Raw genomic sequence first — 485,960 nt, forward strand, 5'->3', positions numbered from 1 at the left:
CTCTGCAGCCTCCCTTCTGCACAATGAAGATTACAACTCCTGAAATACTTAGGCACACGCTGATGGCAAAATCATCCACCAGGGCCTCAAACACTGCTGTGTAGAGTCCCAGAGAAGACCATACAAAAATAGCATATCTTTTGATCTTCAAACTCAGTTAAATGCAGTCTGCAGATGCAGTAAAATCCTCTAATTGTTCTGCAGACACTGAACTATTTCTAGTTAAACCTGTGTTTTTTGTCACTATGACACAAAGCAACAGGATTAGGACAAAACTGAGGTGTTTTTAGATGAAACACAAAAAAGCCAGAAAATTCCTTTGGGTTTGAGTGGTAGGTTTTTAAGGGGGTAACCAAGCTGCATTACCTGAGAACACTTATATTTGGGGTTTCCCTCTGCTCCCCAAGGGAAATCTATGACCTCATGAGTGTACTTGGCCTCCAGGCCCAGCTTCATAGTTTTAGGATCAACTCATCAGCAACATGGTACTGTTGCTGCTCTTTTGCCATTAAAGATTTCACTGCCACAAGCCCTACTCTGCGTCCTTCAGAACAGAGGGTCCAAATCCACTCTGCACCTCAACTTCAGCCCTAAACTGCTCTTAAAGAAGGAGGTGGTCTCTTTTTCCAGCAATGGAAAGGGTTGGATACTCCATGAGTATCTCTCATGGCACTTCCAGGCTGCTCTTACTGTCAGTTAATTGTGACAGCAGAGCTGCTGTACCAGTTCTGTATGGGGTCTATGTATCCCTGGGGACATGGGGTCCCTTAAACCATGCAGCAGGAGAGGTCCCATAAACATTGGAGAAGCTGAATCTCAGCCCTGTTCCTTCCCACAGAGTTGTTGAGAAGGGAATGGCACAGTTTCCTCAGTCACACAGTCATAGAACAGTCCGGGTTGGGAGGGACTTCTCCCCCCATTTTGAATTTCATCTTCATGTAAATGATGTACCCAAACATAGCTCCTGGGGGAAATACCGGGTGTCATTATAAGGGCAGGAAGACTGCACTATTTCTCTTTTTCTGCAAGCCTTAACTGATAGCTACCCTTACAAAAATAGGAAAAACCATCCTACACAGAGATCACCTCCCCTCAGCATTTATGGCTACACGACACAGAGCTTAACAGCACAAACCACTAGACTCCATGTGGGCAGGACATGACTAACAGTCCATCTGCGGAGCAAAGAGCTAAAGATAGGCCTGACAGCTTCCCTGGCTAGCTCAGTTTCCGAGAGCAGGTGGGACGATTTTGCCGCAGGGAATGATTTCGGAGAGCCTGTGGAGATCAGCATCTCCTTATGCAGAGCCGGCTCTTGCGCTCTGCCCCTCCGGCGGGTCCGGCAGGCCTCAGAGCCGAGCCGTGGGGACCCAGCCGGCCAAGAGGGGCTGTGCTGGAGATGCTCCCCAGCCCCAGCGGGTCCGACGGGCGCTCCCGGACCGGCGGCTGGGAGGAAACCGCGGGAGCTGCACGGTGCCGGGCTGCGCTCCCCTGGGAACCGCCGGGACCCGCAGCTTAACCTCGCACCGAAGAGGGGGAGAGGAGAAGAGAAAAGAGAAGAAGTAATAATAATAATAATAATAATGGTAGTAATGGCAATAATAACAACGGTGGTGGCAATAATGATAATAATAAAAGTATCAGTAACTGCATCCAGGCGCGGGTCGGTGCAGTCGATCCCCGTGTGTTGAAGCGGCCGGGGCGGGATGCGGGATGCTGTGAGCAGGGCAGAGAAGGGCAGGGCACTGTCCCGAGGCTGCGCTGCCGTGCCCGGAGCGGCTCCCGTGGCACCTCCCGCGGGGCGGAGCGGAGCGGGGCGGGCGGACAAAGCCGGGCTGTCAGCGGGGCGGGCGGGAGAAAGGAAAAGAGGCGGCTGCTGCCGGCGGGGAGCGGAGCAGGTGAGGCGAGAGCCGGGGCTGTGCCACGCTGGCAGCGGGGCCGGCCGGGGAGGGCCCGAGCCCGGGGCTCCGGCGGGGCGGGGGCGAGCGCTTGGTGCGCCCCGGGCGAGCGGGACGGGAGCGATCCCTGCGCCGGGGCAGCTCGGGGCGGAGGGCGGAGGTGGTGGCGCTCTGATTCACCCACTGCCCGTGGGGCCGAAAGTACTCTTTGGGAAAGCAGAGAAGAGCTTGCTGCTCTCTGCTCTTTAAAAAAAAAAAAAAAAAAAAAAAAAGGAAGTGAAATTTCAGCGCAGTGACGGTGTTAAAACAATCTCCTGACTCGAACCGAGTCCGCTATCCTGTGGCAGTGAAGCAGTGAAGCCGGAAAAATCCCGGGAGTATTATGGCTGAGTTGCATCACTTAGAGAGTAATTAGTATTTAGCGGGCTGAAGGAGCGAGAAGCGTGTTCGTGTGTTTGTTTTGTTGCTGTGAATAGTTGGGAAGCAGAAGAGTTGTTGGCTGGTTCTGTGGCGTGTTGTGCTCATGAATTTAAAACCCTTTGGTATACAGTTTGCGTGTCCCTGCTGAGCTGCAAGCATCCAAAACAGCTTCTGGTAAGGGAGCTTTCCTTCAGTGTGCTGCATGGTAGGAAAGCTTTGTGATAAATAAATCCCATTCCAGGGAAAGCACTTGAAAGCACTTGATTGAGCATGCTGCATCCACTGACCAAGGGTGACAGCTCCTGCGAGGAAGGATGCAGCACTATGGGCAGGTATCAACTGTAGCTGAAGCTACAAGCTTCCTGTGCAGTACTGGCACAAGTGAGTGAGGTTGTGCAAAAAAACAACCCCCTTTCCCTACCAATTACTACCAGTTTTTCTTTTTAAACGGCTTGTGATGATTCAAATGACCAGCCCTCTGACGCTTTCTGTAGCCAGTGAGTTATAGTCCTTTTTGTACTTGCTTCCCAAAGGGATAGTTGCTTTTTATCTGTGGTCCCAAACTGTGTAGCAAATGAATTGAGGCTAATAGCTCATAACTTAATGTAGCAAGAAATCTAAAGCTGTAAAGAAGGTGAAAACTTTTTACAGGAAATACTGTGACAATTTTGCTGTTTTAAGAGAAGATAAAAGCTGAGACTGAGATGACATTTGAGAAGTGGAATAGCAGAATAGTATTTCAAACAAAGCCTCGTGCAGCTCAAAGGTTATTTTGGTAAGTTGCACTTGCTCTTCAAAAGACAATCTCTTTTAAAAGTCAAATGAACCATGTAAAGACTTCTACAGGAACGCTATTGCCAGTGAATCTAGTCATGCTTCTGACTGCTTCAGTGAAGAGTATTTAGAAGTATCATCTCAAGGGCATGTTGAGGTATTTATTATTCACCAGTTGTATGAGCAGCTGTATACACTGTCATGTCAGGATGCCCAGGTCACAAGCTGAACGCTCTCCAAATCCTCAGCGTACACACACTCACTCTGTGTCTTTCCTATGAGGTACAGGGACCCCTGCTTTAATCCTTGTTTATGTCTTTACTCACACAACTGGATGTGCAGGGTGGGGCTTTACCCAAAGAGTGAGAAAATACAAAGGGCACAAACTGCCTTTGTCTCACACAGGGTTTGTCAACAACCACTGCTGAGATTGAATGGCTTCTTGTTAGTGAAGCTCTTGCAGTGAAAATCATCCCCAAAGTCGAGGACAGGAGGGTCATGACCCCTTAACTCACCTACTGCCTCATCCTGTGAGTGAAGGTTTGAGTTACAGGAAACACTCAAGATTTATGGTACTGCTGCAATAATGAAGTTTCATACTGTATCTAGTAGAGAAAGTTGACTGAGATGCTATAAAATCTATTCAGATTCAACCAAAGGCTTCAGAAATTATTAGCAATTGATTAATATGGCTTTTCCTGAAGGTAAGTATGGTTTCTTTCAGTCTGCCTCAAACCTAGTCTATAAAATCCAGGGGCTACTTCAGTTTCCTAAGGAGAAAAGATCAGCTTATGAAGAAAGGAAAAGGTCAGGGATAGCAGCAGGTGAGGCAGCGACTTGCAGGCTGGGTGTGTATGAGACACCTATGCCTTATGGACATATTCAAAGATGAGAAAATATGGATATTTTTCTATGACCTCACTCTGTGAGATGTGCCATGGGAGTGAGGATGGTGTAACTTGGCCAATTGTCCTGTCAGGTTGCATCAGAACACCTGGTGGTCAGGTTTGGTGATTTGGTGGTATCTTCTGCTTATTTAAAACTTCTGGCATTTGGCCACCTACCAGGACCTGTTTGAGTACCTGGAGCTCCTGGAGTTGGTCCAGCAGAGGGCTGTGAAGGTGATTAAGGGGCTGGAGGATCTCTCTTATGAGGACAGGCTGAGAGAGCTGGGCATGTTCAGCCTGGAGAAGAGATGACCGAGAGGGAACCTCATCAAAGTCTGTAAGTATCTGATGGAAGAGTGCTGAGACCATGTCTCTTCTGAGTGATGCCAAGCAATAGGACAAGAGGCAATGGGCAGAAACTGATGCTCAGGAGGCTCCACCTGAACATGAGAAAGAACTTCTTTACTGTGCAGTGACTGTGCACTGGGGCAGAGAGGATGTGGAGTCTCCCTTACTGGACTGACTGACTCAAGAACTGGATGCAGCCCTGTGCCGTGTGCTTTAGGATGACCCTGCTTGAGCAGGGAGGTTGGAACAGATGGCCACTGTGATGGCTTTCCAGCCTTGCCCCTCCTGTAATTTTGTGATTCTGTGGTTCTTGAAGGTTAAGTCCTCCTATAGCATACCCCTTCCTCTGAGAAGCAAAAGGGGGTCTTGCATCATCACTATTACTCCTCAGTCAGGAGAAGCTTCCTGTCCACAAGGGCAGCATCACTCACTTGGGAGGACATAAAGTCTGTCTAGAGTGTATTGGAAATAACCCATGCATTGATTCTGACTGGTAGCCTTGGGCTGGGATAGTTATTTCAGCCTTAGGGTTTTGTTTGTAATGGCCTCTATTAGTTTTAGTCTGATATTCTAAATCAAAGGTCCCTCTCTGACGATAGAACTCAAATCAGGTTTCTTTCAGCTCCTACAGGTCCAAGTATGTTCAACTATTTATCATTGTCTCTTCTGGCTTTCTGGCATTTTTCTGTATTCTTTTTGAACGTTCTTCCAAATGCCAGTGAAACATTTGGAGAAGTTTAAAAACAAATTATATCCCCTCCACCATACCACACCCAGCCTCCCAAATGGATAACCACAATAATTTATTGTTGTGGTTTAACCCCAGCAGGCAATTAAGTACCATGCAGCAGCTTGCTCCCCGCCCCCACAGTGGATTGGAAATAAAAAGTAAGCCTTATTGTTTAGGAACAATTTAAGATTTGAAACAAAATATAGTAATAATAATATACTACTAATATTAAATATGCTGTCCTCACTGTGCACCGTCCTGGATTCTTGTGTGGCTCCTCACTTGCGGAGTAAGAGACACTGAAAAGTCCTTGGCTTAGGGTAAGCACTACTTAGGAATAGCCAACACATCCGTGTGTTATCAACATTATTCTCATACTAAATCCAAAACACAGAGCACAGCACCAGCTACTGAGAAGAAAAAGAACTCTGTCCTACCCAAACAGGGACATTTAATAACTGAAAAACAAATTTGGGAACTTTCAAAATCACTAAAACTTTGGCTGAAACATAATTCAAATTTACCTTAGAATAGCTTTTATCCTGATCCTTTTTCCCTCAAGCCTCTTGCAATATTGAAACCTTAATACAGTCAAGTTTTATTTTTCAAATAGTTTAATTCCAAAAGAGGGAGAAACATTAGACTAATGCAATTAGGTAAGTGGAATGCATTTTTCCCTCAGGCAGCTCTGGAGAGTGATACTATATCATGTTAAAAACTGCAAGTGGTTGTGTCAGACCGCGCTGGGCTGGGCAGATGTTGGCATGAAGCATGGGAGAGGGAACTGCAGCTGATGCAGGGAGTCCCAGGGGGAGCATGTTGACAGCATTGCTCTGAGTCACTGGGGGCCCAAAAAACAACTCTGTCGTAAAAGCACACATGGTGGTGTTGGGTGAAGTTTAGGTGAGATCCTGAGCCTTTCAGCACCTTTATGTATATTATCTATTTTACTGCAGGTACAGGTACATGTGTGTATAAATAAAAGTCAGTGTTTTGGCTCAGCTCCTCTGAGCAAAGCTATGACTGCTAATGTGAAATCTTGCAGTTTCAGTGGGGCTTGATTTGTCACTGATGGAAAGATGAGGAGATGTGGGCAATTCCCTGTACAGCCTTTTGCCACTTGGATCCTGCAGATCCTCTCTGCTGACAGCCTCCACTGCGTCTGTCTCTAGGAGCAGTGAACCTGAAGACTGAACTCTCAGGTGCTCTCAGGGCACCAAGAGAAACTGGTGTTGAGTCTGCCTGCAGGAAAGGTGGGGGAAGAGCCACAGGCAAGGTGTTGTTTTCAAGGGGTTTGAAAAGACACTTCACTGACTGGAAGGAAGAAGCAGAGACTTGTCTTCTGCCTTTGGGCAAGTCAGATGGCAGGAAAGAGTACTGGCAGCAGAGTTCAGGAGTGGGGAGAGGAGAATGCAAAACCTGAACTGCAGGGAAAGGATCCTAAAACCAAGAATGTTGTAGGAAAGGTGTTCAGGCAGCATTTATCATATTATTTAATTGGATCTCAAAGAGTTGTGTTTGCCCCTGATGAGCTGGAGCACAGCCCCAGTGCACAGTCTCAGAACAGACAGGATTAGGGCACAGACATGTTCTGGGAGCAGTGCCCAGTGTCAGCAGCCAGCAGCAGGGCTGCCCTGTGCTATTTATATTCTGGTCACAACCAAAAAGTATTTTAAAGGGACCAAAGGAAAGCAATCCTCCTAACAGAGCCCCTCTAGCAAGAGAATAGCTTCAGGAGGGGCAACTATGCTCAAACATGATCAATAACTGCTGCCCTAAAGAGGGGACAGTTCTTCACAGTGGTCCAAAAAGATGCCCAGTGGTAGTGATGAGGAGGAGGACATGCAGTAGAGAAGATGAAAACATGACAAAATTTGTGGGGAGAGCCTCAGTGATCTTGGCTGAATGCCTCCTCAGTCCCAAAAACTCTGGTCTCTTGTGCTGAAGAGTTTTACAGTCAACCAATTTCATTCCCCTGAGCCTTTAAAAGTCCCAGATGTCAAACTTATTCCATTTGAAGTTCAGGAGTGGTTCTCTTAGTAGGAGCTTAATCTTCACTGCAAGTAAAGCATGTTACATTGTTTAGCTTTACTATATTCAGACCAAGTAGAAACTCATTTTTGAAGCTTCTTTGCAATATGGCACTTGAAACTAACCTTGGATCTCATGACTTGTCTCTGCTGGGAATGTGGCTTCTTTTACAGCTCTGAATCCAAGAATATTTGCGAGCCAGATGCAAAAATGCAGACTAAGAAGCAAAATGGAAGCAACAGATTAACAGGTGTCTCAATTTCCATCAGTGTACAGAGTTCTTCGTGTCTGATATTAGTTCAGAAGACACTGTCTTGCAAAGGACCTGCAAATGCAAATATTGTTCGGCAGTGTTGAAGTCTTGTGGATTTAATGGCCAAATGAACACATTTCCGAGCACCTGCAAGTATTGTCTGCTGTGCTTTGTAAGGTTGGAAATGACTCCTTGGCAGATGGCACGAGCACAGAGTTAGTATTAATAGACCCACACAAAAGGAGAACAGGGGACTTCTGTTTGTAATTAAGTTAATCACAGAGGCAGCAGAGGGCTCCTGCCTTATCACTTATCACTGCTTAAATTCCAGCTACCAGACTGCACCAACAGAGCAAATTGTTTCCTTGGCATTTAATTCTCCCCAGTGTTGTGTGCTTTGGGGTTTCCCTGGACTTGTAAGTAGTCATGGCAGGATATCCCACTCATCCAGCTCTCTTCTACTTCAGCAGGTTAGTTTGCAGGTCTGTTATAGAGCTAAATGATTGCCAAACAATTGGGTATTTAAATCCACCAACATAAATAAATTGTGCAATGTAAAACAGACTAACACTTAAAGCTGTTAATTTAGTTCTTTTCTACTAGCTTTTGCATCTTTTTCTTCTAGCTCAGGTTTTCAGACACTATTGATTGCAGTAACATTTTATACTCAGTGCTACTCCTTTCAACTCTATTAACCATTTAATTCCCTCATGAATTTTGGTGTCAGTCATAATAATAGCAAATATTATCAAAAGAAACCAGCAAAGTGAGAGGTAAAAGAGACTAGGTATTGGCAATCGGTTGTGAGCATCTTCATGTCTCATTAGCAAGCCCCAGAAATTTTCTAGGAATATTCATTTCTATATGTGTCTTCAATGTGTAGAAGAAGGGATTGTGAGGTGCAGCTGAAACCAGCCTGGGGAATGTCACAGGAAAACTGCATTTGGTGAAGTTTTGAACAGCAGCTCTAGGTAGGCTGTCTCTTGGAAGACCTTTGAAGTGTGGATTAAACAATTCCAGATGATGACAAAAAATTTTGTTAAGAAAACAAAAGATCTGGGCTTCCAGCCACTTCAGGGTAGTTGGTTTTGTGCCTGGAAAGAACCCTGCATCCATGCACTGCTGCTCTCAGGCTGCTCCTGTGGAGTGCCCCTTTCTTTCTCATCTTACAAGATGATCTTACGGGATTTTTCACATTCTTTATCAGTGATGTGTCTCTTCCCCTGCGCTGTATCCTGACTTCACCACAAAATTGGCAGAGTAATTCTATTCTGTCAGTTTGCTTTTAACTTCCTCTGGCCTTTGCCTGAAAGGATACCCTGTTTTTTGTAGTAATATAGATCATAGAATAGTTTGGGGTGGAAAGCACTATTAAAGGTTACCTAAGTTCCAAGCCCCCATCTGTGGGTGATCTTGGACCACCAATCTTGGACCAACATCAAACACACTGACTGTCTGTGCTACAGAAACCACCCACTCTGGCTGCACCTGAACCCCACCTTCTTCCAGACAGAGCCTTGGTTGCTGTTTGACAGCTCTTTTTTTTTCCCAGCCTGGCCCTGGAAAGGGGTACCACAGGTTAGCCTCAGCCCAGCTGTGCAGCACAGCCAGAAAATGCTGGGCTTGACCAAGAGAAATGAGAAGCAGCCTCTGCATCCAGAGGTTGAACATGCTGCTTTATTAAACCAAGAGCTCTTGATCCAGGGGAACCATGGAGAGGGGGAGGACTATTACACAAATCAGGACTAAAACTCAGTCATAAGATTTTCCCCTGAACACGACATGTCAGCATGCAGATTAATTCTGTACTTTAAAACATTGCTTCCTTGCTGAGTTCAGGCAGATTTAGAGGAGGTCTTGTAACTGCTCTTGCTCAGGAAAGCAAATGTGTTTTTAAGGCTGCCTTTGCATGCCTGGAAGCAGCTGACAACAGCAAGTGACATTATCAGTACAGGTACTGCTGAAGTGTCTCCCCAGTGAAGACCAACCTACCAGCCCCTTGCTTGCAGGCATGTGCTCACCTCTCCTGCTTTTGGCTGCTAAAATAGGATCTGGTCAAGATCAAGTTTTAGCAATTTCCTCTGGTTATAATGGCAAAAGGTGTGATTACTCTTACAGCTGCATAATGCTGTGTTTGCCATTAGGATGGTAATAAAGTTGTTCTGGCAGGCAGTGCAGGTGTGCCATCGCCTTTGTAAGAGCTGTTGGTCATACTCAGAAAATAAGACTTTAGACTTTATTTCCATGCATGGTGATTATTAGGAATGCATCCCAGGCACTGAGTATTTTATTTATTTGCTAGCTGCTACGGTTGAGACTGTACTCCATTTCACTCTTTCCTGTTTCAGAACTGGGATATAGGTACTACCAGCTGAAACAGCAAGTCCTCTGGAAATTAAAGCATCATCTCTGGTATCTTCCCAGTGCTGTGTTTACAAACAGAGCATGGTCCCAATGTGGAGGTGCATCTGTACACTGGGAACTACTCTGAGCACAACATGCTAGTACTCCTACCCTGATTTCTGGTCTTGCTCATCTCCTGTGATGTTCCTCCTCCTTTTCCCCACACCTGTGGATTTCCCCATTTTGTCTGGGAACATCAATTCAAGAGAAGTGATAACTCAGCCAAGAATGTCAGAACTGACTGTTTAGCCAGCCATTGCCGAAGCGGAAAGAGAGAAAGCTGGCCCAGAGTGACCATCTCTGCTAGAGGACCTCACAGATGGGAAGGAAAATGAGCTTGTCTCAATGTATCATGACTCTGCATTTCAACTGAACTGCTTTCTTTTCTCTTGCATGCTATGTTTAATTTGTGAACTCACTCAAAACATGATTTCCTCAGAATCATCAGACTTTCTCTAAGGAGTGAAACTGTTTTATTAGCCTTGGAGAATGCTGCAGAATGTTTTTATTCACATAGAGTAGAACATGAGATGACACACTTCCAGCCACAGCAAGAGATATAGGTAACTCTGTCCTTTAAATATGGATTTCAAAGTCAAAGATGCTTTATCCTGCCTACAGAAGTACAAAAGCAGTGAAAACTGAATGCTGTAGTGTATTATGCAACATTTCTTGTTGCAATAAAGGTGGCTTTCTTCCTTCATCTGACATCCATGTCTAATATTGAAGTAAAAGTTTCACATGGATATATATTTTTAAAGACCATTTTTGGACAGAAATGGCCTGGTACTGTGAAAAGGATGAACCTTCTTCTTGTATTACTCTTTAAAGTTAAGATTTGGCCCAAGTCACTGATTCTCAAGAAAACACCTCTGCTCTTTGTATCAAGATGGGACAATCGCTTCAGTTTAAATACAGGAAATGTTGGGTATAATAGTCGTTACTTGTGCAGATCTTGTTAACAAGAACATAATTTCCTAATCACTCCCTTGAAAGCAAACCCAGATGATAGAAGCATAGTTGATCTCCTGCCAAACACCTCAAGAACTCTAATTTCACACCCAGCCTCCTTCAGGAGTGCCAGGATAACCTCAGCTATTCAGTGAAAAATAAACCCCAAATTTAGGACCTGTGTTCATAGTTCATCATACTTGTACCCTTGAATACAAAAAACTGATGGTTGGGATAGTAGAAAAAATTGAGAGACAAGAGTGCAGCCACCTAGATGTGTGTGTGTGTGTTACACACCAAGGCAACATAAAACTCTGCAGACAATATTGCCTTAGTGGCAACATCCTAATCCATCACCCCATCCTCTTGAATTAGGCCTTGAGAGAAAAGAAAGTAGAGGAATTTTAAAATATATACTACATAGAGGACAAAAGAACAGATTCTAATTTTTATTGGTGGTCCCTCATAGTGGAGGCATGTGTGTGATTTAATGAGTCATGCAAAGGGCTTTGATGTTGCATCACCTCCATTCTGTATGTGATGAAAACAAGAGCCTTCACTGGTGGTGGAGGCTTGTCTTGAGGTGATGCAATAGGAAATTGCTGCATGTTCGTAGACATGCTGCTTTTTAATATAATGTAATACCAATAAACACTCAGAGCTGATAGACTTCCCTCAGGTTGTTACAATACTGCTTTTAAAAAGCAAACAACTGAGCGAGTTCACCCACCAGATGTTTGCAGACCGTGTTGCATGAACTGCAAATATGGGGGACAAATTTAATTCTGTCTGCATTTTCCCCATCATCTTGTGAAACTCTCAACTAAGTTAGTTTTACCTACTTTAAAAAATCAGAAACCAACCCCAAAACAGCATGAGTAGTTGATAAAATTTTTATATAGCTTCAGAGAAGTTTTTTCTTTTTTCTTTGTAGGGTTTCTAAACAGGATGAAAGGTGGAGCTAGTCATTTAGCCACACCCATAGTGAGGTTTATAAAGGGAGGTTATCTAAGGGAAGCTCTTTTCTACCAGTCTATGGCAACAGGCAGTTTCATTTAACTGGTTTCTATCTTAAAAAATAATACTAATCTTACCATGTCAAGGTTTCTTAAAGGTTCCCATACTAGAGATACTCCTCTAAATGAACCTTTGAGACAGCAAGGTAAGGTAAGTCATACAGTCTGCTTTACTACTTTAATTCCTTTTTTGTACCTAATATTTCTTTGCCAGAGAATGGAGTATTACTGCCATTTCAAAGTCTGTGTTTCCTCTGCCATTTGTGATTGAAGTTTTGTATCCTATAGGTTTGTAATCCTGTATCACTTAGTCAAATGGAGAAAATGCAGCCTTAAAAAAGCAACCCCAAACCTGGAGAGGTTGTTCCTTGTCATAGGGTAGTTATGCTTTCAAGACTGATGACTTTGAGGGCTAATTTGCACCACCTGGCCACAACACTGAGGTTAATGTGGCTATTGTAATTGTGCTGCTGTTTGTCAGTCATACCAATATTAACTTCTCAAGCACACAAATAAAAGATATGCTATGCTTTATTGCACAATTGCTATGGCTTAGTCACGACTATTTGATACACCCAAAAACCCTGCTATAATTTTTGGTTTCTACTGTATCACAGTTTCCTTATATATACATGGACAGGATTGCTTATGAGTTACTCTGTTCAGCAGAAGCCTTGTGAGTGACAGTGGATGTCCTTCCATGAGATCAGGTGCTATAAAAGTTTGTTTGCTCTTGAACAAAGGTGTTTGTGTTGGTACAATAATTCTGAGGACAGGTCTCTATCAGTTTACAAGGTGTCTGGGTGAAACCTTTCATAGTCTTATGCTGAAGCCAAAGGCAGTGTATTGAAAAGTGATCACAACAATGCAGGGTGGGCAGCATGGATGTGGCAAGAATATTGGTCAGCATAAAAAATACCTCTTTCATTACACTGTTTACCTAACTCTGGGTTTATTCCTGGTGTTGATGGTAAAGCAGAACTGTGATGGGTTGGGGAGAGGAGAACAAACCTTTAAAGTACTTTTCAGGAGCTCCTTACAGGCTCTGGGAAACTGGAAGGAAATGTGGACGGATTTCTTTGAAAACTTAATATGCAACCAGAAACAAGGGTCTTAACTTTCTTCTCCAATTACTTTATCTGTACATAACTAGGTCACAGAAGAGTAGTAAGTTTTCTTTTATAAACCTTCAATACAGAAGGAGTAGAAGTCACTAATATTTTTTGTTACTAATTGCGTCCAAAACATGGGAATACTTGAGGCTCAATAATTTACCAGTGTTCTGAGAATATTCTGGAATAACTACCATGGGCTACAGAAATAACCAAAGTAACATTTTCCACAACTGGTGCTCTTGATGGGTTCTCTCTTTCAAGCTGTAAGCAAAAGTGTGAATTAATGTTTTGGCAAAAGCTGATTGATGGCCTCTTAGGCAAAATGTCTTGATGCAAGTTGGAGAGACTGTCACACCATTTTGACTTTGTGTGATTAGCAGACATGAGAAAATAAACGCATCTTACATTTGAAGAGACATATTTTCCCCCTTGATAATGCTGTGGCATTTCTTTGGTGCTTCTGCTGTCAATGTTAAACTTGTAGGACGCTTAATTGGAGCAGTGTGGTCACTTCTGGTGCCTACCACATGTTTTCACTGATATGTAGTAAATTGTGGCTGTGCTGGATTGTGGTGAGAAGAGTCTTGTTTGACAGCATAGCATCTCCTGCAAGGGCAGGCCCTTGGCTTTATCCACTGCCATTCTTCCTGGAGGTTGACATGCTGCAGTTACATTGTTCATTGCTATTTTTAAATGACTTGCATTTTTTTAAAGTAACTTATGTTGATTAAACTGTTAAAAAATATTTGCTGGTATCTCTCGCTGTACTAGTAGTGTATACCGGGGAGATGAAGGAGGAGGAAAATACTGTGAATACTGGCAGACAGTCTTAGATGTCTCTACTTTTGGATGCTTTTGGATGGGTTTTCTGGATCAGGGAGAAAGTTGAAGCTCTTTCAAGTAGGTAATGCAGAGTTACTTCCTTTTTGACATCATTGCATAGCTTAATATCTTTGTAAATTTGGTCACTCCCCCAAGCAGGGACCAAAGTGACTTGGGAAGTAATAATTGTGGAATACTTATCAAGCATAATTCTGACACCTGCTATTCAACAGAAATTACTCAAGTGACACTGACTGTCCTGTGGCTGATTACTTATTTGTTAAATTTAGATGAATCTTCAAAAGGTTACTTTTGAGTAGCCAAACTACAAGCCTTTGGGTGCCATCTTCTGATTTGATTTTGGGAGCCATGTCTGTATTAGATGTAGGAAGACTTCTTGGTGGCGAGCTGAGTAATGAAGAGACAGATAGTCATTGATGGTCTCTTGTAACTTCCTTGTAACTTCTTTGAGGCAGTGTGTAAGACTGACACTGGCACTGGCATTACCTTGACATGGTATTCCATTAGTCCCTTCACATTTCAAAACTTCTGCTGTCAGAAGATTTAGGCAGAAAATTCAGCATGTATAGATGGATGCCAAAACTGAGTCTGGCTCTGGATTCTCCCTCCTTTATTCATTCATGGCAACACCAGGGTGTTCAGAGCCAGGCTGGAGGAGGGATGTGGGTCAGCTTGCAGGTTCTGCTGGGGTGAGTGCAGGGGTGGTTGTGGAGAAGGGTCTGGTGTGGGCAGCTTGAGAGGGTCTGAAGGGAGGGTGTTGGTTCCCAGCAGGATGGGGAGGGCGGAGTGGAAGGGGAGAGGCCCTCTCACAACAGCAGCTTCTGAGTCTGGGCCTGCACAATCGTCTCTTCCATTACCACCAAGAAATGGAGTTTTCTCATTCCTGGATGAGAAAAGAAATTAATTTTTCTCTATATTCCTGGGTCAGCTGAAGCCCATTTTACCTGCACTGCTGAGAAGATCCAAACTGCTCAGCTGGATGCCTTACTGCTTTATGGATTCAACTCTGTTCAACTGTCATTTATTTAAATTGTGGAATCCTTAAATCAGAATGCTCTATGGATCTTAAAATAACTGCAGTTTCTTTAGCATTATTTGGTGTCCTTAAGTAAAGTATTTTTTCTCAGGGCAGTGCTGTCAGAGGACAGAGACAGCTGGCTTTTTTGCCCTAGTTTAGTTGCAGTCAAACCAACTGTCTAAGTTTAAACAGTAAATCTTGTAGACTTGCAAATTTTCAGTTTTAGTGACAAAAAAACCCCTGAAAATATATAGGCAACAATATAGGCATATATTGCTAACATATAGGCAACAATTTCCAGCACATGGAAGAAAACTGAAATTCAACTCCTTTGTGTAAGCTGGAAGGGGAGGTGGAAAGGATGTGGGGTACAATGAAAACTCTCCTTATAGAACTGAGATCTAAATAATGAACTGAGATAGAAATATAACTGCCAGTCAGATGTCACTTGGCCTGAAACAATGTTTTTGAGGTGTTGTTTGTAAAATGCTTGAAGGCCACATCAGGTAAAGGACGTGCTTGGTATCCGTGTGTGACTTTAGGATGATGCATTGGCTCTGCTGCAGCAAAAATCTTTCACTGGGATGCAGGGGCTACAGGCAACATGTGATCATGGTGGAAAACCAGATAGAGAAATCCTGTGATGGGCTTGTCAGACGACAGGGAACTTATTCTGTAGCTGTGGAGCAGACCAACAAGAAACATTTGTCTGATGGATGACAGTGATATCTCTCATCTCCCTTTGAAAGGAGCGCACAGCTACTGGTACAGTTCTGTCCATTAAAACAATGTGGCACAGAGGGATTGATGGTGCTTTGTTTCAGCATTCACTGTGTGCTGCTGCAAGAAATTTGAAGTGCTGCCTTCTGATCTGTGACTGTGAAGGTCTTATTTCAGGTTTTATTGGTTTCAGTGATACATAATAAATCATAAATAAAATGTGTCTGTTCTGCAGTAGCCTGACTGTACCCATTTAAACCCACTAAATGGATTGGTGGTACAGGATATAGGGCCTCTGAGTTTCCTGTATATGTCCTGCTGTACAGTGCAGTGTTTGTATGTGTTTTTTCCTTGATGAAACTGTTTAAAACCTGTAATGGCAAGTAAATATTTATTCAGAATCATGTCTGAGGTAAAACTGAAAGGCATTTCTGCCTTTACTCATAGCCCTAAGCATATGGGCTGTTCCTGGAAGATGCTGGAGAACCCACTCAGGAGTAACCAGTGGGTATCAGCCTGTGTGCTTGCAGGGTGCTGCAGACGGGCCTGAGCTTCATGGGGGAGCCACACACTTTTATATGAGCTTAAGTGAGGTGTTAGGGCCTTCCAGCCCACAAAACCGATAAAAATAAATGTGAGAAGAAAAAGCACTTACCAACAGGAGGGAAATCTGGTGAGATTAAAGCTCCTTAATAACATGTACCTTCCATGTATGTATCCTGTGCAGGAGGGTCCTTCCCTCCGATCTTTTCCAGTTGTCTAATTTTGTGACTTCTGAAGTTGAAGAAATTTTTTGCTGTCTCCAGTGTATTTCCACTTGTTCCTGGGTTTGCCTTTTGGTTCAAGTCCCTGGCAGAAGCCCAGTACTTTGCTCAGGCATCTCCCATTGTCCTCTTGTGCATCACGTCGAACATGGAGGGGTTTCACTCCCAGCTCACCCCATGGAGTGCACTCACACACTTAAATAAACAGTTCTCTCTGTGTGTATAAACATAAAACCTCTTTGAGTTGGATTCTCTTGCTATGATACAGGATGCCTTTCTGTTGGTATCAAGGGCCATTTCTCTGGGATGGGGACTGACAAAACTGGCTTTATTCCAGTTAAAAAAAAAAAAAAAGACTACAAAAGAAGCAGTAACTTGTGTTCCTGGACTTACTGAGTTCTTAGTGTCAGAGAACTCTTATGTTGGCTTGAACATCCTGTTTTCCTGCGTGGAGTAGCTGGGGAAAGAACACAACACTTCAAACAAGAAAGGTTGTAAGCATCTCTACTGAATAAAGAAAGCAGGAGTGCTCCTGGGATTAAAAATACTGCACTTCCCAGGGTAGCATCATGTCACCCGGTTAAAGTTGGGACAAGTTCAACTGTATTTGTTTTTACATGCCTTGTATGACAAAATATATTGATAATTTTCATATTCTGGAAATTAAACTTCAGCATCAATTTGTCATCAAACAGGAGCAGGAAAGCTGAACCCTGACATCATGTCTTGGATTCAGCAGTTTATCACAACCAACACGTCATGCTGAGGGAAAACAGAGCAACGCTGAAGTAAAATGATGTGCTTGCGCTCTCGACAGGCAAAAGGCATTTAGTTTGATTAGGTGCCAAGCAGTGTCATTTGAGAGTGTTGTAAAGACTTCCAGCTGTCTTGTGTGTGCTAACTAACTATCTGGGTGATTTGGAATTTATCCCTGTGAGTATTTCACCAGAAGTGACCTTGCCTGATCCGGTGACTTCAAGATCAAGTGCAGCTTGTTGCATTCCCCCAGTAATATTTTTGACCAAGGCTGCATTTCTCTGAGCATCCTGCCCACTGCTGAAGGATGGACTGTGTTTCCACTGCCAGGCTCTCCTCTCAGCTCCCTCCCTGCTTGCTGCAGGAGATGCTGCCCCGCTCTGTTGACTCATGTTGAGGTGGGGCATGTTTTGACCAGGAATGGAAGGGCGTAAGAGAGTTGCAGCAGAGTGCAGCAGACTCTGAGATAGGCCCTGCAGGGAAATCAATCTTACGGGAAAACGTAGGTTGAATCTTGGATTTTTGCTACGTGAGTTAATAAGCAATGTGACTACCAAAAAGGGAGGAAAATTGGACTTATACCACCAGCATGTATAAAACTGCTCACTGGCTTGGGAGAGACTGACTTGCTTTCAGCTGATGCTGGATGCTTCAGCTGCAGACACTGTGCAGCTGCTCATTTGTTCCACGAGTTACTACCTTGATTCACCTTGGGCATGTTCAGTTCAGTAATATCTTGTTATGGGGACTTTCAATAGCTGACTAATCTTCATGAAAACAGAAAGGCTTTGTTAAATGAGCTCATGACTGGGAAATAAAGACTGTGTTTTCACAAGTTTTATTTAGAGCCCCCAAAATGCATGTTCACCTTTTGTACATACATTTTATATCCAGCACTCCTTACTAAAGCAGTCATGCCTGAAAATATCTGATAGTTGCCCTCTCAGGAGCCTTTGATGGAAAGAGTGTGAGTTTATGCAGGGCAGGAGATGTGCCAATTGCTCTTTCAGGCTCAGCTGAAGGACACTCTGGTCATTCCAAATAAAAACAGCTACTGGGAGGCTGCTGCTACATCAAGTCTGCCACAGTTTGAAGAGAGCTTATCTACAACATTACCACGGGCTGGGTTCTCAAGGGCAGATTGCATGTGCCTGAGAAGAAACAGTAAGACTTGTTATTCTGCACAGAATCTGCTGTACTGACAGGTTTATGAGAGAAGGATACAAACAAAACCAAACCCTCCCAAACACCAAAACTGCCAGCTTTGCTAATCTAAGCTAAAAGGCTTTGTCTTCTAAATGTGAAAAATTTGCCCTTGTATAAATCTATAAGGGAAATGGTGTGCATGTAAATGACAAATCAATCTGAAGTAGCTGTTTCTCCAGCTAAATAATGACTTTTCTTGATTGGTTTGGCCTGCAAACAAAAAGCATAAATGTCTGGGAAAGACAGCGAGAGAAGTATCTACACTTAAATTGTGTATACTATTTAAATTAGCTTAGTGCTCTTCCAAATCAGTGTGCTGAAGGAAAAGCTTTGCAGAGCAGAATGTTGTGGAAGTTTCAATTCAACCCGATACTGTCAAATAACTTGAAAACTTCCTATTTAGCTTTTTTCCTAATGAGTAAGTGATGCACATGTTCATGTTAGTGGTCCACTGTGTTCTGTGGCTCCTGTCTGCAGAACAGCATGAAGAAACAATAATTCATGTGAGCTTTGTACTGCAGCTTCCTGGAGGAAATATTGCAGCTCAATAATGCAGCCCAAAAATTTCTGATATGGTAGAATTCAGATGCAGGCTATCCTTTCAAAACAAATCAACAATAACTTGAGGGGTAGAGGTTCAGCAGACATCTTTTGAACCCCCTCCCATATGACTTGCTTTACTGTGTAGTATCATGGAGTATTTAAATAAGGTAATGAGCTGTCACTCTTATCTCACAGACTGGAATATTTTTACTTCAACTTGAAGGAAAAATCTGATCACAAGCTATCTGAAGGGTAGCTGAAGGAGTAAAGGGCATTTATGCAGTTTGCACATACAGGCCTGCCCTGAAGAACCCCTCTATGACTTTTTTGAGTTTCTCTTAATGGGGAAACTTCCAGCTCTACATACACTCTAGATCAAAAAAAGCCAAGTTGATTCTGTGCTCTCTTTTTCAAATACACTGGTTTGAAATTTTAATTCTAATTACTTGTGTGGGATCATTACAACAATGCAAGTGTCCTCAAGCTTTAATGCATTTTAGCTTTCCCATTTTGCAGGCAGGAGACTCCCACTTTCTGACAGGCCTTTTGCAAGTGCAGGTTTGTGATCCTTACTGAGAATATAGGTAGCTGTTGTATTTGTCAGTGAAGTTCTTCTCTTAGTGATAAGAGGTACTGCACCTGGGTAGGATAAGCAAATCAGCACTCACTGCCTTGAAACATGAACAAATACCAAGTTGTATTTCTTTTCCTATTCCCTCAAGAGATCCAATCCTATCAAATCCCCAGATTTTGTTACCTGTGCCGAGCACAGCAATTGCCTCCTGCTTTCAGTCAAAATATGTGTGGAAGAGTGTGAAGTGTTGATGGGCTGTTCCTCCACCTTGTAGATGTGAAGGGCTGAATGATTGACTCCAAACATGAGACACTAAAGGAGATCTGCCCCTCAGCAGCTTGGAGAAGGCTTAAAACACGCTCCACCAGAGATCCATGATCACTGGACTGTGACTATGTCTCTGGGACCCCCTGCCTGCCTTTCTCCATTAAGTAGTGTAAAAGGTTAACTTGGCCCTTTCAGCAGGGATGGGAACACAGGGATCATTGTCACACTGTGGATGTATGGAAGAATAACTCTTGCATTCCAATGAGGAAAACTGGGTGGTTGGAGTTGATTAGATGGAAAGGAGAGACTTCTTTGGCTTTTGGTTTATGGGAACACCTGAGATGTTCTCTGCAGGACAAATGAGATGCTGCTACACCCTTCAATGTCCCATCAGCTGTCACATGAGCACCTTATCTAATCAGAAGTTCACAGGGCATTTCCATAAACTATAGCCTTAAAGTCTTCATAGGGTTGTACTAACATAATTGACTGCAGGTAATTCATTCAGCTCACACAAGACAGGAGTCCCAGAACTCTCCCTTGCTTCACCAGTGCTGTAAAGAGCAGAAGTTTCAGGTTTAGATTGATGCATTAAACATTACTTATTATAAATATATTTATATAGTATATATTTAGATTTCTAAGGACTAAAATAAAAATCAAGTTACAAGACTCGAGCTTTAACTATTGCCACAGATACTGGCATCTATCTTTACATCTGTGAGTCAGTCCTCTTTTTCTGTTCAGCATTTTAAGGCAGAGAAAGATGCAAGAACTGTTAAAAGGGCTGAAATAGCAGTTCATACCCTAACTAGGGATCTCTTTCCTGGGTAAGGCAAGCAGGCAACAAGCAGCCTGCAGTGATGATAATTCTACATGGAATCACTGAATGATACTGGTTGAAAGAGATAATCTTGTCCACTCCTGTTCAAAGCTATCCCAAACAGATCAAGTTACTCAGGAACTTGTTGAGTTCTGAATACCTCGAACATTCAGATTTTCCAGCCTCACTGGACCCAATGTTCAACCACTGTCATGATGAGAACACTTTTCCTAACATGTAATCAGGATTTTCCCTGTTGAAACTTGCCTGTTGCCTCTTGCTGTGTCTGTGTGCCTTTGAGAAGATCCTGGCTCCATCTTCCCTACACCCTCCCCTTAAGCAGCTGAGGGCTGCGGTCATACATCCCCCACACATCTTAAACCTCGTGCTCAGGCTGGACAAACCCAACTCTCAGCCTCTCCTGTATCATACCCTCCATCTCCTCAACTATCTTGGTATGGTAGACTGGGCTCCAGGGTGTCTGTCACTGGTTTGTGGCTCCCCAGTGCACAGGTACCGCACTCTCGCAAGCCCCAGTGCAGTAATTACTGCCCTGGATCTGCAAGCCTAGCCCGGTGTAGAATTGCCCTCCTTTTCTGCAAGGACATTCTGCTGGGCATTTTTCAATTTGTTGTCCACTGAGACCGCTCAGGTTTTTGGTTTTTTTTCTCTGAAGTTTGTCTCCAGCTAGCTGGCACCAGCAAGGTCATTCCTTCCCCAGGGCAAGAATTTGCATACTTGCTTTCCAAACCTGTTGTCCTCACATCTTTCTGTCTGATATATGTACAGGTAGTGAATCTTGCACTGTTTTGGAGAACTTTTTTACTTATTAAAGGAAGTTACTGAATTCTGTAACTTAGCAAAGACCACCAGTTGGTAAGTTTAGACAATTTGTAGGCAAAGTTATTGTAGTAAAGCACTAGGTTAAAACACAGAGTTGGTAGGAGCATTTAATCTCCTCTGTCTAGCCACCTAAAGGATTTTTGCTGAATGCTCTCTGGTGTGCTCAATTTTCTTCATTCACTGTAAAGAGAGATCTGCAAAACTAATCCCACAATAGTGGGGGATCCAGTCCATTTAATCTCAGGCACCTGAACTGATCTACTTGCATTTTTCTCAGGCATAAGTGACTTTTTGAATTAAAACATCTGTCTTTTAAACCAACTCGCTCTTCTAAATGTTTTCCTAGTGCTGAACCTGGTACATTTTATAACCCTGAGGGAATTTTGAGAGTCCCCCCAGACGCTGCATAACACTCCTATGGAAGTTATCTCTGGGCACTTCCTACTGTGCTTGTTTGGCAGGCTTGTTTTCAAAGAATGTCAGCTTGGGTAATGCAGCATATTATTATGCCATCAGGACTCCTCATATTAACTTTGGGATTTGCTGTTTTAAAAGAACTTTAGAAAATGGCTCAGGTCAGAATACATAGACAGGCTTTTTTTTTTTTTTTTTTTTCCACTTCTGAATGTGTATTTTAATGCTTTTCCATTGAACCTTCTTTTCAATACTAAGTTGATGATTAATCTATAAGATCTGGCTACAAAATTAAGCCTACAATTGAGTATAGAAAATTATAAATCTGGAGGCTGGTGGTGAGTTGACCTGGATCAAAGCATCTGCTGATAGCTGCTGTCTTCCATGTGTCTCTTACTCCCTCCATATGGAGCAGGGGAAAGCTGGTGTGTGTTCTGCCTTAGCTCTGTGTATCCCCTAGTCTTTAGACCATATCTGAGAAGTCTGTGTCTGCTTTCAAAGCTAGATATTCCATCCCACTCCATGGAGTTATTCCCTATCCTCTTTCTGGCCAGCAATTCCAGCCAGTGAGACAGATCCTGTCCTCCCGCTGGTGACATCCCAAGTGTTGATGGGGTCTTGCTGTGTACTGCAAAAACCAGGAACTGTCCCAGATTTACTTTTCTAAATCTGAAAAAGAAAAAAAAAACGGGAGACTTTGAAGTTAGATCCCTTTTTGCTTCTGCTTCAGAGTGGATGAGATTCAGAGTTCTAGCAAAACTGCGGGGCAGCCCAGAGACATAAATAAGGAGCAAACAGCTAGGGCTGGAATGCCTTAAGGCAATATTATTGCCAAATTTCTCATGATGGGAAACCTTAGTCAGTGCTGGCTTTTCTTGCCTCACTATAAAACAAGCATCATCACAGCATAACTTTGTTTATAAGGAAATATTAAAAAGAAGTGTGTTAAATTATTCTAGTGCATGAAACTAAGCAGAAACCTGATCAAGTCTAGTTATTTGTAAACCAAGTGCTTTTAGTAAGATGATATGATGCCTACCAGAAAAAAAATAAAAAAACGTAATACATGAGTACATACAGAAGTGCATCAATAGCAAACTGCAGTCCAATGTGCAAACTGCAGACATGCACCACACAAAATTCGTGATTGTGTTGGATGTAGAAGTCAACAGACACTGGCACTGACACTACCAAGTGGGACAGACTTTCAGTTGTGTCACAGAAATTGAAATGCAGACATCAATGACTCTGAACTAAATCTTAAAAAAAGGATCTCTCAAATAATTGAAGGAAGATAGTTTTCTCCAAATGGAGGAAAGTTAGATTTTTTTAGGTAAGTGAGATGTGATTGCTTGTAAATACAAAGAATGACAAATACACAGTCTCATCTGATCATCCTATTAGGTCTGCCACCTACTGCTGGATATACTGGTTTGGCACAGCTTGTCATGCAAAAAAAAAGGGTTTGGCAAATCTGTCACACTAACTAAGTAAAATCACTCAAACTGAGCTCTGTTACACCCTTTCCAAGTTGAAAGATAATTACTGCATCTCAGTATTTCTGAGCAGGAAGCCAGTGAAGGTATATATTAATAGGAGGAGGACATGTAGGCTGCTGCAAAAATGTAGGTGTCACACTGCAGCTGGCTAGAGCTTTGAAAACCCAGCAGTGTCTGCAAGTCACTTGGATCCTGAAATTCCCCTTTACAAGAAGCTGAGGGTGGACAGGAGAGGACAGCAGAAATTACACTAACTGGCTTACTGCTCTATTGGAAGGAAAATCTAAAGGCTTCCCAAACACAGTAGAAGTCTTCCTGAGCAAGGATGCATGTTCTTTCCTACAAAGCTGCTAAATAGGACATGCTTGGATTTACTTTACATGTAAATGACCAAAAAAAGTTTGTTTGATTTGTAAATGAGAGGGAGGGAATAGAGTCTTATAAGAAATTTCTAGGACCTTTTTCGTGCCAGTAGATGACTTGAAATCAGATCACTGGAGAGAAGCAGAACCACTGGGACAAATCCGTGTTTGGGATGGGAAGAGCAAAAGAGGTGAGAAGTGCTCGATGTCGGTATTTTGCATCTTCTGGGACTGCCTTCCTTGTGAAGCACTCTGGATCAGACGAAGTTTCTTGTAGTTTTAAAGCTGGAGATAGTGTTAAACTCAGCTGTTTCGTGACTTATTTTCTTTGTGTCTTTGCCTTTTTGTCTTTTCCTGCAGTGCCACAGAGCTGAGCCCTGAGTAGATGCAGAGGAATTACTCAGGAACAGTGAGACAGCATAGGGCTGGGCTGTTAGTTACCAGCAAGTTGAGAAATCTGCCAAACTGTGAAGTAGATGGGGGTTTTTGTTTTGGTTTTTGTGATTCATGCACAGCTCATAAAAACAGTCGTTCTTTCCTTTGACACTGGAAGCCGTAAAATTAATGTTTCTGTTCGTCTTTTCAACAGAAAAGCATATGTAAATAGTGATATACATGGTTTTCTGATTTACACTCTGAGTTTGTCCATTCCTGTAATTTGTCAAGCTATTCTCCACTTAGTAAATGCCTGGATAGAAACCACATGGGGTTGCTTGAATTCCTTCAGTTGCTAAAAATAAGTTGGTTTTGAAGTTTTTTCTGTAACTGCTGAGGATATTTGAGGCAATAATCAGTGACTGTCAGCCTATATTACAAATTGTTTTCATGCAACATCGCATTTCCAGTCTTTGGCAGGGGGAAGAAAACAGATCTGTGCAGTATGGAAGAAAGCATCTAGTACACAGAGAGACAGTTGCAGAAGACAGGGCTCAGTGCCCACAGGGGAAATACAGTTTCTGGAGACAATGAACTAGAAGGCATTTGATTTAAATCACTTTAATTACATTCTGTCCTAACTTTTCTTCCTTGGTCCTTCAAACTAACAACTATGGGTACTACTTTTCATATTTTGATTTTAGGTTTTGCTTCTAGATGCTGTTGTTCCTTATTTACTATAGATTCTCTGATGTACTTTCTTCTTCCATTTGCTTTGCTTTCTGCTTGTGTTCTCATATCCCTCTTTCCCAATTCTTGTTTTGTTTGGGGTGTTGGTGTTTTTTTTGATTTGGCACTTTTTTGGGGTCAATATTAATTCAAATTAAATTCAAGGCTTCACGGCATTTCAATGAATATTATTATAGAAGCCCCTTCTGCATCAGTTTGTGTCAGTAGGCTCAGCTTTGTGGATGCAGGAATAGCTAGTGTGCACAGGGAGAAAAAGTATGTGCTGAGAGGTAACAAGTGAAATCCTCCAGAGACCAGGTAAGCCCTGGAGAGCAGCAGTCCTGCTGAATCCACTGGACACCCCAAGATCCCATAAATTCTGAACTGCAAAAGTTTGCCAAACCTGCCTGAGGCCTCCACTAGCACTCACTAGTATCAGTCAGTATATGTAATTCAGCAGCATCTGAAAAAGTGGCAAATGTAGGCTACAGAGCCAAGTACACAGCTGGTGGAGGAATGGGGGGACCCCTGAGGGACTCTCGGTGTTCCCTAGTCCAGCCCCCTCCTGGGTTTCACTTCCCAACTGTAGGTGTAGTGGGATGAAAAACGGGGTTGTGGGATGGGGAGAATTGAATGCACTATGTGAACAGTCATTGGCTACTAATAAAAACTACTCAATTCTATTAATAGCAGCTAAACTCAAAAGTGTTTTACAATAACCATTGGTCTGTTTCCCTCCAATGTAATTCTCTCATTAGAGAAATGGATAGTCTAATATAGGGAACTTGCAGTTATGGGTAACTTTACACATAGCTGCAAATATTTGCATTACAAAATCATTAATTTCTGCCCTGAAATTAAAAAAGCATAATTGTATTTATCTGTTTTACTGCACAGGACTTTCTAAAACTACTCTTCAAATTGCTCTTAATTTTTTTCTGTATCTTAAGGTCTTTTCCATTTTTCTGATCCTCTACATCTGCATCCTCTTGCATTTTACCCCTTTTTCCTATGTTTTCCGATGTGGAAGAAGGAATTTCTTTATGTGTATTGATAGGTGACTTTTTAGGAGATGGGAACCTACTTTAAAATCAGCTCAGCCTGTGTGTGTTGTGGAGTTCTGAGGAATTGAATCTTGCTCGCTGGCTTTTGTAGAGTGGTGATGTGATGCACAGCTGAGAGCCTGCCATGAAGTAAAAGGATGTGGCATCCTTTTCTCCTTGTTTTCATTGCACATTTTTATGCCTCCACCCTTTCAAAGGAGAATCCAGCTCTCCATCTTTACCTTCCTCACACCCACTGAGTAGGACCTCTACTGCATTCCTTTGTCCACCTAAACTAAATTCCACCCTAATGATCCGGTGTTTCCTACCACTCCCTCGCCTGGGTGCTGCCACGGCATCTCGAGCCAGAAGGACGGGTTGAGGTGCTGGCATGGCTCACGGAGCAGGTGGAGACTTGGCAGTGCTGCTGCACACAGCAGCAAGTGCCAATTATCTCACCTGGCCACAGCGACTGCACTGCTCCCTGCAGCTCGGGTAAGTGCCTGTTTGCAGGCAAAAAGGCAGGAGCTGTTGCTGGGATGTACCTTCACCTGTGTAAGCATCAGCAGAGTCAGCTTCCAAGTTTTAGGAACCTGTGCTATGAGGATTTTTTTTATTTGAGACAATATGTATGAAGTTCAGCGTGGTGGTGTTGCTCAAATATCTCTCAAACTGAGGTGTACACACTCAAGACAATTAAGTAGTTACCTCTGTCTCCAGTATGCCATAAATATCACACTCTTCAGAAAATACAGTATGGAAACCATTCCATGAGTAAATTAAGTGTCACATTTCTAACAGGATCACTATGTCTCTCCACTACTGCTGCCTGTTAGAAGTTCTGGTCAACACCTCCTGGTGAGAGATGTCTTCTAACCATTGTCTCAACTTGTAAGGATGGGACACTCTTGTTGGAGAAGTGTTGTCAGATCCCAGCTTAACTTCAGAGGGGCACTACTTGGGCAAAAGCCAATATACCATGATGGATTTGCTGTTCCTTTGCCAATAGGATGTCTGAGGTTTGTCAGCTGTGCTGGAATCACTTCCCACATTAAACAAATGGAGGAAAAAGAGTACATTGAAAAGCAAAGCTTAAGAGACTTGGAGAGATTCAAAGAAATGAAACAATAACATGTTTAATAGCTAATTCCCATCCTGGTTTGGCTTTAAGGTAGCTTCAGCCTTCCAGTTTGCTAGCAGCCTTCCTAAGTTCTCCGCCAGGATGAGTCACAGCTTCTGGAGCTGGGATCCAGTCCTTTGAACAAGCCATCTTTAAAGGTCTGTTTACCTTTTCTAGATGATAGTGAATTATAGTGAGAATTGCCCTAATGTTTTCCTCCTCTCAAAACAAGGGTTTTGATGAATATAAATTCACCCGTCGGAGCTTCTTACGTCCCTTGGTCCCAGTCCGAGTACTCCTGGGATCCTATTTGGTGTAGTTTTGTCCTGTTATGCAGAGATCGATGTCTTTGGCGTACTCCTCCCTGCTGGGCTGTCTCAACTAGTTGACTAGGAATGCAAAACAAGCAATAACCAGAACTCTGGTCTGACTGTAAACCATTATTTACCTGCTAGGAATGATATTTCCTGCTGACTGAGGAGTCAAATTAAGAATCTTAGCCACGTAACCGTAGTATGTAATGCGGAGCACAAACTGAAACCCATATATGGCTGCTCCATCTTATGTTTCTGTAGTCTGTAATGTACCACTTGAGACAATGGACGTGAGGACAAATTTAGCATTCATAGGCAATTCCCTCCAGGAACACAGAAGGGAATAGGCCTTAATGTGGCTGCTACAAGGGGGCAGCACCACGATTTTATTGTTAAGTGAGACACTTCAAAGGACTGCCAGCATTTTTGTGCTGTATTGGCAAAAACACAGGCTTTCCTGGATTACAGTTACTGTGCTTCTCAATGGCAGATTTTTTTTCCCCTCTGAAAAGCTGTTCAGGCAAGTGCAGCAAGGCTCCAGTTGCATGACACAACAGTCATAACTGATTGCCTCTGCTCAGAAGAAGCCTGGTTGGATGAAGAAAGACCAGTGTGCCAGGAAATCATGAATAAACTCTAAATGCAGCACTGCATAAGGGAGCTCATAGAACTGCTACTATATTGGGGAGCATCTGATTGTTGTGCAGATGTGTTAGACACTGAGCCATTGTGAACACAGCTGAATTAGGGCATTGTAATGAAGGATTTCTACTCATTTCAATTTTCAGCATACAACTATTGCGTCACTGGTCAACCAATGCAGACAAAGACCATCCAGTGAATCTTCCTTCCCCCCCACCACTTCTATTTGGTAGTTGAACTAAAGGTTTCATGTTTTCTTTTCAGTGCCAAATTGCTGCAAGGAACAATTCAAGCCGGCAACCGGGGAAAGTGTTTGGATGCTCAAAGTAAGTATGTTTGTGCATTTGTGTTTTTTTACCCAAGGACAGGTGTTTGACGTGTGTAAGGCAGTAGCTAGATAAGTTTGGTATCAATAACAAGTGATACTGTTTTCCATCATCTTTGACTATGTAATAGTCATGAAACAAACCTGATGAAAGCTAAACGAGAGGCAACAGACATCTTATAATGAATAATTTTGTAATAAATATAATTAGTAATTTGGTTGGATTTTTTTTCCAGATAAGAAGGAAATGGTGGCAGAAATTAATTAAAAATAATAATAACAATAATAAAATAGAGGTGGGCAATGAATCTGACTTCTGCCTTCCGCTTGGGAGATCTGAGAAATTGTTGTGCTAAATGTTAGCTCTTCTGAACTTTATCAGTGCTGCCATCATAATGTTAAGTGGAAAAAGAACAACTTACATGAAGCACAAGTACAGAGTTAGTAATAAATGCCACACAGAATTTATAAGGTGCTGTCCCTTTTTTTAATCCCCAACTGTGGGAGTTTAACTTCAACCATCCAGCCTCAAACTTGGCGTCTCTGAAATCTGCTTAGGAAGTCACCTGGGGAAAGAGGAAGGACCAGTGATATCAGACAGGAGGCCCACAAGGTGGCAATGTTTAGAAAGCCTTCAGAAGGGATGTGCCCTGAACAGATCCGTGCTTCCTGCCATCACTTGCTGCCCTTGTACCATTTCTACTGCATCAGTGGTGTTAAACAAAAAATTCCAGCGTTGCCAAAATGGAGCATAGGGTACCTGGTATTAAACCTCTTGTTTGAGCAGGTTCACCATTGGCAGTGCTCACCATATTCTGCTGGATACCATTCCTGCCTTTTCCCTTGGAAGGAATGTGCTGCAGCATTAGTGGTTTACAATAGCCTGGGGTTTCTTTATGCATAGCTAGTAATAAACATATGCATGGCACTGAAATGATGTTCAGACTGTGTAATGAAAAACTTCAGTTTTCAAAACATACTGCTGCATTTTTGCTAATGCTTGCAAGGCTGTTACCATGTGTAAATAAATGCTAGCTTTGAATGTAGGATGCAGCTTAGTTTGCAGGGATACTTTGTGCTTCACAGCTAAAAGTGGAAAGCTTGCTTTGCTGTGAAACTGGGGGAATGCTCCAGGTCATCTAATGCCCTGAAAAAACAAAAAAACCTCAAAAAACCAACCAACCAAACAAAAAAACCCCAACCAAACTAAAATATGTTTACAGAAAGATTTCTCTAGATACCTGATAGGTGTAAGAAATTATTCAGAATAAGTTCTAAATACAAGAATTGCCACCAGCAATTGCTCACCACCACAGACATAGGTGAGTAGGAGAGGGACAGTTAAACAAGGAGCCACATAGCTCAGATTCACCAGATTGCAAGACTAACTTCAACAGCAATTAGCAGCCATCTGGGGTTCAAAGTGTTCTTGGAGATTCTCAGGGCAATCAGCCCACAATTCAGTCAAAAGAGGCTCATATGCCTCAAGGATGAAACAATAAACCTAGACTACAGGAGGCATCTCAGATCAAGAACTAGGAAAATGTGATGCTCTCCTCCATGGATGCAAACCTTCCCAGAAAGGTGTTGCAGATGGAAGTGCAGCAGGACAATGCCCTGTGCTGAGCCACAGAGACTTTCATCTGTTGCTGTCTGCTCTGGCATGGAGCAGAGGCTGCTCCTTGAAGCCAAGCTTCATCACTGCAGTTACACTGGCATTGTTACAGGCACTTGGGAACAACAGGAAATCTAGAGACAACTGTGAGCATGGAGATAGTGCACAACCACCAAGTGGACATTTATAAGAGCAGACCACATCCTACCTGTCTAAGAGAAACTTATCTGACGTGTGCAGGTTTCCTGCAATGTCTAACCCTTTCTGCGCAGCAACAGGCAGTTTTCCAGTGTATCCCCAAAGGATTGCTGCTCACTGTTCAGCCTTTCCCTTTCAAATCCTTTAGTCCTTATGGCCTATTATATATCCAAATGAAGATCTAGTTATCAGCCTTCTAATACCAGAGATTTATTATAGTGCTGCAGAATTAGCTGAGCTGTTACAATTCCAAATCCAGGTAACATACTATTATATACTAGTCTTCGCTCAGGAAACCTTCTGGTCATGTTTCAGTGGCTTTGAGCCTGACAAATGCATGTATTTTTTCATGGAGTTAAGTTATATGGACAATAACATGAGGGATGGATATTGGGATATTCAGGAAATTTTACAGTTCTTGTATTAGGTGCTCTCATGTGTGACATGCAGATAAGGGGCCTTTTGGCAGTAGCAATTCCTTGATTGATGCGCTATCTCCAAAGCAATTACAGTACATCCTAACATTAGAAACCAAGGCTGTTTTCTACTGGAGCATTAGCTCAGGATTACTTGTTAGATTTCAGTTATTTTGAGATGGGGAAGCGTGCAGATATACATATCTATATATCTACACCTGTATATAAAGTATGTTTGTATGATGAGCTACTAATTCATGAAGTGTTCAGGGGAGATCTGAATAAAGGCCTGAATGAGCTTTTTATTTCCCTGCAGATATAAGTATTCTCTGGTTGTTCGTGATACAGGAGCATGTACTTACACAAACTAAGCAGACCAAATAATTGCTTCCTCTCGCTCCTTCCTCCTCACCTCCCAGCACCAGCACTGGTGCAGAATAAACACTGTTTCTAGATGAGGGCACTTTGTTTCCCACTCAGTTCCCTGCTACTTGTTACCCCCAACTAGTTTCCCTAATAAGACCTCACTTTCCTTAGGGACACCTTGCATCTTCAGTCAAAAGACAGAAGAAGTGTGAAATAGGTGAACTTCTGGGCTGAGGGCTTTTAAAGCATGTTCATTCTATGGAAACACCATAAAGTCCCCTAAAATGCAGCGGAGGACATCTGTTGAGGAGTCAGTCCTGCACAGAGCACAGATGCTTTATAGATCCAACATGAGAAAACCAGAGCCCTAAAGCCTGAACCTGAGGGAGCAAAGTTAACCAAATGGAATGTTTGTTTATGGCTGTGCACTCACCAGCCCATTTCCCTTCTTAACTTAGGAATTGGGTAGCTTGGATAGCCTTTTATGGTGCTGTCTGAAGATACTCTGAACTTTGGGGTGATATTTATTTTTCCAGTACCCAATACCAAAAATTATCCCACAGGAGCTCAGCAAAGCAGCCGATGATTCATCAGGAATGTAACTTTGCTTTTCAAAAAGATAACGTGTGGTTTTGTTCAGAGTTAATGAGATCCTTTCCAACACAGAAGCTGTCAACAGCACTGACATACATTTACAGTTACAAAAACACATAGCCTTGTGGTCGGGGTTTTTATTAAATAGAAACCTCATTTTCTACTGTAACAAGGAAAAGACACTGTTTTCTTGCAATTAGTACCTTTGGTACTCAAAGTGTTAGAAGCCTTTTATTGTTATTATTATTATTATTTTATACACAATGTGGCTGTTCAGAAGTTACAAAATGGTGCCACTTAATGCCAGGACCACTGAAGCCATGATAATATAATATATACATATGTAAAAGATACCCTTGTTTCTAGTCATCTTTTATTGCCTTCTGCATCTTGCCTATCAATGGTGCTTCATTCAGAAGCTGGAGAACGTTCATTAAAGGGTGATTCAAGTAATGATTTGAGTTTTGCTCCAACAGGAAAAAAAACTATAAAATTTAGGACCTTGAAAAATATTAACCCTTGTCAGATATATCAAGTATTTATGGTGCATGTAGATGCTATAAAAATAACTGTGTGACTTTTCAAAGCAATTTCTAGATTTTATAAACACAATCTTTCATGTGCCCCTGTGCTGTGGTGTGGTAGGCACTGTGAGCTTTCCTGGCCTCTCTTCCCATGCTGCTACTGAAGCCTGCATCTGCACAGCAGGCATTGGGATACTGAACTGTGGTGCTCAGAGCCTCCAGAAGCAGAGCAAAATCCAGATATGGACAGGTTCCAAGTATCAGCATTTTTTAATATCTCTCTGCAATCACTGGAGCTGGAAACTTTGGTTTTCATTAGCTGACTGCTTGGATTCTTGTACAGTTCAGTTGCTCCATGATCTGCAGCTTGCAGAAAAGCACCCTATGTACTGAGTCATGTGTACTGACTCATGTTTACACTCATGTGTACTCATGGGTACTCAGTACCAATATGTACTGAGCAAAGTGGAAGTCACTGGCAATGCACAGCACACTAATGAGGTCAGGTGGAAGCAACATGTAAGTTGTTCTTGCAGTAAAATTGTTCCTTATAATAATGGCTTCTTCAACCTTCTTAGGGACTTGTTTAGCGCTAGGTCAAGTATGAGAAGGCCACTGTTGTGGACAGTGCTGTGGTGTTACAATACAGGGTGGCAAAATTAGAGGTTTTCAGGTCTTGGGACCTAGTAATTTGTTGTACTCAAATCCAAATGTTATAATCATCTGTAGCATCTTGCATGTCTGCTCCTACCTGATCCTGGAGCAGGCACAGGAAGGTGGGAGGTGGAAAGGGGCACAAGGGCAAAGTCAATGGCAGCTGGCTTGAACCTTAAAAGCCTAAGCTGAAGATCTGCCACCAAAGTGTGCACAGCTGCCACGATAAAAATCCTCCATGATTGATCAGACAGGCCAGGTACACGTCATGGGTACCATTTACTGTGGAGAACACCAGTTTTAAGTCTCCCATTCCTCACAGAAGGAAACTGGCAGTGCCCCCATCTTCAGGTTTATGCAGTGGCTTCCATTAGAACTTCATCCTCTTACAAAAGGTCTGGATTTGGCACAGCACTAATGACCTGAGCGGGATGTGTGGGATAAACGCCTTCTGAACAGCACTACAGGAAACTACCCTTACATCATGTTGTAGGTTTTTAAACAAATAACTAATTCTTGTCTTGTGTCTGTATAAAAGAACAATATTGACTGTGCTCAAGTATTTTCAGGCTTGGTCTGATTTCATAGCTAGAATCGTTTTTGTGTAGTGTAAGAGGCTTCACATAATCACTCTTTTAAATCTACAGCTTATGTTTGACAAGTGGGTCATTGGTTAATGGAAGCAAGTAAATCCAGCTGTTTATCTTTTCTGTAAGACCATGCACTTTCTGTATGCTCTTGTCTGCTTAGAATGGAGATGTGTACATTTTTAATGACCCTCCCTCTATTTCGGGGTAGGGGTGTGAGCTTTATATTATATTTCATTTCTTCCCTACATTCAAATTAAAGAAAATCACAGTATTACTTCTGCTGTATCCCACCTGATCCACAAATTTGTAGCAGCAGTTGCGGTACTATTTAATAGTATCCCATTAAATTAATATTAATTCTATTTGAATGTGATTTTTTAAAAAAGTTGTTAATTTGACTTCATGAGGAAAATATACTTTTGTAAGTTGCTTTAAAGTTTTCTTGCTCCTTTATTTCTCCTACCCAAGCCCCCAGTATTTCCGTGTGTCGCTCTCAACAGACGCAGCTTCCACTAAAGCAGACCAGCAGTAAGTTTCTCCCACATAGTTTAACTTGTAACATTTTTTGGGTAACTTGGAAATTTGGAAATTTCAGGGTTTCAGAAATTGCTATGTAAGCCTTCTGTAGGGTCCTAGTATCTAAATAAAGCACTTGCAGCACTAGGTTAATAAAGTGCTCAAAGTATTAATGGAAACTTGGTGTAATAGGTCAAGTTCCAAAAGTCCTCTTAGGGAATGTCTGTCAGCAACATAATTTTCGTGACACAGTTTTCAAGTATTCTAATTTTTTTTCAATTCAGACTACTAATACAAGTGTAACATGATTAAAGCTGTCTATGAAAATTATTTTTCCTCTTCATGTGAAAGCTATTTTATTAATAAAGAGTTAGCATAAACACTAAGATGATAATGAGCATTAACTTGCCAGGGGAAAGAGTCTGTTTTCCATCAATAAGTGAGAAAATGAAAATTTTCAGATTAATAAGGGTATTGTGTTAAGTAGCAATTAAATTATACTCAAAGAACACTTTCTTGCTCCCAAATGCTCTAGAACTTGCAAATAGAAACTTTTACTTCAGAAGTGTGTTACAGGTCTAAATTCTTAACAGCAAGTTAAAAAGCATGTGGGTAGCAAATTCTCAGAAAGTAAAGAGCAGAATTCCTCAGATGCTTGCATTTGGCCGGGAAGGAGCCTGAAATAGCTGAAAGCAAGTCTATTTGTCTATGGGAAGACAAATTTCTGTTTAAAAATGTTGTGTGTAATACTTGTATTTGCTCTAGCCCAAAGAGGAGGCACTCCCTGATTTCTCTGTGAGCTGGAGATCACAAACAAATCCTTGGCAACCTAGTTTTTCAGAGGTGCTGAGGTGCCCCAGGGATTCCGGCTCTTTGGTGTGTTAATGGCAGCAATGTGTCACAGGAGGTGTGCGAATCCTGGCTGTGATGCAGCCTTTAAATACAGGTGTCACTTCTTGGGGTGGCTTCGTGTGAAGGTGCATGCAGCTCAGCAGGCAGCACTGCAGCCCATTCCTCTTGGCCAGGATGAAATGAGATGTAATTAGCTAATGACTGTGTGTTAGCTGGACAATAAGTGTTCTGGGGACTTGTCTGAGGGAAGGAAACCAATTTGACCCAGGTTTTCTGCAGGTGGCTGAGGAAGGGAAGTGGAAATTGCCCACGCCTACAAAGGATTATGCCTGACAAAGGAAGAGTGGGAAAGAATGGGAGAAAGAACAATGGAGAAACCTCAGGTGTGGAAGAAATCCCGAGATAAAAAGGAAGAGGCACTCATCTAGTTGTAGCAATGGAGAAGAGGTATTGGATTTGCTTAGCTGCAGAGCTGGAAGGACTGAAAAGAGTAGAAAGCCACCATGGAAGAAAGGATGGAGATGCACCATGGTGGTGCTGAGGATGATGCTTGCACAGATTTGTGACAGTAAGTGTTTTGAGGAACCTGGTCACAACAGCAGGGCCTCTTTCTGTGCTTATTAAATGAGGAAAGCTGGCAGAAATCAGTCCTTGTGAAATGCTATGAATGTCCCAGATAAAAAGCAGTTAGCAGGAGAAAGGGGAAGGTTGCATACAAACAGAAAAGCACGCACCACTTTCTGCGTAACTTCTTGGCATTTGCTAATTTAGTGGGCAAGGAGATACCTTGGCTCTGAAAGAGAGTGATTTGTAGTACACTCTAGGTTCCTGAGGAAACTGTAGAGTATTTTACAGCAAGGCACTGGGTTTTTGGGCTGGGGTTTGCAATCACAGAAACACTCACACACTACTGAATGGTTTGGCAGTGTGTGATTTTCATCCTGGCCAGGCATGAATGCGCAATGGTTGGGTTTTTTTAACATTAGCTAGAGCATGTAATACTGTTTATGTTGGCTTTTTGTTGGGTGCGGGAGGACTGACACTTAATTAACAGCTTCCTGGGACAAAGTAACCCCTTCAAATCCTAGTTTGTAAAGATCCAGTCTTTGTTGGCTGGTGAAATATTCTTGATGCAGTAAAATTTCATAGACCATCTGCTGGAATCATTACTTTCTTGTGCCAGCCTCTCCCTTCCACTTTAGCAATGGTGAGCATCTTGGGCAGGTCACACAGGTCTGTATGAATTGACTGAAAAGCCTTCAAAGTCTATCACTAACATTTTCAGTGCAGAACAGTAAGATGGTATATCAGAGATGGAGATTGTCCACTCCCACTCGATTTTATAATCTTTTTACCTTTTTCCAAACACCCCTCCTGAGCCTCAAGAAAGCCAAAGATTCCTCAAGAGCTGAAAACTCGTTAAATAAATGCTAGACTTAGTCTCTCCTATTTCCAAACCCTTCCAGGCTTTTACCGTTTATAACTTGTTTTACTGGTTTTGTTTAAGATACGAATGTCTGAAGCTCTGGCTTTTCCCAGCAGTAACAGTCATAAATTGTACTGTGTGGAAACATGAAAATCCAAAATCCTTCTCTTTTAGAACACTAATCTCACTTTCATTTAAGTCAAATTTTGTCATCCTCTGAAAAAATGTAGGCATCCAGATTACTGAACATTTTTGATGTTTTTATTTTGGCTTTCCATAGTCTTTACATACAAATTGTGACAAAACAAGCCTAGAAAACTAGTTAACGCCTTGGTGCTAATGGAAGTGGTAATGGTACATCTAGAACAGCTCCAGCCAAAGAATTACATATAAACGCATGTGAATGAGCTATAGGTCAGACTCCAGTCTCAATTCCTTTCAACCAGTATTAAAGACACAGGAATCCTTACTCAAAACATTAATTGATCTGTCTCCATTTCCAGGTTTTTAGATGAGAGCAGCTCCACAAGGTGTCTGAAACTCTGCTTTAGTCCAGTAGGTATAACTGAAAACAAAGCTAACAGACACTAAAGAATTCAAAATTTTGGGTTAGTCTGGAGTTAATGGAAGTAAAAATTCCTTCTCTTTGGAACCATTCCTCACTGAAGTATTTCCTGCTCTCACGGGAGCTTTTTGTTATGTAGAAAGTACTGGTTAAAAATGTTCCGGCTATTTGGTGTGAACTTGTTATGTTTTAAGTAAGGAATCCTTTGATGTATACTGAAGAATGCTGCTTTCTAAATAAGAATTTTGGGGAGTTTATTCTTTAAAGAAGCTGGATTTAGCTAATTGGATTTAATAAATGTCCACTAAACCAATTTATTAATTTTAATCTAAGAATTAATACTAAAAGTATACAATTAGTCTAAAAATATCTTATTCAAGGGTTTTTTTAATCCTGTTCCTGTGAACATGTCCTTGTTTTGTAGACACTACTTGAATCTTGAATTAATCCTCTGATTTCTATTTGATTTATACTGTAACTATAAAAGGTAACTCTGATGTTTCTAAGGAAAATACCCACAGTCCATGGCCCTACAAGATATTTCTCTTTAGTAATCAATTCATGCACTAATGGTCAGATTGGATTTGCAGCTCATAAGACTAAATTTTCAAGTATGCTTAGTAGACAAAGTCTCCAAGATTTATTTTATTCTTCCTCACAGGCACAGAACACTTTTAAAAATGTTAAATGTGAGCCCTGAAATATACTTAAAATAGACTTGAATTACCTCATAGGGATGTGGTCCATGCACATTGTGTAACTGGGACAGCCCTCTCTTTTTTTTCCCCCCTCTTTATCTGTGTCCCTCCAGGGAAGGCAAATAATCAAGACTTTGTTTAAAGTGGCAACACTAGAATCCCCAAGGGTGGGAAGCTCATTCTTTGTCTACGGGATGTCTGGAGTGATAAGTAGCTATTTTAATACAACTCATGCAGTGTTTCTTTGTCCTGACAAAATCATCATTTGCTGTTTGTCATAGTGAGTTTGAATGCCCAGAAATATAAGATACAGAATGAGGTGGTGGGATGGTGGTGGGACAATTAATTCGGTGCTGCATAAACAAAGAAAGTCCATAAAGTTACAGTTTTGAACTTTTACCTGAAGTGATTTTATGCCACTCTGTTTTCCTTTGGATCAGTTGACAGTATGTCAGCAAAATAGGAAACAAGAGTTCTGCATAGCCCAGGTGATCTTAACCATGCACCTCATCATGTCTGATATATATTTGCTGTGTTAGTAACACTGCTGTTGCTGAGCCCTTCACGGATGTTTCTGTGTGATATGTCATTGTCACAGGTTAGAACTGTGCTCTAGTTTAGGCTGGCACAAGCCAGTTCTCTCTAACAGACACTCAGTTGCAGATACCTCACTTGTAGTTCTCACAGATAACATGCAAATCTGGATCTTCTAAATCTTCTGTTCCTAATCTGCTAAATGCAACTTTGGAAATTAGGCTGATTCTGATGCAGCCTAATTAAGTATGCTCATGGTTATACCATCTCACTGAACCTCCTCTTGCTGGGAATAAAGTGTGTCAATGTACCTTAATGAATTGGGACTTTCTTGAACAATCACGGTGTGTCCAAGACTTAACAGTTAGCTCTTCCCACACTTTCTTCCTGATTTGCTTTATTCACTTATTTTCAAATTTAAACACTGTTGGCCAGCTCCTTCAGGAGAAAGAGACTGTATCTGCATGGATTTCTCATAAACACATACATTTGAGTTAACTAGGATTAACTGATTTTAATCTACAGTGCCTAAGTCTGTGGCTTTACAGAATTCTGTTAATCTTTGTTGAGATAAAGGAAGACTGTAAGAATAGTTAAATTAGAAAAGCAGACTACATTGCTCTGGACTGCTGCTTCCCAAAAGTTATTGCTGCCTTCCAATTGCTTTCTGAAATCTAGTCTCAGGGGTCTTTTTCCCCAGTGGAAAAAAACTGCACTTGTTACAGGAATGTTCATGAAACTCCTCAGAAAAGTGATGTACATGGCCCAAAATGCTTCTACTTGCATGATGTCTGCTGAACTTTGTAGCTGGGCTCTATTCTGAGAAGACTGCAAGCAATATCACACTGACTCCTTTACGAGCTTGATCCCAAGCAGAAATGTCAGAGATGAGGGATGCTTGCTGGCCACTCTAGGGTTAAATGTGTTTTTCTTAGTCTCACTCCCTATTCCTCCCACCACCCCAAAGTTATCCAAGCGGTGGGGAATTTCTGCTATCATTAATTGTATTTATAGTTTGGCTATGTCATGAAATACTCCCTAAAACCGTCTGTGTGGGTTTTTCTAATCCCCTCACAAATGTATCAGGAGAAGTCACTAGCCTAGCCATCACCTCTGCTGTCAGAGGCTGTACATTGATTGCTTATCAGCATTAAAATATTTATAATTTATTTCCACATTAGCTGCCTAATATAAAATTCTGGCTCGAGTATGCATGAGCTCTTTCTAATGCTGCATTTTGGCCTTTTAGAGGATTTTACACTCAGGCATTGTAAGTTAGGCTTCATGGCCTTCCTACTGCAGTAACTCAGGCTTAGAGCAAGTAAAGAGAGAGGAACTACAAACAAAAGCTCTGAAGAGGAAGGAGATTCTCCAGATTTTGGAGAATGGTATTTAGGCCTATTCCAGTACTTGCTAGTATTCTCTCTACCTGGTTCACCACAGCAGAAATCAAAGTACTGGAATGCATGTGATGTGGTAGAGTGGTGCTTTTTGCATCAGCAGTACACCTGGGACTTGCTGTGTGGCTAGCATAGCACGGGAGCAGGTGGGCTTGAGAGGACATCCACCCTTGGATATTTTCAAGGTTTGGATTGATTACGATCATGTCACCAAATGTGAACTGGTCTCATATTGGTGAGGATCCTGCTCCAAGTGGGAGATTGGACTGGGTGACCTCCATGGGTCCCTTTCTGCCATTGCCTCTGTGGTCTCAGTGCTGAAGATCTATTACATCAGGTTTTGTAATTCCATCCTTTGGCATTAATTGCTTTCCTGGCTCTTTGCTTTGCTTAGTCAGCACATCACTTGTGAGTACCAGATTTTGGTACTTTCAGTATACCACAGGCAGGGCTTTTTATTAACACCAAAGCTGACCTTTTATTCTTCAGATCAATTCTCTATTTGTATGCCTAGTGCATGTAAAAATCTATGAAGGCAGCACAGATATACAGACACCTAATAACAGCAACAGGTTTCCTCTTTCTTTGAGACCTTCTAACTCAGAATGATGGAAGTGGGAAGAAGAGGCTGGTGGCTTCCAGCACGTAAAGACAGGAGTTGTGCTTGTGGGCAACACAGTGTCCAAAACCAGAGATGTAGGTAGAGGGAATGCCATGCATATTGGACCCATGCAATCCATATTTTACCCAAAGCCCCCCAGGCTGTGCTAGATCTACAGAAGCAGAGTGAAACATGTGCTTTCTGAAAATCAGTACCAGGCTTCTGCCTGGCTCAGCTTCCATAAAAGTAAGGTACTGTGCTGAGGCACTGTGCATTCTTCTGACCTTGAATCCTAATGCAGAGGCTAGAAGAGGTCTGAAGCTGCCATGCTCTGCTCACCTGCACTTCTCCTCTGTAGCTTTGTTGGTACATGTTTCAAATAGCTTTAGAGACTTCAATAAAGAAGCTTCTGTTCTTTGCCACTGGTGAAGAAATAAAAATGCTTTTACAAGTTAGGGTTGCAGAGTGTTTTACTGCTTGCTCCCTAGCAGAGCAGGTAGGGTTATGTCTGGCAGAGAGAGAGCTGCTATAGATTATTTTTATATTCTGTCACCACATAGCATTTCTGGCTTCTCCATTTTCTTGAGTGTTACTAAGACACTCACTAGCCTTTTTAACATGATGTTTTTTGTTGCTTGTTTTGAAAAAGGCTCAAATGTAGCTTCCTTCAATTGCCAGATGAATGAAACATTTTTCATGAAGTGTGCCAATTGCAAATGTCCATAGATTGGTTACTGAAAGATAAATTTGAGTATATTTGAAAATCTGACAGAAGGTAAGATCCCCTGTCTTGATGTGCAGAGGACAGTGGCAAATTGGCAGACTAACTTGAGCATTGTTAGAGATTGCTCTAAAATGTGTATTAAACTATACATCTGATTTAAATCCAAGGAGATTCTCAGCAGTCCAAGAGTTGCGCAGTTGGTGTTATTGATTTTATTCACCTTATAAGGTCTCTGTGAATGGTCTGTATTATGAATATAATCATGTAAATTAAGCTTTCAGTAGTGTCACTTCAATCTGAAAGTTTAGGTAAAGATAGTTAAAATTTCATTAAGTCTATGCAGAAAAAAAAGCTGAGGTAGAAACCTGATCAAACTCATACTTCAGAACTTCTGAGTTAAAATATCAGCATATGTCTCTGAGAACATATTAGAAATACTCACATGGCTCTTGTTGGACCTACTATCTTAAAATTCTCTTTTAAAGAGAGTTGGATTTGGGGGTGTGTGTTTTTAAGATGTTAATAGATCAGCCCAAATATTTTGCATCTAACAGACTTGAGGTCATACAGATCTGTTTAGAGTCTGTGCCTATAGCCACCCTTGTTGGTTTCTGCTTAGAGAAAACAATTTGTAAACAGCTGGACAGTATTTTTGTACTGTGGTGGAAGTGTGGGTTTTGATGCTCTACTGGGACTTGAGGGTAGGTTTTGACCACAGTGAAATTCAGGTCTGCTCCTGAGGATGACCAGCACTGATCTGTGGTAACATCAAACTTTGAAGCACGTTTCTATTTAGGCAAGGGGAAATATGCAGAAATCATAGAACTCTGCAGAGGGAAATGGACTGGGGAGGATGCAAAAACTCTTCTAGAACAAGGGGAGGAAGAGATGAGGATTGTGTGGTTGGTGGTGCTAGAAGCACCAGAAGTTCACTGCTACTGCCTTGGCAGATCTCTTCCCTTCTTGTTTCTGATCCAAGGAAGATTTTAAAGGATGTGCCATGAAATGGTTTTTTTCCATGTAAGCCTGAGAGCAGGAAGATGCTGGAGATGTGCAATGCAGCTTGACAGGTGTTGTACTGTGCTCTCCAGTGAAGTTGTAAGCAGGGATACAGAGCTTGGTAACTTGAACATGCCGGTGCTTGGGGTGGAAATGCAGGCAGAGTAGCAGACACAAGAACCGGGAAAAAAGAGATCATGAAACACCTATCACAAAATACCTTCGTGTGCTGCTTTATTAGGAGTCCATGATTTTTTACATCTTGTAGTCCCACGTCACTTAATATTTATGCACTCTTTAAAAATAAAGCTTTTCCCATATGAAAGGCCAAGCCCACGCCGTGATTCCTGCGAGCCGCAGCCCGTGCGGGCGGGCTTTGTGCGGTGGGGATGGCCACAGCCCGCGGCACACCCGCGCCGACGGGAGATGCTGGGCAGAGCTGGGCGGCGTTCCCTGCTGCGGCTCGGCGCTCCGTAACCGAGCAGCCCGGCGCGGGGGCTCCTTCAAAGGAAGGCGCTGAGCCCGACAGCTCCTTGGCGTGGGGAAAAGGCGGACGATGCTGAGGTACCGGGGTGGAGGGTGATGATGGGGCATCGGGCGCCGAGCTCTCGGCCGGTCCCGCACAAGCCGGGCGCACACGCGGCGGTCCCAGGCGGCGGTGGGCAGGGGCACGGCGCGGTGCCCACGGGCGAGGCGGCGTTTCTGTGCCGCCCACGGGTGCGGGGACAGGCGGGGGGGCGGCGGGACCGCCGTGCACGGCCGGGCTGCCCCGGCGCTTTGTGTGTGCCTGCGCCCAGCGGGGCCCGCCGAGCGGCTCGGGCCGCTCCGCCGCGGGGCCCGACGGCTGCCCCGCGCTCCCGGGGCGAGCGGCTCTTTGTGTGGGGGCGCGGGGCGGGGCGGGCCCCTTTCTCTCCCTCTCTCCCTTCCCTGCCGTTGCTGCCTTCGCGGCCCGCTGCCGTCCCCGGGCGCAGCGCGGCGCCGGCCGGTTGCCATGGCGAGGGGCGGTCACGTGTGGCGGCGGCGGCGGCGGGGCTGACGCGCGGCGGGGCGGGGCGGGCGGCGGCGGAGTCGCGGCTGCCGCCACCTTCCGCACACCAGCAGCAGCAGCAGCGGCAGCAGCGCGGGGCTCTGCGGAGCGGCGGGAGCGCCAATGCCCGGACCGACCCAAGCCCTGTCCCCAAATGGCGAGAACAACAACGACATCATCCAGGATAACGGGACCACCATCATCCCCTTCAGGAAGCACACGGTGCGGGGGGAGCGCTCCTACAGGTACTGCGGGGGAGCTGCGGCGGCGCGGTTGCATAAGGCGGGCGGGCTGCAGCCCCCTCCTCTCCCCCCGGCCCCGCATTGTCCGGCTGCGGAGCGCTCGGGGGATAGGCGGGATGCGTGCGGGGGCTCGCCGCGCCCGGGCGGAAGAAAGGCGGGTAAAAATGATAATTAAAAAAAAAAAAGGAAGAAAGAGGAGGGGGGAGATGAAAAGGAAGGCGAAAACGCCCCCCGCGCAGGCAGCCAGCTCCCCTTGGAAAAGAGCCGCAGCACCTCGCTGCGGATCTCGCAGGGAGGCGGCGCCGCGCGGGAGGCGGTGGCCGCGGATGGCGGGGCGCGGGCAGCCCTGCCGGGCCGGGGGAGCCGCACCGAGCACCGGGCAGTGCCCGCACCCCACGGGGTGACAGCCGCCCCCCGCTCCTCGGGGCGGGGGTGACAGCTCTGCCCGTGCCTGCGCGGGGGAGGGCGGCTCCATCCCCGCCCCCCGCTCCCCGCCAGCCCCATTTTGTGTTTATTTATCGTCTCTCCTTTGGGGGGGACACCCGTCTTTTGTCGCAGTTGTAGGCATTTTTGATGAATCGTTTGGCATGCGTTGCTGGCAGCGCTTCTGCATTAACATCTCTGACAATATGTTCCGGCAGATAAGCTCATTAAAATTGTTTGCATTGTTTGATAAGGGTCGCGGCGCAGCCCGGAACGCAACTGGTTTGATGTGCTCCTTGCTCCCGACTCGAAGGGCGATAATACGGCCGGTGGCTCCTTGTGTCAATATACACTTATTTTAAATGCTGCCTGGATGACAGCAAGCAGTGCCTCTGCAGAGAACACGCCCCTTAAAGCTGATTTTCAAGCAGCAGGAAATGATGCTGCTCTCAAATATCTGACTAAAGTGGCGAGTTGTAAGCTCGAGTACATGAAAACAAGCGTGGATGGCTTGGCTTGTTTGTCTGAAGAAAATCACAGTATATTTTCTTTTGCTGAGGAATAACGGAGCTGCCACCGGCATTTGGCCATTAATAACCTTAACAGTGAATCTCATTGTTGATCACACACTGACGGGTGAGCGTGAAATGCGTCGGAGATCCCGGTGTGTGGTTAGTTTGAATTGCACAAAATTTAGTCTGTGTCTCTCTCTGGAACTGCTTTTACTTTGTGCCGTGGAGCCTCAGTGCACACATTTAGCACAAAGTAGCAAAATTGCTTTTGCAAGGACCTATTTCTACTTGCAGAAAGCCTGGAGCTCTCACTTCCTACATCGAAATTTCAGCTGAGTAGTACAAGATCCTGTTTTAGGGGAAAGCTGTATTTCCATCGTGCAGCTAAGCAGAAATATGAAATAGATTTGAAATATCGTGTATCTACATTTAGTTATACTGACACATCAGAGGTACCACCAATTGCTAACTTGTTTCCTTCAGAAGAGTTCTTTGGAACTGTTACATGGGGTTTTCCATTCTTCTTTTTCCGTAGGATTTTGTGTGTTCTTCTGCAGTCATCAACAAGTCAATTTTCTTGTCCTTTTGTCTGTCATATCATACACTGAAAGACATTTTTTTTCTAGACATATGTCTTGAAAAGATATTTTGTGAGGCTGCTGTGTTCAGCTCTTGATGACAGGAATAACTATATCACTTGCCCAGTTTTCAAGAAATTGTGAAGATACTCTGCATCTGAATAACCTTTGGTCCAGAGAAATACTCCGTAGTCTTCTAGGAATTTGTATCCATTTGTATCTCTCTCTAGAGCAATATAAAGGAATACAGCACTACTGATGCTAGCATGGCACATTATTTTGGGCAGTAAATAAGTGATCCAGTTCAGTATATTTCAGAAATAAACCCTTAGTGTACAAAAAAAAAATTTCACTAGGGAATTTTGGTTGTTTTTATGTTTTTCCTTTTGGAAACGTACCATGTTCTGCAGAGTCATAACTCCCATATCTGTTGATTTCTTCCTTTCTCCCAGAGAAAGGGAAAATGTTACTTAACTTTCTTCCATCTGTAGCTAAAGTCCTTTAGGAGGTAATTGTCAAGCATAACAGAAGGGAAACGTTACAGAAAATACATGATAACTGTGGTGAAACTTCTCCTTGATACTGGAAAAAAGAACTTTTAACTTCCATGACAACCTTTAGTAGCTAGGCAAGTTCGGTCCTTGTTCAGTGTGAGTGGCAGCAGGAGATCACTGGACACAACAGATGAATTCCATCACTTTAGTGCCTGCTGCCACACTGAACTGTCAGTGCCATTCCAGACTTCTGGAGCAGCTTGTAGGACCTCACCATATGACACACCAAGTTGCTATGCCTCTGATTGTTGGGCTGGCTTCTTCCATCTAGGAATATGGAATAAATATATCATTAAACACAACCTGGAGCTTGACAGCAGATGAGCAGTTGTATAAAGCTAAAACACTTCTGTGTCCTGCAGCTTTGCTCCTAAGTTAACCTGCGTCTACCATGTGTATAGAGGTTCAGTATTTGCTTTTTGATCATTCTCTCCTGTTGTAACAAAAATGCTTTCTCATTTTACAACAGCTAACATATTCTGTTTCATAAATATTTTAAAACAGAAGTAGTTTTTACTGATCAGAAAATTTGTGTTCATCAGGTTAGATATTCTCAGACCTAAAAAACCCCCTTTGCTATTTCTAATACCAGGTTTTACCAAAGATTTGCTACCCAACTCCTGAAGCAGATTTTAAAACAGCTGCAGGTTGCACCGTTTTGCAGACTAGGAAGCTGACATGGAAGGAGCTGCTGTAAGTTATCCACGGAGTTGAGGATGCAGCAGGGAATTGAGTCCCAGCCATGTGCTCTGTATGCAAAGCCACAAATAGTTTTCCCAAGTCTTCCAAAGGACATATTATATTTTGCAGACTGGGACATACAGGCCCAAGGTGTTAAGTTTCTCATCTAGCTTTACTTAGCTGGTAAATGGAAACCAGGCACTTTGGCATAAAATTTAGTCACCGGGTGATGTTACCTTTCAGAGTTAATAACTGTAATCAATCTGTATTGCTCAAGTGAAATGCTGTTTCATGTGCTTCAGATCAGGACTGTTTAAAATTTGGTACGGAGGTGTCTCTTTGTTAGCCTGAAGTAGACTTGGGGTAATTTCTGAGAATGGCATTACATTTAATGATAGTTTTACTTCTGTGTTCAAAGATGGCTGAAATAATTCAATGAGAACCCAAATCAATAGCTGTGTGGAGAATATTTTTTTCAAATTAGACATGTTTGCAGTGGGGTTTATTTTTGCCATACTCCAGGTATCTTTTGTGGTTGATCAGCTCTTCATATTTTTAAAAGTTAAAGTATTAAGAGTGAATACTTCTAGGTTCAAATGGCATACCTAGTCTAAACCACCCTGGTCCTAAAAAGACAAGCTGTTGTACCTTCCTTTGCAGGATACTGTGCTTAACTTCGGCTTTGTCTCTCTTGTATTGCTAGAAAAATGGTTTTCTGGTCCTTCATTCCCTGGCTATATTTAGTTTTATACCCAGAACTTGCATGAAGCAGAGGGGAAGGGGCCAACTTCCTGATTATTTTTCTTCAAATCACTAGGCTAAAAGAAAAGAGTAATTCTGTTTTCGTTTTTATCTATGAGTGTGTACCTTTCCAATGTTATCTGTTTTAAATATTTGTTTTTCCTAAGTGTTGTCTTCATTCTAGAAATTATTGTGTAAGCAGATGAGTGATGGTGCTGTGCATAATAATGAAAGCTAGGCAGCAGTGGGGATTTCCTCACCCACTTCTGGAATAAGCTGTGGGGTGTTACAGAGCATATCTGGCTGCCTTTTACAGCAGTATGAGCTGATAACTTCCATGCTAAAAGTCAGGATTTACGTTGTAGCAAAATCTGTTTTGGTCTTTGCCGGTGAATTGCCGGATGCAGGCTGGCCCTGGGCATCAGAGAGCATCCTTCCCTCGGCAGGAGCTGCGCCTGTCTCTGGTGACTCTGTGCCTTGCACACATGTGGCTTTAACTCAGGATTTAAAGGGAGACCCATGGCTTTGCTTACTCTGGGCAGAAGGAATTTCTTGCTCTAAAATTAGCTTACACTGAATATGGTAAGCAGGTAGTTACAGTGAAGTAAAAAAGACCATTTGTGTGGATACAATTAATATATAAAGGCCCAAGCTTGAGAAGTGGGAAGATGATGCAGAGTAAAAGCAGTGAATTGTCTTCTCACTTCACAGTACAGATAGGCATGACTTCTGAAACTGTAAATGCCAGACAAAGCAAATGTCATTAAATATATTAGTTAGTGAATCTTTATTTTCAGAGGCATTTGCTCTTGACCTAGCAGTTTTATTGCAGATTATGAGAATTTTGCCCTAGATTTCATTGAAAGCAGGAAAACAGCAATAACAAATGTTTAAAAAAGCCATCAACAAACCAACATAAATTACACCCCATAAATTTGGCCTGTGCTTTCCTAAAAGTTGTAGCTGTGATAATTCCCTTGTCTGCCAAGCATCTGGATTGCAACAAGATAATTACTATCAGGGAGAAGACCATCCTGATGACTTAGAGCCAGCAGCTTACATACCAGCATTAAAGAGGGACCATGGCAGAAATCTTTCCTTGATTCCTGTCAGCTTAAGTATCCTCTGTTTTCTTTTCTTTCACTTTCATAAAGCTGTCTTCCTATTGCTGCCACTGCTGTTCTTCTTTAATCTTGTTTCCTGCTTAGGGAGTACTCTGCCTAGAGAGAGCTGTTTTGGTGAGAATCTTCTGCAGGGCAGATCCAGCTCTCAAAAAGGTGGAACTGTTTGAAGATAACTGGGAATCAGTTATCTTCAGACAGTTTTGCATGCACTTGTGAGTGCCTGTAAGTGTCTCTGAGGGTTAAGAGGATGACGTTGCTCAATACTGCATCAGTAGTTTGAAACTTAGATATTTCCTGCTTGCATTATTGGGATTCTCTGTTGACCTGGATTTAGATCTTTCTTGAAGGAAATACCTTCATAGTGCTTTGGGGGGCTGGAGGTATTTGTTTAAATCAGGGGCTAAGAGGGAGGTAGCTTTTTGGGGACTGGGGAGAGAGGGGAGAAAACACTCCACGGACAGCCCAGTTTGTGTAAGGCAATTGAGGTAGTTTTCAGAGAGCACAAACTCCTCAGCTTACACCAAAGTGCTCTCACCATACCGAGAACGTCTAATTTGCACCCAGCCTTCTTGGGCTTCAGAAACATCCTGTAGGTGGGAGGCTGCCTTCTGGTTTTTGTTGTATGATGTGTGTTTTTTTTTTAAACTACCTTGTTAAGCTGCATAGCAACAGCAATGTTTTTTTGGCATATTAACAGAAAAAGGAGCAAGTTTGGGATACACAAGAACTGAACCTGATGCTAGCACTTTCAGAAACACATTTTGGCTTCTGCCTAGTGTCTTCAATGTAGTCTTCCTAGAAAACAGGCACTGAAAAATATGCTGCATTGTGAAAGAAAGGTGATTTGGAGGTGGGGCTGTGGAGCAAGAGACCTTAATTAAAGCTGTTTCTTTGGCTTGTTAGAGGGAGATGCAGTTAACTCATCTGGACCACAGGAATGCTCTTCCTGGGGACATACCTGGACTAACCTTTTGTGATATAAAACTGGTTTTGGGAACCACTAAGCAAGGAAAAGCCTTGGCATTTGAATGTGTGACTCTTTATAAATATCTTCAGAGGTTTTGGAGTTTAGTGGGGAGGTTAGTTTAATTTGACAGTCTCTTCTTCCTCATGCCCAAAGCTAATTATAGCAAAGGCTTGGTAAAGAAGCAGATAAACAGTGTGCCAGCTTTTCATTTTGGAAGCGCAACTTTCAGCCTTTGTTTGATAATTGGAAACGAGTGGTCTCGCCACATCTGTTCTCAATCACGCCAACCACCGAGCGGGCTGGCACGAAGGCTGCAGTGGCGCGGTGGCAGCAGCAGCAGCGAGGCTCGAGCTGCTCCGGGACAGCCTTTGGCTGCCTGCATCCTCCTCGCTCCCTGAATCCTGGCCTCCAGCTAGCAGCACTGATCGCTCGCTTCCAGGATCAGTGCTAGGGAATGTAAATGGAAAACATCCGTGTTTCTTCTGTGGATGGTGTTAGTTGTGCACTGCGTAACTGCTTGGATCTTGCTCAGATCTCCGCTGCCTGACTCACTGATAAAACATCTTCTTCGTGCTGTTTCGTTACAATTAGGTGGGAGGGGAAAGGGAATATCAGCTGTAAAAGTTTACTAAACATGCATTTAACTGTTGGGGTTTACAAAGTGTGGGTTTTTAAAAATTATTTTTAGCACACTTCTACCATTTTGTGCTATGAAGTATTTAATTCAAGATTAAAATCTTGCCTGTGATATTTTGACAGAAGTTTGTCTAGTTTTCTAGTAGCGAACTAGGTTATCAAATTTTTTGTAGAGAAGGCTTGGTACACTGAAAGCCGTTAAATGTCTCAGTTTAGCCACTCTAAAATAATTTCTTGTTTCCCATAGAGCCCCACGATTAGTGAAGGGTGCCTTTGTGTTAAATCTGTTTTTTTGCTATGCTATCCAAACAGGAAGTGTAAACATTCATCAGTGAATCGAAACTTAAGGATGTAGCTTCCGTAGGAAATCCTACAACTGTGCCAAATCATTCTGCCTGGAGAGAAATATGCCATGCAGGTTGTACTGTTGATCTTCTGGCCTTGTGTATGACCACCTTGCATTGTATTGTTTCAGAGGCTTCATTTTCAATATTGTGTTTCTTGGCAATCTGGAACCCTAAGAGAGATCTCAGTGGAGATCTGCGCACTTCGGTTTTATCTTTTAGCAGCGATTCAAGTGAATTTTCCCCCCTGCAGCAGGGTTCCTTAGTACCATACAGATTTCCTACCCAAGCAGCTGTAATTATTCAGAGATGCACATGAATGCAAATTCTTTCATGTCACTCTGGAATGCAGTGTTGATGTTCAGAAGGGCTTGCTGGCAGTATGTATTAAACAATTTTGGGGGAATGAAAATTCATTTTAGGCAAATCTTACACAGTTGTTATGCTTCGCTTCTTAAGGTTAATCTCTGTGGAGCTGGTCCAGTAATATCATGAATAGGAAGCACTGAAATATTTGAAGTAGAATACTCATTTGTTTTACTTACGGATTCAGTGTTACACAAATCATAGCTTGTTAAAATAACTATAGAATCTATGAGTAATTGTTTGTATGGAAGTGGAACACATAACCCAGTGATATGAAAGTCCCACGGGAGCTTGTGTATACAGAAAGACCATGGTGTGTAGGAGTGCTGAGAACAGGGAAGCAGTGGTAATTGGTTGGATGGAAGAGATACATTTTCCCAAAAGGACAGAATTCAGTTGTAATTAGTCATTCTGTTGGAAACCTTGTTATGCAGCATGGTGTTTGTTATATTTTATTGAATTGAATTGTTTGGGGTCCATGATGTTTCAAAGTTATACATGATGCAAATTCTGAATCAGGGTCTAAATACACTGTTTTCAGTCAACACATTCATGTTGTGCTAGTTGTCAGATTCAAGGAGGCGTAAGAAACATTATTTTAAATTTTTTTTACTTCCTTTAATTTATCTGCAATGAAGACAGGCTAAGACATCTGGGGTTACTCAGCCTGGAGAAGAGAAGACTCCAGGGAGACCTTAGAACAACCTTCCAGTGCCTAAATGGGGCTTTCAAGAAAGCTGGAGAGGGGCTTTTTATAAGGGCATGTAGTCATAAGACAAGGGGCAATTGCTTCAAACTGAGAGTATGTTTAGATTAGGTATTAAGAATAAATTCTTTACTGTGGGGTGATGAGACACTGAAACATGTTGCTCAGAGAAGTTGTGGATGCCCCCTTTCTGGAAATGTTCAGGGCCAGGTTTAATGGGGCTTTGAGCAGCCTGGTGTAATGGAAGGTGTTGCTGCCTGTGGCAGAGGGACTAGAACTATGTGATCTTTAAGGTTCCTTCCAACGCAAACCATTTGGTTTTTCTGCATATTTCTGCCTGCAGAGGTTTGGCTCTCTAGTGCCCATTTTTAATCTGTGGTTCCCAAGTGTGGAATGAGTTCCACAGCAGCAGGGATGCTGTAGAACTGCCTTGTCTCTCAAGCACCTCTATTTTTAATATGGTGAGGTGTTTTTTTCCACTAGCACATTATGCACACCCCCCAGTTGTTCCTGGAGGGTTACACAGTGTGGACCTGGTGGTGCTGGTGAACAAGATGAACATGAGTCAGCAGTGTGCTCTTGGAGGGAAGAAGGCCAAGCCCATGCTGGGCTGCATTGGCAGGCATTTAGCCAGCAGCTCCGGGGAAGTGATTCTTCCCCTCTGGTGCTTCTGAGACCACATCTCACATACCGTGTCTGGATTTGGCCTCTCCACTTTGAGAGACACAATGACATACTGAAGTGAGCGTGGCAGAGGGAAACCAGGATGGTCAGGGGACTGGAGCTTGTGATCTGTGTTTGGTCAGGCTGGATAGGAGCCAGCTCAGGAGAGGGAAAGATCTCATTGCAGTCTTATCTGTCTAGTAGGAGACTGTGTGTAAAGAAGATAGAACCAGGCTCTTCTCTCAAGAAAGAGAAAGGATGAGAGGCAGTGGCTGTCAGCAGCTGCAGTGGTAAAAAGTACTTTGGATATTGGGAGAAATGTTTACACAGCCAGGACAGTCAAACACCATAAGTTACCCAAAGGAACTGTGTAATATCTGTCCTTGGAGGGACTTGAGACTCAGACAAATGGGATCATCAACAGCCCTCTCTATGTTTCTGCAGTGACTGGGATGCTGGAGCAGATCTCTCTTGAGTTCAGAGTCTGCTTATGATCTCATTCTGTAACTCTAATAAACATAAACAGCTCGTGATTTAAAAAACAAAATAACAAAGTCATGTGCTTTAAAAATGAAAGGAATATCATCTGGAAACAACTTTTGTATACTTCCAGGGAGGTGAAATCAGCCTTGTCATCAAAAGTTTCAGATGGAAAAGAAAAATATGTGTATGCAGTCTCAGTATGACTTCATCAATATCAAATATTATACTGCTGCTGCTGCAGTATATTAATTCATATTCATATAATTTCAGATTGCCTTCTCTAAATCACTGGGAGCAACTTCTGCAGTTTATTACTCAGGGATGATCAAAAGTTTGTAGAGACACAGCAGACCAAAGGCATAGTTTTGCTGTATCATAAAATTAATTATGTACATTGCAACCCAAGATTAGGTCTTGAAGTTAACAGCTGATAAAAAAAACTTAAAAGCTCGCTCTGCTTTTGAGGGATTGTAACTTTTTTTCATACAGAAAATATTATTGAAAAGTTTGATCTGCAGAAAATGTTTTAGCTATGAACACAGTTCTTAAACACTGTCAGATGTGTGCTTAGTTTGAGGTGCTTTTACAGGGAGTGGTGCAGAACTGTCTTGTTGCATGGCCTGCAGCAACACTGAGAAGAGTCGAAGGGGCTAAATACTCACATTGCAACCCAGATTACCTTCTTAACTGCACTTACATGTAGTTGAAGGCAATTCAAGCAATAAACTTTTTTCTCCCTTGTTTATTGAGAGAGTTGAGCTTGGTAATGTCACTGTTTGCCAGCTGGAAGCAATACACATTAGGAATTGACCTCAAGATATTCCATGAAAGGAGGCCAAATCCTATTGAACAGTACATCTATGATTCTCTTAGCTTAAGGTGCAAGGCTTTACCAGGGCTAGTAGATGAAGAGTGCTGTAACTAATTCAGTTTCTGCAACCAGAGATACATCAAAGCAGTAAGCACCTTCTAAAGAACATTATTTAGAAAACAAAGCTTTGGGGATTTCCCCCTCTAGATAGGCAGAAGACGTTAAAAGTTAACATCTGTCTGAAAGCGGCAGCTTCACAGACCTTCAAAGACCAACATGGTTGAAAAAAAAGGGTTTTGGGGAAGCTTTACTTGATGCTGGTAGACACCAATTATGTTGGTACTGGAACAATGGTAAAATCAGTCTGTGGTTACTGGCACACAGCAAGAGTAATATGTTACATAAATCACAGATGGCTGAGCCAGAATGCTCCTACAGGGCAGTTTACTTCATGAAGGATTAGGGAATTCTAGTGAATTTAGTTGCTCAAAAATTATTTTAGCAGTTAAGCAATTGCACTTAGAAGTTTTGCCCTCTCCTAGATAGTACTTGGTAGGATTAATTCTTAAGATATGTCATTTACCAGCAGTATGTTGAGTACCAGACTAATTTAAGAGTGCCTCTTCATCTGTTATAGTGTTAACTCATGAAAATAAGGGAAGAGGTCAAGTTACCTTGGTATCCAAAGCCAAAATTAAGTGTTGTGGTTGGTAGTCTTAACACTTGCAGTCTGTATAATATCCAAAATAGTTTGTAGGGAGTTTGCAATAAGCCAATGACAAGGGTACTTATTTGGGCCTATATCAACAGCACTGGAGACGTCAGAGCTCCAAGATTTATTATTATCATCACTATTATTTTTAGTCTAGCTTTGACCAGTGGTTGAAGGAGAAGAGGGAGAGAGGTTGGCCTCAGAGCCTGGTAAAAAGCTCTGCAGTGTGTTGGTGCAGTGGTGTGCAGAGGCAGTGCTGGCAGGGACTTTCAGCTGGTTTGTGTCACTGGTGCTGTCTGGAGTTTGGTTCTGCATTCCCAGCAGAAATCCTGGTGTTTCTCCTTTCCCCCCAAATGGCAGCAGAGCTGTGATAGCAGTGGGAAGTCTGGGCAACCATATTAAAACTTAATATTTTTGTTACAAAAATCGCTTAGCTGTGTTTTAGAGAGTGATGCACCAATCAAAGCAGCTAGCATGGTAGCCTGTTGCTTCATCTGCTGTCACATGCTTGTTTACAACTTCAGGGCTTAAAATAAATGTTGCCTTATACCCCTGATGAGTGTTGTCACCTTCCTGCCAGGATGACCTCTTCAGGGATGGAGTGGAGCTGGCTGCCTGGCTGATACCCCAGCAGCTCTGTCCTGCACACTGTGCCCTGGCACCTTTTCCCATGGGTCCTGGGGTGGTTGCATGGGTGGTTGCTGTGCTGTTTCTTGTCCCTTACTTGGTATCACTCCGGGGACTTTTGAAGTGAAGGTGGCCTTAGAAGGCTGCTTAAAAAGGGCCTCATTTTCTGCAAGAATAGCAGGTTGGACTCAATGATCCTTGGTGGGTGCCTTCCAACTCATGATATCCTCTGATTCTAACATATACGTATATTAAGTTTAGAATTAATGTTGCAATACATAAACCAGTGTGTATCTATGCTTGTTTTTAATGTAGGAGGGAAAAGAGTTGGTGGATGACAAAGTTCTTGTGCTCTGTATCAGAGTGCATCATTTGTGAGTGGGAAAGCTGTACTGCAATCCCTCCTTAGCTAGTGCAAGAGGTTTCCCATGGGAGTGCTCTCCTCTTGGACAGCCAAGGTTTTTTAAGTGCTCTGCAGTCTCTTGTTAGGAAACAGCAGCTATGTGTAAGGAGAAAGGCACTGCACTTCCCCTTGTGGAATTCTCCTGTTTTCCCTTCTTCCCAGACTTGTCCTCTTCTGGACCCTGTGGATGTTCAGTGCCTGTCTCCTGCTGAGTCACTGCCTTTCTTGCCTGGCTCTGCAGGGCTGTGAGACACTTGGAGGCTGCTCAGGCCCCCCGTCAGGAGGGCTGTATAGTATTACAGAATCTCATTTGCCATTAGGTTATGCTTGGAGTAAATCAGCGTGTTACTTTAGCCTTTCACCTCGGACTATATACATGCCAGAGAGGAGGAGGGGGGCAGCGAAACCCCGGATAGGTCAAAACTAAATTCATTTGGTGACTTCATCTGTCTCCAGTTGGATCTCATCCCTGCTGAAACTCCCAAGCCTGCCCGCAGCGTTTTCTGGACTTAAAAGGCGGAAATGGCAGGAGCTGGGAGCAGCCTGGGCTGCAGCGTGGCTGCTGTCCTGCTGTACTCTGCCTGACACAGTGCCTCAGTGCCCTGTAATCCCAGTGCCCAGCACTGCTGGCTGCCCTTTATCAGGGGTTCTGATTGTGCTCAGCCCTTCCTAATCATGGGGAACTATTCCTTGGCGTAGATGCAGGTGGCTGTGTCCATGGTGTTTTGCCTGGAAGTTCACAGGCTGCGCTCACGTGGGGCCAATGGATTTGGGGGCAAGCTCTCCTCCACTGCTGTCTTAGTTTTCCCCTAAATCTGACTGTATTCCTGTATCGGGAATAGTGTGGCCAGCAGGAGCAGGGAGGTCATTCTTCCCCTGTACTGAGCTCTGGTAAGGCCACATCTTGAGTGCTGTGTCCAGTTCTGTCCCCTCAGTTTAGGAAGGACCTTGAGACGCTTGAGCATGTTCAAAGAAGGGCAACAAGGCTGGTGAGGGGCTTGGAACACAAACCCTGTGAGGAATGGCTGAAGGAGCTGGGGTTGTTCAGCCTGGAGAAAAGGAGACTCAGGGGTAACCTTATCTCTCTCTACAGCTCCCTGAAAGGTGGCTGTGGTCAGGTGGGGTTGGTCTCTTTCACCAGGCAGCAACTGACAGAATGAAAGGACACAGTCTAAAGCTGTGCCAAAGGAAATATAGGCTGGATATTAAGAAAAAGATTTTCATTGAAAGAGTGATCAAGTATTGGAATGGTCTGCCCGGGGAGGTGGTGGAGTCACTATCCCTGAATGTGTTTAAAAAAAGATTGGATGTGGCACTCAGTGCCATGGTTTAGTTGAGATGTTAAGGCATGAGTTGCAACTGATGATCTTGAAGATTTCTTCCAACCTAGTCATTCTGTGAATTCTGTGACTCTGCATTTGCTAAAGTAGAAATCTCCTCTCTGAAAGTGAAACTACTCATCCATCAACTCGTGGGAGCAAAATAAGAGGTTCCCCTGTTATTTTCAGTACTTAGGCTAGGAATTGAGGTTTGCTTGCATGGGCTGCTTCTCAAGGCATCCTTTCTCCAGCAGTCAGCACTGATGTTACCTTGCTTTATGGCACTTTTTTAATCTCTTAGAAATCCTTTAGCAATGTCTGCATGTTTGCTTGGTAATCTGTTATTATCCATAACAGAAAAGAAATGAAAAAAAGAAGAATTGAAGTTCCTGCTTGTCTGGGTGAATTAAGACTTTGTTTAACAGAAGATTAAATGTTGTTTCATTCATCAGCTTTCTAGAGGTTTTCTAGTTACAAAATGGTCATAGACATCTTTGGTTTTCTAAAATGTAGGTGCTTCTAATTGACTTCAGTTTATTGTACAAGTCTGAGAATTATTTTTCTTTGAATCAACTTTTTTTTTACTCCTTCACAATCCCATTGTCTACTGTGAAAGGTAGACTGGTTGCCAGAGTCTATTGTGAAAATTTGACAGGTTGAATGTCTTCCTTCAGGGCATCAGAGCAGCAATTCAAGCTTAAGATCTTGGAGTTGAAAGCCTTGGCAGGGGGAGGGTAATAACTGTAAGTAAATGCAGTGAAGTTTTTTAGCATTGCAGCCTTGCCATGGTTAGATTCCTCTCATTCAGACTACTTCAAAGGATTTTAGTTGTCCGTCATTAATAAAATGCCTCCTTAATTTGTAGTAACATTGTTTTTATACTGAAATTTGTGTGTCCTTACACCATGTTAACTGGTTCCTGTCTGTTCAGCAGAAAACATTATTATTGCTTTGTTCAACTGCTCTAAGGTGTGGTTTGAGGGTGCTGTGCACTGCTGTGGTTCATTTCTAACTAGAGTGAATATACCTGTGTGGAAATAGTGGTGGCCAGAGGCTCTGAATTGCTTCCATTTTGTATAAGCTATTGATGTCTGCCTTTCTTGAACCTCTATCCTTTGTCAAGAATGCTTTTTTAAAAATTAACATTTGTTTTCTCATAGAAATTGGTAAGGAACTTTCTGGAGTATGCAATTACTTTCAGCCACAATTGAGACATTATGTAGTTAGGTGTAACTTTGCATTGTACTTGTGATGGCAAAGGTGAACCCTGAAGAAAAAAAAAGGAGTTTTGCTACTGTTTCATTGCCACAGTTTCAGAGGTATCAGGAATGGGAATGTAGTTGTAGAAATAAAACCTTACTTATGGTATGGAAGTATGGCTGGCAGATTCCAGTGAATGCAAATATGACTGGCATATGCAAGTCAGTGAATGTGGCTTGTCCTTCTCAGGTGGACCTTTAGGTGCCCTGAAATCTTCAAAGCGCTAAATAATTGTCCTGGAATTTGAAACTGGTCTTTTGTGGACTACCCCAGTTTAATAACTGGTTAGTGAATAAATTTCTAACTATTTCTAAAAGTTATGCAGTAAACAGTGTAATGAATGCATTGCTAGTTATTAGGCCATATCAGAGGGTTTGGCTCAAGTTGTGCATATTATTGGAATACTTCTGGTTGTGTTTTTCACATTTGAGGAAACTGAATCTGAAACTAAATCTCTGCCTCTCATATAAATTTTTTTGGGGGTGGTAAGTTTTCTAAAGCCTTATGTAGCACCAACCAGAATTATCAGGAGCCTTTATAAAAGGTACTCAGATTTGGGTCTAAATCAGTCCTTTAGACCCAACACAAACATTTATTTAGGTCAGAACATCCCAGCATTGGCAGGAAGCCACTAATTTAAAAGAAAAAAATCCCTAATCCAATCAGAGTACATCTCTATTACTCTAATTTCACTTGCATTTAAGCAGGGAAGCATTTTCATTTAAGCAATGAAAACAAAAAAAAATATTATGTTGGCTGTGTTCAATGATAACCCGGCAATATTCAAGCCATGAAATGTACATGGATTGCCTCAGTTTCGTCTAGACTCTGCAGAGTACTTCACAAATCATTTTAGGTCAAGTCAGATCCATGTGGTAAATGTAAAATGGCATTCAGGAGTGAGATGTACAGATAATAAAAATACTTTTAACATTTGAGGGCTATTTAATAACATGGGAACAGTGCAAAAGAGATTTGACATTCAGCATTTAAAACCATGATTTTCTCACAGTATTACAATCACAGGATTCTTTTATGCTTTTTTTTTTTTTTTTTTTTCCCATGGCTGTGCCTCATTGTGATTAATCTTGTCTCTGATTCAGTTTCTGGCTAGATAAAGCCTTTGTGTTGCTTGCTACAAATTTCACTGCAGTTGCAGCATTCTGATGCCATGGTATTTGCTGCAGAAGTACAGGATAGGTCAAAAGGGAGAGTAAGAACAGTATTGTCAGCACTGCATAGGAGCTTTTTGTGTTGATTTTCTGTCTGCGGGACTCCTTTCTGTAAAGACAACCTCGAGCATAACTGGCCTCTAATGACTGTGGCTACAGCTGTATGCAGTGAGTGTTAAAGAAACAGGCAAGGTCCAGCTGCAAATCAATTGTCATTTCAGGATGGTATAAAAGGATGAATTTTCCTTGTTCGGGGATTTATCCACTGAATCTGGCAGGTTTCTTCCTTCAGGGATTTCTTTGTTTTTTGCAGTAGCTTTAATCTAGAAAGCCTTTTTATCAGCAGCTGCAGCAGTCTCACTCAGCTTCATCTCTTAGCCTTTCTGCTCTCACCTCCTGCTTTAGTAATTTTTGATGTGATCTTTTGTGTTATTGGCAGCATCTTATCAGGTTCCAGCTTCCAGAAGGTTCCTCTGTACTATTGCACAGACTTTCCACTGCATTTAAAAACTTAGTATCTATTTGTCTCTTTGTACTACTATTTAATACAAATATGTCTGTTTGTACTAAATGAGAGACAATGGGCAGAAACTGTAACACAGGAGGTTCCACCTGAACATAAGGAAGAAATTCTTTACTGTAAGGGTGACTGAGCACTGGAACAGGTTCCCTAGAGAAGCTGCAGTCTCCTTCTCTGGAGATAATCAAAAGCCATCTGACACAATGCTGAGTAATGTGCTCTAGGTGGCCCTGCTTGAGCAGGGAGGTTGGACTACGGGAGCTGCAGTGGTCCCTTCCAATCTTGCCTATTCTGTCAAAGTGTGAAGGCTTTGCAGGTTCTGAGGTGATGACAAGTGTAGTGACTTTTTACACTACAAAGATAGATTCACTGCTGTAATCCTTCTATTCCTGTCATTATTACTGGTTTGTTGTGGTACAGCTTCTGCTGTCAACAACTGTTAGTTTATCCCTGGAAAAATAAAGTACAGCAATTTCACAATTACAAGCGCACTGACTATAAGCTGCATCGCCAGGTGTTGGCAAACATTTTGTTCTTTGTCCATACACAAGCCGCACCCAATTATAAGCCGCTCTGTCGTTCGCAGGGAGGACCCGTGTGCAACAAAGTTGCCAAATAGTAACAGAATCGCGGGATCGGGGTGAGGAGGGGTTTACTGGCTCAGCTCAGGCCGTGCGGGCTCAGGGCTGCCGACGGGGCCAGGTGGCCCAGCTCAGCGCTGCTGCTCAGTGGGGCCGCTTGGGGCCGGCCACCGCTGCTGGACTCGCTCGCCCCGGCCCGGCGCTGCGCCGCGGTAGCAGGGGGGCACGGAGCCCACCGGCACCTGCGGCGGTGGTGGGAGGCGGGGATGGAGCCCCCTGCCTCTCCCCCGGGCCATGGGGCCAGCAGGAGGGAGCCCCCCGCCTCCCCCGGGCTGTGCCGCCTGAAGGAGGGAGCTTCCCCGCCTCCCCCGCCCCGCGCTGCCTGCACAGAGCCGGCTCTACCCGTGGTGCAACAGAGTAACCAGTTTGTAACAATCACGAAGTCCCGGGTTTTACTGTCAGGTGCTCGACTCGGCACCTCGGTTTGCACTTCCGGGGTTGGAAATGTCAGAAAATTATTCACATATTAGCCGCCCCTGAGTGCTTCCGTGGTGGGAGCAAAATTTTAGTCAAAACGGTGCAGCTTGTAATCGTGAAATTACTGTAAATGTTCTTCTTGCAAAGCTGTCCTTAAGAACAGCTGCATAGTACTTTGTAACAGCTGCAGTTATCTGTAGCAAGAGTAGAGGAAAATACTAGTATCTCAATGTTCAATGCTGCATATAATGCCTTAAAAAATTAGCAGATTTTTGGGTGTAATGCTTACCATCCAGCATGCCAAGCCAGTATATTTCTAACTGGGGAAACTGCTTGAGCATGTACATGATTTTCAGCACCTGTCAGATCCTCCGAACTCATGTCTGTGGTGTGTAGTTGTGCATGTGTACAGTGTTTTTCTGAAATGGCCTAGACTAATACATGAAGATTCTCCTCGGGTTTGAAGTAAAACAAGGGAGAGTCCTTTGTGGTTAGGCAGTACTGTAACAGCCACAGGTTTTTAATGTTCCCCTATGCCCTCTGAAGTGGGAGGTATGATGTGCTATCTTCAGTCTGCTTTCAGTTTCTGTAGAATCACCAGGCACCTCCATGGAATTCTGAAGATACGAGGTAGATACTGGTTTTAAGGCTTGTGTAAGCCTCATTGCAACCTTATGATTCAGAGCCTTCAGTGTAAACAAGTGAAAGCCTAAAGAGTTGAAAATGTAAATAGTGTTATTGGAAAGAAGTAATGTATTACAACACAAAATCAAGTTGTTAGCTATTTGGCTGTTCAGAGTATGGCCTGTGTGTCTCTGCCTGTCCAGCTGTTCTCTTGCATCACCTTATATATATTAATTAATGTGTTTTGAAGATGGATCACATTTTTCAAAGTACTTCAGCACTTCAAGAACTCGGTCCTGCAGAAAACTCTGGCCCAGCTGTAGATATTGAGCACAGAGGTTCTCAACTGTTGCTGAGCACGGTAGCTGCACTACCTACACCTGCTTGTTCTTTTTTTTTTTTCCCTTCTTTTTTGTTTAGTTTAAGGTCTCTCTGTGTGGCAAACAGGATATGTGTGTATCTGAGCACCAAATTAGAACATGCTTACTGTAAAGGAAACCTTTCCCAGCTGAGTTTATTTAGAACGTAAGCAGTAAGAGGGTGGGGAACAAGAGATGCAAAGACAGGGTGAACTCTTTCAAGAGAAGCAGCTGTGGAACATTCACATATATGTCAACAAAATACTCAAGAATGAATGGCAGTGGCATGTTATTGAGTTTTTTAACAGAAATTCTGATTCACTTTGCCTTTGCTTGCAATTGTAATTATACACTCTTGTGCACACTTGTGTACAAATCTGAAGCTATTGTCTCTAAAAGCTTGAACTTGTCTCTAATAAATAGTCTGAACTTTTGCTTGACCCTTAGACCATAATAATTAATTCGCAGATGCAGCATAAGTTGTATTACAGGTATCCTTCAGGGTAGCATTGTAAAACTCAAGGTTATTCATTTACTCACAATTTCCTGCAGGAGAATTCCCCAGCCCATGCAATGCAGCAGAGGAAGTTGTTTACTCCCCTGTGGGTTGCAGAAAGACGGGTATTTCTCTTTGCAGTTCTTTGTGGAAAAAGATGATGAAGGAAGTTCTGCTTCCTTTCTGAGTGTATGTGTATTTTCGTGATCTTTTTAACAAAGTCAACTTTCCCTTTTCACTAGTGGTAGCTGATGGTTTTTCTGAGCTCTGCCTGGCCTCAGAGGCCAATTAAAATCTTCTTGAAGTAGTGGCAATTATGGATCAGAGTAGCTTTATTTCAAATGTCCTCATCTAAATATCTTTACTTGCTGTAGAATTCAGTGGACTCCTCTGTACTGAACCATCAGTTGATTATTAAGCTCACTATTCCTAATTCCTAAGTCAATATTAAATTTGTTATTAAGCTGTTATTTTAACTGATCTTACATACCATATTCAACATGTTAGTTTGATAGTGACAGTGGTAGTATCTGTTAGGTTTTTTATCTACATAAAAGCCAGAAATAATAAAATATAACCCAAGTGTTTCAAACTTCAGATGCCATTGGTGTCAAAGGGATTGTTTGCCTGCTCAGTGCCTTTCATCCTGATGCTGAAGCTGAACTTGTATGGTTAGCCATTATGGTGTAGTTTTAAGAGTAAAAGGACACTCCCTGTTTCTAAAGCTTTGTTCCTAGTACTTGATTCAATCCAAGCACTTAGTGCATGCCAAGAGAGCGACCTTTGCTAACTCTTAGAGTGAATGCAGGGCTGTGTTCACCCAACTGGTGTGCTGCATGTGAGCCTGCGGGAAGAACGGAGCACACTGAGCACAGGCTGATTTCTTCTGCGCTCCAGAGCTGCCTGTACAGAAGTGGGTAGGGAGACAGCCTGGTTCCGAATGAATTTCTGGCAGTGATTGCCTGACTATTGGAGCATGCATTTTTTGACCCTATTTTCTCTCTCTCTCTTTAATTACTCATAAAGCAATTTTGAGGATTTTATGTCTTGCATCTTACTGTCAGTAGATGGGAACAACTTCAACAATTTTCTGTTTGTGAGATTTGTTTCCTAGAAAGTGGCTTGTATTATGAACTTCATGATCTTGTATTTAAATTTATTTTCTCTGTTATGTATTTATACACTTTCTGATCCTACCAAGGAGATTCTGTTCTCTTGCATTGACTGAGAAAGTTGAGGTCCAAAGCTGAGATGGCAGAACTGGCACCAAGGCTAGACAGATAAGTGTTAGCTCCAGGGTGCCACTAGACATGAAGGTGTGCAGTCCTCAGCAAACCAAGAATAATCATTCAATGTTGACTCTTTGATATTTCTGAGACACCTCATGCTTGGATTGCTTCTAGTGGACTTTCTGAAGTCCATTACTCTTGGGAGCATTAGTTATTCTCTCCGTGAACTTGAGCCTGCTCTTTGAAACTACTGATGAGATAAACTTGAGTGTGCTCATCTTTTCCCTTAGCAATGTCTTGCAATAGAAAGATGTGACTAGGGTAGGATAACAGGGAGCAAAGTTCAGTAGTATGTGTTTCTGGTCTGTGTACCTGGGAACATGACAGAAGCTACTGTGAATTGCCAGCTTCCAGGAAGGGACTTTTGCTAGCTAGAAGAATCCATCTAAGGTGATGTAGCTGTGAAAACTTCAAGCACAGAGTGCCATTTACCAAGACCCAGTGAGAAGTTATCTGAACACTGTTTGAAACTGTTCAAGGACTGCTGGCATGACCAGTCAGTGAATGTCTGACTTGATATAAGAGACTCACATTGATTTGTTTAATCTAGACTACCTGGGCATTGGGACAGACACTGAGTGCTGTCTCTAAAGCATTAGGAAATCCGCTCTGGGGAAGAAAAAGCCATTAGGGCTGGAGGATAATGTTGGCAGAAGAACAAATGGGTTTAAGCTGAGAGGAAATGTTCTTAATGTTTGAGAAGAATTGGGCTTCACGGCTGCTTTCCAACCAGACAGTTGTGGGTGCAAATCTCAGCTGCTTTCAGGAAAGGTGTTGCTATGTTGATAACAGAGATTATCTGGTATTCACTCTGTGACTGTATTAATGATCCAAAAGGGCCCTGTCCCAGTAAGAAATCAGTATTTCAGTAAGTAGAACAGCTACTTCATAATTTAGAAGTTATCTAAAATTAAACGTTGATTTAGGGAGCCTGATCATCCTGCAGTGGCAAAAAACTGACGGATCACTGTATTGATGCAGCACAATGTGACAAAATCTCAGGTCTCTGATCCTGTCTATATATCTGATTCTGGTTTATTGGCATGAAGCAGAGTACCATAGGTTTGTATATTCTTTAAGTTCACAGTGACAGCGAGAGAAATATGTTCATAGATTCCAAGAGGACATTGAGGAGGTTACGAATCATCAAAGGATAAAAAATGCACCTCCTTTGTCAATAAATAAGGGGGGGTTTTGAGTTTTCTTCTCCTATTTTGATCATTGTATTCAGAAAACAATTACAAAAATGTCAAAATTTTTTTTGTCTCTCTTTTTTTTCCTAGTTGGGGAATGGCGGTCAACGTGTACTCTACCTCTATAACCCAGGAGACTATGAGCAGACATGACATCATTGCATGGGTTAATGATATATTAGCTTTAAACTACACAAAAGTTGAACAACTCTGTTCAGGTAAGAAAGAACAGTATGCTCTACAAATGTTTATTTTAAAACCACTTTAAAAGTCTGATTTGTTGAAAATAGGTAACTTTTAACTTTGACATAAACCAGTTACTCTGAAAAAAGAGACTTAATGTATGTGCACAGGAAGCATTTTTGCGTTTGTGTTAATCATGGGAAGATAAGGTACCTCGGGAAAGCATAACAAAGGCAGAGGTGAATGGGACAAATGTAGCAGGAGATAGATAGGAGTAATAAAAAGGTTGGCTAAGCAAGCAAAGAATACAGTGATAAGTTTTAATGTTTTAAAGCTGCTGGGGTGGTATCTTTTCAAATGGAGAGTGGGCATAAGAAAGAGACAAATAGAGAACCAACACCCCAGACGTACAAAATTCTCCAACTTCTTTTCCTTCCTGATGAGGTCTCTCAAATCCCTGCTGTTGTTTGCGGGAAAAATGCACAAGTGTGACTGAAGGAAAAACATGGATTTGAGGAAATGAACCTTTAGCTGCTGTGAGGGCTTTAGAACTTTGTCAAAATCTGCCTGTTTCTCTTTAAATCTGAGTTACTGTTGTAAGTATATTTGGTAATGAGCCCTGAAAAAAAGGGCAATAGTTTGAAAACCTCAAACATTTTGGTTAATCAGAGTTGCAACTAGAAGATAGGTGTTAAACAACAGGGTCTGTAACTAGCTGATGGCTAGAAGTGACACAGAAAAAGGCTGACGTTTCACTGTGAATATACATGCCTCTGGGGAATGATTTCTTTCTGATTTCCTACTGTGATTTTTAAATTTGAAGATGCTTGGTGGAGGAGGAGTTTGTTTGTGGTGGAGGAGGTCTAACTTAGATTGCTACTTCCAGACAACTAACATGATGGGAATATATTATTAAAATAAGATAATATCTTATGAAGACACTGCTCAAAGCACATGGAAGAGCTATTTCATGACCGTATTTCAGCTATTTCTTGGTCCAGACAAAATGAATAAATGGGATCTTATATTCATGTATTTGATTTTACCTGCCATTCTGGGTAAATTCTATGTCTCAGAGATGTTCCCTGAAAGATACAAGTAATCCTTTGAAGCTGATAGTCTCATAGCCTATTCTTCAAATTTTAAAAATAAAATTTTCGGCTGCAGAAGTGGAGTTCCATACTTGCAGCCTTGCACAACGACCATAAAAATGAAGTTGAAAAAGTGCAGGATAAAGTCAATGTAAGCAACTGGTATAAACTGAACAACTAAAGACATAGACCACGGGAAATACTTTTTTAAAGTGTTATTAAACTTGAAATTGAAGTGTTATCTCTAGCTGTTGTTATATTTACATGTCAGGAAGTTAGCCTAAGTATTTTATTTCGGTGTATATAAAGACAGAATTCACACAGGGAGTAGCTATAGATAGATACAGATAGATACATGCATGCACACTCTGAAGGATATGGAAACATAGAAGAAAATGGACATTTGCATCCCAAAATACCCAAAGTTTGCTATTGTTTGAAACAGGAAGCATAGTAGACAAGTTATTGACTTGTTCCTGTGTAGCTGTTTAAATGCTCATAAATAGCTGAAAGGAAGCTTTTGAAGTGAGTTCTCAATCAAGTTAAATGTGTGTGGGCTTACACAAAAAAATCCACCCAACAAAAAAACCAACTAAGACTTAAAAAACTTCACCAAAACCCTTTCTGAAAATAGGGGAGAAGTGATCTAAGAAAATGTTGACTAAGCAGAATAAAATGAGTTAAAGTTATGTAAGAAGATCAGATAGAGAGACTTCAGCTGGGTGGGGCAAGGAGGGGAAAAGCATGGGAACTGTCACAAATCCACTGTGCCATTTCATTACACAGCTTCTTATACAACATTTTCTGTGACCTACAGTGGGGATTTTGGGACATGCCTCAAGGGAAGAACTGAAAAAGGGTCGTCTCATTACAGCTCTTACTCCATTCTGTATAAATTTAAATCTTTTCTTCCCTTAGAATTTCCTAGATTGTATTGATTGTTATTGTTACCTGATGCTTCTACATTCTTGTCTTTATGGGTGAAAGCTGTTCATTGGAATTTCCCCATTTGGTTTGGTAGTTGAACTTGATGCTTACACATTCCTGTTTTTACATTCATGTGCTTTACAATCCAGAAGTGTCTTTAGTAGTTCCTTTTTTAAAGACGCATTCTAGCACAGTACTTCCTGTGTTTGGGAGGACTTTACTCTCTGAACTGATGAATCTAAACACTGATAGATTATTGCAGACACTAGAGCAACAGTAATCTTGGTCTTAAATAGGTCCTTCCCGTTTGAGACTGCATAGTCCATTTCTCATGTGCAAGGCATCCATGTGTAGAGATTGAAGACAGATGGACAAGCAGGTTTTGGAATCTTTCTACATTTAATACTCAAAGCAATCTATTTAATGTACATATATTTTATCTAGCCTATTTCTGGTGTAGCTTTCAAGAGAGAAACTAAGGGCACAGTAATACAAATGATGAGCCAACTAGCAGGCAGAGCACCAGCAAGCAGCCATGGTATGGACTGCAGTTTGAGAATGGCCAGTCTAACTTATATATTCTGGCATGCTTTGGCTGACATCCCTTGAACCATTGGAAGCTTTTGTGCAGATTAATGCTCGTTTCCATAAAATATGAGCATTTCTCCAGGACTTCAAAGGGAAGGAATATGTGGGAAACTTTACCGCTATGAAGCATTTCACAGCATTAACGAGGATCTGCAGAGCTGCTGTAACTGAATTTTTATAATCTACTGTAAAATTGTATGGACATTTTCTTCTTTTTTAGAAAAAAGCATTAAGATTAGTCATGCTGTTCTGTGACTATTCGGTTCTTGTTCATTTTTGTTAATAAGGAGCAATCAAAATGCCAGAAAAAGCTAAATGTGGGGCCAAAAAGAGTGGGAGAGGGAAAATGGGAAGGATGTTACATCTGAATTAAAAGCCCAAAGGAGGTACTTTTAGGAGGTAGGAGCAACCTAGATATGGCATATGCTTGTGTTCAGCACCTGACTGTGAGACCTCATGGGTGTCCACATTTTTCAGCCAACCTAGCAATAATTTTTGACATTCAGAGCTTAAGCAAGAAGGAATAATGTGACATTCTGCCTTTACTAAAGGCTTTATTCAGAACATATCTGAAGCTTAATGTGACAGTAGTTACAACGACATAAAAAGCAATGAGACCTCCTTTTCCTCATTGCTGTGGAGAAGTAGCTTTGATAATACACATACTGTAGCTATACCAGCCTGTTTTTCAATTTCCACTTAGAGGAACAGAGCTGCCAGGATGAGGAGCAGCAAAGGAAGAGGCTGGCTTAGTCATAAAGTGTTTGTATTCTTTGGGAGTCTTAGATGTGTTTTTTTGTCTCTGCTAAGTAGGCCAAGCAAAGTGCAGTGTCCCCTGAGCTTTCTGAAGGTCTGCTGTGGTAGTGATGTGCCACAAAAGCCAGGTTATGGATGGGTGCAACCCTGGAGAGTCTTAATTCAGTCTGCAGCTCCTCTGGTAATTTAGTCTTGACAACTGAACAGGGAAAATCTCTCCAAAAATCTCAATACAATTCTTTTTTGCTTTAGACGTGTTGTATTGTCAGTTTTTGGACTCTGGGTTTGATTTCCTGCAAAGTTGTTTTACCTGAAGTATATAAGCCATGGTTTTAATAGAAAGCATAGTACATTCCCTTTAGATTGGCATTAGAGAGAGCATTTAGTTTGATACATCAATGAAATATGATAGAGAACAATTGAGAGGATTTAATGTCATAGGATCCCATGTGCAAAAGCCATAGGTTTGGGGAACAGGAGTTTCATAAGACATATGACATCAGTTGTTTCTTAGGAGTCATGCTGGTTTTTTAAGGAATACACAGTGGCTTCTTAGAAAGAATTCTGACTAAGCAGCTTGTAACTGAATTTTCTTTACCAAGGCTGTTTCTCATCTCTAAGGAATACCAAATGTATATGTTGCAGGGCTTTTCATGTTAGTGTTACATGAGAGTATATTCAAAATAAGAGCCAGGCAGGAGACTATAGAAGGCTTGCATATGAATTAAAACAAAACAACACAATGTCTACAAGCTATATAATATCAAGGAAATGGTAAATGGACAGAAAGGAAAATGTGTCCTGGAGCCAGGTACAATTTTTGACTTAGCTATACTTCTGTGATCCTATGAGATTAGGAAGATACAGACACTCCCCAGTTTGTGCATTTGAAAATTCTCAGTAGAATTATAAACTTGCAAATGCAATTGCACTCCCAGTGCATACAGCCCTTCTGTCTTTGAGGATTTGTATGCAAGGATCAAGGATTGAATGCGGGGTTGTTTTTTCCTTTGCTTTTAATAAATGGCCATATTATAAAGAAAGCATGTGGTTTGGCATTTTCAAATTTTAGACAGTGATGCTTTCTCTACAGATGCCCTGGGTGTTGCCAGAGGGAATTTCTCATGTGGTGACTTCTGTACCATATCTCAGTTGGTGTTCCTGGCTGTGGAAATACCTAGTCCCTTTATATGTACATTTTGTTGGCACTGTGCCGCCCTGGTGTTGGAGGTGAGCGGGCTGTGTGACAGTAGGGCAGATGTCATTCTTTGACTTTGTGTCACCTCTCTGGCTCAGGATTTGGGGGAAAACTTCACCACACTCTCCATGGGTGTAGGATTTGTGTTTTTGTGTCTCAGAAAGTGCATTTTGCTCCATGCCTGTATTAACCTATAACTTCCTACATGCTTATTACTAAAGCCTGCATTATAGGAGCCTGTTGGAGCATTTGGTGCCAGCATTCCTCTGCAGCCCAGTGTGGCTGAGAAGCCAAAGCATGTTTCCACATTGGTGGTTTTGGTTTTTTCTCCAGTTGGCAACCTTGTAGAGGTTGGGTCTCTAGCACAACTTGGGAATATGATTAAAACATGGCTTGATCCCATTTGCACTGTGTAACCGAGGCATGTTTCAAGGCACTGGCATATTGTCCTGAGGTCATGCAACACAGACCATACTCAGTGTCAATGACTCTCTAATGTCTTCCATATGATATTTAGGATTAGAGGGATACAATGAATGTTAACGATTGGATTTAAATCATTTCCAAAACTTTCTGAGGAAGCTAGCAAAGCAGTATAATAAGATTCCCAGCCAATAACTTAGTTTTTAAAATGTCACTCATTAAGTATTCAGGAGGAATAGAACAGAACAAGGTTTTTACTTCTTAAAAATAATTATTTAATTACTCATAGCACTCACTTGCAGTCAGTTGCTTGATTTCCCTCTGGTTTAAAGAGCTTGTTAGATTGTGTGTGGTACTTTTTTTAGGCATGATGAGTTATGCAGCTATTTTAAGTTAAATGGGAAGTGTGTTTTCTGAAATTGTTCTGATCTTCCCATTTAAAAATTAATGAATTCCAAAATAAATTATTGCCAAAAATTTAAGTATTAAAAACTCTGCTGTGTATAATTTATGAGCAGCTTAATGATTTAGATATTTAAAAAAAAGAGAATACAAATTAACATGGGGGATACCTCCCTCCAATATCCATTATTTAAAATGGTCAGTGAATATTCTGGATTATGTCACACACATGCCTTACCTGTGTGGAGCAGGACTTTTGGAAGCAGATGTTATTTAGGTGCACATTATTTCAGGGGCTTTTGGTAAGGCTGGTAGGAGGTACATAGTTCTTTTAGGCTGTTTCCCGTGGTGGCAGCACTGCTTTTGGGAGCTCCCAGTTGTATGCAGGCACTCACCCTGCCCTCTTTGAGGCAGCTGTGCCTATGCAACTGTGAGCAGGAGGGCAGGGCTCCACTCTAATCTGCATCACTTTTAGGGCTTTTTAAGTGCCCTCCCAGGACTGGTGAAGCTAGGCCAGAGTGGCTTCTCTGATGCACAGCCCTGTAAAAGCTTGCTTCTCTACAACTAAGTAGGTGGTAAATGGATGTGCTCTTGAACATTCACTGGGAAATGGCCTGGAACTTCTTAAATCATGTTGAAGGCAGGGGAGAGGGTGTGTTGACTGGAGAAATAAAGTTATGTTGACCTACATACTGTCATATAAGTGCTGCTGGAAATGCAAATAGGAATTTGAAGATTGTGGTCTCCCCAGTGGAGCACTCAACATAAAGTGTTCTGTTTCTGACCCCCAGCTGGCTACAATCTCCTTTCAGGTAGCTGTAGACAGTAAGAGGGGTCCCCCACAAGCCTCATTTTGTCCAGGCTAAATAATCCCAGCTCCAGCAGCTGCTCATCATAAGAGTTGTGCTCCAGACCCTTCACCAGCTTCATTGCCCAGTTTTTAGAAAGATCTTTGAATGGCATAACAGAACCCATATTTGAAATCTAAATTAAAATCTATACTCTGATATCTGAGTTGAAAACCTAAACATCACTGCGGAAGAAGCAGTTCTAGAAAGCCTAAGGTAAAAGACCAGCCCTAAGTGCTGCTGTACTGTAAACAATGATTGCTAGCATTTGTGGGTTTTCCTCTGCCTTTCTTATCAAAACTATTAAGTCACACGTGCTCCTTGCAAGTCACTGCTTTTTTTCATTGTGGCTGTTGTCCTAGCAACAGAAATATGGGGTGTGTGCAGCTTTCCATCAGTGTAAGCAACCAGAGTGAACTGAAGTACTGATGACTAATTCATACACAAATCATCCTGTATTTTCCAAATGCATGATCAGGTGGTTGCAGCTTTGGAGAGAATGAACAATTTGAAAGAGTTTGTATCTAACATGCTTTTGTGTTTTCTAAATATTTCATTAAAGCAAACAAACAAATTTTGTCAGTCGTTTTCCCAAATGGAATTTTTCTAAAGCTAAGTGAATAAAAATCAAACTGAGGCCTAGTTAAAAGGTTTAAACTAGATTTCTATGCAGTTTTAGAATAAAGCTAATACTGAACATGTATACCAAATTTCTAGTGTAGAACTTAGCTCTGTTTGCTGTGACTTGGATATCAGAGTTAAAACAAAGCAACCTCACCCCTGCCCCAGCAAGGACCTGTCTTTTCATGGACCCTTTGTCTTCCATGTTGGCTGATGTGGTTTTATATGATTTTCTGGGATCTTGCTCCCACACACTGCAGGGATTCAGGGAGGAGCAGTGAGGGACAGTCTTTTGACATTAGATGTGAAGGATTGACCTAATTTGTGTAGGGCACACACATATTGGCAGCTTATATTTATAGTGTTTCTACTAAATATTTTATTAGCATAATAAGTTCTAACTATAGTATATTAAAAGCAGTTAGTTTGAAAATGAAGTTTTCCTTTTAATTTACAAATATATTAACATCAATGCTAAAGAAAACCAAGCATCTAATCTTGGTTTCAGATCTCTGATCTGAAATCCAGGAAGTTTACTGAGCAGTAAAAACTGGTTGCAAACAGGATTCTCTTGTCTTCGTTGTTACCTCTTTTAATTTCCTTTTGATTTAAATAGTCAGGAGCAGAATTATTTTTGATAATCAGGAAAATACTACTTTGCATTTGTGGATTCATCAGCCTCCAGATGGTGAAGGAGAGGAGAAAAACTGAAAATCTGTAATGATGCAGAGTGCATATGCTTCAGAGCAAGAGAAGTCAGTATGGACAGTCTGAAAAAGAAACACAGAAGCAGAGAAGACATACAGGACAAAAGCTAAAATTAGTTCAGCATTGCTTACTGCAAGGGTCTAGTGAAAGATTGTCTACAACTCTGAAAATGCTGTAAGATACTCAGGTTTTATAAATTTAGTAGTAATACTCAGCTTTACCACTGCACATGGCACAATTATTGAATTTTAATAGTTTTAAATAACCTCCTTTTCAATTCTGAGTTCTCTTGTGTGTAATTCTGCCCCAGCATCCCATCCCCTCCTCTGGCAGCTGCTTGCTCATCCTGGTGGATGCAATGCCCTCCCTCCCCTTGCCGCCTGTCCTGCCCCAAGCCTGGGATGCCCAGGAAACACCTGCAAAGCCCTGATGCTGCTGGGCTCTTTCTGCTCACTAATGGGGCTAAAAATAGCATCTCCTTGGGGCGATTTCAGCACAGCCACATTTGCAGGCTCCTTTCAGAGTCTGTCCCGTGAATATCTCCTGTAACTAATGGCTGCATCAATATTCTAGATCAAAACACAAAAGGGTTTTTAGCCAGTGATTCTAAATTGCTTGTTAGCTAATAAAGGATTAGAGGTTTTTAACATTGATCCCTCTTCTCCAGTGCCACCAGCTGTACTTTTCATCTTTCATTTGAGTAGATGTCAATTTATTTCTTTTTGTGTCTGTGTATGTGCACATTTATGCATATCAAAGTTTTTCAGTCAGAGAAATAGATTTATTGTGAGAGCTATTCTGGCAGTGTGTTTTCAGTTTCCCTGTACACATTTGATAAGATTTAGGTTTGGGGGGTGGGGGGGTTTGGTTGGGTTTTTTTTGGGGGGGGGATTGTTGGGGGTTTTTTTTGTTTGTTTGGGGTTTTTTTCCAGAAAATGTAGGGAAATTTTTTAATACTTTTCTTTTGTTTGTGTAAATTATGCAAGAGGTATGTCACAAGCCATAATGTCATTATCTCTACTGTTGTTTTCTTTGTATTCCATTAGAAAGATTCCTTTCTCATGCACCTGCATTGAAACATCAATTATGTAGTACATTGGATAGGCTAAAGTGCTGTCCCATATGCAGAGGACCACACAGAAATGGTGTGGCTGTAAGGTAAAGGCATTGCAGTGTCACATCACTTAAGCAGGACTCCCTTTTCTGCTGCCTCCAGGAATCTCAGGCATGGACAGTATAGGCAGTAGTGTCCCCATTCTGCTGTGCTGGTGTTTCCCATTTAAATGTAATCTGGCAACTACAAGCTTTAGGGAGTAAAATTTTAAATTATAAATAAACACCCATATAATATTAAATACATACATAACCTCAATGTTGTCCCAGTTGACTAATGATATTCTTACTTTCTCTTGTTGGTGTGGTAGGCAGGTCTCTGGCTTTTTGGAGTCGGGAGGAATTGCCTCTCTTTGTAGTTCAAGGTTTAGTTCAATCCACGTTTGTTTGTTGACTCTGTACTTCAGGAAGGAGTATTTTAATGAACTGTATTTGCCAGTGCAATAAAATCCTGCTGGGGATACAGCCCAGCAGCCTCTCCAGTGTTGTGTCAGAGAACAGGTCTGTGCTGCCATGTGGATGCAGTCCAGTGTTTTCTGCCCTCGAGTGCTGTGCAGACCCAGGACCACCTCCTGGCTGGCAAAGGCACAGAAACAACTGCCAGCAGAGAAAACACAAGGAAATACCCTAACCAGAGGGAGACTGTCTAAAGGCATGCAGAAGGAATTTGCATTACCAGCAGAAGGAGAAAAATCTCGTGTGAACACTTTGGGCTTCTAGTTTTCTAAAAGGATCTAGATGAAAGGTTGTGCAGTGCATTTTTAGGGCCTCCAGGCAATTACTTAGATATCAGAGTAAAGCTTATAATTGGGGTATGGGGAGGATGAAAGGACAGAGTTAGGAACAAATTCAATTTATAATATTAAATGATTGCATAATAATCCTTTTGCATTAAATTAAACAATAATAAGTGTACTCAAGCTATGCTTTGTCTGTATACTTGTGCTTTTAACTGTAATGTATTTTTTCCATTGCCATGTATTTACAAGTTCTCTTGCTAAGGATGAGTTTTGAATAAATAATTGTGTTTATAAAGTTTTCTGTAAGAAGATGCAAATTTGTCGTCTGATGCTTGAAACTTGCCAGAAGGCGCCTTTCCCTTTAGGGAATATTTTACTTTTGATTCCTAATCATATCAAGACCATTGCAAACAGCTAAGCACAAGGTGTCCTTGAAAATGAGGGTTTTATAATAACCATTTTCCCAACAAAGCTAGGCAATGGGAACAGATTCTTTTTTTTAAATGGCAGTGGTTTTCAGCACTAAAGCTGGATCTTGGTAAGCCCCTTAGCAAAATTTGTGTTGGTATTTCAGGGAACATTTTTGGACTCTTTTCTTAAATTCTTCTTCTGTTTGGGAAGTGATGATCTCAGTAACCTTCTTCTGATGGCTGACTAGATACAGAGAATGAAAACCATCTCATGCATAAAGTTGGTCCTGTCAAAACATATGCATACCATGGAGAAAAATGACTTAAAGTTCAAGTTATTGTTGACTCTCCTGTAAAACTGGGCAACCCAGGTGTCTGCTTTGTTAGTTTGGTTTCTCTGTGAACACTCAGAAATATTTGTGGGAAAAAATTGTTGTTGGTGGGTTGAACTGTTGGGTGAGATCCGGACACTTCTTTGTCAAAGAATGTGCACTAAAAGTACAACAGTCTTTTTTGTGGAAGTGAAATTGAGCTTCTCAGGGGTAATGGGGCAATCACTTCCCTGCCCTGATGTTCAAGCACGGGGGCTGCACCCTCTACAGTCCTCTGTGGACCTCACTGAATCTTTGTAGAGTATAAAGCATTTTGCAGAAAAATCTGAAAAAGGAAGAAAATTGCTTTTCCTCTGATTTCCTTAAACATTTTTATCTTGATTCCTAAACACTTGAATGTGTCAACAGTAAGGGCTTTGCAAATGACAGTGGCATAATGCTGTAGGAGGAAGCTCCCTGCATACAAGAAATGCTGTCTCTATTAGCTGTCCTCAGGCTACTGGTTAGAAACTTTTCCATATACTTCCTTCTTTGTTCTGGATTAGTTATACATGCACAGCCCTACTGTCTGTGTAACTTCAGAAGGTCTCAAAAGTTGAACTTAGGAGCCTGACTGTTTTGAGTGAGAACTAAAGCTGTTAGCCCAGCTTTGAAAACTATGGGTGGACTATGCTAAAGTCTACTTATTTAAATGCTGTTCTCAGTAAATGAAAATCAGTACGGATGTTCATTGCAGAGGGGTGGCGACTGACTAGTGTGTTTAACAAGCTGGAGGCTTGCAAAAATTTTTTTAATTATGGTTTGATACAATCTTAAATTGCATTGCACTTGCTTGGCATTTGGGTACAAAGGCCAGAAGAAAGATGATCCTGGATTGTTTGAATTCAGGGGACTGTGGGGATTGAGGAAGCTTATTAAGAGATTTTCATTTTCACTGTTATCTTCTCATTGTATGGACAGTCCTGCTGTGTATAGGGATTTCAAGAACACACATTTCACTTTGCATTAGTCGAGGTGATTCCTTGGATGCTGCACAACAGCACATCGTGGGTCCAGACTGAGTGGGAAAGAACCACTTGAACGTGTCACTGCTCAGTGTACATTAGATAAGCAGGTCTTGGGTGCGTAGTGTTAGGGCGAATTACAGCAGGGACTTATTCAGCACTGTTGCTTTCTGCTCATGCTTTCTGCTAATGACATTAAACACCATTTGGTCTTACCTGGGTGCATCTGGATTAATGTCAATGCATTCTCTTGTTGCAGGAGCAGCTTACTGCCAGTTCATGGACATGTTGTTCCCAGGGTGCATTAGCTTGAAGAAAGTAAAGTTTCAAGCAAAGCTGGAGCACGAGTACATTCACAACTTCAAACTTCTGCAGGCATCATTTAAAAGAATGAATGTGGATAAGGTAGGCATTCTGTATTTGTATTTCGATCACTACATGTTTCAAAAGTTACACAAATTGTGTAAAATTAATAAATAGGGGAAACAAACTTCAAAATACTTGGAAATGCACTTTTTCAGCTTTTGAATGGAGAGCTGGAATTGCAAATGGTGTATGTTGATGTTCTTGACCTTTCATCATCTGAAAAGGGTATTTGGGTGTAAAGGAAGAAGTTTGGCATTTGGCTCCATTTAGGTACAAATTAAAAATTGAGTCCACATGTCTGCTGAGGAGTTTTGCCATCTAACTCATTATATCTTCATATCAGAGACCCTTTGATAAAACACCATGTGTTGGAAATTCTTTGTCATCAGTGAAGCTTAAATTTTTGATAACTAAAATTATTGTTGACCTGAATTTCCAACAAAAAAACCTTAAAAATATGCTGTTCTTATAAGTATTCCGTATTTTTTGTCCAAAGCAAGGTTTGAGGAATTTTAATTATTCAAAAGCTGGAATAATTTACCCAGTGATTTAACAGATTGGGTAGGACATGTGATCTTGTAAAGTTAAGAATGGAAGTCTCTGAAAAAATGCTTGTTCAGTCTTAAGATATTTGGTTTATGCTTGAATGTGAGACTTTGACAGACTCACCAATATAAATTACTGCATTGATAAAAATGAATAATGGAAGTTATGTCATCATGCTTATAGTTTTACACTGATGCACTACCTGTTTACCCTTTTAAGATTCTGGCCTGGCTTTTAGCGTTGCTTTATTCTGAAATTTAACCAGTCATAACAGAGAGTCCTTAAGACTTCTATGAAGCACTGGAAAACCCTCATTGCTTCATTAAATGTTATGGATACTTCTATTTACAGTGTGATTTGCTAGTGAAACATTGGGAAGACTTATGTAGTGAATATTGTCAATTTTCCTGTAGAGAACAAATTTACCATGCCTTTTTAATGTAAAGCACGAATGGAACAACCTGAAAATACATGCAGAATGCAATGTCAATTCTTGCAGAAGCATCACAGATTTATAAAATGCTGTACAGTTGGCTTAATCCAACTGTAGAAGAAATAAATACCCTTTTCCAGCTGAAAATTCATAACATTCAAGAGTCATTAGGGTCCACTTAACTTGGCTGTTTATTCAGCAGCATGAATTAAGCAAAGCAGGACCCCTCTTCTGCAGTTGTAGGTGTCTGTAAGCCTTGAATACTGTAATACTGGATGAAGACACCTCTTGGAGGTTTCACGTCTGTGAAAAATTTCAAAGATATTGATATGGAGACATCCTCATAGCCTTTCCTTTGTTTTAGTAGAGATTTATAAGGCATTTAAGTCAACTGCCGCATGTCCACAAATGTTTTATGTATAGCTGTATGTGGAACAGAAAAAAATTACAAGGTTAAAACCTCAGGGTTGGTTCATATGATGACCATGTGCTACTAAAATATAGGTTGGTTTGAACTTTAGCATGTCTTGGAAAAGCTGCTGGGTTTTGTAGTTCAAACAGTAGGACAGAGAGCAAGAAACATCTGTCTGGAGTTTTTGAAGAATTGCTTGTTTATAGTACATCAAACTGTACCCTGTCCATTAAAACCAGAAATCCCTAGTTGGCTGAATATAGTGTTACTCCCAGAACAGTGTCATTCATCATGGGGTGTACCCGTGGGATGTAAGGGAGTACCTCTGTGGAACAAGAGCTATAAAGGCTTACATAAACCTATGGTATCGCTACTTCAAAGGTTGGCCCTCACTGGGTTTTGTTTTCATTTTTTAAGAGCACTTGAAAATTGACCCTTTCTTTTAGGAACAAAACAATGGCAGAAGTTTATTTGCTGATGCAATCAGTAGATTTTTTTTTTTCCAAATAAATGTGTATATGTAATTTTTATATGTAAAAATGGCAGTGATGTAATATTGGATATTAATATTTACCTTTTAGGTAATTCCTGTGGAAAAACTGGTCAAAGGGCGCTTCCAAGACAACTTAGATTTCATCCAATGGTTTAAGAAGTTCTTTGATGCTAACTATGATGGGAAGGAGTATGATCCTGTGGAAGCTCGACAAGGCCAAGATGCTCTTCCTCCACCAGACCCTGGTGAACAGATCTTTAACCTGCCCAAAAAGTCTCACCATGCAAACTCTCCAACTGCAGGTATTTTGCATCTTAAAGAATTCCATTTCTGTCTCTGAAGACAATTATAAACTGTGGTCCACTTTACTTAAATACTAGTTTAAAATTATTTCCGTGGGTGGTTGTGCCGTTCTTTTTACCTTATCATAGGCTTAGCATCTTGACACAGCAGAAAGTTAACATCTTGTGTGCTCCAGTTTGGCCCAGCCCTACTGAGCATAGGGTCTCCTCCACTGAACCTCCTCCATGTAAATGACATGGATTCTGGTAATGTCTGGTGGTGGAGACAAAGGCTTTTAACCATCTTGTTGCTGAATGTGGTATGTGCAAGTTTATTCAAGAATATTAAATGGAGTGTGTTCCTCTTTCACACCTCCACCTTTATAGGAAAATTCTTGCACAGGCTGATTTATTTTTTAATTTTTGTGGTGAGTAAAATATTTCCAAATCTTAAGGGCTGACCAGAAGAAGAAAAATTAAGTTATTTTGGGTTTTATGTGTGCTTATTTGTTTGGGTATGCTAGTCCTTCTAACTGAAAAACATATAGCTTTTGCTCTTTCACAAAGATACCTCAGTCTTCTGATTTTTTATTTTGTGCTTGTATTGGGTTTTGCTGGGATGGAGATAACGTTTCAGAGGAAATTGGTGCTAAATTTTGAATTTAAAATCAAAACAGTGTTGATAAGGCATGGATGTTTTAATTATTGCTAATCAGTGCTTACAGAGTCCAGGCTTTTTCAGTTTCTCACATTGCCTTGCCAACAAGCAGGCTGGGGATGCCCAAGAAATTTGGAGGGGGACACAGCCAGGACACAGCTGACCCCAACAGACTGAACAGATAATCCATACCACATGGCATCGTGCTTAGCCAGAAAAGCTGGAGGAATAAGGAGAAGGGTGGGGAGGGATGTTCAGAGTTGCAGCATTTGTCTTGCCAAATCACCATTATGGGTGATGGCTTTCCTGGAGATGGGTTAATTCCTGCCTGCCCATGGGATGTGGTAAATAGATTGTTTGCATGGCTTTTGTTTTGCCTATTAAACCGTCTGTATCTCAACCCATGAAATTACTAACTTTTCCCCCTCTGAGTTTCTCCCCCATCTCACTGCAGGGGACAGTGAGTGATCTGCTGTGGAGGCTCAGCAGCCTGCTGGGGTTAAACCACAGCAGTGTTTCTGGAACAGGCCAAAGGACTAAACCTGATCTTTGGTGTTTATGTCATGTGGGTATGACTAGTTACTAAGCAGATGCTGGTTTTTTTAACTGAGAATTAAGTGGACAGGAGAGCAGCTAACATTTAAGGAAAAAAAAATAGTCACTGGAAAAGTGTTACTGGACATAGGTTTGTGCATATGGAAATACACATGCACACCTAATTCCTTGATTGGTTTGTCCTGGGTTTATGTTAACCCATTCCCCAAATAAGAATTAATATTCAGTTGATTTTAAATGTGTGATCTGTCCTCTCATGGGCTTGGATATGCACCAGTACTCACAAAAGCAGGGGCAGGTGTGAAGCGTGAAGTACCCTCACTTTTAGGCCGCCTTGTGCTCTGGAATCCTACCCAGATTTCAGTGTTCTGCTCTGATCACTTCTGACGTCAGAGTGGGGCATACTTGGCCAGCTGCCTTCAGCTCATTAGTGCTTCCAGGAAACAGGGCACCTAATAGCAGGCCAGTGCTACTCTGGGCTTCTAAAGCCTGTTTACATCTTTATTTTGCACCGTCTTCTGAATTTCAGGGTCTGGCATGCTCCAATTTCCCATGTGATGTCTTGCTGGATACAAAAAACCCAAGCACTCATGTCAAGATGTTGTCCAATTCAGAAATTGGAAAAGACACTTTTATTAAGCACAGACTTTACTGTGCTTGTTAATTCCTCTTACAGATGGTCTGTTCTTCCCGAAGTCACAAATATGTCATCCAAATTAAAGCTGTGGAGGTGACAATCCTACAGAAATTGAATAGCTACTGGGGTAGAACCAGCCAGCTGATATGGAGGATAATGAAGTAATGTCTTGTGTTATTGCTTGTATGAAGAGCATGTCCTGTGCCTTCCCAGCCTTTGGATGGGATTGTACAACTGAGATAGTGTGATGAGTCTTGATAAGATCCTGTAGCTGTGAGAGTTAGTTTTTTCATGGAAAACTTCCTTTATTATTAATGTAAACATTGTCCAGAAGTATAGCAGGCAGGACACTAGTTTAATTTTTGCGCCGAGGAGGGTGGGGTACAGACATTGCGTGATGCTAGGTGAAATGAGAGTTCCTGCTTTTCTTGCTGCTTGCATTTCAGAACAGAACTAATTCAGATGGTGTCAGTCATTCCATGGTTTTACTAAATTCTAGTTGAGCACACTGTCGTGGCACTGATGTATGGTGCCTTTGTGCCTTGCCTCACCCCATCACAGACCCCTGTACCTCTGTCTTCCACACTTATCTGGAAGTGAAGGAGTATTCATTACAGCTGCTATAGGAACCATAATATAGAACCCAGGATACTGTTGGCCTTCTGGGCTGCAAGTGCACAGGGCTGGATCATGTTGAGCTTCTCATCAATCAACACCCCCAAGTCCTTCTCAGGGCTGCTCTCAATCCATTCTCTATCAAGCCTGTATTTGTGCTTGGGATTCCCTTGGCCCAGGTGCAGGACCTTGTACTTGGCCCTGTTGAACTTCATGAGCTTTGCACAAACCAACCTCTCAGGCTTGTCCATGTCCCTCTGGATGCCACCCCTTCCCTGCAGTGTGCAGACCACACACACAGCTTGGTGCCATTATTAATTTGTGTGATTTGCTCTACGTTAACAATGAAGTTTTGAAGTTTTAATACTGCCCTATCAGTTCTTTAACAAAACAAAAGGAAGCACTAGTGAAAAAAAAAAAAAAATGAACCTCCAAAAGATCTTTCAGCATAATCCAGAAGTTTTTAAACAGTGTGCAATGGACATATCTAAATGTACACACCTATTGTTTGGTGTCAGGAGCAAGCAGATATATTCATATTCATATTCATATTTGAGGGTTTGGCAGGCTTTAAAATATGCCTATTCTAAATTGATTAGATATATGTATTTCTAAAGGAATAACTGACTTTATTTACTAGCAGTTTCATATGCATTTCAGGTGATTCCTGTTGCTCCATGGAGCAACTCTTCCCTTCGAGAGAGTTTTGGGCTTGGATGATTTAGGAGATGATTGTTGACTATTCATAACTGCTTTGTAACACTGTTCTAAAAATGTATTTTCAGAGGTAGACTAAGATATATGTCCTTGAGTTAACAAGTGGTCAGATCCTTAAAGGCTGCTCTGAAAACTTATCCAGAAAGGTTCTGGCATGAATTAAAATTATTTTTGATATTTTAATCATACTCTAAAGCTTGACATGATGCCTAGTATCAGGTAGGTACTTCCTGTACCTGTAAATGGATATTAACCTGTATCTCTATAAATGCAGAGTGTGGTCTTTATTTAATTTGAAAAGTAAACACTTTTAAAACAACCCAAAACTCTAGAAATCTAAAAATGCATAGGTTTTTGTGTTAGTTGGTGGGCAGGCCAGCAACCATAGCCCTTCCCATTCCAAAGGTGATCCTGCTGGAGAGTCAACGCAGGTCACGGATAATGCAGCTCGGAAACAGAGGCATAAATAGGTCCCTACAACTAATCTGCTGTGCCACCCTCGTGCTACCTTGTCCCTTTCTTCAGACACAGAGCTGATTTGTGGCCGAGCTGATGGTGGTGGTGCCGTGGGTGGGTGGGTTTGGTAACATGCCTCACTCTGCTTCTAGAAACAGTAGGAGCAGCAAGGTTTCACCAGGTGAATGCAGCTCCTCAGTGGGGAGATGAGGGTCTTTTCCTCCTTCAGGGAGCAGCACAGACCACTGCTGCAGGTTCTCTGGCAGCAGCACCACAGCTGCTTTTAGATCTAATGCCATCTACCAGCCCTGAGCCGACTTTCGATCTCCTCCAGCCTCCGCGCTTCTCTAATGCAGTGGTAAACAGCCTACAGATGTAGAGTCAAAATTGTGGTACAGGATTAAAATCTTAGGGCACTGCTGTTTGTGCCAGTTCTAATGCTCCCTGCGGGAAATAGCGGAAAGGGCTTCATCTGATCAAAATTGAAAATAGTGATCAGGTTGTCAGGATTTTAGCTTAGTGTCTTACGTAAGTATTCCTGTATGTCAGAGCAAATCTCCATGGAGCCCTCTCTAGTGTATGGGTGTGGGGTGTCAAAAATACATGGGTATGAGACAGCTTGATAAAATTAATTATTTACATGTAAGCTGAAAATGTGAGAGGTTCTTAGATCTGAAGGCTGTTAGATTTTTTTAGTTTGAAATATTCAGTGAGAGCAGGATGACTAAAACAGAGCTGGAAAATACTGGAGGATCACATGAGGGCTAAAAATACTCACGCTATGACAGGGAAAATAACCAGGGCAGAATGAACTGTTTGTGCATGAATGCATTATATATAATGTGCCATCGAAAAACCAATTGCACAAGAGAAGTACTGATTTTTCTGTAGGGAAATGGTATATCCTGCTGTGACAGATGTGCTGTAAATTAATTTTGAGGGATAAAAATACTCAGTGAGACCGGTCTTTATTTTAGCAGCTAGTGATACAATTAGAACTCCTGGGAGACTAGAGAATTCCTAATGCTATTTTTTTTTTTTTTTTGGCTTTCCACCAACACTTGCTACCTTTTTCCCCAGTGGCAGGCAGTAGGTGTTGGCAATGGCAATCTCTGCTTGTGGTGGTGCAGTGCTCCAGGACAAGGTGGCAGGGCTAGAGATGGAAAGAGCTGCAGGGTGACAGAGTGTTTTCATCCTTAGTTCATACAAGGCCAAGGAATTGTGCTAACCCAGGGGAACAGCATGTGCAGTGACAGCGCCGGCTGGGAGGTAAAGCGGCTCTGCTGTGATACAGACACATCGCCCCTGCCAGCAGGAGGAGAATTTAATTTTTAAACCCACTGAGGTCGAGAATTTAGACCAAGAGGCAATGTGCTTGCAGTGCAGGAGCCAAAACCTTTTTTCCAGAGGGATGATTGTGTTTGGAAAAGCAGTGGTGAAAATGACCGTTTTAATTTTCAGTGTACCGTGGGTGTGGTTTGAGTGCCTGTGTTGCACGAATATTTGCGCATTCTTTCATTTTCCAACATGCATTTCTTTGCAGATTTTTTTGCAGATTTTTCCTTTTGAGATTGCTTTCTCCTTATAGGTAAGAAGACAGTGAGACTTTAGAAAATTTAGGTTTTTAGGAGCACTTGAAATTTTAAATTGTGTTCTTCTGTTAAACCTATGGAATGGTTTTATCCATTGAAGATAAATGTTTGCATATTTAAATATGTTTCTAGAGCAAATAGAGGTTTCAGTTGAAAAGAAGTAGTTGTTGATTATTTTAAATAATAAATAAATATTGCTTATTTTCAATCTAGAGTAAAGCCTTCATTTATGATGGGGGAAAGGCTTTGGTCAATTCTCTTCTATCAAGTCTTGTATTAAAGACAAACTGAAACAGTCATGCCATCAGTAAAACTTCTTCATTTGACGAGTGGCCTCCACTGGACTTTCTTACTTGAAATTGTGAAAGTTTCAAGTACTCGTACACACTTCTCTGTGCCAGCTGTCTGGCAGAGAGGATGAGTGCAGAGCTCACCAGGCTGTACTGGACCAGCAGCAATGAAGGCTGGGGGAGCTGAGAGGACAGGAGGGTCCTGCTAGCCAGGAAAAGGTAGTACCTCAAAATAATTAGTACAGCTGCACCGCAGTGTGTTGGGATTCGGAAAGTCAAGTCAGATTTTGTCTGAGGTCACTTAATTCCCATTAAGTATCATTTGTCATCACTTATTTCATTAAGTGTCCCTAAATTGAGCTTTTTCTTGTGTCCTGGTGTAGCTACAGTTATAAGAGTGAGTGAGTATTAATTAAACTACTGTTGTCACTGTCTTGGTTGAAGTGGGTGGAGAGTTTTGCTTTAGCGTGTGAAGAAATTATTGTGGCCTCTTGTTGGGTTTGGTTTTTCTCCTGTGGCATGAGTCAGGAATATTCATTTTATGAAATCCCTTAATTTGACTAAAATAGACTGTGAGTGATTCCCAAATTCCACTGAAGCAGTGGTTGCGTGGGTTCAGCCAAGTCTTGTGCTTGCCCAGGGCTTCCATTGCTCTCCACACTCTCCTCATGCACGTCCACACTGTATTCATGCACGTGTTTTCTTGAATTTTTGCATAAATATTTAACAGCATACTAATTACTCATATAGCTTCAAGGAAGATTCCTCTCTAAATGTTAAGTAGGTCTCTTGTCTACAAGACTGTGCCTGTGGTGTAAAGAGAACTGGAATTTGCAGCCTAGCTTTTTTGTACCCAAATCTTCACAGTGCCAACATCCACTTTTTATGTTGCAGAAATTTGCATCTGTTTGTAGAACTTAGGTATTTAGCAAAAAGAATAGTGAAGCTGAAACTGCATGAGATACATTTAATTATGGTGGACTGACTAGTAATTGTTTCTGGAGTACCACAGGTGGAAACCTCTAACGCATTTCAAGGCTGGCTCATCGTAATTCAGTACAAGAACAGAATAATTTGTTGTTCAATTGTGAATTTCTTTTTCTCATCTTTGCTAGTGTTATGTGGGCAGGTACAAAAAGTTGTCCAGGTGCTAATAGAAACAGCTGCAATAGTGTTTACAGAAAAATTCCAATTGGAACCCTGCATTGACCTAAAACCAGAGCATGCTGTCAGAAGTTGTCACAGAACTGTGGAAGTGGGAAGACACCTCTGAGATCATCTAGTCAAACTGTTCCACTCAAAGCAGGGTCACCTTGAGCTGGTTGCCCATGACCATACCCAGTCACATTTTGAGTATCTCTGAGGCTGGAAACCCCTCAACCTCTCTGGACAGTTTGTTCCAGTGTTTGATAATCCTCAGAGTGAAGAAGATTTTTCTTATGTTTAAATGGAATTTCTTGCATTTCATTTTGAGCCCATTGCCTCCCATCCTTTGGGGACCACTGAAAGGAGCCTGTTTCCTACCTTCTTTGCACGTTCTGTTGAGGTGTAGGTAAGTTCCCCCCTGAAGCCTCTCTTTTCCAAGCTGAACAGACATAGCTTTCTGATGTGGCTTGGATGTGAGGAGCTCCATTCCCTTAGTCTTTGTGACCCTTTGCTGGACTCTCTCCATGTCTGTTCCATCCTGGGGAGCCCTGAACTGAGCCAGGCATTCCTCACGTGCCTCACCAGTGCTGACTAGAGGGGGAGAATCACCTTCCTCAGCCTGCTGAGGATGCTCTTCCCAGGGCAGCCCAGAAGGCTGCTGCCCTTCCTTGCTGGAAGGATGCTTTGCTGGCTCATGCTCAGCTCAGTGTCCACCAGGACCCCCAAATCCTTTTCTGCCACAGTGCTTTCCAGTCTTTTGGCTGCCAGCATGTTTTGGGGCATGGGGATGCTCCTTTCCAAGGAAGGGCCCTGCATTTCTCTTTGAACATCAGCAGTAAGCTTGAAGAGGAATTAAAAGTGGCAAACAGTTCTGTTGCTGATTACAATGCAGTTCTCTCACTGATCAGGGACAAGAGATGACTACTGGATACTTTTTACGTAAAGTACCTTTTTACATAAAACCCCTGTAAAAAATTTTGTGCTTTCTCAGAATGTGTAAATGAGTTATGTATAGATATTTTCATGGAAGATGTGATGTTGGAAAGAATTTAAACTGCTTGGATTATGTAGTCTCTCTGAGCAGTGCATTAGGAGTTATTCCATTATTGCACTAATTGACTGCAAAACCATTGCTCAACACCAAGTCATTAAGTCTATCAAGATCTTTTGTCTCTGTTTAGATATCTGGCTGTTTCGAGTACTTTGCATTACTCTACCGAACAGCATCCTTTAATTATTTTATGAAATTAGGTTTCTGCTAGAATGGAAGCTTACTTCTGAGCTGATTTTAAAACTGATGCCTTAGAATAAACGTGCAGTAAAGCTTTTGTTTTGTTCTCCGGGAAATTTTAAATTAGAAATCTCTAAGCATTCTCTGGTTGCAATTAAGTTCTGTCCAGCTGCTGCTGCTACATCCTAGTAACTAGATAGCTGTTCTTTATCTGTGTTACTGAAATTGGAATATTTTGGTCATTTAAGAGCTGATCGTGAGCAGTGGAGCAAAATTTGATTTCTTTTGATTTGTCTGGACTTTATAAAGCTTAGTGGCACTTTGCAGTAGAAATTCAAAAGGCTTTGTTGTATTCAAAGGAGGGCAGAACATAATACCATGTATCAGTGCTGCAGACACTGGGGACAAGGCTTGCTCAGCACACTCTGGGAGGGCACCTCAGCTGCAAATTAGAGAGAATACCTGGGGATCAAATGCTTGTGCCTGCTCTTTCCTTAGCTCTCTCTGTGGCAACTTTAAAGCATTTACTTTTAAATTGATACCTTGAACCTGCATCTTGTAGTTGTAGAATACAATAAGAAGTAAATGTTGATGCTTTGGTCATCAAATAACTTGAGACCCAACTAGAATGCTAGAGTCAGAGTGATTTTATTTCATGTGTGTGTTCTTATTGCATATTTCTGTTTATCTGCTACTCCAAATGAAAATTATTTTCCTGGCTTTGAGAACATTTTAGCAATCTTGCTCTAAAGCAGCTGATTTTTAGTTTGTCAAAATATGGGATGAACCTAAAAATCATTGAAGGCAGAAAGCTGAAGTTTAGGCAATTTCATGAAGAAAACCAGGAGCAAAACATCTTGGCATTTTTAATGTTTTTCAAAAAATTATTTATTCTTTGCTGATCTAAGTATGATGTGGGAAAAAGTTTTATTTCAGACATATACACAACACTGAATTTTCCTAACTTTAGCAAGCCTATCTTGCTATATCTGCTGTGTGCTGTATCTGAAACCTTCTAGAGAAGAATTTGTGTATGCAGTACACAAGACATGGAAGTTATTGGAATCACCAGTTTTAAAAGAAACAAAACCAAAACAAAAAATACCAAGAAAAAGTTTTAAAAAACCACAACAAAACCACAAAACCCCCCACCAGTATGCTTTTTTCTCCACTTATCTGTCTCATATTAAAGAGCATAGAAAAGGAGGATGGCTATCTTGCACAGAAACGTTTACACATGCTAACTGAATTATCAAGTTGTTTGTTTGTATTCTGTTGGCTTTAGGTGACCCAGTTAATGCAGAGTTATTCATAGGGATGGGAGGGGATGCTTGCTACAGAGGGAGGCCTGTGACTAAATCAGGAAAGCTTAAGCTTGATTAAATAACCCATTGCTGCTCTCCTTTCCCATCACCTTCCAGCTCCTCCAGTGAGCCACTGTCACAGTTCTAGGTCAGTGAGACTTTGTGAGCTCCACGGTCTGGACATACAGACAGCCCCCAGGCTGTCTCTTCTTCTCTCTGCCCACTTGCAGTTTCTTCCTAGTCATGGCTTTTTTTTAATACATCAGTTTTACAAAGAATTGCTTTATTAAAGCATTGTCTGACATTCGGGATACATTGTGGGAATGACAACTTAGAAGAATTGGTGGTGTGCCATAAATCTAGTAATCCTATGGAAGGAGCAGCTGGTGAGGTGTGGGTAGAAGGTGGCTACTGAGAAAGCCAGGGCAAAATCCCTCTGGAACTGGTGAACATCAAGCTCAGAGCTCAGCTGGGAGCTGGGTGCCTGCTGGATTAGGGCTATCTCCTGTGGGGCTCAGGCTTCAGAGCTGACGGCATTTGGTGGTGGAGGATGGCGTGGAGCCTGTCAGCACATTTGGACAACGGCGTTTTCCTCTTTGTAGGGAACAGTGATGGACATGGGTGCAGCTGAGCAGGACCTCTGATTCACATGCCTGTTTTAATAAATCAAATCAAATAGGCCAGAGAGAGGCTGGGTTTCTGTTTTGTCTTCTTAACCAAACCAGTTTCTATATCAGATATCTGTCCAGTGCATCTCAAATGTATCCCTTGTTGGAGGGAATAAGGAAAAGGCTGAGTTGGAGTGCAGTGCTTGTGGGAGCTGGGGCAGGGGTAGAGCTGTGAGCCAGGCACTCGTGTATGGGCTGAGTGACTGTACCAAACATCTTTCATCAAGAGATGAAAGATGGAGAGGCAGAGCAAGGTGTGGGGAGCTGGCTGGGAGGTTCCTGTGAAGGCACTGCAAACCCTTTCACACAACTGGTGCTCTGCTTGGGCGTTTATGTGCCAGATCACTGTGGAAAAAGAGGCATGAGTATGCACTCATTGTTTGCCATTTTTGCTGGTGAAGATGTTACTCCATGTCCTGGCAGATTTGCAGTGCAAGTAATTAAAAAGAAATAGGAAAACATAAGGAGATCAAAACACATCTTGTGGTCACTGTCTCTAACTGGGGAATCACCAAGGGGTTTAATTCTGCTCTCTCCGATTTTCAATGCCCTTGTCTTGGGTGGTTTACATTTGAAAATGAAACAATGACAGAGGCAGTTTAGCTGAGTTTATTTCAGCTCTATCTTTCTCCAGGGAAATTGAGGATAGCTATGTATGTTAATTAATAGGCTGGGGGAACACTCTCTTAATGGCATATTTTTTTTAAGCTGAAAGCTGCTCAGATCTAAGGGAACTTTTTATTCCTGGTTTGATGTTTATTTTGGTTTTAGAGTTACCTCACTCTCAGCAGCAAACTCAGATTGGTAGGAAATGTGGTTTTTCCTTTCCCAAGGCATAACAGCAGTGGAATTTCCTCTACTGTCACCTTGAAGTAAGAGAGGGGATGGATGGCTGTCAAATCAATACTTGTGTTTCAGTACCAGATTAATAGGAATGCATTTATTACAGAGATCAATCTTGTTTATTGTTTACTTATTTATTGTGTTTTTCAGGTGCTGCTAAATCCAGTCCAGCTTCTAAACCAGGATCAACACCTTCTCGCCCATCTTCAGCAAAAAAAGCTGCACCAAGCAGCTCAGCATCCAAATCAGATAAAGATTTGGAAACCCAAGTCATACAGCTCAGTGAACAGGTAAATTTGCTTTAGGCACAAAAGTAGATGCATTCATTGTCACAGGCAGGCATGAAATCTAATATTGTCTTCTCATGAATGATGCTTTCCAGAATTACAAAGGGACAAAAGTGGAAATAGTTCAGCTGGAAAGAGGAGGGAAAAAACCAGATTTATTGTAAAAAATAATGTCTGGCAGAGATGAGTGATTTTTGCCAGTATTTTTAAATTGTGATCTTAGGAGTGACAGGTAAGTCTTGCTGAAGCATGGTAATTTTATTAGATGTTGAAATATATCTTTTATTTCACCTGGATAGAAAAAATCCAAATAGTGTCTTTGCTCTTGTGTATATTACTAATTTGAAATAAATAATTTAATGTGCCACTGGGGAGAAATAAGCCTGTTTGTCAATACCAAGGTGTTAAGAGATTTGTAGTTAAAGTGAGGCTAGAGCATTGTGCTCTGCTTTCTGAAAGGAAGGTGTTACAGAAACTAACACACCATTTTCATTTAAAAATGCAACCTACCTTTCTGAGAATACTTAGTTATATTATAAATAATGTTCTGCAATATAATTAAAAAGGTTCCGAATTTCCACGATGTTAGGAATGTAAGGGCTTCATTTTTGTTTATGCTCTGGAACTTTACACCATTCTTTCCTTTCTGAACTGCAAGAGTGTCTGCCCTGGACAAAAAGAAATACCTGCATCTGGCTTAAGACTGTGCTGTCAGAATGGTGTAAATGCCACTACTATATATGAGGCATGATCCCTGTATTTGTCCTTGGTAAGGGAAAATGGAAAGGAAAAACCTCATGTCTTAGAGATCCTGGGAGCTCCATTTAGGAAACAATCATTATTCCAGATCAAATATAATTTTCCACAGTTAAGGGCATTTCAGTTGCAGACTTTCATTGACCTGAACAGCAAAGATTTCAGTTCGCAGGAGCACTGTTTGCAAGTTTTTGATGAGTTACTCTCTGAAAGATGGTGGATGGATAGCCACATCCCAGACATGGCATTCTGCAGATTCAGGGTATCAGTCTAAGCAGCAGCAGAGAGCACAGTGGGGTCCACCAGCTTTCCAAATGGGCTCTAGATTGTTGCTGTAACTGAAAGGTTTTTAAATGTTGCACAAGGAATGGATGTATATACTTTTCATGGAATCTTTTTTTTGATCAATGTTGAGCAGAGTTCAAACGTCAGTTCCATACAACTGAAACCATGACATTTGTACTCAGAAGTCAGACTGTGTTTACTTCAGGAGGAAGAGTTGGTTGGCATCTGAGTAACATTAAAATATTTGATCTTTACTGAAATAGACAGTCACTATCACATCCACTGCTAACATATTCATAGCACGTTCCATGTGTGAAAACCTTAAGCTTTATATACAAATAACCCTGAAGGAAAATGGATGATTTCCCCCATCACCAAAGAGGAGAAGAAGAAATTTTGAAGATTTGAAAAATTGATTCTTTAATAGCTAGTTTTTAAGAGACATCATCTAGCTAGAATGGTCTGGAAGGCTTTTTTTCTTAATGCTGACAGCATTTGGTGTCTCATTTCCCACTAATGGATACTTGTAAACCATGGCCATATTACACGAGCCAAAAAAACTATGCTGCAAGCAGCTCTGAGCCAGGTTTTCCTGACCCCCAGTGCGAACATGCTGCAAGAGCCAAATTGCCTGGTTTTTACTACTCTGCAGCAGTTGTGGAGATGAGGGCAGCAGCCACCGTTACCGTGTTTCTGTGTTGATTAAAAGTAAGAAGTGCTGAATTGTGTCTCGGATATCAGGGTCCTAAGTTGGTCTAATAGATTGTTCATCCCTTTCATGGATAGCAGCTGAGGGAGGTGGAAACCTGTGAACTTCCATGCAATTTTTAGCAGAGAAGTTTAATTAGTGGGGATGTCTGTACACTATGTTTTGCTACAGTATAGCTTCATGAGCTATTTGCAATAATTGCAAGCTATCCCTAACATTTGCCAGTTAATGGCTCCCTACAATCTTAAAGTTTCTCTTAAAATCATCTTTGAACTGTACCAGTAAATTAAACTCCAAAATTAAATTCCAAGGAGTGTCACTCTACTCTGGAAGTTGATTACCCATGACATTAAAATAACAAAGTGGTCCCTTTTGTGTCTTTGGTCTGTGCCAACTAACTCTCTCCCCAAGAGTGTCTGAGTGCAGCTGAGGTGACAACACAAACCAGGAGCTATTGCATACAGAGAAGGGACTTTTACATGTAGAGAATTATTAGCTGTGTGCTGATTTACATGTGGTTTCTGAAAACAGCATCATTGTGGCTTTTTACCTGCAGTTCTGCAGCCTGGCTCTGCAACTCTGTGAGTATTCATGCTCCCAGTAAGTGCCATCAGAGAAAAGACCAGTCAGTAAGAACTGCTGCCTTTGCACCCGTTAAGTGGGTTGCAGAAGGGTTCTTTTGGTCCAGAAGGAGAGCATGGGAGTTGACTTGAGCTGTTCCCCAAGTGTCAGCCTTTTGGCATGCTCGTGGAAGGAAAAAGTAGGATGCAGATGTGCAAAGTATCTGAAGAAATATGGATTCACATGGCACAGATAGGTAGTTGGAACTGAAGGAAAGCATTTCTGGTTTGGTTATAACAATGTTTACTCTATACAGAAGTTAATTAACTCCGTGCATATGTACATGGTTTAATGATTTTATTTCTCTAAACAGCATGAATGTGAGAGAATTAAAACAGGAGAATGTCTTCATAGTAAATAGGTCAGAAGGGGAGATATTCTCAGCTATTAGCTGCCAATTTTTCATCTGAAGTTCATTGTTTTCCCAAGCTCTAGCAAGCACAGAGCAAGAGATCTGGAAGCAGTTACATTCTTATTCTGGCTGCATTCCGGCATTGCTCTCGAGCAATATGCTGTGGCAGATCAAAAGTCTGAGGTCTTCATCTATAGACCAGAATATTGTAAACTCTTGTTTCATTTTGATATTCCCACTTTTATAAAAAATAGTTAATTTTAATGTCACTGGTCAATATATCCATAATGGATTCAAACTGTCAAGGGAAGACTTGAGTGTCACAGTCAGGCAGCTGCTCAGAAATGAATTAATGCATAAATGAGATGCCCTGAGATCCTGCTCTGGTAACAGGTCAGTTCTGCTGCTTGACACCTTTGAAACTGCAATCAAAGGTCAGAAAAAGGCATCCCTAGCTCAGCAGTCATGGAAAAACAAACTGAAAGGATTTAGTAGGCTATCAAAGCATTGTTTGAACTCTGCGGGTATTTTTTGCTAGTGAAGGAAATTAACTTGCAGTAGAACTGGCAGCACAGAAGTTTCTGTTCAATCATATCAGTTCACTGAAATGTAGTCTGATACGATTTAATTTATTTAGCATGTTTTATTTAGAAAATCATTTGTATAATTGCAGGCTTTAAAATGTGAATGCTAATTTGGCTGTAATAGGATGTGATTGGGGTCAGTGTGTTTACTGTAGACTGCTTTATCTGTGATTATTTCTGTTGGTTTTTGCACTGCTGTCCTCCAGATTTCTGAGCCACTTATCCTGATTGTGTATACCCCATTAGATAGAAGTTTATATGTTATGCTCCCACAAAACTATTCTTTTAAAATATATATGTATAAAAATATATTGCAACATCTGTCATGATTTATACAAAGCCTAATCATTAACAGCTACATTGCCCATGGATTATTTACAGCAGTCCTAGTGGTGAAATTGAGGCTGACAGCATAGCTTGAAGACTCTTGTGAACAAGGTTGCAAGGAGAAAGGTGCTTGGCATTTGAGAGAATCTGTTGCTAGAAACAGCTCATCAGTCAGAGCAGGTAGCCCGTGGTGCAGCAGTCATGCAGCAGAGTGCTGAAACACAGGTTTGTAAAATGTGGTAAGTGAGGAGGCAGAACAGGAGAAGTCGAAAACCAGCACACCAATACCACATTTGTGACTAGAGGACCTTTTAATTTCCTAACTAGACTATTTCCCTCCTCTGCTAGTTCAGTGTATTTTTAAGGCAAGGAGATCTTGTAGGTTTCCCAACAACTGCACATTTATCCAGACAAAATAATGCAAGTACTGAGCTGAAAGTTTTGTTAGTTACCACTACATGAGATTTCTGGCAACCCTGTCAGGAGACATGGCTTAGGTAGCCCTGATTTCTGAATTGCTGCTTTGAGCTTCAGTACAAAAGAGTGCTGAGAAAATTGACCTTTAGGGATCAAGGTTAGGATGTTTCCAGGGGGAGTAGTGGCAGAGCCTGATTTACTGTTCTCGGTGGTGTAAGTTTCAATTTAGCACTGCAGAAAGAAAACTGGACTTCATTTTAAGCTATAAAATCAAATCTAAGATTATTTAGTATACAAAATTTTAGACTGTGTTCCTTGTCTGTAGTGCACCTCAAAACTGATGCATCATGTCTTGGTTTATATGCAGGTACATTCATTAAAACTTGCACTTGAAGGCGTGGAGAAGGAAAGGGATTTCTACTTTGGCAAATTAAGGGAGATTGAACTTCTCTGCCAAGAACACGGGGGAGAGAATAATGACCTTGTCAATCGGCTAATGGAAGTCCTTTATGCTTCAGATGAACACGTAAGTTGAAGCTTAATGGTTTTTATTTCAACAAAAAAAAGCTTAATTGTGTAAAATTTTATTGGTATAGTATTGAGTCATATCCTGTACTTAGGCCAGCAGAACTGTAGCAGCTAGAATTCCTGTGACTCCTCCCCAAAAAAGAGGTTTGCATTTGCAATTGCAAACAACAGACTTTTTACCTGGGGGGGAGGATGCAGAAGGTTTGTTGCTTTTCACTGCTTCAGTGTAGGTTTTGTGTACTGGGTTTGCTGAGCTTTATCTAAAAGGGGAGGGTTTGTGTCACAATTTTAAATTGACTTCATATGGTTCTGAGCCTTAGTTTTGGTTGTTTTTTTTTATCTTCCCCCTATGTGCATGAAGTCTTTTACTCATGTTCTTTAGTGTGTTGAAAATCACAAAAATTCTGGCAGAGGTGCTGCTCGCTGTCTACAGCTGTGAACCTTCCCTGGCCCATGTGGCAGCGTTGGAATATGTATGGTGCAGGTTGCCAAATACGTAATTATATCTACAAAGATAATGCTCTTTAGCATTTTTTATCCTGTTGCTATAGGCAAAATTCTTCCTTGTGCAAACCAAATAATCCTCTATTAGCAAAATTTCAGAAGTGTATTGTCTGCAAGATTAAGCAAGAATCTCATTGCATCTTAGACTTAATGTTGTAGACACTGAACAAAGCAAGAAGCTGCAAAGGGTGCTGGTTAAATTCCTCAGAGACATTCAGGGATAATGATTCAGTGGAGATTTAGCTGAACTACTCCCATTCATGTTCACTAAATCCCTGTATGGATTGTACTGACAATTGGCCCTTCAGTCTTCAGCGGAGGAAGGCTTTGGCTCCAGAGTGTACAAGCATCAACTTAATCCCATGGCAGCACTGTGGTACCATAGGCTGTCTTACATCTCCCAGAAAGCTGTTGCAGCAGTAATCAGCTGACTTAGGTTTATATCACAACTAGTGCTGAAGGAACTACTAATTCAACATACTTTTTCTAAAAGAGCCTAATGTAGGACCTAAATGTTTGAAAGTTAGGTGCAAGAGAACCACAGGTTTGAAGGTAACAGGTGCCACTGCTCAGATGAGAAGTGACAAGTGAAAGAGGATTTGTTCAGCAGTGCAGAGCGAGTGCTAGAGAGGAAAAGGAGGAGGAAACCATTATTTTCACAGGAATAAACAATAAGACAAATTTGCCAGGCATGTGATAACAGGGTAAAAGTGTTACATATATACAGCGGTCAGAGAAAATGTCTTCTGGATTCAAGAGCAGTGATTTATTTATAAAGCAAAGCCAGAAAAATCCCTCTTATCCCCATACCCCTACCACATCTATCTGTCTGTTGGCTTAAATAGCAGAGTAGTTCTGCACCAAGGAATGTATTTGTTGCTTTTCCTTCTGCAGTTTTCCTCGCTGGCAGAACACATTGCAAAATGTTCTACGTCAGTCCATTTCCCAGTGTTTTATCTGCTTCTTCCCTCCAAGCCTTTCTCTGTTGAAATCATTATCCATGCCTGCATGAGAACTACATAAAACAGCAGTGCTTTCATCTAAAACGTGGTTGCTGTTGGAGACTGGGTGTGTCACTGCAGCAGGAGAGCACTGCTCCTCCAGAGAGGAATACAGAGGCCATTCCTCACACAATTTTTTTGTTCCTTTTGGTGATCTCCTCAGCTTAACAGATGGACTGTGACTTTCTGAGGAAATGCATTAGCACTAAACCAAAGACACTAGCTTAGTGCTGATTCAGATACTGCCTACCTTTTGGTTTTGGACTTTACTCTCTTATTGGGCTGCTTTGCCCTTCAGATCTGGGATATTTTTCTCTCTCTCTCTCCATAATGAATTTGTCCCAAGTTAAATTCTTTATCTTGCAGTATTTTGCAGGTTAATCCCTTGGTGACAGCAGTTTGACTTTCCTAGTTAGGCCCTGACACTGCTAGCTGAATTGTGTGTAGAATGATTCAAAATGCAAGTATAGAATTTAGTCCCTCAAAGAATCATTCCCCAGGTGTTTGATTATTGTAGTATTACATTGAAGAGGTTTTGATCAGGTTCACGTCTTGTGATGAGGAATGGGGTACAGTAATTTCATGACTATAAGGTGCACCCTTTTGACTAAAATTTTGGCCTGAACCCAGAAGTGCGCCTTATAGTCCGGTGCGCCTTATGTATGGACAAAGATCGGAAATTTGCCAACCCGGAAGTGTGAGCCACAAACCGCGGGAGGAGCCGGCAGGGCTGCGGCAGCTGAGTGGAGGCGTGGCCGCAGCCAGCAACTGTGCGGGGGGAGCTGGCAGCGGATCCTCGCTGCAAAAAAAAAGTGCACCTTATAGACCCGTGTACCTTATGTATCAGCAAAAGTTCGGAAATTTGCCGGCACCCAGAAGTGCGCCTTATAATCCGGTGCGCCTTATAGTCGTGAAATTACTGTAATTATTTTTCTCAGAATTTCAGTTTATAATGTTTCAGTTTATAATTCAGTCATGTCACCTCCTAAGCTTTTGTTTTGCTTAATTCAGTAAGAACTAATTCTTAAAGACTGAACAATTTTTTTTTTTTTTTTAATTTTTTTCTCTTTTTTTTTGCTTGATTTTGGTAAGTTTGAGCAGCAAAACCATCAATCCGGTTGGTTCTTTCTCTTTAGAGCCTTCCTTTTCTTTTCCCTGCTCTGGTTCTGCTTAAACCTCACCATTATGTCTCTGCTTAAGCAAGAGGGATATTATATTTTCTACTGTCATCTAACATTTGTCTGATCAGTCCGTAGACCTTTGTAATTTTTGATTATGAGTTGGTCATTTGTAACTCTACTTCTTCATCAAAAACATCCCAGTTGCCAGAGAAGAGTGCTCGAAAGTCTACATTTGAGTGGTGGAGAGATGTGGCTCCTAGCTCTCAGTGTGTAAAGCATTTGGTCATGTGGTACTACTAGAAGAGCTTCAGAGTGACAGACAAGAAGAGGCTCTGTCTGGTTATGAAGCCCAGAGCTGTTTAGGTCTTTGCAAAAAGTAGAAATGTAGGAAAGCTTTTGCTTTCCTACACAGACTGTTGTGGTTCAGTCTGTGTAGAAGTTGGGAGAATTGCTCGTGTTGGGTATCTCAGTTGCTCTGCTCACTTTCCCAGAGGAATTGCTCAAAATGCAGCTGGTTTGGTAAAATTCTGCTCTAGCAGCTTCTATATCTGCTGCTACTTTTGGAAAAGGCCCCCACCCTCCCAACACCAGGTTTTCATAGTCTAACTCTTCAGTCTACAGTCTAATAGTTTGAGGTAGACAGATCTAAGGATCAAAAGAGACCATCTCTCATTTTGGGAGGCAGAGATGACCATGGTCACATTGATCAACCCAGAAATAAATGCTCTAAATAGATCTTCCACTACTTTCCTTATTAGGGGATGCTTTTCAATGAGATTCCACCGTCCCAGAGTAATTGGACTCTAATGGTTCCCATTTCATGTATTTATACAAGCTGTACATACTGAAAAATACTGAAAAACATGTCCCAAGTCCCAGAACAACTTCTGAAGAGGTTGCATTATAAGATTCACTATTTCCATCCAAGACAAACCTGGCAAAACAGGGACCACCACTCCTCTTCAGAGCTGTGGAGTAGATTCCACTCCCTGTGCTTAGAGGGGAGAGGAATGAGAGAATGAGAGGAAAGCACGTGCATGACCCATAAAGTCTGTACAAATGGGCTTTCTAATAGTGCATCTCATAAAATTGTGATACACAGGGCCTGTGGAACATGTGCATTCCAGAGCAGGTCACCTCAGCACAGAAGGAGGCTCAGGACAGATGGGGTTAAGGCAGCATTGCTCACTGCAGCTAAAGAAGCTTCAGTTTTCTCACCCCACAGAGCAGGGTCACGTTCTCCCAGCTGTCAGCTCCTCCCTGTGAACCTCCTGTTCTCTGCACATCCTGCACCCTTGCAACCCCATCACAGGAGCTGCAGATTTTAGATACTGTTCACAGAGCTGTTCTGACATGATGTACCTGCTGTATGTAATAAGGGCATCATTTCTCCCAGGGGGCCAAAACGTGCTTAACTTCAGCTGCCCTGGCAGACGTGTGACTCCAGCCTGAAAATGGCACTGAGTGGTAGAAAGCTTGCTTTCAATTGAAATTGGGCTGTTTCTACATGTGGTAAATGCATGACTCCTTCCATTATATCAGCAAATGTTAGGAACCTTATTCTGCTTTTGTCCTTTAGATAAAAATTTAAAGGGAATTTGTTTCATAAGCTGCTCTGGACTATTGTGGGGAAACAAAATTTTAATTTAATTGATCTTTTAATTTTTGCCTCAAATTTGAAAACTTAGCAGTAGAATTTTTTCAAGTTTGTTGTTCAAGCCACTTGTTTCTAACAAAAGTTAGAGAGCCAGGCGAGTTCTGCAGAGGTAGCCCACTGGGGATGCTGGATTTTGAATGGCAGCTCACTGTCTTGGAAAAGTGTTTTCCTTTGGAGCTGCCTACGGCAGAGCAGTGCTAATGCAGGGCAGAGCGTACACGAGAGGGTCTCTTCGGTGAACTGTGCTGTGGAAAGATGGAAAGCACTTGAGAGGAAAGCTGTAAATGCAGCTGTGCTTAATGGCAGTCCAGAAGGGATGCTCTAAAAGTCAGACAGACTTTTTTGAGCTCAGATAACATTGAGGTCAACTCAGGATACTAGGCCTGTTGCCTCGAATTTGAAAGTTGTTCAGAACTGGTGTCATATGCAGTGAGCATACAGCTGTTTCCTTGTGCCAGGAATTCATCTTCCAGTGGGAATGTATATTCAGAGAGACAGCTTTGGATAATACTATGCATAAAAACAATGAGAAGTGATTACTTAGTAATTAGTGCTTTTTACAGTAGCTCTATAAGTCAGTGAATGGGAGGCTCTTCTCCCCAGCCTCCCCAAGGAAATGTGTTTGCAAGTCTGTGGGAGTTAGGGTGGGTGTATTATTTTGGTAAAGTAATATGCCTGACCTCAAAAAGGAGGCTGTGTTAAATTTTAAAAGCAGGTGGTAAAAGTGTCTTGTCCATTTAGTGGTCTAGACCTTGAGAGAAGATTATGTGAAAGTTACAACAGACAGGTTCAGAAAACCTTGGACAGGCTGAAAAAGGGAGAACATCAGGATGCTATGGTACAGCATCTAACTGCTGGCATACCACTGTCTAACTATTCAAAATGTTTGCTCACCAGCACAGATAGTGATGTTGAAAACTGACATTTTTTCTAGGAAATACCAGTACTGCATATGCCTCAATTAGAAGTAAAGTAAATACATTTTAATGTAATATTGAGGTGCTGCTTTCCTCAGGTAACAGCTCATTTTTTACTTCCTTGTATGAAAATTGTTAAGTTTTATGCTATGGTGAACATCATGGGGCAAGATTACATGAGGAATGCTTTCTGCTGAAGAGTGTTTTGGGATCTTTTTCTCCCTACAGGAGAGCCACACAGATGAGCATGAAGGTGAAGAGCAAGTCCATGAACAGCCCCAGCAGCAGGATGAGTACTGACTCATGCAGCATCTCTGACAATTTTCGTTTTGTGTGAGAACTTTCTTCTGGAGAATGGAACATGTGCGGCCTCAAACTTGAAATCAGTTCACTCCCAGTCTGCCATTAACATTTATGTACCATAGTGAGTGCCAGCCAACCACTGCATTCTGTACCAATACTTTGCCAAGACGCATTTGCAGACGTCTTCTTTCAGTGTATCTTCCCAAGAGGTTGTAGGGCTACATCACCTACTGTACATCACTGCAACGTCACCACTTGGCTGCTTGAGATTTGTTCTGCTCTTTAAAAATATATATATTTATTTTTTTTTCTTTTTCGTCTTAAGTATGATACACTTGTAACTTGTTCTAACATATTTATATTGGCATTTTGTGTGGCAAGGAGTTCTGTACCACTAGCTGTGTCTCTCACTTTGTGGTGCTTTTGCATTTTCTAGTACATCTGCCTTGGGGCATCAATTTGGCCAAACAGTTGAAATCAAGGGATACAGTGGATGTCATACTCAAGCCATAATGATGAAGTTGTATTGTGGAGGAAAACGCTTGTGTTGCTGACATTTATTCCTTTCCTGCCTTCACAAATGGAAGGCAGAGCATCTGTTTCACTGGGAGATTTAAAACTCTGTGTTAGGAAGCTTGTTAGAAAGCTGCATGGTATGTTTTTTGGCTGATTTCTGGAGGAACAGACATCCACTTAAGCTCTTTGAAAACCCTCCCAGTTTCCTAGCTAGTCAATAGACATTTCCCACCTTTTCTTCCTTTCTGAATAATCCAGTCCCAGCGTCCAGCTACAGCTCTACCTCTGCAGAGCGCAGTGTTGAGGGAGAAATCTCCTTGACACAAGAGTTGCTGCAGGACAGTCTCTACCATCATCCTTGGCTTCCCACCTCTCAGAAAAGAAGAAAATAGGCCAGCCATTTCTTTCCGCTTTCCTTCCCTCTTCCACTGCCCCAGCCATACAAGTATAGAAGACAGAAATTTTGTCACTAGTGCAAAGTATGGGGGGAAAACAGCAACAGCACTGGCCCCAAACCGTGCCCCAAACTCCCCTGTAAGTGGATGGTGGACACTTCACAGGTTTAAGGCTGCTTCCAAAGCAGGGAGAGACAGTGAGGAGTCCTCCTGGAGACAGGGCACACATCAGAAGGGGACCATCTGGCTGAGGGCACAGAGCTGGTTCTGCTCTTGGCTGACCTTCCTCCTTTGAGGCCAGTGTGGTGCAGAACCATGTGTGCACTGGAGATGTCTGCAGTGGGAGTGTTCCCTTCCATTCTGGTCCCATGGCCCTGTTCTAAATTATGGTATTTTATAACAGGTATCTTGAAGTAAAAAGCATTCCTTGTTCTTCTCCTACCACTGTGCATTGTTGTCTCTCTGGTTATTTAATGCCTGGTATTCTTGATCTCTCACTTCATTTTCTGAAATGCTGATTTAGCAGGTACGTGGAAGTCCCATCCCAACTGGCATTTACGGAAAAACTCCACAGCCTATTAAACAGCTAAATAATTTTAGGTGTTCATGGGCTCCTAAAGCGTTAGGTCCCCAGCTTATGCTTCCATAGAAAGGTTTCCAATGAATCAGCCCCCAGGCACACACACATGCACATGCAGTTTTCCATTCCTAATCAATCTTCTGCAGCTAAGTGGCTCTTAGTTAAATGTGAGAACCCTGCTGTTGTGCTGCACCACCAACAATATATAAAATGCAGTTGAGCACCAGAACAGGTATTTCCAGTTTCTTGATCCTTCCCCTGCACAGCAGAAGAGTTTCTGGACCTTGCAGGCTGAAGATTTCTAAGCCCTGCACCCAGTACTGACCTCACATCCTTCCCAGTGATGAAATCAAACTACTGCAACCTGCAGGCCAGCGCTTTCCTCTCCCGTTTCAATTGGTTACAAATAAGGTCTGGTTTATAAAATCGTGTTTTTTCCAAAATAATTATTTCCAAGAATCACCACAAATGGGGGAATTGTCATTTTTGTTGTATTTGTGTTTATTAGAACATATGTACTTATTACAATTGTCATTGTAATAAACAGTAGTTCTTCATAATACTGTTGAAGAGCAGTTACTAATTTTTTTCCAGACTCCAGAATGTCCTTTAACCTTTATGGGATCTCTAATGGGGCAAGGAGTTTGGGATCAGGCTATAAACTCAATTTCATCGGCATGTCTCTGCTTACTGGAGTTCACCCTTCTGCCAATACTTGAGCAGGTGCATGGAGAGCACTTCAAGGGAAAACATTATTCTGAAGGTGCAAATGGTTGGGGTTGCTGAGCTCCCCAGACAGTTTGTAGCCAGGCAGTTGTGCCTCTCTTCTTTTCTCTCTTTTGAAGCACATGTGAAAAAAAAAATTAAAAAGCTGAACTTTGTTTCCTGAAAATTCCTTGTATCCTGTTTCTGATCTGAGGACCATAGCCCTCTCACTGCTTGTATCAAGGGGGGAGTGACTGATGTAGGGAGCCAGGGCAGTGAAATTCTTTGGGGGCACCAGAAATGTGGCTGTGCTGAGGGGAGAGCAGTGTTCTGAAAGGGGAAAGAGTTGTCCTTCCCCCCCACCCCCTGTGAGTAACCCATTCTTCTGTTATGGTTTTAATATGCATTTGTAATTACCTTTACTAAATAGCACACCATAAAGCTTTGGTTATATATTAAATGTAAACTGAAAGGAATGTAAACATATGTATTGTTAATTATAAATAGATAAGTAATGGCATAATAGATACAAAAAAAGTCTTATTCAGATGTATCAGTCATTTTACATTATCCACAAACTGTCGCATGATAGAGTAGATTTTTGTCTGAATATGTGAATAACTTGACTTGCGTTTATCTTTTTACATATTTAATAAAAAAATATATGTTAAAATCTGTCCAGCTCTAGAGACTATTCAGAACATTCTAAAATAATAATTTTCTGGATTAAATACATATTTTTTGATTCATCAGGGGCTGCATATGGGAGCAGGAAGAAAAAGGCAGCTGCTTTAAAAACCCATAAGTTCACTTATCCTGTGTGTATGGATAGCATCTGTTTCCCCAAGAGCTCAGCAACTGTATTCCCTTTTATAAATCAAAAGAGAAAATGCATGTATATATGTGCACGTAAACAGCACATTTTTCTTTTGTAGTAAATGCTTTCGGATTTTGGAGTGACAACTCCCTTGGACATCAGTCTGTAGCAAAACTGGCAGCAGCCAAGGAGGCAAAGAGAGGTAAATGGAAAGGTACCAAAGCTCCCAGTGGGCTTCCTCACAGTGGCCAGGTATTCAGGGATGAATCTTCAATGCAGTACCTAAAAGCTGCCTAGATTTTAGATCAAAGTATGAGGTGTTGTTGGGAGAGAAGGGAGAAAATTCACTGTAGTTCTCACAGCTCAGGTCCTTTGTAGCTGCAGTAGTTGCTGCTCAAGCACGAGAGTTCTGAGCTTTGGGTCAGGACCCTTTTCTTCTGTGTTGAAGTGATCCTGTTGTGAGCCACCAGCCTGCTGCTCCAGGTATCCCTGGGCCTCTGACACAGGAAGGGAGGATGGAGGAGAGTCCAGGGGGGCCCATTTCCAACCCAGGCATTCAAACCTGGGAGAGCAGTTCTTGTTTAGCTGCTTTTCATAAGACCAGGAGGAAGGCATGCTCTTGGGTTAGTGCAAATGCTCTAAAGCATTAAAAAAAACTATATATTTTCCAGTTTAGATTGTTGAAAACTTTCTGCCATAATGTTGTGACCAAAAAAATTTATTGTTAGACTGTTAGGTCATCTACATACCTGACTTTGCAAAATAAATCTGTGACCGTACAGCCCTATGAACAAAAGCATTTTTCTTTCTATTCATTGAACCAGTTGCCATCTACCATAGTTAATAATGCAATATATACACTGTGCAATACATGATTTCTTTTTATACTTCTCTTTATATAGATTGTAGTGACAAATTGCTTTAAAGAGGAAAAAGAAAGTTATTTGCCATGTTTTCATATAGAAGGTGAAAAAACTGGCCAGAGATTAATGTCCTTTAAAAGTGACACCGGGTCTCTCTTTAGAAAGGTACAAGTGCAGGCAGGTTGTGGTAGTTCAAGTTTTATAATTTCATTTAATGAATATTTCAAAATACTCCATTCCAGTGCATCAAATTGCACTGCGTCTGTGACCCTTATTTCCAGCTGTTTCCTAAATAAGTGCAAGACAGATGGAAAAAGGAAGCCTGTCCACAGAGTTTCTCCAGTATAACCACATTCAATTTGGAATTATTTTTGTTTATTGTATCCTAATTCTTTTCTCACCAGAATTTCCATCAAAATACTTGTGATGGAAAGGTGAAATACAAAAACTGTCTTTATAAAGCAGATGAGGCTTCTGTTGGAGTGTATCAGGTATTGGATGTAGTCCTTAACTTCATCAAACATTGAGACTGCTGGGTGCGTGCAGCAACATCAAACTCATCACTCCTCTACAAACACATTCAGAACTGCCTATTTGGCAAACCTCATCAAATAAAAGAACCTTCAGACTTATTCAAGGGAGTCCTTGGGCAGTTAGGGAGCAGCTCTGGAGACCCCATGCTCCCTGGGCATCCCACAGGGAAAGGGCATGGCTGCCACACCATCAGGGAGGAAGGCTGGGAGGTGCCTCTTGCAGCTGGACCAGAGTGATGCTGAAGGGCATCCTCCCTTCCCTGCCTGGCTCTTGACAAAACCCCTGCCTCAGCATTACAGCATGAGCTGTCCCCTCTGCCTGACTCACACCTGGAGCTGCTTGGACTGTGACTCATCTGATGTTCGTTTTGGGGGTGGGACCCTCCATGTGCTTGTTTGGTAGGCAGAACATGGATTCTTTCAAATCTGAAGGAACGTTCTGATATTTCTGCTTCCTGAAGAGGGGAAGCTGATGTGCAGGTTTGTCCTCTGGTGCCTGTGGTAAGGGCTGCCTGGGGAAATCAGCCCTGCTGGTGTTGTGGTAGGGCAACTGCTGTAACAGGCAGAATCAGCTTAAGCTGAAGCTGCTCCTACAATTTGCCAGTGCTCAGGTGAAAATATTGATAGGAGCTGCTGATGTAAGGGTAAATTAATTAGGGGGAAAAAATGATCAGGCTACCAATAAACCCACAGAAATGGTCTAAGAACTGAAAAACATAAACTTCAGACTGAGCCCAGCAGCTCAAAAACTGTACTTCCACCTGGCTTCTGGCAAGTGAGATGGTTAAATAGTAAAAAAGATGTGCCAGGCTGTCAATCACATCCCTCTGTACTTACCTTGGGGAAGTGGACAGATTGTTTAATTAGTGCTTCAAGGCCACAAAGGCCCTCAGGCTAGGGCAGCGTATGAAAAGAGATGAAACTCAAATTCTTATTCCCTCCTCCAAAGCACACAGAAAACCCATGTGTATTATAGATGAAGGGAGCAGTTTACATCTGCATGCAAACATGTAATGTTTAAAAAAAAATTACTGTTTCTTTTTCCTATGACATTCTCTAAAGCCACAAGAATTTGCTTCAAGCACACAGGCAAATAATGACTTGTTTAGCATTTCGCACTGGTAGATGATGTTGGACTGAAACTAGTTTTGAAGAGAAATATGCGAATCTTTGAGGGTTTGCTGGCCAAATGTATTTTCAGCTGTTTATCTTTGTAGGCCATACTGTTTGTTGCTACTGAAATATAAACAAAGTGCTTGTTACTGCCTAGAAAATAAATAGAAGGGCCAGCTGCTGCTGTATTTAGCCTGCATTTCTGACAGGTCAGCTGAGACTCATCTTAATGCTGAGAATGGGGAAAAAACTGTACATTTCAAAAACACTTTACCCATAGCTTTATGAGCTCATTCTCTTGTTTTCACACATTCATATGAGGTGAGGAAAAGACTGAATGTGCATAAGCCTTTCAGGAGGTTGTGTGGAAGAAATGAGTCGCAAGAAAATAAATGTGGCAAATGAAGCAGGCACAGATGTCTGAGTGGGAAGGATGTACAGGTAGGGTTTGCATTTCTGGGGTCCCACTGGTGACTAGGCTGGGCAAAACCAGTGCTGATTATAAACCACCAAAGATCTTGTGTAACCCAGCATGGATTTATCCAGGACTTTGGACACAGTGGTAAGGAGAAAAAAGACACAGTGGTAAGGAGGAGAGGCAAGTAACACATCTCGGTAAAAAGAATAAATACCGACAGAAGAATTTGGTAAGTTCTCTGCTGGAAAGGCATCTTCCTCTGAGATGAAGCATCTGGCTGCATAGCTCATTGTCGCAGTGGTTCAGATATCTGTACTATTCTATTCTTTGGTTATTTTAATCAGATTCATTCCAACTATTTATCACATCAGAAGAGCTGCAAATCTCCATGTCAAGTGTTACAGTCTGATCATAGTGCAGGTGTTCACTCTTGGATGCGTTTCTTCAGGGAAAAGATGTAAATGTTCAAGTGCTCACTCAGCTGCCTACCCTAAAGAGAAATTGCAGAGATTAGCAACCTGTTTTGTGTGTGCTTCACAATTCACTGCCTCTCCCACTAAGAGAGGGGAGGACCCCCTCCACAGTCCTCACCTACTTGGGGATCTGTACACGGCACCTATAAGTGTTCAAACAAGAGTTGTTTTCCTTATGTTCCTCTTGCAACACACTGCTGGGAAGTTAAATGGCTACAGACCAGACTCATAAGCTGTGATGGAACTGGGCCCCTCAGTAAATTGTGAATTTTGACCAGGTATTTCCGTTCTGACCCTCACCAACAGGCCCATGTTGATGCTCTGGTAGACTATTATGCCACCAGTGTCTGCTGACAAGAGGCTGCTTTCAAAAAAAAAATCCTTACATCCCAATGGTGTGGCTCAAATAAAGGAATGCTGACCAGCTCCCTCTGAAATGAGACCTTTGCCATGTTTTATCTAAAGGCTAAAGCCATTAAAACAGTTGCTAAAAGATCATTTGACAATTTAGAAATGTGGGCATCAGAAAAGTAAAACTTAATTTAAGCAGTAGTTCAGATGACAATGACAAGACTGAAATCTAGCAGACAAAAATGTGCTGTTAAGATTGAATGAACTGGAAAATTTTTCATGTCACCAGCTTGAGAGATGCTAGCAGAGGGCCAAGAAAAAATTGGGACAGCTACTTTGCCTGCAGATTCAAAGCAAAGTTGACCTTATTTTATTATTTCTATTTATGTCACTTTGCATTTTACCTTCCTATTTTTTCAGTCAAGTGACCTTAGGAAGAAGAAAGGCAAAAAAAGAGGGATGGAAGCATTCATGCCACATGAGTCGACTGCTACATAAAACCAGTCCATAAATATTCTGATTCTAATGGGTTTAAAGCTGAAACCAGTTGGCTACACTGAAATGATTCAAGTCACTGAAGTCGCTGCACATGCAAAAAGGCATCGCCTACAATAAACTGAATTCTTTTTTTTTTAACTTTAGTCTAAATAAAACAACACGCGGGACTAAAAAAAACAAACCCAAAACATAAACATTCAGACTCCCAGCCAATGCCCCAACCAGAACCTGTTTCCAGACCCCCGTGCTCACCACGCAGACCCCGTAGTGCACATGGGCAGCCGTGAGCAGGGCGGTGAAGATGCCAAGAACAGCTTCTTCCATGGAGCCCAGCAGCCCAGAGATGGCCGCGTACACCACCAGCGCCAGCGGGAACAGGAACCAGTGGAACAGCTCCGGCCGCGTGCTGCTCATCTGGCAGATGATCACCTTGCACTGTTGGAGCAAAAGGGGCCAGGTGAGAAGTGCTGGGCCAGCCCCTAAGGAAAAGTACTTCCATTTTCCCCATGGGCTGCTTTGGGTGAGGGTGAAACAAGGCTACAGCTCAAAGTGGGGTGAGAAGGCTGCTGCAGGTACACATCTTTCTGCCTCACTGGGTCCTAAAGGACATGATTACAATTTAAAATGCACCCTGACACTTGGTAAGTGAAAGCACATCTTCACAAAAGGGGAATTTGTTTGCCACCCTATGTTTTCACAGAGGCTCCTAAAGCTGTGATCCCAAATCAAATGTGCCACCACTTAATAACTGGGAGAGTGTGCTGGTATTTTAATCATGGGGTCTGACAGAAATATGTTCTGGTTCATTGTGTAGAAGAGAGGGAAGACAATATATGACATTTTCACATCCTGTTTTTCTTTTCTAACACTCCTTTATGTACTAAAACACCAATTTCTTGGCTCGATCATGGCAGTGGGCTCCCTGGAGATGTAGCTGGGGGCCCAGAGAAAGGGATCCCACTCAGAATGGCAGAAAAAATGAATATATGGTGCATGGTTTAACTGAAGGCAATTAGCTTAATTCTACTGAGTTCTGGAAACATAATGAGATGAATTTCAGTATTTTAAAAGCAATTAAGCACACCAAAATATTTTGTCTGTTTTAGGCTCCTTAGGAACTGTGTCTCATATATACCATGCCTGTTACAAAAAAGAAAAGGAATTTAGGCACATCTGAAATATTTTATTGATTTAAGTTTCACTCAAAATTGAAATGTGGTTAAAAATAGATTTTATGTATCCTGAAAGCAGCAGAAGAATGAAAAACTCATTCCCTGTGCAGTGCCTGAAATCTTATGACAGCAGCAGTAGGAGTCTGACCATAGGAAAGAAATACTGGCTTTACTGCCTGTGCTGTGGAAGCTGAAGAATGCAAAAATAAACCATAAAAATTAATTAACTTTGAATAGTGGAAGAAGTAAGCCTTTTTACCTAATGTTAATGTTTTCACTTACAAATTCAGTATTGATTGTGAATTTATTTAACAATGCTGGTTTTATGAGTCCTTTGGGAATCATTCCAGAGGGTATCAGAAATTGCTAAAGCAATATATAAGCTATAATTTTTCTGGCTACATAACTGAACCTGACCATAGGTTGGATTTCACATTGTTTTAAACCATTATTATATATTTGGGCAACCATATACATGGTCAAAGGCATGAAGCTGCAGATACTGGAACTGGAATGGCAGGTAGAGAACCAGGGTTTGCAGCTGTGGTCTGCAGAACCCAATGTGTCAGGCTGTCATGGAGAAGATAAGTATTGTCATGACAAGCCTTCCTCTGATGCTGGAGGAAATGTCTAAGGGACCGGAAGAGGTGAAAGGAAATGCAGGCTTGATTTTCAACTTTAGAATGTTACAAATTCCAACTAACACCCATACATTTTTAATGCTTGCTTTTAGAATGTTAAAATTTTCAGCTAACATGCATACATTTTTAATTCACACAAGCCTCCAACACTGCAACGTATGTTTTGGGAAAAGGAAAAACAAAGCCTGAAGAGTATGTATTGCACTCAGTGTCTGATAAACTGCAAGGCTGTAAAGAAACTTCTGGTCTGCCTTAGTATTTTTCTTCTGCAAGCATCCTGCCACAATCACTCTTGGTTGGTTAAGATGTACGTGCAGAACATGCCATCTGCCAAACTCTGAAAGCATTTTCTCTAATGGCATAAAGCAATTGTATTTCTCATTTTGGAATCTCCAGTATTCTCTTAAGAAAAAGGGGTAGATTTGGTAATGAATAATGCACACAATAAAACTTACACATCTCAAACTCAACTCATTTTTGTGAGATTAAGTCCTTAGGATGGAACTGTTTGATTTGTGACCCTCAGAAATGTACATTTATAGGATATATCTAACAAACATCACAGTTATAACTTTCTTTTTCATTCCTGAATTCAGATTTCTAAAGGGGCTATGCTTTCTCCTTTAAAAACTCAGCACAAGGCACCTCTAGCCTTTTACTTTTTAAACTGCATGTAGCATTGCTCAATGGCAAGATTTTAGATGGTGCTGGAGACTATTTTCCTAAGATGACACTAGTCACCATCCTCTAGCTATTTTTGCTTAAATGCAAGAACACCTTTCTGCTTGGCTGCTCTCCTGGCTTCCCCAAGAGAATAAAGCCCTGGGACCTGCAGGGCTCAGCACCACTGTCTGGCTGTCTGTGCTAGAACTTGGAATTCCCTTGGGAATTAAAGGGGGGAAACTGGTCACCATGATGTGGTACAGGAGAAACTAATCTGTGAGCAGAGAGCCATCACGAGGCCCCTACAGCTCTTCACATCTTTCCCTAAAACACAGTCAGTGGTACGGCCTTTTTCAGAATGGTGAAGGGAAAATGTAGCATCAGCTGAACTGCAGGATACAGGAAAGCATGTTCCACAGTCATGGACACAAGAGCAAGGGAAAGCTACAAGCCCTCCACTCTTGCTAGTAAATCTGTGCTGTGTTGACCTTTTTTTGACAAGTCCCCAGTTGTGCCGTATCTTAGGGAGTATGTTATATTTCTGGAAGCAGGGCGTCCCTAGGGTTTTCATAAACCCTCAGAAAACAAACCAGAGCCCTCACAAAAGTGTTACACTGTGACAGAGGAGGTATTTCAGTCCTGTAAGCGTCCTGAGTCCGGACAGGTGTTGTGGTGTATTTCTATGAGACAGAGTGTAACACAGAGGTAGAAGAGCTGTGTGACTGCTGATTTTAGTTAAATTTTCTGCTCCCTTCTGCTTAGTCACAGAAAAATAGATAACTATGTCTAACTAATACCACCACTTCAAATATACTTACAATAACATTTGAGAAAGCAACCCCAACCATCCATAAAAACAGTCTGGGTTGCTTTGCTAATATGTTGCTTGGAGATAAAACCACCCAGACTGTCAGAAGAACGAACAGCAACAGAGGTGACACAAGAGGTAGCAGGCCTTCATACAGAGAATCATTCTTCAGTGTTTTCTTTAAATGTGCTCTGGAAATAAATACAATCATTTTGTAAAGAAAGTAAGTTCATCCATTCTATTTCGACACAGTAACTTCAAACTCTAGACCAAACTCAACCCAATACATCTTGCAACCAGTGCAAATGTCCTAGACACCAGACATTTCATAAGAAATTGTAGTATACCCAAGTAACATTTATTTCTGGGGTGAAATTATACTGATTTATTCACACAGTTCCTGATCAGCTTCACTTGCTCACCCTTGTCTGGCAATGAACCAGTAAACTCACCCAAAGTGAGCTGCAGTACTCTCAAGTATGCAGACATGCTGTGAATTCAAAATGCACGGCTTTAGAGGATGAAGCTTCTAAAATGACACATAAACTTGTTTCAGTCAATGCACCCCACGTTTTCAGTAGCAGCAGAGTCAAGCACATGGCTGGCAGGTATTGCTGCTCTTTAGGTCTAGAGGTGATGCTGCTTGATGATCCTGCACATTAGGATTTAGGTACTTTAGTCCAAGTACAGCCTAAAGGGGAGGCTTTTTGGCTAATTAGAGCACAGGAAAATTAATGATGCATTGTTTTAAGCTGTTTTTTAAAGGGAGTAAAGGATTGCATTTTCTGTCAGCTAGGGACATGGTAACTTTAAGTTCACTACCACTAAGCCATTCCTTCACACAGCTAGTTCAGAAGAGCAATTCTGTGTTTGAAATGTACTGGGAAATGTCCTGTTTAAAATCTTTGAACATATATATTTATAGAAACAGCTAGACAAAAATCCAAGAAATATCTTTCTCATGCCAAAAAGAAATAATCTACTCCTAAAATAACAACTGAGAACAGGCATCAGGATGAAGAAAGAGAAGAGATGATTGGAAAACTGAAATCCTTCACCACCAAAGAGCTTGTGCATGCATCATTCAAGCAAACCTGACTGGCAGTTTAAAATTCTTGTGCTTTTCTTTTCAGAGGAATGATAAACCCAGCAGAGGCTTGAGAGGAACTATGTCAAGTGATGACTTGAAAAGGAAAACACTGAACAAAAGTCCTGACTTCTGAAAGGAAGGAAACCAAACCCTCAGTGTTCATTGGGGTAAAGGCTGCTGCTGCCAGGGGCTGACAGGCACAAGGTGCTTCCCTCCTCCTCTCAGTCATCCCCAAACCAGATTTCCTTGCTCAGCTGGTTCCCAGCCCCCTGCCCCAGAGCCCAGCCTTTCTGCAGGTCCTCAGCCTTTCCTGCCCCACATCTCCCATCTCTCCACACTTCCTGCCCCAAACCTGGGGCTGTGCATGCTTTTGGTAACTACTCTGAGTACCACCACACAAAAAGGGCTGTGTAGGAGAGATGGAACATTGTCTTATGGTCTCTTCAAAATTTAAATGTTTTTACCAGTCTCCACTAATTCCTGAAGACAGGCAGTGACAGTCCCTTCTCTAGGACACTTAGGATCTGAGAGACCTGAAGTGACAGATGAGTGAAATGAGCTAGCAAATACTAGTGGAAGGCAGGCAGCATTAATAAAAATAGGCCATTAGAGTATAAACTAACCGTGTATAAAATTCCTGGGTGCAGCAAGCCGGTTCTTAGATGTAATCACAGCTTGCCACCTGCCTAGCTTACATCTGATAGCAATTATCTGTGGACTCCATACAGAGGAGAGTTTTACAGAAGGACCAGGAAGACAATTAAGTACTTCACAAAGTGCAGGATGGTCAGCTACAGAATTCCACCCAGCACAGGCAGAAGTTACAAATCACATTTGATTGCAAATAAAATGCAGTGTTTTTTACTACAGAGCCTTCATCAGTTTACTGCGCAGGACCACTATGAGATTGCCCGGAGAAAAGCAAATGAAAGGAAAAGGAGAGAGTTGTAAACATGAAAAAGTCAGATTCTGAAAACTCACCAGAAAAACCTTTTACATTATCAGGACAGCATCTGGATGAAAGAAGCTACACTACTTCAAGCATTACATTTATTTGTATATGAGGAAATAGTTAAATATACAGAATTAAATAGAAGGTGATAGAACTTATTTACTGTTAATTAACTTACTTGTGAATGTTGTATAGTGTTTGTGGAAATGATAGAAACAAACTGAAACCTGGAAGAGAAAAAAAAATTCATATGTAATTTGACACTGATGACCTCAGAGTTTTCTCATATGATAACAGACCTAGTGTGCTATTCTAAAACTGATTCCGTGTTCCTGTACTCATTACAGGATATGAACTCAATTTGGGCACTTCAGGCAATAATAAAACTGTCCTCTTTTTTCCCAAAAAAAGAGCTGCTAGAAATAGTTGCTGATACAGAATTTCCTACGTAACGAGTGGGAAAACCAGAATATTAAAAAAATTTCTGATGTAGCTAATAGATAGGATCAATTCTTTTTCATACAGGTTTCTGGACCCAGAACAGCCTTACTTTTCATGAGCTGCTGTTTTGTCTAGAAAAATCCAAGTCTAACACCAAAAGCCTTTGAGTGGAATATAGAAAGACAATGAACTTCAAGCTGGGCTGTACACATGAGTGGGGAAATAAGTTCATAGTTCAAAATATTAAGGGTCAATTAATTATCTGCTTTGATAAAGCAATAGCTGAAATTGATTAGTGTTTATGGCATGTCCATCATTTGAACAAGTGAGCATTTTTTTGCTTCTTTTTTAACACAGCTGTGGTGTTTGTGGAGCTCAGCTTTAACCCACAAAGCACCAGGGTTTCACCTTTGCTAACACTGTGTTTCCCTGCCCTGCTGCTGGTATTATCAACCCAGCTGCCAGCAGCCCCTGAGCTGCCTGAAGACACAGCTGTACCCCCTCTAACACCCACATCCAAAATATGCTGTCCACCCAAGAATCAAAGAAGACTTTCAGCAAAAAGTGGAAGTTTGACATTTAAAAAAAAAAAAAAAGCCACTGTATGAGTCCGCCCTAACTAGGTGAAATATATATGACTTTATTAATCTATGTCATTCCCTGTAGAGATCTTTGGTTTGTACTTCCCCCCCGCCACACACTTTCTGTGTATTGAGGGCTTTTCCCTGGTAAATTTGCTGCTTGGAGATAGCTCCGGGTAGCACATTTCTGCACAGTTTTTTTTATTATATGGCATGAGGCTTGGGTGTGGTGCACTAAATTAATACATAATTCCTATTTTATTATTGGGAAGAAAAACACACTGATGTGTTAAACTTTCTGGTTTTGACCTAAACCACCTCATTCAAGAAACACTGTGCTGGCAACACAGAAAAGCAGAAAACTTTAATCTCATTATTAGCAATATGGGGGGAAAAATGAAGAGAGGAAAGAGATGATTTCAGATTACTTTGTACTGGGGCTAATGTGACAGTAGTGTCTTTAGAAATGTCAGTATTACCCTTCAGTCCTCAACAAGGACATACCCAAGTGTTTAGCATGCCCTGGCCACTGTGACAAGTCAAGAGAAGGAAAATTAAACATGAAAGAATAATGGAGATCAGGATTGTTGGAAAAGAGAAGTAAAAAAGGATCCAATGGATAATCTATCTCTCCAGTCTTTCTGGTTATCTGCTAAAGAGAAGGAAACAAAGAACTGGGGGGAAAAAAAGAAAAGCCAGCCTATAAATAATTTCAGGTACTGCATTTTTTTTGGGTTTACCTTCTGGGTTTGCTTTTTAAAACCATTAAGAGCTCTGCTTCTTTATCATGGCAGAAACTCCCTATCAAACAGTTGAAGGATGTGCAAATGAAGTAATATCCCAAGTATTTTGTCAATATATTTCTAAAATTCACAGGCTTCAGAGTGATCTGTGTTTAATGTGCACTCCAGTTAGCTATGTTTTCTATTAGGCAGGGAGCGCTAGTTCAATAAAATCTTGAGTTACGTACAGCAGTTCCAACATCTGTATCACATTAGAGCAGACATGAGACAAAACATTGACTCTTGAGGTTAAATCTAAATTTCCTGCTGCAATCCTGAAGTTTGATTTGTTAGGAGAAAAGCAACCGAGAGGAACAGAAATAGAGACTAGAACTAGAAATAGAATTCAAAGAGCAATGGTTGCCAACAATTTGTTATTTTTATGAAGTGCCATTTTAGTTAGAAATAACACACTGACCACAAACAGTCCCCCAGCTAGCAAAAAGCCACTTTCCAAGTGGGGCAGTTCCACCAGTTACTCCCCTGTATTTTTACACAGTTTTGTTTTTAGCACAGTGAAAGAGCAGAGCTGAGGATGCAGCAGGGAAAGCAAAGGGTGTTTCTCCATTTCTTAAGGGATTTTCAGAATTCCATCATTTCCTACAACATGTTGCTTTCCCATCTTTTTTTAGCTAAAGAGGCCTGGCTTGGGGGCTGCTTTTGGTACTCATTAAGTCTGCTTTTTAATTGGCATTAAGGATCCCTTTGTGCCCAGAAGCTAAACTGCTGCATCCGCATTGCTGCCATTCCCTGCTGCTCTGAGGAACAAAAGGTGCAGCCTGGAAAGCAAACCCACTGCTGGCTCTCTGGCACTCAGCCACCCAGGCACCCATGCCCAAGTGATGATCATGGAGCTTTTGTTTGTTTGTTTGTTTTTGATGTCCTAAAAGTACATATTCTATTTTTAAATAATTTTTAAATTTCAATTTCAGCTCATTAAATGTTTTTAACACATATGGGAAAATAGAACTCCTCAAGCGTTCTTGGAAGTAGTATACTGCTCTTCCAGGATATTTTAGTTTCTTCTTTAGTATTTTCCTGTTCTTCAGCTGATTGAAAATCTGAGACTCAACTGTAAGAACACAGGCCTATATTAAAGGCAGAAATACCAAAGCACAGATGGGTGGCACAGACACACAGGGAATTCTTGTGTCACGCTAGGTTGAAAGCATCAAGCCCAAATCCTCGGATTTAGGTACAATCCTATCGTCAGCCCTCTGTGTTGCACAATGTAGACTCTCTTTTCAGAGAAATAAACATTGCTAAAGCTCTTTATCAGGAATTATTTTGTCCATATTATAAAATGCCAAACATAAGCATAAACAAACAAACAAACAAATCCCAATGCATTCAGAAATTCAGGATTAAAGACATATCAGAAGTGAAGAAATGAAGGCATTATCTTGTTTTCCAAATATGTATATGTAAAAAGCACACAGACAGGCATATAAATATGTGCACACACACACACACACACACATATATATATATATGCATGTGTATGAAAGAGATCAAAAGGTAATTCTCATCAATCTTAAGGACAACTTTAAATTTCATTTAGTGCTTGCAAATTCAATTCCAAACCAATAAGATGTGTGGGATACAGCTGAATAAATTAATAATAATTTTGAAACACTAGTACACAACGGATACCTTGGTACCTTGTTGCCCATGTTATTTGGACTAACAGTAATATATTTTAGTTATGTGAGGGCACTTTAAATGCTCATGTAACTAAATTTAAAGACTACTGAAGATCTACAGGCAGACAGACTTTCTATGACATGTTGCAGTTACTGTGGCTGTTGTACCTGATTTGATTCAGGTATTTCTGCAAAATACAGACTTGGTCATTGTAAAGAAAGAGAGATTATGGCCAGAAACAAACTGCTGACACTATTGTCAGTTCCAGAAAATGCTGTTTCAGTACCTAACAGCCCCATGCTGGCACTCAGACAAAGCAAACAGCCTGATGCAGGTAGTCACGTTTCTGGAAACACAAAACCTCACAGACTGTAAACACTGCTAAATAAAGAAGTGACTCCAAGACACCTAAACCACTAAACAAGTTATAGAGCTTCAAAGGAAGGACAGCCTTTGCTATTTATCTTCTCTACACCTTTGCTATCATAAATCCCCTTTGTTAATAAGCTCCTAACAAATGAATCCTCCTTAAACTGTCCTAAGAAAAGCACTGAAATTTTATTTGTTAAGAACTGGCTTTCCTGATAGTTAAAAGTTTAAAAATTCAAAAAAGAATGTGACAGGGATGCAAATTTAGGTGAACACTGCACTGGAAATTGTGTGAATTTGTTGAGTGAAGTACCATCCCTGCTGTGCTCCCCGCCCCCCCAAAAAATACTCCCCAGAGCATTCATCCCATTTGGGAGGCAGGGAAGAGGTTTGTGCAGACTTTCTGGGCATATGATAGAAGTTGACCAACTCTCTAACAGAAGGCAGTTGTACTTGCATTTCAGCTTACAAATCAAATACTATCACTCTCCTCTCTCCAATCGCCCACACCTCTGCATGGCCTTCTTCACTACACTGCTTGGCCTTTCCATCTCTGGATTAATAATTCATCAAAATCAATGCTTGATGTAAAGAAATGGGATGCTATCATTTACCTTTCTTAGCCACCACATAAGAAAAATTAGATTCAAAATATCCAGGCCTCAATATTAGCTTGGTAAAATATTTAAATACCTTTTCCCTGTTTTTTTTTTCCAAATTCCTTGCACATTTAGAGCAGCTAGACACATGAAAATATCTTAAAACACTGAATGTTTAGCACACTGATCAGTGCCTGGAAGCAAGCTTCATCAAAAGGTGAACATTTTAGAAGCACTTGTTACTGGAACAGAAGCTTTTTATGGAACAGTGTGACCTTCTCAGGCATGTCTTGAGCAGATAACTCTTTTAATTGGTTGTGCGAACACATAATTGCATTTTGAGCTGTCCACTAAAAAAAAGACATTATATTTCATTAGTATGTAAAATGGCAAACTTAAAACCACTTAGTAGCTGGGGGAGGGGGGAATGGGACCTTGGAAAACAAATATATAATTTGCAGATTTAATTGAGCCTGTAAAGTCTGAATACATTAGGGTGAAAAATATACCCAAAATCCACAGTATGAAATGATTTTGCGGGGATTAAGGGAAATAAAGTAAACATAAGCACTGTCTTCATGCACAGAGTTGATGTAAGTTTTGGATGTTTAGCATCTAAGATAGTTCTTGAGTATAAAGATTGTAGAGGGATGCATTTATCATGCTCGTTGAAAAGAGATGTGTTTATCACGATTGTTGATTTCATGCCTTATTTTCAGTGTCTAAGGAAGTACACATGGCATTTATCTGGAACTGACCTGTAAGATAACCATTAGTATTCAAAGGGATTTAGTACAGGCTGAAGAACTACTTTATGGATGTAGCTGCTTCTTTGATGCTCACACATCATTCTGTTTCTGGGCACAGCACAAATTGAGCACCAGAGAAACAGTGCCTTTATTTGAAAAGTCCAGGTTGGCTTCCTGAAGGACTCTGCCAGGGGAGCTCCCTTGTCTGACCTTCTCCTGGGGCTCCCAGAGCCCCTGAAATGACTCCTCACATCTTAACACCACCAAACTCATTCCCACCTGTAATCAGCATCCCGTGACACTGCTCTGCCTCTGGCCTTGAACACTCTGCTCTCCTGGGTTATTGTTCTGACTGGTTCACATGAGTTACTCCAAACATGAACTCAGTGGCTTCTTAAAAATATATCTCAAGTGACAGGTGAGTATTTCACACCCTTCACTTTAACAGGGCCTCGTACAATCTGTCACAACAATGCCTTAATAAATGTTAAATTGGTGACAGACACGTAGAAGCCAACTCATGTTAACCCACTTCTCAAACAGGACTGGTCAAAGCCTGTTGGAGCAATAACATTTTGAAAACACAGCGCTTGATGTTTAATCAGCAAGTCATCACTAGGGCAGAACCATCAGCCACTTTGCAATGGGAACTAAGGAAATCACTACAGAATGACTTATTTCACAGGGGGCAGAAACAATTCATAATATGACCGTGGTCTCCTAAAGAGTTTCTGACACTGAAAAGGAGTCAGGCTGCTGTATGAACACCCATGGCAAGGACTTGTGTGTTCTCCTTTACACAGGATGTAGCATAGTGTAAGTACAAGACACTGTTTTAGAGGGGAAACTGTGCTTTCCCACTATGATGGAATTCAAATAATTGGTATGTTTAAAATGTTACAGCTTGGCCTCATTGTTAGTTTTTTGCTGTTATTATCTGTTTATTTATGTTTTCACTCCTCATTTTACATACTTTAGTAGCTCAGGAAGGAGTGACCCTCAAGGAAAACACTCTGTAGAAGTCAGCATAGAAACCAAACCCATGCACATCACAGGAAAAAATTCTGAATCTTTTGGCCCCTTCTCTAAAACAACGTTCAAGTTTCAGATCTCTGACAGATGTTAATACTCAATTCGCATTTCATGTTCAAACCTGCACTTGAAAACTTGTTTCAGCTTTGCCACAGGCAAACCTGGGGAAAAGAAAGTAGCCAGATCTGGGCACTGTTGACCACACAGAGTGGACTCAAACATGACACCATGTCTGGATTACAGAACAGTCTCTGCCCCATATGCCACACACTGATGAAGTACAACATATCCACTCCATGCTTAAGTGATTCTTTTCCCATAAAGTCTGTTCTTGTGGTTGCAATTAATACTAAGAAGGAGCAGGATACTGTGCATCCAGGCATCATTTTTCCAACTTGCCTTCCTAAGAAATGAAGCTGATGTGCTAGCTCTGCTTGTTTGTGTACATCCCACCACAACTTCCAAGCGCTCAGTAAATTCTGAACAAAAGAATATACCAAAAGAAATTTCCAGTAAGATGCATGTCTCCAGTGAGGAAAGGATTGTAGCCTGAACTCAAATTTTATTAGACATTTTAAGATCTTCATACAGAGCATGTATGAAGGCCCCAAACATGGGAAATGCTTCATTGCAGAGCATGCTCATTAATAGCAATGTGAGACAGAAACCATCATCAATTAGTAATGCTGCTCCCTGAAATACAGATGCCTACCTGTCAGTGAAAATCTTCTTACAAAGTCTACAGCATCATTTGTGGTACTAGAATTTATGTGCGGAACTCACTGCTTTAAAATGCTTATTGTAAATAATTTATATTGCTCTCAACCTGATAGCACAGTGACAGGGAACCTTAGGCATTTGGGATGCCCTGGAGGAGTGAAAATAAATGATAGCTCTCACCCCAGTGCTGCCCTTTGAAGGGACCCTAGTTAGCCAGATACTGCTATGGGACAATTGTGTTTAAGTCCCAAGAGAGTTTTTGGAGTGTCATCCACAGGAGCCCTGATGAGTGCAGAAGTAATTAGTTCCAGATGAGCACACAGGCACGTAACTTTAAAAGGGTCTGTCTGCTCTCCTGCTGGGAGAGAAAAGGCATCTCTGCCTAGCAGCCAGGTCAACGTGCTCTGGAAACAGAAGGACGTTCCTCAACGATTCAGGGTCCAGCTAAGTGTGTGTTTTGGAGCTGAAGGATGGAATTGCATTCACTGCCGGTAAAAATTACGGGATCAGTTTGCTGGGTAGCTGACAAGTTCCCATAAAATACTATGCTGAAGTTTCTCTGTTTCACAGGGTAGTCCTCTGAGGTCACTGCTCAGCAGCTTAAGATTTGGCTTTCCTACAGGTGTTCACAGTGTGCCAGACAGTTCCCAGGAACATACATAAAGCTCTCTTTCCTAAAACATCTAATCTAAACACCAGTATTGGTGCACTTTTATGTATATCTTTGTGTGTTCTGGCACCTGATAAAAGCTCCATTATTTTCAATGAGTGAGTGTCACCTGGTGATACCACAGCTTCCTCTGAGGAGGTGCTTTCACAGAGTTCATCCTTAGGTTATACACGGGTTATTTTTTTTCCCAGAAAACTCCAGGAAAGACATCTGAAAAACACTCCTGTGCATCTCATTTGGATTCCTTCCCACCACAGAAGGTACGAGCTAAAGCCCAGCTGCTCTTGGAGAACGATGGCTCAGCAGCTGAATTCCTGTTGTGTACAGAACAGTAAAAACACCAAACAAATGCCATGTATTGATGGAGCAGCTACAGGTTCCTTGTTAGAAGGACCACTAGTGACTACTAAATGCCATCAGATGGTTAAGCACAGCCATTTATGTTTAATGGCTCCTCTCAGGATCCTGGGAAACTAGCTTGTAAAAAGCATCAGAGGCCCACTTTGTTTTTTACTAGCCACAAAGGCATTTAACTGAACAAGGCAGAGTGGGCTCTCTGATACGAATGGTTCTGGCTGAGCAAGACACAGTTGCTGCAGTCTCTCTAAGGGAGAGAATAATTGAATCTTCCTGGCTGCTTGGCCCTAGGTGTAGGTTAGGTGCTTTTTCCTGCAGCCACAGTGGGGTCCTGCAATTTACCACAAGCTTCTAAAAACTTGACATATCCCTAGTCACTGCACACAGGCTACCCAATGATAACCACCTTACTGCTGAGCTGAGATTCAGATGTGAAATGGCAGTGCTTTCTGGACCAGCATGATCCTTAGTGGAAGGATTCTACTTTTCTTATATTTAAACTTAGTTTCTAAAAGATTTACTAAGCACTGTGATGATTCTGTAATATAGAGTCAACCAAGACTATTATTTTGCATACTTTACACCCATATTTAACTTCAACTACTTTGCAAAACTTGTCATTGTGGATAGTGTGCTAGAAACAAGGTTTTTGGAGAAACCTTTTGGCTCTTAGTTAAACCTACTCTGCTTGGGACAATGATGTATTCACAAATCCATTCATACAAACATACTACAGAAAAGAGAAGCAATACAGTAATTTCACGATTACAAGCCGCACTGATTATAAGCTGCACTTCCGGGGTGTCAGCAACGTTTTGGTTTTCCTCCATATATAAGCCGCACCAGATAGTAAACCGCACTTTCGTTCACAGCAAGGATCCGTGTGCAATTTTCACAAAGTTGCCAAATAGTAACAGAATCACGTGATCACGGGGTTTACTGGCTTGGCCCTGCTCGGGACAGCCACTGGGAGCGGCCCCAGCCCCGCTCGCTGCTGCCGCCGGGAGGCAGGGGAGTGGTGTGCCCGGCCATTGCCGCCAGGAGGAGGGAGAGGGGCTTGCCCGGCCGGTGCTGCTGGGAAGAGGGAGAGGGGCATCCCTGGCTGGTGCCACCGGGAGGAGGGAGAGGGGCGTGCCTGGCCGGTGCTGCTGGGAAGAGGGAGAGGGGCGTGCCCGGCTGGTGCCGCTGCCGCGCCCCCTGGGACCGGGCAGCACTGCCGTTGCGCTGCCATTGCCCCGCTGCCCGGGGCCGGGCGGGCTCTGCCTTGGCTCGGGGCTGCTGCTGGCTCGGACTTCCTGGTTGGGAAATTTCCAAAATTTGTTCATATGTAAGCAGCTCTTGAATGTAAGCCGCACTTCTGGTTTGGGAGCAAAATTTTAGTCAAAATGGTGCGGCTTATAATCGTGAAATTATTGTACTTCTTTCTAGTGTTACTGGAACAGTCAAACACTGCTTTGCAGCTGTTTCTGGCAGAGTGTGAAAAAGGATGCTCACCCCTGCAGATGTGATAATGCTGAAATGCTTCCCTTCCACAAACATTCCTACTATGTTGAACAGTTTGAATTAAACCTTCATCCATGGCTTCCCAAGTGCAAGGGAAGCCATCAGAGTACTCCCTGAACGGGCTGTCATGTGTCTTAGTGACAGGAACCAAGCACTGATGTGTGTAGCACAGAACAAGCATGTTCAGTGGGCTGGCCCCTGCCTGCACCTAACACTGCCCTAACCTGCCCATTCTGGGTGAACCAGCACCCATCTCCCCTGGGCCTGCAGGGCTGCTTCAAGAGCACAAGTCACTCCCTGTTTACAGCTATACCTCTGCCAAAGTGAATAAACCACTGATTATTGAAAAGGCAACCACTGTCATTTCCCCCCCGCTCCTTTCTTTCTTTTCTTCAGAGTGCCTAAATCAGGTCCAACTAGAAAAATACTGTAGAGTCTTGGTCACCCACTGTTGGTTTTATACTCAGGGTAAAGCACAAAGCCATGTCCTTGCACACACTGCTCATTAGAAAGCACAGCCTGCACACAGGGACCTTTCTAAGCTGGGAATTTTGGGAAACAGCGCTGGGGCAGGAGGTGGTACCTGTTGACAGCCTTGCCATGGGAGGAGGGTGGTGAGAGCACATCACTGCAAAATGCTCAAATGGCTCCTAAAGAGTTGGCATGGAGCAAGCACCTATAACCAAGTCCTCCGTTTGGTTCAAGGGCAGAAGCCATTTCTTGGGATGCAAGCCTAGAGTGTTTGTGCCAAACAGTATTTTGGTGCCCTCTTCTCACCACTTGTATGCTCATATAAAAATCTCCAAAATGCATATGCTAATTTCTTCACCTTCCAAGCAACACATCAAAGCCATTTTGCTTACACAGATTTTCAGCTAAGGCTTCTATATTTTTAACTCATTAAAATGTAACTGCTCTTGTTCTCAGTCTTGATGCAGCAGTCAAAAAACATTCAATGCTCATTTTGAACTACACTGACAGTATCAAATAATGGCCAAGGAGGCTACTGCTGTGTATGAAAAATAAAACTCTTCTGTTTGCAGAGGAATTCTAAAGAAGAGCTTCAAAACCACCTGTCTTTTATTCATATTTATAGTTGTGCATCTAAGGTTATTTAAATAATGTCTCATTCCCTCTGTTCATAATGTTTTGGAACATAGTGTGCTTCAGGCCAAAACATTAAACTTAGAATATACATAAATGTAAGTGACATTTTACCTGAGTGACATGAGGAGTTCCTGAGATTTTGGGAGCCCAGCCAGCCAGCACATTGCACTGAACTGCACATGCAGATGAGGAATATTTTCTATATTATTTGTGTGTAGCATATAATAATTCAATGAGGAAAAAAATTTCCTACATTACCTACTTTTTAAAATTTTTCAAGTATTAACCTGTTAAATCATATCTATTAATGTATTTTAGGACTAGTCAACACTTACAAAAGTAAAACAAACAAAAAAAAAAGGAGGGAAATATAAAAAAAATATCAAATCAAAATAATTAAAAAGCAGTACACTTTTGCAGAGATCTGGACACTTACCTATAAGCAGGATAACTAATACATCTGTAATATAATAACCAAACAGCAAAGGCTTCTGCCAGACCTCCACACCAACAGTGCCGGTGAGCAGATATGCTGCTATTAACACCTACAGAAAAAAAGATAACATATTTTCAATCCTTTACATGTAAAGGTAGAGAATTTCACTTAACATCTTAATACAAATGCAAAAGTGGAAAAAAAAGAATCTGTCCATTACCTCCAGTCCCTACTTTACCTTTACCTTACTTCTAAGCAGTGAAGCAACTTGCAGGGTCACCAACAGAATTATTTAAAAGGTATGAAATATGGCAAGCAAGCAACTTCCCTGGTAATGTGTACATCTGTTTGTATGTGATATTACTGACTCACCTTTTCATAATACCTAAATCCACTTTTAATGCCAGGTTTCCCCACTGCACATGCACTTCCCTGTTTTTGGATACAGACTTCAGAATTAGCAATATGGTTATTTTTGCAGCTCTGCCCCTTGAACTGATCACATCAGAATAACTGAGGTGGCGGGGGAGAAGAACCCTAAGCTCACCTGAAAGAATAATAAAAAATAATAAAAACATTCAATGGAATGTGAAGACATAAAAAGAATGGGAAGGAGATGAAGTCTTCCCTGTTTTTTAATTTGTTTGATAGATAACATCATTACAGGACACAAAAAGAATCACATAGATGTCATTAGGAGTGAAAGGACACATACACAGGACTCAGGAGCACACAGCTGGAGGGACTGCTGCCCTTCTGTTGCTCTAGCCTGCTTTGTTCTCAGCTGTTTAGTTTTGCCATAGGACCTAAAAGGAAGGGGCTGTATGTTTCATGGTACACCAGCTCTAAATTAAATTCACAATGTTAATTACAATGCCATTTAGAAAACTGCATATTCATCTATTTATTCCCAAGCAACATTCAGTAACCTTTATATTTTCCACTCAATACATCCTCTTACTCTGGGATGAAAAACAGTTTCCAGCCTTACTTATCTTTCAGATTTTACTACTTATTTAGGTTTTTTAATACTTATTTTTTCTATGTTATATGTTTTCTCCATTTGAACTTTAACAAGCAGATTTCTAGTCTTCTATTAAATTCTAACTTCAAGATCCACTGAAAATCTCTTTATTAATTAACAGGTTTTTTAAGATCACAGATTAGGAGCAGAATGCTGATGTCACTTAAACTTCTATCACACGTAGATAATACTACATTTGGTTTTACCTACTTCTCTGTCTCTGAAACCAAGATTATTGCCCTGTCAGTCTGTAGATCTTTAAGAGGTTTTGCTTGGATTTTGAATTGTGGAACAGGATATTTGAATTGCCTCTCCAAGAACAAGCAGCACAACAGATCTGCAGCAAGGAAGAGCAGACACTAGTGAGTTCCATTATGTCTTGGGCCACTGAAGACAGTGAGTCAAATTTTGGACATGTGTAATGGGTTTTGCAATCCACTGCATCAGAGCTAACATTTGCCTTCCTGAAGAAATTGTATTATATTACCCATAAGACATGATGGATGGAATCCTGACCCCATCAAAGTTGATGGCAAAACTCCAACTGGCTTTGACAGAGCCTGAATTTACCCTCACACGTTGAATCCTGAACAGACTTTTTCTGGCGCGTGATAAAAGAGGAATTTCAGTATTAACCATTATTACAGTCAGTACTTTTGGCAGGACAGTCACGAACATCACTGTCAGATGTCAGTGCATGTCTAGGAACAGGAGTGTGGATGCAATGGGCTCTCACAGGGAATGCCCTGCCCTGGGATTTGATGATGCAAGACTCCCAGATCAGGACTGCCTCTTAACAGATGTAGCACATGAAAAAAAACCACTCCTTGGCTTCAAAATTTTGGTATATTGTTTTTTAAGGACTCATCACTTTGACTACACTGAAGCAGTCTCCTACTTTAGAAAGTAGACCTCCTTTAGAAAGCTGGAAGGATGAGAAAATGGCTGTATCCCTTGATCTAAGCTATACTAGTAAAAAATTGAAGATTGCCAAAATTATTAGCAAAGCCTAAGTCTGTTAATCAGTTGTATAAACTGTTTTTAAAGGCACTGCTGGTAAAGAAAAAAAGTAAAACAGTGTTCTTAAGTGCAACTGAATAATTCTACTTAAGATGGTCAAGTTTTCAACATATCTCTACCATCAACCAGCTTTAGTACTTTTCAGATATGTAGTCTTTAGCAAGTAAAAATAATTTCAGCCTTTTGTAAAATGAGAAGTCCAAATGACATAACTGTATTTTATTTCTGTGGGCAGTTTTTGGTAGCAGAGGGTCTACAAGGGTGGCTTCTAGAAGCTTTTCCCATGTACAGCAGAGCCAATGCCAGCCAGCTCCAGCATGGACCCACCACTGGCCAAGGCTGCCCCAACCAGAAATGGTGACAGTGCCTCTGGGATAGCATATTTTAAAAGGAAAAAAATAAAAAAGCAAACAAAAAACTTACTGTGCAGTTTTAATTGCTGCCAGAGAAGAAAAGAGTGAGAATATGGGAGAGGAACAACCCTGCACACAAGGTCAGTGGAGAAGCAGAGACAGGAGGTGCTCCAGGCACCAGAGCTGAGACTCCCCTACAGCCCATGGTGCAGCCCATGGTGATGCAGCTGTGCCCCTGCAGCCCAGGGAGGTCCAGGGGGATGCAGAGATCACCTGTAAGCCCCTACAACAGAGCAGGTGTGTGCCTGAGAGGAAGTTATGAATCTGTGGGAGGCCTGTGCTGGAGCAGGGTCCTGGCAGGGATCTGCAGACCTGTGGAGAGAGGAGCCCATGCTGGAGCAGGTTTCCTGGCAGGACTGATGGTCCTGTGGGGGACCCACACTGGAGCAGGCTGTGCCTGAATGACTGCAGCCCATGGAAAATGTGACCCATGGTGCAGCAGTTCATGGAAAACTGTAGCCCATGGGATGGACTGACATTGGAGAAGTTCACGGAAAACTTCCTCCCATGGGAGGAACCCAGAGGGAGGACTCCTCTTCCTGAGCAGCAGCAGAAACAATCTATAATGAACAGCCATAACCCCCATTCCCTGTCTCCCTGTGTCCCACTACCAGTGGGGGACTGGAGGTAGAACCCAGAAAGAAGGGAAGGTAGGGGAAAGGTGGTTCTAAGATTTGTCTTCTCATTATCCTGCTTTGATTTTGATTCATAAGAAATTCAGTTAATATCCCTGAGTCTCTTTTGCCCATGATAGTAATTTGTGAGTGATTTCTCCCTGTCCTTCAATCAACTCATGAGCTTTTCATTACATTTACTCTCCTCTGTTCTGTTTCAGAGGGATAGAACAGCTTTGGTGGGTGCCTAGCATCCACTCACCACAATAACACAAGTGAGAACTACAGCAAGGTAATGTAGGTGGGTTGAATCCTGGATTTCAACTCTTGGCAGCATCTGACCAGGAATATTTTTGGCTTTCCAAGATCTTCTCTATGAGGATGAGGAATACTTATGATGAGAAAAATGTGGAAATACAAGGGGTTAATTTGTAGGCTTTTTGATATAGCTGACAGCAGGACAGCTGGATTCTGAGCAGGGGTTCCCTATCTTGCCACAATTTTGCAAACAACAGCAACACAGTCACGTTTGTTCCTGTGTAAAATCAGAATAATTTTTTCATGTGGCTTTGGGAAAGTTCTATACAAACACAAGGCAGTACAACCCCTCAAAGTCTTCTACCTTCTAGCCTCTTACCTGTTCTCTAAAATACTTGATATTTTTAGACTATGAGTGTGCATACTTTTTTTTTCTTAGCATTGATTTACCATTTCTGTTTTACACACATTTCGTATGCTGTGTGATATTCTACATGATGAAAAAAAATCAAATATTTTGTCATCTTTTAAAAAAACATGGATATGCTTTTAAATTCTTTATGATTCCACAAAAACCTGACATTAATTTTACTGTAATATTCAAATCACTAGCATATTGCTATAGTACTAACTGCTCGTGTGTTGAAATATTTTCCATTAACACAATGCACAAAATAGACATCTAGAAAGCAAAGTAATTTAAAATACAAGGCTACTTCATTTTTCTGATAATAAATGTGACATTGCCTAAAAGAGTAAGAATTATTTTCTACAAGCTATTTAAACAGGAGTTAGCTTTAATGTAATGTGCAATTTTTCCACTTGTTTTTTTCCTCAGTTTTTTTTTCTTTCAATAAATAGTTGAAGGTTGCAAATCTTAGACTTTGAAAAATTTTACCTAAAAAGATCACTTTGCATTTAGACATTATAGACAAATAGTCAAAGGCACATGGAAGATTAGTTAATCAAGAAAGGTTTGTGGGGAATCATAATCAAGTGGTTAAGAATGAAGCAGTCTGCTGCAGAAAAAGCCTGTGCACAGCAGGTTCTTCTGTTCAGATTTCACATGGATACACCATGGGGCTTCCCTCAGATAACTGAGTATTGACATCAGTTTCCAGCCGTGTCCAGAGACAGCTTGAAGCAGACACCATGGTCTGGCCAGCACTGCTTCCCCTCTGCTATCACTTCTCTTACTTCAACAATTCCATTGTGCTCCAGCTTTGGAACTAAGGAATAATATTTTCTCTTCACAAGAAAGGCTATGCTTTCCACAGACACTTCAAATTAGAAAAGCTTGGGAAGTGAGTATCCTTTCAACTGAAATTACACTGCGAGTCCTGATAAGGTCACCAAAGAACAACATATTTGCATCTTTATTTTGCTTTTTAATTTGTCCCTCAGACAAGGTAGAAATTTTTCCAAGATGTAATGTGCACTTGCATTGTGTGGGATTTCTCTGCCAGCTCCTGAAATGCTGGCTACCACAGTACATCCCTGGAAAAGGTCACATGGAACATATTTCAGTGCGGGTTTTGTAAATAAGCTTGCCAAAAGAAAACCTCATATATGGCACCCATGGAAGAAACTTCCCCAGCTTTGACTGAAAGGAAGGAGAAAAGGAAGTTGCACAATTTTCAGTTGCTAGGGGCATCCTCTACTCCATTTATTCCGAGTTCCAAGGCAGGCAGAGGGTTCTCCCTCTGTACCACTCCCAGAGTGGTACTTGTCCAAAGCCATTAGGCAGGAGCAGCTGGGAAAACACTTTAGACTGAAATCCTGGGGCTCATGGTCCAAGCACCCATCCCTTGAGGCAAAACTGTTTCTGTGTGTGGGATTTTTGGTCATCCTCTCCCTGCAGGGCAAGGGCTGGGCCAGAGAGACCTGCTTGTTGCCTTTGGGATTTTGCTGCTTGTGCTTCTTCTGAGTTTGCCCCTCTTGGCTGGGGAGAGGGAGAGGAAGGAGAGTGGAATTGTCTGGGTCACTGCAGCTCTCACACAGCTCTTCACTTTTAAAGTTTTAATTAAGGACATAAAGGATATCTCCTGTTACACTTAAGGCAGCACCAATGGAGCAGAGGTATCATTACATCATATTAAGGAAAAATTAGTACTTTGTTCCCCTGCTATGAACTCAACTTCAGTGGCTTATGAAAAGCAACAGCAGGATTAGGCGAGTATTTCATTAGGGTAATATTAAATTCTTCAGAATGAAAACAGATTTTTCTTTTAAAACAAAAAAAGACAATGTCTGTGAAAATTAACATATGGCAAGAAGCCAGAAATTTTAATTTCTCAGGAAAGCTTTGTCTTTTTTTTTTCCCTCCAAGAAACTTAATTTGCAGCAATTAGCTTTCTTTGGTTGGTCTTGTGACAAAAATAAAAGTCTTTGTTTTCACAAGATGTATCCATGGCAATTTCTCACAAATCATAGCAGAGGTTTAGTTTTTAGCCTTTTCTTCAGACTTTTGGGGTTCCCAATAGGTGTGCTTACACAAAAACGTATTAAATTTGCCTAGATGCTATGGTACAGAGGCTCCTCTCCCTGCATCTTTTCCAGCTACTCAGGAATCAGGATAGATCCTTGTCCAGGAGGGAGGAGAGACAGGAATAGCTTTCCCTGCTGCATTTGCTGTCACCTTGATTCTGCATCCACAAACACAACAGCCTTCTGGCCAAGCATCTCTCAGACACATTACAGACATTTTTCAAGTTTACAAACCACAGCTTCCTGCAAATGATTGTCTGCTGTAATCAAAGCTAATTGGAGTGCCAATTACAGCCCAGCTAGCCTAATTGGGTTACCAGTTCTGATGAATCATCAAGTCACAGAAAAACGTGATGTGCATAAGTCCCACAGATTTCTCTGCCTATAACAAGGTATTTTTTCATGAGGGACAGCAGCTCTGTCCCCACCACAGCTAAGGTGGAGCCCATGAGCTGGCTGTGGTCATGGGCAGCAGAGCTGACTCAGCAGCAGTGTCCTGGGAGCCACATGCGGTTAAGTGCTCATTAAGGTCATCACTCCTCTATTTGCATGCTGACAGTAACTACTGTTCTTGTTGAGTTCTGTGGTGATAACAAAGCCCAAGGTTCCTGGCTACCAAGGAGCTTAAAAGCCGAAGCAGGGGACTAGACCACCTGAGTGTCTGACACCGTCAAGTTGTTGGTGAAATAAAAGACAGGACAGAGAGGCACACTCCTGCAGCAATCCAGCTAGGAATGCCATGGAGGAAATACTAAACTAAACATTGTGAATCAGTCTGCAAGCATCTAGTGAGTGCTTTCACACTCTCTGCCTCTAAATGTGGCTGTGGGAATACCTGGCAGAGAAGCAATGGGGAAAAAAAAATAGCAAGGGGAACATTATCTTTCTTACTCATCATCAGCCATTTGCTGTTGTCCCCAGTATCCTCCAAGTTACTGGAGATGAAGAGCTATCATTAATAGTGCACATATCATATAAATTTGCCAAATGGGTTAACAAAACAAGAACATATTTTTAGGGGAATTAAGATCTTTTACTAGACTAGTCAGTAGAACTGGAAAAAAAATATATTATGTACTTTCTGGTGTACATGTAATGTATTTTGGACTAATGGAAAAATACCATCTTGAGTGACAAATCCTGTCTTCTCTTTGTTCATAGGCAATCACAACTACAACAGCTATTTTTTTGCAGATGGAAAACTGACATACAGAGATTTCAATACTACAGTCTTTCACCATTGCTGATGACCATGCTAAATAGTATCAAAAAATCCTCACATTTACAAGCTTATCACTTTGATTGTAATCAAGTCATCACAAAAAAGCAAGTGAGCAGGACAGCAGTTCAGCATCAGAGAGGAACAGGAAACAGCACTTGTTAGCACCTTGCACTGCAGTTAATCAAAGCAGTTTACAAACTTTACTGATATTCAGCCTTGCCACAAATCTGTCAGGCAGGGAAATATTGCTACCATTATTTCCCAGATGAGAAAACACGGCCACAGGCACAGGTCACTAACAGGCACTGACAGAGTTAACAGTACTGCTCTGCTTGTTAATACCCATTCCCAGATTGAACCACGAATAGAGTTTGGATGCTGGAGCGATCCAGCAGAGCTTTCTAAACATTCACATGTACAGTGAGCATCTGAGCAACGAGTGAAATAGGCTTGAACACAGCTATTCCTTTCCTGCTGGAAGAACCTCACGGAGAAGCCTTACACAGACATGGCTGAAACTTGCAGACCAGCTGGCTGCCTAATGTCTTAGTCCTGAGCCAACTTCTTCTCCCAAAACCTATTTTCTAGGGGATGACACAGATGCACCACAGCTGGACCACCATCTCTGAGTTGTTCTCAAACCACTGGATTCTGATTATGTTTACAGCACTACATCTGCAGCCATTAATTTGAATACTGTATTTCCATTAAAACACATATTTGAGTATTTGTCAAACTTCTTTTCAATTATTTGGCCGTACCTTTCATCTTGTGCCTGTAACAGGAAGCTCAGAAGACTGACTGTACTCTTCAGGCTGCAAAACCTTGGCTATCTGAGACACAGATAAGCCAGCTCACAGAAATCCCAGTGCTGGGCCCTTGGAAGTGCACTGAGCTTGTTAATATTGTTACTCATCTGCACTGAGGACACTATTCACTGTGTTGCCCTGGGCATGTTTTCTGAAGAGGTCCACCTCAAGACAGGGCTGTAAACCAGACAAGAACTCAGCTGGTGCTGACTGTGGGCTGATAAGTAATTCATGTTACTGAAAGTCTATGACTTTTTGACATCCATGATGACTGACTTTTTTTTTCAAAGGTAGAACTCATTTGACAACAGTTACTTCTCTCTGCACAGTTACAGTGCTATTTCCATTACCACATTTCTTGTAAAAGAGAATAAAATTGAGAAGGTCTGCTAGTGTATAACTGTGTAATTACTGTTAATAGATACTACTTGGACTAATTCACATAGTGCCTCAAAACATGGTATTGGGGGAAAATTGCTTGTGGCTTCAGATAGCAAAGTAATTTTTGTTAATACCACAAACCAAGCACAGTTAAATTACATTCTCATGGGCACTGTCTGGCTGCTAGGCTTGCTGCAAGCCTTTTTTCTCCTGAATAGCAATGAATCTGATGCTGACAATCTGCTGAAGAACAGTCCTTTATTGCAAATGCAGAAAATATTTCTGAATTAGAGTTTTGCAATTTCACATATTTCAATATCTCAGCCAAATAGATTTGCCTTGAACTCTATTTTTCTATTGCTTTAATATTATGAAAACAACTACAGAGTTAAAAAACCAAAACAGGGATGATAAATACTTACCACTTGGCTTATATCATATCCCCAAGGAAGAAAAAGAACTCCTGTGTTATATTTCTCCCAGTGTGAACACATGAAGTTAAACAAGACAATGCTTAAATATATATACATTGTATATACAGAAACTCCGGTCTTCCCATTGTCACGGGAACAGACAGAAAAAAAAGAAAGCACAAAGATGGAGGTAGCCCAGCTATCCAGCCCATGGTCAAAAAGTTCTCCCAGAGGAGTACTGGACTGAGTCCTTCGAGCATGTTTCCCATCTATGGAGTCTAGAAGGATTGAGAAAGGACAAGAAACAAAGAATTTGAGCACAAAAAAAGGAGTAGTTTTCTTCACATACCATTCACTGCTGCCATATGTATCATACAGGAAAATTACAGTAATTTCACGATTATAAGCTGCAGTGAGTATAAGCCTCATCTCCGGGTGCCAGCAACTTTTCATTCTTTGTCCATACATAAGCCGCACCTGATTATAAGCCGCACGTTACAATACAGAGTGTGATAAAAGGTATCTATTCTATCACCATCTGGTGAGGGTGGGGGCAGTGATCCTTATCTCAACGGCAGATATTCTGCTAATGGGCCATCCATTGAAACCAGGCGGGGCATTGTTCTTTATCTTTTCACAAACCATCCTTCCTCCAGCGAGTCATTTTCTGCTAATGGCCATTGAGTCCCACTGTGTGACTGATAAAATGACTGTATCCCATTGGAAGTTGCTCCAGCCAGGGGAAGAGCCCAACATTTCTTACTAAGATAAAAACAGAGGTTTTGGGACACTAAGAGAGCCCCTTTCTCCACTGGACTCCAGAGGAAAACCGGATTTCTCCACATCACCACTGGACCTCCAGAGGGAAACCGCACCTTGTACAGGAGCACTGCTCCAACTGAATCACATCTGTCACTACAGGAGGACTGCAACCACCATTTAATGGGACTGCTATCAACACCCTGCCTGACAGGGTGTCAGGTTGTACTCTGACTTTGTCAGGGTTTGGAGTCTGTTTCTTTGTAGTACTGTATTTCTATTTTAATTTCCCTAGAAAAGAACTGTTATTCCTAATTTCCATATTTTTGCCTGAAAGCCCCTTGATTTCAAGATTATAATAATTTGGAGGGAGGGAGTTTACATTCTCCATTTCATAGAGAAGTTCCTGCCTTTCTCAGCAGATACCTGTCCTCAGCAACTTTTTGTTCTTTGTCCGTATATAAGCTGCACCTGATTATAAGCTGCACTTTGGGTTCAGACCAAAATTTTAGACAAAATGGTGCGGCTTATAATCGTGAAATTACCGTACATGGATGACAGCAAACTGAAGCACAACAGCCCCCTCAATACCAACAGGTTAGTACTGCTCATAAAGTAATTGCTCCAGTTATGTAATTTTTTTATCCTTACCTCAGCTCTGAAACTAAATGCCACCTTCCTCATGAGTTTTAGAAAGACACTCATAATTACTTGCGACCAGTGGTCTTGAAACATTTTTACATCAGTCCCTGTAACCAGTTTCAAGTGCTGAAAAGTGTCCATAGGGCTTCTTGCCCCATCCATTGGTGCTGTGGACCCTCTGAGCCTTCAGACCTCCACTGGGGTAGATTCACTAAGGCATTTATGTTGCTTGATGCTCAATACCTCAATGACTAACAGTTAACTAGCAGCTTCATGGAGCAAATTTCACAACATTTATTTGTATTTGTGCCTTTATATTTTTTCAAGTGTTTTTCAGTTTTCATACAAAGAGTGCGCCCAAATGGCCATGAAGGCCAAAGGCATCCTGGCCTGGACCAGGAATAGTGTGGCCAGCAGGATGAGGGCAGTGATTGTCCCCCGGTACTCAGCACTGGTGAGGTCACACCTTGAATCCTGTGTTCAGTTCTGGGCCCCTCACTGCAAGAAGGACACTGAGAGGCTGGAGAGAGTCCAGAAGAGGGCAATAAAGCTGGGGAAGGGTCTGGAGCAAAATCTTATGAGGAGTGTCTAAAAGAGCTGGGGTGGTTTAGCCCAGAGAAAAGGAGGTTCAGAAGTGACCTTATCACTCTCTACAACCACCTGAAAGGAGGTTTTTATAGGATGGGGGTCAGTCTCTTCTCCCAGGTACAAGAAGAAACAGTCCCAGGTTACACCAGGGGAGGTTACACTGGACATTAGGAAGAACTTCTACACCAAGACAGTTGTCAATCATTGGAACAGCTGCTCAGGTAAGTGGTGGAGTTGCCATCGCTGGAAGTATTTTAAAAATGTGCAGATGTGGCACTTGGGGACATGGTTTAGTGGTGGACTTGGCATTGCTGGGTTAATGGTTGGACCTTAAAGATCTTTTCTAACATGATTTCCATCCATGACTATATGATTCTAAGCATGCATTATAGTTAAGGTGCATTATGTGTTGATTGATTGTAGTACTTGAGTGTTTAAAAAATTATCCATCACTGCAGAGGACCTTACTCTGAGGATGTAGTTGGACAATAAGGTTTGAGTTGATCTGATAGCTCACTGCTGTCGAATTTCTTCTGGGTCACTGAATTGGTACTGTGAATGGTACAAAATGCAAGGGAGATGGCAAAAGGGATGGTGGATGCAGGGAGGAGAAAGGTGGTCTAGCAGCTGTAACACTTCTTAGTTGCAATGTCAAACCATTCCCTTAGTCTCTTTTCTGAGACTGTGCAGGTGAAAAATAGAACTATTTTCCTCTTAAAGTTAAGTATAAACATGCTGGATAAACCTCTTAGGAAAAAGTACACAGAACAAACTCTCAGATTACTTGGTTTTGTCCTGAATCTATAAATAAAATGGAGATGCTTTTCTTTTTGATATTACTTGGAAGGTGCTATAGCTAACAACAATTAGCTATAGATAGCATTAATAACCAAAATTGACTGGGAACACAACCCAGCAGAGTGAGACCAAAGAGTCCACAGCTGCTGTAGATCATATTCTACTTACTTCTCTGGATTATTTGGCAGTACTATGAGTTTTATTTAATGTAAATATACTTCAGGGACCTAAACCAGGAAAACACAGGATTTCATTTTGTAAAGATTTTAGACTATATTTCTATTGTAATACCTAAACAGCTGTGATATATCCTCTACTCAAACACAAATCTCTTGAGACAGTTCTCAGAACTCTAAAACTTAAATATCTCATAGAGAATTTCAAATATAGCTTGCCTCCTTCATTCTCTCTCTATAAACATTTCCAATTAATTTTCAGCATCTTCCTGAAATGTGCAGAAAGAAAACTGTATAGGCTTGAGATTACTTGAAAGGTGTTGCAATAAAATTAGAAATTCTTCCATCCATTAAACAATATCCCTGAAACCTAACAAAGCTAATAAAGATATAAGCAATCCTGAAGAGTTTATGATGTTTTATATTCTGAGAACACCTATCCCAAATCAGACAAGATTCAGTTACGCACGTGTTACTATTTAACAATAAGAATGTTAGAAGGTTTGTCTGTTCATAAATTTTAGGTTATCACACAAGTATATAGATACCAAAATATGTACCTCACAGGGAAATAGTGGTTTTTATTTTGCAAGAACTTTGGTTCTTCCAGAAATAAGCTTATAATGTTGTCCCAAAATACAGTACTTCTAATTATAATGGTCATGGGAAAAAATACAGGAACTATATGACACATACATCAACTGGATTTTCAGAAATTCTTAACCACATTTTCCATGTAGTTTCATTAGATTTTTAAAAGACTGAAAATATTTTCTGGTTTAGGTTTCAGTTTGAAATAATTCATGCCAAAAATGGTGTGTGTTCGATAGTTAGCATATACTGCCCCACACTTCCACTGCTTTAGAATTCTTATATTCTGATTTTGTCTCAGAAAGATTCATAAATATTCAGTTTTATAAAGTTTATATAACATTTAAAGAGTAAAATTCAAAGTAACAGCAAAAAGCACTCCATTTCATAGAAAGGAAATTATACCAAACCACCTTAAAAAAGCAGGGGGGATGGAAAACAGCATGTTAGGGAATTTGGAGAGAGTAACTGTGTCATTAAAATAAGCTGAGAAAGATTACAGTTGCATATTTAGTTAGTTATTATGGTTCTTTGCAGTCTTCCAGAGGGAAAACTTTGGCCATGCAAAATTAAATCTGTGACTAAATATTTCATGAAGTGGCTTGGACAGCAGACATAAAAGTCTACATTGATATTAGTTCATTACAGCTTTGACTGTCAGTATCACATTCCTTGTCTTCCAAGTATTAGGAACTACAGGCTTCACTAGCAAATACCATCTACATTAAAAATCTCAGAAGCTGAACTTCCCATAAGCCTCCTGGGGTGCCATACAGTAACAGTTCCAATATGTAATTCCAATTGACAATAGTCAATTCATTAAATTCCATACAATGACATAAAAAATGGTTTTCACAAAAGAAACCACTGCTTCTGAGTACAGAGAGCTGCTAGAGAAATCTGACTAGTAGTCAGCTTCAAGGGCTGCCCCATTGCTTTTTATGGTACAAAGAAATTCTGGACAAAAAGATCTTGGCACAATTTCACCAACGGAATAGAAATGCCAAGGTATGTACAGTGCAGAGGGAGATGTCTGCTCAAGGGGATACCCTAGGTCAGTCAAGATGGCTCTACATGGGTCTGATTCCAAAAGTGGTCAGCCCCCTCTACAGAGCACTGCAGCCTACACATCTGTATATAGCCTGAGGTTCTCAAATATGGCACACAAATGTATGGCTACACTGCAATGGCCTTACCAGAAGCAGCTCCAAGGAGAGGGTACATTTAGAATCAAAGAACAGACTCATTAAGGTTGGAAAGGACCTCCAAGATCATCAAGTTCAATCTCTGACTGAACGTCACCATGTCAACTAAATCATAATGCTAAGGCTCCATGTCCAGTAGTTTCTTGAACACTTTCCAGGGATGGTGATTCCACCACCTTTCTGGGTAGCCCATCCCAAGGCTTTAATGGAAAAATTTCTTCCCAATGTCACATAGGCACCTCCCCTGGCACAGCTTGAGGTTATTTCCTCTTGTCCTGTTGATTGTTGTCTGGGAGAAGAGACCAACCCTTACCTTGCTACAGCCTCCTTTCAGGTGGTTGTAGAGAGCAATAACGTCATCCCTGAGCCTCCTTTTCTCCTTTTCTCCACCTCCTTCAGCTGCTCCTCAGAATATCTGTGCTCCAAACTCTTCCCCAGCTCTACTGCCCTTCTCTGGACATGCTCCAGCCCCTCAATGTCCTTCTTGTGAGGGGTCCAGCACTGAACACAAGATTCAAGGTGTGACCTCACCAGTGCTGAGTACTGGGGAACAATCATTGCCCTCATCCTGTTGGCCACATTATTTCTGATCCAGGCCAGGCTGCCATTGGCCTTTTAGGCCACGTGGGCACAGTTGGCTCATGTTAGCCGCTATCAAACCAACACCCCCAGATACTTTCCCACTGGGTCACTTTCCAGCCACTCTTCCCCCAGCCTGTGTCACTACCTGGGGTTGTTGAGACCAAAGTGCAGACCCAGCACCTGGCCTTGTTGAACCTCACACCATTGGCTTCAGCCCACTGATCCAGCCTGTCCAGATCCCTCTGCAGAGCCACCCAACTCAGTGTCATCTGCAAACTCACTGAGGGAGCACTCAATCCCCCTGTCCAAATAAATTATAAAGATATTAAACTGCTCTGATCCCCTGGCTGTCCTACATGTGCTGCATAATGACAGAAGATGATCTGTTCCATAACCTTCCCAGACACTGAGGTCAGGCTGACAGGCCTGTAGTTCCCCAGATCCTCCTTCCAACCTTTCTTGCAGGTGGGCATCCCCCTGGCCAGCCTCCAGCTCTCTGGGTCCCCCCTGGTTTACCAGGACTGGTGACAAATGCTCTCCTGCCAGCTCCCTCAGTACCCTGGTGAGGATCCCATCTGCCCCACAGCCTGGTGGGTGTCAGTGGCACAGCAGGGACTGACTGCTCCCTCCTGGATCACAGGGGTCTGTTCTGCTCCCTCCTGGATCACAGGGGTCTGTTCTGCTCCCTCCTGGATCACAGGGGTCTGTTCTGCTCCCTGTCCCTGCCCACCAACCCAGCAGGCTGCCTTGAGGATGTCGAGTCTTTCTGCTGAAGACTGAGCAAAGAAGGCATCAGGTACCTCAGCCTTTCCTCATCCTTGGCTACAACATTCCCCTCTGTATCCAATAAAGAATGGAGATTTTCCTTGGCCCTCTCGTTGTTGTTGTATTTATAAAAACACTTTGCATTATCTTTCACAGCAGTGACCACCAGGAGCTCTAGCTGAGCTTTCACCCATCCAGTTTTCTCTCTACAAGACCTAATGACATCCTTGTACCCTTCTTGAGTTGTCTGCCCCTATTTCCCAAGGTCATAAACTCTCTCTTTTCTCCCCAAGTTCCAGCAAATGTTCCCTATTTAGCCAGGCCACCCTTCTTCCCTGATGGCTCATCTTTTGGCACCTGGGATAGCCTGCTCCTGTGCCTAGAAGATTTCCTTCTTTAAATATATCCAGCATTCCTGGAACCTTATTACACAGAACTGTGCAGTTCCTTTAAATACACTACTTAGAGTCTCTCCAAAAAATAACTCTGTTGCACCATGTTGTGAAAAGACTACTTTGGAATGAGAGAGCTTTGGAAGAGAAAGCAAAAAAGCCATGCTAATGTGGATCTTGCTCCCAGGTCAGCATCATTTCAGGTCTTCACACCACTGCACAGCGAGTGCAACATACCTAAAAATACACTCATGCCACAGTATATATAAAGTATCAAAAATGGAATATGAAACTAAGGTGTAGGTGCTATGGCAGAAAAACAGCAAGAGAGAAGGAAAAAAAGATACTTATTTCAGTAAGAAGCTGAGGCATATCATCACCTCTCCTGACACACTCCTTAAGCACTGAAGTGCCTAACAATTTCCTTTTTTCTGCTTTGTCCTTTATTTTTCCTATCTTTGAAAGCACCCTCTGCTAATTCTGGTGTCTGAGCTTCTCCAAATGTCATCATCAAGGGACAAAGATTTTTATGACACCAAACAGCAGTGACTCTCCTATGAAGAATGCTGAGAGAGTTGGGGTTGTTCAGCCTGGAGAAGAGAAAGCTCCAGGGAGTCCTTAGAGCAGCCTTCCAGTACCAAAAGGGCTACAGGAGAGATGGAGAGGGACTTTTGTCAAGGGCATGTAGGGATAAGACAGGGGGGAGTGGGTTCACAGAATGAAGGTAGGTTTAGATCAGGTATTAACAAGAAAATCTTTGAGGATAGTGAGGCACTAAATTTGGTTGCCTGGAGAAGCTGGGAATGTTCCATCCTTGGAAGTGTTCAAAGCTAGGCTGGATGGGGCTCTGAGCAACCTGCTCTAGAGGAAGGTGTCCCTGCCCATGGCAGGGGTTTGGAACCAGACTACTGCTCTATCATGATTTCCATTGTTCCTCTAAAATAATTTGAACTTTCAAGAGGGACAAGATTTATAGAACCTCTAATATATTACTTAATCTGCTCTTTGGGGTTTAAGTCTTATGAGCTTTTTTTTGTGTTGTGGTTTGTTTTTATTTTTTTAATCTAAGAGAACTATTTTGGAAAGAGATCAGTAGTTTATCCACAGTGCCTCTTAATCTCAGAATCATCATTAGTGAATCTGAAGATAAAATTACATTAAAATGTCAGACATGCAAATTATTTCACTGTACATTACCTAAAGCATAAGCACAAAAGGTAGTAAAAGCACTGAACAGCCACACCCAGGTGGGAACAAGTCCAGGACTGGTACCTGAAATAAAAAAAAGGGGGTAGTGAGTCAGTGTAACAGGGGTTAACATCAAAGAAATCCACCAAGATACACATATGCATACAAACTACCTGCCACTGATTAACCCACTGCATCAAACAGATTGAAATATTTGAGTCTGACCTTCAGGCATCGGTGAGCTCTATCAAAGAAGCACCAAGCAGCCTTGAATGTGCTTACAGCATAAAGGACAAAAGGTAACAGAGAGGTTTTTTGCTCCTGAAATGACTCTAGTATTGCGCAAAACAATGATAGCATCTAGGCAAAAATATTCACAGGTCATGGGAAGACTATCCATTGAAAAACTAGTTAATGTTCATGTAGTATACAGGAAAAAAAAGGGTTTTCAAGCATGATTATCAGTGCCAGTCTGGGGTTTGTGTAGCACTTTCACCACACAGATCTGAATAGGAAGATTTTGCCCTTAGGCTAGCAGAAATATTAGCACCCTTTCTTTTTACCTTGAGTTGAACTGGACAGAGCCCAGGGTTCTGTTCTTGCTCTGCTGGTAGCAATAATCCAAGGTTATTGTTGTTTTTCTAAAGAAATGGATCCTTTTTCCAAAGAGAGTTCTATTTAACTTAAACATCACCCAATACTACATCAACACTAAACAACTGTAAATGCAAGGTCCTCTCAGGTTTCTGCCATTTGGCAGCAAACACAGGGAATTCCTGCACACAGAGGTGTGCCCTTCCCTGAATGATGCCAGGAGATGCCAGCACCTAAAGCACTGCCCTGACTACCTTTCACTCAGTGCCTCATCTTGCCATTCTTAAAGAAAAGATGACAATTCCTGACTCCTAGCTGCAAATCTGCAAACTGTGCCATGAAAACCAACTGTGCAGGCAATTAGGTCTTTTATTTCTGATCCTAGGTATAGGACTGATTTATGATACTCCAGTCCTTTAGGTTGCATGAAAGTTTTCCATCAACTGAGAAATGATGGGTACTGTTCTCATGAGGACTCAGGAAGAGCCTGCAACTACACATACAGGCCTCAACTCTAACAGACCTAATCACCATTTCAAATGTCTTCAAGTTCCATGTATATCTACTGAGAATGTGTCAAGATAACATCACCCCATTAAAAAGATCTGTTCTGGATGTTCTTTTATGACAGGACTGAGTAAATATCACCTGCAGTGATAAAGAAGCACCAGGTGTTCAAGAAGGAGGTCAGACAACTATATTACAAGCTGGTCCTGAACGTGTAACTTTTGAACCAAAACTGCCAACACATATCCCTGCCTCTAGAATTGCTATGTTAAATGCACAACAGCCCACACCAAAGGGTATCTCCTGAAGCTAACCACAGGCACAAAAAAATAAAGGCAGCTAAATGTACTGGTTTCACAAAATAAAAGTGCTATCTTCACTAAATTGTCTAGTTAAGAAAAGAAAAAATCAAAGCCTTTTACTATATATATCTTACATATTAATCACCTGGAAGATTCTTACTACTTTCTGTGGGCTCCAACAGCTGGCCTGAAAAGTCCAAACCAAACATGCCTTACACCCAGGAGCCATCAGGTCTAAAAAATTTCTGACTTGGTCTACAACAAGGAGCAAATATGAACTTGGACTTTGAAATTCATAATTTGAAGATACATTTATTTAGAAACAACGTTTTTGTCTAGAAGCAGTTTTGAATAGGGGATGTGAATACGTGGAGAAATGAAAGGGAGGTTAACTCCTTTGGGTATCAGCTAAGGTATTAGGAAATGTGAAATCAATGAAAATATTATAAAGAATATTCAGGTGGATTTTGGCCGAGTATTAAACTTTAAATATAATTAGATCATCTCAGAGACTTCAAGCAGCATATGCTGAAATCCATTTTAGGGATAAAATTAAATAAGATTTTTCAATAAAATTATCTAAATTTATAATGCAATGTGTGAGATAGATTATCCTATCTGCACCTATAGGAGCCTCATAAGGGAACAAGTGGAAGATCCAAGTGTCTGATGCCTCCCTGTAACATTCAGAAGTACAAGCAGTTCAGAAATTAATATTTACCTGAGGCAGTGTAGTCCCAGTCATAAAAAGATATTAGAAAATAATTAAATAAAATCATGATGAATCCAGAGAATGTTAACAGGTTGGGAGCAATCCACAAAGGCACTATCTATTAAAAAATGAAAGGAAAAACAGGTCAGAAAAGTTGTATTTCAAATTGTACATCTTATTAAAATAAAATATTTTATATCAGGAAAGAAGCTTTTATATGGCAATGTTCAGCTTTGTGTGTATTTCCCCATTTTCAAATTAAATTACAGTTTTAATTTCTGAAATTCATTTTCAAATGCAATCCTTTTGCCTGATTTTTGTGACTGCAGTAAGAATGACATTTAAAAAACGTTTTACTCCCTTTAAAATGTTGTACATTATCCTTATGCACCCAGCTTCCAAGGAAAGCCTTTTGTGATCAGCTGTATCAGAACTGAAAGAAGGCTGCAGCACCCCAGTGTGGTAAGTCAGCATCCACGTGGCAGGATTTTTAAGCATTGTATTCCCACACTATAGCAAGGAAAGTTCTTCTTCCAAAGTATGTGAATAATTTCTTACTCAAAACATCAACAAAATCAGACCCTGAGCGCATCACACTTTTAGATGCAGAAGATCTCCCTATTACAAGTATCTCCCTACTCTCTAGACAGTAACTTTCTGACAGGGTCTCCCTCTCTACTCATCAGTTATAAACACTCCTTTAAATCATTTTGCTTTGGAGGGTGCTGAAAAGGACCCTGCCTTCACCTCTTTGTCCCAGTAACCATTCTCAGGCATTCGTTCCCTGTGGCTTCAAGGTGCTCCTTACACTGCACCAGTTTTTCCAGAATATTTTTTGAAATAGCCTACACAGCATTCTACATGATTTTTAGAAGAACATATTTGCAGAAGTAGTAAGTATCAACAATTATCATCACTCAAACACATTATCAATATATTTAAACTACAAAAATACTGGAGGCTTATAATTAAATTATTTGGAGTGTCTAAGGACTCAATATTTATATAAAGTACTTCAACATTATAAAATAGCACAAGAAAATATTAAAGAAAACCAAGTCAAATAATGCCTGATACTAACAGGAATAGTATATTACAACAGTATACTATAACTGTAGTAACTAATAGTTTTGAAATCAAATGTTTTGTAAATATCTCTGGACTAGCTAGCTGAACAGACAGATAAATACATATTAATTTCTTCTACTAATATCTTCTAATTTAATCCTACTACTACATTTACTTAAATTAACTATTAAAATCTGAATGTTTTGACTGATTAACTACCCTGACTAGATTATCTTTTTCAACTGTAGAGTAATTTGTAATATTCAGGAGAAATTGTGAAGCCAACGGTGTACAGACTAAGTGTACACTTCCAAAAATCAGATTAAATTCCTGAACACTTTTCCATTATGTTTCTTAGACGCTTTCTAGAATAACATTGGGAAAACTATTATATCTGATATTTGATTCCTTATCAGCAGGACTTTATAATTGATTTTAAACCCCTGTATGTCAGTTCTCATGGTATTTAAAACACACCATGGAATGTATTCAGCAACAATCTAAAAAATGTCACATATCTATCATTGTGAGTGCTCAAAAAATCAAATCTAAACCTCTAAGAAAAAGGACAGCAAATGTCCATTGAAGTTCCTTTTGGAGAGTATCTAAGGAGGAATCCTTCAGTGTATGGTCTCCTTTCCTTACACTGACTGCATGCTCAGCATGCAGCGACAGCTGCACATCTCCCAGCTCACCCACATCAGGATGCAGAAGATGAATCTCCTGCTGGGGATGTATCTGGTATCTATGACCTCCCATGAAATAAGAAGCACAGACACTGAAAAAAAATCTAGATACATCTCTTTTCATCTGAATCATAGATCAAAAGAGTGCTTTAAGACACTATGGATGAAATATTTACATGGATAAACTGATTGCTTTTTTCTGGATGATTCATAAGAATTGTTGACTATTAAATCCAGTGGGGCACCACAAATATCTGCTTTCTAATTAGGCTCATAATTCTGAACAATCACAATGTCATTTTAAAGTTATTACAGGAAATAATTTGTGTTTCCATGGTGCAAACATGAAGAAGTTATTTTAACCTACTTTCTTGCTAATAGTGTGTATTTTAAGAAGGACACCTTCAAAGGATGTAGCAATCCCTTTGGCTAATAGACACACCATGAAAAACAGTTACAGGAGCTCTGTCCTCAGGAAAACAGACTCTCCTGCAGTTAAATCCTTAAGCATGTTCTTTTGATCCTTACCAAACCTAATCTGTCTAGGTATTTGGAAAGTATTCCAGTTGCAAAATTCCTTTTGTTATATTTAACGCCTCTTATCCTTTTGGTTGGCGTTACACTACCATCACAATATTCCATAATTAGAAAATCACAGGGTGTGCAAGATTAACTTCTTACACACCTTGGAAAAAGAGAGCCTGAATTTATTAGTATTCCATAGAAGGATGAGCTGCAACCTTCATTATCTAATTAACAGACAGTAGAGGTCTAATACATCAATGTGCTACATGATTGATACAACTGGAGGTGCCATGGGGAGAAACACATCTGCTCTCTGGCAAAACCCTTGTGTGCCTGGACCTTTTAAAAAACTCTTAGTTCCACAAACTATTAACTGATTTCTGTTTCTCTACAGACATTCACTCTAAAAGCCTAGTACAAACAGCAAATGCTTTAATATCACAACTATTTAGATAATAAATGGTAAAGTACACATTCATATAAAGCTCTGTTCAAACTTCACTAGGTCACTTGAGACCGCTAAAATGCTACTCTTGCCCAATTCTGGTGATAAAATCAAAGTTCACAGAGGCAACAGAGGGGAGTTTAATCGATTTCAGTGATGTTGGAATAAACCTGTGTATTCCAGTGGGATTTCCTCCTTTTCCTCTCATTGTCCACCATCCCCACCAGAGATAAATGAGCTGGGATATGACAATATGTTTTCAGCTTACAAATTCACAGGTCTTTAATGTCAAGCTCTTCTTAATTTCTTGTAACATAGGAAGTACATTTTACAATAAATGGTAATGTCTTGTAACATAGGAAACACACCTTCCAATGAATTCTGTGTTGTGGAATACAGAGAAACTTGTGTTGCCATTAGGATTAAACAGACATATGAAAGGCAAGACCCGAATCCCAACCTATAGTTTTCATGGTTTGGTTTTGGGGGTTTTTTTGCTTGGGTTTTTTTGGCTCAGTGCATTTAAGGTTGCTATCTTTTAACTCCTATACAATCTAGTAAAAATTGTCCATGTGGAATTTTTATTGTCACCAGTTTAGAAACTAATAGATAATTAATTAGTATCTGAAAATTGATGTATCAGGATATCTAAACTGAGTAAAGAAACTCCCAGACATCAAGATGCACACTGGTACTGCCCAATTTTGAATGAACATAGTAGATGCAAAACATTCTTTAAAAAGTCCTTAAAAATCATCCTGTTTTCCCTATTGCAATGCACTGCTCAGGAACAAAACCATTTAGCAACTTGCATTCCTACTGATATTTTACAGTTATATTGTGGCCAATAATTTTGGTGCTCTCGCAGTTCTCATTTCTATCTCTAGGAGCAACATGGACTCTACTGCCATCTCAGTTACATACTGCTTTTCCCTCTGCAGCTGTGCACTGCCAGCTCTTCTGCAGGACTCTGATCCTACATGGCAGTATCCTTTAACCTTAGAATGACTACTTCTGCAAAAGCTGAGAGCAATATAATTTCCCTTTAAATCCTTGACACATCACTGAGATGTATTCTGTAAACCTCTTGCACCAGAAGGCAAAGTGGAACATTCATTGCTGTATCTTCAGGATTCTAAACAAAGCAAATGGCACAGTACACACAGCACCCACTCCAGTTTTTGATTCTGCACTCATACTGCTGAAATAGGTTTTAAGTCCTTTGCCCTGGTTTGGGTTCTCCTCTGGCAAGAAATGAACTAAATCATCCTCAACTAAAACTCCATGAGATTTTAAAAAATTTAAAGAGGTCACATTTTTTATATCACCCTAAGCTACATGGAGACATTTAATAATGTTGCTTTTCTTCTGGTAAAATGCTGCAGCCATTAGAACTTACCTCCAAAGGAAGTTTTACATTGACAACACTCCCCCTTCAATCTGATAGCAGATGAATATCCATCCATCTCCTAAACCAAAAGGCCAATGCACAATAAAGCCTCTTCTCATCTCCCATGCTAAAGTGCTGGAGGGGCATTTCTATCTCATTGTTTTCCTCAATATATAATGGGAATAAAAACAAAGTCTCTGAATTCAACTACTGAAGTCAGTGTCACATCTTTGAATTGCTTTTTTCTCATCCCATGTTCAGGTTGTTTTTAAATTCTTCAGTTGGATCATATTACAGAACACTTTTCATGGAATTATTTTGAGGTTATGAATTAGAGATTATGATTTTCCTGCCATATCAAGAATAAGCAACACCTGAATTACAGAATCCAAAGATGGCAGATTCAACAGCTGACCACATACATCCTTTTTTGCTTGTACAAACGTTTATTTTCAAGTCTGCTCCAATACAAACATATAAACATTTCCTGTAATGAGGCAAACGCAGAAGTCAGTGCTTCCTTGGAGATCAATAAAGTTCATATTTACTTCAGATACAGCATTTTCTTTCTTTGTTTTCTTTTTTTTTTGGCCAACAACAGCATAAGTAATTGTGAGTGGTTTATTTTTAAAAACTGCAGATTGCAATGCATTCAAGAGATGGCATCTTCTAATCGTTATGGTGATCATGGTAACCACTCTCATTTTCAGCTTCTGAGAGGAATGCCTGGCTGCCTCAAGCAAGTCCCCTTGGGAGAAAATGAGACAGTGCTTGCATAAAATCATATGCACAGCACAGAGAGAAAGCCATGCTGCTGTTGGGCAGCATATGCTGCACAAAAATAATCCGTACTAAGTAAAACCATCCATGTCTGCAAAGCTGTTTCATGAAAGATGTAATAATGAAAAATGTTGAAAATAAATGGATGCCTTTTATAACGCAATCAGAAAGAAACAAGCCCTTTCTTTCTACAAAAAATAATCTCAAAACAACATACCTTAAACACAGCTATATATCCTGCAACATTTGCTTTCTTTTGTCAGATGTCTTCGTTTCAACTTTATTGATCAGTATATATTTTTAAATGAAAATGCATGCTATATTTAGAACAAAATCTTATATTAACATGTTATGCTTTCATTAAATGAAATTCTTACCTTAATAATTTTATTCCAGATGGGCTGCATAATATACACAGATAAAGGATTTGTATCCACAGCACTGTACTGTGAGGAAAAAGCAAGCATGTTAAACAAAGCACTGAACAATGGCTATTTTTCCAGGACTACATATCCTTCAGCATCTAAGAGTAAGACTAGTGTAAATTTATTTTATTCTGATTTGTACAGGGTTTATTACCTTTAAAGCACTGGCCTGATTTACAATTACCTTTTTAGCAACTCTGTGTATTAACACAAAGGTTTAGGCTTGTGAAAGAGCTCTGCAGTCACATTTTACTTTAAAATTCTTATCAATTTTACAACCCTATAAGATTCTGCATTTCTACCATATTTTGGGTTTAACACCTCTATTTGCACTACCAGTAATGCACAGTCTGAGCATCAGTTCATTGCCAGTATGTAGGATAGATAGTGAATACGGAATGTGTTTGTAGGTGGAATATTATCTTGCAGCTTTTGTCATAGCAACACCGTTGCATTGGAACTATGCTAACTCATGTAAGGCAATGTTATCATAAAAATGAGCTCTAAAATAGCACAGTTCATTACCACAATAAAATTTCTCTGTTGGACAGACTTGTAAATACATGTGTTTTACAAATTCCATTAAGCGCATATCTACATCTTTTGTAAACAAAATATTTCAGAAATCCAAGGCCACTCTGAATTGCTGTTGTCTCCTTTTCCTCAGAGGTCAGTATCGTTTTATCCTGCCTTGAGACAGCAGAACACAGAAGAATCTTAGGAAGAATAATCTTAACTGATAATACCACTCAAAACCATGTTCTTGAGCCCTGGCAGGTAGGCATTGAAAGAAGTTATCCATCACTGGGGTGGTACACTTAATCATTTCAGAAATTCTTGGACTTTGAAAGTGCATATATGGCTTAACATTGCTAGGATGATATGACTCACATAGATTCAGATATAGTTATATACAGCACTATCCAAACATTGTGTGCAGAAAATGGGAGCAAGGTAGAGATGTGTTGGACCACAGTTCAACAAAGCTGCTCATTTGCAGAAAAGCTAATGACAAAGAGCCTCCTTTTACATAACTTCAGCTAACAATTAACTGTCTCTCCACATATATAGTTAATTTATTGACCTCTTTTAGCCTACTACTCTTTGGAGGAGACTGCACTCTGGAAGTACCTGTTCCAAGTCATTGTCAAAGCAACTTAGGCACTTGTCTTAAACTCAAGTAAGTACATGTGAAAAGATTAGGAACTCTTCCATACATTTCCTTTTTCTATCCGAATACAAAGCATATGTTTGAATTACCTTCTGGACAAAACAAAGCATCCACATAGCAATTTTGTGTGTCCAAGTTTAAATCACAGATCATAAACATAGCATCTAATAAAATTATTATAATACAGCTCTAAATACATATGAAAATATCAAAATAAATATTTTAAAAATCACATAAGAGTAACTGGTCAGACCAGACTGCCTAAATTTCTAAAGGGAATGAAATTTTTAGTTTAATGAAGTGTACATCACTGATTTAAATTTTTCTAAAAATGCTTTGTGTTCACTTTGATTTGTCATTTTTCTCTGCTGCTGCCACCCATAGTACTTTACACACAATGCAACTTTGTCATCAACAGATTTTCCACCAGAGTATATATTAGAAGTCAAAGTCATGAATAAAATCAGAAAATGCTAGTTAAACAACAACAGTAAAATGAGGCTTTCTATGCAAAACTTCAGAACTTTTGTTTTCTCTTAGAAAGAAAATAAAAGGAAAATCAGTCTCATTTATTTGAAATTATTTTCTTATAGAGAAAATATAAGAGACTGTATAGATATTATATGATTTTTGCATTTTCTTTAATGAACATATCCAACTTATCTCTACAAAACAGACACAAACAAAAGACACAGTCAGCTTTTTGTTTGCCTCCCCGTTTCCGAAGTCAAGCACCAAAAATAAAAACAGACCTTGTTAAGAAGAAGAAGAAGAAAAAAAAAAGTAGAATTACAGCCAGCTTTTGTCACCTAAAGACATCTCAAGACACACCACACTTCATCCTGTTAATTCCTATGTCTGTGGCTGAACTGTTGGTCCTCTGGGTGGGGAAGGAACATTCAGCAGATGTGCAGAAGAATGGAAATTTTCTCTTCCCTCCACAATAATTTGTTTTAGCCAGACCAAAGGAAACACCCATGGAAAAACAGTTTTCAGTCATGGCAAAAAATAAAACTTGACAAACAAAGTATGCTATACAGTTTTATACTCTGCTTTGTTCTGCTCCCAAGAAGCTACTAACCTCAAGGCCATGAAATCCTCAGGAGTTTAATGTTTATGGCTGCTCAGAAAAGCAAAGTACAGAGTAACATGCTCACATTATGACCAATGAACATGAATGCAAGAGTCCATTGAACCTGATGTAAAAAAAGCAATGCCATTTGCTATTGTGTAATTCTGTTATTTTCAGGGCACTTATACTAAAAGACAGAAGTGGGGAGGGTAAGCCTGTTGGAGGTTTTTAAATGCAAGGCTCACACAAGTACTAAGCACTTCCCTGCAAACCCTGGAAAAGGGATTGATTGTCCTTATCCAAAGATGAAAGGCTTGGAATAATCTGAAATCTTCTCCAAATTACTTTCAAAGGAAGTTGTAACAGTTGGGAGGGAATGGCAGTAGTGAGGGAATAGGAACAATGGCACTGACTTCATCTTACTCCCAAATTTAAAAACACTTCTTCTGGTTTTATTTAATAGCTGATATCTCCTTGAAAGCCATCTGCTTTCTCTCTCAGTGTTAATGGCTTCTAGCAAAGCTAGAAATGAGAACACAGACACCAGACACGCACACATACATGGTGACTCGGGCAGCACGCATGAAATGCGTTTTTACTTTGTGTTCCTGCATCTCAATTTTCATCCAAGGGATCCAGCACAGCATCAAGTTTGCGCTGGTTACCTGTGTTAAAGGGGAAAGGAGACAAGATTAAGGAGGAGGAAGGAAAAAAGGGATAAACAATTAAGAAAAGTAACAGAAAAACAGGAGAAAGAAAAATGAGCAAAGGCCAAGGTTTGGCTACACAGAAGAAAGACAACTGTTCTGCAGTGACAGAGCACAGCCAAACACCAAGCGGCAAAAGCACTCACAGGGATCAAGGTCTGCTCTGCTTAATACAAGACAAATGGTACCTTCTGGTTCACATCCACACAGCTTAGAAATATTTCCCATTATTGCAAACTGGTCACATTAGCACCACACAGCATCTGCTGGAGGGGTGCTGGGCCTCATCATCTGGCCCCACACACCCAACACATCATTAGCATTCAGCATGTTTAAGTTCAAAGTATCTGAAACAATCTGGAGACTACACTGTAACCCAGCAATATGGCACTTCCAGAGCATGAAAGTGAGCCCTGTCCGCTGTGCATGTTCAAAAACCCAAACGCCCATGTTGGAAGAGTGATGAAGGATGGTGAAACCAAAAATATGATGTGCCCTACCTCCAGAACAGACTATTTCCAACCCAAATGCCTAGTTATTTATTGCCTTGGAGAGACTTTAGAGAAAACAAACAAACAAAACCCAAACAGGGAGTTAGCTAACCATTAATGAGAGCAGACACTGGAACGTCACTGGACTCCGTAGCCCTCCCCAGCTTTGCACTGTGGAGGCATCACAAGAATAAAATTTCGGAATGACCGCGATTAAGAGAAAAATATAAAGCATGTCTCCATACACTTCAGAGTCAGGAGAGAAAGCAAGCTGCAAGGAATGTACTTGCATAACTATATTACATAATTATTTCAGCTTCAGCTGCCCTTTATACTAACAGACTATTCCTTTCCTGCGTTTAAATCATCTTGTCCCAGGTAGCACTGCATTGTGCCATTTACAGCCACATTTATAGTCATTTACATTCACAACACCTGTGTTTTGTAAATGACAAAGGGATGGGAGGCATGACAATGGACTCTCTTCTGCACAAGATAAGGGTTTTTTGTGGTTTTGAAAGCTGCAAAATGACCCTCCCAATCCAGGGCATGAACCAGTCACTATTTAAGAGAGTTCAATGGGAAATCACCCTTCTGGGAGACTCTTGTGCAACATGAACTTGGCTTCTGTGATGCCTTACACTTCAAAAACCACACAAAAATTAAAGAAAATATCTGGTAACACATCTGGTAACAATTTTCCATAAATCTTTCCAATTCCTAGAATACATTAAACATGTGGAGTTTAATTCTACTTTATATGTATTTTTACAGGTTTGTAGTTACAATGGGACATAGTCTTGGATTTTAACAAAAGCTTCACAAAGCGAAGAAAGAGAAGCATGCTATAAACAACTGAGCTCCACAACACTGTGGATGCCAAATATGTTCAGCAGTTTAAGTGCTGATGTATTCAAAAACAGAGTCCTGTTATTTCTTATAATAGAATTACTTTACATTATACCATCAGATAGTTAATTATTCATAAATAATGGCCTGGGTTTTCTATCTCCCACTGCTTAAATAATTTGGTGTATCCTCCCACCCCCATATATATATATGTATATTTTTATTAGGTCACCAATACCTAAGTCCAGGAGTTATAAGCCCATCCTAGGGCTGGATGCAGCTGCACTGTGAAAGTAGAGGCTGCCCAAGTTGGGCCCCTGAGCTCCTCTCTCCCCTCTCACTTAGCCTCCTTCAGTTCCATTAGCCTGTGCACACTACAGCTAGGAAATACAGTTAGATTTTCCTTCCACCTGATACTATTCCTAGTAAATACTAGAATGTCATGGTTTGTGCAATTCAACAATTCTGATTGGTATTACTAAGTAATCAGGAAGTTGTTACTACACAAACTGCTGTCCTGGGGATGCTTTGTTGCAAAGGAATATTTATCACTCACCTCCTCATTTTCAGGAATCCTGACACACACATTGAGTCACACGCCACATCCTTTGCCTTAATGAAGTATGTATGGACCCACGTCCATGAAGTCATGGGCACATTGAGCTGTGGGTCAGGACAGGCCACTCACAGGGACTCATGCCTGCCAGTGGCACATCCCCTTGCTTGCAGAGCAATGTCATGGCCTTTAGGTCACAGAACCATGGGTTTGGATCACAGGATCATTCAGGGCAGAAGGGACCTCAGCAGGTCTCCTCCTTCTCAAAATAGGCTCAGCCAGGAGCTCAAAACCAAGGGCTTAATCCAGACCAGGGAGAGGTAGACAGTCAGTGGGACTGGAATTCAGCAACCAGTTTTCAACTAGTAAGTTATATTAAGGATGCTGCCTAATTTCTCTCCAGGAAAAGGCTTTGTTTAGTGGGACACGTTCAAACACTTAACAAAGCCAAAATAATTTAAAGGAACATAAAATCATGGTTAAATATTGAGCAAGGGATAACAAAAGACAGCTGCATGTATGTTGCTGGAAAGGGACAAATGTAGAGGCTGGCCCAGATTGGTAAAAATATAAATCCTGCTAAAACCAAAACCTGCACACTCTCAAGGAACTGCATAACTGATCTTTAACTCACTATTCAAAGAAGCTCCAACATAGCAAGAAAGTTGATTTCTATGGGGTTTTTTTTGTGCAGACTGGTCTTCCATACTTGGTAAAAGGAAACAAAAGCAGGATTTTGTGCTACACCTATGTCTGTGCATGTACAAACATATATGTGCCAGCAGCCCTTTAAAGATCAAACAGTAGACCAAGCACCCATCCAGCTGGAGCTCTGCCAGAGCATGTACCTAAATACCTGGGGAACCCAGAGTGGGGAAACCACTCCAGGCCCAAAAGGAAAGACAGATTAAAAGCATGTTGCAGTTTCCATAAGAGATGCTAAACAGTGGTTCTGTAGAATACACACTGAGCCCGTGTGTTATCCGATATCCTGATGCACAAGAGGGAATATTTCACAGAAAGATTCCTCCCTTTATAAAACAACTCTTAGAATAAGGCTTTTGCTTACATTTATAACAAACAATCTGCATTAAAGCCACAGATACATCTTTGCAATTGGTCCTCCAGTGAAACACAGATAAATAAAGAAAAAATATGTATGTATACATGTGTATTCTACACACAAAAATCCAAAAAGCATTTCAGAATGCTAACATCTCCTGCTAAAGCAATAAAATGAAACTATGCAGGCAGCAATTGCACTTTTATGAGATTCAACAAGGCACACAAGTCTTTATATTGAGCATATTAGTCCCAAAAGTGATCTAATGAACCTTTGTAAATTCATGGGCGTAATATTGCACTCAAAACCATGTACAATTTCCCATCATTGGGAAAAAAGTCCTAGGGCAAGTAATATCAAATGCAGCATCTCTGTGATGAGATTTCATTAGTTGTTGGTTCGTTAGCATATGATACGTAGAAGGAAGATAATGATTACAGAACTCATGAAATGATACATTATGTCAGCTACGATTACAACAGGATGAGGAAAAAGAGGTAATGTGTGCATAAGGATTGTCTTTCAGAATGACATATTCAGTTGGCCCACAGCTCTTTGACATGAGATAAATGAATGCAGCAACAGATAATGTAAGAGTAATGAATTATTTGGTTTATTTCACATGCTACTCAACAACATTTAATTACAACCCCAGTCTTCTATCAAAGTGACATGAAGAAGACCGCAACATTTTATTTATAGAACAGTGGGCTGTTGACTCACAGTTTTATCGAAGCTGGACAATGTTAAATTTCACTGCCTCAGATATTCAAGGACTTTATTAAACTGTGGCTTGAAAAATCTAACTACAGCTGACACAACTGGTAAGCGCTTTCAGATAATATTTGGAATTAAATATTAGTGAAAAAACCTAAAACTACCATGAGGAAAAACACTATTTAATGAACATGCAAAGAAAATACTCAACATACATAAAATTGTCCACATGCAGTGAGCATTATTGCATGAGCATTATTAACTGTCTCCTAAGAAGTTCCAGATAAGCACCTAAATTTTCAAAATCATGTAAACTCCTTGTGTTACCAGAGTAGAAAGCAAAACTACTGTTAAATTAGGGTGACCAGAACCCACGATTTTTCTATATCTCATAGTTACACTTGTAGCCATGGAAAAGCATAGATTTCACAGAAATCCAGTCTTGTATCTGGGTGAGTCCTGAACTTCCAGACACTAATTCACTAGATTATATTCAACACACTGCTCCTCTGAGAAGAGAAAGAGTCAGACCCTGAAACGTGATCATCATACACCTGATCTTGTTTCTCTAACCCTCTAAAATGAGGGCTGGGATGAAATTTGAGAGATCTTCCAGTCCAGAGCCTTCACCTAATGCAGGATCACATTCAGTATACATTAAGGATGCAGATCAAGTTTCCATGAGGTAATGACCCCATTGCTTGCAAGAAGCAACCATGTCAGCACACTGAAAGAAAATACATTACTCAAAACTTTCTTAAAAAGGTGTCAGCAACTGTTTATTAATACTCAACACTAGATTGTTGATCTTGCCTCAGAGAAATCAAGCCATTTCTTAAGACTGATAAAATGATTGCCTAACCCCCTTTAGTACCTGTTCCAGCAGGCCTTATCAACATAAGACTGACATAGCAGATGCCTTAAATTTCTCTTTGTGCAGCCAAAACTCACATATTGTCTTTCTTTAAATGGGCACTCTTGAAGACCAAATGGTATTTGGCCTCTTGGTATTTGTAATGCCATTCTGAGACCATTCTGGGCCAAAGCAGGCAGGACACATTATTCCAGTTGATACTTGATCAGTACATCAGCTACAGGAGTAAACTTAACCCTCTGATATATTTATGACACTTCCAGCTTAAGAACTTTTTTCCCTTTACTATAACAGCCACAACACTGTTGACACTCTGATCCCCTGCTATCTTTCCTGCTAGTCTGTTGTCTCTTATTTTATGTTCTAAATGTTGATTTTCTTTCCCCTAAGCACTGTACCTTGTTTACTGAATTTCTTCATACTGGTTTACGGCCACTATATCCCCTTTCCAAGTATATTTTAAAACATAGAACTATTCCTCAAAATTCTTTAGTATAGTGAAAAATTTACAATATTCTTCCTTCTGTTACTTAATGAAAGCATTGAACAGCAATGAAGTTGGATCAGAGAGACAGTTGTGTAGGTAGAATCCCTCTTGATAGAACCTTCTACTTTAACAGAAAACTTTAAATGTTTCCATTCTCTTTAAAGATGCTTGAAGAAATATTTTACACTCTTTAAAATGTTTCTATTTTATAATGATTTCATCTTAGTTACCTCTACCTATTTTACTTATGAGAACATTGGACAGTAGCTGACCCCTCACTGAAATGAAACCACTCACACCTCATTTACTCTCCCTTCCTCACCATACCCCTTATCCACACAGTTACCTGCTAAAAAATTACTTAGAGGATACAAACAGTGTGGCCAAAACAAGATGAAAATGTGGAACCTTAGATGTTAATTTTTAATGATGTATCTGATTTTTTAAACCACCTTTTCCAAGGCCTGTTGTTTGACTCGAGCCTCTATAGTTTGTTCTTAGATCTCTTTTATTCTGAAACAGGATAAAGCATCGAAGTTTTCTAGCCTGAAAAACCTCTGTGCACAGGTACTGTAAAAGAAGGTGACTCAAGGTAAATATGCAAGGGGAATCCTAAGAATGAAGTGATGAGAAGAGGCAATGGTAACATGAGCTCACCACTGACATTAGTGCATTCTGGTGAGAAAGACAGAAATAAAGAACCAAAATCTGCTTTTATCTGTACTCATCACCTGGTTGTTGGAGAGCAGCTTGTTTCCAACAAGAAACAAGCAGGCAGAAAAAAAGGTAGCAGCGTAATCCCATGGGTGTTCTTCTACAAAATGCTGATAAAACATAAAAAAGTAGGAATGACATGATCCAAACCCAACAATCCCAGTTGGTTGTAGCTTTTTGTGTTGCTCCATGTCCTAGGGAACAGCACAGAAATCAAGGGTAAGAATCTTCTGTGATACAGTGGCAGCCAGCCACCTGAGCATGCACCTGTCCTGAAATCAGCACCTGCCCCCACAGGAAAGAAGATGGCAGAAATATTACAGCAGAAATGCTCAGGGTTATTCTGAACTGTCTCATCATTATATCTCCACCTGTTCTCAGTGTGCTTATAAGCAGAAAAAGGAAAATTGAATCTCTAAAACTCCATTAACAGGCAGAATGAATGGGAATAGCCAATGTCTGTGCATAAGGATTTCAGAAGGTATCACACTAAACTGGTTCCATTATAATACTACGGACTGAATGTACTGGGTGTTCTTGTGTGTTTGTTCTCAGTACAGCTGGTTTAGGTTCATCCTAAGGGAATGCATTTTTTTGCTCTGAGGTCACTCTGTGATGTAAGCCAAAGCCTGGTAATTGGGGAAAACTTGCTTCAAAAGCCTAATATACATGGACATAACATGCTAAAGGGTGCTGAAGTCTTTGCATTCATTAGAGGTCTGCCATTCCCTTTGCAAAGAACTGTGCTGGTTTTGTTGCCAAGGCCCTCCTCCAACTGCACACAGGAGACAGACAGTGCCCAAGACATACAATTAGAGCATTCATGGCAGAGAAATGAATGCAACTGTGCGAAAATTTTGAAAATTGAGCAGCATTTTCTTCAGGCCATTTTTACCTTTACAAAAGGAGTTGAATACACAAATTATTTTTTTAAGCTGTGTTACGAACAGCAGATAAATTGTGCAAAGTATGGAGTTAAGCCACTGATACTACTGTGAGTACAATGCTGCAGTGTAATGAACAACAGAGAGATGGATGCCACTAAACCAAAAGTTTTCTAGGCACGCTTTAAGTCCAGAAGCAATACTGTGTTGCAAGCAATACAATATTGATCTGTACGCTCACAGATCTTCTGTGATACTTTAGTTCTTCACGGGGCTAACACACATATCCATCCACACTATCCCAGAACTGAGCTCACCAGGAAATACAGCGCAGAAATAGCCAGGAGGTTGTAAGAAAAGGTAACCCATGTGTGCTGGGCACAGGGATCAGAGTTTAGCACCTGCTGAGTAGTCAGCACAGGAAGCAGCAATCTCCTCCGAGAGGCTGGGAAGCTGCAGGAGCAGGATGCAGTAAGGCCCTAGGCTGAAGGGGAGGAGACGGCAGCCAGAGGGCAACAGGAGGTTGAAGAGCATGTGTCAGGCCTGGGAGCTGGTGACAACAAAGCTGTGGTTGTGGCAGCAGCTCTAGGTATGGGAGGGTGAGGGACAAGAGATTGTGGTGATGATTCGTGTCTCCTTGCTTCATCCCTTTTGTATTTTTTGAGTACTTTAAACCACTGTGAGCAGCATTGAGGAATAGGGAGAGCTGCCATCACCTGCCAGGTAACCTGGAGCACCAAGAAAATGGTGCAGGTACCTGACCAGCTCAGCAGCACCAACATGTACATCACGTAGCTGTACTTCTCTGTGTGAAATCTGTGCCATTTGGATTCATTTACTTCCAAGATACCCCAATCCCAAGTCACCTCAGATAACAAAAAGCTATTTGATTTCATCTTTCTAAAGCCTGGACTTAATAGGATTTTTTCAGAACACGGCAGAACAGATACTTCTTAAGTACCTGCGTTGGCTGATTCTTACAGTTAAGAAAATGACATAGTTTCTTTGCAGTGCTCTTGAGAAACCAATATATTCAAAGATTTGATATGCGATTCTGTCTTTTGGTAATTATTTCCCTGTAAATCCTAAGTATGGCACAACAATTACAGGTTTTAAAGAATGTTGTTTTGATTCTTCCGCATCTGCACTTGTTTGAAGCTATTTTCATTCAAGTGATAAGAAAGAATGTAAAAGCATTCCCTGTATTTGTACTATGAGCTCAAATAATTTAGGAAAGGTACTTAAATAAGAACGTCCATTTCTGCTTAAAATAGCTTTTCATTTTTCCTCCTCCTGATCTCAGGCAAGACTGCGGCTTCACCATTCAAGCACAGACCTGTGCAACTCATGCCCTGTGGCCAGAAGCAGCTTGCAGGATGTTTTATCCCACTCACACTGGAGACACACAAACAGGTTGGTACATTTTAACGAGCTGCTGCATTTTAACAAGTTCCTGGGAAGCAACCGGGAGAACACTCTCAAAGCCACAGCTCCACCACCTTCATTCCTGCTGAGGTGAGCAGGCAGAGCTGCCGGCCCAGGGAAGGGAAGGGTTTGATAGGAACCAGGAAAAGCTGAACGCCCTAATTGGAGCCCAGCCTGGGAAGGCACACGGCAAGAGCAAGAAGGCAGTATCTTGGGGAGCATGGTGTAGGGGCTGCTTTGGGAAACTGAACATAAAACAAAAGGCTGGGTGTTGTGTTGGTAGAAGCTGGCATGACCCCCTGCTTTTCACAGGGAATAGGGTGAGGGTGTGTGCACAGGGCGGCAGGGCCCATTTCAGACACCTGCACCTCAACTGGAGCAAACCTGGATGATCCCTCCCCCACGCTGCTTCCCCTGTAACTCCTAAGTCTGTGACATAACACTGGTAAATTCAAATACGTAATGATTCACATTTATTGCACGCCAGTTACTTGCAAGCACGAGGTTTAGCTCAAATTATTTAAAGCAAGTTTTTCTTTCTCTCCCTGGCTTTCTTATTTATTTCTCAATACCGGAGCATTCCTGTGTCCAAAGGTTTTGCAGCCAGCCAGACAAGCGGCACCAATGCGTGCTTTCCTACAGAAACACCGGATGCCTCCAAAACCACGCTGGCCTAAAACGGGCGCTGATACTCAAAACTCAGTGAGTATCTTTACAGACACTGATACTCACTCAAAACCCAGTTCACTCCGTCTCCACCGAGACCTGCCGCCCGGGGAACCTCCTGCCCAGGGCACGCACTCGAACAGAGCCGGGTGGGGGCGGGCACAGGCGGAGGTGCGGGACGTCCATCCTCCTGCGGGGACAGGTGGGGGTGCGGGACATCCACCCCCTCGGGCACAGGTGGGGGTGCGGGACATCCATCCCCCTCCCTGCGGGCACAGGTGGGGGTGCGGGACATCCATCCCTCTCCCTGCGGGCACAGGTGGGGGTGCGGAACATCCATCCCCCTCGGGTACAGGTGGGGGTGCGGGACATTCATCCCCCCGCAGGCACAGGCGGGGGTGCGGGGCATCCCCCTGCGGGGACAGGCGAAGGTGTGGGATATCCATCCCCCTCCCTGCGGGCACAGGTGGGGGTGCGGGACATCCATCCCCTCGCGGGCACAGGTGGAGCCCTGCGGACCCTCCGGCGGCGGAGGGATGGCCCGGCCGGCCGGGGCCGCATTCCCAGCGGGGCTGGGATCCAGCCACCCAGAGACGCGACCCGGGGAGCACGGTCCGCCGCCCGCCCGCTCTCCCGGCGCCGGGGCTGCCCTTTACCTTGTAGTGTCGGAAGCCGTGCAGCTGCCGGCCGCTCACGTAGCGCCACCGCCACATCGCCGCGCCGGCACCGAGGCACGGAGCGATGGCAGCGATGGGAGGACGGGCGAGGGAGGCGGCGGGGCCGGGGGCGGGCGCAGGGCGGCTCCCCGGCCGCGCCCCGCGGGCTGGACCTGCCCCCGGCTCCGGGCACCCGCGCCGGGGCTGCCCGCGGCGCTGGATCCAGGCGCATCCCGGGCGGCTCCCGTGGGAGCGGGCGGATCCCCGCGGCCCCAGGACGCTCCGGTGCCCGCCTGCCCACAGCGTGTGTTACACGCCCGTAATGACCTCCCGGTCCCAAGGCACGTCGCAGGATCACCTCCAAACTGTTTTTCTGGCTATTAAAGGTGTCGTATTCACAGTGTGGTGGAAGACGCGCCCGTGAAGTCGCTGTACAAAACAATGCTGAGTGTGACAAACGCAAAACATGCCAAGTAACACTACACAAACAGTGTTAAGTAACGTGTTTCAGAAAAACAGGCGACACTGAGGATTAAGGTTTATATTTGCACTCCAGCAATAATCTGAGTCTTGCATCTTTTTATTGCACCTGCACTGGAGCATGCCACATCACATCAGTCAGCAGTGCACTCTGTGAGGCATGAGGCACAGGTAAAAGGCAGAACAAACAAACAAACAAACAAACAAACAAATAAATAAATAAATAAATGCTGGAAAACATCAGGAGTAATGTTTCAGCTGCAAACGTATTTAAGACTATGGCATGACACCTTGTGTCACCTTCGCTGTACGCTACTGGGAGAGAGAGTTGAAATCACGCACATCAGGGTCTGAAATTTTATGGACCAAATGGAATCTATCCAGAAAGCAAATCAATTAAAATCCATTACTTGCACCCCACGAGGCATCTTATGCATTGTGAGAGTCAGAGTTATTTTACAAACTGTGCAGGTTTGGTAGGAATTATATGCAAGTTATGATCGTTAAGTGCAAACTGTATTCAGTGGTTCTTGTTCTGTATTATTAATTACACATTAATCCATTGAGATGTGCTTACACCTGCATTCTGCTTCCAGCAGCAGCAGCTGAACTTCTGCTCTTGAAAACAACCCAGAACTTTAATATTTAGCTTCAGGTTACTGAGTTAAAAGCTTGATACCAGTAAGAAAGCTAAAGTGTTTGAGCTTATATTTTTCATGAACCAACTCTAATTTTAATTTAGTGTTCATACCCTGACTTTTGATTTGGGATCCCCTTCCTTGTTATTACCATTTTTAAAAAATTGTGTTATGCTATTGGATTAATTTCCAAGGGTGCATACAAAAAGATTCATGACCTGTACTGTACTTACTGCAGTTTTTTTAAGTCCAACTAAGTTATTAAAACAGGCCAAATAATTTAGGAACTTTCACTTTCACTCCTTAACACTAACCTTAGAAGACTCAAATATGAAAGCAGAAATTTGTCTGAACAACTATTAGGAGTATGATGGACAGTAATAGAAAAGGTGCTTGCTTTTCAGAAAGGTAGAAGGTATGCAAAAAAAGGTATTTTTTCTCTTTGCAGGCTTCTAGATTTATGTAAAAAATATATAGATACAGAAGATACATAGATATAGTGGACAGAGAATATAAGCTTTATTTCCTATTCTCTCAAAACTATTTTGGTGATAAATGAAACACAAAAAGCCTCTCAAACCCTCATAAATACTTCACTAAACAGGGAATGTCAAAGACTCCTTCTATGTAAAAATTAAATTGCTTGAACTTGCACTTCAGCATGTTCTGTGTCTGCTAATGAGCACATCAAAGGATGCAGCATAAGTTATACTAAAGAGTAGGAAACAGACTGGTGAATGAGTATGGAATATCATAAAGCAAGCTGTGACACAAGAAACACGGGGTTTGAGAATACTGTGGAAATTATACTGATGTGCTAGCTGTTGATTTAAGGAACTTCCTTGATTCAGGCATCATGGTTCACAGGAATAGTTGGCCCTCAAGACCGCACACGCAGACTAGCTAAGCCCAGGTGCAACCCAAGCTCAAGCTACGTGCTTTACTGCTACACCTGATGCTCTCACTGTCTCCATGCATACCCATGCATATGTCTAGAGCTTATTCTATGGTTATATTTTTCAATAAGAGGTGATTTAGAGTTCTTTTCTGAACAATTGTTTGAGCTGTGATCCAAGCTGTTTGTCCTACATGCAGGACTGTGGGAAGAGCAGTGAAAGGAGCCTTAATGCTGCACCATTGATTCTTTTCTGGAAGAGTAATAAGGAGGAGCTCTAACTGGCACATGAGTATTATTACCTGATTCCATTTCGTGAGCTTGAGTGTGGATGAGACAAGCATTCAGACAAAAGGCTAGATCAGAGCACAGTTAGCTTCCACTCTAGATAAAGCTCAAGTCTTTTCTCAGCTGTGGCTGGAGCATCTGCAACAGGTCACACTATTATGAAAAATAATTCAAGGCCAGATTTGAATTCAGTGAAATCAGCAAGAAATTCCCAGGTCTTCAGTGCTGTTTGTTGATTACATATAGTACTGAGAAAAAAAATTTATTATTTTGAAAGACTGGACCTATTGTACCACTGATACATGAAAGAAAAAGTTTAAAAAATTGTTGTTCTGCAGATTCAAATTGTATTTTTTTGAAAAACAGAAATCAAACATACAGACAAAATGTATTCTTTATCCAAAAGAATGGCAGGCAAATTGATGAGGGCTCAGGATGGCCCAGAATAAATAAATAAAAAATATATATATATATGTGCATGCATATATATATTAAAAATTTATATATTAAAAATAAATAAATAACCCAATAAATCCTTGGGTTTCATTCTTCTCTCTCTAAGTTATAATAATAAATTTATAATGATGGAGCTTCTTGGATAAGACTGCCTAGTATGGCAACTTTGACTTTTAATAATTTGTTGTGTCTTGTTTATTCCCCACCTTAAAGCTGTGTGCTATGCAACAGCCCTTATCTAGAAAGCATCCAATAGCACATCCCTGCCTACTCCAAGAAGTGAAAAAAAAAGCAGAAAGAAATCATGTAGAGACCAAACCCAAAATGATCAGCTGCCAAAAGCAGTAGAAGGGACTAATGTATCACCCTACCCACTTTTTTAACATATTATTCTCCTTTGGGCAAGGCATTTTTCAGGAAGAGTGTTTGTAAAGACTTCAACACAAGGGTACACCATAGTCATGATTAGGCTAAAGTGCTATTAATACCTAAGACCTAAAAGAGGAAATTTTATATCCAGAGTTACTAAAATTTATAAAGTTCAGCATTATTGGTGCCTCAGTAATTTTAAAATCTTGTTGAATTACATTAAGAAGAGTAACTTTCATGGGCATAAACTGGTCTAATGATTGAAGTTTAAAATATGTAACTTTTTTCCAGCTTTGAATATGTGCCGGCATTTTTTCTCACCAGCTAGAGCCAAAAGAGAGTACTTTATGATAGCTGTTTCGTTTCAGCTTGGAAAATTTTATTTTATTTGCACTTACCTCATTAAACTACAGAGGCATCTCATAAAAAGTAGGCAAATATGTTTCCCAAATGTTAGTGTCTGTCAGAAAGTTATGTACTCATATTCCTGTTATAGCACTGACCCAGAGAAATAGCAGGAGAAGACAAAAATGTCAGCCACTGCAAGATGCCATGGGGAGCACTTGGAGCTGGGATGCTGGGATGAGCAGGCTTAGGCTCAGCTGGCAGCCAGGACACTCCAGAGGGTGGAGCCCCTTGCATCTTTACAACCCAGGGGGCAAGGGCTGGTAAAGTGATGCTTCCTGAGCATGCTGATTCACTTAAAACCTTTTTCTGCTTGTGATTCTTAAATGATCAGCTATTAATTTTTAATTTGTGTGAGTGTTAGAACTCAGCTCTTTGATTCACTGCAATCTGGCATCCCCTGAGGGATTTTGTGGAGGTTCCTCCCCCCCCAATTTCTTCCACAGTTCACAGCTTGACTCAGCATAGTGATGCTCTGTACAGTGAAAAGTACAATTTAATTTAAAGTGGAACTGACATTGTAGCTCGAGGATTAAAAGGATTTAAATGTTTCATGTTGTTTCCTATAAAAACCCTAGAAAGCCTGGAATGATCTAATGGCAACACAGACTGCAGAAGAAAATGTTATTTGGGATCTAGACTATGTCTGGTATATAGCCTAGGCCTTTGGATAACCTCTTGCCTGACAAACTCATAAAGACCTATTTGACCCTGAAAGACAGACTCTAAAATATTTGATGAATTTTTCCTCACCTACTTCATCCCAGTTCAGTATCTGGGGATATTTGTGACTTTCAAAACATTCCTGAAGAAATGACTCAAACCAAAAACCTTTCTTTGTGTTTGAATTTGACATTGTCTGTACCAGACTTTGTACACTGGAAAGCTTTTAAAGCTCAAATTCAATGCTCTGTAAGAGGAAATGAATCTATAAACCCATATTAGAATGAAGGACGGGCACATTCAATCAATAGAAACAAGTGCTCCAAACTTCAGTAATTTAATCTTCCTTATTTTTAACTCATCTGTATGAAATTTTCTTTCTACACATGGGTTAAGGAACATTGGTGCAGTCAACAGCACCACCAGCAAACAAATGCCCTTTTTTCTAGATTTCATTAAAAAATCAATTTTTATTGCTAACATAAATTTTATAGTTGTTTTTTGTAGAATTTTCATGCAACAGAAATACAAAAAAAGTACACCATTTCTTAATGTTCCCTGAGCAGCAGTAGATTTGATCTTGAGTGCAAATACAGTCAACCAGTGTATCAGATAAAACAGTGGACTCAAACTATTATTTCAGCCTGTGAAAACACAGATATACTTGTATATGTAGTTGAAAAACCAGTTCTTCAAAAATAACTAATTGTGTTAATTATTACTTCCAAAATGCAATGCACAAAAAAATTTAACAGACTTGAAGAACAATGTAGTGGTATTATGAAATTTAAGCTTTTGTCAAGAAGTTTGGCTTTTATTATTCTTTCTTCACATTATTTGCAATAATGAAATGGAGACATTATTTTTTTTAAAGTTGCAGCTCTGTCTTAATAGTTCCTAATATATATATATTCATTAGTTCCTATATTGTATTTAATAGTTCCTATATATGTAATAGTTCCTAATATAGTTCCTAATATATATGGTGGTTTTCTCACACGCATCTTCTACTTTCATGTCATTTCAGTACTTGTGTGTGAAGAACATGGAAACAAACAAAAGGAATCTGTAGATTGGGTCACCTTCTTGGGATTCTATAGAAATAAGTTCTTCCCAGGTGTGAGCACCTTGGAATCCTTGGAAGGGGTTTATGTACAGAAAAAAATACACTCACTAAAGCAGACCAGACTTCCAGTGGTCCAATTCTCTGTGGTTTAGCTCTAACATAAGATCATTTAGCTAAGCACTGCAATAACATACTTTTTCAAAGAAAACCACCTTGAGGATATGTAATAGAATTAATTTGTCAGTCTGGTAATTTCAGAAGAAATACTGCACATTTTTGGAAGGATGCGAACCCAATGCTTTTAATTCTGTTTTGAACATAAAAATCAAAGGCAGTTTGGATGATGATGTTTCTGTCTCTTCTGTTTGCAAAATCCACTTTAATTAGTGGCAGTTTAATAAATGGAATGCCAGATGAGTGTTTGCCATAGGGTGCTTTGGAAAAAAAATACAAACTGAATTATAGATGGATATATGTAATTAGTGTTTAACAATAAAAATGCAGTCATGCAGGACCTTCTATCAAAATGTAAGTACTTTATAAATTCTGATTAAGCTGTGAAATACAACTACCTTATTTTACAAAGATTATTTGTTATCACTTGTGTTTAACAGCAGCAGACAGCCAAGGAGACCTTGTCAAGAATATACAATAAGCAACATAAAAATAACCTGTGCCAGTGTTTCCACTTGCACCAGTAAAACATTTGCAAAGGTGATCAGCCTTTTTTCCTTCTATAAGCTCCAACTTATCATTTTACGGAAGAGAGCGTCCACGCAAAGCAGCTTCAATTCCAAGTCTACATCTTGACACTGACATTACCCTTTTTGACAGTAAATTTATCAGCTTACTTTTTGTTTAGAACCTTTTTAAAAAATCTTATTTAAATGGCCTAACAGCAAAGGCAGTTTTCATCAGGAAATCCCCAGCGCGGATCAGATCCGGTCCCGCGTCCCCTGGGAAGCCGGCCCGCCCCCGGCGCGCGCGCACCGCGTGCCCCTCCCCGGGAACCCCGCCCTGCCCCGTTACGTCACCCGCGCCTCGCCCAATCAGCAGCCGCGGCTCCCGCGGCGCCAAAGCTGCAAAGGGCGGGCGCGGGCCGGGGGTTCCCTCGGCCCCGCCCCCGGTGCTCCCCCGCCACGTGACCGGGGACGCGGCGCCGCGCCGGGGGCGATGCCCGGCGGGAAGGGGAAGGTACCGGCGGCGGGACGGGAGGAGAAGGGGCCCGGCCGGCCGGGAATGCTGCCCGGCCGCTCTGCAGGGCCGAGCCGTGGCGCTCCCCGCGCTCTTCGCGGCGGCCTCGCCGTGCGCCCCGGCCAGCCGCGCCTCCCGGCCCCGCTGCAGGGCGCGGGGGTCGGTGGTGGCGGTGGCAGAGCGGCAGCCACGTTGTGCCCTCGCTGCCCTTTGACATCCGGCTCCCAGGCGATCCTTGTGTTGGGACCCGCCACGCTGGAGCGCGGGGCGGGAACACGGGCCCTTCCCCGCGTTCTGGCGCTGTGCGCGGTTGCGCAACACTGACAGTGAAATCCATCGTGGCACGGCCGCTCCGAGGGCAGCGGGGAGCTCGGCCTGCTTACATGGCACTCGGGGAAAAAGTGCAGGGAGAGGAAAGCTTGAGAGGAAAAGAGAATTGTGGGAGTTGGCCAGGATTGAGCAGCTTCGCTTCCCTGTCCGGGAGCGGAGGGAGAAGCGCCCCGTGCTGTTTTTCTGTCCCTTTCCTGCATGTGCCGTGCCTAGCCTAATATCGAGGTACTGCTGAGAGAGGGACTGCAAGTGTGGTTTGATATATAGCGCTGGCAAATTACAGATCTGGTTCCTAAAGAATTTTGTCTGTACTGGTGTGCATGTTCAACCACTTTTTAAATATTAAGCCCATTTAAAAGAAATTTTAATGGAAGAAAATGTCAAGAGCAAGCCTAGAAAAAACCCACTGTACTTCACATAAATTAACCTGTAATATTGACACTCTACATGTTTTCTTCTGAAAGGTTTTAAGTTCTTGCCTAGTGAAAAAAATGCACGCTTAACTGAAACAAGATTTAAACAACTCCTATTGCAATGTGATAACAGCTTGTGATAATAGTAACTCCTTTTGCTGACAGATAATGTTCCTTGATGAATGGAAACTTACACTGATCAAGGGAAAATAGAGCAGTCCTCCCCACTTGCTGACTATTAATTAAATTAATTCAAAACCCATGCCAACCTGAGACATAACAAAAATGTGGGATATTGTTCTTGTATCCTAAGCATTTTGGATAACTTAATTTTCTGTAAACTTTTTTCTGAACTATTTCTGCTTTAACTGCTTTCATAGATTACGGATTTCTCTCTAACAACTTGGCACTAGTTGTTAATGCAAAGTATACTTCAATAGTTTTCTTATTCTACAAGAGTTGGGATTTTCTTTCAATGTAAGCATATAATAATTTATACTCTTGCTCAAAAAAGGATGTGTGGATTAAAAATCCTGACATTCAAATGGTAATCTTATATACGTCAGTGTATTGAGAATAGTCTTTCATTTAGTGTGATAAAAATCATGAGCACAAAGAAAGGTTTTGAAAGAGTGATTTGAAAATTCTGGTGTCACATATCAATAGCAGTCAGAAAATTATTTTAAGATTTTAATTTGGTTTTGATATTTCTTTACCATGAGAGTAGAAGGAGGTATGGTATGGCAGGTTATCATTGCTATCATTGGCTGTTGTACAGTATAGGGTTGTTTTTTTTTAAATTAATGATTACAACTTGATGAGGACCTTTCTAGGGATGTTACTGTAAATCATCTTTGGAAAATATGCATACTGATTTTCTCATAGGAGTAAAAAATTAATCTTTGCTGGAAAAAAATACAAGCCATGACGTTAAATCTGCAACCTTTATTTGAATCCTCCCTTGAGAGTTTAAAATACAAGGATGTTTCCATATTAAATTAGGACTTTACTTTTTATCTAGGCACTAAAAACAGTAGTTACGGTTTTAGGAACTCAGTATCACGAATAGAGTGTTTTGCTGAAAATAAGGTACCTGTTGTCAAATTCAGTTTTGTACTATCTTGAAATTGGACTTTTGAAAACCAACACAAGCTGAATTGTTTTATTTGGAGTACTTTGATGTGAAACTGATGAGAACAAAGGTGAAAGATGAGGTTGGTTGTTGGTCAGTGTTTGGTATTTGCGTACTATTATGTGATTGCTCCCTTCAGGTTTTTTTGAGAAATGTGAAAAGTCTGGCAACTAGAGCTATGATTTTTCAATACTTCTTCATTCTACTCTGTTCAGGAAGAATGTCACAGTTGTATTGCAATACTTTTGAGTGATGTTTAAGTGATGTGACTAATTTTTGGATTTGAAAGCCAGTAGCAGGAAGAGTTCATATCTTATCACTTTTCTCCTTTGGCTTATGTTGCTTTTTGTGTTGGAGAAGGTGATGTGTCAAAGAAATGCCACTTGTACATGTACATGAGGCAGATAATAAATTGGTTCATGTGCTCCTTGGGATTCTTCCTGTGGTTTTTGGAGTAGCCCAAAAAAGAAGTGGGATTGTGTGAAGTGTAAAGAGTGTGTAGTGAGTAGCCTTTAAGCATATGGTCCCAGTGACTTTATGCGGGCTGTTTCTGGGTAACAAGTCCTGGGCATAGCTAACCACACAGATTGGCTGAATGGAGATATTCTAGATAGGAGCATCTGTTAAAAAGACAAATCCGACATCCCAGCCCTATACTTGCAGTAGTCTGTTGTGTAATCACTATGCATTTTCACAGTTTTTTTTCAGAGTGCCTCCCTTTTCCTCACACCTGCACCCATGTGGGCTGACTTACCTTTATCTCGTGGAAATAAGTAAAGGAGTAATGGGGTAAGGTTGTTTGCCATGCCCTTTATGAGGAGGGCTTGGTCCTAATTCCACTGATGACAACAGGAGTAACTCAGGTTTTGCACTCATTTAGATGGAGCTGCTCCAGAGAAAAAATGCAGTGCTTTTAGAACAGAGGCCAAGGCAATTTCTATATGACATAGCCATCCTAACCTTCCCCTTTTTAACTCAAAATTTAAGAGGTTGTATTTTTGCTTCTGACATCTTATGCAATTTACAAGGTTCTTTGTCTGACTCTGTTTTTGTAATAAATCTTAATTTTGTGATGTACAGCAGGTCTACATGCTCTAGCTCTTTTGAGCCTGATTCAGTGATTTTTTAAAATTTTTTTTTTTAATTCTTGTTTCTAGATACTTCATGCATTGCTTCAATAAATTACACAAGTTATTTTTTGTGTGCCCCATTTTTATTTCAGATTAAAAGAAAAAGATTATTAACCTTGTGGCTCATGATTAAAAGATCTCACAGTTGTTGCTGCATTTCTTTGGGAACTGCATAGCCTTCAGATTAGCTTAATTATAAATATTGTTTCCTAAGAAGTAAGTTTCTTAAAATGTTAGTTTCTCTGCTGCCTTGAAGCAGGCTGGAGCAGAAGCAAGGAGCCTGTAAAACTTGCTATCTCTACATGCTAGCAGATGTATTCCTGTGGCAGCAGTCCTTGGACATCACCCCTCTGTGCCAAGGTGTCTTTACAGGGGAAGAGCAACGGTGCTGTCCCCAACATTGGCACTGTTCCCACTGTATCTGGAGGCAGAGAGCCACAGAGAGGCCCTCCAGGCTGCTTTCAGCTCCCTTGCACCTGCTCCCAGGCCCTCTCAGTATTGAAGCTGTAGGTCCAGTTTCTTGAATTCACATCAGATATTTATATGGAGAGATTTAAGCTGACAAGGAGTTTGGGATGGGTTAATTGTCTTTAGGGTTTCTTTTTTTCTTTTTTTTCCCCCAGTTTTTTAAGGTGAATTAGAATGTGGGAAATGGTGGCAAGATACTTGTATTAAAAGCGTGGAACTCAAAGCCACTGCTGTCAATATCAACAATCATAACAATCATGAGTCCTTCTCTTTTGCTTCCTTCCTTCCCAGTGGAGTCTGCCAGAATTTACTGTAGTTGAGGAATATCTCATGTAAAGGGTGTATTTCTTTACTTTCTTGGTTCAGGACTTTGGGGACTCTTGTCAGGTTTTCTCAGTGATTGTAGTGGCTATAAATTTCTGTGTGTTGGTAGCAGAAGTTCTCAGATTTTCTTGAATCTTTGGAGCATGATGCATGGTGGAACAAAGAGCTAATTAACTGGATCTGTCAGCAGTACTGATGGTTCTTCAGGTTGTAATTAAGCTGGCATGGTGTCAGGCAGCTGCTGGAATGGTCCCACTGACCCTTGTATGTTTTCTTGTGCTGCTACACCAGCTTCTTCTTCCAAAGGAAGTTTCTTATAGTTTGGTTCATCATTGCTGTGTCCGTGCAGTCTGGCAAATGCCAAGTGCTTGGAAAGAGGAAGGGGAAGAGGGGACTCCAGTTGTTTCTGGTTTGTCATGGAACCACCTGCCCTGAGACAGCTCTGAAAACCTGAGCAGCCCTGCCTTTAGTCTGGCTAAGGAAGTGCAGGATTGAAGAAAACTCTTCTGCTGTTAAGTCATTAATTATGAAAAGTATTTTTGCCTGTCATACCCGTGACTGTCTCATACTCTGAATTTCAGTTGTTTAAAAGCCACTTCCAGTCCAGCTTTACATTGCACTCTAAATAGAAGTGTAACTAAGCATAAACCCAGCTATTTGTTCCACTCAGTCTGCTCTTTTAACCTTGTTGCCTGTAAGCAAATCCTTCCTATTTGCACCCTAGTCCTTCTTACTTAGGGAGAGGGAGTTAGCCTTTATCCTTTTGATTTTTGTATGGTATTCCTTTTCCAAATTGTGGCAGTTGTGCAGCAGTGACCATGTCTCAGCTGCCACGTTCTGCTATTCTTCCCCTGTCTCTTATATCCCGCTTTTTCCTCCCCTGGTATTGCACAGCACAGAGACATTGAGGTTTGCTGTCTGTCAGGAAATGTCATGATTTTAATAATAGCATGAATGAGAGACTTAACAGAGAGTAACTCCATTGTTCTGTGTTTATTACACTTGCTAACAATAGAAGTATATTACAAAGCCTGTTTCATGCAACACTTCGTGCATGCAATGATGTGCATTTCTTTTTTCAGTTATTTCATTTCTGCTTTTAACTGACCACCATCAGAAATGATGTCTGTAAGCCTACTTGCAAGCTATGGTACTGCTGTTGGCTCAGACGTGTGCTCCTCAAAACTGGAGTGCCCCATTCAAGAAATAAGCTTAGGTGAATTGTATTTCACACTGTAAGTCTTCGTCTGCAAAATGTACCTAACCAAGCATATAAGCAAGACTCTCAGCACAGACTAAGGTTAAAAACCATCAGAAACACTTGCCAAGAGGACAGCCCAATGTAGAGATTCCTGTCTAAGCACTCTGAAAATCGAGGCTTGAGCCAGCATCTTCACTGGGAGGGAAGCAGTGTTTAAATTCTTTGTGCCATTACGTTAACCTTTTTTTTAAACTGCTGTAGTCTCTTTACTTGACATCATGTCCTTACCAAAGCACTGTTGATTCCAGATTTAATACCATGCCAGATGCAAGATTGTACCTTTCATGTATCTGTGGGAGTAGTTATGGGGACAGTTTGACTTTGGTGATAATGAGTAGGTGCTTTGAGGTGTGAATAGCCCTGGCAGTTTTAGAGGAGGCTCTTAGCAGGGTCAGTTATCATCAGTGGAAACTGCAAAGTGTGGCATTTTTTTGCCCTGTTTGCACACAGCAGGACTGTGTGACTGGAGGGGTGAAGTACGATGCTGCTCACTGTACGCTTTTGGAAACTTGTTTCATTCTCAAGAGCACTGAAAAAATTCTGTGGAAAGCGCCCATGCCTTGCCATTTACGAAATGGACAAAAAATGCCAAATGATTGTGCTCTTAGGCACATGGTGTGATTCTTGGGTCTGTGCAGGGCCAGGAGTTGGGCTTCTGTGATGCTTGTGGGTCCCTTCCAACTCAGAATATTTATTCTCTGATTCTACTTTCCGTTTTTTTTTTTTTTTGTTGTGCGTATGCTTGACATGTATGTTACAGTCCTGATTGACCAGCCTGCAGGAAATGTGTGTGTTGAGTAGCTTAACTTTGGAGTTAAATTATTTATAGGTAGGAACTGTGGTTGCTTGAGAGAAGGCATATCAGAAGAAGACAGACGTACTCAGATAATACAGTCAGCATTTTGTAAGATAAGTTTCAGTAGCACCATAAGATAAGATGTTTATCGTGCTCAAGTTCAATTTTTATGTGTGAATTGGTGTTGAATCTGTGAGATAGCTTCAGATGTGATAACAGGCGGTTCTCTCATCTTCAGCTATTTTCAGATGTTACAATCTCTTGCATGAAATTAGCACCGGATGCTAAGCAGTGTCCTGTTTCATGATTTATCTAATAATCTGAATGAGTTCGGCACCCCATGTAAGGGGAAGGCAACATATTTGGTGGGGAAATGGTTGTGAAATCAAGTGTAATTCTTACAGCTGAAAGAGCCTGGGGTGGTTTTTTTTGGTTTATTGGTTATTTGTGATGGTGAACTGTGTAGCTGAACCTAGTGCCACCTCCTGCATAAACAAAATTAAAGCAGATTAAATATGACTTTGAAGGCATTATTTAAAGTGTATTTTACTGAGCTGTTCCTGTGTAACATAGTCTTTTCAGCTTTACTGAGCATCTGTTAGGTACTATGAGATGTAACTTAGACCAACAGAAAGTGTACTTATCAAAATTTTAATTTATCCCTGACATTAGTGGTGGTGTTATTATTTAGTGCTGCATAAAAGCTGCTTACAAATTTTTGAGACTTTTTTTCCTGAGCTCATTAAAAATTGGAATTTGTTTGTAAACATTCAGAAAATACTAAGAACAAGCTAAAGTAAATTTAACTTGAAATTGATTATATTTACACAGTGTTTTTAATGGGTTTGTTTTTCCTTTCTCTAGCGGAAGAGACTTTGGAATGCAGAATGCACACCATTCCCAGATGAGACACCCCTACGTGTGAAAAAATCAAATGTCAGGACATCAGTGTCTGCTACTTCGATTTCCAATTCGTGGCTTAGGTGTGGAGATGGTTTTCAGAGCACTTCAGTGCTGGAGGTAAAATGCTGCCTTAGTAGTGTATCAAAGAGATGCAAACTGACAGTGAATTTCCATGCTTGAGCGAATAGTAAGATGTTGCCTTTTCTTTTGGTATTGTTTCCAAACTAACTGCATAGTTGCAACTGTCAAAATAGACAGAAAATGGAAAGCACAGTTACATAAGGACAGTGTCTTAACTTGTTAGTGTAACTTGCTGAGCATATGTTAGTACCTTGTGTTCTAGATAGCATTTACTACTTAGAAAATTTCAGTAACACACTGAAAGATGCAAAAGTAATTTGACATTTGAGATGGAGTGCTACATTTCCCAAAATATATGGTACAAAATGCTATAGTTTGCATCTGAAGATTTTTTGCTAGACCTAAACAATCTGTTTGCAATAGTGAATTAAGGGAAGAATATCCTGCTTGATCAGCCAGCTCTGAATGAAGAGTATTTTGTGCTTACCCGAGATGCTTTTCTATTTCTTCTGGTACTGAGCAGTCACAGTGTTGCATATCTTGTGGGATATAGTAAAATCAGATACAGGGCAATCAAGTAATTGTTTCTGTAACTTTTCAATAGGACACATGCTTTATCAAGGATGTTGTTACTGCCCACTTTTGACATTTTAGTTCTGAATATACTAGCTCCTGTTCTTTTCAAGATCATATGTGATTTCTGTCATAGTCACAGAATGTTTGTGTTTTCCAAATCTATGAGATTTCAGGTTTTATATTACTGTTCTTATGCTTTAATACCTCATTATATTACAGTCTTGTAAAAGATTTTAAAATTAATTTAAAATTGTTCTGCTGAGCTTTGGTGGGTGAGTAACAACAGCTTTGAATATATTGGTACATGTTAAAATTATTTTTAATGTCTTAGTGATTAAATCTGTCTCTTTTAAATATAGTCCCAGAGGCCTTCTAATAAGAAATCCAGGATTAAGAAACGTCTTGGACCACTGTTAACGTCTGCTGAAAGTGCATCTAGTATGTTTTGATTATTTCATGTTAACATTGTCAGAATATTGTTACTTTATTTTGTCCTGTATTGGGGTAGAAGTTGGCTCAAAATACTGTTTGCTTTCTTCTTCTGTTACTGTAATTAGAAGCTAATTTTGATGAGACACACAGTCTCTCACTATTGTGGTGGGGCTCATCTATTCACCCATAGTGCCAGAAATTTATTCTGCAAAGTTGCAGGCACTCAGCTATTGCTTTCGAAAAGGTGAAAGAAGTATTGCTAATGCTGTAGATGGTGTGTATTATAACAAGGATGGGATACTTATATCCTTCACATTTTTATTAGGAGCGAATGAAAAATAGCCCTTAGCTGTATAGATTGAAACTGAAATTATTCTGTCTTCTTCTAGACAGATAAGCAGGCATGAGAGAACGCATATTTTGTTAATATGGAGCAATAGACAGAAAAACAGATTTGTCAATCTCCTGCTTTTACAGTCTTCTGTATGCCCCCACATTGCTTAATATTGTCATTAAAAAAAAGAATTATAGGCAGAATAAAGAGGAGGAGGACTTACTGACTCTTTCTAGTTTTTTCCTTTTTTTTTGAGTCTAGAGGAAAGGAAGGAAAGAGGGGGTGGTAATTTTCAGTCTTGCTTTTCTGCTTGCTCCAGTAGCTGTGCTGCTTTTGTTGGATGTAAGTAGGTGACCTACTGGGCACTTTTTTTTTTCATATATTTTGGGGTTCTAGCTTTTCTAGGTTTCTGAGAAGAACTTCTCTGTGTTGCAGAAGATGGGTCCTTCTGCCTAATTCCAAACCCCCATTAATTGTCTAGATTCCCATTTACTTTTAGTAGTGGTAGAAAGTGGAAAATTCTGCCTTCCATGTTCTGTATGTCCTGTGCTAAGCATTAATCCTTTTCTCCTTGCTTTTATGATTAAAAATTATGCAGAAATATATTTTGAATAAAAATGTCATGTCAAAACCTCACCAGCTTTTCTTTGCAACACCTGAGGAGTTTGTTTTGGTTTTTTTACCTCTCAAGAGAAAACTGAAGAGTAATCTCTACTGATGGAATACTTTTAATCCTTTGTTACTCATTGGATAACGTCAGAGCTCCCCAAACCCCAGAATTCTAAGGACAGTCTTTCTTTAAACCACTCAGCATTTCACAAGGGTACATGTGTGGGAGAGAAGGAGTGTTAGGACTGTGTGTAGGGGGACTAAATGTCAGACAGTCATGACTTGTCCTCACACTGCTGAAGGATACAGTGTTAGCACTTATTGTGGAGAACTAAACTAAAATAATGCATGTATGCATAAGAAATACGTGTGAGTTAATGCTTTGGGATTAATCTCTGATGCCTAGCAACACAATTTATAATTTTGGTAATTAAAAATTGTACAGTTTAATTTTTAATACTTTTGAATGTAACAAAACTACGTTTCTGTAACAATCTAATACTTTACAATGCTTTTTCATAGGAGCTGCTGCTGCTGAAAGCTCTAAGGAAGCTGAGGACATAATATGGACCTCTAGTGGCAGTGATCGTTCAGATGATGAAAATAAAACATTGATTCCAAGGTTGCACAGCAAAAAAAGTGATGCTTCCAAAACACAGGAGTCGCCTAGCAAACATGATTTATTGTTAGAGGACAGAAGTAGTGAAGGTAAGTTCAAATGCAAGATTTAACAAGAAACCTTCCATCAATTTCAGGTGCTGTAATGAAAGTATTCTGAGCTCATTCTGACAGAATGACATGATCCATTCCTATTTTGGTTCGATCAATTGGAGTTTTGTTTTTTGGTTTTTGTTTTGTTTGTTTTTTGGTGTTTTTTTTTTTTATTTCATCTGAGTATAGAGTAAGCTCTTAGTATAAGTTATATACAAAAACTTTAGACCATGGAGTACAGGAGCACAGTTGTCTGTATCTACTGACTAGATATGGAAGACTTTGCAGCTGCAGATAGCATCAGCTTCGGTGCCATGCATTTTCATTTTGGAGCATGGTCTTCCTTGCTTCCCCTGTTAGCTGCCCTATGTGAACAGCCATGAGTTTAGTTCTTAGAACTTCCTTTCTGATTCATGGACCACGAAATAGCAGAGGGGAGACAAATTGATCAAAAAGTGCAGCTGAAGACAGAAATCTATGCTTGTATGCTCTATTATAAAAGTGTTAATGGGGATAATGTATAAATTGCATTAGAACTTGTTAAGAAGTCTTTACAATGTAAAAATAAGTTAGGTTAACTTTGTAATACTTCAACTAGATCTGAAATATTACAGTTAGACTGGATCCTGGATGTCTGGCAAAGCTTTTGAACCCTGCTGTGAGCTGAGCAAATAGATTGACTGATTGATGACATTTTGTTTCATGTGTGACACTGGTTAAATATGCTCCTTAGGTTTAAAATAAAAATGCAAAATCTTCCTCCTTTCATCCATATTTTTACCATCTATATACACTGTCATTGACATATCTGATGGTTATCTCTTGTAATTCCTAGTAATTTTCTTCTTTTCAAAAAGGAAGGACTGTTCATTTTCTAAACTGCAATCTGCTGCTGAGCAGGAATTTTTCTAACCTCCTATTAATATCATTCACTTGTCCCCTGCAAGTATATCCTGCAGGGTATGATCTTCCTCTTTTTTTTTTTTTGCGGAGAGACAATACACAGACATATTTTTATGCTTGTAAGGTAGCAAAATTTGGTTTCTCGGTGTAATTGAAGAAACCTTGATGTGTTATGTATCTACTTGAAGGTTATTGAGAAAATCCAATAATTGTCATGTTTTTCCTCTAAACCCAAAAATACCTTGAAAGCAGTGGGGAGTAAAAGAACTGTAATTTCCGTGATTTTTGAAGTGACCATCATATACACTAATTTTAGCATTGTACCCAGTATGCCTGTGTGTGCACATATAGGTACAGTTATAGGTGTCAGTGGGGTAAAAGCATTTTTTTAAAGAGATGTTCTCTTTTATGTGAAGTTTACTTTGAGTGTCAGTACTTCAGTGTGACAGGACAAAATGGATTGCCTTGTATTTCGTCAAGGAATTTATACCGTTGTCACAAGTTGCATGCAACTTGTCACACAGCTTCAAGAGAAACCTCTTTGTGCTACCTGGTTACTGATGTCTGTGTTTAAAATTTCTGATGAAGCTTCCTCATAAATGAAACAGAAATGCATTCATGTGTGTAAAAGGAGGCAGCACTACAGCTGTGTGTTTGTCTGGGTGACTTCAGAGTTTGACAGGTCAATGTAGAAACTAGTAATTTAGATTACAGTAGCACTGCCAAGTACAGAAGGTACTGCCACAGTTCCGTGGATATGTACAGGTGCCTGGAGCGTTGTGCAGGTGCCTTCTTTCTCTGCTGCCTCTCCCCTATACATGACTATTCCAGTGTTAGAAATATGACATTTACAAAAGCAAAGAAAGCAATCCCCCCAGAAGCTTTCATCCCTTCTCCTTCAAGCATACTTATTTATGAAAAATGCATTGAAATTCTCTCAGTACCTTGTGGCATTTAGACCTAAAGGATTGTGAGGGTGCTGCTGCATCTCGGCTTTCCGTGCCCGTCAGTAGATCCTCAGAGGTACAAAAGGACTTTTGGAGTTTTATTAAATACCACATGATCCTGAGGATGGTGGAAAAACAGTTCTGCATTTCTGTCTACATCTCTTTGTTTATTGCCATTGCATTGTGGGTTTGTTTGGGACTTTATTTGTTGGTGTTTTACCTTCATATTTTCTTATTCCTGTTTCTATTAATTTGTCCTCGACAATTCTCTCCGATGTGTTTAGAGATTCACTTGCAGATCTGTGTATTTTGGCATGGTGTTCTAGGAGGTGGTCATTTCAACTAGCTTTTTTGCTCCTCTGTGAGGGTTACCACTAATAGCAGATGTTAGTTAACACAGTTTAAGGCGTTTGCTTAGAACAGTTAATTCTGAACAAGTGCATGTGGAAAATCCAATGCAGCTGGGCAAAAAGCCCCCTAACTAAACTATGGAAGAGTTAACAATAACTGAACTAAAAAGAACATCTTACCTACCCATGCAGTTAAATGTACTGCCTCTTTGCAGACAGTACTTTGAAATCTTTTTCATATGTATGTATTTTTATTCTTCCTCACAGAACATTTTTGGCTAGTAGTATTTAGCTTTTATGAGACACAAAATACTTAAACATAAAGATCAGTTGAAGATAGTTAAAAAATAATGTTGCAATTCTTCCCCCAAGTTCAGGATAGCTGTAGTATTACTCTTTGTGCTTGTAAGAGATGGTGATTAAGAAAACTCTTTTTACTAATGTTCTATTTTAGATGAATTGAAGCTCATTGAGTGGGAGAAGGATACTGATTCCACCGATCAGTGCGATGGGTCAGAAAAAGAGGATGGCTCACTAGAGATATCAGACTCGGACTCTTGCACAAATACTAATCCCCTGCCTGTCGAAGAGGAGAATGATGAGCTTTGTAAGGTAAGAAACTGTTCTGAGTTTAAGGAAAAAAAGGTGCTGCTATAATTGTGGAATGTATTCATATTTGTTTGCATTTGAATTGGGGCAATGTGTGGATTTTGCTTACCTTATCTTTTCAGAAGGAATTCTGTACACGGGATTTTCAAGGCATTTTCTTTGACTGCCAAATGTCAAAACCAAGCAGTACCCCTCAGACAGAGCTTGGTAGTGTGGTCACTGAATCTCAGAATGACTGAGGTGGGAAGGCACCTCTAGAAAGTATTTAGTCAAACCCCTCTACTCACATCTGGGCAGCTGAAGCTGGCTGATCAAGGCTGTGTTGGGTTGCATTTTGATTTATTTCCATGAGCAGAGACTCTGCAACTTCTCTGGACAACCTGTGCCAGTGCTTGGTCACCCTTGCAAGTAAAGCAACTTGTTCTTATATCAAAATTGAATTCCTTGTATTTCAATGTATGTGCAAAAAGTCATCAGGTGGGTGGGGTCCCCACCAGAGATGATCATCTGGATTCTATACAGTCCCTGGCTGCTTGTGACAAGTTGGTGCCCAAATTTCCTGTAGTGTGTTGGGCGAGAGACCATTTCCAGTTTCTTGTCAGTACTTTGAGACTATGTAAAAATCCAGGTATTGGGAATAGAGCATGATGAGGTAAAGGAGTACATGCAGGACTCCCTTTTCAGTGATGAGGATTGCAGAGCTCTGGAAAGAGAAAGCAGCAAGCAAGAGCTGAATCTTACCAGCTAAGATATGGCAGCTACTGGTTTTTTTTTATTGTAGAAAGCAAGTTGATTTCTAAAGAAGCATTCTGTGTCAGCTACAGATCTTTATTTAGTATCGTACCGTAAACTGACCTGTGTGAAAAGAGTTGAGATGTGATGGTACACAGGCCAAAGTGACATTTGGAATGGGCTGTACAGGGTCACTGGAGGTGTTCAGGCAGAGTGGATGCGGCACTTAGTGCCATGGTCTGGTTGTGGTGGTGGTGTTTGTTCAGAGTTTGGATTCGATGACCTGGGAGGCCTTTTGCAGCCTTACTGACTCTGTGATTCTCTGATTTACCCTCTCCGGCGCTGGGGGCTGGTGCCGCAGCAGGGAGCCCCGGCCGGCAGCGCTGCCCGCACTGTGGCGGGGAGGCCCCGGCCGGGCCGGGCAGAGCGGAGGGGCCGGGCTGTGACCCCCGAGGAGAGCCGGGGGCGAGGGGCAGCGCTGGCCTGGCAGCCGGGAAGCATCGGCCGGAGGAGGTGCGGGTGTGGGAGCGCCGGGAGCGGCCGGGGATCCGTGCTGGAGCAGCCCGGCAGAGGGCACCGCAGGCCCGGCAACCTCGGCCGGCGGGGGCCACCGGCGAGGCTGTAGCGAAGTGGATTAAAGCCTTACTGAAACTCGTTTGTGTATCGATTCTGTATTAAAATGCTCGCGAGTGAGTGTGACAGGGAGTCCTGCTCAGACAGGAGGGAGAGCAGGCTCCAGTTGGCCAGGAATCAGCCCCATGGCAGGTGCTGCTGCCTTGCTGGGGACAGTGCCTCTGTCCAAGGCCCCTCACCACAGGAAGGACATTGAGGGGCTGGAGCGAGCCCAGGGAAGGGCAGCAGAGCGGGGGAAGGGTCTGGAGCACAGGTGTGATGAGGAACAGCTGAGGGAGCAGTTTAGTCTGGTGTTTAGTCTGGAGAAAAGGAGGCTCCGGGGGGACCTCATCACTCTCCAGAACACCTGAAAGGAGGCTGTAGCCAGGTGGGGTCACTCTTCTCTGAAGGGAGAAAAGAAATTTGCCTCAAGCTGTGCCAGGGGAGACTCAGATTGGGCATCAGGAAGAATTTATTCACAGAAAGAGTGATCAGACATTGGAAGGGGCTGCCCAGAACGGTGGTCACCATCCCTGAGAGTGTTTAAGGGAAAACTGGATGTGGCACTTTGTGCCATGGTCTAGTTGAACATGGTATTTGGACTCAGTGATCTTGGAGTCTTTTCCAACCTAATTCATTCTGTGGTTCTGTGAAATAGTGGTTCTGACTGTGGCAATACATGTGACCTGGCACTTGTCAGGCTCCTGTGAGTGTCAGTCCCACTCTAGCATCTGTATCTCAGAGTTCAGTAAGGGTTAGTCAAATGTTTTCAAGTTTTGAAGAACTTATTTTATATAGCCCCAAGTCCCAGACTGCAGCATCAGAAGAGGCTGCATAAAGCTGTGAAAACAGAATTGAGATTTATGCAAGTGGTAAAAGTTGTACTGTTTTTATTACACCAGCATGACTTATCCCAGTGTACATGGAAAGTTGGATAAATGTTATGAGACATGTTCATATTAGTAAATGATGCTCATGAGAGGGTTTTTTGGGATGCAGCCATACTGTAATAAAAAGTTTTAAAATCTAACCAAAATAGTTATGCTAATACAAAAGATGCGGGTACACTGGGAAACTGAGGTTGTCCCTATGGATTTCTTCTTCCCCCATCCCAGCTGGAGTGCCACATTGTGGGAATTTAGCTGGGTGGTCACCCTCACCAGAAAATTTTCTTCTGGGAATTCAGTGTATGCAGGAGGGTAAATCCCCAGTGATTGCTCTGCCTGCTGTAGTCTTTGTTTTGCTTTACTTGGGATATGCTGTTTTCCAAGGAAAACTCTGCTAGAAAAAAAATGCAGGCAAGCTGAGAGGTTTCCAAGAGAGAATAGAAAAGCACTGTTCACTATAGGAGGTCATTTCTGTATGAGTATTCTTTAAAAAGAATAATTTTGTGGCCTAGTTCATGGTGAAGGAAGGGGAAAAAAAGCCAAATGTTGATATATCATCATTTTTGTGGTATTTACTAAATATCTAGAATCTAATGGAGTGTGCGGATAATCAAAAGACCATGAAATTTATTTTACGCCACTTCAAAATATGCCAGATACCAAGAGGTTCTGGAGGTTTAGGATTTCTGCCAAAATATCTTTATGGTAGTATTTACTCTCGGTAGGAGTGTATTAGGTTTCTACTGGGAAATCTCTTACCCTCCACTCCCTTATATACTAATATATCTAATTAAAAAATTTCTTCCATTTGGTGGTAATTAACTGCATAGAAAAACTTCACGTGTTGTTTTGGTTGGACGATAAGACTCTTGCTTATCCGTAGGCTGTAAAGCTGCAGTCACGACTCAGTTAATGTTCCAAGTCCCTGTGCTGTGTCTTTCCTATCAACTATCCACTTCTGATGTGTAAAGCTGCTTGATAAAGGATCATGAGGAAGGCAAGTTGAAACTGGCCTTGTGGTAGCAGCTAATTTTTGTCTTCAGAATTTTTGAAGGAAGCATGTGCAAGATATGACAGGACCATGCTTTACTTTCCTTTAGCTATTTTGGGGGGATGAGAGAGTTGTTTTATGTTAGATTTCATTTCACCTATAAGTGGTTGAATTTTTGCTTAAGATGATGCAGAACAAAGATCTGACAAGGTGATTCCAGATGGTTCTATTCTTACAGTTCCTTGACTTGCAGTTGCCAGTGGTAGATACCTAGGGGAATTTTTTTCTTGGAGAACTAAAATAAAGATTATCCAATTATGTTAGTTTAGTACATGTTTTCCAAAAGAGCACCATGTAATCACTTCAAAATTGAAAAACTCCATATTTTTATGCACTGGTAGGGACTACTTTTTGCCAAAGTAGTCTCTTTTATAGAGATGTTTTGTCTCATGAACTGAAGTCCCATATTTTGTAAGAACTGCTTATCTGTGAATTATTTTAAACTTATAAATATTTAAATGCTAGGAATTAAATGAAAACGTGTGCTCCTGTACGTAAATTCTTCTCTCCTTTCATACTGCCTCTGAAATGGGGAGCTTTCTCTGGTCCTGTGCACTGAGTGGCATCATCTTCCTTGCTTGAACCCTTCCTCAAAGCACTTAATCCCTTAAAGTAGGCCAGCATTTGTATGGAGTATATAATTTTGGTATCTTACGAGAGTATGGTCTTTTCTTTGTGCTCTCTCTGGTAAGTCTACTTTATAAGATTTTGGTGGTTAGCCAGATTTGCTTGCTTTACATGGGGAGCGAGTGAAGTTTATCCCAGAATAGTGTGAGGAATTATATATTTGCTATGTAGCATGAATAAAGCTTAACTGGTTACAGCAGATCCTCTTTATTGCACAGCACACTAATAACACAGTAGGCACTTGTCTGCTGATCTTCTGGTTTGGGTGAAAATTGTAGAAAGTCACATGGCTAAGAACTTGTTCCCTTTGCATCTTGGAACCATGGAATGGTTTGGCTTGGGAGGAAAATTGAAGATCATCCAGTTCCAAACCCCTGACATGGGCATCAGCTTGCGCTAGACCAGTTGCTCAAAGCTCCATCCAACCTGGCCTTGAACGCTTCTAGAAGTGGTAAATCCTCAACTTCTCTAGGCAACTTTCTCCAGTGTCTCACCACTCTCAGAGTAAAGATTTTCTCCCTAACATCTAATTTAAAGGTGCCTTGATTCAGTTTAAAGCCACCCCTCCTTGCCCTATTGCTACAAGACCTTGTAAGAAGTTCCTCTCCAGCTCTCTCATAGGCACCTCGTAGGGACTGGAATACATAGAGTGTTAATGTCACCAAACTATTATGGTGAATGAAGACAGACAACTGAAAAACAGATTTGCCATGTGTTGTGTTTCAAAACTATTTAATAAATCCCTGTCACATTCTCAGCTCTCTATTGTGCTGCAGTCTATATACCCTGCTAGTGGGTGATCTGCTGTGATACTGAATAATGTGCAAAAATTATTTTAATGTTGTGCAAAAGGTTTATTTTGGGGTTTTCCCTGAGTGAAGAACACATTATTTTGGAAGTCCTTCCTGCATGGATATATGTAGGTCTGTGTCTTTTACTGGAGGCCTTCTGATCTTTCAAACTAAGGTTCATTCAGTTGTATAGTTAGTGCATTTATTACTGTCTTAACCTGGCTGTTAGAATTTGTTTTGAGGGCTTTTTTTTTTTTGTCCTTTTGTGTCATTAGATGGAGGAGGATTCAACATACTTAATGAAATTCTGAAGAGGTCACTTAAAAGATGACCAGGCCAAGATTTGCTGTTAATTCTGGACTTGCTTTTGTGTCCTGGCTTTCTTGATCCATTATAATGGTAATTACAACTAACATTGGCTTGGTAATTAGAATTGAGTCTAGAACTATGGTTGTGTAACAGAATATAAAACAGGTTATCTCAAGGTAGGGAATCATTATTATGGCAAATGGAATTTGTGTCATCTGTCAGACTGATGACTTACATGGATAAAGGGTGATGATATGACCGTGTTATTGCAAGCACTTACTTTTGTCAGTTCATTACTGAAGGAAGTATATTAGAATATATATAAAATACCCACAGACTTACAATTTTTTCTAAATTTGTGATTTATGGAATAATTCAGATTAAAAACAATTTCCAGATTTCTCTAATTCAACCTGCACAAGATAATCTCAGATACAAGGTCAGACAAAGTTGCTTAGGGCTTTATCTAGTTGGATCCTGGAAAACTTAAAGGATGAAGACAGCATAACCTATCTGGACAGCATCCTTCTTCCCCTTCCCTGTCTCTCTCCTCCTTTTCTTTCCGAAATCAGGAACTTTACTTTTCTGGGTAGAACTGGGCTCTTCAGCTGGCCTTTTAGTTAAGAGTTGTAGGTCAGCAGATTGCAAGTCAGTAGTGGTGCAGTAACAGATACCTTTTGCATTCATGCCTGCAAGGTGAAAGGATTTTGTACCTGAATGACCAGAAAAACTGAACCTGTGCACCGGCTACTTTCTGTTGCATCCTGGCTGTAGGATGTCTCTGCATCTTCTGATACAGGAATCAAACCTTGAAGCTTTTTGCCACAGATAATATTTCCCCTCTCAACTTTCTATTTCCATGATTTGGTCAGATTATCAGAATAGGAAACGGGATGTTTCTGGGTGCACTGTAGCTCTTTGTGTTATAACTAACTTTTTTTTCAGTCTGTAGTTAAACAGTGACCCTATTACACTTAAAACAGGACTGATGACATTAGTTCAGCTAATACCTAAGTGGCTCTGATATTCCTTGCTTTGATGGTTTAAATTATCTTGGGACTATTTTGCTTTGTAATTCTGGAACACAGGGGTCCGAATGTCAGTGTGGCTGAACTGGTTCCTTACCTTCCTCAAGGACACAGTTGTATGTGTCTTGATACATATTATGTGTATTTTTGGTGATGTAAAAATGCCTTGATGTGATGCCCATTTTGAAGAAAGCATCTTTGATCAATTTTCATACATAGAGGTGCTTTTGTAGGTGATCCACAGTGTTACTCAGGTAGCTGTGCTTCTTTGTGCCTAGTTTGTGAAATTCCTGGATGACTTACTAGTGAAGTTCAGCAGAGACTTCTGTGTACCACATTCTGGATGTATGAAATCTGATGGATCACAGCACCTACGACAGTGACATAAACAGACTTTAGACCTTGCTGCCTTGAGCTGTCATTCCCAGAGTATATTTTTATGTTGTTTGAAGCACCAGGCTGTTTGTGAATGCTAATCCAACCCCTCTGCTTTGTTTAACTTAAGGCTTCAGCTGAGCCCCATATTCTTTCTTACACAGCTCTGGAGAGCAACAACTTTAAGTGCAACTGACAGCATTGCTGTCTTGGCATCCATGGATTGAATGCCCCTCTCTTTGTGGTCTTCCCACATCCTCCCCAAGTCTGCCTGGTGTTTTAAACAAGATTCAGGAGGCCTGTGTTAGCCTTCCTGCAGCTGCATGCCACGCAAGGCATCTGTATTTCCTCAGGTCTGGCACCTCTGGAGCATGGCTCTTGACAGCACTACAGAGGATCTTCAGGAGTAACAGTATATGTCTGTCAGGGCCCTGACCTCCATCTAAAGAGATGAAGCAAAGAAGAGTCTTCGCTGTCTGCTGTTGTAGCTTGCCTGGTGCTGCAGCAGTGGAGGCTACAGGGATGAGCAACATGCACTGCTGGGAGTGCAGTACTTTCCTTTGAAAGCAGAGAGGATAAAGCCAGAGGAATGAAAAACATTAATAAGAAGGTTTTTTTCTTGCTGTTTTACTCACCTCTGATGAGGCTTTCTTTTGTTTGCTATTATGGATAATTCGCTAATAGTTTTGTGCTCCACAAAGAGTCATGAGTGTAATGAGAACGTTGCTGAGTTTTGATTTATCTGACTTTATCTTCCAAACTGTCTCAGGAGTGTTCAAGATAAATTGGAGGGGAGATTTATTTGAATTTGTTGGAAATTCCTTTTGAAGAAATGGTGGAAGAGAACTTTAGTGGGATACATAGGACCAGTCTTAATAATTTCTCTTTCTTATAAATGTGCTTTCTAAATACTGTAGTTCTGGAAGGAGATCTGAACAGAATAGATTGGCTAATGGCTTAAAATCTCTAAAAACCTTTGGTTCAGTCTTTCTTGTTGGTTGTCATGGTCCTTTAAAAATAATTGTAACATCTTTTAGTGACTGGTTCTGCCACCCTTTTTGTTAGTTCATGGTGTTAGGAGAGGCACCTAATTTATTGGGGAAAGTAAAACTCTCTTTTACTACCAAGGATGTGTGTTGCAACCAGTTGTGGGGGGGAAAAAAGTATTATATGTCATTTCAAGGTTCCTAGTGCAGTTGCAGCTTCCATCTTTTCACAAGTGAATCTTACTGGTGTTGAGGTTTGTGGTAGCAGTATAAGAAAGGCATGCATGTCTGTCTCGAAAAAAATGCATGTGTAATACTGCCTATAAAATGGCTTTTAAATGATAATACACCTAAATGTACAAGGTCATACAATTCCTGGTAGAACAAGTAAAGCATGAAGTGTACCAAAATTATCCAACTATCCTTGTATTTAGGCTTCTTCTTCTAATGAGCTCCTTGTCAATTTTTACCAAAACAGAAAAGTGAGGGTGGTTAGTGTGTTGCAGTTCTTTGTAGAATCTACTGCATTGTGAAGATATAGAAGTAAATTTAGAGTATCTTGGAAAACACAGGAAGACTGAAGTTTAAAAAGAATTCTAAACAAACCCTGAGGTTTTCCCAGTGTGTTTCTCTTTAATGGATGAAACTCCTTCCGTATCTGTATATGGTAGAAGGCAGTTATGTGGGGCTTTGTTTTGTGGTTGATTTGGGTTTGTTTTTTTTTTTTTTTTTCCTAAGTCATGGCACTGTATCTTTAGCTTGTAAAGAATGCAGTTTGATGGTAAGGTATGGAGAACAGGACTTTTGTTCCTGGCTCCCATTGCAGTGTGGAAGTGTCATATAAGAAAGGAAAAAAGGGGGGCAGAACAAATGGAATAACACAGAGAATATGTATAATAGAATATTTATAATAGAACTTGAGAAATCTGTAGGTATGGAATGTTCTTGGGCAAGGGGTTGACTTTCTTGGGAACAATAAGAAGGGACTGGGATGGTGTGAAATTGTAATGCCTCTCATATCCAGTTTGTCAGGGTCTGTGTCATGTTCTGTGATAAGCAGTTTCTATACAATTGTCTGAATCACCTGTAGATGACAGTTCAGATGTGCAGTTCTTTTGTTATCAGGACACTCATGTTCTAGACTAACAACCCTGGTGACTGATTAACTCTTTCTGTGGAGATGGTCTCTAACTCCATAACTGTAATGTATTAAAGCATGTTAAAGGAATCTGTTAGCACATTCTTGTGTAGGCCAGCTACCCCATCCCTTTTTATCCCCTCTAGGATAACGTTATTTGCCTTCAGACAAGGCCAACAGCCTTGACTACCTGCTGATTTTATCTTTGTCCTCAATCTCTCTGGAAATATGCTATGAAATTGTTACTTCATATGATAGCTTTCCCACTACTCACAGCTTCAACCGAGCTTTGTTATTCCAACTTCCTGGACACATGGAGAAGCTGTTGCACATGGCTGTTGATTCACTGCTCAGTCCCAGCACAGTGGCATTCTTCTTGACTCAGTCCCAGTCGTTCTCCTCCCACTCTGTCTCCTCAGCACAGTCACTATTTCATTCTCTTGTCCCCATTCACCTTCACCTGGCCGTTGTTTGGTGTCAGTTCACTGGTTCTGTCTTGCCTAATCCATCATTTTAGTCCTGTGCCACCAAGCATTCTCATCTGGTTGCAACTCTTTAGAAACACTGATTGCGGCAAACTTGTTGCTGTTTTGCAGACACCTTGACGCCTTCCTGTGCATGGGAAAGAGAACTTTAAATCTAAGTGAGAAAACCAGACTAGAACTGTCTGCTTGTGAAGGAAGGTGCGATGGGCAGAGCAGCTTAATACTGACCTAACTAGTCCTGTATGAGAAGGGTTGAGGTTTGTTCTGGGTTTTAAACACTCAAAGACTGCTAAAAACACCACAACTTGAAGAATCCCTTAAGCTTGCACACAAACTGTACTTGTGGATAGTAGTTTTGGTCTTTCCATTCATAAGGAAAAAGGTGCAGTGGAACTTGAAAAGCTTCAGAGTGAGTTGGTAGGAGCAAAAAGTACTAGAGAATAGGAATCTTCAACCTCATAAAGAGATTGCTGTGGAGAGGGCATGAAAGAAACCCATGCCTCATAAGTAGATAAGAAGGAAACCAAATGACTAAGTACTGTCTCGTGCTAGACGGCATCAAGTGAAACTAGCAGGTTGATTCAACATTAAAACAGAGTTGATTCATCCCACCATATGAGCTGCTGAACTCCTTGTCACAGAATGACACATGCTGAAAGATTACATGGGTTCAAGACTAACTGGACAAACTCAAGAAGACAAGACAAATCTGTTAAGAATTAAATACAAAGATCTTGCCTCTTGTTGTAGCCACAAACTGGAATCAGGAAGATTCTTCTGTGGCAACACTGCTGTATGCTTGTCATGTTTTAAACTCTTCCCTAAACATCTGATATTAATAATAGTTGGAGACAAAAGTAAGGGGGTAGAATGATCCTTGGTGGACTCCCCTACAGCTATTCCCATGTTTGTGTGCTGTGGGCTTTTCAGCGTGTATGATTTTTGTCCTTTTTACCATCACCACCCTCGGTGCTTTCTTTGCAGAGCAATTGAGATGTCACATACCAAAAGACAATGTTGCAAATGAGTCTCCACTTGGTCAGTGCAGTGGATGCCCTTTGTAGCTGTAGTTCTCTACCACCTGCTGCTCTGTGTGGCTTCTGCAGGGTTTTCTTTCACGTAGCCTAGTTTATGCTTACCTCATGTTTTTAATAAAGCTTTCTCTACAGACATAGGGACAGAGAGGAGCTTTTGAGACAGCATAGATTTTGTAGAGGGTGATAGTACTAACCAGACTTGTATGGAGAAGAGTTTAGCTTCCCTGGAGTAAGCTTCACAGACTTAGGTTTTTGATTTGCTTGATTAGGTATGGGAGAAGTGCAAAGGTAAGTCTGGACATTTTTATGTTTTTTTTTTATTTTAAATTGAAATCTTTAATTTTTATTACTAATTGGAAAAGCACTGTGTTGAGGCTTTTTTAAACAAAAAAAACATTTGTTGAAGTTCGTTGAAGCATCATGAAAGTAACAAAAATAATTGGTTTTGCCAAGTGGTAAATCTGGTTATGTTCCAATAATAATGTGATTTGTCTGGAATATGAAGCACTTCAGTATCTTTTGGAATGGGAAAAGAGTATAACTACTTGTATAAAAAGAATAAATAAATAAATACTCCAATCTAATAATATATTATCTGTTTAAAGGAAGAATGTGAAAAAAGACCTTTTATTTGTGACAGATAAAGCATCATGTTGCCTTTTGGCAAGTTCTTTGCAGACTTGTACTGAGAAAATAATTAATATTATGGACAGTAATGTAACAGTTTTACACAACTGCTTGTAAAAACAGGTTATATAGCTGTATACCAGGACACTTTACAGAAGCTTTGACTTACTTGTTTCTCCTTTATGGAACTCAACAGATTAATCCTTACAATGTAATATGTTGGAAAGATGTAACAGTTTTTGTATGGTGTTTGCTTATTGGTTTAAAAAGGAAGGGCCAAAGCATCTCTTTGGACTAAGAAGCTGTCATCAACCTCAGTCTGTAGTTACTGGAGGAGAAGAAGAAGAGAAAGAGATATTTTCTGTTGAATAGTTTATGGGTGGAATGGTGGATTAAACGATATCAGGTTAAGTAGACTTTTTGAAGGGTACAAATTTAGGACGAGGAAATAAAATAGGACGTAAGTGCTGTTCTCATGGCTAAAAAGCAATGAGCCAGACAACAGATAAGACTGTCAGTTTGAACAACAACGGAACCAATGTTTTTACATGAAACAAGTCTGAAACAAATGCTAGGATGACTATTCCCCTCTACTTTGTAACCTTTATATGCACTTGAGTCTCATTTTCCTATGCAAAGAGTAGGTTTAGGTTTGTTCCTTACATTATTTTTGACTTGTGGCTTACATTATTTGCAATTTAGAGGTTCTCTGATGCTTTTGTCATCTGAAAAAGCATTTCATTGTTAAAAACTTTGCACTAACAGCAGTTGTGGAGGAAAAAAGCAGTTAAGTGGGCATCGTAACAGGGCAGAGAATTCCTTTCTTTCCTTTTTGAATGACTTTACAATTTTCGATAAATTATATCCATACATATTGATGGATTCTCAAATCTAATGAACTCGGAGGAAAAATCTATGGCAAAATCTCTGGTTTGGTTTCTTCATTGTTTAAAAAAAAAAAAGAAAACAGAAAACCTGAATGTATCACTATTCATAAGATGCTGAGTTGATTCATTACTCTAACAACTCTAACTTAAAAATATTTCACATATCTCCTTAGTGGATCATCCTTGTGGATGCTGAGTATAAATTTTTAAGTTATCATAGTTCATTTTGTTGGGAGGTAAGTGGAAGAAATCATAATTTGGGAAATAATGGAAAGTAAGTAATGGAACTATAATGGAAAGGAAAACTAGGATATGATTTTATATAGGATTGGAAGGCAACATAACTTCTATGCCACAATTCTGTGGTACAACTCACTTTTTGAAGGCAAGAATGACAGTAAGAGTTGAGGGGGAGGAGTTGAACTGTTGTTATAAAGTACCCAACATAATTTTTTGTTGTCTGTATAACTTTGCAATTACTTTGAGCATTTGTGTGCTTTTAATGCAGAAGTTGCTTGTGACTTCAAAAATTTGCTTGTGAAGAAGCAAAACTTTTTACATCCTCTGCATATGAGTTGCAGGGTTTTCAAATACTAGTCAGCTGTTAATTGCTATCAATTAATTTGTAAGTATTTTGGAAAGTGGTGGTGGAAGTTTTCTCTCTGCCTTGCATGCTCCAGACACTCTGAACAGTCAGGAATAATAATGTAGACAATAATCATTTGCCTTTGACACAGTCATGATCCTTGTCGTCATCACAGAGCCGAAAAAGTAAGACTGTTGGTGATATAATGTGTGGTGGTTTATTTTCACATTTTGAGCAGGGAGGGATGATTTAAGAGACCACTGAATGCTAATTTCTGTTGGTTTTTTACCATGCATTTTAAATGGAAGAACAGCAAATGGATTTAATTTTTGTAAGACTTGCAGCCAGTAATTGTAAGAGTTCTCCATCTGCTTATGAGCAGCACTAGCTCTGTTTTTGAAAAGAAGGAAGATGCTTGTGTTTTCCTGATCTGGAATGAACTGGAATGAATGAATGAAATGTTCTGAAGGAGATCCCTGAGTGTTGGTAGTATTGTAAGGTTGAACTGCAGGAAAAACATCTTTCAGTGTTGGGGTTTTTTTGATCAGCACTGTGACTCTTTAAAAATACACTTAATTGCTTAGGCTCTTTATCTACTACAAGTTCATTGAACAGAGATTGTGACTTCTTTTTGTACATTTTGGTACAGTTCTCAGCATAACGCTCATTATCTTTTCTGAGACTTCTTTATATATTGCAGCTATAATAAACCACAATGACTTAATCAGAAATCTATGGCTGGTGCCCCACCTGCGGTTCCTTCCAGTAACTTTCTTTGCTGACATTAAAACATTAATTAAAATATAAGAAATTCTACAATATTACCAGAATTCTGCAGAGTGCAGTTTAAAAGTGATTAGACTGTTTCTGAAGAATATTTTAATTACCTAGTAATTCAAATGATGCTCCCTTGGGATGTTCTGGTGTTGCACATCACCTCACTCCTCAGGAGTGTCAGGGAAGAAGAGTTCACTTGCTTTGTGCTTCTTTGCCTTTTGCACTTCACATGGGCCACTGTCCCAGATAGGATGCTGAGTTCAACAAGTCTCTGGCCTGACTTGTTCTTGCTGTTCTCACTTGGTTTCCTTCATCTCCACCATTTTTTTAATTGCTGCTTTATTGTGTGTTTAAGTCTCAGCTTCCAGAGCCTTGTTAACGTGTTATCTTATGTGGCATTATGCCAGTGTTGATGGGATTAAAGCAAAAGGAAGCCCTGGTTTGCTGCTTGCATCTAATATGAGCAGCAAATCTGGTTGGTTATTTCTGTTTAGTGAGAAAGCTTTGTACCTGGTGCCTCAGTCTCTCTGGCAGGCATTAGTCCCAGTCTCTGCAGTTTCTAGCACAAATAGTGTTTTAATTTCTGCTATGTGAAACTAGGCTAATTGCATGCGTAGAAATCTAAACAAACAATGCTGGAAAAAGTTACAAAGGGATTCTTTTGTTTGGTTTTATGAGCTTAACTATGTAGTGTTGGAAAGAGAGGAAACTGTATTGTGGAAAATCAATACTTGCTAAAACTCTGAAAGACCACACAGAGCACAAACTAAGGCAAACTAGTCCATAATGAAGCAGAAACATAAGATTAAAGTGAAGAAGGTGATAATTATGGACATAAAGAATTAACAATATGTAAGGATGAAATTAAGACTGAGAACACCAACTTTGCATTTAAGTAAGATGTGAGTACAAATCTGTTTTAATGTTGTGAAACTCTGTAGAATCCAGAAGCCTAATGGGTTCTATCACATTATTTCTGTGGTTAAAATGTGGTCACTACTACAGGTGTGTATGTTTTTAGAAAAATACCTCAACCTGCACTAGCTTTTGAAAAAGAAAACACACACATACACCCATCAACCCTAAGCTATAATTGGTAAAAATAAAAACAAGCATCTAGAAATATGTTGCCGTATTGTAGCTGGCAAGGAGCATCACCTACTTTCCTGGAAACAGTAATTACTTCTATTTAATAAATTGAAAGGTCTTGAGTTTTGTATGCATAGTCAGGTGCAATTTGTTTGTCTCCGTCTGTATTTATTGTAACCACAGATCACATAAATCCTGTTGTGTTGCCCTGTAGGTACTTGACATTTTTTTCCTTTCACTCATTTTCTGTGCATTTCATCTGGTAATAAGTCATTTACAGACCAAAGTGTTGTGAGGGCTGGCAGATTAGGTGTCATAAAAAAGCAATAGAAATAAAATGCTTCGAATTTAAACGTTGCAGAAGCTGAAATGCAACACCAACCTAATTGTGGCATTATCCTGGGTTTACTCACCTATGGATTTGATTGTATCTGTCATGTGCTACCGCACTTCCTGCTGCTCTGAAGTCATGTTTTTGTGTTGCTTCTGCACTTAACGACTCACTCTTGTTATGGATATGTCCTAGATTCTTTTCTCTGACCCTCCAAATGGGTATTTTAACAATGTTTAAAAAGGGGTGAGGAGAAAGTAGGCAAGCGTGTTAGATTGCCAGGTTCTGCAACATTACAGACAATAAGTACTCTTCACTTTACTAGCAAATGACCCAACTCTCAAATTAGTAACTTGGCATGTTAACGGAAGTACATGATATTTCTGTGCTTTTTCAGTATATGAGTCTTGCTTACACTTGGTTTTGAGGAGAATGACCCATCGGATACAGTTGTTCGTCATTTAAAAAGACAGTGTTGTATTTCAGAAAATGAAGGTATCTCTCTTACCTGCATTTTTTTGCTACCTGGGGGGTATGTAACTAGCTGTAGTTGTGTGCTGTTGTGGTTGCTTTCATATGTACATAGCTGAACGTGGTTAGAGATGGCTCAGGATTCAGCTGCACTTTGAAAATGGGATTTTTCCATTAAACTTGTGGATAGGTGGGGTTTTCTTTTGTATATTAAATAAGAACATAACATGCTTCAGTTGAAAGTTTAAACTCAAAGAGTATGTACTAAAGTCAGGGAAAGTGTTACTCTGATTTCGGTCCTGGTGCAGCTAATTGCATGCAATCACTTGAGAGTCCCTAAACTGCAAATGAAAATAGGACAGAACTTCGTGTTCCCGAGATGAGGTGGTTTAAGAGAGAGAGAGGGGCAATGGATGGCCTTACTGGCTTTTGTGGTCAGCTACAAAACACGAGGACTTGTTGCTTTATCTTTTAATTGTTAGAGATCCCAACTAATTTTTTTTTTCTTATGCCATTCACAGATTTGAAGGGTTAAGAACAAACGATTTTACTGAATACACACTTTAATAATACAATAAAAAATTAATCTCACCCCTTTTGAGTGAACAGTCCTGTTCATTTGCTTCGAGGCTGTAAACCACACTGGGTGTTAGACAAGTAGCCTGCGTGATTGCGGTAAGTGTGTCACATCCTGCCCTCAACTTTGCCCTCCTTGGAGGCTCTGGCAGTCTCTCTGTGGTTTGCCCACTAGCCAGATGGGAGTGGCTCAAGAAAACTTCTCTAACCTGTGGATCTGGTTCTCGAGCAAACTTTCAGACTTAACAGTATCTTGATGCTCCTTGCCAAACCCAATTAGGAGAGAGGCGAGGGTACTGGAGCAGGCTTTCAAAGTTTCACGGAAGACTCATCCGTAATTTTGTGACAAATGTAATTGTGTGTATTCAAAGCATGTAGCATGAGGATTGCTGCAGGGCTTTTTCCTCCTTGACAACCCAGTCAACTCCTTTGTAAACATGAGACTACCAAAGAGCTTCCCTCTTCTGTGAAAATCTTCCCCCATCTCTGCTGCAGGAGTAGTTTTTGTGGCTGTGTTTGCAGGGGAATGGGCAGGCAGCTGCTTGGATATTAGAAATGTACTGTGTGAATGCCAGCACATCTTTGTTAAATAAATATGAGCTGCTCCTGCCATAGGGATTCTTGAAGATAATTATCAAGTCAAGGCATGTCACTGGAAATTTGCGTGTCGTTTGAATTCCCCGTCATTTTTGTCATTAGCAATCTGTATTTCTTGCTTGAATGCCTGCTTCTTCCTCTAACTTGCCAAACTCTGAATTCACTTTCTCTGGTACTTGTGCCTTCTTGGATCTGGAGTCTGACCATAAAAAGACAATATTAGAAACAGAGTCCACTGTTTTTTCTTCTGTTCTGTGCAAATTTTCACTTACACATGGTTGTGTCAAACGATTGTTTGTAGGGAGCTTTTAAGTTACTCGTTCTTCAAGTAGTTCCATTCTCTGCTTTGTCCTGATAAACATTTGTGGTTTTTTTCACATGTGAATGTACTCTTGGTATATCCCACAGTAAGGCAAAAGAAAATGGTGTAAGAATTATGATTTTATCTTTCTAGACTTTTTTATATTTTAGGATGCAGTTACTCAGAAAATGCCATTTTGAGCATCAGGAAATTATATGCACAAAACATAAACGCTTGAGGTCTTTATGAATTTTTTTCACCCTCGGGGAATTAAAGCAGAATTCTTTTCCCTACTGTTACAGTGTTGAAGTTAATACTGTTTTAATTTAAAAGGCATAAGCAGAGTTCAGGATGGAAGAAAAGGCATTTTGTAAGTTTTCTGTGATACTGAACAGGGACTCCAGAAAGGACCTAATTGCTTCCTATGCAAGTTTTACTGTCTCTTTGGTTACCAAATGGTCTATTTCTACAGTTGTGTGTAATATTCATGGTGAAAAATAATTCACATACAGCACGGGCTCGGGATATTGGAAGGACTGGCTAGAGATGTGGATCTTCTGCTAGATGCATGTCTTCTTAGAGAATCTATAACTAGATAAAAATGTCATCTCTCAACTGATGGATAAAGGGTGGTGGAACACTGGATAAGATATTACCTGATGAAGCTTTTCAGGTTTGCACTGAAATGGTGGAAGCAGCAGGGGCTGTTCAGGGAGGGAGAAATTTTGTCTTGCCATCTCCTTATATGTTCCTCTAATGGTATGGACTGAATGCTAGGCTGAGGATGTGTGTGCGGAAGGTAATGAGGATGAAACTGGATTTGTGTTCCTGTTGTCATGAGTGATGGCCTGGCTGTAAAGCATTAGTGGAGGCTTGTGCCATCAGGATGCTGATGTGTTTGCTGGTGGCAGGTACAGACCCTGAAGAGGTGACTGTGGAGAGTCTGCTCAGCAGCTGTGTGAGCTGTTTTTGATGCTGCACTGTCGTGTGTCAAATGTCTTGATCAGTCATTGAAGAGGAGAATTGAGTGTTAGTGGGATAAGGGGTGACCAATGAGAAGAAGGAAAGGACTTGAGGCCTGGCCTTGGAGAGAAAGAGGGGTAGTCTGGGAGGGAGGAAATGCAGAAAAGAGAAGTAATAGCAATATGGTGTGTGGAGGAAGCACATAGAGTTCATGGTTCCTTCAGTTTATTTTGCCTGTCCTCCTTCTACTTGTGTGTTTGTCATCTCATGTCAAAGTGTTAGCACAATCCATTGGTGAGTGACATAACTGTGTCACCCATCATCCCCTATAGGCTTGGGGTGCCTGCTGTGCTGCCTCTGGGTGAGGGCTGGGCGAGGGGGTGAGTCAGGGGCAGCCCTGGCAAGGCAGCCACTGTCTGCCCTCGCTGCCTGGCAGAGTGCTGCACTGGAATTTTCCAGGTAGGGCACAAATAGAGGTGAGAGGGAGAGCGCGTGGGACGGGATTTGGACAAGGAAGGGCTCGTCCAGGGGAGAACTACCCATGTGCCGAGCCTCTGGTACATGAGGGAACACCAGTAATAAATAAACTAATAAATCGTGGGGAAATTCAGCAGATACATTTAAAAACATCTAATGCTGCCTTTGCGTTTTATTACCTTTTCATTACCATTTTCCTTTATTAATTTGAAACATGCACTGACTTTTTTTTTTTTTTTTTTTCCTCTCCCTCTCCAGCATGGATTTCAACACATACTTGTGTGGGTGCCAAGAACACTGTGTTCTGTTAAGTCACGGGGTGACGTCGGGCGCTGGCCGCCCGCCAACCTGGGTCAAGTTCATTCAAATAAGTTTCAGCGGCGGCCCTTGCTGCCCCAGCCCCGACAGTCCTGCCTTCGCATGGTAGATGGCTCTCTTGCGTTAGTTTTCTGGAGAGCTTGGGATTTCTGGGCTTTAAATTTTACAGGCTTTTGGGTTCTCTGTAATGTTTGCAGAAGGATTAACCGAAAAAAAAAAAAGGAAAAAGTAGCCTGACCTCGCATGAATCTGTGAGGGGAGAAAAGGAGATGGCCATGGGTGTACTGAGCAGAACAAGGTCTGCAAGTAGGAGCATGTATGTGTTCCCCTGCCCACTGATTTTTTTTTTTTTTTTTATTTTTTTTTTGCTCCTGTCCTTGGATGGCTTTTAACCATGATGTAAAGACTTTGTGTCTTTAAAGCAGGAGCTGCTCCTGAGTTTCCAGTGACAATCCTGTTCACGACAATTAGATGAAATGGCACAAAGTGTGTAAAAGCGGCAATGGCTGTGTTAGATTAATCACTTCCCTTTCCTACAGGATTTTGTATTTTGCTCTCTTACCTCTGGAACTTTGGACTGCTCTTAAAAATGCGTTAAGCAAAGAAATCTCTGGGTCAGGGTGAGCTTCCCATGTACAGGATTATCCCATGTTCTGGTGTTAAAAAAATCAGACCAGTTTTCTTGGTCTCTTTATTCCAGCTTCCCTTTCAGGGGACTGTGTTGTTGCTACTTTGCATAGCAGCATACTTTTCCTTCCTGTAACCCTACCAGAAATCACACTAGATCCCCTCCCCTTCACTTCCAGTAACTGCTCTGTGAGCAATAATTTTGGAACTACTGGCAAAATAAGAGTCTTTGACAAGCTTCTAACATCCTTACAACAGGACAGCATTTGTAACACCAGAGACATCACTAACTGGTCTCTAAGACAACTGTTGATATTTTAGTATTTAATGAGAAATCCATTCTTCCTGTTTGTTTCCGAGATATATATTTTTAATTAAAAATTAGGTCTCTGGGAAAACTTGGTGTTTCCAGAGAGAACTGATTGGTTTTAAAGAGGATAGAGAAGTGAATTTGCCGGTCATGATTTAGATCTGTTTTCACCATCTCTCGTTTGGACAGATTAGCCATTTTATTTTTATTCTTTTTAGCTGTGCACCAAGTTTCTACGTCTTGGCTCACTTGATATTTGGCTTTTAAGGGAGAGAAACATAGTAGTGTCAGGTTCCCATGATTCAACACCCACTCTTGAAACACCCACTCCTGAGTTACCTGTTGGTGCTTGCTGGCTTATCTTCTCTGTGTGGGAGAGTGGAGGATGATCAGATTTGTGTTCATCACTAGGTGTCACTCACTTGCAATTACTTAAAGTATGTTTCAGGGCAAAATTAAAAGAAACAAGAAACTCTCTTGCTTCCTCCCTCACCCAGTTTGGTGGGGGGGGGGCGGGGGGGAAGAAAAATGGTGTGAAATCCGGAAAAGAATATTTTCTCATCCTTCTTTCCCATAAAACTATTGTATGTGGTGTTTTATAATTTTATTGCTTTAAGTGTGTCTTAGTCTGTTGGCTTTTTTCTTGTACAGTTCTGTTGATGCAAGATAATGTTTTATTGTATATTTTCAATTATTTTCTGCTCCTTTATCAAGTGTGTAAAAACTTGAAGGATAGCAGATAGCATGTAAAAGATATGGAAATCTAGCTCAAGGGAGGTGCAGTGATGTAACTGTAGGATCGTTTGAGAGAATGCTTGGAAAAAAAATGAGATGACAGGACTCAAAATTGTTCCTGGAACTTGACTGCTGAGCTGTGTTGGGCAAAGGATGCTGATTAAAAACTGTGCACATAAAAAGATGATTTATCTTTGTGTTATTTAACAAATTATGTGGAATGTGATGCCTCAGCTGGGTCCTGGTCAGCCTTCTCTTTCATCAGATGATTAGTGTGGGGAATGTATGTTCAGTTGTTGAAATATTCTATATTTCAAAATTCTAACTCCAGTGCTGAATAAATAAAAGTGAGGGAGGGGAGGAAGGTTAAACAGTGAAACTCAATAGATTTGTTCAGTGCACACCAAATGCTCTAAATATTTTATTCCAGAGGAAGATTTTTCAGAGGGTGAACAAGTCTCCATGAAGATAACTGGAAACTTTATTGGCAAGGATGACAAATTTCTTTTCCTGTATCTCTCACCCTTCCCCCATATTTTTCCTTTTAAATGGGACGTGTGTTTTATCCAACCTGGTTCTGTCATTTGGTTTGAGGGCTGGGACTGCTGGGGGATAAGAATGTTTTGTAGACCATGCCTTCTCTCCTTTGTGTCCAAGTGAACTAGGTCTGGGTTGTGTCTGTCTCCTTGGGAAATTGAATCTCATGGAAGGTATCGAGGCAGTTGCTGGGCAAGTCACTCCACATGGCTTCAGTAGTGTTAAATATGGACTTGGGGAGTGTCAGTAAAACAAATGGTTACAAACCAAAGCTTGTCTGTTGTGTGTATCTTTTTCATCCTTTCTTTTGTGAAAGAAGCATTAGTTTAAAGGTATAACTATATACAGAAATTACCTTCCCCCACCCTGTCCTACACTAGAATAGTAGAGGCAATTTGAGATCACCTTCTCTGAGAAAGGTGACCTAAGCCAAGGAAACCCCTTCCAGACAAGTCATTATTCCTGTGAACCTGCAATGATGATTTGCTGAAAGTAACAACAGAGCAAATCTGCTATGTGGATATCCATAGAAGCTACATGCTAACTCTGTAAACACATAAAAATCTCTTAAGTTCTGTGTCAGACCCTGTGTTTATAATGTCTTTGCTCATATTTAGGCCCTAAAACCAGCATGAATTTCTTATGACAACGGAGAAGAAAACACGCAGCCTCCACTGATACCTGTACAGATATGACAGAACTCTTAATCATAAGATTTAGTTTCCCTTTGCAAAGATTATAGGTTGAGATTCATCTCCTTGTTCTATCTTGGATTACTAAGTGTTTGTGGCTGTGTGTCACTGTATTTATCTAGTCCACATGCTGTATTTGAATTTAACTGAGAGTGTGTTTGAATGAATAAAGTAGCATAATTTCCTTCCCTTCCCCTGAAGGAGAGGTGGGTTTCTTTTAAGGTATGGTAGCTATTATGACTAACTATATAATTACACCTTTAATCAGACTAAACTATTTTAGATACACAGTAGCCCCATTTGGCCCCTCAGTGTTAAACTGAAAACCCTCTAAAGATGCATAGTATGGTGCACAGTCATCATCGTCACCTTTAATCACTGAGCATATTAAAGCCACTGTGCAGGAGTGTACATGGATATGTGATTTAATTTGGGGGGTATTGGTGAGGACAGGGAAGAGACACATGTTGCTGAAAATTCCTTTTTCTGATTCTGAATCTGCAAGGACACTATTGTGTGTCTCTTCTTTCTGCCTCTGATCATTTTGCCAGCATCCAAAATGGATTTCTTCTACTGTTGTATTTCGTTTGAAGGTGAATGTGGCTCTGATGACAGGGGGAGAAATTTTTTGTCTCTCTGGGCTTCTGAAGCCACTGATGGGTGTAGAAAGCAAATGGTTCAATACACAGTTCAGAGGCATGGCCTCCAGAAATCCTCTCTTTGTCTGAGCAATGATCGAGGTGCCCTTGTCCTCACAGATCTTCAAAGATGTAGCAGGGCTGCTGAGTGTTCTACTTCATGCAAGCTAAATGCAGGTCTCTAATTTCTGGAATATTGGGATTCATCCTTAATGTAAGAAAATGTACTGCCACCACTAACATATCAGTTTTTTAGTTCATGCATTTCACCTCTGGTGTTTGACTTTTAATAAAGTCTAATACAGGCTATTTCTCGAAGACCTTAATTATACTTGCAGCCATTTTAAAAAAAAAAATCTTTTGGTCTAGTTGCAAGATAGTTGTTTCCAATATTTACTTCAGTTGTGTTTCATGTTTTGCCCGATGTGGTTTTGTTTGTTTGTTTTTTTATGTAAAGAAGAAGAATAGAGGAGGAAAGGGAAAGGCAGATGCCACATAATGAAGGGATACCACCAGAAAGCCAGTTCTGTCAAATGCAGCCAGACGCATGGATTGTACAAGGTGGCACACATGGTTTATTTTGTTGTCATTTCTGAAACTAACATAAACTAATTTCATGCTAAAATATTAAATATTGTTGGGAGAAGGTTTGAAAGTGGCTGAGAAGGATATTTAAGGTTAAAAAGAGCATAGGGTTGTGCTGTGATCTCACATGGAAAGGCTCAGAGTTCAGAAGTGAGCAGACCTGTGACTCCAAGACAGACACATGTACCTGGCAAAGTTCTCGGTCTTAATTATGCACAATCTGTTTTACTTCACTGTGAGTGAAAAATTCTGAGCATCGTGTTTGCAAAATGGATCATGACAAGGCTACAGTTGTTGCCTGCTACTGCATGTTTTCTCACAGCTCACTGGGTATACATGAATATTGCATAGGGATGTTGGTACAACACTAAGATAAGGGCAACAAATTAAAGCGAACATAAGAATTGGAAGAGCCTTTGTAAAAATGTGCAGACAGCTCGTTCAGCACAACTGTTGATGGCTTGGCCTTGAGCTCAGTTGGTGGAGCTGCTGCTGCCTGGCTGCCAAGATAATGTGTGTGATGTAATTGTACCAAGCCCATTCTATCACAGTATCACAGTAAAACTGTCTGTGAGTTGGGCACATTCCCAGTACATTCAGGTACAGTAACAAGGTAAATGGAATGGTTTTGCCAATACTGTATATATGTAGAGTTACAGCTTGAAGTGGGTGTTGTGGGGCAAAAAGGGCAGTGTTTTTGCTGAGTAGGTAGAGAACATAGTTTTTGCTCAGTGCCAATATTATCTCTTTTACTAAATGGCCCTACTAGGATGCCCCTCTCCCTAGCTGCAGAGGAAAGACGTAAGAATGGCTACATAGGACAGATTAAAAAAACATCCAGCCCATTGCCCTGTCTGTGCTTGTGGACAGATGCCCACAATGTGGACACTGGTTATAAGCATACGTTAAGCTGAAAGGATTAACTGGCCAAATAAGAATACCAGTTGCTTTGTTGCTGGCTGAATATGAAATAATCTCTGATCTTCAGTGAAAACTAGATATTTGAATGCTAGAAACTTCGGAGTGTTTTTTGTTCTGAGAATTTTTTGTTCTCTTCATGTTGTTTTTTTTGCTTGGAGACATATTCTTGGGATATTTATATAGGCCTAAACTGAGCTTGTTTATGTGGTTGCGTGCAATTTCTTTATGCAACCTTCACAAGCCCCTTCCTGCTTTCCGAAGTTTTTGGAACAGTTAGTTAATTCTAACTCTCCATCTTCCTCTTTGACTGAAATTTGCAATTTCCTTTCGAGAAACAACTTCCTATTGAGTACTAACTTATCTGACCACTTTGATGTATTTGAAGTATTTTTTTGAAGTCCTGAAGGCATTGCAAAATACAGTGTTGTCTTCACAGCTTGAATTTCTGCACTGTCTGAATTGAGGAGGTGCAGAAGTGGATAGGAGCTCATCTAACTAACAAATGAAAATACAATTAAATTGTGCTTGATCATGCAGTGTCATTGTAAAGTTCCAAACTGTGGTAATTGAAACCTGGTTGGGCAGCTCAAGAGGACTGAATTGTCACGTTTTTGCTGTGATCAGCATTGGCTTTGGGAGATTTGGAAGTTGTGTGGATTTCCAAAAAATGCTGCAGCATATTTGGAGGCAGATGCAGAAATGGGCTGATTTCTGCAGTGCAGCTCATCATCATGCCAGAAGCTACAGGAATCTAAGTCCTGGCCTGCAAAAGAGCCATTAAACTTAGATTTAGATGCCTGTGTTCTATACAATAAACAGATGAGCTTAAGTGCTAAATACCAGGATTCCCAGCTACTGTCTTTCTGACTAAGGAACACTTAAGCTCCCTGGTGTTCCTGCACTTTATCTAATGCCTTTTTGATGTGGAGCAGGGACTGAGGCTCTTCAAGACTCTTTGAGTCTTGTGGGAGTTTTTTCTGCAGTGACACAGTCTTCAAGGGAGAGGTAGAAATTATCTCCTCATTGCTTTGTTAGGTGGGTTAACAGCTTTACTGGGGGAGGGGATTTAAATTCTCTTAATATAGAGATTGTCAGAGTTTGGGCTTCTCTGTTGCTTAGGCTGAAATGCCTGGAGTGTTACAGAAGAGCTGTGTTTACTGTTGTGGATGTGCTTTCCAGTGCAGGCAGTGCATGTACAGCGTGCTGTGAGTGGAAATCCCTGCAGAGCATTAACTCACACCTACTGAATCAAGCCCCTAAACAGGCTTAGGTACAGAAGTACCAGCTTTGTTCTCACAGGTTTATATGTGACATAAACCATGAGTCTGCAGAGTTGTAATGCATCTCTCCAAAACTCTTGGACTTTGATGTCTAAATGCCATCAAAACTCCTCTTGGAGCCTGAGCCTTAGCTTTTATGGCTGAAGAGAATCTTATGTATTTGCGTGCACAGAACATTTTCAATGTTTTCTTTAATTGTCATCTCCCTGAAGTTATCCAAGTGATTACCAGTCTGCTGTTTTGAAGAATTAACCAATTACATGAGGACTTTCAAAGGTCCTTTAAATTTGAACGTCTGCTTACATTGATTTTAGATATAAATGCTTTGCAGTTCTGCTTCTCTCACCCCTGGATACTAACAGTGCTCAGTGTTTTTACATGACAGTTGGTGTCTAGCACCTGTGCAAAATATATTTCAGAGCAAAGTTGCCAGATGAAGTTGAGAATCACTTGTGAAAAATTTGTCTTAAAGAAAATGCCCCCAAACCACACGATTGAGTCTTAAAACGTCAGACTTTCTGACTCAGTCCTGCACTTACACCACACCACTAGATGATGACACTTTATTGTGAAGGTTCACCAGTTCAGGGAGTACTTCATAAACATCATGTGCTTTTTAAAGTAGATCCTTGGCTTTCTATTACAACTGTTGTTTCCTCTTCTGTATCTGAAACAGGGAATTCCCCAGATTTCTCCCAAGAGGTTTTTCTGTAATTCTCAGTTGTATTCCCTCCCTGGAAATCTTCTGGTTTAAGTTTATTTCATCAGTTACAAGTAGTCTTGTGTTGGTTGCCATCTACAGAAAATTATTTCCTCTGCTTCCACCAATGTGGTTTTATATGTTGTCTGTCAAACTACTTTAGAAGTGCTCTATGTTTCTTTGTGCCAGGGTTGTATCCATAGAGAGGTCGCATTTGTGCACCTGGTCTCCAGAGTCTTGGCCATAATATGTGGTAGTAGTGTAAGAGAGAGAAAACCCATGAGCATAAATCCAGTGGTGTTGCTATCATATCAGACCTGATTTATATGCTTTCTGAATTATCTCCCTCCACTGTGCTTTTTAAATGGTTGTCAAATGAAGTAGAGGAGCTTTTCTGATCTCTGCCTATTTTTCCTGGACTACTGGACTTGCTGTTCAGGTCATGAATAAGGTGTTGCTTTAATGCTGTCCAAATCCTAGTTTATCAGTATAGTATTACTTGAAGCCACAGAACCAATTGTGATACTGACCTTAAGTTTTGAGATTTTGAGTATAAGAAAGCATTGCTGCTTTTGCTTCCTGTGTTTGTGCAGTATGTGTCTGTAATCCTTCAGATGTAAAGATAGCTGTCATGGAAGTCCTTCAAATACTTTTTTATATATTTGGAACCAATTTCTAGAGGACATGTCTGTGTGTAGTGGCTTGTGAAGTGATGTGGGCAGTTTTAAGGCAAGGAGGAGTGGGTATGTAGGTGTATGCATCTGCTTTTGACATATGGTCATATTTCCTTTTCTGTGTAGTAAATTGATCTTGTATTATTACAGCCTTACATAGAAGAAGTTAGTGAAGATAACTGAAGTTTTTATTCTGCAAAAAGTAGAGTGAATTAAGGAACCCCTTTATAGCCAGACTATTTATTAGGCAGAATAAGCTAGCAAACTAACATTAGGTGCATAGAAGAGAAATCCTGAAGAGAATCCTAAAACTGAGGTTAAAAGTATGTGACATTTCCTAAATGGAAAATGACAGGCTTATTTAAATATAAACAAACAAGTTTAAATGCTTGTGTGTAGGATGTAGTGTGGTGTGTGCATATATGTGGGTTTTTTCCACCTTGGTGTTGGAGAGCGTGGGTGACTTGTTAAATTCAATTTTCAATTTCTTAAATGCTTTCTCCTTAAGAAATTGTTGTCTCAGTAAGTAGTCTAAATGTAATTGTACAATTTTGTTATTTTACATAGTCTAGGCTTTCTGTTCCTTCAATAAGTGCATTCCAGGGACAATACTACTTCTACTTGGCTGTAGTGATGCAATTTTGAAGGACTTTTGTTAATAGTAGAATGAAAAGAAAAAAATAAAATCTATTGTTTGATGCTACTCTTGGAAAATTACACAAATGGTTGACTTTTGATCTGGAAACTCATTTCTTCCTCTAAGTCATTAGTCCTTAACAGAATCAGTTGGCTTTTGGCAGTTTGGAGGGAAAATGCATTTAATGTGTCTTAGATTTCCAAGTGTAAATTTGGCTGTAGCAGATGTCAATAAACATGTCAAAAGGATTTTTATCCTGAAGTCTTGGTATGTGTTAAAGTTACATTAATGGTCTGAATTGCAATAGCTGTGGAAAACTGTAAGTCAGCACTTTGAATATTGAGAGTTTAATTGATGCACTTGTAATTGTATTTTCACATTATTTTGACAGAAGAGTGTAAGACTGAGAAGGAATCTTTTCTCCAAGAGTATTCAAATGTTTGTCTGAATCCTGAAATAGATTCCCCTTTATGCCTAGACTAAATAATCTTGCACCATTATATGACCCAGCTGTGTTTGTTCTTATTCTCAACTTTCTTAACTAAATTTTTGCTTTATTTTAATAATATAATTAATGTAATAATTTGCTTTTAATGAATTGATAACTGTAGAACACAATGTGATACCTACCTTTTTCTTGCTTTAACTTTGACTCTCTATATATTTGAGAAGAGTTATATTTGATATATATATAATACATATATATAATTAATATATGTATTATATATATATTGATTGATTTGTCTACTTACCATCCTAGCACTGAAAGGAAAATGCTGTATGAGTTGTAGTCTAAATCATTAAAACATCAGTATAGATAAACTGATCAGACTTTTGGCAAGTTGAAAGCAAGGTCTTGCTCCACTGCAGTTCTGCCATATTTTGTACTCTGAAGAATGACCCTTAGATGCATGTGAAATTTTTGAGAATTTAAAAGGCAGATTTTATTTTTATTATTATTATTATCATTATTATTGTTTTTATTCAAGCCACATCTGCTGCAATGTTTCACCCTTTTTTCTGACCAAAATGAAATTACTGTTGTTGTGATCTGGGGAATGCAGATCATCCGGGCAGCAATTTGGTTTAGTCTATGCATGAGTATCTCTTTGGTGACTGGGAGTGGGAGATAGAAAATGATGCAGTGTTTTACTTACCATAGACCCTGATGGCCGCTTGGTGCTACTGGAGTAATACGAGTGCACGCTGCGTTGTTTTCTAGACTAAGAAAAGAACTTCCGATGAAAATAGTTGCCAGTAAGACAAGCACAAAATTGATAGAGTGGGTGCCAAAATTTGCACTTCTGCATTTAGGAAATAAAACTGCCTGTCCCACAATTCCTAAAAATGGTGCAGCCGGATGCCCAGAACTGCCTGAGCTCTTCAAAGCTGCTGTCACTGTCCCTCTCCTTTCTCAATTTGGCTTTTTTCGCTTCTCCCGTCCCAAATTTTCAGTGCTGAGCACAACTCTCAGAGCTTGCTGGTGCTTGAGAGTTAACTGCTGTTTAATGAAAAATATTTTTCTTTTTTTCACTTTTACCATAAACTTCGGGCTTGATTTTGTGGCCCCAAACATCTAATGAAATTGCAACTTGCACGGTATCTTTGGTTGCTTCATGCTTCAAACATTGCAAGTTTTTGAATGCTAATAGGTCACTTCCAAGTTCTAGAGAAAAAAATTTGCAGCACTTTTAAAAAACCCTGCTAGCTTCAGAGTTCAGTCTGAAGAGCAAATACCACATAAACATTTTTACTTTGGGAAGAGGAAAATTAGGAGAATATGTTTAAGAGTATCTTGAAGGACAAATTTCTAAATGCTCTTCTGAGATGTTGAATTAGCTACTATGATTTTACATTATCTTGTCAGCTTTGAGCTTCCCTTATATTATTAAAAAAGGGGACACACACATTCCACATGCAAATTTTGTGTTTTCCACGTGTAAATACACATTGACACATGCTAACAGAACAGAAGAGAAAGTGACAGTTTTCCATTATGTTTCCCCTCCCCTTCTGAAGCACTGCTTTAAGACTGGTAGTAAAATTGAACCATCATAATCTCTCAATCCTGTTTGAGACACTGGAGGCATGAAGCCAAAAGCTGTTGGTGACTGCTGTGGAAACCAGTCAACTATTGCTTTTTCAAGTATATCAAAGTGTGCAGACATGCATTGAGACTCTCTTTTTCTCTTTACCTGTAATTGAGAAGAATTACCTTAATTCTTCTTAATAAAACTACTTTAGGCAAACTGTATAATCCTTATAAGGAAATGCTTAATATAAATTATGGATGCTTGCATTTCAGGGCTCCTTTTTTTACAAGTTCTCCTTGTCAGCTGCTAACCCTTTCTTAGAGAATTACAGTCCATTGAGTTTAGTCGTGTAAGGATTGTATTTATTACTGGGACATTTCAAGTGTATGTTCCTGATAAGTTTATCTGGGTGCTTATTTTCTACAAAAGTTTTAAATATCTGTGATTGTCTCCATGGGTTCTGCAATGTATGTTATACCCGTATTATGGCAGTCATGTCACTGAATGCAATGTAACACACCTATATTGCAGCATACACATTTTTATTCTAATCTAAATCTCAAAGGAGTTTTAAAGTCTATACTTTGGAATCGTTTTATGTACTGTGAACAATCAGCACAGCTGAATGTGTCAAACTTAAGACACTATTGTAGCAGTTAGCACTTTTGACTCTCTCGATAAAGTGTGTATTTCAGCAACATTACAATTTTCATTTACAATGCCTTACCCAATTGATGGTTACTTTATTTTCCTTCTGTTCCCCCAAAGTTTAGGCACATGATCTGAAAGGCAATCTGTAAACTTCGTGTTGGGCTTCTTTTTCTTTGTTCTTTATCCAAACAGAACTAACTTTAGCAGAGTACATTTAATGTATTTTTCAAAGTAGTTTCATTGTTTGGTGCTCTCTGTCTTACTCGGAGATGCAATTAAATGCGTCTTCTGTGCCTGCATATAGGTGCTCTCGTCAATGTTAGAAATCAGTTTAGATGAAGGCGGTGCTTTTGTGTGCATGCACATGTTCTCATCACTGACACAGTATTTCAGACGTGGTAAGACATTTCCTGCCCTGAAATGTTTGCTGTTTTGAATACTTTTAACAGTGCAAAACAATCTAGAAAAGCTAGGCTGTGGAAGGACTTCTGGAGAGGAGGGAAAGGATTGAAGAAGCTGGAAATGAAGAGGAGGAAAGAAATGAAGGGACTATTTTAGGCTTTGGGGGCAGTTCCTCAGGAGTTGTGAAGCAATAAATGGGGCAAAGGGAAGCACAGTCAAGTGAGAAGAATGTGGAGTGAGTGGGAGTAGAAGAAAATGAATGTAATGTGCTGCACTGCCCAGCAGCCTGGTGTCTCCTTAAGCTGCCAGTGCTGCAGCCGTGAATGCTGGCACTGCTGCAGCTGGAAGTGCAGATTCTCAATTTCAAGATGTTTCTTTGTGTCCCTATGGATATTGTTAACAAAGTTTTTTCCACTTAGTGCTGAGCATTATTGCAGAAATGATGCCTGTATTGCATTTGTGTTATACAACATTGTGCCACTTGTGTTTCCATTCCCTCTCATTTTCTTTTTTCTTTCCTTTTATGATAAGTGCTTTTGTAAGGGTTTTCACAGGAAACAGTAGATCAACCGAAGAGGAGAAATTGGTATGAATAATTTTTACTGAATATCTGTGTGCAATCCCTTATTTAGTTGATTATTCTGGAATTGCTTGCTTTAATCTCAAAAACAACATGCTTGCAGTTATAATCTACTTTTAGAAAGAGAATACATAATATGAAATATTTGAAAGTCTTTGACTGTTCCCTGATCTATCTATACAGTGACATTACTGTTGGAAGCGTTTTCTTTTTTAGAAACAACTTTTTGAAAAACTTACAAGATTATACAGTTCATAGCTGTATTGGCTACAGATGAGATAAGCAATTTCATAAGGAAAGATTTAATTTACTTAGACCAAATGATCTGTTTGGAGAAAAAAAACACCAAACTTTTGAGACCTATAGCAGGGCTTAGTGCTAAATGCTTGTCTGCTTTCCCACAGTTGTATCTGTTTGTCTAGTAAAAGATACTACCTCCCATTGCAAGTATTTGTTCTCACTGAAGGCTTGGATTTAAACTAAACAGTTGCTTGAAGATTGAAATGTATTTCCTCCTTTGACAGTACCTACTGAATCCTGCAGGTGTTTAGTCTAGGTCCTTTAGGATTTAGTTCATAAATAATAATTTGGCTTTTAATCATGCCTTTCAGTTGAGTCCTCTTGTTACATCCAAGCTTTAACTGGAATGATTACCTTAGCATCACCTAAACCAGAGACAATAAAACTGAGGTTTCATGGCACGGATCCACTAACTTTAATAAATGAAACTGAGTGAATAACTATAAACAAAGAATGTGAAAGTAGGTTATCAAACCATGTGATAACATCTGTTCCTTGGAAACATGAAAGTAACTATTTCTGTGTCAAGAATGAAACCCTGTTTAAGTGGTGTTATAAGCTGACTGCAATTTTCCTGTGTGCCCAGACTTCAGTGTATAATGTTGAGGCTTCTGTGCGAAATGATGTAATTATCTGCATGCCCTATCAGAGTCGGGTATTTATATTTGAAAGCCTAGGTCTCTGTCATCTGGAGGATCCTTATCAAGATGAGAGCTCAACTGCGTGGGATAATATGCAGTTGCATGAGAGGAGACCTGGTTCTGTCCCTGAATAGTTTGCAAGATGCAACACGTGAAGTGGCGTCTCCCCCTTCCCCCCTTTTTTTATAAGAAGGGAATGGAGAGCAAGGGTTACGGTAATTCACTTGAATGTAACGTTGGCTAACAGTATGCATAAATTGTCCAAATTGTCTTTAACAGCCAGTCATTTTCCCTGAGAGAAAATGAAGAGGTCCTAGTATGATGGAAAAAAAACATTAGCCAAAGCAGAAAAAGCACTTGTAGGCTGTTCATGTTAACATTTTTCAGCATTATTTACTCTGTTAGAAGTTGGTTATTACTCTGATTACAGACTGATGGTGAGATCCCTGGTAGTGAGATAATACTAGGAAGTGAGAGATTGAATTCTTAATGCTGAAGAAGTCAACTAAACTGCTAAAATGATGCTTTTAAGAGATGCAGTTGCAGTGCAAATGCTACAGATGCCAAGACTCCAGCGGGGTCTATACTCCATAGAGTACAAATCAGTGTCCCTTAACTGATGCTGAGTAATCTTGTTTTGTGCTCATTTTGCACTCTAGCAGCTCATTGTCCCTTACTATTATTTTCTGTCCTTGTGCACAGCAGACAACAGTTTTGTTCAGGGTTACCTTTGGGATCACTATTTAATTCTACATCTACAGAGTACCCTCAATAATAAATAGTGCTTCTTGCTTTCCAGATTGATTTTGTGTAAAAAGGCACTTGGGCTGAGACGAGAGCCTCACCTGTTTCGGTCGGCTGATCCATGCCTCAGAACAACCTGTTCTGGGAGAGGCAGGCTGGAACAGCTTGTGGATGTATTTCCAGAGGTATAGCCTGCTTAACCTGTTTGCCTTGTGAAAGCTGAGGTTTCTGCTCAGGATTAGAAGTTATGGCTTCAATTTCATCTTCCTTACCACTTGTGCATTCTTTACCTGGCTTTAAAAAAAAAAAAAAGTCAGTAAATATCATCTTTGCATTAGGTCTATAAAAAATCTGGTTTGTTGTTATTTTAATTACTCTCCTCCCTAAGTTCTTCTTTCAAAGATCAGATTCTCATGTTGCTTTTTTTGTGTCTGTGCAAAATCTTACTTTAATGTTATTTTTTCAGTTCTTGTCTTCTACAGTGCTGCATGCAGGATACTGCCTGCCAGTGGTGTATGTATACAGGATTGTGTGTGAGAGAGCTCAAACCAAACAAAAACACAAACCTCTCCCCTGACAAAAAAGAATGCACAGCCAAACATACTGCATGCAATCATAGTCGTCACCTCATTTTCCACTTCAAGGCAGGATGATCTAAACAAGATATGGGAACTGATAAATGATGATACAAGTTATTTATTTTGTTAATTATTATTTCATATGTGATATAAACCACCATTTTGTGGGCTTGTGTACTGTGCTTCAACTTCCTCACTCTGTGAAGTGTAAAGAGGGAGTTTTCCTGTCCCTCCACAACTTTTCTTGGTTTCAAAAATGGTGCAGGAAGCCCAGCATCAGATAATTGGCTCTTGGCTCTGACAGCAGCCATACCATTCCATTAATTTCTGCAGAGTTCCAGGAAAGCCCTTTCAACTCCTTCAGTGCAGGAAAGGATCTCTGAAACTGTCCTATTTGCTTTTCTTTTGATAACAGCTACTGGTATTTTCCTTTGGATTGAATCCTACTTTTGGGGTTACCTTTTAAGACAGTAGCTAATGCAGCTGCATTTTGACAAGACTTGCAGAATAAATGGTGTCAGACATGGGTAAGACTTCCCCAGGAGCTCTTCAAAGGGAAGCCCAGCAATGTAAGCAGTGGTGTGTAGGGTTTGGTAGCTGGCCTGCTTCCTCCAGAGATAATCATGAATCAATTTCCTTTGCGATAGGAAGCTCTGGGCTGCTGGATGCAGTGAATCCTTTTTGATTAGTCATAGAAGGCCTAACCACTTGTTTAAAGGTCTCAAAACACCATTAAAGAGGAGATGAGGGTGCAGTCTGTGACCAAATTCTGCTTTGAATAATTACAGTGTTGCTGCCTACACTTCTCCTCCATATTCAAGTAGATACCACATTCTTCTTTGCTACTTGGCATAAATGATTTTGTGTGCTAATAACTGCTGCATTCCAGCTCTGGGGTGGTGGCAGCTGGGAGACAGCAGAAATCCATTCCCATATCTGTGTAAAGGGAGATGTTGCTGAAGTTTAGTGGTAGCCAAGCAGGGAGAAAGAGAAGCTTAGTGGGACTTGATCTTGGAGAATCCCAGAGAAGTGCTCCAGGTGACCATCCTGGTGCTTGAGGAGCACATGGCTCTGTTTCCTGTAATGGCAACCACAAAGTGCTAATATGTGTGGAGCAGGGCATGTCATTTCCTAGTGCACTGAACCAACACCACTGATAAATATTTAGGACAGATCAGATGGTCTGAGTGCGTGTGCTGGGGAGGAATGCTGTACTTGGCTAAACAACCAGGCATTATCTGAGATCCATTTTAAATATGTGCTGTCTCTATAATAACACTAGGTGGTTGTTCCAGATAAAAAATTTCAGTTAATCTGCTGTGTCAGTTTGGGCTTGCAAGTCCAAAAATACCTTATTAGTGATTTATGTCTTTCATTGTTGTTCTTTTTTTCATACCATTATCTCTGCCCACGCACTGCTACCTAATCTCGTATTTTTGCGTGCTGCTCCTGTGGTTATTCCATGAGAAGAATGCTTGGTGTTACCCACAGAGCAGCACAATGCCTAACTCTGTACTTCAACACAAAGTTTCCTGTATGAAGGAATATTTGAATTGTATCTCTCTAGAGTAAAAGTAGCTAGCTTACCAAAAATCAAATTATTTCTCTAGCTACTAGGAAAGTAAATTTGGCATAGACTTCAGTGCTTCAGTTAAAGCTTCAGAAAACACAGAGCTTTGAAGAGAACTGCAAGCTTTAAATCCTTTGTATCTTTAATTATCTTTATAGGGCTGAATAATATCCTGTACTATCTGTGTGCACAATGCTTGAATTAATTTTGTGTTGATTAACTAAGGGAAAACTTCTTTTCATTTACCTTTCCCCTACTCCCTGTAATCCTGCAAGCCAGCTTCTGGTGGAGTTAGCTTCAAGCATTCATTAGCATAGCCTAGGCCTTTGACATACTGCACTGGTGATTTATGCTTGTGAATATTCATTGCGCTAAATCCAGTGGCTTTTCTACTCACTCTTGTTTTTTAGAGAGTTCTGTGCAAGATACAAAATCTCCTGCCAACCTGTAACCAGCTGCCTGGGGTAGAAGTTGGCTGTGTTTGAATCCCTTTGCATGCACGGACAGCCAAGTACCTGCAGCACAAATGCAGGGAATACTGGATAAAAGATGAGGCAGTGGGATAGTCACTTGAGTTCACTGTGTGTGTTTGTTAATACTGATCAGCTTCCACCCGTCCTGAGAGCTGTCACGAGAGGGCAGGTAGGGGAATTGCAGATCAATTCTGATAAACACAGGGGAATCACAAAAGGAAAAAAGATAGTCCATGAAAGAACAGGCAGGGGGTAATAGAAAATGCTCCCAGAACCAGAGGCAAAGATACGTGAATGAACAAGTAGGAAAGGAGATGCCACAAGATTAATTTTATTCTGTATGTGCAGTGATCAGAGTCTGAAACTCTGAAATACTGTTTCTAACATAACTTGGCTCTGTGACCTTGAGAAAGCCTGGTTCCCTAAGGGTGCTCTGAGAAACCCTGTTAGTTCTGCCATTTGAGCTAGGCTATGGTAGGAGGGAAGAAATTTCTTATTATTTAGTGAAGGAAATGACAGACTAAGTGACCTCCATCTGCAAAAAGTTGTATCAATGCCTATCTAGAATTTGATACCCATTTTTTGTCTCTAAGACATATTGCAGAATGCTGAAGTATCTTAATTTCAGCTGATGAACTTGTTCATAGTATCTGTGAACTTATATTGAGCATCTTACCTGCAAAGTATCATCATATCTACTGGGAAAGATTTGCAATATTATCTGAATGTATGACAACTGAATAAATGAAAGTATTTAATGAACACTGAGGTGTGGATACTGATGTTTTTCTGTGGAAATCTGAGTGATGTGTCTTGGGAGGAGAGCCAAGGGAGATGAGGAACGTGCACAATTTCTCATCACCTTGTCTCTTACTAGAAATCACAGTCTTCTCAGACTTTAAAAAAATACTGATTCGTTATTTAATGGGGTTGATCTGTTAGCTTTCTTTTTGTACAAAAAACTTTATAAGGTTCTCCTTTTCTTGCTGAAGCTGGAAACTTCAGATGGAATGTAACACTTCTTGCATTAACTTGCTGCTATTTTACTGATACGAAATACCAAGTGTTTATTAAACTCACCAGATACAGATATTGCTTGCTTCCATCACTATTGAAATGAAAAGGTAATTTTTTTCAGACCTTTTAGAAGCAAGGACCATCCCAATTGCCAAGCTACAGCCAGGGAACTCATGAGATGTTCAAGGTGAAGCAAGAGGTAGCTGAAGCAAATCTTGAGGATGAAGGAGGGAGTACTTGGTGATGGAAGTAACAGCATGGCATTTTCTGTGCTGCATGTGTGCAAAATCGATGTACTTGTGGAATGCCATCTTCATTCCACTCAAGTCAAGAGTTATGTCTTTGAACCATTTGGGCTAGTGTTTTACAATTTCTGTGATTGATCTTTTGGTATTTTTTTGTTCTTAGTGAATGCAAATTGACAGTGGTAAACATACATTCTTTAGCAATTGTAACTGCTTAGTTGGGAGGGGATTTACCATTTCTCGTTTTGGTTTCTATTTTTGCATGTGTATCCTCCTCTATATTAACTAGTGCCCATGAGTACTGTCAAAAATACATCATTAATAAATTAATCTCAAGAGCTCTTTCCTTTTTGATGCATTTTGATTAAAAATGCTTAACCTTAAAATATTGGATCGTGGATGCTCAAATACAGCACTCAATTACTTCTTTGCTTTCCTGCAGTCAAATCTTGACAGAAAAAATGGCAATAGTCTGTGCATTTATACTTTCCATTTTTCCTTAAAAGAAAGAGCCATAAAAGGGGAGCATTTATAGCTTTTCAGATTATGCCAGTCACAGAGAAATTAGATTTATTTTAAAATCAAACAAAATTACAGTAATTTCACGACTATAAGGTGCACCCCTTTGACTAAAATTTTCCCCTGAACCCAGAAGTGCGCCTTATAGTCTGGTGCACCTTATCTGATGTGCAAAGTTCGGAAATTTGCGAACCCGGAAGTGCGATCTGCGAGCTGAGCTGGAACCCGCGGGAGCTGCGGCCGTACAGGGGGAGTCGGGAACCGTGGGAGCCGCGACTGCTGGGCGGGGGAAACTGGGAACTGGCACGGCCTCCGGACGGGGGGAAGCGGGGGGAAGCGGGGGGAAGCGGCGCAGCCGCAGGGACGCTCCAAGAAGTACCGCAGGAAAGCGCCAAGAAGCAGCAAGAAAGTACCCTGGGAAAGCGCGGAAATGCAACGATAAAACGCCGCAGGAAAGCGCTGAAAAGCAGCGAAAAAGTGGCGAAAAAGTGCTGTGGAAAAGTGGCGAAAAAGCGCTGCGGGAAAGCACTGAGAAGTGGCGCCACCGCTGGCCGAGGGGAAACCAGGACGCTGCGCGGCTGTGCGGTGGGAGCCAGGAGCTGTGAGCTGCGCCAGCTGGCACCAGGGGCGGGCGGGAGTGCCGGGGCCTACTGCACAGGGAGGGCGCCTGGGGCTGCATTTAAAGGCTAGACTGATCTTTGAAAAATGCAAATTGACCATCTGCCAGTAATTCATTACTTTGTTGCGCACTGTGTGGCTCCTCGCTGCAAAAAAAAAGTGCGCCTTATAGTCAGGTGCGCCTTATATGATCTACAAAGTTGCAAAAGTTGCCAACTCCCGGGAGGTGCGCCTTGTAGTCCAGTGCGCCTTATGGTCGTGAAGTTACTATAATTATGTTTATTGTTTTAGTGATTGATTGAGGTCAACTCCTGATTTTTTTTGTCAGCAGCTGGATCTGGACAAGTGGCTAGCATGATATAAAAGAAGGTGTTGTGGAAAGGCCATATTAGAAATACAGGAATTTCTTAGTGAACAGTCTACTACAAAGTATTTGGAGGGATTGGGATATATGGGAGACAGTCATGAAAATCCTCAGGATTGGGGATGATTACATGGAGATCAGAGGAAGGAATTGAGGTGGGGAAACTGAGCCTGTGTGTAGTGGGAAGCATTGTATTTTCAGCCACTGTAACCAAAATGTCTATATTTCAAAATAATAAGTCATGTGGAGAAACCATTTTAATTTGACAATTCTTTGTGCTCTTCTGAAATTCTAATGATATTACTGGGGATATTATTAGAAAAAAACCCAACAAAATAACAACAAAACTCTTGGAAATTCTCCTTTGTGATGTTTAAGTTATTGATAAAAAATGGACAATTTCTTCACTATTAATCATTGGTTGTTTTAAAGTGAATCAAATAAATGTTTTTTGGTTTTTTTTGCTAGCTTTCCCCCACCATATTGTTGGTAGGCTTGCCAGCTTGTTTACTGGATATTTGAAAATTCACGTTTGTTGTGTGTTTTCAAATATTTTTTTCTCTTTAAACTATATGATGGCTACAGTTAAAAATATACAGAATTGGAAGGCTAAGTTTTTATTCTTTGTTTTTCTTCTCCATTTTTAGTTTCCTCTTTTAAGAAAAATTTCCAACTGACCAGTTAAGAAACCATCAACAACAAAAAATCACTAACAAGCAAACAAAGCAAAAACCCCAAAGTACGGTTTCCTTGGGGAAGTTCAGTCTAAACAAGTATACAGTAATAAATATTAGCAGGAATAATTTATTAGACAATCTTCAGTTAGGAAAGCTTCTTAACTCTTAAACAGTCAGTGGGATTAAAACGTGCTTAATTTGAAGCACTTCCCCAGGGCTTTTCTCACTTGCATTTCATTTGCTCAGAGAACTTCAGGTTCGCATCCTTTTTTCGGTGCAGTGGATAACATAGCAATTTGGGAAAAATTAATGCATTCCTAAAGCAAGAGGGTGCATTGGAATGGTGTTTTAAGAATGAAGTGCTTGCTTACTGCCTTCAGAGTCTTTGAAATCGTATTTCTGGCTCATTTCCAATATGGAAGGAGTTTGTTTTCAGAGAAATATTGTTGCCAAGGGACAGATGTTGACTGTGTTGTGTTTAAAGCAGACTGATATTAATTACATTCTTTTAGCTATTCTACTTCTCTGGATAACTTTAAAAGGTCCTTCCAATTTCCAGAATACTTAGGTAAGCTCTCGGAACATGAGCACAGTGTCTCGGCATTTACGTGAAAAATGTATTAGAGAACTGGCAAGAGCTGAACTTATTTTTGTGCACAGTTGAGAAATGCTGTTTTCAGATGATTACACTAATTAATAACATGGAACAGCTTTAGCAAATTTAGAGAATGCTGTGATTTCCCTCCCTTTCCTCTTTTGTCTTTCAAGTCTATATCTGAGCCAGTTGCCAAACAACCTGTGTGAAACACGACTTACTGCATTTGACCAGAGGAATGGGCTAATTTTTTTCAAGACCTATTTTGTGATTGAGGCAGCATGATGTGGAGCAATGTCAGCCTTTGGGGTTTTCCAGTTTCCCACTGATAATGCAAAGTTAATGTTTTGCATTTCGGGTTTTGGTTCTTTCAAGGATCAGTCTGAGTTACTTAACTTGCCTCTTGTACAGTTTTATGCCAGCTTACTTCAGCTGGCCTAATGCTGATTGTCCCAGTGATAGGATTGTCACTGCTCACCCCACCAGAACTTGAAGACACTGTTGGTTTGGTTGTTTTGGGTTTTTTTCAACTGGCTCCTGAAGACTGAGCCCAGCTCATTTTTTAGTCCTCTGCCCATTTCAGTGGTTTAGATCATTTTGTTCTGTACTTGGTAAAATGTCACTTTCCAAGTATTTTTGCTTAATACTCAGTACTTTAAGAAACACTGAATCAAGAGAACATAATGCATGTAACAGCTGTGCAAAGCTCACCTTAGGGACCCAACGCAGCAACCTTAACCTGCTTCTGCAGGAGCCCTAGAGGAGAGTAAAATAAGCTCAGCCAAAACAGGTGAATTTTCCTTCCCAGCCCTCTTCTCAGCTTTCCATGTTTCTGCAGAGTTTTTCTGCCTTCTCATCCTCTAGTCTCATCCCTCCCTCATCCAGTGGGATAAGTTCAGTGTGTCCTGAGAGTTTCTGGGAGAAGAGCTCCAGCAAGGTTCTGTGGGGCTGAACTCCAGCCTTGCTGGCTCCCAGCCCTGACTGCTGACTATTGATCCATCATCCTTGGAGCTACCTGGAGACAGACCAACAGCTTATGCTCAACTTTTGAAACCTTCCTGGGAAGCTGTAGGCATGCTGGACATGGATGAAGGCTTACTTTAGTGTTCGAAGTTGTGTTTTAACCGAAGGTTGTGCATTGCTGCCAGCTACAAGCTGTCAATAGAAGCATGTGTTTCTTCCTTCCATTCTGACTATGGAAACTGACCTTCCTGTTTGCTTGAATCCCAGTATAAAAACTCTCTTTCTTTCAGCTGCCAGTCATGATCCCTGTCACTCATTAGCCTCTCTCTGCTTTCCTCAAAACTTGCCTTTTAACTTAATTCTCCAGACCTAGTTATTTAAAAAACCTAAATGTTACTCATCTCAGTTGTCCCTCAAGAGATGATCCTTGTATTCAGGGGTTGATGTTGACTGACAAAAGATTAATATGCATTTACAGTGAAGTTACCCAAGTTAAGTTAATAAATTGGCATTCCATTTGTGGATTACTAGGTAACATAAAACTGCCTACATGAAGCTGCACTATCTCATTAGCATTCTGTTCAAATAGCTTTTTGTCTTTATTTGTGTAGGCAATTTCTACAGAAATATCTGAGTACTCATCCGACAGTGACAGCGTGGGAGGCGGAGAGACGACCCTGGCGACCATTACTCCAGGATCCAGTAAGGGATTGCAGGCAAAGTCAGGAGGGGACACGGGGGACGTCACAGCACGACCGGCCAGCGAGTGGCTGAGGTCAGCACAGGCCCTTCTCCGCACCCCCGGGAAGCAGCCGGGAAGGGCCCCCAGAGCCCCTGCCGAGTCTGCCAAGAAGAGGAAGCTACTGAGGTAAATGAACTGTCCCCCTTAAGGGATTCTTTGTGGTCATTTTTTTCTTAAAGCGTAAGTAAGACAATACTTGCCAAAGTGTTGGCGTGTGTTTCAAGGGTAATTATTTTAGGGATGCAAATAAAAAGCGTAAGAAATGTTATTAATCTGTGAACAAGCAAAAAGGCAAGAAAGAACTATATTTAAAATCTCTAGTGAAAGTCCTCAATCTTGAATTCTGGTTCAAATTGATTTTTTTTTCATTTCTAATACTGCCTTACAAATATGTGGCTGGACATACTTCTGTTCTAGCTTCTAACCATTTCATTGCTTTGTGCCTCTCAAGAAGGTCTGCAAAAATGCTCTATTTCAGGTTTTAGTATCTTTTTTTTTTTTTTGGTCCTCTCCAGATTTGTCAGGGCAAAATTATCCAAAATACTGTTGGAAAGGAGTGGATGAGCAGTAGTTCTGAAGAGTGTAGGACAGATCATTATGTAGGCAATGGGAGGACGTATTCTTAAAATGAAATTTAAATGTCTGTGACTAAGTTTAATACATTAGGAAAATATGTAACTGCTGAAAGAAAGTAGCCTGAGATGGAGCCTGATGTTCTAGCTAATTACAGTACAGAAATGGTCACTTCCTATATTAAATAAATGAAAGCTATGTTAACTTAAATGGTATATGTGAAGATATGCCTCAAGCTGTGAAGACCACAATTACAAATGGTGCTGCTATACATCCTTATTGTTGTTTTAACAATGTGCTTCTCTTACTTTTACAACTGAATCTATGTACAGTAACCAATCAAGTACTTAAAAAGTAAATCTTGTGTTAATAGGCATACCTTATTTTTCTCTGAAATATTCTTGGCTATTTCAAAATGCTGTCTGAGGAAACAGGTTTGGAAGTCCTAATTACTAAAGATCTTTATGCATTAAAGTGCTTTGCTTGTGCAATCAAGCTTGCTTTCTTTTTACTTTAGAAAACATGTACGAGATCAGACCAAAGCTGTAACCCCCAAAAATGCCTTTTAGTGGCCAAAAGCAAGTATGTATGAATGTAATAAAAGCAGGACAAATGTACAGTGGTATTTTGCCCAGGTACCCTTCCAGCTTTAAACAGTTCCCAATCTGTTTGTTACCATTAGTAGACTTGTCTTTTTCTAAATTCCAGCTTCATTAGATGACCTTTACTACCAACAGTCTAAATGCAAAAAATGTTTTACAGCAAAGACACTCTGACACAAGTGTATAAGAGAATAGATTATAAGTGTATAAGAGAATAGATTGCTTTAAAAACAAACAAAACAAGAAGACCAAACCCTACACAATTATATAGAATGTAATCTATCTGGAGTGGCTAGAGGAACAGAGATTACAGGGTTTTTTACCTTCCATCCTGTGGTTCCACTTTGGGTTCCTTTGGGAACAGGGAAGCAGGCAGGAAATTCCTTAGTTATGACTATTGTTTATCTCATTATTTTGCTCATCCAGGTAATTGTCATCTTTTCACTCTTCCTGTTCAGGGCATTAATTCTGTGTGTCTCTCCCATCCTTCCTTTTACTGCTGACAGAGAACATTTTCATTGGTGTGATTACAGTAGATATAAGTTTGCATCCTCAATAGGAAAGCACAAGTTTTCAGTGCTGTGGATTGAAGGCCAGTTTGGGGAAAGGTTTGTCAGCTTCTTGATGGATCAAGTGGTTAAATAGCTAAAAGCTACAAAGCAGTTGTGGGCTTGTCATTTGTCCTTCCTTCCTACCTCTGCTGCAGTTTGAGGCCACAGCAGAAAAAGCAGTGAGCGGAGGAATCATCCTGAAGCTGGATCTGGCCTCTGAGCTCCTGCTCAGATGGACCAGTTGGAACTGCTCAGTAGGTGGAAGAGAGCCACGGGTCTCTGCTTAGCTGGGCTCTCTTTCTCCAGGCCAGTGCCTAGGGAAGCATGGGCTGAGCAGAGATGGTGCAGGTGTAGAGCTGCCATCTTCCTATGTGAATTCTTGTGCAGTAGGTTCAACTTCAAATCCAGACTGTATTGTATGTGCTTATTTCATGGAGGAGTCCTGATGTGGGTACAGTAGGTCTCCTCCCATTTTATTTCCCCTTTAAAGAAAGTAGAAAATGTTTCTATATTTATGTCTCTTTGCTGTTTGACATGTGTAAATCTATCTTCAAAAGTAGAGATAATATTTTCAAGAAATTTTAACTTATATTTTGTGTAGATATCTTACAGTCATGCTGCAATCTGCATTTATATTTGCATTGCCTGATTGCAGCTATGCCTCTGTTATGTCAGTGGGTACGTTTTTCTGTGCAACTTCAAAGAAACCCCCCTAAACCCCCAAAACCCAAGCAAATTCAAACCAAGCAAACAACCATAACAATCTCTGGAGAAATTCAGATAAATTCTTTTCTACTGTCTTCTCTTCCTGGAAGCCTCCTGGTGCTAAAATGGAAATGGGCAGTTGCCTGGATGGGACGAAAGAATATTGTGTGAAATATTTGACGCTATTACAGATGCAATTGTCATACACTAAAAAAATTGAGATGCAAGCAAAGCAACAGAAATCTTCAGAAGTGAGGTAATTATGTTTAAAATAAATTTTTGTGATCCTAGTGTTGGAAATTTGACTATAAATTCAACATTTTTGAATGTAAAGAAAATGAGAAGCCCATCTATGTCCCCAAATCAATGTGCACGATATACAGTGCTGCTGCTGCTGAGCCAGATTTGAAGGGGCATATTGCAATTCTCCTCTGTTAGGGGTTAAGTGGGGTTTTGGAAAACAGTTGGTGTCTGAAGACAAGAATGATGTGGCAGAAGCAATTTCTCCCCCACCACATCTACTGCTGAATTCTCAAATGTTTTCTTGCATCCACTGTAATACTGTTTTTTGTTTTCAAAAGTGTCCTAAGTAAGGATTATTCTTCTTTCCACCGTGGTCCCTAGGGGTGCAGGTGTGTATGGTGGGGTTTGTCCTTCAGGGGTGTTGGTGGTTCTGAAGGGCTGTGCTGTAGGAGATGCCAGTTTGTCACGCTGGAAGCAAAGCAGATCGTCTCTCACTCGCAGCCATCAATGCCGCTGCTGGGGACATCCTCCCCTTAAACACTGGTATTCTGTGGTTGTGCAGTTGCCCTCCTCTATTTAAACAAGACTGTGGGTGCAGTGGGAATATATAGTTTTCCCATGTGTGCTGCCGGATCCATGGCTTGTACTGCAGCTGTGAGGTGCTAAGTGAGTTGAGAATTAGGTGCTACCAGTTGTACCTGGTACTGAGATGAATTGCTGTGATGATCAGGTCAAGAGGTGTTGGGTTTACATGCTCCTGCTCTTTTATTCCATCCCGAAGCTTCAGTTTCTCTGCTTGAGTCAGCACTACATGGGAAAATTATTCAAATGATTTGCAAACCTGAGGGGAGAGAGTATATATTGCAAAGTACAGTTTTTCAATACATCTCTTCTTGTTACATTTGAAATTCTTGTTAATGCTATGGGGTGAAATGTCTAAACTGTATCTGTTCAAATTCTTTCAAAGTTTCTGTGTGAAAGAATGGAGAAATGTAGAGTATTGCAAGTTTTAAGATTTATTGCCTAGATTAAACAAATAACTGGGTTAACTGAGTATTTGTAGAGAAAAAAACTCAAAATGCATGTACTCAGCTTTTCTTGTCTGCAAGTAAACCTTTAGTAAAGGTTTTTTTGAATTGTTTACTTTTTCATTAAGATTTTTTTTCCATCAGAAAATAAAAGTCTGAGGTTCATTGTAGGAAATAAATATCTTAAGTTGTAAAATGTTAGCTCTGTGTCTAAATCTGTCATGTTGCAAGAGCTTATAGTTGTTAAGGGTAAGCTTTAGTTCTTTTGTTTGTTTTTTTTAATACTTGAGTGGCTGTTTATAGTTCAAGAGAAACAGGATTTCCCAAGATTTTATTTTAAATTATCTTATATCTACTTGTATGCAGACCACATACAAATCTGATCAACTAAAATTAACTTGTGTTATCAAAAGAGGAGAAAATTACAGAATGTCCTAGTACTATGTGCAGTAAAATGAAATGCAGTTGTCACATGAGGCCGAGGTCCTGAAAATAAAGGAAATTGCCAAGGGAAGAGGGAGCTGGCACAAATGAAGCAGACTTTTGCTCTAAAATTGTGACTGTTCCTTCTTACATGCATCCACGAGTGGCATGAGGGTGTAACCACAGAATAGCCCTTTAGATGATCATGTTCTTATGCTAATTTTAACTATAACTATTTAACTTTTCTTTGCTAGTGAATTTCTTGTTGAATCAGGAAAACATAAATGAATATCATGACTGCAGTACAGATGTATCACTGGCAGCGAACACAGTAAAATTGCTTTGCACTTGGAGAACGTTGAAATGCATTTTCTCTATTAGAAAGTGTGAATGTTTTCACTGGGCCAAATGTTTGGCGCTAATGGGGAAAAAAAGCACCACGTTTGTCGTTGGTCAGAGCCAGCAGAGCTTCAGAAGTCCTGCTTGTAAACCCTTCTGTGACAGGGTAGCCCACCTGGTTGATCTAGGAAAACCAGTAGATGGGAGATCTTTTTGGACTTCAAAAGCAAAGCTTTTGGTACTGTCTCTCACAGTACCTTCCAGACCAAATGTCCAGCACACAGCTGGATAACCATGCTGAATGATGGGTGAGTAACTGGCTCACAGATCAGGCACAAAGGGTTACAGTGAATGGGGTGACATCAGGCTGGGGTCTGGGCACTAATGGGGCTCTCTGCAGGGCTCCATCCTCAGCCCAGTTCTCTCCAACATCTTCGTTAACCACTGGGATTCAGGACTCAAAGGGATGCAAAGTAAGTTTGCCAAAGACAGTAAATTGGGAGAAGCTGTTGACTCCCTCCAGAGCAGAGAGGCCCTGCAGAGAGACCTTGACAAATTAGAGGACTGGGAAATTACCAACTGCATGAAGTTTAACAAGGGCAAGTGCCAGATTCTGCACCTGGGACAGGACAATCCTGGTTGTGTGTACAGACTTGGGAATGAGATGCTGGAAGGCAGGGCTGCAGAAAAGGACCTGGGGTTGTGGTTACTGCAATTAGAAAATGAGTTAGCAGGGCCTTTTTTGTTTCTTTAGCAAGTGTTCCATGGAGTGGAAAGGAATGGACAGGGACAGCTCAGTGTTAGTTACTTGACCAGTTAACGTTAAAGTAGGAGAGATTTCTTCTTGCTTTGAAATGAGATAAGGTGGACATTACCCAGTCTTGAGTTGGGATATTTATTTGCTTTAAATTACAGTAATTTCATGATTATAAGCCACACGTCCAGGTGTCAGCAACTGCATTAGGTTACAATACAGGGTTACAATACAGAGTGTGATAAAAGGTATCTATTCTATCACCATCTGTTGAGGGTGGGGGCAGTGATCCTTATCTCAATGGCAGATATTCTGCTAATGGGCCATCCATTGAAACCAGGCAGGGCATTGTTCTTTATCTTTTCACAACCCATCCTTCCTCCAGCGAGTCATTTTCTGCTAATGGCCCATTGAGTCCCACTGATAAAATTACTGCATCCCATTGGAAGTTGCTCCAGCCAGGGGGAAGAGCCCAGCATTTCTTACCAAGATAAAAACAGAGGTTTTGGGACACTAAGGGAGCCCCTTTCTCCACTGGACTCCAGAGGAAAACTGGATTTCTCCACATCACCCCTGGACCTCCGGAGGGAAACTGCACCTTGTACAGGAGCACTGCTCCAACTGAATCACATCTGTCACTGCAGGAGGATGCAGCCACCATTTAATGGGACTGCTACCAACACCCTGCCTGACGGGATGTCAGGTTGTACTCTGACTTTGTCAGGGTTTGGAGTTTGTTTCTCTGTAGTACTGTATTTCTATTTTAATTTCCCTAGTAAAGAACTGTTATTCCTAATTCCCATATCTTTGCCTGAAAGTCCCTTGATTTCAGAATTATAACAATTTGGAGGGAGAGGATTTACATTCTCCATTTCAAAGAGAAGCTCCTGCCTTTCTCAGCAGACACCTGTCCTCCAAACTAAAACAGCAACTTTTCGTTCTTTGTCCATATATATAAGCCACGTCTGATTATAAGCCGCACTTCCGGGTTTGGACAAAATTTTAGTCAAAATGGTGTGGCTTATAATTGTGAAATTACTGTATATGAAGTCCTCTATACTGTGTACAAGGAGAAAACTCAGTAGAGTGTTGACTTCAAATTGAAGTCTGTAAAGGAGTAAACTTGGATGAATAGGGGGTTATTTTTGGTAAGTGCCCTGCCCTGCTGAATAAAAACGTTAATAAATAAACACAGAGAGATCTTCAACACTTCAGAAAGATTGAAAATTACTTTTCAAAACACAGCAGATTCGCTAATGCTCTTTTTTTGTTACTTTCTATTAGCCTCATTGGAGTTGGGAGATAGGAACCAGCCTGGAAGTCACAGATCAGGCTCAGTATTACTTTTTGGTGATGGCTATCACAAAACTCTTCAGTCTTGCTATTAAAATCTGTGGGAAGGGCAACTACCAGAACCTGAACTGTTGTACAGGATGCTGAGCTTTCTTATATGTCTTTCATGTGGCTATTGTTGGACATGGACAGTAAAGGCAATGTGTTGTTTTAAATGCAGTATTTCAACAAGCTCAGATTTAGTATGGCAATAGGACATGAATTGTTGCTTTTAAATCTGTCTGCCTTCAGGGAATTAAAGGAACAAAATAGTTGTACTGGAAGTTTTGTGATTATAAATAAAAAGGTTGTGGGCAGTGGAGATTGTATCTGAGCAGCTTGACTTCGCTGAGCAGCCTTTGCATTTGCCAGATGTCTTCAATTTGCTCATATTTAAGCATTTTGGGGGCAAGTTTGAAGTGCTGGTCAGGAAAGTATACCTCCCAAACGAGTTTTTACTGTTTCAATAAAATACTTTGTCAGTTCCCTTGATTACAGAATTGATACATTAGTAATCAAAATATATTTGCCAATTTTATACGCGTACCCCCCAGATGTTGGCTTACCTCTTACTGCACAGCCAGGAGTGACTCTGACTCTGTATTTCACAGTATCTCGCAGTACATGTACAAGTGTTTTACAGTGTGGGTACCTGTACTGTTTTGGAAGAAATCAGTGGTTTTGAAATGCTGTTGTCAGCAAATCTGTTAGTGTGTGTAACAGAAATCACCTTTTCCTTTGTTTTATGTGTTCGAGCTAAAAAGGGGTTGTGGTGGTGTTTAAACTCATTTGTTTCTACCTTTTTAAAAGAAACAAACCATAAAGTATCAACTGTTGCTCTGGCCGTACAAATTCTTTCTGTGCATAGCATGTCCGTGAACTGTGTTTTCTAATTTCAGAAGCTATATAAAAGAGTATAAAAACATTTCCAATGACCATCTGAGAACCTTTCATAAATGCATTCTTAGTTATATTTTATGTTCTGCAACCAAACAGATGCAAATTGCTTTATGATGTTTTCTGTTCAAACTATTTTTAAGCACATTTGGAATGTGAATGGAAGGATGATGATTAATAAATACTGGTGTGCGCTTAGCACAGAGGGCTACTAAGGAAAGTCAGAATTTTACTTTTCATGGACCTTTGTGATAACTGGCATCCTAACACAGATGTGGTCAGCAAATTAGTAATGAAATTGTGAGCATCAGTGGGACTCTCCTGGTAGTCATATCAGGCCTGAAACAGGAATCATGTTTTGCTATTGTGTGCAATAGCCACAGAATCAGAAACTTGCTTTCCTTCATGCTACAGGGTGTTCCTGCCATAAGGGCAATAGTAGTGAGCTTGCAGAAGAGTAGTAACACATTGACTGGTCACAGCCTGTTCAGGAAAAAAGGGGGAAATTAGGCTGTAAGCCACTAATAGCTGCTCTCTTCTGCAGGTGCTTTAAGGCTTTCTTGCATTGTTTGAACAAATAAAATACATTTCTCTGACTGGTGTCTGTGGAGGGAATGAAGAACACTCATGTTGAACAGGTTTTTTTCAGCAAAACAGGTTTTTGAGGTACTAACTGTATAGTGTATTGCTGCAGTCTGACCACAGAGTTCAGATGCAGACTCATGCATGCAAGGCTTTTAAACAAGCAATCTGAAAATAGATTTTACTGCTGTATTTTTAAGCCTAGCTGATCTGGCATCTACTGGTTCCGGCATGGCTCATGTAGGCCACCCAGCCAAGCTGAATTACAACTGCATCTGAGAATGGTTCCCTGGTAGGAAGAGAAACTGGATGGAGTTTGTTGAAGTCTGTAGAATTGTTTACCCACAAGTTTTGTGGTGTGGTAGTGCTTCAGTGCTCAAGTTTGGGGGACAATGTGGATAAACACAGTGTTATCAGCTGAGTAGATTATCCTATATGAAGTTTTGTGCTTGTCTGTGCTGCTCTTGGAACCAAAACTTCCATTGCACTTCTATATTAGTTGTCTCTCTGTCTTAAAGTCCTGGTTGAAACCAGGATAAAGCAAGGTTATTAAGCTTGCCTGGAACTTCACTAGAACCCAATATTTTCTAAATATTTTTGTTTGTTTTCCTCCTTAATATAGCAGGGTTCATAGGTTGTTAAGTATGGTTTCATAGCTTTTTTAAGTCTGGGCTCTTTCTTTTGAGGCTTTGGGGGTTTTCTTCTTCCTCTGAGTCTGAGTTTCTTTCCTCTCTGCCTGACACCAACCATAGAGATGTGGCAATATAAACTGCAAAACTTCTATAGGTTATTCTGGCTTAAATGGGGCTCTTGTATTTCAGAGTTCATTGTGTGATCTGCTGCTTAGATATTTAGCTATTCTATCTGATAATTCTTGTGATATTTATAATTTTGCGAACAAGATAGTTGTTCATTAAAAATTCAGCTGACACTGCTAACTACTTTTTATATAATGTGTTGACTTGTCTGTAGATGAAATTGCTTAATAACTGATAACTGAAGAGAGTTTTTTTGCAAGTCACCTGAAGTCCTGCTTAGCCTTTTTAGCTCCTTCTCAGTTTCCACAGGTGTGTGTCTCCCCAGTTTCACTTTTATGATGTGAACTTTACCAAGCTATTTGTCTTTTTTAAAGAAGTTTTTTCATGTGCACAAATAGTCATGAGGTGGTTGTATGCTATCTCTGTTGATTCCTAAACCAGTTTAACTCAAGGACACGTTTCACCTTAGTAGAAATCTTTATTAATATATTTGGTAGTACTTGTGGAGAAACTTTGCGCTGCAGCGAAAGAATGAGGGAGATCTTTATGCAAATAACTTCTTTGAAGCCAAAGAAAAATACTCAAACACTCCCACAGTAGTCCAAAGCTCTTTGTAGTAGCCCAAAGACAGCTTCCAACACATACATCTTCTTGTTCTTAAAAGTGAGAAATTATGTCTTCTGGCTTTGAATCCAAGAGTAGGAATTACTTTAGTGTTACCTTAAGTGTATTTGTGCTAGATGCCACTCCTCTGCTCTTCACCTTGGGAATGCTAAATTAATTTCATCTTGGAGAGTGTTCAGACCACTGAAACTGCACACTTGACCCAGCTTGTGAAATGAATCATAGGGTCAAGTATGGGTAAAAGAATATTTTTGTGATCACTCCTTGCCAACAGACAAACAAATCTGTGAGGGAAAAGAAAACCCAACCTGTTATAACTAGTGGTTACACTGGTTTGTTTTGAATTTTCAACTGTCTAATAGGATCTGTTCATAAGTGCAAGGGAAAGTTAGGAACCTTTTTTTATATTCCTCTTACTGGAGACAGGACTGAAAGCATGAAGATTTTGGGCACCCAGCTACTGAAAATGTTTTGCTGCATGTAATTCCATAAGTGTTGCACCCTAGGTGTATATTTTGTTGGGAGTAAGTCTGTTGGAAAACTCAAAGTTAGGAGAACTAATCTACAAAATGTAGTTTTACAATATGATTCTGTCTCTAAGGGTCAAAGCATACATCCATAGACATACATATTCATCTGTCCTGTGACTTGTCACTTGGCAAAACCAAATAGAGATTCCTGGCAAAACTGAGCATTGTTTTATTCTCTGCAGGGGCGGGCTAGCTGAGAGGTTATGTCGGCTCCAGAACAGAGAGAGATCTGCCATTAGCTTTTGGAGGCATCAGTGCATTTCAGATGATAAAATCCCTTCAGGTAAGAAGCATTGCACAATACCACTGTCAAAGTATTATACCTACATATATGTATCTATGGCCTGTATAGGGGTAAAAGTGAAGTTTATATTATTTGCTGGTCTTTCCTGACTTGGATTTAATGCTATCTTGATTGTCTTCTGAGCTAATAATTGCATTTCTAGTAAATATGCAGGTTTCTAACAACTCAGTCATCATTTGAATGTATGAGGTAAAGGATATATTTTGAGTAGCCTTCATCTAAGTTCTTCACAGCTCCTTGATTTCCAGCATCACGTGGAAAAGTAGTGTTTTCAACAGGTTGTAGGACAATTCAAGTTTTAATTTATGGTTGTTCAGATTGTTTTGGTGTGTTTTTTTTTTCTTTCTTTCTTTATAATCAACCTTTCCTCCTGTTCTTTTTGCTTTGTGATCACTTCTTGCCAACAAACAAGCATGGATAAAAAATCATGGATAAGTGCTGAAATTGTGAATGTCACGAAGTGTGAACAAATAGAGTACAACTATGAAATGAGTGTGAAGCATAACTACAGGTTGCACATCACTTAAAAAGAAACAGTGGGAGTCATGCAAATTAGTCACTGGTGACTGATAGCACTGCTTTTCTGTAGTGTTTCTTAAGAGGTAATGGATTAATGGAGTTTAAATAGAAAGAAATAGTTAAGTTTTTTAGTTAACTTCTGTGTGTGTGACTACAGTCTACAAAATGTCAAGCATTTATTCTATATTAAGCTGACTGCTTGTTTTTGAGGATATATTAACTTGCATTTATTTTTCAGAAAGTCCTCTAGTCTTAATTTTAAAACACAGATAAGTTAATTACCTTGAGAGTTTGTCCCCAGTTCTACTCCCAAATTTTGAAAGGTGGGATTTTTTTCCAAATCTGATTTTGTCTGGTTTCAGTTCCCCTCTTTCGTCTCTTATTTCTCCCTTAAAGAGCTCTTTAGTATGTGGCATTTTCCCTTTCTGGCACTTGTATAGCAAAACCTCTGCTGCCTCATAATTTTCATAAACTAAACAGACTGAACTCTTCAAGGATCTCTAAAGTATTTTTATCAGTGTTCAAATGACTTTCATGGCTTTTTATTGTACCCTCTTGAACTTTTTGGAAGGGTCTTTAGAACAAGGATATCAATTCTATGTGTTCTTCCAGTTTTAGTCTCATTAAAATCATTGACCAGGTCCAGTTCACTTCTCAGCCTTTTGGATATTTGAGGCCTGTGATAAGTGTTTGAGTCTGGTTTGGCTTTGGTCACAGCCAAAAAATGGTGCTGGGACTTCACTTTGAATTAATTGTCCAGTATGATTTTTTAACCACTACAGCTATTTTTTTCTGAGATGCTGTTTCCCACTCTCCAGCTACTCTTTCTGTTTCTTCTGCCTATTCACAGGGAAGAATTTTTGCTGTACCCTGATTTTACTAAAGTAGTCCAGCTAACCATGCAGTTCAGATCACTATGTAGCTCAAGCCTGTCTTCTTTTAGCCACAGATTTGCCTGAGTTTGTGGTATTCACACCATTTTTATGTCACTGATGAAACCATTTAATAGCATGAGTGTTTACTTGCAAGTCCTGCTGGAACTGCTGTTACTCCATTGTAATCCTACTGATAAAAAGCTCTCACTAAAATTCACAAAGTTAGCTGTTAGAATTTTAATTTTTTTCTTTGCATTCCACTCAGAGTGTATTACTCATAGTGAAAATGATTGATTTTTCATAAGAAGGTTGTATGATTTAAAGTTACACCCAAACTGTTGGCTAAAGCTCAGTCTCAGTTTCTCACTGGAGCTTTAGAGGGCTTACATCCCTTGGCCGTTTGCTTGCTGTGTGTTCAAAATGCCACCCATGTGGAATAGCACACTGTATTTCTGACCTTAATTCCTTACTTATTTTTCCAACCACTTTGCCTAGATCTGATGTCAGGCTAGTTGGTCTCCAGTTATTGTAAGCCACTTTGTCTACCTTTCCTGAATAGTAGCACAATATCATCATCCTTCAATCTTCTGAAATTTCACCAGTATCTGAATGCACTCTAGAAAGTGCCATCAGGGAACCAGAGATGTCTTTAGCCAGCTCTTTTCAAAAATACTATGTTGAAAATTGTACAGGCATGCTTACTTAAAACCTTGGGAGGTTACTTCATCATTCTTGTGTGGTGTGAGGACATCCTCTTGCTGCTTCTCAAGCATGGAACAGAAATAGATATTCAATAGGCGTGCCTTTTTAATAAAATGAAATTTTTAAATGCACTCTGTAGTAACAGACCTGCAACATTGCTAATATGCTAATATTCTTTTTGTCCTAGTTTCACATGTGTCATTACAAAACCTTGTGTTTGGCTGCTCACCATTTTGTTACACCAACTTCTAGGCTGAAATATTCCATGCTAAACATCTGCCCCTGGCTGAATTCCTTTCTTTGATTCTTTTTCTTTCTTTCAGAAAATGAGTCAGAATTCGTTAGCATTTTATGAGAAAAAGGCTATGGGAAAATACCTTGCTCTGTTCTTAAGTACATTTAAAAAATTCTGATGAGTGTCTGTAAGATGATTTAGTTTTGGCAGAAGATGAACTTTTCTGGGGTATGCCTTTTCCTTCATAAGAGAAAATGTACAAGAAGTCTTTAGGACAAACTGCTGTTTCATTTACCCTGTAAGCATTTGCTACAATTTCTGAAAAATGCTGAACATGCCATAAATTTAGGAATACATTTCAACTTCACAACTTCAATTTCACTTTCAATTCTCAATTCTTATTCCTAAGTTTAATGATTATAAAATAATCATTAAAATAGCTGTGATAATATTCTGGGGATACTTTTTCATTTAGAGCAAAATTTTTGATAATTATATTGTTAGAACAGCCATAATGTTTTGTGTCACCAAAATTAAATTGGTGTTTGGTTTGGAGAACATCAGTTGGAATGGTTGAAATTGTAGTAATGTAACTAGATAACCTTCTCTTTGCTTCCAGGAATGTGAAGTGTCAGCACAGCAAATGCATGCCACTTTCAACTTTCATCTCTTTAGGCTCAAGTTAAGACTGTTTCACTAGTCTTAAGAATGTTCTTGAATTTTGTTTCCTCTCTGTTTTGCCCAGTAATATTTCTAAGCCACACTGTTTCCAGGACTGTTTCTGGCTTCAGCACAGAATTAGAGGAAAGAACTTTTCAAATAACAAACTCATTTGAGTCACTAAAGAATCCTGAAGATTAATGTGGAGGATTGAAGTAACTTAGTTGCTGGGAGAGCTGTAACGTCATTTTGGATATCCCATAGACATGCAGACTAGAAGTTCATTGCTAAAGCAGCGGGGAGCAATTTCAAATGAGAGTGGTTTAAAGTCCTCCTTACGTATGAGATTTAAGGAAAAATGTTTCCAGAAGTTCCAGCTGTCATCCCCTTTAGACATTTCATATTGCAGATTTTATGCCTTTATTTTACCGTTGCTTACTTTTAGGTTGTATCCATGTCCATATTACTAAAACCCCCCTAGTTTTTGGCTTTATTTTTAAATAAAATTCCTGTCTGTTACCTCCCTGACCCCTTTCTGTAAGTAACCATTGTGGTTTGGCTGCCTCTTGGTCACTGTGGTGAATCACTGCCCAGAAGAGAGCACCTCCTTTCAGCACGCACGTTCTGGTGTTTATGCAGCGCGCAGGGTATTGCTTTGGCTGACTCATTCTGCAGGGTGGAAGAAAGCTTTGTGCTTTCTCAGATTTTGACAGTTTTGGGGCAAAGTCATATTCTGTAGCCAGTGCCCATGTTGGGATAGGCATTCACTAAGGATATGTGCTTCTGCAAGGTGACTCCCACTTCTGTAAATCAAGGTAACCATACCAGGCAGAGGCCAGAGTTTGCCTGTGCTACACAACATTGGTTGGATGTTTTCTGTGGTTCATTTCTAACAGAGGCAAATGTCAGGCTCTGCCACAAATCCAAAATTCTCTGTTCTTCACAAGATGTAAGAGGGGGGCTGAGGTGCAGGCCATGTAACAGCAAGTCTCTGATCAGCCAAGCTGGTTTGAGGGTACTCTGTGCAAGGGCTTGTAGACCATTTGCAGGCTTTTTTCTGTGTGCACTGCTGCAACTTCCCCATGAAGTTTCCTGTTTGGGCAAAGTGGAGATCTGGACAGCTGAAAGAGAGAGAGAAATAAAAAACCAAACCCACAACAAAAACCCAAACCTTTTTCCTGTCAACATCTGCTGGAAGAAAAAATAGTGCTTTTTTGAGTTATATTCAGACAACCTTCCTGTCTATAGGAGGGGACACTAATAACATTTAAAGCAAATTCATGTAGATTCCTACTGTTACTTTGGAAATTCCGCTTTCTATACATCTTACCTTAGTTTTGTTTGTCTTGCAGCTATCATTGAAACATTTCTTTACCTTAAATGCAAACATTTTATTCTCTAGCATTTGTAATCTCATGCAAGATTTGGTATTTGTTGATCGAAGGTTAAGATTCATGATTGTGTTACAACTGAATTTGAGTAATGAACTGACAATAAAGCAAAACCATTGATCTTTCCTTCCAAACTGCTCCTTCCTCTCAGGGAAAAGTGACCTTCAAGGGACAACAAATTTTCAGTTTGCTGAGGCAAGTGGAGCACATATATGAGGGGAAGAGGGTGAAGCCCTGGAGATAAGGACAGGATTTCACATGTTTTCAGGAAGGCTGAAAGGCTTACAGAAGAGGTTATAAACAAGCAACCTCCTCTTCCAGTTTCAGTGACTAGTTAAGATGATGGGAAGAAAGGATTTTAACAGCTTGAATGCCATGGAACTTGTACCTGATGAAGAAAACGTGGGTAGCCCTTAACAGGGTTTCCTACACTGTGTATAATTCTTCTAAAAAGACAGAAATCTGGAATTTGTTAGTTGTTGTTTATTTTCTTAGTTCTTGATAGTTTTTTATTACTAAAGAGTTAATACTATAAATTAGAAACATGGCAAGTGGCCAATATTTTTTTTCTTGAACTTGTTACAGCATTGGAAAGGAAAAAAATCAGATGTACAGTAATTTCACGATTATGAGCTGCTCTGAGTATAAGCCGCACTTCCAGGTGTCGGCAGCTTTTCATTCTTTGTCCATAGGTAAACCGCACCTGATTATAAGCCGCATGTTACAATACAGAGTGTGATAAAAGGTATCTATTGTATCACCATCTGGTGAGGATGGGGGCAGTGATCCTTATCTCAAGGGCAGATATTCTGCTAATGGGCCATCCATTGAAACCAGGCAGGGCATTGTTCTTTATCTTTTCACAACCCATCCTTCCTCCAGGGAGTCATTGTCTGCTAATGGCCCATTGAGTCCCACTGTGTGAATGATAAAATTACTGCATCCCATTGGAACTTGCTCCAGCCAGGGGGAACAGCCCAACATTTCTTACCAAGATAAAAACAGAGGTTTTGGATCACTAAGGCAGCCCCTTTCTCCACTGGACTCCAGTGGAAAACCAGATTTCTCCACATCACTACTGGACCTTTAGAGGGAAACTGCACCTTGTACAGGAGCACTGCTTCAACTGAATCACATCTGTGACTGCAGGAGGATGCAGCCACCATTTAATGGGACTGCTACCAACACCCTGCCTGATGGGGTGTCAGGTTGTACTCTGACTTTGTCAGGGTTTGGAGTTTGTTTCTTTGTAGTACTGTATTTCTATTTTAATTTCCCTGGAAAAGAATTGTTATTCCTAATTCCCATATCTTTGCCTGAAAGCCCCTTGATTTCAAAATTATAATAATTTGGAGGGAGAGGATTTACATTCTCCATTTCAAAGAGAAGCTCCTGCCTTTCTCAGCAGACACCTGTCCTCCAAACTAAAACAGTAAGTTTTTGTTCTTTGTCCATATATAAGCCACATCTGATTATAAGCCGTATTTCAAGTTCGGGCCAAAATTTTAGTCAAAATGGTGCGGCTTATAATTGTGAAATTACTGTAAACTTGTCTTCTTCAAACAAAAATTTTTTGTTGTTTTTGTTTTCCTGTGAGAAACAATAATAACATGCATAGTCTAAGTAGCTTACATATGTTCTTGTAAGGAATGTGTAGTGTTTAAAGCACAGCCAAATTCAGCAGACTTCTAAAAATTCATATAAATATGACAAGATGCCATCATGCCTGTGAGAGACTTGGTGTGTTTCTGAAAAAAATCTTCTTGAATGGCTTCAGAAGTTACCAGCCCAGGAAGAATAACAACATGTACAGATCAGAATAGCAACCAGATGGTTTTGTACAGGCTCTGAAAACCTTGTAATCCACACCTGGTTTTTCAGCATTGACTTTGAATTACAAAGAGCTGCTTGGTGTATGCTTTGTACCTGCTTGCTGAGTTTGAGGCTGTACCTGCAAGTTATACATGAGGGAGGAGGAAGAACAATATTGGGATACTAATCAAAAGAATATTTTTGTTTTGATTTATGCCTGTAATTTGACATTTTGTATTTTTTACGTTTAAGAATGAAAGTAAAACTTTGTGGCTTAAACCAGAAAGCAGTTGGCTATTCTTCCACTGCAGATAGTATGTGATGTCCCAGGAGGGTGTCTACTAACTGCAGTTTTGGAACCACATTTGACTATTAGAAGTTAAATGATGTTGGGATGAAATAATGCCTTTGAAAGAATAACCGAGACAAATTTGGAAGAGTGTTGCTAGCTTGCTTTATTAAACAAGGCATAAAGTGGAATTTTCTTTGTTTCCTTTATAATTCCATAATGTGTATTCGACCTATTCAGCTGAACCAGAGACAGAAAGTGACTTTCATTCATTGTGCAGTGAGTACTATTCCCAACCTTAATTGCCCACAGTTCTTTGTACTTTCAGTGGGAAAGTTTATTTTGTAAAAGCTTTTACCTAGGATTAGTAGAAATTTGATTTGAGTGTAACACCTGCATTTTACATACTGCGTATTTCTAAAGAATTTCCCAGTTAAGAGAAAGTATAACTTCTCAACCATGTTTTTTAGAAATGTCAACTAGATATGTCAAGTACAGTACAAATTTGCTTCTAAGCTGCAGTTCATGTATATTATTTGTTTAATAGTTCTTTGAGCAAAAGTAATGGTAATTTGTTTTCCATAGAAGTATCTGTCCTTTCCCCATATTCATCTATCACTGAAAGAAAGAATTATGAATGTTTAGCTGGTAAGAACAAGTTGTCCTCACTATTTTTGTATTTGTTAGCAGTTTTTCAAATATTAATGTGGCTTCAAGCAAGCTCATCTTTCTCCCTTGTGTCTTCTTATGAGTTTGTCATGGCTTTATTCAGAAAGCTGTACTTGCATAAGGGTAATTTTTAAATTGATTTAAAAGGAAGGTGGTGAAATAGTCTTCCTTTTGTCTCTTGTCATGCTTGCTTGGTCTCTCTTATCCATGTGACTTGTGAGCTAAGTCTTGTGGCTGGGGAGTTTTGTTTTGTCAGCCTTGCTTTTTGTGATAGTTCACATGTATACTTGTAGGTAGGTATATGGTCCTTATTGCTGTAGACTTTTCATTATCACAGTAGTAATAATTTCCACTCCATTCTCCTTCATGCTTGGATATGAGTTGGGATTTTTTTCTGGAATGCTCAGTGGAGCAGAGCCATTCACTGCTTGGCATTTTCTTAAGATCCAGTTTTCTTTTGTGTTTCTAAGATGTGGTCTGTGTTGTTGTAGTTTACTGTTTCCTGCGTAGGTACTGTGGCTTTTATGAACTTGTTTCTGCCTTATGTCATGTGATTGTTACATTTAGTTATATTCAGATGGGAATATCACGTCCTTCAGCCCTGGGGGTGAGATGCATTCTTGCAATGTGGCAAGATTTTTAAATTTTCAGGAAGAATGTCAAATCGAAAAATTCAGGAGTACATGCTGTCATAGACTAAGGTTGGCTCTGTTTTGCTCTTGTTGATGTGATGGTGTTACTGTTGCTTCTGCTCTGCATGGAGGTGCACTGGCTATCCCAGCTGACACATTCAAACCATGCAGAATTCAGTTTGCTGTCCTGAAACACTTTGTTTCACTCTGTAGGTGTTGTAGAGATTGCTCTGCTGCTGGAGTTGTGTTGGCTGGCTCTAAAGACAGTTTGTTCCCTTTGAGAACTTCCCATTTAAGGCTACAGGTGTTCTTTTGGAGCACTTGAACAGTAGCATTTTAGCAAAATTCACTGGAGTGAGGTGAAACTGCATGTGGTCTCACTGATACTGACATTTGATGCATTTCCATACATCAAGCACTATGGACTGTCTCTTTGCAGTGGGTTCAGCTTCCTGTCACTGTGTCGCTAGAGAAACATAAAATATGCGGTTCCCAAGAGATCACAATTTCTATATTTTCCTTCTCATTTGTCTTCCTTATTGGTAGTTACAGAGTTATTAAAACAAACTTTAGAGTTGTATTTCAGGCACTGAAGCCAGAATGTCTGAACATTTGGTTTTTTTTAAATTGTGCTCCTCAATGTTTTTTTTCCTTCTCTCGTCTCCAAACTTATGTTTAGTTGTTGAGTCAAAGCAGGCTGGCTTTCTTCCTAGCCTTATTTCTAGGCTGCCCTTGGCATGGCCAGGGCATCATCTGTGACCATGTACATTCAGTGTTGGTGTGGCTTAAATCTATGTGTCTGTCTGCTGTGAGGCCACTGTGTTAGGTCTGAAGATCATTCAGTCTGCCAGAGACTGTTGAGTCATCTGAAGTCTTCAAAGGGCTCAAGACTTCAGACTATGTGAGCTCCAAAGAATGGGGAGTATTTTTTCCCCCCTCTTTTTTTTATTCTTTTTGTTTCTTTTTGCCCCTCCTGGAATTCAGAATAAATGCAGAACATCTGCAAAGTACTGCATCAAAATATATTTTGGTGTCATGGTATATGACTGAAGGGCAGCATCACCCTGTGTACTGAAGGAATAAGCAAAAATGAAAATAAGTTCCCAAAGGAACTGATGCATTCAATGTGAAAATTGTTTGTTCATCTCCTGGGTACTGGAATTATCTTTGTTTGAGCTATGTCATGTCTGGGTTGCAAATTGGAGTGAGAAACCAACATCCCAGAGGACACCTGGAATTAAATAATTAACTGTGTATGTCAAAGCAGTTCTGTTAGGTGGTTAAACCAAAGTGCCTCTAGCTTAGGATCCTGTTTCTGGCAGTGACAAGAGCTACCAAAATGCCTAGAAAAAAACAATAATAAGGCTAACACTTGATACCAAAGTATTCTCCCAAGTATCTTCCACAGATCTCTGATCTGGAGACTTTCTAAACCAGAACTACTGTCTGTGTTCTTAGTAGTTCTAAGTGAGTTTTTCTCCTACCAAAAATTTACTGGTTGTTTTTCTGAACCCATGCATACAATATAGACCTGTTTTGATCACAGAATTATGGATCATCAGACAGCCTTTTTGGAAATTATGCCCAAGGTCATTGCCAGGTTTGTTCCATTACTACTGTTGCCAAAAAGACCTTTCCCTATGATTTCAAAGGTTCTGCTAATAGTAGCAGTGAGAGGTTGATGCTCCATTTGCCTAGGTTTGGATCAGGATTTCTTCATCTTTGTCTGAGATTCTTGTTTCTTCTCTGGGAGGTGAGGGAGGTTCTTGCTAATCACAGCAAGGTTTCACCAAAAAAGCTTTTCTGCTTAAATGGCTCGTTCTTCCCACCAGTCAGCCTCTCTCATGGATTTCATTCCTGGACCACTTGCAAAGCATTACAGGCCTTGGTGGCTGATTCCCTCCTTTCAGATGCTGTTCTTTAGAGGGCACATTTATACATCTCAGATACCTGTGCAAAATTCATATTCAGCGAGATTTATCACTGCCTTTCTGGCACTCTTTGTGGCACCTTAAGCAGCCTTGTGTATCAGTGATTGAATTACACTTCATGCCCCTGCGATGAATAAACCCTCTGTATATACTCATGGGGCCAGATACTTCAAATGATCCTTGATCCCATGTCAGGGGGTGTTTTCTCTGACTTTCCAGCTGACTCTGTGAAGGCTGTGGACAGATGCTGGAAGGGGCAGCTGTATGTGTTGGGCTATGTTTCAGGACCAGAGAGCTGCAGCAGCCCTCTGTCACCTGAGCTCAGAGCACCCAGGGCTTTGCTGAGAAATGCACCTGTGTCACACTGATCAGGCTGATCTGGCTTTCCATCTTTGTCTCCCTCAAGCATTTCACTTTGCAGAGGCATCTGGAACCAAATTGAATATTTGGAGAAGGTCTTCACTGAAACCATGGTCGATCACAGCACCAAGCCTGTGATTTCAAGGAACATTTGTTGTATAATTTAGTATTAGGTGATCCTGTGAGGATCGGGGAGTTGGACTTGAGGATCCTTATGGGTCCCTTTCAACTCGAGATCTTCTGTGATTCTGTAAGAGCTTTGTTAAGCAGTCCTCAAATTGTTGTTTGCTGCTTCATGGAAGATTTCTAAATGCATCCAGGCAGCTGTATGCTCACTCTCAGTGACTGTGCATGTGTCCTTGTCTTTCAGTGGGAGAATAAAGGTTACATTGAAGTAAGTAGACTGAAGTGGCTTTACAGTTAGCTGAATTAGCCCATAATTTTCCTAGAAATTAACCCTGAAAAATCTATGAGTATTCTGGACAGCAGAATGGGTAATTAAGAAATCTGTAGTGCAGGAATGGGCACAGTTGCAGCACAGTTATTGACTGCACCTTTTAAAATGCATACAATTGTAAATTGTTCTTCCTTATTTAAGATTACTAGGTATTGCCATGAAACATGCATATCTCTGTTCTTTAATTTCTTGGGAATTTTTGAATTCTTGGGCAAATGAAAGTAAGTGAATGATAACTTCAGCAAACAAGTGGGAATTTGAGTTATCTGAGGGTGAAGGAGAACACTGCAAAACCCTAAAGTGAGCTTTTCACATGGAAGAACAAACAAGTAAACTCTGGAAACCGTAGAATGTGCAGTGATCCAGCCTGTCTCCTCACCCACAAATTTGCCCTTCAGTGTGCAGCCACATATGTTTGATTTATTTTTGATTGACATAACAATACAAGAGCCAAATGTATTAAAACCGAAGCTACATTCTGAACTTTGGTGTTTCATCATGTGCCAGCAATCCAAAGTGCTTTTCCATGTTGTTCAAGAGAACACTTATCATCAGCAGTAATAATAATTTCAGAGTAATTAAACTAAACTATCTCTGTGCATCTAAATAAACAAATAGATTGTGGTTCTGTAGAATGTGCTTGTGTGCCAAGTGTGAGACTTGGCTACTTGTCGAAATTGAGATGCTTTTAGTGTAGAAGCACTCTGCTTCATTTAGTATCAGCTCCCAGTGTTTCCACCAACTCTAGGCTTGCAAGAGACTCTGGGGTCTTGGTAGGAACTTTTTTACTCCAATGTCTTTTAGAAACTTTCATACAGATATAATTCTTGATTTACCTAGTATTTTTAACTGATTTACAGTCAGAAGTGTTTAAAAGAAAAATGTTATTAGGCTGTCATTCATTGTCTTCAACCCGCTGTATCAAGTGAGTAACATAGAAGCTGCTGACCAGTAAGAATTGTCATAAAATTCTGCACATAAGAAATGAGTAGTTCAGAAGTGATGAGCAGGCTCTCTCACAAGCTGTCTTAATTCCTTTTTTTTTATTAAACTGTTGGTGCGTTTGAAAATTGAAGCTGATTTTTTTGTGACTTGGTTTTTAAAGTGGATGTAAATGCAAATTGTGCTGTATGTCTAGAGGGAAGAGGTAAATGCTTAGTTACTTTAAAGGATGAGAATTTTTGTGGTTAGCAGAATTTGTTTATGCGTGCCAAATGACTTGGGGTTGACAGAGGACCACAACTACAGCTAGTCAGGCAAGACAGAATTCAAGTGTGAATATTCTGAGCCCTTCCCTTCAGGCACAGAAAACTAGTCAGTGCTCAGCCTTGTCAGAATTTTCACATAAGCAAACATTAACACAATGTAGTGAGTATCTGCAGGGGCACTGTGATGTTGCAGCTTCCTCTGAGAAGGTGACAGTGAGGAGCAACAGCAGGGACCATCTCTCTTCATCAGTCCGTTTCAAAGGACTTGGCCGAAAGGACTGATTCTCCCACTTCTCAGAGCTGGGAAAGGAGGTCACGCTGTAATGACTTGGACAGAAGTGACTTATGTACATCTTGTGTCAGACTGTCTGGTGGGAGGCTTTATACAGCTGGAAAATACCAGTTCAGGGGAAGCAGAATGCTTTGCAGAAGCAAGTTGCATGTGATGAAAAATGGGTTTACATGAAAGTGGTTTTGAGAACAATTTAGTTTTATATTTCCAAATTGCTTTATTTCAGTTTCAGTATGAAATTTAATAAAGAGAGGGACGGAATTTTTTGTTTTATTTTTGTAGAATTCAACTTTATTGAATAAATTTGAAAGGTTTTAGGGCCTGGTTTCTTTGGTTTGGGTTTCTTGAGGGTTGGGTTAATTTTTTTTGAAGTTTCTCATAAACTCAAACTAAAATATTTTGATTTATTTTCCAGAGGAAAAACATTCACAGTTGTGAAATGAGCCTTAAAATAAACAAACAAATAACTAGTACAGCTCTGCTGTTAAGTTCCAGTATCACGTTCACTGTTCCTCCCCTGTTTCTCCTTTGCTGTGGGAAGACAATAATTTATATCAGCTGTTTTTCTTGGGATGTTGTGTTTTTCCCAATGCAACTTGTAAATAAAAAAGGGTAGAACTGGGCCTCTGCTGCCCTTCTCCTCTGGGACGCTTTTCTGCCCCTCTAAATGCTTGTAGCATTGGGCAGGGTAACAACTATTCTTCCCTCAGGGACTGGAGTGCAGATCTGAGTAAGGCTAGGTGAGAATGAGAATAGATCTTACATAATCTCACAGCTCAGACCGAGGTCTGTCTGAGCAGCTGTTGCCCTGTGCACAGTGCAAAGGAACTAGGAGGAATTTCATTTCAGGGCAAAGTTGTTTCTTGTTCAGCAGAGATGAAAGTGCTAAGAATTGATCTGTATAGAAGCTTTGTATCTGATCATGTTGCTTTAAAACAAGAGAGCCCTCTGACTACCTTGACTGCCTACTGATAAAGTGGGTGATGAGTAGTTTTGCAATAATTATTTTTATAATTATTTTTAGGTAGTGCATCTTACTCCTTATTTTTTCACATTTGTCCCTCAATGTGAATCATCAGCTTTTAGATGCCTTATGCTCTTTCTAACTTGGTTCCTGACAGCTGCTGCTTTGAAAAAGGTCAAGGAGGGCAAACACAACTTCACTTTTAGCACAATGTTTGAATATTCTGTTTTTAAATAAATGTATTTTTTTGCAGTATCTAATAAAAACGACTGAACAAAGTCAGTAAGTTGCAAGATTTAAAAGTTCAGGTCTGGTGGGAGAGTAGGGAGTTTGTGATTTCATAGGTATTTGGAAGGAGTGCAGATGCGATTTTTTCTTTACAATTAATAGTGTTTATAGAGAAAATGAAGCTTGCTACTAAAGCTTAACGTAGGCCTTTTGATAAGTCTGTGAATTCTACTCGTGCATGGATATATCATGGTCAGACAGATGTGCAGAGCACAGAGGGATACACATCTTTAGAGTGCCAGAACTTCTTTCTTTCTCCTCATCCCCACTTTGCATTTTTATTTTTCATTTTCACTTTCTTTCCAGATAAATCTGGTGTTTTAATTGTGAAGATCTTAGAAATATTTGAGGAGTGCACAATACAAGTTGCCATCTGCCAGCAGCTGGAACAGTCTCCTGCTACACTTTCACCTGAGGATGCTGTCGTCAATGCAGAGGAACCAATACTCAAAGTCCTCTTCACAAGGGAGACAGCAGCCCACCTGAAGAGCAGACCACAGGATGTCATCCACATCTATCCCCCATGGTGAGTAAGAAGGGGCCACACTTGCTGTAGCACTGCAGAACAAAGTGGAGTCAGTAGAGTGCTGGCTGCACTGTTGTAGGAAAAACCTTGGGGGGTAATGGGAGAGCAGGGCATTCTTGTGGTCATCTGTCTCTGGCAGCTTGAGAGGCTTTGACAGATACCTTCAAGACAGCTCAGATAACAACTAAATGTGTATCATGATGCCTCTAGTGTTGCTCAGGGCTTCAGTTGTGTTTTCACTTAATATTTTCATGTTTAGAGCACTAGAAAGGCCTGAGCAATGTCTTATCAATGATAAGGCCAATAAAGTGCATACTTTCTGGTAGCAAAGCAGTTCAGGAATGCTCATCTGTTGTTGTGAGCATGGGTATAATATTTCAGTGGAAAAGTCTCTATTAACTGTATAGCATTCAGTCTTCAGTTCCCTGAGCTCCTCTTCAGGCAACCCTTTCTGGAATTCTTCAAAATGTTTGGTCTAGGCTTGTGATTACTTTCTGGATTGGATTATTTACCTGAATTTTAAGGGGTAGTAAAGCATGGTGAGATGTGTAGTAAAGCTGGTCGGTAGCGGCTGTAATTTGGAAGGACTAATCTTCATAAAAATTTAGGGGCGCTCTGAAGTGGGAATATTATTTCTTTCTTTACTACCCTTCACCTAAATTATAAAAGAGGAAATATTTTTCTTATGTATTTCAGTATTCATTACCTGAGTTTTGGCCTCCAGCTGCCTCTCATGTTTGACCATATCCTTTTGCAAAATACTTTTTTCCTGTTTTGCAAAGTTCTGTATCTGGTTTTTATCTTTGTTGATAGCTGCAAATCTTTTCTGAGTTCCCCAATTTGTAATCTTTTGCTTCTGAAATGTTTTTAGTTCTTTTTGGAAGCAATTCAAAAACTAAGGGAAGATATTTTATTTGGGGTTTATTATGGCTACAGATACAGCTATTGATAGTTTAGATGTAAATAGATCGGTAGCAAGGGGAAAATGAAGTTCAGTATTAAATCCTAGTCTGATATGATTCTGATTCATTGCCTTTTTTGTTCTCATTTATCTTTTGCTTCACAAGCTTTTCTTCATGCTTTACATTTGGTTTGGTTTGCCCGTTTTCTTCTTGTTTCTCTCTCCTACAAATTTATTCCATTTTTCTCTTCAGGTTTCCTCTGTCGTTTTTAAGCCACGAGATTTTGCATTTATGCAACTGTATCCTTCTGTGTAGACCTTAACCTACACGAAGGTTTATGTGTTAGAAAAACTGTTTAAGTTAGGATGTGATTCAACTTTCCTCTTTTTTACCTCCTTCATTGTTTTCCTGAGCTGTTACTGTAGCATGCTTAGCATGTGTAAGTCTCAGAGTGCTGCAGCTTTTTTCACGTATGCCCTGGAAAGATGTAAATCTGCACTGATACGATCCTTTCCAGACTACAGAAATCTGTAACTGTACTAGTGTAGTCTTCTCATTTGTTTAAATTTTAAGATGTTCTGGACGTAAAACTCATTGCTGTGTGTATGTAAACTGAGATTTCTTTAGAAAGCTTCATAGCTAGCTGTCTATCTTCCCAAAAATTCTGCTTTTGATTTGCTTTTTCTAATATATATATATATATATATATATATAAATATAATTTTTTTTAGTAAGATGTGCTTTTCATGTAGACAAAAGGTTATTTCATGAAACCGTAAAGTTTGGACAGAGGATACATCTGCATTGTCACAGTTGCTTTCCTTACCTCTGTGTCTCTCAAGGCACTTTATAAATACATCTGTTCATTGTAGCAAAACTGCATGATACCTCATTTCTAGTCCTATTTTCTGTCTTTTGGAAATTATCTTAATGTCAGTTGTCTCTTTGTTTACTCAACGAACTTCAAAAGAAACTGGGCTGGATAGTGTTAAACTACTGGAGGCAGGGAGGGGATAAAATGACGGATATTTTTGTTTTAGATTATAATTTGGCACTTTCAGTTTACATTAATTGGAAATTGGACTTGTACACTTAGTGGAAGTTTCCTCTATCACAGTTCCAAGCTTCTATTCTCTTAAACTCTTACTTGAGAGCTCTGAATGCTGAAATGTAGTTCTTGTTACTCTGCATTGAATTTGTACTTTTGTTGTTGACAGAAACAGCATTTGTTTTTAAAACGCTTGTCTGTCAATTCAAATGTGTGACTAGTGAAAAAACAAATTAACTAAATCTAATCCTGACGTGGTGAAATAAGCATATTTATGTATCTTATTAATATCTTATGTATCTTATTAATATCAATCAGAAACAAAAGGAACCAAAAGAAAAGTAGATGGAAGGGGAAGCAATCCTTGAATTACCTATGTGGTTTTGGGATACATAACACACTGTACATTGTTGTCCTGTATTTTGAGACAGTTGTATGGCAAGACACAATGGGATGAGATGGGGTGTTTTGTAAGTGGCCTGCTTCTGGTGCTGTAGTGTCCTGAGAGCAAGATTTCCCATTTCCTTTAAAACAAAACCCCAGAATTACATTCTGACTTTGCTTTTTGCTCTCTGACCAGGCAACCAAGTAAAATGTAGACACTCAGGCTGCTGGCTCCTGGAGGTAATTATTTGTGTCAAAAATTGAACACATCATTTTGGAGCCTTTGTAAAATTAGACTTTGCTTTTGTAATGTACTTGCATGTGCTGTGAACTCAATGCATAACTTGGTATGTGAAACATCTCCAGCCATAGACTTGCATTAAGTACTTTAGGAAGCAGTGTTAGAGAAGTGCTGGTATGCTTGTTGGTATTTGTTTGCATATGGAATCCCACGAAACTTCAGCACTGCAGTATAAGCAATTTAATTTCAAAAATAAAATATTGACAGGGGGCTGGTTGTTAAGAATCTTACCACTGGACATTGGACATTGCTCATGAAAATGCTCCCACTGGATTTCAGAGGAGCTTTGTGTCAGGGCAAGAATTACCAGGACTGAACCCAGATTTCTTTGTAACTAGATACTAATTTATTTGGATCTAGTGTCTCAAGGTACATATCTGCAATCTTGAAAGCAAGGGATTTGATGTGAGAATTGTCACTTGCTGTAGGGAAAGCAACCCCCATAAACTGATTAAAGCTTTCAAACCAGCATGTGTGGTGGAGGACAGAGCTCAGCTGCCTGGCCACTGAGACATCTGACAGGAGCCTGCTCTGATCTTGTGGCTGTATGGAAGTATTATTGCAGTGTTGTATCTAAATAAGGCCTATTAGCTTGGACACATCACATGAAAACGATTGTGTGTTTTGGGCTGGAGCTGGTTTCTGTCTGGCCAGCCAGGAACAAAACAGGCAAAAGAACTCAGCCCTACCTGCCCCTGCCTGTGTAGGCTTGCCTTTGGTTTTCTCTGCAGTATCTGAGCAACTTCTTGGATTAAGATTTTAAATGAACACCTCATAATTTTTTACAAACTGAATCTGAATCATTAAGTGTTTTTAACACCTGGAAAAGAAAAAAGTTTATTACTGAGTTTAATTAAATTGATTACTAAGTCATTATTCACTTTGCAGAAACACATATCCAGCAAAAAGTAAATTGCCTGCAAAAACATGAGAGAGTGGAAACAAAGGCTTCCACTCTTCCACTGGTGGTGATTTTATGGTTTCAACTTACCTGTTTTTTTTCCTGATTGTTTCATTGTAAAAATAATAGAAGTAATTTAACCATACCTAACAGAAAGTAATGAAAGTATTTTTAGAGATTCCAGGATTCATTTGACTGCTGACACTGCAAGTCTTGGGAATAGAGTTTGCCTTAGATACTTCTGTCTTCTGCTCATAGATATTCCTACTAGTTAATATTCAAGATAAACTGACCTGAAGAAAATGGTGCTGATTAGAATTCTTTCCCTTGCCAGTAAGTTTAACAACTTTGAAATGTTTTTCATGTATTTCTCAAGTTAAACTACTAGAAGTATGTGATATTAATAGAGTTCTTGGCAATAGCAGTATAAACCACAGATCACGTTTGATTTGGACAGGCTCAGAGATCGATCCGTACCTATTGAATGTGAATGTCTGGTATGAAGCCTCTAGTTCAGGAGGTTCATGTGGTGCTAATCACTGGGGTCAGGGGCAGTATGAAGGGGACATGACTACAGTAATTTCACAACCATAAGGTGCACCAGATTATAAGGCGCACTTCCGGGTGTCAGCAAATTTCCGAACTTTTGCCGATATATAAGGCGCACCGAACTATAAGGCGCACTGGTTTTTTGCAGCGAGGATCCACCCCCAGCTCCCCCTGCACGGTTGCTGGCCAAGGCCCTGCCTGAACCCGGCAGCCATGGGGCTCCGGTCCCGCCTGTACCTGGCAGCCACGGCCCCACGGCCCCGCCTCCACCTGGGGCCCTGCCGGCTCCCCCCGCAGCTCATGGCTCACACTTCCGGGTTGGCAAATTTCCGTTTGTCCATATATAAGGCGCACCAGACTATAAGGTGCACTTCCAGGTTCAGGCCAAAATTTTAGTCAAAAGGGTGCGCCTTATAGTCGTGAAATTACTGTACTCTGTTCTGTTCTTAAACTGCCTGAAAACAGTGCAGAAAACAAGATCCTTGGCTGGATAGCCATTATTCCCCATGCAACTTCTCTGAGACAGTTTATTTTAGGAACTTGGTATGGCAAGTACATAAAACACTTAAATCTGTGACATCAACTAGCAACTTCAAAGTTGTTCTTTAGTTTCTCTTAACCTGTGAAACCACGGGGAGTCATAATTACTCAACTTTGAGTGTTCCAGTGCCTGGAGAAAGTGTTTAATGTGGACTTCTCATTTCTGTTTGCATAACGCTAAATTCAGTCTCTCCTCAGTGAAGGAGTTTTAAAAGACTTAGAATTACTTACTGCCAAGAAGAACAACTCATACAAAACATTGCTGCAGATCAGCTGATGTACAGGGATGAAATCTTGTGTCTTAAGTCCTTTAATATAGGCCAAATGGTGGAAGTTGCTGTAGAAATGTGCAGGCAAGCTCTGAAGAAATTTATGTACAAGAAGCAATCTGAGTTTGTTGATTTGGGTAGTGTTCTACTTCAGAATTATCCTGGGTATGCTGTAGGCTGTTTTGTTGACTCAACAACAGCATTTATGATAAATGGGTATGTTACTGTGATTTTTGCATTGTCTTACCTAACACAGTGTCTTACATAATCTGGGTGAGAAACAGGAGTAACACAGGGAGCTCACATGAAATGGGTGTTTTGAGCTAGCATGGCTCATGCTAAAGAGCATTTAGCTTCCATTTGATAGAGACTTTTATCACTGTTGCTCTCACCAGGCAAGGGAAACATTTAAGAACATCTACAGAGTACCTCCCTATCACAAGAAAGATCATGTGAAAGCAGGATCTAGGCTTCACATATTAATGAAATGCTGAAACAATTTCCTGCTGCTCTGTAAAGAAAGCATCTATATTCTAAATTTTCTCAAATTAAGGAAAGACACTTACAGAACATCTTTTACATACATTCAATTTTTTCTGGTTGCTCCACAGAGGGGCAGCTTCTTTGAATGCTTAAATATTGGTTTTGTCCAACTGATCAATGTTCACCATCTTCCTCTGATGAAATCTGGAGACTTACATATACACATATAAATATTCAAACGGATGGAAAAGGAGAGGGGGGAAGATTACCAGTCAGATCCCTCACATTTGAAAGATGTTGGGTCTGCCTTAACTTCTTCAAAGAAAGAATGTAACAATGGCAGAGTGGGAGAACCCTGATAAGAGGGACTAGGCTCACTCAGAAGATAAAATTCTACAAAACTTCAGAGCTGTAAAGCCAGTGTGGGCACTATTTCTAAAGTACATATGGGAATGGCCTTGGAGCCAAAGATCAGATCATATCATCTGCTTGGAATTGCTTCTCAGAGATCATGCAGTTGTGAAAATTGAAATTCCTTTCAGAACTCTTTTCTATCAGAAGCAGTTGAAGCAGCAGCAGGATTTTTGCAAGAATTTCTTTTTTGTTTTGTTAAGCTATACTTTTCCTAGTGCAATCACTTCGAAAGAGGTGATTTGTCTTTTGAGAACAGAAATACACACACTGAACTGAACTGAAAGTGGTCCCTAGCAAGATTTTAGTATTATTTCTTCAATACTTGTTTGCTTTGTCTTTTCTTGGCAGAGCAGTTCTTGGGATTTTTCTCCTTTTTTTCTTTTAAAGAATAAATTATTTTTCTTTTGTTCATCCTCTCATGGAAAGAGAGAAAATTTTATCTGTAGAGCTGCTCAGGTATTTGCTATTTTATATCTCTAGAAGTAAAGAGATTAAGCAATTAATATTATTTGAGCTTGTTTACTTTGCATGTAGAAAGCAGCACAATTTCTTAGTAATCTAATGAATGAGTAGCGGTGTTCCTTCATAGGTGGATGACATAATTGGAAAAGTGCAGAATTGCACAGCTTTGATTCCAAGAGGAGAATAAGTAATTTATGTCGTTTCTGTGATCTGCCGCAACCACCTGAAGCAGCAGATATCTGGTATTTCGGATGTGGGCTATGTCTAATAAACACAGTAACACGATCACGCTTTTACAGTGAGACAGACATGCTTATTTTTGTAAGTGTGGCACGGATAGACACGTTATACAAATGCCATACAGAAAATATGAGTACCCCGAAAAACAAAGATGAAAAGCCTGCTCTCTATAAAAAGAGTTTCCATGGAGGAAAGAATGGAGACACAGGAAGACAGGAGCCTCAAGATAGTAGATACAGAGTTCTGTGGAAGATTAAAACTGGATTTTTAAACACGACTGCCTGTCTCTGGACTAATAGCTGATGGTATCTTGGCATGCTGAAAAAGGGGAATTTCCACTGTATTGTACCAATGAGGTGCAGGGGTTTGTTGACACATTTGTTTGCTTTTGGCCAAATGAGAGGGGTCAGAAGCGAGCAGTGTGTTTGCAAAGCACCAGCTTGGTTTTCAGATCAAGGTTGAAATGCGTTGTTGGCGGCACAGAAGGCTCCATTGGGCAGAATACCTCTGGTCTCCCAGACCAGATGTGTGTCTGAACTGGGCACATCCAGTCAGGTGTTGTGCTCCTGCCTCACACCCCCTGCACAGAGCTCACCCATAAGGAGCACTCGTGTTGTTCTCAGGAGGTTGTTCTGTGCTCTGCAGGGAGTCTCCACCAGGATGGCTTTTTCCAGTATGGACTTGTAAGAATAAAGGAGCTGTAGAAAAGAGACAGGAGATGTGAACCGCCTGGTTTGTGCTTGGTGTGTGTTTTTCTACATTTTTCCTAAAGAAAAGATACTATCCAGCTTAGATCCTACTGAAATAATGGTGGTGTCCACTTAATGGGAAAAATCCGAATCACCTCACTGTGGTGCTTCCATGTTGAGGCATTAGCATACATTTGAGTCCACAGCTTTTAGCAACAGAATGGGAAAATTGCTTTTAAACATCCATTCCTTATAATCAGTGATGTTTTTTATATCTGAAAAATTACTGGAAAAAATATTCAGTCAGAATGAAAATGTCTTCTCCCAATATTCACAAAATAATCTTATCCTGAAAAATCTAATAATATTTTGTTTTGTTTTCTTTTTAATGAAAGTTCTGTACTTGAAACTTTCCAGCTTTTATAAGTGAGGAAATTCCAAGCATTTTGTAGTGACAGATACTGTTAGTGGGTAGTTGTCCACTGACGTCAAAAACAGAGGATGGTGAACAGCTTTGTTACAGTCAACGAAAAATGTACGGTCTTGGATAAACTCTGTGTTAGCAACAGAGCTATCAATGATATATGAGCAGCTTCACATGAGTTCCCATGTGTATTCAATCCAATGCTAAATTCCAGATCTTGTTTAATGAGCAACTGGTGGAGCCAAGACCTGGCACTGCAGTCTGCTTTATCCAGTCATGAAGGAAAAACAAGCTAAATAAGTTCAGATGAACAAGTTCAGAATTACTGCAGGGTTATTAAAAAGTTGTGATTTGTATTCCTCTGCTAATGTTTATGACTAACAGATTTGGGACGTGTAAAACAATACTTAATTTGTAAGAAGACTATGTGCCAAAATTCCTTCAGTAGTTTAACCACTGAAGAGCAAATTTTGAGTTTGTGAATGGATTTCTTTGAATGTTTAAGATTATCAGTAAGCAGCTTTTTTTTTTTTAAATTACATTTTGAAAAATTATGGTTTCTGCTTGTTAGATTGCTGTTCAGTACTTTCACTTTGTGAAATAAAATGTATTTCTATAGCTCACTGTGGAGACACAATTTTCAAGGCAAGTGCCATTCTCTTTATATATCAGGTGTGATTTGCTGCTGTAGTGGTAGGTGTGTATTTGGACTAAGATTTTTCCATGAAGTTCTGTATGCAGTTAGGTTGGGCTTTGAATACACTGGATATTTTCTGGATATACACTGGTTTTCGTGCTAAGTATGCTTGTGTCCTTGGGCAATTTTGTGTGGGCAAAGAGATGGATAAAGTGGGAGTTTGCCAAATTATCCTGTGTGGTCATTCCCTACAATATCAAGGTATGCTTTGTCAGATTCCTCCTCCTGCAAGTCATACTTAAGTGTAGGTAAGCAATAGTTAATTACTGTACTCCTAGCAGAAATAGTAACTAAAGCCCCAAGTATTTCAAAAGGGGAATGTTGCTTTCAAATATTTGAAAGATTTGGCATGTTGCTACCAAAAAGACAGTATTTAAAACATCTCAGCTATTCTGGGGGACAGGAGCACGGGAAGGCAAGGGGGAGAGCAAATTTTACTGTTACTTCCACAGGGCAGATTACTTCTCTTTCAGTAATAGCTCGTGGAAAAAATACCCGTGGTTTTATGTATTTTTGGCAGAAGAACGTACTTTGGTATATGAAACAGTTCAGCTGTGAGACATTCAGTGTTGCCTTTTGTGTGTTTGATGAAGCTTCTCTTCCTACCAGTCTTCCAAGTCAACATTCACTGTGCAGATTGCAATGTATTACTTCTCCCTGACTGGTAGGCTTCCTTGACAATGTCCTGAAATGTCTTGAAAAAGTATTCCTCTAGTTACTGCCCCAGTATAGCCTTCTGGAACACCAAGCTTCTCCAATCAGAAGTGTTGGAACAATATTTAGAGCATTAGAAGTCCTGTACAACCACTAATTTTACCTTTGGGGGATTTGTGTTTGGAAAGCCAAATCACTGATGTGGCTCCAAAAAAAAAAATCATTACTTGGCAGTATGTGGGAAGAGGGATTGTTGTGTGTATGGGGGATTTTTGTTTGTTTTGGTGAGCTTTTTCTATTTCTTTAACCTCTTCGGACTTCTGAAATGTTATCTTTTTTCTCTCTCCCTGGTAAAAGAGTTAAACAAAAAGTTAAAAATAAAGAAGCCAAGTGAACATTTGTGTGGATGATTTTTGTTTTGATGGTTATCTTCCCCTTTTCAGTCTGGTTGGTTTTTTTTTCAATAAGCAGCTTATATTTACTGTTGAGCAGATCATGATGGTGGACTTTTGCATGGTCTTCCTGAGAGTCATTGTTCATAGTCAGTCCAAGGTCCTTGGCTGTCATAGAAACCAGGACTGCATGTCCACCTTGACACTGCTGCTGTTCACAGCACATCTGTTAGTGCAAACCCAAGTCAGCTCCTCCAGCTAGTCCCTTGTAACATCAGCTGAAGCTGTGAAGAAATATCCTGAGGTACTCTGAAGTATTGTTGGGGCAGACATTGAGGATCATAACTACTCCCCAAAAAATCCTTGCAGAATATTTACAGTGCTGCATGCACACACTGAAAGCACCGAACATGAGAACACTTAAGATTCAGGATAAAATCATGACTTAATTACATTGATTGCATTTGTGTCTTCATTTATCTTCCCAGCATGTCTTGTCTTTTGGGTTTCCCAAAAACAAATTTCTCCACCAAGCTGAGGTTCATTTTTTGAGAAATGTGGGCAATGCAACTATGTGAGATTTGTACATTGCATTTGTGCCTTAGCAAATACTGCTTGTCTTCTGGTTCACTGAGTTTGTCATAAATATTAATTTAATAGGGCTGGTCCTGTTTTATGCATTGTGAATGTACAGATTGAGGAAGAGATAAATTTTGATTGATATGAGCTGTCACTGGAACTTACAGGGTTTGTAGGCTTAAAGGAGCTCAGATTTATGGTATATATGTATAATAATCATTCTTCAAATCATTTTTTAAGACATTTGAATTAAAAGACATTTTATACAATATAGGATTGTTCTTTATTATATTCCCAAAAATTTCTTACCTTCCATCTCTCAAATAAGAACCAAATAACTTGCCCAGTATTTTCTTTGTCTTTTTCCTGCCTCCTGTGGTTTACAGTTTGAGAAGTTCTGCATGAGGTGATTGTCAATTTTGCTGGAAGATATTTGGCCCTAGGAGTTTGCTTTTAAATCTTGCTGCATAGCAGGGACCTGTTTTCTAGCTATACTCAAAAGCAAACCCTTTTTAAAAACAAACTTCAACATACCACATGATCAGCTTCTAGAACAGTCCACCTAAGTCTTGGGATTTGCCTTTGGTTGTAGGTGACTTCAGATACAATTGCAATTTCTTGATTTTTGAGGACTTAACGCTTACTTAGGAAGGAATGGGATCCTATTAGGTTTACTGGTTACCCTGAAACTGCCCTAAACACAGCTAGAGGAGAAAACCTCTCTGGGGAGAAGTTATTTCCACAACTAAATATAAATTGCACCTATTTTGGAAGGGGGAGGGAGCAACTTTTATGTCTATTTATTTTTTAGATTAGACTACATACGAAAGTACTCTTTTCCTGTGTGTTCCAGTTAATTGGTTGGGGTTCTTTACCTTTGATCATGAATCTTGTTCTTTGGCAGAGCCTTACAAATTGAAGACTGCCCTCCAGGAAGAGGTCTAAGATTTGGAAATACATATAGTCTTGCATGCAAAGCCCTTCTCTACTTATTAAACTTTGAAGACCCATTTTCTAAATTAATATAGGTATTACTTGGGTTACCGTGCTGATTTTTTGAAGCTTTTCTTGGAAAGTGCTTTCTTATCCCACATTAACAGCTCCATTGATGTATTTTGGCTATGTCTAAGTAAAGCCATTTTCCATCCAGAAAGTGCACTGAGTGTATTGGTTAATATACTGGATTTTTTATTAGGTATATTTTAACTGCTAAATCAGCAGTTAATTATCTGCATTATCATAATGCTGCTGCTTTATTAACTATACATGAACTGTGGATGATTTGGAGGAAGACAAAATACAGCCTTTAAACGCATAACCTCATCAGATATTAAAACTTCTATAAAATGCAGATACTGCCATTGTAAGTGTGTAGAAGCCAGGGCAGCAAATGTGTTTTGTTGCCCCTTTTACTGAAGCTGGGCTGGAGTCTGGGATGAGATGTCCCCAGGTCCGGGCATGGAGACAGCGGCATTTGCCTGCCTTGAACTTCTGTTTTGCCTCTCCCCAGCTTCCCCCGCTGTGTTGGAAGGGGCAGGAGCAGTCTCCGGCGATGCTGTGTTGCACGGGTGGTGCGGAGCGCGGTCCCTCGGTCGCGTTTCCCGTCCGTGCGGCGCTCGGCTGCGCCGCGCCGCTTCTGGGGGCTGCGCTGCGCTCGGCAGCGATTCCAGCGCAGTGTTCTTCACACTAGCCTTCCGAAATTCATTATTCCGCGTTATCGGGCTGGTTACAAAGGGCACTGCTGGGAAGGCGCCTTCCTAAACAGCATCTCCGCGGCACTGCGGGGCGGTGGGAGGCTGCCCGAGCCCCCCGGCTCAGGTCCGTGCCCTTCCCGGCGGCTGCGGAAGGTGGCAATGTTGTCAGCGGGAGCCCAGGAAAAGCTGAGCTGGCCGAGACAGCCGCTGCTCGGTGCCCACAGCTTTCTCTGGCGTCAGAGCTCCACGTCCGTGAAAGGGGAGCCTGCAGCAGGGCCGTTTTTGGGGTTCGTGCGCCGTCGCTTCTGCACAAGCTCGGAGCGCTCTCCGTGCTGCGTGCGGGGATGCGCATCAGGCGCTGCCCGCACAGCTTGGCTCCCCAGGGCTGCCTCTGAACGTGAGCACCGACACCCATCCTCCACCCGGGAGAGCGAAACTCAGCTCTCTAAGTGAAGTTTCATTTCTGCAAAACACTTGTAAATGTTTCTGAAACCCGCTGTCGTTTTCTGCCGACTCCCCCGGGATGTTTACAAACTTTTCTTTGAATTGAGCTTACCAGGGGAGAAACAGAGAACTTCCCTGCATGCCACAGTCACATTAAGAGCTACCTCCTGACTATGACAGGCTTTTAACCTGTTGAAAGCCTCACAGACCTGTTTCAGGCTTTGGTGGGGATCCTCTTCTCTTCTCTTCTCTTCTCTCCTCTCCTCTCCTCTCCTCTCCTCTCCTCTCCTCTCCTCTCCTCTCCTCTCCTCTCCTCTCCTCTCCTCTCCTCTCCTCTCCTCTCCTCTCCTCTCCTCTCCTCTCCTCTCCTCTCCTCCTCTCCTCTCCTCTCCTCTCCTCTCCTCTCCTCTCCTCTCCTCTCCTCTCCTCTCCTCTCCTCTCCTCTCCTCTCCTCTCCTCTCCTCTCCTCTCCTCTCCTCTCCTCTCCTCTCCTCTCCTCTCCTTCCCTTCTTCCCTCTTTTTTGAACTAACTCAGTGAATCTTTTTAACTTCTTCAAATTATTCTCTCAAAGACTTTTGTATCTTGTGATTTTTAACATTTTTCCTGTCTAATGCTAATTCTTGACTCTTGAGGGAAAGTATGAGAAAGTTCTTGGTTTATGTTACCCCATTCCTTTCCTCTTGACTGTCTTGATGCCTGCACTGGTAAATAGATTATCAATTTTGAATTGTTATGGAACCTTTCAACATATTTAATTACTGGGTTCACCTCTCATTCTGTGTTCCTTACCAAGCCTTTCTGACAAGATATAATAGATTTAAACTATTTAGGAGATCAAATGGGGGGAAAGAATTAAATATTCTTGATACACTTTACTGTAAGCAGAGAGAGAATAGGATGACATTACCTTGTAATCTCCCACCTTCCTCCTTAACTTTATTTGCAACACAGATGACAATTTTTGTTGGACTTTGTGTCTAGTTACTTGTTTTTCATAAGAAAGGAAGGCAGAGCTAGGGTAACTAATGCTGTACAACCTCTGAGACTCTGAAGTTGTGTGTGTGTATCTCCTTCCTGACTCACGTATTGGACATGCTACTACATGCATTAAATAGACACTGAAGGTTTCTGGAACTGCTTTGGCCTCTGCTATTCAAAGTTTGTTTGCTGGGTACCAAAATTTGTTGCAGTATGGATACTTTGCCTACTACCACTCTTCACTTGTGCAAATGGCCCAGCAGTTGTCCAGGAGAGCCATGGATAATGACTTCTTAGTTGTAAAAAAAAATGTAAAGGAAGACTTTCAGAAACTAGTTGGGATTTTGAGCAGTTAGTCTGGCAGCAACTGCTATATTCTGTCTCTCTGAATCAAATGGCAAGCCAGCGAAAGTTTTCTGTTTTGCTGTGCTATGTGGGAGAATTTTCCATTTCAAAATTAAAACTGGAAGAAGTCATCTCCGACTCCAAACAGGAGAGTTTAAGATATGGTGGGTTGTGACTGTAATGTTGTAATTATTTATTTTTGTAGGAGTATTCTTACAGCTTTAAGAATAAAATAAAATATTTCACCTTGGGACTTTCTTTAAACACTGCTGAGTAATGCAGTCTCACACTGTTGTAATAATAATTTGGCTGAGGAAGAGGCTTTGTGATCCTAAAATTTTCATGTTAAAGGAAGTAGATGCTAGACACAATATAAAGCGTGGAAATAAACACATTTGGAAATTTCTTTTCAACCAAAGGAAAAAAAAATACTTCCCTGTGATTTCAGAGTATTGTTAACAAGCCCTCATAGTTATTAGGAGCCTAAAATGGTAAACAGCTTAGTAATAAAATTATATTAATAAACCTAACATCAAAATGACTCTACAAAGTTACGTACATATGGTTCCATTTTACATGGCAAAAGAAGTTTTCTGAAGTCCATTTGCCTGAAACAAAGGTTTTAATGGAACAGTGTAGTGATTTGACCTCATCTCTGCTTATCCTTTTTTTAAAAGTAAATATGAATGCCAAGACAATTAACTGGGTAATTTACCCAGGCAGACAGAGCTGAAGTTCTGTAGGTAAGCTCTGCTTTAAGGGCGAGTTGGCGTGCTGTCTCCTGCTCAAGTGCATATCGACCTTCAAAGTGTCTTAGCGCTTGGGATAATTCACCCTCAGGAAGTTTAGTTTAGATAAGCATCTGGATTTTTCTTGGGTTCCGAAATCTGGAATGCAGCAGCAAAATCTGATGAGCATGGGCTCTCATATCTGAGTCAGCAATGGGGCTGGATCCTCTCCTCTTCTTCAGCACTTCCACTGCCAGGCTCAGCCAGAAGCAGAAAACAGAGATGCGTGAGAAGAAAAGCCAGGGAGAAGTGCAGGGAGCATACCTCAAAAAAGTATGAGCAGGCTTCAAAACAGAGTTTGTGTAGGCTGTGTGCGAAGGTGAGGAGCTGTGAAAAAACTCACACCTTCTCCCAGTTCTCGCAGAACCTCAGGGTGAGTTTGGTTCTCAGGAGGCTCTTGGCTTAGCCCTCTGTAGGCGTGGCTGTGCATCATTAGCACCTGGAGTCTGGGCTGTTTTGCTTGTCAGATGTCAAAGTGAACCTGTGAAATTAAGGTGGGGTTTCTTTTCCCCCTGTATCTGATGCTTTGCAGTAAGCAGTATCTCAGGTGTCGCAGTGCACACTGTTACTAGTTGAAATTTTAGACTTGGAGAAAAAACTATCCACTCGAATGGTGATCTAAGCAAGAAAGATATGGAAAAGTAACCAGGAAAGAGAGTTGATGTATTTTTCTTAGTAATCTCTGAGTATTACTCAATTTTCTGATCTTTTTCCCTCTGCACCCATTGTTTTCTCAACCTTGTTACTCATGAATTAAATACTTTTCTGTAAGTTAAAGAAAGTGGTTTCTGCCTCTAGAACTCGAGTCAACTGCTGTGGTTCTGCCACAGCAAATATCTGCTACTTTATGTAGGGTTTTTGCTGAAAACAAATCCTAAAAGTATTTGTAGTCTTCTGAGGCCGAATTTCCAATCTACTGCCCATTTAATCTGTGAAGATCAAAGCACTTGCCAGATTTTGAGAGGAGAAAGTTGCCATGACTGAATGGCAGTGCGCGATCAGGACAAGGCTTGTGAATCACAGGTTCGTGAAGCAGCCTCCTGAAAACACACCTGAAGCTTAACTCTGTGTGCCGTGCATAGGAGGAAGTGACTGTCACTGTGACTTCATTCATGCTTTTGGCATCCCAATGTTATTTCTGGTGATAAAAGAATAATAGAATGAATAAGCAGCTAAAACACAAGAGAAGAGGATCAATTTAATCTTCAGGGAAGGTGAGAACACACCCCAGTTCTCATCACTTCTGTATGCTAATCTCCATCCAGTCTTCAATACTAGGGATTAAATTGTCAATCATTTTTAAAAGTTCATCTTTCAGAAATTCTGAAGTCTGGTTTTCACAAGTGACCTGCTATTGATTTACATGTATTTACATTTTTATAAGATTACGTTTTTAAAAATCTGAAGAAAAAAAGAATTTTAAAATCTCATATATAGCTGAAAAAAACCTCTGTATATATCTAGCATTATATATAGTATGAAATAAAAAATAGAAAATGGAGAAAAATGTCAAGCACCACAAAGTGTACAGTATTCTTCAGTGGTTACAGGCCACCTTAGCTTGGCATATTTCACTTTGTTATTAAGCTTAGGAAATTGACCAGTTCTATTGAATTTTTTTTTTAGGCAATATAATAATTTTTGTTCCATTTCTCCTTACTTCTGTTTAGTGATAGTGTTGTACTTTTTTCTCACTTTGTTGCAAAATACAAAAAAAAAGTATTATTTTTAATAGTCATGTATACTGATGGCCGGCTGTTGACATCAGTGAACTTCAATTAAAAATTTTAAGTGTATATATTAAAGTACAGATTTTTTTTTTTTCAGTTGGCTGATGATTTTTCAGTTTTATGAAATAAAATTAATGAGCCTTGTTGTCATCTTTCTGAACAAAACCAATTTGTTGGTCACTGGAATACTCATGACCTCTGGAGAAGAGTGCAAAAAAGGTGGTTTTGGGTTTTCTGGCTGGTCAGATGTGGCCAGCTGGTATAACAAAGGCAAGAACATTTGGAGGGTGTTCTTACCAGGAAAGTGGTGTGTTTACCTGTGGTTCTTCAGAGAGCAGGTTTCCCTAAAAGAGTTGTAGGTGGCATGAGGTTGGTCAGAGGGCAGACATTTGTTTGACCTTTTAAATAATAAGTCCTTACACTGGAAGAAAACCCAAATGTGGTTTTATTTCTTAAATTGCCACAAATGGAGCGAGAAACTGAGGAACTGGGACTGAAAGATGGACTACAAGTTTTGGGTTCATCTGGATCTTCATGTGTAGAGCTGCAGCAGCACAGACAGTGTAGCCCTTAAAGCCGTAACAACTATTATTAATTATGATTGATATTGAAAGTAATGCAGCTGTCTTGCTTAGTGTTTCCAGATCTTTATTTTTTCATTGTGGTCAGTCAGCATTGAGAAATTTGTATTTATTATGTAAGCATTTGGGGGGAAAGTGATATATGTGAACACTTTACACCACCAGTCATATGCCTTAGCTATTCAGGATGAGTTTTGGCTTCCTTTATATTCCCTGGAAAATTATGATTAAACCAACATCTACACATTAGGGTTTTGGAGTGGTGAAATGATGTATTTTCCACTTCTTGTCAACAGTTAGAGACATGAAGTGGAAAGGTGTCTATTGAAGAACTTTCTCTTTGCATCCTCTAGAAATGAAGGTATTTCCAAACTTGCCCCCCAGATTTTCTAGCCCACCATCCTGCTTTCTTGGCATGGTGGAATTAGGATACTCTCAGTTTTATCATGGATCTGATAGCAGCTACAGGGGTTTTTTTTACAGTGTCTTTGATACAGTGGTTGACTAAAATATGCAGAGATTAGTTTTTATAGAATTTTTTTTAAATATGTTCCAGAAATATCAGACTAAGTGGACTAAACTCTACTGAAAGGAGTAAACTCAACTGAAGGGCTGCAACTCAACCTAGAACATCTTTTGTGTCGTTTTAGCTACCAGTTAGTTCAAGAGTAGACTAAAATAATGCCATTTAAGAATGTATTCTCATTACTGAAATTAGAGAGGCAAAGGATTGAAATCCCGCTCTGTGATGTCTTAGAGGGCAGATACTGAATGGAGAAGGAAGGAAACGGAGAAGATCCGTGTTGGATACACTCCGCCTGCCTTGGTATCATGTCATGTCTCTCGTGAATGTCTTAGGAGTGAAAAAACAACCCACCCTGCTGCAGCGTGTCCCTGTTTTCCTTGGCACACTTCTGCCGCCTGCCTTCGAGTGAAGAAATCAGAAGAGAAAGAATCGCCAAAGTCAGCGCTTCAGCTGATTCAAGCCTGAAGTTTATCCGAAGCACAGAGTCCTGTTTTTGGGGAAGGGGTGCAGGGATACATGGCTATGGAGCAGCTCTGGTGCAGCGTGAGCCCCATCCTGGCTTTGTTGTGGCTCAGGTTTGTGGGGAGAGCAGGAAAACCCCGGGAAGTGGGGCTCGGGCTGGCGGCGGGACCAGCCCTGGACTTTCCGGGCCCAGCAGTGGCGGGAGGAGGAGGAGGAATGCTGCTGCCCTGACGTCAGGAGCTGCTCCTGGGAATGTTTTGCATTCCTCTTCCTGGCAGTGGTCAGGTGGCTTCCAGCAAGAAGGAAGGAACAGCCGCTTCCAACAAGAAAAAAAAAAAAAAAAGGGGGGGGGGACATTGAGAGCGCGCGGAGGAAAAGAACACTTTATAATAAAAGTATTGTGGGGGAGGCACTTTTATTAAAAGCCAGATTGGGAATTGGAACCAGATGTTCTGCATTCGAAAGCTGCACGAATGTTAAACGCGTTTATTAATGACTGTGATGGCTGAGGTATTTGGCTGTCTGCCTCACTTTAATCTCATTGCTCCGTATTAAAAAACAGTTGAGAAAAACATACCCGACTTTAGGCAGCTTCCTTTATACAAATATTCATTTTTAAATTTTTTTTTAAAAAGGCAGGATTTTTATGGGAGTATAGCCACATATATGAAAGCAAGAATCAAGCGGGGAAATGTCAACATTTGTCTTGTTCTGTTAGTTTTAACATGTACGCTATGCTGAAAATTATTGTCTTGAAATTTGGTTTCCTTCTTGATTTGTGGTTGTTGGATAACGCATGTGATGTAAGCTGGAGAGGTCAGAACATGCAATTATTGCCGTTCACAAAGTACTTCCTATTCCCTTAACTCTCCCTCTTTAGAGTCCCTGTCAAAGCTTGTGTTTAAGCAAAACAGGAGTAGATACTCTGTCCGAAGTGAGTAAAGTAGGAATTGCATTCACCACGGTCAGTGCTTGTTGAATAGCTGCTTTATATCCTTAGATGGACCCAAGTGCACGTTGTATCTCCATTTCAAGAGCGGAGTCCCCACCTTGGCAGTGCTGCACATCTGGGAGCACCACGAGCTTCCATGGGGACTTCTGCTTTGTGTCTCAGTGGGGATGAGATGCCTGACAGCACCACAGCCTGAACAGGTACAGGCAGATTTGGAGTATCCTCTAGACACGCATGGATCCTCCTCCCATCCTTGGGCTCTGTTATATGCAGATCATAAGATTTTCTGTGTGAAACAAGGACTTTTGGAGGGAGAAACGGAGCTGTGCCATGTGTCCCTTGAATTCACAAGTGTGGCAATGCCCTGAACCTATGCCTTCTTTATCTATTTGAAAGGGGAAAGAATCATTTTCTCTAAGCACCAGGAGCCTGCTCTGTATGTGGTGTGTCATGGCTGTTTTGTATGAATTCAGACTTCCTCGGGCAGGGCACAGATCCTGTCTAGAGCTGGTGGAGCTGAGCTGCCTCTGGATTCAGGCTGGGAGAGACCATACCAATAAAATTGCACCAGAGAGACTTGCCCTTGTCCAGTGTGATGGGTTTTTTAATTCATCCTATATTTTCCTGTTCTTTGATAGTGCAGTTGTATTTGGGTGGAGTTGCCAAGCTGCTTGTCAGGCAGTGTGTTTGCTGGTGGTGCAGGAAGCTGGTGGGATGGGGAACATTTGGTAGTTTTGGGGAAGTTTCCTTGAGCTCTGTGCCCAGGTCAGGTGAGGCCCAGGAGCACCCATCCATTTCCTGGTACCGACTGAAGTGCACAGCAGCTTCCTGCTACAGGGTGGATGCTCTGCTGAGGAATTTCCAGAAATGCTGAGAAGTGCTGACTCACAGCTTACAGCCTGTCTGGGCTGAGGGGAGGTTTTCAAATCCTTGGCTGAAGCCAGCAAAAAATGTTGCTGTAATGTACTGTTTTATTTTTAGCAAGGGGGGAGGCTGTGTTGCTTAGGATGAAATGCTTGTGAGTGGTTTCAAAATGACAGACACTTTTAATTTTTTTTTTCTTTTCTATTTTTAGAACTTGGAAAACAGGTTGTTTTGCTAAAATACAGACACTTCTCTGTTTCCCTTGTAAATGGGTTGTTGTAAAGGAGCCTTAAGGATTTAATGCAGGAAGACTTTTACCACCACTGCAGTTCAAAATGTCCTTCAGGATAGGAAATACTGAAGTATTTGAGACTGAAACTCAGTTGGCACTGACTTGCATGTATTTTTCACTTCTGCCGAGGTGGGACTGCAGCTCCAATTGTTGGAGCAGAAATGTAGCCAGATATTTGCTGCTATTACAAGATCATTGTAAAAGCTTGGTGCTTGTGTCTCATCCTCCCTTGTTTTTAGCAGTCACTTCACAAGTAATGTGCTGTGCCTCTTCTTTTTTTCCTTTCTGAATAGAAAATGCCCTATAGTGTTTTCTGCTGATTGCTTCTAGGAGCAAGATTGAGGGAGGAGTCCTTTCAGGCTGTACCACCACTCCAAACTTTGGTGATTAGACTGTAGGGGCAAAATTATTTTCTACTCCCTCCTCCACCCCCAGCCCCTCCCCCAGTACATTTTTTTAATATATTCTTGGGGGTGTGTATTGTTTTTCTGTTGAACAAGCAGTAGTACTTTTGGATGATCTCCAATGTATGCACTATCCCAGAGAGTATCATAAATGAAATACAAGTTTTTATAAACTCTTTTGCTTCTAATTTCTAAAATTTGCTGTTAGCTGTTCTCCACTCACAGCCCTGTACCTGTATCCGTAGAGCTGTTTGCAGCCCTTTTTTACACCTTAATAGAGAACTGTGATTTTACAAATGATCTGCAAACTGCTTCTAACCACAGAGCTAATAATTTTTGAACCTGTAGCATAAAACAACACATTTTTTCAAATAAGAGGACAAAAAAACCAACAAAGCCACACCTCTTGCAGCAGCCCTGCAGTGTCTGGTTTGAGAATAACTGGTGCACAGCTTCCCTGAAGTTGTTGGTGGACACTGTTTAACTGATCTTAGTTTTTGCCCCAGGACTGAGTGATATTACCTGTCCAGCAGGTTGCTCATCTGGTAACAACAAAAAGGAAAAGGATAATTCTATGCAGGAAGTACAGGAACATAGGACAAGGCTGTTTCCATGATGTGCTCAATTATTAACTCATCACTGTGCAAAAGTCCCAGTCTTAGTCATTTTAAAGTAAATACAGTGAGTGCACATGAGCTGCTGGTGATTTTTGTGGACAGAAGGAATTGTAGCCTGCACATCTATCACAAAATTTCACAATCAGGCAACTCTAGTCTTGCCAGGTACCCACCACTAAGAGAAAGTTTGTTTTCCTACCCAGATCTGCCAGTTCCTTCCAAAATTTTATAGCAGCTGCATAATCTCTTTAAGAGAGTTGTGTCCTGGCACCCACCACTATACTGGGAAAATAATATATTATTTCTAGCCACCTGTCAGTAAATTCAGGACAAGAGCCACGAACTAACAGCCTTGCATGTGCCCCCTTTTAGATTGATGTGTCATCCGACCTGGGTGGACATGCCTCAACTGGATTGCCTGACTTCAGATAACCTGTTCCACAATCCTCAGCTGCTTGACCCCATTCTGGTTTGGATGAGGCACAGAACGTACCTTTTTGTGAAGATTCTGTCCCCAAACTTATTTTGAAAAAATTAATTATGCATGAATGTTGTCCAGCTTTCCAGGGAACATCTTGGTACGACATGTATCAGTGTAGTGAGAACATCTAATTTTACAGAGAGCTTTTTGTAACTGAATCTGCCCTAACCCTTTCTAGTAATACTATGCTACACAGTCTGGTTCCTGTCTCTAATACAGACGTGTCCTGCAAAGAGCTTTCTGCTTGTGGCAGTGTAAGCTTGTGCTTTCTCATGTATCTCTGTCTCCTAATGCTCCCTAATGTTCTTGCATAGCTTTCTGATCTCTCCACTATTTGCTGCTAGTTGTACTGCAGTCTTGGTAGTTGCGTGAAATCTGAGCAATTCATGTCTATATTTCAGTTGTCATGCTACTTTTTTGTTACTGTGTCATTGTCATAATTTTTTACTTTTGATCTTGCGGCATTTCTCTTACACCCTTCTTGTAACTTCACTTAGGGTCACCATGACTACATTATTTCTTTTTCTAGATTGTAGTGAGTGCCCAAAAAAAAGAAAAAAAGACAGATTAATGGTAAATCTTGAGTAGTCAGCTGCTTTATCGTTATAATCACTTATGTGGTTGCATTAGCATTAATTGTCTTTTGCACTGTTTGTCCATTAGTCTCTGTTGGTGTTCAGAGCAATTCAGTTCAAGAAATGCACTGTTTAGTATTTTACTGTTTGCTGGGTAGGGTGGGTCATACATTGATTTCTATATAAAGATGAAATTCCAGTTGAAAAAAAAGACTTTCTAAAAATTGGTACTCAGAATTTTAGTATCTTAATAAGTGCAATTAAGTCAATCCAATTGTTTTGGTGAAAGTTAGGGGAACCCTTTGTGAGAAATTTTAAAGTAGACATGTATGTGTATGTCTGAATATGTGAATGATAAATTTTGAGAATGTAGGCTGATATTGATAAACAGATTGAAGCAGTGGGTGGAAAAAACTCACATTTTGTTTGAACCAGTAAATAGTCTGAGGAGACTGAAGATAGAAAAAGGGAAGAGATGGTTAAGGAAGAGTAACTTACCATTAATTTATGAGGGTCTGCAGATCTCTCAGTCTCATCTCAACTAATACTAAGCCTCTTCAGTCATCTTTTCCAGTTGTCCTGTTTTTTACATCTCTTGTCTTTGAGTCTTAATCTTCTTCCGTTACTTACTGTTGGTTACCTTAATGATTCCATGGTGCAATCTAAATAAGAAGCTGTGTCAAAAACTATCAGTTAAAACTTAAACTAAACCAAGGTTTGCCTCTTGCAGAGCAGCAATCAAATGTGGCATCTGCTATATGTGATATATCCCTGGTAATCAATATGTCAGAAAATGAGTATATATGCAGCTGCCAAGAAGACCTGTCCCAACATTGCAGTTTGTAGGCTTGAGGGCTTCATAATTAACTCGTTTACATATATTCACATCCAGAGTATTGTGGGGTGTGGAGCCTCAGCACATCCCAAAATCTAATCATCCCTGTGCCTGCCACTGCTGTGTACTGTGAATAGTACCATTCGGTGATTTAGTTCTTGTACCATTGACTCCTCAGTCTGGAGAATCAAATTTTCAAAACATCTGTGCTGCTGTACAGCTGAGAAAATTTGTCTTTCTGCTTTCATGGCCTTCCACAGTAATATGTCTGTCTGAAATGAAGCTATGAAAGGATGCCGGTAGGATTGTGCATGTAGAAGACAGACTTTCCAAGGAACAGGAACACTGTTTTTATGACAGACATGCCTGTACTAGCAAATAATGTGGTAAGAGCAGCTTTGTGGAGCAGAAGCTGGTGTGGGAGATTTGGTCGTGCTGTAGGCATTGTGGGCCTTTATTGCAGACAGGCTGTAAGCTGGTCATGTGGCCCCAATGCCTTTTAGCAGTTGGAGCACATCTTCAGGTTTAGTTTCATATGAAAAGAATCCATCGTGTGAGCTCAGATGGCTGCTCCACAATCCAAGCCAAAGCTCAGGGAAGATGGAGAGATTTGCCACAGAAACACACCACTGATCTGAACCGCAGGACTGGTGTGGACACACCCATGAATGACCAGACATCAGACCGATCCATCTTTCTCCGTTTGGCTTGCTCTGAGAATTCCTATTGTCATACACATACGCAGATGCACAGTTGTAAACAGAAAAATCCAGACAATAAGCTGCTTTTTAAACACTAAGGAGAAGAAAGAAAAAAAAAAGGTGGATGTTCAGCTTCTAAATACCTGGGTGTTGCTCCATCTGGCATGGTGACTGTATAGCCATTGTTGCATCTGTCAAAGTTCTAGACCTTGTTTATCTGCATCCTTTCTCTTGTAGAGTCATTAAAACCATGCTAAAATACCAACATTGTTCCCTTGTAGGTGGTGTGTATTAATTTGAAAAGAGGTATGTTTTCATTCCCTTGGCTACACTGGAAAGATCTGACAGCTTTTGCCATACCATATTACCTGATGGTACAGCAAACAGATACTTGGAATGATAAGTAGGAAAACCAGTCTTAAGCTGTAACTTTATACAGAGGAACAAGTTCAGAGTTTACCATGACATGGACACCTAGAAAACACTTGTATTTGTGAGCTATGGAATGTGAGATGGTGGTCCTTTACTCCATTGTCCTAAACCAATAATTCATGCCTCTTTCAGGCTTTATTTTGTCAGAGTGATAGAATGGAGTTATCCTCTGGGTAGAAGAAAATGCCCACACCACAGCAATTGCAGGCTCTTGATTTCCCAGGTGTAGCTTGAGGTTTGTTTCCAGGACAAATGAGCAGGTTCATGTGGGCTTTTACCTTGTTCCCTTTCATGGCCAGCTTAGAGCCAGGACATATAAGCAGAGCAGAGCAACAGGTCAGGGAGACCCAGTCGGGTGCCTTTGAGCACACTGTTTACAGCTTGCACTTTTGAATAGAAGCTGCAAATGGCCAACCTGCAAGTAGCCGATTTTTAACAAATTGCATACAAGTGAGAAACTGACTTGTCGATATATATGTTAATATATAATTGCCCAGAAATATGGTTGCAGTAAGATTCAGTATTAAAAGCTGAGCTGAGAAATCAAGTGGTGTAGCATACAGAACAGAGGGCTGCTTTACAAATTTTTCTTTTTCTTGTTTTCCTCCTTCCATAGAGAATATGCGTTGCATTGAGGACAGAGAAGCAGAAAGTCTTGGCAACTTCTAGTGTGCCAGAGACTTTGTTCTGATCAGTGAGGAGGGGTGCAGTTCCCAAGAAGGATGTCAAATGCAGTAATTAATGTTCTTCCATCGTATGATGGATACCATCTGTATTTAGAAACATCTGATCTCGTGCTTCTATAGAAGTCACGTAGCATTTTTACTGGTATAGTGTAGAACTTGAGTGTTTTTATTCATGATACTTGAGGCTTTGCTCCCAGACATAGTTTACAAATGCGTGACATTCCTTTTACGTTTGGAAGTGAAAAGTGAGCCAGGGTGAGCAGGAAGGACATTCTGTAGCTCAGTGAATCTTAGCAGTTTTTCATTGTGTCATATTTGTTTTTATAGAAGCAACTTCAAACTAGGTCAATATGAGTAGCAAATGAGTTTTTGCCTCATATAAAAACAAACATGATCAGAATCATCTTGTCTGTAAGTTATTCATAGAGTCCATTAGTGTCAGGATATACAACTTTTCTCTTTTGACAGCCTTTCCTCAGACTTGTCAAAATATAGTATCTTCAAAACAAACATTGTTTTTAGTTTTTACTTCCTTCTTTGCTTCCCCAATTTCACTAACAGTGAAACACTAGTAACCTCATTTGAAATAATCTGTGTTTGTATCTGTGCCTCTTACAGCTGGGATGTGGCTCCGATAATTCCATGATGTAGCAAGTTACTTCCCATCTTTGTCATGTAATACATCTTCTTGGATTATTATCCCCCTTTGTTTCGGAATATAAACATCAGCAAATACTATCTTGATTAATCGTCTCCTTCCATCTCCTCTTTCCCCTCTCCCCATTTTTGAGAAGCAGTAAGAAAATGCAAGTTTCTTCTTTGCCAGCCAAGAACTGCTAGTTTCTATGGGGAAGAATGTCCCTTTGGTCTTAAACATGATTATTTTGTTTTATTTTCTGAACTGCTAAGAAAGAGTTAAAGGCCTGGAACAAAGATTTTAGGTGATAGCCTCACATTTGCCAACAACATACTGTTGCAAATGGACAATTCTATGTTCTAGCAAATATTTTTAAAATTTTTTAAGATATTGTGAATCTGATTTCGGGGTCAAGAAAGAAGATGCCAGCTGGCCTGGATGCCTAACTGTGACAGCATGGAACCAGAATGTTTTCTTTAGGCAAACCTATATTTATGACAGTGCATGAAACCTCAACTCTGCCAAAGCTCTCCTGGCTTCACAGTTTGTCCAGGGACAGAGGAGAATCATATGCTGTGACCTCATATTGTGCCACTGTAGTCCATGTCACAGAGCTGGCTGTATGCCAGCCACGTGGTCAAAATCTCATCCCTTTCTCTGCCAACTCTTGACACATGCTCAGATGTCTTGTAGTGTTAAGGCAGAATCATAACCAAGGGCTACTAGATGAGGAAAAGCAGACTTTGTTTTCAAAATATTCTTTACATTCCTGATTCCATTTGGTTTATGCCACAGGCTTCCCATGAAATCTTCAGCAAGATATCTATTATGAGTCTTCATTGGGCATATAAAAAAAATTAAAATAATAGTGATTCTCAGTTTTACTGGAATATTAGTAAATAAAATTAATGCTGATTAAACACTGGCCTGGACTTGAGGGAAGGACAGAAAAGAGGGGGGCTGGGGAGAGTCAAAGTCTGCTTTTCTTAAGGCCCTCTAATGAGCTATGTCAGAAGCTGCTGTAGTTCCCAAGAACAGCAGCACATTGAGAGAGACTTAAAGATGCTTCTGGCTGCTCCTTCTTGAGTTCTGAATGTTGTGCTTCTTCTCTCTAGAGGCATGTGCAGTCTTGTCCTAAGGATGTATTTGTTCCTATGGAATGTGAGAACTTAGAATGCATCTGAATTTATTTTCTGCCAACTAGTTAAAAAATTTGTTTTGGATTTGAGAGGGAAGAGGAGAACTTCAGATTGTACCAAGTAATTTGTCTGTGTTGTAAACAGCTAAAGAGAGGCTAATTAAGGAACAGGTAGGTGGAACATAAGAAAATTGGAATTAAGCAGTCTGTGTCAATGGGATCCATTTTCAGGCAGAAAATGAATACTCTGTGAGACATTTTAGTATATATACTTGTGTTTTATTGACTAATGCTACATTCCTTTTCTTACTTTAATATTTTCTGATTATGTGCATGTTTTTTTTTTACCAAAATCTTCAGTGTAAAAAGCCCAGTATTAAAGACCAATAAGCATGACGTAATATTCAGAACATTACAGAACTAAATCATCGTAACAAACCAAAGCAAATTGCTCTTAAGCAATTTTGGAAGCTTCTCTAACTGGAAAACTTTTCATGTGGGGGAAAAGCTTCAATAGCCAGGTGTGAAAAGTGAATGAGGGGATAGCCCACCCTTGTTTTTGAGCTAGGTTTCCTGTTAAAGTGGCAGCGGAAAGTGTTCTTCCCGGACAAGGATGAATGCAGTTGTGCTGCATTGGCCTGAAACTGCTGAATCCAGGCATTGTGCCTGTATTTTGGCTTCTTTCCCATTGTGAAAGTACAGCGCAATCTCCTGCCTGCTACTCCCTCTGAGCTCCATATCCTCATTAAACATCAGGGAAAAGAAAGGGGAAAACCCGAAGAGATCAATGAGTTCATTTACATACCATGCAAGGGCTGGCACATGGTTCAACACGTGGTACAGTAGAGAACTTTTTTCCCTGAGCTTGCTACAGCCACTGAGAGACATTTCAAACTGCAGAGATAGAAGGCAGCACTTTCGTATTCAGAAGCAAGAGTGAAAGTGCTTCCTAACTCAATTACATAATGTAAATAACATGTTTTGCATTTAGTCAGAGCTCTGTGACAATATTCAGTGTTTATTGATGTTTGTTGTTTTGTTTCTGTTTCTTGTTATTGCTATTAATGCCTGAAGTATTTTATACCTATTATCATTCCTGTCTTAATGACCTGAGTTCCTGGGAGTCTACAGTCTGGCTGACAACTTAGTGAGGTGGAAAGGCCAATGAGAAGCACCTAAAATAATCTACATTGATGTTCATCTTATGCTGTGACATCTGCTTGGACACTTTTTTTTTCCCCAATTGAAACTGGATTGTTTTATGGTGCTGTTTAGCTCCATTCCTGAGCAAAAGCCCTGGCGGCTGCCTGGAGGGTGGGGTGTGTGTCCTTGCCATTTTGCCTGTCCCATCTCCAGCACACATCACACCCTTTTGGGAGCAGTTTCCGTTCACCAGCTCTGCATTATTAATTCCCTGGGTTAGCAAACTGAACCAGCTCACAGACAAGCAGGGAGCAGGTCTGCCTACCCTCGTCCCCTTTTTAAGATTAACCAGCACATGGATATACTTAGCTGAATCACACAGCCTTCTGATTTTGGCTGAGATTTTTTTTTTTGTGGATACAGAAAGGGTTTCAAGATAGCATTTGTATCTTGTTTTCTGAACTTACCTACATCTATTGGACTGAAAATTGCCTGTAACATGTTACAGTTTAGTGATGCACAGGTGGAGTGCTAACCTCTAAGCCCTCCTTGTTATAAAATATGTTTAGCAGCATAGCAGACTCATACTTATGAAGACTGTAGCTTGTAGTACACCCTGATTAAGAATAAATTACCTACTTACACAGATGTAACTATACCTTTATAGTGAAATACAGTGTTGGTTACTGAACTGGTAAAGATAAAGTGCAAGTTCATGTAGACAGATAAAATGTTGAAAGGCATGTGTGAACACAGGCTTGTATACAGATGTATTGGCCCTCATTATAGCACTGGAAGGTCCATAGTGGGTTTGAGGGACTTCTGGAGAAGAAGTTTAGTTTTGTTTGGGCTGAAGGAAGATGTAGCTGATAGGTTCCCAAGCAAGAATTAAATTCTAACTTGTGTGGCAGCACATAACTATAGTAGTGTCTAGTCTACTCTATTCTCAGGTTGTTTTGTGTGTTTTTGGTGATTATTCGCATGCATGGTTGATTTTCAGTATTCTTTTCTAATTTAGAGTATATATGGGAGGGGGAAAAGTGCAAATTCAAAGTAAATTGTATCCGTTCTCTAGCATTTCTTTTCTGTAGCATCTCTTTTCTCTAATGTGTTCTTAATTACTGTGAACACTAATCAATTTTATGTGTGCTTTAAGAAACTGCATCTCCTGAGGCTTTTCAAGGAGCTGTGAGACTTCTCTTTACTTGGACTCAGCTGAAAATACGAGACGTGTTTATTATGATCTCAGTTGTTCCTTAAAGGTCAGAGCACCAGTTTAATTTATGACTCAGCACTCTAGTTACTAGAGTCTAGGTAAAACGGAGACAGTAAATAATTCTTCCCACTGTTACTTAATTTAGAAATGTGTTTCTTTTTCACACAAAAAAACCCCTGCTTTTCTTGTGAAGTGTTATAATCAATGAAGAAGTTACACACATTTCTCTACTTAGTAACGACTTAAGTAAAGAAGGGAGAACTTCAGTCTTTCTTGGGGTTTCTTTGTGGCTGTGTGCTTTCAAATATGTGCTTTAGGAGGTTGTATTACAAAGGACAGATTTTATTTCTGGTTGTTGGAAAGCTGAATTTTTATCTTGTGTTTGGGAAACTGTATCTGAGTTAAAGTAGAAATAAAAGCACATTCAAAAGATCAAGATTTATAGGGAAAGGTTTAATCACAGAACAGTAAAATACTGTTTGTGATTTTAAAACAGAGTCTGCATAGGCTGATCCCAGAATCTTGGAATTTTTGTTTGTTTTATGGTTGCCATTAAAGCAAAGCATCATCACATTTCTGGGAATCTTCCGTGATCAAGGATTATAGCACTGAGACCGTGTTTATATTCATTTTTCATGGACATTTTTAAGTGAATACTTATCAGTTAGATGATTAAAGTTCCTGTTGCCTGCTACCCTCCAAGCACATGCTTGGCAATTTTTGCTCTTACTGGATTTTTCACTGTTACTATGAAAGGTGCCTCTTCCTTAGTGTCTTTGCTTTAAACAAGGAAGTTCAAAGCTGGTGGCTGGATGACAGTGAAATAGAGAAATAGCTTTAAATCATTGTAGTTGACCCAATTCCAAGTAAAGATAAACTTTTCTGATTTACAAGGTGTTGCATTTTAGCTTGGTCTGCTGTCTCGGGAGTTATGTCTGAAAAAAATAAGTTGTGAAGTATATGTTCAGCTTGGTTTCAAATAGAGCAGCTCAGAAGCAGTGCTTGTCAAAAGTCATTTTGGCCCAGTTAAATAAGCTTTCTGCTAAGGGCAAAAAAAGAAACTGAAAGCCTGACCAGCTGTAGCAATCCTAAAAGGAGCTAATATGTGCCAACCTCAGCGGTGTGAAGGCTGCTTGCTCAGAAAGAGGTGGGGATTTGCCCAGTACTGATGCTTCTGGCAGATGGTTTTGGGAAACCAGGCTCTCTGATTCCAGGACAGAAGCCCCTCTTGTGACATTGCACTTTTCTACTCTCCCTTGAAAGCATGAACTCTGTGATAGAGTGCTGCTGTGTTGCTTGTGAGGTTTCCAATGCCATAGTTTGAACCTTCACCTCAAAGGTAACTTGAAGAAAATCTGTCCTGGTATATTTTCTCCAAGGTTTAAAGTATCATTTCATTCAGTTAGTCCTTCTACTAGGCAGCTGATGGAAGGGTTTGTGCAATAAAATGTCAATAGCCCAAACTGAAACATTTGCCATGTGAAACTACTTGAACAATTCCACTGTACTTTTTTTTTCCTCACACTTTTGAGGGAGGGATTTTTTTTTTTTTTTTTTTTTTTTTTTTTAGTTTTTTCAGCACTTATTGAACACTTGGCTTCAAAGGGACAAATGCAACTAGATGAATAAATTAGCTGTCACTGGTAGCTAGAAGTTCTCAGACCTTTAACAAATTTTAAAAATAAGGAATTTTTTAGTCCAAATAATTTGTAGTTGTCTCACTACCTGATACTGGAGCTTGATGCATTGTGTTATTATGACTTACTGTGTTATACCTTTGCATGAGAACTGAGAAGGACACCCACTACTTCCCTGTTACCACTGGAATTGAGTGGTAGGTTTTCTTTGCCTGCACTTTATCACTGGTTTGAGGAGCAGTCTGGAAGCTTCCTTTGTTTTCCTTGCAATTTCTCCCTTGGGCTGCCACATCCCTTTGTGTTTTATTTATTGCCAATTTGTTTGATTAGATTAAGGAAGGATTAAGGGATCCAGAACCCTTGACAAAAGGCAACCCATCACTTATAAATGTGTAAACACAATGTAATTACTTCTTAATTCCTTGTGTTAAATAAAAAAGGGGATTCTTCAGCGGATAAACCCTGAGAGGTTTTTTGAAAATCAAATGAAGGCAATTTGCTGACTCAAAGATGTGTATGCCAAAGATGAGGAGTTATCACACACAAAGCTCAGGTTTTAGTTGATATGAAGAGCTTCAGGTGCTTTGATCTCCCTGTGATCCAGATAATACAGGTTGTCAGTCCACACTGATTTCTAACCATTTCTGAATTCCTGTAGTGGAAGGTTTTGTCTTTACTTGGGTAGTTTAGGATTTGCCATTAGTTTGTAGTTCGGTGCTCTTTAAGTTAGCATCTTTAGGTAAGGGTTATAGTAAGAAGAGGATTCATCTTTTATTCAAAAAATTAATATCTTGAGGCCCTAGCACTTATTTTTCTTGTATCTCTACCATTAGCAGAGATGCACTAGTGGTGATTCTGGGTGAAGAGCCCCCATAAAAGCTTATTAAAAAAGAATGAAAAAGTAACTCCTGCCTTTAGGCTGAGTTGGCCTCCTTGCACTTGAGGTTTTTCATTTCACAGATTAAAAGAATTCTACGACAGAAGAGTAAGTGTGATTCAGTTGGACATTGAGAGCACATACTGTGTGCAGTCTGTCCTGAAGGCACTTTAAGAGAGCATCTCAGCAAAGAGCAGAACCCCCTTGTGCAAGCCCTGTCACTTTCATTTTTATAATCTTCTACTACTTGAAACTTAGCATCTTGATCTCTAGGTTTCTTGTGAGATGTTTCTGCTGCCTCTCATGTGAAAAAGAAGATAAGAAGCTGTACTCCGGACAGGACCATCGCCTGACATTTTTGTAAAGCATTAGCAGTAGAATGTTTCACCTTCTTTATTCTTCCATATTTTGGCATGTATTTTCTTCTTTCTTTGGCTTTGTTGCCTGTACTGCATATTATGATCAGGACTGTTTGTTTGTATTACACCTCACAGGTCTGTAACTGGCTAATTCTGAGCCAGCTACCTGCAAGAAGCTGTCTGTGCAAACAGCAAAGATGCTCGGCTTTGCTTCACGTCTCTGCCAGGCTGGTGTCAAAACACTGCTGTCAGAAATTATACCAATTCAGAGGCAAAGGTTTCTGTTGTTTTTTTGGTTTTTTTTTTTTAGCCAAAGACCCTGAACTGGAGCTTTTCCATGATCACTCATGTTTTTCCTGCAGTAAATAGCTACAGCTTTTCTGTTGGCCACAAGACAGTTGAAAGGAGTTGCAAGTTCTGCTTACTGTTTTTGGTGTAAAAATGAGCATCCTTGTAATAAGCACTGCTTTAAAGAGCAGAGAGTGTAAATCCTTGCTGAAAAAGACCTGAAATTAACTTTGAATAAATCGTGAATGGCACACGCTGACATGAGATTATGCAGAACAGTTGGAGGAAAGCATTTAGATTGCTGTGTTACTGCTTGTGCTACCGTACTTTGCCTCTTGCTGCCTTGGGATTGGGACTGTTTGTGCTTCAGTTTTGACAGGGACTACGTTCCATTAGAAAAGCGATGGGAGCAGCTTTTGCATACACAGGCAGTTCCTGGCTTTCCATTGCAACTGCAAAGGAACAAGTTGCAGTTAGCTCAAGCCTTTAAGAGCATGTTTCCTTTGGAGGTTGCCTTTTGCATATGTCCTTTTTAGAGTATGAGGCAGAGGATGATACCTTAGAAGATTTCCCTGGGAACCAAGCACTGTGACATCTCAGGCCAAGATCTGTGATACATCCTTGCCTCAGCTATTCTGGCCTCCTCCAGCTGTTCCACTTGACCCTGCTCCTGCTCCCTGGCACACCTTGTTTCTACCAGCCTAACAGTGACCGGGCTCTGCTGGGACCTGGATCTGACCAAGAGGAGTGCTCCAGCTGTAAGCTGGTGGGTTTTTTGGTTTGTTTTTTTTTTTTTTTTTTGAAGGGAGAGCTTTTTGTTTCTGTTTTTCCAAGTTGGACGAGTCCTTGACCTGGTCTTCAGCACAAGCCACAGACTTGTCAGCCTCAATGAGGGTTGGGGGCAAACCATGGGTTGAGGGTAGTGTGAACCTAGAGATTCCTTTTCTGTGTTCTTTTAGACAAATTACCATCCTCTTTACCTTCTATTTTCATTTCATGAGGTAAAGGAAAAAGCACTTTAATTAAAGCAGGAGTTGTAAGATACCTGTTAAATAATAGTAAGGTGTGAACTTTTTAAGTTTTGTACATTCCTCTAAAATCTTCAAGGAAAAGGTACTGTTAAAGAACTAGACATTATTTTCAGGTAGCTTACCACCTGCATCTTTAGATGTTGATGCAGTAACAATTTTAATTTTATGAAATGCCTTGTCCAGTAGAGGAGACATCTTGCACTCTTAGACACAGCACTGCATTTGCTGGGTTTCCAGTTGTTGTGCCACTAGCTTCATCTTGTTCCAAAGCTAAGTGCCCTGAAAACAGCTTAGCTGGTTCAGCAAATCTGTCTGTTTAGCAAAGAGGTTCACAGAATTCATTGATGTTCTCCTTTCTGTTTTGAACCAGCACTAAGCATGATTGCCCTCTTAAATCTGCAGGACTAACTTAAAACAATTTCTTGTTTCTGGATTTTCTGTCGCGTATCAGCAACAGTGAAGCAAGTAACAGGTGAGCAAAAAGAAATCGTTTATTAGCATAAGATATAAATTTTAAGAGTTAAATTAACCATTATGTTTTCAAAATATTGTTGTAAAGTGAATGATTGCAGTACAAAGTTACTGCACTTTGGAAACACAGTAAAAATCTGTAGTTCACAAAATGTGAAACTTTCTGCGTAACACTTGACAACTGATATCTCTAGTGTGTGTTTCAGTACAATTCTGTTGAAAATAGGCGTTTTAGATTCATGTGGTTGGTTTCAACAGAGAGAAAAGAGTTGGCAGAGTGTCTGGGCAATTAAGACTCTTGCTGTGTGAATAATACATAGCAGAGGTAATAGTTTGATAAAGGTGGAGTTCAAGTTCTCCTTAAGCTGTATACTGGGCTCTTAAATACTGAAATATGACTTACTTTATACTCATGGTAACTTTCCCTTTGATGTATCTGGCTGAATAATTAGACTTAACCCTGTCTTTCAGACTCTGCCTCCTCGTTACGTTGAGCAGGCTCAAGAGAGAGCACTGCCAAGAGCACAGGCAGGCCATGGGAAAAGCACTGTATTCTGATTTGTGCCTGCAAATCTTTCTCAAGAATTACTACTGTGAAAGCAGCAATTGCAAAGATTTCTGAACGAATATTATCAATTGCTTTTCTCCTTTGTTGTGTTGTAAGGACATGAGCCTAAATAATTTCCCTTCAGCTCAAGAATTAGCCACCCCTGTGTTGAACAGGCATGGAAAATCTAGAGTCATCCCCTAAGTGAAACAGGCAATTGATATTTTGTTCTGAGTTTCAGTCATACAAATATAGTAGGATCAAAGATTTAGAGAAATTGCAGAATCAATCATAATGCAAATTCTGAACTTCTGATTTTTGTCAGATGAAAATGCAAAGAAACCTCTAGTTCTTGGTATTCAATAGCATTCCTGAAAACACCTAAGGGAAGACCATGTAACTCAATGAGGACAAAATTGCAATATACCAAGCACTCTTCTATTTACCGTCAGCTGGTACAAGGCTTACCTGTGTTAAAAACTTGGGGTCTACTTTGCATTGGAACAGCTGTATTGTATAGTTTCAAAAACCTTAGGGAGCTGTGACCCTAAACTTAGATTTTATTGCATTATATTAATTTTTTTTCTGTGAAGTGGTAATTTCATGGCTGATTTACATTTTGTTTATAAAGTAAAAATAAATTATTTTGATTATATTTCATAGGCACCAAATAGCTCAAACCTAAATCTTGGCAGCATAACTGATTAACCTTGTAATAGCATCTTTGAGATATTAATGTACGCACTACCTTATCTTATGCTTTATCTGACCTTTATCTGTTGATTTTAATATCCTTTGTGGTTGCTAGTGACGTGTTTTTGTTGTAGACAGGGAGAGATTTTGGCTCCTGTTTATTTCTTTGCTTTATCCTCATTCACTCTGTTCTGTTCTTTCAAAAAAATAACTGCATTAAGCAGAAAAAAACAAGATAATAAACTGTAGCCCAGGAGCACAATGGGAGCCATGTCTACTTGAAGTGTTCAGAGAGCATTCTGCAAGCAGCAAGTTACCAATCTAATGTGGATTGGCAGTGAAAAAAAGGAGTTGATTGTCCTGAACAAATAGAGGATAATTTTTACCCCTTTGCAGCATAATTTTCTCATAATTTGCAGCATAATTTATTTCAGTGACTTACATAAAGTGTTTATATAGGGCAGAGTTTGGCCATTGCATGTGATCCATATCACTAAACCATTAGAAAGTGAATCAGAAGATAACTTTTTAAAAATATGGGGAGGGGGTAGGAGTATGACTTTTTCATTGATTGAATTCGTTCAGCAAGATCAAGCATATCCCAGAGCAGCAGAGACACAGAGAGGAAGCTGCAGTGGGTCTGTCCATTGTGTGAATTGCCACTGGTGCTGCTGGCTCTGCTGCCTGCTCACTCCTGATGTCTTGCTGAACACCATTGCCCCGTGCCAGCAGAGAGTGGAGATGAATGTGTGAAAGTCCTTCACGCACATTAGTGTGAAATCTGAGAGCTGAGTGGGAGCTGATGATTTAAGTCAGTTCATGATAACCTGGCTGCCTTTGCACTGGAAGGATTAGAGCTTTGCCAGAGGTATGGTGAGGTCCTGGCAGTACTTGGTGCTGGGCAGCTAAGAGGGGCAGCCGTCCTGTACAGCCCCTGCAGCTGGGTCTGGAGGAGAATGAACTGCACACCATGTGCTCCTGGGTGTGTGTTACACTTGGCTCTATGGCCGTGGCTGTACCCTCACTACATCTGCTGTGCTCTTCGCTTCTTTGGAAAGCTCACTTGCTCTTTTTCTGCATGGGGCTGTGCTGCCAGTGTTACTCCCATTTGTACAGCTGTTCATCAGTTTATCTCATGAAGTTTGGACATACTTAGGAGAACAAGGAGCGCACTTCTTTGGTGCAGTACTGTGCTAGTTTTTAAACAGGTGTTTTCCTTGATACATGACATCTGACTTGGTGGGACATGGAAAAAACTGTGTGGTTTCTCTATGAGTGATTTCGTTCAATTTTCATGCAATTCTACAACAATGCTTTCATATTTGAAAAGTGAAAAAAAAAGAAAAACAGAAATGGAGATGAAATTCTCTTCTCTTAGCTTATCTGTATCCACAAAAGTAGATGATGAGAAGATCTTCCCCTTCATAGCATCAAGGAGACAGAGATGGGGAAGATCTCCCTCTTGGGCAAGAGATATCTTTAATTACAGGAGATTTCATTATGATTTTTCATAACCCAGTGAAGCCTCCCATGATGTGATGATGGAGCTTGCGATGCTGAGAGCAGCTGATGCTGTGAGAACCACAGCAGAGCTCATCTCTCCTGTTTTGGCAGGGGGATTGCTGGGTTACTGATTGCCTCTGTGCTGTGCTGGCCCTGCCTGAGCAGCCTGGCAGGCAGCATTCAACTCAAGGCACCTGTGGTACAGCTGTGCAAGTATGGACCTGCCATCCTTTTGTAGGAGTCAAGGAAAAGGAAGTTGGCAGTTCTGAAGTGTGTCTCCTTTTGTCTTAAGGACATCATATGAACCTCATTCTGAAATTTGTTTGTGCCTGACATTGTAAAGACTGTCTAGGGGACCAGTTGATAAAGTTAGCTAGGTAAATCCCAGTCTTGAGTGTCTGATAAGTCTTTAGGCTTTGAACATCTCCAGCTATTTACTGATGTCTTTGTAATACTAATGATTACATTTCCTTGCAGAGTCTACCCTGCTACCCACCCACTTGACATAGTATATCTTAAGCATTTACTTTTACGAGTGTACTGTAGCTGAAATGAGCAGCAGACAGTCTGTACCTAGTACATGTGCTGTATTTTATTTTAGATACACAAATAAATTACTATTTTTATAAGCACACGTTTTCTCTGTTGATGCAAATGATTCAGGTGAATAAGGTTTCTGAGATTTGGAAAACTGCTTTGCTTATATTACCTCCTTCTGTTTAGAGGTGTGTTCAGATTTAAGGTATTGTAGTTACAATGCAAGAAAAGGCTAATTGTAATCCAAAAAACTCAACAGGACAACTGTCATCTTGTCCTGCTGACATGTAGTAGATGTGCTGCTGATCACTTCATCTTATGAATGTGTGGTTAGCAAATTTTCCTTAGTACCCAGCCTGAAGAGTTGGCAAACTATAGAACAAACTTATTAATGTAAGCATTTTTTGTTTGGATGCAATGATTATAATTTGTTCTCTTGAAGAATCACATTCATGTTACATCCTGCTCTTAGCAGAGCTCATGGCAGTTGCAATTTGTCAAAATTTGCCTTCTTTATGAACTTTGGTTTTGCTGACAAATTAAATTCTAAATTAAAACAAAGAATTGAGTTTATACTCTTTTGCTGCCAGGATCCTTCCCCAAAGATGGTTAGCCTCAGCATAAAGTCAAGAAAGACTCATATCCTCTTTCTTTTATAAGAGGTGTTTTAATGAGCCACCTGAAGGCAAGGAGTAAGCAAAATTACTTCCTTTTTTCCATCGGGATTATCACTTATGGCAAATGTTTTCAAACAAACATTAGAAGTCTCCTGCTATGTTTACAGTTTGGGAGGAGGGCATTCACAGGTTTTCCATGTATAACTTTTATATCCAGTTTCTGTGAAAAGCATAGAGATATTTCCATGGCATGAAACAAACACGTATGTATATGCCAGTAGATGTAATTGCTTTAATCAAATACTGTGTGCCCCATAGCAACCATATCTGGCAGAGGGGAGCACTGGAAATAAAGCTAACTGACTTGCTTTTCGAGATAAGTAATGAGGTTAAGGGATGTAACTAGGGAATTTATTTATTTTATTTGCTTAACTTGTAAGTTATACTGGTCTAAGTGGTAATAATTATTTTGAAAAAGTATTTGAAGAATGTGCCAGCCTGTGGAATATTTTCCGTACTGAGCATGAGAATACCATGGCTACACATACCTGTGGTCCTTATCCCACTGGCCTTCCTCTGACCTGCATTTTCCATGTATAGGTTTCCCATGCATGTATCAGCATAGAACTGAATTATGTTTTTTCACTGGGGAGCCAGACAATACTCATAAGTCTCAATGTTGAAACTGTTTTTGTCATCCAAGGGTGACTGTTCTTTCTGGAAGTGCCATCCCTTTCCTGGCTCTGGAGGGAAGAGGGTGAAAATTTCAGTGCTCAGGGGCATCTTGAGTGGGGCCATGAGCTCTCAGCCGCAGAGTCTGGTTTTGTGGCTGTGTCTCTTCAGCTGGCACTTAATCATAACACTGTTAATCTTAATTCTGCCTTTGAGATCCTCCACCACATGGTGATATTTGGTTGTTGATGGAATACTGAGAGACAGCAAAACAGCTGGCAAGAATATTTCTGGGAAGAAAGAAAAAATAGCAACAACAAAACAGAAAATGAAGACAGTTATTGAATAGTGGATCTGTGTTTAAATGGGTTTTTAATTTTTTTAATCTTCCCACCTGCAGTGTTCTCTGTAAGACAGTCTCTTATGGCAGCAAAAAAAATATTACTATCCTTTCAGAAGGCGTAGCTTTCTTGATACAGTCCAAGATTGGGTGCAGTGGGTAGAAAGGTTCACCCTCAGAGAAGATAATAGAAGAAGTGAGCGCAGAGGCAAAGTATTTGCTTAAAATTCTGTCAGCCATTCATTCTGCTGCTTGAATTACTAACTATTCTTTTGCTATGTTTTCTGGTCTAGCATAGTCTTTTTTCCTATCCATGCCTACTCAAAGTTTTAGCTACTTGTGCTTTCCATGTGGACCTTGTTAACATTATGATTTTATTAAAATGCAACAGTAATTTATATGCAGCTGTATTATCTAAACAGAAGAAAGCTAACAAAGTCTCATAAGTACATCTTCTGTAACAGATATGTCATTTTGCCACACTTGTAAAATTGTTTGGTAGCTGTTAGACTGGGTTTTTGGTGATTTAAGAACCTGAAAAAGATAGCTTGGAAAAATGTACAAATGACTGCTAAGCTGCCACAGTTGTGTTTACTGTGTGTCCTTAAGCGTCTGACAGCACAGAAGAGAAACTCCCTGGATGTCTTTAAGACACTTTCTTATCTAATGTGTGCTCTCCTGATCAGATATTGCCAGAAATTCTGGGTACCCTGGAAGAGGAGCACATGGGTTACAGAGTGTATGATGCACATTTTGTGCACTCTCTTGGGTAACCATTCTTGGGGTTAGTAGGGCCTTGCATTTCTTCAAAACTTCTTTTTTTTAACCTTTACGTAGTAGACTTAATAAAAACAGCAGTCCCAGAAAAAGTTTAGAATAAAAAAGGTGAAATCTGCTTGCATCTCAAGCTTTTCATATGTTCTGTGACCAGTTTATAAAATTAGGGAGTTGTATACTCATATATCAAGCTTACATTCATTACTGTCATTGCATGATCAGTTGTGGTCATGGTCTGTGGCAGCAGGAGGTGTTATACAGACCACTGTCATGACAGGATGAGCCTGAGACATAGAAAAATGCACATGATGCTTTAGACAGTCAGCTTTTCTGTTAGCTTATGTCCTTACTGGGATGGAGGCAAAGGGTGGTGGGTGTGATGAACGGATCAGCCCTATCAGGTGAAATAGTAGTTCTGCTCATCAGGGTACCCCATCTCCAGGAGTACATCTTGGGTGGGAGAGGAGAAGGGCTGAACAAACACAGACGAATTCTGCCCTGGATTAACCTGGCAGCCTTCAGCAGACTTTAATTCAAGGACTTCCAAGGGCAGAAGTTGCATTTCTGCACTGGCAACATTTCTTCTAAAATGCACTTAAGCAAGTTTTTATGGGAAAGACAGTAATTTAAATTCACTTTAAAATGAGTGCTCCGGTAGTGGAAACAGGCTTTGAAACAAGATTCTGTAATACTGCTTGGCTCTGCATAGCTCATTGCCCAAACAGTATCTGGATGATGAAGCTGTGTTTAAATAAGATTCTTTAAAAGATTTTCAGCCCACATGGACATGTAACCACAATGTAGAAAACAGATATGAATGTTTTGGTAGATACTGAAGGAGGATGGTGATGTAGGAATTAGGAGGTCAACAACGATAAAGAAGAAATGGAAAGACAAGTGATCTGGGGATAAGTTCTCTTGAAACAAAAAAACCCTCTTTCCCCAGATTTAGGGCACTGGCATTTTTGCTGTGTATGTCAATAACCCAGGTGTAGGCTGTGCAATCCGAGTCCCCTGTGTGTGCCATTCACCTCCTCAGTAGTGACCAGAGGGACTGCTAACCGTGTTAGCTGAAGGCTGGGGGATCTGACCCTCCCCTCTGGGACAGCAGCTCTGTTCCCTGGCAGGCATCCCGGGGTGCTGGAAGGCAACGCGGTCTGCACAATCTCTCTGCCTCTTGACCAGAGACAGTCAGGGTCACAGACGTGAATATTATCTTTGTGACGCTTCAAGCAAGCAAACAGATAATTTTTTTTTGTTGTTAAGGAATGTTGCATGCAGTCAGTTGAATGTAAAAATGTCATATCAGATCTTTCAAGAGCTTGTTCCCTTGAGGGGATGTTGCGCCAGCTCACCCACCCTGCCAGGGCAGAGGCAAGGCAGGCAAGGGAGCGCACACGCGTGTGCCTGCACTTCTGTGTGTATGTGCACGCATATATGAGAGTCATGAACTGGCCTCTTCCCTGGATGAGTCCCTGTGTCTTCCTTCTGATGTTAACTAAGCCAGGGAACTCCTCTTTTTTCCTGTACCGTACTCTGGGAATCATGCCCTGGACATTTTTTCAGCTGAGCACATTAACATACAGGAAATCAGCCCAGAGACTCCTCTTTGAACAGTATTTGTACAAGACAGTTTTTCAGTGGTTTCAGGTATGCTTCTTTTTTTAAAACAACAGATAGAGAGGAGAGTAAGAGCACAAGTAACTTTGTTTTAAAAACAGATGTATAAATACATGTCAAAATACAATATCCTAAATAGATATACTTGTAGAACTTAAAGCAAGACTGATCTAGTATCACTGCATTTATGTATGTTTTTTTTCATGTCCTGCTTAGTGATGCAGTTGGGCAAGGGAATAAATTTTATTTAGGTCCATCTTGAATTGCAGATGAATGAGAGTATGAAGCAGAGCACCAGCATCAGAAGGAGCAGTGCAGGAAGGGCAGGGCAGCTGCAGACCAGGATGTACTCCTTGGAAAGGAGATCTAAGCAAAGCTGGCCCTTGGCCTGGATGAACAAGAAGAGGAAACTCTTTTGAATAAAAGATTCAATAATTGCATAAGCAATCGGGGAGAATCTTGACACCACAGAGGGAAAAAATGAAGAATTTCGGCTTATATGTGAGGATCATATCTGCTGGCACAAACTTGTTTCTTTTGGAGCATGCAAGAAGGTTTCTTACCACTAGTGCTTCAACTGTAGTGGGAGAAAAGGCGGGTCTTTTTTGCTGGAACTTGATCATTATGTCTTTTTTTTCCTTCTCTCCTGGTTTTGCCTGTGCTATCCCCTATGACTTGACTTGAAACCAGAGGCCATTCAGATCCTGTGTCTGTCACGTAAAGCCTGGGGTATTTGCACAGTGATACTGTATTTGCTGTTTTTCTAGTGAAGGTACATAGAGAGTGGAATGTATTGAATAGAAAAGCTAAATGCATGATGATTCGTTTTTAAGGAGTCAGTCAGCATTCCTTCTTTAGGTTAATATTTCTCAGGTTTCCAAATCTGGCTGCAAAATCCCTGCTTCCAAAACTTGATATGGAGCTTCCAAGCCTGGGAATAGGGATGGCATTGTTTGTTAAACACTATGGGATATATTTAAGCCCTCGATTAATTCACAGTTGTTTGCTTAGTAAATGTGTGTGTAAAGGAGTTGTTTCACCCTTTATTGCATAAACATTTCTCTGGACTGGCAAATTTCACTATTGTTCTTGGAATGTCATTCTCACTTTAAACTTCAGGGTTTTTGCCAGGGCCAAGATGCCTGTGATGGCACACCTTCCACCTTATGTCTCTCACACCAGTTTTCTCCAAAATCTGTATGTTTTCACAGGTGTTTTCCCACAACTTCAAAGATGTTGTTTCTGCTTTTTTGGCAGGGGAGGGCAGGGTGCAATAGTGAGAGATAACCGTGCTCCAAAATGCTCCTCTCCTTTGGAATTGGCTTGCTTCTGCTAAGAGCTTTAGCTGAAGTGATTTGTCAGAAAACTGTCCTTTTGTGATAAGTCACTTTGCTGCAAGAACTTCTACCAGTTTTCAGAGGTTATTGATGATCTTTTTTTGGCAGGTGTGTTTGTATCAGTGTTGTAGAGGTTTTACTGTGATAGTGCTTCAAGCAATAACTTGAGTTGCAAATCTGTTTTCTTAGATCCTCTAAAAAATACAGATCTCTTTCTTCTTCTTAAAAAGTTATTCTTAGGTTTTATTTTTGTAATGATATATCTGGTATTTTCCCACTTCCTTCAGCTTGGCTTTTAATTAGTTTCAATTGATAAGTTTTAAGGAGTTTTGTTCATATGACTGTGCAACATATAGAATTGTGATAGGTAAACTTGGCTTATTGGGTTGGTAGATGTTGAAGTATTTTAAATATAATAAACAGAGGCAGAGCTGTGTGGGTTTTCTGGGGTTTTTTTTAAATAATAATAAGGGCTTTCATCTTTCCACTATACCTCTAACTTTTTTCTCTCTGAAGCATAAAAGACTGTTTCTTTCTGAAAATAAATATTCTTTGAAATGGAAGAGTAAACCTAGAACATGCTGGAGGTGTGTAGACTCTGAAGACTAATGGGATCACAGAAAAACAATCCAAGGAGTCATTCATCTCATTGCATTATTTATTCTGCTCTGCTGAGTCGTCAGCCCTCTTACATGAATCTGGAAAAGCAATGTGGGCATATTAGAATAGTGTGATGGAGTATAAAAACTGTCCCAAATCTGGTGTGATCTGGTTGCTAAGTGTCGTTACAACTGTTCAGTGAAATACACCAAAGTAGCAGTGACCTGTAGACTATGTAAGATTTCAATATAAAAATTAGAATTGTTTGCTTGTTCTGTACAATTATGTCTGTAAAGTAATGCAGGAATACTAAGATTGTTCTGGAGAAAGGAAAGGAAAGGAAAGGAAAGGAAAGGAAAGGAAAGGAAAGGAAAGGAAAGGAAAGGAAAGGAAAGGAAAGGAAAGGAAAGGAAAGGAAAGGAAAGGAAAGGAAAGGAAAGGAAAGGAAAGGAAAGGAAAGGAAAGGAAAGGAAAGGAAAGGAAAGGAAAGGAAAGGAAAGGAAAGGAAAGGAAAGGAAAGGAAAGGAAAGGAAAGGAAAGGAAAGGAAAGGAAAGGAAAGGAAAGGAAAGGAAAGGAAAGGAAAGGAAAGATGTTGAATTTAAATGTTATTTCTCAGAGTGTTTTTCCTTGTTTTGACTGAGAGAGCTATGCCATAGAATCCACCTATGGTGATTTAATGGAGATATGCGGTATTGCATAGAAGCAAAATGAAGCTCTGAAAGTTATTCTTGTGAGTGATAATTTCAAAGTACACACACTACTGAGGGCTGTTTTCTAACCTAGAAAGAAGAAAGGTATTTTGTTTATCACATAGGATCAGTGTTTCTGTGGCAGGCCAAGATGCTGAACTTCTTCCCTTGCACAGAAGGTTTCACTTAGGCGATGTCTCCGCCAGGATGTTTCGGTAAAGAAGTTTCCACTCTGGTTCACTAGCATTGCTGTCTTTTCACTGATGGTTGTTGTGAGTGGATTACTGCAGAAAGGACTTTGCCTAAAAGAGGTTTCTGTGCTACCTGGCTTATCCACACCACCTTTACCTTTGTTACACATTTGTCAGTAGTTGCAGCAAATACAGTGAAACAAAGGATTTTTCTCAGCTCAGTAAAGCTGAAGTGGATCACAGTGGAGGTAAACTTGGCCTATAACATGCCTAAAGACCTTTGGAGCTTTCTGTACCAGTATTTCAGTCACTTCCCCTTGCCTGATGCTGTCCATTGAGACCTCCAGGCTGCTTGAAGCAGAGTTTGACCAGCTGAGAAGGAGTGTTCTGCTTTGCTGCTGTGCTCTGTGGCTCAGAGCAAGCTCTCACTACCTTTTGTAATTCTCAGTTGTGTTACCAGAGAACCCAGAGCTACTGCTGCTTTCAGCTACTCTTCCTGTGCTGATAGCCCTGGATTTGTCTTTTCATGAAAAGTGACCTCACCAGAAGAGAGCAGAATTTGGTCTTTCTTCATGACCTGGCAAAGAAACAAAAGGAAATGGCCAGAAATGAGTACCAGAATAAGATAGGAATATAAGAACAAGTCTGAGGGGAAATTTTTGGTTGTTTAGTAGTTGTGCTGCAGGTTTTTTTAATTCTAGATTTGATAATAAAATATTTAAGTAAAATCAAGCATATGTGTGTATTGATCTGTCTTTCTGAGGTTCACTCAGGGATTGTTATTTGTTCTTGCTACTGAGCAAATGAGTGTGAATGGAAGACTGGACTCGTAAAGAGTCTTTACCAATAGCAAATGCCAAATGTCTATGGAAGAAAAGGATAATGTTCTTTAAAATCTCTGCAAAATGTTGAACAATGCATTTTAAAATGGCATTTGTCTATTAAAGTTTCTCCAGTAACCCTCCAAACCTGAACCAACCAACCAAGAAACCTGACACTCAAATTCTCGAGTTCAAGTTCTTCACTCTAACAAACACATGGCCCTCAGCTGCTTGGATGGATATTGTAGAGTTCTTCTTCTGTGAATACCTCAGGAGTGGTGACATTGTGTGTAATGGTGGCAGAGTGGCAGCACTCCTCACCTTTCATCCACTGGCAGAGGAATTGTGGTGTAACCTGTTGCCTCAAATCCCCATGGTACCACAATGAAGAAAACAGAAAATTGGACACCTTCTGTACAACAGAACACTAGGCAAGTTTCCTTTCTGTTCAATGGTGTGCTGTCATCCTCACAATCCTATGGACAGGGGAATGTGTTCATACTCTTAGTGTACTCTTGTCTAGAAGTAGGGCTGGAGGAGAGACTTGGGCTCTCCTGCTAGGAAATTGTAGGTAATTATGAAGTGCACATATGAAATTATGGACTCTGGATTGTTGGTATCCAGGAAGGTGTTTTTAGTGTTCCAAGAGCTTCGTTAATATGTCAGCTTAGTCTTCATTTAATGATCAGAAAAATACATGGAAAATAAGACTTGACTTGAAATGGAGTCAAAACTGTCTTGATGTCAGTGTAGAAATTCGTGGTGCATTTCTGCATTAGGATTTCAGTATTCCAAATCAAAGATACATAGCAGAAGTGGAAAAATATCAGAGAAGAGCAACAAGAAGAGATGTATGGAGCGGCTTGCCTGTGAGAAATGACTGGGATAACTAGGGCTCTTCACCTTGAGAAAGCAGTGGCTGAGAGAGGATGTGATAAAGGTCTGTATTAGGAAGTGCATCAGGAAGGATGATTTTTCACTGCCTCTTAAAAACAAGAAGTGGGGGGCAGCAATGTAACCACTAGGTGACAGATTAAAAAAAAAAAAAAATCAAAGGAAGTGGTTTCTCAGATGCGTGTAATGAGACTGTAGAGCACGGTGGATGCTGCAGGATGCTATGGATGCCATCAGTGTACAAGTGGTCACAAAGCAGGCACATAAGTTCCTGGAAGAAAAGTCTACCGAAGACTGTTAGATACAGAGATAGTACTTCTGCCTTAGGAAGTCCCTAAGCTGAAAGTTTTTAGAAGTTATCAGAGAGTGTTCTGCAGAACTTTCACTAGATGCTTGCTCTTATTTTCACAGCCTTCAAATATTTGCTGTTTGCTGCTGTAAGCTAGGGTGTGGGGTAGGTAGGCCTCTGACCTCACACCAGAACAGCCATTTTTGTTCTCTCTAACAGTCACCAGAAGTTTTAACATGATGTCACTTTGCAGTTTGCTTGCTTGCTTCCTTTTTCTTCCACCTTTCAGAATGCCTCCGGTATGTCCCTGGCCTTTGTGGTGGCTCCCTCAGCCACCTCAAACCCTACGTGCAGTTTAGCACTGGGAGCAGAGGGAAGAAGTCATCTGAATAATGAGCTCATGGCTAGTCAGACACAAGATGATAAATGGGGTAAACACACAGATTGGAATTCTTTCATAACATCTTGATTATGAAAAGATAGCCATGATATTTATATCTCCCTTGTCACTTGTAACACCCTCATACCATGGGGGAAGTGTTTTTGTTCTGTTTTTAAAGCAACATTCCCATTTAGTGCTTCATTCCGTGCAGGTTTTGTTAATACCAATAGTTTTGTGTCTGACTCAGGTGTTAAAAAAGTCTCAGCATCCCAGCTGGAGTAGATTTTTAGTGAATTCTCTCAGAAGTATAACTCCAATAAGCTCAAGAGATCATTTCCGTGCCAGTTGGTACATAAGCACAGCCTGTGAGTGGAATTTTATGTTTTGGTGGTGCCAAAGGTTAAGCCTTATCATGATGAATTTGGGTGCAGAATGCTAGCAATTTCAGGTGCTTTCTTCACGGCCTAAATAAGTGGCTGGAGAGCTCTGAGAAACTTGCCTACTTTCCAGTCTTGGTAAAGCCTGGTATTACAGTAATTTCCTGGAGGTGGATGAGATTTGCTTTGATATCCATCTGTGCTTTCCTACTTCAAAACTCCTGTACATCCCCTTCAGTTAGCACACAGTGCAGCTCCCTGCAGAGGTGAGAGCACTGGGTGTGTGGTATAATAGTGCTTAATGTTAACCACAAGCTTTTTATAGCAGAGCTCTTCTTAAATGTGAACATTTCCATACAACTTTTTTTCATGCTACAGGGTGTCAGATTTCAAAAGGCAGCACTATGGCAAGCCAGTGGTTAGTTTATATGATTACTCTGAAATTAGTAAAATGATATAGTGATAAAAATGTTGGCTTTGTGTACTGTAATTTCTTCCTGGAGTAATTTCTTAGGTTTACAAGTAATTTTGTTGAAAAGTAAAATAGTATTTTGCATAAAGAACTCACACTGCAATAGCAAATAATTATTTTCATTACTTGTGTTTTACTGGTTTTCTTAGGGGTTTTTTTTGTACTTAGGGTTCAGTGACAAATTGCAACACATTGGGCTATAGCAAATTATGTATTTAACTTTATATTTTTTCTTTTCTTTGTGTCTTGTATTAATGGAATGAGTCCTCTGACAAAATATTTTTCTAGTAGGGGGAAAAAACAAGTATCTAGCTGTTCTATTCACAAATAAAATGCATCAAACTTTAAAAGTAGAAATTTTAGCTTTTTGTTTTTGCATCTTCTACCGACCTGCTATTCTAAGTGTCAAAGCCACATTTCTTCGGAAACCTGACGCAGCTGAGAATTGTGTATTTGCTATATGTGACTCTGGAATTGATCTGGCTGGTTAGTGCTACTTTTCCATAGTGAAAAGAGTACAGTCAGCCTTGGGAACTTGTACCACAATAATCCGTTGTTTTGAATAAGATAATTTCAAAGAAAGAGATACCAGCTGTTATTTTGTTTTCTGTCTTTGACGTTGGGGCATGGTAAGAAGTTTTGTACTGTGAAAGTGTGAACTCAGAATTGCAGTGTCCATGCAGGGTTACAGAGGCAGTAAATGACGCTGATGGAGGCTCACACACAAGTGGTGAGATTACTCACTCATGGGTGAAAATTCTGTGTTTGGGCAATCTCTAGGCCCAAATCTGCCATCTAGGCATGGCAGAAAGCGGGTCTGTCCCCAATGATTTGGGTCATAAGTGGGCCTAGATCTGTCTGAACTTGTTAAAGTTTTGGGAGGATTTGTTTCTTAATTATTATCATTAGCTCAATGCTCAGGGATTTCTTGGACATTTCACTGATAAAGCACTGCAAATGCCACACAACCCTAAGCAAGAGGCAGCTTCTTCCTCTCCATTGGATAAGATGAACGATTCCTAGGAAGTCAGGGATGGGCCCTGTATGCTGTTCCTATGGGAATGATTCCTCATACTTCTGGGCAACAGTGTAAGGCTCTGGCATGCACTTGTTCTACATGCACTATTGCTGTGCTACTTGGTGGATGTTAAACCTGCTTTATGCAGAAATCATTGTTCTGAGACTTGAGAACAGCCTGTTTCATAATTACAGTGCAAGTTGTAGGTCACTGAAATGTTAAGAGTGTTCATTTACTGCAGTGTACTCTTCAAAAAAAAAACCACTCTAGGCATTTTACACTTTGTAAAGGAAAAGAAAAAAACTACAAAAAACAAAAGCCCAGTAGAATACCCAGGGAGAGTGAACAAAAAAATATGTTCTCTAATTTAAAGCGATCTGGAGTCTTCTCGAGTTCATGAACCAGCAGCGCCGTTTGATGTCAGCAGAACTGAGCGGAAGCGTGTGGTTTGTGAGCTCGCTGCTGCCGTGGAGTCACAACTCCTCACTGGCTGTGGATGGGCTGTGCAGGGCAGACCACAGTGCAAACCTGCTGATTTTTTGGCCCCAGGATTAAGACCCTGCCTCAAAGGGAAACGTCAGCTCCTTTACCCAGTGCCATGCTGTACATTCTGCAGCATTTCGCTTCTCAGATGGAGATGGACCACAATTAACGTAGAAGTGGGCAAGAACGTCTTCTGCCTTCTTGGCCAGATAGCTTCCATCGTAGGAGGGAGGAAGAGAAAAAGCAAGCTATGTTCTTGGACAGAGCAGCGAGCTGCTGCTGGAAATGAAAAAAAAAAAAAAAAAAATAGCATTATTGCCTCATGTCCCTTTAGCATGTGACCAGTTACGGCAATTGCTGATTGTCTACATACCAGGAAAAAAAATGCCCTGTAGTATTAAAAGGTCCCTGTCTCTACTTCAGGTCATTACAAAGGTCTAAAGACAGTTACTAAGGAAGTCAGTCCAACTTTTAAATAATAGTTTGCTGAGCAAGAAAAAGTCAGAGAGGACAAGAAATTGATTCAGAGGGGTTTATCATCTGTAGTGAGCTTTGGTTTTTTTCCATCATCTTTGGATTAGCTGAATGAGGTGATGTCTGTCATTCTTTGAAAACTAGCTTTTAAACTATAATGAACCAGATAGAAAAGAAGCAATATAAGAGAGGTCACAGAAGACTTGCAATGCCTGTTTTACACTTTATGTCTAAGAGGATGCTGCAGAGTGTATTTGTATTCTAGAGTAAGGCTGCTTCTGGGTACAGAGAATCTGGTGCTGGAAGAGATGCTTAAAGTGTCAGGCACAGGGGCAACACATGCGGGATTCCTTGGGGAAGTGATTTTTCTTTTCCCGACTCCTCCAGCGTGATAGGCTTTCTTTGCCCTGGTTTGTACCTTTCAAACAGACAAAAAGAATTTAAGGCATCTGTGCGTCTCTGACCTAATTGCCTATGTTGCAACAAGAACAGTAGGAACAATATACAGTGGCATTGGAGAGATTTCTGCCATGATGACAGTCAAAGTTCCCATTCCACAGAGCTTGCTTTTGCTGAGAAGTACTATAAAGAATTTCTGGGAAAAGAGTTTTCAGTTGATTGATTGATACTATTTTAATAATTATATTCTCATATTGAAGAATATATATAAAGTTTGGTAATAATGTAAATAGTACAATTTTTCTATATATTGAATAAAAATATAAATAATTTTATGCTTCATGTATATATATACACATATTTGTATAAAATATTTCCATTTAGCCATCTACCTGTATACAAAATAGTGAGCTTATTACAAACTTTTTTCTTCTTTCTTTGACTTCCATTGGAATTTATTTCTATTTATTCCTCGTTCGTTTCATTGTGAGGTATCTGTCCATTGAGAAACAGGGAAGAATTAAGTAGATGCATGTGAATATTTTTGCTTTGTGGGAATACCAAGTAGCCATTAGTTCATGCATTACCCGTGTAAAGATATGATGGAATCATGAGTACTTCACCAGGAAAGCTCTTGGTGATTATAAAGCTACTCAAGACATGGAATTCATAAGCATATCAAAACCAAGGTACACGTCATTTGGGTATCGGTAAAACCTACCTGCCTTTAAAAAAAAGCCAAAAACCTGATCACATATCTGCTCAGGAAAATAAAAATAAAACCATAAACCTCAAAGTTTCTGCAAATGATTTGCTGCTAACGTCAGTGGTTTTTTTTAGAGAATGAGATGTTTTAGATCAAGCAAACATTCTTCTGACATTAGTGATGTAATGGTCTCGTGTTCAGAAAGATTTCCTGTTTACTTTGGGTCTGAACACAGACATCTCAAGAAAGAAGGTGCTAAAATTTTCATTAGACATCTGCATATAAAGACAGCCCAAACTTCTCTGAGATCTGTAGTAAATTTTATATACAGTTCTGTTCTCTAGAAAAAGGTGGGTAAGTAACAGTTGAACAATCTCATGAAATCAGAGAGTCTTAGTTTGCTGACCTAGCTAATTCCTCAGTTTGAATCCTGTAATGCAGAAAATTATCAGGCAATGTCAGTTTGGCAACTTTGTGAGCTATTTTCATGCTCTAAACTTGGAGCTTTGCAAATTAGCAAATTCATCTGAAGTTAAGGGACTAGGTGTCCCTTACAGACGAATTGCTGCTCCCCTAAATCTGGGGAGCTCACAGATGGCAACTTCACGGTGAAGTTCAGGACTCAGTTTTATGCTGTAACTTTTAGTGAATTTTCTGTTTCAAATAATAACTTCTGTGAGTATTCACAGTAGAAGCAATACATCTTGTTCATAATTTTCCTAAAAGGCAGATATCATCTGGCTGTTGTTTTATTTTCCTAATGATAAAATAACAGGGATTATATTTAAAACTTGCTGCAACTCCTCCTATACCTTTGAAAATATGAATACATCAATCTCCCTTAGCTATCTGCTCCCTAAAGAATGAAGGAGTCTGTTGTGAAACAGACCATGGTGAAGATCTTTTATGGACTGAGATAAGAAATAAGTATTTTTGAGTGTTTCACTGTTTCTTTGCGCTTTTTAACTCTGTATGGTTATATTTTGAGAAACAATGTCACAGATGTGGAAACTTCATATCCATAATGTAACTGCTGAGCAGTCTAGAGGCTGAAGTTCTGTACTCAGGTCAGCATAGCTTTGCTGCCAAGGCCTTGTTTGACACCTAAGTGATAAAAATCTAGTAGTAGAAAAATACAGACTGTGGTAAAGTCACCAAGTGGATTTTGGTCTGTAGGAAATGAGATTACTGGTTGGCTTTGTTAGCTTTGTTCATTAGATGTGTGTCCTGTGAGTATAAAAAGCGTACTTCTAAATGTGTGATTGTAATACCAGCATAAGAAGAACCCAACATCAGCACATGCTTTGGCATGAAATTATTGTGTGTTTAGAGGTTCTGCAAACATTCCCTTAATCTGGTGGGTAAGAAATTGCTGCTTGTGGAGCTGTTTGGGAATTTACATTGGCACTAGAAACCAAAGCTGGATCTAGGAGAGCACATTTATGACAGTGGCAAACACACAGGCAAGATAATATACAGCATATTGTAAGAAAAACACAGGATTTTACTTTTAGAAAAATAGAGGAGGAAGGAGCAGCTCGCTGCCAGCTGCATGAGAATAGATTTGGGTTGGTGGGAAGTCACTAGAGGGGAATGTCCTGCAAGAGTCAGGCTGGATCCAGAGCACCAGTGGTCTGAATTAGCATGGCGCAGGTTTAATAGTCTTTCATGGATGGCTTTTTCCTTACTGTATGCAGAGGGTCCTGGTTCTGTGCTGACAGCACAGACACACCAAGTAGCATTTGTGTGAAGCCAGATGGGGCTCATGGGGCTTGGCAGCTCAGCTGCCTTCCAGGTGTAACTTGTCCCTGGATGCAGTGGGTCTCCAATCGCTCAGGGCTATGCCTGAACCAAGCCGACTCTGTCTGTGGGCTGGGTAATTTGCAATTTGGATAACACACCTCTGAAGTGTTTTAGTGGTAACTGTAGAAAAAAGGGGAGAGAAATGTAGTGCAAGACACATTTTAAAATAGTGCTTATCAGTAGTTTAACTTGTAATAGATCTGATGCCACTTTGTTTTTTCCAGGCAAAAGCTGCTTCTCCAAAATGCAGATGTTCCTGTTATCATGAACACCTACTTCAGTCAGAAGGTGCTACTCAGTGAACATTCAGAAGCCAGAGAGAAGACATATGGTCCTACAAAGATGCTTATCAGGAAGAATATTATATCTTTGGCACAGACCTTCAGACTTGATGACCTTGATGAGAAGTTACACCAGGAATCTTCAGATAATCAGGTATGGTCCATTTGGTTCACAGTTAAGGACTTGGTTAGAAATTGGTGAGCAGATGTTTGGAAATCATAAGAAAAACAAAAATTCTAAATTACTAATCTATTTGGTTTCCCTTTTAATTTAGTCAAGGCTGAATAATATGCCGTGTTTACTTTAGTAATATTTTCTTAGTTGAGGCTTTTGGTCCATCCAAATGCTGAACTGCTGTGAGGTTATTTTGCTGAAATATCACTACTGTGCTAAATAGTAATTATAACTTGGTTATAATTGTTTCTCTTTATTCTTTATAGCTGAATAGCTAAAAAATAGCTGTTTTCTTCTAACTTACTGAAGATACTATTTAAAATAAACTTTCTTTTTTCCTATTCTTATGCCTTGACTCATTTTCTTATTGATCCTGTCCTTTCTTTAAAGCATCAGTTGATAATATCACCCCTCATTCCCACCCCTTCAGTTTGTTTTCCTATTTTGATTTTATTTGTATTAAAATGACTACTGACTCTGCATTTCTGTAGCTGTGGTTGTACAAGCTGAGGTATTTTAAGAGATTTGTTTTCTTCACAGTGTGTGCCAACCCTTTCTGAAAGTAAGGCTCTTGTAAAAGCTTTATATTGGCTACCTAAATGATTCTTAATATTTGAGAAGTCTGGCTCTTCAAGTTTGAGGAACCATGAGTGTCAACATTTTGTGTTTGCCTTATATATAATTCCCATTATAGGCCTGGGAATTAAAAAGTTACACAAATCAAATCCTAATCGCCTTTCTTGCTTCAACTCTAACTTGTAAAAAGCTTCTACTGTGGTATTTGAAAACCAGAACAATTTTGTTCCCCTCATGGCTCCTAACAAACAAACCACTTCATTTAAAACTTGGTAGACAAGTTTTATTGCAACCACTTTGTAGACAAAGGGTAGTGTCGTACCACAATTTTCTTTTAAATACTGCAAATTCTCCTTCTTTGTTGGTGCATAATACTTATGGCACAGACAGTGATACTCTGAAGACCTTGCTTGACACAATGCTTTTTATAAAAACAGGTTTCATTGTGAAAATAGAAATTTTGCTCATGCTCCAAAGAGACTTATATATATTGACCATGTTAGTCTATGCATGCATACAATCTTTATCAAGAGAGATTTATTTAAAAAACAAGATAAATTACATTACTCATTTAGAGAAAAACAAACAGTAGCATTCATGAAAATTATTTTGCAAGTTTGGAAGGTTTTATTAATATGTTTGGAAAGTAGTGAAAAAATAAAGTTTTTGCTTTAAAAATTTTGGTTTTTTCATTAATCATCTCATTCTATTACACTGAAATATTTCCTACTGAAATTTGTAAGTGTGAGGACTAGCTTACTAGTCTATAGAACTAGACACATGTTCATTTCCAACTTTGAATGTCCAGAAGCATACAAGATGAATTTTACCCCTTTTTATTAAGAAGAGGAAGGAACAGAATGTGAAAGAAGTAAAAATACAACTCCATTCAAGGGGAGAATCGTAAGGGCTAATATCAGTTCTGTTTTCCTGCTGGTGTCACCTTCGTCTCTCAAGGGTTGAGTTAGGTCAGTCCAGAGCACAGGTTAAATACAGGAGCACACCATGTGTGCAACTCTCTTGAGTGTTTATTGAAAATACACAATAAATAACTGGCTACTAGTCTGTAAATTACTTTAGGAGCAGTAAATATTTCAAAACTGATTTTGCACTTGCAACTTGATTTTTCATGATGGCATTTTCCTCTCTAGCTCTGCATAATTTCGAGGTTCTCTGGAATGTTTCTCTTAATGGGTTTTCCTTCACCAGGTTGCTTGGGCTCCACAAACCCATAACAGCAGTGATTCAAAACGGCATCCCTTAGCACTGAGTGCTGTTAATGATTCTCTGCTTGAAATGGTGGAAAGCCAGGGAGCAGTGGGATGGAGAGAAGTGCAGGTACGAGTTGTTATCCAAAGGGTGTACTGCTTGCCGGCAAGAGAAGGGTGCAGAAGCCACACTCAAGGAAACAAGCCTCTTTGTACAACACCCGTCACAAATTCAGATCCGCCAAATGTTAGGTGAGTAATAAGATGCATGGGAATTTTTTTGTTGGGGCTGTGATGTATGAGAAACCAAAGAGGAGTGAGTTCAAAATGCCATTCTTAGTTGTCAGCTCATGGGGAATAAGCACGCTCAGCAAGGAAGGCATGGGGCTGTTGATGGGCGTGGTGTAGTTCTTTAATTAGGTATAGTGTGACACAGAAGTAGTCCTGCCCAGAGAAGGGAAGGATCTGTCTGCAGTTTATGTCACCAACAGATGACAGGAGCACTGACAATGAATTAATGAGAAGTTAATTGAGAACATCATATACTGTTCCTTGAGTTTCACAGAATAGATGTTACATCCCATTTGCCTATTTCAGTCTCCGGTACGCTCTGCTAGTAAGTTATGCTCATGCAATGGTCTCTTGAGACAAGAAAAAAATACATAGACAGAGAAATGAAAGGCTTTTCTATAATGAGGATTTTGCACAGATGTTATTAGAAAAACATAGATGTATACTTCCATTGTGAAGCCACTGGAAAAAGATCCTGTTGACTTCTGGAAATCTGGAGGCCACAGCAGTTAAGATTCCTCTGCAGTAAAAAGTGTTGTGGTGTCAAAACATAACCAGCAGTGCAGAAACATTGCACGCAAACCCCATGGAACACAACACTTTCAAACAGTTGTTTTGGCCTCTTATGCTCTAGTCTAATACTGTTCTGTCTATAGTGGAGGGAATCAAGAACTGGACCTCATTTTCTTAAATATAAAATATATAGCGAACAGTTTTCCTTTCTGACCAATACTGAACCACTGAATTCTTCTCCTTTTGCGATCCTCAAGTTTGAGACCAAAGACTGATTTCAGTCTTTCTCAGCAACCGAGTGTGAGATACCTGTGTCTGTTACTGCATTTTCTTCCTTTGGTTTTGCACTAACTTTTGGCTTATACTAGCTTAAAATTTTGAAAGGTAACATGTATCAGATTTTTTTTTCACTCGGGAAGATCATTAAAGCTAGTTGTAGTGGAAGAGCTTATATTAAGGTTCGAAGTTCAGCCTTTCAGGACATAAGTAAACATTTCTTCCCATAGAGTTTGGGACTTGAATGGAGATGTGCAATTAGTTCAACAGGTTCTATTGAGAGCTCTCCAGATGTAATTTGCAATAGGCTTTGAAAGGCTTCTTCAAAGTTTTGAAGAATTTTAGTTCCTCTAAGCCACCCTGCAGGTGGATAGTGGTGTCCTCAATAGTCTTTCTTCTTGAGCTTTTGAAATACTAGAATTCTTTCAATTCTTACTACCTTGTAAGCCTCTGGGTAATTTACAGGCCTCATTGATCAATAAAATTCCACCAGAAGGAACTTAGGAAGTTTATTCTTTCCAAAAATACAACATCGGTCATCACCACAGGAAAGTAATTATCAACAGCCTTGTCCACGACATTTTTAGGAGCTCTTTTACGTATAATAATTACACTGAACATTATTTTTTAAAAAGCAATTGATACATCTTGTTGTCTGGACTCTTTGCTTTGTATTTAATTCATTCTTTGTATAACATACATATTTTTTTAAAAAGTAGAAGTACTTTTCCAGCCCCCATCAATATGTGTTTTTGAGGGCAGTACTCCTCCATGTCGATTTTCTTCCAGAGGGCTACAGTTGATCCAATGTCAGGGCAGCTCACAGACTGTTATTCAACCTGATTTTTTAATTTCCAACTCTTAATCAAAACTGCACTCAACTTGGAATCTCACAATTTGAGGTAGTTAACCTGCCTGAGCCCACACCCTTCACAGGAATGGGGTGAAAGAAAACAGAAATCTCAGATTGCACTTCTTATGTCAAACATGAAATAGGAACAAAATAAAAAATGAGAGCTTGTTGCTTCTGCATACATGCTGTTGCTGGGTGTTCTCATGTGCTCTTGTTAAACTGGTCTCTTAAAAGTTCCTCAGATTTCATAGATGTCTCTGCTCAGAAAACAGCTTGTTTGTTGTTGTTCACAGGTATCAGACTGTGTTTCGGATCCTGAATCAAAAAAAACAACCCACTTTCTCATTTGCAAAGAGGAGAATGAGCACTTCTTTTACAAACTGAGGAATGAAAAACACCTCTTGCTGCTTTATCAGCTCCTATTTCCATGGCTGATAAACATCCACATGAGACTTCTCCTCTACTAGAAATGTCTGTGTCTGTCACCTGATAGTGAGCAAAAGGGTCCAACGCCCTCTGGCAGTCCTTTGAACCCACTGACGACTTATTCTTTTGTAACTAAAAAACCCTACTTTTTCCTTCTATAACTTCTTTCTGTGAAGTAAAACTGCCAGGAAAACAAGGTTTGTATTTTATGAAGTGAGATGAGTTAGATTATTCGTTGTTTCATAAACAAAAATTTCTACTTGAATACCAAGGTAGATTAATATCTAATTGATTAGTATTTTAAACAGGCTGTTCTAGTGCATATCTTCTTTTATAGCACTTCACAATAACTTAGATGCTGTTGTCACAGGGAAGCATAAAAACCACCACAATAAGCTGAAAATAAGCATGAAATTAAACGTGGAGTAGGGGAAGTAATGCATTTGGTTCAAGGCATCCGGTTTCTAGTAAGAGAGTGGCAAATTGTGGGGGAAACTTGTTTTGATTGTAAGGAAATGGATTAATTTAATTGATTAAAATTAGCACTTGTGAAATGTAGAAACTAGGGGGCTGCCTGTATGCATCTAGCATTTATTGTTCATAAATACACGTGTGGAATATGACCTTCTGCTGATAGACAAAGGGATATGTTTGGAGGGTTGAAGCTTGCTCAGCTGAAGTATTCAAAGCATTTTCCAAGGGTGCTGAGAAATCTTTGCAGAGGCTGAGGAGTTCTCTGGCTTCTGTTGTCCATAAATTGGATCCACATTCCCTGTATTATTGTTGAAATATTTGCCTTTTCCCCCATAACTAACTGCTCTTGCAAATAGACTTTTCATGCTGGAGGAGTTTCTGGGGAAAAAGAAAAAAAACTTAGAAAATATGACTCGCTGTGTCTGCCCATTTCCAGCATTCCTGGCATACTTTTTGCTGCCTTTTCCCCTCTGATGGCAGGGAGATACTTTTGTTAATGACACAACACATGTTTGTCTAAACCCAATTGTTTTGATTCTTTTCTGAAAATGTTCTGGCTTACAAATAGGAGTATGAGGATCCCAAAGAGACTCCTGTCAACCTGAGGAGCTCACTGGCTCAGAGGTGTCTGACTCACTGAGTCGGCCTTGTACTTTGTGTTCCTGGGATAAAGCAGTGTATAATTTGGATTTTGCTCCTGCCAGTATCTGTTTGTTTTGAGCAGGCCACGTGAGTTTAGTAAAAAATAGAGCTGGTCAGTTTTGTGCCTTAAAGGACAGGGCTGGTTGTGTGGTTGTCAGTGTAACTAAAATAGATGCATTTTTAGGACTATTAGGCAGTTAAACTGGTCAGAGCACTCAGAGGATTTGTGTGAGGAGGCTGGACAGAAAAGGGTGTTGTCATGAAGGAAGAAATAACCACTGCTGGTAGAAAACAATGCTAGCTATAGCTGTGATTCTACACTTTAAAATCTGTGGGTGACTAGACAAATTTTTCCATTCACTTCTCTTGGCATGTTTCGACCTATTTCCTACCTGAACAAAGCCTGCTATAGCTTTCTATTCCAAGAACAAAAGAAAGACCATACATTTACTTTAAAATTAGTGTGATCTGCATCTCTGCAGTAGTAATCCTTAGTTCTTTCAGTTTTGCTCTTATATTGTTTTCCATTCACCAGATCACGGAGTGGTGGAAAGGTCTGCCACCATGCAAGCAGGACCCTTGGGGAGCAAAATATTTAGAAGAGATGAGGATTTGTTTGAGTGGCTGGAAGAAATAGAAGTGAGGAAAATCACATTTTCTGAGCAGGCCCAAAGAAACATGATAGTCAGTGCTGTAATTCATTGTGGTCTAGCAAGTTCTTGCAAGTCTCTGAGTAGTGTGTTCATATGTAATTCTTAGTAAAACAGTTTTATTGGCAAGTGATAATCCTGTAGAACTAATTAATTTCTTAGTTGGACTTCCTTTCTCCCCCTCTTTTTCTTCATCCAGTGATCTTTGCTGTTTATGTTAACACAAATCTAGTCAATGGGTTAACCTGTCTGGCAACATGCGTGACTAAAAGTGGAGTGTCAGATGCTGCAAGTAGCATTCCAAAGAGATGGATTAATAAAGTTGTCCCCCTGGTATGGAAAACCTACCTTAAGTATTATAAAGCATATTGAAATCAACAACAACAACATAAAAAACTGTGGAGGTATTCTTATTTGAAAAGAGCCCAGATTGGAAAGGGCTATCGTGAAAGATCCATGTTCACAGATGCTAACATCTGTCAGAATGTTTTTTGTGGCTGACTTAAATCTGTTTACAGCATTCCATTTCTTTTTTGTGTTTTTTTCAACAAAACATTTTAAATGGAATGGTCATAAATGCAAGTTTTTAAAAATTACATTATGTTTCTGGGATGTGATTTTTCAAGTGGAAAATAAACAGGAAATAAGTAACTGAAATGCAGGAGAGAGTACTCTATAAACTAAAAGCTTTCTCTATTTTCCCCCTTTTCAATTCCTTCTCCGAAGTGAAGATACGTGCTCTTAATATTCTTCCAAAGTAGTCTAATTGCTACTTGACAGACTTATAATAGTTCTCCTAATAGCTGTGGTTCAAGCTCTAGTAACTGGTTTTTGCTTTGAAGTCTCTCTTTTTTTTTTTTCCTTCTTTATTCACAGTAAAGACTCCCTGACACTTGGATTATTCGCTTTTGCCTCCACCCTGCTCTATTTGTAATTCTCAAACTGGAGCCACCAAAACAGAGAGTAAGGACAAAAGACTGTTGGAAAAACAGCTTTAGTATCACACTGTCAAACTAATACTTTAAATTGTCTTATGTAGTTAACACTGTAGCTTCCCGAAGCTGTTTTCTGGATAGCCCTGAAAGTCTGTTTTCTCTGCTGATGCTGCAGACAACTAGATGGAACTTGGGCTACTTCCAGTGCCACCATAGTACAACAATTTGTTAATTTGACATTGCTGTTTATTTTTCAGTGCTAAATATTTACATAATCTTATTCTGTCCAAGGGCAAGGTGAAAGCACTGTTATCTGATATACTCTGTGCAAGTAAAAAAAAAGGGACCCCTCAATGTTTTTCGTCCCTGTGCTGGGAATAGGCAATTCAACAATTTGCTGTTGTTCTAAGATATGCCAGGTCAGTGATAAAAAATGCTGGTACAGAAAAAAAGGCTCAAGAAGACGATAACCAGCACAGACGAAAAGTGTGACAGAGATTCAGCAAATGGAAAGCAAATGGACAGGAATAGAAACCAGCTATTAGATGGCCCATACTGTGTGTGCAGGCTCCTGTATACATCTCACAAAAAGGAGACACTGGTTGCATTATTTCCTCCATACTCAAGTGCTTCAGCTGATCAGTAAGGCACCCATGTGCTGACAGAAGACAGACACACCCCAAGCCTTTTTTTTTTTGATCAAGAAGGAGGAGTAGCTGTACTGATATATTTCCCATGATAGAGAAATTGTAGAGTAGCACAGAGAGGTAAGTGGTATAGAAACATCATTATGTAGAGCTGTGTGTTCCCCACCACTTACCTTGTCACCATACCATTTCACACCTCCCACCTCTGATGATCACATGCAGGGCTTTAAGAAGCTTGGGAAGCTTTATTGCACCTGTAGACCTCATTTCCCACTGCCCTTTGCTTCATGGCTGTATGCACCCAGTTGGTTGTTTTTGAGGGACTGTGTAAATGGTGAGAATGGGAAGGATAATGTGGTCCCTGTACATTATCCTACAGTAGACATTATCCCAATCTAGGGAGAAAAAAGCGACCAATTTGAAAATGTCATTTGCAGCCCTAGAGCCACAATCAAAGTATGTGCTGTTGTACATTAGGTGGTTTCAAACAGGAATAGTAACTTTGCAGCACCTGTTATTTGTCAAGAATTATTGTAAGATAGCCTATGTAAAAGGTACGGAATCTTACCCTTGGCTTTGACCTTCCCCCTGAGTTTTTGTATCTCTCAAAGTTACATGGTTGATGGAACTGAGGGCAGAAATCTTCCATGTGTGTTTTACACCTCTACATTTCACTCACTATGCAACTTCCTGGAGGAAGTGTTAAAGTTGTGCTGAAGCTCTCAGAAACCTTTGTGAAAGTCAGATTGTGTCTCTTGATTTTGTTTTCCTCCTTACCCAAAGGCAAGGACCTTGAGCAGTGATAAATGTTATAAATGCATGGACGGAGGTGAACTAGCAGTTGGGAGAGAAATTTAACCACCTGAATGCTGCACAAAATTTCTTTGCGACTTGGGCAGGTAAAGTCTTTGTATTCACAGTCTTAAGCATCTGCAGAGGGAGTGCACAAACAGAAAAACATCATCACAGATTTTATGTAATAGCAATTTTGCAAAATAGAAGATGCTAAGAAATAACTTTCTATCATCAGCTTTGTAAGAGCATCTGTTGCATAAAACAGATCAAGACTCCTTGGAATAGTATTACAAACATACTCTTTAGGGGAAAAGGAGGTCTTGAGTTTCCAAGAGTCAGGAATACACAGGAATTCTATGCAGATTATGAGCACACTCTGTTAATTAAGACAGACTTTGAAAGGGACAATATTGCTGAAACATAGGCCTGGACATCTGTATCTTAAGCTTTTCTACACTTTCTTTTATGCAATGCAGAAATGAAGACCCAGCAAACAATGCAAATAAAACAAAGTTCCTCAGAGGAGACAATTAGTTCTTTCAGTAAGCATTGTGATTTAAAATTGGTATGTAAGTTATAAATGTACCAGAGTTATCTTATGTTCACGTGCCAGTCCTGACTGGTGGCTGCTGACTTTGTTCCATTTCTCCCAGCCAAAGGCAGTCAGCAGCATCACACTTGAGTAGGGCTCTGCTGTGCTGAAATCCTCAAACTCATTTCAGTTAATGCTTCAACTCTGACTAAAGGGCACTTCATAGGGTTTGGAGAAGAGCGTGCTCCTCACAAAAGGGAAAAGTGATGAGCAAAGGCCTGGGATGAACTTACTGTACATTACAGTTCACAGTGTAAGGGTTTGAATGGGTTGGCAGTTAAGAGAGATTTAGCGTTTTTTTAATTTTAGTCCTTCAGTGAGGGAAAAAATTGATTATTTAACTGATACATGCTGCCTAATATATGTTCAAAATGGTTTTGTAACACGCTGAATTTAGATACTTGATTGGAGGTGTGTGTTGGACTGCAGTGTGGACTCCTCTGGATAACATGTTTTACATGTACCTGAGGCTAGGAGTGATTGCAAAGTGTGCTTCAGAGGTGTTTCACACTTGACAGGCTGGGAGAGCTGGGACTGTTCTGCCTGGAGAAGAGAAAACTCCAGGGAAGAACTTAGAGCAGCCTTCCAGGACATAAAGAGGCCTTGCAGCAAGGCTGGAGAAGGACTTTTTACAAGGGCATGTAGTGGTAGGACAAGGGAGAATGACCTTAAACTGAAGGAGCGTGGGTTTAGATTAGATATTAGGAAAAAATTCTTTACTTTGAGAGTGCTGAGACACTGAAACAGGTTGCCCAGAAATATTGTGCATGATCCCTCCCTGGAAGTGCTCAGAACCAGGTTGGATGGAGCTGTGAATAACCTGGTCTGCTGGAAGCTGTGGATTTCCTCTCTGAGGCAGCAGCTTTCCCCACTATTGTATTCAAATATGATCTAGTCATGACAACTACAGATGTTCTTGTCTTTGTCCTATAACAATGGGATTATGCATTTTCCACTGCCTCTGAACAAATGCCAAAATTTGTAAATTGTGTTTGACATGAGGAAAAATGTGCAAGGAAATTAATTTGCTTGGAACAAGTTATGTCACATCTTCAATATGGAGCTATAAATTAACTGGCTGTATTAACATAATGTAAGTAGGAAGTGGAAGACTGTGTTAGCAAAGACACTTGGTGCCTAATCTTTCCAAAAGTGTTTTTAATTTCTTTATTTCTATTTAATTTAATGGTAAGTGGATGTTTCCTTTCCAAGGGAGCTGAAAACTGCCAAAGCTTTCTTGCTGCAGCTTGGGCTGTTTAGTCATGATTAAAAATATCTGGGTTAGGAGCTCATCTATACCTTGGTGCTTCTGTGTATCTGAGTCACCTTTTTTATTTGTACTGCCAGGGTTTGGGGGAGAATCATAGCAATAACATGCTGAGAAAACAAGTATTTGAAGTGGATAAATTAACAGTTAGGAAAATCAGTGTCTCTAGGATATTTATGTTTCAACAGCACAAGTGGGAAGCAACTGTACTAAGGTTGTGGATTTTTAAGAAATTAGTTGGAAATATATGTACAAGGAGAAGAGGCAGAATTCAGAGCAAAAAGAGGTGTCGCATCTGGTTTAGAGGCTGCAACTTCAGCAAATCAACGAATTGTAATCAGATAATTTCTTTTTAAATGCTTACAATTGCAATGCACCTCGTAGTATAACATCTGTGTGCTAGATTTAGGAAACTCCTGCATAGTAGACAGTTGGGTTGCATTCTGTGATTTGTTTGATCCCTGCTGAATACGTAGAAGCTGCGTTTGGGGGTGATCTGCCTGGTTGCAGTTGCTATTTGGGTCGTGCAAATCAGAAGAAATTAAAACATCGTGCATTGAACAAAATTATGAGAAAGAAGAATCATGGCATTTGGAAATGAGAATTTTTTTTTTTTTTTTTAAAGATGAATGTACTTTGGGATATTTCAAAACTTTTTCGATGAAGAACCCCGAATTTCCTGATCAACCTTGTGTATAAATGGATTTCTATTATAAAAATGAAAATGAAAATAAAAGCTAGGTATGATTCTTACATATTGGTTCAGGCTTGTGGTTAGCCTAGCATATTGGATAGCGAGCCAGCATGCCTATAAACACCTGGAGGGTTTGTCTCTCTCTGAGGTCACCTGCTGAAATCCATAGGAGCAGATGGTGGCAAAGTAACTGCTTTCACGATAAACAGTCCAATGGTCAAATAACAATGCAGATTTTGTGTGTGCACAGTGTGGATTGATATAAAATTGCTGATTGTTGTAGCACTTAAGTATCCTGATGTTTGCAGAAATACACACTCTTTTTCCCTTTTCTCTCTATGTCCTGGATAAACCTTTCTTTTTTCCTTTTTTTTTTTTTTCCCTGCAATTCAGTTTTGTATTTGGCACAATAAAAATGTAAGTACTGCAGTAAGTTTAGCGAGCACGCAGAACTGAGGTTCTCAGGTATGCGCACAGGTGGGAAGCGCTGTTCCTCAGCTCCGTGGGTTATTTATGTTAACTGAATCCGTGACAGCGCGGCGAGGCGATATCACAGCGAACACGGGGATGTATGGTGAAGTGGAGCGGTGTTCAGCGGCTCTGCAGACCCACACTTGTCTGTCCATGGCGCAGAGATACTCCCTGCCTTGATCCAAGCCTTCCCTGGAAGCGCAGGGTTGCGGGAGGGCACACACACGTGGTGTGTCTCTCCCCCTGCATCCCCCAGCCTGTGCACACGCTGTTCAGTAAACAAGCTGGGAGAACCAGAGCGAGCTGGTTCAGAGCAGCCCGTTCATTCACACAGACCTCTTGGAAAGCGGGGCCCTTGCGCAGCCCTGACGTACGGGCTGAGGGAAGCGGAGAAGTCAGTATTTATGTTTTCATTAATGCTTTTTATAGCTGCGAGCCAGCTGCAGCTAGTTAGCATTAGCCTAGGACATCTATTAGCGTGCAGACCTCTTACGCAGGATAAAGGGCTTCTGATGGAAACAGACTTGTTACTCATGGTACTCCCGGCTGCGTGTTTACATGAAGGCTGCTTGTGCTGACATAGGATATATATATTAGAACAGCATGCACCTTTCTAACGAGAAGGTTTTCCAGGATTCAAGAGGATTTTGTATTAAAAACTTTCAGTGTAGCAAATGCTGAGATTTGCATCTTTAAATGGCTTATTTGAATTGGCATATTGCTTGTTTAAGAGCTATTCTATTTAAATAATAGAATTATTCTATTCTATTCCATTCTATTTTATTTTTGTCGGCAGCTATGCAGATTCATAAAGTATTTTGTGTTTAGCTTTTAGGATATATTGTGAATAAGCAGTATTCCTGCAAGTCTTGAACACACCAGTTTGGACTGCTGAAGTTTTTGCTATGAATGATGAAAGTGGCTGGCAATTTAGCACAGGGTGAATTGGACCTAAGGGTTTGGTCTTAGAAATTGATGGCTCAGCTATCCTTCTCTGGTTTCTCCCAGTTTTTGCTTTTACGATTTTTTCCCCTCTTCTTCTGGAAGCTGGTTAGTCAGGAGGGTATTTAAAAATAAATAACAAAAGCAACTGCAAAACAAAGAATGAGGAAGGCACTAGAAGTTTTGTTTTTAGAGCTCCAGTATGACAAGCAGTATTAGTCTCTGGTATTTGCATCAATATGACGATTTCCTTTCCTGGTCAGTGAGTGTGTTCCCCTTACAATTCGGACACTTCCATTCATCCAGCCAACCACAGAGAAAACTAAAGAAAAGTATGTTGTCTATACTCTGCTTTGCATTTCTGTAGAAGGTGTGGAGTGAACTTTCTCACAGATAATTTAGTTCTTCTAATAGTTAAAGCTTTGGAATGGAAAGTTTCAGCACTGACTTCCCTCTCAAGTAGTTTGTCTTCCAAAAGCAGATTGTACCAAAGACCATCATCTCTATTCCTCTTCTTCCCAGGTCTTTTGCCGCTACTTGCAGTGTGTTTTACACAGAGAAAAGATTCTTTCGCCAATGTAAAACGATCTCAGCATGAATTTCCACTCCTCTTATCTTTGTCACAGTCACACCAGTTGTCAGCGATGAACACTTTTCAGTCAGAGGAATTCAAAAAGTTCATCATAAAAAGATTTGTTTGCATCTTTAAGTCTAACCTCATGAAAGTGTTGATTACATCAGCCATCATCATGTCAGAATTATACCTTTATGGTTGACAAAAAGAAGCTTTATAGTGCTTTTCTTTTTCATCTGCACAACAGAATCTGTACCGTGGAACTGCTGGGTAGCCCCACATACCAGTGTCAACTCACGTGGCTGAACTATTGTCTTACTAAGACAAAAAAGTCGGGTTATCTCCCCAAATTGAATCACTTCTAATCTTCAGCTCAGATAAATTTTCTCCACCCATCCATTTAGGTACGCTACCCTTAATGATCCACTTGAGAAGAATGTGCCAGGCTCTTTTAAGCCGCGTGAGGCTGTGGAAGCCCAGCTCATGAATAATGCGTGTTCAGTGCCTACAGCCTTAACCTCAAAATGCAGGTGGGAAAACTTATGTCGGCAGTACCTAGACTTCCCTACAGATCGTGTCTGTGATTTGGTTCTCTTTTACCTTTACAAATGTGGTCAAGGCTCAGTTCCTTCTAATTTCAGCTGGTCTTTTGAGGACCGAGAGAATAATTTCTTACTCGGCAAATTCAGGCTTTGATGTGCACGCATTCTTCCTTGTAATGCAAACCAGCAAAATTGTGGAGGAATGTTCTGCGCCATTCCTTAAATCTGCTGGAAACTTGTTCGGTGTGATCTGATAGAAAACAATTTTATTCATTTTTACTATTCTACTAAATGCTTCCTAAGCATTAGGTTTTTCTTATGCAGGAGGAAATGACCTATGCAGTGTCATCACATGCTGGCCCTTGGGCTTGTTTTGGATTTACTGTTCATACGTTCAGGGTCCTTGCTCATTTGTTCCTCATGCTCTTGTGGCTGAAACGAAAACCTCTGCGCAAGAACTGAGTTGGAGGAATGTGGATAATTGGGAAAAGCAGTTTTACCCAACCAATTTTTCCCACAAAGAAGGCTGGGACAACCAGCACCGTGCTGCTAGCTTTGGGTGTTGTGGTCACACATCATTGTACCATATAGTGCAGAGACCGTGTAGCCTAAAAAGCAACATCTTTCTCCTCCAAACATTTGGCAAAGGTCTTTCTAGTGCTTTCTCAAAGTTCATACTTCTGTGTCATCTAACTCAACACAGCCAAATTTAACATAGCTGGATCCTGACTGCCCAGTCCTTTCCCTGAGTGAGTTGCCAGTTGTCTTTAATTTTTGGTTTTCGTATATGGCTAGTTTTTACAACATGCAAAGAACATGTGTTTGAGGGCGAGGCATTTTTAACCATGGCAAGGCACCTGGTTACAGCATGGATTTTCCCATTCCTCAAATGCTGTGATAGTCTAGGATAGAACATAATTAGGTTCTGTAACAAAGTAAAATCATTTTTACTAAATCTGGCAGGAGATTTTTCACTTATATTTTGGATGGATTTTTCTGATTGCTTGAGGACGGCCTTTTTCTTGTGTGTTCTTGTCCATAGGATCCTAATGAGGCACATGATATGTGGGAGGCATGGATAAGAGAGAGATAAAGCTGTAATTTCTGTCATCGGGCAGTACTGGGTTGACAACTACTAATTTTATCTAATCTATTCACCATATACCTTACTCCTTATGCTGAGTAATTGCCAGAAACTCCCTTCTTTGGCCCCCTTGCAAAACATTTAATGCATATTTTCTCTCTCTCTATGTGTCTGTATTATGTTAGTGTATTTAATATCTGAGAAATAATAGTTTTGCTTGCTTGAAAAAAAGAAATTATTGTCTTGTAGTTCAGATGTAGAAATGGAATGGATGCTGAAAAAGAGGGAGCTTTAAGGAGGTATTGGAATTGGAGACGTTGTTGGTGTGTTTTGGAAATCCATCCATGCACAGTACAACTCACTACAGTAAAGATAAGACAACAGAAAAAATTATGTAGATTATCTACGTGGCCTATTGTTCTTCACACACACACATATTTGTTCCATCCATCTGCTGAAATTTGCTAAAAGCATGTGAGCAGTCTAAGCAAACTGCTGCATGTCTCATATGCCCAGTGTGATGGGGCATGAACCTGGTTAAGGTTTCTGTAGTAATTGGTATATATGCCTTATGGAAAAAGTAAAAAAAACCCTATTATTCGTATGGTGCTATTTACTAGTAACAGTTTTTCAGTTCTGTTTTTATTTGGAAGTGTTGAGTTAAGATTTTATATAAGTCTGAATTGATGGTCTCTGGTGAGATTAAAGTTACAGTCTATAAACCAATGGTCACTTTGTGGTTGAACATAGAAAACTGTCAGATAGAAAGGTTTTATATACAATTATAGACAATGTCTGAAATACTCCCTTTGCCCCCCACCCCCCAGTTATCAGTGGCCTCTACCAGTTTCCTTCACCAGTTAAGTCCCATTTTCTCAATCACCCACATTTAAAATCTAAAAACTGAGATGTTTTGTTCTCAGCAGTACTTCTAGTGGGAGTCTCTTCTTGCAATTAGTCAGACTCACAGGTTTTCTTCACCCTATTGTGAAGAAAATGTTGGCCAACCAGTCTTTTCCAAGTGAGGAAGGAGGAGGGAAAGCAAGATTGGAGGAGCATTTCCATACTGGGCACTTCAGGTCAAGCATGAATGTACAGAAAGGTGTTGAAATCTTGAGAGAAGCTGTAGGCAGTGAGTGAGAGTGATGGTCTTGCTGGGCAGCTTCCCATGGGAGTTGGCAGGATGGAGATTTGTGAAAGATGTGTGGGGTCAGTTCTTCTAATGAGCAAGCACCCAACCACTCTTCCAGTCACTGGCTCTCCTGGCTTGTGTCTGCTAAACTATCCAGTAGGGAAGTGGGAAAATTAAAAAGAAATCCAAAGCAAGCCCTTCTTATTATGAAATTATGACAATTTTCATTTTCAACATAATTAGTTCTGAAAATTCATAACCTTCAACCCATGCCTGCCACTCCCTTCCTCCACTGCCCCAGCAATGCAGAAAAATGCAGATAATCACAGTTTCCTTCTTTGTTGAGGCTTACCTGTATGCAGAATTCTGGAGGAGATGAATGTGGGGTGCACATTTAAACTCTGGTAATTTCCCACAATATTTTGTTATGCTCATCTGAAGGAATTCTAGTTTAGTTGGGGATTAGTAACAGAAACTTGTTCAGTGATATCTTGTCCAGTATTTTCCCCACCAAATGATTTCTTGAATTGCCTTTCATTTTCTGCTCTTGGTCTAGGGGCTGAGAGTTCTCAATTAATTTTCTTAGCATCACAGACTTCCTGACAGACCCCTCTGCTTCTGAGAGACAGGAGGGAGGGAAGAGCACCAGAGTGTGCTTGTGGAGAAGGCAGGAATGCCAGTGCTGTAGGAGAGTGGAGCAGGGGGGATGTTTGGGTGGGGGCCAGGGTGGCCATGGGGAAATGTGACCCCATGGGAGACTGCTGTGCTGGCAGGGCTGGGCGTGTGTGCAGGCACAGAGCGGGAGCCCAGAGAACATGTGGCTCCTGCTGTTGCTGAGCCCCATGCTGCCAAATCTCCATGGAGGCCTCTGGTGTGGGTTCAGTAGCTTCTGGCAGCCAGGGGCTCTCTGCTCATTTGTCCTTTGGCTAGACTTGCGAAGCACAGCTCCATCAACAGCTTATCACATGCTCTGCTCCTCTCCCTGAAGCTCTCCAGTAGCACATGCCCTTTCTCCTTTCCCCTACTTTGTGCACTGCTTAGTGTGTGACCTGCTAGCTCAGAACACCCTACAGTTTGCTTGGCTTCTTACAGCACGTATGTAAATGCACTCCCTTCCCAAAGAACTAAAAATCTCTTCTTTTTAAGACCTGACAATTAAGGTGATTACAAAATAGCTTGAGGGAGAATGAATTCAAGTTACATCACTGGGACCATGCAATGTCTCAGCAAAGACTAGTTCAGCTCCCAGTGAAGTGTGTTTGAAAGCATGTGCAGTGTTTGTGAGCTGGAAGCAGCCCCTGCCTGTAGGTAGCCTGATATTTTCCACTATGAAAAATTCTTGTGACCTTTTATTTGCAGAGCTGTTTCAACTCCATTGTTTGCTGTAGACGTTTGATGTTCAGAGGGGAATGCCCTCGAGGTGGGAAAATGCCTTGTTTTCTTTGGCAGAGGCTACAGCTGGCTCTACCGTGGAAACAGTTGGGGTTGGAAAGGGAGGAGGGGGCGAGAGATAAAGGATAGACTTTCCTTCTCCAGCCTGAGAGGTTCATGCCACCCCAAGCAGGAAATACTTCAAGGTGCCGGACAGAGAGCTGAAGTAAAGCTGTTCCCAAGCCATCCTCCCCAGCAGGGCTTAAACCACAGTATTCCAGCTCCCTCTGTGAGGGCATCACATGATACTTTCCATACGTGTGAAGCAACAGGTGGGTGGCACTTACCTGTAGCCTGACCCGGGGCTGACAGAATTCCTCTTTCTTACCCAGCAGTGAGACTCAGATGTCATTTGATTCAAGCACTAACCAGTCTGCTCAAGCTATGGACCTGCTAATACAAATAGACATTCTTTAACCATGTGTTGAGAGGCACAGGTGCAAAATACTCAAAAGAGATGTGGTACCAGATTTCTGCAGAATATGTACTGAAAACTGAATGTGTCATCTGTTGATTTCAAGGTACTTAACCTTATCACCTTGGGATTCTAAACAGGAAGGTTTTGTAAGTTCATCTATATCTGATCGTGAATTACATATAAAAAAAAAAACAATCCACAAGAACACAACTTAGGATGTGTGTGGGCTTATATATATGTTTATATGAATGGATGATACATATAAATTCTGTGTTGCTCTTTTTAAGCCCATGTTTTTTTCACAGAGCAGCACTGCCTGTTGCACTTTTGGTTTTTTTGGATCAGGCTGTTCTTTTCATTTTCTGCTGTTTTATCAGCCATGAATTTCTGTTTTCACAGCAGAAACTTGACATCTCTATACTAGTTTGCAGTCAGCATATATTTATTAATGGACTTTAAAGTCTTACCTTTCTGTCTCTCTCCCCTGCTCGGTGTTATACAATAGAAAGAGATGAATATTGCTAAATAGTTACTATTTGTTTGCAGAATTGATGTGGCATGTAAAGCAAATAATTACACATACAAATAGTACTGGTACTCACAGCTATTTCTCCTGCATACGCACATAAGGGATTTACACACTTGTAAGGTCATATTTTGCTTACATAAATGATCTTATCTTCTTGCACCCTGTGCTGTGTGGTATTCCAAACATTGCGGGGAACATGAAAAATGTCAATGCTGTATACAAATCATTTTGGCATATGGCATACAGTATGGACCAGTTGCAGAGCATGTGGAATAGGGCAGTGCAGTGATTAGAATTTTATTCAGGAATTTGTATTTCTTTTGATTGTTTCATAATCAAAGTAATTAGTTCATTCAGGGTGAATGAAAGTTTTCTCTGAACAATTAAAGTGAGCTGGGCTAAGGAGGTGCTTTCTGAAAGGAGCTGAGAAATTAAAAAGAGCCCCAAAAAGTAGCATTAGAGGAGGGAAGAGAGTCAAGGAATGTTGGGCAACGTGGGACCATGTTTTAAGGAGTTATGTTAGAACTGCAACACTGCAGGAGTCCCTGACACTCACCCCAAGGTGAGACCAAGGGGTGGGCTTGAGACCAGCATCTCCTATTCACCCTGTGGGGAAAATTTAGGGAGAACACTCTAGTCCTTGGATCTCATACAGGAAAATAAATCCCACAATGTGTTAATCTGGGGGGAGTGGGAAAGCCAGGATAGGAAGGAGATGTGGGAAAAGAAGAGGAGGAGATGAACATTCATCTTATTTATTGCGGTTGTTAAGGTGTGCCTAGGATTGGTTGATGGAGATTGGATTAGGTGGTAATTGAGTAACAATTAATTAATCAGATAATCATTAATTCTGACCAGATAATGAGGGAGGGTAGGAGAAACTGTGTGTTTAAACAAAGGTGGGTTTAGTTGAGTGCAACTATCTGTTACTTAAGGGGGCTGGAGGGAGGGGACAACTGAACATTGCCATCTTTGTTAAGAAATCCTTCAAACACCAATTTAGCCATTTTTCCCTAGTGGATTGATCCAGGATTTGTCCCTGCTTCCTTTTTGTCCCGTCATCTACTCTTTTAGAAGTTATACGCACCTTCATTGCTCAAGTCTGTGGGTTGCTGGGATTTTCCCTCTTTAAAAATACACCTCTCCATGTTGCTCTCTCTTAAGTTGATACGAACCACTGGCAAAGAGTAAGTAATTCTTAATAAATAACTGAACCCTCTCTTGAGCAAAAGAGCATTTTAAGTTTGTCTAGGTATGTCACAAGTGAAGGGGAGAAGTGAATCCCAAGTGAAAACACTTTTATTAAAAAAAAAAACAACCAAGAAACAAACTCTAACAACTACGGGATTTTAAGTCTTGGTTGTATTATCAGGGTTTTTTTACTTTCTTCATATTCTTGCTTCTTGTAATTCTGCTGTAAAATCTTGATGTTACAGATAGAATGACAAAATACAGGAATTGAGGAAATTTTATTTTAAAAAATCCTGATAATTCAGTTTCTCCTGCTTTAAAGACTTACAGACAGCTTCTTACTTTAAGTTACCATAATATAATAACATTAAGCATTTCTGATTGTATTTAAAACTCTCTGGTGAATGTTTTAGACAGGCTGAGAAAAATTTTCCATTAGCTTATTGTCATAGTCTTAGGTTGCCTTTATAAAAGAGAGGTTAGGTAAGAAACTCAGGAAAGATACTGCCATTTGAATACTTGAAGTAATGATTCATTTAATGCTTTACACAAATATGGGATTTTTAACTAGCATATGTTTATTTAGGTCCAGATTATTATTTATGAGTTGCTTGACATCCCAAAAACCAGGGAACAAAAGACTCCTTATACATAATTTTAAAAGGTGTGGCAATCAGGTAGGATTATCTCTTCTACCATGTCATAATATCTTGATGCTTTGTTAGGGCATTTTACCCTTTTATTGTTTCCTAGAAGAAATATGGTAAGCCACATAATAATATTTTCATTTTTTAAAAAATTACTTCATTTGACTATATTTTAGATATATTAGGCAGCAGTTAACATAGTCCTGAAATTTTAAATAAACTGAAGGGGAATGCAGTATTTTATCCTCATGGGTGGGAAACTGCAATTACGACACCAGCTTTTTTTTAACAAGTATCGTTAATGTTTGAAGTCACATGATTATTAATAAATTAATAAATACTGATAAATACTCCCAGTTTGACTGGCAGGTGACAGGTTAATTTGTCAGCAGTCAAAGAAGTATGATATTGGAGGCTTTTCAAGAAGGATCAGTTATTTAGCATAGCTCAGTGCCCAGAAAAAAGTAGTTTATTCTCCTCCTGTCAGTCCTGTTTTTCAATTATTTTGTTCTCTCCTCAAAGGCCGAGCTCTGTGGCATCTTTATGTATAACTGTGGTGACACACAGTGCTGTGAAACTAATTCTGCTAAATATCTGTTACCTGTTCATTTGGAAGGTTAAATCTTTGGCGTATTGTTCCATTGGAAATCTGAGAAGCAAAATTTGCTTTATTGTTACTGACTTTTCCTTTTCTGGTGTGGCACCATTAAGGTGGTACGACAAAAAGAACTCTTCTAGATGTTTGCATGATATTTCAGGAAAACATATGCCTGAGGTTTTGTTATACTCATGGTGCCTCAGATTGTTTTTGAGCTACATTGGGGAGTTCGTAGGAAATTGCATCCAATACTGTAATACTAATAAAGCCTTGGCCTTACCACAATTGTGATAAAATTTTGAAAATCAACCTCATCTTTGCACACTGGCTGGAAGGAGATTGCTCTCAAAGATTTGCCTATTTAGTGCAAACACTTTGGACCCTGGTCTTGACAATTAGTGAGGCATCAGGAGAGGAACGCCTTTCCTTAAGAAGCCAGGAGCCACACATCATTTTATAGATACAAGGAAGAGGAGGCAATCCTCTGTATTTCCAGTAGCTAAAAATCACGTAAAGTTATGATGCGTCAGGGGTGGTGTGCGTGCCGCTGGATTTTCTCTAGAGAAAGTTTTTATCTTCCTTGGTCGGAGGAGGAAGGGAGCTTTGATATCCCTGGTCCATGTACAGTCAGTCCAGCATGTTCCTGCTTGTAGAGTCAGAATAAGGTTCAGCTGCCTGTACACACTGGTCAAAACACATCTGATTCACGTTCCTAGGTGTTCCTGTGGATTTCCCAGACTTAGATAAATGAGCTGAAGTGCGGAGGGCTAAAGCCAGCAGAAATTGCAATGTCCACTCAAGTGCCTCAGACCCCTCTAGAGGATGTCTTCATTCACTGGGGTGAATAAACTGTGTTTTGTATTTGTTTAAAATTCTGAAATCTGCTGCAAGCAGAACATGTTTCATATTTAGAAAGAAAGTATTCAGACATCTTCATCATTCCAAGAGTTCTTTGGAATAAGAACATTTAAAATATTGTCTCATAAACTGAACTGCAACAAACAGCTCTGAAAGGCTACTGGAGTTCAGTGAGAGGTTTGGGAAGTGACCAGTAATTATCTATTATATCAGGTGGTGTAATAAGTACCATTATCTTGTAAGTATTTTCACTTCTGTAATGCTAAATCTATGTGCAAGTGTACATAAATTACTCTTACCTCCATATGATGGGATGAACTATTTGGATATCCATTTCACATGTGGATAATACTATTCCAATGTGAAAATAAATGTAGAAGGGGCTTGTGAACGGTAAATGGTGGAAGGAAGATTGATCTCCCAAGAGTAAAAGCCCCAAGTGCCTGTCAGAAAGCAGCATAGATACCTCATTTGCTTTGCTGAATTTTGATAGTTAAAGACCACCTTTAGCATTTTGTGCAGGAGTTGTTTTTATTTTTATTTTGCCTACTACCTTTGTGAAAGGAAATATTTAATAATTTTTTCCCATAAATGTTTACCCGTGGCTCTCCCAAATTAAGAATGTCTCACTCTACAGGAATGTGAACTAAAAACCAAATAAAGCTTGTAGGCTCCACAACACGGTCATCTGTGCCAATGCTCTGGCCTGTGCTTAATGATGACCCAGAGTCTGACAGTTTATATCCTTTTAGTTCATTAAAAACAACAAATATGATTTCTTTTCTTTTTTTCCCCCCTCCCTTTATATCAGCAATAAAATTTGCCGGGTTGTCACCATCTCCTTCAATAGGTGCTATTTTGGTCATTGTGAAAAAAGAAAAATTAATTTTAGTTCCTGCAAGTATGAAGTTATAAACCAGAGGAAACAATGTTCATAACAGTCTGATTTACCAGCTGATCTGTCTCAGTCCAAGAAAAGGAAGTACTAAAGTGAATATGTTCATTTGAACATAATAATTTTTCACTCCAGTGTACTTCAAGTGTTGCAGATGTGACTGAAGGATCTTGAAACAATTTTTAAAATGAAACTATTTTACAAGTAAAACAGAAAGTCACTACAGCAGACCACTAAATGGCATCCGTGTTTGAACCTTTAGACAAGTTGAATAAATGCAGTAAACTATACAGAAGGTACATGAGAAGAAAGAAGTGTACTTGGCAGTTGGACACAGATTGAAATTTGAGTTTGAAAGCCTAAACTTCACTTTTGAAGACTTTTACATATTTGGTGTTAGTGAACTGATTCTGCTGGGAAAATTAGATTATGTGTTTGTGTGTTTTTGTAGAGTACAGTCATAAATGCACATTGGCAAACTGAAAAGACTAAATGGACTTTAAAATATGCAAAAAAGTAAACTTTTTATAGGGTTTTAAACATGTTTTCCATTAGACTAGCTTTCAGTGATTTTAAAGTGTTTCTGCTGGTCCTGCTAGGTTAGGCTTACATTTTTAAATTTGCCTGTCTCTTCTGCAGTTACAAAATTAAAATGTAGTATTGTTTCTAATGTTACGTTGTGCGCTATCATTTGTGTAAATATTTTGTGTAAAAATTGTTTTTTCAAGAGTTATTCTTGCAAGAATAACAATCCCCCCAATCTGTGGGGATTCAGACCAATATTTCCATCAAAACCAAGCCAAAAAACAAATGCTTGAGGCAGGATTGTGATGAACCTTCAACCAGTGGCAGTAAGCCCATTTGTTTTTATGCTTCATCTTGGGTGTCACAAAGCTGTGATCTATCATTGGGAAATCCATGCTAAATTATTCTCTCTCTCTCTAATCTACTTTGAAATTAATCTGACTCTGTGTCTATCTCCCCAGATTTCCTCACCCCAGTGAGCTGTCTTTTTGCCACTACATGCCAGGGTACCCATTCAGATGAGCTGGGACAGCTGGTGGTGATGCTAAGTCAGCAGACTCAGGCAAAAAAACCCAGAATCATAAAATGGTTTGGATTGAAGGGACATTTAAAGGCCATCTACTCCAACCACCCTGCCTTGACCAAGGAGATATTCACCTAGATAAGGTGTTTCAGAACCTCATCTAAGCTGACCTGGAATTTTTCCAGGGATGTGGCATCTACCACTTCTATGGAAAACCTGTTGCATTTTTTCACCACCCTCATTGTAAAAAAAAATAAAAATTCTTCTGGTCTGAATGTACCCTCTTTTAATTTAAAACCATTACCCCTTTTCCTATAACAACAAAACCAATTGAAAAATAAATTTGTCCCCAGCTTTCTTATAGGCCCCCTTTAAATATTAAAAGGCAATAAGACTCTTCCCAGAGTCTTCTCTTCCCCAGGCTGATCAATCCCAATTGTCTCAGCAGCCTGTGTTCATAGGAGAGGTGCTCCAGCCCTCTGGTCATTTTTGTAGCCCTCCTGTGGACCTGCTCCAACAGGTCTCATGTCTTTCCTGTACTGAAAACTCCAGAGCTGGATGTAGTGCTGCAGGTAAAAAACTTCATTTTTGTGTCTGAAATTTGTTTGTTAAGGCAAATCAATTCCCTTATCTGATTTATTGTTCTGTCTCAACTTGGTTTTGCCATCACAGTTATGAGGGAGGAGAGGGGACAGCTTAAAACTGTGGAATCAGTGGTGTGGAGCAGAAAAACCTTCATCAGGTTTCTCTACTTTCTGATATGAAACTGGTTTTTAGTTTGTGGATGCTAAATCTGTGGAATTTTGAGTTTGTGGATGCTAACCTCATTGTTGATACTATCTGGAAAATAGTGATTTCAAGTCTGAAAGTTCAGTATGTATGTGTATGTATTTTTTTTCCTCCACGGATGTGTATATGCATCTACATTTGCATAAGGAAAAATGTTCAGTTTAAAATTTCACTGTTTTTATACATCATGAAAAACACAGAATTTTATTATTTTATAGAAAAATCCTTCAATAGACATAATTTCAAGTTGCAGAAGACAAAAATTATTTTGAAATTACAGAGCACTCAAATGCATGCCTTGAGAAGCTGAATATTTTCTTAGCTGAATCTGGTCATTAAAAAGTTTAGTTTGTGGGGAAGTGTAGGTGGAGATGTTAATATTTCTTTCATTACTCAACTAGAAATTTGAAAACAATGTAAAACGTTTCCTGTGTCCTGAGATTGCCTATGTTCAATTTCAATCTTTTAATACAACTATCTTACAAAAAGTAAGTAGAACATGGAAGTTCATTTTGTCTATTCCTAAGCAGGCCAAGTATTCTGACCCTGAGTATTTCAAAGTCTGATTTCTGTTTTCTTTGAGCAGTTTTACTTAGATGAATACAGCCTTAAGTCATCAGAGATAGTACATGTTGCTCTTTCTTTTCACATGGCATTCTTCTGTGTCTTACCCCATTCTGCAAAGTGACCTCATCACAGATCATTGTAATTTGATTGGATTAAACAGAGGTGTTGGGAAGGACTTGGAAAGACAAAGGAAGAGCATTCCTTGGCTTCTCCTTTTGTCAGGGTTGTATTTCAGGAAATCTAACTAGAGCCTGTTGAGTTGCAAGGCTTGTGTGGAAGTTACTTACTGTACATGAAAATGCTGCTGCAGTGTGAAAAATAATATTCTTGCTTTCTGGGAGCATCACTTCATGTGCAACTGTGATAAGATTCCGAGCTATTTTTGTGTGTTATGTAAATACCTGGTATTTTATTTCTTCCCAGTGTAGGCTTCAGATAACTTATTTTGAAAATGCTGATGATTTAATTGTTTTTCAGTGTAACGCTACTCAAATCAACTTGCAAATAAGAAAACTAGGAAGCATTTAACATCCAAAGGATGCATTCCCCCCCAAATTCCATTTCACCCACTGTGTTCTGAAATGGTGCAACCCGTTCTGCAACTGCAAGTACCCTAAGTTTGAACTGCTGCTTAACTCCTAAGCAGTGGTCACGGTTAGGCAATCTTTTCTGGCAGCTTTAATGAACTGAGGCAGTAGAAGAAGAGGATCGTTGTGATAATTATCATAATGTAGCAGTTTTAACAGTAGTTTCTATTTGTGCGCTTCTAAACCCGAATAAATAACATCTTGGAGGTGCTGTTGAAGTGGACCAATTGTCCCTTGTTGTTCTTCAGGTAGGCAAAAATACAAGTGGTGAGGACAGTGCTTTTCCCAAGAGTGTGTCCTTCCAGGCCAGCACCAGCACCCTCTATCTAATTGATGCAGTAGTTGTTTGGAAGTGATGAGTTGTTCCTATGACCTCATTTTGGAATAATTTCAGTGTTTCCCTTTGGCACCTGGTGGCTGCTTGCTTTCTTACTAAGGTTTATAAGCGCTGATGCTAGACAAGTTACCCGAGTTCCCAAGACAGATCTGCATCCATGCCTTCAGATTTCTGTTCCTCTGTTGTTGACTTGTGCATGTGAAACAGAAAGAACTGTTCACTTTCTTTTCCTACCCTGCTCACCATAATCTTTTGTTAACTGGTCTTTTTTAGCTAGAAAACAGTATTCCCTACTGAGGAACTGTAACTGACTTCTACAAAACATTCTTGCCACTTCATCAGTTGAATGTTGTTCACATAGCTTTATTTACAAAGTTGATTGGTCCCAGCTCCTACCACTTAATAATAAAATTTAATAATACTTCGAAATTATAATATAAAATATACAAAGAATACACTGTTTATATAGGGGTTTTAATACATTAGCACACCAGCTGTAGGATTAAAGCTAGTGTCCACGTGTGGAAAGAAAAAATGTGGAATACTAAGAATCTTCCACTGATACCTCATATTGAAATTTGGGTTCAGTAGGTATACAAAGGTCAGTATATGCTGTAGTGAAAGACACATGCATCATAGTAGATTGAGGAGAAGGGAGAAATGAATGGGGAAAGACAGAGTTGTGAATTCAAATTAAGCCACTGTAGGATGAAATTAAATGTGCTTTTGGTGTTTCATCTCAAATCAGATGATACCACATTTTTTTGTCCTACGAGAACATAAATTTTTGTGTGCACTGTGTGTTTGGTCAAGAAAGGAATGTTTGTGGTGAATTAAACGTCCATACAAATTGAAAAAAAATCAAAATCTAGTTCTGTGTGTGGAACATTTTGTGTTTTGTGGGACTGCCATTAAAGGAACCTATTAACCAGCTTAAAAAGACCAGTGAAATCTGGTTCATGCCTGTTTCAATTTTGAAATTAAAATTAGTTATAGTGATACATCCCAATCGGCTTAGGTACAGATTGTTATCTTTTCTCCAAGAAAATTCTCATGAGTGTTTCTCCCCCTTTTCACTGGAAATGCACATTAACCCATTTTGTAGCTGCACATATGTGCAGTTATGCTGTAAAATCCAGATCAGATCCTGCAGCTGCTGTTGAGAGTCAGCACTGCCTCAAGCCTAGCAGGATCCAGGTAAGAAAAGTAAATGGGGGAGGTTGGAATAAGCCCATTCTCTTAGTGAGGCTCTCAGTTCTCACTGGACTTCTCCACTGACTTCCTTCAGTACCCAGTGGTGTTCAGGCAGGCTGCTGTTCCCATACCCAGCCCAGCACCTTTGTTTCAGCTGCATATAAAGGCAGAATGCAGTTCTCATGTTACCTTGTTCAGGATCAGGACCTGAACCCCACCCTGGTAGCCCCCCAGGAGGACAACTATAGTCATGTTCAATCTCCAGAATGGCACCAGCAGTCTCAACCTCTTGTTTTTTCTCTAAAGGACTCAGGCTTTTTTGGATTTTCTTTCTAAAGTTAAGGATTACCTCTTTTCCCCACTAGGTTTCTTCTTCTCCTGAACTTTCACAGGGTTTTTTTTTAAACAATCAGGAAGAAATGTAAACTCAGAAATTTGCTTTTGTTTTGCGTAAATTCGAAAACTTAAAATCAACATGCAAGAGAGGTTCACACCTTTTTTTTTACAACTTTCCCTAAAGCTTTTCTTCTGCTTAAAAGAAAAGTTATGTGTTGTCAGGGTTTAACCCCAGATGGCAACTCAGCCCCACACAGCCACTCATTCCATCCCTCAACAGTGGGATGGGGGAGAAAATCGGAAGAGTAAAAGTGAGAAAACTCATGGTTTGAGATGAAAACACTTGAACAGGTAAAGCAAAAGCTGATCATGCAAGCAGGGGAAAACTGGGAATACATTCACGCCTTCCCAGTTGCAGGCAATTGTTCAACCATCACCAGGAAAACTGGGCTTTCAATTTCCCATTCAGAAAACTGGATAATGGTGACTTGGGAAGACAAATGCCATCATTGTGAGTGTTCTCCTCTCTTTCTCCTTAGCATGATGCTATGTAATCTGGGATATTCCTTTGGTCAACTGGGATCATCTTTCCCCTCCCAACTCCTTATGCACCCCCAGCCTCCTCAGTGGTGGGGTGGAATGAGGAGCACAAAAGTCTGTGCAAGCCCTGCTCATCAATAACTAAAACATCCCTGTGTTATCAACACTGCTTCCAGCACAAATCCAAACCACAGACCCATACCAGCTACTCTGAATAAAATTAACTTTACCCAAGCCAAACCCAGCACATATGTTCAAACTTATTTCTACAGCTATTGTTAGAGAAGAAGGGGAAATAAGTCTTTGTATTGCGTTTCTGTCTCTCACTGTTCAGCATTGCTTTTACTCACAGGCACACTGGATAATTATTCTTTGGTGTGCTGAATAAATACGTTTTGTTAAAACAAAGCCTTGAAAGTTAATGAACAGTTACTGCATTAGAGGTTTGAAAAAATATTTCTAGGAAAAATGGTTGGGAATTTTTCAAAGAAATAATTTTCTGTCAGATCAACTTGTAAAATAATGGAAACTTCTTATGAAAAGCTTGTACAAGCAAATGAAAAGTTGTGAAATTGCTGAAATGCTATGTTTTGAAACAATGCCATTTTCCTACTCTGAAACCACTTGTTTAGAAATTCCACTTTGGTTAGGTTTTTTAAGCTTAGGTTTTTTTTAAAATTGGTAGAGCAAAATGCCTAAATTGATCCAAGTGGGATTCATTTACAGTGATTTTATTAGTTGTGTTCTTGTCTGCTTGATATTTTCACACTTCTTGCAGCAGTGGAGTTTAGGAAACATGTTTTGAAAGTGGGTGATCAGAAAGCACATTTTAAAAAAACATAGGCATTTTTGAGAATACTGTTTGAAGGCTTTGTTCATTTTGTATCATCATGTTTTGATATTTAAATTTAGGGTCCTTTTGTGCTTCTCCTTAGGAGTACATAATTACATAGTGTCACAATGATCCAAAACCACATATTTCTCACATCACCTGTCAGTGGATAGAGAGAACACCATGGACAGCGTGTCCCATGACAGCAGGCAATGCATGAACATACGGCCTATATTTATTTAAATTTTGTCATTTTCATATGGTGGTGGCTCTCTGCATCCTATAATCACATGTCCAGTAGGAAGGAAGCCCCTTAAAGCAACCTTCAGGTCTCCCTTTGATAGTTCCTGAATTCTTTGCTCTGGGAATGAGGGTGAAGCCAGGCTGGAGGAGCAGCCTCACAGCCTGATTTGCCACCCTTAGGCACGAAGAGATCCTACTCAAGGGGAGAGCCTGAAGGAGAAAAATGCAACTGCTGAGTTGCTGACAGTACTCAGAAAATACAAATACCAACCCTTGTTGCCTGTGGTTTGGAAGGGTAAGCACCAGCGCTGATGATTAAACTGCTACAGCAAAGCTTTGATCTGCTTTTGTGACACTGATGTTCCAGTGAAGATCAGGGCGTGTTCCCTGATCTCAGGTGATCTGCCTGCATAGAGAAGTCCCTGTCCTAATGTTTCCTCCCTGCAGTACCCTGAAGACTTAATTAGAGAAGGAATGTGTGACAGGAAAAAGAGGACAAGACAGCAAATGTGACAATACAGAACAGTATCAACAGGAAACTGCATGTTTTAAAGACAAAAGTTATCTTGTTATCTTGGCTGTGATGTTGTATCTCCTGCTGGCCTGCACTGGATGACAGCTCAGGAAAACCCAAATGTTTAGCAGTGTCTGTCCCTTCAAGTCTGTGCTGAATCGCATCGGAGGCTGTAACACCACCAGCACGGTGGTAGGAGAACAATGTGTTATTGTTAATAGTCTTTTGGATAAGACACAAACCCAGAATCTTAACCACAGAATATTAAATCACCTCTTTTGGCATGAATAGATAGGTTTGCTAAGGGCCCTAATCCAGTTCTAATTTACGTTATTATCTTTTGTGTCTCTGAACACTTCCTGTAGTTTTGATTAGATTTGGTGCTGTTTTCTTCTTTTCCTTGGAATATAAATGATGAAAACAAACTATGATGTATTGATATTTGAACAGGTTCTTATTTTCAGGACTTTATTTCTTTTTTTTTTTGCATCAGGAAGTGAAAAAGGGGATCAAATATACCATGCACAGAGTTTCTCCGAATTTGATCAGGGTTATTATATCAAATCCAGTGTAATTACTGATTATGCCATTCCAATTAAATAGTATTCCACATGCATGAGATACAAAATACAGACTATCATCTGTACAAGGTGATTAAGATGCTCTAGCAGAGACTTTATTTTAGGACACTTCTCACTAGCCCACATAACATTTGAAATCTTATACATTTGAAGATAACCAAAGTCCTGAAAGAAGTGAGAAGTTCTCTGTGCCTGTTTTAAGATTACCCAATTAAACACCACCAAAAACCAATTAAACAACACCAAAAAAAAAAACCAAACAGAGAAACAAAAAGGAGAGAATAGGAGAGAATATGGCAAATTGAAGATTTTTTTTTTTATGTACTATGTACTATATTCCAAATTCTGATCCTGCTAAAAATGATTCCGTGAAATTACAGCAAAATTTACATGTGGTGTTCAGTTTAGATGGTTTAAAAGAGAAGCATGGAATTTGCATGAATGATTGAATGAAATCAAGATGAAGGAATGTAACTGCTACTGTCCAAATATTTTCTCTGCCTGCTATACAGCATGAAATAAAACTCATTAAAATCAATGAAAAGGTGTTAATTTGAGTGAGCTTTAGATAATGACCCAAACCTACTGCTTATTCAAAAGTAATTTGTAAAGCTTTGCTTGACCTGTGACTGAAAATGGGATTTCTCATTTTGCAAAGTTCAAATAAAAGCTTAAAATGGCAAATAAACTTTATTTTTCGTTTTCAAATTGGAAAAGCTGCTGCCATCTGCACTCTCTTTCATCACGGCTTGTTGTGTCCATGATCTCTTATGTTAAAAATCCCAGTGTATATGGGGAAAATGCTCCTGCAGTAATACTTGTGGGTCTTCCATGGGATAATACTTGTGTTACCACAGACTGGCAATTCCTCCCTTAATCCTAACTAAAAGAGATATGGAGAACAGCAAGGTGTAAGAAAGGAAGTGGAAAAGAGGTGATACCAGAGAACATTTCCTCCTCATCTTTGTCTCCTTCACTTTCCACATTTTCTTCCTGCTGTTGTGTCATCTCCTAAAGATCTGCAGTTGATTCACCTCTCATCCACATTCCTCTCAGATGATCCATTCCCTCGTGAAGGAATGTGTGATGGTGGTCAAACATGAGGGTCTTTTTTGTATATGCAACAACTGCGCTCTAAATGATTTAGGTTTATTGCTTCCTTCTCCTACACCCAAGAGTTTCCCAAAAGTAGAGACAGAAGAACCGCCACATTTTTCTCTGACTTCCCAAGAGAGGTTTTACCAAAGTCTGTTGCCTCTTCCCTGCAGTCCTGCAGCCAGTACCCACCCTGCTCAGAGCTGCAGCACCTTGGTGCGAGTTGGATCCTTCATAGGTAGGGCTGTGGACTGTCCATCAATTTGGGGACTAATTTGGCAGGCCAAAGCCACGATCATAAGAAAACAACCATGCTTTTTGTGTGCAGGTGCAGCACTGGAAGGGTGGGGGTTAATGACAGGGTGCACCTGGAGCAAGATGGAGTGTTCAGCAGCAATCCTGTCCCACACTGGCTCTTCCAGTCTTGCCTAGAGCCATGGTGGGCTAAGAGTTGCATTGGGGGAATAGCCCTGAGGCTGCTCCTCTGGGGTTCTGACACTGATAGCTGCTCCTGAACCTACCTCCCTTCTGCAGTGGGAAATAGCTCTGCTTTTTCCTGCTCTGCCACATTAGAGCTCACTGAAAAAGATTTAAAAATAAACGTGAACTAAAATAAGATCTCAAGGGAAAAAAAACAACCAACAAACGAAAAATATAAAAATTTTGCATGTAAAATATTTTTTAAAAATTTGAAAATCAGACTTTCACTCTCATAAATGTACGTTTTTGCACTTTATGACATCATTTGCACAGAAAACACAGAATCTCAGAACCTGCAAAATGAGTAAAAATAAAACAGAGAAATATTTTTCTTCTCCTCTTACAGTTTTTCAAATCATGGTTTTTTTTTAATTATAAATAGCTAAATCAACAAACTTTACTGACCAGGGATGTTAAGCACACTTTTGTTGTTGACTTTCAGAACTATTTAAACTCCTGAGTGCTAAAAATTAGAATTCCCTCTGGGAAAGCTTGTAACTTTCAGTGGACTAGGTTGAAGTCCCCAAAAAGAAGTAGTTAATAGGTAGACTGTGGTGACTCCAGCAAAACAACATAATCAATTCCATCTGCTTTTCTGATTAATCACCCTTATTATTGGAAGGCAGGGACACCATGAATTTGCACAGTAAGCATATATGTCGAAAAGGAGGATAACAGTTTGTTACCTTAGTTGCAGTCAATTAGTCTGACTCCTCTTTTTTCACCTCTCAGAGAAAACCTGGGACCAGCCACCCCCCTGCTCAGGAGCTGATCTGTATTCCCCAGGCACTCTGTGCTCCAGTGGCAAGGACAACAAATATCCTGATTATTTTTTTTTTTTAAACCAGTTGTACTTGTTCTTTTCAGAAACTGAATAGTTAAAGTGGATGAATAGAACATTCTGTTTGGGACTTCAGTTTTCCAAAATAAAATATGTAAGTGAGGGAAAGGTTTCATTCAGTTTTGGCATCGCTTTGTTAAGCCAGTTTAAGCCAAGAAAGATTGTTGTTCCACACTGTTTGCTGATAGTAGAAAGTTTACATATCAAACTGCTTTTTTTTTTCTTTTCTAGGGGAAAGAAAAAATCTGTATGAATTTAAGGGACTGATCTCTTATTTGCTTTGCAGAAGAGATTGTTCTGTTAACAACTCATCAAGAAAGAAAAAAAAAATATATAAACAGGATTAACTGTTTACTTTAAGTGAGCTGAAGTCGGGTTGTTTTTCCGAAGAAGAACACAATGTACTGTTGTATCTGGTTTCCAGAGTGGTGTTTATCATAATTCCTCCTGCAGTGGTTGGTAGAGTGCTGGGAAGGCTCTCCGCCCACTCGCAGCTCGCTCCCTCTCCCTCTCCCATTGAGGCCTCCGGCCAGGACTGCGAGATGGAGAGGGCTGTCCTGTGTGATCTTTACTGCCTGACACGAACTGACATTGCCCGAGAATAAAATAACAGGGGCCGTTTCCTAGAACTCTCGGTGGACTGCTGAGAAGTGCTACCATGACTCTTGTAAACACACGGCGCGCACACAAACACGCTCCCTCTGCCTCATTTAGAAACACACCTAGGACAGGCAGCCACTCACACAGGGTGAAGGAAAACAGCAAGAGTGAAAAACACAACCAGCAGGCCCTGCGAGAAAGCGGAAAATTGCCTTTCTGCTGGGTAGGGAGCCCTGGCAAGATTGTATTTCTGCTTTTTCTTCTTGGCTCTTTGCTCTGCCCTTGATTTTTGATGAATGTTGGACTTTTCTGCTAGTTCAGTGGGATGATGTGGCACTGACGCAGCAGAGTGTCTTACTGAATACAGCCACAGCTGTGTAACAAATCCTGCAGGGTTACTGCATTTCATTTACCTTTCACATGCCATAGGAAATGCATGAGCAGTGCTATACTTCCAAGAATGCGATTTAGGATGATCTGTGCCTGCTGAAATGGGCAGGGTGTTTTAAAATACTCACTGTATGTTGACTTTTTTTGTTTTAAAATAAAATCTTCCAGGATCCCATTCATGGTTCTCTGTGGTTCAGAAGTGAATCTGGTCGATCCACAAACAATACAGTCTTGAAAGATAAGGGACCCCAGTACCACTGCTACAGTGTTCTTGCTTCATTCCAGATGCTGTAAGCCCTCACTGTGGGTTTTGCAGGGCAAGTTGAGAGTTCTCTGGGTCTTGTCATGTGAAAGAAATTAGTTGATACTGCAAGGAATCCCTTCCTCTCTAGATACACACATACATATATATAGCCTCCTCCCCTAACTCAAATGGGATCTAGCACACATAATAGACTTTGTGGACCAGCCCTCCCAGATACAATCATGTTATTCAGCTATTGCTTTCAGATCAGCCTTTGAAGACAAGACTTTTATTCTGATTTTTACGTATAAGGAACTGAGGCGTGGAGGAAACACAGCGTAGCAAAAATGATGTGAAACACTGCCAGAACCAGCAACTGAATGCTGATTTTCTTGGAAAGGAGGGTGCTGAGCACCTTGCAAGAAAAGATCTTTTTGGCAGCACCCCGCCAACTGTTGGAATTCTTGGATGCCAAAACAATAATTACAAAGTCTTGAGATTAAAAAAATAAACAAAGAACCCCTCCTCAGATTCATAGATAAGTACTTGAAATGACTGGGTGGTAATTACATGTTATATTTGGAACATAATTTTTCTATTGGACATCATCCATAAGAGAGGCTTGCAATTTTCAACTGAGCCTGTGAGTTTCTTAAAATATACATTTTTACTCTTGATTAGTAAATCATGACATGCAGGAAAAGAATATTTTCTCTGAACTGTATACTGAAGTAACCAAGGGGTTGTGATGGGATTCCATGCTGAAGTAATGGTACACTGAAGAACCTGAGGAGTGTGTACATGATTATTTTTCTTACCAACTACAATTAACAGCACAGTGAGTGAAACAAGCTGGGGTGATCTGATGTGCTTGCTTTTTCATTACCACTCAAAATCGGCTTTATTTGCATAACAAGCTGTATGGGAATAGATCTTAGCAGAAGGACCATAAATTATGTCCCATGGGGCGTTGAGATGCCAGGGGGATCTGGAGGGAGGAAGGCCTTACTGCTCAGTTATGGCCTAGCCTTTATACAAACTTTTAGGCAATACTTAAGAAGTTATTTTTTCTTAACTCCCTGTTTCTTTCAAACTGGCTATCACCATAAAAATTGACTTGCGTGGCATAATTACTTTGGATTTAAACTATGAATGTAGAATAATTTTAGTATTCATTTTTGAATCTGACATAAGCAAAACTTATCTGAGATACTGAAAATATTTTTCAAATGCAACTCTGTAACTGTTTGAAATTACAACTTAGGCTCTATATTGTGTTTGAGTGGATGTCAGGAATGTCTTTTTATGGTTTTAAGTGTTTTGTTTACTTTTGAGAGAAATGCCATGTACAAATAAAACACCCACATCAGCAGTTTCATTGAAAAGTGCACTTAGTGTCAGATGGAGAGTTTAAAAAGTTCATGCGGTGTCACGTGAAAACTTTGTATAAGAAATGGTTTTAGCAGAAAAAAAAATTGTCACGTGTGAAGCTATGGTTGCCATGGCAAGTACAAAAAGCTGGCCTTCGTGCCACACCAATTCCTTACGAGTTGTGTGTAGCTCCCACCAGGCAGGTGGTGTTCCACGTTTTGAGTGGGAACATTTGCAGTACTGTGCAGCCCTGCTCTCTACAAGCACATCCTGCATTAAAAGGTAGCTCTGCTGACACGCTTGGCTCATACAGGTCTCTTCCTACGCACAAAAACTGTTTCCCACAGAAGTGCTGCTTCTTCAGGCCACAGGCAGAAAATAGTAGGTGGAAGGATTAACATGAATGAAGAAATGGAAAAAGCAATCAGCAGGGAGGGAATCATGAAAGACCTTGTGGAAGTGGTATTTGATTTTCCAGTTTGTGTTGAACTATGTGATGATTCAAGGAAGTGAATAAAAATAAGCAGCAGTTTTCTTATAACCACTCTCACTCGATTTTGTAACATATGTATGAAAATTGTAATGAAAATCAAGGGAAATCCAAAATGAGGGACTTGATATAGTTACTGTAGTGAGTATTTGCAAGTGTGTTACAGAAATCTTCTGTTAGGAGGTGTCTGCAAAACTAAAAGTTTCTTTTCCTGTGACCAGAGAGGCCTCTGCTACATATTTTCTATTTGAGATGCTGAGATAAGACTAGGTCATTTCCCTGGTGATACTCCAATCACATGTGCAGTTTCCACCAATACTTCTGCCAGGTCCAGCACTCCAGAACTGCCTCTTTCTTTCTTTCTTTCTTTCTTTCTTTCTTTCTTTCTTTCTTTCTTTCTTTCTTTCTTTGCCCTTCCCCAGTTGCCAAGTAAAAACATACATGATCACAAACTGTACTTTTCAGTAATTTTAAACCTCCAGTTTTCAAAGCAGATTATCGCTATTTCGTTCGTGTCAATGCTTCAAACCAAAATATCAGGCTGGGTGCTAGAAATGGACCAGGGTTCTTCCAGCTTGACATTCCCCTTATAAACTGGAAACAGTGATGCTTGTGTTTTCCTCTCTGCCTGTGTGCCTCTGCAACCAATGCAGAGAAGGAGATAGTTACCATCTTCATTAATTTGTATTTGTAGTATTCAATCCATAGTTGTGTTCTGAAGAGCTTCACTCACTTTCTATTGACAGCAAACAGATTTTAAGCAGAAAACTCTAAATCTTGTATCTCCCCAAAGAAGGCTACAGTTAGGTGCATTCCTTTCAGAAGGGAGCATGAAGGAATTTATTATAAACTTTTAATAGAGAAATCCTGCTAGTGTTAAAAGGGGAAAGATGGACAGTTGTCCCTGTACTCCGAGTTTGATTTTTCAGTTACTGTTTGGGTATGGTGAATGCAAGGAGTTCTTAAGGTAGGGATAAATTAAACCCAGGCAGGGTGGTGTCCTGCAGGTTACAGTTTGAATCTGAGCCATATTAGCAGGAGTTAATCAGCTCCACCTTGAGACTTGACCAGACAAGTTGCTGGATTGGAGTTGTGTAGGTAGTGTTGTGCCTCTGGTGATGAAGGGAGAGGGGTTTTGTTTGTGTGTGTTTATGTACGTGTGCTTTATGCCTCTGCTAGGACCGCACCTCACAGAGATAAGAAGTCCTTCTGACAAACAAAGCAGCAGCAGCTGTCTCATGGATGGTTAAGATAAAGAATGAGCAAATATCGGAGTTAATACAAGACAATTAGTTTTCAGGCATTTTCCCATTCCCCTCTTTCACTCCTTTCCAAAGAAAAGAGCAACTAGTGAGGTCTGTGCAGTGTGCTGCAAGGGCTTTGGTGTTTGCCTGGCTGTCCTGCTGCTCGTGCTGTACTGCACAGCTCAGCTGTGCATGGAGAAGAGCTGCCCTGGGCCACACAGTTGTCCTCCTACCCAAGGCTAAAACAATTACTTGTTGGTTGAGATCTGCTCATGACAAATTTCTGCTGTTTGTTTTCCCAAGACTCAGTAAAGGCAGTGTCTGTGTAATCAGTGTGTTCTGGCCTCCCTGCACTCTCATCTCCTCTGCAGGCAGATCTTCCTTTTCTTACTCTTTTCCACTAGCTGCTGAGGAAGCTGGAGGTGACCAAAAATGGAGAAGGTTTTCATTGCCCTTACCTCTCCATAAAGTCAGCTGCTTGATAAAAGGCAGCAGTATGGAGACAGATGATTTTTCATGCATAAAAACATCCTAGTAAAAGAAGGGCTTACCCATGAGGAGTGACTAACTGGGAGAAGGGCATGGCATTAATCCTGTAATCCTCTCCAGATTTCTACTGGAAGACATTTTGTCCTAAAGATCAGCGCAGTCATAGAAATAATGCAGAGTAATCAGTCTCATCTTCCTCCAGCCCCCATCCTTGCTTCTGGCTATTAGCAAATTAACAAAATCTTCCCAAGCTTTTGCATGAGACTTACTGTGTCATTACATTAAAAAAAAACAAAGTTAAACTCCACCTCACTTCTTATCATTCCCTATCTTCGCCCCCTTTGCTGTTCCAATGTGTCATACTTCACCTTTTCCTTAGTCTGCATCTCCTAACATTTGTTCCTCTACTGGCTTTCCTGCTACCCTGCTCTCCAGGAGTGAATTCTCTACTATTTTACTTGGGATATTTCAGTTTCCAAACCCATATTTTAAGTTGACAGTCTTACACAGGGTTACCTCCTGTTGTCTCAAAAATAAAGATGGCCCTTATTTCCTCCCTGCACGGGCACCACTGATTCAATTGGAGATGTTGCCTGTTTTTCAACACTTCAGTATTGTGCATGCTGACAAGGTATTGGTAAAGGTATGTTTAACCTTATTAACGAAACAAATCCAGATTTTATGAAAAAGGGTATTTCCTATAGATGTGCACAAAATGTAAATGCTGAATTCCTGGGGGGAAGATACTCATTTTGGCTTTGCAGCCTGTCTCATAATTTTGGTGTGGGTTTTCATCATGGTGGTGAGGTTCAAAGAGGGGAAAAAAGTAATGGGACAAGCTGTTGGCTTTAATCAGAGTTAGACTGCCTGCTAAAAATTAATTTGTGAGAACATTTGCTGTAATATGAGAACAATGCTGCAGCATGGGAAAATAATCCAAATGCAATGTTCTTGGAATAAAGTGAAATCAAGGGAAAAAAAGAGTACTGGTAAGGAAGTTAAGGTAATGAATCAATAGGCTCTGAATGCAGCTGAACTACTATCAGTGGTGCTGACAGCATGTACAAAATCCCTAAGAACAGAACCAGTTCCAAATAACAGGAGGGTAGTTCTCCAAGTGCATGGCTAAGTCTGTTGTGGGATACAGCTGATTTCATGATAGTCATTAAGTGAGAAAATCAGTTGTCCCTCAAACATCTGTAGCATTTCAAGGTTTTGCCATCATTCATTAATACTGTTTTAAAGGTGTGGTGAAGCAGGGAGAATGTGTTTGTGAACTTCTCTTCATGGTGTTGATCTGGGATATTTCTCTTTTAGTCTGAAATTGGGCATCTGAAGGGTTATTCATTAAATTCTGACTTCTAAGTGAGTGTATACACACATTTCATTTTAAATGCATGTTGCAGAGAAACCGACTACCTTTTGGATGCTGTTAAGAGCAAGTGTAGTAAATGCAATATCTGTCTGCTTTTGTGTACGAACCTGACAGAGCAAAGGTGCTTGGAATCTGCTGCTCTGTGTTCCTTCATGATGCCAATAACCATGAATGTATTCCCAGTGTGAATGGGAACGTTACTGGTAGAAGCCTCAAATATCACAGTTCTTCTCTGCATTGAGCATGGTCATAAGATGACCACTCTCCCATCATATGACCTGAGATATGATGATATAATATGAGATATAATGACCTGTATATACTGCATACACTGGACAGCTAGAGTGGGAGCTTCAAGGAAAATACATCCTTGCCTAGAAGCAGTACTCCATGCAAGAGGAATTTACTTTTGCAGAGTTTTGATTTTCAAAGAGCTCAGATGATGCTGCTGATTTGTCTACAGTATTTTTTGGTCAGATCAGTTTCCTGTCCTGGCCATTTGTGCCACCACAAAGGAATGGAAATCTGTGGCCAGGGATGCGGAGAGTTGAGATTCCCATGTCTGACAGAAACCATCTTTTTGCTTAACTTAAAAGGACTTGGAAAATGCTCTTTTAGTGACTGATGTCTTCAGCACCAACCAAGCTAGTTTTATTTGGGCAATTAACATGTCCCAGAGGACTTAATATGACCCTGGTGCCAGCTAGTCTGAGACTTACTTGTGTTCAGTTATGCCTCACCAAAGATATGAGAAATTCCAGTGATCAGTTAAGAGACTGCTGAACTGATCTGATCTGAGACACTAACTCACTTGGCCCTTCTTGCTCCGAGATACAGAGGCCTAATTTTTCACAATTAGCAGTCAACATTTTGTTAACATAGGCAAAACTGTTTGCTTTGTTTTTCCGGTTCCCCTCAATCTGATTTTCAGAAATGTTCAGAGAATATGAACTCTGCTTTTCCAAACACAACAATATAATGGGGAGTTTCAGTGAAATCAGTTAAAACTCAGGGGAGTTCTTAATTGATTGCAAAGTCCTAACATGGAAAGCAGTAGGCAAACGTAGTTTTCCGGTTTGCTTTGGGTTTTTTCCTGATGATGACTCGGTTTGTATGGGATCTTTGTAGCTAGAGGTATGAGGAAAATATGGGAGTCTTTGTTTGTACCCAGTCCTATCCCTCCCTACTACTTACAACCAGCACCAGAATTTGAAAAAAATGAGGACTCTTAGCTGGTGCTTGCACAATTGCTGATGTCAGAAAGCCTTTGGGGGTTGTATCTTATACCAAATGCAGCCTTCTGAGGGTCTAAGCCTAAGTTAGACACTTCATCATCAACAAGGAAAAGTGTGATTAGTGCCCTTCATGTGCCTGCTTTTCCATATGAAGAAAATACATGGATTTCTTCAGTGTAGGAGCTCATTTGTATTTTATAAAGCTATAATGACTGCTGTTGAATGCTTTCAGGGTGCATGTATATTATAGGATGTGTTCCAAAAGCGGTTGGAGTTGGCTTGCTGGGAACAATGGTGCTGCTCTGGGGAGGGTAGTTTTGGCATGTACCTTTGAAATGAACTGAATTCTGCTACCTGGTGCACCCTTGAGTTTTATTGGAAAAAAAGATGTGTGCTGCCCTCAAAGGTAATTTTTTTTCCCCTTTGAAAAGTTTCCATGCTTAACTGTCTCTTTCTGAGGCAATTAGAACCAGTCTTGTAGACAGGGGCCTCCTTCCTCCAGCCCTGCATGATTCATGCTATCGTGACTGCTCATCTCAGGTGCAGAATCTTGTGAAATGTGCTTTTGACTATCTAAATGTATGACATCCACTGATTTTACCTTATCTGTTATGACAGTACTATCTTCTCAAAATGCCATCAAGTTGGTTAAGCAATACTTCCCAGCCCTACAGCCCCTACTTCCATAGATTTTTATCAAATTGTTTGTTTAGCAGGTTCTTTAATTACAGTAATTTCACGACTATAAGGCGCACCCTTTTGACTAAAATCTCCCCCGAAAACCGGAAGTGCGCCTTATAGTCCGGTGCGCCTTATCTGATCTACAAAGTTGCAACATTTGCCACCCCGGAAGTGAGAGCCCGTCGGCATCGGGGCCGCCCCCGCGCGGGGCGGACCCGCCGGTATCGGGGCCGCCCCCGCCGGCATCGGGGCCGCCCCTGCGCGGGGCGGACCCGCCGGTATCGGGGCCGCCCCCGCCGGCATCGGGGCCGCCCCCGCGCGGGGCGGACCCGCCGGTATCGGGGCCTCCCCGCCGGCTTCGGGGCCGCCCCCGCGCGGGGCGGACCCGCCGGTATCGGGGCCGCCCCCGCCGGCATCGGGGCCGCCCCCGCGCGGGGCGGACCCGCCGGTATCGGGGCCGCCCCCGCCGGCATCGGGGCCGCCCCCGCGCGGGGCGGACCCGCCGGTATCGGGGCCGCCCCCGCCGGCATCGGGGCCGCCCCCGCGCGGGGCGGACCCGCCGGTATCGGGGCCTCCCCGCCGGCTTCGGGGCCGCCCCCGCGCGGGGCGGACCCGCCGGCTTCGGGGCCGCCCCCGCGCGGGGCGGACCCGCCGGTATCGGGGCCGCCCCCGCCGGCATCGGGGCCGCCCCCGCGCGGGGCGGACCCGCCGGTATCGGGGCCGCCCCCGCCGGCATCGGGGCCGCCCCCGCGCGGGGCGGACCCGCCGGTATCGGGGCCTCCCCGCCGGCTTCGGGGCCGCCCCCGCGCGGGGCGGACCCGCCGGCTTCGGGGCCGCCCCCGCGCGGGGCGGACCCGCCGGTATCGGGGCCGCCCCCGCCGGCATCGGGGCCGCCCCCGCGCGGGGCGGACCCGCCGGTATCGGGGCCGCCCCGCCGGTATCGGGGCCGCCCCCGCCGGCATCGGGGCCGCCCCCGCGCGGGGCGGACCCGCCGGTATCGGGGCCGCCCCCGCCGGCATCGGGGCCGCCCCCGCGCGGGGCGGACCCGCCGGTATCGGGGCCGCCCCCGCCGGCATCGGGGCCGCCCCTGCGCGGGGCGGACCCGCCGGTATCGGGGCCGCCCCCGCCGGCATCGGGGCCGCCCCCGCGCGGGGCGGACCCGCCGGTATCGGGGCCTCCCCGCCGGCTTCGGGGCCGCCCCCGCGCGGGGCGGACCCGCCGGTATCGGGGCCTCCCCGCCGGCTTCGGGGCCGCCCCCGCGCGGGGCGGACCCGCCGGTATCGGGGCCGCCCCCGCCGGCATCGGGGCCGCCCCCGCGCGGGGCGGACCCGCCGGTATCGGGGCCGCCCCCGCCGGCATCGGGGCCGCCCCCGCGCGGGGCGGACCCGCCGGTATCGGGGCCGCCCCCGCCGGCATCGGGGCCGCCCCCGCGCGGGGCGGACCCGCCGGTATCGGGGCCTCCCCGCCGGCTTCGGGGCCGCCCCCGCACGGGGCGGACCCGCCGGCTTCGGGGCCGCCCCCGCGCGGGGCGGACCCGCCGGTATCGGGGCCGCCCCCGCCGGCATCGGGGCCGCCCCCGCGCGGGGCGGACCCGCCGGTATCGGGGCCGCCCCCGCCGGCATCGGGGCCGCCCCCGCGCGGGGCGGACCCGCCGGTATCGGGGCCTCCCCGCCGGCTTCGGGGCCGCCCCCGCGCGGGGCGGACCCGCCGGCTTCGGGGCCGCCCCCGCGCGGGGCGGACCCGCCGGTATCGGGGCCGCCCCCGCCGGCATCGGGGCCGCCCCCGCGCGGGGCGGACCCGCCGGTATCGGGGCCGCCCCGCCGGTATCGGGGCCGCCCCCGCCGGCATCGGGGCCGCCCCCGCGCGGGGCGGACCCGCCGGTATCGGGGCCTCCCCGCCGGCTTCGGGGCCGCCCCCGCGCGGGGCGGACCCGCCGATATCGGGGCCTCCCCGCCGGCTTCGGGGCCGCCCCCGCGCGGGGCCGGCCCGCCGACATTGGGACGGCTCCCTTGCGGGGGGTGTTAAAGCCGCAGGAATCGGATCGGCTGCTGCGCGGGGGGGGGCGAAAGCCGCAGGGATCGGATCGGCTGCTGCGCGGGGGGGGGCGAAAGCCGCAGGGATCGGATCGGCTGCTGCGCGGGCGGGGCGAAAGCCCCCGGAATCACGGCGGCCGCCGCGCGGGTGGGGCGAAAGCCCCCGGAATCACGGCGGCCGCCGCGCGGGGGGGGCGAAAGCCCCCGGAATCACGGCGGTCGCCGCGCGGGTGGGGCGAAAGCCCCCGGAATCACGGCGGCCGCTGCGCGGGGGGGGCGAAAGCCCCCGGAAACACGGCGGCCGCCGCGCGGGTGGGGCGAAAGCCCCCGGAATCACGGCGGCCGCTGCGCGGGGGGGGCGAAAGCCCCCGGAATCACGGCGGCCGCCGCGCGGGGGGGGCGAAAGCCCCCGGAATCACGGCGGTCGCCGCGCGGGCGGGGCGAAAGCCCCCGGAATCACGGCGGCCGCCGCGCGGGGGGGGGCGAAAGCCCCCGGAATCACGGCGGTCGCCGCGCGGGCGGGGCGAAAGCCCCCGGAATCACGGCGGCCGCCGCGCGGGCGGGGCGAAAGCCCCCGGAATCACGGCGGCCGCTGCGCGGGGGGGGCGAAAGCCCCCGGAAACACGGCGGCCGCCGCGCGGGGGGGGTGAAAGCCCCCGGAAACACGGCGGTCGCCGCGCGGGTGGGGCGAAAACCCCCAGAAGCACGGCGGCCGCTGCGCGGGGGGGGCGAAAGCCCCCGGAATCACGGCGGCCGCCGCGCGGGGGGGGCGAAAACCCCCAGAAGCACGGCGGCCGCCATGCGGAGAGGGGGAAAACCGCCAGAATCGGAGCGGCTGCCACGCGGGGAGGGGGCAAGCAGCTGGAATCGGGGCAGCGGCGGCACGGGGCAAGCCTGCCGGCATTGGGTCACCCGGAGCGCCAGGGAACTCCCGGAACAGCGGGGCCCTGGGGATGCTGCACGGAGCGGCGGTGGGCATAGCCCGGCCCTGCCGGGTACAGGCAGGCCCGGGAGCCAATGGCTGCCGGATTGAGGCGGGGCCTCGGCCAGCAAGCGTGCGGGAGGAGCTGGGGGCGGAGCCTCGCTGCAAAAAAAAACCCGGTGCGCCTTATAGACCGGTGCGCCTTATCTGATCTACAAAGTTGCAAAATGTGCCGGCTCCCGGGGGGTGCGCCTTATAGTCCGGTGCGCCTTATGGTCGTGAAATTACTGTACCTTCTTAAAATAGTTCCTCTGGGCTTCATACCCAGCTATGAATATACCAATCTCCAGTTTTATATTGTTTGGTTTAGTTTTGTTCTTCTTTAAAGAAAAGTTGATGTTGCACTCTTTTTTGCATTCTGAGGACTCTTTTTTAAAATAAGTGTGAGAAAATGTAATACTTGCTTTGCCAGTCTCAGTGATTATTACTTGTGAAATATGTTGCTTTGCTTACTTCAAAGCAGAATTTTTATGTTTATAAACACACACATATTTGTTTCTGTTGTTGTTCTGTCTTTAGTGTAGAATTCACCTCAAGTAAGGCAAAAGCTCAACTTTCTTTATTTTTAAGTACACAAACCACATAGTCCATAGCAGTTAATTAATCTAATCCCCGGTGCAAGCCCTGTACTCTTTGTTTCAGTCATACTTCTCTACTTCATGGCCCTGTTATGTCCTGAAAATGTACATGAGAAACCCCTTAATGATGTTGGGTTTGTTTATTGATACGTTACTCGATAGGAATTCTGCAGATACTGCAGAGGATAAGTCCTGTCCTGAAGTTTGTAACATCGTTTTCAGAACTTTGCTCACTGGTTTGTTATGAGCAGATGCCAGTGAGTAATGGAGGAATGTTTTGCAGGTTATGCCTCCTTGTCCAGGATGCCTATGGCATGTTCAGTGAAGTGCAGCTGCAGTCCCTGAGTTCCACAGATGACATGGAGCAGTACTGCAGGAGGTGGGAAGGAAAATCTTGCTGCTTAGCTGGAATGAAGATTTTGCAGAGAACTACAAGGGGAAGGTGAGAAGAATTAATGGAAGAACATATTGCTTGCTGTGGCAGGCAAAGGTGATCTGCCTTTTTATTTATTTCTGTGACCAACATTCTGTGGAACAGCTGAACTTGGCTTTGTTCAATCAAATGTCCTCACTGCCACTTTTGGGGCATCCAACTGTGCTGGAGCCAACCATTCTCCAAAATGAACATAAATAAGCTAATGCACAAATACATACTTGGCAGAGTAAGGAATTACTATATGCAGTATTTCATAAAATATTAGTGTTTTCTTCCTCTTCAATAGATTCAGAGACTTAAAAACATTAGTCCATCTCCCTTTCATTGCAAATTTTTTTATTGCACTAAGTTTTTCTCCAGGGCTACCCAGTACAGCTTGGAGTTTCAAGCACATATTTTCCTTTAGTATATGAAGGTTTAATTCTGTTAAGTCTATATGGTTTTAGAACTGCAGTTTAAGTTTCTTAAAACAAAACAAAACAAAAAAAAATCTTGCAAATCTTTAAGTCATTCTTATTTTGGAATAAGAATGTCAATATCTTTATAGAAAAATTCCCCCAGGTAAGTAACAAATTGGCTTATGGTATATCTCAGATTTTGCTTATTCTGTGATTCCTGTTATGTTCTTCAAATAAAATATCTTTAGTCAAGAAAAAAAATTAAATAGATCGATTATCTTACAGAGTATCTTTCTAAGGAGAATGATACAATGTTCTCATGGGGACCTATATAAATATAATTAGATTGGTTCAGTTCTCAACATAATTTATTCGTACAAGCATCCGATCTAGATAAGCCTTTGCTATTAGAATGGCTATGGTATTTCTGCTGACACTTTTTTTCCTGTTGAAAAATGCTGTTTCATCAAAACCAGAATGTTTCATGGAAACATTATCTATTTTGGAGACAGCTTTGTTGGGAAGATTTTTTTTCAGGTCCAGAGGGAGTGAATATTCTTTCTCTCATTCTCATTTCATGAAAACTTTGAGAAAGTCTCATTTTTTGTTTCATATTGGAACAAAAACAAATTTCAAAGCTTTGAAATGTTTAGCAAAATGGAATTGTTGTTTTCAAGCCAACCCTATTCAGTATGCTTTTCTTTTTATGTACTTGCAGTGTTAATTTTCAGAGCCTTTGGATTTTGAGCCTACTTGCATTTTTATGGATCTTTAATAACAAACACGTCTTCTTATTTAATTATTTTGTTGGCTTTTTTTTTTCAAGTTACATTTTTTCCAAACAAATTAAATAATGGCTTTGGAATTCTGGATACAAATGAAGTTTTACAACTGGCTGTTGGTGCTTCCAGTACTCTGCCTAACTAATAAGAGACAGACTTTTTCTAATGTAAATTCTGTTTCAAAGCAGCAGTAACTTACTTCTGGCTATTCTGAGGACGTTTAGAAGACACACTGCTGAAAATGCTGGTGGCTCAGCTGGAGCTGTGCTGGTGGTAACCCTGCTAGGGAACATTAAAAGAAAATGGATATAGTGTAGCTTCAGGGACAGTGCAGCGGTTAAAACGTGATTTCATTGTACAAGATGGGTGGGTGGGGGAATTGTTCAGGGGTTTATTTTTTTCTTAATTGTTTTAGCCTAAGTTCTGCTTTATAACTTTTTATTGCTTATAAGTGTTTGGGACACATTCTAGGTGTGATGGAAACCACAGTAAAGCCGTAGCTGAAATGAATACGAGGGAGTACTTACCCTCAGAGAGCATAATTAAGCTGTAGAACTCATTGCCACTGGATAAATGGATTTCCAGAGCCACTGGTGTATCCAAGCACATGATGGCTTATGCCTGTGAGCGCCCAACCTTGGCTTGCAGCACATGAGTGAGTAAGAACTATGTGGTCTGCCCTACAAGAAAGACTGCTGCCTTTTTTTTTTTTTGAGAACACCAATTACATTTTGGAAGGAGATGGCTTTGAAACTGTTTGCTTCCTGGAGTCTGAGAGTGGCTTTTAAAGTGGATAAAAGGGAAGAAAATGTAGGAAATACAAGGGAAAATTAATGACTTTTTCTGTGTGTGCCTTTGAAGCACATGATCTAGAGAAAGCCAGGAATGGCTAATAAGATCCCATATGTTCATGTTGTCCCAAGTCACATGGATTGTAATCAGAGTGCTTCCTCAGTCCCTCTGTGAGATAGAGGAGATTTGCTAATAGATATAAGAGATTCTCAAGAGTTTTGCATCAATGAACCACTGTTATTGTGCAAAAAATTTTCCAGTCTGTCATCCATCCTCATCATCAAATATTTAATTTGAAGTACTATTTGACATCATTCTGGTAAATGCAATTTGAAAATCACTGTTGTAAGCTGAAGTTTCATTTCAAGGGCTATAAACCAACAAGCCTATGATAAAGAGCATTTTACACCAGGAGAAAACCCAGCTGAACACGTTACTTGATCTTTGGAACAGACCTGTACTGTTAAGGAGTGCTAAAGAAACTAAACACATTTCTTCTCTGATAAGAAAACACTTGTGTTCCAAGAGAAAATGGGGTAAGAACTTACACAACCAATGTCCTGTCTTGACGAAGATCAACTCTGTGAAAAATTGGAATGATAGCAACCTTACATTGAGAGAAACACTTTTAATGTTGAATCTTGGTTTTCAATATGCTTTGACAAGTAGGAGGGTCTCACATAGGTTATTTGAAGGCCTTTTACTGACTTAGGTGGTTTTCAGAGCCAGGCCTATACCCCACATAAAGCCTAAACCATCCCTGCAAGAAATCCTTCCCTTTGCAGTCCAGTAAAGGAAATGGTGTTTCCCTTTGCAGTCCAGTTTCTGGCAATCCTGTAAGACAGAGGGACATGGCTGTCCTCCAGAGTTTCCATGGCTTGTTCAGTGCCTGATTTCCAGCAGTTCTTCTTCTCTCTGTTTGTGAGGCTAAAGTAGGAAGCAGCAGTGTGGCAACTGACTGAACGTGTGTGGTTCAGTATCTGTTTCCTGACAGCTTTTCTCTTCACCCTCTCATTCATACTTGTCACCTAGACTTTCCTCAACTATTCCCTGGACTGCATGCTTAGTATCAGAAAAAAAAAAAAAAAAAAAAAAGAAGGAAGAAAAGCACAGTGGTTTAAAGGGAGAAGATTGAAAAATATTAATTGAAAGGCTGCTGGTGTGCTGGTGGCATTGTCTCCTTAGAAACTCATGTTCTCACCCTCACCCTCCCACTGCCTCATGTCAGTCTTAAATTCAGCCCCTTGAGAAAGAGGATGTGGGATTTTGGGGCTGTGCTGCTAGAGGCAGGAATGCTGGTTAAGATTCCATATGCAGCACATGCAACCCCCCTGGTTTAATAGGTCCCAGGCATGTTTCAGGTATGTCAGGTACAACCAGGAACTAAATGAATGCAATTAGATGCAGGGGCTGAGCACTTGCTAAAATGCCTCAGGAGTAAATAGCCTATAAATTGTCATGGTTCCTGCTTCCTACCAGAAATTAATTTCAATAATCTGAGATAGTCTTTGTAGTTAGAGACCTGTCTTTATCAACAAGTAATACTGATTTTTTTAGCCCTACCTGGAGTTCCACACAGAATGATAATTTGGATTTTGACAGTTTGGGTCTTTTCACCTGATTTTCCTGCCATTGAGTTGTTCTGCTGAGTATAGCAGATGTACCTGCTTCTTCTCTTTATGCTTTCTTATATGTTAGAAATATGAAGAGTTTCTCTCCAGCAGAACAGAAACAAGACAGCAATTTAAAAATGGAGGGGGGAGGAAGAACAGAGGGAGTCAGCACAAATTTTGTCCCTAAATTTAAAAAATGGTTAATATCTTCGAAAGACGAGGCAACTGCTGCATGTAGAGTGCTAAAATCCACACTCATGTTGGATAGACTAAAACAGTTTGATGGATACATCAGCTCATAAGCTCTGGCTTTTTGAGCCAACATTTAATTCATGGCAGGCTGTTTTATCTGTTGCATTTTCTTCTACAGTAAACAGGCTCTGAATATTGAGTTCATCAACCAGTGTTATGTTTTTCTGTGAAATTTCTGCATTTTCAAATAAAGTTGGCTTCTGTTGTTTGTCATTTTAAACTTTCAAATGTTAAGCATTGAAATGTGAAATCTCCCTGTATGTTTGTAGTGGTCACTATTGTGCTTGAGGGTTTTCATTCTTTTCTACTTCTTTTCCTTTTTATTTGAGTCACATACTTCTCTGGCCTCAATTTCTCTAATTTTTCCCCTTTACTGTTCTCTATATACTTTCTCTTCATTTTGTTTTGCCCTCAGAAGAGTGGACCACTGCTAACTGCTGTACAAGTAAGTGTTTCAACTGCTAGACATTGACAGGAAATGCAATAGTAAGAACTCTCCACAGAGCAAGGAGGTCATTACTTCCTTCCTTTGGTTTTCCCTCCTCCAAAAAGACTGCCATCTACAAGATCCACCCACGTCTCTGGGTTTTGAGGTCCCGAAACACTTCAGTAATTTCTGTGGCTGAAAGTTGAGCTTCATTTAAAGCATAATTTCAGTAATCATGTTGAAGTTTTGAATATTTGCATTGTTTTTATATTAATTTCTATGACTGCTTTTGTATCAGAAATGAAGTTTTTTATTTCCTGAATTTTCTGTTCTTTAGTAAACATGGACTGCTGCTTGTATCTTAATGCTTGTGTCATTAATGTATTTAGTAATCAGCATTAGAAAATAACATACGTATATGCATATTGAATCAAAAGTACTTCTATGTTATCATTTCAGTGGTTTAATGTAGTATGTGTAATTTCTAATATACTATAGAAAATTGAATTACTAAACTATGTAAATCATTCAACTGTATAATTCCATATAGATAAACAAAACTTGACGAAGAAACGAGGTCAGCAGCCCTTCCTCCCTGTTTGGCAAAGATACTGGTTTAGTAGGCTCAGATTTTTACTTTGTGATTTTGTTGCTTTCATTACTCAAGACTGAGAAAATGTGGTGTTGCATAGTTTGTACACTGCAAGATCTTAGTAGGTCAGTTAGAGAGAGAGGGAGAGAGCCTACAGTATCAGCTTTATATTTGGATTGCTTCTCCCTTGACAGTTGAAGTTTATGCAGTCTAGGTGATTATTGAGGGATAAGTTTTGCACAGAGAGCTAGGAATTGCTTTATTTTTGAGTTCTTAATAATTGAGACTGACACTGCCAAAGAAAACTGCTTTGGTTTAGACAAAAAGTTTAAGAAGTAGGAGAGGAGGAAGCAGAGAGGTTCCAAGTCCCGAGTCCTCAGAGCAAAGCTGGGGAAGATGTTGGAAGAGAATCCTAACATCTTTCTGTTCCTTGCTGTAAACCTTACATAGTGTTCCTTTTCCCCCTGTTTATGTGCCTTCTTTTCTCTGATATTGCTGGTGTTTTCTCCCTCTCCTAATTTTCCCCTGAGCCTTTCATGATTATTAAAGTTGAAAAATCCCCCAAACCATAAGCCGTATATTAAAAGTTGGATCAGGCATGGCACACACAAAGTTCTTGGACCAGACTGTAGCTGAAACTTCATGCTTTTGAGAGAAATAAATAAAATCTTCTTATTAGGTTATGAAATAAGTTGTCAGGTTAGAATCAGTGAAATGCAGTTTTGAAAAATCAGAGTTGTTTGACTTTTGAAACACAGCTTGTAGTATGAAATAAATTGAATTTCCACAGGATCAGAGATGTTCTGATAGTGTATTAGTCATGTACTTAGCCTGCTTAAGAGTATTTAAAAATTTAAAATTCTTTTAAATTCTTTGCCTGATGTCTGGGTACACAGCAGGCAGTTTGCATTTATGGATACAGAGAAAAGATGTACTGAAATTTAGCATGGAAAGGTTAAGTTAAGAGAGATGTCTTTTGAAGACCTTGGATAATAAAAATAATTAAGGACACCAAAAGAGCTATTTTGCTTATTATATGTATGTACACACACATATATAAAATCTCATTATATATAAGCATAGCTAGAAGATGTGGGTTTATAGAAGAGAGGCATACCTACCTGTCATAAGTTCAAATTTCTGTGGAAATCTTTACTGTAACACTCCAGTGGAGTTACTGGTAGTCTTACTGTGTTGGTGTTAAACAGTGGAAATACACATATTTGGAGTGGGACAAAATTTGTTTCACAAAACAGAGTTAAGCCTGGCATGGAAAGTAGAGAGTTGAGTCTGTCATTTAGAATCTCGTAGATGATTTTTTGTCTTTCTCCTGCTATAGATTGTCTTTTTTTTTTTTTTCCAAAGTTATAGAGTACTACAATAGACCCCTAGTCTCTGAAGTAAAAGAAACAAAAGAGTTATTCAAAATACTTTACATGTTCATTTTTCTTTTTGATCCTTGAGCCTGTTTCTTCTCACTTCTTATTCTGTTTTTCCTTTCTTAGAAGTCTTTCTTTTGTGATCTTTTTTTTTTTTTTTTTTTCCTCCAAAGTAGCTAGTAAAAAGAGCAAAATTTTAACGTTTTTATTTTGTGTTGTGTATCCAGAAAGGCTCCATATGCACATGGCAGCTAACCATGCCCCTTCACTGTAGCACAGAGACAGCTGTTCATCTCTTGTCCTGCCTCTATAGCTGAAGAAGGCTACACATATTGAATAAACTGCACCCATTGTTCAAATCAGATTGAACTGGAGTTTGAGTGTTACTTGGCCAGTGAAGAGAATTAATTTTATTCTTTCTGTGAGAATAATGATCTTCTGCAGAGGACACAATGTCTTTGTCATTTCTCCACTTCAGTGGAGTGCCCCCACTTCATTCTCCCTTCTGCTAAGTTGAAATAAGTGTAAAGAAAGAGTTGACTTTCCTGGAGGTGTATAAGTGGGTGGAACAAGCAGGGAGCTCCCCACCAGGGACACCGACTGATGGAGTGAGAGCTCCAGGAGAGAATATCCCAGCTCATAGACAAGGATCACAGCAGGATGTGATTTGGAACTTGCTAATCCTTTGGTTTGGCTCTGCCCTTGTCCTGACTGGTGTCAAAGAAATGATGGGGCCAAGATGTTCAGGAGTCTTACCCCACACAGCACTGATCCTCTGCCTGCTTGCAAACAAATACTGTCATTTACTATTAATTTAGTGCTCCTTGTTCAAGCAGTAGATGGCCTTCTCCAAAAGGGCACAAAGAATAGAAGAAAATGTCCCATATGTCTTAGATATTCTGACATAAGACAACAAGTTAGAAGTGAGCTAAAGGAAGAAAGGACAACTTCATGTCCTTTGTGAACACTTTGAAATGCATATGAGGGATCAATCTGTGTGAAGGTGTGAACATGCTACAACCAACATGGCTTAGTTGCTCTAAGTTGATAAAAGTGCGGTCTCTGTGCACGGTCTGTGCTGCGTTCGTGTCTGTGCTCCGACCTTGTGCTGTGGGTTGTGTGAGGGAGGCCACTTCTATAACTGCTTGAGTTGTGCAGCAGGCTCTGCTCTCATTTTGAAGCTCTCCTTTTTCATCTCCCGGTTAAGCAAGACCAGTTAGTTCCTCTAGGCATTTGCCTTCCTTGTGTCAGATATCCTTCTGTACAGTACAAACCAGAAAATCTTGCCCTGGTCAAGGATTCAAGTGGTCAGCTTGCTAGAAAGTATATTTAATATCTAGGGAATATTGCTTTGTGTGTTGTAATCTCATCACTGTTAAAAAACAAAACAAAACAAACAAACAAACAAAAAAAAAAAAAAAAGGAAAAACAAAACCCAAACTAAAATTTAAAAAAACTCCAAACACCAAAAGTATCCCATTGTCTCTCCTTTTGCAGGCTTGGGGATGATGCTTTGTAAGTCAGGAAGTCCATTTTTGTAAAAAAGCAGCACTTTTGTGTGTCTAGTCTGTTTATGCATGTGGAGAACACAACTACAGGTAACAACAAAGTCTTTTTAGTCTGCCAGCTTGTTACCTGAATTGTGAGCCTCAAGTTTTATTCCCCAAGATCTCCTCTGAGTTTTACAGCCATAAAACTTCTTGCAGAGCTGGTCCAAAGGCATCACTATTAACACTGAATCACAGGCAGTGAAAAAACATGCTGAGGAGCTCACTGTAGACACCCAAAGTGTCAGGATCCAGAGAAGGACTAAGGAACTGAAGAAATAAATAGGCTTAAGCAGAAGTGAGCTAAAAGCAGAACTTTAAAAGGAAAGTTTCCATGACCCCTTGAAGAGAAGCAGCATATTGCAATGTGCTTCAACCCTGTAAACAGGGTATGTGGTTTCCTTCTAAACAGTTTGGTTTAGAAGCTAATGCTACTTTTAACAAGTTTTGGACTTCATTTTTTAGAGTTGTTTCAGAAATAGTGGTTTTCTTAATTGGAGGAGCAGACAACTTGGAGGCAGTGTGGGGTTAAAATCCAGATCTCTGTGTTTCAGCTGCATAGAACAGGGAACTGGGACAAGATAACTGAGAGCTAACTCAAAAATGCAATCTCTTCGAGTTAGCTATCTGTAGTTGTTTCCCCTCCCTCAACTGCTCCTGCATGTCCGGCAAAGATGTTCCATCAACTCACAAGGCAGGCACTGCACTGCTGCGAAGAACAGCTTGGTTTGCTAAAGAGTGGTCAACACCTTACCTTAATGTGATGGACTGTTAATTTTGTGTTTGTTCTTTAAATGAAAAGTGTGAAACTTGCAAAATTAATAAATACAAACCATAACTGAGTGAGCAGCTGTGTAGGAAGGAGATCATTCTCTGCACATGTACTTAACAAAATCTTGCCTGTTGTTTCTCTGTATCTGGTAATTGCTGACTTTTCTGAAAGCAGTTATGATCAGCTGTCAGCAACAACTAAAAACCCAGCAAAAAGCACTAACAACCAACACCCCCCAAAAAAAGCAACCCAGTAGAAATGAAATGTTAAAAGTAGATCTTTTTAATAGTTAAATAGCTAAAAGCTGCTTTTTAAAAGAAGTTATGCTGCTATCTGTGTCCTTTCCAAGATACCATTTACCCCAGTTCCCCTGAATTCTACCATGTAGCCAGCTGCTTGTGGCAAAGGATTAAACATGACTTGCTTGTCACTGGTTGTCATCCATCCCTTCCCTCCCTCTCCACCCGACAGCAGAAGCAATGGAGATTTAACTAGACCAAATCAAAACCAGCTTCCAGAAAACAAATATGATTTTAAATTGTTTTCATAATCATGCAATGGTTTAGATTACATTTCTTGATGAATCTTTTTAATAGAATGTGTAACACTGGAAAACATTTTGAACCTGATTTTATTGGTCTCTTTGAAGGGCACTGGGACTGTTTAGTCTGATAGACAGTCTGTGGCCTCCAGTAGTGCCTGTAAAAGTTCCCGGACAAAGTCAAGACTCTGAAATGGTAAGTTTTGTTACTATGGATATGAATTTTTTCACTCACAGCTAGTATTTTTGGTGGTGGTATAATCATGTTTACTTTGGGAATCAAGATTCTCTCCCTCTTTTTACCTACCAAGTTTTATTTTGCTGATTCTGACAACCACCCTGACTAACCTGAAGCCCTCTGGATCAGCAGCGTCTTTCCAAAATGATGCAATTAGCCCCTTATTAATCCTCTAGGATAAGATGTCCAGACAAATTCTTCCTCTCTTCTCCTTGCAGGAGTAAAGAGATACTAGGTATCATGGAGGCTGCTGAGAAATCTATACACAAGGGTGTTAACTCATTTGTTAAAAGCACTTTACAGCCATAGGTTTGAAAGCATTTTTCTGAAGATTAACTTCTGTGAAGAAGAGTGACTGCTGGAATCAGATCTCTTACTAGTTAGGATGACATTGACTGATACTTGTTTCATGTGAGGTCAGAAGGGTGAACATAAAAGTAACTATTAAAGATTAATGAACATTTCTGTGATTTTAGGGGGTGGAAAAATATAGAAATGGATTTAAAGTATGTTACTATATATTCACAAAGCTGAAATCATCTGTAATTTTACTTCCATTAGCTTTTGTCTTTGAAAAGGTGTTCTGTCACATCAAATAATTTTGGTAATATGACACCATTTGAGGAACTTCTGGGTTGCCACGTGCTTGGACTGTCTTGATATTCTTGTATAGGCTATTCTTTGGGAAGAAGTTAGTGGTATAAAAATTGGTTTTAGACCAAAGGAGTCAATATGGGAAACAGAAGAGAAAACTGGAAATAAACAAGTTTCAAAACCAGGGAATACTGAAGATGAATATGACTAGTTATTTCTAAAGTCCAAGAATCTTTCGTCTGCAATGTAGACTGTTCTTTGCATTGTCCAGGGGTTTATATTGAAGAATAAAAAGCTCAGACCTCAGTTAAAAATAAAATCAAGACTGAAACTGATGAAATAGCTGTGCTCTATTTGATTCTCCCTTTCATCAAAATGTTTTGGAAGTCTCAGAGGAATGGATGGGTTTGTGCATTAAAATAATGTGGGCAACAGAATGGGAATATCTATGGCTGAGGCAAAGCTCTTAAATGTCATCTAGTGTTGTTATGACTCTTGTTATTTCTTCATTTTTTCTGTTTTATTAGCAACCTAAAAATGGAGGAAACTTGCCATAATAATGTAATTTACACCTCTGTCGTGTGTTTGAAAGAGAAATTAACTCCACAAAGGACACAACTTACATTCTGATGATCCATGGTTTTGGCTGGGTGGAGTTCTTTCTATTGACATATCTTCTTCTGATACAAACAGCATACTTTTATGCACAGTTTTATGGAAGCAGTTTTATACATCAATGCATAAATAATATTGCCAACATGATGATAATGTTGTTGGGAAGTGATCCGTGGAACGGATTTCTTTTGAACTGTATGTGCTTTCAAATACCTACTTTGGTGCTGTCAGAGGCAAACAGAGTTTGGGTATCAGCTTCCTTTTGTTTTTCTTGAAGCAGATTCTTTTTAATGGGTGGGCAACTGTCTTTAATATATTCTATTTCTTATATTAAATTAAATGTTTTATTGGTAACAAACATTACTAAAAGAGTATATTACCATATTTGCAATAAAAATTATCTTCTAGCATTGTCTTGTCTTTTCTGAGAAGTCTTTCCAGCTTGGGATTTCTCTAAGTGGTGATTGATAAAGTTGTTACGTCATGGTACTTTTTAAGGGGAAAAGAAAAATCTGGCATACCACAAAGGGAGCAGTTCTTGCAGCTCTTGCATTCCTGTTCTTCATTATCTCCTTGTGCTGTCCTGGATTTAATTTGGCAGCTTTAAAAGTTCGGCAGCTGTTTACTATCACAAAAACCCACCCACATGCAAAAGTCCCCAAATCTCAGAAAAGCTATGGATGTGTTAAAAAAAAAAAAAAATCAACAAAAACCCCAAAAACCACCACCTAATCAATGCACTCCTACCACGTAACAAAAATACACAAAGCAACAAAAAGCACCTTGAAATAGTCACTGTGTTTGCCAAGTGTGCCAAGTTATGAGTTGTTTTTCTGATGAGCATCAATGTTAGATTATGGAAAGAATGATACACACAAGCTGATTTCACTTATAACTTGTGACTGCTGGTTTATTAACTGAGCTTCTACATCAGAGTCCTTGTTATTTACCATATAATTTTGTTTCCCCATCCATCTTAAAATGTAAATTGTTTTGTTCATTTTGCCTATTATTGTAAAACTTGACTGGCTAAATTAAAGTGCCTTTTTTATGGTCACATTTCTTTTTCTTATTTTTTAATAGATGACAACTGATCTTCCTCCTCCCAGCTTCTGTTACATTCTTACTGTTCAGTCTGGTGAAATACATGTGGAAGTGGATGAGGAAGAACAGATTTCTAATTTGTACCAGCCACCAGCTGTTCATGGTCTAAAGGAAATTCTTCGGGTAATCTGCTTTACAAATCAGATAAAACATACATTTTACCACTGGATTTCTGGTACCACAGTTGTCTCATTCCCTACTTTTGTGCTATTTTCAGATCGATGGTTGTAACGAGCGGTGTAGCTTCTGGGCCCAAGTGCTGTATCGAAGGCTGCAGGTAATCTTTTTACTTATCTAAGAATTCAATGTAGAATCAACGTAATGTTTATGTGAAGAAAAGTAATCTTGTTTAGGGGTAACCCCAATGCCTGGATTGTCTTCAAGAGATGTATGGGCAGCATTATCACCGTGTCTAAAATGCTTGTGAAAGGTAAAATGAACTGCATCACCAGTTTCAATGCTGTTCAGTCTAGAAAGTGAATTATTCCTGAATAACTTTCTATTTAACCAGATATAATACTGCACTCTGGAAAGGGAGCTCGCAGGAGGTTAGTTGAGGTTCGATTTATGGCTGAATGCTGTCCTTAGGAACGTAGCAAGAAACTCCCAGTCAACTGGTTATTGGGAATAGAGTGGAACAGATGATGGTTATATAAAAATGCAGTTTTGCTCTTTTCATGCAAGTGTGTGGGTGATTTTCATTGACTTCCATAGAAGTCCCTCAGGCAAATTTGGCTTTTATGGTCCAGTAAGTAGTAAAAGGGAGGAACTCTTAGGTAAATACATCTGCCATCCATACTGTGCCGGAAAGCTTACAATTATGTTTTATTTGTTTCTGAATGATGCTACAATGTTCTTTCATAATGTTGCTAGCTCCCTTAGTAGTTAAAGCAATTTTTTTGTTGCTGATTTATTTATTTTTTCCTGGCGACTGTATCCTCAGTACAGCCAGCGCTGAATTCTAGCAGAGAATAATTTGCAATTGTCCATCAGCTCCACAAGGAACAAAGTGTGAATCAAAGCATATGAACTAAAGACAAAGAAATTCCAGAACGGCCAGCAAAATAGCTGGAGATGCTTCCCACAAGTTTGAGACATAAATTTAATTTAGGTCTTGCCCTTTTGCTTCAAAAGCCAATGAATTATGATTTAATTTTTAGGCAGGGAGTACTTCTAACTACTGAGATGAGGGGTATCTCTTGTGTTTTCTCCATGCTGCTTGAGAATGTAACAGAGTATTTGCAAACATGGAGTTAGGACTAGCTGGATGGGATCTTTAGTGTGCCAGCAGAAAGATGGACACATACATGCGTAAATTCCTGTTTCCAAGAAACCTCTTCTAGTGAAAAATGAAATAAAATTGCAGACTAAGGGTCTCCCAGCCAAACATTTTGAATTCAGGAATGTCTACATCTGAAATTCTGATGCGGGTTATCAGTATTCTTGTGTAAAAGCACTTCATCACTGAATTAGAGAAAAGATGAAGCATGCAGGAACAGATGTGATTTTGAGGAATGGAATATTGAGTAGCAGGAAAAAAGATCTATTTTTTTTTTTCTTGCTCCTACGAGGTTTATTAATTCTTTTTTTAATGGTTATTCACTTGCTGAACTGTAATTTTTATGAGTAAACAACAAGAGTGCTCGTAATTTTTTGAAAGTAATGATGGAAAAGCAATAGAAGATGTTCTTGTGATGTTTAACTTTCTGGATAACTGCTATAGAAATATAAAGACCTTTACCTGGTGCTAGTGTATCACTTGCCTAGTCCTCCTAGAAGATCACAAACAGCAACTTGTTTCCTGCAGCTGCCTTTGCCAAGAGAATGTACCCTTCGCATGCAAAATCACCAACTTGTAATAAGTGAGGAAGGGACAATGATTTGGTTTGTTTTGCAGATTTATTGTTAAATAATCTGCTGTGTGAGCTAATTCACATGTACCTTAAAAAATAGTATTTACTCTCTGTAGGTACAGTATTAAGTATTTGATTTAATATGATTTAATTTGTGTGAAGGAGGAATGGAAATACTCTTCTTTTATTAGTCAGAATCTGAACTGTGGTTGAGAAGGAATATGAGGAAATATATTCCATCTGTGGTTAAGGAGCTGTCCTTCCTTATAACTCAATCCTGCTGCTATTTGTCTGTTGTGTCCTCTCTGTTCAGAACAAATTGTCACACATAGCAAGATGATGATTTTATACTAACTTGTGATTTTTGCTTTTATTATTATTTACTTTTTGGATGCTTTTCCTGAAAGACAGCTTTTAATGTGTTAGTAATTCTCAAGGGACAGATGTAAAAATTCTTTCTCTGATGCTAATGTCCTAATGTTATCTATGCAGAGGAGGTGCCCAAATGTATGTAGTTACTAGGCAAAACAACAACATCAATAGTGCAATAGCAGCATATGCTGTATTAAGGCATAACTGTGATGTCTGAGCTGTGAATTTTTCCACTCACTATTTACAATTACCTCATTTGCTCTAAGAGCTGCAAGCATGAGCAGAAAGCCAGGTTTACTGTGGCTGATGGTTTCAAAGTTAGAGTTCAACCAAAGTCAAAATACTGGGGGTTTTGTTGTATTACCTTCTGCTACAGGCATGCTGCTCTGAGAATAAAATGCTACATGTCTCTCCAGGCATTATAGTATTTAATTTTCAGTTAAATGTTTTAAGCATTAATTTTTGATCAGCCGACTTAAAATTAAAAAGAGTAACAAAAAACATTTTAAATTTATGAAGTTATTTAATCTTAGATATTTTAAAATATTATAATCTAAAAATTTGCAAGTTTCTTGCACTGGTAAACATGAAATATGCTTTGATATGATATTTTTATACTGTCTAGGGCAGAAAACTTACACTGTCATTGCAGATTCATATATCTCTTACTTAGGAGTTATCTACTTCCTTAAGTTTATGCATCATTTGAATATTTAGGGGATATTTGTTCAACTGAAAGAAAAAGCTCCACTTTGCAACTTGGTTATGCTATCTGATAGCAAACCTAGAAAATGTTCCCACAGAGGAATAATGTTAGTAGTAGAAATTCTCTTTCCTCATTTTTTAAGACTAAAATTATGTAAGTCTTAAAAAACCCATCCAATTATCTTTTTATTTATACCATGTATATAGTATAAATACATAATACATATTTTTTTTGAAAATATATTTTCAAATCCCATTTACACTCCAAGAAAATTATGATAAAGCATGATGGTTGACTGAGGTAAAGCCAAGAGTCCAGAGAGTCAACCTCAGAAAGTTAATTTAAGGTAGAGATTTTAATGTTTGTATCTGAAGTAAGGAATACCAAAAAATTCTAGTAAACTTTTGACTCAAGCCCTAACTGTAATAATTTCTGACAGTTTTACGAGTTATTTGAATATGAAGATGTTTAGTCTTTCCTTCTACTGAAAAAATTAACAATTGCAGTCCAAATTTGTGTCTTTTTTTTTTTCCTAATCGCAGACAAAGCACAGTGTTCCTACAGATCAAAGAGAAATGTTGTTGTTTGTAACTGACTCCTCACTACAAAATGTGGCTCATGGGATTCCAAAAGTTGTTGCTGTGTCAGTCACTGCATCGTGTGTTCTCAGTATGAAAATCATAGAAGCCCTCAGTGCCGGCTCTCAACTTGTCTTCTTCAAGGATGCTCTGTGGGGAAATGGTAAGCTTTGCACGTGGTTTGGGGTCCCACAGAAGCAGCACCCTTATCTCTGACACCACAGTATGTGACCTCCAGCCAGGTCACGTTCATTATCAGATGAAGATGAGACTTTGCAAGTTTGGGATGAGAAATTTGAAAGGGATTGTAATTTAAACTTTCTTTTAAGGTTTCTTTTTCTGTATTTTTGGCTTGATCTTGAAAGTGAAGGAAAAATTCAGTGATGTTGCTGTATGTCCACCAGTATTACTGTCAGTCTTCTCTGATGACTGGTTAATCTGATGACCAGTGTTAATCAAATCTGTGAGGTGACAGAAGGCTCAAAAATTTTAAGAAATTTGCATGTCCTTAGATAGAGAAATTTTACAAGCTTTCCTAAACCACCTTAGCTGCTAGTCTTTGCTCCCATACAGATCATGAAATTAAGATTGTTCGCTTTGCTTTCATTTTCAGTCACTCCTTTTTGAGGTTCAAGTTTGGTTCTGTATGGTGACTGCAGGGCTAGTTCACATCTCACACCTTCAGTCACTTCCAGAACGTAAATGAATTAGCATACAAAGCTGTGCAAAAGCCTGTGTGTCCTGAAGCAAAAATCTCTACTCTGGAGACATAAAGAATTTCATGCACCTACTCTTTGTAATCTTTGAAGCAAAGTGAGACCACTGAAGGGGTGCCCATGCTTACTATCAAGAGAGCAAGATGCGATGCATGCTGGGTGGCATCAGACTCTTTTCTGGCATGTTCTAATTTTTAAATTTCTTTATCTTCAAATTCAGATTTCTTTTTCTCCCCGGGAGCTGCAAAGTGTAACAAGAGCATGGTGCATGTATCGCTGAAAGCAAAATATTTTGTCATTGAGAAAACCTGATGGAGCCTATTCATCTGTTTGGTAGCTGGCAGAGATTGTTGTCTTTATTGGCTGTGACAATTAACGTGGTCACCTTTTTCCTTGTTACTGTACTGAGTTGAAATGTCTTTTTTGGCAGGTAGGATTATTTGTGTTGAACGTACTGTTCTCTTATTACAAAAGCCTCTTTTGTGCTCGGCTGCCGGTGCTGACCTCAGTGAGCTGACTGGCCCTGTCAGACTCGATGAGCTGGATTCTACAACACAGGCCAGCTCCGTTTGTGCTCTGAGAGGTTTGTATGGCCTTGCCTGAAATGAATGCAGTTAATTATTTGTGCTCACTTTAATCTTTTGTGTCTTTATATTGATTTCTTGCTCAAACAGCGTGGAGGGATAAAAAATGCATGGCATTGCTGTGGGTCATTAGGATATTTAAGATTTTATGCTTCTTTGTGGGCTCTGTTTGTCTTTTGCTGGCCAAGCTCTGCTCCCACTCACTCATACCCCAGAATAAATGTTTAATGCACAATCTGTTTCATTATGTGCCTTCCTTCACTGTCTTCTTTCAGGAGCCTTATGTTCACGCCAGCCTTGTTGATGTTGGCAGCAATGAGTTATACCAATATTTTTTGGGCAGATTGGTAAGATATGTTACCCAGATCTTGAATGGTAGGGGTTAGTGACTGATTTCCCTGGAGCTTTGCTGCAGTAGGACAATTTATTATTTTACCATAGTAATTTAGTATGATGTGGCCACTATTTGCTCACCAACCACTTTGGATCATAGCTTTGTCTAATATCTTGGTCTTACCACTAACCATGCAGAAACATTTCTCACTACAGATTTTCTAGTGTTTCCAAATAATGGATGTATTTTCTAATGTTTCATCGAGACAGCTTCTTAAACCTCCCAGTTGTACAGTGCCTATGAGGAAAAGTCCTTAAAAGCCCAACAACTGCTCAAGGCTATTTCTTCCGTAATTAATTTAACTTGTATTATTCCAGTAGCACTTGTAGAAAATTCTTGATACACTTTTGCATTTACACCTTCACTGGAGCATTTGAAATTAATTTTAAAATTACAGCAAATAATGGTTTTCAAATTAATTCTTCAGCGGTAATGTGATAGACTGAGAAGACAATTTGAAACCAAGCAAAGCCTGTACTAAACATACCTGCTGCTATGGCAGAGCCACAACTTAGCAGTGCCTCTGTGATTAATTACTGAGCACCTTGCAGTGACAAATGTTGAACAGCGCATAATGAAAACCAAGCACAACTAGAGGCACTTGACTCAAAGCCTTGGTTGTTATGTACATCTTGCATTGATACAGCTACTTGAAAACTGTTTCTGTTACTGGGTGTGAAATACTTTTTGACTTTTTATTTAACCTCTCCAGTAGTTATGTTAAGAATTCTCTGATGTTAATTTTGTGATTATGAGAAGTGCCTGTGTTCTTTTTCTCTTGTTGACAGTGTTCGTAGTAGGATAAAGGAAACATCTTTTGTCCTTCCTTTTCCCAGCACAGCAGAGAAAGTACACCTTTGTGATCTGTTGTGTAAACAAGAACTCACTTCACACACATGCGAGATGTCATGCTTTGCCTGTCCTATATTACAGGTAGAAGAATGACAAAAGGAGAAATTAATCCTACAACCTTGTCTTGTTTAATCTGAAACTTGTGCAAGGTAGCTGTTATCAGTATGCTCTCAGACCTGAATACCAACACAGAATATAAAATATCTTCTTTATACTTATGCTGCTGCAATATATAGATGGAAACTCTCACTTTTGTGTGTATTGAAATAATTTAATGCCATTCAAAAGACATATTCACTGGTTTGGGTTTCAATTAGTTAGTGCCTACATCTTTCTGCTGAACTAATGAAACTAATAGCATTGACCCTACTTTTTGGGTGGGAGAATATACTTTTAGTGCAGTAACACACAAAGGGACATGCATCATCTCTGAAATTCAGTCACTGTCTCTTATCTCCTAAGTCAGAGAGTTGTTAGTCAGGCTTTCAATGAGAAGCAGTTATTACCTCATTCATTCTTGTTTCTGTGTGCATCCTCTCATTTCTTGTACCTTTGGTCATCTATGTGTGTTGCTCACTGGCATCCTCCCAGCTAGCAAAGAGGCTGCAAAGGCTTTCTCTACCCCTTCTTGAAGGAGTGTGCCTTCCTGCTCCTTTGAAAGAGACATCTGAAGTTCCCCCAGTCCAAGCTTCTGCTTAAAGCTGGGCTGTGAGCAGCTTGGTACAGCTCTGGACTGGATGTTCTTCAGAGGTTCCTTCCCCATCAAAATAGAAAATGTTCTAGTTCAAGCAGATGCAATGAGTTTGTCAGAAATCCTTGTTTCAGGGAGATCCTGTCGTACCAGCTCTGGGATAATGGAGTGTGTTGCTCTTCAACAGATGAGTGAAAACCTATGGTTGCTTTCTAATGAAAAGTTCATTCTTTATTGCAAGATGAATCTCTGGTTTTCACCTGTGATCTTAGGGTTAATAGGTTTATTTTCTTATCACTATGCATTGCAGAGTAATTTCTGGCCTCTTTTTGCTGTATAGTAGCAGTCAGGATGACTTACATGTTGACAGTTCATGTGGCACGGAACTGCTTTTCCTCTTAATCATGCTTTGAGCAAATTCTACTTAGTTATACCACATATGATATGTGGGAATATTACTTGATTAACGCTATTTGCCTAGTATATGACTCACCATCTGTGATTGAATTTTGACGTCAGATATTTTCATATTTAAGCCTTTACTCAGGTGTATGGGGTTTTTTCAGTTTTCCACTTAATAGTGGGACTAAAATGGGGTCAGTCACTTTACCTAGGTTTCCTTTATTGATTGAATTTTTGCCTTTCCTGTCCCATTAATGAGGATAAATGATTGGAGGGGAAAAATCCAAAACAACACCTCCATGTTTTGATTGTTTCAACCACAGTGTTCCTTGGCATTCCACATGGCAGACCTGCTTTTCCAGGTGTTGTCCTATTGTCAGTCTCTTCTTAATGGTGCCAGTCACAACCCTTAAAAATAGAGTCGAGGTAAAAATCGAATTTTGGCTATGTGCATTTTCATTTAAAAGAAGGATCTCGTGGAAATATCCAAAAGGTTTGTGTATGTCAAGCAAAATGTAGTCTTGAAAAAGATGTACAGCAGTTCAGCATTCTAAACTTGAGAAATCACTTTATGTATAATGCACAAGACTGTCACTAGGTTACTGCTCCAGTTGCTGCTTTGAGTTGGTCTGACTTCAGTGGTGTCTGGTGTTTTTCTCAAGGGGAGTCTACATTATTATCAAAATAATCTTCTCCACTAGACATAATCTCATCAGTATGATCCTCATTGATTTTCTTCAAATGTACTTGCATTGGCATCTTGCAGTTGGAATATGGTACACAGCTGGGAGAAAGTAAAAAGGTTTGGAGAGAAAGGGGATTTGTTTTGGTTTTTAAATTATTTTTTATTGAAGAAGGAAACATACTCAGCAAACTAATTGGTAGATTTTGAGGAACAAGAATAATAAAATCATAGAATCTTTTAGGTTGAAAGGGATCTTTAACATCATCGAGTTCCAGCGTTAACCCAGCAATGCCAAGTCCACCCCTAAACCATGTTCCCCAGTGCCACATCTGCATGTCTTTTAAATACCTCCAGGGCTGGGGACTCCACGACTTTCCTGGCAGTTGTTCAAGTGCTTGACCACCCTTTCAGTGAAGAAAGTCTTTCTAACATCTGATCTAAACCTCTCTTGGCGTAACTTTAGGCCATTTCCTCTCATGCTGACACTTGCTACCTGGGAGAAGAGGTCAACCCCTGCCTTTCAGGCAGCTGTAGAGAACAAGAGGGTTCCCCCTGAGCCTCCTTTTCTCCAGGCTAAAGAACCCCAGCTCCCCTTCCCCAGCTCCACTGCCCTTCTCTGGGCTCACTCCAGCACCTCAGTGTCTTTCTTGCAGTGAGGGGCCCAGAACTGGACTTGAGGTGCAGCCTCACCAGTGCTGAGTACAGAGCAATGATCCCTTCCTTAGTCCTGCTGGCAACACTGATGCTGGTGCAGGCCAGGATGCCATGGCCTTTTTGGCCACCTGAGCACACCTGGCTCATATCCAACCAGCTCTTGACCAACACCCCCAGGTCCTTTTCCTCTGAGTCACTTTCCAGTCACTCTTTCTGTGGCACTGCCTGGGGTTGTTGTGACCAGAGTGTGGACCCAGCACCTGGCCTTGTTGAACCTCACACCACTGGCCTCAGCCCATTGATCCAGCCTGTCCAGATCCCTCTGCAGAGCCTCCCTGCCCTCCAGCACATCAACACTCCCATCCAACACTTCCAGCTTGGTGTCATCTGCAAACTCACTGAGGGTGGACTTGATCCAGATTATTGATTAAAGTGTTGAACGGGACTGGCCCCAATACTGAGCCTTAGGGAACACCACTGGTGACCGGCCACCAAGTGGAATTAACTCCATTTAGCAGTCACATCATTCAAAGAGAAACATACCTGTGGAAACTCCCAGTTTATCATGAGCCCTGAAGAATCAAAATTTAACCAAATGGTTAAATAGAATATCTAATTCTGTCAAAGAAATTCCTGATACTTTGTTGTACGCTTAGAAATTGGGTCATAAATGTTGTATTTGAGAAATGACTTTCCAGATCTTCAGACTCGTTGTCCTTTGAATTCCCAAATAAAATGACAGTTTAGTTATTTAGGTGTAGCTCCCTCCTTGTCCTAGGAGAACCAGAAAAGCAAGGGATTAACACCTTGTCTGGCAGTCCAGACACTGTAAATGCTCCATAGTCTCCAAGGCTTTCTTCTATTGAATGGGGTACAGAACCATGAGATTCTTGCTCAACAGAGGCTGGATTTTTAAGTCTGTAGTTCTGTTGTACTAGTGAGGTTTTATTTTAGTGTAATTTCATTCTTACAGGTGAATATTTTTCTCTATAAATAATGCTCATAATTTCAACATATTGTTACCATAAAATATAATACATTCTTTATTGGCTTCTCATAAAATTCTGAATATATTTTTTCTTGCCAAAACTAGCGAGGCCCTTTTTATTAGTCCAAAGTATCTTTGGCATCCCTTTCTTACGCACACACTTAAGACTGTGAGCCAGATATAATCTCTGTTAAATCTGTATAAATGAAGAATAACTCCATTGTTAGTGGAATTTAATCTGCATTGTTGTTTTCAGAAGGGATTGGGGCTTCTTATTGGTTTGTATTTTCTAAATATCAATATCAAGCTATTCAATCTGATGATTTTTATAGCTGTTTATTGCCAAGAAAACATCTGAGGACCAGAAAGAAAGCAAACAAGCAAAAACCAATCAGAAAACAGTAAAATCCAAACCAAAAGAGCAGAGCCTGTTTGGAAAGTTAATTGCCAATTATCTACTTTCTGGTATTTTTAGAATGTAACACTCTGCTGTACTTTCATCCCTTGTTGGAGGGACAAAGGAGAAAGGGAGTGAGATTGTTGGAAGAGCTGATTCTTGCTCTGACAAGTCTTAAGCTGTGGGTCAGAAAGGTTCAAACCTGCTGTGAAGCCAAGTGTGACTGTGTTTGCTGGTTTAATGTTAGCATTTTGTAAGAATTCCGTGTTCTGCAGGTACTGTTGTTGGAGTTAATGAGAGCACTGCTTTCTCCTGGCCTACATGCAACAGATGTGGCAATGGAAAGTTGGAAGTGTGTCCCCAGGACAGGTGAGAGTCAGCATGCTCCAGAGCACTCCAGGTGTTTTGTAGATGTAGCCATAACAGCAGTAGGTGATGCAATGATTCCTGCAGGCACAGGCTGCACTTTGCTCCTTCCTAGAGCTAAGACGTAGTATTTTTATTGCTGATGAACTGATAAAACCTGCAAGGTTACATTAATATATTAAGAAAGATACAAGTAGATATGAAATTGTTTGATTTTGCAGTTACTACTTTTTTTTAAACTAATCTTGCTTATAAAGGTTTCATAGCCCACTGCATTGAAGTATTACTTTTAATAAATATTCCCATAAACTACAGGTCTGATTTTAAGTTCCTTTAGAAGTGCATGTGTTTGTGTGTCTTGCCTTGTTAATCTGTGTATCCCCAGCTCACCTCATTTTTATACTGGGCTTGATCTCTGCTACAACTTATCTAACTATGAAAGAGTTGCATTTCAGACCTATTAAATTCTAAATTCAGACCTATTAATTTCTAAAAAGGATGTTGAATAATTCTGGCAGTGTGTCTGTCCTGAATGTGAAGACTGAGCCTACAGGACCTGTTGCCACCTGAAATGCTGAACCTGTGTCACACTGACATAATTTTGGAAAGCCTCCCCTGCAGCTGCCTAGCCAGCTTGTGCTTGCAGAGTGTGAGATACCTGGTGGAATAAAAACCCAAGGGATAGGAGTCAGAGTGAGAAAGGAAAGAAGGAAGGAAGGAAGGAAGAAGGAAGGAAGGAAGGAAGGAAGGAAGGAAGGAAGGAAGGAAGGAAGGAAGGAAGGAAGGAAGGAAGGAAGGAAGGAAGGAAGGAAGGAAGGAAGGAAGGAAGGAAGGAAGGAAGGAAGGAAGGAAGGAAGGAAGGAAGGAAGGAAGGAAGGAAGGAAGGAAGGAAGGAAGGAAGTTAGTTCTACTGAAAAAGCTTACAAAAAGCATAAAAAGTTGGGTTAATCTTATTCAAATAGATAATATTTTCCTGAAGATGAGAAGATTCACCCTTTATGCTCTGTTGTACAAAAAAGGCTGAAAATCAAAACCAGATGTTCTGTATTGTACTGTCATGCAAAAATAAGGATGTGTCTCTGTTCAAATAGTAGTGTAGTCCAATTAAAAAAGTATCTCACCTGTGAAGGACACTTTTACTTCATTTGGAGAACAAATGAAGTATCAATATTTGTTTAAGAAGTGCTTCCAACAAGCACTTATAGCTGAGCTTAATTTTGTGCATGACTTAAGTGTGCACTGAAAACATTGAACGTTTGCTGAATGAGGGCCTAAGTCAATAATTCACTTTGGCCAAATCTATACTACAAATTTTCTTTTGCCGTAATTTTTAGGAGGTTATGAGATTAATATTTACTTAAGTGGGGTGACTATAAATAGCAACCTCTCTCCATGCTGCCAGTAATTATAAAAGGAAGATCCTTTTGCCAAAAGAGTTTAGGTCCTCCAAGAGAGTTACTGCCAACAGAAGAGTTCTATTTGCTGTTATCAACTGAATCTGTACCAGGGCTTTGCTACTAAAAGTCTACCAGCAAAGTATTTTAGAGAATACACTAAGTGAGGTTTTATTTCTTTTGATTTATGACTGATAGCTTGTTCATTTCTCTGTGTTTTTCCATCATTATTTTGTGTGTTTCAGAGAATTGCTATACTGCAACCAGTGCTCTGAAGTTGTCACAACACCAGTTTTGAAGATGCAGCTGGAAGTTTTCTTGAGTTGTCCATCCCGATCTCAAAGTACAGTAAAAGTAAAGGTATGACATGAAATAAGCCATATTGCAGTGCAGTGAGACTAGATGTGTAAACACATAGGTATTTTAAGCCACACTTCTATGAACAGTTCTGTCAGAAGACAAATTAAAATATGTAAGGCTATCCCATAATTTAATCTAATACTAAACTTTTATACTAAACTAGATTAAGAACCCTGTTCCCAGATCTTGCTCAAATAATGCAGCCATTGGGTTCACCCTGAGGTTTGCAAACTGTTCTATTGCCCACATGAAGAGATTTGTTAGGTTGGGCCTTTGGAAACCTCAGTCTACACAGTCTAAAAGGAATGTGTATTTTTAGACTTCCATTCTGAACATCTTTTGTGTCACCTCTCCTCTGCTTTCTTGGCCAGAGAAACAAAACTGTTTGATAATAAAATGATAAATCTTTGTTCTATGTGACTGCAAACAGAACATCTTTGCACACTTAAGATTTTTGTCATGAGCAAAACCTGTGAATTTTCTCATTCCAGCTGTTGCAAAGGACAATCTCTTCTCTCCTGATGTCCTCGGCCGGTGAGGATGGGGTAGGTATAATGAATGCTGATCAAAGAAAGTTTGACTACAGAACTTAATGTAAAGGCAGAGTAGCAGTGCGTTTGCAGGTCAGCCATGACTTTTGGTGTCAGGGATTTGAAAATCCCCAGTGGTGGAGATGCTCACTTTCTAGGCAGTTCACTTCAGAACTGCATCAGGAGCGGTAAGAGATTTCACTACAAGTGATTTTTTTTTCCCATGTTCAGGCTGTGATTTGAGTGGGCTGTGCCCTTTGGCAATCCCACCTTGCAGCTGCTGATGCCCTGCCATCTCATGAGACTCACACCTTCCTTTTCAGAAGGGGGGTGCAGCAGCTGGGCTGTGTAGCTTCAGCTCAGCTGTGATCTGCAGAGCTACCTGCAGGCAGCACTCAGAGCTGCCACAGGCAGTGCTGGACTTGACTCCATTCTCTGGCTGAGGATCCAAAGACAGCAAAGATACCCTCCAAGCATCCCACCTTGTGGGTCCTGTCTCCTAAATCCTATAAACCACAACCACTTTGTAACAGCACAACACTGAAAGTACTGGCAGGTGGAAATAGTAAATTCTTGCAAATTCTTGCAAAATGCATGCAAGATACTCCTTCACAACTGTATGAATGAAACACACACGAGCCATGGAGATCCATGGGCTAAAGTACAGTTTATGTAATCGTGAAGTAGTTATTCCTTTAATCTGTGATATCAGAAGAACCCTGACACTTGGCACAGTGACCCAGATTTATCGTGGGTGAGGGAGGCACCTGGGTAGGTTCCTGGCTGGCATTGGCTGCTGGATGGTCGGCAGCCTTTAGAGAGTCATTAAGTCCAATTAGGATTCCAAGATTTTCCCTCTCCCTTGCACGTGAATGGGAGCAAAGGTCAGTTTGTTGTCTTGTTTAATCATCCCAGTTAAATATCTTCAGTTAGGTGATATGTACTGGGGTCAGTTTGCTTTCCCTGTCTTACAAGTTTTCCAGCATTTTCCTATGACATGCCCCATGCTTTTAGTGGGATTTGTGGGTAATACTTAAAGTGGAAAGTTACTCTGAAATAATAAATTATTTTTCTTATGCTGGAGGAGGGTGTATATTTCATTTAAGCAAAGAGATACAAGAAATTTCCAAAATGTGTTTGCTCCTTTGGTAGCAATTAAGTCTTGCTGAGTTTTACAGGATGTGTCTGGTTTGGTTACAGACTGGCAAAACATAGTTCTTTTTCAAGCAATTAGAATTCAAACAACCTCTTTTTCATGTTTCAGTGTGCATAATGCCAGTATTTAAAAGTCTGTCAACTCAGATTTTTTTATTCCCTGTGTGAAACACCGGGATAAAGATTAATCACAAGAAATACCACTTGAGGTGGCATTTTTGTGCCAGTGCTGTTGAAGTTTCTAAGGGTGTAGCTTTGTAATCAATTCTTTTGGCAGGGAGGTTGGTTTTAGCCGTCACTGGCCCGGGCCACTTGTTCCTCACCTTGTGGCAGCTCTTCTGTTACACCGGTGGAGTTGTTTGTGCAGCTGCACAGTGAACTGGACTGCAGAACCGGTCTGGGGTAAAAATAATCCAGGGGAAAAAAAAGAAAAAAGATTGTTTATACCTTGAACCAGGCAACGCTGTGGGTATCACATACCTGTACAGAAGCACAGCACCGATGAAGGCAGGGCCACAGTCAGAGGCTGGTTGTAGGCAAGTCTTGTTAAGGAAAGAAATGGATGTAAACCTGCCACCTGAGATATCTTCTCAAATGAAATATCAACTGTGAGTGCTACCAGTGCTTGTGTTAACGTCCTTTTAGTGCAGCCAGGCCAGCCTTGCATCCCTCTCCTCCACACAGAACACATCTCTGCAAATTCGCTCAGGCACAACTCGGGGGTGAAATGCCAGTCAGATCATTAAACAGGAGGGACTGTGTTGGTGCTGGTGGTGGTAATGCATGAACAACAAAAAATTAAAAGGGAGGAGAGTAAGAAGGTTTACAAAATGTTTTTTCCTTTAGTGGATCAGTTAGCACGGGTAATCAACATATATATACACACTGGCAGCACACATGAAGTCCTGCAAGTGTCAGAAAGGAAGATAAAAGCAGCATGTGTAGGTTGTGCTTCAGCAAAACTGAGTTCAAAGTCACAGTAACTTTTTTCTTTTTAAAACAGATAATTTTTAAAGCCTGATAGTAGGGCAGCAACTGAGACAGGAGTGTGATTTAATTACTGAAAATCTAATACATTCATTTTTTCCATTAGTTCTAATGCACTTTTCAAGTCCTTTAAAAAAATTGTCTGTTGGAAGAGGATCTAGCGTGCTGCATCTTCCCAGCTGAATGCTGCCTAGAACAGAACGTCCAGCACTGTTTGTTTTACTCACCATGCTTTTACTCCTGCAGACTTACGAGGTGCAGAGCGTGCTGGGAAAGGAGGTGGGGTTATTGAACTGCTACGTCCACTCCATAACCAGTCACCCCAACTGTGTAGCGCTGGAGGAAATTGTTCTGGAAGCTGCAGCAAGACAGAGTTGAACTCTAGTCAGCTATTATAGTATCTGTGGACTTTGTAATGTGATTATCTGTTAACTAGTGCCACAGATAATGTATAATGCAAGTGTGATAAGCATTAAGATAGTTTATTAAAACTGTGATTTATAAAGCACATTGTGCTAACACTGAAAAAATATCCTTATATTGTTCAACTTTCTGAACTATTCTTTTTCTGATCAGTGCAGAATCTAAGAATACAGTTCTTTGTCCTGTTTGCTGTTACGTAATGTAAAAGATCTTTTTCTGGAAGTTTTGGATGGTTGTGATTTTTTTTAATAATATTGTATTTATTATGTGTCAATGGAAAATATTTTACTGGTATTTTTGAAATAAATACCTTGCTATGGGCAGCAAATGTTGGTTTAAGATGTTTTATCAGTTTATTCCAGACCTGCTGCAAAACGCTGCGTGGTGCGTGAATTCTGAATTATCACTTTGTAATAGTTGTTAACGAGACAGAGATTTGAACACATATAAAGTTAATGTTTTACAGCTAATTGGTCTCTCAGCATAGAAGTTGTGTGTTATCTGTAGCTTCCCACGAAGCGAGTGTTTCATTATAGTTTTTGGTTTTTTTATGGGTAAGGACCAAACTGCGCCTTGTAGGCCACGCAACTACCCCCACCCAGACTGTGGAGACTACAGATCAGATAAATGCCAAAATCTTCCTCTGTGTGCATTGCAAGAATTAATATAAGAATTAGAGCCTGCATGGTTTTTTCCCCCCTTACTCTTTCAGTGTTTAAAAGCCCCTTACAGGTCAGAGGAGGAGGAACGGGTGGTTTTGTGAAGGTCCTGTATGTGATTAACCAGCAGAAAAGGAACAGCAAACTTGCCACACTGGTCATTTCTGCGGCTCTGGCCAATAGTGAAAAGGCTGTCACAATTACTAAAGGGATGACCCAGCTTTTGAATTCCCCTTTTTTCCCCACTTTCTCCAAGAATTTTGTTCTCTTACCTTCCTCCCTGTAAGGAAAAAGGAGATGACAGCCCATTCCTGCGTAGAGGTCTGTGTGTGAGACTGGGACTGCCCCTTCAAAACCATTTAAGACTTGAATCTCTGAGAAAGCTGGAGGTGATTGATGTGTCAGGCCATTTTTCTGCCAGTGCCCTACAGATGCTGTAGGTGCTCTAACGCTGCACTACTGAAACTTGGATAAGTTGCCCGACCTCCTGTGATCTGTTCACTCAGCGATGAGCAGCAGTGTTGCCGCTCTGTCTCTAGCCGGGATCAGTGAAAGTCAGTGTGACCACCGACTCCGTGATGAGCAGCAGTTGCCCACTCTCACTTTCACAAGCCGGGATCAGTGAAAATGTCCAGCTCCTGCAGTGGGTTGAAGCCTGAGGGCTTCAACACCTCTGGGAGGCACTACAGCTGGTCCCAGCTCTGGAACATGTTAGTGTAGGTGCAACTTTGCATTATCTGGAATGGAAACCCCTTGGAAGTTTTTTTTTAGCAGGAATTTTAACTAGTGGTATTCTTTTAATGGTGTCATTGTAGTCCTATGCGCTTTTTTAAATATATGGAATAGGGTATTTCTGGCAGAGTGCTGGTCACAGAGCAATCTCTCTTGCTGTGCAGCTGCTCGGTCCCACCAGCGCCACGGCAACCCCTGACTCAGCACTCCGGCTCCGCGGTGCGGCTCCGGGGGGAGCAGACCTGGCAGCCACCGCGCCCGAGGGGTCTCACGGTCCTTCCCACCCCGCATCGCTCTCGGGATGCCTTGGGAAGTAACGCAGCGCCCCTTGCCCCGCGCTTGCCCTCACCTCCCCTCTCGGCCCCGGGGACCCCCTGGCCGTGTCCCCCGCCCGTGTTCAGCCCCGTCCCGGGCAGCGCAGCTTTCCCAGCCCGCTGCTGTCACGACACAGAGCAAACGAGAGCAGGGTTGATTTAAAATGCTTTTCTTTATTCTTAGAAATGCTGTAAAAATTGATATAAAAGGTTGAGCATGCTCAGTCTTTTTTTTTCCATCCTACTGTCTAAATACATGGGATTTTGAATCATTTTAACAGATGTACCATAGCTGCATCGGTATGAGTAAAATGTAGAAAAGACCAAAACTACCATTACAAAAATAATTTAAGGGGAGAGAAGAAAAAAAAAAAATATTTAGCTTTTTTTCCCTTTTTCGCAAGTTTCGTGGTGAAAGACCCGGGCATCGCCCCACGTCGCCGCCGCGCTCGGAGCGGCGGCCGCGGGCCGGCAGGTCCCGCCGCGGCTCCGCGCCTCCTGCCGCGCCCGGCCCGGTTCGGCACGGCCCGGCCCGGCTCGGCACGGCCCTCTGAGGTATTTATCCACCGTCTCCCGGAGTCCGTCTCTCCGTCCCGCTCCCCCCTGGTTACCGGCAGTCGGTGCCCGAGCCGGGCTGCAGGAAGGAGGCGCTGGGCAGCTGCTTGAAGAAGTGCCGGAGGCTGGTCAAGTCCCGGGTGAGCTGCTCGATCTTCTTGTGCAGCTTCTCGTTCTCGGCCGAAAGCTCCAGCAGCTTCTGCTGCATCTCCTGGTTGCGCCGCTTCGCCTTGTCGCGGCTCTTGCGCACGGCGATGTTGTTGCGCTCCCGGCGCTGCCGGTACTCGGGGCTAAACCTGTCCACGCACTTCTTGCCGCCCCGCTCCTTGCCCCCGGCGGCGGCGGCGGCCGGCGGGACGCCCTGCGCCGGCCCGGGCACGGCGGCGGGGCCCGGCGAGCGGGTGCTGCAGCTGGACGGCGAGCTGCTGCCCGGCGGCTCGGGGGACGTGGGCGGCGTGGGCTGCCCGCTCAGGTTCATGATGGTCTGCGCGCAGGTGGCGATTTGCGAGGGCAGCAGCGAGGAGGAGAGGTCGCTGTCGCTCCAGTCCGGCTCCTGCTTCAGAGCGCCGCGGGAGGAGAAGGAGGAGGAGGAAGAGGAGGAGGAGGAGGAGGAGGCGGTGCGGGGCTCGGAGCCCAGCAGGGTGGTCATGGCAGCGCCGAGGTCCTTGGCGGGGTCGCGGCCGGCGCCGCCGCCCGGTGGCAAGTACTCGCCGTATTCCCCGCCCCGCTCGGGCTTGTGGTTGCTGTTGAAGAGGTCGGCGAAGAGCTCGTCGTTGCAGAGCTCCAGGTTGGGCACGGCAGACATGGAGTCAATGTAGGAGCTAAAGTCGATGGCGCTCTCGTCCTCGTACATGGCCGGGGCGGCGGCGCTCAGCTCCGCCAGGTTGGTGCCGCTGCCCCCCAGGCCGCCCCCCGCCTCCTCGCCGCTCATCCCGCAGCCGCCGCGGGCCCCCGGCTTGCAGGCGGGACCCGGCCCGCCGCCGCTGCCCACCTTGGCGTCGTAGAAGTTGGCGGGCTCCAGGCACCAGCTCTTATAACATGCCGGGGAGTCCAGGCTGTAGAGAGCGGCGGCGCTCATGGGCGAGCGGGACGCGGCGCCGCACGGCCGCGGCGCGGGGGCTCCGGAGCGCGGGCACCAAACGCCGCTCCGCGACGGTCTCAGCTCCAGCCTCTGTCACGGGCAGGTGGGAGCGGGGCTGCGGCTGCTGCTGCTGCTGCTGCTGCTGCTGCCGCTGCTACTGGCTCGGTGACACCGCTGTAGCCCTGCCGTCGCCTCCCCGAGGGGGCCGATCCGGGCTCGGGTCACGCCGTGAGCAGCGCTGGGAGGCGGGGATGGGACAAGGCGTCTCAGGACCTGGGAGTGAAACGCCTGCTCGGTCCCTTCTTATACGGCGCGGGCCCCGCCTCCTGCCCCAGTGACGGGGAACGACTGTTCCCGGCACCCCCGGGGACCGGGGGCGGGAGCGGGTGGGGTGCGCGGCCGCCGAGCCCGGGCTGCCGCCGCAGCGAGCTGCCACCTCCCGGCCGAGGGCGGCCGCGGTCCGAGGTGCCCCCACCGCGGGCAGGGCACGGTGCGGGTGCCTTTCGGGCGCCCTCCTCGCACCTTCCCGTCCCCGGGGAGCGCTGCCCCGACGCCGCTGCCGACACCCCATTCCCTCGACTGAGCGTTCGTTTTCCATTTTCCACCAGGGCCGGCGGAAAAGCTGGCTGAAAAAGCTGGTTTTACCCCGCCGCCGCCACCAGCACCACGCTGCATCCCCCCACGCGCTTCCCCAGCGGCGCCTGGGATGGAGCGATGCGGGGAAGGTGCTGCCCGCCCCACGCGTGTCTCTGTGCATCGCCCGAGCGCCCTCCGGAGGCTCCTCTCCCCCGGCTGGAGCACGGGCAGCTCCGGCCCGGGAGGGTGTAAATCCCCCGCTCCGGGGACAGGGTGGCCGCGTGGATTTCTTCTGGTGGGACGGGGGTCTCTGAGGCATCTTTAGCTGCCTCACACTGTCTGCATGAAGTTATGCCCCTTAAAACCTTACATTAAGTTATTATGCATGTTGTCGACTCCTGCCCCCCTTGCATCCCACAAACTACTACTATTAAATTGGCAAGTATCGGAGAACTGAAAATACTTTCAGCTAAAAGATAAGTTTTCTGGTTACATAAGAGTTTCTAAAACCCTGGGTTTACCCCCAGATGCTCCACCGAGGGAATTACTAAAGAAACGCACAACAAAACGCCCTTAAATTTACTTTAAAAAAAAAATATTTATTTATTTGTCTTTCAGAAGCCCCTTCTATATTTAAGATAGGACTATCCCAGGCGCTGACTTTCCAGCCCAGCGCTCAGCTGACGCTGCTGGCATGGAGCTGCCCTGCGGAGCGCGGTGCCACTGGCCCGGAGGTGGCTTTCTGGGGAGCGCGGGGACATGCCCGTCGTGCCGTGCCTGCTGCCCCTCTCCGGGCAGGGCTCCATCTGCCGCCACCGCAGCTGTTGCAGGACCGCAGCTGTTTATCACAGGGGTGTGTATTTTAGCATAAGTAGCTGGGAACAGGACTGGTACATGCTCTTCCTTTGGATGTAAACTCCTCGTGGGAAGGCTTGTGGGATCAGGGCAAGTGTGCAGTGCCTGGCAGGTGGGGTTTTACATCTGGCAGGTAGGGTTTCACTTGGTGAGGCTTTGCTTTTAACTCTAACATTGCCAGGTGCATTATGTTTAAATAAACTTGATAGACAGTCTGTATCTACACACAACTTCTATCCACACTAGCATTAATCACTGAACTTGATAGTGACACAAGAAATTGTTGCTTTTGTTTTTTCCACATTGTCAAACAAATAATATGCCCCAAAACATCTTACATGTTATTATTTTGCCTTCTATATACCCCAGACCTTCTCTGGGGTCTGTTCATGATGCACAACTCTGCACCACCTGTTCCTAGCCTGCAGGGAACGTGGTGTTCCTGGATCTTTTTTCTCTGTATGAAGTGTGGAGGAGAGTGAATGAAGCATGGGAAGGTAGTTCAGAAATGAGATGCAGTCTGATACCTGCTGTTTCTCCCCTTGCTCTGCTGGAAAGGGTTACATGTCACCCATTGTAGTCATAAAATTATGATTTGTCTTGGAAAGCACTCATTTAACTGCAAAGTTCCAGCTCACCAAAGTCCTTACCCCAAAGGTCAGCCAGCGTTGGCATGCCACTGTGCCAGCCTGAACATGCCTGTTTAATGCCCATGTGTTACTCCAAAAAAGACACCCAATTCCCAGCCAGGTCACCCGACCCCCGCTGGGCACCTTGCCTCCTTGGCAATTACATTCTCAAAATCCCTCAGCAGAAGGCACAGAACTGATGTGTAAACCTCCATATAAGCCACCTGTGTCACATTTAAACCCCACCACAGCAGCGTTGCCTACAGGGTATCCAGGACCTGGAGGTGTGTTCAGAACTCCTGGTTGAACCTGTCAATGCCCATCCCACAAACCCAAGCAGCAGGAGCCACCCCCTGGAGGGTGAGTTGGTTGTGTTTGTTGCTGAGGATGAGATGTGTGATTTCAGGAGAGTGTTTGATGGGGCTCTCCCACGTGCCATGCAGGGTGTGAAGCCCTGGGGTGCTGCAACACCTGCAGCGAAGCATCCAGGAGCATGTGAGCAAGTGATACCTGGAACTCAGCAAAGCAGTGCACTGAAGGCAGGATGACATCCACACTCTGATGGTTCCTGGGGTGGATTTGTCTGGCATCTCAGCAGCTGAATCTGTTCCCATCTGCATATGTAATTTCATGAGCAGTGAAGTACAGACAAGCCCTTGATTTCCCTCGCCTGTCCTGCTGAGTACCTGACCCACCAAGTCCCTGGGATTCAGTATTTTAAACAGCAGTAAGAAGCAGATGATCATCTGAATTTCAGAATAAATTCTTTAAAATTTGCTCGAGGATCATGCTCCAAATCAAGTATTTAAACCCGGCGAGAAAGGACAAGAAACCTTTCTCTAAGTAGCAGAAAAAAGACAAGACTTTACCCTTCTCTGGACTGCTGGCTGTGAAATCTCAGAGAAACACCAGGACCCTGACCCCTTCAGGGATGGCAGTTAAATCACATTGTTTTCTGACTAGTTCTTCCTCATAAATTGGGAACAGGCCACTCAGGGGAGGTAAGGAAATAGGGTGTACCGCAGCATGCTCGTCTCCAGCAACCCAGCCAGGCATGCAGGATTTTTTGGGACAGTGGGACTAGGAGCATGGCAAGGCTGTGCTAGTCCTGAGGAGCCTAAGGAGCCCTTCTCTGCTCTTGATATTATGGGCTTGAGACAGCACCAGCAGGACATCAGGTCCTGGGGGATTCATGGATAAAGACCAAGCTGACAGGGGGGAAAAAGATGGAAGACTGGTTTGTTGTGTTTTTCCTCCCTGCAAGAAGCAGCAGGAATGCAAGTATGCTTTCATTCATCATCTGCAGGCCAGCAATGGCACATGGAGACCGACAAGGGAATGGGACACGTAAATGAGGAGGTACAAGTTGCCTGGGGAGGGTCAAAAACCTGCCTGCAGACTGCCTGAGGTTGGTGTTGGCTCTTGTCAGCCAGCACAGTGACTGCTGGACAGCCCCTCTCTGCCAGGGCCCGTGCCTCTCCCTTGTGTTGAAGCACTGTCACAGGGCTTTGCTTGTCACTTATACTGTACTTGTATATCATTGCACTCATCCTGCCTGTGGCCTCCCTACACCTAGCAGCTGAAGAACCTGATGGCAATTGAAAGGATTTTTCCTTTTAGCTCATTTAGTTGAAGCTCTCCTTTTTGTTTCACTGCAGGCATTTAAGCCCCGACAGTGTCAGCCCAGGCTGGGTTTCTCCAGCTGCACCTGTGGCTGCTGAGCTGCTGAATAAGATCCTTCACATACCAGGGTCCCAAAAGGCCAAGTGCTACTGCAGCAAAATGCCTCAGAACCTGTGCTCCTTCTTTTCTCACACTCTTTGGTGGAAACTCAGAACTTTCTCCTGATACAGGTTATGCATGAATATCCATTCATGTGATCAAATTGACAGCTACATCTTCTGTGTAATCAAATGAAATCTTGTGTGGTATGATTTACTGTGAGTGTAATGGACTAGCAGAGTCAATGCTACCCTTTTCTGTCCCATCAAAAAGATGAAGAAAAAACCCCACTCTATAAATAATATGGAAACTGTAACCAAAACTTTTCCATTCCCTTATGGCCACTCCTTCATGTTATCAAAATGGTTTCAGTTGGAAGGGACCTTAAAGATCATCTAGTTCCAACTCTCCTGCCAAGGGCTGGGACAACTTCCACTAGATCAGGTTACTCAGAGTCCCATCCAACCTGGCCTTGAGCACTTCCAGGGATGGGGCATCCACGCCTTTTCACTATTCCTGTGTCTCATCACTTTCACAGTGAAAAATTTCCTCCTGATATGTGATATAAACCTAACTACTTTCAGTTTAAAACCATTCCTCCTTGTCCTGTCACTACAGACCTTGATAAAAAGTCCCTCTCCATCTTTCCCACAAGCTCCCTTTAGGTACTGAAAGGCTGCAACAGGGTCTCCCCAGAACCTTTTCTTCCCCAGGCTGAGCAACCTCTCAGCCTGCCTTCACTGGAAAGGTGCTTCATCTCTGTGGCCCAAAAAACTTCCCAACCTTTTTGCAACAAGAAAATACCCCTCTAAACACCCTAGTCTGGACACATCTTTGTTTGACATAAGGTGTAGTTTTGCTACAAGACCAGTGACACCATTTGATGCTGGGGGTGTCTGCCAGGGTGTGAGCTTTCTTGGTAGGTGCCATTTCTTCCAGGCAGCATCACTTAAAAGTGAAAAATTTAAAGTCCATGTAATTTCCAAATGAGGCACAGTATTAATAAAGTGACTCAGCAGACCCTCAGTCTCGGAGGGAAAAAAGTTTTAAAGCAGAGGTAATAAATCCTTATCTTTGATTTTGAAAAATACAAATTTTCGGAAGTGTCTGTATTTATAGATGCTTACTTTTGGAAGCAGCTGGCCAAACCTGTAAATGTGAAACCAGAAGAGCTGTAGGAAATTCCTTATTCCATGTCTAAATATGAGCCAAATTCGTAGTTTTAATGGAAATCTCGTAGGCTCCTTCCTGTGCCCAAATGTGTGCTGGTGCTGTGTCACCTCTCAGCCACCTCAAGATAACATTTAAATTGGGGGACAGTGGTGGGGACTAAGGGGGAAAATCCTGAGCATAAGAAGCAGCATGCAGGAACCTCTCTATCAGCTGGGAAAGGGGACAGTAGGTGGCAGTTCCAGAGTTTTCCTCTGGATTCAGCAGTACTGCTATTCTTGGCTAGAGGGAAATTACAAGATTGGCAGGGATGGTAAGGATTAGCTTAAACACAACGTCATTCTATACTCTAAGAAAAACCTAGTGAGAATATATGCTAATGTTTTACATAACTTTTTAGATACAGCTAATAGATTTCCAGATATAGTGCCCATCCATCTGGTTCTTTAATCTGAGAAGGAAATACTCTGCTGTACTTGTGAATAGCTCCCAAGTTTTGTTTTGCATCATGAGACCTGATGCAGTCTCTGACTCTGATCTTCACATCATTTTAACTCTTTTCTGGGAGCCAAATAAACCCACCCTGTAAAGCACCAAGCCCAGCCATGTGAGGTTTGCATTGCGCCAGGGCCTTCCTTGCTGTTTCACAGGCTGGCTCCAGCCTTTCCATTTAGCTGCTGCATCTTCCTGAGAGCAGCCAGGCCTGGGGACAGCAGCTGCCATTCACACGTCTTGGAGGTTATTTCCAGGACCATTCAGCTTCATGGTGAAAGCTCCCTAAAGAAAGTTAGGGGAACTCCACTTGCTGTGCACAGGATGTGTCTGTGTTGAAGACCCAGCAGCCTCATGCTTTGTGCCTCAGCTGACACAGCTTGACAAACACATGACTAATAAGGGCTGCTGTAGCTGAGGCTTCCCACTACTGTGCTCATTCCAGGGCCAAAATGGAGCTTTTTACTATTTAAATTGCCATGAACATGTTCTCAGCCGGTGTCACTTTTGCCTGTCTCACAGGTTTTCACCCCCAGCCCGAGGGCAGTTCACCATGGAGCTCATGGAGCAGAGAACACGGGGTGGTGACCCCCAGCCCCCTCCCCCAGGAAGGGCCAGGCTGCACTCCAGCTCCCCTTCCCAAAGGCCAAGGAGGGAGGCCTGCTGTGCACAAACAGCTGCTGTTGCTGAGGATATCAAACGTCCTAGAGAAGAGCCTCGTTAAAGTATAAACCTAAACTTTGTCCTCTGCAGTGCAGGTCAAAGTACCCAATAACTATCTGAGGTATGTACCAGAAGTGCCATTAAACACCTCGTACACCCAGCCACTTAATTTCTAAATGCCCCCTGCCTTTTCATGTTGCCTTTTTTATTGTGCTTTAAACTTTCTTATATTTGTATAGGGACAGCATGAAAGCCAGGGTACCTCACCTGACCAAGTTCTAGTCATAAGATTACAGTCTTAATTGTTAGCAGAGATCAAAAGAACAAAACACCATGACATCTTATACAGTGTATATAAAAACAGACTGTATCAAACTCTTTTATTAAAAAAACCTTCACCTTACTGTCCACTAATTATAATCTCTATAAATGGGTAAATGTGGAAGCTTTTGTGATTAAAGTGCCTTAAATTAACTTTTGAAATTAGGTATATATCTGAAAATTTATTTTTATATGTTTCCTCCACAAAAATACATCCAAACAGTATTTTTAATTACTAAAGTGATAAAAATGTTCTGAATTTCTTGATTTATAAAACTATTGACACAAACCATTGAGTATGTTTATTAAGAAGAAAGGTAACAAATAATAGTTCTTGCTGGAAAGTATTTGAAGCAGAGAAGTTCCCTCCCTGTTCTTTAGGCCTCATCAATCTTCCTCATAGTGAGTTTTTCATGGAGTTGCATCCAGAAGGCAGATTTCTTTCTTCTCCAGCTGACAGGTTCATTTGAGACTGGTGCCAGGAGCAGATGTGGCCCTCAGCGAGACCAGAACTGCCCCACTGCCACAGAGGCAGGAGGGAAATCTTGTAGGCAGTGAAAGGGCAAAGACTAATTTTTATTATACCCTTATGATAATTATTAAAAGCCTCAATTAAATTGATATCCTATAGTAAATCTGGGTAATGAGCAACAGTAGTGTTAGAGAGAGTTCTTTCTCCCTCACTGCCCATGCTGCAGTTTAACCTCAGCTGGGAGCTCAGCTCCACAGAGCTGCCCCTCAATCCCCTCAGAGAGAGCTGGAAAGTGAGAAAACTCGGGGGCTGAGATCAAGATGGGTAACAGGCTAAAGCAAAAGGTGTGCACATAAGCAAAGTAAAACAAAACAAGGAATTCATTCACTGCTTCCCATGGGCAGGCTGGTGGTCAGCCCTTCCCAGGAAAGCTGGGATGATGGAGACTTGGGAAGACAAACACCATTATTCTGAACATCTCCCCCTCTTTCTCCTTCTTCCCCCAGCTCTACCTGCTGAGCATGACACCCTATGGTACGTGATAGCCCTTGGGTCAGCTGGACTCAGCTGTGCAGCCCTGGACTCCTCACTGTGAGAGAGGCAGAAGAGGCATTGTCTCTGCTCAGCAATAATGAAACATCTCTGTTATCAACCATTTCCAGCACAAATCCAAACCACAGCCACACTCCAGCTACTCTGAAGAAAACGAACTCAATCCCAGCCAAACCCAACACACCTGACAACTGGCTGCTGGAGACAAAGTCACATCTGGCACAATCTCCACGGTTTGGAATATGCAAATTCCAAAGTGCAGTAGACATTCCTGTGCTGTGCTGCAGTCATGGCAAGGAGCTTACTGTGCTCAGCTCTGCCTGCAGTGACTACTTCTGGCTTGGGCCAAACAATAATTTGGAAATAAAACAGTGTGAGCAGTGCAGACTTCCAAAGGACAAAGATAACAGGGTATAACCTCTAATGGCTAAAAACAGTCTCATCATTACTATCTCGTTATCCAGTACTGAAAAAGCTGTTCAGATACTTTAGGTGTTATCTAGAGCCAAGAGATCTTTTCTGTTTAATTTCACCATGTGGTGCACTGATACTACTGATATGAAAATCTTCAAGTTTTTAACTACAAATAATATGTGGCTGGATAATGGTTTCAGTTATGGTCATCAAGGTCTCTGCAAAAGAAAAGCACAGACTCACTACATCACTACACTGATGCCCACAAGTCGGCAGGGTATGAATTTGTACTTTCCATTCAGGGATTTCAGTGCTTTTCAAATAAATCTTTAAGCTCTATAGCCTCTCCAGTTCTTTCCACATTGATTTTAACACATGACAATAAAGCTTCTTTGTTACAGAACCACACACAAGAAAAATAATTTTCAAAAAAGAAACAAAAATCACCATTTAAATACAGCTTAAATACAAAAAGTTTATTTTCTCTACTAGTCAAGTTAACCAGTGATAAAAATAGTTCAGAGCTTTTTTTTTTTTCCTTTTTGGCCTTAAAATTCAGATCTGGTTGCAGCTGTGTTTTAGGGTACAGGTCCCTTGGTAGACACGGCAGTTCCTCACATCCAGGGCTCCCATCCTTCCCAGACTCTGCCAAGAATATTGGGGTCTGTCGCTTGATCAATGAGGCATCTCACTTGGGTCTCCTCTGATAGTCCATCCTCGGGCTCTTTGGCCCTGAGATCATGATTAGGGTTACCACGAGCCACAGCTGCAAAATCATTATAAGCAGGCGACCTCTCATGGCCCAGGCGCAGCTCATCACTGAAATTGAGAACACAAAAATAAGCTCTTACTAAAAGAAACAAGAAAAAAAATCTCAGATGGATTTTTAAATTCAAAACAGTGCTTGAAAAATAAAGCTTAAGTTGAGATCAAGATGTGGAGGCAGCTCAAGAGCTGTAGAAGGCTTAGGCAGTGAAGACTGCTGGTTTCAGGGGCTCTGCAGTAGTGGATATTTACCATGAATATGCCAGTTTTGTCAAAGGTCTCCAGCTGAAAGAAGGATGCAGCAGTTCACATGCAAGCTGTTGATCTCTTTACCTGCTCTCCTGATTTGTGTCTATAACAAGTATTTTGGTGCCTTTTCCAGCTCAGCCTTGACCGCAAAAGGGACTCCTCCCAAGTCCTGCACTTTTCAATATTTGTACGGTTTTAAAACAGGCATGCTTTCTTTGCTTTTCTGTCTTTCCCCTGATTAATCCAAAATGACTTTTTAAGAGAGGATGGAAGGGATTAATTGTACTTTTAACTGAACTTAAAAGACATTCTGGTTTGAGCCAGACTTGACTAGACTGACATAAATAACCTGAGAATGCCACCAGATTTAAATTTGATGTTTCTTGTAAGCAGCTTTCCTCCATGCCTCCCCTACAGCTGGTACAGGTTCCATTTCAAGCAATCCCCCACCCGAAGCACATATTAATTTAAATATTTAAATATCCCTACCCTGAAAGCAGTGGAGACAAAGAACAGTGGGACTGAGGAGTATGAGATTAAGCAGTCTGACAGGGAGGGGAGGCATGTGTTGCCAGGAGCAGTAAAACTGCTCAGAAGGCCTGAGCTGGAGCAAGAAAACTCACAGGGAGATATCTGGTGTTTTGGCTGGCAGGGTGATTCAGAGAGCCTGTACGTGGATCAAAATGATTCTGACAGAAGGTTTGCTGAAACTTTGCCCTGTCTGTCTCTTCTCTTAGCTGCCACTCTACCCAAAGGGAGCAAAATCTGACACAGGAGTCTTCCAAAGCTCTTAGTGGAACAGTGTAAAGCAAAAGGAGAACATCTTACCAAGTGATTATTGCTGGATTAGCGCCTGTAAGCTTTCTTCTGACATAGCTGACCTTTTGCAAAGGGTACCAGTTTACTTCGGTTGTGTTTATTTCCTTAATCCATGTGCCTCCTTTTTTCAGCTGTCTTTGTTCAAAGTTCTAAAGAGAAAACATATTTGTCCCATTTACATAAATCACACACTTGAAAAAGGCTTTTAAGCCACAGATCATAGCAAGTCAAGCCAGTATCTTAACTGCAGATGCAGTGGAGGACAAAGCAGTGAGATAATATCTAACTTGCCTATAACTTTAATTTACAGCTGAAGTTACTGAAGTGCAACTAGTTTCAGATTTTTTTTCTCTGTAACTATTAGTTTGATATATACAGTGCTGTTATGCAAATTAAGAGGCTGAATGCAAAAAGTTTGAACTATTTATGCTGGCGTGATAAGTGGCATAATGTGATCGAGAGTTATCCACTTCCTTAGGATTATCATGAAAGACAAAGAACAGTACACTGATAACACACACATATGCTACTGGTTTTTGTGCATCAATATGGAATTCTGCCATTTAAAATACTTTAGAATTCAGTTTCTCTGAGAACTTAATAAAACAATGAAAGATAAAAGGAGTACTGAGAGCGAGCCTTAAGGAATACTTCCTTTTTCATCAGTTTTATTCTTATTACAGTTTAAGAATTTTCACAGAAGAAAAGTGAAAGACAACAAAATCCCACCTTCCAGTCCAAAGAAGGCTCTTTGACAAACACATCCATGGTGCTGATGAGGAGGTCTGGATCTGAACGATAAGCCCTCAGGGCATGCACCATCACGCTGTAAATGAGTCCCCACTCTTTCACTGGCATCATCAGGTTAACAAACTGGCGAGTCAGCCGAAAGGGCATCAACTCTGGCACACTCAAGAACTAGCCAAGGGGAAGGACAGTCAAAAGAAAACAAGAAGTAAGAAGCCTTGGAACTGAAGGGTAAAACGGGAATATTTTATTCTTAAGATTTAAAACCCTCTTTGTCACTTCACTGGAAATAACATGCAAAAGTAGAACTGAACCAAGTTGTGACATCAAAGCTCTAGTCATGAGTATTCAGTGACAGTGGTTGAAACCACGGTAGAACTATGTAAAGTACCACCATATCGACTCTGTGAACTTCCATAGCTCACTGCTTGTCTGACAATATCTGGGCTCAGATATTTTATTCAATTGACTAGAAATAGCTTGTAAAGATTATTTTGCACCAGAACAATGGCGACTTGAAGAGCATCAAATTTAGCGCTGAGAACACACGCGCAATCCCATGTACCAAATATAAAAGCTGGAACAAATTAAATGAAAACAAATACCTGTGTGGCTGCACCAAAAGCGTATCCAAAGTCTATTCCCACCATGCCACCTGTCTCCTTGTTAATCATGAAGTTGGACAGATGCCGGTCTCCAATCCCAAGGATCCAGTGGCTGATGCACATCAGTGCATGTGAGCTGGCAAAATGGGAGCGCAGGGCCAGGAAGGCCTCGGGAGATGTGCTCATTTTCACAAAGGCTCGCCTTAACAAAACAGAACCCGATTGTTGAATGCAGAGAAACACTAACATTTGTTTCACAATGTGCAGCCATCAGCAGCACTTACCGCAGCAGGTCTTCTGGAACGCTGCTCTCCCTGCTTTTGAAGGATGTGACTGCTTCTGTACGGCTGGCATTTCTGCAAAGCAGTGGAGAAATAAAGGTGCTGCTGAAATGGCAGCCTGATGGATGTTCAAAGTCAAGATACACTCATGACTCCAGCAGTGTGCGGTGCCTAATCCATTAAACAGCACAGCAAGCCACAAAGGGTTCACTCCCAAATTTTATCTGATATTAGAAGTGCCCCATCCTCCCTCTTTCTCCCAACAGTTGTTTCCAAGACTGTTATTTCGGAATCCAAAAGCGTATGTGGTTTTGTGTATTTTCCCAGTTAAGTTAATGGGTTAAGTTTTAATAAAGCAATGCAATCATGTTCTTTCTGGATGGACAGTCTCTTCCAAGCAGAGGAATCAAGGCCCCAGTTACATCTCTCAGCAGCAGGCTGAGGCTATACTGACACTGAAAGTAGTGCAGCAGAGGGGAAGCAACAGAACTAAGACCTGGTGCTGAGGGCACCCATCCCATGCAGATTTGGGGAAGAAGGCTTTGTCCTAGCCCATATCCAGTTCTGAATGCTTGTGAGAGCTGAAATGTGCCAGGTGCTTTCCTTCCAGTCTACTTCCCTCTGAAAGGAGCAGAGCTGAGAAATAGAGGGACAGTCCTTTGATGCAGCAGACTGAAGATGAGTGGGGGTGATTGGGAATTACTACAAAAGCACATTTTGGATCTGAATACAAATATTAATTCAGTCAAATGAGTCAAAGTTTTCCTTTAAAAAGCAAGACACTTGCTTAAGCGGGTGGTTATGAGCTTATAAGACACACTCTGGACACTTCTCTTTACCAGCCACAGTGCTAGATCTAGGTAGGTGTGGAAATTCCTCTGAGAGGATGCTCAAGTTGGGAACCTAAACCATTAAATATTCTTCAGTTCTCAGTGAATCATGGTGATTTTCTCTGTCCAATTCCAGCAGATGCTCAGGCTCTGAGGCAGCCTACCTAACTGCATAATCAGGAACAAGACTGAACTAGAAAATCAAGTTGAAGAGCAGCATCTGCTTCTAGACACTTTCTAAAGGAAGTGAGCAAGCTTCTGGAAGTATTCCTGTACTCTGGTAGGATTTTTGGCTAGAGGAATTTTGCAAAGCATCTCCAGGAAGACAAGGCAGTAAAATGAGCAAAAATCACATCTAACCATCATAATATAATGCAGATCATACTTTTTTTTTCCCTTGGAATTTCTAATCTCTGCGTGTGTGCACACTCCAGCTTCTGTATTTCACATGCAGTCCTCTTTTGAAACCTACCTGTACATAGCAGGGTATCGAGAGATGCCCTGTGCTTTCCCACCCATCCTGGACAGCCACTCAGAATAGGTAGCACGAGGTCCTCTTGGGCTGGGGATAAAACAAGAAGGAAAGTACCAATGATTTCTCTGTATCTCACCACTTTCTATCTGATTATCCACAGGCTGTGTGCTACTCTGACCCATGAGATTTTTATGCAAAGGAAAAGTCAGGAAGCTACAGCCTACATTAATTTTAGCCTTGCTATAGAAATGAAGTTTATACAGAGTAAAGGCTGATCCATTCAGCTCCTTCACCCCAGCCTTGAACATACTTCAGTCATATCTGACAGAAGATTAGACATCTCAAAGGTGTTAATGTCTCAATAGGTACTGTGGGTACCTCCAGAAGAAAGATCCAAAATAATTTCTCCAGGAAGGGAAAGGGAAAGTTTTGACAGTTTTGTAGCCTTTGAGAAGCATTATGCAGTCCACCAGAGTACATGCTGCCCTTTGTCCTTCCAAACGAGCAGGGAATGCAGGAAGGCAGTTTGATATCTCCTCAGTGTGCACAAGTGAGGAGGAATGGGTGCTTGAATTTAGGGTATTAATCATAAGAAGCCAGTATTCTTTAGCTGCACTGCTTATGAAATAATGTGATATTTTACTCCCATGTTAACTAAATACATCAGACCTTAAACTTCTATTTCAGAGAGGCAGCAACTCAGCAGAGCAGCCACCTTCTCTCTTCCTTCCAAAGCATGTTTTGAGCTAGAGAATGCCATTCCCATTTAAGAAGCATTTATCAGTAACAGACTGTAGCCCATCACTTTGGGATAAAGGACTTCAAAAATTCAGAAAGTTGCTCCTCCCCACCCCAACCAAAATTTTCCTTTGTGAGTGCTGTGACTTAACCATCATTCAATACAAAATGTGTTGCCTTGATTGAATAACATATGGGAAAATATTAAAGTCTGTATATACAGTAAAGCAAAGTTTTTCTTTCAAATAAATTATGACCTCCTTTTAGAAAGATACTGATCTTCTACACTGAGCATGTTATAAATTTCCTCCTCTCACGAGATGGTTCCATGTGAGTCTTCTTCACTTTCCCACTCAGTGAATTGAGATCAACATAATATCACTGCTGTTCACAACAGTGAATCAGACAGAGGTAATGCAGGAACTCTAGCAGTTCCTAAACTGCTCACAAATCAAATAACCATGGAAATAAAGACTCTTTGGAGTCCAACCTCCACGCTGGAGTTTCCTCCAACCTGCCCCATAAATGTTAACTAGTAAAAATAAATGATGACAACAACACTCAGACAAACCCAAACAGAGATTATGTAACTAAGAACCACATTTGTAAATTAAACCACATTTCTAAATTCCAGGACAGAACTCGGCTGAAATGCCAGAATTAAATAAATTTTGCAAATATTAAACCTGCAATTACAATCACGAGAAAGCAATATAATTTATTCAAACCCAGCATTTGCATCAGATCAGAGAGTGCTCTGTTACAGTTGTGCTCTGTGCATTTGCTGCCAATTTCCATTCCCTGTCACTAACTCACTGCTGAACCCAGGTTCTGAATAGCTGTGTCTCTACTCCCTTCCCCTGTCCCCCATTGACCTAAGTCCATTTCCTGCCTGATCAAATCAAGAGATCAAAATCCTCTGCTTGTAAAATCAATCTGCTGATAAGGAAATGGTGATGATAATGACGTCACACATGATTATAATTATAAGCCTCTTGTTTAAACAAGCTGGGTGGAGGATATTCCAGCTACAATGGCACTCATTAAACAAACAGTTGCCAATTAGTAATTTGGGTCAGGAAGTACAAACTGCCTCATTGCTTATAAGTGCTTTTCTTTTATTCTTTAATTAAACACAAAAAAAAAAAAAACCCCAAAAAAGAAGAGAATCCTGCCACCAAACTTTCAGTTATCCAAAAACCCATTACTAGTGGTCTCTATTAGAGCAGACAGCTAAACCAAGAAACCAAGCATCACCTGTAATAGCTGGTATCTTCCTCTTCAGACATACTATTTTTAAGGAATTCTTTTAAGGTACAAGTATTTTCCAGCCACTTGATGAGTCCCAGTCTGGAACAAAGTAAGTCAGAGATAACGAGTAGCTCAGAGCTGAACTTTAGAGGAACACCACAAATGGGAAGAAACACATTCTAGTGCCTGTTAAAAGAAGATTGAAAGCTACCAATTTAAATATACTCTGAAAAGCAGTTTCCAGACAAAGCAATTTCAGTGTTACTTAAAAGGAAAAGGAAAAAAATAAACTAAGCCAAGGCACAAAACACTCTCAGTCTGAATCTGGCACAACAAAATTCCCACTTTCCAATATCCCAAAAGTAACAGATGTTAACACAAGGATTTCTGTCCCTTCAAAATAAATGCCTACCTTGATGTCATGGGGATGACCTGGTAAGTTTTTAACTGCATATTTCTTTGGCTACACGTAGCATCTTGGGAAAGGATAATGTTCATGACATCAAAGAGCTGCTCAATGCGTTGGTCTTGTCGCAGGTCTTCGCCACCTTTGACAAGAAAAGGATACTCCTGCTCATCACTGCCTCGGATTGTTATACGTTTTGGCTTCCTCAAGGATTCCATCACACTTATCTTGGAAAAAGACAGGAAAAAGAAAAACATTTGTGACAGAAGACTTGGTCTTACAGAATCATCACTGGAATTCAGAACATCTGTCATTCCTAGATGACATAATCAAGTTACTCAATTAGAAAAACAAATGCCCACTTGCAGCCCTTCCTCTGTATGCTGCAAGATGTGTAAACAAGCAACGACCCTGCCACTACCAAATTCTTCAAATGGTATATGGACACAGATTTATACCACACAGGACTTTGACTCAATCTTAAAAACATACCCGTTCATCAAACCCAGAGATTTTTGCGTGGTACTCTGGCAGTGGTTTCCCTTTTCCGTCATACTGACCTGAAGTGGTAGCGGAAAAAAAATATTAGTACATAGCCTGATGTTATTTTAAAGTGTGTTTAGCACCAGAACACACATCCAAATGTTTTGTCAAATTGGTAGAATGACAACTATGAAAAAAGTATTTTTAAATGCCTAAGAAAGATCCAACATACACATAGTATGATTTTATCTGTGAATCACTGATACCCTTTCCTTGTTTAGCTGTTAAAATCAAGTTCTTGGTGTTTTCAGAAGACATAACCTTTTTTGAACTGGATTGAAACATGTATTAGATTTATATATCAGATTTCCTGGAGTCAGGCCTTCAGAAAATTATAGATCAGATTTCCTGGAGTCAGGCCTTTAGAAAAATACTAAATTCTTAGTTAAGAGATACAAGCTTAGATACAATTTTTAAAATCAGGACTGCAGCTTAAGAATGGATTTAAGAGATAACGAGTGAATGGTAAGTATTTCAAGTAAGGCCAGATAAGGCTTAAGGCCAGAAAGAAGGATCTTATAGCCAATATAAGAAATAAAGCTCAAGAGCAACTTTCTTCTAAGGGACAATTCACTGTCAACACTGAAGGGGAACTTACCAGGAACCTCCAGTTCATTCCTCAAGAACTCAGCTTTGAATTCACTCATCCATGGTGAACATTCTTTGAGGTTCCCAGGTTCTTTATGGGTTTTGCTCATTTTTGAGTAGAGAGAAGTTGCAATCACATCAAAGTCACTAGTCTTCATATTCAACAGTTCTGAACCACCTCTGCCAAAATGTTCATCCAGGTCCTTCCCAAAAACCTAATAATCATTTATAGAAAAGAATCCTGTTTACACAGTGCTAGAAACTACCCAAGAGCACCAAAAGGATACCTTCCTATCTATACACATGCCTTGTTTAGATATTAGCAAGAAATTCTTAATAAAAACCAGAACTGGTTGCCCAGAGGAACTGTGGATGCCCCATCCCTTGGAAGTGTTCCAGGCCAAGTTGGCTGGGCAAGCTGGTCTAGTGGGAGGTGCCCCTGCCCTATGGCAGGGGTGCTGGAACCAGATGATGTTTTAAGGTCCCTTCCAACCCAAATCATTCTGTGACTCTATGAAATGTTTTACATTTTTTATTTACTATCAGATTTATTATTTGTGGATTTATTACTGCCTAGCAATAATTTTGGCTTAAAATGTATAAAACTATATTTTCAAGTATTTTAAATAACCTGATAAAGGAAAAGGAAAAAAGCGAAGTTTTGGACATGGATCCATTTAATGAACAAAGTAAGTATTATCTACAAATAGTTAACTGAGTTAACTTCCTGTGTTCATAATTCAAGGTTCTAGAAAAACCAAATGTTCCTTCTTGGGCCGGGTATCAACGGCTTGGAAAGATTTTTTTTTCTAACGCCTGATCATTTTTGTACCGAGTTACAAAGACACAGCTATTTCACTGTAGTAAATGAAAATGCAAAAAGCATTATCCTTATGAGGAGACTGTTGCAGCCAACATCTTTATCACTAAATCTATTTCCAGATTATGAGCCTGAAGCACTCCATATAGTAGAGCAATTTTATGTGTCAGTCAAGAGCACAACTTGTTTTTTTCCCCAGCAAGGACACTACAAATGATACAGTTATTCTCACAGCACACTTTGTTTCTTCTTAATAATGCATGCTGAAAGCAAAGAATTCAGAGCCTGTGCACCATCACCTTGACTCTTCTGCAGCTACTCTCTGCTCTCCCTCCTCAACAACCCGATATCCCTTTCCAGCAACTCTTCTCCCTGTATCCTCTAATACTGCACATTTCAGCGTTTTAAAGAGCCATGGAACTTTTTTTTTGTGTGTGGGCACACAAACAATTCAGACAGCCTTTGTGCTTGTGCCTGCTGTCTCTTGCTGTGCATGTACCCTGTATAGCTGCTCCCCTCTCCCTACCCCCACCCCGACACCAGCACATCCTGCACATTCTTATTCCCCCCTCTGAAGTTTAAAGTCATTATCATCAAAGACCCATCTTATCTCACAGCAACACATTCAGAGGGCTAGTGTGCCCCTAAACTCTCAATTACCCTTTCTGCTTCATTATCACCTCACCTCCTCTGGCTCCACCTTACTCTCATCCTCCACCTTTCCCACTCATGGGGAAGGAATCTCCCTACAGACAGCCAGGTTAGTTTATCTAATGCTAATGTGACAGAAGGATGGCCACAATGGGAGAGAGCTGGATGCACCCCGCCCTGGCCATGGGGCTATGCACATACACTACAAGCACATAGTCAGGAGCTCCTTCTACAGGAGTATCACTCTCCTGCCCTCAGCAATTTGGAGCTCAGGGATTTCTGGAATGGAGTGTACATTTGTACATAAAAGCTCTCAAAGCATTGCCCCCTCTCCGTGTTATTAACCTGCTTGCTATTTGAATCCATGAAAGCATCTAATACCCTGCAGCAGGAGTTCAGCACCTAAGTGTGCGCTGAATGAGAAAACACTCCTCACTGGTCTGAACCTGACACTTCCATAGAGTATTCACTTCATGTTCGGCACTCCTGATAGAATCACACAATTGCTAGGGCTGGAAAACACCTTTAGGTTCACCAAGTCCAACCATGGGACTGATGTTAAGAGCTTTTATTGTATCTGGCATCATTGTACCATTTCCAACTGGAGGAATGCTGAAGTTGCTTGTAAAGTGGTTACTCTGTACCTCTGAAGATTCTTGCCACTTTGAACCTCATTCAATTTTACTGTATCTGTGCCGAGAATACTGCAGAGAACTATAAGATTCAAGAAGCAAGAGTCAGAGAAGGCTGCTATGCCAATGTACAAATCCATGTTTAGTTCTCTATTCTTAATAATGACGAACATTTGCTTTTCTTTCTTGACTGCCCGTGAGTTTTCCCAGCTGATGTTTTTAAAGAACCATCACACATCAAGACTTTGCTCTTGAACTGCAATAGTCAGCTAAAATACACAGAATTTCTGTATGATACTAGGGTAATTACATTTTCTTGCCACATATATCACTTCATTTTCTATCCTGATTCACCATTTTGGATTTCAGTCAGTTTTGTAAAGTCTTTTCCTTAATTCTTCACAGTTGTAACTCCTCTGTATAAGTAACTTCGTATTGGCAGCAAATTTGAGTAGTATAATACAGCAAAACTCCCTAAGGTGCTCATAAATCCTTGGCAGCAGGGAACAAAAAACAAGGCCTGATTCCCACGGATGATTAGAGGCTCAGGTCCTATAAACCTGGTAACATGCAGGACAGGAGAGGTAGAAGCTGTGTAAGACACAACATTTACCCCTGCAGGGCAGTTAGAAGTGGAAAGGGAACTATGTTAAGTCCATGGCTTCTAGCAAAGAAATCCCAGTCCTGTGCTCCTGACTGGATCAGGTCTCATTAAGTCCTGCAGCACCTGTAAAAGCTGTGATCTGGTTCTCTCTTTGACTTTCCATTGCCTTCTAGAAAAGCTATGATGCCAATACTACTCAGCAACCACATTTACCTGAATAAACCTTTTCCTCATCAATCCAAGGCCAGGAGTCTCCAAATTTCCCAAGTTCTTGTACATTCCTTCATACATTTCCTTAAGCTTCTTTTTGTTTCTCTGAGGTTTTGACAGCTCATTTTTGACATCCTCAGCCCAATCCTGCAAAGAGAAGAAAACAGATGAGTACTGAGAAAAGATTTCTTGACCCTTGCTCTTCAGTATTAGTACTCAGATTGCACTGGGGTTACTGTATTTACTAATAGTCAACTGCTGTGTTGACTATATTATGTGCATTTTGACAAAAAAAAGAGCAACCAAAAGACTATGGAAATATTTTCCTTTCATTCTGTGTCTTGATAAAATGTTTCTACTTTATAATGATAATTATGTTTACTACTGTAGTGTTGAGTGCTAAGAAAGCCTCTATGGGGCCAGGACCGGCACCAAACATGGGACAAGAATCCTTTGGACAAACAAGTCAGAACATAGACAGGGATGCCCAGCAGGGAGAGGCATAAGAACACAAGTAATTACAAAGTACTTACTTAAGCACTACATAAGTAGTTGAACACGTGTAGTCCAAAATTATAAAGATGACAACAAATGCTAATTCTGCAAGGGTTACAGAATGATTAAGGAAGACTGACTGTGGGACAGGGCACAGACCCTGAAGGGGAAAGCTGAAAAGGGCTGGAGCAGAACATCCAGCTGGCACAAGGGAGGGAGTCCATCACCAGTGAAAGCTGACAACACCTTGACATCATCATCATGAGTTGGTGCTAGGCTGGACCACTTCCTGTGGCTGTGGTGGGAACTGAACTGTGTCAGGCTCTGCCCAGCACTTGCTCTTCTGAACAGAGGGAGAAGAATGAAGGGGAAAGGGGGGGGGAAAATACACTTTACCTTGAAAATCATTACAGGACTAGAGAGTTGCTCCAGGGAGTGAACAAAATCTTGAACTACTCCTCCTCTATCCAACTTATTCTTGATCCTTTAAAAGAAGAGAAAAACACATCACAATGCAACAGAACTACCATCACCACCTCACCTGCAGATAAGCAATGATCTACACTGTCTGCTATAGACGAGAATCTGGTAAAATAATTCAGGTGTAAGTAGGAAGACTCCTTTGGAATTCTCTCTTGGGGTCCATGACTGGTTATATGTTGACTAAATAGGCCACACAGCTCCCAGTTTTAAAATTATATGTCCCACTATGCAAACAGGAACTTGGTGGGTGAGTGGAAAGCATGCTTGAAACAGACACAGGCATTGACCAGACCATGCACCCTGTCAGGACACTTACTGAAGGGTGATATGTCTTTGTATTTTTATTTTCAGCAAATATTTATTCAGCAAATGTATCAAATTTGAGAAAAACACAAAATTACACCCAAATTTCTTAAGAGTGGTTCTACAGCATTGTGTGATAAAAACTATTTTTGCCTGGAGATTAACTCAAGAGCTACTATATGCCAAAAGGGACAAGGGAAGACTTGTAAGAAGAGCTGCATGTTGCACACTGAATAAGCAGAGAACACCACAGCCAAGAGCTGTCATTCCCAAGATAACATGCATCCATTTCACTGCCCTCTCTGAGGTCTGCTATGAGCACCTATTCTATTTAAACACAGTTGCTTCCACTTGGTATTAGAAAGATGATAAATGCTCAAAACCACAGAATTACAAGGAAAAAGGGGTTGCCTCTCTATGGTTTCTGTTTTATCTTGGGAAGATTTTTAACTTTCAACAGCCTGGGGACTACATGTACCCAACACTTAATGAAATTTCATGCCACCAACCTGAGAATGTTTGACACCAACAGAGCTGATGTATTGCATTTCTGTGCCTTTAAATGAAAACTCTAAGCTTTCTAGTGCTCGCTAAACAAAAGAGTTTGAGTAGGAAAAATAAATGAATCTGTCCAGTCCTGAATAAAAAATATACAAAAGAGCTACTCCAATTGCAAATTCACCTTTCCACAAACTCCTTGTTCTTGCAGCCAACTGCAGTATCTTTGAAGCAGAAACTTTCACTGCTGATCATGAAAGGGTAGATGAGTGCCTGGGGATAGGTATTTGCAATCTCTTCAACAGTATGCTGTACAGCTACTGCTTCATCCTTGTCAAGTAGTGCCATCATCTGGCTAATCCAGCCAATGAACTGCCAACAGGGAACTGAAGAAAGCTGCAAAAACACAGACACTGCTTTCATCTTTGGTCCTCCTCAAAAATACTAAACACAGCAAACAAACAAAACTGCCTGACAGAGAAAGAAACAGAGAATGTCAACTAGGTGTGCAAAACATCCCCTAATGAAGCACAGATTTAATTATTAATATCACTTCTACCACCACTACCATTCACCACTGCTGCTTCATAGGTTTTCCATTATAAAGATTTGCAGCCTGTTGATCAGTATGAAGCTTTACACTCAAACTTGTGGCTTTTGTCTCTGGATGCAACACAAAAATTTTTGATCATCACATAAAACAACTCAAAAATCTGAAGGAATTCAGTTCCAACACCATTGGGTTGAAGTCCTGATATGAGTAAAAAATACCAGGAAGGAGAACACAAACTCCTATCGCAGTTTTGTCCTTTGGTAATCTTTAAGCGCTTCTAATCGAATTTAAGATCAGATTGCCAGTATTTATTTCACAGAAAGACAGAGGTTAGGATAAATAAATGCCTGGTGAACGCCCTGGGTGAGATTTGTCAGCTGGTGTCAGGTTCTGTTTGAACTATTGGTGTTTCTCTTTGGCCACACCTTGTGCACCTCAGCCATTTCTGCTATTTTCTCAGTTCCTTGGGATAGCTAACCCAAGTTTCTGCCTCACTTGAGTTCCTTCTCTGAAAGGGCCTGTTGCTCTGGGAGCAGCAGCACAATGACATGGGCTTGAAAAGGCAGGCAGGCCAAGGCAGGAACAGGCATGAGTCACAGAGAAGGTCTCAGCTTATCTGTCCCACTGCAGCAGGGAAGGCTCGTGGTATCCTGCTATGGAAAGGCAATGGAAAGACAGGTTGTAGAAGGGAGGAAGGAAGGAACGGGGAAATACAAAGGAAGACAAAGCTGTAGTAACCTCTGAAGTGAAGAAGGACAGGGAAAGGTGAGTGACATGGAATGAGTTTGGAAAAGCTACTGTCTTCCTGCACACAGGAAACTCAGCCTACAGGAGTAAGATACATTCCTCACCCTAATGCTAACCACCTTTGTCAGCCCACTTAGATTGTTCTGAAGGAAAAAAAAAGGACAAAGCATACCACAGTTGTTCTCCAGCAGCTCTCAAGAAACCATTTGGAATCAGAATAATGATAAAAAGTTAAATTTCTAAGAAAAAATTTCTGTCCACATGAATTAGACTCAGTAAGTTGCAGAAAAGACAAGGAACAATGATGGGATAAAATTTATCTGATTTTCCTGAAGCAAAACTTACCAGTCTAACCTCTCTATGTATCCAACCTCCACCCCCACCTTTAAAATTTGATTTACACCAACATTCGCTGCCAGAAAAATTAAAGCAACTAACCTCTCGTGTCACTAAACTCAATGTCTCTGCTGGATATCTTTCAATTATTTGGAGCAGTCTAGGAAATCTCAGCCTGGCTTCTCTGGAATTCAGTTTTAAAGCTTTTATCATTTTCTCCACCACAATAGCTGGGAACTGCTGCAGATCCACAGTGTTAATTTCTGCCAAGAGACATTAAACAAGAATTATCAGAAACACCATCACTTGTTCCATGTCTTTGATCATCTGAAACATTCATCTTTACAATTTGGTATTTTTTTTTTCAAGTGTATTTTGTATTTTTACTTTGTTCTCCTTCCCATCTGTTTGAACTGCACACATCTGCAACACATGTACTTGGGGACTGTAAGGATTAGCTTTATCAGGAGGCTGCATCACTGCTGGTATCTTGCCTGCTTTAAATACAAGGCTGCTGTGGTCTGGGAAGGAACAAGGGAAGCATCTGCTGGATATGATATATTTCTCACAAGTATGTGTGAGACTACAAGTGATCCACTAGTATCAAAGCTAGCAGTAACAATGAAGGTGAAAAAAGGGATACAAATAATGCTGAACTGGAGGTCAAACTGCTCCATTTAAATTCAAGCTGTGCTGCTCACGGAGATCTCCTGGGTACAGCAAAAGCTCACAGATCACAGATTAATGGACCTCACAAGCTTAGGAGAAATCCTGACTAACCAAGCAAGCCTTCCTCTTCCCTGCGCAGATACTGATCACAGAAGCTGATCAAAGTCATATAGGCATCAACAACTCCCACCACATCCACGTGGTCCATGGAGCGGGACTGCACCTCCTCTTCAGACTTCCTCACAGCACAGCTGAAACACTGAAAAGCCTTCTTGCTCAGACCTGCCAGCACCTGAAATCCAACCATAAGAGGAAAAAAACACACATTAGCAAGTAGCACTGAACAATCTTGTCTGAAACCGGAGCTTCGTATCAAGTCTTGAGTAGATAAAACTTTAACTGCTTTAAGATGTTCTGAGCAGCTGATATAAAGGAAAAACTTTGGGATGTTATTTCTAGCAGTGATTTTCAGAAATTTAGCTTCCACAATTTCCAATGGAATGACATAAACTTTAATTAGTCTTTGGATATGTTAAGTGGAATTTTTGTCACTGTAAAAAATTAATGTTACTGGAGTTTTTGGAAACAATTAACAGAAAATATAACAAAACTTTCAGGGATTTCTCCTGTTAGGACATATCTACAACATGTGCATAACAGTTACACTTGGAATTTGTGTTAAAAAAAGCATGCATCAAACTATTTTGAATCTGATGCCTTTTTTCCTATTATAAATATAGTAATATTCATCATACATTTCTAATGCAGCTCATGCAATGGGTGACTTGACAGGACTCTCTACAGAACCACAGAAGGATGAAGGTTGAAAGAGACCTTCAAGATCATCTGTCCAACTGCCAACCCAGCACCATCACAATTACCCCTAAACTATTGCAAAAGTGCCACATCCAAATGCCTCTTAAACACTTCCAGAGATGGTGACTCCACCACTGCCTTGGACAACTGACTCCAATGCCTAACCACTCTTTAATTAAAAAAAACAAAAACAAAAAAAAAAAACCAAAAAAACAAAAAAAAACCAAAAAAATTACTAAAACCAATCTGAACCTAACTGGCTCAACTTAAGGCCATTTCATCTCACCCTCTCACTTGGGACATGGCAGAAGAGAACAATCCTCACCTCACTACAATGTCCTCTCAGGTATTTGTAGAGAGAAATGAGGTCTTCCCAGAGCCTCCCAGTTCCCTCAGCTGCTCCTCATAGGACTTGTGCTCCAGACCCTTTCCCAGCTCCGCTGCCATTCTCTGGACATGCTCCAGCACCTCAATGTTTTCTTTAAGTGAGGGGCTCAGAATGGTACACAAGATTGGAGGTGCAGCCTCACCACTGCCAAGCACAGCACAGCACTGGCCACAATCACTGTGGCCCTTCTGGCCACACCAAATGCTGTAACTGAAATTAAATAGTCAGGTAGGTAGAAGGAGACTACCACGGTCAGAGTGTTGCTTAATAATAAGCTAAAATATGGCTCAGCTTCTTAACCTTACAGAAATCTCTCCTATGGTGATCTTACTCATCTGACACAGAACTTTTATGCTCATCCTTTAGATTACCTAAAGAAAAACACTCTTAAGAATGAGTTGATAAATGAAGCTCAAGCTTCTGCTTAAGTTTCCACACACCGAAAAATTTAAAACCTTTTTTTGCAGGAATTTCTTCTTGATCTGCTTTACTTTTAACAACCATGAAACACAAATCAAAACTCTTTTTTTAAATTTTGTTTTATATTAATATGGTTCATATTCCCTGAAGTGATCCTGCAAGAAAGATGGAGAGGGACTTTTTACAAGAGCATGTAGTGCCAGGACAAGGAGCAATTGCTTCAAACTGAAAGACAGTAGGTTTAGATTGGATATTAGGAGGAAGAACTTTGCTGTGAGGGTGGTGAGCCACTGGAACAGCCTAGAGGAGTTGTGAATATCCATCCCTGGACATGTTCAAGGCCAGGCTGGATGGAGCTCTGAGCAGCCTGGTCTAGTGAAAGGTGTCCCTCCCCATGATGGCAGGAGTGGAACTAAATGATCTTGAAGGTCCCTTTCAATCCAAACCATTTATGATTCTATGTGTAAAGGTCTTCATGGTGGCTTTAAAAATCAGTAGAAATAAGCCAGCAGTGGTAGTTCAAATTCTTAATCCATTTGAAAGACAAGAAATCAATGCCACAGCATCTGGGACAACTGACAACAAATACAACTTTAGTTGCAGCATAGTCTGGTAATGTATTCTTCAAAGACATACCTACCCAAAATAGGCAAAGATGACCTGCATGTGCTCTGCCTTAAAAATCCCTCTTCTCTCTTCCATTACTTAGATAAAGTAAGTGTATCAGTATTATAAATCTCTTTATCAAAGAGAATAGTCTGGCAGCATGAAGCAGGTCACAAATACCCAGCTAAAATCAAGGCATTCTTTGAGGATCCCAAGCCTTGTTTGGCCACTGTGCAGGCAGATGCTGTGACTACGTCTTCCCTCTCCCCTCAAAATGCGGTTAGAGAGAAACACGAGAGAATTCTCCTATTTAGAAAGGTTAGAGTGATGCAGAACTCCAGGAGAGTAAAACCTTGAAGAAATACCAACCACAGCCTCTTTTTTTTGCTTTTTCCCCCACCCTTTCTTTCTCTTTCTGGTGTTGCTGGACAAATCACTGCTAATAGCAGACAGGTACATGCTCTGAATCTGTTCACAACCATCACTACCTACTGAAGTAGTAATTAGCAATAATAACGACACTGAAATTACTAAAATATCTTCCCCTCCCATTTACCTTTTTAGGGTTCTCAAGGCTTTCTCCTGATATTAGTGATATCTTTGTAGCCTTCTCTTTCTCAATTTGCTCAAGACATCTTGGATCCTGACTAAGAGCATTGGCCATGATGTGATATGTAGTACCCAGAAGAAGATTCTGGTTTCGGAAGGCCATTATGTTTGTGCTGAGATAGTCAGATTTGGTATCTTCTGCTGGAATTTAAAAACAAAAGTTGGTAACGGGACAACAAAGCACCTTTTCAAACAAACAAAGTGAAGCAAAGGCTGTTACCAAGTAGGGAGATGGTTTTGAACACTGAGAGCAGGCGTTCAGGACAACTCAGGTTGCTGCTGCTGCTGTGAGCGAAGCGGCAATAGGCGTGATTCCACCTCACCAGCCAGTCCTCCCTCGTTTTGGCTTCTTTGCGCAAGTCCTTCAGGAGCTTCTTGGCCACTGCAAAGCTGTTCTGCATTCAGATTAAGAGAATTTTCAGTCCATATATCTGAAGAGGAACTAAAACCTGCCCACAACCAAATCAGGGATGAGAAGATTTAAGTAATACAAGTGAAGTTAGAGCAAGGCAAAGAGATGTTCACTGCTTGCGGGGTCTCATATTCAGAACCATATTTGTGCTAATGGAGAAGTTTGAATACCAAATGATAAGAACAGGGGTTTAAACAACTGAGAAAATAATTCCAGCTGCATGAAGCATTTAACTGCTGTGTAGACAAACACATATGGGAAATGCAACTTGATTTAAGATAGCATTACAAAAATCACTTATGCATGTGTTTTGATGAGAAGTTTCATACAAGTAACATTAAAGGAAATCTTATTTTTCACTTACTCCTTCAAGAGTGTATAGTCAACAAAGCAATAATGTAGTATTTGCTTATCAGATTGCTTAAAATAAACTCTTGTTAATGACTGCAGAATTCTGCAGCATTCGCAGAAGATGGGAGAACTTGACTTAATTATTCATCTTGTCTCAAGCTTGAAACACCAAAGGCCCATTATCAAAAAGGCTTCTTCAGTCATTTCAACAGCCAAATTCAACCCAAAATTTCTAAGTCACTTAACTTGAGTTCTTTGTTAGTGTTAAGTAACAGCAGTAATGGAAATTGTGAAAAAAAAAAATTCAGCACTGCTGATTGAAGCAAATCATACTAATTCAATCAGAATTTGATCTTTTTTCTTGTACAGAAGAGATTATTTATAAATAAGAAGCATAATGCTTTATTGCAAGCATCCCTTCCATTAAAGACTGAAACATTTCAGATATTGCATCTGCTCTTTAGTGTGTCCAAAACCATCTGTGGATCAAAGGGGACTTCAGGCACATTTCCAGTAATGACAAATTACCATCAACTTCATAATTAACATTGGTCCTGTTCTTTTCTTTCATTGTGGAACTGACTTTCTTGAGCTTTCAAAATGTCCTTGACAGCAGGGCCAAAGAGAGACAAGGTTTGCCCTGGCAAAAGGGTACCAAAGACCACCTAAAAGGCTTTTCCAGCTTTTCCTATGTATTTTCTCAGCAAATTGGAAGTTATCAGACAGTATATTCACCTGTTTCCTGGCACTTTCTATCATCTTCATTTTCATATTAAATTTGCAGCTTTTAATCATTGAGTGAATGCTTTCACTATGTTGATCCACTTCCATTTGGTCACCACCACTGTATTCTCCATCCACCTCCATACTGTCATTGGCCTGATCAGAGGGAAGTTTCTCCTGCAGTTTGTCAAGAAAGAAACACCTGCACAACAACAACAGGGTATAGATCACTCTATTTATATTCACTCATAGATATATATCACTATATATATATATCACTATACATATATATATTCAAGGAAATTAATGTTCAAAAGTGTTGATTTGCCTAACAGCAAACAAAACTAATAAAAAAAGTCAAACTATAACTATCACCTTTATCAGAGCTAAAGACAGGCCTCAGAGTCTGGACACTGCTAACAGGGGTAAGGTTGACCCTGAGACCATTCAGGATCTCAAACTTACAAAATCAGTATTAGAAAATGTCCATTATAGAGTGGGATTTTTTATTAGTTAGTTCCTTTGTGCAAGCTACAGTCCCTAAGTTCACCAAGCCATCACTTGCATTCCAGCTTCACAGATGTGCAAACAAACAGGAGTCTCAATTATTTAGTGTGAATGCTGGGCTGTGTTTTATGCCAACCTGTTATTCAAATGTTTTATCACATCAACATGTGCCAACATCAAAATCTGTGTTGCAGAACAGACCAGCAACCACACTCACCTTTGGAAAGGGAATTGCCATGAATCAGTGCTGAATCCTGTTGCTCCTGTTACTTAACTATTTTAATATCTAATTTAATAGCACATCTCATTATGTAGACTGTTACTCAAAGCAGAGGACAGCACTACACTCTGAAGTGACACTGGGCACATCCTTTGTTACTAATTTGAGACAAAGGTTTTCTAAAAGCACATAAAGTGTTTAAAACCCAGACAACCCTCCAAGTCATAAATGTTTTGAGACTTTTTTCAAAAGCAAGCCATGTATTCTTCCTAATATAGAACTGCAATAAGTTCTTCTGTAGCCATGCTTTCCTGACACCAAGAGATAACAAAATAAATCACAGAGCACAGTATGTATCAGCAGAGCTACTGAAGAAGTTACCACACAGGAAAGGAGGACTAAACTAGATTTTCACTAGAATGAATCGGGAGGAAGACAGACACAAGGGCAGAAAACTTTCAAATTTCAAAAAGTATTTCAGTTTCTTCAGAGCTAATCCAAAGGAGTCTCCAGAGAGCCTTTGTTCTTTCTAGCAACAGCTGCACAACAAAGTCTCCAATTAAAGCACTGGTTATTAACTTTCCCATAAACAGGTGAAGCACTGAGAGTGACAGGGCTAGGCTGGTTTTGTATGCTCCTTCATTTTGAAACTGCCTACAAAGCAGGTAAGTATTTTTATTCATAACTGCTTGGCCTTTTTTGGGCGGTGTTCCATTGAGCAAAATGCAGCTAATCTACTCAATTACAAGTGAATATGTTTAAAGGCTGCTGCAATGGGCCATCTTACACAGCGCAAATAATCACAGATGCAAGACAATGACTAAACTAACATCTATGTTTCCCTATCAAAATACAATTTATTCCCTAGACATTTCTCAACCTCCTTTTGCTCCTCATCACAAGTTAGTCACACAAACTCCCCAGTTATATAGAAAGCTACTACCACAGTTAAAAAAGAGAAAAAAAAAAAAGTCCCACATTGGACCAAAACCCTCCCAGACAAAAACAAGCAGCATTAGGAAAAGCACTTCCTGGAACTCAACAAGCTAACCCAAGAACGCAATTTTACCGATTTGTAATGATATCATCCCAGATGTTCATAGGATCCATTTTAGCATCTGGGTATCTGCTTGTCCAAGTTCTGAGAAGTCTCTTAAGGGAAGCCTCTGAAGCTAGGTTACCTAGAAATCAATTAAGAACATTTGAAATGCATCTGAAGCCAAACAGCATGAAAACAGACTAAACAAAATATAGTCTAACATTCAGACCAGAAAACCGCAATTAAGCAACCCACTTGTATTTTTAGGTTTGCACTAAAAATACTACTTAGTGATCATCACATTATTTTTGTTTATTACTGAAGCACAGGGGATTCCATAAGGACATCTCTGTCCACTGCCACTGGGGATTACCACCAGGTAGTTTCCTTTCCATATATGAACATGCTGGAATATAGTGGAACTGTTAACTAAATTTAATATCTAATTTGGGTTATGCACATACATGTGTACTTCAGGCCTAAAGTCAGTAGGTGCAACTTATATACCACATCCATTTTCTTATCTCTGCTAACTGTTATTTACTACCAAAAGTTAGTTCAATAAAAAGTTTAAAACTTTAATTGACACTTTCAAAAGAGATGCTTAACTCTTATCACAAGCATTATGCTAATTAAACACTGCAATAGAACACAAAGTTATGTTCAGTCCTATCTTACAAAACTGTAATAGGCCTTACTGTCAAGAAGACAGTAAGAAGTCATTCCAGACTTCTGCTTCTTCAAACAGCAGTTCAGAAATTCAAAGTTCAGGGAATCACAATTACTGAATACAAAAGGAAAATTGCTGAGAAAAAAAAAATCTTTACTTCTCTTGGTCATAAAATTGATGAAATCCTGTATTTCTGTCAAAGCTTGTACAGACTGCAGTTTGGTCATTCGACTTTGATATAACAAGGAATCAATACTGGAGTAGCTCTGAAAGGAAGGGAGAGAATCAAAGACAGATTTTAAAGCATGGTTCTGTTCAGTGGTCTACAAATTACTGATCTGATGCTGCTGTATGTTATGCATTAGAACCAAACCTCTTACAAGTAATTTAATAGCTGATAATCAGAGAGCAGCTCTGCTTTAGACAAGCACAGAGGCATATTCAAGCTGCAATTCCTATGCTAGGTTTTAGCAAAGTCCTACAGTCTAATCAAAACTTGGTAATGGTTGGAATTTGTAACTTCTCAATGCAACACTCTTTGCAAGCTTGTTCTGGGGACAGGAGGTTCCTGAAAAGATGAACAAAATAAAATTTTATTGTCCGCACAAACAATTACTCTGAAAAACGTATAAAAGATTAAATCAGCAAAACAAAACAAACTAAAACGGGAGGATGCACTCCACTGGCTCACTCGCCTTTCGTCATTGTAACCAGTGAATTTAGAAGTTTTGTCACATTACATGGAAGGCAACTAAATTTCATTGCATTTGAGTGTTTCTCTTGAAACACTAGCAGCAGCAATAGCAACAGCAGTTTCACTGTTCCAGTTTACACAAAAAACCATAACAGAGACAGAAGACATTATTACCTGCATGAAGATCTGCATGCCATTGCTAATGTAGTATTTGGCTCTGTCAAAATCATCTTGCAGGATGTACAGGAGACTAAGTTCTTGGCTGTAGTGCATTTCTATAATGGCTTTCTTCTGTTCTGTCTTCATTGCCTCATCAATAAAGGTTAGCAAAGTCTGGTCATTCTCTCCACTGAGCAGTAACTTCAACTTACTGCGTATAATATAGGGTAGATATGTCTCCTACAAAGTGAGAACATAGTCTTTATTTCTAAATCAAATAAATACAAAAACATTTTGAATTTTTTAAAAGATATTTTTCCTCTAGACAAATTCCTATTTGCTAATAAATCACAGGAGCCTTTTCCTATAGCTCAAGAAGTTATTAGTAAATTCCACCAGTTTCAAAACCCATGGTTTCTTAAAACAGGAAACAAATATAAGAGAGAAAAGCAACAAAAAAGACTTGCAAAAGGAAGAAGGAGACCATAAAGCTGGTCCCATGGGACCTGCCATAGACTTGAAAAATTAAACATCAAAAAGAACAAGCAGAAGTAATTGTTTCAATTTTTTTACTGTATCAGATTCTCCACTAATTTCCATAATAAAGTAACCCAAACAATGCAATTGATTTTCATCCATAATCTCAATACTGTAGGACATCTCTGCAGGGATAAAAATAGTACAGTATCAATGAAATAATTTCTAAAAACCTGAAAAAATGGATCATTCCATGTTTTGCTTAGGTCTGGAGGTTTTCCACTATCAATATTAACAGTAGCACAGTACTCCAAAGACTTCCACATTGTGAGGTGGTCATAGCATTCCAGAGATGCAAGTTCCCAGAAGTCCTTCTCTGCTTCTGTTGGCTCTCCATCTTGCCAGTCTTCTTGGGAGAGTGCCTAGGGAATGAATTTGGAGGGGAGAATAGTGCCAGACTCCAGCCAAGAATCTGCTTCAATTCTAAGTCATCAGCAACTTAACTGTAATTCATTGTCTCATAAAAATACCTATCCATTTACCAGAGTGTGACAGCAACATTAAATGCAGAAAAATCAAACTTGGCAGTGTTAATGCATAAATTAATTTCAGGTAGCTGTCTTCAGTAAACCTGCATTTTTGAAGAGCGAACATTTTAAAAGAAGGTTACAGATCTGTCCTCAATTTTACCCACTGCAACTCATGCCATGAACACATGCAATTTGCTCCCTCAGGGCTGCAGTGCGCTCACGTGTTTTTATTTGTCTGCCTAGATAATTGCACTTTTTTCTAATTTGATTAGTTTTAAGTCATGAGAGATTTATGAAACAAAAATATCTTCTTTTCTTCTTACCTTATCATAATATTGAGCTGCTTCAGCATAATCATTCCTTGCTTCTGCCAACAAAGCTTTCTGTGTAATTTCCTTAGTCCCAATCTTACCACTGAAAATGCCACGAAGGGCATCATAATCCCCAAGGGATCTGTAGAGCCTAGTAAAATCGAAAAGAGAAATCTTTTAAATAGCTCAGCAGATGTATATCAATGGAAAGAGATGCTATCTAAATAAAAAAAGCAATAATACTATCAGCTTGAAATAGTAAACTTTTAGGAAGTATTTCTTATGTAAGATCAGAAATACATACTTAACTACATAAACTTCATCTTGTAGGGCAATAGCTGAACTATGGAAACTGCTGCAGTTGAAAAGCTATGAACAAGATGTTTTTCAGCAGTCTGACTTCTTATGAGTCTTTTCAGCACCATAAGAATGCAGTTTTAAAGTCTCGCTGCTCTCACTGACATTATTAACTGAGAATAAATGAAAAGCTAATTTTAATTCTAAAAGACAGACAAAAAAAGAAATCCCACACGCCACAAAAGCAGAGTTCTTCACAAGGCAAGCCTAAGTGGGAGTAAATAATCTCAAACAAGAATTTACTTAGCAAGTTCAATCCATCTGATCACATCTGGGGGCAGCTCTGTCCTCCCACGCATCCTTTTGGACGGGGGCTCCTCTGCAGGGGACAGAGCCATCAGGGCACGCTCCAGGAGAAGGATGCCCACTGGCTGCTGCAAACTTGCAAGGCAGCTCGTGCTCACATTAGCTGAGTCCAGTTCCAGTAGCTCTCTGTGCTGGTAACTCATTTCCTGTAAAATAAAACAACAGGTGTGTCTATTTGGTGTAAGACTATACAGATCACTTATTTGGTATCCTTTTTCTTATAGTGCAAGCTTTGGAAATAAGCCATTAGGCCTCCAGAAGTTCCCAACTCAGGGAAAACTGGAATCCTTTCCTTCTGTGCTGTTGCACTTTGGACAGAGAACAGGACAGAGTAACCCATATACTTTGGCTCCAGGACATGGGACAACTCTCTGGATAGAATCACAAGGAAAGTGGGGGAGAGGTAGATGGACACACTGACAGCCTGAACTTTTCCTTCTGTTTGTTGGCAGGATTTTGCCTGCTGTACAGCAGCTGCGCTCCACTTAGCCTATTCAGTGGTGCATTCCTGCCATAAGCCAAAGGCACAAATTACTATGAAGCCTTCTCTGAGCTGGAGGTTTTCTATCCACACACTCAGTCAGTTTCAGCACATCACAGCTTCCTGTTAGGCTCCTCTAGTACTGGACTCATCTACTCCTGCCCAATTTAAAGACATGACAATATTTCTCTTTATTATATTTAACATTAGTTCAACTCAGAATAATCTCTTCTTCAGGGACAAGCATTCTTGTTTAGTTTAAGTTTTTTTTTTTTTTTAATACTTAAATCACTATTCTAAATACAGGTAAATAAAGCAAGAAAGCAGCATGTTTATTAAAACCAGTGTTATGCTTTTCCTTTGTTTTCTTTTCCACCAAGAAAAGTTGCAATATTATCTTAAATAAGCAGAAGAAAAAAATTCACAACACGGAAGAGGCACAGTATAGCCTTCATTACAAGAAACAGCAGCACATATTAGAACAAAAATTAAAATCAGATTCTTGCAACACAGCATGTTCAAGAATACTGTGTGAAAAAATCCCCACTGTTTGGAAATTGAACAGGAGACCGAGAATAACCAGGTTACATTGCTTTGATAAGTGATAGTCATCACAAAAAACTACTGAGGAGACACCTGGCATAAGCAAACTCAAGACACAATTTATAAGTTGGGACTCTCACACTAATAAATTTGTGCACAGTAAAGAAAGAGGAAAAAAAACCAGTCTCTTGTAGCTTCCGAGTTACAGACCAGGCAGATCCCAATGAGGGGTTAGCATATATATTTCAACTACTATTAAGGCAATTTCAATTAGCTGCACACGTGTCCCAGACATATTCCTTGACTGCCAGCTTTTATGGGTTACATCAGGAACACAGTGACAACTGCACAATCTAAAACCTTAAGAACAACTTTACTAAGGTAAGATCAAAAGCCCTTTTTCATAACACAGGAAAAAGTGAAAGAACTGTGTAAATGTAATGGTATGTCCCAAGAACGAATATCCTTCCCAAACCCAAAATTTACAGATGTCATCCCACATCAAAGGAGGTATCTTTCTATTTATTGCATTTTGGTGACTATTTGATCACTTATCTTCTCAAAGCAGAGGGAATGTTCCCTGCTCCATATGCAATGAGCACTGTCTACTTGCACCTTATGTTCAAAGATTAGGGAGAATGGCATTCAAGCTGGCCTGGCAGCTAAAATATTTCTAAAGCAATTATATGTTCTTCAGAGGCCAAGAATCTCTTTGGAGGCTATGTAAACTTTTGTCATGGAGTTAACCTCTTTTAGTATTCTAGTTGGCTCTTAATTTGCCTGAAAGTGAATCCCAGAGTTTCATAGTCAATTTAAACATTATATGTGTAGATAAAACCAGCACTTTTAACCCACCAAGTTACTCTCCTGATGGGATGTGAACCTGTAGAAGATTAAAAAGTCAAACAACCAGAAGGAAACAGCAGTAAAGTAGGAAGTCATTCTGAAACCAGCCAGTATTTATTATGCTGTTGGTATACAGGAAAGAAAAGCTGTACTTCCAAATGGCCAAGCCACTAGGACAGTCTTTGTGAGTCAAATGAAAGCCTTGACACTGCTGTACTCTTGCTCACACTCACAGCTTGCTCTCTTGATCAATGTGAACTCAATTCCCTACTGGGAAGAAACTTCCTCTCACTACTTGCAGGCTGGCTGGACTTCATGATATTGTACTTTTGTTACTGATGAGGATGGCAAGGAGATGTTCTTATTGCCCTTACAAAGTCCATATTTTTGATGAAGTTGAACTTACCAACTTCTTGAGTCTTTATTCTATGTCTATTCAGAAAAAAAAGTAGCCTAATGCAACAGTGTCATTAGCAGGGTCTAGACAGCATAATTCAACACATATAATGTCATCACGACAGAGAACCAACAAATGCAATGCAATGTCAAGAGGGAATATTAACAGACAGCTATTGTGAGACGCTGGCTCAAAAAATACCAAGACAGCCCAGAAAAATCCCCATAGTATTTGACCTTTCATGCAGCTGCACAGAAAAAAGTAAACAAGAAATTGCATTTTTTCAGATGTGCAATTACAAGTACTAAGAAGAAAAGTGTCTCTCTGTTTACAAAGCTAGTTCAAACTAGATGGTTCTCCCGTATTTGGAATGACACCTACTGGCACAGAGTACCTAAATCTTCATGACAAAAAAGAAACCATTAGCTACCACTGGAAAAAAATTCTTTTGAGAGCTAGGAATCCAACAACAATACAATTGATAAGAATCATTAAATGCAGTGACAATGGGTATGTAACATCTGCTGGGACAAGGTTTATCTCCCTGAAAATTGGGTTAAAAGTTGAAATTCACAATCTATTCCAGGTCAGTATATTTTCATAACAGAAAGGCTCGTGTTTCCTCTCCAGTGAAACAACTGTGGTGCACCCACTCATCCTCTGGTGAGCCCCTCCTTCATTACTGAAAATCCCCAGACAACTACTTCAGGGGACTAATTTGAAAAAAATAAACAAGAGAGGCTAACAACAAACGGTCTGACAGCTACTGATATCCTCAAGACATCAAAGAATTCCTCAGTAAGCACTTCCCAGAAACAGGAAGATAAGCAAGACACCTACATAACCCTTTCAATTGTTCTCAATTCCCACTTCAATTGAAATGGTTTTCATTTGTAATCAAACCTCTTCTTGTTACTGATGCAATTAAAACATTAAAAGGTGACTCAAACTCTAGAGATCAGAAATCATAGAAACCTTGAAAAATCAGTTCAGAGGTATGAACTACCTTGTTCACCTTAAGTGTCACTTGAAATACCCATTTGGTTAACAATTCTCCTCCCATCTTTCTCTAAACTTCAGTGACAGTATTTGACCTTCACGACCACTGCGTTTATCACACATTCAGAGAGACATCATATCCAGCTACTTTCATGCCATATATCAGGATTTACCTGGATGCATGCAATGAACGGTGGAAAGTATGACAGGCTCATACTGAGGAAATTATTGAAGTCGTTCAGCAGCTTCTGGACAATGGTGTTTTTCTCAGAAGAGTTTTTAGATTTTTTTACCTCATGAAAAATTCCACTAAACAAACTGCTGAAAAGTTGCTTGGCAAATGTTGGATCTTTCTGTAAATTACAAGAAAAACAGTAAGGTTACCGAATTTTGCTGTGACACAATAGACTACTAAATAAAATTAAAAGATATGATCCACCCTGAACCTGATCCCTAGACACTCTTTGGGAGTGGACTATTTAGTCTGGCACACATCTCACCTGTGCTGGGAATTACTGCACTACCCTCTCAAATCCCATTTCAATTCTTCTACATAAGAAACTTCAAGGCAATACAGGTTTTCAGGCCAGAGCATTAGGGAGAGGGTGGAATTTGCAATTTTCACATACTCACAGCTCCCATTACAGACACCCAATATCATGTTAGGGATACCACAGTCCATGAAGTGAGTTTCAGGAAAAAAAAGAAGACATCAATGTGTGAGGAGTCCTGGTCCTAAAAACTGAGTCAGCTAACAGAGAGACAGACTGTCTGTACAGATAGGCAATTTCATCCAAGACTTAAAGGCATTTTTTCAATCCATAAACACATTTGTTTGTGTAACATAATCTTATGCATCTTTGTCTATCATGGGTCTGGAATTTGGTCTAACTCTTTATCTAAGGCTATTCAGAGAACTCGTGAGTGTGCTACTTCCACCCTTTACAGAGAGATAAGGGACTATCAAAAGCAATGAAATGCAAAGGTAATCAGGAAGATTATGATTTCCCAAGGACTGCAAAATGAGATTCAGACTACTGTTCAGTTCAGTCTATAGTTTCTTCCACTCTCATGTAGGAAAAGGAATACTAGATCAGCTTTACTGAGCAGTTTGAGTCCAGTCTTAGTCACACTAAGCTACTCTGTATCTTTACAAGTCTATTACAGACATACAATACAAGAGAAATGGCTGTTTTGTTGCTGAACAGTGAGATGTCCTTTGCAATAATGTCTGCAGAGACCAGAAGAACCTGCAGGAAATGGAAACAGCCGATATATCCAGTCCTCAGCTGCTCAGGTGAGGCAAGCAACAAAGCCCCTTCTCTGAACACTGCACCAGCACAGAGGCAGAAGAAACACTCAAAACAGTCTTTAAATGTGTATCACAGTGGTTGACTGCCAAACTACAAATCAGCTTTCAAAGTGGTTGCCCAGCTACATGACACCTTCCCTACCAGAAAACATCACAAGTGACATTTGAACAGCAGACAGACCTGGGCAAGGCCCTGCAGAGGGGCAATGAGACTGCAGTATTCAATCTGGATGTCAGGAAGGTCTCCCACACGGTAACTTCTGTACAAAGTAACCTGGGCATCATACTTCATCTTCAGCTCAGATTTCATCTCCTGAAATGCATAAATCATGTTAAAAAATAGGAAATGGTCTCAAGCTCTGCCAGGAGATGTTTAAATTAGATACTATGAAAAAGTTTTCACCAAAGGAGTGGTCAGGCTTTGAAACAAACCTCCCACAGAAGTGGAGGAGACACCATCACTGGAAGTGTTCAAAAGCGTTTAAAAGGGGATTTTGTTGGGTGCATTTTGGACTGCCATACAGAACACATTTACAGGTTCTCTCTTGTAGGCTGGGAGGAAATGGTAGCCTTAGCCTGCAAGTAAAAATAAATGGGCTAAAATAGGAGTTGGTGTGGTTCTTCCAGACATAAGTTCTGTTTACACAGTTGTCTGCATCTGCAGAGTATTACAGGAGTGTCTCAAACTGGTAGCTCTCAGTCCTGGGTTCCTCTGCTCTTGGGACTAAATGCTATCATTTTTTTATGATAATGTGTGTTATTTTTAGTAACAGGAACCTCTGAAAAACTGCTACAGAGCTTAAAAACACTTAGACTTATTGTAAGTACATAACACAACCAGGAAACCCACAAAGTAGTAAGTTTCTGGCCTTGATAAACACTCAGCAAAAGATTATGACTGACATTCCTTCAGGTTAAAAGTTCAAGACATTTCTGGTTAGTCCATCAGCTGTACCACATTTTTGAGTTCACCTTCAGACACTGGATAATGTTCTCCAACTATTTCTGCAGCTCCAGACTGACAACTGTAAAGAGCTTCCCAATAGCTGTTAGGGACTCCCATCACATAAAATCATTTCATGCACTTTAAGTGGCAGACTGGAAGTGTTATCATCCAGCTCTTTTCATGCCCATGCTAAGTAACATAATTTAGCTTTAAGGCCACAAATAGTATTATTTCCAAATTAAACCTTCTAAAGCTCTAAAAGTAGCAACCAGTACCTTACACCTACCTTTTCTTCACAAAGTTACTACAAGAGATGAAGTACAAAACTGCAAAAAGCATCGAGACTTAAAGTTTTAAACTTATTTGGATTGACAAACCTTTTCTCTTTTCTGTTCAGCCAGGCTTTTTCTGGCATAAATCAGACTGAGTTTGTCTTGGTCCTTCAAAAAACGTCTCCGCAGTCTTAGAATTTCTGCTCGTTCTTCTATACCTAGGGAACATATGATCATGTCCACAGCTTTTCCTTTCAGATTTAAGGCAAAAGCATCATATAAAAATGAACATCTTTGTATTTACTAGCTTACCAATTAGTCTCCTAAATTTCCTAACAAACAACTCAATGCAAGGCCTTTCAACAAGTTAGTCAATGTTAACAAATTAAGTTGCTCTTAGGAGAAGAGGTCATAAGCATTTATATAGAGACTTCATGCACATGGATGAGGTATAAAGATCAGACTACTGTATAGGGAAAGACTCTAAAACTCATTAACAAATATGCCCCATATGCCAGATTTATTTTAAGTTTTCAAAGGCATTTGCACTATATTCCAGAAAGTATATAACTCCCTAAATAAAAGAGGTGATATTCAAATATTGTGTAGTAAGAATATTGCACTGTATTTTTTAAGGTACAATTACAGAACTGCCACTGGATCTACTGCTCAGAACAGCCATGGGGAAAGGCCACTTAATGGACTGTCAGTTCAGTCCACTTCCTATAAAAGGAGAGTGAGCAAACAAAAACATACCACTGTAACTGGCATTTTCCTGGGTATAAGACCAGGGACCAACTAAATGGTACCCTGAACTCTCTATTTCTGTAGCTCTGCATGAACAACAGTCCATCATTCATAACTGCCCTGAAACACCTCTCAGGCACTGAAAAGGTTAATCTTTATAGCTCTATGCCAGAATTTCTAATGTCATAATTTTGGTCAAAATTTTAATGACAAAGTAGAAAAGGGTTAAACAGGGAAAAGGATCCTAAGGCACTTCAGATCAGTACAGATATTTTTCACTTATTGACTGGGTGGAAGAAGGAGCATTCTCAGAAAAAAGCAAGGACTTCGAATGACATTGCAAAATGCTGGAGATCATGTCAGCACAGCTGAAATGGTTTAGAAAATAAATTAAAAGAGATCTCTTCCTTAAAGAGCTATATTTAAAACAGAAGGGTCAGAACTGTCTGATATTCATGCTGTGATACCCTTACAGAGAGGTAGGAAAGAATGGTTTCTCATCCAGTCAGGTCTTTCAATCAGCAACAAAGTTTTACAATTCCTAGCACAATCCTAGCTTTTTGTATCATCACACACTCCTGGAAACAAAATCTCTCAAGGTGAACCTCAATTGGACTGTCTCAAAGATAACGGATTGCCAGTCAAATAACTAATAAAGATGGTTTATGAAAGCATACTAATTGCATAAAAATTGCACAGTAAGGCTTACAGACCTTTAGTTTTGCTGTCCACTTCATCTCCAGGTAAAGCCAACCTTTTTTTCCCAAAATCTGGCCCCAGTGGTTTAAAGGTTGCTTGTTTAAATTTTTCACTCCGTCTACTAACCAACAGCATGGATGAAGACAAGGATTCAGAGGATGAAGGAACTGCATATTCTGCCAATGTGTCAATGCTACTTCCAGTTAGCCAATTAAAAGAACTTCTACCACCTGTAACAAGAAATTGCCAAAAAGCTGTAACATATATATAAATAAAACAAAAACATCTATGAGGCAGGTATTTTTTCTCTCCCAAAAATACAATTTCCTAGTGTGTAAGGGCAGAACAGATTTCAAGTTGTTAGGTAAGACAGTGTTTCTTTTACATTAGGCAGAACATAAAATATGTATGAGACTAATAAAAATATGGGTTTTTTATCATAACACAGAAAAAAAAAGCATTTGAAAACAAAATACTAAATATATTTACACTTTTACATTAAAAAATCACATGCAACAGAAATGACATGATTCCTACAGCAAAAAAGAATATTTCAAAAAACACTGGTTTGGACTTACTGCCATGCTGTGTAGGTGTAAATTCATATTGCCTTTGGGTAGCCCTCACTTGACCACCAGCTGACCCAGAAGGAGAAAGGGATCTTTCCTGGGATAAATTCCTGTGTGTACTTGGAGAAGCCTGAGTCTCCAGAAACATTGGTGTGAGCACAGTACTTCGGTAACGCCAGCTGGAATCAACCACAAAGTCCTATGAACAAAGGAAGATTTTAAGTAGAACAATAAAGATGGAGGCTTTCTGCATTTCTTCATCGAGCAGAACAGCAGAAATTACAGTCCAGAAATCAAAACACCTTCCCAGGCATAGGGGCAGAACTTGACTATATATAAAAAAACCCTCAACAAACCAAAAATATGTGGAAGTTCTCCACAGCTCAGCAAAAAAAGTCACTAATTTAGACTGGTCAGCTGAGGACTGATTTACAGCTCTTGCACCAATATTCCTATTTCTTGACAGTATTCCTCCAGTTGATGGTGCTTCTCTCAGCTACCCTCTTTTTTTAGTATTTCAGTACTCTACAAATTAGCTATATTTTAATTAAATATATATATTTTAAAAGAAAGTACAATTATTGCCCCTACAAAATCATCTAACTTCTGACACTGTGCACAGCTTGTAACTGCTGCACCTATTAACTTTGCAGCACAAAATCCTTCGAAAAATCTCCATGTCACCATTCTTTTCTAAGTCATAACTACATTAAGAAGTAGAATTTGTCACATAGTTTCATACAGGACAACACAGTACAATTCACCTGAAATTTGCACTCAGACAGCGGATGCTCAAATATTTTTCTGGAATAGTCCGGGCTCTTGCTAGTCATTTCAAGCAGAAAATTTGTGATTAGACTCAAGTACTGTGTTTCAATCTTGGTGGAATATAAAGAACTTAACAGTGACAGCATGCGGTCAAGAGTATTTGTGGGCAACCTTGTCTCATGACTCCAAAAATTCCTGACAATTAATCTGTAAAGGCAAAGAATAAAGTTATTCCGGGTTAGTAGCAAACAGAACCCCACTTCTAAAAAAGCCAAGTTAGAAAGACAAAAAAATCCCCAAGCCCACCAGCAAAAAACTCCAAAACAGTAAGCTGTTAAGGCCTTAAACTAACACTTCCATGCCATTAATCTTCCATTGAATTACACCAAATTCTTCATTCATCTGCCATGTTCTGCACCTTATTTAAAAACTTTACTCTGAAAACATTATTTCTGTCAAGTATTTTCTTCTTGAGAAGTGCTCTGGATGGAGAAGCACCAAGATCTCCTTTTTCTTTTGCTTCACCATAAGAAATTCTAAAAATCCAACATTTAATCTATTGTTGTGTGTTTGCGTACAGCAGGACCTAAGCCCTAGAACCTTAATGCAGAATTAGGTTTAACCTAGTGAAACGACCTCCCCATGGTTTAGAAGTTCATTCAAACTTACACTTGGAGTAACACCACAGGACACAATTTCATAAATTAACTTACTGGAAGAAAAAAAATGGCATTATCTCAGTGTTACTCTTTTATACTGAAATACTTAAAGCTCTAAGGATCAACTCTTTTGCTATAAGGAAAGTAAGAGATATAATTTCAGACAGTTTTCACTATACTCTTTACTCACTGCAGTTCATCATTCTCATCAATCAGTCCTTGAAGCAGCATTTCTTTTGCCACTTTAAGTATCTCCTGAGAATCATCATCTGCTTGACTTTCTGGATCACTGATGGAAGGAGAAAAATATCTATTAATGACTTCTTTCAAACAATTCATAGCAAAAAAAGAGGATGAGGATGGTGGGACAAAAAGGAGGAATATGCCTTGAAAAAATCTCAACTTGGCAAGACAACATAACATGAGGTCTTCCTTGCCAAAAATGCCTTGTATCTCCACTACTCATAAAATAAATTATCTAATAGCTAATTAATATGTTAGGTGTTTATTATGAAGTTTGCAAGGTTGAATCTAAAAAAACAGGCAGAGAATGCTTTTCACAAGTGATGCCGGAGTAAAAATTGACTGTACTTTTTCTTTGCAGTAACTGTTCATTCAAAGAGTTATCTTGGGGAAAAGCATACAAAACCCAACTAGGTTAGATAATTCAACAGCAACCCCCTTGTGAAACTGAGTATGCGCCTGCTCCCTAGTCTAAGGAGTCAAACATCAAGACCATCTTTATACTGCCAGATGGAAGCAATCCCGATCATGCCCATGGGCCTTAATGTATTTTCCACTAAAAGTAAATTTCTTTAATGTATAATTTTCACTAGTTATAGAAAAAAAAAACTGGAGTATCAAAGTTAAGACCTCTTATGCCATCCTGCTGTGGTGATGCAACATCCTAGTTCTGGTCCAAGTACTTATTCCTTACTGAAAGTGATAAAATTCTCACCAAAGGCTAGAGCCAGTTAGGCAAATTACAGACTCTCTTCTTCTGACAACTGGAAAAATCCCGCACTGAGGGACATGAAGTTGGAAGCCTGTTACAAACACTTTCACTCTGCCTGGGACAAATCACTGAAAGACAATACCAGAAGTGAATACACACCTGTAATTATCATAAATCCACATCAGGATATCATACATGCGCTGTCGACATATCACAGAAGGGTGAGAAATGAACCCTGTCACTCCAGGCAGAAGTTCTTTAAGTTCTAGTGGTTTTAATTTAGACAGCATCTTGTACACTATATCCAAACAAACCCTTTGTCTTTCATCATCCCTAAAAGAAGAGGGGGAAAAGAGACCCAGTTACATTGCTTTTCTCATCACTGCTACACACAGAACCAGAAGATCAGTTTATGTTTTAGCAACAGTATTTGGTTTTGCATAAGAGGCTTTAGGTAAATACTTTTGGACTCAATCTAAGAGTAAGAATGTAAGTAAACTAAAACAAACTACAGAAATTGGCATCCCACTGATGTTTCACTCTAAGGCTGTTTTAGGGGTGTTCAGCATTTTTCACAATGAACTAACCATCTTAACTCCCAGATTACATTACAGTAATTTCACGACCATAAGGCGCACCGGACTATAAGGCGCACCCCCCGGGAGTTGGCAAATTTTGCAACTTTGCAGATCAGATAAGGCGCACCGGAATATAAGGCGCACTTTTTTTTTTTTTTTTTTTTTTAAGTGAGGCTCCGCCCCCAGCTCCCCCCGCGCGGTTGCTGGCCAAGGCCCCGCCCCAACCCGGTAGCCATTGGCCCCCGGGCCTGCCTGTATCCGCCATTCCGTGCGGCATCCCCGGGGCTGGAAAATGCCCGGGGCCGCTCCTTGCGGCGTCCCCGGCGCCGGAAAAGGCCCGGGGCTGCTCCGTGCGGCGTCCCCGGCGCCGGAAAATGCCCGCCGCCGCTCTGTGCGGCGTCCCCGGGGCCAGGGAACGCCCACCGCCGCTCCGTGCGGCGTCCCCGGGGCCGGAAAATGCCCACCACCGCTCCGTGCGGCGTCCCCGGCGCCGGAAAATGCCCGCCGCCGCTCCGTGCGGCGTCCCCGGCGCCGGAAAAGGCCCGCCGCCGCTCCGTGTGGCGTCCCCGGGGCTGGAAAATGCCCGCCGCCGCTCCGTGTGGCGTCCCTGGGGCCGGAGAAAGCCCTTCGCCACTCCCTGCGGTGTCCCCAGGGCCGTGGAACGCCTGCTGCCGCTCCGTGCGGCGTCCCCAGGGCCCCGCTGCTCCGGGAGTTCCCTGGTGCTCCGGGTGCCCCCATGTCGGCGGGCTTGCCCCGCGCCGCCACTGCCCTGATTCCAGAGGCTTTCCCACCCTGCGCGGCGGCCGCGCTGATGCTAGTAGGCCCCCCCACGCGGAGCGCCTCTCCCCTCACATCCTGACGCTGCTACGGGACACCTCTCCCCTCACAGCCAGGCACAGCCCCGCGGGGCTGTTCCCTCCTCACAGCCCCGGAGCCGTTCCCCCCTCACAGCCCGGCATGGCCCCGCGGGGCCCTTCCCCCCTCACAGCCCGGCACGGCCCCGCGGGGCCCTTCCCCCCTCACAGCCCGGCACGGCCCCGCCAGGCCACTCCCCCTCACAGCCAGGCACGGCCCCGCGGGGCCCTTCCCTCCTCACAGCCCGGCACGGCCCTGCAGGGCCCTTCCCTCCTCACAGCCCGGCACAGCCCCGCCAGGCCACTCCCCCTCACAGCCCTGCACAGCCCCGCAGGGCCACTCCCCCTCACAGCCCTGCACGGCCCCGCGGGGCCCTTCCCCCCTCACAACCCGGCACGGCCCCGCCAGGCCACTCCCCCTCACAGCCCTGCAGGGCCCCGCGGGGCCACTCCCCCTCACAGCCAGGCACGGCCCCGCGGGGCTCTTCCCTCCTCACAGCCCGGCACGGCCCCGCGGGGCCCTTCCCCCCTCACAGCCCGGCACGGCCCCGCGGGGCCCTTCCCCCCTCACAGCCCGGCACGGCCCCGCAGGGCCCTTCCCTCCTCACAGCCCGGCACGGCCCCGCCAGGCCACTCCCCCTCACAGCCCTGCACAGCCCCGCAGGGCCACTCCCCCTCACAGCCCTGCACGGCCCCGCGGGGCCCTTCCCCCCTCACAACCCGGCACGGCCCCGCCAGGCCACTCCCCCTCACAGCCCTGCACGGCCCCGCGGGGCCACTCCCCCTCACAGCCAGGCACGGCCCCGCGGGGCTCTTCCCTCCTCACAGCCCGGCACGGCCCCGCGGGGCCCTTCCCCCCTCACAGCCCGGCACGGCCCCGCGGGGCCCTTCCCCCCTCACAGCCCTGCACGGCCCCGCGGGGCCACTCCCCCTCACAGCCAGGCACGGCCCCGCGGGGCCCTTCCCTCCTCACAGCCCTGCACGGCCCCGCGGGGCCACTCCCCCTCACAGCCAGGCACGGCCCCGCGGGGCCCTTCCCTCCTCACAGCCCAGCCCTGCTGCGGAGCCACTCCCCTCGCGGCTTGCACTTCCGGTTCGGCAAATTTTGCCACTTTGTCCATCAGATAAGGCGCACCGGACTATAAGGCGCACTTCCGGTTTTGGGAGAAAATTTTAGTCAAAAGGGTGCGCCTTATAGTCGTGAAATTACTGTAACTCAAATTAGGGGGATAACGAATGAAGGTAAATTATAAATGCTTCTGAATGTAAAAATGTTGTGGGCAGCATAGAAAATGCTATCGAGAAACTTAACTATCCATCATAATCACATGACTACTTACCTATGATTCATGATCTGGATAAAGTCTTTACTCCTTAACTGCAAGTGGAGATCAGGAACTTCTTCAGCCCGGCACATTATTACTTCCAGACAAAAGGTTTTCATCACACCATGAAGTTTGGGTATCAAAAAGAATACTGCATTCATAAACCTTAACATAACCAGAAGCCCACAAAGAAAAGCAAGTTATTCTCTATTATTCCCCTAGATTTACAGCCAACATAGCACTTAAATCATGACATACCTGTCAGCAAGAGGTGGAAAATTCTTAACAATTTTATTCAAGCACTGAATAAACTTATCATGTTGTGTATTCTGATGATGCTTTAATTGTTTTATAACACAATCATAAACTGGATCTTCAAGTATCTGAAAATGAGAAAGACAGTAAGACAAGGATCCCCATAAAAACCATTACCACGTTAATAAAACATGGTTTTGCTGCTATACTCTTTGATTCTTGTGCATTTGACTAGGCAAGATCCAGCCAACTCATTTTAACCTTTATGGTGCTTCATGGGTCCTGTACAGCTCTGCCTGGATAAAACACATGACTGCTGCTTAAAAAATATATATTTGTGAGTTTGGATTGGTGTGGAACCAACACCTTATTTTGTAGTACAAGCTGTTTAATGTGCTTATATAAATAGTAAGCAGTTTCTCATTCAGTATACAACATTTCCAACCAATGAATGTAAAAAAATGAGACATTTTTAATAAAAAGGTGAAAAATAACCGGTAACCTGTAACTAACATCAAAAGAATAAGCCTTGTTCAGGATAAAATTTACACCATCTTTGCTCATTTATTCAAAATACTAATTATAATGGAGTTTGAAAGACTGAGAGAGACTTCATGGAGACTTATGAAATACGCTTTACAAACTGTGGAAGAACAACCAAAATGCAATTAAGTGGAGAAAGCAGCAAGGATAATAAGAAGAGAAAGAAGAATAACCTACAAGGTCAGGCTAATACTCCACTTAGTCAACAACTTGGTGTTTTTGACTTGAATAGCAGTTACAGAATTATATTTAGGGGGAACACATGATCATGTCTGCATTTTGTCCTCTTTTTCTCTTATACAACCCAACACGCACTCGTCATTAGATTAAGGATCTTTGAGTGTACATTGCTGTCTGTTGTGTTTAGAACCTGTCCATGACATTTTTTTGTGCATGAATTTACCTAATTTCCCTTTGAACCTGCTGATCTGCTTACCCTAGAACCTCCTCTGGCACCAAACTCCAGAAGCTCCCGAACTATTGCGTCAGTAATTACTTCTAGCATGTGTCTCAAACTGACTTCTGTGATCGTCAAGGACAATCCCTCAGTTCTACCACTGTAGGATTTGGTGAGCAACAGTTTTGCATTCACCTTACCCACTACCTATAAAAGAACTGGGTTCAGACACAGTTATTCAAAAGGTAGCTCCAAACCTCCCAACTTGCTTTTTTTTCCCTCTTAAAATCCCCCAACTTTAAAACACACTGTGCTAGTGTTGCTGGCTGGCAAAATGTGAGTAAAGCCTCAAAAAGAGATTGTTCACTGTCAGCTCCAAAAGAGAAAGGCAAAAATTCTGCACTTAGTCTGCCCTCAAATTCTTTTCCTGTTGAGTTAGTAGTTTAGATCTTTAATTAATCTGATGGATAAAGACTGCTGAGCTTTAAATCCATTCATTTTTGGATCTGAATTGAGAAGTCATATAAAAGATGAATATAAAATTAAGAGAGGAAAGGTCAAACACAAAATACAGTTCACTTACATTTTCTCTCTCAGCAATGTATTGAAGAGCAAGTCCCAAAACTTCTGCTGCAGCCGCATAAACTTCTTTATACTTTAGTAAGCCCATGTTGCTGGTCAAAGCCTGAAAATACCTAGCAAAAAAATATATCTACTGTAAGCCACTACTCCAGCACACAAATTTAAACTTAAGCAAAAAATTAATCTGATTTGCCTAGAGTAATAGTGACTACTTTCAGAAGAGCTCAATACAACATGCATTTTCCACTTGCAGTGTTGCAAATCTCTGCTTTAGCAATTCCTGACTCTATGAATTTCCACAAAATCGCAACCCTGAAACCCACTGTAAAAAAGTGTACAATCTTCTAGATACCTTCCAAAATAAATGTGATCTGCAATTTGTAGCTAGAAAAGTATTACATCTAACAGATGATAGCAAAGGTATGATGGGACAATGGATTCCAAAGAACTAGCTCCCCTACTTCCTGCTGAACAAATTAAACTTGCTGTCTTTGGCTTGAGATTTTTTCAAGATCATTCACAAAAAACTAAATTTCTCACCTGACACGATCTATTTCACACTTTGGGTCAAAGGGTGGCAAATTGTTAGCAAGAACAATTCCCAGCAGCTGAATTCCCACTGAATTATCCTTTGTATCAGGGTCTCCACTAGAAAACTTTTCAAATATTAAACTGTTGGATAAAAACACAAAAGCAATGATATACATGAAGACCCCAAAAACAGACACATCGTAAATCGCTCACTGTCTTTGCTTCCAGGGATGCATACGCACACGTACAACCCATCAAAGGGATATTGTCAGAAAGCAGTAGATATTTAGCTTCAATTAAGTCTTTGCAAAGAAACCCACATCAAAACAACTGAAAAGAGATTGTAAGCCCACAAAAGTGTTTGACCTGTTCACAAGCATTGCAGATAGCACAAGTCTTATTAAGAGTGCACCAATATTCACTGGTAATATTCAAAACTTCAAATAAAAAATGTCTTTGCAGAGGTTACTCCTGCTACTGTTGCTGCTCCTATAATCCTTTACATGTTTTCCTATTTATCTCTCTCTCCTTGTTGCTTTTCAAATTAATTTATAATCTTCGGAGAGTTTGGTTCTGAAGTTCTACTGTTCACTGTAGGGGCAAAAAGTTTACTATTACAGCTGAATTTACCTTCCCATATCCCTTGATATTCTTTACTTACATTTTTGAAATATTGATAAAAGAAAGCTACTGTCCAAATGTTTACCTGTAAGGTATGGAGAGACAGTTCTTCCAACACTCTATAACTGTCTTTATGATTTCCAGATTGTGTCTGAACACAGCTCTTTTTGGGTGAAATGCATTCTTCATCAAGAATTCAAGCAATCTGTTAGCCAAAATCTCATCCTTAATATTCCCCTAGAAAAACAAGGATCAAAAATAAACATAGTGACTCCAAGAAGTCATAGCTTGTTTCATGAAAGCAAGTAAGTAAACAAGTTATGTTTGAAATTAATATGTAAAAGAATTGTAAAATACAAAAGTGGACTGATATATAAAATTATTTAAGAGCATAAAAACAAACTCAGTCATTCTTTACCGAACAATCACAATAACAACAAAAATTAATTTCATATTTCCTTACTTTGGGAGTGGCTACACTTGTCCAGGAAAGGATTGTAGCTACTATTTCCACTACCATGTAATGAATTCCTTCACCTCCATTGTTTCCAGAAACAACAAGTTGCAGCAGTGGACCAAGCCAGTGCTTGGCATAAGGTCGGAATACCTATGAAGAATCAATGATAAAGTATAAATGACCCAACTATTTAGTGACGTGTTGTTCAATAAGCATTACTGGAAAGTCTGCTAAACCAACCTCATTAGCACTTTGCTCAATCCCTGAGGGAACAACCGTAACAATTTTAAAATAAAAAGTATCCATATCGACATTGCTTAGAAACATTTAACCACAGAAAATGAATTATTTCACAAGAGCACAGACAGTATGGATCTTACCTAGAAAATCTGTCTTTAAAGGATTTGAAAGAGTATGCAATTCATCTACTCTTCTATTTCAGTCAGCTTTATTAGGAAAGTAGCATTAAATGGACATAAAGGTTCTTGAAATAATTCTGAAATTCAGCATTTTTTAATTGGAATATTCCAGACAGAACAACTATTCTTTAAAATATTGTATGAAGTAGGTTGAGAATGTTTTTCCCAAGAATGAGAGTTAGAAAATGTTGCTTCTCAAGTAAACACACGTTATGTTATCTCAGTATCTTTCTGCAACAAGAACACCATTTAGCTGAAAGTGTTTCTATAAGACTCACGTGTGTCCACTAACAAAACACTGTATTTGCCCTGTGAAGATGGAAAGTACAATCAGCCCCATCTCTTACCTAGTATCAATGAATACATTACTCATGGTGCCCAGAAGACACATATTGTGGATACCCTCTATTTACAGAAGTAGAATATGGTAGAAAAGGTATTAATAATGCATTCAAAATATTTGCACTATCTGGAATTTTAGGCCATAAATGCACTCCCTTTAATTACAGCAAACCACTCAATCTGAATGCCCCTAAGGTCTCAGTTGATGAATTACAGTAATTTCACGAATACAAGCCGCACCAATTTGACCAAAATTTTGGTGGAAACCCGGAAGTGCGGCTAATATTCCGGGGCGGCTAATCTATTAACAAAATTCTAAAAGCTGCCAACACGGAAGTGAGAGCCCGCGGCAGCCCCAAGCCAAGCTGGAGCCCGGCCGGCCCCGGCAGAGGTGGGAAAGCCTGGCAGAGGCGGGGCCAGCAGTGTGGGGGCGGGCGGCAGAGCCTGAGTCAGCAGGGCGGGGCAGGGAGGGCGGCAGAGCCTGAGCCAGCATGGCGGGGGAGCCCGGGAGAACTGGGGCTAGCAGTGCAGGGGAGCATGGCAGAAGCAGGAAGGCCGGCGGGTGGGGCTGCCTGGCAGCGGGGGAAGCCCAGCATAATCGGGGCCAGCAGCGTGGGGGAGCCCGGCGGTGCGGGGGCCTGCAGTGCCGGCCAGGGCGAGGAAACGCGGCGGCGGTGCAGACGGGAGGGGGCGGCCGGCGAGCCTGGTGGCGGCGGCGGCAGCCCTGCCAGCCGGGCGAGCGAACGCGGTAGCGGGGCGGTGCTGACGGGAGAGGGGGCCCAGCGAGCCCGGCGGCGGCGGCAGCACCAGCCGGCCAGCCCCGCCGAGCCGTGGCGCTGAGCTGGGCCACCCGGCCCCGTCGGCAACCATGAGCGGGCCGAGCCTTCCTGGCCCCGCCCCGAGCCAGTAAAGCCCGCTATGCCGCGATCCTGTTACTAATTGGCCAATTTGTGAAAGCTGCGCACGGATTCTCGCGACGAACGAAAGTGCGGCTAATATTCGGGGTGCGGCTTATCTATTGACAAAGACAGCAACATTGTCGAGGCACCGGGGGTGCGGCTTATAATCCGTGCGGCTTGTATTCGTGAAACTACTGTATTTTACCCTGCAAGAGTTACACACTTGATATTATGAATAAAAATTACTCACATCCTCAGTATTAACAATAAGTTTTGCTATGAAGAGGCGGATATTTAATGGTACTGATGGGTTTCCTAATTTGCCATGAAGAAATTTCATCCAGAGAGGAAGATCTACTGGAACTGTCCCCTGAAATTTAGAAGAGATGAGCAAAAATGAAATCACTACTTGCACCCAACAGGCTTACCAAACCAAAAAGCCCCAAGCTCAAACCACACAGATTTCACTATAATATAGCCAAGAAAATTAATAACAGAAGGGATTCAATCATGGCTCTCTTTTCTTGGTAGCATTAATGGAAAAATGACATCTTTTTAGTTAATACTGGCCTCCTCCACTTTGGGTGTGATCTGGTTCCTCTGCATATGTTTAATCAGAGTGGTCATTGAAGCCATACATTCATGTTGGTTGAATTCATCCATTTCCAGTTCCATCTCATCATTTAGAACCTTGTATTCTGTGGGCTCCTGAAAAAAACAAACCCAAGTGTTACTTTGGATAATAACAACAATGCATTTTCTTTTAAATCCCAATCATGCCATGAGTGATTCTGATCTTATCTGTGCTCACATTTGACTACACACTCAGTGTGTGCAACTGGGAATACATCAAATGTGCTGTCCAAACAGGCGCCTCCCAAATGCATGCACCAGATCTGCACATTCTTCACTTTTTGTGCCAACAGATGCCAACTTTACGTTACTCTGACTTTACTACCTGCCAGGACAGGTGTGGCAAATGCTGAAAGAAGGAGGAGTTAAGCTGAACCTCAAAGAAATTATCTCATTTCATAGCTCAAAGAATATATTAACACCTCTATTTTATGGATGTTTTGTTTCACACTGACTAGCATCTGCAGCAGTTCTCTTTTGCTACACAGAATGAATCACAAAAAGAAAAATTGTTTGTAGGAGTTACAACATTACTGGGCAAAAAGAAAAGTCCTATCTTGCTTAACTTCCCAGTAGCTGAAACACCTCCTTGCTCCAAAACATGGAAACAGTTTATCTTCACCAATTTTAACAGTTATTTTGACAGATTGTGTCTTCAGTGCTATGAGCATTACTGTTGTTGAGACACCTTTTGATTACAGAAGGAACACAACTTCAAGTCTTTGCTGAAAGAACAGTATTTAATATCTCCCAAGAGCAACAAGGTGCCACAAAAGAAAAACAAAAATAATTGTTTGATTATTTATTCTATCCATTTGATACAGTCTGTTCTGTGGCAGACCAAAAGACGAGGGAAACGAGGAAACCAGATGCCTAACAGGAAAACATAACCATCAGAGAATGTGCCCGAGTGCAGTCACAAGCCATCATTTTACAACTCAGGCTGACTTCACTCACACTACTCAGCTTTAGAAACACAGTAGAGCATTATATTTTTTTCCAACTGTAGGCAGTGGAGATAGGAAAAAAAAAAGTGACAGAAAACAGCTCAAGTCCTCTCCCTCATCTTCTGCAGGAAACCATTCTCAGTCAGGTAGAACAAATATAGAAGACAAGAAATTTCTTTCTCAATCCAAATAAATGTATGCAACTCCTCAACAGCATAAAACTTTTCTTTCTCACAACACGTAAATCACTAAATTACCTTTCTCCTGAAACGAGTGCTGCTAGTTGTAACATCTTGGGAGCTGTAAGAAAAACCTTGGACTCCAGTAGAAAAATCAAACTGACTCATTTCCTCACTCAAACTGCTATCCATCATGTATGATGAAGAAGCTAAATATTTGGGTTCATCTAGACAGGAAAGAAGAACAGTCCATTAATCAAGGTAACTACAAGAACCAAGCCTTTACTGCCCACTAAAACTTGAGAGTAGGTGGGAATTGATTGTTAGAGGAAATACATTGAATGCTTTTATTTGTTCCTGCTACTCTAGAAGCCAGTGAGGAACACATCAAGAAACACTGTATGACAGGTAAGAAAGCATTTTTTTTCATGACCATAAATGACTTTCATACCCTGGTTGCTATTCCCTGCATCCCTGGCCTCCTTCCTAATAGCAATGTAGCGCTTCTTCCTTTCCAGAGGCACCTAAACAGCAAGAAATAAAGTTATAATTACTTAATAAAAAAAAAAAAAGTAAATCAATTTTTTTAAAATTTACAGATGATTTACACTTATTTATAGAGACACCAAAAATTATTAAAACTATATCTCATGTTGTAAATTATTATTATTAATGCTACAGAAAAACAACTGAATTTTTTATTCCTACAGCTGTTCACTATCAAAGTAAGCACACTAAAAAGTATGTGAGAAGTTACATGCATTACAGGTCTGTTCTAAATTTCAGGTCTGGATTTCTCTCAGAAAAATGTACTTTATATCATTAGAGCAATATTCCATTTTTTTGTATCCACTACTCCTTTTTTAATATCCTCTTTCTCCACATGTGAGAATTGACCTGGTCTGCAGTAGCTACACTGTTAAAGTCATACCCTTTTTTTTCTTAGAAACACTAAAGACCAGAGATTTCACTCACCTCAATTTCAACAGGAAATGTATACTGACGCTTCAGGTCTATCAAGTTTTCAAAAATCAGCAAGTTCTGCAAACCAAAGAATGTTTGGAAATTATAATGCTTCACACAATAACAATTGTTCTGAATGTATTTTATTTCTTCTTAAAAAAAAATCAACAGATCAATGTACAACACAGAAAGTATGTTGTTTTCTACATCAGTACTCAGAAAAAAAAAATTGCTACTTAACTACTGAAGAATTCACAGCACAGAATGTGCTCAATAAAAAGGTCTCTCTTCAAGTATATTCCAAGCACTGGAGAAGTTAAACAATAGGGGTTTTTTCCTCCCGTTTTAGAAAATTGATTGGGAGTGGAAGTAAAACAGTACCACTACTTCACCCATTCCCAAACAGTTGGTAAAACTTTCATCAGCTACCACTCCTTCTATTGCCTCACTGGGTAGTTTGTTAGTATAATTGCATGTCATTCAGGTTTCATTCTTTGATTTATTGCCATCAGGTAAAATCACTTTGTGTCTCATGCTCTGGAAGCCTTCTAACAGCAACAAAAGCTACTCACCTTTTCTGATTTTTCTGAAAAAAGAAAGCCTTGATAAAATTTACTTTCAGTGAAGACACAGCTGATGACAGCAATTGCACAGTTATAGGCTGCACAGTGATACTGCCTCCTCTTCTCCAGCAGCTGACTCTCTCCTGCCATGTTTTCCGTAAATGCATCATAGCATGACCTTAAATACAAACAGGCAAGAAAACAGTGTCAGAAGTTTTTTATTAAGCAGTACAAGAAGGGTTCCAATCAGAGACCAGTGAATCAACAGAATTTCAAGGAAGTAGTATCCAATTAAATCACCTCAGACTTGTTCAAGTATCTTGCAGATAAATGGAACCAAAGAAAACTTCCCCAAGTATTTACACAGGAGTCTATAATGTCAGAAATGTGATGACAGGAAATGTTCAGATAAGACGAATATTGGTTTCAATGCATACATAAATTTCTCTCATGGTCCTTTGCCAAAAAATTATGAATGGACATGCATGCTAAGGTATTTTATGGATTAGGTGATGAAAATAGTTTAGATGTGATTTTTAAAGGTCTTTGGCACAAATCCAATAACAGATCTGCAAGTCATAGCCAAGAAATCGTTTGAAGTCTTCACAGGACATAGTATTGTAAAACAAAAATCAAAACAAACAGAAATTCAGGAATCTTATTTTTTACTCTGAATATTAAACAAACTAAACAATACTAATTAACATCTATATTCAGTAATTCTCTTTTGTCTCCCTTTGCAGTGATGATCAAGCCAATTACTCCTACAGGGTGTGTTGCTGAATCATGAAATGCAAATGCAAATCCATTCCATCTTCTCATCGATCATATAAATACCAATTTTGCAATGCAGAGCCATACTCCACATAGAAGTGTGAGTATACTGAAACTGAGGTTGTGAAAACACAAATTAAAGGCCAAGAATCATACTGAAAAGGTAAAATAAATGTACAAGCTTAACAAATTTTAAAAGACATACAAAAGCAGGAGGCAAAGGTTATCCTAACACAGAACTGTAGCTTACACTACAGATAATTCTTTCAATGCAAACTCACTATAGTGTATGTCATTTAAAATCAAAAGCTATGTAAGAGATTTTATTTGCCCTTGAACAAATCCATTGCTTCACATAGTCTACTTAAAAAAGCATATGTGGTCAAAATCTAATCAGAAATATAAAGTAAATAAAATAAACAGTGGTCTTACTTTATTAGTGTCTTGGTAAGTTCATTTCCTTCTACACTCATGGAGCCACGGTAAGCTTGGTTAATTTTAGAGTCCTTGGAGTAAACTTCCTCTTTTGAAAGACGCACATACATCACCTCTAGCAGCTTGTAATAGCCCATTTTCTTGGTGACTTGTGTATCAAAAGTATATTCATGGGACTAGAAACAAATAGGCAGAATCTCAGAAGGAAACTTCCTGACTCTTGTCCTTTCTAAATAGTTCCACAGTTACCTTTCTTAGATAGCCTTCAGCTCACTTCTACCTTCTAAAACCAGGGAAAGAGCTGATGATAATAAAAGACTGACAGATTCTAAGTTCTGTGTAGTACAGTTATTAAACTGTGTCGACTCATGCTTGTCTGGTGAGCTCTCTTAACTACAGTTGGTCTAAATTATTATAAGGATACTGGAGGAAAATAAGCAGAGTACTGAATGACAGCTCAGACTCATGACACGCCTGTCACCATCCTTGGTGTCATGAGTTTCTTTATAGATCTCCTTTTGGTGCTAAAATGTGCAGCAAAAGGAACACGGTGTGGGTGACTCTACATAAATCTTAGTTTTAGCATTTTGTTTCAATAACTATTACTAAACTTCACTGATTTCAGCATATTGCTTGTCCTGCTGCCTGTGAACATGTGTACCAGCAAAATCATGGGACTGAAGAACTACACCAAGAACAGAGACCTCCAATGGCAACAGGATCACTGCATGCAACTATACTCTTGAATTGGAAGACAGGCTGTAAATAGAAAAAGGAAAATTTGTGCTCCTAATCCCTCGCTGAAGAACCTTTGCAATGATTACAGGTGTATTTCTATATTTAGAAGTAATGTACCTAATTTCAGAGTTTTCATTCCAATTTTCATACACAGTAGATAAGCAAACATGCATTAAATCCAAAAGAACAGTGTGTTGGGGAATAAAGAAAAGCTTATCACTAATAATCAAATTATATAACTGGCACACGCTCCTGTTTCATGATACACAAAACTGTTTCTATCAGTTTCAAAGTTAAGCAAATTATACATACCAACATCAACATTTTCTTAGACTTTCCCTAACCATAAACAAAAAAAAAAAAAAAAAATTCATACCTTTGTAAACCTGGAATTAAGTGTATCCATAGCCTGTACTATAATCTTGCCAAAGAATACTCTCAGTGCATCCAAGCTGCAGTGCCACAAGAGAGTGAGGAGGGACCGATCCACAAATGCTTGGCGAGCAGTATTTGAAAGAAGTTCTTCACTTTGGAACATTTTGTGAACAGTGTCCAACAGCATCACTTGTTTGTCAGTGGGGCTCCTAAACAAGATGCAAATTTCAAGATGAAAACTCTTTTACCAGACTTCACTTATGTCTCACACTCTTAGGACATTTAAATTTTTATTGACTGCATTCATGTCCTCTTGGGTTATCCTACAAAACATGCAAGATCAGGCTGAACTACCAAGTATTATGTAGCTCTCAAAAAAGCCCACCTCAGCTTCTTAGTCTGCTGCAAGAGATGGTAAATTAATTCAATAATTTAATCCTAAAGCAAACATTAACTTTCTCAGTTCCTTTTTACTGAAAAAAAAAAACTTATCTGGTACATGCAAAGGATGTAGGCAAACTGTAGGAAAAAAAGAGCTGACTATCAAGGGTTCCACTACTAGATGATCTGCTATTCGGAATAACTTTATTAAAATTTCAAAAATGGGATTTGGGGATAAGGTAAATTACTTTGTCCAGGAAATTACATGCTCCACAATAGTCACTACTCAACAGCCCATCAAAAATTGCAATGTTGGTTTTGGAAGATAGTAAATACCTCTTCTGTGGACAGAGCATGTTTAAGTCTACAATTTACCACCCTGGAATTATTCAATTAAGTGCATTGTTTTATTTTCAAAGAGGCTTAACAAATTAATTCCTTATCAATTTAAGTACTATAAACTTAAGTCATGATGTGGTTATAGAGGGACAGCAAATATATAACAAACAAGTACTATTGTCAATTGTATTCTCTCAGAACAAGCTTATTTACAGAGAGCTTTCCAATCTGCACAGGCACTGGAAGTGTAATCTGGAAACAGATGTCACATGTTCACACTCGGGAAATACTTTGAAAATGTGAAGACAACAGTAAAATCTGAATTAAAACTATTACAATAAAACTTTATAGTGTAAATCATCACTATTATAAGCACAATAAAAAGCAAGAAGTACATTTGCTTTAGCAAAACTACAATGAGAACAAGCACAAAATTTAGTGGACTAAACCCACCTTCTGGAAATTCTTTTGAAGCTGGCTTGAAATAAGTCCTCCATGAAATGTCTGTGGTCCCTGCAGAGGATTTCTGTCATCAGTTGCAACAACATTGGACTTTGAGACAATTCTAACGCATCTAAAAACTGAAGAAGAAGCAACATGTAAACTGAAAAGCCACACTGGATCAAATAACTTCAATCTAAGATGTAATTATTTTTAAATACTGATCAGAAGCAGATGCACAAAAGTATGTGCTTATTTAATGTGTTTCTGCAGATTGAATTTCTGGATAAAGACATAACCCAAAAACACAAAAGATAGTCTCTTCATATGAACCAAGAATCTCTCTTTAACTCCAGATACTGTGAAACACTGTTTCCAGACACTGTTCACTTTGGTCTCTAATTTTGTATTTGTTAAAATACTGACCTTCTTAGTGCAGTCTACATAGTTATTGTGCTTCAAGGTTCCTTTGGGAAACTCATCAGACCTCATGGGAAAATTGAAAGCTACAAGCTGATCCAGAGCATTCTTAAGGTCATTAAGCTTTTCTCCTGTCAAATTAGTGAAGAACGGGAGAATTATCACTGCTTGGCCCTGAAGGAAAAAAAAAAAAACAAACACAAAAGATGCAGCTTCATACTAAAAACTAAATTATTCCCTAACTATGAAGCCAGCTGAACAGGACCACCAAACAGCATCAGTGGCTATTCTTAGTGATTCAGTGGCTTAGTGTACTGATAAAAATATGTTATATAGCTGGCTTTCTTTCCAGCTGCTGGTTCAGAAAACAGTTTTTAACTCTCATGTCATTGCTGAGTGAGAGTTAAAGCTAATTAACATCCCATGGATGACATGGCTATGAATAGCAGCTCACTGCTCTTTTAAGCAAGCATTCATTCTCACACAAGTCACTGATTTAATTCACCACCTAGTAGCTAAAGCAAAATCCCAAACTTTGTTTATTTTGAATGCATAGAAAAGTACAAAACTCTGCCTAATTAAAGGCAGGCTGGCTGAGAAGCTACTACACAAAATTTTCATAAGTACAAAATCTTTTATTACTCTAGTCCAACTAGCATCTTTTATAACTCCCACTTTCAGTCTGCAGTACTTTATCTCCCTCTCCTGACCAAGCTGCATATAGCAGCTAGTCCATTAGTACTGGTCTCATACCTGCAGACACGGACATTAAAATCATGACAAACGTTCATAACTGGACCTGTAGGAAATGCCACTCCCTGCTAAAAGCCTGATCAGTTGTCATTTCTCAAATGAACACTTGGGAATTCCACACAACTTGTAACTGAGGCTTTTTTTTTCCTAATGATCACATTCCTTTCTTCTGAGTAAGGGAAAAAAAAGAGCACCTGTGATAACATCTGTGATAGATAGTGCCTTCTATTTGAAGAGCAAAAAGGATGATTTACAAGTTTTAGAGTGTTGAACAGAAGAATAAAAACCCAGAAGCCCAAGTTAAAATTAAGCCAAAGAACAGAAAATTCCATGAACTAACATTCTCATCTGGGGAGGGTAGGGAACCTGCTGAAGTGAGCAATTTACCTTAAGATTTAAGCCTAAATCCTGATCAGTAAGTAGACTGGTATACGTATTAAAAACAGCTGTAAATGCTTCATGATTGGTATTGAAAGAAACTGAAGAGTCTATCTGGAAAGACAGAAGAAATAAAAAAACAAGTTTTTTTAAACTAATTAAAAGAGATTTGTATTAAAGAATAATAAAAAGCCCTTGAGCTATAGAATTATTTATTTCCAAAACTACACTGAATTAACAGAAAGCACACACAGAGTGAGTCTGGTTTTAAAAGAAGAGCTATAAAAACTCCTACACAAACAAAATCATAACGTTGGGTATTTTTCAATTCAAAAAAATATTAATCTCCTTCTGAAAGCCAAATTTCCTACTGGTCATTTCAGTGATGCCTAATATAGCAATACAGTTTACATTCTGTATCCTAACACATACCTTTATTACAAATCAAGTAATTTCCACCTGCCTCAAATTTTTTTGTACTTTGCTAATAGAAACATCCAGATTCTAACATTGCCTTTTTTCCTTTATTTCCTCAAACATAAAACGTTTGACTTGAACAGCATTTCTTTAAAACACGATGCAATTTCTACAGAACTAGAAAGGTTTCCTGAACTTTATAAAGCAGTACATACCTGCAGAACTTTGGCCAGCAGGGTCAAGACTGCCATTTTGCTCTCAGCAGATGAACCTTTGGCCCACCAGCCATCCAGTTTCTCCCAGTTTCTTAGTACAGCTCTCACCAGCTTTGCTCCTTGCTGCTTGCGCACAGCACGGTCCCTAAAGCTCTGATCTAACATGCCATTCAAAATGCTCCCAACCTGGAAGGAAAAGCAACAGGTAAGATTCTTGAATCTCAAATGAAAGGATGATAGAATCACTTCAGTGGTATGGGCAGTCATAAAAAGAAGCATCACAAAGCAATGCCAGATTTAAATTTCAAAAGGATGCAGAAGAAAGATCTCCACAGGAAATTAAAAACACACCCTTCTCAAAAATAAAAAACATCTCTCCAATTTACTCCTGTTTCAGAGTACAATGCAGCAAATAGTTCTGATGCCTTTTGTGTATGTATGGAGAAATAAATGATAATCCACAATAAAGATCAATACTTGATAATTTTAGTTAGTGTGAAGTTGAAAAACAGCACACAGCCTAGCATATTCACATCCATTTTGAAAAGAAAAATAACTTCTGCACAGTAGGCATGAACCGAGTATGCTTGAAATTTCTTTTCTTCAAAAACGAACAGTCACTATCATCTATCAGATACACTTGAAAGAATTAATGTATTGCAGCATGCCTGGCACAGGAAACACTGGAAAATCATCACCAGAAACAGCCATTAAAACATACACAGTCCTCTACAGTCTAATTAAACAGTTTTTGCTATCACCAAATGATGCTGCAAGTCTTTTAAAATATTACTTGGATGCAGCACTCTAAGCGTAACATTTTGGTTTATAAAAGAGGCAATTATTTTTAAAGAATTATTGTACTTCGCTGAGCATCTTTTTAATCAAAAGGAAAACCGACTTTTGATCTTTTTGACCCTTCTGTTTGTCAGAAGCTCTGAAGGAAGACCTCTCTGATCTAAGTTTCCTTCATGGCACTGAGTTCTACAAGTGCCGTAGGCAAACAGGAAGAAGTCTGTTGAGCCAAGTGAGCAACACTGAGACTGAGTACATGACAAAGTATCCCGTATTTATTTCAGCTCAGGAGGCTTGTGCCTGTGTATGTCTCTCTTTTCAATACTCTGATGTAGGTCTACCCTAGTCCTGTGGACTAAATACCCATTAGTAGTTGGAGTTTGTTTTTCAGTTTAGTTTCATCCAAAACAAATCCAAGTCCAGTGCTCTGCAATGAAAAGCAAAGCACAGTAAATGGGTCCCTCCTTTGAAATGACATTTTTGATCTGAAGTACTATGCAAAGACATCCCGAAATTTCAGGATATAGGTAAGCACTTTCCACTCAGTTTGATCTGAGAACAGAGTAATGTCAGGCTGCCAGAGATCATGATGGCAGCACCAGTAGGTCAAGACAAAAAAAAAACCCCAAAACTCTAATGAAAAACTATCAGTGCACTGCTGTCTGAAATCCAATCCAATGCACTTTTTCTCCTACTACACACTCCACTTCTAACAACAATAATAAAATTGTTACTTCTAATATCCCCTTTTGACTATGTCCTTTTAAAGAATAAGTCCAATACCATTTGAGGATTGCCGACGGATGATTCCATAAGACGGACTATGATCACATCCAGGTTTTTCAGTAGCTGTTGATTGATGGTTTCTGAGAACAGGCTGTAGAAATACTGACCGTGAGAGAAATTCATCAGGTGGTTCTGGGATGCTCCTGATAGTGGCACAGATAACACTACTGTGTTCAACAGCAGACTTACTAGCTCCTCACACTGAAAATCAAGGTATAGAGACAAGAGTTATTTCAAGGATACAACATTTCACTTAGAAATTTCTTGGAAAAGCATACAATTTTTTTTTTCAAGCTCCCATCCCAAACTTTTTTCTTTTGTTTATTTTATTTTAAGGATTGTAATTAGAGAACCACATCATACCTGCTCATCAATAGCAAAGGCCAGCTGCAGAAGGCTATCAGCTAATTGCTTACTGCTGATATCTAAGGAAGGGAGAGAGATCCTTTCACCTCCAGGTGCAATGCCTTTATAAACAACTGAAAGAAGCTTGGAGCCAACTGAAGAATGAGACCCTTCATCCTATGGAAACCAACAAAGAAGTGATAATCAATAAAAGCTGAAAAAAGGCATCTAATCCATCTGTATAGTTAATGAAAACACTTGAACTCCAGATGATTTCCTTATAAAGCAATGCAAATACACCATGACAAGACACCTTTCTAAATCAGGGATGAGATTTTAAATGAGACAACCCTATTGTGTACAAAGTTCAGAACAAACTAAAAGTAACTGGAAAAAGTTCCAAATATTCTGATTCTCCTCTACCTTTTCAGCTTTACTTGACTACAGAAGTAAAATTAACAGCTAAGCCAGGATGGATGGGACACAAATGCAGCTCATCTGATTATCAATATACTGCAACCACAAGTCTAGATTTTGTTGATACAGAGAATGGATAGCACACAGAAATTAAATATTTTGTTACTTTTAGCTTTGCTCAGCCTTGTTACCTTTATTCACAAATTCTCAGTCTTTGTGGCTGTTGCATAACCTGCTCCTTCAACTGCCCGAAGTAGAGATTTACTACACCCAGAAACTTAGTGGAAGGAATTTGAGTAATACAGTCTACATCCTTACACTTCAGAGGTCTCTATCCTGTTTTCCTGAAACTCAGACCCACTATACTGCTTTTGATCAGTCAGGAAATATTCCTTTTCTAATTTCCCTCATTTTTTTGAATGGTTTCTGTGTAAAAGCTGCTAAAAAAAAGTGCCTCCTTTATAGGATAGTTAATTCTGATTTTTTGAGTTTTCAGTCTAGCAAAGCTCACTTAAAAGAAGTCAGAGGACATACATTCTGATTTCCAGTGTCTGGAGCCAACCAAAGACTAACACAATTATAAAGATTGTTCAAGCCTCAGTACTGTGCTAGTCAGATTTGCAGAATAACCATAAAACATATATTTTTGATCCCATTCAACACCAGCTCTTTGCTGTTGATCTCATTTTAGACAACTTCATCTTATCTGATCTCTGTTTTCATCCTGGTGTTTTACACAGGAAAAGCTCTTTACAACGTAGAAATGTTCACTATTATTTTCTGTAACAACTACCTGACCGTGAAGAACAAAATGAAGCAGGCCAGATTTCTGGAGTTGCTTGCAGGCAGAAAGGACAGCACTAAACCTAACTTGATCCAAACGTGCTTCTGAATTAAACAGATCAACAGAACAAAAATCCTCAAGGCTAGAGAGAAAAGAGAAGCAATAATGTTACATTAGTGCATCCACAGACATTATTTAGTTTCTGTTTCTCATGGTGAACATTTGTTCTGAATTCATGCTTACCAAAAAGTCCCTACTTACCTCTGTGGTGTGATTCTATTTTTTATGCACAGTTTCAAAGATTCCTGATAAGGAGATTTCATCAGAGCTTTCATAAGTCTTACTGAGATATCTGGGAGGTTTTTCATGACTTGCACATCAGCTGTATTAAAGCCTATGTGTGATGGATCACACACTGTCATCACCACAAGCTCTATAAAGCTTGCATTTAGCAGCTCCTCCTCAAGCACCTAGAAAGAAAAAAATTTAAACATAAAAACTTGAAAAATTTATTCATATTTCTCTATTTAAATCTTCATAACTTACCAGTAATCCTAACACAAATGAAACCAAACCTGAAACAGTACCTATTCTCGCTGATTTTCTCTATTGAAATGTCTGACTTTCAATCATTTATGCTAATGCACAGAAATTAGGCATCTATAAACATAAACATAGGATATATGCTATCCCATCAAACTGCAAGTTAGATCTTAAACCACATAGCCTGTTGGAGTCTGGACCTGTAAATCCTGATGTACATCTCTGTACACACTATCAGAGATTTGCTGATGAGACAATCACAGTCTCAGAACTAAAATTCGCAGTGTAAATTTCCTAAGAGACTCTTAAGTATTATACTTTATATAGTCAAATATGGCTTATGCTGCATCAAATAGAGAGACCAATAGAGAGACAATTAAGAGAAAGGCAAACAGAGAAACCTGAATATCTATACTGAATTAAAGAAAGGCAGATTGGGTCAATTCTTTCTACCTTTTAAGCAGCTATCCCCTCCACACATTTAATGCCATCAGGAATCACACAGGAAATATTCACTGCACATACTCCATATACAGAACATGTATATTTAACTACATGTAAGATTTGTGTATTTTATCCGCTACAGATTTCAGAGCCTACCTTCCAGAAATCCTGCTGGCACATTTCCAGGATGAGGGTGACAAACCCCATGATCCGGACTATAATGGTACACTTGCTGTAGTTGTACATGTCCCTTTCCTGAGGGCTGAATATGTTGCTTTTGGAACTGCAATCAAAGCACTGCTCTGCTGCGTGGATATCATGCAAAGCAATAGTGTCAAGGAAGAACCGCACAGCTTCCAAGAACTTGGAACTTTTGTTTACACCTGGAAAGAATCATGCTAATTTGAAATCACAGAATGGTTGGAAGAGACCTTCAAGATCATTGAGCCCAACCCATGCCCTAACACCTCAACTAAACTATGGCACCAAGTACCACATCCAGTCTTTTTTTAAACACATCCAGGGATGGTGACTCTACCATCTCCCTGGGCAGACCATTCCAGTACTTTATCACTCTTTCCATAAAATAACTTTTTCCTAATATCCAACCTATATTTCCCTTGGTGCAGCTCGAGACTGTGTCCTCTCATTCTGTCAGCGCTGCCTTGTGAAAAACACCAACCCCCACCTGCCTACAACACCTTTCAGGGAGCTGTAGAGAGTGATAAGGTCACCCCTGAATCTCCTTTTCTCCAGGCTGAACAACCCCAGCTCCCTCAGCCATTCCTCACAGGGTTTGTGTTCCAAGCCTCTCACCAGCCTCGCTGCCTCCTCTGGATGCCCTCAGGTGTCTCAATGTCCTTCCCAAATTGAGAGGACAGAACTGGACACTGCACTCACCAGTGCTGAGTACAGGGGAAGAATGACCTCCCTGCTCCTGCTCCTGTACTGTCTTTGGAAAACTCTGAGAGAGTTTGTAAAATATATATTCTACATTTGAGAAAAGAGCTTAAATTCCAAGTTAAGAACTAATCTTGGGTGGGCTTTGTGTAACACATGAATGAACCTAATGCAACATCTAATCACTCACCCAGTACTTCATAAGGTTTGATCATCTGCAGCTCAAAGAACGTATTGTAGCAATCCAGTGCTGCTAAGAACATGTCCATCCACTGCATGACAGTCTGTAAACTGAAGGGTTCCTGCATGCCATGGAGAGTTGGCTGAGAAAGGATTCCTGATGGACTTTCGGTGCCCCCTCCTTCAAATTTCTTAATAAGGAAAGAAACACCTTTTTCTTCTAGAGAATCACTTTTGTCTTTTAGAGTATCAGCCAGCCAAGAAGATTGGGACTTGTTTCCTGACAAAAATAGAAACAGAAATATAGATTTTCTAGGAAAAACACATTTCAAACTAGCTAGGAACTAGAGGAAAATGTACTAACAACTTTGTGATTTAAACTGTGTCTTCTAGCAGAGAACATATTGGTTTTGTTTTAGCTTTGGCCACATTCCTAAAATTCCCATATTTCTCTTCCTTCCTTAAGGAAGAGGCCAATTTTTATGACATTAACAGTTCCTCATCAACACATTTTGTCTTTTTTTTAGCTGGATACACAACAGCAGTTTTGGGCCTTGAAGTAAGACTGCAATAAAAGCCTCTTCTATGCCCAAAAACATTCCTCAAACCCTGAGGTTCTCACAGTACCCAATCTGCAATATAAGCAACCACTCAGTTTCTATTTAACAACACTGAGTGAACGGATATTTACTTGTAATTACTGCCCTGCACAGAAACACATAGGGAAGGCATGCACAGAATATAGAAAGCAAAGATTATAGTGCACTGTGACTTCAAATACCTGGCAATAAAGGAACAAATTCATAGAAGAGCTCCATGGCTTTATGCCGGCACTCTGTCTGAGGTCGTCCACACTGCACTAAGAGCCACATGACAATGTCCTGAAGACGCACGGATTTAGTAGTTGGGAATCCCCTGCACAAAAACATTAGGGATTAACAGTCCTCTTGACATCTACCAAGAAGCAATAGTCTTTCAGTTGAAAAAAATAAAAATGTTCCATGAGCACTGTGAATTCCTTTTATCTATCGAACCACAGCCCATCTGCACTACAAGAAAGAGTTCTTCCACCATCGTGTCTGACACTGCTTTCCCTTCCCCTCACGCTACTTGGGATCCCCAAAGCATAATCCATTGTGGAAAACAATTATAAATGCAGAAGAAGGTATTTTCCCTTCTCTTGGTCAACTCAAAGAGGAAAAATGGAGATTAAAGTTTAAATAAGCCTGCACAGTTTTTCTCCATCCCCATAATCATCCACTCTCATAACTTAACAAACGCCACACCAGTGACCCAAATGTCAACTCCAATTGCCAGTTTCTTTAAGATCACATGATAATTTGGGTAAAAAGGGAACCAAGGAGGTCTCTAGTCCAACCTCCTGATCAAATCAGGATCAGCTAGGTGACTCAGAGCTTCATCCATCCTGATTGTGAATCCAAGTTTGCTTCTTTTATCTTTTTTGCTTCCTTTCTTTAATTGCTGATCATCCTGTTGCAGCTTGTCCTGCTTCTGGTGACATTTAACAACAGTAAGAAGAGGAGGAGTTTCCTCCACGTGCCTGCTTTTTAGCACCAGTGCTAATGTTATTATATACACTGCTGTGAGGGGAACATGCTTTTCTGCCTCTTCTTACTAAACTAAATCTAATTCACCTTGCTGGAATAAAGAATCATGCCCCTCTCATATCATGTTCAGTGTTTTCCCACCAGTGGTTCAATAGACACATCAGGTGGTCTGTATCAGCAATTGTTATTGGATACAGTCCTCATTCAGAATCCCAGGCATTTAATGGAAGTACTATTAGTAGATGATGTTTACTAAAATGGAATATGAAAACAAATGCAAATATCTGACCGTGGTATCCTCCGCTTTCCTTCCTTGTTCAGAGAAGGTGCTTTATGCTTGATTATGCGCTTCAGGTGATTAATGGCATCACAGCACTGTTGGGCAGTACCTGTTGGAGAAAGAGAATTGACATCTCTAAAAAACTGCCAGTAATTTGGTTAAATAAATTGAGATAGCACTGTAGACATGGTGTGACAGACTTACAGATGATAATGTCTACCAGCTCCACTACTCTGTGCCTCTACATAGATTGTTGAAAGATGCAGAACCTTTCTGAAGGAATTTAAGTTCTGCTACACCAACTTTATGTTCTAATTACTATTAATCGATGAAAGAGCATGGAAAAAAAAAGAGAGAAAAGTAGATTTACTGAAGAATCATTAATATCCTGAAAGAGGTCACACATTCTTCACACAACTACATACTGCTGTAAAGAATGACAAAACAATGAGAAAAAAGTATCACAAAATAATAGAAATATTCCATAGACTGTATCAAAATGGCAATTTGTGGAGCATTTGTTTGTTATAGAAGAATAGACTGGTTCTCATCAAGATGCATGTTTTTACATCATATAACTGCAAAACCACAACTCAAATCTAAAGCACCAACAGCATTTTTAGTGTTATTACAAAACTGTAAATCATTGTAAATAGGACAACGTTTTTTCTCCTGGGCTCAAAATATTCCACCTTTATACACTGCAAGGAGTTGATTCAAAGAGTTCCTAACTAGTTATCAAATGACCTCTCTACTGATAATGAAAAATAATTCTTCCTTTGTTGCAAAAGTAAGCAAATGTACTTTTCTGACAGTTTTTTTAAAATCTTATAGCCTGAGATTCAACAAAGTAACTTTTTTCTTCATCCCGCAGTTAATTAACTATAGCTCACCTAATGACTTCTCATCTGTATGGGCTAAAGCCAAGCTTTCCAGAAAAACAACCAGTGCTTCAAACACGAACTGCTCCACCAGAGAATTTTCTTCCCTTTAAAAAACAGGAAAAAAATTTCATGAGAAACATGAGTAGAAGAAGCACTAAATGTAAAATCCTAATTAAAACCCACCAAATTAAATACTGTAGAGATACACTGCAAAAGATGTTTGCACAAAAAAAGTACATCTAAACCAGCTAAAAAAAATAGCAGTGAAATTTGCCAAGCATCCTGAAAAGGCATAAAAATCTTCTTATAAACTGGTGATGAAAATTTATTTTTATACATTTCACACAGACGGAAAGCCCCAAGAACAAAATTATTACTAAAAATAAGCTGAGTAACTGAATTTTACAGCTATCATATACATTAATAGAGTGTCAGTGGATGACTATTCGAGCTGTACAATTAATTCTTTATCTCACTGAACCTTTAGGTCTAAGTTAGTTACTGTTTCAAGCTCTGCTGGCTCACCGGAATTCTCTGTAGATACTGTTAAAAGCAAGTGCTGCACCCAGCCTCTTGAAAGCACTGGGGTGAAGAGCAAGACTGTACAACCGTTTAAAAAGAGACTTGGTGTTTGCTGGGCTTTCCTCCTGCTGTCTCGGTGTTGTCTGCTTGATAGACCATTTCAAAAATTCTCGTATGCACTGGCCACAGAAATCTCTCAAAGTGCTGTCAACTGGATCCACTATGCCACTCTGAAATTACACAAGATTATTTGATCTCAAGAATGAGAAAAAAGGCCACCATTGTCTCCCTGCAGTATTATAGTAGCTTATCTACATTGCATTATTTGCAAATCAAAAAACTGTATTCACAGTTTACCAGAAATCAACAAAGTTAAAAACTGCTACTGTCCAAGGGAAGGGCAGAACTTTCAGCCCTCACAGTGCCGAATTACAGCTCAAAGATCTGGATTTCTATTCTTTTGTCAGCTATCAGTGCAGGAGTCTTGTCTAAGTCACTTCATTTTATGATGGGTGTGTTTCCTCTGCCTAAGAAGTGGTGTGACAACACTGACTGTTATGAAAAAAAGTACTTCAATCCTCTTGACCTACCTTGCCTCCAACCACTTCTGTTCTGTGCAAAAGCTAGTTTTACTTTGCACCTGGTAAAGGCAAAGATACTTAGAAAAAAATTAAGCATTCAGGGGGATGAATGGTGAACACGCTTCAGTTGTTCCTAGCTCATACTGATGATAAAGAGTATTTCATTTATCTGAAGATGATATACCTGCACTTTGAGAATGCCAAAGAAAGAGAAATCATCAAAATCTTAGCTAAGAAATATTAAATGGTTATTAGAAAATAAATAAATAAACCAACTATTTTCTCTCTTTCAAACATTTAAGGGGCTATTCTATCTGTTCAAGTGTTCTTGGTTGCTTCAGCAGTAAAATGATGCTAGTTAAAAATAAAGTCACAAGGCACAGAGAAAAGAGAGGAAAGACTTATGACCTACCAGGATAGCTTCCAAGAATGCCACTGTATCTTGACTCTCAAATTTTTTGTTGTTGGTAAACCAGTGAATGAGTTGCATGACTAAAGGCTCATACAACTGTCTTGCTACCTGAAAACAGTAAACATTAACTAGGTTTCTAGGATTTATATATTTCCATGCTACTTTGCTATTAATACGTAAGAATAAAAACCAGTACTTTGAAAAAGGGTCTATAAAATGATAAACCCATTTCATATTACATTCCCATATCAAGGATCAAAAAACCCCAGACAATTAAAATGGGTTAGATGCTTTCTATTCAGCTAGTCTTAATAACTTCCAAGCTTACTTTTAGTAATATCTTTTGAGAAAAAGAACATTGTATGCCACAAACTGATGTGCCAATACACAGTAAGAGAAACAGGGATGTTTGTTTCTTAATCCATATTTAGATCTAAAAATCTATCTTTACTATTAATCTAACTTCCTGGATTTCAATAATTCTACCTGTAAATCAGCCTGATTGAGTACTGTCATTCTACAGCATGAAGGGAAGAAACACTAAACACACTTATTTATGCATATACACATTCTTCAAGTGCAGTGCCTGTGGCTTGGACCAATCCAGACATCATTTACTTATGGTTAATGTTCAAGCTACACACCAGCAAAAGAGGTTTCACCTAAGTTGGTAACACAGTTTCCTGTCTATTTTATCAGAACACAAAATCCCTTTGACCTAAAAACAGATACGGATGCCAGGGTTCAATCAGCAGTCTCAAAAGGTACAAAAATCTGTAATTTCAGTGGAGAGGAACCTGTTCTGTTTTGTGCGAAGGAGGAGAAATATCAATTTCAAATGTTTGAATGAAATGTATCATCTGTAGGTATCCAAGAGGTAGCTACAAATTCTCTCCCAAATGCTTTTCCTATGATTGCAGCTTCGCACACACACAATATCAAAATAATCAACTTCACCTCCAATTAACTTATTACTGAAAGACTACAGAAATTACACGTGGTGATAAAGAGGCTTACTGCCACAAACTCCCTGAGTGAACCATGAAACACGAATCTCTCTTGTACACTCCTCTGAGGTACTCTGAACTACATTGCATTATAGAAGTATTTAAAACCAGTATTTGAAAAGGTTTCGACCCCACTCCCAAAATCCCGACGATTCACCCCTAGAATAGAATTTCAGCCTACAAAATACTCTTCATTTGAGGAAAAAAAAAAAAACAACCAAACCAGCAAGTTAGAAATACTCCTAAATAAATCTATTAATTAATTACCACATTTAAAGGTATTTGAATAAGTTAAAATTAATGTAAATTAATCTGCTTACCTGATCTGTGTCACAAGCAAGACGAAGCAGTACTGGAAATATTCGCTTATGTAAATGGTACATTGGTGGGGGACCCTGACGTCCTTCTGGCATCTGAGAGGCTTTCCCCAACATATATGTGACTATGCCATGCAGCAGCTCACATGCTGCAACCTGAAATTTAAACATCTCTCTGATTATGCATCCATATGCATCCTCACAGAGTAGACAAAATTGTGGGCAGGAGAGAACGAGTCACAAGAAAGTGTGTACTTGAGAAATCACATCTATGCTAAATCACCGTTCCAGGAACAGACCATGACCATGGAAATTATTTACACACATTCTAACTGGTTTTCTTCCTAATGTTTTAGTCTCTGTCATGGGCAGTCACATATCAGCCATAGAAAGTTCATCATCAGTTAAGTCACCCATGCTGTTTTCAAGGATACTTCCAGTCTGGACTCTCTTTGGGTATCAACATCCCAATCCAGCACAGCCCCAAAATATTTGCCTAAATGTTCTGCTGGACTGAGCCCACAAATTCATGGGCTGGGAATGTGAAGGAGGTCAAATTAGTTTAATAAGGTCCACTAGTTTAAAAAATTCATTTTAATGTTAAATCAAGTACAGTGCTATCTGACAGAACTTATAGCAACTTCTGCTCTTTAGCTTGTAAATACTCAGAATAGTGTAATCTTGAAAGGGCACCAAAGCAGCACATTGCTACCTAGGAATTAATTAAAACAGGTCTGCAGCAACAAAGACATTATTTTATGCAATTTTATCAGCTAACATAAAACAAGATATATTAAAAAAAATTTAAAAATCAATACTTTTGTTTGCCTGTCACTTGCAGAAAGAGCCAGTTCAGTCACATGAGGCAAAAACAAGTCCAAATAGATGACAGGCTTCATATCTGCAAATGGTACAGCAAAGCTCAGGCGCTTCTCAGTGTCCCAGGATACACATTTCTTCATCATCTCTTCTGCAGAGGTAGCTGATGCATTTGAAAGATAAAAACAAGCTTAATACAATACACATAGAACAAGTATTTACTTAGTTGGGTCAAAAAAAATCTGTAACCTTCCAACTTCAGTTAGATAGCCATGTAATGTTAATGCCTTATATATATTTATATATACATGTAAGGCATTGTATGTATTATTTATATATAATACCTGATATATAAATGCCTACAGAAAAAATTGTAGCCAACATTTCAGGTGAGAGGTGCAGTCTCCAGTTTCAATACAGGTTAAGTTTGGAGACAAATCCAGAAGACATTGAAACACACTTGATTTAAAATACTTCTGTAAGACATCCAATCTAATGCATTTGTCTTCTAATGTTACAGAAAATTCTTGAAGGTCAATCAGACAAGAAGATCCAACATACTGACTCCTGCAATTGCACAGAAAATTGCTACATTTACAGCCACTTACAGCTATCTCCTCCAAGGAAAACTGGCATACTTACTCCTTTCTCTCCCTATATTCCCATATTTGTAAATTTGATAAACAAAATCTGATGACAATTTATATTTATTTTCCAGAGAATAAGGTTACCTCCCCCAGTATTTTTCAGTAACAGATAAGTACTCGGCAGAAAGAAAAATTATTGTAAAGCCAGAAGAAACAAACATAAATATGCAAAGAATAAAATGCATAATATTAAATTACAGTAATTTCACGAATACAAGCCGCACCAATTTGACCAAAATTTTGGTGGAAACCCGGAAGTGCGGCCAATATTCCGGGGCGGCTAATACATTAACAAAATTCTAAAAGCTGCCAATACGGAAGTGAGAGCCCGCGGCAGCCCCAAGCCAAGCTGGAGCCCGGTCGGCCCCGGCTGAGGTGGGAAAGCCTGGCAGAGGCGGGGCCAGCAGTGTGGGGGGCGGGCGGCAGAGCCTGAGCCAGCAGGGCGGGGCAGGGGGGGCGGCAGAGCCTGAGCCAGCAGGGCGGGGCAGGGGGGGCGGCAGAGCCTGAGCCAGCAGGGCGGGGGAGCCCGGGAGAACTGGGGCTAGCAGTGCAGGGGAGCATGGCAGAAGCAGGAAGGCCGACGGGTGGGGCTGCCTGGCAGCGGGGGAAGCCCAGCAGAATCGGGGCCAGCAGCGTGGGGGAGCCTGGCGGTGCGGGGGCCTGCAGTGCCGGCCAGGGCGAGGAAACGCGGCGGTGGTGCAGACGGGAGGGGGCGGCCGGCGAGCCCGGCGGCGGGGCTAGGGAACGCGGCGCGCCGCGGCCGGCGAGCCCGGCGGCGGGGCTAGGGAACGCGGCAGCGGGGCGGTGCTGACGGGAGAGGGGGGCCAGTGAGCCCGGCGGCGGCGGCAGTACCACCCGGCCAGCCCTGCCGAGCCGTGGCGCTGAGCTGGGCCACCCGGCCCCGTCGGCCACCATGAGCGGGCCGAGCCTTCCTGGCCCCGCCCCGAGCCAGTAAAGCCCGCTATGCCGCGATCCTGTTACTAATTGGCCAATTTGTGAAAGCTGCGCACGGATTCTCGCTACGAACGAAAGTGCGGCTAATATTCGGGGTGCGGCTTATCTATTGACAAAGACAGCAACATTGTCGAGGCACCGGGGGTGCGGCTTATAATCCGTGCGGCTTGTATTCGTGAAACTACTGTACTTTTTCGATTAACTAAATTTTGTGCTGAATTTGTCCCTTGAATCTCATGGTCAGATACTTACACTGTTGTTTTCCATTTTTATTAGACGGTATGATATTTAATATTTAAATTATAAAGCTTGTTCATGTACTGGACAGAGAAAGGGAGAAAACCTCTTTTTTTTTTTTTTGAGAAGCACCCAAATGGAACTCTACTACCCACACATACTAGAGGCACGATGTACTTTAAACTCACAAGTGAAAAAGTAAGCTGGCTGATATTTACACAATTAATGACTGCAGTTCTCAAATACTGAGAACTGTAGTAGAGGTAGAAGTAAGTACTAAGGACAAACTGGGGCAAAGTTTCAAAATGGCTTTGCAGCCAGAGGTGAAGGATGGAATAAATAAAACCATATACTCAGATGCATAGTTTTTTGCTTTCAATTGTAGTTTCCTAAACACTTTCTCTACTCCATATTAAGTTGGTGAATACTTCTGCTCTACTAAACTCCAGAACTGAATAAAAGTAATTTTGTTTAAATGAGAGCAGTGATGTTTGAGGCCTCAATGAAATCTACTTTCAAGAGAGACAGCAGAGGTATATAAATATTTTAGACAGCATACTCACCTGTAATTAAGTTGTGGTTAATCTGCCCTCCCAAAGATCCAAGAAGGCGTGCCACTCTAGTCCTTACTGCTTCCAAGGAGGGATTATTATCCTAAATAATTCAACAGACTAATATTAGTGAAAGAACAGTTATTTCTATATAGAACTAATTTGGTTTACAGAGTAAATTAAGGTCTTATGACTATTATTAAATACAGATTAAGGTAAAATGAAACCATGAAGAAACAAGACAAGAGCTTTGGTTTAGTAAACAAAAGAGGGCAAGACTCGAAAGCACTTTCATTGCATTTTCTGAGCTTTCAATTACCACTTCAAGTAAAATTTTATCACAGATAACACACCTACAGAATGACATAACAGTGTAAAAAGCAGAAACAAATCTGAAGCAAAAATTGCTCTTTTCATTTGCTTTAATTCCAGAACTTAAAGTTTAGATCCTGTACCTATATAGAATCACAGGACTATTTAGATTAGGAAAGACCACTAAAGTCATCAAGTCCAACCATTAACCCAGCACTGCCACACCTATCACAAAACCATGTCCTCAAGTGCCACACCCACATTTTGGAACACTTCGGGGATGGTGATTCTACCACTTATCTGTGTAGCCTGTTCCAATCCTTAACAACCTTTTTCATGAAGGTATTTTTCCAAATATCCAATCTAAACCTCCTTTGGAGCAAGCTGAAGCCACCTGTTCTTGTTCTGTCACTTGTTACCTGGGAGACCGACCCCCACCTGGCCACAGCCTCCTTTCAGATAGTTGTAAAGAGCAATAAGGTCTCTCCTGAGCCTCCTTTCTTCAGACTCAACAGTGCCTCTCTCAGGCATCTCTTTTTCAGAAGCAGCCTATAAATAAAATCAACTAATAAAATATAAAATCAACTAATTTTGTTTCACAGAATGACAAGGGTTGGAAGAGGCTGCTGCAGGTCATCTGGTCCAACCTCCCTTCTCAAGCAGGGTCATCCTAGAGCACCACCACAGGATTGCATCCAGACAGTTCTGGAATATCTCCAGTGAGGGAGACTCCATAACTTCTCTGAGAACTCTGTTCCAGTGCTCGGTCACTGCACAGTAAAGGAGCTCTTCATCACATTCAGGTGGAACTTCCTGTGCCTTGGTTTCTGCCCATTGCCTCTTGTCCTATTGCTGAGAACAGGACTGAGAAGAGCCGGGCCCCATCCTCTTGATACCCTCCCTTCAGGTACTGATAGACATTGATGAGGTCTCTTCTCACTCTTCACTTCCCCAGGTTAAACAAGCTGAGACCCCTTAGTCTTTCCTCATCAGAGATGCTCCAGTCCTCTAATCATCTTTGTAGCCCTCCACTGGACTCACTCCAGGAGCATCGTGTTTAAAGACAACCAGGTTGGAAAGAGTTCTATATATAGGAGTAACTAGTAGTGTCACACCTAAAAAGTGGTTTATTCCAAATTAGTTTGTATACAAACATATACATATACAAATAAAACTACACTTATATTTGAGAAGCCACTGGACAAAATAATACATTGGTCTCTAAAGACTGTAAGCCTATCCACAAGACAATTAAAAATCCCTCAAATGCTTAAACATCCACAAAACTGTATTGCATACTGCAAAGCTGCTAAGCAGGGATTTGATTTTGGGTGTCGGAGTTAGATTTTTGTTGCCATAATGTATCAGTCTAACAGTGATACTGACTTACAGGATTTCTTCAGTGCCCTTTTCCTGCTTAATTCCCATCCTCACCCTGAAATATAACATCTTTCCAGCTATGCTGATGTAACAGCTTCTTGAGCCACACTGTAGAATGGAATTCATTAAACTCATCTAAGGTAGAACTAGTCCTCATAAACAAAAAGTATTCATGCAACAAAGCAAAAGAAGCAGTGAGAAGAAAGCATTAACATTTAACTCTAAAGAGGGTCCTTACCACTGAAAATGTCTTTGCTTTTCTTATACGCTGTATCACAACTTTATTACGTCCTTTCTGGGCTGCTTGAGAAAGTTTCCTTACTTCCCAGTTATTCTGGGATTCAACTAATGAAAAAAAACCAACAGCATATCAACACCAGTTTATTGTACCAGCATCTCACACACATTCTCATAGTGTCATATAAAAAAACCCACTCTTGTTTTGCCCATGTTTAGTTCTAAAATGTGACAATTATTCTTTCATTTAAAATCTTCATTAAGGAAAGTTAGTCTCTTAGTAAAACTAAGCTAATTTAAGCAAAAAAAGACGTAACACACAGAAGTAATAAATAGAATGGCAATGATTTCTGATTGTTCTGCAGAAGCAAGTAAATCCTAGTTTAAGAAAAAAATGCATTTTGGGGTGTAAGGGAAGTTATGTTGTTCCAAACACAGAAAGTGCACAATATAAATAAAAGGTATGGCATATCCACATCTTAATAAAAAAAAATATTTTGTTCTTCATTAAGATGAGCAATTTTTTGCATGTATGTACCTGTAGAGGTAGAGCTTTTCAAATAACCGTCAAGAAGAGGCAGGACATCCTTGTAGCAGGGTTGCATCATATGTCTGGGGATGTGAGCTGACCAGTCTTCCAAGGCATCCAGGCCCAGATCAGCCATTGGGGTACAGCTAAGGCCCAGCTTAAATGCATTCTAAGTGTCAAATACAAAACTATCAGCCTTTCACATTTATTGACTCATGTTGCTTAACAGTAAAAGAGACAATTTTAAAAGCATTTAGTGTATATCACTCTTTGCAATAACTTTTCTCTGCTTAGCATCTCACTCAAGATCAGCCCAGGAAATACATTTATATTGCAACACAGGCACTAAGAGAGTCTGCTTAGTGTAAAAGCAAATTCCAACAATTAACTTTTTATCCAAAGAGTCAAGACATTTGCATTCTATCTTACTGAAGAGTGTAGAGAGCTTAACAGTTACCTTAATACTGACTTTGCTACAGAATATCTTAGGGATAAAAGTGTTAGCATTAATGTACATCACTTTGACTCACCTGCAGTGCAGGAATATATGCTTTGATATCAAGCATGATGATGTCATGTGGTAAAGAGAGCAAAAAAATCAGACAAGATGCCAACAACTCATCTTTATATTGCTTCATTTTTGCTGCAACCTAAAATTCAGATAAATAGATCAAGAACAAACATAAACCTTTTGAAATCTTGACTTAACTGTATCAATACCCATGTAAAACAAGCCAAAACCAATACTGGAATCTCATTCACTGGCAGACAGTTACCAGAAGTATTTATACTGTTATTTCTCAATTCTATATGAACTGGTGACCAATACACTTCCTCTGACATTAAGTAAAAAACAGACAGAAAAAGATCTTAAAACCTCACCAGGTTGCATGGCTCAAAAAGCAGGAATACTTCTACCGTGTATGTAAGATTCCTCAGAAGGTGAAATTTTGATTGAATCACACATGTTTATATTCAGAGTAAGAAAGTTAGTGAACAAAACTCCTTACCTCTTTTCCAAACTTTACAAAGAGTGCAAAGCAAGAGCTCTTTTCTGGGTCTTCAGGACATCTTCTGAGGCTCCTTGGACTGACACCCTATCAAACAGAAGTCACAAGTTAATACCATTAAAAAGCATGCAGTACATGTATAAACCACAAGTTCAACTCAGAATACTGTCCAATATGAAACTGGTGTCAGTGAAAACTTGAAATGTGTTTTTGATCTGTCAGAGGTCAGAAATTAACGTTAATATGGTTCACTGAGGGTCAACTTTTTGAAATATATTGAATAAATAAGTAAGAGATACTGACTGCAAAGTAACTTTTCAATGGATTAATTTTCTCCCCTCATGCAACAAACCATAAAAACCAAAACTTCCCTAACAGTGGATGTCCAGATGGCAAGAATGCTGGTATAGTAAGAAAGCAATCTACAATAATGTCCACAGTGCAAGCAACTCCCCCAATGTGTTTCCAAATGTGCTTCACTTTGTGCCATCAGCAACAGTGGCAGGGACAGCTCTGGGCTACACATCCTCGTGTTTTAGTCCAATAGCTTCCAAACCACAGCTAGTGCATCCACCAATGGGGCATCATATTCCCTGTGGAAATCAGTGAGTGGAATAGGAGTATACCCCAGAAGTTGAGTAACTAACCCACATGTGATCCCCTGTTCTGGTTAGATTGTTTCTATCCAAAATATCTTTTACACCATTTATATTGCATCCCATCTCTCTGTTCACCCAGTTCAGTATTTTGGAAAGAACACAGAGGTGGAAGAGGCTCTTCAGGGAGGTAGACTCTCTCCCTCTAAAGACATTCCAAACCCATCTTGACGAGCTGCTGTGTCACCTGCTCTGGGTGACACTACTTTGGCAGAGTCGTTGGACTGGATGAATTTCAGAGATCCCTTCCAACACTAACAATTCTGAGATTCTGTGGTTATACATGGACAGTGTTTCTTCTGAAACTGGGCTTCTAAATTTTGACTCCTATTGTGCTTCTAATTATGGAGGCATAGGAAGTTAAAAACATTTGAAAGAATCCAGTAATAGTTTCAATGTACTATTTTCCATAGGGAATAAAATACTATATATAAATACAATATGTTACCCCTCCACTGGGTAAAAGATCTCACCTCAAAGTATTTTATCCTCTTAGCAATTTTCATTGTAACTGAGAGTAGCTTGTAGAATCCACTAATAAGAGGTAGTCTTGTTGAATGTATAATAAGCTCATAACCAAAGGAATATACCCAAGGGTGAAAGTATTCTACATGTTTCTCCAGAAGTATCTCTCTAAAACCAGTGCACAAAAAAAATAGGAGGAAAAAAAAGAAAAAAAGTAATCACATACAATATTTTATATTTTAAAACCATTCATCTCAGTACATGAAAGAAATACTGCTGTAACAGAGTAGCTCCAAAGACAGACAGAGAATAAATGCATGCTGCCTTCTGAGTCAAGCACATGAAGATTTTCATTTTGCTTTAGAGAGTAAAGCTATTTATCCCTTATTATATCTCATTATTGAATTTCTACAAAATCCTCACATCCTCATATATCACATCCACATGTATCACCACAGGCAACTAATGCTGTACCTTTCACTTAATGCTCCTTACTAGTCTACGAAGACTGCATCTCTGGTCTCTTAAGTATTTAGGATACATGGTCAGGATAATACCACAAATTACGACATATAATGAAAGACAACTACACCCAAATAATGATAATGAATGCTAATGAAGGTCTCTCATACTCTTTTAAAAAACATGAGCTGATCAGCTTGTATGTGCTTAGCTATGGTCCAGGTATCTGAAAAACCCTCAATGTCTCCCTCCTAACTATCTTGTGCGTTTTGAAATACAATCTATCAAACTAACTCAGAAATAAGTATCTTAAATGCATTTCACCTCAAACTTCTTCCAACCACTTCGTAACTTTCAAATTACATAAAAACATATCAATACCTGCAGAATTCCACGAGATTTATAAAGGCAATAAAATCTATTGGTTTTGTTGGCTGAAGGTTTGAAGCAGGGTCAGAAGAAGGCCCAACCAAAGCACTGTCACCTGCATTTTCATCCTGAAAAAAAATATTGAAGACAGAACACTGAATGTTTCACAGAAAGCTTTCACACATTTTTTTGCCACATTAACAGTCTGTCTTTTCAGCTGTTACTAGGTATTCTGACAGATGAAGGACTAGTAGTTGACATATCAGTAATCGAAAGGAAAAATAAGAGATGCCTGCTTCTAAGGAGAAAGCCATCTGGAAAATGAAAAACAGTAGATTCCAGAATAGAAAGTCTAATGTAACAGATTCTGTGAACTTCTATTGATTCTGATGTTTCCATCTCCTAACACTGCATTGCAGCATGCAGAAATACTATGCAAAACATTTTGTCTAGGCTAAATGTTACTTCAAGGACACTAAAAGGTGCTATATAGGCATAATGAAATCAAAACAAGGGACATGATTATGGTTCCCCTACAACAGCAGGAGTTAATGGGTAGGTCTTCAGGTCTCACCTGTTCACTCACATCCAGTTTCTGAAGAGTCAGGTCCAATTTCTCAATAATCTTCAAAATAGATTTTATAAATTCATCATACAGGACATGACTCAGGGACTGCAGCTGTGCATTTTCAGTAAGGAAGTTTGCATCTTCAAAAACACATTCCTGTGTAAGACAAAAATGTTCATATTTCAAAACACAAATGACAATTATTTCTTTAATTTGCAAACTAACATTTAAATGATCCAGATAATCCAGTTTCAGATCTTTCTCAGCTATGAAAGCATAAATCAATCCCTGTTTACTTAATTTATCATCAATAAAATCCAACTAAAACCAGAAAACAGTTCTTCTACAGCATGAAAATTGGAAAAAATCTGAGATTAGAAAAGTAGCCATAAAATGACAAGATTCAGGACTGCACTTAATTTCCAGTTTCATTTTGTATTTCCATGTTAACTGTGCTTTACCTTTATTGTGTCACAGCCCAACAGACTTCTAAAGAGGTACAGATAGTCCTTGTAAGTTGGTACTTTCGATCTTCGTGTCCCAACTTCTCCAGCTTCAAAGGTTTCTTCTGATCCGGAAGTTTCTATTCCGAAAAGGTCCTGAAGGGACACAATATTTGTCAGACACATCGCTCTGGTGGCTTGACCCTGGGTGCAATGGTACCTGCAATGGCAGGTACCCACCACACAATTCTACCACTCACCTCCTCAGCAGGATTGGGAAGGAGTAAATAAGAGAAAAAAAACCTCATGTTTACGATAAAAGCAGTTTTGTAGCAAAGCATGACAGAAGATTTATTCTCTACTTCCCATCAGCAGGCCAATGTCCAGTCATTTCCGTGGAAGCAGAGTTTTTGTACGTGGAACAGAAGTTCCTGAAGACAAACACCTTAACCAATGCTGCTCACCTCCTCCCTTCTGCCAGCTTTTATTGCTGGCCAGATACCACATGGCATAGAATATCCCTTTGGGGATATTGAGTTTGGATCAGCTGTCCAGGCTCTGTCCCCTCCCAAGATCTTGTCCCCCAGCCTATTGGTGAAGGGAAAATGTTGGAGAGCCAGTCTTGATGCTGTGCCAGTGCTGCTCAGCAGCAGCCAAAATACTGGTGTGTTGTAACATTACCAGTTACAAATACCAGTACCAGCTCTTTGAGGGCTGCTATGGGAAAGAATAAACTCCATCTCAGTCAAATCCCAGTACAACTGCCTGTGGAACTACCTGACCCATGCAACACAATGTAACATTGCTGCTGCAGTTAGAAACATTAAATGTTTTGCTTTCTCCATCAATCTGGAAAGAGTCCAAAACAACCACCTCCTTTCAAAAACAAAAAAAACCAAAAACCTCTAAAGGTTGCTCTCCTAGTGTTCAGTTATTTGAGAAATTCTATAGTTGTTCTGCCACACAAGATTAAAAAGCTTTAATATCCTTGCTTAACACAAGTATTCAGTAATGTTTACAAAGTCCAAAATTTAACCTGGAAGAAAGCTGGATCACTTCAATTACAACCTACTTTATTACAGACAACCTGACCAAACAGAAGCCTATTTCCTGTAATTTTCTTTATTCAGCACAAGAAGCACACCCACACTGTGCTGAGCAGAGGTGGGGATGAGAGACTAAGAGCAAATGAGCCAATAACTAATAACACTAATGGACTAATAACAAAATGGATAGTACTATTTTTGCTTCTTTGGGCCTTCCCTTGTTTACTGGGTTAGGTTGTCAAGACATGGAATGGAATGTACACTCTAGGAATCTAAATGAAATAAATATGTTTAAACAGTTATTTTACCTTCGAAAATGTAGGCTTGGAGAAAATTCTGATTAATCCCTGATGCACTGAAACAAAAAAAACCAAATTGCCTGAACAGATTTTAAAAGCACAGCATTCATATCACTCATTGCATTAACAATGAAACGAATCAGTTTTCTACATTCTGTCATAAGGGAGAAACAAAAGAACAGATTTTTACTTTTTCCTGATTATGAATGACAACCAAGGCATCACCCACAATGCCCTTATTGAAAAGGCAACAACCCCCAATGATTTTCATGGACTTAGGACCAACATGGTACTTGGGTGTATCATGTAACTCAGGAACAAGGGAAACAATGAAAATGCCCCAGCAATAGAGAAAAGCCACAATAAAAAGTTGAAAGAAATAAAAAATAATTTATGAAAATCCTTGAAAAGGAATGTCAGCATGCTTGAGACTACTAGAACTGTCAGTAACCAATGCTGACACATCCAGAATTACATCCACAGAACTACACCTGACTAACTTCATATTTGGAATTTTATTATTTTTAAGTTTCAGAGCATGAAAAAAATTGCATTTCTAATAGAGATAATGCTCATCCTATTTTTTGTGCTATTTTGTACAGGTAGCTGAAAGGACATTGAACAGATTTTTGTATGCTTCTATGAAATTCCTTTCTTCCCACAGTTCTTCAGAGCAGGAATGCGTGTCTTATCACAAAAATGTATTCTCCTGCCTTAAATCATATCCACTTTGTTATCCAAAATGACTGTTAAATGTATTCCTAAAGTTATTTAACAGTGGATATTGAAAAATATCACCATAAAAACACTCAACCTCCACTATTAGAGAACAGGACAAGTTTCATTTTTGCTCTTGAATGGTTATTCCACATTTCTCTCTGAGAATCAGTTAAGCAATTTAGGGGAAAAAAAAACAACCAAAGGGAAAAAAACCATGATCCCCAAAAACTCCAATGAAGTTAATATCACAGACTCACCCACAGTGCTAATAAAGCTCCAGAGAATGGGACCTTTTCCTGAGAGAGACAGAAACACTTTTATTATAGATCTGCAACAGACTGGCTGCATTTTTTCACTGTACTGTGGAAAGCTGCTGATCTGCAGCACAACCAGATGTTCAAGAACCGGCGTGTATACCTCAGGAATCTAGAATAAAGAAAAACACATCATCCATTATGCAAATGAAGTGAAATTATTTCAGCATGTTACTTTGTTACAAGAGCTTCCATCGTGATCTGCTCTGAGAACAGGAAGAGACTTAGCTCGCGAATTCATCCCAGACATATAAAAACCCCAAAGAAACAAACAAAAAGCAACAACAACAACAAATTCCTCCCCACATAAACCCAATGAAACAGAGTAAGAAATTTTCCTGGTCCACATTATGGAAAGTAGCTCCTGAACAGACTAGTGCTTCAGTTAATCTACTTTTAAGCTTATTTAAAAAGTACCAATTTAATTAAGCAACAGTAACAGCATTATAATCTGCTTATTCATAACCACCTGAATACAAAATGTATGCCCCAATCATACTTAACAGCTCCAGGTAAGACCCAGAAAGCCCTCATTTAAACAGAGAGCAAAACATCACAGCAGAATCGAAGTATCAAGACCAAAGTATCTCAGAGAACATGCTAAGTATCAGTATCAAAAGACAAAGCAGAAGCAGAGTGGTATAAACACAGAAAGGCTGTGGCTATGTCCAAATAAAGAACATAAAAGAAATTAAAACATATTCACATTTGCCTATCATGGTTTCCATTTCAATGCACTGTAGCATCTTATTTAGCATATTCAGTGCATTTTCTTTATTCAAATAAAATCCATTAGAGCATTCTCCTGATATTCTTCCAATCCCCTAGGGGCTGGATGTCATCACATTTCAGTTAAATAAAGACCTTTTACCATAGGTAGGCTCACAGCTATTACCTCCTTACATATCTGCAACTGCATAAAAGTACTGGGTGTTACTTTAAATACTTCACTTACTGTATCTATATGGAATATCACACTTGCAATGGACTGGAGGAAACTTGGTAGCTGATACAGATGGTCGTCTATTGTTTCTGCTTCTGTGAGGAACATTTGCTTACAACGCTGAAGGAGTTCCACATACATGTTGTCCACATCCTCAGAATGTATAGCTTTACAGGGCTTACAGAGAGAAAATAAAAACCTGCTTTGGCAATTTTGTAGAGCTGAGCAAATAAATGCATGCTGTAGCACTAAATCCCAGCCAAGCCTTCACTGAACCATAACAGGAATAATATTTGAAGTTTTATTAGAAACTCAATACATCTGAATAAACTAACTTCAAATACTTGCTACACTTACAAGAAATACAGTACCTGACATGGACTACAACAATAGTTCACTAAGGTAGTGCAATTTAATGCAAAAATACTTGAACTTTCAGTGACATGAATTAATATTCAGCCAGAAAAACGTGGGAGTTTGGCTGTAAACATCTTAAATATGGCATTATGGGTGCTTACATTCACTTATTACTTTGACGCAGCTAATTCAAAATATAAGTGGTTTACCTTGATGTAGCTAAAGTGATTATCACTGACAGGTTACTACTATTAAACACTTAACCAAGCAGTCCAAATTCTGAACTTTTATTGTTATAGGTCCTGTACAAACAGAACCTATAGACTATTCCTAAACTAATGAACAAGTGGAAAGTATCCCAAAGAGTAACAGAGGGTTTGTAACAAAGCTTACAAATTTCTATAGAATGATTTGTAAATCACAGCATGAACTAGGTCAAAAACCAGTCTTGGTGGACAGGAAGCAGGTCACAGGCAAGAAATGTGGTAGGGAACTGACCATGGAAAAGAATGGACTGATTTACATAACAGTGAAATATGGTTGTTAGCCTAAAGGTTGAATATAGTCTGTCTAAAAATATGCTGACAAAATTAAGACTATCCATTTATCACTTGCAGAACTTCCAAGTATTATTTTAATATTATTTCAGCAATTAAAGAAATATTCTGCCTTGAAACTGAACCAAGGATGAACACAAGTTCAGTGCTACCGTCAGAACTTGCAGCAGCACCAAGACTACTTCCTTACAACCCAGTATGCTTGGCCAAGATTTAACTTAAACACAGTAACAACTATTAATGTGTCTTAACATATCAGCTATTTATAGGTACTGGAGGATTAAACTTGTTAAAATTTGCAGTATTATCCTATCTCTGTATTTACATTATGCAATTTTAAGATCTTGTGTTCCATAATACATGTTTTTAATAGGGTTCTTTCAACTCTGTAATTTGAAATACTTCATTCTTTCTGGAACCAATGCTTTGAACTCAACTCCTTTCTACCTCATATCACAGAAGAGGAAGAGTAGGTTTGAACAAAGCACATGGAAAATTCTACAAACAAATGCACTCTACTCAAAAGGTAGCAAAAAGAGGATTCAGCTAATAACCACCTATTCCGTTTCAATTCCTAAATGTCTCTAAACATCTTTGAAATAATTGAAGCTAATTTTTGCTTTGAGTGACAAAAAAAAACCCCAGTCTAGAACTTTATGATGTGAAAGTTGTGGTACTACCATCAAGCACAGAAGCTGCATACATAAATACCACTCCTTCTTCTTTATTGACCTTTAACTTCATTGTTGTACCCCCATTTTAAATGACGGTTGACAGAAATTGGAAGTTTGTTCCTAATGGTGCTTCATGACAAACACACCTGCCATCCACACTGGTATGTAAGCATGCTTGTTTGTTGTTTCTTGTTGTATTTTACTTTGTGGTTGTTTCACTAATGACCTTGCACTGTCCTGCAGTTAGCAGTTTGAGTGAGCTCTGTAGGAAGCTCTGAACTACTTTCAGAGTAAATCCTGGATTCTACCATTTAAATGCTAAGGGAGATAACAAGGTATTGCCTGTACCTAAGCAATTAAGTACATCCTGAAGTTTTCTGACAGCTGTGCATGAAGCTCCTGTTTTTCCACTTCAGAACTTGTGCACAAGAATTAACTACAACTACAACCCAATACTGCAAGAGCTCCCACTAGAGTCAGTATACATCTCAAAAATTTTCATCCAAAAGGTATTTTACAGTGTAATTAAGTCCAACACTTAGTCCAGAAATGGGAGCATTCCCTATTAAAAGAGCTGTATAAAGTGCCTGGTATATGAATCCTAGCTTTACATGCTTTCAGAAAGCTCATTCAACAGAATTAACTCCTTTGACATACTGCTGCGAAAAGCCCATATCCGCGAATGGCGATGGACAATTCTTTGCTGGTCGAATCCATCCTCCTGATGATGCCATAGAACTGTTCCATGAAGAACTGCAACTTGCTCTTGTGTAGCTCTGCATCTTTAGCCACCATTAAGGATATCTGTAAAACATATACAAACATTCTAGCATTTTACAAAAAACTACAGTTAAGTCTTAGAAGACACCTAGCTTGTAATACAAAGCACTTCAAACTACGTAATTATTCATTAAACAGATCCACTGAATTTCCAAGCACCAAATATTCCCACTATTTCAAGAAAATTAATTTTGCTTTAGACTCGGATATCCCAGTGAAGGTACCACACCTGCTTGATGAATGAATCTAGAGCAGAATAACTGGCTTTCTTCAGCTCCTGATGTGTGTGGCCACACCATTTGCACAACACTTCATAGAGGGACACATAGTTGTCCATGAGCAAGGCTCCAAACTGAGCAGAGTGCCAGACGAACAAATGTAACCCAGCTGCAATTTAAAAACAATTCTTTTTAAAAACCAGACTTACATTACATCTCACACAACCAGCCCAGACTGTGTAAGTCCACATTAGGACTTTAGGTAGGCAGACCCACCATGACTGGAGTCTATAAAATGTATTCCTCTAGCCTCTACTGATACTCCACAGTATCAATATCCAAACATTAATAACTTAAGCATAAAAACAACCTTCCAAAATCCTCTTTTTCAATGTACAACATTATAGAATGCACAGCTGTGTTCAGATGTAATTTACATTAATATTGAAAAAGAAAGGGACTTCAGTGCTTGTAAATAAGAACACCTGATTGCACAATTCAGCAGGATCTGGTTTCTGTTGTCAGGACACATGCACAAGTCCCCTCCTCTGCCAAACAGTGATGCAGACAGATACAGAATTCAGACTACAGATCATTTCACTATTCCAAATAAGCATAAACAAAATTTGGGGGAAGGGTAGACTATCTTTAAAGAGGGTTTTACCCCTCACAATTCCCATGGACCTAATACTCAAAACTCGCATTTTTGCAATTTCTGCATAAGCCACTCATATTTCAGGCCAATTTTTAATCTTCCCATTTTTTGCCCATTCTTTTTCTCCTTCCAGTGAAACTCCTCTCCTTTTTTCTTTTAACTCAATCCACTGTCACATCTTTTCTCCTAATTAACTACACTCCTCTTATTTCTACCATTCCTTTCTCACTTCACAGTTTTGTACTACTCCAGAGGGGTAAATGGCATCAAGTATAATGCTGGTATTCATAAGGTGATTAGACCTAGACTAGTTTAACCAAATACATGTTAAACTCTACATTCCAATTTGAAGTACAGCAGCTTTCCTCCCAGCCAGCTTTGAAGATTAAAGACTAGAGCCATCTGAACACATTCAGTAAAGAATAAACAATTCCAGACAAAAGACAATATCCACCTAAGCATGAATGGAGATAGTTTACATCTTACCTAGAGGTACTGCGTATCGCTTCTGATCAATCTGTAAGATCAGAAAAGGTTTGTCACTGTGATTTACTCTTCACCAGGGCTAATTAGTTTATGCAGAACAATTAACACATAGTAGATTTACCTGTGGGTTGATTGCCTTCATTGCAAAATCAAAAATCTCCTTTGCAGTCTGAGGATCTGTGGAACAATCCAATAGTGAGTATACAGTAGGCAGAGTGAAGATTAAGATATTTTGATCAAAGCTTGGTATGAAGAAGTGATATTGGAAAGCCTTATATATCTCATTTTAAGAGACAGAGACCTTTTTTTCCTATAATACTCTTAAATTTGAAAAAAAATCGCACATCTATATTAGCTGATTTTTCTGAATACCCATATTTAGGTTGACTCTTAAGAGAAACACATCTCCTACAAACTGCATTCCAGCTTCAATGTGGCTCTCACAGCTGCCCAATATGTGGTCAGAAAAATAGCACTTCAAAGATTTACATATAGAAAAACACTGAGGAAGCCACTTCACACATAGACAGACTACAGGGACTGTGTGACTATTTATTTTGCAAAATCCATCTACTAACAGGGAAATTCTAATTCTGAGTTTACACACAGAAATGGTGCTACTTTTGGGTTGTGTAATAATTAAATGCATAACTGTCTGTAAAAATGTATCAAAATGCATCACTGCCTTTCACACAGAAAAAGAACATACCTTCATCCACAGACTTGGTGAAGTTGTACATGAGTGCAACCAGTCCCCTCAGACATCCTGCTACAAGAGGTAGCTTGGGTGCCCTTGTAGCAGATGTCATCTGAAAAGAATAAAATACCCTCAAGATAAGATAAATTTACACCAAGGCTTCCCAGTTCCTAGCAGAGTAGGTAAATAACTTATTTCAGCTTAATAACTACATCAGCACCCAAGTCTATGAAACAACTCCACAGAAACATCTTTACTCCTAAGTGCCACATCATTTGAAGGGAAGCACAAGAGATAATTTCAAAACCATGGAAATGTTCCACCAAGACCAGCCATACCAAAACTTAGATAAAATTCACTAATGTCTTAAAAGTACTTAAAAATTCAGAATATATGAAAATTCAGTAGAAATGTGATGTTTACCTCACATGCACGAACTTTGCAGCCATTACAGAAATCAGAAACTACCAGTGCATGACAAGGTGGCATTTCTTGGGGAATTGGTTAATTTGCTGTTACTGATGGCCTTGAATTTTCACTTTGAAAGCTTCTCGGAGCCAGAGAACACAACTTAAACAGTCCCTCAGGAAGCATTGATGATTGTCCAGTTAGATCCCTACAAATTGTACTAGCTACAGTAGTATTCCAACAGCCAGTGCTATACACTTCAAAGGGGAAAAAAGCCAACAAAAAGCAATGCAAAAAAGCCAAAACAAAAAAAAACAAAGAATGAAAAGAAATTCCAATCATACCTGTGTTCTAAGCTCTCCCAAATAAGCTCGGAACAGTTTTTCAGAGTTGTTAATCATGTCACTAGGCTGAACTTCTCCCAAAACTCCCAAAAGCTCATAGATCTTTTCCAATACTAGAAAGCAATTTTTAATATTGTTAAGTCATAATTATTGAAATCATTACTTCAACATTTCCAGTACAATTCCTATTAAGTAGCAACCATGAGAAAACCATCCCTGATGGTAAAATTGCTGACTAAAGTGTGGAGCAAACATCTTTATACGCACACACACACACATATATATAGAGCTATATACTACAATGTGAGATGCATCCTCCTCTCACATCAGTAAGTTAAATGCATTTACTATTTGTAAACAGGGCTCAGAAAACTAATTTAAAGGCCACATGCACTGAGGAAGCACTTGTTAAGGCCAACAGCTAGCTGAAGTTTCTAGGCTTCAATTCAGACTGAAGGATTCTATGCAGGTGCAAGTTTTATGAGTAGACTTGCAAAGCCAAGATTTCAGCAGTAACTAGCCATAATGACCAAACTGGAGCTCATAGTAATATGCCGTAAATAATATAATCAAGCAAGGCAGAATAGATGAGCTCCATTAGAGATGACAAATGCAGGAACCATCACACTAAAACTGCATCTTTGAGGACAACACTTGCCAGGATTAGAATAACATTACAAAGAGCTTTAGAATCATAGAGTCATTTAAGTTGGAACAGACCTTTAAGATCATCAAGCTCAGCCAATAACTCAACACTGCCTAGTCTCACCACTGAACCATGTGCCACATCTAACACATCTTTTAAACATGCCCAGCAATGTGATTCCATCACTTCCCTGGAAGCCTGTTCCAATGATTGACAGTCCTTTCCATGAAGAAATTACCCCTAATATCTACTCTAAACCTCTCCTTGTGCAACTTGAAGTAATTTCCTCTTGTCCTGTCATTTTTTACCTGGGAGAAGAGACCAACTCCCACCTGGCTACAGTCTCCTTTCAGGTGGTTGTAGAGAGCAGTAAGGTCTTCCCTGAGCCTCCTTTTCTCCAGTCTAAACACCCCCTGCTCTCTCAGCTGCTTCTCATCACACTTGTGCTCCAGACCCTTCCTCAGCTCCACTGCCCTTCCCCAGACTCACTCCAGCCCCTCAATGTCCTTCTTGCAGTGAGGGGCCCAAAACTGAATACAGGATTCGAGGTGCAGCCTCACCAGTGCTGAGCACAAGTAGATAATCGAAGAAAAACTAAGGCCTACCTGTATCAGGAATTCTACTTTTTGCAGCAAGTTCCCCATAAAATTTATTAAATATCTCTCTAATTTTCATTTCTTCCATCAGATAGGAACGTTGTAAACTGTGAAGCAACTAAGATGGATTTAAAAAAAAAGGGAAAGCATTAAGATAAATATCCTAATACTAAATAAAACCACAGTTTATACATATAAGTTCAGCTTAAGTAAGCAAGTATGCTATTCAATAAAAGAGACCTAAGGTGACTTGTCCAAAGAAGAGTAATGGCATGCAATCTACTTTAACAACAAACTACCTTCCCATATATGCATAAACACAAAATTTACAATTTTTAATTTATAGTATACATACTATATATAGATCGTCCACAAGAAAACAATATACGGTATGATTTATACATATGTACATATAAATCCCACTAAAGCACAGGCTTAGCAGGTCTGCAGCAGCTTTTATCATATTGTATTTCTCTCCCTGCTAGTACAAAGCCAATCCAATTCACAGAACTGACTCACAGTAACTCAGAAGAAAGTTTTATTTCTCATAAACAAACCTAAGTAGGCACAAAAACATTTACAAAAGAAGGGTCAAAATGCATTCAAAGGAACTACTGTCTCACACAGCAACTACATTTCTGGGAAAAAGTCCTCCTCCTCCACGCTTTTCAAATACTTTATCTTATATTATTGATGCCTTGGGTTTTAGCTTTTGTATTTTTCTGAATCTCTGCTGCTTAGTGTTTAACTCTGAAACTTCATATTAGGTGTTAGTAAGGTCTCTTCACAGGGTAGTTAGACAAAACAATCCCTTCCTAGCTAGAGAATCAAGGAGAACTGGTACCCAAACAGCATAAGCAACAGCAAAGGAAAGGGGGTAAGCCAGGGGGCTGAGACTTCACGGCCTGGGACTGTGGTTGGACAATTGACCCCAATATGTAGATGAACCAAAACTTAGAAAAATGTAAAAACTCTGATCGGGATCCATCTTGGATTGATTTGGGTGTACCCGGGCTGGGCTCTTGCACTGCTCAAAGTGTATCTTTTCAATAAATACCTATTTTATTCCTTTTGCTCTAGTCTCTGCTCCAGGTCAGCTTTTCCAGGCAAAATTATAATAGCATATATAATACATAATATTTTTAAGGCAAGAATGTAATTGAAGAACAAAATTTCTCTTTAAATAACCATAATAAACTGAGAGATCTGCAACTGCCCCCAAAATTGTGTCTTGCTCTAACAGATGAAGGAATGACATGCCCACATCTAAACAACCTACTGGGAAATACTGAAGACAATCTGTTGTTAAAACATTTCTTTTTAAACATCTAAATATTAGGTATCACCACTCTCTTGCTACCGCAGGCTACAACTTCTTTGCGAGGGGAAGAGGAGGGGCAGACATCGATCTCCTCTTTGGTGCCCTCTGACAGAACCCAAGAGAATGGCCTGAAACTGTGCCAGTTCTCCACCCAAAGGGTGGCTGGGCACTGAAAAAGCTCCCCAGGGAAGTGGTGACAGTGCCACACCTGCCAACAGTTCAGGAAATGTTTGGACCATGCTCTCAGGCACGTGGTGTGACTTTTGGGGATGGTCCTGTGCAGGGCCAGGAACTGGGCTCGATGATTCTTGTGGATCCCTTCCAACTCAGCCTATTCTGCCACTCTGTGATACAGATTTTCTGCATGATATAATGTAACTATAGCAATACAGCAGGTTTTCAACTTATTTTCTAGAAACAAGAAAGATTTGTATAATGCATTTTACCTTAATCAGAAGTTCCAGTGCTGCGATTTTACATTTTGCTGCTCTATCTTTTGTATAGACACTAAGACAAGTTTGCTATACAGAAAAGAAAATTAAGGTAACAATACCAGTAAGTAAAGATGGAAATTCAAAGGTAACATATTCTTCTACCTCTTTAAAGTATCTGTTCCTTACAAGCTTAAGGTTTTTTAAAAAGACTAAAACAATATCTAGTCCTGGAAATGGCTTTACTGACAATACTGCAGCACTGTCTGACATAATAACAAACCCCAACTCCAGCAAAGAAATTGCAGTTACTGCAGCAAAAGGCACACAGAGCAAATTTTCTATCTCAGTACTATCAGTCCTTACAATAAGTAGATACTAATTTATGATCAGAAACTTCAGTGGTGCAGTCAAGTGTTTCTATGCAAAGCAGCACAGATGTTCAGCCATCCAGACTGCAGTAACCTCAGGTATTGTAGTTACCACCAATTTCTGTATATATTGCAAAAGTAATATCTCCTCAGGTGACTTTTTTTAAAATTAAAATTAACCCTATAGAAACATCTGAAATTTTACACTTAAATGGCAACTTTAGTTTGTATAAATTAGAAGTTACAACTATGATTTCCAACGAAAATAACTAATTTTCAGAATCAATACCTACTATGTTCTATAAAGAAAAGTCAATAAAATTAAGTCTACAACTGGACAAACAATTCCACTGCTCTGTTGTATTACAGTTTTTGTCATACAAATTAGAATTATTTCAGCTCTTAACAAGAACACAAGAGATGGGCAAGGCTGACTGGGAGGGGAGAAGTATAGCTATGAATATTATGACATGACACTCACCAGACTAGTTTCAACTATCTGGCAAAAACAGGAAGAAATTTTAATTTACCTACCTTAATATGACAGGCATAAGGATGAATTTTGTCACCAACTTTTTCCATAAAGACATACAGAAACTTTAACGCTTCTTCCCTGCAATCTCGAAACTGAAAAGTTAAAAAAAAATAAATTGAAGAGCGTGACATGTTCATATAGCACTACCTAAAAACTACTTTAAAGTTTGCCAACTTACCTCCTCGATGGCGAGGGATCTGTGGATAAAGACGAGTAAGCCATGCTCCTGGGAAAACACCAGGGACAGGTGCAGCGCTGCAGAGAGGCGAGGGAACCATCAGGTGCTTGGCCTCAAGCACACCACCCTGCCCATCCCCTGAGGCAGAAGGGGCACCTGACGCCTTGGGTACGACAGACACATCTCCAGAAAACGCACAACAAAGCGTGGGTGTTACTGACGTGCCCCAGGACCTCGGGGCCCGTGCCGCTGCTCAGGGCCGAGGGAAGCCAGCCTAGGGGCAGCTCAGCACAGAGGGGCCCGCACCCGCGTGCTCTGCCCCGGTGTCTGGGGCAAGAGATCCGCCCTCCCTCGGGACCACCAGTGACACCAAGCGCGGAGCAGCACGGACGGAGCCGCCCCGCAGAAGCACCGGCCCGGTGCGTGTGTCCCGCCCCACCAGCGCTCCCCGGGCCCCGCTCAGCTCCCCCCGGGCCGGGCCGCGGGCGCACCCTGCTCGCTGCTGGCCGCGCTGGCCACGCAGGTCTCGGCCAGGCTGCGGAGCAGGCTGTATCCGTGCAGGGCGCTGCCGGCCGCATCGCCGGGCTGCAGGCAGCGGTGCAGCTGGAGCAGGCACTGCTGCGCCCCGGCCATGCTGCCCCGGGAACGGGAAGGGCCCGCCTCCCGCCGCGCCCAACGCCAGCCGGGGGGACGCGGGCTGAGCTCGGCCCGAGAGCGCTCCGCCCAGCGTTCCCAGCCGAGTAAGGGCCGCGGCAGGGAAGAGCCTTGCCGACGCTATTGTATCTCTCGTCGCGGGATGCGCTCAGGACATGCACACACAGAATGACACAATGGAGCAGGCTGGAAGGGACCACAGTGGCATCTGCTCCAACCACCCTGCTCAAGCAGGCACACGGCACAGGGTTGCATCCTGGCAGTTCCTCAGTATCTCCAGCAAGAAAGATCCCACCGCCTCTCTGGGCAAACTGTTCCAGTGCTCGGTCATTGCACACTAAACAAGTTCTTCCTCACATTCAGGTGGAACTTCCTGTGCATCACTTTCTGCCCGCTGCCCCTTGTCCTATTGCCTGGCACCACCGAGAAGAGCCGGGCGCCATCCCCTTGGCACCTTCGCTATAGATACTGATAGACATGGGTGAGTTCTCCTCTCAGTCGCCTCTTCTCGAGACAGTACAGGCCCAGCTCCCTCAGCCTTTCCTCATCACAGAGATGCTCCAGTCCCTCAAACATCTTTACTGCTCTCCGCTGGACCCGCTCCAGGTCTCTGCTGTACCAAGGAGCCCGGAACCGGACAGTAATGCTGGCTGCAGCGCTTCCCCCCTTCTCAGAGAATGGGCTGCTCCAACTTCCCCCCGCCTCCCTGCTCTAGTTTTGCCGCGAAATTCAGTAAGGTGTGGGCGGCTCCACGCTAGGTTGCGGGGGGGACGCGTTGTGCCGTTACTGAGGGCAGCCTCTGTCTTGTGCCACGAGTAGTAACCTGCATTATAACTCTTTCTCTATTGTAGCAGGTAGAGAGGGGCGCGACCCTCACTTCGGGGATCCAGAGGATTCACCTTCTTCCTCCTTTCCCTCTCGGTTCCGCATCCCCCCATTCTACTTCGGTTGGGCGCTCCTGTTGCGATCGCGCCTCGCCATTGGCCAGAAAGCCCGGGAGAGCGCGCGCACGCCGCTGGCTTTGGCGCGGAGTGTGGCGGTGTTTGCGGGGCTGTACAGGTGGGTGGGGGAGCGGGCGGGGGTCGCGGCTGCCGAGGGGAGGAAAGGGACGGACACCCGCCGGTCGGAGCTCGGCCGGTGGCGGAGTGCCAGCCGCACTCAGTCTGCTCGCCTACCCCCAGGTAGGACAGCCGCTGGAGCCGCAGCAGCGCCATGTCGTCGCCAGCCTCCACTCCCAGCCGCCGACGGGGCAAGCGCGGCCGGGGCAGCAACCCCCCGACTCGTAAGTGCTGCGGCGGGAAGGGGCCGGCGGGGTGGGTCCCGAGGGTGTTCTCCCAACCCCAGCTCGCTCCGCCTGGTGCGGTGGCCTGGCTATTGTAACGCCGGCTCCGGGTCCGCTTGTGTCTTGCAGCGCAAGATGCTCGCTCTCCTCCTTCCCAGAAGCGTCGGACAGACGACTCCACTTCCACCGGGGATCTGCAGCCCATGCCCACGTCCCCTCCCGCCGACGTGCAGAGCCCCGGTGCTGCCGATGCGCTGTTCTCCAGCCCGCCGCAGTTCCGCCATTCCGGTACGCTGGGGCTGGGGCTGGGGCTGGGGCGGCCCGTGGCTGTGCGGGCCCTGGGGGTGCAGCCCGGGGCATCCCGCCTGCACTGCCCTGGGGCGAGCCAGCCTTGGGCCAGATCGGCTGGAAAACGCTCGAGGAAAAAAATGAGCGTTGTCTCATGTTCCTCATTTGAATTTAGTATAGTGAACTCTACTGCAGTGCAGTCCGTGTCTGGGGTGCAGGTATCTGTCGTAGCTTCCGGTTAGCATGGGAATATGTATCAGGGAATACACATCAGTTTTTGAAATTTATTATAGAAAGAATAATAAAACTACTAACAGAGAAGGAACTCTAGGTTGTTTGCTATAGAAAGCCTTTCTTGCTTTTATATATAGGATTGGTTTTAATTGCAGTAGCTGTTAATTGTGTCACATGCTCTACCATCCCCAAAATACTATAAAAAATGTTTCCTAAAATTCTGCATGTTCATATGCTTGAACTCTAGTGTAGTTTTAAAATGCAGTACTGCTGTAAGTTTTCTAGGGAAGCTTTATTCAAACTTGGGATCTCTGAGAAGAGTTGTTAATACCAAGAAAAGTTCTAGGGAGACTGGCACCATCTTTATTGTGTCTTTTGACAAAACACCAGGCTTGACTCATACTACTCATTTTATGACAGAGTTGAAGGAGCAATGAGATAAATGCAGTGACTGAATTTTAGTTTGCTGTAGATGTAAAATGTCTCAAGAATCATTACAAAACACTTCCTTTTATAGCCATTCCTCTTGACTTTGACATCAGTTCACCTCTGACTTATGGCACACCGAGCTCCAGGGTAGAGGGTACCCCACGAAGCGGTGTACGAGGAACTCCAGTTAGGCAGAGGCCAGATCTCGGGTCTGTCCGTAAAGCCAGACAAGTGGATCTACACTCGGATGGGGTAGGTGGATGTCTCACCTCTCGTATCTTACAACTTCTTTTTAAACATATAAATATCTTTATATGCTTAATTTGTTTCCATGCAGCCAGCTGAGGATATAGTAGCAACTGAGCAATCTCTTGGACAAAAGCTTGTTATTTGGGGAACAGATGTTAATGTGGCATCATGTAAAGAAAAATTCCAGGTGGGTTTTGTTTCTTCCTTTTTTTTTAAATGAAAAGTTAGTTTGATTTAAACAAATACTAGTTGAATCTGATACAAAGGAGGTGTTTGTGCTAAATTCTGCTCATTTTTCCTGTTTTGCTTTTTCTTTTCTTTTCCTCTAACATACAGAGATTTCTCCAGCGCTTTATTGATCCACTGGATAAAGAGGATGAAGACATTGGCCTGGATCTTAATGAGCCACGGTATATGCAGCGACTTCAAGAGGTACTTGTAATGCAGTAATGTGTAATTCAACTTTTCTTTTTTCAGTCTTGCATGTCACTGAGCTAAAGATTTCCTAACTCCCTTTCAGATTAATGTAGTTGGGGAACCATTCCTGAATGTAAATTGTGACCATCTAAGATCATTTGATGAAAATCTCTACAGGCAACTGATCTGCTACCCTCAGGTGAAGTAGTGCACTTTTTTCTGACTTTCAGGTGGCTCTTTCATATATTTCTGGGTTTTAAAAGGCTTGTTTAAATGCAGTGCATACTGGGCATACTTGTGTGTTCAGTGTAATCTCAGTGGCTAGTTTATTTTACTGAATATACATCTTATTTCTTAGTAAATGATCACAGAAACAGTGAGTGCCTCGTGCCTACAAAGTTAGCTGGTGAACTGCAGTGTCCAGAGTTTTGTACTTCCATCCCTTGCAATACTCAAGTGAATGAATAAATCTGATCTGAACAGCAGGTTTTACATAGGAAAATGTTCAGATGGTGTAACTTTTAGTCATTACTGGCTGGTCAGCAGCACATAAAATGCTTTATTCATAATTACTTCATTCTGTGACTTAACTTGTAATCTGTTTCTAATACAGGAAGTTATCCCAACATTTGACATGGCTGCCAATGAGCTCTTTTTTGATCGTTACCCTGATTCAATATTAGAGCATCAAATTCAAGTAAGGCCATATAATGCACTGAAGACCAGGAACATGAGAAATCTAAACCCTGAAGGTAAACTTTTCGCTTACCATGTTAGAAAAGAATCTTAAAGATTTTCATAAACTTAGTGAATACTAACATAGGATTACATTGACTATATAAAACTGTACTTGTGGTCCATCCAGACCAATGTCTTCTATTCACATCTGTTTCAGGAGCAAATGCTTTAGAGCCCAAATGCAGAATAATCTGTCCATAAAGGAAATCTCTCCTGTCATCAACTACTCGTGTTCTTAGTTCTGCAAGTGTAAAGAATTCTTTTGTATACATGCTCCTGTAAATTTGAGTATTTGTATTATGCATTTATGATTACTTAAACAAAATAGTAATAACCTGTCTACCTGCTGCCTAAAATCTATTGCAACATGAAGTTTTGAAGTTTATTTAAATTTTGAGAGTATGAGGTCATGACATGAGTCTCTCTATTTTTATAGACATTGATCAACTCATCACCATCAGTGGCATGGTCATCAGAAGCTCCCAGTTAATTCCTGAGATGCAGGAAGCATTCTTTAGATGCCAGGTTTGCGCTTTCACCACCAGAGTGGAAATTGACCGTGGCAGGATTGCTGAACCATCAGTGTGCAAGAACTGCAACACAACGCACAGTATGGCGCTGATTCACAACAGATCCATGTTCTCTGACAAACAGATGGTATGTTGGCTTAGGTAGTGGCTAAAAGGAAAGAGTTGCTAGTTTTTGCTCCCCCACCCTCCTAAAAATCAGTAGCAGCATTAGTTATGTATTTTGAGATGAAGTGCTTTGAAAAGAAGTGTTTTGGAACATGGAAATGGGTGAAACAACTTAATGAAACAGTACATCTACTTTGGAGAAGAAATGCATTAGGAGGATGAGATGAAGTATATACATCTCTTAATGTATGGAAGCCCCTTTATATAGGGTATGTCCACTTCTGTCTGGACTAGGTGAGCCTTATTTATAGCATGATTTTATCCATTCCAGCAGCAATCAGCAGAGTTCTCATTTTCATAATCTCTTTTAATCTGTAATCAGTTCTGCTGTTTGGGTGGAGATATTTTGTTCCTGATTCAAAATTATGCTGAAGACTATGTTGATACAAAATCCTGTTGTATGCTCTGTGGAAAAGCTCTGCTCTTTTGCAACTGAAACTTAAATGATGTTTTTGCTAGATCAAACTGCAGGAATCTCCTGAAGATATGCCAGCTGGACAGACCCCACATACAGTGGCACTGTTTGCTCACAATGACCTTGTTGATAAAGTTCAGCCAGGTGACAGAATTAATGTCACAGGTAAAATTTGGTTTGAGTATTTCCATTTTTCTTTTTCATTGATCTTAACTGTGTGTGAAGGGACCTGATGGGATGCACTTCCAAGTGTTGAGGGAGCTGGACACTTTGCAAAGCCATTCAGTTATCTTTGGAAAGTCATGGTGATTGGCTAGAATACTTAAAAAAAGCCAGTGGTACTCCCTGCAGTGAGGAGGAGACCTGGGGAACTGCAAGCCAGTCAGCTTCATCTTGAGTCCTGGGAAAGGTGATAGAGCCAATAATACTGGCAGCCATTTCTGATACGGACAGTGTTCTACACCCTCAGCAAACTTGCAGAGAAAAACAAAACTGGAAAGAAGCAGTGCTTGACAGACCATGGCTGTGGTGCAAGCATTCTCCTGGGCTGCATTAGGAGTGCTGCCAGCAGGTTGAGGGAGTACTGGAAATACAGTTGTGGGGTCTGCCAGGGCAAGGGAGACATGAACATACAGGAGTGAATTCAGCAAAGGGCTATGACCATAACAGAAGCCTTGGTTGTACACAGAAAGGCTGAGAAAGCTGTGACTGCTCAGCCTTGGAGAATAGGCAGCCTGGGGGAATCTTAGCAGTGTGTTCAGAAACACTTGATTTGGTGTGGGTGGAGGGGTGGTAGTGTCAAGACAAAGCCAGACTCTTCTTAGTGATGCCCGGTGGCACACAGAGGGCACAAGCTAAAATGCAGGCAATTCTGGTTAAAAACAAGAACTTTTTTACTGTTTGTTTGGTCGAGCCTCATAACTGGCAAGGCTGTGTGGAGTCTTTGTCCTTAGAGATACTCAAAAGCTGATTGCACACAGCCTTTAGCATGCAGTGGACTCCAGGTGACTCCAGTTTGACCCCATGATTGGACTGGACATCCCCAGGCTCTCTGACCTGGATTCCTTCATTCTGAAGCTGTAGCTGAAGAGACAGTCTCTTAAACAGTGTCTGCAGCCGGAGGGTGATAATGTAGAGTAAATCTTGTGATACTAAAACAACATATTATAAGCCACTTTACTTTAAAACAACTGCTGTAAAAAACCCAAGCTGTTTGAAATGCATTAGAAACCTGTTATTAAACTTGGCACTTACGGGGGAAAGGCTGACCAGAGTGGGAATTTCAAAAGCATCAAGTCTTAGTTTTTTTTCAAAATGTCTTTAATAGTTGAGAACACTTTACATATATGTAAAACATACATATCTGTCTGTAAAAATGGGTCTAGGTGACTTAAATACAGCTTCTGCATGACTTACAGTGAGAAATTAAATGGCAGTATTTAGGCTGTTTAGAAAAGCTCTGTTCTTCCTGGGAACTGGTAAAATTTTTAGGGTTTGGAATTGGTGTGTTTCTCCATATCTAAAGCTGTAATTGAAATTTGCATTCAGGTATCTACAGGGCAGTCCCCATTCGAGTTAATCCCCGAGTCAGCAGTGTAAAATCCGTGTATAAGACCCACATTGATGTCATCCACTATCGCAAGACAGACTCCAAACGCCTGCACGGTGTTGATGAGGAAACTGAGCAAAAGAGGTTTACAGAAGAACGCGTGGAAATGCTCAAAGAGCTTTCTAAAAAAGCAGACATATATGAGAGGCTTGCTTTAGCATTGGCTCCAAGTATCTATGAGCATGAAGATATCAAAAAGGTGAAAGTTCTGTATTTCTCTTGTAAGACATGTATTTTTATGTGTATGTGTTTGTAGTTGCTGTTGTTAATGTCTTTGTCGGGTTGGAGTTGGTTGTAAGTGCATGGTAATTATTTTCAAGCTATTAAGGAGTGTTAATTTGAGGGAAGATAACTGCTGAAGGCAGCAAAACTGGGAAAACTTAGTTGCAGGATGTGTCTTGGACATTTCTTGGAAGTTCAGGAAAGTAAGGAAAGTAAGTATCTGTAACATAAGTAACTGTGCTTGCTAAGAAGAGGCATCCACAAGAGAAGAGTAGCTTAAAAATGACATTGGTTGACTCTGAATGATGAAGTATCAAAACATTTACTTGGATGGGATGTATCCAAGGAGGGACTTTTGCAATAAAGTGTCAACTGAGGTACTAGAACATAGTGAAAACTGCAGAGTCTTCCAAGTATATTCCTTTGAGATTTTTTTAAATACATTTATACATGATTATAGTTCACAGGTTCCTGAAAGTATAATTCAAAAGCATACAATGATTTACTTATGAAATGGGAACACAGGAATGGCAGTTCCTTTTGTTGTTACCTTCTCAATCTGCTAATAGAGGCATGTCAAGTCTAGGGGGTGGAGTTGAGGAAAACTAAGGACCCTTCCATCAGAAGAGATTCTTCAGGTTCCAACCAAAATCTGGTTACGACATACGAAATTTCTGTCTTTAATGCTTAAAACCCAGATGCATTGAGTTGTGTTAATTTTAGCAGTGTTTGTTTTTCAGATGTTTCAGTTAATCAGTTAGATTTGCTCTGTTACATCTATACAAGAAGTGATACTTTCCTTTTTACAGGGTATTCTGCTTCAGCTTTTTGGCGGATCAAGAAAGGATTTTACTCACACAGGAAGAGGGAATTTTCGTTCAGAGATCAACATTCTTCTCTGTGGTGATCCTGGTACTAGCAAATCCCAGCTGCTCCAGTATGTGTACAACCTGGTTCCTCGAGGCCAGTATACTTCTGGCAAAGGCTCAAGTGCAGTTGGTCTTACTGCATATGTAATGAAGGATCCAGAAACACGGCAGCTGGTTCTTCAGACAGGAGCTCTAGTACTTAGTGACAATGGCATTTGCTGCATTGATGAGTTTGATAAAATGAATGAAAGCACAAGATCAGTTCTACATGAAGTAATGGAACAACAGACACTCTCCATTGCAAAGGTAAATGAAAGTGAAGTCATTCCTAGAGGCTTTTTCTCTTGCTTTACTCAGAGACTTTCACAATGCAGTTTTTGACTACAGAATCTATCTAATAACATTAGTGATCTCATGAAATTGGAGGGAAGTTTTGGTGGCACAGCTGCAGCTGGTTTCAGAAATGTTTTTCCTTTTGACAGGCTGGAATTATTTGCCAATTGAATGCTCGTACATCTATCCTAGCAGCAGCTAATCCTATAGAATCACAGTGGAATCTGAAAAAGACTACTATTGAAAACATTCAGCTTCCTCATACGCTGCTGTCCAGGTACTGAACTGTACTGCATGTGTCATTTTTAAGGGATGTTACACTTCCTCTTCTGAAAATGATTACACAAAGTAAAATAGAACTACTGTGTTGTTCACAACCTAATGGAAAACTTTTATAGCACATACTTTAAATACTCTCCTTAACTATATCTATATGAGCACAGAACTGCCTTTTTGTATTTACACACTGACCTTGAAGAGCAAGTGTGATAAGATCTGTAGGATCTCTTTAATCATCTCCTAGAAATAAGCTATTCTGAAACTTAGGGTGTTGATAAACTTTAACAAAAATTCAAAATGCTTTTCTTAGCTCAATAAAGCTTTTAAAGTGAAACACTGATGATCAGGAACTTGGTGACAGGTGCTAGAATCCTAAGATCTGTGCCTGCTTCATGCTGCTTTGTAAAATTCAACTGAGGAGGTAACTCTGCTGGTCAGTCATTTAGCAATAACTGTTAGAGCCACATTTAGTGCTTGCTGACAGAAAATTAAACTACATGCTGGAGTTGCACCTTGTTAAGCATTTCCACAGTAACTGGAAATTTGAAGTACAGTGATAGTATACTGGATATCCTGAGTACACTTATGGCTTAAATTTTAATTAAGAGCTGTTAGGTCTGAGCAGCATCTCAATTCCATCATCTATTGCATTTAAGCCTACAAAAATAAATTATTGGCTGCCTAAAAATGCATTATCCATGTCTGCTTAGAGTTGAGACTAGTTGAATATAGTGTTTGTAAAGTTATAAACCATTTTCTTCAGGATTAAACTGCAAGTGCTTTTAAAATTATTTGTAATTTATTCAGTTACTTTTTTTTGCTGATGTATTTCAGGGCAGTATCTTTAGCAGCAAGTTCTGTGCATTTGTTATGTATGTGGGATTTTTTGTTTGTGGCAATTGCAACTTTCTTTTGGGGGTGTGTGGAGTGTGGATTTTTTTTAAAGAAACAAAATATGTCAGCCTTGAACATGGAATCTGAATTTTGCAGAATGTACCTTGCTTTCAACATTTCAAGTCCATAGGGTGTGAGCAAATCCATTGTGTTGTTCTGTACCTTGAGAATTCTAGAAAAATCTTTCTGGTATAAGAAAGCAATTTCTAGTGAGGGTAGAAATTAACAGTCAAGTAACTCCTACCTGTACTTATGTCAAATCCTTTTAAGCTAAGTACCTAAATGACAAGCAAATATGCACACTAATAGTGGATCATATCCCATTCAGGTTTGACTTGATATTTTTGATGTTGGATCCACGTGATGAAGCTTATGACAGACGCCTTGCTCGCCATTTGGTTTCACTCTACTACCAAAGTGAAGAAAAGATGGAGGAGGAATACATGGATATGGCAGTATTGAGAGATTACATTGCATATGCTCGTAGTTATGTAAATCCCAGATTAGGTGAAGAAGCAGGCCAAGCCCTTATTGAGGTAAAGGAATTGCTGCTGAGAATGTTCAGAGTCTTTCCTGACTTGTCAGAAGTGGTGAAATTCCCTTGTATGTACCCACTCTATCTACATAACCTTCTGTAAGATCCTTGAAAAAAAGGTCAGAAATGGAAAGACAGATGAGTCATTCTGCATTCTAATGTTTATCTTTCAGATATGTTGGTTTGGTTCCATCACGTAAAACACATTAAAGTCTACCAAAGCAAAATATGCCAGCATAGACACAAGTACTGCTATATAAAACTAATCCAGAATTCTAAAGCAATTCTAAAACTTGATTCATTGCCATGGTTTAATTGCTTTATAACAAAAAAAAAATTTAGATGTGGTTATTCATCACTGCAGACAAACCATGAAGGTGTGTGAGCAGAATATGTGGAATGGCTTGCCAGAATTGTTCATATTCTGAAATTAGAGGTGGGGGATGCAGGGGACTGAAAAGGAATTAATATGCAGTGAAACATGTAACAAGCGTGTCCCTTTCAGGCGTACGTGGACATGAGGAAGATTGGCAGTGGCAGGGGAATGGTTTCTGCGTACCCCCGGCAGCTGGAGTCTCTGATCCGGCTGGCAGAGGCGCACGCCAAGGTGCGCTTCTCTGAGAAGGTGGAAACCATTGATGTGGAGGAAGCAAAACGCCTCCATCGGGAAGCACTGAAACAATCTGCTACTGATCCAAAGACTGGAATTGTGGACATATCCATTCTCACAACAGGTTTGTGCTTCTGTAGTGTTAAAGCCGGACTGCTGTTGGGACTTTGAGTTTTAAAATGTAACTTTAGCTGTCCTCCTGAGCTGATTGCTAAAAGGTATTTTCTTTGCTTTGATAAGGAATGAGCGCAACAGCTCGTAAGCGGAAAGAGGAATTGGCTCAAGCCTTACGGAAGCTCATCCAATCGAAGGGTAAAGCACCATCTCTGAAGTACCAACAACTTTTGGATGATCTCCGAGCACAGTCTGATACAGTAAGTTTTCCTGCTTAGTTTTTACATTTCCATTAATGTTTCAAAGCATTTTTTTCCAAATCAACATTCTTGTCCTCAAATCACATGGTGGAAGGAAATGGAAACAGGAACGATTTGTGGACATGACTAGAAAGCCAGATAAATAACTTGAATTTGTTGTACCTTTGTTTATTCTGGCTTTTGGAATTAGCAAACTCAGCTTCAGGCTTCCAAGCCAGCTTTGACTTTTGCATAGAACAAAGGAAAGCTTCAAATAAAAATGTTAGAAAATTGGTAGAAAGTATAGCATTTTTACTGTGTTTGAAGTATTTTCCTCATCTTTATTTGATCTGCTCCTTTTCTTTAAGGCTATCACAAAGGAAATGTTTGAAGAAGCACTTCGTGCCTTGGCTGATGAGGACTTCCTGACTGTCACTGGAAAGACTGTGAGGCTGCTGTAAGTTACCCTGTGCTTGAGAGCCTGCTGTCACGACTTGTACTTCGCCTCACTCCCGATAGTGTCAGTCTGCAAGGTCTCTGAGATTTGGGACTATCATCTGCTGTGACAGGCATAGCCTTTCCCTGCCAGCTGTCATGGCTTCACTTTGCCTTACTATATTGCCCCTGCAAGATTTTCACAGCTTGGGCTATCATTTGCTATGATTAAGTGGCATCAGTGTCATTACAAGATATTATGAAAATCCTCATGTCAATGATGCTAAATTTAGCTAAATGTAATTGCTAATATGGCAAGGGCTTTTGGCTTTTTATGGTGTTTTTTAGAGCATAGTAACAATATTGCCTGTATTTCCATTTGAATTGTAAAAACTCATTTAAAATTACTTTTTAGTAAATGGAATTTTTAATGTTAGTATTGCAGTAAGCTGAAATAAAATTATTTGTCTTAAAAAGGACTCTCTTGTGTTCATTTCAAGTGCTGCAGTCCTGTGCTGAGCACTTTTCTGTCTAGAATTCTGCCAATTTTTTGGAAGTTCTTACCGAGAGCATGAAAGGAGATTTGCGTTTTGGATTTTTTTTTTTGTTTGACCTGAGTGTACTGTGGACATATCCTCAGTGTAAAAAAGATAGATAGATAGATAGATAGATAGATAGATAGATAGATAGATAGACAGATAGATTCTACTTGAAATCCCATTTCTTTACTTCAATTTTAAGTATGGCTGGCTTCTTTACTTCAATTTTAAGTCTGACTAATTAAGATACCTATCTTTGGTGTAATGACATACAATCAGTCCTGAAAGAACAAGGTCTTAAAGCTTGTTTACAATAATATTCCCAAGGCCATGCATGGGTTGTTTTTTAATAGAAAAATACAACGGTATTTCCTCATTGGTATTGAGTGACCTTCCTCAACACAGTTGCTTTATGTAGTCTTTTTTATTTAGGTGCAATGAGCAGGTTAGAATCCTTGCATAACTGTTTCAGCAAGACTTGAAATTGGATGTTACTGAGAAATACTCCAAACTGTACTCTGCCTTCACTTCATGAAGAGGGAAAAAAATCGTCCATCTATTTACTTGAAGTGATCTTGGATAATGCTGTGTTCATCCTAAAAGAATGATGACTCTTTCTCTAATCATTAGACATTCCTGAGACAGATGTCTACATTGTTCACACTGCTTACAGCTGATGAGATAAAAAATTACGTATCAAAGATCGAGATCAGAAATAGTTTTTTATAAAACAGGTTTACCACAGGACTTTACAGGGAGAAGAACCTAGTGGCAACACATTGTGAACTGAGTGAAACTGCTGAAAATAAGTGCCTACGCAGCAGCCATAAGGATGCCCTAGACTTTTCAGAACAATGGGATTTAATACGGCCATTCTAGGCATCTTCTATCTACTGATCATACTGAAAGCAGTCACATTTGGGTATACGATGAATTTTCAGGTATGCCTGTATGTTCAAGGAGAAGGTTAAGTTTTTGGCCTCCAGAGACACACCAAGAAATGGAATAATAAATTTTGCTGATTCCACACATGTTTTCTTCCTCATCCATGAAGACTGAAGGTGTGAGGAAATAAGGCCTTTTTGCACACTGAGAGGTGCTCAGTTAACATTCAAGACACAAGTTTAGCGTAACTGGTGTCTGAGATCTAAAAAGCTGCACTTGCCGTGCAGCTCCTGGAAGAGTCAGGGGAAAGTGCCCCATAATGAAACACACAAAGTCTGGAGAAAGACCAGAAGAAATTAGTAAGATGGTGGGAGAAGTCAATGAATCACATGGTCAAGGTTCTCTCTGAAGCTCTAACACAAGTGTACTTTCAGATATGTTAGAGGCATCAGCCTCTTACAGGCACCTCTGCAAAATGGAAGTAGGAGAGAAGTGTGAGGAGCTCAATTATAGGCTGCACACAGGCCATGGCTAAAAGACATGGATGCTCTAGTGTGCTTTCCAGGACACAGACTTGGGAGGAAAGAGGCGACAGCTTTTAGCCGTAAACTTTAATTGACTGATCCAGCTCATACTACAGCTTCATAAAGACCATTAATCAAAGAAGATCCTATATATCTGGGCAGGGATCACAATGGACAGCTGGGGAAGAATAAACATTCCTAAACTGTTTCCACTGTGTGATCAAGACAGGTCTCTAACCATCATTCATCCATTGTGTGCTGATTTTGGATGCTGTAGAGTTAATTTTCTTCACAGCTGTTGTGCAGCTGTATTTTAAATTTGTGCTGAACACAGGGTTGATAATGCAGAGATGTGTTTGTTATTGCTGAGCAGGGCTTACACAGAACCAAGGCCTTTTGTGCTTCTTGTTTTGCCATGTTGGCCTGGGAGGTAGGGATGAGACAGCCAGGACAGGTGACTCCAACTGACCAAAGGGATATTCCAGACCATATGACAACAGGCCAAGTATATAATGTAGGGGAAAGAAGGAGGAAAGGGGGGACATTTGAAGTGATTGTCATTTGTCTTCCCAAGTTACCATTACATGTGATGCGGCTCTGCTCTCCTGGGGATGGTTGGACACCTGCCTGCCCACAGGAAGCAGTGAGTTAATTTCCTGTTTTGCTTTGCTTGTGTGCATGGCTTTTGATTTCCCTATTAAACTGCCATTTTTTCAACCACTGAGCTCTCCGGCTCTTAAAATTCTAATTGTCTCCCTACTGGTGGGGAAGTGAATGAGCAGCTGTGTGGGGCTTGGTGACTAAGCATGGAAAAATGCCACACTGCAGAATTCTCTTCCTGCTCAATGCAACTTACACTGTCCAGGAAGTCAACTGTTAACAACAGAGGGTTGACCTTTACAGTTATATAAGCTGATTTAGGTAGTAAGGGCAGAGGAAGAAAAGGAGGAAGGAAATAAACAATGTTACTCCAATTACAACAAAACTAACACTTTACCGAAATAGTTGCACCTTTTGTGCGGTAGTGTGGATCAATTCCTCCCGGGCAAAACGCTGGAGAATGCGGGCATCGATCCCGCTACCTCTCGCATGCTAAGCGAGCGCTCTACCATTTGAGCTAATTCCCCCCCTCGCGGGCACGGCTGGGATCACAGAACTCTGATCCTTTGCGAGCTTCGCACGTGGAATGCAGTTTTCTCTCTTGCTCTGGCCTCTCTGCTCACAAACGAAAACAAGTTCAACTTCGATTCCAAAATCATACACTTGCAACAATTCATCCAGCATTTCCAAATCAAACAGCAATAAACAAGACAAACTGGACCAGATATGTTTTCCAGCTGTGTGTATGTAATAACAAAAATTAACCCGTTATTTGCCGTTCACGAAAGAGAGTGCGTTGTGGCATTTCGTTTTCTTGCTAATCGCGTCAGGCTTTATTTAAATGGTTTTTGTTTCTCAAATACAGCGAAGTATTTTCACTCCCACGAAGGGCAAAAACCAGAGTGGAGAATGCGGGCATCGATCCCGCTACCTCTCGCATGCTAAGCGAGCGCTCTACCATTTGAGCTAATTCCCCCACGGCCCTAACATACATCCTGTGAGTTTTGACTTCAGTAACCATAAATACAAACTGCGCTTTTCGCCTTTCCTCTGCTTTTTCACCAGGAACCCCAGGGCAGCTCTTCGGGACATTTAGCTACCGCCTGACCCGGAGCCATGGTCTTGGCCAAGACGACAAAAAACCTAACGCGATAAGGCAGAGTAATGCGATAAGGCACTTGATGCTAACGTGCGCGACAAACTCGTGTCCTGCAGCCTTTCAGTGCCACCTGCCACATTCCAGATTTGTCCTTCTCCTACACTCAGGGAAATCACAGCACAGACGACACAGAGGAGCAGTCTGAGGATAATACAAAACTCGCATTTGCCCTGATGTCCCCTCAGGAGACCAGAAAGCAAAACTCAAGCCAGATTAAATTAATTATTATCAGTTTCAATTAATATTGACAAGAAGATGCATTGAAGTGATCTGTGTTAAATTAAAGTATGCAGACACAAAGCCTTCAGAACTGAAACACCCTTTTTTTTTTTTTTTTAAATGGAACTAAGAAGGTTGAGCTATTTTTCAGACATAGGTAAGGAAGTCTTCCCAACCAGGTTAAGAAATTAGAGTATTTTACTTGCCCTCTTACATGAAAACTTAGCAACGCTTACAACAAACTCATGGTCACAAAACAACGCTGTCAATTATATAACATACATATTTTAATAATTGAAAATAGTGCAGAGATCCTTCCTCACCCTTACTTGGCTTGGGCATTAAATAAACTGTTTTTCTGTGAGCCGAACGGGTGAAGCTTTAGGCCTTTCAGTGGCAGCAGAGTGGGATGTGGTGGTGAAAAACAGGGAGAGGTAATCTGCCTTTTTCATAATGACTCGAACTGCACAGGGTTGATAAAGAAAGCTGTTCATAGAGCTGAACCTCGTGAAACATGATATGGGAGACATCCAGGCCACAGGCGTGCCGGTGCCATCAGTGAGCCTAAGATACACCTATGCCTGTGAGAAGAACTGAAACTGTTTTACATATTTGCTTTCCCCCTTAAGTCTACTCTAGTGAGGTAGATAAAATCATCTCCCATAAAATGCAAGAAATGTTAAGGACAAATTTTAGGTTTTTTTATTGTGCAGAGACTGAAGTTAGGCAGGAGAATATTTGAATTTTAAGAGAACGTTTGCAGCAGCACTGTGGTTGTAGCTCCACATCTCAACCTGAATCTGGATTGTAACAGATATGGAGTACTACGTTACACAGGAAAAATTACAGCTTACTGATTCTCAAATTTGAAATTTATTTGGTTTAGACTGGTTGCTGCCATCCAGTGAGTTAAATCCTTCAGAGAAAACCACCAGTATTGTTGGTTTACTGTACACACTTTTATTTACCAGCAGGACTTACTTCTCTGCCTTTAAGAATAGCATGTCAGTGTATCCACTCTCTCTGTAAACTAAACTTTCCTTCTTGAAATTCAGAAAGTATTCTTGAACAGCCTGTGAATAGAGGTTTAGCAATGTGCTTGCTACTGCAAAGTCAGTTAGCATGACTACAGGTGAATTTTTCCATTTAAGAAGTAAGCTTAGTAACTCCACATATTTAAGGTTAAATATTCTTTGGACAGAATTATCAAAGTCCATAAATAAAGGTAGAAATACAAATAATTTCTAGAATATAATGTAAGAATATATGAATGAATTTTTCCTCTCCATAAACTAAACATGAACTTTTAAACCACTGTATTTATTATTTTTTGCATGTTTAATCAGAAAACAAAGTCGGAAAAGGAACTAAAGACTTGGGAAAAAAAAAAAAAGAAGAAAAATCTAACTTTGCTTGAGAGACTTCTAAAAATAGTCTTTCTAGGTTTACAAGCCTTTTTGTATTTGCAGTATCAGAGATAAAAAAAAAAAAGAGTTCTCTCTCCTTGAATAAACGCTAGGGGATGCACTGCTCAGGAACAGGAGTCGTTTTATCCGAGGAACTCAGCATTAAACGCTACTCATACATCAAGTGTAGCCAGCCCAGCCTGGTTTTTTGGCCACGGGGTTTCGCACGTACATTGGAAAGTGACTCGGCGTTGTCAGGCAGAACGACCCAACACAGAGGTGACTCAGCACGAGTGCAGCCTTCCCCCAGGGCAGGGGGAATTAGCTCAAATGGTAGAGCGCTCGCTTAGCATGCGAGAGGTAGCGGGATCGATGCCCGCACAGCGTTTTTGATGGGTTGCAGCGCCGCGGTGGGAAAGGTTCTCCTCCATGAGTTGTCCCGGGTTTTGCGGTAGAAAATCCACAGGAGGTAATTCAGACACCTCACACGGCAAATAAATGGGGAGAAGAAAAAGGTTAATTGAGAAGATCACACTTGTGCACTCTCTGAGAGACCATTTCTTCACAAACCCTTCTAAACTAACAATCGTACTCCGTGACCCAGGAAAAATACCCAGCTGTTTCTGATCCTCACCACTGTACCGAATGTTAGTATCTATGATTGCTTTTTAATGATGCGGGAAGTCACTGAAACTGTCCCTGCGAGGGTGTAAAAGTTTGTAGTTGTCTATATAAATCATCAGCTCACCACAGAATTAGTGTGTCTCCAGCACCCGCTGTAGGATGGGCAGGGCACGCTTGCTCCTAATACGAGTTTCAAGTGACATTCGGTCTCCCCCAGTATCATTTAATGTCTTCCTCTAGCCCTGAAAAAAAAAAATAGCTTGCGTTTCAAAAAAAAAAAATAAAAACCAGAAAAACCCAGCTCTGATCAACGTTAAAAACCTAAATACTTCGTATTATGCAAACAAAACCGCTCCCGGAAAACGCATCTGAATTCAAAACATCAAGTGGAGAATGCGGGCATCGATCCCGCTACCTCTCGCATGCTAAGCGAGCGCTCTACCATTTGAGCTAATTCCCCCCGCGGGCTCTCCATCCCCTCTACCCATCATTCCTGGTTTTACTTCCCTCACCGGAGGAGACACTGCACAGCGCGCTGAAACGTGACCCGCTGTCTCCAACACAAACAAAACTTCCTCCCGCAAGGCCCGGTAGCCGGGCAGTCCGAGCCCTTCTAATCCCCTCCCGAAGTCCCGGATAGGCAGTAACAGCGCACAGCCCTCCAGTAAAGAGCAGAAACAATTAGGTCTTGCTGCAAGCGCGCTGCTTCTGACAGCCGTAGTGGGAATTTTGCCTAATATGATATCTGGACTCCTCCTGTTCAGTGGAGCTGCATCTGTGTAATATCCGGGCTTGTGTTTCCAGGCAATTGACGACTTATGTTCACACCAAACAATTATTACTGCGTAAGAGAAATCTGGATATATTTAAATACTGTTTTTTTTTTTTTTTCCTAAACCAGATTTTTTCTATTTGTAATCCCTAGGTGGAAGACAATCTGCCAAATGACTTTACCCTTCTCCATATTTTACAATATAAAATATATATGACCGAATAGGTAGAGTTCTTCCAGTTCTTTCTCTTGTGGCTATGGAGGCTGAGTTCATGTTATAAAAAGGAGGTAAAAAAAAAAGCACCCATGGAACAAGGGCTCTTGGAAACAATGAAAAAAAGCACCAAATGGAACACCAGAAAACAAAGTAATGGTTCACATTATTTACTTACATCTCTCAGGCATTTTTAAGTTGTGATGCTATCACCAGACAAGCACACTCACACAGACAAATTAATATAAAAATCAAAAATATACAAGCAAAATGTAAAAAATATATACATTTTTACTATAATGAAACAGCAGTGAACATTCTATTTAGTGGTTTCACAAACAGCCATGGAGAGTTGCGAATTTTTATTACACTTACAATATTAAATAATCTGCCTTTCTGAAATAAAAGGAGAATCTGAAATGAAATTTATTAAATAACTACACAAACAGCTCTTGATTTCCCCAGGATGCTTAAAGACACATGAATCACACCGACATATACAGACCTTTCAAATCTCTCCTCTTCAATGACTTAGTGATCCGAAAATAAAATAGCAAAATATCAGTCTTTGGTTTAGCCCTAAAACTGTATACCTAAGTCCCATGCACATTCTTCCATTAAGAAAATTCCAGTGTCTTGCTACCTACTCCCTCACTCTGACTGAAACAGTTGGCTTTGCCAAAAATATGTTTCTCCCTCTTATATTTAATCTTTGTGGAAAGAAGCATCTGAAATTAATTTGCAGGAGGTAATTAAGTTTTTACTGCTGGAATTATGCTGCAGATACCACTGACATTTAAGCAACTGGCTGACTGAAGGCCCCACAGGTCAGTGTGCCTGGCAAACTGAGGAAGTTTGCAGCTCCTTCTATTCTGGGATCTTTCACATTTGTCTTAGTATATTCCTTCTGAACAAAAAACATTTCACTCTCAAGAACACCAATGCTATCAAACAAACAAGCAAGCAAGCAGAACCCTTCTAGTTGTGTCTGTATCAGGCTTGTAAGAAAACAGCCCAGGCAAGACAGGGTTTCACCATGCCAGATTTTGAAAGGTACACCACATCTACTTGGTTTAATTAAGGGAATCCTCAAGCAGGCTTACAACTGCACCAAACTGAAACTTTGAATTTGTGACTAGGCACTGACAGTCTTAAGGCTTTAACACAGCAGGTAGGGTAAAATTTACTTAAAATCAAGCAAAACTCAGAATGAACTATACATGAAGCAGTGACAAAATGACAGCTATACTATACTGAGTTAATTCCGTTAAATAGCCCAAACTTCAAGTTGATAGATACAGCATTAACATGAAACATGTCTCCAGTTCTGTATCCAGTATTTACCCCATTTTAAAGCATTAAAGGAAAAGCTGTATTTAAAGCACTGAATGAAATGTGTCTTGGACCTCAGAGATAATTTTACTGAAAAGTAGTATAAAAAAATTGAATTAGCAAAATTCACACCATCCTCTGGAGGGAAAAACCCACAAACAAAAATCTCAAACTCCAGCAGATAGCACCCCACCAACCAAATGCACTGTAAATCACATAAAAAGCAACACAGGAGACATGCCATAAGTCAGAAGAAACCTCCCAGAATCCCTATTTCTGTTTTTAATAGCCACAATGAGAATAACACTTGATTTACTGATGACGATGTTATTGCTTGTTCATAAAATTTTTCCTCCATTTTAGCATTACTCACTGATTCATATCCAAAGTGCAAGACATAAACATGCTAAAAAAATCCCAAAACATAAGAATCAATCAAAAAGGACAAAAACCCACCTAATTCAAAACACAATAAACCTTAGAAAGATCTTCTACTTTTAATAGTATTTGCTACTGCAGTTACCACGTTTAAGGAACACCAGTACAGTCCATCTGGGAGGTTATGTACCAGGACAAAATTCTGCAATCTTGGTCAAAGATTAGCCAGGCATCCTAAGTAACTTCCGCTACCATTAGCAGTCACAACAGAAACTTGCAAAAGCCAACATAATTAATATTAAATATACTGCTCTTCTAAGAAGTATGACACCAAAATGTTCTCTGTATGTATTTGAGACTAGCATTTAGGTTAACATTGTGCTTTCTGTGCACTAATTAAGACAGTGATCTCAGAGCACAGCTCTGAGCAAGATAATTTTATGCTACTCTCTTGTCATCTCCCTGGGGACCAATACAAAAATCGCCCTTATTATTTCAACCGGTAAAATCTCTATCAGAGAGTTGAAATACCAAGAGAACATACAAGTTACCATTCTCTTTCTCTAAAAGGAACAATGGATTTTAGATTTAAGACCTAGGTTATCATATGGATTCCAGACTGGCAAAGATTTCATTCTGTTTTCAGATGGGGAAACATGAAGTCAGTCATACATTAACATGATTATGCATTTAGGTTTTTTCCCTAGGAAAATGGCTAGACTCACATCACAACTTAATCCCAATTTTTCTGGAAGACCTTGTGTCCCTACTAACTTAATGAGTTTTAAAAAAAGTTTCAACATCATGCTACACATACAACACTGTCCTTGAAATAAACAGAATGACAACATAGAACTGTGTCACTAGTTTTACATACAAAACAAACTCTGTAATAGTTAATAGCAATAAACAAAGTTGTTACAAGAGCAGTGAGACTGACTATGCCTGAATCCCACTGCAACCTCTGTCTTCTAAATCACCACCATAATAATCTATATTTTCTCTACATTCCCTATAATTCCACATAGCAGAGAGTGTGGGCTTGCTACGCCTAGGCCACCTGGTTTATCAACTATCACTTAACAGCACATACAAAATTTTCCTCATGTTCATTTATCTCTTCCAAGCCATGAATTTCCACAGAATAATAAACAATTTCTTTATATTTTCGATTTTTATCCACCTTTTACTTTTCGTGCCAAAATTAACTGGGGTAAGAATAAAGATTTTTCGTAGCTTAGAAGACTTAAGAAGATTCAGACCCCTATATCCTGTGGCTTTTACTAAGAAACAGAACTGTGTACTCACTAAATGAGATTTTTTCCAGAGTAATAGTTTTAAGAACAATAACCTCATCCCCCCCCAAAAAAAAAACCACCAACCACTTATAAAAAGCCCTAAGGAACTGGTTATATGGAATGAACTGAAAAATGTATTTGGCTGCAATGTTCAAAGACTAGAGAGTTAAGATACGCAGAACTCACTGAAATTCAGTGTATGTTTAGCATCTGATTACTTAGGTCCCTATGAAAATCTGAGTGCTTTCCTTTTTTAAATTTATACACCAACATGATATACAATAATTTTGAACTAGAACAGGGGAGGCAGACTTACCATTAGAGGAGCTGCATTCACTGATGAAGTTACCTGCTTACAGTGTATGCAAAACACCACAACCATGCTGAATTAAGACCATAAAAAAAGTTTAGGATATAGCACCCACTTCAACAAGTTCTTCAACCCAAGTTATGCTCTGATTTGAATCTTCCACTTCTCTCTTTGGCTCAAGGTTACATGCTAAGCGAAATCTGGAGAAGCAGTATCAGAAGTAAAGAAAACAACAGCTATTAAAACTTACTAATGCAGTGTAGGATTAGTGTCGTTGCAGGTGTTAAGAACAACTGAAGGAGGGCTGGAGCCTGAGTCATGGCAGAGCAGCACAGGAATAGGAAGCACAGGAATAGGAACCCCACAAGAACCCACAAAATCACCCACTCTGCTGAGGAGTTGCACAGTCCACTGCACCTCTTTCTTCAAAAAAGCCATGACTCCAAAACTTGATTTTGTGAGACCCACTAAGACAACCACCACGACCAGAAAGCCCCTGGGTAAAAGGCTGTGCACAAACCTCCTCTGTCTGCTTTGTCTTTCGATGGTTTCAGCCCGGACTCGCCCCAGCTGACAACAAAGTAGACGCAGCTCCCCTTCCCGCATGTTCCCACCTTCCCGACCTCTCAGGACTGGGCCTCTGCTCCACCCTTCCCAGGCACTAAGCGTGCCCTGCCCTGTGCCAGAACCTTCCACCCACCCCAATGGCAACTCTCTCCTCCAGGGCAGCTATTGCCCTCCTTTTAGTCCTTTATAGACCGAGAGGCAAACAGGCGGTGCTGAGCGTTTGTCATCATGTCAACAGGGAAATGCTGGAGCTGTGTAGCTGTGTCTCCTCCAGCTGTTGGGATGGCAGGTAAGTGTGCTACAGAAAAGCCACCAACCTGCCTCTTGCTCAGCTCTTCTGTCCCCCTGAAGCTGCCTTCTGTATCATCAGGGGGAAAAGGTAATGCTGGAAAGAGCAGATATTTATCCTAGTTTTCCCAAAGCAATGGCTGTAAGTACAGGAATATCAGCTGTGTACGCCTTTAAGTGGACCTAAATATTTTTTTTGTAATGTAAATTCATTATTAGGTTTATGCTCAGGCATTTTTGTAGGCATTGCTTTGAAAATGGAGGTTAGAAAACAGTTTTTAAAAGATGTACATCAATATGACTTTAAGGAGGACAGAATTTACATTTTCCAACCACATTCCTGATAGTTTCTAACAGCTGAACACAACTTCTGAATAAATTGGATATGCAATATATCTTTCTCTGTCACTTTCTGGTTTTTTTAAAGGAGATTATAAAACATAGGGGTTATTTGCAACTGTAAAAGCTATTCCTGTCTTGCAAAAAATTGCAGTTTCTGCACCTTTGACACCAAACATTAGATTAACTGTTAGCAAGAAAAGGCAGTTTTAGCAGTAAATAGTAAACAATATTTGGCAATAACTAACTTCCTGTTTGTAACCTTGCTATTTTTTGTGTAGTGCTAGATATTTTTCCTGAAAAAAGTAAAATAAGGAAAAATACAAATTCGTTTATTTCTTTCAGCAAGAGCTGAGCTATTTTTATGTAGCTCTTGAGTTCTTCTTTTGCTTAATGTTGTTAGTAAAATTACAGCTACTTCTCAAACAGCTAAAAGGCTATGAAAAAATGTTAATGGTGTTAGACAACCTGAAACAACATCAGTGCAGAATCTTGAGTTGTTTACCAGTCCTTTTGGATCATAGCAGCATTTGAATTGTTAGCAGCCATCTTTAAACTACTTCCTGTGAAGAAAGCTTTATTTTCTCTGAAAATAAAAACAAAAACAAGGTGATTTTTTAAAAAAAACCCAGGAAGTTACTCAGGAATGCCTGGTCTAAATATGTTCCTTGTCATCACTGCTAAATAATGGAATAATGGATGTTGGTTAGCTAACTCGCTCTAAATTCCTAGACATGATCAAATAAGCAGGTGCTTTTAGGTCCACATGAGCATTGGAGGTGGTTCATGCTGCATGTGAAAAAAAAGTGCCTTACTTCAGCTGAATTTTGTATCACAGTTTTCCACCTAGTGTTTTCAATAGAAAACCTTCTGAAGTGTCTGTGCATGTTCTAGCAGCTGCCATAGAAAATTGAATTATTTACATGGCAAATATCTCTCCTTACTTCACAAGTGTTACATCATTTTCAAACTGCTTTTAATTTTTTTAACATTCTACAAATACTGAAAAACTATACACAATCAATCACCCTCTCCTCCCCTTCAAAAATCTTGGGTTTAACTCTGACAGGACTAGCTTTAGTGTTTAAAAAAAAACCCAAAAAACAACCAACCAACCAACCAAAAAAATCAGGAATAGCTTAAACATACAGCTGGTCATAAATCCAGAGCAACTTTATACCTGATTATTACTCTCACTTGTACCATTAGTGCTCTTAGAACTGACAGCTACATATTTTCTGAATACTATTATTCTTTCTTTCCCTTCCTATTTTCTTGTGGTTGGCACTGTCAAAAAATTGTAGCAAATCAGTGCTGAAGCTTGTCAAGCACAAAGTGAATACTGCCACATAAAGACAGTGGTTTAGTTTCAGTTATTCCTAGTCTGCCTCACCTCCTGCCAAAGAATCCAGCTCCAGGAACAACTGGATGTGCATGTACAGTGTCTGCAAGCCATTCATCACGTGTCAGGGCTAAGGTACATAAAATGATTCAGCATCACCAGAAGCCAGTAAATGATGTAAAAACAAGCCAGGCCGGTTAGAAACCAGTCAGGTGGTGATCTTACCTCCACTCACGCTCTGATTTGATTTCTTCTTGGCCTGGCTTAAACTTGATGGATGAGTAACTTCTCCCATTCTGCCATGGAGTGAGAAATGCGGCCTGGCTTAGCAAGGAGACATTGTCTGGTTTTAGTGCCGACATAGTGCAGCAACGATCTCCTCTGTAAATGAAAACATTCAAGGAATAGTCAGAAAGTCACTGGGTGGCAGATTATGGGCTATATAATTTGTCTGTATGTGTAAGAGCAGAGAGAGCTTATGGAGAAGAGCAGAAGTGAACACTGCCATGACAAACCAGGTGGAGTTCATAAACTCTTCTCACCCTACACAGAACCAGAGCCAAACCCAGCTCTCTTGCTAGGTGTTTCACTTCATGTTTCAAAGAGATAACCTGAGAGGCCTCAGTGGTTAAAGTAAGTATGGGAAGGTTGGAGCTCAGCCACTCTGGTTTGGTTCGGTTCGGTTCAGCACAAAAAACCTGGGATAATCTGGTGAGACCTCACCTTGAGTGCCATATTCAGTTCTGGGCCCCTCACTGCAAGAAGGACATTGAGGTGCTGGGGTGTATCCAGAGGAGGACAACAGAACTGGGGAAGGGTCTGGAGCACAAATCCTATTGAGGAATGACTGAGGGAGCTGCAGTTGTTTATCTGGAGAAAAGGAGGCTTGGGGGAACCTTATCACTCTCTACAGCCACCTGGAAGGAGGCTGTAGCCAGGCGAGTGTTGGCCTCTTCTCCCATGCATCCAGGGACAGGACAAGAGCACAAAGTCATAAGATATGTCAGGGGAGGCTTAGTTTGGGCATCATAAAGAATTTCTTCACAGGAGGGGTGATCAGACATTGGAATGGGCTGCCCAAGGAGGTGGTGGAGTCACTGTCCCTGGGGGTGTTTAAGGAAAGACTGGATGTGGCACTTTATGCCATGGTCTAGTTAACATGGTGGTGGCGTTCAGGCAGAAGTTAAACTCGATGATCTCTGAGGTCTTTTCCAGCCTAATTGATCCTGTGTTTCTGTGTAGCAGAAGCGAGGGGGCTGGGTGGGGGAAGGAGGCCACGGAAGAGCACGGTGAGGGTGGCAGGGGATTTTGGAACGCCGAGGGAGAGAGTTTGTGGCAGGAGAGAGGGCTGTCCTGAGGAAGGGGGGGAGCAAAGGCGAGGAGCCGAGGCCCAGGGGCGGGTCCGTGAGGGAGCGCAGCTGCGGGGGCCATGACGGGAGCGGCCCCTGCAGCCGGGGCCCCGCGGTGTGGCTGCTACTGCTCGGGGAGAGCCGGGCTGCGGGTGGACTTCTGGGGGGGATGGGGGTAAGGGCCGGGCCCCAGGAGCTGTGGGTGCAGTTTGGGAAGGGGCCGTACATCATCTATGTTCCCTGCCTACGGTATAAGCTTTACGCTGCGTGTCACGCCACCGGAGCATTCATTTTTCAAAAAGTCGGTGTTTGAAGGCTGTTAAAAGTAATGTATTCATTATAAACAAGTGCATTTGGTGAGGTAATGAATAAGAAAAAAACAGATCTGCTTTATTTTCACTTGACTCACCTCAGAGAAGCCAGACACCTTCCAAAAAGATGTGTACATATATGCATATTTATATGGCAGGATATGTGGGTGCATATATTTATATATATATGCACATACTCATATGTGTGATTGTAAAACCCTGTTTCATTCAAGCATATAACATTTTTTTCCTTCAGTAAACGTTTCCTGACCCAGTCTTTACATATGCACGCCCTGAAAATCGGAAAGAACGTGGGTTTCCTTGTTGAATTTGGAACAGTTGTTCAATAAAAGTAGGAGTTTTTATTTTTTTATTTTTTTCCTTAAAAACA

The 485,960-nt window shown here is 40.8% G+C and overlaps 6 protein-coding genes, 1 long non-coding RNA gene and 3 other non-coding genes across 17 annotated transcripts; 4 read left to right on the forward strand and 6 right to left on the reverse strand.

Moving 5' to 3' along the window:
* The first annotated feature begins 1,881 nt into the window (after nucleotides 1–1,881).
* On the forward strand, nucleotides 1,882–100,175 carry MAPRE2 (microtubule associated protein RP/EB family member 2). Of its 4 annotated transcripts, none has more exons than XM_033081495.2 (8): nucleotides 1,882–1,898; nucleotides 27,946–28,007; nucleotides 63,259–63,386; nucleotides 74,772–74,917; nucleotides 76,851–77,064; nucleotides 87,906–88,045; nucleotides 92,461–92,619; nucleotides 98,050–100,175. In XM_033081495.2, exons 3-8 carry the CDS (start codon nucleotides 63,266–63,268, stop codon nucleotides 98,119–98,121), a joined length of 852 nt encoding a protein of 283 aa, XP_032937386.1. In that variant the 5' UTR covers nucleotides 1,882–1,898; nucleotides 27,946–28,007; nucleotides 63,259–63,265; the 3' UTR covers nucleotides 98,122–100,175. The 4 variants fall into 4 exon arrangements, with proteins under 4 accessions (XP_032937386.1, XP_032937225.1, XP_032937309.1 ...); XM_033081334.2 differs by lacking the exons at nucleotides 1,882–1,898; nucleotides 27,946–28,007 and adding exons at nucleotides 41,706–41,842; nucleotides 42,380–42,550; XM_033081418.2 differs by lacking the exons at nucleotides 1,882–1,898; nucleotides 27,946–28,007 and adding an exon at nucleotides 42,332–42,550.
* On the reverse strand, nucleotides 100,096–157,910 carry LOC117007794 (ethanolaminephosphotransferase 1-like). The gene is made up of 10 exons (XM_033081210.1): nucleotides 157,796–157,910; nucleotides 145,416–145,484; nucleotides 140,154–140,262; nucleotides 138,039–138,113; nucleotides 130,353–130,621; nucleotides 121,703–121,811; nucleotides 110,891–110,939; nucleotides 108,681–108,861; nucleotides 105,639–105,821; nucleotides 100,096–104,554 (listed from the first exon to the last, which is right to left on the reverse strand). The coding sequence occupies exons 1-10, from the start codon at nucleotides 157,850–157,852 to the stop codon at nucleotides 104,489–104,491; spliced, it is 1,167 nt and encodes a 388-aa protein (XP_032937101.1). The 5' UTR covers nucleotides 157,853–157,910; the 3' UTR covers nucleotides 100,096–104,488.
* A 6,284-nt stretch (nucleotides 157,911–164,194) lies between these two features.
* SPIDR (scaffold protein involved in DNA repair) lies at nucleotides 164,195–363,810 on the forward strand. Of its 3 annotated transcripts, XM_033075368.1 has the most exons (20): nucleotides 164,195–164,249; nucleotides 170,968–171,123; nucleotides 172,023–172,101; nucleotides 173,561–173,746; nucleotides 176,404–176,561; nucleotides 216,534–216,790; nucleotides 226,788–226,888; nucleotides 240,500–240,719; nucleotides 292,299–292,509; nucleotides 294,316–294,566; nucleotides 336,661–336,819; nucleotides 346,017–346,104; nucleotides 348,439–348,582; nucleotides 348,677–348,736; nucleotides 351,933–352,131; nucleotides 353,115–353,267; nucleotides 358,607–358,700; nucleotides 360,337–360,451; nucleotides 360,943–360,996; nucleotides 363,370–363,810. In XM_033075368.1, exons 1-20 carry the CDS (start codon nucleotides 164,229–164,231, stop codon nucleotides 363,499–363,501), a joined length of 2,838 nt encoding a protein of 945 aa, XP_032931259.1. In that variant the 5' UTR covers nucleotides 164,195–164,228; the 3' UTR covers nucleotides 363,502–363,810. The 3 variants fall into 3 exon arrangements, 2 of the variants coding, with proteins under 2 accessions (XP_032931259.1, XP_032931268.1); XM_033075377.1 differs by lacking the exon at nucleotides 336,661–336,819; XR_004419640.1 differs by lacking the exons at nucleotides 360,337–360,451; nucleotides 360,943–360,996; nucleotides 363,370–363,810 and having other exon boundaries at nucleotides 353,119–353,267; nucleotides 358,607–358,688.
* Nucleotides 363,811–365,405: 1,595 nt separating this feature from the next.
* CEBPD (CCAAT enhancer binding protein delta) lies at nucleotides 365,406–367,232 on the reverse strand. The gene has a single exon (XM_033066635.1). The coding sequence runs from the start codon at nucleotides 366,882–366,884 to the stop codon at nucleotides 365,859–365,861; it is 1,026 nt and encodes a 341-aa protein (XP_032922526.1). The 5' UTR covers nucleotides 366,885–367,232; the 3' UTR covers nucleotides 365,406–365,858.
* Nucleotides 367,233–372,868: 5,636 nt separating this feature from the next.
* On the forward strand, nucleotides 372,869–375,050 carry LOC116995552. The gene is made up of 2 exons (XR_004417756.1): nucleotides 372,869–373,115; nucleotides 374,294–375,050. It is a non-coding gene; the product is annotated as an uncharacterized LOC116995552 (long non-coding RNA).
* Nucleotides 375,051–375,208: 158 nt separating this feature from the next.
* On the reverse strand, nucleotides 375,209–460,221 carry PRKDC (protein kinase, DNA-activated, catalytic subunit). Of its 3 annotated transcripts, none has more exons than XM_033058353.2 (86): nucleotides 460,065–460,221; nucleotides 459,574–459,650; nucleotides 459,395–459,487; nucleotides 458,505–458,579; nucleotides 456,747–456,855; nucleotides 455,496–455,608; nucleotides 454,756–454,855; nucleotides 454,168–454,223; nucleotides 454,047–454,077; nucleotides 452,917–453,074; nucleotides 452,565–452,711; nucleotides 450,332–450,496; nucleotides 449,320–449,488; nucleotides 448,352–448,398; nucleotides 447,016–447,153; nucleotides 446,561–446,710; nucleotides 445,999–446,114; nucleotides 445,164–445,323; nucleotides 444,035–444,121; nucleotides 443,555–443,674; nucleotides 443,034–443,193; nucleotides 442,497–442,603; nucleotides 440,579–440,669; nucleotides 438,177–438,340; nucleotides 437,362–437,514; nucleotides 436,035–436,142; nucleotides 435,045–435,271; nucleotides 434,529–434,623; nucleotides 433,645–433,744; nucleotides 432,569–432,702; nucleotides 431,798–432,067; nucleotides 430,864–431,090; nucleotides 429,982–430,190; nucleotides 429,730–429,862; nucleotides 428,538–428,696; nucleotides 428,172–428,375; nucleotides 426,594–426,779; nucleotides 425,971–426,075; nucleotides 424,837–425,004; nucleotides 424,423–424,550; nucleotides 423,251–423,458; nucleotides 422,134–422,312; nucleotides 420,937–421,105; nucleotides 420,377–420,442; nucleotides 419,853–419,925; nucleotides 419,480–419,628; nucleotides 418,213–418,350; nucleotides 417,893–418,012; nucleotides 415,989–416,132; nucleotides 415,611–415,762; nucleotides 414,914–415,045; nucleotides 414,375–414,486; nucleotides 412,855–412,979; nucleotides 412,612–412,761; nucleotides 409,999–410,172; nucleotides 409,075–409,173; nucleotides 408,222–408,432; nucleotides 407,467–407,656; nucleotides 406,903–407,118; nucleotides 405,548–405,660; nucleotides 404,406–404,537; nucleotides 403,086–403,265; nucleotides 399,584–399,792; nucleotides 398,996–399,134; nucleotides 398,376–398,564; nucleotides 397,681–397,905; nucleotides 396,970–397,078; nucleotides 396,173–396,284; nucleotides 394,389–394,578; nucleotides 393,111–393,285; nucleotides 392,838–393,028; nucleotides 390,163–390,343; nucleotides 389,485–389,645; nucleotides 387,931–388,142; nucleotides 386,859–386,946; nucleotides 385,971–386,114; nucleotides 383,061–383,265; nucleotides 382,412–382,479; nucleotides 381,926–382,146; nucleotides 381,520–381,612; nucleotides 379,522–379,611; nucleotides 378,223–378,294; nucleotides 377,939–378,140; nucleotides 377,316–377,504; nucleotides 376,596–376,735; nucleotides 375,209–375,572 (listed from the first exon to the last, which is right to left on the reverse strand). In XM_033058353.2, the coding sequence occupies exons 1-86, from the start codon at nucleotides 460,204–460,206 to the stop codon at nucleotides 375,368–375,370; spliced, it is 12,423 nt and encodes a 4,140-aa protein (XP_032914244.1). In that variant the 5' UTR covers nucleotides 460,207–460,221; the 3' UTR covers nucleotides 375,209–375,367. The 3 variants fall into 3 exon arrangements, with proteins under 3 accessions (XP_032914244.1, XP_032914235.1, XP_032914251.1); XM_033058344.2 differs by having other exon boundaries at nucleotides 392,838–393,031; nucleotides 460,065–460,207; XM_033058360.1 differs by lacking the exons at nucleotides 375,209–375,572; nucleotides 376,596–376,735; nucleotides 377,316–377,504; ... (1 more) ...; nucleotides 378,223–378,294; nucleotides 379,522–379,611 and having other exon boundaries at nucleotides 381,608–381,699; nucleotides 392,838–393,037; nucleotides 460,065–460,207.
* An 865-nt stretch (nucleotides 460,222–461,086) lies between these two features.
* On the forward strand, nucleotides 461,087–471,553 carry MCM4 (minichromosome maintenance complex component 4). The gene is made up of 17 exons (XM_033080031.2): nucleotides 461,087–461,286; nucleotides 461,409–461,509; nucleotides 461,639–461,797; nucleotides 462,549–462,712; nucleotides 462,798–462,896; nucleotides 463,046–463,141; nucleotides 463,230–463,325; nucleotides 463,740–463,878; nucleotides 464,301–464,521; nucleotides 465,019–465,139; nucleotides 466,523–466,782; nucleotides 467,615–467,980; nucleotides 468,157–468,284; nucleotides 469,509–469,716; nucleotides 470,221–470,449; nucleotides 470,566–470,699; nucleotides 471,047–471,553. The coding sequence occupies exons 2-17, from the start codon at nucleotides 461,440–461,442 to the stop codon at nucleotides 471,137–471,139; spliced, it is 2,583 nt and encodes an 860-aa protein (XP_032935922.1). The 5' UTR covers nucleotides 461,087–461,286; nucleotides 461,409–461,439; the 3' UTR covers nucleotides 471,140–471,553.
* A 2,562-nt stretch (nucleotides 471,554–474,115) lies between these two features.
* Nucleotides 474,116–474,188, reverse strand: TRNAA-AGC. Its single transcript has one exon. It is a non-coding gene; the product is annotated as a tRNA-Ala (tRNA).
* Nucleotides 474,189–474,564: 376 nt separating this feature from the next.
* Nucleotides 474,565–474,637, reverse strand: TRNAA-AGC. Its single transcript has one exon. It is a non-coding gene; the product is annotated as a tRNA-Ala (tRNA).
* A 2,819-nt stretch (nucleotides 474,638–477,456) lies between these two features.
* TRNAA-AGC lies at nucleotides 477,457–477,529 on the reverse strand. Its single transcript has one exon. It is a non-coding gene; the product is annotated as a tRNA-Ala (tRNA).
* Between the last annotated feature and the right edge of the window lie 8,431 nt (nucleotides 477,530–485,960).

The sequence above is a fragment of the Catharus ustulatus genome, chromosome 1 (assembly GCF_009819885.2).
Source record: "Catharus ustulatus isolate bCatUst1 chromosome 1, bCatUst1.pri.v2, whole genome shotgun sequence".
Lineage (NCBI taxonomy): Eukaryota > Metazoa > Chordata > Aves > Passeriformes > Turdidae > Catharus > Catharus ustulatus.

Bases quoted from the DNA above. Each gene is read 5' to 3' on its own strand.
- SPIDR (XM_033075368.1), top strand. From the start codon at position 164,229: ATGCCCGGCGGGAAGGGGAAG. The intron at 176,562-216,533 runs GTAAGAAACTGT...TTATTTGTGTAG, and splicing joins AGAATGATGAGCTTTGTAAG to GCAATTTCTACAGAAATATC. The intron at 352,132-353,114 runs GTAAGCTTTGCA...CTTTTTTGGCAG, and splicing joins GGATGCTCTGTGGGGAAATG to GTAGGATTATTTGTGTTGAA.
- MCM4 (XM_033080031.2), top strand. From the start codon at position 461,440: ATGTCGTCGCCAGCCTCCACTCCCAGCCGCCGACGGGGCAAGCGCGGC. The intron at 461,510-461,638 runs GTAAGTGCTGCG...TGTGTCTTGCAG, and splicing joins GGGCAGCAACCCCCCGACTC to CGCAAGATGCTCGCTCTCCT. The intron at 463,879-464,300 runs GTAAACTTTTCG...CTATTTTTATAG, and splicing joins GAGAAATCTAAACCCTGAAG to ACATTGATCAACTCATCACC.
- MAPRE2 (XM_033081334.2), top strand. The intron at 77,065-87,905 runs GTATTTTGCATC...TGTGTTTTTCAG, and splicing joins TGCAAACTCTCCAACTGCAG to GTGCTGCTAAATCCAGTCCA. The intron at 92,620-98,049 runs GTAAGTTGAAGC...TTCTCCCTACAG, and splicing joins TTTATGCTTCAGATGAACAC to GAGAGCCACACAGATGAGCA.
- PRKDC (XM_033058344.2), bottom strand. From the start codon at position 460,206: ATGGCCGGGGCGCAGCAGTGCCTGCTCCAGCTGCACCGCTGCCTGCAG. The intron at 436,143-437,361 runs GTAAGCAGATTA...TACTGTTTTCAG, and splicing joins TTGCTTGTGACACAGATCAG to GTAGCAAGACAGTTGTATGA. The intron at 426,780-428,171 runs GTATTGGACTTA...TTTTCCTTCCAG, and splicing joins CCGTCGGCAATCCTCAAATG to GTTGGGAGCATTTTGAATGG.
- LOC117007794 (XM_033081210.1), bottom strand. From the start codon at position 157,852: ATGTGGCGGTGGCGCTACGTGAGCGGCCGGCAGCTGCACGGCTTCCGA. The intron at 145,485-157,795 runs GTAAAGGGCAGC...TTTTCCTCACAG, and splicing joins ACGGCTTCCGACACTACAAG to TACAGTGCTGTGGATACAAA. The intron at 110,940-121,702 runs GTAAGTGTCCAG...TTTCTCTTCCAG, and splicing joins ATTAGTTATCCTGCTTATAG to GTTTCAGTTTGTTTCTATCA.
- CEBPD (XM_033066635.1), bottom strand. From the start codon at position 366,884: ATGAGCGCCGCCGCTCTCTACAGCCTGGACTCCCCGGCATGTTATAAG.